The sequence below is a fragment of the Pinus tabuliformis genome, chromosome 1_2 (genome assembly GCF_031772625.1).
Source record: "Pinus tabuliformis cultivar Carrire ecotype Pingquan chromosome 1_2, CPIR1, whole genome shotgun sequence".
Taxonomy (NCBI): Eukaryota; Viridiplantae; Streptophyta; class Pinopsida; order Pinales; family Pinaceae; genus Pinus; species Pinus tabuliformis.
In genome coordinates, this window is record NC_142298.1 from 942,611,961 (window position 1) to 943,188,676 (window position 576,716).

Sequence of the window (576,716 nt, forward strand, 5' to 3'; positions counted from 1 at the left end):
TCTTCCTACTGGTTTGATTGCTATTGAAGAACTTGCTCCAGAGGAAGAAATAGGTGTCTTTAATCCTGAAGATCAAATTACCCTTGATCTAAGGGAGCGTGAATCTATCTTTTACAGTCCCCCTAGAAGTACTACTTGGTACCTTTCGTTAACCAATCATTTAGACAACTTTGGGCTAGGTTTTTCCACACCTCGTACTCTTTTTCCACTTGAAAGTATTCATACTCCTGTCAATATGGTTGGTCCGTCGTCCGTGTTTACTCAAAGTCCTGAATCTTTTTTACATGGCGGTCCTTCTGTTCCCACTGGGTATCAATCTCTTTCTGGTACCTTTGCGGGGGCATCTCCTCAACCCGTTGATCATGGGTTATTAGTTGGAAACAGTGGTAATGTACCATTGGGTGTAGGAGACATTTACATGATGTCAGGTTCAGTTCCCGTTTCCCAACCTCAAGGTGGCCAATTACCGCCTGGGGGGCAGCCTCAGTTAATGCCTGGGGGGCAACCTCAAGGTACTTCATTCGTGTCTGGGGGGCAACCTCAAGGTCAGTATGCTCCTATGGGGCAATACCTACCTCAAGGTCAACCCCAGCCTCAATATGTACCCCAAGGTCAACCTCAGTATCAATATCAACCTCAAGGATGGCAACCTCAAGGATGGCAACCCCAAGGGTATCAACCTCAAGGGTACCAACCTCAAGGTCAAGGTCAACCCCAGTACCCGTATCTACCTCAAGGTCAATACTCAGGTCAAGGTTATCAACCACCTCAAGGTCAGTCATATGGTCAAGGCATGGGAACTGCACCTTACAATTATCAATCCTATCCTCAATCCGGCTATGGATCTCAGTATCCTCAACCTGTTATGGGTCAATACCCTGGAATGTTAGTGTGGGATCCGTCACAGGGTCAACAGGTGTTGCAGCCAAGTATACAGTCGGTACCTCAAGCTGGACAACCCGTAGTTTCTGGTCCACCCCAGCAACCGCAACCTGTCCAGTCAAGTGTTCAAACTTCTGTAACTTCGGTAGTTACTCAGCCGCCAATTGCACCTAGTACTCCATCTCAAACGGCTGCTGCAACTACCGCCACATCTACCATACTTACTTCTGGAGTATCGACGGCTTCGGTTTCTACTGTCTCTGTAACCACTCCTCAGACATCTTTACCGTTGTCTGGATCTACGATTCAAACCACAGTCCAGATGCCTGTAGGCTAGCCTGGTATAAGTACGGTTGTCACTACTCAACCTCAATTTGTTCAACCTCCGTACCAGGGACAGTACCAACCTGGGCAAGCTGTCCAACAACCGGTTTACCAGTATCAACCGTATCCTGGGTACACTTATCAACAACCTCAACAACCCCAGTACGGTCCGGTTAATCCTGGTTTTTCAGGAGGATATAATATCCCAAATGCAACTCCTGTTCCTAGTTATCCTGGATATCCTCCTCCTGGGGCCGGTATTGTGACCCAGAGTTTTAGAGATCCTAACCGGCAGTTACCATTTATCGCAACTTTGGATTTACCAGACTTGACGCGCCTAACGAACGATCCAATTCAATATCTTCCGTTCTGGCCGCCAATGCCAAATAAGTTGCCCAGCGATATACCCAAGTTCGAAGGTAAGTCTGGAGAGGATCCGTCCAATCACGTGATGACTTACCACCTCTGGTGTGCTTCAAATTCTATCTCGGATGATTCGATCCGCTTACGTCTTTTCCAGCGTACACTCATTGGTCTCGCGGCCAAGTGGTACATTGAGTTACCACGGGCCTCTTTTTACAATTTTAGCCAGTTAGCTACCTCGTTCTTAACTCATTTTCAGTTGCCAGTCAGATACGATAACGGCACGGAATTATTAACTTCACTAAAACAATCAACCTCCACGTATATTTCCGATCACATTCATGAGTGGAGACGTCGAAGAAGGCTAGTGAAAGTTTTTATCCCGGACCAAATCTTAGCTGAATGGTTTGTTAAATCATTATTACCAAGGATTACTGAAGATGTAGCTAAGGCCGGAGTAGTTACTGAGGAGCAAGTCATTGCTCAGGCGCAATACCTTGACTTAGTTTACACTCAGTCGGGTACATTACACGAGAAGATTCCGGATCTTCCAAAGTCGAATCAAATCGCTGCTGCTCCTTCGGGATCTCATGCCGCTGATGGTATGATTGGTATCGTGAATACAAAGAGCAAGAAGAAGTCTTCCAAGGCTTCAACTACTCCTATTATCACTTTGCCCGATTCCCCGACAGGAGAGTCTTCTACTCCTGAACTTACCGCCGATATTCACGCTGTAGAGTCATCTACGGCCAAATCAAAAAATGACGGAAAGAAGAAAGGAAAAAAGAAGACTAAAGCAGACAAGGCTCCAAAGGAGAAAACAGAAAAGTCGGAAACCAATGACGAAAAGCGCAAACCTCGATATCCTTGTCTTATTTGTGAAGAGGATCATTTTACGAGAGATTGCCCTCATCGGGCCGAGGTAGTGAAAATAGTCAAAGGTTCTCCCACTCCTGCTGTGTTAAAAAATCCATTTCCGGAGCAGGAGAATAAGATGATAGGTTCTTCCTCGAATGCCAGTGAAGAACCCATTTTGATGATGTCTCATGTGAGGATTGCGACTCGATCGCAAGATTATGGTAGTAAGAATCCTGTTGATGGTAAGGAAGCAGAATCTTCTCACTCTAACCCATCAACCTCAGCTCCTGGTTCCGATCCACTACAGATCGAGAAACCTAACCCAGACTTAGTAATTAAACCGCCCGCCAAGGGTGTACTTCGAAGGTCTGCTTTCAATCCACATGCGAGAGCGGCCCAGAATTACAACATTGTTGAGGACTTAGCTGTTTCACCCTCAGCAATGTCGGCGTTAGAAGTGCTGCAATCATGCCCAGCACAACGAAAATTGCTTTTGTCGGCTATAGGAGCTGTTGATGTTCAGGACCCGAATCTAATAATCTTCGATCTAGAAAATAGTACACCGCGTCTCCCCCATCAAATGGCTTTCCAAATTCCAGTGATAGTCAAAAACAGGCCTATTCATAGGACTGTGATTGATGAGGGAGCTTCTACGTGTATTATGTCGATTCAATGTTGGAGATCCCTTGGTTCTCCTTCGTTGAACCAATCCCCCACCATCCTTAAGGCCTTTGATGGCCGTGGGTTCCGTCCGTTTGGTATTCTACAGGAATTGCCTATAGGGGTAGAAGGTAAAACCGTTAGTCTGGATGTGGAAGTGGTTGATGCCCCTCTAGACTACAACCTTCTTTTGGGTCGAAGTTGGTCATATGCTATGACAGCGGTCGTTTCATCGGTCTTCAGAGTAATTAAGTTTCCACATAACGGTAAGATCGTGACTATTGATCAGCTGACATACTTTTCATCCGACCCAGCCTCTTCAGAGAGTATCCAGCATGTCGGTAAGACGACAATCCCTTATAGGGACGTTGGTGTAGGTTTAGTTAAAGATTCCGGTTTACTGGGAACTTTTCCTCTCCCTCCACTCAGCGTAGAACCTTCATTTGCAACAATTCATATGATTACATCAGAAAACATTATTTATGATGATCCTTGGATTGTCCCATCTGACTCTGAGATAGACTCATTCGGTGATGCTATGCCCTTGAGTCCATATGAAATTGCTTATGAAGCTCTCTTGTCTTTTACCGACTCTCATTCAACCGAGATCGACCAAATGAATGTGGTCAGTGAAGAATCACTTTTCACCTCAACCTTAGAACGGATAGCGTTTCCCGAAGTCGTGTCATCTGACGAACAACTTCGCGAAATCCTAAGTGTAGACGATCTACCATGGGAGGATCTCCATCACAGATCTTCGTTTTTACCTAAGGATGATGCATTTGAAAATGATTTTTCATCTATCTTTACCGCTGAATATGTCAAAGACGCTCAGGATCCAACGAAACATTCTGATTCAGAGTTGAATTTAGGGAATATTTCTCGTACTATTCCCATTGATATTTCAGTGAAGCCCGGAATTGAGGAGAACATTCATATAGGTGCCGCATGTACAGAAGATGAAATCCAAACTTACAAGGCCCTATTCCAAGAATTCCGCGATGTGTTTGCCTGGTCTTACGAGGAAATGTCGGGAATCGATCCTGCCATTGTTGTTCATGAAATAAAGACCTACCCGGATGCTAAACCCGTTCGGCAACGGTTGCGTCAGATTCACCCTCGAAAAGCGGCTGCGATTAAAGCAGAAGTCGAAAAGCTGTTGAAAGCAGGTTTCATTTATCCGATCCCGTTAACGGATTGGGTATCGAATATTGTTCCGGTCAACAAGAAACAAGGAACAATAAGAATCTGTATCGACTATAGGGATATCAATCGAGCTTGTCCAAAAGACAACTATCCTACGCCTTATATCGATCAAATTATTGATGATTGTGCCGGAAGTGAAATGTTTTCCTTCATGGATGGTTTTTCGGGCTATAATCAAATCAATATTCTACCTGCCGACCAACCAAAAACGGCATTCATTTGTCCATGGGGGACATTTGCTTATTGCAAATTACCTTTTGGGCTTAAGAATGCCGGAGCCACTTTTCAACGGGCGATGTCTTATGCATTTCATGACATCAAGCACATTGTGCAACCGTATCTCGATGATTTGCCTGCTCATTCTTTACATCGAGCTGATCACCTTGTCCACTTACGAGCAATCTTTATGAGGTGTAGGCATTATCGAATTCGGTTGAATCCCCACAAATGTGTTTTCTGTATAGAAACAGGTCGATTGCTGGGATTTGTTGTTTCAAAAGCCGGCATTCGCGTCGATCCCTCGAAAGTCGAGGCTATCATCAAATTGCCTCCTCCTTCGAGTTTGCGCCAACTCCAAAGTTTGCAAGGGAAAGCGAACTTTTTACGCCGATTCATCCCAAACTACGCCGAGGTCACTAAAGGTTTTACACGGTTGTTGAAACAGAACGTTCAATTCTTTTGGGACGAGATTGCCCAACAATCTTTTGATGCACTTAAACACGCGTTGACCCATGCACCGTTATTGCATCCTCCCAACTACAACCAGGACTACTTCTTATACCTCGCAGCTTCGCATTCCACCATTGGAATGGTGTTAGTTCAAGAAGATGAATTCGGAGCGGAGCATGTGATATATTATCTCAGTAGGACCTTAAATCCCACTGAGTTAAAATATTCGCATGTGGAGAAATTGGCCCTGGCAGCCGTTCAAGCTGTCCAGCGTTTTCGTCACTACATTCTTCTCCGTAAAACTACAGTTATTTCGGATTGCAACCCTATGATTTACATTTTGACAAAACAACTGCTAGGGGGCAAGTACTCTAAATGGATCGTTATCCTGCAAGAGTTCGACTTGGAGTTCGAGAAGTCCAAGTCTAAGAAATCCTTAGTTTTTGCGGAATTGATGTGTGATTTCCCGCGTACTGACACAGAGACTGTGGCAGAGGAGTCCATTGCGGACGAATCTTTGTTTCTTATCAGTACTTTAGATCCGTGGTACGGGGATATAATCATCTATCTCCAAACCCAAACCTTTCGGCCTGAAGCTTCAAAGGCGGAACGTCGAAAAATTCGGTTTCAATCCCAGCAATACAAAATTATTGGAGATACACTTTATCGCCGGGGGGCAGACTTAGTTTTTCGACGTTGTTTAACTCACGAAGAGGCTGAGAGAGTTTTGAATGATTGTCACTCTGGAGCATGTGGCGGTCATATGTCTGGGTATGCCACAGCTCAGAAGGTGTTGCGCGCTGGTTACTTCTGGCCATCTATGTTTAAGGATTGTATCATTGCAGTCCGGAAGTGCCACAACTGCCAAGTGTTTGATCGAAAGATGCGCGCACCACCTGCTCCTCTCCACCCTATAATTGCCGTTGGTCCATTCGCCAAATGGGGTATCGACTTTATTACTTGTAACCCTCACTCGGCCGGGGGGCATGCGTATATCATCCTCGCGGTTGATTATTTCACTAAATGGGCCGAGGCGATGCCTACATTCGACGCAAGCGGCAAAACAGCTGCAGTTTTCGTATTCAATCATATTATAACTAGGTTTGGTGTCCCACAAGCAATCATTACTGACCATGGGAGCCATTTTCGAAACATCATGATGACTGAGCTTACAAGCCAGCTTGGTTTGCGCCACGACAGCTCTACTCCTTATTATCCGCAAGCCAACGGTTTGGTTGAGTCTATCAACAAAGTTCTGGTTATCATGATCCGACGAACCATTGGTATTCATCGGTCGAATTGGCACAACATGTTATTTTCGGCGCTATGGGCATACCGAACCTCAGTGAAAACCTCAACAGGGTTCACTCCTTTCCAGCTAGTTTATGGCTTGGAAGCTGTGTTACCCATTGAATGCGAAATCCCATCACTTCAAATGGCTGTCGAATTACTCCCAGCTACTTCCGAAGAGGAGAAACGTTTATTGTACTTAGCTAAATTAGATGAGACTCGACGTGACGCTACATTGGCAATCGAGACTCACGCAAAGCGAATGAAAGCTCAGTATGATAGAAATGTGACCCCTCGAAGTTTTTCGGAGGGAGACCTAGTGCTTTTATATGATCAAGCTAACGATAAGCTAGGTGCTGGAAAATTCGTTCCTATGTGGCATGGACCCTATATTGTAAAGCGAAAGCTAGCAAAAGGGGCTTATGAGCTGGTAGATTTTGATGGGGACTCTTTGGGTAAACCCAGAAATGGACTTTACCTAAAGAGGTATTATGCTTAAATGGTGGGTATGGAGAATTTTTAGTTAGGTTAGGTTTTCTTTCTAGCTAGTATGATTGTTAGTTAGTCAGTGTGCTTAGCTTAGTGAGTGTGTTTTTCGTCGTTATTCTGGCTTATCTTGGTTTTACTCTTGATATTGCAGATGTCGACGCCTCTCCAAACATACATTGGATTTGCTGATGGTGCTTGTCGTAGTACACGGAATATCTCTTCCGCAGCTTGGGTTATCTATTCACCCTCTGACGAGTTAGTTTCTATGCATGGGGTAAGCCTCGGTCAAACAACGAACAACATTGCAGAATACAGTGCAGTGGTTGAATTATTATCCGAATCTATTTCATTTGGAATTCGACGTTTGATAGTGAGGTTAGATTCTGAACTTGTTGTATTACAGCTTAATAGAGTTTATGCCATTAGAAATCCTGTGTTATTAAGGTTGTTTTTGAGAGTGCGTCTCTTGGAACGTGAATTTGATTACATTGAATATCAGCATATTCCAAGGTCCTTAAATACATTAGCAGATGCAATTGCTTCTCGAGTGTTGGACAGACATTTACGATAATCATGCAAGTAAATTTAAAAACATTTCATCATACATGTTAAACAAGATAAGCCGGTAATAGTGATATATATATAGATAGGAGTGTGTCAAAAAAATATACATCGTCTTCGATCATAGGTTGAAAAACACCTTATGATCGGCAAAATGATAGAGTACAAAAAAGTCAAAAATGTCACATGTGTCTACAAAGTGACTAGCCAATCACTGGTGGTGCTCCCTATACGACACCACTGCACGGGCTACCTTACGCAAAAATCTCCTAAACGGTCCAGGTACCCTGACTACATAGCACTGTAGCCTGATAGGAATATCATCCATAGTAGTCTCAGGCATATCCACCGTCAGACGCTCTAGATCATGCTCCAACTCAGCTAGTACCTCTGTAGCCACCGCGTCCTGTGGGGCCGGTACCGATGCAACTGGATGTCTTCTCTCAAAAGGACGGAGGCTGGCTGGCCACTGTGGACCAACATCTGCATTTTGAAAATTTTACTGTCAATTTTGAGACGATATATATAAAAAACAAAAAATACATAATTTGAAAACTTGTGAAAAATAAAGTACCTCTGTCATCCCATTGTTCTCCCTGTGGAAGAACCATGTCCGGATCACCTCGAAAATCTACTCCGGCATACGGGAAGTCCTGGATCGAGAAAACCTGGTCCTCCAACCAGTGAAAGTAACTGTCAAAAAATCGAACAACTGCCGCGCCCTCATCAGGATGCCGAGCCATCACCGCAACCCATCGTAACAGCTTTGGCTCCCGAGGACCCAAGATATCAACAGTGAGTTGCTGAGGGATCAGCATCGGAACTCTCTCTAAGGCAAAGCTCACGACTAAAGGCCCATATCCAAAAGTCTTTAGTCGTCTTTTCTTTGCCTTAGTCAGTTGGCTCTTCATATTAGCCGACACAGCATCACACCAGTTGAAAATGGTGCCTTGGTAACAGTCAATTGCCATCCGCATTTGGGACCCAGAAGCAATGTGTAAAGCGGCCGCGCCGCAAATTCTGGTAACCGTGAACGCAATGACTTTGAGTTCGCGCAGAGAGATGTGTTTGATCTCTATGCCTTTCGAATGGTGTGCACCAATCTTCCCGGAGACTATCAAGGGATTGGCCACCCGGCCTAGTCCCGGCTAGATTGAGTTGCTCGCCTCTGTTTGGCAAGCCAGTGAGAAAGTATAAATCCGAGGGCTCTATCTCGAGCTGGTGCCCTCCTATGTAAAAGCATTGTTCTTGAACGTTCCATCTCTCAACCAGCCATTCTAAGAATCTTACCTGAGCCCTCATGCCAGGTATGGCCCAGTATTTATATAGCCCGCATTCTTTTAGGGCATCAATGGAAGGTTGATGTTCAATTGCATCTAAATCAACATCTTCATGCTCTCTTTCTCTCCAATCCAACATGGTGAGTGCCCTACACACCAAGAAACAATGATTAGAATTGATTTGGGGAAATTTGACTGGTTATTTGTGGAGATTGGGGTTTTAAAATCCGCCTTTCACGGAGGACGCACCCCGCGTTTACAACACAGGGCGTTCGGACGCAGCTGGCCTGAAGGTGGGCTGCGTCCCCCGACCATTTTCCTGTATAGGAAAAAGTCGGGGGACGCAGGTCACCCGAAGGGCACCTGCGTCCACCGAGTGGCGCATTCTAAGACCTAAACCCCCCCAAAAAACAAAACTAAAACCTAAAAATCAACTTTAATCGGATGAAATTGAAGAGTAGGATGTTGTAAAATACCTGGAAGAGACGGCGTTCGATTCTGACGGTCGTATTTTCCGCAGCAACCACGGGAAGTTTCTTGTCAAAAGCTTCTTTTTCAACCTCAACAGTCAAACGGTAAAAATGACATGGTAAAAAGTCTTTTTATAGGTTTTTTGGATGAATTTGTTCATTTTTTACCATGGAAAGATGTTTTTCGATGTATTTTTGCCTATCTTAAACAGGTATGAGTAATGTGTCGCTTTTGTGCAGGACAAAGGGACTTAGAGGGAAAATTGTCATTTTTCACAAACCAAAATATCAGAGTCATCTTTTAAGCCCTTTTCTGACTCCTAAAAAATGAAAAGATTGCCGAGCGTTTCTTTTACACTCGTTAAAACGGAATTAAAAGACGGTCCCCTTATAGCTCTTTTCTGACCGTAAAATCAGGAAAAGATTGTCGGGTTTTTGTCGTTTCAAACTCGATACGGAAATAAAACGACGTGTCTTTGATCGCTTTTTACTTTTCAGGTCAGTGACACTAATTATGAAAGTACTCCTTGGTCGCAAGATCAAGCGGTTCCCCCAGGTATTATTTTATACTTTTTCGGGCTTGAGGGACACAAATCTACGAAAAAGTTCAACTTGGAGTCTTCTTAAGTTTTTCAGACTCTCTAAAATTGAAAAACGTCGAGTTTCTCCTATACTGGGCTCGTTAAACATTTCACAGTAAAGGACCTGTTCAATTACAAACAGGAACGAACCACTCCTTCCTAGGGTTCGAATCAAAACTAGGTTGGACTCATCCGAAGGATGAGCTTATAATCAAGCATATGTTATCCTCCTCAAGCTTGTTAAAAATAAAGAGGTACTTGCCAGAAATGGTGGGGGAAAAGAGAGAAGAATGAGCCTATTTGTTACCTTTTGTCTCAGAAGAAGCTTTATTACCACTCTTGAACACGACACTTTTCATTCACCTGGGTTGGGAAATCCTTTACCTCACAGTTGATCAAACCACTTTGAAAGTCTTCAGCCGGGTTCCGGGGATTAACTTTGAGTCGTTTATCACCAAGCCATCTGTCGTGTCGTTATGTGTTCAAGAGGTCTGCAAGCAAAACTTTCATCTGCAAAATACTTGTCATCCATTTGACCATCCCTGAGTCAGTCCTTACAGCAACATTTCTTCAACTTGAACAATGATTTCGTGTTGTGGGCTTGCCTGCAACGGGTCACTTTCTATCGACATCAGCACATTATCTAGAGAGATGACTTAGAAATCGTCAGTACCTTGAAGTCTGCATGCATCAATGGCAGGTTTCTCGCCTTTGACGTCAGTTTACATCATTGACTTTCGATCAAAGGATTCCGTGAAATGTTCGACATCAACTCATTCATTCACATCTCATGGATTTTACTGGATACTTTGAGAACCATTGACATTATTGGTGGTCTCTCTCACGCTTGTTAACAGTTTACATCATCGACTGGTAATCAAGTGGTTTCTACCATGTTCGACATCGACTCATTTATTCGCATGGCTAGAATCGTACCAATTCGAGAAGTAGGGATGAAGACCCTGGATTGAGTCTTTACCATCCAGGCTGCGAGGAGTTTTGTATTCATTATCTAAGTAGACTAATCATAAACAGATGGCTGCGTCCATACTGTGTCTACAAAAGTCTATGATTATGATGTACTACAAAATCATTCCTGTATCAGAGTAGTTAGTCTGTTAGTTAAAGTTTTAATCTGAGTATGGGAATGCCTACCTCAGTGATGATATAATCTTATACATGTATTTTGTGTTGAAAATTGCAGGTTCTGACCAGGATCTCCACGAGATAATCCTTGAAATGATAAAGCGCTTCACCCTTCCTAGATAATACAAAACCCTAATCTATTCCAGGCTTCGCACTTTAGGGGGAAATCTGTTACACTAAAAAATGTCACCATGGCTATTTACAATTAAGATGACTCTATCAACAGTCATACTACCCTCTTAGGCAAGTCTTATGCCTCTTCTCTCCATGTCAAACTCCAAAAAGAGAGAAAGCCTTTCTAAATGTATTTATCTCTGGGGACGCAGGTTCTCTCAACCTTACCTGCGGGGACGCACCCAAGGTTCACAAAAGCTGCGTCTTTGGACGCTCTGTATGTAAAGGTGCAGGTGCGTCCCCCTGAAAAGGTTAAAATGCGCAAGTTTCATCTTTAAAAAGTCACTTGTAGTTATTTCTAGAGCATTCTAGAAGGTTGTTCGACGTGTATTGAGCGCCTCCAGATGGTTCATGCACTCCTACCAAAGAGGAACTTATCCCATCAATAGGGGAGCTATCCCATCCAAAGAGGGTACTATCCCATTGATGGTGGACCTGATTAACTTCCTCTTGAGCACTATAAGTACAGGCATTGGGCCAGAAGGAGGGAGGTTGAAAGCTATACATTTCTAAGGGTAAATGCTGCAGGAATTAGGACTCCCATTTAGAAGCTTGTGAGGAGAGATTGCCATCTTTGCTTGTTCTATTTGGAAGTGGGTGAGCTTTGTCAAAGTAGAGGAAGACTCTTGTGGACCCTGGAAGGAGCTTGCACGACACCAAGGCTCAGGTTGTAATGGTTCCTTTTGATTACCGTTAATGCAAATTGGTCCATTCTTCTCAATAGCTTGTTGTTTATGAGTTATTTCATGTACTCCTTGGTCTACATGTTGAATATGCTTTGTTTTATGTTATAATAAGGTGCTATTTAATGGTTTGACTGTTGGTGATTGCAGGTTTTGGAGAAAGGGAGGAGCTCATCCAGATCAACAAAGCTTGGACTTCTACAACAACGTTTGGAAAAAGGTAAGAACGAAACACTTGATTTCTCATATCATAATGCATGTTTAGAAAAGGATAGCTCTAGTTTGTTTTGTTTGTCATTAGAATGTCTTAGACTTCTAGGAAGGTCGGTTGTCTCCGCACTTTTGACTGATTATGTGTGACACGGTGGTGCTGTAAAGAACTCACGAGAGATAAACTCCTCCCATGAGATGCCCTGTTGAGCCAACTGATGTAAGACCACAAGCTGAATCAAACCATAATAGTAAAGGCTCCTATACTGCTGTGCCGGGCTCTTCCGCTGCATCACAGACACCATCCTCTCAATGTTCTGGCAGAAGAAAACAGGGATGTTCATCATTCGTACCCATGTGAAATGCATCATTAGGCGAATATGGTACGAATATACCTGTGAAAATCTGCCCTCACAGGTAAAATAGAGCATGATGAGCCTCATCATGGGTGCATACTCACTCCTGAGAAATCTGAAGGGGAACACACCTGTCAAGTGTCTCATGAGTGCGGGTCTAACGAAAGGCTCAAAATGAACATTGTCCAACACCTTGCGCTTATTCCATACCTCTCCGACATTAGGTATCCCTGTGGCCTGTGCAATCATCTCGGGTGTCAATGTAAAGTCCACCCCGGCAAGGTTGACATGTCCATCATGCAAATGTAAAACAAATAGGCGAGCCAACTCTCTGTGATGCTGAATCCGAGAGATCCTCTCGCAAAACTCATAACAAGACGTATATTGGAAAGGTGAAACTGCCATAGGACAAGCCTGTAAATCTGTCAAAGAAGTGGGCTCCTCTCTCTTATGATGACCACCCTTTCCACCCTTATGAGGCCTCCTTTGTACCTCAATCTCTGAAGCTGATGCTTGGTCATCACTCTGCTCATAGTCGGTTTCGGTTTCTGACATGGTTTCAGGGGCAAAGTGGCTGAAATGTACTGCTGCTTCTGCTTTGAAATCTGCTGTTTTAACTGTTTTGAAATGCTGTTTCAAGGGGACAAGTAGCACAAGGGAAATGTTAGGGAAGGGAGACTTGGAAGGAAAATTGGGAAAAATATATGAAACAGGGAGTTTAGGGGAAGAATTATGACATATACATCATCATACAATTTCATTTGCAAGGATGTTATGAGAGGTAGGGTTTAGGGTTTGATTTTTTGATTTCTTGGGAAGAGGGATAGGGTTTAGGGCTCTTCACATATTTGGAAGGGAAATTTACATAGAATTATAAGGAATATGAAATGGGAGATGGAAAAAGAATGAGAACAATGGGAATGAAAAGGAATACCTTAAAACAGCAAAACAAACCCTAGAAACTTTGATATTTTCAAGCAAAAGCACATGGAGTCTTTACTTGCAAATGAAGGCTTTTAAAATATTATCATGATCTTCTCAAGCTTTAGCAAACCATAATTTATATGATTGAAGGCCTACCGGACAAGCTTGAACAATTTGTGGTCGCTTGGCAGCTTGCTGGTAATTTTCTGTGGAGGAAACCCTTATGGGTCGCGCGCACTTCCCAACGGGTCGCGCGCCCTCAACGGGTTGCGCCTGTGTAATTTCTAAACTGGAATGGGCAGCCTGACGGGTCGCGCACCCTCAACGGGTCGCGCGCCAGGCTCAACGGGTCGTGCTTTTGCAGGAGGCTTTTGGAGGCCTTCCCGATGTCAGAATCAGGTGCAAGATAGCGTGTTGGAAAGGTCTTTGAGTCCAATTTCCAAACCAACTAGAATTTTTCAATTTGGAGTTCATTTTCTCTATCCAAAATCAAATCTCCCAATACTGGTCAAAAAGTACCAAATGAGGCTGCCTCAAGGAAGAGTGATGTTGCAGTCAACTTTTGAATGCCTTTCTCAACCCCAAATTTAGCTCATGATAGCTCATTGGAAAGATATTTTTGTCTAGTTATCAGTTTACCCATCAAGGAAATCATTTGGCCAACCACTCTAGGATAAAACTTGATTTTCCCAAGGTCACTTCAGAGGTGTCTTTGATTCTCCGTAGGCAACGATATTCTTGACATTTCTCTCAAACCATGACACCTGTGAAAAAAGTGAAAGAGGTGTTTCTTCCTTGGCATGTTTTGGACAGAAACCTCTCTCAGTTTCCCAAAATTCATATTTTATTTCTCTAAAACATCTTTTGAGTGAAACTTATCCCGATGTGTGGAACATGGGATTTTGTCGAAATGAAGCGGAATGAAGGGGATATGAGGCTTCTAAATTCTTGGGGAAATTTTTGGAAGTAGTTCGGGATGTTAGGAAGTAGGGGAAAGTGGAATCTCAGAGATTGAGTGAGGGGAGGGGGTTCAAAAGGGCAAAACATAGGCCAAACCTAGAAAATTGCCAAGTTGTAGCTAGAAACTAGGGTTTGTGCAAAAATGAGGAATTTGGCGGATCTAAGAGATGGGAAGCATTTAATAAGAGACTTTAGGGATAGGGGAAGGTGTATGAACATCAGGATACAAGTTTTGCCGATGATTTGACCATCCAAGAGAAATTGCCTTCAAAACCCTAGGAGAGGGAAATGACCTTGCCTAGACGCAACTGAAGCATGAACAAGATGTAAAATGACTCATTAGACATTGACATGATAGTGAAAAACCTATGAATGATGATAGAATCAGCTGAATGGTGACATGGACCGACATTTGGACAACTTTAGAAGGAGTTAAAGCAAACCCTAGACCTAATGCCTAGTGACCAAATTTTGCTTGAAGACTCACTGAAATGACAAAATTTGATTTGGAAACTCTTAGACCACTTTGTAAGAGCATATTTGATCACTGGAGGAAGGCTGGCAAGACTGACACTAACACCTCCCACCATTCATGGAGACTCCTTCTCCTATTTAAACCTCTACCATTGCCATGAGCAGCTAGTTTGGATAGTGTGGAGTTGATAGTGCTTAGAGTGTTGCTGCTAGTAGGTAGTTGCTATGACTAGTGTGAGATTGCTAGAGCTTAAGGAAGGTTGTGAAGTGTTACTTGTGTGAGAGAGAGTTCTTGTCTTGGGAGATCTACCTCCAAGGGTGAATTCTTAAGAGACTTGTTGGCTGGACCCTCTAGAGAAGGATTCAATGTCAGAACTTTGGTTGTACTCTTCTCTGTTATTGATTAATAATAGATGACTACTATTATGGTTCCACTTTCATTTGTCTTTGTAATGGTTAATGTAAGTTACGTCCTTTCTGACTGATGTATAATTGCTTTTATTAGATTTCACACTCGTGTTTGTCTTTCTCTTCGTGTGTGCAGGTATCTATTCACAGGGATCATGGAAGATCGTGACCGGCCAAAGCGAAGGAGCGAGAGCGGCATCTCTTCATCAAACAATAGCATTGGAATCCAAGTAGGTGTTCATTGCCTACCTTTTATTTGCAATTAGGAACTTGCATAGTAGCATTGATTGATTGTTGCTAGACCCGTTCTGGGCTAGTAGGGATCTCCTCTATCCCTAGAGGGGATTTACCTCTCCAACAATTTGGCGACTCAACTGGGGAGCTGGCCTTTGTCCCTTTTTGTTCATTCTTGTTTTGAGTTTGATTGTTACTCCCTTTTCAAAGATCAGGGGTTAGTCCTCTGCTTTTAGACTTCCTGGTTCAATCTGGGAGGTGCCTTGATTGTTTAAAGATCTATTGCCTTGGTTTGGGAGCTTTTGGCCTGTTTGTGCCTGTTTTTTTGCCTCAGCGCGGTTTATATCAAAACAGTCACGCTGACAGCGCATAGCTGTTTATTTGACTTCGTGGTCATCGCGCTTGTACATTTAACAGTCGTGACGATTCTGAAAAACGAACCAGTGCGGCTAAGCCGTGTACTTCCGCGCTGACAGCGCTTTGTTGCTACGCGTGGTTTCTGGTCAGCGCTTTGTTGCTGAGTGTTACCCGCGCTGATCCTGTAGAATTGAATTTGTTTCAATTTTGCCTCCTGAGCCTGTTGGTTTGACTATCTTCTGCTCTTTCCAACTGGTTTATGACTTGATTTTTATTGTTTGAACTGTGAAACACTTGCTTGCGAAGTCTTGTCAGGCGGATCTTGTTTTATGTCCTGTGACCTAGTGTTATCATTCCGTTTTCGCTGGATTGACTTTGTTTTATCACTCGTTCACCAAGATTCATTACTACTTGCCTTTGCTTTTGCAAAAAGCTTCCTCTTTTGCTTTCTTTGCTTGGTTATTTAGGTGATTGTCATTGAACCAGTCCTCGGATTGTTTCGATTACTTCTCGCTACCCAGACACAGATTACAATTGCTTGGGTTCAACCGGCTCTTTTCACGCTTGTTGTGTTTTTTATTGAGTGATTTTATTTCTCTTTACTCGGTGTTGCTATCTCTCAAAATTCATTTCAAGTGCATTGTGCCATTGGAAAAAGAAATCGAACTAGTATCTCTTGCATTCAATAGTTAATGGGAAAAAGAGCATTTCATTGATTTGTGTTCTCAAAAGAAAAGTTTCATTTCTTTGCCATTAGCTGCATTAGATTGTTTGATTGATTGAGTTCATTTTTTTTGATTGAAAACTCTAACCCTCTCATAGTTAGAATTCATCGAACGAAATGGTATTCTTTGGCATGTAGTTTGCATCTAGGCAATTGTGAGAGATCACATGATAGGGCCGGAAACCGAAACTTAATTCAAGATCAACCATAAAATAAACCGAATAAACCTAAAAACGCATTGGAACTTAACGCAAACATCTAGAGGTCTAGGCTAGAGACGTGTTCTGGCGCCTTTAAACATAGTCACTATTGTTTCACATTACGGTTGGGTGATTCCTCCTTCTGTGACTCGATAGTGGTCTAACACGGATTGTGCTCCCACATACCATCGCGTATATAGGGAGACCCCACTAGGCTTTTATCCTTGATCCATAGGAAGCTGAGTCTGCCGCCTTGCGAACCGTAACGCACCGAACACAACATTCGGGAAGATTGACTGCAGTACGGAAAGTCCTTGGTTCTCATACGATTGCCAAGGTGTATAAGCAGTTTTACGAATTGCTTGGTAAACCCTTTGCCTAGAGTCTCTAGAGTAGTCACTTTTGATCCTTTTCGGACTCCTTAAAAGAAAAGGTGCCAGTGAGCGTCTTGTCACTTCGTGCTCATTAAACATTCGAAGGAGACTAGAGTCATCTTTTCGTCCTTTTCTCGACTCTTGAAACATGAAAAGGTCAAGTTTAGTTCCTGTGTCTTAAAAATTTATTCGGCCACGTTAACATCACCTGTTTAGATCTTGTGTGCGTTAGTTTGAGTAGGGTCCTTTATCGTTAGATTCCTTTAGGTCTTGTGTGGGGTTTGTCATCCTGGCTGACCCGTCAACTCCCGTTCCAAGTGATGAAGGTTCTCCATCTTCTGCTGCTCCTGAGGTACCAGTTATAAGCGATACTCTTCCTGTTATCCCGAGTATCCAACCTATCAACTCGCGTGCCCCAGCCGACGAAGATTACGAAGACGATTGAAACCCTATCTGGGAGCCTGACGAGGACGATATTCCTGTTACCCCTCCTGGTGTTTTGTCTCCAATGTCTACCTCCCACATGGATGAGACATCTCCCAGCGCAAGTGAGACACATGTGGTGTCGAATGTTGACATTCCCATCCCAGCTACTTCTCCGCTCCCCCCGCGTTATCAGTCGCTAAGGGATAGAGTAGCTGCCAGGACTCCTGCTACGACTATGTGAGATCCTCATGTCATTCCCACCACGGAACCCTTTGTTTCACAACCCCATACTACACCTGTTACCTCAGTTCCCACGAATCCAACCGTTTGTGTAGCACACTCGACTCCGGTCGTTAGTGCCGTGATAGCGTCTTCATCTATGAACACTGGTGCTAGTCCCTCTCACGGTCAAGTGAGTAGTGGCCAGCCGGAACTCTCGCCTAGAGTCGTTGACCCTGCACAAAGTGCTCCATCCTCTTCTAGTCCTGTTCCAGGAGGGGGGCCATATGATGCCTACGGGCAAGCTGTTCAGGACCCGAATGCGCAAGGTCCACTCTTTTATTACGATTCTACTGGTCAATACCTCCAGTTCACTCAAACCATGCCTCTTCAACCTTTCGTTGAAGTTTCAGTACCGTTATCCATTGCTTGGGACTCCAGTACTCATTCTTTTCATGGAGGCCAAGCAATTCCTGCACAGCTTCAAGGACCGCCTAATCAAGGCCAGCCACCTTATGTGCAAGCCCCCCAAGGGCAGTCACTTTATGGTCAGTCTTACCCAGGACAATCTGGGGGCCCACAAGGACAACCCTATCAGGGACAACCTTCGGCCGCTGGTGGTCCATCGTTTACCTATCAAAGTCAACCTTCTGGTTATCCAGGGCAACCTGGTACCCAGCAAGGTTACCCGTCTGGACAACCAGGACAACCTTATATCCAACAAGGCCAACCTGGTCTCCAGCAGGGTTATCCCTCTGGACAAGCTGGGCAAACTTATATTCCTCAAGGTCAACCAGCAGTCCAACAGGGGTATCCTTCTGGGCAAGGGGGGCAACCCTACGTACAGCAGGGCCAACCCACTGCTCAGTCTAGTCATCCTTCTGGGCAAGGGGGGCAACCCTACATACAGGAGGGCCAACCCACTGCTCAATCTATGCATCCTCCTGGGCAAGGGGGGCAACCCTATGTACAGTAGGGCCAACCCACTGCTCAGCCTATGCATCCTTCCGGGTAAATGGGCCAGCTTTCTACACAACAAGGCCAACCCACTGTCCATCCTAATCATCCTTCTGGACAGGCTGGCCAACCTCAAGGTCAACCGGCCGTCCAGCCTGCTCGGCCATCTGTTCCGCAAGGACAACCCTTGCTTGCTCAAGGACAACCGGGCACCCAGCAAGTACATCCTTCTGGGCAAATAGGTCTATCCCAAACCCAACCAGGCCAACCTTCCGGCTAGATGATCCAAGCCCAACCTGTTCAAGAACATTATTCTGGGCCCCAAACTCAAATGGGTTATCAAATGCAAGGCGGGCCACGGCCCCAACCTTCTTACCAAGCGCAACCTTCTTGTCAAGCTTAGTATGGAGCTCAGCAAATGTATGGCTACCAGCAACCCCAGGGGAAAACTCAGTTTATCCCTTATCAAAATTATCAACAGATGCAGGTCACTCCTTACCAAAATTATCAGTACGTTGCACCTGCAGGTCAAGTTGCTAATCCATGGGGTGTTGGGGGGCAGGCCTAGGGTCAACTGTCTGCGTATAGACAAAATCCATATGGACAGAACCCCTACGGGCAAAGTCCCTATAGGCCAAGCCCCTTTGGGTCGGGCCCATCTGGACAGAGTCCATGGGGGCAACCACCACCTGGATGGAACCCCGGTACTGCCTCTCTTCCACAGCCACAAATGTCCTTTAACCCTCAGTTGCCTTTCTTAGCGACGTTGGAACTTCTGGATGTGTCCAAGTTAACGAATGACCCCATTCTGCATAATCCGTATTGGCCACCAGTTCCAACTAAAATACCTGGTGATTGTCCGAAATTTGATGGCAAAGCTGGTGAAGATCCTCAAGCCCATGTCATGACCTATCACCTCTGGTGTTCATCGAACTCATGGCTTGACGATTCTATCCGGCTCCGCCTTTTTCAGAGAACTCTTACCGGTTCAGCCGCTAAGTGGTATATTGAGCTGAATCGCGGCACGTTTCAAGATTTCAACTCGCTGGCTATGGCATTCTTAACTCATTTTCAGTTACCCATTCGATATGAGACAAGGACACATCTCCTCACGTCTCTCAAACAGGACACGGCTACGCATATATCTGATCATATACATGAATGGAGAAGGCGTTGTCGCTTGATCAAATTCTGGATTCCTGATCAACTCCTGACCAATTGGTTCACAACTTCCTTTGTCCCTGCGATTGCGCGAGACATCGCCATGGGAGCTTGTGTAACTGAAGAGCAAGCTATCGTGCGTGCTCAGTACCTTGACTTAGTATACTCTCAGTCGGGTACTTTATATGATTATTTTCTAGACGCCCCGAGGCCTGGACAGTCCAAAGCTCCCCCAAAACCATCTATTGACGGAGTCATTGGCTCTGTAAACTCGTCATCAAAGAAATCGGTCGCGAACCCTGGGAAGCAAAAACAGAACGCTTCTAATGGAAACACTTCTTAGGGCCAATCTAATTCTGGGAGTACCTCCGAGGTAAACGCCGTTCAGTCCACCGTAGCGGATAAATCCTCAAAAGGGAAAAAGAAAGGGAAAGCTAAAGATAAATCTGGACAGCCCAAGCAGGATCCCCCTAAGCCTCCACCCGAGGAAGGAGCTAAACGAAAACCTAAGTATCCTTGTCTCATCTGTGATGAGGATCACTACACTAAGGACTACCCGAGGCGGTCCGAAGTTAGTCGACTTTTGAAAGGTGCTCCTGGGCCTCCTGCTGTGCTTAAAGAGCCTTTCCCTTCCCAGCAGACTCAAATGGTGGCAGACCCATCTCAACCCTCTTCCTCGTTCGGTTCTCAAGTGTTCATGGCTGGAACGATTCCCATCCATGTTTCTACTCGAGCAAAAGAATATCCATCTCATGCCGGGAAAGAGCCGGAGGTCCCCTCCAGCGCTCCTCCGTCCAGTTCTGGTCCTCTCCACATCGAACGGCCCAACACTGAGACGATCCTCCGACCCCCTCCAAAAGGTGTACTCCGGAAGTCGTCTTACAACCCTAATGCTCGTGTTGCCGAGCATTACAACATTGTTGAGGACTTAGCTCAGGCTCCGTCTGCTATGTCTGCTCTAGAAGTCCTCCAGAGCTGCCCCTCCCAGAGGAAGTCCTTGCTATCAGCTATTGGTGGCATCGACCCGGCAGATTCAGATTTGATTTCTTTTGATCTCGAGGGTTTTACGCAGAGACTACCTCACCAAGTCGCTTTCCTTATACAGGTCATCATCCATGGCAAAACAATTCATCATACGGTCATTGATGAAGGCGCCTCAACTTGCATCATGTCTGTTGCTTGCTGGAAGGCTATTGGTTCTCCTACTTTGAGTCAGTCTCCTACGACGTTAGAAGCCTTCGATGGAAGAGAGTCTCGTCCTTACGGTATCCTCCAACGCTTGCCCATACCTTTGGAAGGGAAGACGGTAGAAGTGGAGGTCAAGGTTGTTGACGCCAATCTTACCTACAACCTCCTCCTTGGACGCAGCTGGACATACGCCATGCAAGCCGTGGCTTCCTCCCTGTTCCGTGTCATTCGTTTCCCTCACTAGGGGAAGATTGTCACGGTGGACCAGCTCTCCTTCTTCGCCTCTTCTTCTGAAGGTAATGTGCCATTTGTGGAGCATACCTCTAATTCATTTGAGAGCGTGGGTGCCGGACTTTTCAAAGATCCCGCTTTGATGGGAGTCTTTCCCCTCCCACCTCCGAATCTCGCCCCTATTAACATGATCTCTGTACGCTCTGATCCGTGGGTTCTTCCTTCCACTAATCAGGAAGACTCTTGGGATGATATGATGCCGTTGAGTCCTTCCGAGCTCAACTACGTCGAAATCGTCGCTGCATCGGCTCCCCCTGCTGAACCTGCTCTTCCGAGCAGTGTTCCCGATTCATATGTTCATTTCCCTTGGCTAGGAGATGAGGCTACTTCGGAGCCATTGAAGGAAATATTTCCTTCCGATGAAGCCATCATAGAGACCATGTCTCTCGAAGAGCTCCCTTGGTCAGATCACCACCACTGCTCTTCGTTTCTCCCTCCCATCCGGAAATGATCGCATGTCTCGAGCGGTTTGCTTCGTGTATCCCATCCCCGCCCCTTCAAACACCTATTCAGCTTTATCAAGTGTCTTCTGAGGGAAATATGGGTAACATCACGCAAACCCAACCCATCAACATCTCTGTGAAACCAGGGATTGTTGAATACATTTACATTGGAGTCACTTGTACTCCAGAGGAGGTTCAACTTTACACTGCTCTATTTCGCAAATTCTGTGATGTCTTCGCATGGTCCTATGAGGAAATGCCCGGCATCGACCCCAGTATCGTGGTGCACGAAATACCAACATACCCAGGGGCTAAGCCTGTCCATCAGCGCCTACGCCCAGTGCACCCCCGAAAGGCTGCAGCCATCAAGGTCGAAGTCAAAAAGCTTCTCAAAGCCGGATTCATTTACCCTATTCCACTTACGGATTGGGTCTCTAATATAGTCCCCGTGAATAAAAAGCAGGGTACTATCCGCGTCTGTGTTGATTACCATGATATCAATCGTGCCTGTCCGAAGGATAACTTCCCTAGACCCTTCATCGATCAGCTTATTGATGAGTGTGCAGGAAGCGAAATTTACTCGTTTATGGACGGCTTCTCTGGCTATAACCAGATCAACATTGCACCAGCGGATCAACATAAAACGGCTTTTATTTGTCCTTGGGGCACCTTTTCCTATAAGAAGCTCCCTTTCGGTCTCAAGAATGTCGGCGCCACATTCCAACGTTCAATGTCTTATGCCTTTCATGATATTCATCACATTGTACAACCATACCTGGATGACCTCCAAGCTCATTCAGTCAAGCGTCAGGACCATCCCTCTCATCTTCGCAAAATTTTTCTCCGCTGTCGACACTACCGTATTAGGCTCAATCCTCATAAGTGTGTCTTCTGCATGGAATCAGGCCGACTACTCAGGTTCATCGTCTCCCGAGAAGGCATCCGTCTAGATCCCCTCAAAGTCGAGGCCATTCTGAATCTTCCTCCCCCTGCTTCTTTGCAGCAATTGCAAAGCTTGCAGGGCAAAGCGAATTTTCTTAGAAGATTCATTCCGAATTATGCCGAGGTGGCTAAGGGTTTCACACGGTTGTTGAAGCGAGACACACCCTTTCGTTGGGATGTTTTCGCTCAGGAGTCTTTCGAGCGACTCAAGGAACTCCTTGTCTCGGCTCCACTCTTAAGACCGCCGAACTACCACCGTGATTATACTCTCTATCTAGCCGTCGCTAGCACCACCATCAGCATGGTCCTAGTGCAGAATGATGATGACGGCAATGAGCACGTTATCTATTACCTTAGTCACAACCTTTTGGATACGGAAACTCGCTACGCTTATGTCGAGAAGTTGGCATTGGCAACTGTCTGCACCGTCCAATGTTTCCGAAACTATATCCTGTTGCGCACCACGACCGTGATTTCTGACTGCAACCCAATGACGTACATCTTGTCGCGTCAACTACTGGGGGGAAAATACTCGAAATGGATCGTAATCCTCCAAGAGTTCGACTTGGAATTTACTGCTGCCAAGTCGAAGAAGTCTCTGGTCTTTGCTGAATTGCTCTGTTCTTTGCCATCTCCTTCTGCACCATCTCGTTCGGAAGAGCATATCCCGGATGAAACATTGTTTCTCATCAGCACCCTCGACCCTTAGTATGGGGACATCATAGTATATTTGCAGACGTCTTCCTTCTGTCCCAATGTATCGAAAGACGCTCGACGGAGGATTCGTCACCAATCTCAACCCTATCGCATTATTGGCGATACCCTGTACCGCTTCGGCGCTGATTCCGTTCTCCGCCGATGTTTGACTCTCGAGGAGGCTGAGCGGGTGTTGAATGACTGCCACTCCGGTGTTTGTGGCGGCCATATGTCCGGATATGCCACCGCCCAAAAAATCCTCCGTGCTGGTTATTTCTGGCCTTCTATTTTCAAGGATTGCATCCTTGCCGTCCGTGCATGCCATGAATGCCAGATCTACCACCGGAAAATTCGTGCACCTCCTACACCACTGCACGCTGTTGTTACCGTAGGTCCATTTTCCAAATGGGGCATCGATTATACGTCCTGTAACCCTCGTTTGGCTGGGGGGCATGGGTATATCATCGTTGCCATGGATTATTTCACCAAATGGGCCGAAGCGATGCTTACATTGAACGAAGATGATCAGACAACAACGCAGTTTTTGTTTAATCATGTCATTACTCGGTTTGGAGTCCCTCAGGCTATCGTCACGGATCACGGAAAACATTTCCGTAATCACATGATGATGGAACTAATGACCCAACTAGGCTTGTGTCAAGATAGTTCGACGCCGTACTACCCTCAATCCAATGGCCAAGTTGAAGCCGTGAACAAAGTTTTGATCACAATTCTCCAACGTACCATTGGTACACACAAGTCTAATTGGCATCTGATGTTGTTTCCTGCCTTGTGGGCCTACCGGACCTCTGTGAAGGACGCCACCAGTTTCACTCCTTTTCAGCTAGTTTATGGACTGGAGGCCACCCTTCCTATTGAATTTGAGATTCCTTCGTTAAAGTTAGCTGTCGAGTTGCTTCCCAACACCACTCCGGTGGAGGAACTAATTCTTTATCTAGAACGGCTAGACGAGACCCGTCGCTTAGCTTCTCTAGCTATTGAAGCGCAGAAGAAGAGGGCTAAGGCTCACTTCGACAATACCATTCAACCTCGTTCCTTTGTTGAGGGAGATCTAGTACTGCTCTACAATCAAGCTAAGGACAAGCTAGGGGCAGGCAAACTCGAATCCATGTGGCTAGGCCCCTATATCGTGAAGAGAGTTTTGCAGAAGGGCGCATATGAGCTGATTGACTACGAAGGAAATCCTCTCGACAAGCCCCGCAACGGGCTTTATTTGAAAAAATACTATGCATGATTTCGTGCACCTATCTTGTACATACGTGTGTTTTTAGCAAGTGTGTTATGTGTGCATGATTTCACGTTTTACTTTGGTGTGAAGACGTGTTTGCCTCTTATTGTGTTTTCTGCTTCTTGTGCAGATGTCTAGTGCACCTTATGTTGGTTTCACTGATGGCGCCTGCCGTAGCACTTGCAATTTATCTTCTGCGGCATGGGCGATCTACGATCCTCACGGAGAGTTGCTAGACCTTCAAGGTGTGTGCTTGGGTCATACCACTAACAATGTTGCCGAATACAGTGCTGTAATTGAGTTACTAGCCGAAGTCGTTGATCTCGGCATTCATGCATTGGTGGTGAACCTGGACTCTCAACTTGTCGTCCATCAACTCAACGGGCGATATTCCGTCAGAGACCAACGCATTCTAAGGTTGTATCTACGTGTAAGATTGTTAGAAAGGAATTTTGATTACATCACATATCAACACATTCTGAGATGATTAAACACTTTAACTGATGCAATGGCAAACCATGTGTTAGACAGGCATTTGCGTAACAGATAAATATCATACAAGAAGACATAGAAAGCATAATAAGACCATAGAATAAGCATGTGTATATAAATAAATCCTTTTCCAAGCATAGTTTGCATGTGTGCTTTTAAGCTTGCATAAAAATTAAAATATGTGGGTCGTGTGTTATGCAACTGATACATTAGATTACATTTGTGTTAGACATTTGCATAGCATATAAAAACATCATCACATGTGAAAGATCCATCCAAAATCAGTATATATATATATATATATATATATATATATATATATATATATATATATATATATATATATATATATATATATATCACGCGGCGCACCAAGGCGCTCAAAAAATAAGTGTATATGTCTAAGATAAAGCCGGTGTCCTTAGTACATCTAAGACACATGTCTCTCAAAAAACATCAGTGGAAACAAAACCTATATGTCTACTGTGGTGGGTTATGCTCTCGGTAGCATACAGCTGCCCATGCCACCTGCCTCAGAAGGCGGTGCATCCTGCGTTCCACCCCCACTGTGTGGATCTGAGATGCTATGGGGACCTCCTCTATCCCCTGGTAATCTGGCACCCCCGCCAGCAAGCCCTCGAGGTTATGTGTCACAGTCTCCAGCGTATCAACTCCTGGTGGAGCCAGGGCCAGGGCTCCAACGCCTTGTCCCTCTCTCCGTGCCTCTGGAGCTAGACCAAGGGGTCTCGTGGGTCCCACGTCTGCGCACCATAGCATTCATCAAGACATGTACATGAAAACTTCAAAAACCATTACAAAAGATAAAAAATTAAAAAGAGATCAAGTGGCTTACCTCCATCGTCCCAATGCTATCCCGCGGGCAATGGCATGTCTGGATCACCGCGGAAATCTATGCCAGCATATGGCCAGTCCTCTACGAAAACAACCTGTCGATCCAGCCACTCTCGAAAATATACACCCCATGCCACTGGGCGGCCGCCACCTCCTCGCAGCATGACATGGCCCCATCGACTAGCCCTCGTCTCCCGGGGACCTCTAGGTGGATCCACAACCATGTCCTGTAGTTGTAAGGCCGGTACCCGCTCCAGCATGAGCGGAAGTAAGAGCGACCCATAACCGAATTGTTTCGACTCACCGCGTCGACAGTTGCTCAGTTGTCTCTTCATGCTGGCTGTTGCTGTTGCTGCCCAATTGAATATGGTGGGCTGTAAACACTCGAGAGCTAATAGTAGATGGGTCTTTGAGGCCTCGTGATTGGCCAAGCACCCCGCTGCCCGGGTCACCATAAATAGTATGGTCCGAAGGATGATGTCCTCCACTGTCGGAATTGCCACCTTCCCACTCCGTGTTTTGCGTGCTCGCGGGCACACTCGAGCCATCAGCATATCAAAGGTTTCACCACTGGGTCGTTGCCCCTCCAGAATGGGCATCTCGCCCCGGCGTGATAACCCGGTCAAAAAATAAATATCCGTGTAATCGAACTCGATATCACGGCCTCGAATCGTGAATTTTCCATCAACTGGGTTCCAGGCTCTGATCAGGAACTCGAGAAGATCAGGTTGTGCCCGTAGGCGCGGAGTGAGGAAAAATTTGAGCACCCCGCATTCCCGCATTGCATTACGGCACCCAACATCGGCATAAGCTGCTATATCTTCGTTATCATGAGCTCTCTCTTGCCAAACAAATGCCATTGTGTCTTGCATGACCATAAAAAACTATTAGAGCCCTGACCGTTGAAGTTTATACGTTCAAATTGATAAAAATATAATTTCACGGCGTCAGCGCGACTGTTTTAAAATAGTCGCGCTGATAATGGCGCCCTTTGTTTTTTTCCTTGGGTCAGCGCGGAAGCACACGTGTTTTCCGCACTGATCCGGAGGTGGTGTGTGTAAAAATTAATCGAACAGCGCGGACCCGATGAGGAAATCCGCGCTGACCGAGAGCGCATTGAAGCTCCAAAAATTTGCCGGAATGGCCACTTCCCACCATGTAAATGCTGCAAAAAGGACTCAAAATGGAGCGCAGGGAAAGGAGAACCTACCTGGAACAAGTTGCAAGGTGGATGGTGTCCGCACGGGATGGAATTTTCTCCGTCAACCTTGCAGCTCCACAACGTTCTCCACGGCTCAAAATGGTGACAATGGTAAAAAAAATCTTTTACCCCCTATTTATGGTAAAAATTTATAATTGACTATGGTTTTTCGTAAATATGGGTTTTTGTCATGTTTTTACCATGTAGCTAGTGTCAATATCGTTGTGCTATGTGTTTTATGCATGTTTTACTATGTTTTTTAACATGTCGAACAAGTTTACGCGGGTGGTGTTCTTGTGCAGGTTCTCGTAACCGGCAGGGTCACGACAGTCCTATACACACTTGGTCCCAAAAACGTCGTCTTTAAGCTCTTTTTCGACGTAAAGCAAGAAAAGATGGCCGAGCTCCCTTTCGGCTCGTTAAAAGGAATGAGAGGCGGTCGCTTTAAAAGCTCTTTTTTCGACCGTTTAACTTAAAAAGATTGTCGGGTGTTTGTCATTTTGCACTCGTTATCGGCTCCAAAATGACGTACTTCTGACCGCTTTTTTACCTTTTCGGGTCAAAGTCACTATTTACGAAAAGTACTCCTCGATCATACTGGTCGGGAGGTTCTTTCGAGCATTGTTTTATACTTTTTCGGGCTCGAGAGACACAACTTTACGAAAAAGGACCCCCCTGGAGTTTTCTTTTCCGCCGTCTTTTCAGACTCTCTAAACAAGAAAATACGCCGAGTTCTTCCTTTGTCAAACTCGTTAAAACTCAATGACATCGGATACCGTCGAAATGACGCTTTCCAAGCCTATGCTATCCCCGTCAAGCTTGTCATCCAAAAATAATCGGGGTACCTGCCAGAAATGGTGGGGAAAATGGAACTGTAATAATGGTCGTGTCGGCAGTATGTCACTCTTGAACATGGAACTAGTCTGCATTCGTGTCTGGGTGGGAATTTCTCATCTTGTTTTACACTAGCCTCCGTGGGTTTGGGTTATCCTATTTTGACCTCTCATCTGCTCATTGCCTTGTCACCATGACCTCTGCTCATTTGATGTCAAATACTGCCACATCCGATGTCGTGCCGTCGATCTGTTCAAGAGAAGTTGACCTCTGCAAACTTACAACCTCCCTCTGATGTCTCACACAAAATATTTTATCCTTCTCTGTCTCGTGTCGATGATGTGGGAAACATTATGGCCCACCTTCGATCAAGGTTACTTCCTGTTGACTTCAGCTTATTATCCAGGAAAGTGACTTAGAGACTCCCTTCAGGTGCCTTAGGGCCTGCATGCCTCAATGGCAGGTTCTTCGTGTTCGACGCGAGGTTTTCATCATCGGACTCCGATCGAATGATTCTACGGGTGTTCGACACCAGCTCATTGATTCACATGCCGCAGATTGTACCTATAAGTACCTTGAGGACCATTGTCATTATTGGTGGTACCTCTCGCGTCTGTTAACAGTTTTCATCATTGGCTGGTAATCAGACGATGTTCATGCATGTTCGACTTCAGCTCATGTATTCACATGCTTGGACTTGTACTTTGTTCGGGTTGGGATGGAGCGCAAGACCCTGGTTTTTGTCAGTTGCAAACCAGGTTGCGATTTTGTGGATTATTATTACATGACTCATTGATGGATGGCTGCGCCCATACCTGAGTCTTTTAGGATGGCTACGACCATACCTTTTTATCATCATGGTCTCTTCAGCTGGGTGGCTGCTTCCATACCACAGACCTTTTCCGTATGTCTTTTGGATGGCTGCGCTCATGCCTAGACTACATGTAATAGAGATATCAGTTGTACATACGTGCAGGTCCTCCCTGGTGGTGTTCCAGTTCAGCGAGTTTTGTAAAGCATTTCACCCCTCCCACTCTCTCGGGCTTCATGCTTTAGGGGGCATCTGTTACACAGTAATTTGTCACTGTCTCCCTGTCAGTCTCCCTACTGTGTCATGAATTCAAATTAATCATGCTCATGCTCTCTAATCTGGCCAAATGACCCACTTTGCCTAAGTTTTTTCCATCATCACGACTGTTATTAAAATAACCGCGCTGACTGGCGCCTCATAGTGCAACAAATGCGCTGCCAGCGCGGAAGCACACGGGTTTTCCACGCTGGTCGAATTTCATGAGCCAGCGCATCCTCTGTTTGTATTTAGTCGCGCTGACACAACCTTCTCCGTTATTCAGGTGTGATGTCAGCGCTCCCGTGCAGTTATACACTCGCGCTGATCCAGTTTGGGTGAGTTTGTTCTAACAGCCAGCCTTCCAGATGACTCCAGACCTGGTTGTTGGCCTTGTAAATGTCGCCCTCCCTTCTATGGCATGTTTGTTCGTCATTTAAGCCACCTTCCTTGGAGATAAGCTCATCCTCCCACCATTCATGGAGACTCCTTCTCCTATTTAAACCTCTACCATTGCCATGAGCAGCTAGTTTGGATAGTGTGGAGTTGATAGTGCTTAGAGTGCTGCTGCTAGTAGGTAGTTGGTGTGACTAGTGTGAGATTGCTAGAGCTTAAGGAAGGTTGTGAAGTGTTACTTGTGTGAGAGAGAGTTCTTGTCTTGGGAGATCTACCTCCAAGGGTGAATGCTTAAGAGACTTGCTGGTTGGACCCTCTAGAGAAGGATTCAACGTCAGAACTTTGGTTGTACTCTTCTCTATTATTGATTAATAATAGATGACTACTATTATGGTTCCACTTGCATTTGTCTTTGTAATGGTTAATGTAAGTTACGTCCTTTCTGACTGATGTATAATTTCTTTTATTAGATTTCACGCTCGTGTTTGTCTTTCTCTTCGTGTGTGCAGGTATCTATTCACGAGGATCGTGGAAGATCGTGACCGGCCAAAATGAAGGAGCGAGAGCGGCATCTCTTCATCAAACAATAGTGTTGGAATCCAAGTAGGTGTTCATTGCCTACCTTTTATTTGCAATTAGGAACTTGCATAGTAGCATTGACTGATTGTTGCTAGACCCGTTCTGGGCTAGTAGGGATCGCCTCTATCCGTAGAGGGGATTTACCTCTCCAACAGTAACCATTGGTCCTTGAGATAGAGGCCATAGGATTTTACTGGTGTTCTACATTTCAATGCCTCCATGGATACGCTAGCCATGCATGCCAACTGAGTTTCTTTCTCTTGCAGCTTCCTCCTTAACAATTCATTTTCAATTTCAAGGTGGCTTCTTGTAATTGCTTCCCTGTCACTGAGAGCACTTGAATCTTTACCCATTTCTCTGAGTTTGCTTTCCATGTGGCCAACATCCTTAACTCCTTTGGATTTGGCTATTTGCATCCACTTATGTGTTCTTATTCTTTCTTTCTCTAATTCAAAGAATAGTGGAATTGCAATTTTTTGTTGGATTATCCTTCCACCCTCAAGTAGATTGTAATAGGAGGCAAGACTAAGCCGGGGATTAGGTTCTTGTAGCTCTGTTTCTTCCTCCTTTACCTATGGCCGTCCTTCCATCCTTTTCTCAAGCTTTTGGGTCTTTTGTAGTTTTGACAATGTCTCCTGCAGAACTGTCTGAGACACCTGTAGGACTATTTTTGGGTCCTGTAGTACTACCTTCTCCTTCCATGTGGAAGATCTAGGAGTCCCCCATTCATATGTGATAGGTGTCTTGGAAGGGGATTCTTTCCCCTTGGCAGAGGGTGAATCTTCAACTGTAATTGGCATTTTTGAAGAGTGTTGAGGTTTGCCTGTTTTGATTCTTGTGCTCTTCCTAGCCCTAAAATGCATGGAGGCCTGTCTTTTCCTCTTTTTCTTTGGCTTGATTGGTGTACTAAGGGCAGTGATAGCAGCTGCTGCCTTCTTTTCCATAGTCTCAGGGGACTCTTCTCCTTGTTTTACCTTTTCTGCCTCTTTTTCTCCTCCTTCTGTCTCTTCCTGCTCTGTTTCTTTAGCTCTCTCCTCCTCTATTTCAGTTTCTTCCTCCTTCCTTTCTTGTTCTGCTAAGTCACCAGTGGCTTCACCTTCCCCCCCTTGTTGTTGTTCCTCCTCACTGCCAGTAGGACTGAAATCATAGGTTAAGGCCTTTATGTCATCCTCAGCTATCATGTTTCGGAAAACTTCCCATGCTATAGGGAGTGTAAATTTATAGAGGGCTTTTTCCACTAGGATTTTGATTAACCCATGGTGAACTATTTTCTCTGAATTTCCTGCTTGAACCTTAGTGCTGGAGTCAATGAGGGACTGCTGGAGGAAGTAGGGGATACTGAGCTTCTGAGGTGCTGGAGTGTTCATGCTATACCTTAATTCACGGAGGATTCTAAAGTGATAACCATAGACAATGTTGTACGTCCCCTCACAGGAAATGTATTTGATTATTTGATAGCTAACCTCATCCCAAGGATGTGGTATGCCAGCCCTTATAATGCCATTTTTATCCTCTACTGGGATTTCATTGTTTTGGAAAAAGTTTTTCTTCGTAGCCTGGCCAATTGGTTTCTCATCCTTACTCCAAGGCAGCCCGAGGAAGGGTACCCTACTGATAAATTCAGGGGTGATCTCCATGGAAAGACCTCTAAAGGTGATAGTGGCATGAGTTCTTGTGTGGGGTACCATAGAGAGCAAACTCTTGGGCAATTTCCTCATCAAACCCTTGGAATTTCTCAAAGAAATTCATCCAATTTTCCCTTGTGAAGATGTCCACCACTTGTGGATGTGCATGGAGCCTAGTGGAGTTAGTGGGCTCCTTTCTCATAAACCCTCCTGTCATTTTGTTTATACTCTTTTGGGAAACCAAATGTGGAGATGGAGACAACAAATTTTGAGAAAAACAGAGAAACAGAGGAGACTTTGTTTTTTGAAATAAGCAAAAAAAAAAATATACTATTTTCTCCTCTCCTAAAGACATTATTTCCTCCTCAAATTGAAACCAATTCTTGCATATATTGATATTCAATAGGGGGCATGCATGAACCCTACCTCTTCAGACTGAAAATAATTCTAAAACTAGTGTTTTCTCCCTTCAAAACAACTCACCGCCCCTCCTATCGAAGCTTGTTGTCCCTCCTATAGAATTCTTGTAGGTGCTCCTGTAGAAAACGATGAGAGTAGGAATATGGGAGAGATCGATGGAGAATGATGGTTACGAGGCTGTGGGAGCACAAGGAGACTAATGTAGCTGAGTTACAAGGAGAGAATGAAGGAAAAGGTGGTGAGAATGCTCGAGGAGGAGTACTTATTACCCTTTGTGGATATTTCCAGTGATGAGGGGTGAGCTGGCAAGGTATACGTTGGCCATATTCAGACCATTGGTCCCCACCTGCTTGATCATCATGGCTTCTCCTTATAATCATCTCCCATCATTACATCGGAGTTCACACTTCGTCCACTACCTATCCTTGACATCTTTTCTTGAGTTGACTGTGCACACGTGTGGGTGACATCTCAGATGAGTGGAGTCAACTAGATGAAGGTGGCCAAGTTAACTAGCCACCTATTCCTCGTTCAACCTCAACCATCTCGTTGATTTTTCATGACTTCTAATTACAAAAATGCAAACAAAGGAGTGATATAGTTACTTACCTATGATCTGAATGTATTTGTTGTCAGGTGTTGTGGCTCCCTCTCTACTGCATGCCTTTATTTCATTCGATGCATGTTGTCTACTTACTGATGTGTGGCTGTGTCTTGTGCAGGTTCTTCTTTGGCTGGATCCAAGCTTCAGGTTTCTTCTCAACCTTCATGTTTGAACTCTCTTGCTACTGGTGCTAGATTTTAATGGGATCAGTTGCTACAGGAATTCCTATAGGAGCTCCTGTAGTTGCTTCTCCCCTTGAAACTTCAGCTTCTTCCTGTGCTTGGAGCTTGAGGATGCTACCAGAGGTGTAGATAAAGATGGAGAGGTAGTAGGTAGGCTTCAGGTGAGGTGGATGGTGCTGCTTCCTCTCTTCTTCTTTTTTTCTGTGTTTTTCTTGGACAGGAAGAAAAATGATGCTTGGGGTGTGATGAAGGCTTGGAAATGATGGCAAGGAGGTTTGAAGATTGTAGGAGGGATTATAGGTCCTTCATGAAGCTTCTTTGTCCCTCAAACTGCCTTCTGTAGCCATTTATGGCTCTCTGTAATTCCTACAGGAGCCTCTTGTAGAAAACACAGTTTTTGAAAAAGAGGTACAGTGGGTTGAAAGAAATGCCATATATGATGGATGAAGGTGTGGAGAAGGTGAGATGGATGCTGGTGTGAATGTCAGGGTCCCATTTGCACCTTCTTCTGCTCCTTGTAGTCCTCCTGCAAACCTGCAATGCAACAAAAATTCATTTCTTTTCTCTCTTTTATTTTTCTTTTCTTTTTTTTGAAAAACAACTAGGGCGCCTCAGAGAGGTTTTCACCCTAATTTCCTGCCCTGGGCACCTCCAAGGGAGGTTTTCACCCAAGGACCTTATTATTTTTTCTATTCTTTTTTTTTTGACATCACTGGGCCGCCTTAGAAGAGGTTTTCAACCTAATGATGCGACTCAAGTGCCTCATGGAGGTTTCCATTTGAGTCCTTATTTTTTATTTTTTTCTTCAGTGAGTTGGTGAAGTGGAAGCTAAGACATGCTCCACTACCATCACTGTTTTATTCAGACCTTCAATAAACTCTCACTTAGAGAGGGGTTTCTTGTAGACTTTCAACCGATGTCCATTTACAAGCATGGGGATGGCTTCATCATCAATGATCTTGATCAGAACTGAATCATTGTCATTACATTTCTCCACAGTGTAGAGTCCCAACCATCTTGTCCTCAGCTTTCCTTTGAAATCTTTGTATCTTGAATCATAGAGTAGTGCCCAATCTCCCTCTTGGAATTGCTTCTTCTTGATATTTTTGTCATGCCATATCTTTCTGTGAAGTTGAACTACCTCTGTATGGATAAGGGCTTGCAATCTGTATTCATCCAATCCATTGAGCTGAATTAATCTCTCCTTATATGCATGGCTGAGGTCTAGGTCCAGCTGAGCTTCCATCCTTAGTGTATTGAACTCAAATTCTATTGATAGCAAAGCATTCTTCCCATAGACCAGTTTATAGGGTGTAAACCCTGTGGTAGTCTTCCATGTTGTGTTGTAGGCCCAAGTGGCCTCAACTAATCTGTCCACCCAGTCTTTTCTGTTGTTGCTCACTACCTTGGTCAGGATCCCTTCCAATGCTCTGTTAGTGACCTCCACCTGCCCATTGGCTTGTGGATGGTAAGGGGTGGAAGTCCTGTGCTTGATTTTATGATGTGTGAGTAGGTCTTCAATCAAATTGGAAGTGAACTGACTGCCTTGATCTGTGACCAACTCTCTTGGATACCCGAACTTGTAGAATATGTTTTCTCTCAAAAACTCAGCTACTTTTTCCTCTGTCGCTGCTTTGATTGCTTTTGTCTCTACCCACTTTGTCAGGTAATCGGTGCACACAATGATGTATTGTTTCTGCTTTGAAGGAGGGCTGATAGGACCCACAAAGTCCATGCCCCACTTCTCAAATGGCTCAAAGGTCACTTGAGGTTGCATGGGCATCTCATCCTTTGGAGTAGGTTTCCCCATCCATTGAAACCGATCACATTGGCTGATGTATCTCCTCACATCCTGATGAAGAGTGGGCTAGTAGTAGCCTGCTTGCAATATCCTGAAGGCAGTTCTTTTTGCTACAAAATGACCTTCACAAGGCCCGTCATGACAAGTAAGGAGGATGTCAAAGACTTCCTCCTCCCTAACACATCTTCTCAAGATCTGATCTGGGCCAAGTTTGAAGAGATTTCCCCCAATCCTGGTGAAAGGGGTGCTTTTCCTTACTATCTTGCTCTTCTCTTTTGAATACAGGTGTGGTGGGAACTATGTTGAAACCAAGTAGTTTGCTATATAAGCAAACCATGGAGAGAGCACTGAGATAGCAAACAGATATTCATCTAGCATTTGGTTATCCACCATTCCTTCTTCACCTATAGGCAAATTTAATCTAGACAAAAAGTCAACAACAACATTTTCTTTACTAGCCTTATTAATAATGGTCAAATCAAACTGTTGTAGTAAAATAAACCATCTAATAATGCGAGCATTTACATCTGATTTTTTCATTAAATATCTAATTGCATCATGATCAGTGTGCACAAAGGTTTGATAGCCTGTGATATAATGTCTGAATTTGTTTAAGGAATGCACGACATCTAGGGGTTCCTTCTCGGTCACTATATAGTTTAACTTTGCCTTTGACAAGTTTTTTCTTATAAAGTATATGGCATAAGGTAAATTTTCATCAATTTTTCCTAAGGTTGCTCCTATTGCTTTGTTTGAGGCATTTGTATGAATGTGAAATGGCAGGGCCCAGTTTGGGCCTCTGAGAATTGGGGCAGTCACTAGCTTGCTCTTCAAGGTATCTAAGGCTTCTTGATAGTTTTTCGACCATGTGAACTCAACCTCTTTTCCTAAGAGGCCAAACAAAGGAGAGGCTAGCTTGCTGAAATCTTTAATGAATCTTCTGTAATATCTGGCTAAGCCTAGGAAAATTCTGACATCTCTTACCTTTTGAGGAGGTGGGACCCTTTGGATGATGGAAATTTTGTTGGGGTCCACCTGCAATCCTTGATGAGATATTGTATGACCTAACACAGTCCCTTCAGTCATAAAAAATTCATATTTTTCTGAACTGAGGGATAGGTTCATCTAAATACACTTGTCTAGAACTTTTCCTAGGTTAGATAAAGCTTCCTGAAAGTCAGAACCATAAGGAGTAAAATCATCCATGTATATTTCTACTGCATCATGAACCAGTTCAGAAAATATACTCAATACCGCTCTTTGGAAGTGCCTGGAGTGTTTCACAAACCAAAAGGAAGGACTCGGTATGCAAAGGTACCCCAAGGACAAGTGAAAGTGGTCTTATCTTGGTCTTCCGGGCTGATTTGAATCTGATTGTACCTGCTAAACCCATCTAGGAAAGAGAAAAACTTTTTGCCTACTAGACCATCTAACACTTGATCTATGAAAGGTAAAGGAAAATGGTTTGTTTTAGTGGCTTTGTTCAATTCCCGATAGTCAACACAGATTCTCCACTTACCATTTTTCTTTGGCACTAACACCAATGGAGAGACCCATTCACTGTCAAAGATGGGATAGATGAATCCTGCATCAAGCAATTTCTGTAGTTCATCCTTAACAATATCTTTAAGTGTTGGATTCATCCTCCTTTGAGACTGCCTGACTGGTTTGCAATCTTCCTTGATGTATATATGATAAGTACATATTGAAGGTTTCACTCCCTTCATCTCCTTATAACTCCAGGCGAAGGCATCTAGATGCTTTCTCAGTAGGCTGCATAGTTCCTTCTCCTGGGAAGTGGATAGGGATGGATTGATTTTCAAGGTTCTTTCTCGACCGAACTCTATATTCTTAACATGGAGAGAAGTAGGATTGGCCACACAGAGATCACTTGAGGGGTTGTTTTTGGTTTCTCTTACTATGTCTTCTAATGGTGATACACTGGGAGGTAGATTTTGAATCTAATTTTCAATCATATCATCCTCATCTTGTTGTTTCCCCCCATGGAGATTTCTAATGAACAAAGCGATGTAGAATAAACTTCATCCTCATCTTCCTCCTCCAACCAGAGAGGTAGATCATGTTCTAGCAAGGGTTGGGCAGGAGGATATAGGATTAACTGCTTGGACATGTGGCTGTTCTTTATGGTCATGTTCCCAGCTCGACAGCTGATGTACGCATTGTCTGTAGCCAACTAGGGTCTTTCCAGAATGAGAGGATACCCAGTGAGCTTTGCCTTTGGCTATAGAACTAAGAAATCAGCAGGGTACTCCCAAGAATCAACGAAGACCATCACATCTTCCACAATCCCTTCAGGGATCATGGTGGAGCGGTCTGCTAGCTGCAGCACTATCATGGTCTTCCTCAAGGATCCCTGGAGGTTAGGTTTGAGCATTGTGTCCTTTGTCATCACATTAATGAAAGCTCCCAAATCAATCAAGGTATGCGGGATCATTGTGCCATTGATGTGGACAGAAACTACTGGGCTTCCAGGGTCCAAATATTTTGGACAGATTACCTACCCTAACATCAGGTCAGACAGTTGTCCTATGACATTGATGGTTGGGGCATCTCTCTTGTGCCTTCCTGAATGCCTAAATCACTTCTGTTTGATCAACCTGTTGTAGATAGGTACATCTTTTATGGCTTGGAGAAGTGGTATCTTCACACGTAGATGTTTCAATTCTCCCAGGAGTTCAGTTTCTTCTGGGTTAGGCTAGACTATCACAGATAGTCTCTCAGGAAAGGGTGGAATTGCTTTAGGTTCACTTTCCTCTTTATCTTCCTCAACCTCCCTAGGTGGAGGCTGGATATCTGGGAGAAATTTCCTAGATCACAAGTTAATTTCTTAAATCTCCACAGCATAAGTTGGGCATGATGGTTCCCCACTATACACTTGATGAGCATGTCCATTGTTCGGGTTCGGATTTGGCTGGGTAGGAATTTGGGGTTGCCTTGGTGGAGAAAGAGGTAACGGTCGTGGTTGGGCAGGTGGTGGAGGCAAAAGAGCGGGAGGAGAGTTGTATTGGGGCCTCCACCCCTGATGAGATGCATTCCACTGAGGTTTCGGGTGAGCATAGGGTTGAAATGAATGAGCAGCTAGTTGAGCATGATATTGAGATGTGAAGGACCAAGGAGGAGGCGTGGACCAGGAAGGATGAGCAGGAGGGCCCTAAGAAGGTATGGAAGTGACTTGGTTGGGGTTGTAGTATGCCTGAGATGTCCCTTGCATCCCCTATTGGTATGGTCTAGGTCCATGCGACCTTCTTTAGTTTATGTAATAGAGTTTTTCAGTGACTCCCTCAACCCCTTGATATAGAGTTTTAAGTTCAGGCAAGTAAGGGCACTTATCTGTAGAATGATTCTCTTCACAGACTGAACAAACCTCTATAGAGTTCAATGGGCATTCATTCCTAAGATGCCTCTTAGTGCATTTAGGGCAAAAAAATGGCCAAAGCCCTCTATGCTTCCTCTTGTTTCCTTTTGATATGTAAGGTATCCATTTGTATGGCAAGAGTCTGCAACATCTCGCTCTTGAAGTCTTCCAGCGTGTTTCTAGTTTCTCCTTTAATGGATGAGTTAGAGGAAGAGGTACTGGCTATGGGTTGACTCCCCCTACCTTTCTTTCTGGCTGCTCTAGAATGGTTTCTAAAAATAGTCTTTATGTCTTCATAGGATAGTTGGTAGATGTCTCCCCCGGCCAGTAGATGGAGGGTGTCTAAAATATCTCCCTGAATTCCACTGAGTAGGACCAAATTTAGAGACTCAAAGTCAAGTGTACACCTGGCCCTTTTGTAACTGAGCTGGAACCTCTCTTCATAGTCTTCCAGGGACTCATCACTTCCTATGGTCATTCGGAAGATTTATTCTTTAGTATATTTTGACTACAATAGTCTCGATACTTGTTGTTAAAGTCCTACTGCATCTGAGCCCAAGTTGTGATGTTATTGCCAGGTAATCCCATGAACCAGTGCAGTGTTGCATCCTTGAGAGTAGAAGGGAACAATTTCAACTTTTGTTCATCTTCTGCATAGTCATAAGTTCGATAGATGACAGCAAACTCAAACAAGAAGGTGTCAAGGGCGGAAGGGCTTATATTCTTCAGACCATGGAAATGAAGTAGGGTGGAAGGGCTTATATTCTTCATTTTGGTGTCCCCATTGGTCTCCTGAATGGGAAAGGTACCCTCTATTCTCTCTCCATTCCCCCTAGCATTTCTGTTTTCAGCCATTGGCTCCAAAGGAATGTTTTCTTCTTCTTATTCCCCTATAGGTTCTTCAAATATGTCTGGTTTTTCACCTAAGGGTTCTTCCTAATCACAACCACCAAAGAAGAGAGAAGGTTGGTTGTGTGAAGCAGTGGGGGTGTTGGGCAAAAATTTTCCTGAGTTATCTCTATTCCTACGAGGCATGAAAGGAAATCTTTTTGGTTGGTTTTTATTTCTTTTTCCCCACACTGATAGTACCTGCAAAACTGAAATTGATTGAACAAAACAAATTGCAACTAACTGAAACAAACTTGCTAAAATGAAATTTGCAGAATTGAAAAGGAAAGCAAGAAAATGCAGAACTAAAGGAAAAGAAAGGACTAGTCTACTTTTGCTGAAATAAACTATTAGCAGAATGTTGCAATAGAAAATAGAAGAAAGCAGTAATTACATAATATTCTGACACTTCCCCAGTAATGGTGCCAAAAAGTGGTGAGCACCAGTATTGCAACAATAATGCTGCAACTCCTTGGTTGCCTACTTTACTCTTATCAACCCAGTAGTTCATAACAAACTTGGAAGCGTCGGTGTTGTATGCACAGGTGCTAGTTCTCATTGCAGGTTGTCACTTGGTTAGCCAGTGCAAGATCACTAGGAGCTCAAGCCAACTTCTATGGATTCCAGAAGAAGCTCTATATGTGATGAAAGGAAAGAAAGATAGATGCTATTCTAATTGCAGAAAGGAGAAAGACTGAAATGTAAAGCAAACCTAGTGAACCCTAATTAACCAACTAATTCTACTTTTGCATAAAGTGCTATGAAAACCATGAAAGGAATGCCATTACCTATTCAAGGAAGCAAACAACTTCTAACTATGCTATTTTTGGAAGTAAATAAGCAAAAGACATATTTTTGGAGTTTTATGTATTTTTATGTGAAATTGACATGCATGTAATTTATTGTGTGTGAATGTGGCAGCGAATAGGTGGTGTTGAAGGGTGGTTTTGGGACTTGAGAGGATGTAGGATGGTGTGGATGGGTCCTAGGAGGTCTCAAGTGGCCTTCTGGAGGCTTTTCCCACACTCGGCCTTCAAAATAAATCCTACAGGAAAATCTACAGGAGGACACAGGAAATCTACAGGAGGAAAATAAGGAATCTAAAGGAGGCCTACAGGAGGAGGCCGAGAGCAGTTTTAACTGCTTTGAGGGTGTGAGAGTGGGTGAAAAAGGTGGATGAAGGTTGGAATGAGGTGTTAAGGTGCCTAAGGTCTACCATGAATCACCAAGAGAGAAAAAGATGATTGGGTTTGCTCAAGGAGAGAGGAAGAAGTTCTATGGAAAAATGCAGGAAACTAGGGCAGAATTGAGGTGAGATTTGGGAGACCTATAGGGCATGGATCAGATGGAGGGTGTGATTTTTGATAATATGGCCTATTTCTGGAAGAGATCTTCTGCAAAGAAACAGACAGTTAACCAAGGAAATCAAGCAACAAGTGAAATGAATGCATTTAGGAAAAACAGAGTTTTGCATAAAAATGGTCTAAACTATGATCTATGAAAGGAAATGCTGAGAAATGTTGTAGGAAAGGAAAGCATGAAAGAAGACTACTACAAATCAAGAAGTGAGCATGATGAAGAAGATCTAAAGCAAAGCAAAGCTGGACTATTAACCTACTAAAAAGTTGCAAACACTAGAAGTCCTATGAAGGAGGAAAATCTATGTTTTTGGGGCAGCAAGAGAGTCTTTGCCTCAAATCATGGTCCCAGAGGGAGGAAGAGAGGCCAAGGCACTGTTGCTACCTTTGAATCTTTTTTATCACTGTTTAACCTACTATAGAAATCACAAATGGAAGCAAACTACTAAATCATCAAAAACAACCTATTCTTAACCATAAAAGAAATACATCTAACAACAACCTAGTCTACAAACTGAAATAAAACATACAAATACAAGTAAACAGGAGCTTGGCTGCTTGGATTGGGCCCTAATGGAAGAGCTTCAGCCCTTTGAGGTAACTCAATGCTAGTTCAAAAAGGATTCCATATTTATTATCAAAACAATAACAAGATTACATGAAACTATCACAAAATAATAAGCTCGAAGTTGGAGCAAAGTTTACATAAGCAAAATCCAACAAAAATATGACCCTAGTGAGGCCCTAGGCCCCTCTACTTATACAAATGAAGCTACCAACAGCTTCCTTGAAATCAGCGAGGCTTGGCGCCCAAAACTTGAGATAATCATCAGTCATCCTCCACTTGCTCGGCTGCCTTCTAGGTCATGATTCTGTTTCTTGTACTCCAAGCTGAATAAAGGGGAATTTGAAGTGAGGAGTAATAAATTAGGGGGATTCCCTCCTATAAGTCCTCTCCTTTGTCCACTTCGATTTATTGCTTCCATTTGTCCATTGGATCCTTGACTTTGACCTTGAAACTCATGAATAATCTGCATTAAGTACATGTTAGACCACATGGCACAATAACTAACTCAACTCACTGTATAAGCATAAATATAATTAGAAAATCATACAATAAGCTAAGCGAATGGTTGTGTTGACTAGGTTAGGAGGTAAAATGAACCCATATAATTACCCATTTATGAGGCTCATCACAAGTCTATTTGGCCACTGGACCTTGGCTATCAATCTGCTCACTAGTTGTGCCTTAGTCCAACAAGGGCACAACACATCGATATTCCTGTTGAGTTGTTCACAAATTTGTTTCTAAACAATTCTCAATTTTCCCATCGTTGCTCCTCGGCTACTCAGGGACTTCAGCCATTATGGTCTTCCTGCACTACTTCGATGAAGACCAACATAGGGCATGTAGGGCTTCCACCTATCACTTCAATATGTCCACCTCCCATAATGAACATGGGATAGGAGGTGTTGAACTTTCTAAGTATTACACGTTAGAAATTTTATCTATATTCTCTGGTTTATTTCACCAACTTGTTTAAATTATTAATAAGTTATTTAGTCATATAAACACTGAAAACACAATACAATCTCAACCATCTACAGATCAACAACTGAAAGAAATAGACAAACACACAAGGGACACCATTATTTTTGGACAATCATCCCCGAAAAAAACAAACTTGGGAAAACCGGTGCAGAGATTCTGAGGGTATTGTTATCACCCCAAGAAACTCTCCTAGGTTGTATCTCGGAGATGCTCGGGAACATTACAAACTCAACAAAAATGTTGGAAAAATGGTGGATGAATGAGAGAAATGATGTGTATTCAAGCCAGATAACCACTTCTACTATGCTTAACCCCATACATAGGTGAACACCCCCAAACTACAAGGCTTTAGACCACCAATTACTCACATTTTAAAGAAAATGTGATGATGGAGAAGACTGACCACACCAGCAGATGCACAGGACCCTGTGATGGCCGGTTGCAACCAGTTAAAAGGTCTGCAAATCTATTTTCTAATGCACAGACAGGATGGCAACTCTCTGGCATTAAAACAATAGAAACCTGCATACACAATCAATAATAATAACTAGATTCTAACACAAAGGTGGGATGACAGCCCCTCTAATGCTAAACATCTACAACACATAAATTAATGCATAACAGGCACAGCCTAGAACAAAGAAGAAGAAGTGGAAAGTGAGCAATTAACAAAAAAAGAAGCTTGTATTAGCTGAAAATGAAGACCAGATGCTGCAGGTATCACAATAGTTACATTCTCCAGAAGTTGAACCTTACAACAAAATTACACTCATCAACCCTATTACATTCTGTCTTCTTGATATATATAGCGGTTGATTACAAAAATATCTGCTAACCTATGCGTGGAGGGGTCATAAATGACCACCAACCACATTTACAAACTATTATGGACCTCTGTTACATTCTAACTGTTTTAATTAACAAATTTGACATTGTCAAATACTTTGTTGTACTGCTTGAACAGATGAATTAATGTCCATAACAGTCAAAGGTGTTGAACTGCTCGGGGATCGTCCTTTTCTCCTTGGCCATGCTTCTCTTTAAATGTGGTAGCTGAGGATTGTGGTCTCCTTCCTCCTTTGGATGCATGGTAAAGGCAGTGAACACAGGCAGTAGGGAGGCAGATCCATTGTTGGATATCGTGGATCGACGGCGGGAAGCATTTTACAACAGATATCGGGAACAAACGGGAAACGAAAGTGGGCTGTTGGATTAAAAAAATGGGCGGCAGATATTGAATAAGAGGGGCTATCAGATGCAAACGGGAATGGATAAACGATGGTCGTTGGATCACGGCAGGAATGATCCAACAGCTGACTGGAGCGAAAGGTACACGGGAGATAACGCGCAGGAGGAGGGTACAATGGTGGTAAGCGGTTTTATCGCACCGCTTACGGGAAAAGGAGGTAAACGTACAGGGAAGGTGCGATGTAATAAGGATGGGACGCGTGGTTGATGGGACAATGGGGAAACAACTTTCCCCACGGGTTATCAGTCGCGTGGTTTACAGGGGCAGGGAAAGACAAAATCGTTGGATCGGTAGGAAATGATCGGACAACCCAGGTTTAAAGCATGCGCTTATTGTTTGATGTGACAGGAGAGGGCCCCGCCGATAGCAGTTTTTCATATGCACGCGGCCATATAACCATGGACTTATGGATTTAACAATGAGCCCGGGACCCACGGGAAATAGAATTATAACAGGGTTTAGGGAGAGTAGGGAAAATGAAAGGGAAGGAGGAAAGATCAAATAAACTGCCAGGAGCTTCTCAAGCATGAAATAACACTTCCACAGTAGTAATTTGGCTCTCCAAATGCATAAGTTCATAGCAAAGATAACACTGGCTCCTTTTAGGGATGAGATCCTCACTGTGAGGTCTCAAGAACCTATAGATCAATGCTTTTCCAGCTGAAAACAAATTAGCCAAAATTCCTAGTGTTCCATTGGGCATGGAGTTTACTTTGCCTACACTAAACTGATAAAATAAAATATTTACAACTCTTAAGGCCAAGGACCTTAAATCATATAAATTTTTAGAAAACGCCCATGAACTGGGCCATCAAAAATTGCTTCACCTCCCGTACTTTTCAGAATGAAGGTGTTGTTCCCTTGAACCTGTGAAATGATGAAAGGCCCTGTCCAAAATGCATCAAATTTTCCATGATTGCCTTTCTTTTCTTTCAATGCATCCCATTTCAAAACTACATCACCAACCTAAAATTTATCTGTTTTTTCCTTCTTGTCAAAGGCTTCCTTGATTTTTCTCTGTTGTGCTGCAGCCTTTTCAACCAGCTGCTCTCTAATCTGATGTAATTATGCTAAATCAGTGATCCTGTGCACCATTTCTTCTTCCTCATTCTGCTCTTCTTGAAGGAATTTTTCCACAGGGAGAGTAAGCTAAATCGGAAATATTGCCTCTGTACCATATACCAGCTTGAAAGGAGAATTCCCTGTGGATCTCTTAATGGTCACTCTGTCAGCCCATAGTGCATACTTGAGCTTTGAATCCCAATTCTTCTTATTATCCTCCAACGGCTTCTTAATTATCCTTATCAGACTTTTGTTAGAGGATTATGCTAGACCATTTCCTTGAGGATAATATGAGGTGGAATGAATTAGTTTGATGCCCATCGAATCACACATATCCACCAATTCCTTTGCTCTGAAGGCTACTGCATTATCTGTGATTAATTTCTGTGGACAACCAAATCTGCTGAAGATATTCTCTATCAAAAACTTAATGACCACATTATGATCAGCCTTCCTGGTAGGGACCGCCTTAATCCACTTGGTGAAACAATCAGTGGCTACTAATATCCGTCTTTGCTGGCCACTCGAATGTGGATTGATTTCCCCAATAAAATCGAAGCCCCATTGCTGAAAAGGTCCCTTTGCATGAATTGGTTTTAGGGGAAGGGATTTCAATTGCTATTTTCCTTCAAATCTTTGGCACTTGTCACAAGATTTAACAAAAACAAATACATCAGAAAATAAAGTGGGCCAATAGTACCCAGCTCTGAGAATTTTATGGGCTGTGGTCTTCCAATAATGATGCCCTCCACACATGCTGGAATGAAACTACTGCATAACCTATTTTGATTGTTCTTTGTCCAGACACCTTAAAAATATTCCAGATGGATCCCTCCAATACAACAGATTTTGACTAATGTAGTATTTAGCTGCCCTAAGTTTTAAAGTTCTAGCTTGAGTTTGAGTAGAGCCTGAAGGGATTTATAGCTTCAATAAGAAATTAATTATTCCAACATACCAATTACAAGAAGCTAGATTTTCAGCCACTGACCGCTTTCTGTCTGGTTCAGCTGCTTCCTCTTTTTCATATGTCTGACCATTTTCTGCAATTGTGCACAGGAAATCAATAGCCAGTGGTCTGCAATTTTCTTCAGCCAACAACTTGGCAAGACCCTGACCTCTGAAAAGCTTGGTGGGCTTCAGCTCTATATTAAATTCTATCATTTTTGCAATCCATTTCTCCCTTCTTCCATCAGCATCAGGTTGTGTCAAGACATCTTTTATTGCAGCAGAGGATACATATGCTATTATCTTTGAATGCAAAATGTAAACTCTAAAAGATTTTAAGGATTTGATAAGGGCATATGCATGTTTCTCAATAATATCATACCTCAGTTCAGCATCCCTCAAGTTTTTGCTGAAAAATGCTACTGGATGTTCTGAACCTTCTTCATCTGCCTGCAATAACACTGCTGCAATGGTATCTTCAGAGGCAAATGAGAATACATGGAACTCCTTGCTGTAATCTGGACTTATTAATATGGGAGCCTCATAATAGCCTTCTTGTTGGATCAGTCCATCTTACCTCTGATCCTTTTCTCAACATGGAGGTAATATGCTTCACATATTCAGCAAAATTTGGTATGAACCTCCTCACAAAATTAATTTGGCCCAGAAAGGACTGGATATCCTTCTTTGATCTTGGGATAGACAGGGTCTGTATTACTTTCACTCTTTCTGGTTCAATTCGAACACCTGCAGCAAAAACAACATGTCCCAACAGCTTGCTTTCTTCTAAAGCAAATTGTGATTTTTTAGGATTAACTGAAATTCCGAACCTCTTGCACTTCAAAAACACTTTCTTCAAATGTTGCAAATGATCATGATGGTTTCTGGACTAAACAGTTATATCATCAAGGTAGATAAGGAAAAATTTGTCCTTCTCTCCACAAATGATATATCCATAGCTCTTTGAAAGGTGGCTCCAGCATTCATCAATCCAAAAGGCATCTTGGAATACATAAAAGTGCCCCAAGGAGTGGTAAATGCAGTGTTTTCTTGGTCATCTAGATGCACAACAATCTAATTAAATCCTGAAAATCCATCTATGAAAGACATCACTTTGGCTCCTGAGACCTTTTGCAGCAAATGCTCCATCTTGGGTAGGGGATAGTTATCTTTCTTTGAGCACTTGTTTAAATTTTTGAAATCAACATAGAGTCTGATTTCTCCATTCTTCTTCCTCACCACCACTAGATTGGCTACCCATTTTGAGTATCAAAGAGGAACTATAATCTTGGCAGCCAACAATTTTTTAATTTCTTTTTCAATTAGAGGAAGAAGCATAGGATTTATTGGTCTCAGCTTCTGTTTGAAACGAATAGTGTCTTTCTCCAGAGGGATTTTATGTTGAATTATATTCTTATCATAAGTTTTCAGATCACTATACTCCCAGGCAAACACATCAGCATATTGCCTCATTAAATTGTCGTATTCAGCACTTTGATCAGTAGATAGATGAGTACACAAATTTATATATCTAGGCTGACCTAGACTTCCTATGGCATGCTTACAGACTGCAGATAGGTCTTCTTTTTGGGCAGCTTTGTAAGGGACATCATTCTGGTCAAACAGTCTTTCTAAAGGAATTAGACCCTTAGGAATATGGTTACTAGGAAGTTGGACGATGCTACTTTTACCAATTTTATTTCTAAGCTGGGACTGGGGTTTTTCTTCCAATGCTTCATTCTCTTGGTCAATATGCATTTTGGAAAACTCATCAATGACTTGAAGAAACCTATTCAACTCATCATCATCATCAAAAACTTTCCAATGCTGGACATTATCAGGAAAGGAAGGTCTATACTGCATATGGACTTCATACACTAGTCTGGGAGACATTGGAGGGATAAACAGACTAGCAGAAACAACAAGGGAATCAACAAGCTGATTTTGGGCTCTAGGGATGTATGAAATACAGAAAAAATCGAAAGTATCTCTGATTCTCCATACCTCATCTCTGTATGCTTTAAGCCTTGGGTGCTTTGCTTGAAATGTTTAATCTACTTGCTGAATGATCAAATCAGCATCTCCAAACACTTTTATGCTTCTAATTCCTCTATCTTTTGTTGCGTTAAGGCCCAATAGCAGAGCCTCATACTATGCTATATTTTTTGTAACTTGAAAAGCCAACTTAAAAGATAGCTCTGTGTTTTCTTTTTTTGGAGACACTAGCACCACCCCTGCTCCTGCAATCTCCTTGGAACATGCTCCATCAAAGAACATCTCCCAAACTTGACTTCCTTGCTCTTCCTCTGCCTGAACTGTTGGTTTCCTAAGTTGCATTGTGGCCTTCTGAGATTCTTCTATTTGAAGTATACATGCTCCAAAATCGGTGTCCACAGCATATATGGGATGATTTGTAGGATTCTTCTCATCACTAATGATATATGTCAGCTGTGCTTCTCTGTAGAATCTCCTGCTCTCTCCTCCAAAGACTAGGATAGTGGCATAAGATAGATCATTCTGTAATGTCCCACCAAGTCTCTTCATCCACCCTCTAGACAGCAGCATGCCAAACTTAGGAGGGACATCTACTACCATAATATCCATCATCATGCTCTTCATGGGAAGCTGAGTTAAGGTAATGGCCAGATCTTTAATCAATCCGAGACATTTCACCTTCCTTGAATCAAAAGTGAATAAATCATGATATGGTCTAGTGATATCAAGGCCTAACTCTTCCATGATGGCTTTAGGCATTAGATTGTGGCTAGCCCCTGTATCTAGCAGGCAATTGTGGAGGATTTTGTCATGAATGGTCAATGAGACATAAAAATATGGAGAATTATTATCAGCAGGCTCAATCATGGGGCTGAGCACAATGGCAGGCTTTTCATCTTGCAAATTGACAGAGTCAGTGGAGGTTTGTCTGGTTTCTAGCTCAAGGGCTTCGAGGATAGGCTTCCTAAATACTTCACTCTTCACCAACTCAACCAGAGGCACAGATATTTTCAATTTTTGGACTTCTGACTCAAAACTGAAAGGAGAGGATAACTTATCAGAACCTTTTACCCCTCAAACTGGAGCTTTGAGGATGACTGGATCAGCTGCTGGTCTTTTCTGTATGGTATTATGTGGTTCTGTTTGGACAGCAGCTATTTGGGTAGGATTCTCCTTGACATTTTTTTCATTCGACCTCAGGTTATATCTATGTTGTTGTTTAGTTTGTAAAATAGCCTCTCTATCCCACTCCTGACTGTTTTGTTCTTGCGGCAATGATTCTTCATAAGAAACCAATGTCAAAAAGGCAACACTGCCTTTATCTTCCATGCAGTGTATTTCATCCTCATCTTCTTCAAATTGTTCCTCCTCCATGACTACATTTTGAAAAGGAGCTTTAACTCTCTGATCTTCATTTGTTTCTTTACCCCTCTGCATTATTTGCAGCTGCTCATTTGCTTTTCTGAATGGATTCTGATATCTTGGAGCAAATGTGTTCTGCTGCCTTGTTTTCCCTAAACTTTGCTCAATCTTTAGCTTAGAAATTTCAGTAGCCAATGACTCTATCATCTTAGTCATTTTATCTAATTTAGGCTCTGAATTTGAGGCAGAGGAAGAAAAAGCCTCACCTCTCTGCCTTCTTCTGTCAACATGAATCTTTAGCTTTTCTGCAGACATAATATTGGATTCCACTTCTAGCGTTGCATCTTTCATATCAGCCAGAGTGGAACATCTTCTTTCTCTCAACAACAAGCAGAAATCAGAGTCAAAAGCATTGGCATATGTGAGTTTGGCAGCGGTGGGGGTATTCTTTACCTCAGCTGGTATCTTATTATACATTCTATTAAATCTTTTATTAAAGTCAGGAAAAGATTCACCCTTTTCTCTCTTCAAGTTTCCAAACTCAGTATGGTAATACAACAAGTCCTTTTTATCTACCTAGTGCTTCAAAAATGCATCATCTAATGCTTCAATATCTGTTATGGATCTCTGGGGTAATTCTCTGAACCATTTCCTAACCTCTCCATCAAGACTCTGGACAAAAACTCTCATCCACACATCATTTTCACTTATATCTAAATGATCAGCATAACTGTAAAAAGCTTCAAGGTGTTCTTCTGTTGTTACTCCCTCTGTGCTAGTGAATTTAGGCATATATTTCTTATATTCTCCCACAGGCATAGGATTTAAAGGAATAGGCAAAACCAGAGGTCCATATCTAGTAGCAACAATTCTTTCTATCCTCGTGGGTGCTTGATGTCCTGCCATTATTGGGATATGTGGAAGACTACTAGTAGATTGAATGGTAGGGAGTAATGTGATGGATGGTAGAGACAATAGGATGTTTTGGACAGAATGGGAACCTTTGTTTGGACTGAGATTCGAAGGGGTACTAACTGTACAAGGGGCTGAGTTAATCTCTGAAGGAATTTCCTTACTAACAGTGATGGGCTCTAAATCTTCAAAGTGTAAGTCTTCTGCAATAACTTTATCTTTCAGAGATGAACAAGACTTCCTAGATTTACTTGATCCTGATGCCCCTTTCTGTGAGTATTTCTTTGGTTTAACGATCTTCTCAGGGTCAGGCACTGGATCAACTAGTGATTTCTGAGGATTTCTTCGAGTATGTCTCACAAACTGAGCCATAACTTCAATGTGGAGTCGCCAAATGATGGTCTTCCTCCAATGGAGTCGCCAGATAGATGATTACAACCAAAATATGTGCCCATACCTTGTCTATCATCAAAATCTGGAACTGTCTTGTTTTCCCAGGGAAGCTAAGCTTCAATTCTCCTCTCCCCGGCAACGGCGCCAATTAATGTTATCACCCCAAGAAACTCTCCTAGGTTGTATCTCGGAGATGCTTGGGAACATTACAAACTCAACAAAAATGTTGGAAAAATGGTGGATGAATGAGAGAAATGTTGTGTATTCAAGCTAGATAACCACTTCTACTATGCTTAACCCCATACATGGGTGAACACCCCCAGACTACAAGGCTTTAGACCACCAATTACTCACAGTTTAAAGAAAATGTGATGATGGATAAGACTGACCACACCAGCAGATGCACAGGACCCTGTGATGGCCGGCTGCAACAAGTTAGAAGGTCTGGAAATCTATTCTCTAATGCACAGACAGGATGAAAGCTCTCTAGCATTAAAACAATAGAAACTTGCATACACATTCAATAATACTAACTAGATTCTAACACAGAGGTGAGATGACAGCCACTCTAATGTTAAACATCTACAGCACATAAATAAATGCATAATAGGTGTTAGCACCTAAATCTGCCCTAGGCTGAAGGAAGGCAAAATTCAGGGTAACCACAAACCATGCTTAGTCTAGTAGCTAGCCCTACCAGAACAGGAGAGGGCTCTCTCTGAGTCACACTCGGTGAATAAATAAGCAAAAAACAGTTTGAGATGACTTACAGTGAAGCATTGATCTTAGGCTAGTAAGTGAATAGGGATACAACAAACAATTTCTATGAATGACTGAGCTTCTGGGATGGTATGGGACCAACGGTCAGCAAAGAAAAGAGAATTTAATACAAAGGCACAGAGTACTTCGTGAGGCAAGGCAGGCGGAAAGTGTAGCAATTTAGTTTGGAATAACGCGGAACGGAGAGATTGCTGAGGAGTGTGAAAGGGGCATAGGAACATGAATCCTTTTCAATAGAAGAAGAACACTGAACATGAAATTTTCCCACATGCAGAGCAATAAGATTGAATTCTACCTAATCTCACTCAGAAAATTTCACTGGAAATGAACATGAATTGAATTATGAAACATAACGGAATGCATATGAAAACATAAGAGACACATTTACTACACTCACAACCACAAGAATCTCATGAAACAGAGCCGTTGCCTTTCTTTAATTCTTTGTCAAAAATATACAGTGAAGAAACAGAGTTTCTTTCCCACAGTCTCCCAGAAGTTACAAAACCAACCAACCCTTTGCAAATAGCTTACATACAATATATAGAATGTGCCATGAAGAGATAGAACGCCCAAGGGTTGGGGAGTTACTCGAATCATTACAAAATGGAGATGGAGAGCCAACCATCAGCTACAGGTGCAGCGCTACAAACATGACATTTGGCTTGGGTGACCGTTTTCCTTCCTTTGCCACTTGGATAGAAATCCATCTGGAAAGAAAATGCTTTAAATGTCACCTTTGGTGCCAAAAAACTGAAGTGTAGATGAGCGGGCCCACTTGGAGAAGTTGCGGATCGAAATTTCACGAAACGGAAGCAAATTTGGCAATTTTTCCTCTGTGCGTCGCACCATTTTCTCTGTGCGTTGTGCTAATTTGGGGCCTGTTTTGGGGCACTTTCAAGCATCCAAAATGTGCCCAAGTGGGCTTGTTGGAAATCCTGTCCTATCTACTTTCTAACCCAACTAGAATTTCTGAATTTGGTGCTCATTTGCCCCTCCAAATCTTCATTCTCCCAAGACTGCTTCCTGTGTGTCAAAAAAGGGGCAGAGAGGCCATTTTTTGGGTGTTTTTGACCTCCTGGAGACTCAAATCTTGCCCAAATTTCTTGTCTGGGAACCAGTAGTCATGATTTTCCATGTTGAATCCAAAAATGCAAACCATTCCTCATTTGGAGCTCCCGATTTTTAGCGTCGCGCCACTCGGAGAAAAACCCTGTGTTTTGCCCAAAGATTTGTCATGTGACCAAAATTTCCCCAAATTTCTTGAAATTTGGGCTGGAGGTCCTCTATGAAGCGTTATGTTGTGCCAAGGAAGCTTCAGCCAAGATTCGAAGCCGATCTTTCTCTTTTGCCTCTTTTGTTGCTTTGCTCAATTTTGCCTTCAAACTCCTTATCCGGGCCTTTGCACTCATATTTCGTGCCCTGTAATGATAAACCATATGCCACAATAATGATTTGTCCTTGTCACTTTCGCCAATATATTCTCTAGTGGATGTTTATCCTTTTGAGCCAAACCTCTCGATCAGCCTCTATCTCCTGCTGAATGGGTGTCCTCTCATTTAAGCTTCGTTGGGCAGCTTGTTGGTCTTCACGGATGTTTTGCCACCTCTATGAGGTCTCCTGCATGCATGTACCTTTGTTGGCGAATCATTGTATGTCTCTTCTTCATGATCATATGACGGATCAGATGTCATGTCTGTTGTATATGGACTGTGCTTGGACTGCCCTTTGATGATGTATGAAACTATGTGTTGTTATGAACTCTGCCACCAAGGGGAACAATGCAAAAGGGACTGTTAGGAAGGGGAATAATATGATGGGATTAGGGGTTATGGGGAGAGATTTTGTTTAGGGACATGTAGGGGGTTTGGGTATTTGATAGGGTAGGGTTTTGGGGTTTTGACAAGGTAGGGTTTTGGGGTGTTATGTTGACAAATAAGAGGAGGGATAGGGGATAGGGTTTGGTAGTATTTTAGGGTAGGGATAATAGGAAAAATGAGAAATGGAGGATAGGGAAAAATGGTAGGAGAGCGAAAAATGGTAGGAAAACATAACCTTGGCCTCAATACCTCAATTATGCAACCCTAGCCACCATGGTTTTGATGTTTTTTGAGTGGTTGGTCTTATGAGTTTTGTGGCAATTGAACATAGCCAAGAAACACCATATCATCCATAAAATTTGATGAGCAATCCATGATTTAGAACCTACCTGGAAATTTGGAGGAAAATTTCAATGAAATTCACGCCTTTTAGCCTTGTGCGTCGCGCCTCCCATGTGCGTCGCGCCAGTGTAAATTTACACTAGAAAATTTCTCCCAGTGCGTCGCGCTCTCTATGTGCGTCGTGCCTTTTTACAGGAGCCTTTTGGAGGCCTTCCCGGTGTCCAAATTGGGTGTAAGATAGCTTTTTGGAAATTTATTTGAGTCTAATTTCCAACCCACTTGTAATTTTTCAATTTGGAGTTCATTTTCCCTATCAAAAATCAAATCTCCCAAGACTGGTCAAAATGTTCCAAATGAGGCTGCCTAAAGGAAAAGTGTTGTTCCAGTCAACGTTTGAATGTCTTCCTCAACTCAAAATTGAGCTCATGATAGCTCATTGGAAACCTCTTTGTGTCTAGTTATCATTTGACTCATCAAGAAAGTCATTTGGCCAACTGAGCTAGGAGACAATTTGATTTTCCCAAGGTCACTTCAAAGGTGAATCAATTCTCCCGAGGCAACTATATTTTTGACATTTATCCAAAACCATGACACCTTTGTAAAAATTTAAGGAGGTTTTTCTTCCTTGGCATGTTTTTGAAAAAAATGTCTCTCAGTTTTCCCAAATTCATATTTTATTTCTCAGAAACCTCATTTGAGTGAAACCTATCCCGATGTGTGGAACAAGGGATTTGTCGAAATGAAGCGAAATGAAGAGGATAGGGAGTTTCTAAATTCTTGAGGAAATTTTGGGAAGTAGGGAGGGATGTTAGGAAGTAGGGGAACGTGTAATCTCAGAGATTGAGTGAGGGGAAGGGGTACAAAAATAAAAAACACAGGTCCAACCTAGACAATTGCCAGGTTGTAGCGAGAAACTAGGGTTTGTGCGAAAATGAGGAATTTGGGGGATCTCAGTGATGGGAAGTGTTTGATAAGGTACTTTAAGGATAGGGGAAGGTGTATGAACATCAGGATACAAGCTTTTCCGATGATTTTCCTGTCCAAGAAAAATTTCCTTCAAAACCCTAGGAGAGGGAAATGACCTTACCTAGGCACAACTGAAGAATGAACAAGGTGTAAAATGACCCAGTGGGACTTGACATGATAATGACAACTCTCTGAATGATGGTACACTCATCTGAATGGTGACATGGACCGACATTTGGACAACTTTGACAAGGGTGAAATCAAACCCTAGACCTAATGCCTAGTGACCAAATTTTGGTTGAAGACTCACTGAAATGACAAAATTTGACCTTGACACCTTAAAATCACTTTGTAAGAGCATGTTTGATCACTGGAGGAAGGCTGCAAAGATTGACACTAACATTGGCTCCAATAGGGATGGCAGCTCCAGCTCCCTGGAGGTGCCAAGAACTGCAGATCTTTGGGTGAGCAGACAGTGCCTTCATCCATTGGGCTATGCAGTCAAAACACGAAAACTAACATTAGGCAGACGAACTCTGACTGAAGACTCAAACTGAAAACCATAATAAAACCAGACATGACTAAATCCTAACTAACAAACTAGAAAGATGCTCATGTTTGAGCTTATTCAGCAAACCTACCCTAATTACTCTTTCCACCACTCGGTCAAGTGAGATGGAACAACCAATGCAACCAGGTAAGAATTATGGCTGATATTTGATTTCTTCCCAAATTCTTTCTGATGCGCAGGAAAAGGGAAGAATCGAAAGGCAGCTCCCATGGAAACTTGGAATCAAGTTCACTGCTGACAAACTTGCAAAGCATGAATTGGCTAGAGGACTTCAAGAATACTGCAAAAGGATCTTCATAAGCATCGCCATTGATTTCCATTAACACATTACTACTCTAGTCCAAGTAATCTTCATAGCATGATATTAAACTTTTCCTCACATCTGCACTGTCTTTCTCTAATGATTGCAGCAAGCGGTCAAAAGGATCCTGAATTTCATGAAGAACCAAACTCTGTTGTTGATTCCAAATAGAACCAAAGTGTAGGTTTTAACCCTATACAGAAATTACCTGCATACGAATTCTTAAACAAAGAAAATAAACAATGCAAGAGCATAACCCATAAAACACATATGCACAGAGATTTTTTCCCTGGATCCCAAAACCGGGACTACCAGCTTGATTTTTCATTATGTTCCTTTCAATGTTACAATACATATTTATACATGCCGAAGCATCCAATACCATGGACCGAAAAACCATCGCGTCCAATACCATGTGCGAAAATCATGCACAAAACCATAGGTAGGTTCGCCCAACCTAATATAGGGTCCAAAAAAAAATTTCCCGAGGCACTGCCCCAGACCCCGTAGAGAGGGGCTACCCGCCCCCCTCAAACCCCCCAGACAGGGGGGGCTGCCGGCCCCCCTGTGACCCCCCCACTGCGCAATCGGTGCAACGAAGGGGGGCTACCGCCCCCCTCTAACCCCCCGTTTAACTACGTAGGTTAGTCGTGGAAAGAATATAACACAACCCAACAATCTCCCACTTGTTGTTTTCTTTCCTCAGGGGGCCACAAGAGAGCTTAGTCATTTTTCCAGCCCTGAAACACCCATTGTTTCTCTACACCAAGAGAACTTCTCAGAGCTCACAGATTTTGTCAATGCATCTGCAGTATTCTTCAAAGTGTCCACCTTTACCAGCAACACCTTTTTGTCTTCTATCATATCCCTCACAAAGTGATACTGAACATCAATGTGCTTTGTCTTTGAATGATAAGCAGGGTTCTTTGCCAAGAAAATTGCACTTTGGCTGTCACAGTCTATTCTTATAGCTCCCTGTACTAACCCCATACTTGAACACAATCTCTGCAACCAAACTGCTTCCTTGCTTGCATGAGTGGCTGCCATGTATTATGCCTCTGTAGTTGATAGTGCCACTACAGATTGTTTCTTACTCATCCAACTGACTGCACCTCCAAATAGGTTAAACACATACCCACTTGTAGATCTTCTCTGATCCAGATCTCCAGCCCAGTCTGCATCAACAAAACCATGAATATCCAACACTCTGTCCAATCCTGGTCTTCCTTGGTAGCACAAACCATAATCACTAGTGCCACGCAAATACCTGAAAACCCGCTTCACTGCTGTCCAGTGCTCCTTCCCAGGTTTTGACATAAACCTGCTCAATACTCCCACTGCATGTGCAATGTCTGGTCTAGTACAGACCATTGCATACATCAGGCTACCGACTGCACTTGCATATGGAACACGGGACATGTCCTCTTCCTCTTCTTGTGTCTTGGGACACTGTTCAGCAGATAACCTCACACCTACAGGAATAGGAACCTTCACCAGTTTACCATCCTGCATATTAAACCTCTGCAGTATTGTCTCGACATACTTCCTCTGGTTTAACCAGAGCTTCCTCTTTGCTCGATCTCTTTTAATTTCCATGCCCAAAATATAGTTTGCAGCACCATGATCTTTCATGTCAAATTTGGAGGACAATTGGGTCTTCAAATCCTGGATAATTTCTTTGTCATTTCCAATCAGCAACATATCATCCACATACAAGACCACATAAATAACACGGTCACCAATTAATTTAAAATACACACAATGATCTGCTTTGCTTCTGGTGAAGCCAAGTCCCTGTATAAATGTATCAAATTTCTGATACCACATCCTTGGTGACTGTTTTAACCCATACAGAGACTTCTTTAACTTGCATACCAGTTCTTTCTTACCCTTCACCGCAAAGCCTTCAGGTTGCCTCATGTAGATTTCCTCTTCCAAATCCCCATGAAGAAATGTTGTCTTCACATCCATCTGTTCTACCTCAAAATCAAAAGCAGCAGCAACAGATAAAATTAATCTAATAGAAGCTACCTTGGCAACAGGAGAAAAAATATCACCAAAATCAATTCCCGGCACCTGGGAATAACCTTTTGCTACCAACCGAGCTTTGTATTTCTCCACCTTTCCTTCTGCATTAGTCTTCTTCTTGAACACCCATTTGCTGCCAATGGGTTTCCTTCCAGCCGACAACTCTACCAAATCCCAAGCCTCATTTTTGTGCAAAGATGCCATTTCATCAACCATGGCCTCTTTCTAGAGTTTTCCATCCTCTGAATCCACTGCTTCCTTCACAGTTCTGGGATCATCATCAGTAACAGACAAATCAAAATTTGAACTGAAAGCAGATGGACTATACCTTTCTGGCTGCCTTCTTTCTCGACCTGATCTTCTCACAGCCGGAGTTTGTGGCTCTTCATCTTCTGATTCCTCCTCTGCTGCAGAGTCTGATTCTTCCTCCTTTAGCTCAAACTCTATCTTCTCAGGTTCCTTTGGTTGGACTTCAGATTGAATAAAATCTTTTACCTCTCTGAACACCACATCTCGGCTGTACACAACCTTCTGTGTGACTGGGTTCCAAAGCTTATAACTCTTTAAACCATCCTTATACCCAATAAAGATGCACTTTTCAGATTTACTATCCAACTTGGTTCGTTTCTCCTTTGGAACATGTACATATGCATCACATCCAAATACCCTTAGATGTGAAAGAGAGGGTTTCTTACCAGTCCATACTTCTTGTGGAGTCTTATCCTCCAACGCTGATGAGGGTGATTTGTTGATCAGGTAACGTGCAGTATCCACTGCCTCTGCCCAGAATTCTTGTCCTAACCCGGCACCACTGAGCATGCTTCTTGCCCTTTCCATCAACGTCTTGTTCATTCTTTCTGCGACTCCATTTTGTTGAGGTGTATATGGAGTAGTCTTCTGTCGTGCTATACCACACTTCTTACAAAATTCTTTAAATTCCTTGCTGCAAAATTCTCCACCATTATCTGTCCTCAGCACCTTTATCTTCTTCTCTGTCTGATTTTCCACCAGAGCCTTAAATTCTTTAAACCTGTCAAAGACTTCAGATTTCTTCTTAAGGAAATATATCCATGTATTCCTTGAGAAGTCATCTATGAATGATACATAGTACACAGACTTACCCAGTGATGGAACCTTCACAGGTCCAAACACATCACTGTGCACAAGCTCTAATATCTGTTTCGTCCTCTTACCACCAGAGGGGAAACTCACTCGATTCTGCTTCCCATACACACAATTTTCACAGAAATAAAAATCCAGAGAGCTATCATTCATACCTTCTACCATACCTTTACCATGAAGTATTCGAAGGCCCTTCTCTCCAATATGTCCAAGCCTTTGATGCCACAACATGGTCTTCTCTCCAGAGACCACTAGATTTTCTACTCCATTTTCAGGAACCATAGAACTATTGCACCCATCAACAACAGTGCTACCTTGCAGTTTGTACAGAGTTCCAGTCCGAACTCCCCGCATCAATATCAGTGCTCCTCGAACCATCTTGTAGGTATCTTTCTCGAACACCATCTTTACACCTGCATCATCCAACTTGCTTACAGAAATCAGATTTCTGGCCAATGCAGGAATATGTAGAACACCCGGAAGTGTTCTAACCCTTCCACCTTGCAACTTCAACTTTACTTTTCCCCGACCAATTATTCTAGCCTTCCTATCATCTCCTAAGAAGACATCACCACCATCGTATTTCTCATACTCGCAGAACCACTCTCTATGGGGAGTGAAGTGAAAGGATGCACCTGAGTCAATCAACCATGCCTCATGATCTACATGTGTACTTGAAGAAGCCAAGTACACATCCCCACCTTCATCTGAGGTGGTTTTCGCCTCTGCAGAAGGAGCATCATCAGATCCCTTTCCTTTATCAGGAGCTTTAGATTTACAATCCCTTCTGAAGTGCCCTTCCTTTCCGCATTTCCAGCACACCACCTTTGTAGGTTTTCCTGGAGATTTAGATCTCCCTCTAGATTTAGATCTCCCACTCGATGACTTATTTTTGTTTCTGTTCTGGGACCGTCCTCGTACAGACAAGGCATCACCATTCTAGTTGTCCATATTCTTCCGTCTCATCTCCTCCGTCAGCAAGGCTGAGACTATTTCATCAAACTGCAAAGCAGTTGCATTGCTACCTATTGCAATAACCAGACTATCCCACGAATCTGGTAGAGAACACAATAGACTGATGCACTTATCTTCATCTGAAATTTTAATATCAAAAGATAATAGTTGACTTACCACAGTATTAAACGCATTCAGATGCTCTGTCACCGAGTCTCCATCTTTCATCCTCAGGTTATACAGCTTTTTCCGCAGGAACAATTTATTCACTAGAGACTTAGATTGGTACAAAGTCCCTAACTTGACCCACAAAGCCTTTTCCGTAGCTTCCTCTGATACATTCAGCAATACTGAATCTGAGACACACAATCGTATTGTGCTCTTTGCCTTCCGATCCAATTTCTTCCATTCTTCATCGGTCACTCCCGATGGTTTAGTACCCGGATCTACCGCGATCCACTGATCTTTATCGACCAACAGATCCTCCATCTTGAGTTTCCACAACTCAAAACTCTGACCATTGAACTTCTCAATCTCGATCTTTCCACTGCTCGCCATCTTCTTTCACCACCAGAATCGATCTCGCAGATCTCCCACTGAACAGGGTCTACCACAGGCCCGAGTGAAACCCCTCAGCAACAAAGGCGTCCCCTTGAAGCGAAAATAGCTCTGATACCAAATGTAGGTTTTAACCCTATACAGAAATTACCTGCATACGAATTCTTAAACAAAGAAAATAAACAATGCGAGAGCATAACCCATAAAACACATATGCACAGAGATTTTTTCCCTGGATCCCAAAATCGGGACTACCAGCTTGATTTTTCATTATGTTCCTTTCAATGTTACAATACATATTTATACATGCCGAAGCATCCAATACCATGGACCGAAAAACCATCGCGTCCAATACCATGTGCGAAAATCATGCACAAAACCATAGGTAGGTTCGCCCAACCTAATATAGGGTCCAAAAAAAATTTTCCCAGGGCGCTGCCCCGGACCCCGTAGAGGGGGGCTACCTGCCCCCCTCAAACCCCCCGAACAGGGGGGACTGCCTCCCCCCCGCTGCGCAATCGGTGCAACGAAGGGGGGCTACCACCCCCCGTTTAACTACGTAGGTTAGTCGTGGAAAGAATATAACACAACCCAACACAAAGCCTCCTTTATCAATCTCCTCATATGACTGCAAACTTTGGTATGGGCTATGAAATGAACAATATGTTAAACAAGACAATGAAGGTGACCCTTGAAACAGATGATTATCAACATTCTCTTTTGTCTCTTGGTTGGCTAATGGAGAAGAAGTTTTACAGCAAACAAAATCTAACACATGAGCAAAAGGAACATCAAAAACTTGAGGAGACTGCTGCGATGTATCTATTGAAACTGTATGACATCCTATTGGCTGTTCATCCTTTTCTTTAGAGATATTACGAAGATTCTTCCTTATAAACTGAAGTGCTTCATAACACAAGTGTACAGAATCCTCTTGCATCATTAAATCATGTATTTCGGCTGCCTCGTCTTCATCTGTAATCTGACCTTGAATTGTGTTTTGTGGCTGCAAATTTGGTTTTGTATCCAAAATGATTTCATCAATCATTTTAGGGGAATATTTCTTATTAATGACCTACTCAAAAATTTCGCCATCTGTCTCATATTCAACATTAAAACTGAGAGATTGTTGATTTCCTACAAGCTTTTCATTTGAAGATTTACTATGCAATTTACCCCGCAAAAACTGAAATGATTCAAAATAGAGAGGTAAGGAATATTCTTGTATCGTTTGATCGTATAAGCCAGCTTCTATGTCTTCATGTGCAACCTGACTATTAATGGCATTTGGGGGCTGGAACTCTCAATATAAGAAATCTGGAACAAAGTTTTCATCTCCCTCAAGAGGATCCAAATCAAGATTTGTCGATAGTTGATGTCTGATTGCATGGAAATTATCTCTGATGAACTGACATGAATCAAAGCACAAAGGAAAAGATCCTTCACTTACTTCAAAATCTGCTGCACTTTCCTCATCGTTTCCATAGTTGATATGCCTCGTTTGATCGTTGTACTCGAGCTGCTGTAAGCGAACTTCCTCATCCCATAAACTAGTTGTTGATTTGTCTACAAGATTAGCTTCTGTTTGGAGAGCATAATCATCATCATCATACTGATCAAACTGAGGCAAATCGTTAGTATAAAACACGTCATCAAGCATACATGTCATATCAATAGGTCTTTCTTCTCCAATATGATCTACAAAACAATCCTTATGACTACTGAGATAAGAAACAAAATGTTTTGGATCAGCCACTTGTTCATGAATGCCATTTTCATCTTTTGCAGTCATTTTTCTCACCATATCTTCTACTACACTCACCAAAATGTCAAGCTTTTCCTATGAAGGTGTAGTTTTCTCTAGATCCACGTTTTTCATCTCTTCTTCTTTCAACCTTGCCCTTCTGATCAGCAAATGAGCCTCTACATTTACTGCATTGTTCTGCATCTCTTCAAGTGTTGCGACATTCTTTTCTCTCAGCTGAAACTCCATTTCCGAATCAAAGGCACCCGGGTAGTGCAAGAGAGCAGATCCAGGAGGGGGTCTTATATCAACCGGAATTGAATAATAAACTTGATTAAATCTAGCTGAAAACTGTTGTACTATCTCCCCTGGCAGTCTTTTCAGCTGATTATACTCTTCTACGATAAGGAAAATGTTCTGTCCGATCCTCCATCTGTCAAGAAAAACTTTGATGAACTGCTGTAAATCTTTGATGCTCGCATCCTGCAAGGGTTTGAACCAAATCTTGACTTTGCCTTGCAAAGAAAGAGCAAAAAGCCTTATACTGACATCTTCTTCATCAATTTCAAAAAGGTCTAGGAAAGTCTCAACATTCTGCACATGTTGCTCAGCATTGACATTCTTACATTCGCCGTCAAATCTTGGCAAGTATAGATAATAATTTTTGGGGAAAGCATGAAGAACAGAAGGTAAAACAAGAGGTTTATACCTATCTGGGATTATAACAGCTATAGGGATATGTACAAGAGCTATGGGATCAGTTTTGTTTTCTTTAGGCTCATCACTTTGCAGAGAATCATCATAAGATGTAGGAAAAGTAAGGAGGCCAGGATCCAAGGGAAACTCACTATTTACACTTTTTGAATAGATCGAGTGAAGATTTTGATCACCTTTATCATACAACAAGTTCTGAAAAACTTTTAGGGCAGCTTCAAGAACAGCGAAGAAGTAATTTACAAGAAAGCAGAGTAGAACCTGAATACCATTCCACTTTGGATACCCGAACTTTGTGTAAGATCCTTCCATTTTCGTAAAGAAAGAGTTAGTCCTCCAGTGGAGTCACCATGAAGCACCGATTGCTGGGTTCTTCAGTGAATGGAGTCACCAGGTGAATGATTGCAGCCGTCTTCTTATGTCTGATCGTTGTTCACAATCAACCATCAGATCTGAGCTTGATAGATGTACCGGGGCAAAACAATCTTCAAGCAAACCATTTTCTCCCCAGTGGAGTTGCCACTATGTTAGCACCTAAATATTCCCTAGGTTGAAGGAAGGCAAAATTCAGGGTAACCACAAACCACGCTCAGTCTAGTAGCTAGCCCTACGAGAACAGGAGAGGGCTCTCTCTGAGTCACACTCAGTGAATAGATAAGAAAAAAACGGTCTGAGATGACTTACAATGAAGTATTGATCTTAGGCTAGTAAGTGAATAGGGATACAACAAACAATTTCTATGAATGACTGAGCTTCTGGGATGGTATGGGACCAATAGTCAGCAAAGAACAAAGAATTGAATACAAAGGCACAGATTACTTCGTGAGGCAAGGCAGGCGGAAAGTGTAGCAATTTAGTTTGGAATAACGCGAACGGAGAGATTTCTGAGGAGTGTGAAAAGGGCATAGGAACATGAATCCTTTTCAACAGAAGAAGAACACTGAACATGAAATTTTCCCACAGGCAGAGCAATAAAATTGAATTCTACCTAATCTCACTCAGAAAATTTCACTAGAAATGAACATGAATTGAATTATGAAACATAATGAAATACATATGAAAACATAAGAGACACATTTACTACACTCACAACCACAAGAATCTCATGAAACAGAGCCGCTACCTTTCATTAATTCTCTGTCAAAAATATACAGTGAAGAAACAGAGTTTCTTTCCCACAGTCTCCCAGAAGTTACAAAACCAAACAACCCTTTGCAAATAGCTTACATACAATATATAGAATGTGCCATGAATAGATAGAATGCCCAAGGGTTGGGGAGTTACTCGAATCATTACAAAATCGAGATGGAGAGCCAACCATCAGCTATAAGTGCAGCGCTACAAACATGACATTTGGCTTGGGTGACCGTTTGCCTTCCTTCGCCACTTGGATAGAAGTCCATCTGGAAAGAAAATGCTTTAAATGCTGCCTTTGGTGCCAAAAAACTGAAGTGTAGATGAGCGGGCCCACTTGGAGAAGTCGCGAATCAAAATTTCGCGAAACAGAAGCAAATTTGGCAATTTTTCCTCTGTGCACCGCGCTACTTTGGGGCCTGTTTTGGGGCACTTTCAGGTGTCCAAAATGTGCCCAAGTGGGCTTGTTGGAAATCCTATCCTGTCTACTTTCTAACCCAACTAGAATTTCTGAATTTGGTGCTCATTTTCCCCTCCAAATCTTCATTCTCCCAAGACTGCTTCCTGTGTGTCAAAAAAGGGGCAGAGAGGCCATTTTTTGGGTGTTTTTGACCTCCTGGAGACTCAGATCTTGCCCAAATTTCTTGTCCGGGCACCAGTAGTCATGATTTTCCATGCTGAATCCAAAAATGCAAACCATTCCTCATTTGGAGCTCCCGATTTTTAGTGCCGTGCCACTCGGAGAAAAACCCTGTGTTTTGCCCAAAAATTTGTCATGTGACCAAAATTTCCCCAAATTTCTTGAAATTTGTGCTGGAGGTCCTCTATGAAGTGATATGTTGTTCCAAGGAATCTTCAGCCAAGATTCGAAGCCGATCTTGCTCTTTTGCCTCTTTTGTTGCTTTGCTCAATTTTGCCTTCAAGCTCTTTATCCGGGCCTTTGCACTCATGTTTCGTGCCCTGTAAAGATAAACCATATGCCACAATAATGCTTTGTCCTTGTCGCTTTCACCAACAGCTTCTCTAAGTGGATGTTGATCCTTTTGAGCCAAACCTCTCGATCAGCCTCTATCTCCTGCTGAATGGGTGTCCTCTCATTTAGGCTTCGTTGGGCAGCTTGCTGGTCTTCACGGATGTTTTGCCACCTCTATGAGGCCTCCTGGGTGCATGTACCTTTGTTGGCGAATCACTGTGTGTCTCTTCTTCATGATCATATGATGGATCAGATGTCATGTCTGCTGTATATGGACTGTGCTTGGACTGCCCTTTGATGATGTATGAAACTATGTGTTGTTATGAACTCTGCCACCAAGGGGAACAATGCAAAAGGGATTTTTAGGAAGGGGAATAATATGATGGGATTAGGGGTTATGGGGCGAGATTTTGTTTAGGGACATGTAGGGGGTTTGGGTATTTGATAGGGTAGGGTTTTTGGGGTTTTGACAAGGTAGGGTTTTGGGGTGTTATGTTGACAAATAAGAGGAGGGATAGGGGATAGGGTTTGGTAGTATTTTAGGGTAGGGATAATAGGAAAAATGAGAAAGGGAGGATAGGGAAAAATGGTAGGAAAAAAAAACCTTGGCCTCAATACCTCAATTATGCAACCCTAGCCACCATGGTTTGGATGTTTTTTGAGTGGTTGGTCTTATGAGTTTTGTGGCAATTGAACATAGCCAAGAACCACCATATCATCCATAAAATTTGATGAGCAAGCCATGATTTAGACCCTACCTAGAAATTTGGAGGCTAATTTCAATGAAATTTAGGCCTTTTAGCCCTGTGCGCCACGCCTCCCATGTGCGCCGCGCCAGTGTAAATTTCAACTGGAAAATTTCTCCTAGTGCGTCGCGCTCTCTATGTGCTCGCGCCTTTTTGTAGGAGCCTTTTGGAAGCCTTCCTGTTGTCCAAATTGGGTGAAAGATAGCTTTTTGGAAAGGTATTTGAGTCTACTTTCCAACCCAATTGTAATTTTTCAATTTTGAGTTCATTTTCCTTGTCAAACATCAAATCTTCCAAGACTGGTAAAAATGTGTCAAATGAGGCTGCCTAAAGACATAGTGTTGTTACAGTCAACTTTTGAATGCCTTCCTAAACTCCAAATTGATCTCATGATAGCTCATTGGAACGATATTTGTGTCTAGTTATCATTTGACTCATCAATCAAGTCATTTGGCCAACTGAGCTAGGAGAAAATTTGATTTTCACAAGGTCACTTCAGAGGTGCATCAATTCTCCCAAGGAAACTATATTTTTGACATTTCTCCAAAACCATGACACCTGTGTAAAAAGTGAAGGATGGTTTTCTTCCTTGGCATTGTTTGGACAAAAACCTCTCTCAGTTTTCCCAAATTCATCTTTTATTTCTCAGAAACCTCATTTGAGTGAAACCTATCCCGATGTGTGGAACAAGGGATTTGTCAACATGAAGCGAAATGAAGGGGATAGGGAGTTTCTAAATTCTTGAGGAAATTTTAGGAAGTAGGTAGGGATGTTAGGAAGTAGGGGAAAGTATAATCTCAGAGATTGAGTGAGGGGATGGGGTCCAAAAAGGCAAAACACAGGTACAACCTAGAAAATTGCCAAGTTGTAGCAAGAAACTAGGGTTTGTGCAAAAATGAGGAATTTGGGGGATCTCAGTGATGGGAAGTTTTTGATAAGGTACTTTAAGGATAGGGTAAGGTGTATGAACATTAAGATACAAGTTTTTCTTATCATTTTTCCGTCCAAGAGAAATTGCCTTCAAAACCCTAGGAGAGGGAAATGACCTTACCTAGGCGCAACTGAAGCATGAACAAGGTGTAAAATGACCCAGTGGGACTTGACATGATAATGAAAACTCTCTAAATGATGGTACACTCAGCTGAACGGTGACATGGACCGACATTTGGACAACTTTGACAAGGGTGAAATCAAACCCTAGACCTAATGCCTAGTGACCAAATTTTGCTTGAAGACTCACTGAAATGACAAAATTTGACCTTGACACCTTAAAATCACTTTGTAAGAGCATGTTTGATCACTGGAGGAAGGCTGCAAATACTGACACTAACAACAGGCACAGCTTGGAACAAAGAAGAAGAAGTGGAAAGTGAGCAATTAACAGCAAAAGAAGCTTGTATTAGCTGAAAATGAAGACCAGACGCTGCAGGTATCACAGTAGTTACGGTCTCCAGAAGTTGAACCTTACAACAAAATTACACTCATCAACCCTATTACATTCTGTCTTCTTGATATATATAGCGGTTGATTACAAAAATATCTGCTAACCTATGTGTGGAGGGGTCATAACTGACCACCAACCACATTTACAAACTATTATGGACCTCTGTTACATTCTCACTGTTTTAGTTAACAAATTTGACATTGTCAGGTACTTTTTTGTACTACTTGAATAGATGAATTAATGTCCATAACTGCCGAAGGTGTTGAACTGCTCGAGGATCATCCTTTTCTCCTTGGCCGTGCTGCTCTTTAAATGTGGTAGTTGAGGATTTAATGCACAGATTGCGGGATCGCGGTCTCCTTCCTCCTTCGGATGCATGGTAAAGGCAGTGAACACAGGCGGTAGGGAGGCAGATCCATTGTTGGATATTGTGGATCGACGACGGGAAGCATTTTACAACAGCTATCGGGAACAAACGGGAAACGAAAGTGGGTCGTTGGATTAAAAAAACGGGCGGCGGATATTGAATCAAAGGGGCTATTAGATGCAAACGGGAATGGATAAACGATGGCCATTAGATCACGGTGGGAATGATCCAACAGCTGACTAGAGTGGAAGGTTCATGGGAGATAAGGCGCGGGAGGAGGGTACAGCGGTGGTAAGCAGTTTTATCGCACCGCTTACGGGAAAAGGAGGTAAACGTATAGGGTAGGTGCGATGCAATAAGGATGGGACACGTGGCTGACGAGACGGCGGGGAAACAGCTTTCCCCGCAGGTTATCATTCGCGCAGTTTATAGGAGTAGGGAAAGTTAAAATCGTTGGATCAGCGGGAAATGATCGGACGGCCCAGGTTTAAAGCACGCGCTTATTGTCTGATGTGACAGGGAAGGGCCCTGTCAATAGCAGTTTTTCATATGCGCGCAGTCATATAAACATGGACTTATGGATTTAACAATGAGCCTGAGACCCACGTGAAATAGAACTATAACAGGGTTTAGGGAGAGTAGGGAAAATGAAAGGGAAGGAGGAAAGATCAAATAAACTGCCAGGAGCTTCTCAAGCATGAAACAACACTATCATAGTAGTAATTTGGTTCTCCAAATGCATAAGTTTGTAGTAGAGCTAATAGGTATTATTATTAAGAAGCGTTTCTTGAGAACATTGGGTGCTAAACTGGTTCACCCCACAGAGATAAAAAAATATGGCATTAATACCTCTCTTCGGAAGAAGATATTCTGAAAGTATGCCCCACGAAACCATCTCCATCACAATCTGAAGCACTGCGTCAACCCTCCTGGCCACTACGTCAGCCTGAAACCCTCTATGTCAACCCTCTGAGGCTCTACGCAACCTCTTTAGCCCTCTGTGCCACTTCTGCAGCCTCTGTGTGGATGACGCAAACCCTTCTGACCTTTGTGCAGTCACTACTAGCCTTTGCATGGCTCTCTTTGGCTCTGTGTTTGCCTCTCTACCTCTGCGTTGTTCTCCCTACCTTGTACTCACTGCCCCTCACTGCAACTCTAATCACTGGTTCGGTTTCTCTTAGCAAACCCCACTCTATAAAATCGAACTGACTGATCACTCTGGTGTATCTCCAACTGACCCTCAAGCTTCCTATTATACTTTTTTTGTTGAGTCTTCAACGGCTGAGATTACATCTCTAATCAATAGCTAAGATTATATTTAGCTTAATCCATGTTATTTAGAACCTTCTAACCCAGTTTTATATTAATACCCATTAATATTTTTATTTTCCTAAGTTTAGACTTAGGAACCCATTAAAAATATTAATTATTTTACTATCTCCTTCACCAGGCATAATTTCCCCAAACCATTTCTGAGTCTTGGAAATATCATGTTATGTAGCCTCTCCACCAATTTTCATGGCTAGAGAACATCTGATGCTACCCAAAATCAACACTCCCTCTTAGTGAGGAATGTGCTCTAGTAATACTCCACCAATGAGCATCACCTTGATTATACGACACCGGTACCTGTGCTAATGCTAGGCCTTCCTGCCCAACATCCTCTGCACTGCTACATCATGCACTACTGCTCATGGACCTACCACTTCCATTGCTACATCTGTACGGAAACTCCCTCTGCATCCGTGTTGTTGGTGGTCCTTTCTCCCAACACTGCATCTGCACGGCACTTCTCTCTCATCATGATGCATCATGTTGCCCATAGCATTACCACTGCTATTGCTAAACTGCAACTCAGTTACTGAGAAGTAAGTAACTGATCCACCCAACTATTGACATCCTTGTCAGGCTAGAAACCCTCCCAATGTTGAAGCTCTCTCCGTCGTTATCCTGTGGTCCCAATGTTGAAGCTCTCTCTGTCGCTATCTTGTGCCCCCTCTGCTGCCTCTGCGCTACTGCAACAACTTTGTGCCTCTCATGCCTCTGCAAAACCTCTTTGTGCCATCCTGTACTGCTATAACCTCCTTTGTGCCTCTCGCACTGCTGCAACCCTCTCTATGTTGCCAAGGACTCCTGCACTATATCACTCTATTCTGCTTCATCCGCATCTGCTTCTACCAACATCCGCCATTCTGCTACTGTCACTTCAGGGCTCCTGTAATCAGGTATGATCCAAGAGTTTGGGTACCTCAAATATCTTGCCCCTCATCACATGTTGTCGTCATAACTACTACTCCATGTCTCCACACCTCTTATCTAGAGGTACATGAGCACTCATGGCACAATCATCATCATCCTCTACCTCCTTTTCGGCCTTCACTGGTGTGGCCTTGGAGTCATACGACTCTCCTTTATTCTTCTTCCTCAGACACTAGTTGTATAATGGCCCAGTTCCCCACAGTTGAAGCACTTTTATCTTAGAGAGGTCCTTTTTCTTTCTCTTCCACTGCTGCCCTGTAGATGCCAGGGAGGCATTCTATTCCTCCTTCTTCTGACCTAGGCTCCTTTGATACTACTTCCCGTCTTGGTCAACTGTATGATCTCTTCTTGGTGAAGAGTTGCCCACAGTTCTTCCCAATCTGGAAGATGTTCTCTGCCCAAAATTCTTTGTAAAAATGTCTCCCACTCCTTGGAGACTGCATTTAGGGCGGTCCTCACCATTAACTCTTGATCTGACATGGCCCCATGGAAGTCAGTTGATCCCAAATCTCCTTCAATCTGTTGAGGAAATGATCTACCTACTCCCCCTTCAGCATCTGATACGACCGCCGTTGATTCTCCAGCAGCATCTTCCTATGCACAGAAGTGCCCTAATACAATGTCGTCAAGGTGTCCCACATTCCCTTTGTCAAATTATTCTCGGCAATATGATGGACCACATGATTCTTGACCCCCTAAAGAATTATGCATTTCATCTTGGCCATTGCATCTTCATATTTTTCATTGTCAACTCGGTCGGCTGGGAAAGCCACGATTCTCAAGGCGAAGGCCTTGATGCAATGTCTATCTAGAACGGACAAGATCCTGGCCTTCCAGATGACAAAGTTGGACGCCCATTCGATCTTGTCTTGATCCCTTGGTCCATTCATGGCCATCTCTCTTCTCTTATTTTTGACTCCTCTAAGTCTCTACTTCCCTCCTAGAAGTTCTCTGCTAGACTCCCTCTAAGTCTTGATTTCCCTTTTGGAAATCCTCTTGCCAACCGTCGAATCGCACCTCTTCAATCTCCTATGCACCTGCAACACTGATCTAGATTTCTTTGCTAGAAATCTGCCTAGGTAGCAACTCCTTCTACCTTGGTTTTGCACTGTTAGGTTTTGTTCTATCTCGACAGCAACAACACCCCATCAGCTTCACTCCCCGCAATCTGCCCATAGCTTCCTATTCCCCAATAACTGAAGGAATGAGCCTCTAGGCTCTAGCAATCTCGGGAAGGCTAATTTTCTGCCTTGGCCAACTGCATCAACCCTTCTGGTCTCTATGTGGCTCTTTGTGAGCCTCTTCTACCTTCTTCTGCCTCTGCGCTAGCCTCTTTCTGGCTTGAACTAATGATGTAAGCCCTCTGCGTCAACCCTTCTCTACTACTTTCTGCATAGGAACAACTTTTGTCAGTCGGGACAACTGTTTCTTCTGAAAATTCTATGATTCAGCTGTCACCTTCAGCTCTCCTATGATTCTCAACCTCGCTTTGATACCATGTTGAAATTTCTAAGTATTACCCATTAGAAATTTTATATGTATTCTCTAGTTTATTTTGCCTACTTGTTTAAATTACTAACAAGTTATTTAACCATATAAAACTGAAATAAACACAATACAATCTCAACCATCTACACATCAACAGCTGAAAGAAATATACAAACACACAAGTGACACCATTATTTTTAGACAATCGTCCCTAGAAAAAACCAACTTGGGAAAACCGATACAGCAATTATGAGCGTTTTATTATTAAGCATCTTTTCTTGAGTACACTGAGTGCCAAACTGGCTCACTTGACAGAGATAAAAATAAATAAATAAAAAAATTTTAAAAAAAATGGCAATAATACCTCTCTTCGAAAGCAGATATTCTGAAAGTCTGCCCCGCGAAACCTCTCCAGCACAATCTGAAGCACTGCGTCAGTCCTCTTGACATCTACGTCAGCCTAGACCCCTCTGTGTCAGCCCTCTGAGGCTTTGTGCTGCCTCTTTGTCCCCTTGCGTCACTTCTGCAGCCTTTGCATGGATGACGCAGGCCCTTCTGGCCTCTGCGCAATCACTATTGGCCTTTGCATGGCTCTCTCTAGCTCTATATCTACCTCTTTTCCTCTGCATTGGTCTTCTGGCACTATCTCTACCTCGTACTCACTACCCCTCGATGCAGCTCTGATCACTGGTTCGATTTCTCTTTGCAAACCCCACTCTAGAAAATCGAACTGACTAATCACTATGGAGTATCTCCAACTGACCCTCAAGCCTCCTCTTATACTTTTTCTATTGAGTCTTCAAGAGCCGAGATTACATCTCTAATCAGAAGCTAAGATTATATTTGGCTTGGTCCATGTCATTTAGAACCTTCTAACCCAATTTTATATTAATACCCATTAATATTTTTATTTTCCTAGTTTAGACTTAGGAACCCATTAAAAAGATTAATTATTTTAATATCTCCTTCACCGGGCAGAATTTCCTCAAACCATTTCTGGCTCTTGGATATCTCATGTACTTTAGCCTCTCCACCAATTTTCATGGCTAGAGCACATCCAATGCTACCCCAAATCAACAGGAGTATTACCCATCATCTATTGTAGAAGTCCTTCTCCACACACAAGTCTAGTGTTTCACAAACTTCTCCTGGTTGATCAGACCCTTGGCGAGGGAAAAGTCGTACGAAGGTCCAAAGTCTCAAATCTGAAGGTCGCTAAAAAGTTAGGGTTTTTTTTTAGTCGTTGGTACAACACTGGGAAATTTTGACTCTAGTTGTTGGCTTGTTATAGGAAAGAGAACGACTAGGAAGCTAAAGTCACTCTCATGCTAACTTGATGAGAGAAACTCTGGATTTTGACTATAGTTGACTATACTTCAAAGTTTTCTAAAGTTGTTTGAAGGTTGTATCAAGTTGTCTCTAATATATTCAGCCACTGCATACATGTTTCTGAATTTATTAGGTTGTATTGTTGATCATATTGGATTGGGCTCATTGTAATCTCTACTAAATTTTTTATTACAAACTTATAGAAGAATAATTACAAAGGGTTTTTCCCATCGTGGTTTTGCTCTGGTCTTTGACCAATTCTGGTGTCTCTTGTTGATGTGATGATTGTCTTCTTTCTCATTGTTTATATTGTTCTATATTCACTTACTGTTGATGAATGGAAAGACTAAATGTAATTGGAACTATTTCTAATATTGATAATTGAAGTTTGGAATTGGGCTAAAGTAGTTGATTCGGCATAGAACAATATGGAAAATTAACATGGAATCAGAGCTAAGGTGAAGGACAAGCCCAAAAGAATACAAGCCTTGAAGCACTCATCTTTGGAAAGTTGAAATAACTGATCTAGTCAAAGTCAAGATGACTTCCTTCTTCAAGAGTGATGATAAGTTGGGTGACTCATCTAATTTTGTTGCATGGAAAGTTAGGTTGGAGATCATTGCTGATAACAATGATGTTTTGGACTACATTCAAGGAAAGGTACCCGAGCCTTCAGAGAATGCATCCGCTACTGTCAAGAACAAATACAAGAAAGGTGAGGGGAAAGAAAAACAAATTATAGTTGATGGTTTACAATACAATCTACTTACATATGTTGGAAACTTGAGTAGGTCTAAGGACATGTATGATAAGATTGTCAGCATGTTTGAGGTCAACAATTTAAATGAAATCCTCACCTTGAAAGATCAACTCAAAGACACCAAGATGAACAAAGGAGATTCCATACAATCTTATATAATGAGGATCTCTCGTGTTAGAGATCAATTGTTAAGAGTTGGAGAAGATGTGTTGGACAGGGAACTGGTGGTCCAAACTCTAAGAGGTCTCCCCTCTATTTGGGAAACATTCATCACGACTATAAGCAACACAAATATCCTCCCTTCATTTAATGAACTTGTTGGAAAGCTCACTCAAGAAGAGTCAAGAATTATAGGAAGAGGAAGGATTCAAAAGCATGAAGAAGGAGAACCCGCTACATACATCACTCATGACAAGAATAAGAAGAAATGGAAAGGATGTCCATCAAGAAAACATCCTCCTCGAAATTTTGGTGGAAGAATTAGTAACATATGAATGTGGAATGCTTCCATTTTCATAAGAGAGGGCACTATGCTCAAGATTGCACCGAGAAGAATAATGGACCACGATATAACACTAGAAGCAACAACAACATGTTCAATAATCAAAAGAGGAAAGATGACCAATGGAATGACTGCAATGGGAGAAATAATAGAAGAAAAGGAGATGCTCCAAGTGACCATGAAGAAGATCGTCGTCCACAAAAGAAGTCAAAATTCTCTAGGTATGAAAGTAATGTTGTGAATCAATCTGAATATATTCTTATTTCTACTCTTACTAGTTCATCTCCTCTAGATTCGCGGGATAGTTGGTTGATTGATTGTGGGGCCACTCATCACTTCTCTGGTTACAAAGAATTTCTCTCTAACTTGGTAGAGAGGAAGTCAAATTTGAAAATCATTCTTGGAGACAACTCTACTCATCCCATTAAAGGTTTTGGATCCGTCAAATTTAATTTGAATTCTCAGGAATCTATTGTATTAAATGATGTAATGTATGTGTCTGGGTTAAAAAAAAACTTGGTATCAATCTTTGCTTTGGAAGACAAAGGGATGAGGGTTTCTTTCATCAAAGGAAAAGTTCTTACTTGGCCCGTTGGATCATTTATGAAAGATACATTAACCTTGGAAACAAGATATGAAGGACTCTACAAGGTCACTGGAAGGCCTCTACTAGAATTGATTCATAATTCAAATCATCTAAGTGAATTATGGCACTGAAGGTTGGCTCATCTTCATTATGATGCTCTTCCGAAATTAGAGAACTTGGTCTAAGGGATTCCAAAGGTTCAAGCTCAACATGATGGAGTATGTACAGGATGTGCTACTGGAAAGGTGACAAGGGGATCATTCCCCTCTAATGAGAACAAGACCATTTACATCCTCCATCTCATTCATTCTGACATATGTGGACTGATGTTTGTACACTCTATTAGTGGTTATCTTTACTACATCACATTCATTGATGACTTTTCAAGGAAGACATGGATATAATTTTTGAAGCATAAGGATGAAGCCTTTGAAACATTTGAGTTCAAAACATTGATTGAAAATCAAATAGGGAAGAAGATCAAAATATTTAGGTTTGATAATGGTGGAGAATATGTGTCAAACGAATTCATTGATTTTGCAAAAAGGAAGGTATCAAGAAGGAAACAATCGTTCCATATACTCCCGAACAAAATGGTCTAGCTGAAAGGAAGAACTGGTCTATAGTATAAGCCACTTGAGTGATGCTCCATGATCAAAATTGTCCTAAATTTATTTGGGCCGAAGTTTCACATGCTACCGCATATGTTCAAAACAACATGCCTCATCAAGCTTGTTGATTTATGGTCGCATCGGATGTGCTCTAAGTCTCAAATTTTTTAGGGAGGCTTCGGTACATGTATTCCAAAGAACCCAAAAAGGGTTTTGGGAAATTTCACCCTGAGACGATTTTATTAAAATAATTAATTATTTTTTAATGGGTCCCTAAGTCTAAACTTAGGAAATTAAAATAATTAATGGGTATTAATCTAACTGTGGGTGTAATTTCTAGAAGGAGGCGAGGATCAAGCATAAATTATCTTAGCCATTGAATGTCAATGAGAATATTATTTAAGGAGGCTTGAGGGTAATTTGGAACAAACACAGAGAGTTGATCAATGAGATCGAATTCTTGAAGCTAGAGGTATTGCAATGATTTCGCAATGATTACGCAGAGAGGGGAAGAAATATTTTTGGCTAGAGGATATTATCCAGAACCAAGAATACTCAATAGAGAAGAAGAGAGACACATATAGGAGGCAACGCAGTGCCCAGAGAGGGTGATGCCGAGCCAAGAAGGTCTCAAGCAGTGCAACGCAGAGCCTTCACGCAGAAGTACAAGATTGGCTAGGGGTTTGACGTTCTAAGATGGGAGGGCTGGAGTCAGCTCCTAAGAGAAAATTGATCTAGAAAAGAGGTGATGTGGTGCCTTAGAGGCTAACGCAGGCCCACGAAGTGGCTACGTAGGGGCAGTGTAGAAGTAGTTGGGGACTCATTGGTTTAGCTATAAGATCAGCCAGGACTTGCAGTGTAGATTGATGTAATCTCACTAATTTCTTCTTCCAAGTGATATTCAAGAAAAATATAAGCTTCCATAAATAAGAAGACCCACATGTAGTTTGTCCCTAGTTGCCAATTTTAACAAGAGACTATGGTTCTGGTGATTGCAAGGTCACTGTTAATCACTAAGAAGATTTGAATCCCTCAAGGCAATTGGAAAAGGGTTGCCCAAGGAGTCTATAAACCAAGCTTATTCTTGGAGGTAAATTATTAATGAAAACTAATTCCTAGGATGGTTATGCAAGATATATTGAGTGAAGTCTTCTAGAAACTAATTTTTTCCATCACAATGTTGTGTGTCGGACTCCAACTTTGGCACTATCACGCTATCCTCCAATAGACCATAAATGCCCAATCCACATCCACACTAGGTCCACTCGCACACTGCCCTCCAACAGACCATAAGAGACCAATCCTCGTTGTAGCATCTACCTCTAACTAGGTGTTTACGATGTTGGACCTGCGAACATGTCAAGGGGATCTCCCCGGTAATAAGTCCCAATTATACCTCAGACCATTTAGTGTAGGAGTTCCAACAATGGGTCGTATAGTAATGCCTTGACCACAATTTCACAAAGGGGAAAGTAAGATAACTCTGCCAGTAGCAAGGGTGTGACCGCTACAATGAGTTAAGGAAGGTGCATAAGAGGTTCTAACACAGGCGGGTTGACATGAGTGCACCCCTTGGAAACCTGTAACGGTGCTCAGCTGGGAAGGGAACACACAAGCGAAGATACATCACAAGTTGGAAAGCGAGTCAGTTGGCAATCCAAATTGATGGTTAAACCAACAGTACATCTGCCACAAGATTCATATAATTACATACAAAACAGTTCATACAAAAATACGTAAGTTAAACAACATACATTGCTAAGGAAACCGGAACAGTCCAACTACAATAACAACTTATGCATGAAAACGTGTTGGCTCTTATTATAGAAAGAAGTGTAAGTTGCAATCATACAATACATCCATGTAAACCCGCTAGCCCCAATAGTGGAATGATATAGCCACATTTGTCTACTCCTTCAAAGAGATGAACTAGCTCCATGCAATGGAGAAGACAAGGTGCGTTACAATACTGTCCAAGCTCTCTCCAAGATAGTCTTATTGAAAGCTTGGCTGAACAAAAGCCTATAAAATGAGTTATGAGGGACTATTTATATCAGCAGGTGGGGTGACCCTTGACATTCCCCTTTGTGACAGTTCATCTACCCTCGTGACTCTTCATCTACTCTATGACTGTTACATCCAACTATTGACACTTGACTTACACTTGACATGACGTTACATTACAATGCACATGTACTCATGTGAGACAACATGGCTTGACCAAGCCATGCAAGACATCACCGACACTTGGTCCATTGTGATGACACCAACTCTTTGGCATCCTTGTGATGGTGAAGGTGGTGAGTTGATGCCAAGGTTGGTTGTCCGTGATGGTGTGCATGCACCTCATGGTGACATCTTACTGAAGCGAACTCTTGCCTCCGTCGCAACCGGTGCATTGGTTCAGCTCCTTCATCCAACTCATCTTCTAACATGTGCATGGTCTTCTTGGGTGCGAATTAACTAGAAACACTGTGATGCATAGTGTCCGTGCTGATTTTCAAGTGTGTGCTGGTGTTCATGCGCATCAACTTGCCGAAGTACATGTTCAGCTCCAGTTGGACTTACTTCTTGTCTTCACCTTGGTGAGTGTGTTGAATGGCTTGGATTGCATGTGTGTGCATAATGACATGCATGTTGTTGAATCCCTTGCATGCAATCAACAAAATTGCTCACCATGTATGCTCCGTGCCAACTGCTGGGATGGATCTTTAACTTTTATAGGAGCAGTTTCATACGTGACTGCATGTTGCGCCCACTGTTGTTCCTATTCCTGCTACAACTCATTCGTCTTTTTGTGCAACTTCATGTTCTTCCTTGATTTGATGCTTCAGCACATGCAACTCCTTCTTTGTTCCATTCTCTATCTTCACACAATCTTCATGTCACGCCATCACCTCATAGCCTGAGTCTCCAAAATTGCTTTCATCATCAGTGGATCTGCTTGATTTTGCAACTTTGTTCTGCCTCTTTGTCAACAACCTTTCTCTTGCATTTTTTGCATTCGTTGTGTTCACTGTATTCGTTGTGTTCCCAGTATTCACTGTATTTGCTGCATTTGTTGTGTTCGCTGCATTCGTTGTGTTTGTTACATTCATTGCGTTCAGTATGTTTCCTTCAGCTGTTGTTCATGATGTTGCTCGTTGCATTTGCTACATTCGTTGCATTCATTGCATTTGGTATGTTTCCTTCAGTTGTTTTTCATGATGTTTCTCGTTGTGATATCTTGATGTTCTTGTCTACGAACAACTTGATATCTTCGTGAGTAGGCAAGCTCATAGATATTTGATAGACTGCATCTCCAGGTGAGCTCTGAACGGTGTCTTCGACTCTTCTCTCTTGGAAACCATTATAGCTGCACTACTAAGAGGCAGATGAACACCTGCTATACCTAGAGACATGGCAACACTCATGGAAAGCAATCTATTAGTCTAAAACTAAAATGTACTTGAGAACTGACTTGCACATACCCCAAGAGACTGACTGCACAAGGCACAGTCTAGGCTGCTGGGAGACTGACTGACTTCTGGAACTGCGCAATGCACAGTCTAGTCTAGCTATTGACTGTTGGATATGCGCAATGTGCAATCTCAGCTGGCAATGGCTTCAGGCTCAGTGACTGCATAGCGCAATTTTTTGGGCCAACAGTCACTGTCCCTCATAAATGCGCAAAACAGTCTTGGAGGACAGTCATTAGGCAAAAATGTGCATTTCCAGAGAGGAAGAAAGAGCCTTCCTTCCCGGATTATGCAACGCTGTCTCAAAGAAGGCAAAGTCTGGACCAAGGTTTCCCAGACTCACCGACAAGCAACTAAACACGAATGTGAGTGTGAATACATGGTGATGCTGAGTGTAAGAATAAGTGAATGATCATGCATGCAAACGGAAAATTACATATTCAGAAAATGGAACAACATGCATGCAGGTGAGGTGAGTCACCGAATCAACGATCTTTTGTGAAAAATAGTTTCATGCACGCGACAGCAGTGAGATGTCAATGAAAATTGAAACAATGCTAGGATAAGCTAGTATACATGTAAATGATAGCAAGCGTTCAAACCAATCAAGCAAACAATACTCATACAAGTGAAAACACAAAAAGTGATAGAAATGCAACGCAAGGCATGGAAAGCGGGCTTACCCCAAAACAACTAAGTTGAATGTGCCGACAACTCCTAAATGTGATGTGGGATGTCAAAGTTGCAAGGTTGATGTGAGGAATGAGCTCTGTAGCGTCCGGTTGATGATTTTGATAACATCGAGGTTATGACTCGCATGCCACAAATCTAGGGGAAGCGACATTTGGTGGGAGGTTTCTGAAATGATCCTTGCATGTAACCTCCAACTACCAAAAATAGATCCCTGAATCAAGGGATGCCTTTGCATGTTGCCTTGGGAGAAGCAGCCCATGCATGCAATTCTATTTTTTCAGTCCCGGATGAAACCGGTCAACTCGCCTGCACACACAAGAGGTTGTTCGACTACTAGGAGAAAATGTGCATTTCTGGTTGGGAATTGGGCTAGCTTACCAGGAAATTTGCGCAATTTTTGGGTAGAGCAGCTGAGTGCTGCCCAAATTTGCGCAAATTCTGGGCTGAGTAGCCCTACTAGGGAAAATTGCACAGTTTTCACTGTGAGTGTTGACTAATAGAATTGCGCAATTCTGGAGCCCAATAGGTTGCCAGTCAGGATTGTGCAATTTCTGGAAGGAAGGCTGGTTTCCCTCCCAAATTGTGTAATTTCTTTGGGTAGTTTCTCAGCTTGCAGCTACATCAAGTTTGGGTGATCAGCCTGTGAGGAGAATGTATCGAGCTGTGATCAACAGGTTGCCTTTGTGCAAGTGAAGCACTGAAGCTTGTGAACTTGACGAAGCAAGACAAGTTGCTGTGAAAAGTTGGTAGGGAGGCTCCAAAACGAAGCTAAGGAAAAATTTTGGAGGTGGTTGTAGCCGCTACAATACTTGACGACACACTGGTAGAACTCCAGCTCTCTGAATGGACCTTGTTCGCGAAAACCAAGTCTAACACCTCCAAAAGTATTGTTCAATTCTCAGCCCATCTTGGTTTCACACTAGCTTGATTGTAAGATGTAGAATCTGCCAAACTCTTGGTCAATTGACACACATTCCAAGCTAAGGCAACATAGTTTTTTTGATTGGGGTTGACAGGTATATTGGTGCACTAGTATAGTCGTCAGAGTATTAATTTCATCTCTAGCGTTGTTTCGCTGCCAACAGGCCTCGACAATACTCCGGCGAAGTCACATGGAACACAAGCATGGCTCCGCAGCCACCAAGCATGGTCAGTACCCCGGCAGAGTTACCTGCATCACCTCTCTGTGCAAGAAGCCTTTCTCTTCTTTCTTTTTATTCATTTTCATTTTTTCAAACTTTTTCACTTTTTCATTTTTTCATTTTTTTCATTTTTCATCTTCATAACTGTGCATAGCACTTATTCATTCGAGAGGAAGAAGAGGGGTCCTGACTTATTAGGATTAGAAGAGGTTGTTCCTCAGAGAAGTAGTTTATTATACCTCTAAAGTGCTTGCTAAGGTTTTCCCCTCACCTTACTCTACTTGACTGAGCTGACAAGGGTTAACCCAAAAACAATCGACTAGAGAAGGTGACACTAGTTAGCGCGCAAGCGTTGTGTTGTCACCAAGGTTCACTTCGAACAGTAAGTATTTTACTTCGACGTATCATGAACTAAAAGTAACAAGCTCTTCATGCAGAGGCAAGATGACAAATAACCAAGTAATGATAGTTGTACAAGCCCTTTTGTACTTCACCCAACTCGTTTCAAGAGTCATACATGGTTTCATGTGAAACTAACCTATGAAGGAAATGAGCGAACTATAAAAAACAAGCGAACTAGCAAACAACAAAGAAAATCAAGAGCAGAAGATAAAGTGAAAGAAAAGCAAGTAAGCAAACAAGCAAGCAGACAACAAACAAACAAAGTGAGTAAGGAAACAAGCATGCAAGAAAACTGACTAAAAGCAAACACTACTCCTACTCCTACACCAACGGTGCATGGGTCTGATCACATGAAGTGATATTTCCAATGCAGTCACTGGTGCATTGGTTGACCCATGTTGGTGAAGGCTTGGTCTACGAGCAACCCATTTGTATGAACTAGAAAACAAGAAAGGTATAACAATGAAGACAACCACACTTTGTGTTTGACAGTGCCCACAGGATATAAGTGAGTGCAAGAGGATGATGAGCAATCCATGGACTTATCATGGTGTTGTCTGACACTGCATGCAACTTTGGAGCATAAGAAAACTCTTGACTAAGACGTGCAAGCAAACAAAAGAAACAAATATAACTTGTGTCGTACACGTGTGCTTGCAATGTAAGATTCCTCCAATGCATGAGTGATGGGATCATGTCGTTCGAGTGGAGGAAGTATGATCTATGTGTGATATGGATCTTCAATTTTTGCAGATGAGTGATGAGGAGCCTCAAGTGATTGAACAGTTTAATGATCAGAAGTGAGACTAACCCCAAGATAGGGAGGACCTAACATAACCATTAGCTTGGGTGGAAGTGCCTCGACAGTCTTGGGTATTTCAACTTCATCATCAGATAGATCATCATAAATCGGCGGCTTCGAAAGATCAATTGTGATAGATTCATGATCATGATAAAAAATGGAAATAAATGGATCACAACCACCATGATCAGAAAAATCAATGATTTCTTCGGCATCCTCATGATCAAATAAATCAAACAGAGGGGTAGATGAAAAGTGAACAAACTCATCCTCTATGTTTCCGAAAAGACAGATGAAAGATCAAGTGGATTTTAAATTAATAGCTTATCCTCTCCGTTGTCGAATGATGGACCAACATCCGGTGAGTCCTGCGAGTGATCAACAATGGGTGAATCTGTGGATGAAGACACACTTGCAAAATCATGGATGTCAGGTTCACCAAAGAGGTCAGGAAAGAACGGAGGGGTCTCGGATGGAAGGGAGTCATCCTTCCCCGAGTGCTGATGTTCAAGCTCCCACTCATACTCTTCATGAATGCCAACGCATGTTGGTTGTGCAACACCAACTTGTCAATGGGTTGTTCCTCGGTCACAACAAGTGAAGAGTTTGGAATGGGCAAACACAAGACAACATCATCCTGAGGAACACCCGAGTGCAAAGACGCAGGTCATAGAAAAGAAAGAATATGAGAACTCAAAGGACTCACAACCAAATCTGCGCGAAAATTGAGTGAAGTGATGTTGGGAGGATGTGAAAGATGAACAAGTGTGTGAGCATGACCCTCAACATCACTCAGTAGTGGTGGAGTTGTTGAATGAGAAGGAGGTGGACAGTTAGTCGAGACAGTGACCCCATCCACCTGAGATTGTGCAGCTCCATCAGTGAAGAATGTTGAGTGAGGCTTGATCTCAAGCTTCTTCTTGGAATGGGAATATTTCTTAAGGAAATACTCAAACCGGTCCCAAAGATAGGCAAATTTCATCTGGCTCCTCTAAGCTTGAAACTATAAGTCACGGAAGCACTGCCAAAAATCAATAACTAATTCATGCGGAGCCTTCCATTGCTGTAATAGTTTTCATTCAAGATGGTCTAGATCAAAATGATAAAAAGTGTCTTTAATAAGATCACAGAAGTTCTCAAGTGAGTGCACGTTGTCATCCGGTAGGCTAAGCAGCCATCAACGAGAAGATTCGCGAAATTTTTGTGCAATCAACAAGCTGGCCTATTCGTCAAAACACCCATCTTCCTCATGAAGCATGAAAAGAAATTCATGTAAGTACTCAAGCCGAGCCACTTCGCCTTCACCATCATACGTGTAAGTGGACAAGAGATCAAAAAACTCCCCGGTGATGGAGACATCTTCACGATTCGAGAAACATCGCGGAGGGAGAAGAGTGCAAGAATCCATGAAAGGTATGCAAAGGTTAAAAATTGGATGAGAGTACATAGCTTGTCATCTAGCCATCCTTCTAGCACCAAAAATGTTGACGGTGCTGGACCCGCTAACATGTCAAGGGGATTTCCCCAGTAAGAAGTCCCAATTAGACCTTAGACCATTTGGTGTAGGAGTCCCAGCAGTGGGTCATATGGTAATTCCTTGACCGCGATTTAGCACAGAGGCAAGTGACATAACTTTGTCAGTAGCAAGGGTGTGACCACTACAGTGAGTCAAGGAAGGTGCATGAGAGGTTCTAACGCAGGTGGTTTGAGATGAGTGCACCCCTTGGAAACCTGTAACAGTACTCAGTTGGGGAGGGAACACAAGAATGAAGATACATCACAAGCTGGAAAGTGAGTCAGCTAGAAATCCAAACTGATGGTTAAACCAACAGCACATCTGCAACAAGATTCATATAATTGCATAAAAAATAGTTCATACACAACTACGTAAGTTAAACAACATACATTTCTAGGGTAACTGGAACAGTCCAACTACAATAACAACATGTGCATGAAAATGTGCTGGCTCTTATTATATAAAGTAGTGTAAGTTCCAATCATACAATACATCCATGTAAACCCATTATCCCCAACAGTAGAATGTTACAGCCACATCCGTCTGCACCTCAAAAGAGATGAACTAGCTCCGTGCAGTGGAGAAGCCAAGGCGCATTACAATACTATCCAAGCTCTCTCCAAGATAGTCTTGTCGGAAGCTTGGCTGACCAAAAGCCTATACAATGAGTTATGATAGACTCTTTATAGCAAAGGGTAGGGTGACCCTTGACATTCCCCTTTGTGACAGTTCATCTACCCTCGTGACTCTTCATCTACTCTATGACTGTTACATCCAACTATTGACACTTGACTTACACTTGACATAACATTACATTACAATGCACATGTACTCATGTGAGGCAACATGGCTTGAACCAGCCATGCAAGACATTACTGACACTTGGTCCATTGTGATGAGACCAACTCTTTGGCATGCTTGTCATGGTAAATGTGGTGAGATGATGCCAAGCTTGGTTGTCCGTGATGGTGTGCATGCACCTCATGGTGACATCTTTCTGAAGCGAACTCTTGCCTCTGTTGCAACCGGTGCATTGGTTCAGCTCCTTCATCCAACTCGCCTACTAACATGCGCATGGTATTCTTGGGTGTAGTTAAACTGACAACACACTGATGCATAGTGTCCATGATGATCTTCAAGTGTGTGCTGGTGGTCATGCTCATCAACTTGTTGAAGTACATGTTCAACTCCAGCTGGACTTGCTTCTTGTCTTCACCTTGTTGAGTGTGATGAATGGGTTGGATTGCATGCGTGTGCACATTGACATGCATGCTGTGGAATCCCTTGCATGCGATCAACAAAACTGCTCACCATGTCTACTCCGTGCCAGCTGCTGGGATCGATCTTTAACTTGTATGGGAGCAGTTTCATTCGTGAGTGCATGTTGCGCCCACTGTTGTTCCTATTCCTGCTGCAACTCATTCGTTTGTTTGTGCAGCTTCATGTTCTCCCTTGAGTTGTTGCTTTATCACATGCAACTCCTTTGTTCCATTCTTTATCTTCACACAATCTTCATGTCGTGCCATCACCTCATAGCCTAAGTCTCCAAAGTTTCTTTCATCATCAGTGGATCTGCTTGATCTTGCAACTTTGCTCTGCCTCTGTGTTGTCAACAACCTTTCTCTTGCATTTGTTGCATTTGTTGCATTCGTTGCATTCGCTACATTCATTGTGTTCATTGTATTCACTGCATTCATTGTGTTTGCTACATTCGTCGTGTTCATTACATTCACTTTGTTCGCTGCATTTGTTGCGTTTGCTGCATTCATTGTGTTCGATATGTTGCCTTTAGTTGTCTTTCATGACACTACTTGTTGTGATATCTTGATTTTCTTGTCTAAGAACAACTTGATATATTTCTGAGTAGGCAAGCTCATAGACATTTGATCGACTGCATCTCTAAGTGAGCTCTGAACGGTGTCTTCAACTCTGCTCTCTTGGAAACCATAGTACCAACACTACTGAGAGGCAAATGAACACCTGCTATACCTGGAGACATGGCAACACTCATGGCAAGCAATCTATCAGTCGAAAACCAAAATGAACTTAAGAACTGGCTTGCAACATACCTGTGCGACTGATCATGAAGGTTGCGCAATTTCGGCAAGGAGGTCAGGAGACTAACTACCAAGACTTCACAACGCACAGTCTAGGCTACTAGGAGACTAACTGACTGATGGAACTGCGCAATCCACAATCCAGTCTGGCTACTAACTACTAGAATTGTGCAATGTGTAATCTCAGATGGCAATGGCTGCAGGCTCAGTGACTGCATTGCGCAATTTTTTGGGCCAGCAATCACTGTCCCTCAGAAATTCACAAAACAGTCTTGAAGGACAGTCGTTGGGAATAAATGTGCATTTCTGGAGAGGAAGACAAAGCCTTCCTTCCCCAAATTACACAATTTTGTCTCAGTGAAGCAAAGTCCGGGCCAAGGATGCCCAGACTCACCGACAGGCAACTGAATGTGAATGTGAGTGTGAATGCATGGTGATACTGAGTGTAAGCATAAGTGAATGATCATGCATGCAAACAGCGAATGATAGATTCACAAAATGGAACAACATTCATGTGGGTGAGGCAAGTCGCTGAATCAGAGACCGTTAGTGAGAAACAGTTTCATGCATGCAACAGTAGTGAGATGTCAACAAAAACTGAAACAGTGGTAGGACAAGCTAGTATACATGTAAACAACAGCAAACATTCAAAGAAATCAAGAAAATAGTACTCATACAAGCGAAAACACAAAAAGCGACAGAAATGCAACACAAGGCATGGAAAGCGGGCTTACCCCAAAATAGTTGAGTTGAATGTGCCGACAGCTCCTAGATGTGATGTGGGATGTCAGAGCTACAAGGTTGACGTGAGGAATGAGCTCTGCAGCATCCAATTGATGATTTTTGATAACATTGAGATTGTGACACACATGCCACAAATCTAGGGGAAGCGATACTTGGTGGGAGGTTTCTAAAATGATCCTTGTATGTAACTTCCAACTACCAAAAATAGATCCCTGAATCAAGGGATGCCTTTGCATGAAAGTATATTTTGCTCTATCCTAGGGGGAACTAGTCAACTCAGCTGCACATGCAAGAGGTTGTTCAACTGCTGGGAGAAAATGTGCATTTCTAGCTGGGATCTAGGCTGGCTATCTAGGAGATTTGTGCAATTTCTGGGCAGAGTAGCTCACTGCTGCCTAGATTTGCACAAATTATGGACTATGCAGGCTGTTGGGGAAAAGTGCGCAATTTTCACTATGAGGGTTGACTAATAGAATTGCACAATTCTGGAGCCCAACAAGCTACCAGTCAGGATTGCACAATTTCTGGAGGGAAGACTAGCTGCCCTCCATAATTGCACAATTTCTTGGGGGAGCTGACTAGCTTTCAACTAGACCAAGTTCGGGTGATCAGCCTATGAGGGGAATGTATCAAGCTATGATCAACAGGTTTCCTTTGTGCAAGAAAAACACTAAAGCTTGTGAAATTGACGAAACAAGACATGTTGTTGTGAAAAGTTGGCAGGCAGGCTCCAAAACAAAGCTAAGGAAAAACTTTGGAGGGCGATTGTAGCTGCTACAACACTAGGGCATCCTCACACCTAGGAAACCCTCCTCTTAGCTACCAATAGACTCCATCAATTGTCCAACCCTTGGACGCCCATCCAAATAGAAATCAACTCTATCAAAACACATACCTCTACAAGTCCTTAAGGGTTGATGCCTTCCTTTGCATGGCTACTACTCACCTGCTGCTACTTGGTCATTGCTCAACTGTTGTTACTTCGTACTTGCTACTACTCGGTCATAGTTGCTTCTCGATCATCGCTCAGTTGTTGTTACTCAGCCACTACTACCACTCTATCATTATTGCTACACAACCACTACTGCTACTCGATCGTCGCTCAACTATTGTTACTCAATCACTGCTTCTATGTTAAAAACATGAAATTGTGGTTAAATTCCACTTTAGACTACACATTTGATGGAGATGATGATGGCATTGAGTTCTTATTTCTGAGAGGACTAAAATTGATCAAACGATCATCTCATTCAAACAAGCAGAAGTTGGTTTTTGATTGATGAACCCACTCATGGATATTGGACCAGGGCATCTTCACCCACATGCACACTTGGATAGGCTAGTAGTAACATCAAGTGGACCTTGTTGGACACCCCTAGAAGCCTATAAATACAAGTGACTTGAGCCTCATTAGATCATCACATCATCAAGCATATTCTTCTCTTCTATATGATTTGGTTTGGAACATTGGCGAGGGAAAATTCATATGAAGGTCCTAAGTCTCAGATTTGAAAGTCGCTAAAAAGTTAGGGTTTTTTTTCTTGTCGCTGGCACAACACTGGGAACTTTTGACTCTAGTTGCTGGCATGCTATACAAAAGAGAGCGACTAGGAAGCTAAAGTCGTTCTCATGCTAACTTGATGAGAGCAACTCTGGATTTTGACTGCAGTTGACTATACTCCGAAGTTATCTAAAGTTGTTTGAAGGTTGTATCAATTTGCCTCTGATATATTTGACCACTATATACATGTTTCTAAATTTATTAGGTTGTATTGTTGATCATATTGGATTGGGCTCATTGTAATCTCTACTAAATTTTTTATGACAAACTTATAGAAGAAGAATTACAAAGGGTTTTCCCCATCGTTGGATTTGTTGTAGTCTTTGACCAATTCTGGTGTCTCTTGTTGATGTGATGATTGTCTTCTTTATCATTGTTTATATTTTTCTATCTTCAGTTACTGTTGATGAAAGGAAAGACTAAATGTAATTGGAACTATTTCTAATATTGATAATTGAAGTTTGGAATTGGGCTAAAGTAATTGATACAACATAGAACAATCTGAAAAATTAACATGGTATCAGAGCTAAGGTGAAGGACAAGCCCAAAAGAAGACAAGCCTTGAAGCACTCATCTTTGGAAAGTTGAAAGAACCGATCTAGTCAAAGTCAAGATGACTTCCTTCTTCAAGAGTGATGAGAAGTTGGGTGACTCATCTAATTTTGTTGCATGGAAAGTTAGGTTGGAGATCATTGCTGATAACAATGATGTTTTGGACTACATTCAAGGAAAGGTACCTGAGCCTTCAGAGAATGCATCCGCTACTATCAAGAACAAATACAAGAAAGGTGAGGGGAAAGAAAAAAAAATTATAGTTGATGGTTTACAAGACAATCTACTTGCATATGTTGGAAACTTGAGTAGGTCTAAAGACATGTATGATAAGATTGTCAGCATGTTTGAGGTCAACAATTTAAATGAAATCCTCACCTTGAAATATCAACTCAAAGACACCAAGATGAACAAAGGAGATTCCATACAATCTTATATAATGAGGATCTCTCATGTCATAGGTCAATTGTTAAGAGTTGGAGAATATGTGTCGGACAGGAAACTGGTGGTCCAAATTCTAAGAGGTCTCCCCTCTATTTGGGAAACATTCATCACGACTATAAGCAACAAAAATATCCTCCCTTCATTTAATGAACTTGTTGTAAATCTCACTCAAGAAGAGTCGAGAATTATAGGAAGAGGAAGGATTCAAAAGCACGAAGAAGGAGAACCCACTACATACATCACTCATGACAAGAATAAGAAGAAAGGGAAAGTAGGTCCATCAAGAAAACATCCTCCTCGAAATTTTGGTGGAAGAAAGTAACATATGAACATGGAATGCTTTCATTTTCATAAGAGAGGGCACCATGTTCAAGATTGCACCGAAAATAATAATTGACCATGATATAACACTAGAATCAACAACAACATGTTCAATAATCAAAAGAAAGATGACCGATGGAATGAATGCAATGGGAGAAACAATAGAAGAAAAGGAGATGCTCCAAGTGACCATAAAGAAAATCGTGATCCACAAAAGAAATCAAAATTCTCTAGGTATGAAAGTAATGTTGTGAATCAATCTGAATATATTCTTATTTCTACTCTTACTAGTTCATCTCCTCTGGATTCATGGGATAGTTGGTTGGTTGATAGTGGGGCCACTCATCACTTCTCTGGTTACAAAGAAGTTCTCTATAACTTGGTAGAGAGGGAGTCAAATTTGAAAATCATTCTTGGAGACAACTCTACTCATCTCGTTAAAGGTTTTGGATCCGTCAAATTTAATTTGAATTCTCAGGAATCTATTGTATTACATGATGTAATGTATGTGTCTTGGTTACAAAATAATTTGGTATCAATCTCTTCTTTGGGAGACAAAGGGGTGAGGGCTTTCTTCATCAAAGGAAAATTTCTTACTTGGCCCATTGGATCACTTATGAAAGATACATTCACTTTGGAAACAAGATATGAAGGACTCTACAAGGTCACTGGAAGGCCTCTACCTGAATTGATTCATAATACAAATCATCTAAGTGAATTATGGCACCGAAGGTTGGCTCATCTTCATTATGATGCTCTTCAAAAATTAGAGAACTTGGTCTAAGGGATTCCAAAGGTTCAGGCTCAACATGATGGAGTATGTACAGGATGTGCTACCGGAAAGATGACAAGGGGGATCATTCCCCTCTAGTGGGAACAAGACCATTTACATCCTCCATCTCATTCATTCTGACATATGTGGACCAATGTATGTACACTATATTAGTGGATATCTTTACTACATCACATTCATTGATGACTTTTCAAGGAGGACATGGATATAATTTTCGAAGCATAAGGATGAAGCCTTTGAAACATTTAAGGAGTTCAAAGCATTGATTGAAAATCAAATAGGGAAGAAGATCAAAATATCCAGGTTTGATAATGGTGGAGAATATGTGTCAAATGAATTCATTGAATTTTGCAAAAAGGAAGATATCAAGAAGGAAACAATTCTTCCATATGCTCCCAAACAAAAAGGTCTAGCTGAAAGGAAGAACTGGTCTATAGTATAAGCCACTCGAGTGATGCTCCATGATCAAAATTTGCCTAAATTTCTTTGGGCCGAAGCTTCACATGCTGTCGTATATGTTCAAAACAAGGTGCCTCATCAAGCTTGTTGATTTATGGTAGCATTGGATGTGCTCTAAGTCTGAATTTTTTTAGGGAGGCTTCAGCACATGTATTCCAAAGAACCCAAAAAGAGTTCTGGGAAATTTCACCCGGAGACGATTTTATTAAAATAATTAATTATTTTTTAATGGGTCCCTAAGTCTAAACTTATGAAATTAAAATAATTAATGGGTATTAATCTAACTGTGGGTGTAATTTCTAGAAGGAGGCGAGGATCAAGCATAAACGATCTTAGCGATTGATTAGATTCTAATCTAGGCCGTTGAATTTCAACGAGAATATTATTTAAGGAGGCTTGAGGGTCATTTGGAAGAGACATGGAGAGTTGATCAGTGAGATCAAATTCTTGTAGCTAGAGGTATCACAATGATTTCATAGTGATCGCGTAGAGAGGGGAAGAGAGAGTTTTGGCTAGAGGATCTTATCCAGAGCTAAGAATACTCAATAGAGAAGCAAAGAGACACACATAGGAGGCAACGTAGTGCCCAGAGAGGGTGATGTGGAGCCAAGAAGGTCTCACACAGTGCAGCGTAGAGCCTTCACGCAGAAGTCCAAGATTGGTTGGGGGTTTGACGTTCTGAGATGGGAGGGCTGGAGTCAGCTCCTAAGAGAAAATAAATCTAGAAAAGAGGTGACGCAGTGCCTTAGAGGCTAACGCAGGCCCACAAAGCGACTGTGCAGGGGTAGTGTAGAAGTAGTTGGGGACTAGTTGGTTTAGCTATTGGATCAGCCCGGACTTGTAGTGTACGTTGAGGTAATATCACTAATTTCTTCTGCTGAGTGATATTCTTTGTACTAGATTTCCAGCAAGGCATCCAGAGATTGTATTCATAAATAAATTCTTCTTAATAATAAAACTCAGATATGTTGCATCGGTTTTCCTGCATTGGGTTTTTCCAAGGACGTTTTGTAAAAAAAACTGTCATTTGCGTTGTATCTTTCTCTTGTTTAGTTTCTTGTTTCAGCATATTATTTTAAATGGTGTAGGCTGCAGTGTATATATTTAAATGTTTTCCATAGGGAACTGCAAATAACTTGTTCATGTAAATCTAACAAGTAGCAGAATAATCATCAGTGGTTGTAGTAGGGATTCTGATTTTAAGGAATTTTCACATGGTATCAAAGTAGTGCATGTGAGACAAGTTGAACAGTGATAAAGAACCTAGCACTGAGAAGAGAAGGAGATAGAATAGGTGTAGGAGGAAGCGACTCGAATCCCCAGAGGGACTGCGCAGTGCAAGCTAGGAGGGATAAATTTTCGAGGAAAGTCTCTCTCCAAGTGAGTCGACAGAGAGGAAGGTGTTATAGACATATTTGGGCATTGCAAACCCAATCACATATGTCCATAAACCAAGGGCTTCTAATTCCCTAAAAGTTTTGTTTCATACCGTAAAGGAGCAAGGTCAGCTGATTACATCATCTCCCAGAAGTTCTCCATGAAAAACTACTCAGAACTAGTCAAAACTGGACCATACAGACTGCTCAGTGCTAAGGGTGCATTGCATCTCACCTGCCACATGCAAAAAGTGCGATGCATACTGAAAATCCCTTCTATGGGGTGCGATGAGTGAGAGCATACAAATGGCAGAAGCATTTGGCTAGGTGGAAACCCAGAGAATTTTCTAGAAACTGCCCATTTGACACTTGCCTCTCTGAATTCGCCCAGGGATGAGTAAGAGATCATGAATCTCCAAGTGGAACCAAGAACTATCATAGAGAGGACACTAATCAAAATCCCAGAAGTTGACACACCCACCTGCAAACATCTATATATGGATCCCTCATCCCAGAGATCCAAAGGCAGGAATCTTGTATTTTGTAAGGAAGTGTTGTTGGTTTCTTTGTGGAACATCATAGTGTTGGGTGATCTAAGCCTTTCATGAGGTGAAGAAGGGCTTTCATGCTGGGACAATGACGTCGGGTCAGATCAATGGGTTGTAATCATCTCTTCTACTCTTTCTATCAATAAAGCTATTTGAGTTTTCCTCCACATTCTTGTATGTTTGAGTTGATATATGCATTTGTGTGGTCAATATATATCTGTTCCTATATTGTTTATGATTGTAGATATCTGTGCTTTGATGGTATTATGCTACTTTGACTTTACAAGTGCTCTTTGAAGCGGGACAAGCAAGGGAAGAGCGGCAAAGATATGTCAGAGGGGAGAGGAAACAAACAAGGAGCCAAGCGAAAGACTGAGGTTAGTACTCTCTGCTTCTCTCTCATCTACTTCTCATAAAGGAAAACACAAGTAGATTTAGTTTGTTTGTTTCTAAGATAGCCACCCATCTTAGTGGGACTAGCAGCTCTAAATGGACACTAAATTTCCTGATAACAAAATGGCGACTCCACTGGGGAGCGAATAGCTTGTTTTCTTGTTTATATTTGTTTGCTTTATAAACCGCAGACAGAGCCTGAAGTTAAGCCAGCTAGCCTTCGAACTGCATTTTCTATGCAAGTGCAAAGTAGATCAATGTTGCTTCAGTCCATATCCGAGTTTTGTTTATAAACTGAACAATTGATTTGCAAACATCTTAATTGCCCTGGTGGTGGCTCAAGTAACCTCATTAGATCAGCCCCTATGATTTGTATCTACTGACTATCATTAGCTCAGCCTAAATCCCCGAACTAAGCTGCAAACTGTGACCAAAAACCAAGTTAAAGTCTTGTCCCTAGACCATCGCACTGTCTCCTTTAGGCAATCTAGATGCATCGCACCTCCCATGTGCAGTAGGTGAGATGCATCCCTCATTCCTTGTGTTACAGGTGCGATGATCAGATAAGACTATTTCTGCATCCAGATTTTGGTTTTTCTTCACTCCCTTCAGCTTTATTCAGGAGTTTTGTTGTCTGTGATCAGTATACCACTGTTGAAACTCCTTCCCTTTGCATTATTCAGCCTCCATTGTACAAAGAATTGTAAATGTTTTTTATTTATTTTTCGCCATTTACAGTTCTCCTTTACAAAAAAGTAGCTTAATCGAACTGTCGTCTTTTGATTTGGAAGTGTCGCAAGTGTCGTTTTCAATCAAAGAAAAGAATCCTACTCTTTTGATGGTCGATTACACTGTTACTCTTGTATTTGATTTGAATTGAATAGTATTTCAAGTGTCGAAAGTAGTTTTCAATTCAGAATCACAAAGTTTCGTCCTTGTCTTCCTTTTGTCTTTTGAAGAGAAAATTGTTAGTACTGTCGCTTTGAGAGAAAAGATAGTTCAGATTTGTACTTAGCATTCTTTTTGTCATTCACACATTAAGAAAGTGGAAAACAAATACATGCATGTGCATTTGCATTTAAACTGCTTGTTGATTTTGATTTAGGACAGTGCATCTAGTGTGTGCTCTATGCTCTATGTTGAAAGAATCTCGCTTCTCTTTCCTTAGTAGCTAGGATTTTCATTGCAAAAAGAAGAGCAAATGACTGTTTATCATCTTAGATTGCATATTTAGGAATTGTATATCTACATCACGCGGTGAACCTTAAAGGAAAACTTCTTAAGAAAGATCAACTGTAAAATAAATCCAATGAACATAAAAATGCTTTGGAACCTAACGCACAACATTTAGAAGTCTAGGCTAGAGATGTATTCTGGCGTCGTAAAGCCTGGTAACTATCGCTTTCATTGTAGATTAGGTGATTCCTCCTCTTTGAGACGACAAGTGCCAGTACAGACTTGTGCTCCCACGTACCGTCGAGTATATATTGGGAGACCACAATAGGCTATATCCTTTATCCTTAGGAAGCCATGTCTGCTGCCCTATCGATCGCAATGCACTGAACACAGCATTCGGGAAGATTGACTACCGTACCGTAAAAAGTATTCTGCAGTTTTGTGATTGGTTTGGTAATCCCTCTGTCTATTTTTCCAGAGTAGTCTCTTTTGTTTCTTTTCAGACTCCTTAAAGGAAAAGGTCCATCTGAGCACTTGTCACTTCAGGCTCATTAAAAATCGAAGGCAACCAGAGTCATCTTTAGCTTTTTCTCGACTCTTAAAAATTGAAAAAGCAAGTTGTGTCAAAGCGTCATAAAATTTATGTTAATCGGAATAACATCACTGTTCCCTCGTTGATCTTAGGTTGAGAAAATGGAGTCCACCAACCAAGGATTTCCTCTTGGGGGGATGTTGATGCACATCATATGGCCACATTTTCCCTTCCAAGACTGACGATTGGCCTGCCTGTATGGCTCTTCTCGACCTCTGTCATTCAAAGCACCGTGATTCCTGAGCAATCAAGTCAGCAACTAGATGATACTAGAGTTACCCCCCAACCTTCTACTTCGTTTGTTTCTCGCTCTCCTTCTCCCTCTTCACTTGGTGAAGCTAGTAAAACTAAAAACCAAGTAACTAAGAAGAAGAAGAAAGGGAAGGAGAAGAAGAAGAAGGAGCCAACGGTAAAAAGGGGCAACCATACATCGTCTAGCGAAAATCCACACACTGCATCGTCCAAACCTAAATCTCCATGTGTCATTTGCAAAGGGGACCACTATTATCGAGATTGTCCTTGCATCCCTCGGATCTTAAGGGACTGGTCTCCTCGGTTGCACAATCCGGTGTCCTCAACCTCTGACGATCATGTTGAGAGTACACTGTCAACTAGTGAAAACGAAGTCAATGGATAGAAAGGAAGATATAAATTTCCTTGTAGATTGTGTGAAGGTGATCATGCCATCCACCGTTGTCCCTTCCTAGACGAAGCTAAAAGAGTCTTGGATAATCGTCCTGCTTCACTGCCACGGCTTCCTCCTGGATAAAAGAAACTCTTGCCAAGTCCATCACTAGTTGAGAATCTGATAGACACACCTTTATGGTCGGTTGAAGCATCTATCATTGAAGATAAACCTTCTGAGTCCACACTGGACCAAAGTCAACAGGTCGAGACGAAAATCGACCCAGTTTTGTCTTCAGAAGGTCTACCTTTAGATGATACAGTCACCAAGGAGAACAAGAACGACACCGTTCAAATTCTCTTCGTGAGCACAGACTCCGATGAACATGGGGGAAATCTACCTGTTCCTTTACCGCAGGAAGGAAGTTCGTCAGAGATGTATTCGGCCGTTTATTCGGTCCCACCTCCAAGCAACCTAGTCATTTCCTTTGACTGGAATCTACTAAGCAGACCCCATTTACCGTCTAATGTACCATTCTGAATCATTGTAAAATCTTACAGAATGGTCATGGTCGGTACCATCATAGATGAAGGGGCTTCTGTGAGTATCCTTTCCTCAACTACTTGGAAAGCGCTTGGTTCGCTTCTGCCTGAGATGCGAAATCTAATAGGCTTCAACAAAGGAACCTGTCAACCATTAGGGATCCTTCCAAATTTGCCTATAAATTTGAGAAGGAAAATTGTTTATCTAAACGTAATGGTAGTCCAAGGACGTTTAGATTACAATCTACTCCTTGGGCGTGACTACATTTATAGCATGGGAGCCATTGTCTCCTTTCTCTTTCGAGTGATGTGTTTTCCTCATGAAGGCAGAGTGGTCCAGCTCGTAGACCAACTTTCATTCCCTGTCTCTCACATAGCTAATAGTCAAATTCCATCCCTAACTAGTATTTTTACACAACGAATGTTTCATCAATCTCCAGTATGTCCACCTGATGAGCTCGAGTGATTCGGTGATTTTGACTGAACCCCAGGGGGCATACGTCGTGGTATGCTTCGGCAGGAAAACCCCAGTTATAAGGTAGGTTTCCGCGTAGGAATATGACTAGTCTGACACACCCGTCCATTTAGGAAAATGGGATTAGACTCGAATAAGATACCTCTATCAGAAGCTATGCCTTTCCTGACAGAGCCAAGGAAGTGTTTTGTCTGCAAATTGAATGGTAACCTGGAAACTCTACTTCGTTATACCTGGGGGCATGAAAACCTTTTTTCATGCAAGTGAAAAGTGACCAACGTAACTCTAACCTCGTAGTTTTTACTAACTTTAACTGCTTAAGTTAGGTGATTGGTCTGATCAACCATTCACCTTTGTCGAGACCAACGGAAACAGCAAAGTAAAGGAGATGTTTCCCACCGAGAAGCTATCCTACCTAGCCTTAGTAGTTCTTTAACCCCTAGGACAGTAGTTGGTCGTTCCTAGCCTGCATACGAAAGGCTCCGGAGCAAAGTTTCGAATGGGGAAAGCTCCCTAAAAATGAACCTATCAATAATACATCCTTATCATATGGCTGGCACGAGCAGTTTTACGCAAAGTTCAAGCTCGTTAAAAATTAAACCTAGCAATGAGCATATGTTCCACCAGAGTTTAAGCTCATTAAAAAAAATGAACCCACCTCCAGTAAATAACCATTGCGAACGCATTATCATCAGCTTTTGAGCCTTGGTCATGTTCTTACCATCACCTCCACTCTATTTTAGCTGATCATATGCCTCCATTTGATTGTTTACCCCTTTTGAGGAACAGCGGCGACGAGTGATTCTGTTAGCCATATTCTTTACACTGCCGTGATTGGGGAGTTCCAAACCTTACTTGGAACCGGCTACTACCTGAAAATATCACTCGTTCCTCAAAAAACAAGTCTCCTATAAGCTCTTTTCATCTAAATCGTAAAATGTGAAAATATTGTCGAGAAATTGGCCTCTCCAGCTCGTTAAAACGATTGGAAGTGTTATCCCTCCTCTAGATTTTAATCTTTTTGGACCCGAGGGATCATTACACAAAAAGATCGAGCGCTTGTCTTGTTCGACTCGTTAAAACTATCGAAAACTCATCCCTTTTAATATTATTTTATACTTTTTCGGACTTAGGGGATTATATGACGAAAAAGGATTGCTAGAGTTTCCTTTCCGTCCCTTTTCAGACTCTCTAAAATTGAAAAAGGACCAAGTTATCTTTGTCATTAAACTCGTTAAAACCAATAGCGACAAACTTGTCCATGCAGACAAGAATGAGTTTCACTGTCGCTAGGCTCGTTAAAACATAGCAACGAGTTTGCTCGAAGGGAAAATTATAGAACAAGCATATGTTATCCTCCTCAAGCTTGACAAAAATAAAGAGGTACTGGTCAGCAATGACTGGGGAAAAATTGGGAAGAAAACTTGAAGAAACTTTATTGGTAGCAAGTCGCCCTTAAACATGACACTTTCACTCCATCACCATGATTGAGTCAGGTTGGCTTATTCTGTTCACCAGTCATATTACCATTGGTCCACCATACCATCCATTTTTGGGGTTAATGCTACCAATCCACTTCAGTGTCACCAATATGTTCAAGAGAAGTCGCTCAGAGAATTCACCAACCCAGCTTGTGTCTCATCCGCTGCAATACCTTCACACTTCATTCTTTCATGACCACCACCCTGAACCTGGTATCATCAAATCATTTTCACCTCCACAAAATCATTTGCTCTGTTCCGCATCGTAGATGTGGGATTCATTAATTCCTTCCTACAATGAGTCACTTCTTGTCAACATCAGCTCATTATCCAAGAAGTCGACCTAGGAACAACCCTTTCAGTACTTTGAAGCTTGCATGCCTCAATGGCAAGTTTCTCACTTCCAGCGACAGGTTTACATCAATGGCCTTCGACCGAAAGATTTTGTGTGGTGTTTGATGCCAAGTCCCTTTTTCACACCACGTAAATTGTACTGTCGCACCTTGAGGGTCATTATCATTATCGGTGATTCCTCTCATGCCTATTAACAGCTTTCATCATTGGCTAGTAATCAGGCGATGTATTTCCATGTTCGACTCCAGAACATCTTTTCACATGGATGGACTTGTACTACGAGCGAATATTGAACGAGTTTGAAGACCCCTGATCTAGTTTCATCCATCCAGGCTGTGATATATTTAGGAAAATAAAGACATCAAATGTACATCATTGCTGCACAGATAATCATCCAAACAAAAGGATGATGGCTCTACCAGAATCATCAATCTTCCACACAGACGGTTGTTTGTCCTATGTACATGAGAATGAATTTATAAAGTTGAGCATGGCAATGCCCGCCTCAGCTAGATCATGAAAATATTATGAAGATAATTTATTGTATTGTATCTTATTACAGGTTGCCTTCCAATTCGAAAAAACCTCGGATCCTAATGATAAAGCATTTCATCCAATGTCAAAAGATTTATGACCTCATGCTTTAGGGGGCAACTGTTATGAACATATTTGGGCACTGCAACCCCAATCACATATGTCCATAAACCAAGGGCTTCTAAGTCCTTAAAAGTGTTGTTTCATACCCTAAAGGAGCAAGGTCAGCTGATTACATCATCTCCCAGAAGTTCTCCATGAAAAACTGCTCATAACTGGTCAAAACTGGACCATACAGACTGCTCAGTGCTAAGGGTACGATCCATCTCACCTGCCACATGCAAAAGGTGTGATGCATACTGAAAATCCCTTCTGTGGGGTGTGATGAGTGAGAGCAGACAAATGGCAGAAGCAGTTGGCTAGGTGGAAACCCAGAGAATCTTCTAGAAACTGCCCATTTGACACTTGCCTCTCTGAATTCGCCCAGGGATGAGTAAGAGATCATGAATCTCCAAGTGGAACCAAGAACTATCATAGAGAGGACACTAATCAAAATCCCAGACGCTGACTCACTCACCTGCAAACATCTATATATGGATCCCTCATCCCAGAGATCCAAAGCCTGGAATCTTGTATTTTGTAAGTGTTGTTAGTTTCTTTGTGGAACATCATAGTGTTGGGTGATCTAAGCTTTTCATGAGGTGAAGAAGGGCTTTCATGTTGGGAGGATGACGCTGGGTCAGATCAATGGGTTGTAATCCTCTCTTCTACGCTTTCTATCAATAAAGCTATTTGAGTTTTCCTCCACATTCTTGTATGTTTGAGTTGATATATGCATTTGTGTGGTCAATATATATTTGGTCCTATATTGTTTATGATTGTAGATCTCTGTGCTTTGATGGTATTATGCTGCTTTGACTTTATAGGTTCTCTTTGAAGTGGGACAAGCAAGGGAGGAGTGGCAAAGATCTGTCAGAGGGGAGAGGAAACAAACAAGGATCCAAGCGAAAGACTGAGGTTAGTACTCTCTGCTTCTCTCTCATCTACTTCTCATAAAGGAAAACACAAGTAAATTTAGTTTGTTTGTTTCTAAGATAGCTACCCATCTTAGTGGGACTAGCAGCTCTAAATGGACACTAGATTTCTCGATAACAGAAGGGCTTCTAGATAGATAGCTTGTCATGGCAGAGGGAGCAGTGTGAGGAAGAGTGTGTGTGGAATTACTTGAAGACCTCTTCTATTTATAATAAAACGTTGTGGATAAGTTGGGGTAATTTTGTTGCTAGACAACCTTGAAAAATTATCAAGTAACGCAAATAAATTCATATCTCCATGAATACATGTTGGAATCGGATGATCTTTAGATCAATCCTACACCTCTCGGTGAGAGGAATCCAAGAAAAATATCATCTTCCATAAATAATAAGACCCACATGTAGTTTGTCCCTAGTTGCCAATTTTAACAAGAGACTATGGTTCTAGCGGTTGCAAGGTCACTGTTAATCACTAAGAAGATTTGAATCCCTCAAGCTAATTAGAAACGGGTTGCCCTAGGATTCTATCAACCAAGTTTATTCTTGGAGGTAAATTATTAATGAAAACTAATTCCTAGGATGGTTATGCAAGATAGATAGAGTGAAGTCTTCTTGAGTTAAGTTTTTTATGTTATTTAAGTACTAGTGTAAATTATCTTATAGGCGGAGTAATTAACAATGATTAGATAACAAAAGAAGACATGTGCTTAAAGATACACGTGCCAATATTCAACAATATTCCACAAGATGTTTAGAACATATGTCTAATTCAACAATGATTACTTGAGATATGCCAATGACCAACGTTGAAATTCTCACTTAGATAACCAATGAAACTTAAGATGCCAAATGTTCAAGATAAACAACCAAGATATCAAAACTTCTTAAGATTATGATCTTTAACTTAGAGCAATAATCTAACATATATTAGGTGGGGCGAACCTACCTATGGTTTTGTGCATGGTTTTTCACACATGGTTTTGGGCGCGATGGTTTTCGGTCGATGATATTGGATGCTTTGGCATGTATATATATGTGTTGTAACATTCAAAGGAACATAATGAAAAATCAAGTTGGTAGTATCAATTTTGGGATCCAGAGGAAAATCTCTATGTATATGTGTTTTATGTGTTATGCTCTTGCATTGTTTATTTTTTGTGTTTCAAAATTCGTATGCAGGTAATTTCTGTACGGGGTTAAAACCTACAATTGGTATCAAAGTTGTTTTGGCTTCAAGGGGACACCTTTGTTGCTGAGGATTTTCGCTTGGGCTTGTGGTATACCCTATTTAGTGGGAGATCTGTGGGATCGATTCTGGTGGTGAAAGAAGATGGTGAGCAGTGGAAATATAGAGATAGAGAAATTTAATGGTCAGAGTTTTGAGTTATGGAAACTCAAGATGGAGGCTCTGTTAGTAGATAAAGATCAGTGGATCACGGTAGATCCGGGTACTAAACCAGCGGGAGTGTCCAATGAAGAATGGAAGAAGTTGGATCAAAAGGCGAATAGCACAATACGATTGCGTGTCTCAGATTTAGTATTGCTTAATGTATCAGGGGAAGCTACGGCTAAGGCTTTGTGGGTCTAGTTAGTGAATTTGTACCAATCTAAGTCTTTGGTCAATAAACTGGTCCTACAGAAAAATTTGTATAACCTGAGGATGAAAGATGGAGACTCAGTGACAGAGCATCTAAACGCATTTAATATTGTGGTAAGTCATTTATTATCTGTTGATTAAAATTTCAGATGTAAACAAGTGCATCATTTTGTTGTGTTCTCTACCAGATTCGTGGGATAGTCTGGTTATTGCAATAGGTAGCAATGCAACTGCCTTGCAGTTTGATGAAATAGTCTCATCATTGCTGATAGAGGAGATTAGACAGAAAAATATGGAGAGCCAAAATGGTGATGCCTTGTCTATATGAGGACGGTCCCAGAACAGAAATAAAAATAAGTCATCGAGTGGGAGATCTAAATCTCTAGGAAAACCTGTAAAGGTGTGCTGGAAATGCGGAAAGGAAGGGCACTACAAAAGGGATTGTAAATCTAAATCTCCTGACAAAGGAAATGGATCTGATAATGTTGCTTTTGCAGAGGCGAAAAGCCCCTCAGATGAAGGTGGGGATGTGTACTTGGCTTCTTCAAGTACACATGTAGATCATGAGGCATGGTTGATTGACTTAGGCACATCATTTCACTTCACTCCCCATAGAGAGTGGTTCTGTGAGTAAGAGAAATATGATGGTGGTGATATCTTCTTAGGGGATGATAAGAAGGCTAGAATCATTGGTCGTGGAAAATTTAAGTTGAAGTTTCAAGGTGGAAGGATTAGAACACTTTCGGGTGTTCTGCATATTCCTGCATTAGCAATAAATTTGATTTTTGTAAGCAAGCTGGATGATGCAGGTGTAAAAATAGTGTTCAAGAAAGATACCTGCAAGATGGTTCGGGAGCACTGGTATTAATGCGCGGAGTTCGGATTGGAACTCTGTACAAGCTGCAAGGTAGCACTGTTATTGATGGGTGCAATAGTTATGTGGTTCCTGAAAGTGGAGCAGAAAATCTAGTGGTCTCTGGAGAGAAGACCATGCTACGGCATCAAAGGCTTGGACATATTGGAGAGAAGGGTCTTCGAATACTTCATGGTAAAGGTATGGTAGAAGGTATGACTAATAGCTCTCTAGATTTTGATTTCTATGAAATAGTGTATATGGGAAGCAGAATCGGGTGAGCTTCCCCTATGGTGGTAAGAGGGCAAAACAGATATTAAAGCTTGTGCATAGTGATGTGTTTGGACCTGTGAAGGTTCCATCACTGGGTAAGTTTTTGTACTATGTATCATTTATAGATGACTTCTTAAGGAATACATGGATATATTTCCTCAAGAAGAAATCTGAAGTCTTTGAGAGGTTTAAAGAATTTAAGACTCCAGTGGAAAACTAGACAAAGAAGAAGATAAAGGTGTTGAGGATAGATAACAGTGGAGAGTTTTGCAGCAAGGAATTTGAAAAATTATGTAAGAAGTGTGGTATAACACGACATAAGACTACTCTATACACACCTGAGAAAAATGGAGTTGCAGAAAGAATGAATAAGACGTTGATGGAAAGAGCAAGAAGCATGCTCAGCGTTGTCGGGTTAGGACAGGAATTTTGGGTAGAGGGGGTGGAGACAGCATGTTACCTGGTCAACATATCACCTTCATCGGGGTTGGAGGATAAGACTCCAAAAGAGGTATGCACTGGTCAGAAACCTTGTCTTTCACATCTGAGGGTATGTGGATGTGATGCATATGTACATGTTCCAAAGGAGAAAACAACAAAGTTGGATAGTAAATCTGAAAAGTGCATCTTTATTGGGTATAAGGATGGTTTAAAGGGTCATAAGCTTTGGAACCCAATAACAAGGAAGGTTGTGTACAATCAATATGTGGTGTTCAGAGAGGTGAAAAATGTTATTAAACATGAAGTCCCATCAAAGGAACCTGAGAAGATATAGTTTTAGCTAAAGGAGGAAGAATCGGACTCTACAACAGAAGAGGAATCAGAAGATGAAGAGCCACAAACTCTGGTTGTGAGAAGATCAGTTCGAGAAAGAAGGCAGCCAGAAAGGTATAGTCCATCTGCTTTCTATTCAAATTTTGCTTTATCTATTACTGATGATGATCCCAGAACTGTGAAGGAAGCAGTAGATTCAGAGTACGGAAAAATATGGAAAGGGGCCATGGTTGATGAAATGGTATCTTTGCACAAAAATGAGGCTTGGGATCTAGTGGAGTTGCCAGCTAGAAGGAAACCCATTGGCAGCAAATGGGTGTTCAAGAAGAAGACAAATGCAAAAGGAAAGGTGGAGAAATACACAGCTCGGTTGGTAGCAAAAGGTATTCCCAGGTGCCGGGAATTGATTTTGGTGATATTTTTTCTCTTGTTGCCAAGGTAGATTCTATTAGATTACTTTTATCTGTTGTTGCTACTTTTGATTTTGAGGTTAAACAGATGGATGTGAAGCTAGCATTTCTCCATGGGGATCTGGAAGAGGAGATCTACATGAAGTAACCTGAAGGCTTTGTGGTGAAGGGTAAGAAAGAACCGGTATGTAAGTTAAAGAAGTCTTTGTATGGGCTAAAACAGTCACCAAGGATGTGGTATCAAAAATTTGATACATTTATATGGGAACTTGGCTTCACCAGAAGCAAAGCAGATCACTGTGTGTATTTTAAATTAATTGGTGACCGTGTTATTTATCTAGTCTTGTATGTGGATGACATGTTTCTAGTTTGAAATTACAAAGAAATTATCCAGTATTTGAAGACCCAATTGTCCTCCAAATTTGACATGAGCGATCTTGGTGTTGCAAACTATATTTTGGGCATGGAAACTAAAAGAGATCAAGCAAAGAGGAAGTTCTGGTTAAACTAGAGGAAGTATTTCGAGACAATATTTTAGAGGTTTAATATGCAGGATAGTAAACCGGTGAAGGTTCCTATTCATGTAGGTGTAAAGTTATCTACTGAACAATGTCCCAAGACACAAGAAGAGGAAGAGGGCATGTCCTGTGTTCCATATGCAAGTGCAGTCGGTAGCCTGATGTATGTGATGGTTTTTACTAGACCAGACATTTCACATGCAGTGGGAGTATTGTGCAAGTGTATGTCAAAACTAGGTAAGGAGCATTGGACAGCAGTGAAGTGGGTTTTCGGGTATTTGTGTGGCACTAATGATTATGGTTTGTGCTACCAAGGAAAACCGAGATTGGACAAAGTTTTGGATATTCGTGGCTTTGTTGATGCAAACTAGGTTGGAGATCTAGATCAAAGAAGACCTACAAGTGGGTATGTGTTTAACCTATTTGTTGGATGAGTAAGAAACAATCTGTAGTGGCACTATCAACTATAGAGGCAGAATACATGGGAACCACTCATGCAAGAAAGGAAGCAATTTGGTTGCAGAGATTGTGTTCAAGTATGGGGTTAGTACAGGGAGCTATAAGGATAGACTGTGATAGCCAACGTGCAATTTTCTTGGCAAAGAATCCTGCTTACCATTCAAAGACAAAGCACATTGATGTTCAGTATCACTTTTTGAGGGATATGATAGAAGACAAAAAGGTGTTGCTGATAAAGGTGGACACTTTGAAGAATACTACAGATGCATTGACAAAATCTGTGAGCTCTGAGAAGTTCTCTTGGTGTAGAGAAACAATGGGCATTTTAGGGTTGGATAAATGAGTAAGTTCTCCTGTGGCCCCTTATGGAAAGAAAACAATAAGTGGGAGAATGTTGGGGTGTGTTATATTCTTTCCACCACTAGCCCCCCTAGTTAACCGGGGGTTTAGAGGGGGGGTGAAGTCACCCCTTCGTTGTGTCGATTGCGCAGCAGGGGTTCACATGGGGCGACATCCCCCTCTGTCTAGGGGATTTGAGGGGCACGGGTAGCCCCCCTCTACGAGGTCCAGGGCAGCACCCCAAGGAAAAACAAATTGGACCTTATATTAGGTGGGGCGAACCTACCTATGGTTTTGTGCATGGTTTTTGCTCATGGTTTTAGGCGCGATGGTTTTCGGTCCATGGTATTTGATGCTTCGGCATGTATATATATGTATCGTAACATTAAAAGGAACATAATGAAAAATCAAGCTGGTAGTCCCAGTTTTGGGATCCAAGGAAAAATATCTGGGTCTTTGTGTTTTATGTGTTATGCTCTCGAATTGTTTATTTTCTGTGTTTTAGAATTCGTTTGCAGGTAATTTCTGTATAGGGTTAAAACCTACATATGGAAGCATTGAAAAATACAAGGAAAGATTCGTGGCTCAAGGATTCTCCCAGAAAGAGAGAACATTATGATAATATTTTTGCACTTGTGGCTCGATATACAACCATTCGTTCGATAGTTTCCCTTTCCGCAAGTCAAGGATTGACCCTTCATCAGATGGACGTAAAGACAACATTCCTTCATGACATGTTACAAGAAGAAGTATACGTTTTAAAACCACAAGGATTTGAAGTAGGGGACCGTAAGACACACGTGTGTAGATTGGAGAAGGCGTTGTATGGTTTGAATCAAGCCCAAAGAGCATGGTACACCCGCATAGATAGTTATTTGATGAAGCTAGGATTCACAAGAAGCAATGTTGATCCCAACTTCTACTTCAAGGTAGTCCAAGATATGTCATTAATTTTGGTTTATATGTGGACGACGTAATTCTGGCAAGTAGTGATCCTCTGAAGATCGAGTGTAAGAGGGAGTTATCCACTAAATTCGAGATGAAGGACCTTGGAATCATGCACTATTTTCCAGGCCTTGAGGTGTGGCAAAAGCCCGGTGAGATTTTCCTTTCACAAGGAAAATATGTTGTGAAGTTTTTGGAAATATTTGGAATGATAGAATGCAAGTCCCTACCCACACCAATGGAAATTAACTTCAACAAGTTATGTAGAGAATCCACAAGATCTGATTTGGCGAATCCATATGAGTATAGACAATTGATTGGGGCTCTGATGTTCCTTGTGAACACCCATCCAAACATATACTATGTAGTGAACACGTTGAGTCAATTCATGATTGATTCTCTCCATGCACATTGGATTGCTACCAAACACATCTTGAGATATTTGCAGGGGACGATTACATTTGGTCTAAGATACTCCATCGGAGATGTTCAACTTCATGGATACACCAATGTTGACTGGGAGGGAAATATTATCGAGTGAAAGAGTACATCTAGATGTTGTTTTAGTCTTTGATCTACCATGATATCTTGGATGAGTAAGAAACAAAAGTCTGTAGCATTTATTACCATTGAGGCAGAGTACATTTCCCCTAGCATGGCTAGCTGTGAGGCAGTTTGGTTGAGGAAGCTTTTTGGAGAGCTATTTGAGCAGGTCCTAGACACTATAGTGATATATTATGACAACAAGAGTGGGATCTGTCTGGAAGAGAATCCTGTGTTCCATGACAATTCCAAGCACATAAAGATTTTATATCACTTCATTCGTGATATGGTAGAGAGAAGCAGTTCAACTCCATCACATATCGACAAATGAGTAGATTGCAGATATTCTCAGCAAGCTTTGCCAAAAGGGAAGTTCTTTGTCTTCAGAGAGCAGATTCGACTAATGGATGTGACCCCTCTTGATAAGGGGCAACACTTATCAAGGACACTGAGCCAACTCTTCCTACCCTGTTTGAGCTCCCAGGTTGAGGAATCGAGATGGGCTCCTGGAGTTGAGGGAACTCTGGACAATAGGGTCTTACCCATGTCTGTTACCCATAGGGTTGGAGTAGTAGCTCACCCTATCTTGGTCTTTGCAGACTATACCCTAATTGGCATCATACCCAAAATTCGGGATTGTTGGGAGTACTTCTCCTCGTCTGGCCAACAACAGAGTGTACTTGGGGGTCTACAACCAAAGGTGATTATGATGAAGGTTTTCTACCACATGTTGTCGAGAAGATTAGTGGGCAATAGGATGGGTTGAGTAGTAGCTCCCCTACATCATCTATTTTTGGATATGGGTTGAGTTTTATAGCTCCCCCATGATATTCCAGGTAGTAGCCCGATGACATTTCCAGGTAGTAGCCTAATGATATTCCGGGTAGCAGCCCGATGACATTTCCAGGTAGTAGCCTAATGACATATTTACAGGTTGTAGCCTGATGGATAGAGGGTGGTAGCATTTTTCTCCCCATGATTTTTCTTCTTTATATTTGAGAATGTTTCAATAGATAGAGTTGATCATATTTGTACACATAATGAACAGGATGACACATTGATCAATGGCCAAGTTCTACAAGTGGAATTCTCTCTAGTTGAGAGGGATTTTTAAAAATATGCAATTGCAATCAAATTCCAATTTGGACTTCTCATTTGATGGAGATGAGGATAGAATTGAGCTCCTCTTTCTGAGAGGACTAAAATCAACCTAAATATCACCTCATTCGAACAAGAAGAAGTTGGTTTTTGATTTATGCGCCCACTCATGGATATTAGACTAGGTCAGCTTCACCCACATGCACACTTGGATAGGCTGGCAGCAACATCAAGTGGACCTTGTTGGACACCCCTAGAAGCCTATAAATACAAGTGACTTTGAGGCTCATTTGATCATCACATCATCAAGCATCTTCTTCTCTTCTATATGATTTGGTTTGGTACATTGGTGAGAGAAAAGGTCATATGGAGGTCCGAAGTCTCAGATCCGAAGGTCGCTGAAAAGTTAGGGTTTCTATTATGGTCGTTGCCACAGCACTGGGAAATTTTAACTATGGTCGCTAGCATGCTATAGGCAAGAGAGCGAAAAGGAAGCTAAAGTCACTCTCATGCTAACTTCATGAGAGTGACTCTGGATTTTGACTACAATTGACTATACTCCGAAGTTTTCTGAAGTTGTCTAAAGGTTGAATCAAGTTGTCTCTAATATATTCAGCCACTATATATAGGTTTATGAAGTTATTGGGTTGTATTTTTTATCATATTGTATTAGGCTCATTTTACTCTCTGCTGAACATTTTATGACAAATTTATAGAAGAAGAATTACAAAGGGTTTTCCCCATCATGGGTTTTTCCCTCGTCTTTGACCAATTCTGGTGTCTCTTGTTGATGTGATGATTGTATTTTTTGTCATTGTTTATATTGTTCTTTCTTCAATTATTGTTGATGAATGGAAAGATTAAAAGTAATTGGAACTATTGTTAATATTGATCATGGAAGTTTGGAATTGGGCTAAAGTAATTGATTCAACATAGAACAATCTGAAAAATTAACATGCTACTCGGCCACTACTGCTACTCAACCGATGTTGTTACTCGGTCGTTGTTTCTACTCGGCCATTGCTGCTACTCGATCATTTCTCAACTATTGTTACTCAGCCATCGTTGCTATTCAGCCATATTTTCTCAATAGATAAATCACACTTTTTGCATGTGTTCAAACAATCCTCACTCACCTCATATTTATACACAAACATGAGGGATACATGTGGTGTCAACAAGTCTAATTTGGACACAAGTCAACTTGTTCTTTTCTCCCAAATTAATCCACAACCACAAATATTAACTTCAAAAATTCATAACTCCATTTCTATAACTTAGAATCATATGATCTTCATTGCGTTGGATTCCTCTTGACAATATTTATCATCCTCATCCATCACATGTCGAAATTTGCTCATGGTTTTAGCCCAAATCATGATAGGTGCAAAACCCCAAGCTTGGGTTTCAAGCCCACAAGGCCACTTGTGGAGCTCCTTCCCCCAAACCCTCGATCCACAAGGCTTGGATTACCTCCCAAACTACAAAAATCAGCACTCCCTCTTAGCAACGGAGGTACTTCCAATACTAGCAAGCAACCATCAACAATGTTGGTGACACTAGCCCATCTGGAATCCATCACTGCAGCATACCCTGTAGAATGAATCTGACAATATTAGTAGCACCTCTACATCATCACATATGAACCTGAAGATCTCAAACCTCCATAGGGCTGATCCCTCTGTGGCTAGACTCCCTCTAAGCATACAGGATATCCACTGGCTCAGTCCCACAATCACTCATCCTCCTGGATAAAATACCACTCGTGAAAATGCCTCCAATCTTGGACATGCAACATCACAATCCTCTAGCCTGCCAATCTGTAGTCCATCATATGAAGCCGTCTCGATCATCTTGATCTCGTTCATGCCAAGTAAACCATTGATTTGTCCCAACCATCCATGACAAATCAACGAAATTTCATGATCAACAATCTTCCCAACAACAATTTTTTGTTCACCAGGCTCGCCACCAATCCACCAGAAATCCCAGCCAATCTCACTGCCAAGCCATTCAAGACCACATCTCCATGTCTTCAGTTGAACCCTTTGCTCCATGATCTAGACACCCACAACTTCCTCTGAGTTGCTTCGCAGTGCACACTTTGATTCACTGTCCCTCAAAGTAGCTCAGATATGCTTTGATACCATGTTGAATTTCCATGACCTTGGGTCTAGGATAGAGTCTTAAAATATCTGACGCTACCAAACCAAGAATCTCTACGAAACTACTTTTCACAACAGAATATAAACAATAGTAAATCACACGTGCACAAAATATAGACAATTTTTTACATTTTTCATCCCAACTTCATTATATTAGTCAACATATAATACAATAGTCTAAGGCTTTCATACTAGAGATAATGGTCCTCATACATCCACTAGTACAAGAATAAAAACTGGACCTTGGTATCAATACATCGAAAACCAATCTTCCCTCAACAAGATACTCTCACCAAATGGTTGTCACGTGCTCTCTTAGCTCCTCTCAGTTGCTCCTTGTACCTACCCAACCCTTCGGCCCCCAATCTACATCTCCTGCCTCTATCAATCCTCCAAGCCCATCTGGCCATTGAACCTCGGCTATCAATCTACTCATTAGTTGTGCCTTAATCCATCAAGGGAACAACACATCGAGACTCTTCTTGAGTTGTTCACAACTCTGTTTGTCAACAACTCTCAATCTACGCATTCTTGCTCCTCAGCTACTCAGGTACTTCAGCCCACGATGGTCTTCCTTTGTTGTTGTGATGAAGACCAATATAGGGCATGGAGGATTACCACCTATCACTGCAATATGTCCATCTCCCACAATGAGCACTGGATAGGAGAACTACCCATCATCTATTATAGAATTCCTTCTCCACACACAAGTCTATGGCTACACAAACTACTCCTGGTTGATCGGAGCCTTGAGCTCAACCACTGCCACTCTAACAACTACTTTTGTCCATCAAAGTGTTGCACACATTTCTCCAAATTGGGCACTATCACGTTGTCCTCAAGTAGACCATAAATTCCCAATCCATGTCCACACTTGGTCCACTCTCACACTGCCCTCCAATAGACCACGAGAGACCAATCCTTGTCGTAGCATATGCCTCTGGTCAAGCATCCTCACACCTAGGAAACCCTCCTCTTATATTCCAACAGACTCCATCAGCTATCCAACCCTTGGACAGCCATCCAAATAGCAATCAACTCTACCAAACCACATACCTCTGCAAGTCCTTAAAGGTTGACGGATTCCTTTACATGGATGCTACTACTTGGTCGTTGCTCAACTTTTGTTACTCGATTGCTGTTGTTATCGGTTGTTCTCGCTACTCTTCCATTGTTGCTACTTCTTTGTCACTCAACTGCTATGACTCGGCCGTTGCTGCTACTCGGGCAATGTCGCTACTCAACCATCGCTGCTACTCAATCATCGCTCAGTTGTTGTTACTCGGTCATTGTTGCTACTCAGCTGCTGCCACTACTCGGCCACTACTGCTACTCGACCATCGTTACTCGGTCGTTATCGCTACTCAGCCATTGCTACTACTCGTGTTGGAAAATGTAACTATATTTGGTCTTTAATAATGTACTTGAGTCATTATGTAATGTACTTGTCAAAATAATAAAGAAAATAATTTTATTATTATTATTATTGTGACTTATTAAAGCACGTGTTTCATTCTTGGGTCACCATGTTTTAGGTCAAAGTCCCCATTGAGGACTTCTAGGATTTATTCTGGCCTATATAATTAATGTACATTTAAAGAGACCCTTTTTGGGCTTTTGAGTCATGTAAAAAGGTTAAGTATTAAGTCAAATATGAATTATGGAACCTCCGCACTATGTCATCCTAAGGGAAGATCAACTCGGCCTTAGACCCGATTCGACCTCACAAGAAGCCTATAAAAGGAAGGACATTGAATTCATTTGAAGCATCACTTCTCATCAAATTCGAATTCTCTCTACTGGGCAGAAGTACGAAAATCTTGTTGTTGGGCAGAAATGTGAAGTGAGTAGCTGGGAAAGTATGTTGTTGGGAATTCGAAGTGAATGCGAGCATGGGTGAGTCTAAGGAGTCAAGGAAAATCAAAATTTTGGTGGTATTATCTCTTTGTTTCCTGCTCTATATTGGGAGATCGAAGTCTTCCAAGTTGGACTACTACCAGAAGTTGTTAGCTGCTGCAAGTTGCTGCATAGTCGAAGTTGCTGGGAAGAGGTTGAACTTCTGGAGGCTAACTTGGTGTAGAGAGAAGGTCTAGTATTGGTCTAGGGTGAAGAGTCTCAAAGAATACTATTGAAATAAATAATTACTTTGATTGGGTTTTCCCCTTGAGGGGGGTTTTGCCCTGGCATGTGCCTACATCTTGTGTCCATTGTTTTATGTGTTGCTGCTTTTGGTAATTTCTTGATGAAATAAAGAAAGAAGTTATAAAGTATCACAATAATAAGAAACATCACAAGTAATTATCAAGATCAAGAAAATATTTACTGCCTTTCTGATTTTCCAACATGGTATTAGAGCATTGGTGAAGAAAGAAGAAAAAGGTAGATCCATTCGTAGGCACTATCTCAGGGAAAGAGTTTATCATATTCAAGGAAGATGTCTAACTCTTTCAAGGGTGATAACAAGCTTGAAGGAGCATCTTCCTTTAGATCCTAGAGGAAGAGGATTGACCGAATTCTCAAGAAGAACAAGGTGTTGGATTTGGTAAAAGGAAATGTAAAGAAGCCTACAGAAGAATCTAGTGAGGTCGACAAAGTGAAGTTAAAGATTTAGAATTGGTGGTTATGACTTTGATGGTAGAAGGGATATAAGAGAATCTTGTCCCATTCATGGCTAACATTGATCATGCTCAAGAGATATATGAAGCCTTGTCAAAGTTGTTCACTATTAAGAACATTGTTGAAGTAGCAAGTTTGAAAAATGAGATGAGGAATATGAAGATGACTAAAGAAGATATTGTGGCAACCTTCTTTGTGAAGATAGTGAGACTCATGGATGATCTTTTGGCCATCGATGAGATTGTTCCAGACAGAGAATTGGTGATCACTGCTATATTAGGATTGCAACCCTCTTAGGGTGCATTTACTTCAGGTCTCAATAGTTGTAAGGTAGCTCCCACCTTTGAAGAATTATGGACCGCATGTAGTCAAGAAAAATTAAGGATTTCAATGGTTTCCAATCCTAAAGGAGTATCAAATTCTTATGTTTCTCATCATAAAGGAAAGAGATCAAAAGGAACAAGGAAGAAATTCGACATGTATAAGAGAGTTTTATCAATGTCATAAGAAAGGTCACTACAAGAATGATTGTCCTGAGAATCTAAAGAATAAGAAAAGAGAAAGAGATCAAGCCAACTTTGTTGAAGAAGGAAACTCAAAGAAAGTCAAGCTTGAAGAATCTGACATTAGGGACTTACACTATTAAGTCATTTTATTAACATAACTTTTTTTATATGTTTTATAATTTATAGGTTTTAACACATTTTGGAAAAAGACATTTTTGTATTGCTTTAAGTTTGTAGGATTCCCTCAAGCTTTGGAGGGAGCTCTCAACAACTTCCAAAAATAAGTATTTCATGGTTTTTCAGTTTTGGGTTCATATACTCATTTAATTTTGATTATATTGAATACTAATCACATTTTTCCCTTTGTTGTCTTGATTAGGAAAACATCTGCAAGGAGGATCTCTCAAGACAAGGTTAGTCAAGAAACAAAGGTATGCTTTGAATAAATTGATTGAAATGATTATTCTTTTGATGATCTATTACTAACTTTGTTATGACTAGATGTATTGAATCTTAGTGATTCTTGTTTGGGTGACTCATCTCTTGATAAATCTACCCACCCCACTCATATTCTTGATTGACTATGAAGAACCCTAGACGGGTTCTGGAAAACTCTAACCGAAGGGTATGCTAATGTGAATGTCTGAAATCATTAGGGATATTGTGAAATGCTTTATTGACGATGTCATGTTTCGAATTTTGGTGTGATCAGGAAATCCTAACTTGTGAGGATTGAGTGATAAGGTCTAAAATCCCATAACCTTTGAAGTTTTAGTAATATAGGGTTTGCTATGTTTCTACCTTGGAACCCTAACACATTAGGGATTGGTGGAATGTATGTTCTACATTGGAACCCTAGCTCATTAGGGTTTGGTGGAATGTGTGAGAAAGACCCTTACATTGTCCTAAAAATGTTTTCTTTAGTATGTGTGTGTTTGTCTGATCAAACCCTAGTGTAATCAAAATAATTATATATCTAACTCTTATTTGATATTGTTGTGAAGTTGCGTTTGACTAACACGTGATATGAAATGTATTTTTTCATGGTGATAAAATTTAGGCATATATATAGATATCTCCTTTTGGTTGAAGTCCAAGGTTGGTCTAGGTCAAATGTATTTATGTTATTGGACATATGATATGCATATGTAAGGTTATGAATTCCTAGATATGTGTTGACCTAGTCATTGATGGTCATAAATTTTAGGATTTAATGGAAGTCCTTGTCTAAGATTCTAGGATGACAATATCTGAAAAAATAGGGTGGTATAAGTAAACCCTAGTGAAGTTAAAATTGTATAGTATGTATGATATAACAATATAAAATATATTAGATGATTGTTGAAAATGAAAATCTAGGGTTTTGTAATTAAATCCTAGTAGTGACATTATCTAATGTGAAATGTAACAATCTAATATCTATGTATGTAATGATTGTTGAGATTGTGAAAATGGAATTCTAGGGCTTTGGAATTAAACCTTAGTCAAAGTAAAATCTCTGGAATATGATGATTCGAGATTTTTATAATGTTTGAGTTTGTGAAATTTTAGGGTTTTGGAGTTGAACCTTAATTGAAGTAGGAATCTCTGATGAATGTTAACTTCATATGTGTGAGAGATTTGTTGAAATTTTATTTTTTGGTTGAGATTGATGATTGCTCATAAATCTAGGGTCTACAACTAACCCTAGTGATATTTGGTCATGTTAGCAACTGACTGATGGTTGCTTGAAAATCTATGGGTTTGGAACTAACCCTAGTGGAAGTTGGTCAAGTTAATGACTAAATTATGATTGAATTTGATTGATTTTGTATGAAATCTAGGATTTGTATGAATCCCTAGTGAGAAGTATAACATATGTATTTTTCAAATATTGTTAGATACTTTGTAGATCTACATTTGTGTGAATTGTTTCTAGGGTTTGTTATATGTTGTAATAAGTTATTTCATACCTTTGGAAGACACATTGAAACCCTAGATGGAATGAATATTGTTAGTCTAGGGTGTATAACAAAAGTCCCTAGCAAGTTGTTAAAGAGTATGTCTCTTATTTGTAATTGAGTTTGGGTATCTGATATGTATAAATATGAAATGCTTTCGTGATTCTGATATGGCAAACATCATGCTTCTATATTTTGTGTTGTACTTGCTATTTAAAGTTGTGCAAGTGCACAATCTTCAACTTGGTAAATATTATTGTTGATGTGATAAGCGTGATGAGGTTGATGATAACTTTGATGAAATGGTTGGGCCATGAAAGATTCTCTGATATCGAAAAGGAAGAAGATGATCTCCCTGAGGAAGCATGAATAGAAAATATCTCCCTAAGATTAAGAGGGAGTCCAGATAAAGAGGTGCTTCCTGGTTAAGAGGGAGGGCATAGATTAGTAGTGTTTGAAGAATAAATTTTAGAGGATATGTTGCTGCATGAGAATTAGGAAGGAAAACACATGATTAAGGAATATTCTATCAAAAATTCGGTTGATAATCCTACTATGGAAATTTGAGAAGCAACATCAAGTTGTCTCTAGAAAAACCCTGAAGATTTGTATTTGATTATGTTTATGCAGAAGTATATTATTGATTAGGGTTTTTTTTGTACAAGTGAATCTCTCGAAGGAAAGCATGTTGATTACCAATCAGTTTGATTGGGAGAGATTGGTTATTCTTAATCTACTAGATCAAGGGGTGTTGAGGCTTTGTAAGTGAAGCATTGCCTCGGAGGACATTTGGCCAACACATTGTGTTGATGTCTAGAAGTTGGAAAGGTGGTGTTGATCAAAGAGCTCTATTTTGGATACACACCTGGATTTTTGGGTTGATGGTTAGAAAGTAAGCCTGATGGTACCTAGAGGGTATGAAATCTTGAGTCCACCTTAGTCCCACTTAGATAGATTTTGGTGCTTAAATCGTTGAGTGACTGGTTGGATAGATTTCCTTGGACAAGAATCTAGTCCATGGCATTGTGGTGCCTAAAGTTCTTCATGGTTCATATAGTTTGAGGTCTTTCATTGTTTATGTACATTATTAATACCTCCCTAGTTAAGAGGGAGTGTTGGAAAATGTAACTATGTTTGGTCTTCAATAATGTACTTGAGTCATTATGTAATGTACTTGTCAAAAGAATGAGGAAAATTATTATTATTATTATTATTATTATTATTGTGACTTATTAAAGCATGGATTTCATGCTTGGGTCACCATGTTTTAGGTAAAATTCCCCATTCGGGACTTCTAGGATTTGTTCTGGGTCTATAGAATTATTGTACATTTAAAGGGACCCTTCTTGAGCTTTTGAATCATGTAAAAAGGTTAAGTATTGAGTCAAATATGAATTATAGAACCTCCACACCATGTCAGCCTAAGAGAAGATCAACTCGGTCTTAGACCCTATTCGACCCCACAAGAAGCCTATAAAAGGAAGGACATCGAATTCATTTGGAACATCACTTCTCATCAAACTTGAATTCTCACTACTGGGCAGAAGTGTGAAAATCTTGTTGTTGGGCAGAAGTGCGAAGTGAGTAGCTGGGAAATTCTGTTGTTGGGAAGCCGAAGTGAATGTGAGTTTGGGTGAGTCGAAGGAGTGAAGTAAAATAAAAAAATTTGGTGGTATTATCTCTCTGTTTCGTGCTCTGGATTGGGAGATCAAAGTCTTCCAAGTTGGACTGCTACCAAAAGTTGTTAGCCGCAACAAGTTGCTGCATAGTTGAAGTTGTTGGAAAGAGGTCGAACTTCTGGAGGCTGACTTGGTGTGGAGGGAAGGTCTGGTCTTGGTCTAGGGTGAAGAGTCTCAAAGAATACTATTGAAGGGAAGATTTACTTTGATTGGGTTTTCCCCACGAGGGGGGTTTTTCCTTGACATGTGCCTACATCTTGTTTCCATTGTTTTATGTGCTGCTGCTTTTGGTAATTTCTTGATGAACTAAAGAAGGAAGATATAAATAATAATAATAAAAAAAAAAATCACAAGAAATTATCAAGATCAAGAAAATATTTATTGCCTTTCTAATTTTCCAACAACTTGATCATCACTTAGTTGTTGTTACTCGGTCATATTTTTTCAAGAGATAAATCGCACTTTTTCGATGTGTTAAAATGATCCTCCCTCACCTCATATTTATACACAAACATGAGGGATACATGTGGTGTCAACAAGTCTTGTTGATTTTTGTGTAGCTTGGGAGGTACTCCAAGCCCTGGTGTTCGAAGCACCACAAATGGGCTTGTGGGCTTGAGGTCCAAGCTTGGGGGTCTCACACCCATCATGATTTGGGCCAAAACCATGATGAAGATATGACATGTGATGGATGAGAATGATAGTGCTCGGTGATACTATTCCAACACAATGAGAATCATCCTTATCTAAGTTTTCGTTACAGAGAAATGAATTTTTGAAGTTGACAAGGTAATTATTGGTTACCAAGTCATGTAGGCTTGGTGTAGAAATCGTCCAATAGATTGGTCTCCTCATCAATTCGTTGAACCTTCATATGTGTATAAATATGAAGTGATATGGAGTCATTTAGGCATCCAAAAAGAGAGCAATACTTTCCTCACAAGAACTTGGTGGAGAGACATACTTTTGTGCCCTAACCGCAACAAGGAGAGGACTTGAGACATCGTGGCAAGGTCACTTCAAGACAACATGGAGAGCCCATATTAGAGGTTGAGTTGTTGTGGGGAGTGAGGATTGGTTTGAGGATTTTTTGAGGGTGTAAACGGGTCTGAGAACAGGGTTGTCTCATGGACTGAAGTGCTAGAGGTTAGGCCGAGCTAATGAGGCTCCTCGTAGGCCTGTCTTGAAGGCATTTCAACAGCACTGAGATGTTGGTTGAAGGCCGCAGTGCCTTGCTGGAGGGCCGAAGGAGGAGGGGTTTGTTTGAGGGTTTTTTGTGGTGGGACAGCCATCAAAATTGGCTACTGCAGGTAGTTTGAAGGGTTGTAAGACAACCGTTGTCATAACAGGGAGGACAATCTTTGTTAAGGGCTAGAAAGTTGCCCATACATTACAGCATGGAGGGAGACCCTTTCACTAAAGGATAGCCGCAATCCTTAGGGAAATTATGGGCAAGAATAAGGGTTGGAAAGGGGACTTTCATGATGCCCTAGTTTGTAGCGGTGGAACAACCTTCAAACAGTGGATAGAATGTTTGAAAGTATTGGGTCTTAGTTTAGATCATATTTGGATCAGTTAAGGGCAGCCTGTGGAAGTCAAGGAGGAGAGGAATATTTCATGATTAGATGCCCTGCACTAGTGACAAATTCCACAGTGATTGGGTCTAAAACTTGGAACAAGAGTTTGTCGTGTATTGGGTCAAAGTGTTGACTATTGCGTGGATCAGTTGATGGGCAGCTTGAGGAGGCCTTAAGAGTTGTTTGGAGGATCCCGGGTGGATTTTTTGGAGGCCTACTAAGCAGAAAAGGTGAAAATAGGAACATCAGATCAGAAGGAAAGAGGACAACATCAAGGTGTGTTGCAGATGGACCCTTGGATGATGGATTGGGTGTAATATGTTTGTTGGAGGGCAGCTAGTTGGCTACCCAAAGTAGCCCTAGAGCAGTAGACAAGAAGGACATTGTTAGTGTGTGATTGGGTGAAGTATTGCAGCCTTATGTGCAACACTTTGATGGAAAAAATTGATTGCTAGATTGGTAGATTGAAGCTCGAGACTTGTGTGTGGAGAAGGACTTCTACATCAGATGATGGGCAGTCCTCATAGCCCATGTTCATTGTGAGAGATGGACATCTTACAGTGATAGGTGGCAGCCCTTCGTGCCCTATGCTGGACTTCATTGGAGTAGCGCAGGAAGACCATAGTGGCTTAAAGTCCCTAAGTAGCTAAGGAACAGCAGTGGGAAATTGAGACTCGTTCACAAGTGGGGAGGTGAACAACTCGACAGGAGTCTCGATGTGTTGTGGCCTTGATGGATGAAGGCACAACTAGAGAGAAGATTGGATAGTCGAGATTCAGTGGCCAGGTGGACCTGGAGCATTGATAGAGGCAGGAGCTACAGATCGGGAGCTAAAGGACCGGGCAGGTACAATGTACAACCGAGAGCATCTGAGAGAGCGCACTACATCAGCCAGATGGTCAAAGTTTCTTGTTGAGGACAAATTGGTTGTCGACGGACTGACACCAAGTCCCAGTTTTGTATCTTAAACTAAGGGACATTATCCCTGGTACAGGAGCCCTAGACTATTGTATTATATGTTGTTAATATAACGAAGTTGGGTTGAAAAATTAAAAAGTTGTCTATGTATTGTGTATGTGTGATTTATTGCTTTATATTTCTGTAGTGCAAAGTAGTTTATGGTTGAGATTCTTGGTTTAGTAGCGTCAGTTATTTTACGACTCTAACCTAGACCCAAGTTCGTGGAAATTCAACATGGTATCAAAGCATATCTGAGCTACTTTGAGGGACAATGAATCAGAGTGTGCACAGTGAAGCAACTCAAAGGGATTTGTAAGTGTCTAGATCAAGGAGCAGAGGGTTCAGCTGGAGACATGGAGATCTGATCTTGATAGACTACATGATGACATGGGTTAAGTGTTCTAGTGGATCGGTGGTAAACCTGGTGCACTTCAGTATGTTGTGTGGTGGTTTGTAGATCGTGGACTTCCTATGTCTTGTCATGGATGGTTGGGGCAGCTCAAGGATTTCTTTGGCATGGACGAGATCAGCTTGATCAAGATGGATTCATGTGATGGACTACAGGTTGGAAGGCTAGAGTCTTCATCAGATCGTGATGTTGCATATCCAATATTGGAGGGATTTTCACGAGTGGTATTTGATCCAAGAGGATGAGTGCTTGCAGGACTAAGCCAGTGGAGATCATGTAGGCTCAGAGGGAGTCTAGCCTCAGAGGGAGAATCCCTATGGAGGTTCAAGATCTTCAAGTTCGAATGTGATAAGGCAGTGGCATTACCGAGATTGTCGGATTCATCTATAGGGTAAGCTTCAGTGATGGATGCCAGATGGGCTAGTGTTGTCGCCAGATGATGATGGTTACTTCCTAGTATTGGAAGTACCTCCCTCGCTAAGAGGGAGTGTTGATTTTTGTGTATCTTGGGAGGTACTCCAAGCCTTGGTGTTCAAAGGTTGGAGGTCAAAGTGCCACAAATGGGCTTGTGGGCTTGAGGTCCAAGCTTGGGGGTTTTACATCCATCATGATTGGGCCAAAACCATGATGAAGATACGACATGTGATGGATGAGGATGATAGTTCTCGGCGATATGATTCCAACATAATGAGAATCGTTCGAATCTGAATTGTGGTTAGAGAGAAATGAATTTTCGAAGTTGACAAGGTAATTATTGGTTACCAATTAATGTAGGTTTGGTGTAAAAATCATCGAATTGATGGGTCTCCTCATCAATTCGTTGAGCCTTCAAATGTGTATAAATATGAAGTGATATGGAGTTATTTAGTCATCTAAAAAGAGAGAAACACTTGCCTCACAAGAACTCAGTGGAGAGAGATACTTTTGTGCCCTAGCCGCAGCAAGGAGAGGACTTCAGACAACGTGGTAAGGTCACTTCAGGACAGCATGGAGAGACCAGATTGGAGTATGAGTTGTGGGGAGTGCGGATTGGTTTGAGGGTGCAAACAGGTCTGAGAACAAGGTTGTCTCAAGGACCAAAGCGCTAGAGGTTAAGTCAAGTTGAGGAGGCTCCTCACAGGCCTGTCTTGAAGGCATTTCAAGAGCACCGAGATGTTGGAGTGAAGGTTGCACTGCCTTGTTGGAGGGCCGCAGGAGGAGGGGTCTGTTTGAGGGCTTTTGTGGTGGGACAACCCTCAAAAGAGGCTATCGTAGGTAGTTTCAAGGGTTGTAAGACAAATGTTGTCATAACAGGGAGGACAGTCTTTGTTAAGGGCTAGAAATTTCCCATACATTGCAGCATGGAGGTAGATCCTTTCACTAAAGGACAATCATAATCCCTAGGGGAAATTCTGGGAAGGAGTAAGGGTTGGAAAAGGGGTTGTCATGATGCCCTAGTTTGCAGTGGTGGAACAACCTTCAAACAATGGACAGAGGTATGTATTTTAGTGAATGTTTGCAAGTATTGGATCTTAGTTTAGATCAGATTTGGATCAATTAAGGGAAACCTATGGAAGTAAAGGAGTGGTAGATCTAGTGATTAAATGCCTTACACTAGTGATAGATTCCACAATGATTGTGCAGGAAATTTGGAGTGATATTTTGTCGTGTATTGGGTCAAAGTGTTGACTATTGCGTGAATCAGTTGATGGGAAGCTGGAGGAGGCCTTCGGAGTTGTTTGGAGGAGCCCACATGGATTTTTGGGAGGCCTAACAATCAGCCAAGGTGACAGCAGGCACATCAGATCGAAAGGAAAGAGGAAAATGGCAAGGTGTGTTGTGAATGGACCCTTGGATGATGGATTGGGTGTAATAGGTATGTTGGAGGGCAGCGATTTGGCTACCCAAAGTAGCCCTAGAGAAAAAGACAAGAAGGACGTTGTTGGTGTGTGATTGGGTGAAGTATTGTAGCCTTATGTGAAACACTTTGATGGATGAAAGTGATTGCTAGATTATCATATTGAAGCCCGAGACTTGTGTATGGAGAACGAATTCTACATCAAATAATGGGCAGTCCTCATAGATCGTGTTCATTGTGGGAGAGGGAAATCTTACAGTGATAGGTGGAAGCCCTTTGTGCCCTATGATGGCCTTCATTGGAGCAGCGCAGGAAGACCATAGTGGGTTGAAGTCCCTGAGTAGCTAAGTAGCAGCAGTGGGCAGTGAAGAGTTTTTCACAAGTGGAGTCGTGAACAACTCGGCAGGAGTCTCGATGTGTTGTGGCCTCAATGGACAAAGGCACAACTAGAGAGTATATTAGATAGCCGAGATTCAATGGCTAGAAGGACTTGGAGCATAGATAGAGGCAAGAGTTGTAAATCAAGAGTCAAAGGACCGAGAAGGTAAAGGGTATGACCAAGAGGAGCTGAGAGAGAGCACTGCATTAGCCAAATGGTCAGAGTATCTTGTTGAGGACAGATTGGTTATTGATGTACTGACAAGAAGTTTGTATCTTGTACTAAGGGTCATTATCCCTGGTAAGAGAGCCCCAGAGTGTTGTATTATATGTTGTTCATATAACAAAGTTGGGTTGAAAAATTAAAAATTTGTCTATGTTCTGTGCATGTGTGATTTATTTCTTTATATTTTTGTCGTGCAAAGTAGTTTATGGTTGAGATTCTTGGTTTGGTAGCGTCGATGATTCTAAGGCTCTAACCTAGACCTAAGGTCGTGGAAATTCAACATACATGTGGTGTCAACACGTCTAATTTGGACAAAAGTCGACCTGCTCTTTTCTCCCAAATTAATCCACAACCACATATATTAACTTCAAAATTCATAACTCCATTTCTACAACTCGGAATCAAATGATCTTTGTTGTGTCGGATCCGTCTCGACAAGAGCTATCATCCTCATTCATCGCATGTCAAAATGTGTTCATGGTTTTGGCCCAAATCATTGTTATGATATTTCAACACATACGAAATAGTTAAGTATAACTTGGTCTAGTGTAGAGTTAGGTAAAGTGTTTCTTTACTATGTACTTTTGTAACTTACAATCTGATGGTCACGATATGTAGTGATCCAACGGTTCATTCTCTCATCGGTATTACCAACACTTGATCCATGGCTTAACACCCGATTGGTCCATGATCTCTATTTAAAGAGCATGGAGGGTCATTTGTAGGGTAACCGTTCATGAGAGAAGCTTATGTAAATTTTCATTCTTTTATTAATAAATTGTTTGAAGTGGTCGCATTGGCTCAGGCTGTGGACTGTTTCCCTCTTTGAGGGTTTTAACCACGTCAAGAATACTGGTGTATTGATCTGTGATCTGTTTGTGAGTGATGTCCTTTGGTGTTCTATCTGAGGAACTTACCCTGTAAATTCAAATTCCTACACAACAGCTTGGGAAGTAATTTACAATAGGCTAGAGTATGAGCATCCTAAAATCACTGTTATGAGAGCAACAACTAACTCAAAAAGGCCTTCAAAACTTCAATTTAGAGAATGGAATTCAAATGCAACATGTTGTTCCATATACTCCACAAGGGAATGGAATTCAAATGCAACATATTGTTCCATATACTCCACAACAAAATGGTGTAGCTGAAAGGAAGAATTGCACCTTAAAGGAAATGGATAATTATATGCTTCAATCTAAAGGACTTAGTCTTAATTTTTGGGCAGAAGCAATTAACTGTGAAAATTACATAGTAAATTGCACTCCTACTAAGGTTCTAAAGAATATCACTTCAAAAGAAGCATGGAGCTCAATTAAACCATATGTAAGTCACTTTCGTGTTTTTGGAAGTGAAGCATAGGCCCATATTCCAGATGAGAAACATAAATCTTTAGAACCTAAGAGTGAAAAATGTATTTTTGTTGGATATTCTAAAGATGTCAAAGGATATAGACTTATTCCACTTAAGTCCAAAAATGTTATCATTAGAAGAGATGTAATTTTTTTTGAAAATATATCGGCCTACGAGCCTAGTTCGGCAGATGTGCCACCTCTTTCTATCCCTTCTACTTCTGAAAATATTTCTTCTTCAGATGATGACATCAAGGATGAAAATCCTCCCCCACCTTCTTAGAATCCTCATCCTTCTTCACAGTTTCCAAAATGGGTTTGTTCTACTTAGGATGTAGTCGATGCTCTTGTCAGTGATCCTACAGATCAACGACGTACACATTCTCAGTTTGATAGAGCCTCTCCTTTACTGGCTCAAGCTTCAGCGAATTATGATCCTGACACCTTTGCAGAAGCTTCAAGCCATCCAAATTGGGATGCAGCTATGAATGAAGAATATCGTTCATTATTGGAAAATGATACATGGGATCTTGTTCCTCTTCCAAAGGGACAAAAACTTGTTAGATGCAAATGGGTTTACAAAACCAAGTATGGACCAGATGGAAAAGTTGATAAACATAAAGCTTGTCTTGTTGCTAAGGGTTTTTCACAAGTTGAAGTCATTAACTATACTGAAACCTTCTCCCCTATTGCCAAAATGTACTCTATCCGCCTTGTTCTTTCCCTTGTTGCCTCTTTCAAATGGGAAGTACATCAGATGGATGTTAAATTTCCCTTCTTGCATGGGGACTTGCATGAAGAAATCTATATGAAACAACCTACTAGCTTTATACATACAAACTCCAGCCTTGTATGTCGGCTTAACAAATCACTTTATGGTCTCAAGCAAGCCCCTTGGGCTTCGTATGCCAAAATGGATAGCTTTCTTTTAGAAACTAGCTTTTCTAGGTGTCATTCTGACAATACTGTCTACACCAAGAAAGTGGGCAAGTCTCTTATCATCATTGTTCTTTACGTTGATGATCTTATCCTTACTGGTTACTAGTGATCCCAACCTTATAAACCATGTGAAGTCCATCCTTAAAAAAAAGGTTTGAAATGACATACTTAGGACACTTGCATTATTTCTTGGTTTTCAAGTCTTGCAATCCAAGGAAGGTATTCCCCTTTCCCAGTCCAAGTATGCCTATGATCTTCTACGCCATTTTCACATAGAAGACTATAAGACAGCCCCTTCTCCCTTTCAGTCTGGAGCCAAACTTTCAGTCACTTGTACTTCCCCTGAAGTTGATGCTACCTTATACCGTCAACTTGTAGGAAAACTTTTGTATTTGACCCATACTCGTCCTGACCTTTCCTTTGTTGCTGGCCTTATTGCTTGGTTTATGAAAAACCCACATGAAAGTCATTGGAAAGAATCTAAAAGAATACTTCGTTATGTTCGAGGTACATTTCATTTTGGGATTCATTACAGTGCCAAAGCATCTCCTCTATTGGTTGGTTTCACTGATTCTGATTGGGCTAGTGACCCTGATGATCGGAAGTCTACTGCAGGTTATGTGTTCACTCTTGGTTCAGGCCCTATTACATGGGCTTGCAAGAAACAAAGTGCCATTTCTCTTTCTTCAGCAGAAGCAGAGTATCGTGGTGCTGTAGAAGCTAGTAAGGAAGCCATATGGCTTCGTCAGATCCTGTCAAAGTTTGGCTTTCAGTAGTAGCATCCGACTACAATTTGGTGTGATAAGCAAAGTGCCATTCAACTATGCAAATATCCAATCCAACATCAGCGCAGAAAACACATTAAATTGCACATGCACTTCATCAGAAAGCTCATTCATGACCATGTTCTTGAAGTGCAATATTGTTCAACAAATGATCAAGTTGCAAACAACTTTACAAAGGCTCTCACAGAGGCGAAGTTTACTAAACTTCGATTTATGGTTGGAGTTCAGTGAGTTGTCACTAAGGGGGGATAGGCTCTAATGCCTCCTTCCTTCTCCAATTGTGTCATATTTGTACATCCTTCAATCCTATCCCAAGTTGTTCTTAAGGGGGGATGTTAGGATATTCCGACACATAGGAAATAGTTAAGTATAACTTGGTCTAGTGTAGAGTTAGGTAAAGTGTGTTTCTTTACTATGTATTTTTGTAACTTACAATCCGATGGTCATGATCTGTAGTGATCAGACGGTTCATTCTCTCCTCGGTATTACCGACAATTGATCCGTGGCTTAACACCTGATTGGTCAATGATCTCTATTTAAAGAGCATGGAGGGTCATTTGTAAGGTAACCGTTCATGATAGAAGCTTATGTAAATTTTCATTCTTTTATTAATAAATTGCCTGAAGTGGTTGTGTTGGCTCAGGCCATGGATTGTTTCCCTCTTTGAGGGTTTTAACCACGTCAAGAATACTGGTGTATTGATCTATGATCTGTTTGTGAGTGGTGTCCTTTAGTGTTCTGTCTGAGGAACTTACCCTGTAAATTCCCACAATCATGATGGGTGCAAAACCCCAAGCTTAGGTTTCAAGCCCACAAGGCCACTTGTGGAGCTCCTTCCTCCAAACCCTCAATCCACAAGGCTTGGAGTACCTACCAAGCTACAAAAATCAAAAACATGTTCTTGTTTGAAGATCATTTAGAGAAAGGAAGCAGCCATGTAAGTACCAAGGATATGTTGCAGCCATGAGCACTATGATTCAAGCCAAACCTTCCATATTCGAAGAAGTTGTAAAAGAAGAAGTTTGGAAAGATGTTATGGCTGAGGAATATGAATCGATTATGAAGAATGATGTATGGGATGTTGTGCCGAGACTGAAGGGGAAATATGTGGTAACTTCAAATTGGTTATTCAAGTTCAAGCATGGAACTGATGGTAGCATTGAAAAATACAAGGCAAGTTATGTGGCTCGAGATTTCTCCCAGAAAGAGGGAGAAGACTATGATCATCTATTTTCACCTGTAGCTCGATACACAACCATTCGTTCGATAATAGCCCTTGCTGCAAGTCAAGGATGGACTCTTCATCGGATGGACGTAAAGACTGCATTCCTCCATGGCATGTTACAAGAAGTGTATGTTGAGCATCCACAGGGATTTGAATTAAAGGATCGAAAGGCACATGTTTGCAAGTTAAAGAAGGAATTATATGGATTAAAGCAAGCCCCTAGAGCATGGTACAGTTATTTGGTGAAGCTAGGATTCACAAGAAGAAACGTTGATCCCAACCTCTACTTCAAGGTAGTCCAAGGTATGTCGTTGATTTTGGTTTTATATTGTGACGATCTATTCTTAACAAGTAGTGAGCCTCTGATGATCATCCAAGAGGGAGCTAGCCTATAAATTTGAGATGAAGAACCTTGGACTCATGCACTACTTTCTAGGTCTTTAGGTGTGGCAAAGACCTAGTAAGATTTTCATTTCACCAGATCATAGATGGGAAAACATAAAGATTTGGAATGACAAAATGCAAGTCATATCGATGGAAGTAAACTTCAAGAAGTTATGTGGAAAAGTTGCGGGACCTGATTTGGCGAATCCATCTGAGAATATATAGTTGATTGGGGCTCTAATCTTCCTAGTGAACACCCGTCTAGACATATGTTATGCAGTGAACACGCTGATTCAATTCATGACCGAGCCTCTCCATGCACATTAGATCACTGCCAAACACATCTTGAGATCTTTGCATGGGATGATCACACTTGGTCTAAGATACTCTGTTGGAGATGTTCGACTTCATGGATACACTGATGTTGATTGGGTAGGAAATGTTATCGATGGGAAGAGTATGTCTGGATGTTGTTTTAGTTTTGGATCTACCATGATATCTTGGGGGACAGGAAGCAGAAGTTTGTAGCATTGAGTACTGTTGAGACAAAGTATATTTCCGCTAGCATGGCTAGTTGTGAAGCAGTTTGGTTAAGGAAGCTCTTTGGAGATTTATTTGAGTAGGTTCTAGATACTACAATGATATATTGCGACAACAAGAGTGGGATCCGTCTGGAAGAGAATGTTGTATTTCATAACAATTCCAAGCATATAGAGATTCGATATTACTTCATTCAGGGCATGGTGCAAAGAGGAGTCGTTAGACTCCTTCACATATCAACGAATGAGAAGATTACAAATATTCTCACCAAGGCTTTGTGGAAATGGAATTTCTTGGTCTTTAGAGAACAACTTAGACCGATAGATGTGAACCCTCCTGATAAGGGGAAACATTGGTCAAGGAAAGTGAGCCATCTCTTCCCCCTGCTGAGCTCCCGAGGTGAGGAATTGAGATAGAGGCCTCCTGGGGTTGAGGGATCTTTGGACAATAGGGTATTACCCCTATCTGTTACCCATAGGGTTTGATATGTTTCTCCCCTATCTACACATAGGGTTGGAGATGTTGCTCCCCTATCTACGCATAGGGTTGGAGATGTTGCTCCCCTATCTGGTCTATGCAGAGTATACCCCAGTTGGCATCATACCCACAAGCAAAGCTTGTTGGGAATACCACTCCTCGTTTGGCCAACACATTGAGAGTGTAATTGGGGTGTACAACTGAATTTGATTATGATGCAGGTGTTCTACCTCATGACTCTTGAGGGTCATTGATGGGAAAATCGGCAGGAAATAGGATTGGGTTGAGATTTTCTCCCCTTTGTGGTTCTGGGTTGAGAATGAGCTCCCCGATGTGATTCCAGGGTTGAGATGTGCCCTCTTGTGTATTTAGATATCTTATTGCTTGATATGGGGTTGAGATATGTGACTCCCCCATGAGATAGAGGGTGGAAGCTAATGCTCCCCGATTCTTCTTCTTTTAGATTCGAGAATGTTTCAACATATAGAGTTGAGCAAAGATGGACACAACATTACAAGATATTTGCTAATGGAATTCCTCCTAGTTGAGAGGGAGTGTTAATTTTATGCAACTATGGTTAAATTCCACATTAGACAACTCATATGATAGAGATGATGATTGCATTGGATTCCTCTTTTCGAGAGGACCAAAATCAACCTTAGAAACACCCCATTTGGACAAGCATAATTTGGTATTTGAATTAATGAACCCTCTCATATACATTGGGACAGGTCGGCCTCAACATCAAGTGGACCCTCATGGAAGCCTATAAATACAAGATACCTCAAGCTCATTTGGACACCATCATCAAGCATTCTCTTCTCTTCTTCTATTGTTTGGTTCGCACAAGTCTGACAGAGGAAGTTTCGCATAAGGTCCAAAATTACAGATATGAGGCTCGCACGTGTCTAGGGTTTATGTCTTCCAATCGCACACTCATCACAGGATAGATTCGGCTACAGCCACTCACTCATAGTGCTCCAGAGAACGATTGGGAAGTCGCAGTTTCTCACAAAACTTCCTAAAGGAAGCGACTAGGGCACATAGGTAGTTTCGGGAGGTCTAGAGCCAAATTTCTCACTTTCCACACTTCAGTGAGTGACCAGGAATTCATAATCTCTCGCTTATAGTGTCTCAGGGAGTGACCGGGAAGGCTCAGTCGCTCACAGATTATTTTCATGAGTGCGGCCAGGGTTCTGAGTTAGGGTTTGATATTTGATCATAGTTGACCATAATTGACCGCAGGTTCGAAAGTTTCTCTGTGTTGTACACTAATTTTCGAAGTTTGTTTCTAATTTGTATTAGGTAAATCTTTGTTGATGATTATGTATTGGACTCATTATACTATTTGTTGAAGCATTTTATGACGATCTAATAAGAAGAATATTTGAAAGGGTTTTCCCCCAAAGTGGGGCTTTTCCTTGGTCTCTGACCAATCTGGTGTCTCTTATGGTTGTGCTATTGTCTCCTTTGTTATTTCATATATTTTTCTATCTTAAGTTACAGTTTATGGTTGGAAATATTGTTAATAATTGGATGCATTGCTAAATGAAGATTTGATTTGGGCTGAAGTAATTGAAACACCATAGAAAAATTTGAAAAATTAACAAATAGGGCTAGTGTTGAGGCTTGCAGGCTAAAGGAAGGCGGATCAAGGGTCAAAAATGGCCGAGGAGGGAAAAACAAAGGGAAATGAGGTAAGGAAAGCCCCAAAGGGTTGGAAAACGGGGCTAGGAGGTCGAAAAAAAGGGGCCAGCTAGGGTTTTAGGGTAGATCAAGGCTTGAAAAGCCCACGACCAGCCATTTGGAGCAAAGAAGGGAGGTTGAGGCTTCCTGAGGCCACGGCTAGGCCAAAAATGGCCTAGAAACCCCAATGCAGGGGCTAGGAAGGAGGGTCGAGACCCTTAGAGGCTATGACCTACCTCCAAGAGGCTGAAAAAGCTAATGCAGAGGCAAAAAAGGTTGGCGCTAGGGCCTTAGAGGTTGACGTTGGGCTAGAGGAGGTTGCATCCGGGCCTAAGAGGCCTAAAAATTGAAACCATTACTTCAACAAAAAATAAATAAATAAAAAATCTCTTCCCGATCTGAATTTTGCTGCAAAATTCTCAATGCTTGTCCCTGCAAAAAAAATCTAGAGACTAGATCATACCCTCAAGGGCTTAGATCTAGCTCTACTTCGGCCTCTTCTCTTGATTTAAATAGATCTCCCCTGCAAAAATGAAATAAAACACCCAAACCCAAAATAATATAAAATCTTAAAATCCCAAAACCCCAATTAGCATAAATAATTTACAAATATACAAATAAACAAGCGTTTTGAAAATACAACTTTTTGAGAAATAATTTTTTTGTGGCTATTTTCTTTGATAAATGGCTAAAAATGCTTCAGAAACCCCATGCACGCTATATCCTTAACGAATATTTAATCCACCACATAAATATTCAAGAGATAAGAAAATTTGATCTATGCCCACAGTTTGTGAAGTTGGAGATCAAGGACTAAGGTACCTACAAACACTATGTATTTATCTCAAGACAACCATATATTAACACAACATAAGAAAGCGTGTAATCAGTACATACAACAAATCAATTAATATGGACACCTCAAGTTGCACCCCAAAGTATTTATTATGATAGAAAAAATAGTTCCTAGCGGAACAATAGTTTACACAAATGTTTTAGCAGCAATTTCTTAGCGAGAAATCAGATGGCTAGAGACTCAAATTGTTAAGAAATCAATGCTAGTAGGATTAGGGTTAGATTTCTTTGTCTTGATAATTACTTGTGAATTATGTTGACTTATTTTACTTATTTGTTATATTATCTTTCATCAGGCAATTACCAAATTATATGTGGCATGTGCATAAAGATCACAAAACAGAAGACACAAGATGTAGGCACTCTATCAGGGAAAAACCCCTATCTAGGGGAGAAACTAGTCAAAATCTCTTTCTTCAATAGTTTTTCCTTGAGACTCTTCAACCTAGACAAAAACCTCCTCCACACCAAGCCAGCCTTTCCTAATCCTTCTTTGATCCAATCTTTGACCTAGAAGTACCAGCACTTTGACCCTAGCAACTTCGACTTGGCAAATTCCGGCATGAGCAGCAACTTCGACCTTGACAAGGAGACTTCGATCTCCTAAACCAGCCCACATGTGTGAGAGAGACACACACACACACCAAAACTTCGATTTTGTTCTTCCCTTCTTCCTTGACCAAACTTGCACCTCTTTCAGCCTCCTTCTTCACCTTCGCACTTTTTCCCAGCTTCCAACATCCAACTTCAGATATCGAACTATGTGAGTGAGAGAGATATTTCAAATAAAGTCAAACTGCCTTCTATATATAGCCTTTGTAGAAATTCTGAAAATTCTCTACAAATCTACCTATAAGATCACGTAGAAAATCTGACTGTAGATTAACCCGATAATGCAATATAACTAAAGCAAAATACTATAATCTACTTCTACTATCAATTTGTTTTACGGAAGCTTAAAGATCTAGCTGAATTAGAGCTGAACACATATAACCATAAGAAGAAGAATCAATGCACATGAAACACGAAAATACTCAGGGGAAATCCTCAACTAAAAACCCCACTATCTGTATTATCATACAAGGTGGAAATAAATCAGAATTATACAAAGCCTTAGCTCTCACAGCTAGCCAGCTCTCAATACAATCCTCCTGGATGCTCACAAGCAAACAAAGATTCTCACAAGCCTTCTCCTCTGCCCTCCAAGCTCCTATTTCCTTGCGCAGTTTCTCCTGGGTGATCCTGATGTTACCAAGTGAAAGACTCTCAACCAAGTGGAACACTGATCCCACACACTAGTCCAACACACTATCAGAACTGCGCAATCCTCAAGGAACTTTATTCCTTCTACATGCATTAGTTTCCTTTATAGGAGAAAACATGCAACTGATAGTACATTGTCCTTGAATTTAATCTCAACTGGGTCTTTCTCAGAATAGACATGCATGAGTTACTGATGAGGGAATCTTCAGTTATCTGGAGTACACTAGTTGGGTGCATGCATGCATCGACCAGTGTACTCCAGATAACTGAAGATTCCCTCATCAGTAACTCATGCATGTCTATTCTGAGAAAGACCCAGTTGAGATTAAAGTCAAGGACAGTGTACTATCAGTTGCATGTTTTCTCCTATAAAGGAAACTCATGCATGTAGAAGGAATAAGGTTCCTTGAGGATTGTGCAGTTCTGACAATGTGTTGGAGCAGTGTGTGGGATCAGTGTTCCACTTGGTTGAGAGTCTTCCACTTGGTAACAGCAGGATCACCCAGGAGAAACTATGCAAGAAAATAGGAGCTTGGAGGGCAAAGGAGAAGGCTTGTGAGAAGCTTTGTTTGCCTATAAGCATCCAGGAGGATTGTACTGAGAGCTGGCTAGCTGTGAGAGCTAAGGCTTTGTATAATTATGATGTATTTCCACCTTGTATGATAATACAGATAGTGGGGTTTTTAGCTGAGGCTTTCCCATGAGTATTTTCTATGTTTCATGTGCATTGATTCTTCTTCTTATGGTTATATGTGTTCAGCTCTAATTCAGCTAGATCTTTAAGCTTCCACAAAGCAAATTGATAGTAAAAGTAGATTATCGTATTTTGCTTTAGTTATATTGCATTATCGGGCTAATCTACGATCAGATTTTCTACATGATATTAGAGGTAGATTTGTAGAGAATTTGCAGAATTTTTACATGGTATCAGAGCAAAGGTTATCGATGTTGTGAACAGTATACTGAGAAGAGAATTCAAAGTTTGAAGTTCAGGATTGTAGGTGAAAATTGAATTCATATCATACTTTAGGTTGGCCAATGGAATTCTATATCTTGAGACTCGAGTATTTCTTGGAAGGCAGATCGAATTACATAGCATGGAAGGATAGAATGGAGGCTGTATTAGAAGACAATGGCTTGAAGGATTTCATTGATCAAGAAATCTCAAAGCCAGTTGCAACTAATGCACAAGAGTTGGCTGAGTGGAAGAAGTGTGTGGCGAAGGCGAGACGGATCATCCTAAAGGGAGTTCGAGACCATATTGTCTCGAGTCTCCATGGGAAGGATACTCCATTTTCAATGTGGAAGACATTGAAGGACCTCTACCAGAACAGTAGTGACTAGAGGAAATTGGCACTCAAGGATAAGCTTTGAAAAATCAAGATGGAGAAGGGAAATACTATTTCCACATATCTGAACAAGCTCACAACCTACAGAGATGAGCTTGGCAATGTGGGAATAACTACTATCGATGATGATATGGTGAGCCTCGCTCTCCTCAGCCTTCCAAAGAGTTGGAATAGATACGACGACTCTATGCATGGAATGGAGAAACTGTCGGATTGGGAATGACTGTGGTCAGATCTCATGCAGGAGGATATCAGGAGGAGCACTCGAGATGGTTCTTCATCTAAGGATGAGGATGAAAAAAATCTGGCCTTAGCAGGTGAGGCAAGGAAACGGAAAGAGAAGCCTTCCCATTCCAAATCGAAATCTTCTCATGGAGGGAAGAAGGGTGACAAGTCTAAAGTGAGATTCTTTAATTGTCACAAGATGGGACATTATGCGACTAATTTCCCATCAAAAAAGTCCAAGAAGGGATCCTCGAAAGGATCGGAAGGTGAGGCATTAGCCTCCCAGTTCGAGATGGACTTTACCCTCATCGCATGCATGGTGTCATCGATGATGGGTTGTGGTTGGTATCTTAACAATGGAGCCTCATTCCACATGACCGGGGATAAAATTTTATCCAGTGCCTTGGAGGAGAAATACCTCAAGATGCGCATAGAGATGGGTGACAATGAAAGGTATAGTGTTTCAGGAGTGAGCACGGTTGCTTTTCAAAGGGATCATGGAGCTCCTATCACCTTGACAGATGTGAAGTATGTGCCTAGATTGAAGAAGAACTTGGTATCAGTCGCGATGTTGGAGGACAAAGGCTACGATGTTGTCTTTAGTAAGGGAAATGTTTTCCTTAGACACATCACCATGAGACAAGTGAAACAAATCGGTTCACGAGTTAAGAACAAGTATGCTCTTGAGGTTCAAAATGCATGCAAAGCCTTGAGAAGCAAGGAAAATGTTAGAGACTTGGTGGTTGAGAGGGAGAGTAAGTTACCTCTCAATATGCAGCCCCAAGAGAAGTCTCAGACAATTGTGGAGGAGCCACAATTGGAAAAGTGGGCAGAGGGATCACATGCAGCCATACCTCCAGGTGTGAGGTGGGGCGATGTGAAGTGATAGTCCCAAGGCTGAAATTGGGCAAGGTCCATTGAGAGGTTTTATCTCATGGATCGTACCTTGCTACGGGAGCCCAAAGTACATAGTAGCAGGAGGAATCAGTGGGATTGATGAAGTCAAAGTTTTCAGTTGACAGAGGCAATAGCAGTTAGAGACTTTGATGACAGATGCATCATACTGATTTAGGGTGGATGCTTTTTTTTGTTTTTGAGGTTGCTAGAGAAACAACACTAGAGAGAAGTGTTGCATGCATAACATTCCAAAGGTTCACGATCGAGATCGAGTTGAATTACTTTCTTGTTGAGAGGGAGTGTTGAAAATAGCACAAGAAATGATAAAAATAGAATCCAGAATATTCCAATTTTAATTTGTCCTTGAATTAAAATTGTGAATTAAAATCAAATTTAGTCTCACCAGCTACTTGAAAATAATTAATTAATTCATTATGGATTAATTAGTTGAAGAAATTCAAGATAGAAGTCTTTCTGAATTCATGCAACAGTTATCCCTTAAATTAAGCAGATTATCCCTTAATTAAGGAGATAAGGTTGAGTTATATTTGAGTTGTAATTATTTAGCTTAGTATACTGAGTTAAGTCCAGTTAAATTAGTTCCAAAATGTTTGAGGAACTAATTGCGAGTTATCAATCAGTTGAAGCATGCATGCACCCAACTAGTGTACTCCAGATAACTGAAGATTCCCTCACACTAACTCATGCATGTCTATTTTGAGAAAGACCCAGTTGAGATTAAAGTCAAAGACAGTGTACTATCAGTTGCATGTTTTCTCCTATAAAGGAAACTCATGCATGCAGAAGGAATAAGGTTCCTTGAGGATTGCGCAGTTCTGACATTGTGTTGGAGCAGTGTGTGGGATCAGTGTTCCGCTTGGTTGAGAGTCTTCCACTTGGTAATAGCAGGATCACCCAGGAGAAACTGCGCAAGGAAAAGGAGCTTGGAGGGCAGAGGAGAAGGCTTGCGAGAAGCTTTGTTTTCCTGTGAGCATCAAGGAGGATTGTATTGAAAGCTGGCTAGCTATGAGAGCTAAGGCTTTGTATAATTCTGATGTATTTCCACCTTGTATGATAATACATATAGTGGGGTTTTTAGCTGAGTCTTCCCCCTGAGTATTTTCTGTGTTTCATGTGCATTGATTCTTCTTCTTATGGTTATATGTGTTCAGCTCTGATTCAGCTAGATTTTTAAGCTTCCGCAAAGAAAATTGATAGTAGAAGTAGATTATAGTATTTTGCTTTAGTTATATTGCATTATCGGGTTAATCTATAATTAGATTTTCTACATGATCTTAGAGGTAGATTTGTAGAGAATTTGCAGAATTTCTACAGCCTTCCAATGAGGTCGAATTGCCTTCCTCGAGGCCAACTTGATCTTCTTGGGGCCGACTTCGTGTGTAGGTTATATAATTCATTTTTTATTCAAAAATAATTATTTTTACATTGTTTGAAAGCCCAAGAAGGGTCTCATAAAATACACAATGACTCTAATGACTCTTTATTAACCCTAAGAGTCCACAATGAGGAATTTGACTAATAAAATGATGACCCAAGCATGAAACCAATGCTTTAATAAGTCATCATAATAATAATAAAAATTATTTTGACAAATACATTTTATGAAGACCAAACCTAGTTACATTTTTCAACACAAATGACTCTCTAACTTATAGATAAATCCTCCATGTGAAAAGTAACAACTATTTTCCTTGATCCTTGTCAAAATAATCTTGGTCGTTAAAAAATACTTGATCATTTAATCTTAGCCATTGAATTTTTGTTTTTGAGGAATTTTCAAATTTATCATTTAATTATATATTAATTGGCTCAAAATTAATTATTTTGAGTTAATTTCCACAAAACTTTGACTTTGACTTAACCACCATGGCCCAAGGGTCTATTTTTCTTGAAATATCCAATATTCCCTTAATGGAGGACCTCCAAAAATTAATTCTTTAAAGACCCACGAATTTTTCACTTGGAGAATTTAATTTTCCTAAGACATTTTAATTGACTTTAATTAATTAAATTTCTATCTTAGGATTTTAATTTGCTTTTTCCAGAAAATTTAATTAATTGACACATAAGGAGATTAATTATTTTTTCCACACTCTAATATTTTAACCATGGTGTCTAAGTATGAGGGGACCATGCATTCAAATATATTTTTACATAAGATTTACAATTTCAACCCTCAAAGGGGGAATACCCATTCAACTTAGACCCTCAAAAAACATATTTAATCTATGACACAATATGAGCTAATATACCAAGTGATTTGTAATAAAATAATTTAACGAAATAGTTTAAATTATTCCCAAATCACTTTTACATCAGACTCGACTAAAACACTAGGACTCACCTAAGACTTTGATGAAGAATTCCACCCTAGCTTTGGAATGAGGCTAAAGGGAAAAACTTTACCAAACATCAGTGTTTAGAAACACAAATGAATCAGTGAGACGAAAACCTCCTAATATGAAACTCTCGCCAAAATAATAGCTTACCTAGGTTGTTATATACATTCACTGTCTTATTAGCATCATTTACATTACATAAATTGCAGAATGGATTTACAATAACATGTGAACTGTTGATAGATGATCTGATCATGTTGAGAAAATTTGATACTTCCGCTTCCTTGGAACTTTAACAAAATGTGTGCAACATTTGGCTCCATATGGGGACACGTTTCTTCCATGAAGTAATGTGAGAATCCTAGAGTCCTGCATCCAAGAAAACATAAGTCCATCAAATAGATATCCATTCAAATCGAAATCATCATGCATACATATAGAAAATGTCGTTGGAATAGAAAACTCTACTCTAGCAAACTGAAATATAGAAAACATAATAAAAATGTGTGAAATAAAACTATCAAATGATATGAAATAAAAGGAAGTAAGGTTAGAGATACTATACAAAATGATGCCCTATGGCATCATATGTCGTTAATGAGGCACAATCTCGGGCATCTGGCCGCTAACGGGTAGACCAATAGGTTGTTTGTCAGATGTCCCTTGCTTAAATTTTACCCTCTTTGGTCGGTGTACCTACTCATCACTGTGTTTCATATCTCTCTCAAATTGAAATTTGTTTCTCTTTTTGCTCAAAGGAGGGGATGGGTGGTGGAATGAATAAAAGTGATTGATTGAACAAACTCTGACTCAAAATGAGGTGGATGCTCTGGTGGCACAACCTATTCACCATTTTCTAATCTTTTCGAGACTTCTAGATGATACCTTCTCTCCACTTCTCTGTACAACCTGACCATGCCACCTGTTATTGTTGGAATAATGGCATAATATAGATCCATCTAAATATAACCACCCAGATCAGCTGCAAACTTATTAGAAAGAAGCATTCCCCATCAGTGTTGCACTAATCGCGATAAAATCGTTTTATCGCAATTTTTTTCAAAAAAAAAAGCATAATATCACATGACAAAAGGCATATTTTTTTGGGCCAATTTTTCTGAAAAAATCGTTGTTATGCCGAGCAACACGTATTTTAAGGGAAAAACATGACTTTTCTTTTTCATTTGGACAGCAAACAGGCGCGCGACAGGGGTTTGGAGTCTTGGAGTGAGCACTTTATAATTTTGGAGCTGAATCCGCTATCTGGAGAAGAAAAACGAAGTGAGCGCTAAGGAGGGGACGAATTTTCTCCATAAAACCGGTATGGGCACCAATATTTTGTGTTTTCACTATTTTGTAACTTTGTTTTGGTTTTTTTCATTGTTTTTTGTTGGGTTTGGAATCTGGATAACCCATTTTTTTTCTATGTTTTTGGTTGGGTTTGAAATGGGGTTTTTGACATTTGTCCAATGTAATTTTTTTTTGGTTTTTTTGGTTGGGTTTGGAATGGAGTTTCTTAAATTGTATGTAATATTTTTTTAGTTTTTGTACAATGTAAAATTGTAAATTATAAGTTTGTAACTTGTAAATTGTAATCCTTATTTTACCAAAGGTTCACCAAAACCCTATTCAAGTTTTCAACTTCAAAGTTCAAAATCAAACATGCCAAAGAAATTGGACCCTCTGTGGGAATTTGGTGAACCTAATGGAGGGAACGATAGAATAAACTTGTCTTGCAAGTTGTGTGGGCTCCATATGTCCGGGGAGGTGTACAGATTGAAGTATCACCTTGCACAAATCCCTAGATTTGATGTAGAGCCTTGCACAGAGACAAATCTTGAAATCATCCGAAGAGCCATGAAATCATTGGAAAATTTAGACCACACTAGAGAGGCCAAAGTAGAAATGAAGAGGCAACTAAAAAAGTCAGCTTTCAAGGAAGTGGAAGTTGTTCTACTACAGCATCAACCAACCTGGTAGTTGCCTCATCATTTTTTGTTCCTCGAACCACATCTGATTCACATCCATCTATCACTTCAATGCTTAAAAAAACTGAAAAAGAACAAGTTGACAAGTTGATGGCCAAATTTCTCCTTTTGAGTGATATTCCTTTCATCATTGTAAGGAATAATCTATTTTTCCAACCTGTTGTTGATGTTATTGCCACTGTTGACCCACGGTACAAAAACCCTTCTTATCATGACATTAGAAGCTGGATTCTTCAAAATGAAAAGCTTGACTGCACCAAAAGATTGGAGGATTTTAGGGAATCATGGGCACAAACAGGATACACTATGATGTCAAATGGTTGGACTGACCAAAAGGGAAGAACCCTTATAAACTTCTTGGTTAGCTGTCCCAAGGGGACTATGTTTATCAAATCTGTTGATGCATCTACACAAATCAAAGATGCAAGAACTTTATGTGATTTGTTGGATGTGTTTATTTTGGAGGTGGGTGCAAAAAATGTTGTCCAAGTCATGACAAACAATGTTGCAAATTATGTTGCTGCTAACAGAATGCTCTTGGACAGGCATCCTACTTTATTTTGGACACCTTGTGCTGCACATTGTATTGATTTGATGTTGGAGGACGTAGGGAAAATTTCATTTGTCAAAGATATTGTTGAGTCATCCAAAAGCATTACAAAATTTATATATAATCATACATATGTGCTTAGTTTGATGAGAAAATTCCCCAACAACAAAGATTTGGTGTGCCCCGCCATTACACGGTTTGCCACGAATTTCATACTTATTTAATCCCTCTTGAATTCTATGTGGGATGTGAAGAGAATGTTTCTTTCAGAGGAGTGACATGCTTTGACAATGAGCCGCAAACCAGAAGGAGAGGCCATATGCAGACTAGTTTCATACCAGGAAGACTTCTGGGTAGGAGTGCAGAAGGTGTGCGCTGTTAATGAATCTTTGGTAAAGGTTCTTCAATTAGTTGATGGTGAGAAGCCTGCAATGGGCTATTTGTATGAGGCCATGGATAGGGCGAAAGAATCCATTCAGGGCTACTATGATGATAAGGGAGATGAGGGGTTTCATAGACAAATCCTCCTATAGGGAGTGATTGATGAACAATGAAACAACACACTCCATCGTCCCATTTATGCTGCAGGGACCTACCTAAACCCCGCATTTTCTTACGCATGTGGGTTCGTATTTGATGTTGAGATCATGGATGGATTCTTAACCTGTGTCCAGAGGATGGTGCGATCTCCAGCAGAATGCACAAAAATCTCTAAAGAAATTGAGACATATAGGATGGCAAGTGGCACATTTGGCTTTGACATGGCTATGACTAATAGGACGATTAAAATGCCAGGTATTTTTTAGTTTGTTTCAAATTTCATTGTCTCTTCAAATTCCATTTTTTTCTTATGTTTATTTAAAATTTTATTTGTAATTTTGTTGTAGATGCATGGTGGAGAATGTATGGTGCCAAAGTACCCCTTCTGCAAAAGCTTTCCATTCAAACCCTTAGCCAAACATGTAGCTCTTTGGGATGTGAGCGCAACTGGAGTGTATTTGAAAAAATACACAACAAGAAGCGCAATAGGTTAAACACTTAAAAATTTAAAATATTGCAAATTTCCAAATAATTTTTTTAAATTCATTAAACAATATCTTTTTTATAATTATTATTTCATGATCTTTGTATAGGTTGGAGTCCCAGCGACTTAATGACATGGTCTACGTCTACTACAATCTTCAATTGTGGGTGAGTCAACTTGAGAGGACACCTGATATGGAGACCATCTCATTGGATGGGATTGACACCACCGCTGCATGGAAGGTTGAGGCCGAGAGGCCTCTCATGGAGTCTGTTGATGATTGGTTAGTGCAGGATGTAATGGAGGGGGAGGAGGAGGAGGTGACACCACTTGCTCAGGCTACCCCTGCCACCATTAGAGGACGTGGTCTACCTCCTATAGCTCCTACTCCTAGTTCTTCAGTTTCTAGAGCATAGCAGAGTCCACTACCAACTCCACCAGCACTAGCATCTACATCTAGAGGGAAAGGGAAAGCTATGGCATTTTCTCGCAAGAGGGGCACAGGAAATCAATAGTATTAGACTTTAGTTATTTTTTTCATTTCATTGTATATGACATTATGACTCATGAGATACATTATTATATTTTTTGTTGATATTTTGACGCTGAGTTGGGACTCAGGAGTCAGGACTTACTATTTAGGACATGATTCATTGTTTTTTTTGTGGTTCACGGACACCTTCGGTCAACGGGTGGCGCTACGTCAACTAGAAAAATCTGGGCTTAACACCCCATGGCCTACTGCAAGACCTGACCCCAAGAGCTTTTGGGAATTGATCCTGTGACCTCCCATCTGGCGAGGCCCCGTCTTGACCGATTGGGCTAACCCTTGGGGCTCATGATTCACTGTTATGTGTGATGTAGCACTAGAAATGATATTAAACATTTTATATATTAGTTCGTTTATCATAGTTATGTGTCAATGTATTTATTTTATGTTGTAGTTGGTTTAGATATTAAAAAAATTGAAAAAAATGAATATTTTTGTATGTTACGATTTTTTCCCAATTATTACCGATTTTTTCCTGATTTTTACGATTTTTTCTTATTTTTTCCCCACGTCGAAATTATCCCGATAACAATTAGTGCAACATTGTTCCCCATACATCTGGCACGTCAATCACTATTATATCCATGGTGATGATCTTGTATGGGTAATCAACCAATGAAACTTGTAGATCTTTAACCACTCCAAGGACTTCAACTTTTCTAGAATCCATTGAGTAAATGTTATGATAAGGTCTAGAGATTCTTAAGTTTAACTATTCCATAACTTTCTTAGTCATAACATTTGTAGATGCACCGGAATCAAGCATGCAATTGTGGAGCAAACGATCATTTATGTCCAATATCAAGAAGAAAGGTTGATGGTCTTCATTAGTCATATATCAGTTTAAGTTCTTCAATATGATTTCCTCATCTTTGGGCTAAGTATCAAGTCGTTCTTGTTGAGAAATGCCTAAGGCTTTAAAGAATGAGGCCCTCTATGATGGGATCTTCAACAACTCTAACACTGGAACTGACATCTTGATGTTATTGATCCATGCTGCCGAATCTACTTTTAGTCCAGAGTTATACCTTTTGGCAGGAACCTGTCCATTTTGACTTTGATCTTTACCTCTCCTTGTATAGCCTTTACTCTTTACAAGCTCTAGAATCTTCTCTTGAGATGGTTTTTCACCATATGCCTGAGTAATGGGGTATTTTTCTTCATTAAAAGTATTGATGGAAAAATTTGAAGAGATCATATCGACACATCAAATTTCCTTGGAATTCTCTTGATTTTCGTTATGATCTTGTTGGTTTCTACTTTCCTGCAAGATTCTTCTAGCAAAAGCACATGTACTTTCCTCATGGAAGCTCTCACAAGGTCTACAGAAAGGAATAGGCTCATCAATCATATTGGAAAACTCAAGTGGTGTAGAGGCCTTTGATCATTTGGTGGATTTCTTCTTGGTCATGGACTGCTATTGTTGCCTATGTTGTTATTGTTATTTCTAGGCAAAATACTCTGCATTCTATACCTTTAATTTCTAGGCGGAGTTTTTCATTTCACTTATCTGTCTAGTATGTTCAATCTTCATTTTTTTCACAAATCAGGTCAATTCTTTAACTGTCTCAGATTCCTTTTCTTTGATTTGGACTCTTTTGAAACCGGGGATTTCTAACTTTCCTTGAGCCTTCTTATATTTTTCCAAATCCTCAGTTGTGCTTTGGGCAATAGCTAAAGCATTGGGATGAGAACATCTTATTTCATATTGCGTCTCTACAGGGTAAGCCTCAAGATACTATTCCAGAATCGTCTTGTCAAAAGGCTTGTAATTTTGATTCATATCCCTTAATAGTTTATTAAATATTTGGTTAAATTCTTCAACCGTTTCACTTTCATTTTTCTTCATAGTGTTGAATTAAACCAAATATTTCTCTTCCCTCTTATCTCCATACTTGTCTATGAATGCATTAAGAAGAGAACTCAAAGAGTTGAAGGCATTGTCAGCTTTACCTTGAAACTAGTCCAGAGCATCATCTTCTAGAGAAAGCACAAATAAATTTATTCAAACATCCTCGTGATTATAATCAATAACATGAGCATATCTTTGGATAAAGCAATTGAACTTCTCTATGTGACTTTCGGCATTTATAGTATTTTTTCCTTGGAAAAGTGACAACTTTCTTATAGTGGATTCATTCAGCAAACCATGTGGATATCCCTGAATTTTGGTGAAGTGGCAAGGCCCGTAGAATTCAGCCATGATGTCTTGATTTATAGAATGCTTGATAAAAAGAGAATGGAGATCAAGAAGATTTTCTTGACCGAGAAAATTCAAATGATCTCTAGAATGTAATTTGTTTAATCGGGCTTTTAGAACCTTTCAGGATTGGGAGCGGGGTTAATCAAGCTACCAGGATTCCTTCTAGATTACATTCTTGTAAAAGAATTAAAAATGGAGTTTCCACCCAAACTAGAAACCAACCTAAATGTCTAGGTGCTAATGGTGTGAATGAACAAGATGAGAAAATTAGCGATAGAACGAAAGATAAGGTAATGAGAAGATGAATAATGATGAAAGATAAGCCCCAAAAAATGACGTGTCACTTGACGGATTAATGAATGGCGAAAAATGGAAGATCACAAAATGATATGATAAGAAAGGATGTCGTGAAGACCAAGGATGGGAAGATCTATCCCCAACAACGATGTCAAAAAATGTTGTCGCCCAGATTGTACAGACACCACGATAACTGCTCAAGGCAAGGGTTTTCACTCTGATCCTCACCCACTCCATTCTAGTTGTCTCCCAACAATGGGCTATGGGGGGTAGTTCCTATGGAACGAGGTGAAGGAAAACAAGTTGAGAACCAACTTGCTTGGCAGACACGAATGAGCAGCCTAGCTACTCGGTAGAATTTAACAAGATTAAAGATTAGATTAGATTTTAAGATGAGACTAGTGCCTTATGGAGCCACAATTCTTTCTTACTATAAATTAAAACAAAGTAACCAGACACCCGCTGCTTAATATGATAAACTATCCTACATGATATGCAATCGCTAAGAGCTAGGTGTGATGCAAGGATGTTGGTTATTTTTAGGTTAAATGTCAAGTCTACGTTGAACCTCTCCCTTAACTGTTTTAAGAAACAGTCTTCAGAGTAGGTTGTGAAATGGAAGCCAACGGGAATCAAGCAGTGGCTTGATTAATACCTCCCCCTGTGTTCCACCCACCCAGTGCCTCCGATGCTGCAAAGACTATGGCTCTGACGACTACAAGGTCACAGTGTTAACCACTAAGAAGAGTCGAATCCCTCAAGCTAATTGGAAAAGGGTTGCCTTAGGAGTCTATCAACCAAGCTTATGCTTGGAGGTAAATTATGAATGCAAACCAAGTCCTAGGATGAAAGATAGATTGAGCGAAGTCTTCTAGAGTTAAAATTGTTATGTTATTGAAGTACTTAGTGTGAATTATCTTACAGCCACAGTACTTAACAATGATTAGATAACAATCTTATGACAAGATACGTGCTTAAAGATACACGTGTCAATATTCAACAATATTCCACAAGATGTTTAGAATAGATGTCTAATTCAACAATGATTACTTGATATATGTCAATGACCAATATTGAAATGCTCACTTAGATAACCAATGAAACTTAAGATTCCAATTGTTTAAGATAAACAACCAAGATATCAAAACCTCTTAAGGTTATGATCTTTAGCTTAGAGAAATTATCTAATGTTTTCTTAACAATGTCTTAATTAGATGTCAAACACAATGATGTCAATGCTCAAACAACTTAAACCACCAATGAGATTTAAAGACTTGGATGTTGAGAGTGTTAAGTGTCAAGTTAACAAATTATCAAGATAAGCAAGTGTTTAAATTCCAAAATGAACCATAAAATTTCAACACTTATTGATTTTCTGACAACAATAGTGAGACCACTTTAACATGTAAATCGCCAAAACTTATGAGCTAGAAATTTCTCAATGTTTATCCAATGTAATATTACAATTTTCAGACCTCTTAAGATGTGATATGTGATTGTTATGACAGCAGTAAGAAAGTTATAACAACAGTGAGGAAAACACCTTAGATTCAATGGATAACAAGCCAATAGTGATTAGCAATGATCAGTGAAATGCCCAACAACTTGCCAAAGTAAAATATGAGTTTTAAGCCACTTTAAGATGCAGTATTCAGTGCTAGATCAGATCTGATATATCTTATAACAACAGTAAACAAATCAATAGATCAACAAGTTAATGATGTTAAAACCAATGCCCAATATGCCCAAAAATAGGAAAATTTTATCAAAACTAAAAAATCAATTTTTTGAGCCCTCTTTAGATGTGTGATTCAGAAATTGCAGATCTGATTCAGTGACTTATGCAGAAAATTCCAGCAAACAAATATTTAGATCTAAGCTAGATCCTAGATGCCCAAGTGGCCAAAATTTAGGAAAATTAAAATTTTGCAATTTTGAGTGATTTTGACCAATTTAAATGTGATTTTAGGGCTATTATATCACTATTATCACTACTGAAATAAAACAGAAGCAACATGAGGGTTTAGATATCAAACCCTAAGCGTAAGGCCTTGAAGATGAACTTGCCCAATTTGTCCAAAATTTTGGGATGAAGATGATAGCCGAAAATCAAACTTTTGAACAATCTTCTCCTACAAAACCACCAAGAAATCAGTCCTAAACACTTTAGAAATGGACAAAGTCCAAACTAGGGCTAGAGAAGGCCAAATAGGGCTAGTGTTGAGGCTCGAAGGCTAAAGGAAGGTGAATCAGGGGTCAAAAATGGCCAATGAGAGAAAAATGAATGGAAATGACGCAAGGAAAACCCTATGGGGCTAGACATTGGGGCTAGGAGGTCGAAAAAGAGGGAGTGACTAGGGTTTTAGGGTAGATCAAGGCTTGAAAATCCCAAGGCTAGCCCAAGGAGCAGCTGTTTGGGGCAAAGAAGGGAGGTTGAGGCTTCCTAAGGCCACGACTAGGCCAAAAGGGTCCTAGAAACCCCAACGCAGGAGCGAGGAAGGAAGGTCGAGCCTTGCCTCCAAGAGGCCAAAAAAGCTGACGCATGGGACCTTAGAGGCTAACATTGGGCTAGAGGAGGCTGGATTCAGGCCAGGGAGACCTAAAAATTGAGACCCTTGATTCAAAAAAAAAAAAATTCTCTTCCCGTTTTGAATTTTGTTGCAAATTTCTCAATGGCCGACCCTGCAAAAAAAATCTAGAGACTATATGTTACCCTCAAGAGCCTAGATCTAGCTCTACTTTAGCCTCTTCTCTTGATTTCAATAGATCTCACCTGCAAAAATGAAAATAAAACACCCAAACCCCAAATATATACAAAATCTTAAAATCCCAAAACCCCAATTAGCAAAAATAATTTACAAATATACAAATAAACAAGGGTTTTGAAATTTAATTTTTTGAGAAATAAAATTTTTGTGGCTATTTTCTTTGATAAATGGCTAAAAATGCTTCAGAAACCCCATGCACACTATAGCCTTAGCGAAGATTTAATCCACCACATAAATATTCAGGATCCAAGCAAAGTTGATCCTTGCCCATAGTTTGTGAACTTGGAGACCAAGGACTGAAGTACTTGCAAACATTGTATTTATCTCAAGACAATCATATATTAGCACAACATAGGAAAGTTCGTAGTCAGTACATACCACAAATCATTGAACATGGACACCTCGAGTTGCACCCCAAAATCTTTATTATGATAGAAAAAATAGTTCCTAGTGAGACAATAGTTTACACAAATGCTTCAGCGGCAATTTCTTAACCAGAAATAAGATGGCTAGACTCAAATGACTCTCTAATTTATAGATAAATCGTTGAAGTGAAAAATAATGGCTATTTTCCTTAATCATTGTCAAAATAATCTCAGTTGTCGAAAGTACTTGATCATCATTTGATTTAGCAATTGAATTTTTATTTTTGAGGAATTTTCAAATTTTATCATTTAATTCCATTTTAATTAGCTCAAAATTAATTATTTTGAGCTAATTTCCTCAAAAATTTGACTTTGACTTAATCACCAAGGCCCAAGAGTCCAATTTTTCTTGAAATATCCAATATTCCATTGGTAGAGGACCTCCAAAAATTGATTTTTTTAAGAACCACGAATTTTTCAATTGGAAAATTTAATTTTCCTAAGACTTTATTTTTTACTCTAATTAATTAAGTTTTTGATTTAGGATTTTCATTTAATTTTGTCAAAAAAAATTAATTAATTGATACTTAATGGGATTAATTATTTTTTCCACCTTCTAATATTTTAATCATGGTGTCTAAGTATGAGAGACTATGCATTAAAATATTTTTTTACATAAGATTTACAATTTCAACCCTCAAAGGGGGAATACCCATTCGACTTAGACCCTCAAAAAACATTCCCAATCTGCGACACAATATGAGCTAGTAGATCAAGTGATTTGTAATAAAATAATTTAGCCAGATAGCTTAAATTATTCCCAAATTACTTTATATAAGACTCAACTAGAACAATATGACACCTAAGACTTTGACGAAAAATTGCACCCTAGCTTTAGGGTGAGGCTAGAGGAAAAAACTCTAGCAACCATATGTATTTAGAAACGCATATGAATTAGTGAGATGAAAACCTCCTAGGATGAAATTCTCGCAAAAATAATAGGCTTACCTAGATTGTTACATACATTCGCAGTCTTACTAGCATCATTTACATTGCATAACTTGCAGAATGCATTTACAATGACATTTGAATTGTTGATACATGATCCAATTATGTCGAAAAAAATGGGTACTTCCACTTCCTTGGAACTTTGACAAAATGCGAGCAACAACCCCAAAGGCCTAGTTTAGGCATATTCTTCTCTCATTTGTTAGGCAATCTATCCTACTAGCTGTTGGAATATCAAAAAGGTAGAAAGATTTTATTTATGTTGATAATTACTTGTGATATTCTTATGTTTTTATTAACTTTCTTCTATTTTTCTTTTAACTTAATTCATCAAGCAATTACCAAAACCATACCACGAAGATCAAAGACACTAGATGTAGGCGGACAACCAGGGATAAAGCCCTATCTAGTCAAAAACCCAGTCAACAACTCTTCCTTTATTAGTTTTATGAGATGATCCATGATTCCTTGACATAAACACACACTTCCTCCAATCACCAAGTCAACCGTTCCTTACATTTGCAGATGATGACTTTCCAGCAGCAACTTCGACCTAACACTTTGATCTTGAAACAACAAAATTTCGACCTCCCCAGCAATAGAACTTCCACCCAACAGCAAAAGAACTTCGATCATGATGTAGTACTTCAACCTTCCAAAAATAGCCTAGCAAATTCACATCTATGAGAGAGAGGTAACCCAGAAACTTCAATTTTCTTCTCCAACAAATCTCCTTTTATTTCTTTTGCAATTTCATATTCTTCCGCTCCTCTTGAATATCCAACTTGTGTGAGTGATCTCCGAATGAATTAACTGCACTGAATATATAGCATTTTCTGGAGTTCGAATTACCTTGATGTAGGCCGACTTGATAAGTGAGGGTCGACTTGGTGTGGAGGTGACAAAAGACTTATTTGACTCAATAAAAATTAATTTTACATTATTCAAAAGCCCAAGAAAGATCCCATTAAATGGACAATGGCTCTAATGGCTTAATATAAAACCTAGAAGTCTTCAATGGGGACTTTGACCTAAAACATAACAACACAAGCATGGAACCCATGATTTAATAAGTCATAATATTAATAATAATAAATTATTTTTCTTTCTTTTGATAAATACATTTCATTATGACTCAAATACAATTTATGAAGACCGAACGTAGTTACATTATTTAACACTAGCCTCTCCAATGAGCTATATGTACATTGTATATATTTGATGATCAATAACATCTATTGAAATAGTTTACTATATGCAATCCAATAATAGATTAGCAACACCACACTTACCATTTTGTTCCCAAATGTTTGACTTGGTGGGAGTTTATCCCTTTGTAATTTATTGCTTTAATACTTCATCAAAATCTATTTTTCCAAGAAGCATTAAAGCACTTATCTTTGGCCCCTCTAGCCCTTTTTAAACCTTTCTCAAACTATTGAGCTTAACACTTCACCTAGAAGCCAATTTTCCAAAGAAGCTTTCAATCATGTTCTTTTTTCGTGAATTGTATTGTTTTGCCTCTCCTACTTGAGAGACATTTTGCTCTTGTATTTGATGATTTATGCATGGAATTTCACCATGTCTAACTATATTTGTTCATGGATTTGGGTCCCTTGCAAATGTTATTTCCCTTGGCATTTAGTGTAGAGCAATTCTCTTCAATTCATTATATTTGCTTGTCATTATCTAGAATTTTCTTGTAGGAACCCTGTCACTTTGGTAAATGGGATCAACCCATCCCTATTTTACATATTCCATCTATCAATTGGAAGAGCCTTCCTTCCATGAGTTCCCTAGAATAGTGACCCTCATTGAATTTTGGTGCCTGTGTTATTTAATGCCCTTAATATCGAGAGTATGCTTAGTCTACATTTCAAAGATGGAGCCACATGCATTTCTTCTCATCATGTTTGACAACTTTTTTACACCCAAACTCCCCCCACTTTTGGTTGGTATTCATTGGATTATCAGTTATCATAAGTTGTCCACTTCATCCGCATAGTGACAATTCCACCTTTATATGTCACCATTCACGCACCCTTAAGGAGGTTCCCATTAATGCCCCTGCCACTGATCACTTCCATTTGCAATTTCACTTCCAATATTACCATAATTTGGTTGTTTCTTAGGTGACTATCTCATTATCCCTACATATCTCCCTTTGGTATCCATTATCGAATTCCACATAGATACTTCACCTCTTAGCACCCCTTAGGCCATGCCAAGAGGACCTTTTGCTTCTCAAACAATTGGATTAGTTTATGGTAGCATCACTTTGTTGCCTTTGTTTAGAGCATTGCAATGAGTCACCTTTATGTATCATGGAGTTTATTTAGTTCCACATTAACCCTTTGTGGGTCATAATTACATTATTGAAATTTGGCTTCTAGTTGTTCTCGTGGTTCATTCATATGGCCTTGAATTCCTTGCCTTGTAATTAACCATTCCCCGTGGATTATTTTTAATCACTACCTAGTTTTTTTAGAAAGAAAAGTTGAATTGTATTATAATGAGTTTGTATTTTTAATCACTACCTAGTTATTCTTGCATTATTCTCTAAGCAAGTGAAGTATTGAGTCTACCTCTCAATAGCTTCCCTTTCACTATTGATGTCAATCTCTAACAGTGACATCATACTTTCTGCTTGGTTTCAAGGACTCATCTTCCTCATTGTTGGGTGCCTTGGACCAAATAGTGAGAGACATTAGTGTTATTTGATTTGGTTATTTTGCATGTGCTCAACTTCAGCGCATCATCGCATGCTTAAGAATAGTACATTTGATGGTTTAGTGCTTTAATTGATTGTACTAAAATCCTTGGACATGTGTGAGTAGTTTCAAACCTCAAGAGGGTGTTCCCCTTGAGGTAATTCTCCCATGTGTTCCATCTTTTAGCTTTCCATTCTACATGATTCAACCTTAGATGTAGTTCCTTTCATTTGAATCACTCAGTTATGATGTTCTCAAATCCCTCAGCTTGGCTTCCCCTCAATTAATTTATTTCATATAATTCAAAGCTTGTTTCCTATTTAGTAGGGTTGCTTAGGTTGTCCTCCCCATTACAAGGGGTGATCAGCTCCAGTGTATTCAAATTAGCAACATATATGATGCCATTCCTAGCCTCTTTGCTCCAAGAGGCTATACATGGGATTATTTATTTCATTATATTGTACACTCTAGCCCATTATAGATATCTATTTGACATATTATAGTTGAGACCCCATTTTGCCTCTCTCACATTCATGACTTAGATCACATTTACTTATTTAACAAAAATATGATTGTTGCTTACGAAGTGATGTTGCTGCTACTATTCAAATTCTCCACTATATATAATGTTGCCACAATTATAATTATTTTTTGTTTTTTCATAATACTTTACTTGATCTAAAGTTATGAATACCACTACCAACCATAAGGGCTAACGGTTTCTTAAGGAGCACTATCGTTAAGCAAAGCAGCATCACATGATGTATATATGGTTTGGTGAACTCTGCACTGTCAATTTGTATTTTTTGCTAACCATAATGATTTTGTTTCATTATATTTATTCATGAAGCCACCACTAAGAGCCAACAAAAAATTTAAATGTGTGCAATATATCTTTCCCTTTTCAAACAACTCAATATTTTTTCAAGTTTTGGAAATCATTTATAATTCATCATCTGCCTTTGCATTTAAAATTTGGACTTTTTCATACAAGGAGTTGGCCACATTCAATTCAACCAAATTTTTTCTTGAATCTGGATTCAATTCGAAAACCCTAGCATGCCAAATTTTCAAACTGAATACAGACTATCTTTTGCATTTGCTAAGAATTCAATGTGTTGGGCAAGGGAAACTCTAATTCTTCAAACTCAAGTGTCTCTGACGGGGAATCACATTGATAATTATGTACCAATCTCTCAAGTATCTTGAATCTGGGCCTCCTCTTACACAACATATTCTGGGTTTATTACATGTTGGTCAAATTATTTTCTTTGGCATCTTAATATTTGAATATTGGAATCCCTATACTGAACAAGCATATTGTGCCCTAATGAGTGCATTTTAATTGTGCCAAGTCTAGACACTCTTGTGAGTTCAAGTATTGTGGTTCTCTTCCACAAATGACTTGAGCCTCATTCTATGCAAGGATGTACCTCATGAGTAAATTTTGAATAATCTTCTTTCTTTCTGCATTGATGAGTTGCATACTCTATTTTTTCGAATTGGATTTTTCTAATAGATTTTTATCAAATCATATTGAATTCGAATCCAAACCCAAATTAGTATATAGTAACTCTGATTCCCTTCATGGGGAATCTGTGTACCGGAACTGAAATAACTCCAAATTTTGTGCAAAATGTCTCAATGTGCTTTCTTGTATACTTGAATCAAGGGGTTACTATGATACCATTGTTAGCTTTTAGAAATGCACAACCATAACCAAGAGAAAAAGATTGGTACAGAGAATGTATTGTTTATTAGTCGAGTCGTTGAATGCATCATCATGAGCCTTTTTTCTATACATCGATTATTAAGTTATCGAAACACCACCTCACATAACCTATATTTAATAATGGGTTATAAAAATTTGCTACAGCCCTCTCATATTAGGACTCATACAACACTTTATTGAGTGTCACAAGTAACAAAATTGACAAGGACTCACATAAGAACTAAATCCCTTTCTAGTCATTGCAGGTCTTCATAGAAAGAGGGCTGTCGCCTGCAAAGAACAAACAACAAATTTCCACAAAAAATTAGTGACCTAACAAATCAAAACTATACAATATTCTCCACTGATGAAATTTATGGAAGACTCATGCATCCACCATCCCACTTCTCGAAGGAGGATAACCATGTTTTGTCATTTAGCACTAGCGGATTTTTCTCCATCAGATTCCTATTCCTCCTCTAACCCATAATTCTCTCCAAAATACTTATCTACAAGTCCATTAGCCATGTTTCGGAGCTCTTCATTCTCATGAAACTGAAATAATTCCATAGCAGCAATCCCATCCTCATTTTCCACAAGCTTTGGACCTCGACCATTGGGCAATGCACGCATAACCTACAAGAAAAATGTGTTGAAAGATAAAAATTATTCACAGTTTATCAACAGAGACCAAATTGAGCTCTTTTAACTAAAACTCAAAGGCATTAGACATAGTAAATTCGGAACTTTACATCTATTTGAATCAAACATATTTGAAATATAGGTAGAAGTTAAATCATTACAAAGAGCACAAAAGCAAAGATAACAATACACCCAAATATAAAAGTCATAACATTCATGGAATAGAATTTGTTTCAATTTTTTATATCGATTGATATCATATTTTGATACAGAAAGGTGGTTTCAACTTTAAATGTTATTTTAATTCACATTTCAATACAAAAAGGACCTGCTGCTCATCAAAAGAAAAATCTTAAATCCTGTACTACCTTGATGTACACTAGAATTATGGAGTTCCACAGATACCAATCCTTTATACCAATTTAAAAAGCCTCTTTAAAATCCGACTTGCAAAAACAACCATCTCGCTTTTTCTAGAGTTTGAAATTTGTGTTTTGCTGAATGCTAAGATTATATCTTATGATTAGCTGATTTGTTCAGCAGACATGGAGGAGTCATCATTCTAAAGCATTTATTGCCCGTTTTCAGTAAGATGCTAATCTTCTTTTCCCCAAAATAATGGGTGGGAACAATGCCTGATATGATTAGGTCAGCAGCAATTGCTCCAATGTCTGCTATCTAGTAAGCGATGATGACATTTTTCCCCAAAATAATGCATCCTAGAAGGCTGGATAATGATTAGGTTAGTAACAATTGTTCCAATGTCTGCTATTAGTAAAGCGATGATGACATTTGATATGTAGTATTTTTCTTTTTTAGAAATAAATGGAGGGCACCTCTACCTAATTGCAACTAGTGCTGAGATTAGGTCAGAATAGGCCCTTACAAAAGATATTATTGGCATCATTGATCAACAAAAAAACCCTTAGCCCACAAACCTCATCAAATGCTAACCTCTGGAAAAACTCAGAACCTATCAAAAAGGATATCCCAAATACCTTCTAGTTAATGGCTGAGTTTCAAAAACAACACTTCAAAATTTCTCAAAACAGGGAAATCACTCGCACACAAACTGTTGAGCATGCATATACACACACATCATTTTTTGTCAATGATAAACAAATGGGTAGGAACAGAATCAATGTTATATGATACGATAGGCAAAATGTCAGCCATGACAGAGTATTGGGAAGACACATGAATTGAAAAAAAAAAAAAATTGTGATAGAAATAGAAGTTTTTATACAGGAAAATGCTTGGAAATAATTGCCAGCTAGTTCCAGCTGTTTCTGTGTCATTTCCATATCAGAAATGTTGATTGTATGGAAATCCATGCAAACTGTTGTGTTGTGCTTATATATTATCTTTCTAGAGAGTGTTTGAAATGCCAAAACCTTCACGGATATTGGAAATAATGTATGAGAAGTGCATGAAACCTTAAAACCAGACATTTACAAATCTTGCTACAATGTTGATCTGCAAAGAAAAAATCTGAGTTGTCTGATTCCATTAATATTTTCTAGGAATAGCTTGAAAACTCCATCCATCCCCAAAATGCATCTCCTAGTCCTCCCCTCTCCCCACTCAACCAGTGTGAAACATAGGAATCAAGCCATTGAAGAGCAAATTTTGTTAGTGACGTGCAGAGAGGGGCAAGGACTTGAACACAAAGTGTTTTAGTTGGCAAGGAGCAGCTCAAGAGACATCATAGAAGCCGGTCTCCACCTTACCTCACTTATATCAGGTCAGGTTCCTCTGCAAGCATCTAATGCTGTGCTTGTTCTGTGGTAAAAAATGAGCACAAACAACTCATAATGCTGCAAGATTATAATAATGAAAGAAAATTGTTAGGCAGCATTACACCACTAATATCACCATGAAGGCATCCAGGCAGAAGCAAGGGCAATTTGAAATAGCTACACTTAAATGATGCTGCCAAAATATTTCATGTGGACATAAAGCTAAAAGATTATCAACACAATAGAGACATTTATAGATCCATAGAACAGGGATGTCACAAACCTCCAATCTGTCTAAATTTTTCTTTGTGAACTTGAGTCCCTCCCAAGTCTGTTTCGCACCTGATATTGTAAAAAAAAGTTACAACAGTCTCCATGCCCTGAAATCAGTCAAAACACAATCAAATTTTGCCCAAACTTTCTCCAACTTCTGACATGCCTTCTCCAACTCCTGTGAGTCCTATCAAGCTTTGATAAGGCTTCAATAACACCTCACAAACCACAGTAAACCTTTTCCAATCCTTGTCCATCCTTCTGCAACTAATCCAAAACTTGTGCAAGCTTTTGCAACTCATATGCAATCATCAAGACACCTCTATAATCATCAGGACACCTGTAATACTTTTCCAATCATGAGGAAACATCCTACATCCATGACCCAGCTAGGCACATCAATTTTGCATGCATACCAACAGTCTCATATTGTGACAAAATCATGATGAAATGATGTAACAAAATTGTGACAAAACCATGACAAGTTGTTAAGTTTTGGTATGTTCTATGCTAAGAGCAATTTATTTCAATTTTTCCATTTAGCTCAATATCTATTCCAGATTAGCAATCACATCAGCATCATACTAAATTGCAGATAGAACATAAACATAAACATCAGAAGACAAGCCAAGACAAGAGGACACAAGATGTGGCGCCGGCCAAGGAGAAACCCCTATGTGGGGAAATCCTTGATCAATTCTTCTTATATGTTCTTCAAAAGTTCAGTAGAAAGAGAGAGATAGTACATATACATCAGAAATCAACATTTTGACTTGTCATAATAAGAGCAGAGATCATCTCTAAGAAGATGACACATGAGGTAGCTTAACTGAACTCAGTTGAAGGCATGCTGCTTCAACTGATCCTCCAAGGTGACTCCATCACCATGTTGTACCTATCACTGTGCTGCACCATGTTGTACCATCATACCATGTCCATCATCACTGAGCTGCACCATGCTGCACCATCACTGAGTTGTACCTCATCATGCTGTACCCAACATGCTGCTCTTCATCATCATGCTGCACTATGCATCATACTACACTAAGCATCACTGTGCTGCACCACTGTCATTGTGCACTATGCTGCACTATTCCATCACTGTGCACTATGCTGCACCATCATACTGCTGTAATATATGTTGTACCCCATTACATCATGTTGCAGCATTCATCATCATGCTGTCTTCAAACTAAGACACCAAGGTAGTCCTAGCTATGGTGCTATGGTCTGCGGCCTAGCACATAGCAATGCTGAAGAGAATGTCTTCGAAACTTTACTGTCATCAAACCATGAAAGAGTGCAGACATATATATATATATATATATATATATATATCACAGGTATACAGGCATATCCAAATACTGTCCTTGTCTGAAGTCATACCTCCAAGAGATTGTATATAGGATTGTTGTAGATAACATCCACAGCGAATAGCCTTCCTACTACAGCTCTCCTCCTGTACCTACGGCCCACACAAACACATAGATAACCCACCTTAAAACTGCCCCACAGACCTGTGTTATCCTCTGTTGAAACTCGGCCCTCAAGCCAGCTCTTCGGCCATCTAACAACAGCTCGGATATCCTTCAATGAGCCCTAAAACAGTCCCCAAACTGCCTCGCTGTCTTTGCCTCTTTGCTGCATCTACAACAGAAAATTCTGCTCCCTTGACCGAGTTCTCTTTCACCTACAACGAGCTCTTGTTGAGTGCTACACCACTGCCCTTCTTGTTAGGGCTTCTTCATGGGGTAGTGTTAGGGCAAGGGCTGTCCTCCATGACAGCGTAGAGTATTAGGAACCCTTCCATAACAGCGTATAGGATTAGGGCATTCCTTCCATGACTGCGTTTTAGGGCATCATCTCAATGACTGCGTTTTAAGGCATCATCTCCATTAGGGCATCATTGTCTCTTAGGATCTCTCCTACCACCAAAACCCAAGACAAGTGGAGAGGATGAGATCACAAGAAGTGTGTGTGCAAATGACCTTCAAGGCACCTCTATTTATACTAAAACGTTGAGCACAAGTGGGGGCAATTTGGTTGCTGGCCAACCTTGACAAATTGTCACATAACACAAATAAATTCATATCTCCATAAATACTTGTCGGAATCAGATGATCTTTAGATCAATCCTACACCTCTCGACGAGAGGAATCCATGAAAAATATCAGCTGCCATAAATAAGATGACCCACATGGAGTTTGGCCCTAGTTGCCAATTTTAACACTCCCTCTCAACTAGGGAGAACTCCATCCGCTGATCCATCTGCCAAACTGTACTATCTTTTCCATCAGTGCCCTGCACTACTCAGCTCTGCTGAACCATGAAGAAGAAGAATTGATCGAGAATGTCTCATACCATTCTCTACTCACCCGAAGTCAGTTCCAAACAAAGAGAGTGTATCATATCACTCTTACTGATCCCAAATCAGTTCCAAAAGAAAGTGAGTTATATCACTTTTATTGACCCGAAGTCAATTCCAAAAGAGAGCGTCTCAAACCACTCATACTAACCCGAAGTCAATTTCATTGATCCCAGATCAATATCATCCTAGCATAGGAAGTACGATAGATACACGATGCGTCCATCAGTACTACTATGGTCCCTATCCTCATTTCTCTACATATTGGTTAGATCAGAGGTACTTCCCATGAGTCCCAGACTGTATGGGTAGGATGTCTCAACAGGAGAAGGATGAACCACTCACCCTGCCTACATGTCACATGGGGTATCCCAGGGGAAGGCTGAACTACTCACCCTACCTACATGTCGCCATGGGGTATCCCAGGGGAAGGCTGAACCACTCACCCTGTACACAGCAAATCACTAAGGGAAGGCTGAACCACTCACCCTATGATTTTGTGTCTCTGCGGGAGAAGGATGAACCACTCATCCTGCCTACATAGCAGACCACTAGGGGAAGACTGAACCACTCACCATATGGTTGCTCATCGCTCCACGATGTAACCCCAAGCCCCCCGGAGCTCCCAAAGCTCAATGTCCATCTCATACAGGACCTTCAGGAGAGAGTCTCTCCACGATACCTAGTCGTTCTCAGAAAGTCACAAATTTGACCTGTTGTCGCACAGATTGTCACGACAACGCTCAGACCGGGGCTGTCACCCTGATCCCCAATCTCTCCGTTTAAGCCGTCTCCCGAGGCTAAGGGGGGTAGACCCTATGGGATAAATGAAGACCAACTGTGGACCAGTTGGGTTAGGAGACACAGCAAGGCAATTTAGCACCTGATTGATTTTAGAAATCAATGTACCAGTACCTTACAGAGTTAATGATAAAATGATTATTTATTAAATGTTGCAGAAATATGAACCTTGTAAAACAATCATTTATCATCGAATATCCCAAGCGATACAAGTTATTCAATAAACTCAACGGTTTAATAATGATCCAACAATTAAATTTCTAAAGATTGAATGCTTTAAACAACCATACAATTTAAACACTAACCAATTACCGCTTTCATATAGCTAACTTTAGATAAATATTTAAGCACATTTAACTATAGAAAAGCGGAACATAGATACCACGAAAGACAAAAAATATTTTCAATTTTTAGTTAATTTTTTCAAATTTTTTTAATTTTTATATATTTATAAAATTTTAAGTCAAAATAAAACAAAACTGAAATCCCAAATAAAAATAAAATATAATCTAAAGTAAAGTCTAATCTAAAATCTAAAATTTCATTCTAAAACTAAATAAAAGAAAACTAAAACAAAACAAATTCTTTATGCCCTTTTTTATTTTTAAATTTTATGATTTTTTTGATATTATTTTTAAAATCAAACTTAAACAAAACTAAACTATAACATATCTAAAGACTATATGCTAAATAAAAATTAAAACGAGATCTAATATATGCAAAAAGTGAAATTTATAAAATCTAAAAATTAAACTAACACCTAACAAAATATGAACGCTAACTAAATACAATTCAAAAGCTAAAAATCGAATTTTCTTTATGGTTTACTGCCTACGCATAAAAAAACCCCGACCCGTCATAAAAAAATCGAATAATCTTACCTACGCTGTATTGTTTCAGCGGTTTTTTTTGCGTTGTGTGGGCGTGTGCAGGTTGGATAGCTCGACGGAGGGAGTAAAAATACGCAGGTGATGGAGCTGGTTGCGTGGAGCGAAAACTTGATGAATGGATTCGATGGAAGGGGCAGCGTGAGGAGCTGCGCAAAGGAATAGTGTGAGGAGCAGGAGGGTAACGAAAAATGCGTGGATATATGTTTGTTGATGGGAAAGCTTTGCGCAGGGAGCTGAAGACTGCACGCAAGGATGGCAGCGTGGAAGAAAGGATAGTGAGGGAGAAGGCTGCAGGGCGTGTGATGGAAGTTGTAGGAGCGAATTGCAGGTTGAGGTAAAACACAAGTTGGGTAGTGAGGAAAACAGTGGGTAGCGTGGAGGTTTTTTTTTTTTTAAATCTTTGCCAGCGAAAAATGGTAACAGCGTGGATTTCTTTTGCAGGTTTTGGAGTGGAGGCAGCGTGAATAGAAAAAACTAAGACAGCGATGGTTGGTGGCAGCAGGTTGATGCAGCTGTGCATGAAGAAATTCTCCAGAAAACCTGTGAACCCTTAATTTTTCTGCAGCAATAAAATGCCAGGCAGCAGTGAAAAATGAAAACGCAGTAGCAAACCCGTAGTCTAGAAACTTAATTAAAATTTTGAATCTTTCCTGCTCCAGATTGCCTGATGGAAACCCTGAAAATTTTTCAAAATCTGTACCTGCAACCTACAAAAACCGAACACCCAGAAGTAAAATGTGCAAGAAACAAAATTAATAATGAAACCTTAAAACCCTAGCTAAATAATTACAGTGTTTACAAATTAAAGGCTCTAAATAGCCAAATTTGCCATTATGCCACAGAAATATTTTCAGAATTTTAAACTTAATGTGAGGTGCTTCAGAAAACCCTTCATGCATTTGCAACAAAAATTCTAATGATAAGCCCGGGATTAAAACTGGTTGGGCTCTTTCAGAAAATGCAATCCGAGAGTTGGCTAGTTCAACCGAGAACTTCCCCTAACGCCCGGTAAACTCAAAACTAAAGATATCCTGCACAGCTTAAATCAACCATTAACATAGAGGGAAAAAACAATAGTGAAATTCAAATCAAATGGAGATACCTACCATTATATTTCAGAAATTAAACTATCATTCAAACCCCAGAAATCAGACAAGCTACCTATGCATCTTCATCAAGCTATCATCAATGGCTAAAAATAAAATTATGCAGAAAAATAAAACATCTTACAGCATTTCTAGAAGAGTAACACCAGCAAGATTTTCAACCCCAAAGTCTTTCTTTATTGCACAAAAAATGACTACAAGTGAGATTTCTTTAGCACACGACTCTGAGATCGAATGATCTAAAATGACCCCTAACACCCTATTTAAAGGAAAAATTCCCAACGGCTAGTTCGAGTGATCCATGTCAAAATGATCTCGACCGTCGATGAGGATCAAAATTTCTTTTAATCTCATCCATCGAAATTTTAAATGCATTTTAATATATTAAAAAATTAAATTTTGCATTTATTTCCTCAAAACTTTGACTTATTATTAATTTATTATTTTATTTTATTTTTTAAAATTTTATTTATCTTTTTTTATTTTTTATTTTATTATTTTTTATTATTTTTATTGGATCCTCAAACTTAGCCTTCGGAAAAATCACCTAGGACCTAGGACTTATGAGGGGATTAAAACATTTTCTAACCCTCAAGACACTTTACATCATGACTTTTACAATTTTACATCTCAAGGGGGAAAACCCATTTGACATAGACCCTCATAGACCACCCAGTTCTGCGACACAAATATAATCTAGTAGATCAAGCAATTTGTAATAACTTAACCAAATAGTTAGAGTTATTTCCAAATTACTTTTACATAGACTCGAAGCACACTAGGATTCCCCTAAGATTCTAATGACAAAATCCATTCCGGCTTTGGGGTTAGGCTGAAGGAAAACTCTACCGATCATGGATCGGTGAGACAAAAAACCTTCCGAAACGTAGATTATCACTAGAAAATTAGGTTTGCCTAGGCAATTTACATACATGACTCAAATCTACTAAGATTATTTACAATTTACACATGCAGACTGGGTTTACAACATAACATGATCGGGCTGATGATGACAGTCGAATGGCACGGACATATCGATCAAGCGCTATCCCTTTTGCGAAAAAAAGGGGTGTACTACTATGGGTAGTTGACACATAGTGGTCAACATGACCTTTCCCAGGGGCTTCATCTGAATATCAGCAACCTGCACATCAGTTCCAATACGCGGAACCTTTTTGTTCCTTGTTGTACCATATCCCAGATAAAATGGTACCTGATGTCTATATGCAAGGAGCGATCATAGAACATGGGATTCCTCAACAATCGAATCCCCCTCTAGTTGTCACAGAAGATCACAATGGTATCCAGCACGTGTCCAAACAGCTCATTGAAGAGCTTCCACAACTAGACAGCTTCATAGGAGGCCATACTCTTAATTATGTATTCGGCCTTAGCGGTGCTCAAAACAACCATCTTCTGCTTCCTACTCATCCAAGATATTGAAGCAGAACCCAAAGAGAACTAGCACCCTAAAGTGCTTTTGGGATCCTCCACACTGCCTGCCCAGTCAGCATCAAAATAATCATGCAGCTTCACATTTCCAGCAGTGTATCTCAATCCATGAGAGATTGTGCCCCGAAGATATCTCAAAAGATTCTTGGCACAAACCCAGTGAGGCTCAACCATATATGAGCTCAACATGCTAACTACAAAACACATATCCGGATGGGAGTTCACCAAGAACATCAATGCTAGTATGAGTTTATGAAACTCAGAGGCATTTCCCAAATCAAGTTCGCTATCATTACCACATAACTTCTTAAAGTTAAGCTCCATCGAGGTAGTCACAAGATTGCAGTTTGCCATTCCAAATCCGGAATTCAACTCCCTCTTAATTTTGCGAGAGGGTCTGCAACTATCAGAAAGAGGTTGTCCTCATAAGGTGCCAGTATGAGAGGTCTATCATCCACAATCTTCAAGCAATGGTTTGGATCGGCTTCACTCCTACTGAATCTTAGCTTCATCAAATAGCTATCAATCCTCTCATATCAAGCTCGGGTTCTTGCTTCAAGCCATAGAGGGCTTTCTTCCACCTGCATACATGAGATTCCCAATCATGAATCTCAAACCCCTTGGGTTGTTCCAAATCTATTTACTTGCTATATGAGGGGAATGGTCCCCTTGTCATTTTTCCTTCGGTACATCTCAAACATGTACCTTCATGCTCTCTTGAATTCAGGCATCCTTGTCACCATCTAACTTACATCGGGTAGGGCCCCATAATGAATGGGCAGACCTTCGGTGCCATAGAAGAGATGTGTCACATGACATGGTCCCCATTGGACTTCCTTTAACTTGATACAAATTGCCAACCCTGAACTCAAAAGCATCTTTAAAAACTTCTTTTTCAAATACGTACCTTTTCATTGATGAATGTCTTCCATTGCTGAAATGGACCCCAGGATAAGGTACATAAAGAACTTCCGAATTGAGTTACCCTGATCCAAATGAAGAGTAACATTCCCTACACCCTTTATGGGATAGGTGGCATCGTGTCCAAGAATAATCTCCAAGTTGTTTCCTTCTCTCTCAGATTAGAGAGAACTTCCCTGTGTCCGGTGAAAGTGCCTTGAAGCACCACTTATCAATATACCACTTTTCCAAAGTGTCCGGAGGAGAGGTAGTGAAGAGGGTTGAACTCCTCTTGCTTATCCGAAACAACATTTGATTCTTCATACCTGGAGATCCCAGCTTCTTTGAAGAGTTGGTCATTTCCCAAATGACCTACATTCCTTTTTCCCTTGCCATTGTACCTGTCATTCCTTCGACCCCTAGAATGATTGTTATCATCATCAAGTGATGTGTCCCTTCTATTCGGCCACTCCTTCACATAATGGCCAAACTTGATGCAAGAAAAGCATCTTCCTTTCCTACCATCCTTAGATCCAGACTTCTCATTGAAGTGACCTGTAGGTAGGCCACTAGATGTTTCTGCTGCACCACTTTGATAATCTCTTTTGCTTCAACTTCACCCTTGGTGAATTTGAAGAGGGATGAGGAACCCATTGATCCTTTCCAACTGTCTTCAGTGATTTCTCTTTCACTCTTTCTTGGGCTTTGTCTTCGCCTCACCTCTAATACCATGTTAAGTTTTGGTATGTTCTATGCTAAGAGCAATTTATTTCAATTTTTCCATTTAGCTCAATATATATTCCATATTAGCAATCACATCAGTATCAAAGTAAATTGCAGATAGAACATAAACATAAACATCAGAAGACAAGCCAAGACAAGGGCACACAAGATGTGGTGCCAGCCAAGGACAAATCCCAATGTGGGGAAACCCTTGATCAATTCTTCTTAAATGTTCTTCAAAAGTTCAGCAGAGAGAGATAGTTTATATACATCAGAAGTCAACATTTTAAGTAGTCATAATAAGAGTAGAGATCATCTCTAAGAAAATGACACATGAAGTAGCTTAACTGAACTCAGTTGAAGGCATGTTGCTTCAACTGATCCTCCAAGGTGACTCCATCACCATGTTGTACCTATCACTGTGTTACACCATGTTGTACCATCATACCATGTCCATCATCACTGAGTTGCACCATGTTGCACCATCACTGAGTTGTACCTCATCATGTTGTACCCAACATGTTGCTCTTCATCATCATGTTGCACTATTCATCATGTTGCACTATGTAGTGCATCATACTGCACTAAGCATCACTGTGTTGCACCACTGTCATTGTGCACTATGCTGCACTATTCCATCACTGTGCACTATGTTGCACCATCATACTGTTGTAATATATGTTGTACCCCATTACATCATGTAGCCTTCAAACTAAGACACCAAGGTAGTCCTAGCTATGGTGCTATGGCTTGTGGCCTAGCACATAGCAATGCTAAAGAGAATGTCTTCGAAACTTTACTGTCATCAAACCATGAAAGAGTGCAGACATATATATATATATATATATATATCACAGGTATACAGGCAGATCCAAATACTGTCCTTGTCTGAAGCCATACCTCCGAGAGATTGTATATAGGATTGTTATAGATAACATCCACGACAACTAGCCTTCCTACTACAGCTCTCCTCCTGTACCTACGACCCACACAAACACATAGATAACCCACCTTAAAACTGCCCCACAGACCTACGTTATCCTCTGTTGAAACTCGACCCTCAAGCCAACTCTTCGGCCATCTAACAACAACTCGGATATCCTTCAATGAGCCCTAAAACAGTCCCCAAACTACCTCATTGTCTTTGCCTCTTTGCTACATCTACAACAGAAAATTTTGCTCCCTTGACCGAGTTCTCTTTCACCTACAATAAGCTCTTGTTGAGTGCTACACCACTGCCCTTCATGTTAGGGCTTCTTCATGGGGTAGCGTTAGGGCAAGGGTTTTCCTCCATGACAGCGTAGAGTATTAGGAACCCTTCCATAACAGCGTATAGGATTACGGCATTCCTTCCATTACTGTGTTTTAAGGCATCATCTCCATTAGGGCAGCATTGTCTCTTAGGATCTCTCCTCCCTCCAAAACCCAAGACAAGTGGAGAGGAAGAGATCACAAGAAGTGTGCGTGCAAATGACCTTCAAGGCACCTCTATTTATACTAAAACGTTGAGCACAAGTGGGGGCAATTTGGTTGCTAGCCAACCTTGACGAATTGTCCCATAACACAAATAAATTCATATCTCCATGAATATTTGTCGGAATCGGATGATCTTTAGATCAATCCTACACCTCTTGACGAGAGGAATCCAAGAAAAATATCAGCTCCCATAAATAAGATGAACCAAGTGGCATTTGGCCCTAGTTGCCAATTTTAGCACTCCCTCTCAACTAGGGAGAACTCCATCTGCCGCACTGTACTATCTTTGCCATCAGTGCCCTGCACTGCTCTGCTCTACTGAACCATGAAGAAGAAGAATTGATCGAGAATGTTTCATACCATTTTCTACTAACCCAGAGTCAGTTCCAAACAAAGAGAGTGTATCATATCACTCTTACTGATCCCAAATTAGTTCCAAAAGAGAGTGAGTTATATCACTCTTATTGACCCAAAGTCAATTCCAAAAGAGTGTCTCAAACCACTCATACTGACCCAAAGTTAGTTTCATTAATCCCGGATCAATATCATCTTAGCATAGGTAGTACGGTAGATATAAAATGCGTCCATCAGTACTACCGTGGTCCCTATCCTCATTTCCCTATTCATTGGCCAGATGAGAGGTACTTCCCATGAGTCTTGAACTGCATGGGTAGGATCTCTCAGCAAGAGAAGGATGAACCACTCATCCTGCCTACATGTCGCCATGGGGTATCCCAAGGGAAGCCTAAACCACCCATCCTGCCTACATGTCACCATGTTGTATCCCAAGGGAAGGCTGAACCACTCACCCTATACACAGCAAATCACTAGGGGAAGGTTGAACCACTCACCTTATGATTTTGTGTCTCGGCAAGAGAAGGATGAACACTCATCCTGCCTACATAGCAGACCACTAGGGGAAGGCTGAACCACTCACTCTTTGGTTGCTCATCGCTCCACGATGTACCCCCAAGCCCCCCGAAGCTCCCAAAGCTCAATGTCCATCTCATACAGGACCTTCAGGAGAGAGTCTCTCCACGACTCCTAATCGTTCTCGAAAAGTCATAAATTTGACCTTTCCCATGGGCTTCATCTGAATATCAGCGACCTGCACATCAATTCCAATACACAGGTCCCCCCTTGTTCCTTGTTGTACCATATCCCAGATAAAATGGTACCTGATGTCTATATGGTGGGAGCGATCATAGAACATGGGATTCCTCAACAATCGAATCCCCCTCTAGTTGTCACAGAAGATCACGATGGTATCCAGCATGTGTCCAAATAGCTCACTGAAGAGCTTCCACAACCAGACAGCTTCATAGGAGGCCATACTCTTAGTTATGCATTTGGCCTCAGCAGTGCTCAAAACAACCATCTTCTGCTTCCGGCTCATCCAGGATGTCGAAGCAGAACCCAAAGAGAACCAGCACCCTGAAGTGCTCTTGGGATCCTCCACACTACCTCCACAGTCAGCATCAAAATAATCATGCAGCTTCACATTTCCGACAGTGTATCTCAATCCATGAGAGATTGTGCCCCGAAGAAAAAGATTCTTGGCACCAATCCAGTGAGGCTCTGCCATATATGAGCACAACATGCTAACTGCAAAACACATATCCGGATGAGAGTTCACCAAGAACATCAATGCTAGTATGAGTTTATGAAACTCAGAGGCATTTCCCAAATCAGGTTCAGCATCATTACCACATAACTTCTTAAAGTTAAGCTCCATCGAGGTAGTCACGGGCTTGCAGTTCACCATTCCAAATCCGGAATTCAACTCCCTCTTAATTTTGCGAATGAGAGGGCTTGCACCTGTCAGAAAGAAGTCATCCTCATAAGGTAAGAGTATGAGAGGTCTATCATCCATAATCTTCAAGCAATGGTTTGGATCGGCTTCACTCCTAGTGAATCTCAGCTTCATCAGACAGCTATCAATCCTCTCATATCAAGCTCGGGGTGCTTGCTTCAAGCCATAGAGGGCTTTCTTCCACCTGCATACATGAGATTCTCAATCATGAATCTCAAACCCCTCGTGTTGTTCCAAATATGTGGACTTGTTATATGAGGGGAATGGTCCCCTTGTCAGTTTTCCTTCGGTACATCTCAGACATGTACCTTCATGCTCTTCTTGAATTCAGGCATCCCTATCACCATCTGACTTACATCGAGTAGGGTCCCATAATGAATGGGCAGACCTCCAGTGCCATAGAAGAGATGTGTCACACGACATGGTCCCCATTGGACTTCCCGCAACTTGATACAAATTGCCAACCCTAAACTCAAAAGCATCTTTAAAAACATCTTTTTCAAATACGTACCTTTTCGTTCATGAATGTCTTCGATCGCTGAAATGGACCCCAAGATAAGGTACATAAAGAACTTCCGGATTGAGTTACCTTGATCCAAATGAAGAGTCAAGGCACCTCTATTTATACTAAAACGTTAAGCACAAGGGGAAATTTGGTTGCTGGCTGACCTTGACGAATTGTCCCATAACATAAATAAATTCATATCTCCATGAATACTTGTCGGAATCAGATGATCTTTAGATCAATCCTACACCTCTCGGCGAGAGGAATCCAAGAAAAATATCAGCTACCATAAATAAGATGAGCCACATGGAGTTTGGCTCCATAAAGTGTTTGATGAACTAATTGATGACAAGATGACATGGTGGATTCAAAGTTGCATGAAGATTGCCAGAGAACCAGGAAGGTCGAAATACTTTATGATTTGAAAGTATGATGCGGATAGGAGCCAAGCAGCTACAATAGATCTCCACGGAAGAACATGTAGCCAATGCATTGATCAGTATTTTATGAAACAAGCTTAGGCTTCTTGTTGTTCCTGTTTGAGAGGGAGTGAGGATTTCCTCCCTAGTCGAGAGGGAGTGAGGGTGGACACCATATTCTCCATGTGTCATGAACTATGGCTAGGACTAACAGTGGTAAGCCTAGTGAAGGCATTGGTAGGAAGATTGGTGGATTGGATAAGCATCTGCGATTGATACTTCTTGAGGAAATGTATCCAAGATAGTAGTCCCGAGGAGAAATACTATTTGAGGATAGAGTATCCAAAGATAAGAGTAGTCCTAAGGACCAATATTATTTGAGGATGGGTGATATCCAAAATAAGAATAGTCTTGTAAGGACATACTTGGTGAACATCCGGATGGGGTATGTACCTTGAGAGGCGGTGGTGGTGTCCAAATGTATGCCTCCCAGCATTGTGCTATGATATAGTGGAGAGATAGATCTTTTAGTCAATGCCTTACTATGCTTGACAACGTTGGTTATGATGTTATGATGATGCCTGTCAATCTAAATCCCTTCTTATGGGAATATTTCAATTTGAGAGTCTCATGTTGTGTAATTATCAATACCTCCCTAGTTAAGAGGGAATGTTGAAAATGTAACTAGTTTCGGTCTTCATAATGAAATTCAAATGTACTATTGTTGTAATTATTATATTCATTTGTTATGATCCTTATTATTAATTTTATTTCTAGTCAAAACATGTTCTGCATGCTTATAGGGTTTATTGAGTCAAAAGAAAAATTATCTTGAGTCAAAGAAATGTAATTGAGTCAAACTCCCATTTGGACTTCTTAGAAGAAAAGGTAAATTATTTTTATTTGAGCCAAAGGAGTCAATTTGTCCTCCACAAGATCAAGTCGGCCCAAAAAGATAGTTATTTGACCTCCTAGACATGTATAAATAGAAGGTAGCTCAACCTCATTTGATCACTCACTCACACACTTCGATTTTTGTGCAAGGACAATTTCATTGAAAGTCGAAGGAGAGAGAGCAAAGTCAAATGAGAAAGAAATATATGTTTTTTTCCCTAGTTTATGTTCACACGTGCGAGTTTTCTGAGGCAGATTTTGTGGTATTGCAAGCCTGAAATTTCAGGGCCGTAATTTCAGGAGATAACCAGATTTTTGAGATTTGACAAGCAATGACTTCTATTGACTATGATTTGTTGAAGATGGATTGAAAGAGAGTTTACTTGAGTCTTTGTGGAAGTCTTGGTCTTGGTCTTAGGTATCTCGCTTTGATCTGATTCTATAAGGAGAATTTTTCTTGGGTTTTCTCCCTTGTGGGGTTTTGCCCTAGCTTGGAGCCTAATTTCTTGTGTTCTTTGTCTCTTGTGATGTTCATGTTTTTGTATTTTGATGATTTCTTGTTGAAGAAGAGAATATAAAATTTAATAAGAAGCCAACGAACATTCACAAGCAATTATCAAGTACGAGAAATTTATCCTAATTTACATGCATTATAATTTCTCAACAATCACTAGAAGCCTCCCTTGTTGTGCAATTCCACGAAAGCACAAGAGAATGATTCTTGAGGTTGCAGTGGCAATCTCCCTCATTGTTGCACACAAGTTTGGCTTCTGCCTTGTGAGCTCTCTCACAAGGCCTGCTAGATTGAGGCAACAAGTAGCATTAAGGCTAAGGTTACAAAGGTTCTAGAAAAGAGGAAGCAAACATGCATCCCATCATGGAGATATGTATTAAGGGTTTTGAATTATTGATTAGATTGTAACATAAATTATGACAATAGACCAGTCCCCTTAAACATGTATCCACTAAAACACAAACAAGTTAGGAATGGGCAGCAAGAATGGCAGTAACAGAGCAGAAGACAGCATGTTAAAATCGGCAACTAGGGCCAAATTCCACCTTGGGACAGCTCATTTGATGGATATGATGATAGCATTAAATTCTTCTTTTCGATAGGACCACAATTGATATAAAGAACATCTCGTTTGGACAAGCAGAAGTGTGATTTTGAATTTATGCCCTCATATGTGCAAATTGTCAAGGTCAACCACATCATCATGTAAGCTCATGAAGCCCAATGGACATGACTCTTCACCCTCAACTCGTATAAATAAGAGAGACCTCCACCCTCATTTGGTACTTCATCACTCACTTATTCTCTCTCCTCTCATTGGTTCGTACCACATTGGGCATTCTCTCTCTCTCTCACACATGTGGAACAAGCACGACGAATTTTAGAGCTAAATTGCAGGGCCGAAAATCTCAGAAAATTCTGCAGTTTGACCACCATTGACCAGCGTCGACTTTGACCTTCCAAGGAGAGTTTGACTTTGATTTTTTTGGATATTATCTGCTTTGTCAGGCAGCATCTTTGTCACAAAAACCGAGGTATTTTGAGCACTTTGACTGAAGACCAAAATTGCAGGTTGACTGCAGATATCAGAACAGCAGTTCGACTGTTGAATTTGTTACTGTTTTGGGCTGATTTTGACCTCCCGATCAGGTTGAGTTTGACTGGGGAATGTCGAGCTGTTTTGAGAACATTCTATTGCTGCTTTGACCATCTTAGACTTTGTGGTTAGGGCTGATTTCACTGTTGTTGACTGCATATTTTGACAGGGTTGTTTTGACTTTGAATTTGGCAAGTCAATTTGACTTTTATACTCTCTCTGCTGAACATTTTGATATAATAATAAGAAGAATTGATCAAAGGGTTTTTCCCTCGCATCCGCCAAGTCTGGTGTTCTCTTGTCTTGGCTTGTCTTCTACATTTTGTTTCATGTTCTATCTACTTTAACTGTCAATGTGATTAATGGTTAATGTGATTGCTCTTGAAAATCTAAATCGGAAATTGTCATTGGGCTAAAAGAACATTGAAGTAATTGTGCTAAGCACAGAACATACCATTATTATCTAAATTTAACATGGTATCAAAGCCTAGTTGAAGACAAAGCCCAAGTAAGAGAGAGAAAAGCAATCACTAAGAGAGAGTTGTTAGACAAGAATATTGGTCTAACTTCAATGGCTACTACATCTTACTTCAAATCTAAGGATAAGCTCAAGGAAAAATTCGACTATCATGCATGGAAGATGACTTTGAAAGAGCATGATTCCATGGACTGTGTGAAGGCAAGAGTGGTGGAGCCTCCTTCAAATGCACCTACAACTACAAAGACAAAATACAAGAAAGGTGAGGTCAAAGTTAAAAAAATCATTATAGACTCTATTCAAAAGCATTTGGTTGCTTATATTTCTTATCTAGAAACATCTAAGGAGATGTATGATAAGCTGGTTGGGATGTTCAAAGTAAACAATGCAAATAAAATCCTCTTTGTCAAGAACAAGTTGAAAGATATCAAGATGGATAAAGGGGAGTCTATCCAATCCTACTTCATGAGGATTGCAGAAATCAAGAATGCCTTCTACCTATCGAAGAAGTTGTTGCTGACAGGGAGCTCACTCTCATTGCTCTATGAGGTCTTACAAGGGCATGGAATGTGTTTAACACCACCATTCTCAACAATGACAAGATTCCTAGTTTCGATAAATTATTGGCTAGATGCACTCAAGAAGAGACGAGGATGATGGAGAGATACAAGCCTTCAAATGGAAATAAACCTACTGCTTTCTCCGCTCATGCTAAGAGGAAGAACAATGCTGGTCCAAAGAGACAAGGTCAAGGATTCAAGCCAAGATTCAAATGGGGAAGAAAAAGAAGGTGCTACAATTGCAACAGGTTTGGCCATTATGCTAGAGTGTCCTCACAAGAAGGGTACTCCAAGGGATGATGACAACAACAACCACAACAACTACAAAGGCAATGGCAATCAAAGGAACAACAGGTTCAACAATAAAGGAAAGAGGAATGCCCCTGTTGTTCGAGATGGAAATGGTCGACCTCCCAAAAGGACAAGAAATTCCAGGTATGAGGAAAATAATGTTGTAGGGAAACAAAAAGAATTTTATCTTATGCTTTATCTACTGCCTCTCCAACGGATACTTTGGATCATTGGTTGATTGATAGTGGAGCCTCAAGGCACTTCACAGGGTACAAGGAAGCCCTCTCAAATTTGGTTGAAAAGAAGACTAATTTGGAAATCATACTTGGAGATAATGCCACCTATCCCGTGAAAGGAATAGGTATCGTCACTCTTCACTTGAACCAATGTCAAACCATTCATCTACAAGAAGTGTTGTATGTGCCTGATTTGAAGAACCTGGTGTCCATTTTTGCGATGGAAGACAAGGGCTTCAAGGTAGCATTCATTGATGGAAAGGTACATATTTGGCAAAGAAACCCTAAAGATGCTTTTACACTTGGATTTAGGGTTGAAGGTCTCTATCAAGTTGGAGGAAGTCCTTTGGGAGCCTTGACTGCCGATACTTCTCTTCAATATGAATTATGGCACCGAAGATTTGCTCACCTTCATTACAAAGTCTTATCTCGGGTAAGGAAGATGGTCATAGGTATGCCTAAGTTCAACATGAACCATGAAGGCGTTTGTCAGGGTTGTGCAGCTGGGAAACTTACAAGGGGCCCATTCCCTTCAAGTGAAAGTCAAACTACCGACATTCTTCAATTGGTCCATTCTAATCTATCTGGTATATTACCTGTAACATCATTTGAGAGGATACTTATACTATCAAATCTTTGTGAATGACTTCTCTCACAAAACATGGATCTATTTCTTCAAGAAGAAGGATGAAGTGTTCAAATGGTTTCGTTCTTTCAAAGCCTTGGTGGAAAATCAAACAAGGAAGAAGATCAAGATATTGAGGATCGATAATAGAACCAAATATGAATCAAATGAATTCAATTGCAAAGAGGTTGGCATTAAGAGGGAGACAACCATTCCATACACTCCTGAGAAAAATGGTGTTGCTGAAAGGAGGAATCGAAAAATCATGGAAACCACCCATGCTATGCTCCATGATCAAGGTCTACCGAAGTTCTTATGGGGAGAAGATGTCAACATTGTCGTGTATGTTCAAAATAGGAGCCCGCATCAAGCACTGGATTTCAAGACACTCGAAAAAGTTTTCACTAGTAAGAAACCCGATGTTTCTCATTTTAGACTATTTGGTTGTCCTGCATATGTTCATGTCCCTAAAGAGAAAAGAAACAAGTTGGAAGCATCTGGGAAGAAAGGTATATTTGTGGGTTCCAATGAAAATTCAAAGGCATTTAGAATCTATGTGCCTGGACAAAGAGATGTGGAAGTTAGCCATGATATCACCTTCGATGAAGATACTGCCCTTGGGAAGGCCTAGGATCTCCCCATTACAAGGAAGGATAATAATGATGATGCTGCGGAAAAATAGGATGAACCTCCTTTAGATGAACATATGCCTGATGTTGAAGGCCCGATGGATCCCATTGATCCACCACCTAGTGATCCCTTTACCTCAAGGAAAATACCTTTGTGGCTCAAAGATACTCTTGAAGATGTTGAGAGACATATTTCTCCAAGAGGGACATTCCGTGAAAGCAAGAAGCCGAACAAGTATCAATGGTACTTAGTTGATATGAGTAATATTGTTCAATCTAAGCCATGTACATTCGAAGAAGCCGTAAAACACCAAGTCTGGAAGGATACGATGAATGAGGAATGTCAATCTATTAGGAAGAATGATGTTTGGGACATGGTTCCTAGACCCAAGGACAAGTTTGTGGTTACTTCTAAATGGCTTTACAAAATCAAACATGGAGTTGATGGGAGTGCTGAAAAATATAAAGCGAAGTTCGTTGCTCGAGGCTTCTCTCAAAAGGAAGGAGTGGACTATGACGAACTATTTGCACCAGTTGACCAATATACCACTATCTGATCTATTATTGCTCCAGCTGCCCCCTCAGGGATGGAGCCTACACCAAATGGACATTAAGACTGCTTTCTTACATGGCTCGCTTAAGGAGGAAGTCTACGTAGAACAACCTGAGGGATTTGAAGTACAATATCGAAGGACACACGTATGCAGATTGAAGAAAGCCCTCTATGGGTTGAAGCAAGCCCCCAAGACTTGGTATGAGAGGATTGATAGTTATCTTATGAACCTGAGATTTACAAGGAGCAAAGCGGATCCTAACCTATACTTCAAGGTTGAAAAAGTCATTCCTTTCATTTTGGTCCTTTATGTGGATGATCTCTTTCTAACAAGTGTTGACCCTCTCATTTATCAATACAAGAGGAAGTTGGCTTCTGATTTGAGATCAAGGACCTAGGTCTGATGCACTACTTCCTAGGCCTGGAGGTCTGGCAAAAGCCAGGTGAGATTTTCCTTTCTCAAGTAAAATACATTGTGAAGCTGCTCGAGAGACGTGGAATGGTGGATTGCAAGTTTGTCTCTACTCTGATGGAACTCAATTTCAAGAAGCTATGTGGAAATGTTGTTGGGCCCAAATTGGCAAATGCTTCCGAATATATACAACTTGTGGGGCCCTGATGTTCTTGGTAAACTCTCGTCCTAACATATGCTTCGTTGTGAATACGTTGAGTCAATTTATGATCGAGTCTCATCACATACATTAGATTGTTTCTAAGAATCTCTTGAGATATCTCCGTAGCACAATATACTATGGACGGAGATACACTATCGAGAATTTGAGGCTTCATGGATATACTGATGTTGACTGGGCCGGCAGTGTGGGGGATTGTAAGAGCATGTCTAGATGTTGCTTCTCATTAGGGTCTGCTTCAATTTCTTGGATGAGCAAAAAGCAGAAATCGGTTGCTCTAAGCATCGCTAAGGCCGAATACATTGTAGCTAATATGGCCTGTTGTGAAGTTGTTTGGTTGAGGAAGCTATTTAGTGAGCTATTTAAGCACATGTTGCATACCACCGTAATCTCCTGCGACAACCAAAGTGGGATTCGCCTTTCAGAGAATCCTATGTTCCACAACCACTCCAAACACATTGATTTCATTGGGCACCATTTTTCTTTCTATCCCTTTTGCGTAAAAAGGGGGTGTACTGCTATAGGTCGTTGACACGTAGTGGTCAACAATGCCCATAAGGTCTTCCATATATGACAATGACTCTTATACCTAATACAAACCCTAGAAGCATTCAATGGGTGCTTGACCTATAAAATAAAAGAACTTGAGCATGAAACCCATGTTCCAATTATAAAAATAATTTCTTTTTCATTTTATATATAAAAGTATACATTTCATACTAATGAAGACTGAACCTAGTTACACATTTTTCAACACTCCCTCTTAACGAGGGAGGTATTCATAGGAGGTATATGGTCATTCTCAATCTGAAGATATCTCATGAGAAGAGTCGGATTAGTAACCCATCTGTCTAGCATCATAATAACCAGCATTGTCATATAGCAAGGCCTTGACTAATAGCTCTATCTCTCCACAAGATCAGAGCACAATGGTGGTGAGACCAATGATGTATAGACACCATCATCATTGTCTCTCCAAGGTGCATACCCCACCTAGGTGTTCCCAGAGTATGACCTCTTGTTGGACTATTCTTATCTTGGGTAGCTAATCCTCAAAGAATATCGGTCCACAACTACCCGTCTTGAATGCCCTACCACATTCTCAAAGAGTATCGAATGCCAAATGGTTACCCAATCCTCCATTCTTTCTTCCTAGGTGAAGCCAAGAATGTTGTGCCTATCCCTCCCTCTCAATCCAGGAGGACAAATCCACCAAACCAAGCTTGTCCCTTAAGTATACAAGCTTCTTGTTTGGAAGTGATTTTGTCAATAAGCCAACTACCAGCTCATCAGTGGAGATATAATGTAGTTGCAACACATCATTTTGTACTAGCTCTCGTATATAGTGATACTTGTTGTTGATATGCTTTGTCTTCCCATGAAACACTAGGTCCTCAGACAAACGAATACAATTGGTGTTATCACAACGTATCATTGTACGATTTGTCGATACTTCAAATAGGTCATACAACATCGTCCTTAACCAAACTACTTCCCGACTAACTTCACATGCTGCAACATATTCTGCTTCAACACTACTCAAAGCAACGGTGTTTTTTTTTTTGCTCATCCATGAGACCATAGATGATCCCAAACTAAAACATCCTCCTGTAGTGCTTCTCCCATCTTGTTCAATGCCTCCCTGATCGGAATTTGTATAACCATTCAATTGAACATCATTCCTTTTATCATATTTCAGGCAGTGGTTGATGGTTCCTCGCAGATATCTCAAGATATGTTTTGTTGCTATCCAATGATCATGCTTCGGCTCCACTTGGAATTGACTAAGTACATTTACTGCAAAACATTTGTCCGGACGAGTATTCACCATGTACATTAATGAGCTAATCAATTGTTTATATCTGGAAGGATCCACAAGGCTTGATTCAGAACTCCTTAGTCTTTTCAAGTTTGTGATCATCGGAGTGGTCATCTCTTTATAGTCCATCATGTTGAACTTCTTCAGAATCTCGATCACATACTTTCCTTGACCTAAATAGACTTCATTAGGTTCCTGCCAGACTTCTAGTCCCAGATAGTAATGCATCAACCCCAGATCCTTCATGTCAAATTCTGTTGCCAATTACTTCTTACATTCTTCAATTCGACCTTCTACACCTGTCAAGAGAAGATCATCTACATACAGAAGAATAATTACAGGTTCATTGTTTACAACCTTAATATAGAGATTTGAGTCAGCATAACTCTTTGTGAAGCCTAGTCTTTGTAGGTATGCATCCATTCTAGCATACCATGCCCTTGGTGCTTACTTGAGGCCATATAATGCTTTCTTTAATCTGCAAACATATTCCTTCCTTTCTTTGATTTTGAATCCCAAGGGTTGTTCTATGTAGACTTCTTCATCTATTGTGCCATTCAAAAACTCGGTCTTGACATCCATTTGGTGGATGTTCCATCCCATCGATGCTGCAAGAGAGACTAATAATCGAATTGTTGTCTATCTTGTTGTTGGAGCAAAAGTTTCTTCATAGTCGATGCCTTCAAGTTGAGATAACCCTCCTACCACAAATCTTGCTTGATACTTATCTATACTTCCATCAGCTGCATGCTTGATCTTATAGATCCATTTGGAAGTAACTATAGATTTGTCTTCAGACCTTGGTATGATCTCCCAGACTCCATTCTTCATTATAGATTGATATTCTTCATTCATGGCATCCTTCCATTCTCGATGTTCTATAGCCTCTTCAAAAGTGGATGGTTCTGCTTCTATTAACTTTGTCATGTATGCAACATACCCAGAGTATTTCTTGGGTATTTTACTTTCTCTAAATGATCCTTGAGTTGCTCCATGACCTTCTGCATCAAGTAATGTAGATTTCAACCAGTTAGGTCTTTTCCTTGTTTCTTGAATGACCACGGGTTGAATAGGTTCACTAGGTCCTTCTTCATCATGGTGAGATCCTTCTTCCTTGTCAACTTCTTCCTCAAACATAGGAAGTTCTTCGTCATCAGAATCTATAGAAAGTTCTTTTGATTTCTTGAATGTTATGCTCTCATCAAATATGACATCACAACTAACTTCAATGTGATGTCCATCTTTCATATAGATTCTATAGGCTTTCGATGAGTTACTATACCCAACAAATATACCTTTCACACCGGAAGGATCCAGCTTCTTTCTTTTGTCCTTTGGTATATGAATATACACAAGACATCCAAAGATTCGGAGATGATCGACAGATGGCTTCTTCCCAGTGAACACTTCTTTTGGAGTTTTATTGTCTAAAGATCTATGAGGACATCGATTTTGTATGTAGATTGTTGTCTTAGTTGCCTCACCCCACAGAAACTTCAGTAGATCTTGATCATGTATCATTGCTTTTACACTTTCTTCAATGGACATGTTCTTTCTTTCTGCAACTCCATTTTGTTCGAGATTGTATGGAACTATCAGCTCCCTCTTAATCCCAGATTCCTTACAAAATGCTATGATCTCCTTGGATGTATATTCTCCTCCATTATCAAATCTTAGTATCTTGATTTTTCTTTCTGTAAGGTTCTCCACTTCAGCTTTGAATTCTTGAAATTTAGTAAATACTTCATCCTTGGTTTTCATTAAGTAAACCCAAGTCTTTCTTGAGTGATCATCTATGAATGTGACATAATAAAGATGTCCTCCAAGTGATTTTGGAGTCATTGGGCCACATACATCAGAGTGAATGAGATCCAAGATTTCTTTCGACCATGAAGAACTGCTCCCAAATGTTCTCTCGGTATTTTTGCCTAATGCACTTGCTTTGTAGACACCTTCATGTTCCTCCTTTAGATTTGGTTTTCCATCTACTACGGAATTTAGGGTTGGAAGAATTTTGAAATGTAGATGACCAAACCTTCTATGCCAAAGTTCACATGGACTAATCTCAGTGTGAACAAGGGCATGATTTACGGGAGATATTAATCTGTAGAGCTTTCCTTCTCGAATACCAATCACTTTAGCTTGTTCTATATTTGAGTCTCTTGCCCATACAACTACCTTTCCATCAATGAAGGCTACTCTATCTCCTTTATCTTCTAAGCTTGAAATAGAAAGTAGATTCATGTGCAAACTTGGAACAAACAGGATGTTGTTGAGGTGGATGTTGCTTCCATCTTTGAGCTTTATGGATGATGATCCAATGCCTTTCACAAGATAGCTCTTATTGTCTCCAAGTTCCACAAAGTATGCGGATTTCCCTTTTGATAAGGTCTTCAATTGGTGAGACTGACTAGTCATGTGCCTTGATGCACGCTATCAATTACCCAGATGTCTTCGTCTTGAAATGTCCCAAAGAGAGCAGAGAAGAGTCGTCCATCCTTTTCTATGATTGATTCCTTCTTTGAAGATAATAAGATAATATGAGACTCCATACCCTTTTGATGCTTTTCTTCAGATGGCTTGTAATCCTTTTGATGACCTTCTTCATTATAGAGGAGGTCTTTATGATGCCCTTGGATAACCAAAGCTTTGATACCATGTTGAGAATTCAATAGGGCAATGTATATGTTAATTCTCTTAATTTGATAACTAATTGTGTTAGCTTTTTACTTATTAGCTTTGATCTTTCTCATTTCAATGTGCAATACATCAAACAACTACCAAAACAGTAAGAACAATGACACGGTATGTAGGCTACAATCCAGGGCCAAAACCCCTCCTCTTGAGGGGAAAACCCGTAAAATCTCTTCTTATCTTTCAGATCTTTCAATTGACAAATACCATGACCTAGACTCAAACAAATACCCTCAAGATCAAGTCTTCCTCGACCTCCTGCTGCAATATCTTCGACCTCCTAGTAAATTTGAAATTATGCCCCTAGCAACTGCTGCAACTATTGTTTCTTCCCTAGGAGCCTTCGATCTCCCTCTAACTGCTCTTCTCTTGACTTCGCTTGCCTTGATTTGAGTCTTAGGGCTAGTAGGAAACCCTAAGAGACCTTCGTTTTCCTTCTTGCTCTTCTTGCTTCAAAATCGAACCTTGGACTTGCCCAGTGCAAAAACCATAACTTCACACTCCCAAAAGAAAGTAGAGAGACCCAAAACACTTCAACTTTTCTTGTCCTTCTTCTCCGCACTTCCTTCTTAGTCCTTCTACTGCTTCCTTCTTCCTATGAGCGATGAGTGAGTGAATGAAAAAAATGGAGGACGAGATCTTCTTATATATAAGCTTCCTTCAAGGGTGGACGTGGCTCTTCATGTAGGCTAACTTGACAGCTTATGTAGTCCGACTTGATCTTGGAGGTATTTTGACATTTTCAAGACAAAATAAATTTTCTTTTACAATTTACAATGTGCCCATAGGGTCTTCCATATATGACAATGACTCTTATACCTAGTACAAACCTTAGAAGCACTCAATGGGTGCTTGACCTATAAATTAAAAGAACTTGAGCATGAAACCCATGCTCCAATGATAAAAATAATTTCTTTTTCATTTTATACATACAAGAATACATTTCATACTAATGAATACCGAACCTAGTTACACATTTTTCAACACTCCTTCCTAACTAGGGAGGTATTCATAGGAGGTACATGGTCATTCTCAATCTGAAGAGATCTCATAAGAAGGGTCAGATTGGTAACCCATCTATCTAGCATCATAATAACCAGCATTGTCATATAGCAAGGCCTTGACTAACAGCTCTATCTTTCCACAAGATCATAGCATAATGCTGGCAAGACTAATGATGTGTAGACACCGTCATCATTGTCTCTCCAAGGTGCACACTCCACCTAGGTGTTCCCAGAGTATGACCTCCCGTTGGACTATTCTTATCTTGGGTAGCTAATCCTCAAAGAATATCGGCCCACGACTACTGTTGTCTTGAATGCCCTACCACATTCTCAAAGAGTATCGAATGCCAGATGGTTACCCAATCCTCCATTCTTTCTTCCCAAGTGAAGACAAGAATGTTGTGTCTACCCCTCCCTCTCAATCCGAGAAGACAACTCCACCAAACCAAGCTTGTCCCTTAAGTATACAAGCTTCTTGTTTGGAAGTGATTTCGTCAATAAGCCAACTACCTGCTCATCAGTGGAGATATACTGTAGTTGCACCACATCATTTTGTACTAGCTCTCGTATATAGTGATACTTGTTGTTGATATGCTTTGTCTTCCCATGAAACTCTAGGTCCTCAGACAAACGAATACAACTGGTGTTATCACAACGTATCACTGTACAGTTCATCGTGTTGAAGGAAATGTAACTAGGCTAGGTCTTCTTAAATGTAATTTTGATATTTGTACTTATTCAAGAAAAGAGAAATTGTATTTGTATTATTTGTCAATGAGTTTCGTTCTCATTGAAAATAGGTCAAGCACATTTTGAAGTGCTTCTAGAGAGTCAAAGTCAAAATGTAATTATGATAAGACCCTTTGAGGGCATGTTACATCATGTAAGTCATCATACAAGGTCATGGGAACACCTCCAAGCATGGTCAAATCTTCTCCTAGCAACAACGAAGTCTACAAGCAGCAAAACGATGGGTAAAATTGAATTATAGAGAAAAATTGTAAGTCGGCCTAAAGAGGAGGGACAGGCCTCTATTTATAGAGGTTGTCCACTCCTCATTCAACATCAAATCTCACTCTGAAATCTGCGAGGGTACAAGGAAGAAAAGAAGGTCAACGAAGGAGGAAAAGAAGCCTGGTAAGGGTAGGGAAGGAAAGGAGAAACGAACACTGTATATAGAATGAACCTACAGCTACATGTGCGAAGGGAAAGGGTCTGTCTACAACTATAGGAGCAGAAAAGTGCAGGCCATCATATCGCAATATTTTTGGGTGCATATTAGACCTACAAGGCCTCTCTCATCAGTGAGGAAGGAAGAAAGGGTCGGGGAGAATAAAATGATTGTTTTAGGGCTCCTGTTCACTCGTGCAACAAGAAAACACTTACAGATTTTACAGCAGTTCAAGGCAGCAACATGAATAGCCTCATTCAGATGTATACCTATGCCCACAAGGTATCCAAAGCAAGGTTACTTGGGAGCGGGAGCGAAAACTAGAGTAGGAGCGACGTTTTCAGAAGCTCCCGATTTGGGAGCGAATCCCGGAGTGTTTTTTATATAATATATATAAATATATTTTTATATTTTTTATATTTTGATGCATACATGTCAACAAAAACATGTAGAATGATGAATTATATATAAAAAACATAGATTGAACCATATAACAACAATCTTCTAAAAGTTATAATCTTCATCAACCACATCCACAAGTTAGTAACATAGTAACATATAACATATTGAGTCTCATGACTCATCAATCTTAAAGTTTCAAGCTTTCAAAATTCAATATATAACATTTATCATCATTGATCACCAAAGTTGTACTTGTAAGCTAAGTGTAACCATTACAACAAATAATATCTAACATGAAATGAAATGTTATAAAATGAAATGAAATGAAACAACTTTCAACTTTCATGAAGCATCATATTCATAATTCATTACTAATGAGTTACAATTGCCAACTTCCAACTTCAAACTTCAAACTTAAATTGTCATATATTGTTTACAAAAAATATCATAATGACTATGAAAGACAATAGTCAATAGTTATAAAAACTCCAGTGTACTAGTGTTAAAATTGGACAACTAGGTCCAAACTCCATGTTCTGATGCTCAGATTAAGAGGCTAATATTTTTGTTGGATTCCTCTTTCTGAGAGGTGTAAAATCCATATAAAAATAGTCTTAATCCGATGAGCAGAACTTATATTTTGAATTTATTATTCTTAATAAATTATATGTGCAAGGTCAGCCAGTTTTGTAATGTAGGCTCACATGCCCAACAGATGTGTCACACACCCTCATTGATGGATATATATACAGGAAAAGTTGGAGAGAATTTCAACTCACATCTTCCTCTCTCATCCTAAAAGTACGAGCTACCTGGAGGACGAATTTCAGCCACGTGGGAAGGACGAAGAGGATTTTTCTGCTGCTAGGGTTTCGCAGAAGTTTGACTAGCGTTGACTTTTGTAGAACTGACTTGCGTTGACTCATCTACTGGTTGGAGGGTTGTTGTGACACATGCTGGGCTGGCTGACCAAAGGAGACTTTGCTGGTTGAAGCATCCTGTTGACCGCCGAAACGAACACATACATTTTTCTTGTTTCTGATTTGTCTTCTGTAAGATCTGCTTATATGTTCTATCTACATTTTGCTTATCTACTTGTATGATTGCTGTGAGAAAAGTGAAATTGCTCTTAGCATAGAACATCTACAAAACTTTACATGGTATCGGAGCTGAGGTGAAGACAAACTCTATCTATAGCAATCATCATCGAAAAAAATGGATTCCTCTAAGCTTGAATTCAGGGAGAATGACAAGCTGACTGGAAGTGCAAAAACCCAAGACGTGGAGAGGAGATCACCTAAAGAGTATGATGCCCTAGCTGAAAAATGATGCCCTAATTCTACGTAGGACAAGAAGACATCTATTCGCTGGCAAATGATGAATTTCTATATGCTGTTCATCTCTATATGCTGTTCAGGAAATTTGATGCAAGGTGAAACCCTATACGTTGACACATGGGAAACCATATACACTGTACGCTAGTCATGTATATATATATATATATATATACATATACGCTGGTAATGAGCCGAATCGATGAAGTGAACGCAGTCATGATACGCTGCTCCTGGAGGCTTATACTCACATCAACGGAGTCATATATGCTGATATATATATACGCTGTCATGAAAACATTTCTCACGCTGTTTATGAAAACATACAGTGATGCCCTAGCAGCAGTGGTCGCAGTAAGGAAGATAGCTGCCGTAGCCGCAGTGAGGAAGACATAGCCGCAGTATTTGATTTCATACGCAGTTATGGTGACAGTTAATATGTTACGCAGCAATGTGATACGCTTTTCATATATATGCTGATACGTTGGTTAATCTCTGGAAAATCCATGTACAACGCAGTTATATATGGAATGTTGTTAGTCGCAGAAGCCCGCAATTGGATTATATATGGAACGTTGTCAGCATATACGTAGCAACTATCCTCTATAAGCTGTTATCTATACGCACAGAAATTGAATACTACTTACGCGCAGTTCTTGAAGACTCACAATCTGTCCCTGAATCTTCGGGTGATGAAGGAGCAGTGCGAAGAAGACGCAGCTCGATTGGCAAGTTGGTAGATGAGCCCGCGGGCCGGGCAAGGCAGCTGGTTCAAAATCTGTTTCGGTGACGAGTTCAGGTTTTGGACTGGAGGTTACATCGACGGGTTAACAAGACTGGAGCAGTGGTTCGAACATATAACTGCGCGGTGTTTGGGTGTCCTCTCTTGGACTAACGCGCAGAGACTTATGTGAGAACAGACTGTCGGGTTCTGAGTATGTAAATCGCGCAAGTATGTTGATGGTCTGTCACGTGGACAGAGATCTGCGGCAGAACGTAGATCATTTGTTGGACTGTCACGTGGACAGATATCTACAGCACAGAGGTCTACATATATAATGGGCTGTCGGGTTGATGCTTCGGTCGAGTGATAAACTGAAGGTTGATCCCGTAAGTCAGGTTACGCAGGTCTACCGGTGGGTAGACACGTGGACAAGGATCTACAATAACCGTAGGATCGTTGGTGAACGGACGCGTGGACTGTGATATGTATATATATATATATATATATATATATATATATATATATATATATATATGCAGGCTTATATATATACGTCGGTGCGTTTGGAGCAAACAGCGAAGTGGTACGCAGGTCTGCCAAGACGACGCGTGGGCTGTGATATATATATGCAGGTTTATATATATACGCCGGTTCATTTGAAGTAAAACAGTGAAGAGAATTGTGTAGGTCTACTGAGACCACACGTGAGCATAGTCATACACGAACGCGCAGGGCAACAGCGTTCAACAACGACTCAATTCTTTCGTTTGATCCACACTATAGCAAGGAGGGTACAGACCTTTGATAGCTGTAGGATCTAGATGCTATCATAGTGTTTGGATACAGGCAGACCAGATCACGTATGACATGATAATGCCTTCTCACCTCAGGAACTAGGCATACTTGAAGAGGCATGAAACAGAAAGACAGACTTGGCATAATGGCGAGACACAGTATAGTATGATATTGAGAATTGTGACCCCTTACTATTCTCCCTGTCTTGGATTAATGGAGATCACAATGATACTTAAGAAGCAACCTTAGTCTCTGCATATTAGCACAATGAGAATTAGTGATAAAGGTTTCAAGCAATGTCAAGTGCTGCTGTAGTGATGACAGTGATAGTTACATTCTCAGCATAGTGGAAGAAGTTGTGTCAAGAATAATCAGTGACAAAGTCATGATCTAGTTCTTGTAAAGATCTTGATCTCGTTGAAGATTCAAAGATCACCTTTGTGGTAACTTCTAAGGGACAGGCATGGGCAACACAATGTTGAATGAGATCATGAGCAGCATGATGGATAGGATCATGAGCATGGGCAGCATGATCATGGACAACTTGATGTTGAGAACAGCTCAGTGATACTTGGATGCAGCATTACATAATGAATTGGTAGCATCAAGACACATGGGCAGCATAATGTATGAGGTCATGGACAACATGATGTGTGGGCTGCACAATGATCATGAGCAGCATGATGATCATGGGCAGCATGATGGTGCTACACAATAAGGTGCAGCAAATGGACGAGATGCAGCACGATGATAGGTGAAGGAGTCACCTTGAGAATCACTTGAAGCAGAATGTCTTCAACTGATCTCTTCATTATAGGAGATGATCTATGCTTAGATCTAGAAACCTGATGTCTCACATTTTAGAATTTTTTGGATGTCCTGTCCATTTTCATGTGCCGAAAGAAAAGAGAAGTAAGCTAGATGCTACTGGGAAGAAAGGAATGTTTGTGGGCTACAGTGAGACTTCTAAGGCATATAGAGTCTATGTACCTGGTCAAAGGGAAGTAGAGATAAGCCATGATGTCACTTTTGACGAAGATGCTTCCCTGAAGAAAGTAGTAGATCTTCCTAGATCTGAAGAAAACCATGAAGAAAGACCTGGAAATCTGGAGGAACCCCAGGATGAGACTATGCCTGATGTTGAAGGGCCAATGGACCCTATTGATCCTTCCCCTTCTCTAGGAAAGAGGCCATCATGGCTCAGGGACACCCTCGAAGATGCTGAGGGTCATGCTGCCCCAAAGGGAACATTCCGAGAAAGCAAGAAGCCGTGTAGATACCAAGGGTATCTAGCTGCCATGAGTACTATTATACAATCTGAACCTGGATCTTTTGAGGAAGCCATCAAGCATCAAGTCTGGAAGGATGCTATGCATGAAGAATATGAGGCTATTATGAAGAATGATGTCTGGGATGTGGTCCCGAGACCGAAGGACAAATCTGTTGTCACCGCTAAATGGCTCTACAAGATTAAACATGGATCTGATGGGAGTGCTGAAAAGTTTAAGGCAAGATTTGTTGCCCGTGGCTTCTCTCAAAAGGAAGGAATTGACTATGACAATATATTTGCACCTGTGGCTCGATATACCACCATCTGATCCATCATAGCCCTTGCTGCTACGCAAGGATGGAGTCTTCATCAGATGGATGTCAAGACCGCTTTTCTGCATGGTACAATAAAGGAAGAGGTGTATGTAGAACAACCTCTGGGATTTGAAGTTCAAGATCGAGACACTTATGTGTGCAGGTTGAAGAAAGCCCTCTATGGGTTAAAGCAAGCACCCAGAGCTTGGTATGAGAGGATGGATAGTTACTTGATGAAGCTGGGCTTCACTCGAAGCAATGCTGATCCAAACCTTTACTTTAAGGTTGAGGAAGGAAAGCCTCTCATTCTAGTGCTGTATGTGGACGACCTCTTCCTGACAGGTGATGACCCTCTCATTCATCAATGTAAGAGGGAGCTTGCTGCTGAGTTCGAGATGAAAGACCTAGGACTGATGCACTATTTCCTAGGCCTGGAGGTCTGGCAGAGACCTGGAGAGATTTTCCTTTCTCAAGGAAAGTATATTGTGAAGCTTCTGGAAAGATTTGGGATGGTGGACTGTAAGTCTGTGTCAACACCAATGGAACTCAACTTTAAGAAGTTGAGTGGCAGCGCTGCAGGGCCTATCTTGGCCAATCCTACTGAGTATCGTCAACTCATAGGAGCTTTGATGTTCTTAGTGAACACCCCTCCGGACATATGTTTTGCAGTGAATACTTTGAGTCAACAGATGGTTGAGCCTCATCATTTTCACTGGGTTGGTGCCAAGAATCTTTTGAGATATCTTCGGGGCACGATAAACCATGGGCTGAGATACACTGCCGGGAGTGTGATACTCCGGGGATATACTGATGCCGATTGGGCTGGCAGTGTGGTGGATCGTAAGAGCACATCTGGATGCTGTTTCAATCTTGGTTCTGCTTCGATCTCATGGATGAGCAGGAAGCAGAAGTCGGTGGCTTTGAGCACCGCGGAGGCCGAATACATTGTTGCTAGTATGGCCTGTTGTGAAGCAGTTTGGTTGAGGAAGCTCTTTAGTGAGCTGTTCCAACATGTGCTAGATACCACTGTAATACTCTGTGATAATCAGAGTGGGATTCGTATGACTGAGAATCCTGTGTTCCACGACCGATCCAAGCATATTGATATCAGGTACCACTTTATCCGGGATATGGTACAGCGAGGCGCCGTAAGGCTCGATCATATAGGAATTGATGAGCAGGTCGCGGATATTCTCACTAAGCCCCTGGGGAAGGTCAAGTTCCTAACCTTCCGTGAGAGTCTTGGTGTCGTGGAAAGACCCTATGATGTGGGTCCTGTTGGACGATGAGCTCTGGGAGCTCTGGGGGGCTTTGGGGATAGCTTCTCGGAGCTATAAGCACTCATAATGCTTCTGCCCCACCCTTGTGATTATTGAGCTGGTTCGCCACTCATTTAATCTGTGCCCCGTATGCATCCTACCCATTGAGTTCAGGGCTCATGGGAAGTACCTCTCATTTGGCCAATGAGGTGTGGAAAAGCTAGAGACTATTAGCAAAGACTAATGGACGCATCAGAGATTGCCGTACTCTCTATCTAGGATGGCATGGTCCAACCACTTGATCTGGGATCAAGATTTGTGAGGTCTGGGACCTCTGGACTGATTATGTCAGTCGGGGAATGATGTCTTTGTGACTGACCCACTTCTGTTCTGAAATAAAGAAGCCAACAAAGCAAGTTTCGGCGGGATGACTCACGATGTTAATTGCACTAATAGATGGAGTTCTCCCTAGTTGAGAGGGAGTGTTAAAATTGGACAACTAGATCCAAACTCCATGTTCTGATGCTCAGATTAAGAGGCTAATATTTTTGTTGGATTCCTCTTTCTGAGAGGTGTAAAATCCATATAAAAATAGTCTTAATCCGATGAGCAGAACTTATATTTTGAATTTATTATTCTTAATAAATTATATGTGCAAAGTCAGCCAGTTTTGTAATGTAGGCTCACATGCCCAACAGATGTGTCACACACCCTCATTGATGGATATATATACAGGAAAAGTTGGAGAGAATTTCAACTCACATCTTCCTCTCTCATCCTAAAAGTACGAGCTACCTGGAGGACGAATTTCAGCCACACGTGGGAAGGACGAAGAGGATTTTTCTGCTGCTAGGGTTTCGCAGAAGTTTGACCAGCGTTGACTTTTGTAGAACTGACTTGGGTTGACTCATCTACTGGTTGGAGGGTTGTTGTGACACATGCTGGGCTGGCTGACCAAAGGAGACTTTGCTGGTTGAAGCATCCTGTTGACCGTCGAAACGAACACATACATTTTTCTTGTTTCTGATTTGTCTTCTGTAAGATCTGCTTATATGTTCTATCTGCATTTTGCTTATCTACTTGTATGATTGTTGTGAGAAAAGTGAAATTGCTCTTAGCATAGAACATCTACAAAACTTTACAACTAGAAACTAGAAAAGACAAGTAAATCTATTAGCTATTGCTAATGCTTGGGCCTCTTGCCACCACAAGAAATGTCTAATCTTTTGTCTTGTTGGAAAATCAAGATCTTTGTCATTAATATCACCCTCTAAGAATTAATATCCAAAGGTATCTTTGTCATTAACTCTAGATTTGTATAGGGATCTTTGTCATTAATATCACCCTCTAAGCATTAACATAAGATAGAAAAAGCATAGCATGTCAAGTCAAGATTTTGTTTGAGTGATACGTACATTTTTAGGAGGATCATGATAGAAGAGTTTGACAACCAATGTCACTAACATCAAGGTACATAAAGGGATCCGTGCTCTTGATTAAATAAGAGTTCCATACCCCAATACATGACGAAATCCAATGGAAACATGGCAATCCCCCCAATCCTGAAATCCTAAAAAACTGATAAGTCTGCTGGATTTTGAATGAAATCTAAAATTCTACTTTCTCCATATGAAATCCAATGAGGTCGAAACCACTCTCAAACACCCTGAGTCATTTCATGGTAATGTTAAAAATTTAAGTAAAAGGATGAAAATGAAGATTAAGGAGAATGTCACTTTTACTTTAAGAATTTTACATTACCATGAATCGCATATCAATATTAGGACCATAGGCTTGATCATTAAGTTGCCCCACTCAAAATTATTTTTTTTTGAAAAAAAAAATGCATTTAGAATATTATTGCAAAAAAGACTAAACGCTCCTGTAAAGGCAGGGATCATTTTTTTTAGGGACCACGCTCCCACTCGAAGCGCGAATTGGGAGCGGGGGGGGCGCTCCCGCGCAACCCTGAGCAAAGGAGCCTCTATCTATAACAAAGTAAAGAAGCCCTAATATTCTAGGGTTTCCTAACCTAAAAGACAAAGTGTTGGAAGACAAAGTGCCGAAAGATGTGCAAGAAGTGACAGTGCAGAAAGAGGAAGGATTTGACTGATGCTTGGAGGATATCCTAATCAAGGGTCTAGTGTTTGGAAGTTGTTCAAATAAGAAGCTTCAATAAGAGAAATCTTACAAAGGGTTTTCCTCTCAAGGTTGGAGAGGGTTTGTCCCTGGCAGAGAGCCAAATTTTGTGTTCTTGTTATTTTGTTTTGGTAGCAGTTTGATGAAGCGCACACATATGCACTAATAAGAAGAAGAAGAAGAAGCTAACAAGAAAAGTAAAAAGACTTCACAAATTGTTATCAAATCACGGAGAATCATCACAACACTACTTTGCCCTAGATTCTCTAACATGGTTTCAGAGCTAAGGTGACACATCAAGGAAAGGGCAACTCAAGAACACTCTTCAAGAAGAAGCATCTACAAAGTTGAAGCATCAAGACTAGAAGTCTCAATCACTTCAAGAACAAGAAGGGTCTACAATCCATCATTCATCAAGAAGGTCTACAAAGCTAGAAAAAGAGCCTTATATAAAGGCACCTACAAAGAAGAGCAGATTAAAGCAAGACCTACATCAAGCTACAAGTCTTCAAGCAAACCTCATCACCAAGCAAGTCCACTTGGAGAAGGAAACTTGAAGAACATCAAGATCCAGGAAATACAAGCCATCAAGCTTTCAAGGAAGAAGCAAATCCATTACACCTCAAAATCTATCAAGTATATGTCCCCTTCTAAATATATTTCAATGTCTTTTTGCAAGGAAAGCAATAAATTGGTAGGTACTAATAAATTTCTTGCATGCAAGAAGAGGATTGATCTACTTCTCAAGGAGAATGAACTCCTAGAGCATGTCAAAGGGAACATCACTATCCTTGCTAAGGAACAGACTCAAAATATAGCCAAGTACAATAAGGATTAGACAAGAGCTCAAAGGATTCTGATAGAATCAATCAAGGACTCTCTCATTCCTTATGTCTCCAAGTTTGAGACATCAGAAGGAATTTATGATAAACTAGTAGAGCTATTCTCAGTATCTACAATTGAAGAAGTAATATCTCTGAAGAATGAATTACACAAGATGAAGATAACAAAGGAAGGAATAGCTCCCTACTTCATGAAAATCTCTGAAATGAGAGATCAACTTCAAGAGCTTGGGGAAGTCATGTCTAACAGAGAAATGACAACTGTTGTACTCAATGCTCTACCTGAGGAGTGGGAAACTTCACATCAAGCATATATGCCAAGAAGGAAGCAACCACTCTCAGTGAAATGTGATCTCTATGCAGAACAGAGGAAACCAGACTTAAGGCAAAAGAAGATGTGGGATCAAAGGAGCAAGCATTTGCTACCATGGCCAAAAGAAAGGGTAAATTTGGCAAGTTTGGTCCATAAAGAACAAACAACAAAGACATGTCCAGGATCCAATGTTTTGGATGCCAAGAATATGGACCCTACAAAAGGAATTGTCCTAAGCTTAAGAAGGACAACAACAACAAAAGGAAGAGGGAAGAAGCTCACTTGACTCAAGAAGGAAAGAAGCAAAAGAAGGAAGATCCTCCAAATGTCTACTATGATTAGGTCAAAACTCTTTACTTCTAGACTTCTTTCAAAGTTTTGAGCAGAATAGGAGCATATAGGAATAAATAAAATTGTTTTGCTAGAATCACCCTCTAGAATATAGCAGCATGATGTACATAGAGTTCCAGACACTCATGTCGATATAGCATTTATGATAAGAACAAAAATGCATAAGTAGAAATATCTTCTAGAATATAGGAGCATGACAAATATAGCTCAACATACTCGTGTAGAAGAAACATACCTAGTATAGGACCTCATATATGATGAAAGAAGATTGATCATGATAAGAGTCTTAGAAAACTTGCATCATCAAAAAGAAAGGAAACATTTGTAAGGTAAGGATCTTTAACATCCTATGATGGAATCTTCAAAAGAAGGTTCATAGACCAAAGCAGGTGTCTCATTAGGAATCCCATTCATGGGTTTCAAGAAAATAATGATATGCAGGCAAACTAAGATGAAGCAAGAAGGGCTACACCAAAGGATGATCAAAGGAGAATCAAGATGAGGTATGTATGCATCAAAGTTTAAAGTCATGTTATCACTTGTATATTATTAAAGTCACGGGTATAGTTCTATAACATGATCAAACATGAAAGAATCTCTTCCACCAAGGACATGCTCAAAGAAATGCACTAAAATGCAATGAAGGTCAACAAAAGAATATGCTCACATAAGAAGTATAAGATTGCTGACTATGAAGCAAAAAGAAATGCTGACAAGTCCAGAAAGCAAGCAATGAAGGAATGCTCTCACAAGAAGCATCAGATGGTTGACCTATCTATCTAAGAAGAAACAAATGAAGATCAAGCATGTGAAGAATACCACGATCATCACTATCTGACAAAATGCCTTGAAGATATCCCCCAAAATAAGGCAGGACAACTCTGATAAAGGAAGAAAGAACCCTTGACACTATGAAGGCCTTGGAGATACAAAAGGTGCAAATAATTGATTCTACTCAACAAAGATGTAGTGATGAAGAAGCCATCCAACAAAAGAAAAAGCAATGTTAAAGGAATATCAGGATGAAGTCATGATGGGCTACTAGGTCAAAACATGTAACCTAACAAGTACATCGAAGCATCCAAGAGAAGAATTCTCTGAAGCATGGACAAGATAACAAAGGAGTAGCCAAGATGACAAGAAAAACTTGATAGTCACTTTCCACGAAGCAATGACATGACAAAACCAAGAAGGAAAGTGATCGATGGATGGTGCCCTACCTAGAAGAAGTTCAAACAAAGACTTCATGACATCAAGAAAAGAAGAAGATCAAGTAGCTGAAAGACCCACGAAGAAGAAGGTGTTGATGAAGGAAAGAGTCCCCAATTAAGAGGGATCTCTAACAGGTCCTTGATCAAGAGGGAGTTTTGAATCACCCTTGATTACAAAGGAGCAACAATTGTGTTTTCCATTTCATGAGTCATGCACTAGACCAGGACTAACAGCAGTAAGTCTAGATGAAGGCCATGAATGGAAATGTAGACACAACATTCTTGTCTTCACTTGGGAAGAAAGAATGGGAGGATTAGGTAATCATCTAGCATCTGATACTCTTTGAGGATGTGTAGGGCATCCAAGACAAAAGTAGGCAAGAGGACCGATATTCTTTGAGGGCTGGGAACCCAAGATAAGAATAGTCCTAGAAGGTCATACTTGAGAACACCCGAGTGGGTATGTACCTTGAGAGACAGTGATGAAGGTGTCTATAAATCATTGGTCTCGCTAGCATTGTAGCTCATGGTCTCGTAAAGAGATGGAGTTGTTAGTCAAGGCCTTGCACTATGACAATACTAATGAATATGATGCTATAATAGATGGATTGCAAATCCGGTTTCTCTGATGTGAATTCTTCAAGATTGAAAATTACCAAACACCTTGTAATGTTGTATGAATACCTCCCTAGTTAAGAGGGATTGTTGAAGGAAATGTAACTAGGCTACGTCTTCATAAATGTAATTTTGATATTTGTACTTATTCAAGAAAAAAGAAATTGTTTTTGTATTATTTGTCAATGAGTTTCTTGCTCATTGAAAATAGGTCAAGCACATTTTGAAGTGCTTCTAGAGAGTCAAAGTCAAAATGTAATTATGATAAGACCCTTTGAGGGCATGTTACATCATGTAAGTCATCATACAAGGTCATGGGAACACCTCCAAGCATGGTCAAATCTTCTCCTAGCAGCAACGAAGTCTACAAGCAGCAAAACAATGAGTAAAATTGAATTCTAGAGCAAAAATATAAGTCGGCCTAAAGAGGAGGGACAGACCTCTATTTATAGAGGTTGTCCACTCCTCATTCAATGTGGAATCTCACTCTGAAATCTGCGAGAGTACAAGGAAGAAAAGAAGGTCAACGAAGGAGGAAAAGAAGCCTTGTAAGGGCAGCGAAGGAAAGGAGAAACGAACACTGTATATAGGGTGAACCTACAACCACACGTGCAAAGGGAAAGGGTCTGTCTACAGCTATAGGAGCAAAAAAGTGCAGGTCATCATATCGCAATATTTTTCGGTGCATATTAGGCCTACAAGGCCTCTCTCATCAGCAAGGAAGGAAGAAAGGGTCAACAAGAATAAAAGGACTGTTTTAGGGCTCCTGTTCACACGTGCAACAAGACAACACTTACAGATTTTACAGCAGTTTAAGGCAGCAACATGAATAGCCTCATTCAGATGTATACCTAGGCCTACAAGGTATCCAAAGGAAAGCAAAGGAGCCTCTATCTATAACGAAGTAAAGAAGCCCTAATATTCTAGGGTTTCCTAACCTAGAAGACAAAGTGCTGGAAGACAAAGTGTCGGAAGAAGTATCAGAAGATGTGCCGGAAGTGACAGTGCAAAAAGAGGAAGGATTTGACTGATGCTTGGAGGATATCCTAGTCAAGGGTCTAGGGTTTGGCAGTTGTTCAAATAAGAAGCTTCAATAAATGAAATCTTACAAAGGGTTTTCCTAGTGTTGCGGGGGAGCGCCCCCCCCCCACCGGATCCCGCTCCCAATCCGCGCTCCGGGCAAGAGCGACTCGGGAACGCGCTCCCTAAAAAAAAAATTGCTCCTTGCCTTTTCGGGAGTGTTTTGCCTTTTTTGCAATTTTTTTTTGTAGTAATGTTCGAAATGCAATTTTTTTAAAAGAAACAAATATTTTTGAGTGGGGCAGCTAAATGATCAAGTCTATGGCCCTAGTATTGATATGCTATTCATGTTAATGTTAAATTCTTAAAGTAAAATTGACATTCTCCTTGATCTTCATTTTCATCCTTTTACTTAAATTTTTAACATTACCATGAAATGACTCAGGATGTTTGAGAGTGGTTCCAGCCTCATTGGATTTCATATGGAGAAAGTAGAATTTTAGATTTCATTCAAGAATCAAAATCCAGTTTTTCAGGATTTCAGGATTGGGGGATTGCAATGTTTCCATTGAATTTTGTCATGTATTAGGGTATGGAACTCGTATTTAATCAAGAGCACCAATCCCTCTATGTACCTTGATGTTAGTGACATTAGTTGTCGAACTCCTCTATCATGACCCTCCTAAAAATGTACGTATCACTCAAACAAAATCTTGACTTGACATGCTATGCTTTTTCTATCTTATGTTAATGCTTAGAGGGTGATATTAATGACAAAGATCCCTATACAGATACAAAGGTAATGAAAAAGATACCTCTGGATATTAATGCTTAGAGGGTAATATTAATGACAAAGATCCTAATTTTCCAACAAGACTAAAAAATTAGACATTTCTCGTGGTGGCAAGAGTCCCAAGCATAAGAAATAGATAATAGATTTACTTCGCTTTTCTTGTTTCTAGTAGTTTTTATAACTATTGACTCTTTCATATTTATTATGATATTTCTTTAACAATATATGACAATTTAAGTTTGAAGTTAGCAAGTATAACTCATTAGTAATGAATTATGAATATGATGCTTCATGAAAGTTGAAAGTTGTTTCATTTCATTTCATTTTATAATATTTGTTGTAATGGTTACACTTAGCTTACAAGTACAACTTTGGTGATCAATGATGATAAATGTTATATATTGAATTTTGAAAGCTTGAAACTTTAAGATTGATGAATCATGAGACTCAATATGTTGTATGTTACTATGTTGCTAACTTGTGGACGTGATTGATGAAGATTATAACTTCTAGATGATTGTTGTTATAGGGTTCAATCTATGTTTTTTTATGCTTTTTATATCTAATTCATTATTCTACATGTTTTTGTTGACATATATGTATCAAAATATAATATATATATATATATATAGATATATATATTATATAAAAGACGCTCCGGGATTCACTCCCAAACCAGGAGCTTCTGAAAATGTTGCTCCCACTCCCGTTTTCGCTCCCGCTCCCCACTTTCGCTCTCGCTCCCAAGTAACACTGGGTTTTCCTCTCAAGACTGGAGAGGGTTTGTCCCTGGCAGAGAGCCAAAATTTGTGTTCTTGTTATTTTGTTTTGGTAGCATTTTGATGAAGCACACACATATGCACTAATAAGAAGAAGAAGAAGAATAACCTAACAAGAAAGTAAAAAGACTTCACAAATTGTTAACAAATCACGAAGAATCATCACAACACTACGTTGCCCTAGATTCTCTAACACATCGGTCCTTCAAATAGGTCAGTCAACAGCTTCCTTAACCAAACTACTTCCCGGCTAACTTCACATGCTACAACATATTCTACTTCAGCACTACTCAAAGAAACGATGTTCTGTGTTCTGCTCATCCATGAGACCATAGGTGATCCCAAACTAAAACATCCTCCTGTAGTGCTTCTCCCATCTTGTTGATGGTTCCTCGTAGATATCTCAAGATATGTTTTGCTGCGACCCAATGATCATGCTTCAGCTCCACTTGGAATTGACTAAGTACATTTACTGCAAAACATATGTCCGAACGAGTATTCACCAAGGAAATTAATGAGCCAATCAATTTTGTATATCCGGAAGGATCCATAGGGCTTGATTCGGAACTCCTTAGTCTTTTCAAGTTTGTGATCATCGGAGTGTTCATCTCTTTATAGTCCATCTTTTGGCACAGAAACTGAGGTATTCTGAGCCCTTTGACCGCAGACCAAAATTGCAGGTTTACCATAGATTTCAGAATAGCGGTTTGACCAAGTTTGAATGTTGACTGTGTTACTGTTTTGGGTTGACTTTGACCTCCTGATCAGTGCAAGTTTGAATGGGGAAGACTGAGCTGTTTTGAGGACATTATATTGCTACTTTGACCATCTTTGACTTTCTGGTTAGGGCTGATTTGACTGCAGGTGACTGCAGATTCTGACAGGGCTGTTTTGACTTTGAATTTGGCAAGTCAATTTGACTTTTTTACTCTCTCTCTCTCTCTACTGAACATTTTGATATAATAATAAGAAGAATTCATCAAAGGGTTTTCCCCACATTGGGGTTTTTCCCTCGCATCCACCAAATCTGGTTTTCTTTGTCTTGGCTTGTCTTCTGCATTTTGTTTCATGATCTATCTACTTTTACTGTCAATGTAATTAATGGTTAATGTAATTGTTATTGGAAATCTAAATTGGAAATTGTCACTGAGCTAAAGGAACATTGAAGTAATTGTGCTAAGCATAGAACATACCATTGTTATCTAAATTTAACATAGCTGAAGCAAGCACCTCAAGAGAGCAGAAAATTCTTGGCAGCCTACTTGTATACAATGACTAAGAGAAAGTTACCAGTCAGTCTGTCAAATATTAGTTTATGGGTTCTTGTCCTTGTGTAAAATTTTTGGGATTTCGCACAAGTTATTTTGGTTGAGTTAAAGTCACAAATAGTCGCAATAAATTAGGACAAGACAGTTGAGAAAAATTATGGAAATGACCCAAGTGTAAATTTTTTGACAAATTAATGGGGTATGTACAGGTGATAAGCAGTATAAAAGGCCTTTGTCAACGTAGCAAGGGAAAGCTACACTTATCTCTACTAATAGCTTTCTAAATTTCCTAAATTTGTCCCAATTTAATATAATATCCATTTTACCAATTTAACGAATATAAATACTATAGTGAAGAAACAAATCAGTCTTTGAGGCTCAAAAAGGTTATACAGTCCAGTAACAATTAAACAGTACCAAACCATTAAGGACCTTCAACAATGAGCAACAAAGGCAGCAAATCAGAATCGAAAAGAATTTCAGTATCCTAGCCATCCCCACATAACCATATTAAAGCATCTAGGAACATTAGTGATGGGTTAATGTTTTCCAAGCACACATGAACCCACAATCAGTGGCCATGCACATGCCATATTATGAATTAAATAAATACTTGAATCATGTGGCTGTTATATATAAGATAGAGGGATCTAACTTACCAGCTCCAAGAACTGGAGCCCCAACCTTGCCACCTCTATATCTGGTGACTTTACCAAATTAATGAATCCTGGAAGGCATCCTCTGTCAACAAACACTGTCAAGTGTTCCAAAACAGGCTTTGTTTCACCTGTTTTTCCTATTGTAGTAACGCAAAGATTGCCCAAAGCAAATGCCACCTCTTTTCGTATATCAAATGTAGCAGTTGCCAACAAGTGCAATAGTGGAGAAACGGCACCATTTGAAAAGATCAACTGTTTGTGAGCCAATGTCCCAGCAGCAATGTTGGAAATCGCCCACGCAGCCTCCTGCGAGAAAAAGTCAAATTCCAATAAGACAAAGTATGAGGAAACATACAAAAAAGATACTCGCATATACCAAATAAGTAAATATCATATCAAACATTATGACACTTCTTAGACAATACCTTTTTCAAAGTACGATGTTCACTCTCCAAACACTTAATCAAGGCACCAATCACAGATCCTAAAAATAAATTAGTCCATTCACCAAAAACAGAACAATATTAGAATCAATATAGCACTGGAACCACCATCCACACTCAGTAGAACTGTTATCTAATAATATAAGTTATTTAGAAACCATGGATCATTCTTCAGAAATCCAACAAAATGAATATGTATATTGGATAAACAACAAACTAACCAGGAATACCCTGGCCTGCAGCAAGAACTGCATCTGTTTTCAGATTGTCTCCAGCTACAAGGTTTCCTATGCTCCTTAGCACCTGTAAATGATGGAGGCATACTATTCAGCAGGTCAATACAACTATCTAAATCTTAGCAACATATCTATATAAGACTCTCATGGATAGAGCACAGAGATTACGAGCGATTCTCCATTAATATAAGAGTCATGACCATTCTTTCAAAGTTTGTTAGACAATTACTTGTATCCCAGGAACACAACAATATAGCCAATAAGATAAGATAATTATATTAATGTCCAACAAATGACCACAAAAGTATGTAAATGGAACTAAAGAGTACAAACATCATGAATACAATGTGGGAGTGCAAGCGCAACTCCTAAAATTTGTTAATTTTCCAATGATCTATGCTGTAACAATTTCTTCTTTCAGTAGCAATCACTTTTTTTATTAGATTTCAATTACCCAATAGCAGCAAGCAATTGTAGATAGAACAGTAAACAATATGCACAATAGAAAACAGCCAAGATCAATAGAGACAGATTTTTTATCAAAGATCCGGGAAAAACCCCACAAGGGGGAAACCCAACTAGATTCTTTTTCTTTTAGATGTTCATCAAATGTTCAGCAGAGAGATACATAGTCCAAGTAAATCAACTAGTCAAAGGTCAAAGCTTTGACCAACCAGTCAACCAATCGATATCCAATCAAATATGAACATAAAAGTCAAATTTGGTCAAATACCAGTTCTGTATTTTCAGTCAAAGTCAACAGCAGTCAATGCAGCCCTAACCAGTCCACAGTCAATGGTCAAATCAGCTCCAAAAGATTTGGTCAACCAATCAAAGAATGCAATCTCTTTTTCTCAGTCAAACTTGGTCAAAACATTCCACAAATTCTGGTCAAAGTTAAAGTCAACATATGAAAACCCTAGCTGTACATCTGTGGTCAATGCTGGTCAAAGTGTCCAGAAAAGTTTGGTCAAAGCCTCAGTCAACTCGGCCTTCCAAAATAGATCCAAAATCAGTCAAACAAAGTCAAACTCTCCTCAAGTCAATGTTGGTCAAATTGTCCCAAAACAGAAATCAAACTTGGTCAACAGAAATGTCTTCTCCCTCCTTCACACGTGTGAACTTCGACCCTGCAATTTCAACGAATGAGGAAGAATGAATGTGTGATGTGATGCCTCCAAGGTGAGGTGTATTTACTATTTATGTGGCCTAGGTGGACAAATTTCTCCTTTAGGCCAACTTGTACTTTTTGTGTTGACTTGGTCCAGCAATAAAATAATATTTTTCCATGTGCAAAAATTATTTTTTTCCAAGGTCAAGTGGGATCTCTTAAGGGGTTTTCGGGCTTCCCAAATGGGGAAATTGCTCCCTTAGCTGTCAATTTTCAACACTCCCTCTCTACTAGGGAGTTATTTCGGACTGCATCAAGTCTCATCTCGGATGTCTTTGTCTCATCATCATCGCTGCATTATATCATATCTTTGCTCATCTCTGCTCACTATTGAACAATGATGTCTCGATCTAAAGAAGAAGAATCATCATAGGGGAGATCAATTTACCACTGGGGTAAAGATCCTTCAAACCCTATATCCAATGACAATAGGGGAGATCAATTTACCACTAGGGTAAAAATCCTCCAAACCCTATGTCTAACCGACTAATCAAACAATCCATCCAGATAATATGGGAGATCAATTTACCACTAGGGTAAATCGATTTGCCACAAGTGAAAAAGATCCTCCAAACCCTATGTCACCCAACTTGATCCTTAGTGATCAAGTGGTTGAACACCATGCATCTCAGACTTAGGGAGATCAATTTACCAAATGTGTTCACCATGGGTAAAGATCCTCCAAACCTAAGTCTCCTCACTCATTGACCAGATGAGTGGCAATCCAACAAGCCCAACTTGTGGGTAGGATGCATGTTGGGGTATGTACTCCGTCAAGTCCCGAACTTGACTAGGGGAGATCAACTTATCAAAAGACAAGGATCCTCCAACCCTATAGATCCAAAGGAGTACCCCATGCCACGAAGTGCTCATAGATCTCAGTGTTTGTGATTAGCTATGACCCCTTCCCGGAAGGGTTACATCTACCAGTCCAAGTTGCTCTCTGAAGACCGAGAACTTCCCTTTCGGCAAAGGCTTGGTAGGAATGTTAGCTAATTGTTCGTTTATCGAGATGTGTTAGAGTCTAATAGCTCCTCTCTGCGCCATATCCCAGATATAGTGATATATGATCTCAATATGCTTGGGCCTGTCGTGGAATATGGGATTCTCTAAGAGTCAGATCCCACTCTTGTTGTCACAATATATCACAGCCATATCCAATACCTATTCAAACAACTCCTCGACCATACTGCATCATAGCTAGCCATGCTCGCAGCAATATACTTAGATTTGGGCATACCAAGGGAAACAGATTTATGCTTCCTTCTCATCCAAGATATCATGGTAGACCCCAGGCTAAAATAGCACCCTGATGTGCTCTTCCTATCAACAACATTTCCGGCCCAATTGGCATCAATGTATATGTAGCCCACCAAAAGTGGGGTACCCCTTTGGAGAGCTTTTCCTTGATGTATTCTTCTTCAGCTAGCAGTAGCAACCCTTTCCAGCCATCTGATAGCTTTGATGTGCTAATTTATCTCCGCCACCTGAGTCAGCGATCATGTACCCTCGCCCATCTGTTGACATCATATGTTTGAAGGTGGGGCATCCAATCCTAAAGGTATGATTTTTCATTATGTAATTGGGTGCTTTTACTTGTTTTTCTTTGGAACACTTGGGTATGGATCACTGGGTGGCTTGGAAGGAGGAAGGGTTTTGACCATAGTCCTGTTCCCTTGCCTTAATTAGGGAGGGGTTAATCCTAAATCCTAATCCTCTGGAATCTCCTTTACTGGCCATTAGCTTTAGGAAGGGCACTACATGGGAAAGCCTAATTTTGGTTGTGTGGTCCTGCTTCTCGATACCATATATCTCACTCCCCTCCACTCATTACAAGCCCTTTTAACATTTTTCTATCTGAGTCCACATTTGTCCATTGGGTCCACAAGGTGTTAGCTTCCCCTTCCCCTTGTCCACACCTTGGGTTGGGCCAAGAAATGATGCCTCGGGAGGTTGACACAATAAAAAAAGATTAAAAGCAGAAACAGCCACAACCAAGAACCAATAAGAAAAGAAAATCATAAAATGCAAAAGATGGTCGGAACACACAAAATCCACGTGGTTAAAAGCCAAGCATGAGCTCTACCCCTTCATCTATGGCCATCGCCTGATTCCTGGGGCCAGTTGTGCCCTACCACATTATGGAAAGGAATCCTTGCATGTCCCAACCCCTAGTGGGCGATGAACTACCCCACGTTAAGGGGGTAATAAATGTTGCCACATCATACAAAGCATGCTCTTATCCTGGGAGCTTCGAGCATTAATACAAAAGAAAAATCAATAAAAAGCAAAAGGCATAAGAGGGGTGGAAAAACAAAGGTCAGGGTAACTCATGCATCCATGTATGCTCCCTCCTTATATTTACATACCTAGAGTGTGGGCTTCCTTTATCATAGCTACCCTTTTACCATGGCATGTGGCTTAGAGCCTTCCCTTTGTACCCACTCCATCCCATCACTATTTCACATGACACCTTCCATTTGAAGGATGTACCTTGGACATGTCATTCCCTTAGAGGTTGAAACCACCTGATAGAGTCCTTCATTAACCACTCCTACCCAGAGAGGTAACATTATTACATGTTCAAAGCCCAAAATTGGAAGGGAAACCCACTATGAAGTCCCAAATATGCCCTTGATTAACAAGCTTATTCACTCAATTGCACTAATGAATTATTGTACCTAAAGGTGAGGAGATGAATTGGATCGTATACAAGATTGCAGGTGTGTTTCATCTTGGACTTGGCCTCCCTATACCGGATCCAAGCCCTCCAGAGGATCATGATGGCATTTGTAGGGTGAGTGGTGAGAGCCATGGGCCTCCATTCATGAAGAGCATTGATTTCCTGTTGATATTCAGTAACCTCAGATGTGCTCTAGCCTTGAAAATTGGTGTAGAGGCTAAGGCACATGAGATCTCCAAGACCCAGAAATCATTTGGAGAAATTCTACCTGGATGAGGAGTTATTAAAATAATTAATATTTTTAATGAGTTCCTAGGTCTAAACTTAGGAAAATAAAAATATTAATGTGTATTAATAAAATATGGGTGAGAAAGTTCTAAGTGACGAGGATCAAGCCAGTTCTAATCTTAGCCGTTGATTAGGGACTTAATCTCGGTTGTTGGTTCGTCAACAGGAAAAGTATAAGAAGAGGCTTGAGGGTCAGTTGGAGATACACCAAGTGATCAAAGAATTCGATGTTCTGGGGCAAGGTTTGTTGAGGAAATCGAGTTAGTGATCAGAGTTGCAACGAGGGGCAGTTCAGCAAGGGATTTTCATCCGAGGCTAAAGAAAACATAGCAGAGAGGCAGCGCAATGTCGGGAGAGACAGCGCAAGCCCTAGAAGGGTTGATGCAGAAGCCGAAGAGCTGACACAGAGGATGCAGAGGGCTGACGTAGGTGATGCAGAAGCCGTAGAGGCTGACGCTAGACGTCAGAGGTAGCGTTGAGGAGATTATGTGGGACGGACTTGGAGTATATCAACAAATTCTGAGCCGGGAAAGGGTGACACAGCTCCTGGAGGAGTGACATAGTTCCAGAGCAGTGCTTTGAGCAGCTTTCGTTTTCCAACATAGGGAACAGTCGCAGTCACTGTGGGGCTTGATCATCCAATTGTTGATTTGTCGGAATATCTATCTCCGGATAGAGGTACTACTGTCGAGGATATTATCTGTTCGGTGAGTCATTTATGGCACCCTAGTTGTATTCACAAAATCTGCTTAATAATACAAACCCTCTATATGTTGCATCAGTTTTCCCGAATTGGGTTTTTTCGGGGATGATTGTCAAAAAATAATGGTGTCCCTTGTGTTATTGTCTCAGTTTATTTCAGTGCATGATCTGTATATTGTGAAGGCTACAATACTTCGATGTTTATGCAATTAAATAACTTGTTAATGTAAAGAACAAGTAGGATATTGTAAACCAGTAATTGCAGTAGGGGTTTCTGATGTGTTAGATTCAGGAATTTTCACGTTTCCATACCATGGGTTTCTTTAGCACCATAATTTGCTTGTTTGTTGCCCAAGTTATTCGAAATGATGATGCACTTGGACCAGGATGCCCTAACCAGCTACACATTGCACCTGACACTTAGCAGTTGATCCAAGACCCAGAGGAGGTTGTATCTTTCCTAGGGAGACATAGGAGGGCATGTGCCATCCTTTGAGCCCTCATTGATGGAGCATGGACATGATTTTGAGCTAGTTACCCATGAGACACATTTGGAGCCCAAAGCCCAAAATAGGGGTCCCAGAGATGTTTTGTACCATAAGGAGGATGGCACCCTCTTCATCATGATTTTTGAGGCTCTCTATTTCTAGCACAAGAGGCCTCAACGCTGCCTCTCTAGGCATCTTCGCATGCATGACGTCAGTGTTGCATGGACTAGAGAGAGAGAGATAAAATAATTTTAAAAGCTATCATAGTTGGGTGTAACCATCAATGGGTTACTTAGCATCTTAGACATGTTTTAGGGGATTTGTCATTAGGAAATTGAATGGATAACACTTGTATAAATAGATGAGACTTTCTCTCATCTCAAACCATCACACTTCAGCCTCATTAGAGAATTCAGGCCTGCAATTTAAGGAGACTTTTAGATGTTTTGGGGATGAACTTTGATGTTTGGACCTTTATTGCTATCTTTTTAGAGCCTCTAATGTATTGTTGATGGATGGGTATACCCTACATTGTCTTGTAAGTATTTCTTTATGGTGAAATTATCTTGCAAATAATGTCTAATGCATGAAATTTGTTCTCAATATGAGAATTTGCACTTTGTTTTATTGAATATCTTTCAAAATTGTAATCTTGGGAAGTTTTGCATGTGTTACCCATTGATGATGTGGAAAGAATGTTCCTAGTGGATAATGATTGCATTTGATCCATGAAACTCCATTAATTAATACTAAAGAGGGTAATTGTTGAAAGGGGTAACTAGGGCTTCCTCTTTTAGCCTCCTTAAGGGTCAATTTAGCCAATAAGCACCCATGACTCCATACTCCCAATGGTCTAGGCATTAATCAAGTCCCTTGGTGGTCAAACTTAAATTTAATCCATAAATTTTCTTTCTTTTTTCTTCCAAAAATTCATCCCTTCAAGGATAAGGAGGCTCATCTAGGGCTTGGTGTTAAATCTCTTGGAGGAGTCATTTGCAAATTTTATTTGGATAGAACTCTCCCTTTGTGTCTCCTCTAGAGGACCTTAAATTTTCATGTAATTCCCATGATGGATTCTCAGTAAATTTTGTTGCCCTAGTCGTCACATCAAGTGGGAACCCTAGAAGTTAATCCTTCAAGTTTCAACTTAGGGATCTTTGAAGCCAAATACTTTAGTACTTGGTGAAGTAAATCATGCATTGTTGTTTCTGTCATCTACCCTAGTCTCGGATGTACCCTTTTCTAGTGCTAAATTTCAACCCTAGGTTTTGTGTAGTTATTCTCAAAGGGGTTTTCGGTGGGAAGTCTTACTAGTCTCTCCCAAGGCTTCCACCATTTGTTGAACTTTCCATTGAATGAGCTACCTTACCTCACTTCAAACCTACCACAAAGACATTTATCACAAGTGAGTAGTACATGGACACCTCCCATCGGTGAAAATCTGAGAAGAGCAGGGGACTTAGGCTGTGCTAACAGTGGGCCTCTGTCCCAAGTCTTGTTGTTCCCTCTATCTTTTTTCCTCTTCGCAAGGCCTGCTAGTTTGTGCAGCAACAATATCCATGAAGTCTCAGATCTTTGGTAGCATATCTCAATCCGTGATTGATTGTCCCATGCAGGTATATCAGCACATGCTTGGCAGCAACCCAGAGTGCATGTAGTGGCTCTATCATAAATTGACTCAAGAGTGTTGACAGCAAAACATATGTCTGGTCTAGTGTTCACCAAGAACATCAAAGCCCCAATGAACTGTCAGTGCTCAGGGGGATTTGCTAAGTCAAGTCCCGCAACTTCACCACATAACTTTTCGAAATTCATCTCCAATGGTGTGGCCATGGACTTGCATTCTGCCATTCCAAATCCTTCCAATAGCTTGACAACATATTTCCCTTGAGAAAGGAAAATCTCACCAGGTCTCTAAGCCCAAGAAGTAGTGCATCAAAACAAGGTCTTTCATCTCAAACTCAAAGGCTAGCTCCCTCTTACATTGGAGAATAAGAGGTTCCCCACTTGTTAAGAATAAATCATCAACATATAATACCAAAATCAGGAGCATACCTTGGACAACGTTGAAGTAGAGATTCAGATTAGCATTGCTTCTCGTAAATCCAAGCTTCATCAAGTAGTTATCAATGTGGGCATACCAAGCCCTAAGGGCTTGCTTCAATCCGTAAAGCACCTTCTTCAGCCTGCACACGAGTCTTCCTGTCATGCTCCTCAAAACCTTATAGTTGCTCCAAGTATAGTTCTTCCACGAGAATGCCATGAAGAAATGTAGTCTTCACATCCATCTGGTGTAGTGTCCATCCCTAATTAACAGGAAGAGCAATGATAGATCGGATGATAGTATATTGGGCAAACAATGCAAAGATCTCATCATAGTCCTCTCCCTCTTTCTGGGAGATTTTTCTAGCCACGAACCTCGCCTTGTACTTTTCAATACTTCCATCAGCACCATGACTGATTTTGTAGATCCATTTTGAAGTCGCAACAGATTTGCCTTTGGGTCTTGAAACCACTTCCCACACATCATTCTTCATAATGGACTCATATTCTTCGGCCATAGCATCCTTCCATACTTGTTCTTTCACTGCTTCTTCAAAGGTGCAAGGCTTAGCCTACATAAACTTGCTCATAGCTACAATATATCCCTGGTATCGGCATGGCTTCTTACTTTCCTTAAAGGTTCCTTTTGCAACAACATGTCTCTTAGCATCCTGTAGAATGTCACAAAGCCATAATCGTCTCTTCTTATCAAGAGGATCACACGGAGGGGGATTTAAGGGGTCCATGGGTTCCAAGGGATCATCAGCAAGATCAGGCTCTGGCTTAGGCATAGGAGGCTCTTCTTGTTCATCCATGGAATCATCCTTTCTTCCAACATTGGCAAGGGGAGGAGTGTCCCTTACTTTCCCAAGGGCAGCATCTTCATCAAATGTCACATCCCTACTAAACTCTATATTTCTTTGACTAGGTACATATATTCTATAAGTTTTAGAATTTTCACAGTAACCAATAAAAGTACCTTTCTTTCTTGAAGCTTCCAGCTTGGTCCTCTTCTCCTTTGGCACATGAAAGTAGACAGGGTAGACAAAGATCCTCAAATTTCCAACTTCGGGCTTTGCACCACTGAAAACTTCTTCAGGAGTCTTGTCACCCATGGCTTGATGAGGAGTCCTATTTTGAAAATAAAGTGTGGTTGTTAGCAGCTTCTCCCCATAGAAACTTTGGCAACTTTTGATCATGCAACATAGCTCGGGTTGCTTCCATGATAATCATGTTCTTCCTTTCAGCTACACCATTTTGTTCAGGGGTTGTATGGTACAATGGTCTCCTTCTTGATTCCATCTTTCTTGAAAAAGTCAATGAACTCATTTGAAATGAATTCTCCCTCATTGTCAAACCTAAAGACTTTGATCTTCTTTCCTGTTTGATTTTCTACTAGTGCCTTGAAGTCCTTGAACATGTCAAATGCTTGGTCCTTGTGCTTCAAGAAGAAAATCCATGTCTTGGGGGAGAAGTCATTCACAAAGATTATATAGTACAAGTATCCACGAAGAAAAGTCACTAGGATGGGTCCACATAGATCGAAATGTATGAGTTTAAGTATTCCACTAGTCATGCTTCTACTCTGATGGAATGGTCCCTTCACCTTCTTTCCACTTGCACATCCTTGACAAACTCCGTCATGATTTACTTGAACCTTAGGCATTCCAAAAACCATCTTTCTCACCTAAGCAGGGGTTCATAGTGAAGGTGAGCGAATCTTTGGTGCCACAGCTCACATTGATGAGAAGCATCATGGACCAAAGTTCACATAGGGCTCCGATAAACTTATATAGGCCTTCATTTCAGGTTTCAAGAGTGAAGGCATCTCTTATGCTAGTTCTCCTTTGCCAAGAAAGGATTTTCCCATTGATGAATGCAGCCTTGAAACCCTTGTCTTCCATAGAAGAAATTGAGACAAGGTTCTTCAATCCCAACACATATAAGACAACATGTAGAAGTATGATTTGACCATAGTTCAAATGAAATGAAACAGATATCCCTAAAATCTACCAATAGAATGTTCTTATCACCATCTAATCAATAAACAAGCTTATAAAATTTTAAGCATAGTATAGGAAAGCACATATGCAGCACATGTTGAAGAAAGTGTAACTAGGTTCGGTCTTCATAATGACATGTAATTATGACTAATGATGTAATAAAAGAATAAATTTATTTTTGTATGCCTTGCTGCATGGGTTTCATGAGCAAGAAGTGTCATAGGTCAAAGACTTCTTCTTGATGTCTTTAGAATTTGTCATAATGTCAAAGAGTCATGTCATATATGAAGAAGCTCTTCATGAGCCTATGTAAAAATGTATTCAAGCAGCCCTCCAAGACCAAGATCAAACCTCCAAAGCAAGCACAAAGAAGTCTGCAAGAAAAACGATAAGGAGATCATCATGTCGGCCTCAAAATTGAATTAAATAGCTAAATGGCAGTCACATCGGCTCAATAAAAAGACATGTCGGTTCACTTGTTAAAGTCAGCTCAAAAGAGGAGACAAACCACTATAAATACCCTGTCAGGGTCAGCGCAAAAAGGTAGAAGAAAACTCACATTCTCTTTGAAGTTTTCGGATGGATACAAGGTCTGAGATCCGCATCAAAGAAGGACAAAACTCTGGTTTGACTGCAACCTTGGATGGGTATAAGGTGCAGGAAGAAACTCGGGCTAGTCTGACTCTATCACATGGTAATACGCATGATTACAGGGATCAGAAATACACATGACAGGAGGACGCAATTTTGATGTAACAATGAGTTCAGTACTAGATACAATCTCGGCATACCTGTGGATGGAGAGATACAATCTCGGTATACTTAAGAATTATGTGGCAGCAAAAGTCTCGAATAACTATAAGTCAAAAATCTCGGATGAATGACTTTGGATAAGGACAGAGGTACAGGACTTTGATGAGTACAAGGGCTCAGACATATCTGTGATCTCAGTAATAATAACAGTAACTAACTACAAGTTCTCCTCCTCGATGATGACTGTCTCAGCATATCTATGATGATAATCTCAATGCAAGGAAAACAGTGACTGTCTCGGTGTAGTGTTGATCACTATATTTGTGATGGAGAAAATGGGAGATGATACACTCTCTAGACAACTGATCTCTGCCTCGGCATAACTATGATCCCACAGTAATATACTTGGCATACTAGACAAGGTCATAATGAAGCTCTCGGTGCTTTGATAAAGGCATAGAATCAAGGTCACAGTGAAGATCTCAATGAAGACAAGAGACCTCGTTGACATGATGAAGCAGCAGTAATGAAGATCTCAGTGATGCAGTAGTGATGACCTCAGTGGTGCAGCAAAGATGATGATCTCAGCAGTGACAAAGAAGAGGATTGGTGTCTTGGTCTTGGAGTGGCCTCGGAGGTCAAGGGTCATGGTCTTGGTATTCGTCAATTGGAATCTCTATAAGAAGAATTTTGTGCAGGTTTTCCTCTCCAAGAGGGAGAGGTTTTGGCCCTGGCAAAAAGCAAAATATCTTATGCTCTTGTCTCTTTGGTTTTGATAGCAGTTTGATGAAGCAAACACACATACTAATTTTAAGAAGAAGATCAAGCTAAGATAAAATTGTAAAAACACTTCACAAATTGTTATCATGCTAAGAAGAATCTCATTAATTTTGAATGCCCTAGATTCTTCAACATGGTATCAGAGCGAGGGTTCAGAAGTCAAAGGAAGGGCAGAAAAGAGACATTCAAGGATCAAGGCATCAATGCAAGCTGAAGAATATCAAGATCTCCATTGCAGAATCAAACCCTAGATCAAAGGATCAGCCTACAACAGCAGTATTCAATAACAAGGGTTGTTGTCTATGCAATCAAGGAGACAATCTACAACAGCAAGATCTTTTTGAGTCCATCGTCACCATCAAAAGGCCACCAAGACTCTCATCAAAATGTCTACAAAGCAATGAAGCTCAAAGGACCTCAAATCGAAGACTATATCATCTCGAAAAAGATCGAAGTGCTAGAAGCAGTCTTGTTCTAAACTACAATTGAAGGCAAGGCATGGACAACTTCAAAGTATCATCTCATAGCCCTAGAAGAAGATCACCCAAGGAAGCAGCAAATCATCCTCATCAAAAGGAGCAACCTTTTCTATTGAGGAAAGACTCTTCACAATCAAGTAAGTATCTTTTCATTCTATAATCAAGTTTGGTTCAATGACTTCTTGACTGCAAGGAGATCTATAGGTTAGATGAGTCATCAAAGGTCCTTGCATGGAATAAGAAGGATTGACATAATCCTTATGGAGAAGAGAAGTCTGTGAACATATCAAGGTCTCCTTTGAATTCATAAGAGGGAACTCTTAAGGTCCTCTCTTTCCTATGTAGCAAGAAAGGAGACATAAAAGAGATATGAAATGCTAGAAGATATACTCTCTGAAATGCAGTAAAGAAGGTCATATCACTTGGACCTGATTGAAGGTATCAAAGAATGGAGAAATATCTTCATGAGATCTCAATTGGGAGATCTGAGAAAAATGATAAGAAGATAATCATCTATGAGCAAGATGGCAAGTGTCCTTGGGACAAGGAAGATTCATCATTTAATATCTTACGGTATTTATGCAAGATGAAAAAAGGACAAATTGTGAACAAAAGTGTTGGAGGTTAAAGGACTTAAACATGTGCAGAAAGGAAAGGGAAGTGTGGTCCTCAAACAAGACAGAATAGTTAAGATTCAATGCTATGGGAAGATTATGGAAAGAAGCTCATATCGCCGGAAAAGATGGAGGACGCTGAAGAAAAAGGCCGAGGAAAGAGGGAGTAACAGACCTCTACTATGAGTGAGATGGTGTCCCTCACAAAAGAGTCCTATCATAAGCTCCAAAATCTTTTGCAGATATGACCATGATAATAAGATGCATCATGGCATCATGGAAGCATTAGAAACAAGAGCTCGTGATATCACCATGGGAATCATGAAGGACAAAATCCATGGTAGTCGAACATGAAGGATATAGCTCTTGGGAACCTCATTGGATATTAAAGGAAAGGAAGAAGTCCTCTAGGACAAGGCTCATCATACATCAAGTCAAAAGGGAAACATTTTCCAGATGGGGATATGCAAGATCATCAAGATTCTCTGATGGAAACCTCAACAGAGAGTTCACTAATCTAGAGAGGTAGCAAGTGGTTCATTAGGAAATCCAACTTATGGAATTCATGAGACGATAGTGTGAGAACTAAAGCAGATCAAGGGATTGAAGATCCTTTCAATCAAGGAAGTTGTTGGAAGAAGCCTAGATGACCTAAAGGTCAAATGAAGTATGTATGCTTGTGTTTAATATTGTAATATCATGTCATATGGTTGCAAGTAACATGGATCAAGAATGATCAAGAGAAAAAGGATCTCCTCCTCTAAAAGGATGCAAGAAGGCATAAGTCACACTAGATGAAATCAACATAATATGTCCTCATATGAAGTATGAGGTGGTTGACTACAATTAAGGAACTCTGACTGAAAGCTCCTGAGAATGGAACGTGTGAGGAAGGAAGAGATCGTGAAATATGCAACAATGATGAAGGCAATCAACATCCAAAGGATCAGGAAGATTTGACTAGGAAATCTCTCGGAAAGATATGAAGACTCTGAGGAACTCTGAAAAGGTTGGAGACCCTTGACAATAGATATCTTTGGGAGATGTGTCAACATGTATGCAGGATGTTGATACCTACAGGAAGATGTCACTAGAAAAGGCCATCACCAAAACGTAATATGTGATGTTTTTGGTTTCTGACCTCTTGGAGAAAGTTTGGTATGTGTGTAGGGCTGTGGTAAGGAGAGTTGTGAAGGATGTCACAACTATGTACCTTGTGATCTAGAGCAATCACCGTTGAAGGAAAAGTGAAGATAGATGGCCCTATGAAGGAAGTCCCAGATGTAAAGCCAAGGAGGATACTTTCCAGGAAAAGAAGAAATGACATGATGAAGAAAAGTGATGAATGGTTGGACCCTACATATGAAGAAAGTGATGACATCAAGGTGTTGGATCATCAGGAACCTAGAAGACCCTATAAAGTGTTGATGGTAGAGTCCCTGTGTGAAAGGGAGCTCTGGGAGGTTCCTATGAGTAAAGGAACTTGAGTAAGTTTCTGAGTGAAGAAAAACTTGGAACTCATCCCTGGTTAAGAAAGAGAGTTAGACACGACATTCTTGTCTTCAGTTTGGAAGAAAGAATGGAGGATTGTGTAATCATCTGGCATCCAACACTCTTTGAGGATGTGGTAGGGCATCCAAGACAAGAGTGGGTAAGAAGAACGATATTCTTGAGGGCTGGGAACCCAAGCTGAGAATAGTCCTAGTAGGGCATACTTGGAGAACACTAGGGTGGGTATGACCCTAAGAGAGACAATGATGATGCGTGTCTATCAGTCATTGGTCTCGCCAACATTGTGCACTCCGATCTAAGTGAGAGATAGAGTTGTTAGTCAAGGCAAAGAATATTATCATAATGGTGCAGCAGAAGTTTCTGATGGCCTACCTAAAGATCACTTCAATGGGAAGTCCGGATCTAAGGGAGGAAGGAAAGGCAAATGCCTTGGTTGTAATAAGTTCGGCCATTATACGAAGGAGTGTCTAAGGTAGGGACGCATCACTTGATGATGATAACAATCATTCTAGGGACATCTTCAATTATCAGAGGAATGACAGGTAATGCAGGTCATCAAGGAAACAGCTGACTCTTAAGAGAAAGCAAGGAACCCCAAGTATGAAGAATCAAATGTTGTTTCTGATAAGATAAAGAAGTGTTATCTTGTATTGGCCCTCTCCTTCAAATTCTTTGGGAATCTGGCTTATTGATCATAGTGCTTCAAGGCACCTCATCAAATAGAAGGGTGCTCTCTCGAATTTGGTAGAGAAGGAAACAACCGTGGGATTATACTTGGAGTCGATGCCACCTATCCCGAAAAGGGTGTAATGAATGTTACCCCTCAATTGAATGAGGGTAACTCTATTCATTTACTAGAATCTCTTTTATGTACCTAATCGCAAGAAGAACCAAGTGTCCATCTCGGAAATGGAAAGGTTTCAGGGTGGCATTCATCGATGGAAAGGTACGTGTTAAAAAATAGAATTTTTAAAGATGCTTTTTCTCATGGGTTCAAGGTTGGCAATTTGTATCAAGTTGCAAGATGGTCCATTGGGGATCATGTCAATTGACATATCGCATCTACAACACCGGAGGTCTACCTATGGGGCCCTACCCGATGTGAGTCAGATGGTTATAGGGATGCCTGAATTCAAGAAGAGCATGAAGGTGCATGTCTGAGATGTACCGAAGGAAAATCTTATAAGGGGACCACTCCCCTCATGCAGCAGGTCCACAGGTTTGGAACAACTCGAGGAGTTTGAGATTCATGATCGGGAATCTCATGTATACAAGCAGAAGAAAGCCCTCTATGGCTTGAAGAAAAACATCTCGGGCGTAGTATGAGAGGATTGATAGTTGTCTGATGAAGCTGAGATTCACTAGGAGTGAAACCAATCCAAACCATTAACCGAAGGTTGTGGATGATAGACCTCTCATACAGGCACCTTATGAGGACGATCTATTTCTGACAGGTGCAGAGCCTCTCATTTGCAGAAGTAAGAGGGAGTTGGATTCCGGATGTGGAATGGTAAACTACAAGCCCGTGACTACCTCGAGGATCTTAACTTTTAGAATTTATATGGTGATGATGTCGGACCAGATCTGGGAAATGCCTCTGAGTTTCATAAACTCAATTGCATTGATGTTCTTGGTGAACTTCCGTTTGGACATATGTTTTGCGGTTAGCATGGTGAGCTCATATTTGGTTGAGCGGCGAGCCTCACTGGATTGGTGCCAAGAATCTTCTGAGATATCTTCGGGGCACAATCTCTCATGGATTGAGATACATTGCCAGAAATATGAAATTGCATGATTATTCGAATGTTGACTGGGCAGGCAGTGTGGAGGATCACTAGAGCACTTCTAAAGCGTTGGTTCTCTTTGGGTTCAGCTTCGATATCATGGATGAGCAGGAAGCAAAAGTCGGTTGCTATAAGCACCATCGAGACCGAATACATAGCTACGAGTATGATCTCGTATGAAGCTGCCTAGTTGTGGAAGCTCTTCAATGACTTGTTTGTACATATGATGAATACCACCGCGATCCTCTGTGACGACCAGGGGGGATTTGATTGTTGAGGAATCCCATATTAGATGATTGCTCCTGTAGATAGACATCAGATACTACCTTATCTGGGATATGGTAAGTCGATGAGCGAGGAGGCTCCATCACATTGAGACTGATGTACAAGTAGCAGACATTTTGTCAAAGCCCCGGGGAAAGGTCAAATTTGTGACTTTCCCAAATGACTTGGGGTACTTACTAGAGCAACATACGACCACAGGGTGACTCACCCTCCCATGGTGATGCGCTATGTACAAAATGACAAGTTCAACCTTCCTCTGTGATACCCCATCGCGACTGTAGAACAGGATGATTAGTTCTCCTGTGGGTCAGGATGATTAGTTCTCCTGTGGCAACTGTGGAACAGGATGATTAGTTCTCCTGTGGGTTGGGATGATTAGTTCTCCTATGGGCCGGGATGATTATTTCTCCCGTTGCAACTGTGGAACAGGATGATTAGTTCTCATGTGGGTCGGGATGATTAGTTCTCCCGTGGAAACTGTGGAACAGGATGATTAGTTCTCCTCTGGGCTGGGATGATTAGTTCTCCCGTGGCAATTGTGAAACAGGATGATTAGTTCTCCTGTGGGTCGGGATGATTAGTTCTCCCGTGGCGACTGTGGGGCAGGATGATTCGTTCTCCTATGGACAGAATGATTAGTTCTCCTGTCGAGGCATCCTAACCATGCAGTCTGGGACTCATGGGAAGTACCCCTCATCTGATCAATGAGCAGGGAAATGGGGTTAGGGACCATAGTAGTACTATCGATGGGCGCATCGATGTATCTACCGTACTCCCTATGCTAGGATGACCTTCATTGATCTGGGATCAATGAAACTGATCTGGGATCAGTATGAGTGGTTTGAGACACTCTCTTGTGATATTGATCTAGGATCAATAAAACTGACTTTGGGCCAGTAAGAGTGATTGACACACTCTCTTCAGATGAAACTGACTTCAAGTCAGTAGAGAATGGTATGAGACATTCTCGATCAATTCTTCTTCTTCATGGTTCAGCAGAGCAGAGCAATGCAGGGCATTGATGGCAGAGATAGTACAGTCGGACATATGGATCAGTAGATGGAGTTCTCCCTAGTTGAGAGGGAGTGTTAAAATTGGCAACTAGGGCCAAACTCCATGTGGATCATCTTATTAATGGAAGCAAATATTTTTCTTGCATCCCTCTCATCAAGAGGTGTAGGATTGATCTAAAGATCATCCAATTCTGATAAGTATTCATGGAGATATGAATTTATTTGTGTTATGGGACAATTCATCAAGGTCGGCCAGCAACTAAATAAACCCCACTTGTGCTCAACGTTTTAGTATAAATAGAGATGGCCTTCAAGTCATTTCAACACACACTTGGGATCTCTTCCTCTCTACTTGTCTTTGGGTTTTAGTAAGAGGAGAGATCCTAAGGGATAACGTTGCCCTAATCCCGAGGGCAGAAGCCGGAACTACCGGGAACAGCAGAAATTGCCGTAACAGCCAGAACTGCAGGGAACTGCCGGAACTATCAGGAACCATCGAGAACAGCCGGAACTGTCAGGAATAGTCGAAACTATCGAAACCGCCGGGAATAGCCGAGATTGCCGAGAACTGTCGGAACTGCCAGGAATAGCCGAAACTGCCAGAACAGCCGGGAAAGCTAACACAGAGGGCAGAAGCCGAAACTGTCGGGAACCGCCGGAACAGGTGGGAAAGCTGACGCAGAGGGTAGAAGTCAGAACTGATGGGAACAACCGGAATTGCTAGAACTGTAGAAAATGTCAGGAACAGCCGAAACTGTCGGAACTGCCAGGAACAGTCGAAATTGTCGGGAACTGCCGGAACAACCAGAGCATCTCCGACAGTGCATCTGTCTCCGAAGGAGAGCAGCATGCAAGGGACAGCTAACTAACATTGAGACAGTTGTATGGTACTTAGCAGCAAATACACCAAGCATGCAATGTTACAGCTAGCATGCAAGGGACAACTAGCATGCAACAGCAAGCATGCTAAGGACAACAAGCATGCTAGGAACAACAAGCAAGCAAGGGACAACAAGCAAGCAAGATGCAACGAACACATAGGTCAATATGGCAACATGGTGCAGCAATGGCACATAATGCAATACAGTGATGGGTGCAGTCATGATTAATAAAGCATGATGAGATGCAGCATAGTGATGATGGGTGTAGCATGGTGCATTGTGGTGAGGTGCAGCATGATGACGAAATGCAGTACAATGATAGGTGAAGGCGTCACCTTGGAGAATCAGTTGAAGCAACATGTCTTCAATTGATCTCATGTATCATCTTCTTACAGATGATCTGTGCTCTTATCTAGATAAGTCAAAGTGTTGACTTATGTTGTAAACGTACTATCTCTCTCTCTCTCTCTGTTGAACTATTGAAGAACATATAAGAAGAATTAATCAAGGGTTTCCCCACATTGGGGTTTGTCCCTGGCTAGCACCACATCTTGTGTCCTCTTGTCTTGGCTTGTCTTCTGCGATTTATGTTTATGTTCTATCTGCAATTTACTTTAATGCTGATGTGATTGCTAATCTGGAAAAGATATTGAGCTAACTGTGAAAATTGAAATAAATTTCTCTAAGCATAGAACATACCTAAAATTAACACATTATCTTTCTGTTCATTTGTTGCTTCATCCAAGATTTTTCTAGCAATAGCACATGCACTTTCTTCATGGAAACTTTCACATAGTTTGCAAAACAAGATAGGGTGATCAACAACATTGACAGACTCAAGAGCAGTAGGAGGTCTCTGACCATCAGGAGGATTCCTTCTTAGCCATGGATTATCGTTTCCTCTATTGTTATTATTATTTCTAGGTTGAATAATTTGAGCTTGATTTTGTTCCATCTGAGTCAACCTAGACTGCATGGCACTTGTTTGTTGAGCATGTTCAATTTTCATTTCCTTAACCATTTGCGTTAATTCTTTAATGGGATCATGCTCTACCTCATTAATTTCCTTTCCTTTACTCTTGACTAGACCTCTTTCAAAACCAAGAATCTCAAACTTGCTTGAAGCCTTCTTATCTTTCTCTAATTCTTCAGTTGTATTCTGAGCAGCAGTTAAATTGGCAGGCTTGGTACATCTTATATCATATTGAGTGTCAACACAAAAAGCATCAAGATATTGTTCTAACATTGTCTTGTCAAGTGGCTTGTAATCTTGAGTCATGTCTCTGAGGATACAAATGAAACTCTGATTAAACTCTTCAATTGTCTCATTTTCCGTTTTCTTGATGGAGTTTTGTTCTTTGACCAAATATTTACCTTTTCTCTTGTCCCCATATTTATCTTTGAATGCATTAGTGAGAGCTTACAAGGAATCAAAAGTGTTGTCAGACTTGTCATGAAACCATTGCAAGGCATCCTCCTCTAATGTAAGGACAAAGAGTCTCATTCTAACATCTTCATGATTATATGCAATTGCATGGGCATATCTTTGGAAAAAGGATGCGAAGTTTTTTATGCGAGCCTCAGCACTGATTGCATTATTCCCCTAGAAATTCGGAAGCTTGTTCATAGTAGAGTCATTTGGGAGATCGTGAGGATACCCCTGAATGTTGGAAAAGTTGCAAGGCCTGTAATAATCAATGAAACCTTGGATTGGCGAGATTAATGAAAAACAATTGGATATCAAGGAGGGCTTCCTGTTTGAGAAAGATTAAATGCTTACTAGAATGTAATTTGTTTAACCGAGATCTCAAAGCCTTTTCAAGATCGGGATTGGGGTTAACCAAGCTACCAAGATTTCTTCTAGACTAAGTTCTTGTAAATGGAAGAACAAGTGGAGTCGTTGCCCAAACAGGAAATCAACCATAATGTTTAGGTGCTAAAGGTGTGGATACCAAAGATGAATGGATTAGTGGGAGGACAAAGGATAAGGTCATGAAAAGATGAAGAGATGAGGAAAATATCCCAACAGCACCAGAAAGTGTGGTGTTGATGGGATAAGAAATGATAAGATAATGAGAAAAATATTAAGGAGATGTTGTTGAAACACCAAGGATATGATGTCCACAGCAATGGCACCAAAAAATGTTGTCGCTCAGATTATACTGGCACGGTGCGACAACGACTCATGTCAAGGGTTGTTACTTTGATCCCCGACCTCTCCATTCTAGCTGTCTCCCAACAACAAGCTATGGGTATTGATTTGTGTAGCTTGGGAGGTACTTCAAGCCCTAGGATTCGGGGTTGGAGGGCAAAGCACCACAAGGGTCACTTATGGGCTTGGAACCCAAGGTTGGGGTTTTGCACCCATCAGGATTTGGGCCAAAACCATGAAGAATTTGAGCATGAGAAAATTTGAGGTGATAGAGCTTGGCATGCCGATTCCAACACTCTAAAGATCACTCAAACCGAAGTTCTAGAAACTAATTTATGAATTTTTGAAGTTGACAATTAATGTTTGGACAATCAAGTCATTTAGGCTTAAGGAATTTGTCCAATAGACATGTCTCTTCATCTAAATTCGTGGATCGCTTCTATTGGTGTATAAATAGAAGGCGATGGAGGACAATTTAACTCATCCAAAAAGTGTAACGCATACCTTGGTGAAGAGGTCGTTGGAGAGGGATTACTTCTGAACTTAGCCACAGCAAGAAGATTGGAAAACGAGGGTGATTAGGGGTTGTTTCAAGGGTCCGTTTAGAGGGCAGAGCTACTAGAAGGGAGGCCAAGGCAGAGGTAAGTCTTTTCAGGTCTTTTGGGGGCAGAATCAAGGCAGCGGAGGGTTGTTTTGTAGGGTTGTTGGGGATATGTAGCTAGCTGAGGTAAGCCGCAGGCCTAGCGTCTCCAAAACAGTTCAATGTTGGGTTGTTAAGGGTTGTTACTTGCCCAGAACAATAGCCCATGAAGAGGGCATACCTTCTTGCATAGGCCGCAGCAAATTGGGGGTTGCCTATGGACAGTTGAGTGGGTTGAAGGGATGTTGTAGCATGGTCACTTGCCCTACTAACCAGAACAGTCAAAGGAGAGTAGGAACAACAGATTTGGAGGGCAGCATTAGATGTGTGTTGGGTCAAGGAAGTGACCGGATTTGGATCAATTTACATTGTAGCCTATAGGTGCCATTTGCAGGACTTTCCGTGGAGGTGAAAAGTCCATCCTAGGAGCAAAATCTACAATGAAGTATTGGGCATCATTGGATTGGTGGACGGCAGCGTGTTGATAGCCCAAAGTAGCCCTAGACGAGATACCTTGAAGTGACAAAGAGGAGCTGAAGGTTGGGTGAAGATTGGTGCCGAAGTGCAGTACCTTGATGGACAAAGGTGATTGGTAGCTTGGCAGTTTAGAGCTCGCAGAATTAGGCCTACCTAGAGAGCAAATTGGATCAGCCCGTGTACATGCTATAGAATTGACTTACAGCAGTGTTAGGTGGCAGCCCTCCTGAAGTCTTGATGTATTGTCCTTTGAAGGACTAAGGTGTAGCTAGTGAGCAGTATGGGAGCAAAGGACCAACAGGACCAGATACGACATAGAAGCTGCAGCGAATTTTGTCATTGTATCTTGTATACCATAGGTTGTTGTATGTATACTCGTGCATATGTGATTTACTGCTTTACATTTTCCATTGTGCAAAGTAGTTCTAGTTGAGATTCTTGGTTTCATAGCGTCAGTTATTTTAAGATTCTAACCTAGACCCAAGGTCATGGAAATTCGACAATGGGGGGTAGTCCCTATGAAAGATAAGAATGCAAGACTCGTTGGTAACCAACAAGTCTGGGAAACAAAGTTGAATGGCCTAGCCACTTGGTTGATTTTAGCAAGTTTTAAAGGATTCAATTAGATTATTATGAGACTAGTGCCTTATGGAGTCAACTACTTGCTTTGAATCAATTAGAGACCAAGTAACTGGATGAACAATCGCTACTTAAAGAATGATTCACTATCCTAGATGAAATGCAGATCCTATGACTTAGGTGAAATGCAAGATCTTGGTTTATTTTAAATTAAATGCCTAGCTAAGTATATCCCTTGATCTTTATCTATATTGAGCCTAGTCTCTAGAGTAAGTGGCAGAGAGAAGTCAAGGTGAAGCAAGCAATGGCTTGGTTAATGATCCCTCTCCTTGAAATCTAACATACCTGGTCACTGTGGCTCTGACCACTGCAAGGTCACCGTTTTAAATACTAGAGAGCCTAGACTTCTCAAGCAAAGATGGAAGGGTGTTCCTATCTCTCTATCAACCAAGCTTATGCTTGGAGGTAAATTATTAATGCAAGGCTAGCTCTAGGATGAGAATGCAAGATTATTGAGTGGTTCTTGAGTTAAGATTGCTTAATGACTTTAAGTACTTAGTTATGATTAGCCTTATGACAAGAGTACTTAACAATGAATTAAGAGACAATCTTATACGCAAGATAATGTGCCAACTTAACAAGTGCTCAAAATATACAAGAAATAACCAAGATACAATTTGCCCAACAAGATATAAGATGATACAATTGCTTAATAATCACAAGATATATGCTCTTAAAAGGAAACATCACCAATATGCCGAAGATCCACAATAACCATAAAATGACATTAATGGCAAGAAAGAGAACTAGGGCGCAAAACAATGGAAAACTTATGTTACTTATGTTCCAATGTTATCCAAATGAGCAATGAGTGAGCTCTATGATAGCAGAGAGTGAGTTAGAGTACTTTAGAGCAATTTTAGATGCCAAATGCAAATGAAACAATCCACTACCAAAACCACTTTGCCAAGACCAAATTCATGAATGAGCTAGGCCTTCTTATGGTGCTAATATCATTGTTATAGATCAGACCTCAGTGAACTTATGACAGTCACCTATTTTTCATAAAATAAGCCAAAATATGAGTGCCCAACTTATCCAATTGATTTAGCAATGCATTAGACAATGTGTGAGTTAATTTTATGTCAATTAAATGAGTCAAATGTCACGGTTATGAAACAATTATCTTGATGTAGCAAACAGTGAGGAGAAATAAGGTTTAGAGATCAAACCCTTAGGCCTTGATGCCTTGAAGAAACTTTGCCCAACTTCTCCCAATGGTTAGGCTACCTACATCCACCAATGTTAGCCTAAAGAATTTACTTGAAAACCACTATAAACATCAATAGATTAGCTCAGAAATTGAATAATCACCCACAGAGAAAAAGAGAGGGCAAATGAGGCAAGGTTAGGGCTAGGAAAGAGGGGACACAAGGCCAAATAGACCTGTGTTAGGGTTGCCAAGGCCTTACAGGCCTGTGGCTAGGGTCAGGAGGCCAACGAAGGCCCACGACAAGCTCTGGAGGGGTTGTCGCTTGGCTAAAGGAAGGGTCGAGGGGCTGGAGAAAGCCCTAGGGCATACAACCTAGGGTTCTAAGGCCTTAAAGGCTCGCAAGACTTAAAGGGGTTGCTGCTAAAGGAGATGGAGGCAGTCGAGGGAGAGGGAGGCTAAACGGAGGAGGAGAAAGGGCAACTAAGGGGAGGAGGAGGAGAAATAAGGGTGTCGCAGGGGAACAGAGGGGGAGACAGCTAAGGAGAAAGGCCACAGGAGAGGGATATGAAGACAGTGGAGGGGAGGTGTTATGAATATAATTCATAACAAGTGAGATAAATCAAATTAATATAAATATTAAATAATCAAATATTGATTATGTTAAATAGTCATTAGTTAAGTGGAAAGGCATGTCTAAAATACATGCCTAATCATGAAAGGTCACCTGCTTATGTATAAAAGCAGAGCCTCATTGTAACTTTCATATCACTTATACATTTTATATATATAATAAATTATTATTATTAAATACCTCCTATGTATTTTTACATTCAAGCCTACAAGCTATCAGTTTTTATGCTTCAATGGTATCAGATCCATGGCACACAATATAATCATGCGGGTCTTTAAACATTGTTCGCCGCACAATGTGCCACTACGTTCACGTCTTGAATGCGTTGAACAGTTTAATTGGAAAAATCATGTGTCGAAGCTACAACATGTTTTAAGGAGAGTTATGCAAAAATCGATCATAAGGAAGATGATAGCGATGGTGAAACAAAACAAGGTGAAGCATTAGATGATTATAATGTTGAAGATTTTGATGAAGCTGATATAGATCAGGATGAACAATATCATAACAATGAGGAAGATGCAGAAGAAGATATTGGTGGTGATAAAGATTCTTTTACACCAACAAATTTCATTGAGCAAGCCAATGAAGTGATCCAAAAAGAGTTGGTGTCCCTACTAGAGCACGACTATACAAAATATCCCCTTGAAGAAAACTCAGTCAAGGAGAAAAAAAAGGGCAGTAAGAGCACTCCCAATGGAAGGCTTCAGGTTCCCCGGATGCGGGTGATGACGTGGTGAGGGAGGACGAGCCACATGCCCTGCATGTGCCGCCTCGTGGTTATTCTTAAGGAGATGGTTCGACCGCCATTCCATAGAGGTTCTGCACACACGCGACGGTATTCATGGCAGTTAATGAGCCGGAACGGATTGCAGTTAATGTTCTGGGGAAGGGGAAGCTCGGAACTCGATTACAGAGAACAATGTGGGAGCCTTGGCAAGATAAATCCAGGCGAATGTGGAAGACGAGGAAGAAGGAGCCGAGGCAGGCCAGAAACTCCGTCGCTGTGCACAATTTGGTACGTCGCTGTAACTGGTGGTGTGGCAAACTGCAGTGGTGGAAATTCACAGGCTCTCTGGTTCAGTGGGAGATTCGAAGGGGTAATTTGCACACAGAGGGAGGGTGCTTGGCAATTAAAGTGGTCTGCACATACGAGGGAGGCAAAGAAGCAAGCATGGTTAAATTGCGGCAGAGGCAGCCAAGTAGACGGGGACCAGGAAGGGGGTCCTCCTCTCGAACCCCTGCAGCAGACGAACATCATCATTGCTGCTGTTGCTACTGCCACAGGAGAGCCAGAGCAACGCAGCTACCGTGTGGGCAATTTCTGGAAGTGGGCAGTTCGAGCGAGGGAGGGCCACTGCTGCCTGCATTTGGCTCTGTGGTTTTCACCTTGGGTGGCTCTCGGGATGCCACAGGGGTCAATGCCCATATCTCTGTTATGTTCACAAGAATTCCTGAAAGTGGCGAGGCAGGCGCTCCAGAGGGCATGGTGGAGACATCTTCAGAGGGGGCGAGTAAGGAGGCAATGGAGACCCTGCCAGAAAGTCCGGGCAAAGAGGATAAGGGCAAAGGTAGCATGGAGGAGCTGCCGCAGGCTGAGCAAGCAAGTCTGGGAAAGGAGGAGGACAAAGACACCGGACCATACTTGGGGCCGGCACCTCCAGGCATGGACGAGGAAAGATGGAAGGCCATGTGGGCAGGTGTCCCGGAAGGAAGGGGATGGTGCTACGTGGTGGAGGACCCAAGCCTTAACGAAGAACCAGGCAGCGAGCCCCAAATTCACTCAGTCCCTCCTCTCGCCACCAGAAGCGACGACCAAGGCCCCTGAGGGTAAGTCGGTCACGGCATCATCTGTGCGTCGGTTTAATTGGTATTTTCTGAGTCTGTATATCTGGCCCATGTATGAAGGGTTCAGTTTTATTTTTCTCTCCTGTTATGTTCAGTCAATCATGGTCGATAGCCCCTGCGTGGGCAGAAACAGTTATGTTTTTAGGAATGAAATGTCGTAGGTTGTTGTTTTTCTCTGCTTCGGTTCCTCCAGAAGCAATGGTTTTTTGGAAATACTCTGTTAGCTTGGAATTTTGGTTCAGTCGATGCTGCCCCTGCGAGGGAGCTTCTTGTTTCAGAGTCTAACCTTTCCAAGGTGCATCTGCTGGCCTTGGATTGCCTGCATTACTGTCTGTAATTTGATTTTGTACATATAATAGAAACTTTAGATAGTCTTTTAACGACAAAAAAAAAAAAAAAAATGGAAGGCTTCAGGTTCCAATTCCTTATGTAGATGATTTTAACGAAGAAGAATTAAATAAGGCTGCACATCTAATTGAAGGAGAAGTCTCAATTTTGTGAGTGGGAATGGGACATGAAGATGCTTCAGTCGATGACTTTTCTGAAGTTCATGATGCTTGTCTTGAAGATATGATGTACTTCCTAGGTCGTAACAACTATGGTCTAGGTATTGTAGCCAGTGTTACTGATAAACTCGTAGCAACACAAAATGATTTTGAAAATGTGAGGAATCATATGGAAAATGAGACCAGTAGAGCTATACATCTTGAGCAAAAGTCGAAAGTCTTGACTCAAGGATATAACAAGAGAGCAGCGAAATTAGTGGAAACTGATAACACTCCAGAAGCTGGTCTTATTGGCAAAAATGAGGAGGGCCTTGTTTCCGAAAAGGAATTATTGCTTCCAGCATTCAAGCTGCCAATTGAAGGCAATGAATCAACTCAAAGATGTGAATTTTTGCAGAAAACAGAGTCTGCCACGGCTAAGATGGAAGATGAGCCTAGCACTGACTTAGAGTACCTTACAGACAATAAGGTCGGGAATGCACACGTTGTTAATACCAATGACTCAGAATCAAGGAATGTGCAGTGTGAAGGAAAATTGCAGGAAGGAAAAGATCATGAGAAGTGGATGGAAGAAAATGACAAATTGAGGGAAATGGTGTTGGATGGAGATGACAGCATTGGGGCAAATCATCTTAAAGCCCTCCAAAATATTCCTAGCCTGAAAATACTCTGCTTGTCAAACAATGGAAGTTGTGAAGAGATTCCACGGGAATTGGGGCAACCTCATGCATTTTCTCGACTAAAAAAACTCGAAACAAAAAGATAAAGTGTTGCCCAAGTTAAAGCAACTGCTAATCAGAAATTACAATGACAGTTGCTTCTTGCAGTTGTCGTCGCCACCGAAGTCTAGAAGCGTTGGTGCTAATTCAACCACGCAGCATTGTTGCTCAACACAAAGAAGTTACACAACGTTTGTGGGTGGCGCGGTGAGTTCGTTGGCTGGCAAACAACAGAGGTGGAATGGACCTCGACGGCCTGCGCTGCTGCGTCGACCTGAGCTTCTCCAAAGACGCAGCCAACTCGGTCACATGCGTGAGGCATATGTCCCTACAATGGACGCGTCACCAAGTCACATTTCCATTCGCAAATCACCCATCCGACATTCCCTGTCTTGTTCCTGTCCATCGTCCACCCTATCCCCCATGTCTACACCACTATCCCGCATTCTATTCACTGCCCCAACCAGACATTGGCCCAGTCGCAATACAGTTCCATGGAAACTTGTCTCTGACCAATCTACCATCCTCAACGTCATCCTACATTCGCGTCCGTCTCAGCAGCTCCACGACCGCTCCACACCATCTGCTACCCGATACCTTACATGCGACCCCCGCCTCTACAATTATCCAGTCACCTTCCAATCGAACAACCTCCCGTCGTTGCAACTGGTGTCTCTGTCCCCATGCAACTATGATGCCATGATTGGTAGACGTAGCAGGAGCCACGGTATTAACGCCCGGAACAATGTTGCACGAAGCGGGAGCGAAGCGGAAGCGCGGAACCGGAAGCGGAAGTGTGGAAGCGTCATTTTCCAAAAATCTAGGAAGCGAAGCGTCCGCGGAAGCGTCTGCTATATATATATATATATATATATTTTTATTTTTTATTTTTTTGCATCTGTACTCAAAACAAACATTCCAAATACCAAATTAATTGTAGAAGACATGAAAACATGCATATTTTTGCATAAATCAAGATAGATATAACATCCATTGTACATTAATGATCTAGAATCTAGATTCTTCTCCTCTTGTCTAGCCTTTGCCTCTACCTCGATTGTCTAGGGATATTAGTCAACATTGCCCAATTTTGATCAAACTACCTAATTCAAGACTTAAAATATGGTAGAAAAAGCTTAACATGTTTGATCGATGATTTTGACTTGATTGAAAGGTAATTTTTTGATAAGGGTGTGCCGCGTGACAAAGGAGTTCAACAATTAACACCACCAACACCAGGGTACATATAGGGCTTGGTGCTCTTGATTAAATGCTAATCGCATACCTTCATACTTGATATAATCTAATGAAATGCCACAATCCCATTGATCCTGAATACCTGAAAACTGTTAAGTCTGCTGAATTTTGAATAGGATATGAAATTCTATTTTCTCCATATGAAGTCCAATGAGGCTAGAACCACTCTCAAACATTCTGAGTCATTTCATGGTAATGTTAAAAATTTAAGTAAAAGGATGAAAATGAAAAATAAAGGAGAATGTCACTTTTACTTTAAGAATTTAACATTACCATGAGGGAGCATCTGCTATATTTATATTTTTTTTTGCTTTCATTTGTCACCCTAACCCAAGGTGGACCCACCCCCAACAAGCAAACTCACCTAAAATTTAAAAAAAAATTGAAAAAAAAACGATTTTCTAAATGCTTTTCCGGAATCTTTTCTGGAAACTTTTCTGGAAGCGTCCTGGAAGCGTCCTGGAAGCGTCTGGGAAGCGCCTGGGAAGCGTCTGGGAAGCGCCTGGGAAGCGTCTGGGAAGCGTCTGGGAAGCGCCGTACGAAGCGCGCTTCCGGCCAAGCTTCCTAGGCGCTTCCGTACAGGACGCGCTTCGGGGCTTGGAACCGAGGGGGGGGGGCGCTTCGTGCAACATTGGCCCGGAAGAATGGGGAGTCACGGTCAAGGTCAACCTTCATGACCGTCAACGCAATCGTTCAGCAAAGTTGGAGTTAAATTAATTTAATCAAATACTATATACTATATAATTATAGTCATATATAATACATAAATATATAATATATAATTATATAACAAATATATATGTAATTATAATTTAATTCATTAATATATTTTAATTAATTAAATTTAAAAAATAAATAAATAAATATATCTATATATATATGATTAAAAAACATTATTATAAAAAATAAATGAAAAAATAAAAACAACATTATTATAAAAAATAAATAAATGAAAAAAAAAAAATCTAGGGAATGTTACTGATGAGCTACATGACGAAACGATGACCAGATTGTATACATCGAGACGACAAACACTAAGTGAAGAAAATCGACAACATTAAAGCTTTGAGGACAAAGCTTTCGAAGGGAAGGGCTATGTTATGAATATAATTCATAACAAGTGAGATAAATAAAATTAATATAAATATTAAATAATCAAATATTGATTATGTTAAATAGTCATTAGTTAAGTGGAAAGGCATGTCTAAAAGACATGCCTAATCATGAAAGGTCACCTGCTTAGGTATAAAAGCAAGGCCTCAATGTAACTTTCATATCACTTATACATTTTATGTATATAATAAATTATTATTATTAAATACCTCCTGTGTATTTTTACATTCAAGCCTACAAGTTGCCAGTTTTTATGCTTCAGGAGGAGAGGCCCTAGTAGGCCTACGGCAAGAAATAGGATGGAGGGAAAGGATTGAAGGCAGGGAAGGAGGCCACGACAGAGACGGAAAGTGCTAGCAAAGGCCTAGAGAGAAGCCTTAAGGCCTACAGCCAGGGCTTAGAGTGTTGAAGAATGTAACTATGTTTGGTCTTCATAAATGTATTTAAGTCACAATATAATGTATTTGTCAAAAGAAAGAAAATGAAGTTTTATTATTACTAAAATTGACTTATTAAAGCATGGATTTCATGCATGGGTCAATTATTTTTAGCTCAGAGCCTCCATTGTAGGTTTCTAGGGTTTGTGTCAAGTGTCCTTGTCCATTTCATAATGTAAAGAACCCTTCTTGGGAATTATTTGTCAAGAAAGAAATTTATTTTATATTAAAATTACTCTTCTAGGCCTCCTCCACCAAGTCAACCTCAAAACTAGACAAGTCAGCCTAAAACTAGGCAGCAAAATTACTATATAAAGGCAGCAACTCAACCTCATTTGTCACTCACTCACAACAAGTTCAATCTACAGTTTTTGAGCTTAGAAAAATTGCTAATTTCAAGGAAGAAGGAGAAGAAGGTCTCTCTCAAGCATAAAAGGTCGAAAATTTTTCTCTCTTTCCCACATGTGAAGTTGTGCAACTGCTGAAAGGGGGCTGAAATTCCGCAGTAACTGGGACGCTGAAATTCTGCTGCTAGGGGTTGAAATTCTACAACTAGGAAGTCGAATTATTGGATTAAAGTTGTTGGATAAGAAGAAACTACTATATCATCTTAGAAGGTTGACTTGGTGGAGGAGGAAGGTCTATTGGTCTAAGGTCTTGGTCCATAACAATTTGGATTACTGAAGGAAGAGTTCTTGACTGGGTTTTCCCCTATATAGGGGTTTTAGCCCTGGCTGAGTGCCTATATCTGGTGTCCCTAGTCTTTGTGTTTTGGTTTTGGTAATTGCTTGATGCAGTAAGATAAAAAGGAATATAAGAAAAATAATAAGAATTCAAAGATATCACAAGTAATTATCAACTAGAGAAAATCTTTCTGCCTTTCTGATTTTCCAACATAGAGGGCCCAAAAAGATGACGGCAGGGGAAAAGGGCTCGCGGCAAGGCCTTAGGCGCCTTTTCAATCCTAGGGCCATCCAAGGAATGGTAGACAAGGTCAACGGCTAGGTATACAGTGCTTGTTAGGCCTGGAGGCCCTAAAAAAAAATTGAAACCCTTGCCAAAAAATTCAATTTGCTCAAGATCTTCAAATTTGTCCAGTTACTGCAAAATTTCTTGATGTTGGCCTTGCAAAAAAAAATTAGAGACTAGATCTTACCCTCAAGGGCCTAGATCTAGCTCAAACCCTAAATGAAAATAAAAATACCCAAAACCCCAATATGTACAAAAATTTGAAAATAAACCCCAAACCCCAGTAGATGCAAAACAAAGGTTAGAAAAAATTATTTACAAAAAATTATTCTACAAAAAAATAATTTACAATTTATATACAAATATACAATGCTTAAAAACATTTTTGAGAAATAATTTTTTAAATGATGAACATTGACAATAGATCAAATAAGTTTCGAAAGTTATGGTGTTTCCCACATTCTTAGCAATGTAAGAAAATCAAACAAAATTTTTGGAGCCCAAACAAAGTCGGCTCTTCTCCAAAGCCTGTGAACTTGGAGTCCAAGGGTTGGGGAACCTGCAAACTATATATATTTCTTCAAGAAAACTTGTTAGACATATGACGAATCAGATCACCTAAGGTAGACCCAAAATCTACCAATAGAGTGTTCTTATCACCATCTAATGAATAAACAAGCTTATAAAATTTTAAGCACAATATAGGAAAGCACATATGCAGCACATACCACAGATCATTGGACAAAGAACACCATGAACTGAACCCCAAAGTCTTTTATTATGATATTTCAAATGTTCCCAGCAGATCAGTGGAACAACACCAGCGTTACAAAATTACATAGACCAAAGTCAGAGTTTTCATCATGACTAGAGAAGCAAATGACTTCTAATTTATAGATAAATCCTCCAAGTAGAAAATAACGGCTAGTTGGCTTGATCCACATCAAAATAATCTCGACCGTCGAAAACTATTTGATCATCTTTTAATCTTTGTCATCAAAAATATTTATTTTTGAGGAATTTTCGCATTTCTCATCAAAACCATTTTTTATTAATCCAAAAATTGATTTTTTGAATTAATTTCTTCAAAAATTTGACTTTGACTTAACCACCAAGGTCCAAGGGCTTAATTTTTCTTAAAATATCCATTTTTTCCTTAGTGGGGTCCTCCAAAATTTGATTTCTTGCTGACCAACAAATTTTCTGATCATTTTCCACTTGGAGAAATTAATTTGTCTAAATTTAATTTATGACTCTAAATTAATTACTTTTCTGGCTAAGGGTTTAATTTTATTTTTGCCAAAAAAAAAATTAATTAATGGACACAAGAGGGTATTAATTAATTTTTCCACCCTCGAATACTTTACCCATGGTGTCTAATTGCGAGCGACCATGCACTAAAATATTTTTTACATGAGATATTATAAATTCAACCCTCAAAGGGGGAATACCCATTCGTTATAGACCCTCCTAATAATTACCCAATTCTGCGACACAATATGATCTAGTAGACCAAGTAATCTGTAGTAAAATAATTTAGACAAATAGCTTAAATTATTCCCAAACCACTTTTACAAAGACTCAATATAACACTAGGACTCACCTAAAGACTTTGTCGATAAATTTCACCCCCCTTTAGGGGTTTAAGCAGGAGGGAAAAAACTCTTCTGATTAGTCGTCTTTAGAAACACAGGTAATCGGTGTCCTACGATGAAATTCATCGCCAAAATCATAGGCTTACCTAGGTTGGTACATAATTAAGCTTCGTACTAGCATCATTTACATTACAATTTGCAGAAATTGCATTTACAACGACATGATAACTAGTTGGATGATGATTATGAACTTTGAAAATTTTTGTACAACTACTTCCTTGGACTTGTGACAAAATGGGTGCAACATCTGGCTCCATATGGGGACACGTTGCTTCATCGAAGTGATGTGAGAATCTGGAATCCTGTATCCAAGAAAACAGAACTCCATCAAATAGATATCCATTCAAAGTCGAAATCATCATGCATATATAGAAAATCTGGTGGAATAGAAAAATCTACTCTAACAAACTGAAATATATATAACTTAAGTGCATAAAAAGAGAACTAATGACATAAATGAAAGGGAGTAGGGTTAGAGATACTATACAAAGGATGCCCCATGACATTCGATGTCATCCCTATGGCACAATTTGGAACACTTGTCTTCTTATTGGTAGGTCCATAGGTTGTTTGTCAGATGTCCCCTGTTGAAACCTCACCCTTTTTGGTAAATGAAGATTCTGATCACAGTACTGCATATCTCTGTCAAATTCAAGCTTGCTTCTCTTCTTGCTTGGAAATTGGGATGGAAGATGAGATGAAGAAAAGTGATAAATCGACTGAATGAGCTTGGCCTCATATTGCAGTGGATAACCCTGTTGTTCAATCTCTTCACCATTCTCCAACCTCTTTGGAACTTCAACATGATACCTTCTTTCTACTTCTCTATACAATCTAACCATGCCACTAGCTGTTGCAAGAATAGTAGCATATGAGAGATTCATCTTAATACATCCTCCTAAATCGGCTACAAACTTCTTTAAGAGAAGCATTCCCCACACATCTAGAACATCAATGATTGTTATGTCCATGGTGATAATTTTGTATGGATAGTTAGCGAAGGAAACCTATAAATTTGTAACTATGCCAAGGACTTCAATTCTCTTCGAATCCATAGAACAAATGTTATGATAAGGCCTAAAAATTCTTAAATCTAACTGATCCATAACCTTTTTAGTCATAACATTCATTGAAGCACCGGAATCCAGCATGCAATTATGAAGTAAACAATCATTAATACCCATGATGACAACGAAAGGTTGATGATCTTCATTAGTCATGTAGCAATTCAAGTACTTTAACTTAATTTCTTTGTCTTTTGGATGCGTATCAACCTTATACGGTTGGGCCACGCCTAAAGCCTTGAAGAATGTTTCCCTTTGAGAAGGAATCTGTAAGAGTTCAAGCACTGGGACTGACATTTTTATACTGTTAATCCATGCAGCCCAATCAACTTTTAATCTTGATTTATACCTTTCAGATGCAACCTGTTTATTCTGACTTTGCCCTTTACCTTTTCTCTGATAAGTATAACCCTTACTTCTAGCAATTTCCAGAATTTTTTCTTGAGATGGAGTTTCACCATATATTTGTGTGATAGGATCCTTTTCATCACTGAAGTTATTGATCACGGAGGAGGAAATCATATCTGTGCAATGACTTTCCTTGGAAGAATTCTGACTTATGTTATTTATTTGTTCATTTGTTGCTTCATCCAAGATTTTTCTAGCAATAGCACATGGTCTGCAAAACGGGATAGGTTGATCAACAACATTGGTAGACTCAAGAGGAGTAGGGGGTCTCTAATCATTAGGAGGACTCCTTCTTGGCCATGGATTATTGTTTCCTCTATTGTTATTATTATTTATAGGTTGAATACTCTAAGCTTGATTTCATTCCATCTGAATCAACCTAGATTGCAAGGCACTTATTTGTTGAGCATGTTCAATTCTCATTTCCTTAACCATTTGCGTTAATTCTTTAATGGGATCATACTCTACCTCCTTAACTTCCTTTACTTTACTCTTGACTGGACCTCTTTCAAACTAGGAATCTCAGAATTATATGAAGCCTTCTTATCTTTCTCTAATTCTTCTGATGTATTCTAAGCAACAGTTAAATTGGCAAGCTTCGGATGCCTTATCTCATATTGAGTGTCAAAACAAAAAGCCTCAAGATAGTGTTTTAACGCAAACTTGATATAACACTAGGACTCACCTAAGACTTTGTCAATAACTTTTACCCTAGCTTTGGGGTTTAAGATGGAGAGAAAAAACTCTTCTAATTAGTCATGTTTAGAAACATAGGTAATCGGTGAGATTAAAAAACCTCCTAGGATGAAATTCGTCACCAAAATCAACCTAGGTTGTTACATAAGTAAACGGTCGTACTAGCATCATTTACATTAGAATTTGTAGAAATTGGATTTACGACGACATGATAACCGGCTAGCTGATGATTCTATGCTTTGAAAAATTTTCTACAACTGCTTCCTTGGACTTGTGACAAAATGGGTGCAACAGGGTCCATCCTTGACTAGCAACAAGGGCAACAATAGAACAAATAGTAGTGTATTGGGCAACTGGTGCAAAAATGTAATCATAATTTTCTCACTCTTTCTGGGAGAAGCCTCTAGCCACGAACCTCGCTTTATACTTTTCGATGCTTCCATCAGCTCCATGCTTGATATTGTATAGCCATTTCGAAGTCACAATAGATTTTCCTTTAGGTCTGGATACAACATCCCATACATCATTCTTCATGGTCGACTCATATTCTTTGGTCATGGCATCCTTCCAAACTTGCTCTTTCACTGCTTCTTCAAAAGTGGGATGTTCACCCTGTATGATAGAGCTCATAGCTACAACGTATACTTGGTACCAACATGGCTTCTTGCTTTCTCTAAAGGATCCTTTGATAGGAACATGACTTTCAACATCTTGTAATGTGTCACGAAGCCACAGAGGTCTCTTCATGGCAAAAGGGATCACATGGAGGAGGATCCAAGGGGTCCATAAGCTCCATGGGATCATCAACAATATCCTTCTCAAATTTTAGCACAAAAAGACCTTCTAGTAGGTCCACGTCATCATCCTTCTTCTCAACAAGAGGCAGCAGAGGGAGGTCCCTTGCTTTTCCAAGAGCAACGTCTTCATCAAAAGCTACATCCCTACTAAACTCGATTTTCCTTTGACCAGGCACATATATTCTAAAAGCTTTAGAATTGTCACAATACCCAACAAACGAACCTTTCTTTATGATGGCTTCCAGCTTGTTCCTCTTGTCCTTTGACACATGAAAATATACGGGGCAGCCAAATATCCTTAGATGTCGAATATCAGGCTTTCCACCTATGAACACTTCTTCGGGAGTTTTGTTATCCAAAGCTTGATGACGCACCGTTGTATTTCTGGCTTCTGGCTTATAGACCGTTGTATTTCTGGCTTCTAGCCAAAAGAACTTCGACATCTTTTGATCATGAAACATGGCTCAGGCATTTTCCACGATAGACCTGTTCTTTCTTTCAGCCACACCATTTTGCTCAAGATTGTATGGTACAATAGTCTCTCTCTTGGTTCCAACCTCCTTGCAAAATTCAATGAACTCATTTGAGGTATATTATCCACCATTGTCAAACCTGAAAACTTTGATTCTCTATCAACACCTTGAAGTCCTTGAATATATCAAATGCCTCATATTCATGCTTTAAATAGAATACCCATGTTTTCCTGGAGAAGTCATCAATAAAGATTATGTAGTAGACAAGGCCACCAAGAGAGTGCATTGGAATGGGTCCACATAGGTCAGAATAGATGAGTTGTAGAATATCATTAGTCTTGCTTTTGTTGGAGGGGAATGGTGTCCTTATCTTATTTCCACTAGCACATCTCGAACAAACACCATCATGACTAGATGGGACATCAGGGATCTCAAGAACTAGCTTTCTTACTTTAGGCAGGGCTTCATAATGTAGATATGCCAACCTTTGGTGGCATAGCTCACTTTGATTATTGTTATCGTGAACTAATGCTTACAGTGGTCTTCCATTGACTCTATAAAGTCCTTCAATTCTAGATCCCAAGGTAAAAGCATCCCTCATGCGAGATTCCATAGGCTAGGTGAGGACCTTTCCTCTTATCAAGGCTACTCTCATCCCTTTGTCTTCCAAGGAAGATATAGATACCAAGTTCTTCTTTAATCCTGGTGTTGTCGCACAAAAAGTCTAGGCACCACGACAATAGCTCAGATCGGGGCTGTCACCGTGATCCCCAATCTCTCTGTTTAAGTTGTCTCCCTACAGCAGGCTAAGGGGGGTAGACCCTATGGAAAAGTGGAATGAAGAAGAACTAGTTAAGAACTAGCCAGTTCAGGGGACACAGTGAAGTGATCAAGTACTTGATTAAGATTTAGCAAGACTTATAGGATTTGATTAGATTTTAAACAATTGATACCAGTGCCTTATGGAGTCAATGATCTTGCTAGGGAAATTAAGACCAGGTAATCGATTAGCAACTGCTGCTTAGATGAATGACTATTTTATATGAAATGCAGATCCTAAAACTAATGTGAGATGCAAGAATCTTGGTTAATTTTAGTTAAATGCCTTTTTAAATGTGAACCCTTCAATCCTTTCTGTGTTGAGCCTGATTTTGTAGTAATTGGCAGAGAGAAGATCAGGAGAAGTACACTAAGGTGTGATTCACGATACCTCTCCTGAAATTCTAACATACCCGGTGCCTCCAGCACTGCAGAGAACTGTGGCTCTGACGACTGCAAGGTCATTGTTTTAAGTACTATTAAAACAGGCTTCTCAAGAAAAGACGAATGGAGATCTATCTGTTTATCGATCAAGCTTATGCTTGGAAGTAAATTTTATCTATGCAAAGTTAACTTATATGCAAATGCACTGGAAGATGAGATGAAGTTAGACTCGAGAATGGGAAAACACTTATACCGCAAAAGCCCTCAATTACCCAAATGAAATGCTCGCCCTTTTTTAGATGAAGACTTAGAAAATAAACTCTTGAAGATACTATAGTTAAAACACCAGCTTATTTCAAATCTTCTTGATACAATTTAGCTCAAAGAGAACAAAAACAACTTTGCAATTCGATATCAATATCAGTAGATGCTCAACAAAAATACTCAGTTTATGAAACAAAGGATATGCATTTTATCACAATTCCATGATAGAGTACCTAATTTTCAGAAATTAATTTTTAGGACAACAGTAAAAAAAACTTTATGACAGCAGCAATATGACAATGAAAACAGTAAGCTATCAATGATATATTTATGCCAAAAATTTATCGAAATTTATCCAAACTTGCCCACATGAATTATAAAAAAAATTCAATGTGTTATGATGTGATTTCCAAACTTATATCAGATCTGATATACTTATTACAGCCAACAATTAAAACATGAAATAAGTCTAATGATGAATGCCCAACTCAAGAAATTAATTCCTTAATGTATTAGACAACTTAAAAATTGATTTTAGGCTAACCCACATGAAATTTTTCCACTGTTATATTTCAGACTTCAGAAACAAATTTATTCAGAGAAAACAGTGACCCAAAATGTAGATCTAGGCCAAATTCTTGATACACATCAAACATAAATGACTTATTAATATATTTAGCAATTTTTTAGTTAATTTCAAACCATTTAGATGTGTTTTTCACCATTATTAGAAAGGTATATGACTGTTGTAGCAAACAGTAAGGAAAAAGATGATTTAGAGATCAAACCCTTAGGCCCTAGGCCTTGAAGATCACTTGCCCAAGTTGCCAAAAAAAATCAATATCTGAAACACAAATTTTTACCAAATTTTCTGCAAAAACCCACCAATGATTAGCTTCAGAAAATCAAATATTCAAATCAAAAATGGAGCAAGGGAATCTAGGGCCAATGAGAGCTAGCACTAGGCCCAATAGAACTAGCGTTGGGCTAGGAGAAGACAGATCTGGGCTTAGGAGCCCCAAAACTTGAAACCCTTGTTCTGAAAAAAATTATTTTGCTTCAAATCTTCAGATTTATTGCAAAATCTTTAATGGTTGGCCTTGTAAAAAGATTTGGGATAAGATATTGCCCTCCAGGGCCTAGATCTGTCTCAAAACCCCCAGATCTACTTGAAAAATCTCAAATCTAAAGATTTACTTGGTTTATTTCTCATATCTATTCCTACAAACAATCTTTGAGCCCAGATCTTGCACTCCAGGGTCTAGATCTAGCTCAGATCTGAAGATTTACTAGGCTGATTTCTCAGATCTATTCTTGCAAACAATCTTTGAAGATTTACTAGGCTGATTTCTCAGATCTATTCTTGCAAACAATCTTTGAACCCAGATCTTGCCCTCCAGGGCCTAGATCTAACTCAAATCTGAAGATTTTCTTAGCTGATTTCTCAGATCTATTCTTGCACAAGTGAAAAGAGAAAAACCCAATACCCAATATGTACAAAAATGGAGAAATTTTCAAAAACCCAAGTGTTAAAAATTCAAAATTATGTTACAAAAATTTTAGATCTACAAAAGTAAATAGCAGATCTATACAAATAATTTACAGATCTATACAAATAAATAATAGATCTATCAGATCTGATAAGTATGAGTCCAACTCTGCTCCCAGATCTGATAATCTAAAGCTCTTAATAGCCAAATCTATCAAAATTTCCACAAAATATTTAAAAGATTTTGAAATTTTAGAGAGGTACTAGCCCAAAAACACCTTGCAGAAAAAAGATTATCGTTAGATAAATCCTGAGGCTTATATGAAGTAGGCTCTTCAGAAAATATGTGTTGAGAGTTGGTTGGTCCAACCGAGAACTATCCCCAAACGCTCAATGAGAACCTGAGAGATCTTCTGCAAACACTAGATCAACCATCAAATCAAGTAGAGAAATAGAACAACAATAAAATTCTGAAGAAATAGAGATACCTGCTACTTCAATCAAAATTAAAAATGTTACCCTAGATCCAACAAACTGAATAAGATACCTGTATTCAGATTATTCTAAGAGAGCTATTGATTGATAGTTTTCACATAACATTAAGTGGAAATTAAAACAATGTTACCATAAATTCATGAAGAGGAAAACCACAGCATATTGAAACCCCAAAGACTTTTGCATTAATTCAAAAAAGTATACAAGAGAGCTTGAGAGCTTAGTACACGATCCAGAGATCGGATGATCTCAACTGACAAATGACCTCCTATTTAAAGATAAATCTTCCAACGACTAGTTCGAGTGATCCTCGTCAAAGCAATCTCGACCGTTGATGAGGATCAAAATTTCTTTTAATCTCATTCGTCGAAATTTTAAATTATTGAGGAAATTTCGAATTTTTCAATTAAATGCATTTTAATTAATTCAAAAATTAAATTTTTGAATTAATTTCCTCAAAATTTTGACTTTGACTTAACCCCAGGGACCAAAGGCTTAAAATTTAGCAAAATAATCAATTAACCTTAGTCCCTGGACCTCTTTAAAATTTAATTTTTAAAGGACCCACGAATTTTGCCTTTGGAAAATTTAAATTTACCTAGGACCTATAATTAATTAAATTTCTGGCTTAGGATTTTAATTAATTTTGGCCAGAAAATTTAATTAATTAACTTATGAGGGGATAGATTATTTTCTAACCCTCAAGACACTTTACATCATGATTTTTTACATTTTTTACATCTGAAGGGGAAAAACCCATTTACAAAAAACCCTCACAGACTACCCAGTTCTGCGACACAAATATAATCTAGAAAATCAAACAATTTGTAATAAAATAACCTAATCAAATAGTTAGGATTATTCCCAAATCACTTTTACATAGACTTGATCTAAAACAGTAGGACTCCCCTAAGATCCCAGTGACAAAATCCATTTCGGCTTTGGGGTAAGGCTGAAAGAAAACTCTGCCGACCATCTGAGAATGGATCAGTGAGACAAAAAATCTCCCAGAATGTAGATCGTCACCAGAAAAATAGGTTTACGTAGGTAATTACATACACGACATGGATCTATTGAGATTATTTACATTGAACACATGCATACTGGTTTTACATTATAAGATGATGATCAAGTTGATGATGATAGCTAGACGGCACAAACACATCAATCAGGCATTATCCCTTTTGCGGAAAAGGGGGTGTACTGCTATGGGTCGTTGATACGTAGTGGTCAACACATGGAACATACATGACGCTATAGAACAACTTACTGCTACAGTTGGGCCCAATCAATATATTAGCATCTCTACGTGTCGCATCTCTACGTTTTCACATATGATACTCGCATATCTATGATTAACTTGCATCTTTAGCTAATTGACACGCACGACAGACTAAGGTTTAAGGGGCACTCTATGCTGGGAGGCGCAATCCAGGTGTCAATGCAATCGATCCAAGAGGTGATCCTGCTACTCTATGCTGCCAATCGATGACAGGTGCCGATCACTCGATGCAGTCGATCCCAGAGTAGATGATGAAGTCAATTCCGGTACTCAATGCTGGTACTCGATCCAGGTACTCATAAAGAGTCTCCCCTGTTTCTGTGCAGGTTGACCGTCATATTGACTGTGCCAGGAGGTGGTCATTGACAGAAGGTCATTTTTGATAGCCGAGTCGATAGCCGAGCATTGTAAGCCGGTCATTGCTGCTAGCTCTTCCAGAGTGGTATCTCATTGGTGGCTCAAGCCCCCCCGGAAGGGGGCCTTCTTCGCCCTCCACCTAAGCTGCGCAAGAAGAACCCAAAGACAATCCCAGGGAATAGTAAAGCTTCATAGGGTCTTTCTGTCCAGGTGCAGGTAGTCCGCATCTTCACAGACATGTCTATTTCACCGAGTCTCTCTCCGAGACAGTGCCCAAATCGTTACGCCTTTCGTGCGGGTCGGGTGGAACTATAAGATTTCTTATTCTAGAAAGCAAGCACTGACTAGACACAGCTGGCTGGATGGTCAAGTAGCTTAGTTTCGTAGTTACCCTTGCTCGATTATGGATGGCACGGACTGGCTGCTGGATGGTCAAGTAGCCCAGAGGGAGGGTTTCACTTTAGCAGAAAGAGTCAAAACGACGACCATTTCTCTATTCCACTTCTTTATTAAGCTGCGCTCGCCCCTGCGCTGAATGAATCAGTGGCAAACGATGAAGGCCACCATCCATCCCTCCATCCCATATTGGTAACATCGATGCTTTTCGTGATGGGTGGGTGGGACCGATGCTAGCTATTTACACACTCCACTAATAAGGAGAGGTGCTCGACCATAAGGACCTTTAGGGACGGAGTCACTCACTATTCCGATGGTGAGGGTGCGTAAGCACACTCGACTAATAAGGAGAGGTGCTCGACCATAAGGTCTGGAGGCGCTCGACTGTTAAGGAGAGGACGGGCTGTTTTCCACATGTGGTTAACGCTTAGGGTACACTTTAGTAATGAGCAAGAAAAATAGATCTATTTCGGGTCTGTATCTCAAAAGTCAGAATATGTCTCTCGAGATATAGATAGGGAAACAGACAAGTTAGCACACAAATTAGGCATACAAAGGCATATTTGCATACTGGCATATTGGCAGCATATTGGAGTACAAAAATCTCTATCCTTGTTGGTACGATACTTAGAAAATATTATGTCTGATTGGACAGTGATTTAATGATGACCCTCCATGGATTCACCTACATAAGCTGCAGCAAGAGTTGCAAAGATCAGAGCTTGAATACCGCTCGTAAATTAACCCAGGAACATTACAGGGCTTCACGACAAAGAACAGATTCACCAAAGTCTAAATGAAATTTAACAAAACTAAAGCCCTTCGTAGGATATGTAGAGTTGTCCCCAAGAATGATCTTTGGATTTGTCTGTCTCTCAACTAGATTTGAGAGGACTTCCTTGTACCCAGAGAAATGCCTCGAAGCCCCACTATCTACCAACCAATTATCACAAGAATATGGAGGAGAGAAACTAGAAAGGGCAGAAATAAGAATATATTCAGATTGAGAAGCAGCAACATTGATTTCATACCTCAAGTTCCTTGATATCTTTTGCGGACGATAGCCTTCTTCTTAATCATCAAGGGCATCTCTCCTTCAATCATCTTTCCTTCTTCTATCATCCCCTTTTCTTCTATAATTGAACCTGTTGTTGTTGAAGCCACGATTGGACCTTGGAGAATTTCTCTTTTCTGGTCATTTTCGGGCATAGTGACCATGCTTGTGGCAGTGGTAGCACTCAACTTTTGACAATTCCTTTTTTCCGGTCAATTTCGTGCATAGTGACCATGCTTGTGGCAGTGGTAGCACTCAACTTTTGATAATTCCTTTTGAGTCTTCTATTGGAGTCCTTGGAATCTGGGGGAGGTCTTTTAGATGGTCTCCCTCTTCCTTTCTTCTTCTTGTCTTGGGCAGCAAATGCAGAGGGTTCTCCTTCTTCATGCTTTTGAATCCTCCCTCTTGCAATCATCCTAGTCTCTTCTTGAGTGCATTTACCAACGAGCTCATCAAATGTCGAGAGTATATTGTTGTTGCTTATAGTAGTAATGAAGGTTTTCGAAATAGGAGGAAGACCTTGAAGAATGACCATCACCAACTCTCTATCGAATATATGCTCTCCAGCAATTTGCAATTGATCCTTTAGTTGGTATACCCTCATGACATAGGATTGAAAAGATCCCCCTTTGTTCATCTTCAATTCCTTGAGTTTATTCTTCAAGGAGAGAATATGATTCAAGTTGTTGAACTCATACATCCCAACCAGCTTATCCTAGATTTCCTTAGACTTCTTCAATTTTCAAACATAAACAAGAAGATGATCTTGCAAGGAATCAATAAGACTTTTCTTAGCCTTGATCTCACCTTTCTTATATTCGGATTTGGTGGCAGCAGGAGCATTCTCCGGAGGCTCATGAACTTTTCCTTCCACATATTTCAGTATATCATTTTCATCCAATATCACTTCCAACCTGATCTTCCAAACTGCAAAATTTGATGAGTCACTCAGCTTCTCATTATCCTTGAAGAAAGAGGCAAGCATCTTGATCAAATCAGATAGCCTCCTTCAACTTCTTCCAAAGATGATTGCTTTAGTTTCTTGTCTCTTTTGGGCTTGTCTTCACCTTAACTTTGATACCATGTTAATTTTCCATCATTCTATGTTGTTACAATCACTTTAGCCCAATTCTTTTCTTCAATTACAAATCAATTTAATCTTCCAGTAACAAATAGCAATTGAAGATAGAACAGTAAAAGCAATGTACAGTAGAAGACAATCAAGAGCAATAACAAGAGAGACCAAATTTGGTCAAAGACCAAGGAAAAACCCCACAAGGGGGGAAACCCTTTCAAATTCTTCTTCTTATTTGATTGTCATAAAATGTTCAGCAAAGAGATAAATGTTGAAAATTTTAACTGTGTTCGGTTTTCATTATGATGTAATTGATGACACTGTATATTCTTTAGAAACAAAGAAAAATGAAAGAAAGAGAAATTATATTTTATTTTGGAGTATGGGTTTCATACTCTAGTTTGAGTCAAAAGCATGTTCTTCGTGCTTTTAGGTCTTCTAGGTCTTTCTAGGTCTTTCTAAGATAAAGAATAATATAGTCCCATTTGGACTCATTGCAATGCAGGAAAATATTTATTATATCTTGTAAAAGCCATGGATAAGCCCAAGACCAAGTCAGCCCAACAGCAAGGACAAGTCGACCTAAGGGAGGGTTATTCGACCCTCAAGAAAGGCTATAAATAGAAGGGAGCTTTACCTCATTTGTACACTCATCTCCAGCTAGTTCGATCTGCAATAGCGAAGGTGAAAGTGTTGATTTTTGGTAGCTTGGGAGGTATTTGGAGCACAAGTACTCCAAGCTCTAGAAGTACAGTTAATTTTGGTATGTTCTATGCTTCAGAGAAATTTACTTCAATTTCTTAATTAGCCCGATATCAATATCCAAATTAGCAATCACATCAGCATGATAGTAAAATGCAGATAAAACATAAACATAAACAGTAGAAGACAAGCCAAGACAAGAGGACACAAGATGTGGCACTAGCCAAGGACAAACCCCAATGTAGGGAAACCCTTGATCAATACTTCTTATATTCTTCAATAGTTCAGCAGAGAGAGATAGTTCAAATTTACAAATCTGATCATTTATGACAGCAACAGTGAAGCCCTAACCAGAAAAGTCAACGTTGGTCAAACAGCGCAGAATTCTTCCTTCAAGCAGCTCAATCAAACCCAATCAACTTCGGCCTCCAACAACAAACCCAAACAATCCAAAACAGCCCCGAAAGGTCTAGTCAAATGCTGGTCAACGAAAGTCAAACTGCAGCCAGCAACTAGGGTAGTCAACGCTAGACAAACCAAAGGTCAGATCACCTCGGTTTCTGTGCCAAAATCTGCGGCTTGCCAAGGAGAAGCAGCCACACCCAAAGCACAGTCAAAGAGAGGTCAATGCTGGTCAACACAGCCCAAAACAATCTTCTTGTAGCTCGGTCAAACCTGGTCAACGCAATCAAACAGAAAAGTCCTTCTTCCTTCGCATGTGTGAGAGAAACCTGCCAGATTTGCGTACCCAATCAAGTGAGGAGAGAGAGATGAGTGAAGATAAGATGATGGAATAATGACTTGAGGTCTCCTCCTTTTATATGCAACGTTGAGGATGAACTAGGGGTAAAAATGCCTATTTTGATTGCTGGCCGACTTTGACAATTTGTCAATAATACAAATAAATTCATATCTTCATTTTTACATGTTGGAATCGGATGATCTTTGGATCAATTCTACACCTCTAGGAAAGAGGAATCCAAGAAAAATGTCAGTTTTCATAAATAAGGTGACCCATATGGACTTTGGCCCCAGTTGCCAATTTTAACACTCCCTCTCAACTAGGGAGAACTCCATCTGCTAATCCATCTACCAGTCAGTACTATCTCTGCCATCAATGCACTGCCTTGCACTACACTGCTCTGCTCTACTGAACTATGAAGAAGAAGAAGTGATCGAGAATGTATCATACCATTCTCTACTGACCCGAAGTCAGTCCCAGATAAAAGAGTGTGTCTCATACCACTCTCAATCGCCCGAAGTCAATTCCAATCAAAAGAGAGTGTGTGATACCACTCTTACTGACCAGAAGTCAGTTCCAATTGATCCCAAATCAATATCATCCTAGCATAAGGAGTACGATAGTACACGATGCATCCATTGGTAGTACTATGGTCCCTATCCTCATTTCCCTACTCATTGGCCAGATGAGAGGTACTTCCCATGAGTCCCAGACTGCATGGGTAGGATGTCTCAGCAGGATAAGGATGAACCACTCATCCTGCCTACATGTCGCCTTGGGGTATCACAAGGGAAGGTTGAACTACTCACCCTGTACACAGAAAACCACTAAGGGAAGGCTGAACCACTCACCCTGTGGTTGCTCATCGCTCCAAGAAGTACCCCAAGCCCCCTGGAGCTCCCAGAGCTCAATGATTATGGTCCCTATCCTCATTTCCCTACTCATTGGCCAAATGAGAGGTACTTCCCATGAGTCCCAGACTGCATGGGTAGGATGTCTCAGCAGGATAAGGATGAACCACTCATCCTGCCTACATGTCGCCTTGGGGTATCACAGGGGAACGCTGAACCACTCACCTTGTACACAGAAAACCACTAGGGGAAAGCTGAACCACTCACCCTATGGTTGCTCATTGCTCCAAGAAGTACCACAAGCCCCCCGAAGCTCCCAGAGCTCAATGACCATATCATACAGGACCCCCATAAGAGGATCTTTCCACGACTCCTAATCGTTCTCGGAAAGTCAAGAATTTGACCTTTCCCAGGGGCTTTGTCAGAATGTTGGTGACTTGCTCATCAGTCCCAATGTGATGGAGCTTTATTGCTCCTCGTTATACCATATCCCGGATAAAGTGGTACCTGATATCTATGTGCTTGGAGCGATCATGAAATACAGGATTCTCTGATAATCGAATCCCACTCTGGTTGTCACAAAGGATCACGGTGGTATCCAGCAAATGTCCAAACAACTCACTGAAGAGCTTCCTCAACCAGACAGCTTCACAGGAGGCCATACTAGCAGCGATGTATTCGACCTCGACGGTGCTCAAGGCAACAGATTTATGCTTCCTGCTCATCCAGGATATCGAATCAAAACCCAAAAAAAACATCCAGAAGATATCTCAGAAGATTCTTGTAAATGATGAGGCTCAACCATATATTGGCTCAACGTATTAACTGCAAAACATGTATAAGGACGGGATTTCACCAAGAACATCATTGCTCCTATGAGTTGACGATACTCAGAAGCATTTCCCAATTCAGGTCCGGTAGCACTACCACATAACTTCTTGAAGTTAAGTTCTATCAGGGTAGTCACAGGCTTGCAATCTACCATCCCAAATCTTTCCAATATCATCACAACATATTTTCCCTGAGATAGGAAAATTTCTCCTAGCTTTTGCCAAACCTCCAACCCTAGCAAGTAGTGCATCAGTCCTAGGTCCTTCATCTCAAATTCTGAAGCCAACTCCCTCTTACATTTGTGAATGAGAGGGTGTGCACCTGTCAAAAAGAGGTCGTCCACATAAAGTACCAGTATGAGAGGTTTATCATTTTCAACCTTAAAGTAAAGGTTTGAATTGGCTTCACTTCTAGTGAATCTCAGCTTCATGCTTGATTTTGTAGAGCCACTTAGAGGTGACAACCGATTTGTCATGGGGTCTAGAGACCACATCCCAGACATCATTCTTCATAATTGACTCGTATTCTTCATTCATAGCATCCTTCCATACTTGATGCTTCACGACTTCTTCGAATGATGAAGGCTCATTTTGAATGATAGTGCTCATGGCAGTCAAATATCCTTGATACATGTTCGGCTTCTTGTTTTCACGGAAAGTCCCCCTTGGTGCAATGTGTCTCTCGGCATCTTTAAGAGTCTCCCTAAGCCATGAGGGTATCCTTTTCGAGGAGAAGGGTTCAAGAGGAGGAGGATCAATAGGATCCATAGGTTCATCAACATCCAGCATCATCTCGTATTCTTTTTCACCCTGTCTTCCGATGTCTGCTTCTTTGTCCTTCCTTAGGATCGGAAGGCTATTGATCTTCGAGAGGGCCATATCTTCGTCGAAGGTGACATCGACTTATCTCAACTTCCTTTTGACCAGCCACATAAATTCTATATCCCTTAGAATTTTCACCATAACCCACAAAGATTTGTTTCTTCCCAAATGCACCCAATTTGCTTATTTTCTCTTCCGGCACATGAAAATATATGGGACTTCCAAAAATTCTAAAGTGAGAGACATCAGGTTTCTTACCAGTGAACATTTCTTCGAGAGTCTTGGAGTCCAATGCTTGATGAGGGCATTGGTTTTGAACATATACGGCGATATTTGCAGCTTCGGCCCATAGAAACTTCGGAAGCCCTTGATCATGAAGCATGGCACGAATAGCTTCCACAATAGTACGATTCTTTCTTTCAGCCACACCATTATGTTCGAGAGTGTATTGGTGTTATGGTCTCCCTCTTAATGCCAGCTTCTCTGCAATAGTCATGGAATTCATTGGATTCATACACAGTCCCATTATTAATCCTCAATATCTTGATTTTCTTCTCGGATTGGTTTTCGATCAAGGCTTTAAAGTGTTGGAACCAGGTGAACACTTCATCCTTCTTCTTCAAGAAGTAGATCCAAGTCTTGTGAGAATAATCATCTGTAAAGGTGAGATAATATAAGTATCCTCCCAAAGAGTTTATGGGCATCATACCAGATATGTCGGAGTGGATCAATTGCAATATATTTGTGGTCTTGCTATTACTTGAGGGGAATGGTCCCCTTGTAAGTTTTCCTTCGGCACATCCCAGACATACACCTTCATGCTCTACTTTGAACTCGCACATACCTGCCACCATCTGTCTCACATTGGGTACGGCCTTATAATGAAGATGCGCAAACCTCCGGTGCCATGGTTTAGATTGTAGAGATGTGTCACAAGACATGGCTCCCAATGGACTTCCTCCAACTTGATATAAAGTGTCAACCCTGAAACTAAGAGTAAAAGCATCTTTAAAATTTATTTTCCAAACACGTACCTTTCCATCGATAAATGCCACCTTGAATCCTTTGGCCTCCATGGCTGAAATAGACACCAAGTTCTTCTTGAGATCAGGTACATATAGTATTTCTTGCAAATGAATAGTGTTACCTTGATTCAATTGAAGGGTAACATTCCCTACACCCTTCACAGGATAGGTGGCATCGTCTCCAAGGATGATCTCCAAGTTTATCTCCTTTTCTATTAGATTAAAGAGGGCTTCCTTGTATCCAGTGAAGTGCCTTGAGGCACCACTATCAATCAGTGAATTTCCCAAAGTGTCCAGAGGAGAGGCAGTGGAGAGGGCCGATAGAAGATAGTACTCTTTTTGCTTATTGTTAACAACATTTGATTCTTCATACCTGGAGTTCCTTGATTTCTTGGAGGGTCGACCATTTCCTTATGTCCCGCATTCCTTTTTCCTTTGCCATTGGACCTACCATTCCTTTGATCATTGTTGTTGAAGTTCCCACTGGAATGATTGTGATCATCATCATGCGATGTGTCCCTTCTATTTGTACACTCCCTTGCATAGTGGCCAAACTTATGGCAAACAAAGCATCTTCCCTTCCTTCCATTTTTGAATCCTAGTCTTCCTTGACTTTTCTTCTTTGAACCTGCATTGTTCTTCATCTTGGCATGAGCAGAGAATGCAGTGGGGTTGCTTCTATTAGAAGGCATTTCTTGTTCCGCCATTCTTTCTTCTTCTTGAATGCATCTCAACATCAATTCTTTGAACCCTAGAATTCGATCATTGTTGAGTATGGTGGTTCTAAATACATACCACTCAGGTGGGAGTCCTCCAAGTGTGGTGAGAGTAAGTTCCCTATCGGGAATGACCTCTCCAATCGAGAGTAGATCATTCTTGATCTCAGTAATCCTCAAGAAATAGGATTGAATGTCCTCTTCCTTTCCCTTCTTAATATCCTTCAACTTATTCTTGAGAAATAGAATTTGGTTAGCATTACTAACCTTCAACATGTTGACCAACTTATCATTGATCTCCTTGGAGGTCTTCAATTCGGAGATATAGGCCACCAGATGCTTGTCAATGGAATCCCTGATAATCTTCTTCGCTTTGACTTCAGCCCTTTTGTACTTGGTCTTCGCAGCAACCGATGCATTTGAAGCAACTCAGGGATTTTACCCTGCACATAATCCATCACTTCTTTTTCTTCCAAGGTCAAATCAAGAGACATCTTCCATCCATGATAGTCAAATTTATCATGGAGCTTGTCTTCAGCCGGGAAATAGGATGAGGAACCCATTAAGCCTTTGTCCTTGTCCAACTATCTTCGGTGATTGCTCTTTCACTCTTGCATGGGCTTTGTCTTCACATCAGCTCCGATACCATGTTAATTATGGTATGTTCTATGCTTAAGAGCAATTTACTTCAATATCTTAATTAGCCCAATATCAATATACAGATTAGAAATCACATCAGTATGATAGTAAAATGCAGATAGAACATAAACATAAACAGTAGAATACAAGCCAAGACAAATGGACACAAGATGTGGCACCAACCAGGGACAAACCCCAATGTGGGGAAACGCTTGATCAATTCTTCTTATATTCTTCAATAGTTCAGCAGAGAGAGATAGTACAAATTTACAAGTCTAATAATTTATGACAACAGCAGTAAATCCCTAACCAGAAAAGTCAACGTTAGTCAAACAGGGCAGACTTCTTCCTTCAAGCAGCTTAGTCAAACCCAATCAACTTCGACCTCCAACAGCAACCCAAACAATCCAAAATAGCCCGAAAAGTCCAGTCAAATGCTGGTCAACAAAAGTCAAACTATAGCCAACAACTAGGGCAATCAATGTTGGACAAACCAGAGGTCAGATCACCTCGGTTTTTGTGCCAAAATCTGTGGTTTGCCAAGGAGAAGCAGCCACAGCCAAAGAGAGGTCAACACTTGTCAACGCAACCCAAAACAATCTTCCTACAGCTTTGTCAAACCTGGTCAACGCAGTCAAACATAAAAGTCCTCATTCCTTCGCACGTGTGAGAGAAAGTTGCCATATTTGTGTACCCAATCAAGTGAGGAGAGAGATATGAGTGAAGATGAGATGATAGAATAATGACTTGAGGTCTCTTCCTTTTATATGCAATGTTGAGGATGAACTGGGGGTAAAAATGCATGTTTTGATTGCTCGCCGACTTTGACAATTTGTCAATAATACAAATAAATTCATATCTTCATTCTTACATGTCGGAATCGGGTGATCTTTAGATCAATCCTACACCTCTCGGAGAGAGGAATCCAAGAAAAATATTAGCTGTCATAAATAAGGTGACCCATATGGAGTTTGGCCCTAGTTACCAATTTTAACAAGTACCCTGAGTAGCTCTAGAAGTACTCATCTCCATGGAGAAATGAATATTTTACTGTAGTTGTTGGGTTTGTACACGAATTGTTCAAGTTGGTCAGAGTTATTTTATGTCACTTGACAAGTTGTCAAGCCCACGCATGTGATTTGATGGAGCTCTCACGTTGGATATAAATATGAGGTAATTGTGAATGATTTTGAGCATCCCATGAGCAACATTTCATAAAGATACAACTATAGGAGCAGTTGCAGTTACATGAGGGCAAGGCATGGAGGTAAATAGGACTGTTTTGGGTTAGATTTGTCACTTATGCAGGTCCGAGTAGAGGAGTAGGTAGGACGCAGCTCCTAGGTGAATTTTGGGCTGATTTGGAGTGACCTAAGGGTTGTTTCTTCTTTCTTTCAAGGAGCTGTAGGGTGGTTGTAGATTTCAGGAAGTCGCAGGTCTGTTTGGTCGACATTAAGGAGGGGACAAGACCATGTTTTCAGGAGCAGTCCCTGGCTCTGTGTCACCCTCTCTGCCCGCTGCATTGCCTCCTCTGTGTGTCTCTCTGCCTCTCTACTGAGTATTCTTGGCTCCGGAGAAGATCCTCCAGCCAAAACTCCCACTACCCCTCTCTGCGTAATCAATACAAATCATTGCGCTGCCTCTAGCTTCAGCAATTCGATCTAACTGATCAACTCTTTGAGTGTCTTCCAAATGACCCTCAAGCCTCCTTAAATAATCTTCTCGTTGACATTCAACGGCCCATATTAGAAGCTAATGAATGGCTAAGATCATTTCTGCTTGATCCTCATCTTCTTCTAGAAGTTACACCCACAGTTATATTAATACCTATTAATTATTTTAATTTCCTAGGTTTAAACTTAAGGACCCATTAAAAATAATTAATTATTTTAATAAAACTATCTCTGGGTGGAATTTCCCAAAATGCTTTCTGGGTTGTTTGGAATACATGTGCCGAAGCCTCCCTGCAAAATTTGAGACTTGAAGCACATCCAATGCTACCAGAAATCAACATATAGTGGGAAGACTACCCTAAGAAGTTGAGGAGCAGCAGTGGGCAGTTGTGAGTTGTTCACAAACGGAGTTGTAAACAACTCAACAAGAGTCTCGATGTGTTGATGCGTTGATGGACAAACGATCAACGTGAGAGTAAATTGGATAGTCAAGATTCAGCGCCCAAATGGACTTGGAGCATTAATAGAGGCAGGTGTTGCAGATTGGCAACGAAAGGACCTGCAAGTTTATAAGATAAGATAAACAAGTTGTGATCATCGACTATATCAGTTAGACCATCAAATTATCATGTATTTGTATTCTTGTACCATTGGATATTTGAGGGCCATAATCCCTGGTACATATCACAAGACTGGTTTATTGTACAATATTGTGTAAAAAGTTGTGTATATTTTGTGCACTAGTAGATTTACTATTGTTTATATTCCATTGTATAAAGTGGCTTCATTATGATTCTTGGTTTGGTAGCGTCAGTGATCTAAGATTTTATCGTAGACACAAGGATCGTGGAAAAACAACGGAAAGAAGAGTAGCTAGAGGACAAAGAAGAAGAGTTGAACTAGAATTTTGTCAAGGATTATCTTTCTCTCTATCTCGCTAGGGTTTGTGAAGTTGCCAACTATAAGAGGTCGAAATTCAGTTGCAAGGGTCGAAGTTGCAATGGCAATGTAGCAGTGTCGAAGTATCGGAAGTTTTCTCAAGGAAGATTTTGTTGGGGGTTGCCTTGGGTCTTGGAGGGTTTGTTGGCTTGTGTCTTTGGGTCTTGGAAGTCTATTTTGTAAGCAGATCCTAAAGAAGAAGAGAATCATTTTCTGGGTTTTCCCCTTGGAGGGGTTTCTCCCTTGCTTGGAGCCTATATCTCGTGTACTTTGTCTCTTGGTCATCTTCTTGTTTTGGTAATTGCTTGACGAACAGAATTAAAGAAGTAATTAAAAACATCTAACATCACAAGTAATTATCAAGTTAAGGAAAATAAGTTATAATATGCAAGTCTCCAAATTTTCCAACAATAAAATGATCCAATTCGTCAACCAAGAGTCAAAGGTCAACAGCTTTGACTTTCCAATCAACCATTATCCAAGAATCCAAGAGATGAGCCCAAAAGTCAAATCTGGTCAAACTATCAAATATAGCCAAAGTCAACAGCAGTCAAAGATGCCCTAACCAGTCAGAAGTCAACGGTCAAAGGTCAATGGTCAAAATATTCAGCCTTCCAAGCAGGTCAAAATTCAGTCAAAACAGTCCCAAACAACTCAGTCAAACTTGGCCAATGGAGAGACAAAGTCCACGGTCAAACCTGTGGTCAAAGTCTGCAGTCAACTACAGTCAAAGTGCCCAGAAAACCTCGATCTCTGTGCCAAAGAATGCGGCCTCCAAGAACAGATCCAAATCAGAAGTCAAACCAAGTCAAAGTATGCCCAAACTCCAAAAAAGTCAACGCCGGCCAAAGGCTTATCCAAGACAAATTTCTGCCCTCCTGAGATTCTCTCTCTCCTTCTCGCACGTGTGAAAAGAAGACCTGCAATTTCAGATTGTACAAACCTCTGAAGAGAAGAAGAGGATGTGTGAGATGTGTGTCCAAATGAGGTGCCATTGAGTTGTATTTATATGTGATTTTGAAGACCCAATTTTGTCTTTAGGCCGACCTGTACTTTTGAGCACATGTGGGTTTTCACATTAAAAATATATTTTTCCTTGACCAAATTAAATTCTTCCAAGAGCAAAGGTGGTCTTCTCTGGATGAGGAAGGCTGTCCGAAAGAGGGAATTTGTCCCTGAGCTTCCAAATTAGCAGCCATATACTAACACATCTAGAATCAATCAGCCCAAACGCTCTTTTTTTTTATGGCTCGAAAGCATTAAGCAACTATTTTGCTTCTCTACAAGTTGCACTTTGGCCTGTCCAATTTGAAAAAACTACATTTATATAAACTTGAGCTTAGAATTAAAAGCATGGAAAAACATTAACAAAGTCTTCTAGAGGATCAAGATATACTCATTGAATACAAGGAATATTTCTAAACCCAAAGTAACTAACAATGTGTGTGTGTTAAAAAGAAAAATAAAAATAGAGAGTTAGTGGCAAAGTCCTGATGAGGGACATTTTATGTGTAAGTACTACATAAACCGAGAAATTGTCTTGATTTTGAAAGAGAAATATAACTAATGCATTATAAATCAAGAATATCAACATTTTTCTTACAGGAGTTAGCAATGACAGTTGGTCAGAAGAAGTAAGTCTTCCAATAAATGGTGGAAGTAGCCCAGCTTTTATCATTAGTCCAGAATGCATCTCTGAAAGAGCAGTAAGATAAACAACTACCCATGCTATTTCTGTGGCCAATTCTTCATCCCTGTATTCAAAAAAAAAGATGAATGTCTCAAGGTTTGGTCCACTCTTTGTGTGTATTGATGCATGTGTGTCCACTCTTTGTGTGTGTCGATGCATGTGTATGTGCCGTAAAATTGAAGGTGTATAACAAAATTTACCAGATAATGGGGAAAAACACAGGTAAAATATACCATGTAATAAGGAAACATTTACAAATTAGATCAAGGACCTGTTATTGTTTATCACAAAATGCTGCTAAGAAATTATTGACCACTCTCACAAAGCTAGGCTAATTGGAAATTGCAGTGTAATAGAGTGAAGACCCCAATATTAATTTGCAAAGCATTTTTATTGACAGAAAATATCTTACATGTAATAACAAGCCTCTCATAATTCATTTACACGTGAGTGCATAACCTTTCAGTTACTGTTCTTAAAGTTGGTCAAATATTGACCTGAGTATACATGATAACTCTATCATTGAAAGTTGCCACATAAAATATCAGATGTTGGATAAGAACCACAGCTGCATTTTAAAACTAGTTTGTCGATTGTTGATCATCTACTACAAGGGATTCTTTTTTACACATTTTCATCAAAGTGCTTTCCAAAAGATAGCAATATAATTGGGGTTTCAATTGAGCATAGACTGTTTAATTGCTTTAGGTGACGAATTAATCTGTGATAGTGGACAAAAGATGTAGGACGAAGACATGTCAGAAGTGTATGTCCTCGGATTGGTTTTGTAGGATCTCATTTAGATTCAAAGTGTCACATATTTGTTTTTCAAAAAAAGGAATTAGACTCTAACTCTGATCATCATGTCAATACAATCAAACAAGTTTATTTAAATAAATCATCTTCGTTTATCTGAATTTTCAGGTGCAATCCACCCTATTACCCCCTCACTTCTAGGGGTAACTCGAGGAGAATTTGTTTTCTATGATCCATATTACAGAGATCAGTTATAAGCTTCACGAAATGTCAAATGCCACAGAAAGGTTCATGCTTCATAGCTCTAGGTTGATGCAGCTAAATAAAAAAAGGAAAGAGCAAAATGTAAAAGACAAAATGCAAAAGAAAAAATAAGGGATATAAAGGAAGAGTCAGAAGCCAAGGCAAAGTTTGAGCAATGCCCTGTCGCTATGATGCCATTACACTTTACCTTATCTGATTTGAGTGATCTTTAGGTCGATTTTGGTCTTCTCGAAAAGAGGAATTCAATGCAATCATCATCTCCATCAAATAAGTTGTCCAAAGTGGAATTTGACCATAGTTGCATAATTTAACACTCCCTCTCAACTAGGGCGAGTTCCATCTGATCAATCTGTCATGTATATCTTGTCGTCATATCATGTCCTATCTTTGCTCAACTCTATCTGCTGAAACATTCCCGAATCTAACGAAGAAGAATCATTAGGGAGCTAATGCTTCCACCCTCTACATCATCAGAGAGCATATCTCAATCCGAAACCACATCAGGGAGTACATCTCAACCTGGAATCTCATGGGGGAGCTAAATATCTCCGACCCCATATCGAGCAATAGGTGATATAGGGGAGCTACTACTCAACCCATCCTATTGCCTACCAACCTTCCCAACAATGACCCTCAGAGTCATGTGGTAGAACACCTGCATCATAATCCGAGCTTGGGCAAGATACCCGACTTACCAAAAGGTAAGGATCACACGCCCCCAAGCCTCCTCAACCCATTGGCCAGACGGGGAGGGACAATCCCAACAAGCCCAGCTTGTGGGTATGATGCCAACTGGGGTATACTCTGCAAAGACCAAGATAAGGGAGCTACTACTCCAACCCTATGGGTAACAGATAGGGGTGATACCCTATTGTCCAGAGATCCCTCAACCCCAAGAGCCCTCTATCTCAATTCCATGCCCTGGGAGCTCAAACAGGGGGAAGAGCTGGCTCAGTGTCCTCGATCAGCGATGCCCCTTATCAAGAGGGGTCACATCCATCAGTCCAAGCTACTCTCTGAAGACCAAGAACTTCCCTTTCAGTAAAGCCTTGGTGAGAATATCTGCAATCTGCTCATCTGTCGATATGTGATGGAGTCTAATGGCTCCTCTCTACACCATGTCTCGAATGAAGTGATATCAGATCTCTATGTGCTTGGACTTGTCATGAAATACGAGATTCTCTGCTAGATGGATCCCACTCTTGTTGTCGCAATATATCACTGTAGTATCTAGGATCTGCTCAAATAGCTCTCCAAAGAGCTTCCTCAACCAAACTGCTTTGCAGCGAGCCATGCTAGCGGCAATATACTATACTTCAGCGATACTCAATGCTACGGACTTCTACTTCCTACTCATCCAAGATATCATGGTAGATCCAAGGCTAAAACAACATCCAGACGTACTCTTCTTGTCGACAATGTTTCCTGCCCAATTAGCATCGGTGTATCCATGAAGTCGAACTGTCGTTCCTTGCAAATATCTCAAAATGTGTTTGGCAGCAATCCAGTGTGCATGGACAGGCTTAGTCATGAATTGACTCAACGTATTCACTGCATTGCATATGTCTGGATGGGTGTTCACTCGGAACATTAGAACCCCAATCAACTATCTATACTCGGATGGATTCGTCAAATCGGGTCCTGCAGCTTCTCCACATAGCTTCTTGAAGTTCATTTCCATCGATGTGGGTAGTGACTTGCATTCTATCATTCCAAATCGTTCCAACAACTTCACAACATATTTTCTTTGGGAAGGAAAATCTCACCGAGCCTTTGCCACATGGTACATCTCAAGGCCTATAAAGTAGTGAATGAGTCCAAGGTCCTTCATCTCGAAATTCAGGGGCTAGCTCCATCTTACACTCGATCATCAGAGGCTCACTACCTATCAAGAATAGATCGTCAACATATAAAACCAAAATCAACGGCATGCCTTGGACTACCTTGAAGTAGAGGTTGGGATCGGCATTGCTTCTTGTGAATCCCAGCTTCACCAAATAACTGTCTATGCGGACGTATGATGCTCTTGGGGCTTGCTTCAAACCATACAATGCCTTCTTCAACCTGAAAACATGTGTCTTTCGATCCTCTACTCCAAATCCCTGTGGTTGAGTAACATACACTTCTTCTTATAACATGCCATGGAGGAATGCAGTCTTCATGTCCATCTCATGAAGGGTCCATCCTTGACTTGCGACAAGGGTAACTATCGAACGAATGGTTTTATATCGAGCCACGGGTGCAAATATATCATCATAATCTTCTCCCTCTTTCTGGGAGAAACCTTGGGCCACGAACCTTGCCTTGTGTTTCTCAATGCTACCATCAACTCCATGTTTGATCTTGAATAGCCACTTTGAAGTCACCACGAATTTCCCTTTCGATCTCGGCACAATATCCCATACATCATTCTTCATAATTGATTCATATTCTTAAGCCATAGCATCCTTCCAAACTTGTTCCTTCACGACTTCTTCGAATGTGGGCGGTTCAGCTTGAATCATAGTGCTCATGGCTGCAACATATCCCTCGTACCTGCATGGCTTCTTCCTTTCTCTAAATGATCTTCAAACGAGAACACGTCTCTCATCATCCTGTAAAGTATCACAAAGCCAAAGTGGCCTCTTCCTGGCAGGAGGATCACATGGAGGACGATCTAAGGGATCCATGGGCTCCATGGGATCATCAACAATATCTGTCTCAGATTTGGGCACGAAAGGACCATCTAAAATATCCATATCATCATTCTTCTCAGGAGGAGGAGGCAAAGGAAGGTCCCTTGCTTTTCCAAGGGCGGCATCTTCATCGAATGTAACATGCCTACTAATTTCAACCTTCCTTTGACCAAGAATATATATCTAAATGCTTTAGAATTTTCACAATATCCAACAAATATACCTTTTCTTTCGGAGGCTTCCAACTTGTTCTTTTTGTCATTCGGCACATGAAAGTATACAGGGCAGCCAAAGATATGGAGATGACCAACATTAGGCTTGACACCTGTGAACACTTCTTCAGGGGTCTTGTTGTTAAATGCTTGATGAGGTACCCTGTTTTGAACATGTACGGCACATTTGTTGCTTCTCCCCAAAGGAACTTCGGCAACCATTGATCATGGAGCATGGCACGGGCAGCTTCTATAATGGACCTATTCTTTCTTTCAACCACTCTATTTTGTTTGGGAGATGGGGCACAATTGTTTCTTTCTTGATACCTTCCTTCTTCCAAAAATCAATGAACTCCTTTGATGTGTACTCTCCACCATTGTTGGACCTTAATATTTTGATTTTCTTCCCTGTTTGATTTTGATCGAAGATTTGAACTCCTTGAACATTTCGAAGGCTTCATCCTTGTGCTTCAAATAGTATATCCATGTCTTTGTTGAGAAGTCGTCAATAAAGGTGATGTAGTAGAGATGGCCACCAATAGAATGCATGAGCATTGGACCACATATGTCGGAATGAATGAGATGGAGGATGTCATTTGTCTTATTCTCGCTAGAGGGGAATGGTCCCCTTGTCTTCTTTCCACTGGCACAACCTGGACATACTCCATCATGTTGAGCTTGAACCTTGGGAATCCCTAAGACCAATTTCTCTAATTTCGGAAGAGCATCATAATGTAGATGGGCCAATCTTCAGTGCCATAGCTCGCTTAGATGATTAGTTTCATGGACCAATGCTAGAAGTGGTCTTCTAGTAACCCTGTAGAGTCCTTCATATCTTGATCCCAATGTGAATGCATTTCTCATAGGTGATCCAACAGGCCAAGTAAGAACCTTTCCCTTGATGAAGGAAACCCTCATCCCTTTGTCTTCCAAAGCGGATATTGATACCAAATTTTTCTTCAACCCTGGCACATACATCACATCATGGAGCAAAATAAATTCTCCCGAATTCAAATGAAATTCGACAAATCCAAAACCTTTAACGGGATGAGTGGAGTTGTCTCCATGAATCATTCTCAAATTTAACTCCCTCTCTACCAACTTAGAGAGAACTTCCTTATAACTAGAAAGTAATGAGTGGCCCCACTATCAACCAACCAACTATCCCACAAGTCCGGAGGAGATGAACTTGCCAAATTCCTCAACAGGAACCCCTATTGCAGCCATTGATGATATTACTCCTATTTGTTAAATTCCTTTAAACAAATTACTTATAGTTTGCTACGGAAAATATCGTAATGCATACACTACAGCCTTCACTTAATTAAATATTATGCGAAAACAAGAGACTGAGCAAGAAAGAAAATACAATACAATAGACACCGTTATTTTTGGACAAATGTCCCTGGAAAAACCGAATGCGGGAAAACCGGTGCAGCAGATCTGAGGGTTTATTATTATTAAGCAGTAGCAAATTTTGAATACCTCTTGGGATATTCAGATATAGAGAGAAATACTGGCAAAAAGATTTGTGAGATTACCTCACACAATCACTGAGAAAATCCCGGTTGATCCGGATACTGAATGAAGTGCCTCTGGCAGGCCCTATGTTGCTCTACGTCAACCTCTCTAGGGTCTGTGTCACCCAGTCTGTTGATCGATTTTTTGCCCGGAGTCTCTGCTCTCAACCTCTTGGGTCTCACACCCCAGCCCCTGACTTCTGAAACTGACTCTCCTCAACAAAATTTCAGACCCTCTGCGCTGCCTCTGCGTGGCCCTCGTGGCCCTGCGTCAACCTCTGAGTCTGGGCTTCTGGATCACTCTCTACCTCTCTGCTGATGATTCTCCGGCTAAGAAAATCTCTCTCTGGATGCTATCCCTACCCCTCAACTGCAAGAAATCTCCTCAATCAAAATTTCCTCCTGAGAACTTCTCACTTCAGGAATTCTATCTCTTGATCTCTCCATGTGTTTTCCAAATGACCCTCAAGCCCCTTATATCTTTTTGTTAGACAACCAACAGCCTAGATTAACTCCTAATCAAAGGCTCAGATCATTTTGGCTTGATCTTCGTCTTCTTCTAGAAGTTACACCCACAATTAGATTAATACCCATTAATATTTTTAATTTCCTAACTTTAGACTTAGGGTCCCATTAAAAAATATTAATTATTTTAATAAAATTGTCTATGGGTGGAATTTCCAAAAACACTTCTTGGGTTATTTGGAATACATGTGCCCAAGCCTCCTTGCAAAATTTGAGGCCTAGAGCACATCCGATGCTACCCCAAATCAACAGAACTATTAAGGGAAGAAATAAGAATATATTCAGATTGATTTGCAACATGACTTTCATACCTGGAGAATCTTGACCTCTTTTGACAACAATTTTCTTCATGATCACTTGGAGCATCTCTTCTTCTTCTTTCATCTCTTCCATTGCGGTCATTCCTTCGGCCATCTCTTCTTCTTTGATCATTGAACCTGTGGTCATTGCTTCTAGTATTGTAGCATGGTCCATTTTTCTTCTTGGGGCAATCTCAAGCATAGTGGCCTTTCTTGTGACAATTGTAGCATTCAATGTGCAAGTATTATTTTCCTAGATTTCGAGGAGGAGGCTTTCTTGAATTTAGACCTCCTTTTCCTTTCTTCTTCTTCTTGTCATGAGTGATGAATGTAGCGGGCTCTCCTTCTTCATGCTTTTGAATCCTTCCTCTTGATGTCATCCTTAATTATTCTTGAGTGAGCTTTCCAACAATTTCATTGAATGACAGAGGACATTGTTGTGCTTATAGTAGTAATGAAGGTTTCCCAAATAGGAGGGAGACCTCTCAAAGTCACGACCACCAATTCCCTGTCAGGCACAAATTCCCCAACTCTTTGCAATTGATCTCTAAGACGAGATGTCCTCATTATGTAGGATTGCATAGACTTTCCTTTGTTCATCTTTGTGTCTTTGAGTTGATCTTTCAAGGAGATGATTTCATTCAAATTGTTGACTTCATGCATGCCATCTATCTTATCATACATATCCTTAGACCTTCTCAAGTTTCCAACATATTCAAGTAAATTATCTTGCAAACCATCAGTTATAATTTGCTTCTTTTAACTCACCTTTCTTGTGCTTGTTCTTGGCAACAGCAGAATCATTCGCCGAAGGCTCAGGTACATTTCTTTGAATGTAGTCCAGAACATCATTGTTGTTAACTATGATTTCCAACCTGACTTTCCATGCAGCAAAATAGGATTAGTCACCCAACTTCTCATTTTCTTTGAAGAAGGAAGTCATCTTGACTTGGCTAGATTGGCTCTTTCAACTTTCCAAGGATGATTGCTTCAATGCTTGTCTCCTTTTGGGCTTGTCCTTCACCTTAGCTCTGATACCATGTTAAATTTTTAGATTCTTTTATGCTATATCAATTACTTTAGCCCAATTCAATACTTCAATTAGCAATCTTTCCAATTACAATTAGTCTTTCCATTCATCAAGAGTAATTGAAAGTAGAACAATAAATGCAATGACAAAGAAGACAATCAACACATCAACAAGAGACACCAGGTTTGGTCAAAGACCAGGGGAAAACCCCACAAGGAGGAAAACCCTTTGAAATTCTTCTTCTATTAGATTGTCATAAAATGTTCAGCAGAGAGTACAATGAGCCCAATACAATATCATCCAGCAAAACAACCCAACAACATTCAGAAATATGTTTCCAGCATCAAAATATATCATAGAAAAAAATTTCCTATCTGCGGTCACTTGCGGTCAACTTCAGTCTTCGATCAAATCTGAGTCAAACTTCTCGGTTGCATGCAGTAGTTTTGCGAGCGACTGGAGGCATCTAGTTGCACCCTTGATTCCTGCAAGCCAGCAATTGTGGTCGAATTTTCCCTGTCACATGCCTGCGATTGTAATTCAAAAACCCTAAAACAGATGTGAGCCTCGAACCCTGTAATTTCAGACTTTTGCGAACTTTTGTTGTCGTCCCTGCCTCAGACCTGTGTGAACCAATCAATGAAGAAGAGAAGAAGAAGATTCTCAGTGATATCCAAATTAGCTTGACATCACTTGTATTTATAGGCTTCCATGGGAGACCAATTTGCTTTAGGGTCGACCTTGTCCAAATGTGCATGTGTGGGTTTTCCTTCATAAGTACACTTCCCCTTATACGACTTGAGTGATCTTTAGGTCGATTTTGGTCCTCTCGAAAAGAGGAATTCAATGCAATCATCATCTCCATCAAATAAGTTGTCCAAAGTGGAATTTGACAGTAGTTGCATAATTTAACAGACCTCTCAAGGACACAACAGCGCAGCTCTAGACCAAAATTCACCAAGTTTGCATGGCTACAATCAATTTTGCATGATGCCCTAGGAAGCCTACTAGGGTTAGGGCTTGGAAAAGAGAAAAGGAGGTAAGAAAAATCTTCGTTTTGGTGATCACCTAGGACTAGACCAATGCCTAGCCTATTGGGAGAATGGAGTCAATGAGATTCAATGTTTAGAGATTCTTATACCCAATCAAGGAGTTCCCCAACAACTTTGCATGGCCCTAGAGGCAACAACTAGGTTACTAGGAAAATTTATACTTCTTTGATGCTGCAATTGATGACTTATCAAGGCAATTATGAATAATCATATACCCCTAGGACATTCATTCACTATACTTTGCATGAAACATATGAAAAACCCTCACAAAGACAAGATCAACAAATTCGCATTTCATTAAGGTAGCTACACCAACTTCATGAGCGAAAATTCTTCATACATTATACAAGTGCAAGAAATGGGAAATAGACCATAAAAAGACACAAGTATAGTGAAATCTTCCAATCATCAATAGAGACAAAAATCGAAGCTCCAAGATTAAAGACAAGCTTTTCCAAACATCAAAATGCATCAAGATTCCAATTCGTCCATCAATAGGTCTAGCAAAATTCTCAAGAGATAATGATCCAAATCCAAGTGATGATCAAATGAAATGATCATCACATCAATATATATCCTCCCTAAGGGGTTTGATTTGCCTAATAAGGCCTAATAATGCCCCAACTAATAAAATAATGTGCAAAAATAACATTCCTTGGTGACAAGCCCACCAAGATAGCTCCATAATACAAAAATAAGCCTCCCAAGAGGGCAAAATAATAGATACAATAGGTCGAAGGGCCATTGAAGAGGCCTAGTGGAGTCCAATGTGTGCCAAGATGAATGAATGAGCTCCAAACATAGTGATAAAGGGGGTGGCCCCTTGATATCCAAGCAAATGACCTGTGGTGCCCCCAAGTGGCTATGGGGGCACAAAACATCCTCATGGGTCTCCAAATGGATCGAACAAGCATGTATCCCATCTATAAGGGCTGGAAGAATGATGCAATCCCTCCCACTGTCTCTCGATGAGACACATCCTCATCTAAGCCCTCGATCGACTTCCAAGTGTGTGGTGCAAGAATGTAGCCAGCTGAGCAAGGTGGTCCAGGTGTATCATCATTGTCAACTAGGTGGAACACGAGAAACCATGAAGTGGCAATCTGCTCTCTACTATGGTGGAGGCCCATGGCTCTCAACGCTCACCTTACAAATTCCCATATGACTTTCTGCAGGGCTTAAACCCCATATAGGGAGACCAAACCCAAGATGAAGACCCACCTGCAATCCTATATAAGATCTAATGCGTCCCCTCACCTTCCAATACAACCAAACATTAGTGCAATTGAGTAAATGAGCTTACAAATCATGGATCCAAGTGGACACTTCATAGTGGCATGCCCTTCCATAGTGGGCTTTAGAACGTACAAGTGTCTCTAAGTTCAAGAAGAAGGCTAACCAAGGACCCTATTAGGTGGTTTTAGCCTCTAAGGGCAGTGATATGTCCATGGTACATCCACCAAATGGCAGGTGGGATGTGATATAATGATATAATGGAGTGGGGCATCAAGGGAAGGCTCCAAGCCACATGCCACAGTACAAGGGAAGTCCACACTTGGGTGTATGAATATAGGAGGGAGCAATCATGGTACATGAGTTACTCCGGCCTTTGTTTTTCCACCCTTCTTCATATGCCTTTTGTCTTCTATTGATTTTTCTTTTATAACTACTTAGGGCTCCAAGGGATGAGAGCATGATGCATAAGATATATCAGTGAATACCCCATTAAGGTCGGGCAATTCATCGCCCGCCAAGGGTTGGGACAATCATGGGTTCCTTAATGATGAAAGGGGCCAATATAGGGGGCCCTAGGAACCAGGGTGATGGCCATAATGATATGGGTAGAGCTCATGTTTGGCTTTTGATCACGTGCTAAATTTGTATGTCCCGGCCATCTTTTTGCATTTTATGGTACATTTCCTGTTGAGAGTGAACAAATTATGTTTTTTCTTTCTTTTTAGCTGCATCAACCCTTGGGGCGTCATTTTAGGCCCAACCCAAGGTGTGGACAAGGGGAGGAGGAAGTTAACTCCTGGGGGACCCAATGGACAAATGTGGACCTGGATGGGAAATATGATGAATGGGGTTATAATGAGCGGAGGAGAGTGATGTATATGGTTTTGAGAGGGGGACAACGCAACCAAAATCAAGGTGTCCCATGTAGTGTCAACCCTAAAGCTAGTAGCCAATAAAGGAGATCCCACAAAACTAGGATACAAGGTTAACCATCAATTGGACATAGGAAACAGGAGTACAAACCAAGCTCATTCTTTCCGCCGAATCCTCCCACTAATCCATCCCCAAAAGTGTCCATGATAAGTAAACAAAAATACCCAACTACATAATGAAAAGCCATACCTTCGAGGTTGGAAGGCCCACCTTCAAACATACAATCATGACAGATGGGCAAGGGAGCATATGGTTGGCTCAGGTGCGGAGATTGTGGCACATCAAGCTATTTGGTGGTTGTTGGCTGTCATTTGAGGACCATCTAGGAGAAAAAATTTCTCCTATGTGTACTACCCAGAGGTGGTGGGTAATAAGCCCTAGTAGTGCTATAGCTGTATGATGTGATAGATGTAGGTGCATTTGTATTTTGGGAAGAAGAGGACCTAAAGGAATTAGTCCCATCCTTAATTGTATTGGTGAAACAATAGACATGTATTATATGAATGTATTGCGGTTTGTAAAGGGCCATGATCCCTGGTACAGGAGCCCTACAGTTTTCTTATTAAAGGACTAATAAGGAACATGTTTTGGGCCATAAACACTGTGTATTATTACTGATCTCATTGTTGTTATATTCTGTTGTGCAAAGTTGTTTAAAGTTGGGCATCTTAATGTGTTTATGCTCTTAGCTAAGGCATAGACCATACCTAAGGTGTGTGGAAATTCCAACAATGGGGATGAAAAGGAGGGTGGAAGAAGCATTTTGAAGCCCTCTTATCCACACTTGAATTGTACTTTCTCATTTGGTGGAAGAAAAAAAAAAACTTTGAAACACCTTTGGAGGTTGGATGCTACACTAACACCCCCTATTTCCCTTCCATTATGGAGAAGGGTCACCTTTTTAAGGTTTGTGCCCTTTATCTTTGTACATGTAGCATGAATGCCCCAAGATTGTATTAGTTTTGATCATTTAATTGTTGAAGAGGGGTTAATTTTGCCCCTCCATAGGCTAGAATAGGGGATTGTAGTCTAAGAAAATTAATATTTTATTGTGAGGGTAGTTGAGCACCTCCTCCATAAATAAAGGTGCACTTCCTCTCATTTTCTCATGGGGGGAGAAATCCTTTAACAGGTATGAAATTTCTGAAATTTTCTCTTACATCTTGACTTTGGCGATGGATGGTTGAGTTGAACAACTTTTTGGGGAGTACATGTTGATGCGGATAGTTCACTGTTATTCATGGATATTGGTAGATCTTGATGGGGCGGACTTAATGCGGTGGATAGACTTCTTTTCATGGATGATTATTGGTGAATTTTAATGGATGCATGATAAAATTGAGAAAGTTATCTTTCTGCAATCTTGTCTCTCATTAATGGAAAAGGGTTATTAAATATTGACCATAATTTTGTTGGTAATTTTATCTCTTTATTCTCTTTGGGCAAGATTTTCTTCAAGTTATTTTGAGGTGACCTTGGTTAAGCTCCCTCCCTTATTTTATCTTCGAAAATTACAAGGTGCCTAAGGTACATAGCTTAGTGTGCCCTAGTCCTCGAGGCTAAATCTGCTCTAAGCCTCTTTGAACCTCTTACCAAATCCTTTGAGATGGCCTAAGCTAAGCTCACTCCCTTATCCCATCTTTGAATATTGAAGCATGCTAGGGTTGGAGATCTAAGGGACACAAGTTTGTCTCCCTTGGTTCCTTGCACCCATATGCATCTCCATTACTCCCCAATTGTCTTGCTCCTTGACTACATATGCCTCGCCAAAAAGAATATATATTGGCAAGCCAAGGCACTTATCTTCTATTTTCCATAACCTTATTTCCCTTAAAATCCTTTAAATCATTTTTCTAGGGTTTTCTCTTTAAGATCACCTAGTAATCCCTTGATTGTGTTAGTTTGGGGGATTTTCCTTTGAACTTAGATTTTGGAATTACCAAAACCCTAGCAATCTTATCCTAGGGAGTTTTGTTTTTCCACGATACTAGAGTCTAGATTAGAATATTACAATCAATGACGCTACAAATCCAAGTATCACAACAAGACTACTTTGCAAAAAGGAACAATATACAGCAGTAAATCTACTAGTGCACAAAATAAACACAACATTTTACAAATTTAATCAACAACCCAACTTTTTTATATTAATCAACTGATAATACAACATTCTAGAGCTCCCATACCAGGGATAATGGCCCTCATACATCCACTAGTACAAGATACAAGATACACTAACGATCTAGCAGATGTAGTGCAAAATCACAGCTGCTTTGTCGTATCCTATACACTATGGGTCCTTGGCTTCCATTCTATAGCACCTGCCTTTATCAATGCACCAACTCCTTTAAGCCAACGAACTCAGCTCTCAAATCTTCCCTCTAGCTGATCATAAGTCCATCTACAGCCCACATATAGGGAATTCACGCTCACTAGCTGCTCCTTCGTCCTCCAAGGCCACAACACTTTGAGACTTCTTGCCCACTATTGCTCCTCAACTACTCAGGGACTTCTTCCCACTATAGTCTTCTTGCGCTGCTCCAATGAAGACTAACATAGGGCAGGAGAGCTTCCACCTATCACTATCAAATCTCACTTCTCCAACAATGAACACAAGCTATACCAAATTTCTCTTGGTTGGCCAATCCTTGAGCTCCACTTCTCTGCCTCTCTTAATAGCCACCTTAGTCCATCAAGGTGCTATTCTAGGCAAAACTTGGTCCACTCTCACGCTGCCCTCCAACAAATCATAAGTGTCCAATACAAATGTCCTCTCCTAGGACTACTACATCCACTTAGCATCTACTCAACATATGCACATCAAACTATATAGACCTTGACTCTTTTTGGGTTGTCATAAATTGTTGTAGATGACTGTTCACGAGTTAGGGCACCCAACAACCCTATTGCAACCCTCAAAAATTGCTCCAGTTGCCCTCTACTATTTGTTACCTCCCTTCTATTTCAATTTTGTGTTGGTCTGCTCCTTAAGACAGGGTTATGGCCTCCCTTAAGGCTACCTAAACAAGGCTCGGCCTTCCTAAAATGCTACAGGAAGGCTGTGACCCACCAAACAAGAGATCTACCACACAATTAACTCGAAAAACCAAGTCACAACTCACCCTCAAGCAAGTGGTTGCCTCCTACACTCAATTTGGACCTGCAATAGACATAAACCACCACATAAATCTGCCCAGATTTGACCTCAAGACAGCGGTTGTTCTTCTACAGCTACTTGGCCTTGTTGTGAATGTCAAACTCACCCAAAATAGTCCCTCTTCCTACACATCATGTACACTTCTTAAGCTCGGTTGCCTCAGTTGTGTTATCTTATGAGAAGATGCACTTGTATAATGAAAAAGCCTCACACTTCACTTTTCTTTATACACTTCCATGTGACTCAATCAAACTGCCCATGTGGCACACATAAACCTCAAGCAAACCTGACGTGTATGCCACATTAACCTATAACCACATATAAAAATTAATATGTCATCATAGACACCTCGGGTTTAAGTGATTTACCTTGCCCCTTTCTGCTCTAAGGGTCATCTAACACCTCCATGTGTCAAATCACTCAAATGCCTCGTGGTTCCACAACCACCAGCTTAGATGCAAATCCCACAAAGTACTTTTGTGACACTCCAACCTTCAAACCCCGAACCCTAGGGCTTGGAGTACCTCACAAGCTACCAAATCTCAACATTTACTCTTAGCGAAGGAGGTACTTCCAAGACTAGGAAGTAGCTTGTCATCATCACTGTCATTGCTCGGAACACTTGCCCAACTCTTGGCACCCATCACTGCAGCAATCCTTGTAGCATGGACTACGCTTCTCTTTGAAGTGTCAATGTCACTGGAAGCCTCCTTCTTCTTTTCCTGAAATGTCTTCCAATCTCTCCATGATTCCCTCTTGGCAGATGTAGAAGCACCCTTACTCCACACTAACCACGCACTCTTCTTGGCTTGCACATTCTCCCTCTAAACCTGCAAACTCTCTCTAGAACACGACTCCCTCTGAGCCTCTGGAACCTGTACTTGCTCCTCTAAAACCTGCACCTGCTTCTGTGGAACTTGTCCCTGGTTCTGCTTCTTCTTCCCATGATCTATAGGCCTACTCGTCAACTTGTATAGACCATGCTCTCTAACTCCAATCACTAAAATTGCAGAGCTAGAGCCTTTCGGCCTGCGTCTCACCTACCCATCCTGGAACAACATCTCAAACCCCTTCTGCTCTATCACTAAGACAAATATCACGTTATATTTGAGCCTTGGTACAAATAGTACATCCTAAAATTGCATCACCTGACCTGACTTCATCCTGAATGGAACAACCCCTAATCCTCTAATCCCTTTTCGACTCTTATCACCCAACACTATGTGCAACTTCGAGTCCCACTCAACTAGAGTCTCTAACACCTCTTGTGACCCAATCATATGCTTCGATGCTCCACTGTCCATGTACTATGCAACCTCGTCGATGGTACCCTGCGAGAAATGGGAAATCAAAGCAAAGTCCTCCTTCTCCAACCTCCTGGAGAGATCATCTATCTCGACAAAATTGGTGACACCTGTGATTTGCTTCCCTTTCTCCTTCTCATCATCTCCCTTCTTCTTCATCAGACATCTCATTGAAAAATGACCCATCTCACCACCGTTGAAACACTTGATCTTACTCAAGTCCTTCTTCTATTTGCCCTTCATTCTCGCTGCACGTGCCACATCATCTGAAGCCTTCTTGTTCGTATGAATATCCTTGTCTCACAACTCTTCCAAAATGAAGTCGTCCCACAGCCTATTCCAGTTTGGCAACTTGTCCGTGGCAATGATTTCCTTGATGAACGGCTTCCACTCTGGAGTAAACCCTTGACTTGACAGTGCAGTGGCACCCCTGCGGGGGAGGTGAAAATGCCCTCGTACTCCTCCACGACCCTGTCCATCTGTTTTTATCGTGCGGAGGTGACCCTTCAAGGTAATCCTCACCATCTCAGAATCTGCAAGTCACACCGACGATGGCAAGCTCATCTCGAACCCGAGACAACCTCGTCAAATACGAAGTCACCCCTTCACCCAGTATCATCTTGGTGGCCTTCAACTTATCCTCCAATACCAATACCCGATTCTCGTTCTTATTCTGGAACAAATTTTGAAGAGCCTCCCACATCTCATGGGCAATGTTCTTCTAGGACAGATGAGGATTAGGGAATCCTTGACCCTGTCTAGGATGATCAACTTTGCCTTCATATCCAGTTCTTCATACACTTCCAACTCCTTAAGGTCTTGTAGACCATGTACATGTCAAAAGTCCGAGAAGCGAAGTACAAAGCAGTGGACAATTTTTTTTAAAGATCATCATCATCATTCAACATCAGTTCATCATTGTAAACCCAATTTCCACAAGTTCATATTGTCAATCATTCTAGTATGACTATTAAGCCATGTAATAACACATAGGTAACCCTATGATTCTTCTCAAAGGGTTTCATCCTATGGATTTTTTTAACCTCTTTGAATTATGTGTGTTTGTAAACACGGATAATCGGTAGAGTTTTTCTCCCAGATGTATCCCAAAGCTAGGGTGGAATTCTTTGACAGCGTCTTAGTCTAGTCATAGTGTTTATTGAGTCTATGTATTTTCATACCAGATCATATGTCTTGTCGCAGAATTGGGTAAAGTCTTTAGGGTCTATGTCAATGTGTATTTCCCCTTCTAAGGGCTGAATGTAATATTTGATGTAAAAGTGTGTTTAGGAATCATTTGTGCATGGTTACTCATATTTAGACACCATGGCTAAATTATTTTATTATAGACACACTTGCAGGGTTGAAAAATATTATTCCCCTCGAGTCATTTAATTAATTTTTCTGGAAAAAAATAAAAAGAAATAGTTAGCCAAAAAATTAATTATTTGTGAGTCAAAAAAATAATTTGAGAGAAATTAAATTCTCTCCAAGTGGAAAACCATCAAAATTTCGTGGGTCAAAAAAAAATTAAATTTTGAAGGTCCTCCACCAAAGAAAAAATGGATTTTTTAAGAGAAATTGGGCCCTTGGACCTTGGTGGTTAACTAGTAAGTTTTTGGAGGATATTATTCCAAAATATTATTTTTTCTATTAATAGAAAAGGGGTTTTAAGAAAATTATAAATTTTCCTCAAAATAAAAAAACAAAAATCCAATCGACGCTGGAAATCAACTTATATCAATTGAAGATCAATGGATGAGATTATTTTGACGAGGATCAAACCAACTAGTTGTTATTTTCCACTTGGATGGGTTTTCTTCTCTCATTTTCTATATAAGGAAGTTATGAAGCTCCTCATTTCATCTTTGGATGATGTAACAATTATTTGAAGTACTAAGCAAGGCTCTGCTAGAATTTTTTTGCACATAATAAAAAGTCTTTGGGATTCAATTCAAGGTGTCTCTCATTTGCTGATTTGTGGTATGTGTTGGATGTTTTATTGATATACTTTGAACTATAATGTTGATTATTATTTCAATTGCCAATAGTAGGAACATCTATTGGTACAAGTATCTTGCCTTAGGTGTTGGGTGAGAGTAAATACTCTAGATATAGCAAAGTCTACTAGGTATCTCCAAGCTTATAGATCTATTGTATGAATCAAACCCCTATTGTTTAGTAATCTATCATTTGAAGCGCATTGAGTTATAGTTTGCTCCAACCCTTGGCCTCCAATTACACAAATTGTGAGGGGATCACACCCTTGTTTGGCTCCCGGTCTTGATCTAATAAAAATCTTATGCAAGAGGGCTTTGCAAAAAATTTAAAAAGTTATTCTCTCACTATTTTCACATGGTATCGGAGCAACTTTGATCAGACAAGAAGCACAGAAGAGGAAGGAATAAATCGTCCAGATTTAGAAGCAGTCTAGCAATTCGATTTCCAGGTCTGCACAGGGCCTTGCCAAGCAGTGTGAATTACTGGACAAGGATTCGATTTCCAGATGCGGGTGGCCAAAAAAGTTTGAATTTATCCACAAGTGATTCCAGCAGACAGTAAGTGAGCAGATCAGTATTTTTCGTAGAGCAGATTCTTGATCTAGGTGTAGTTGTTTTTGCAATAGCAGAATCAGCGCCAAGGTGAAGAGAAATTGCACACAGTCAGGGATTTTGCTCAGAGGGTTTCCAACTTCAACCTTGAAGGAAATCCGAAATTTCCAGAAACAGAGGACAGCAGCAAAGTAGATTTGTGCATTTCCTAGAGGAAATGCGTGTAGCAGAGCAGGCACACTAGCAGGGAAAGGAGGAGATTCTTGTTTTTATCCCAGTTATGAGTTTTGCAAAAAATGGCCTAAGCGGGGATTAGAGATCAGAACAGATTGGATAGTGGGTCCAACTACATAATTTGGAAGGCAAGGATGCGCTTTCTTCTAGATGAGTTTGGTCTGAAGACGTACACAAAATGAGTTATAGTCATACTTACAAATCCACAACAGCTAGACAACTATAATAAATATATGGCCAAGGCAAAGCAGTTGATCCTTGATGGAGTTCAAGATCATAGAGTCTCACACTTAGCAGCAAAGAAGACGGCCAAAGAAATGTGGGATGCTCTCGCAACACAATTCCAAAATCCTTCCGAGAATCAGAAGATGTTACTGAAGGAGACGCTGAGAACCACTAGTATGCAAAAGGGAGAAGGAGTTACCCCCTATCTGACCAAAATTCAGGATATCCAGAATGAGCTTGCTGCAGTAGGAGAGGCACCACAAGAAGTTGAACTTATGCGTATGGCTATCAATGGTTTCACCGAGGAGTGGGCTACTTTCATCCAACGCATCACAGTACGAGATCAGCTACCTGGATGGTATCGATTGTGGGCAGATTTCATGGATGAGGAGATGCGACTTGCTCTAGTCAAGAGTAGTCTCGATGGCAACAACAGAGTATCGATGAGTGTGAAGGAGGAGGAGAACATAGCCTTTGCATCGAAGGGAAAGGCAAAGAAAGGTCCTAGTCAGGGACAAGTCTCACAGGGAGGAGACAAGAAGAAGAAACAACTGCCAAAGGTCAAGTGCTTCATGTGTGGTTGTTAGATTTTGTAACATCGGATATGTTCTAGCCACGAAATTTTGTGGAGAGGCTAGAATACATGAGATATCCAAAACCCAGAAATTGTTTCTAGAAATTCTGCCTATAAATGACTTAATTAGATTATTAGAGAGTTTTTAAATATTTCCTAAGTCTAAACTTAGGAAATATGACTAATTAATCAGAGTTAATTAAGTCAAGGTGTGAATGTTCTAGAAACTCACACGAATCGACTTCAAGTTAATCCTAGTCATCGATTAAGATCTAATCTTGGTAGTTGGAGTCCCAACAGAGGATTATAAGAAGTTGATGGGCACTTGGAGAATACACTTGAGAGGTTCGATTTCATGAGTAGATCGATTTCCAGAGTAGCAACAGTCAGTTGTCGGAGAGAGAGCCAGTGAGATCGAAGCAGTGAGTGAGGGGCAGAGACAGTGATCCGGAGGAAAGATTTTCCAAATCCAAAGAGGCAGCAGCAAGTGAGCCGAATTATCCCAAAGAGGCAACACTGAGGGGCAGCACAGTTGCTTCAGTCAAGCAGTTTGATTTGGAGAGAAGAAAAATCGTTCTCAGTTCTAGAGGCCAAGAAGGAGTCCTAGAGAGCCGGAGAGACGATTTTCTCAGCATCCAGAGGCAGAACGACTTCATCAGAGCCCAATCAGAGGCAAGTCGTCTAGCCAGCTACGCAGAGGTTGATGAAGTGCTCCAGAAGACTGAGTTTTGATAGGGAAAGTCAAGCCAAAGATTGCCTATGGGAGAAGGGTAATTCCCTTCAGTATTTTGCTCAGATTTGCTTGCTTTTTGGATTGCCAGTTGGGCATAAATAGTTGTACTCAGATTTCACTGCTACATAATAAAATAAAACCCTCACTACTACACCAGTTTTCCCAAGTTGTGTTTTTCCAAGGACATTGGTGCAAAAATAATTGTGTTATTTTATGTGTGTGATAGCATTTCTTCCAGCGTTTATTCTTCTGCAATTTTATTTGTGTAGATTGCAGTGTGAGTTATTCAATATTTGTTGTAGGAAACAGTAAATAGATTGTTAAAATTAATTAACAATTAGGAGAATAATTTCCAGTTGCTGCAATACGATTCTGGTTTCAGAATTTTCACATGGTATTGGAGCGCAGATGATCAGCCGAAGAGCTCAGTAATGAAGAAAGAGGGAGTTTTGTTGTTCAGTTTGGGCAGCAGATCGAAATCCCATAGGCAGTGCAATCACTTTGCCAAGAGGCCGAGTTTCTTGAGGAGATTCGACTTTTCTGAGTGAGGGACAGAAAAAATTTGATCTCTCCAGATCGAGGGATTCCTGAGGCGGAGGGAGCAACCCAGTATTTTCAGAGAGGAGATCTATAGCTGGACGCAGTAGTTTTGCAGCAGCTGCTAGAGAAGAGCTAGCGTCGGGTGGAAGAAGAGCACACACTAAGAGAAAATTTTCCTAGTCTCAAGAAGTTTGAATTCCCTTGCAAATCAGTAGTCGTTGTGAGCAAAGTTTCTCACTCCTGAAGGGAGTGCAAATAGCCTTGCAGCGGTTGATCAAAAGGGAAGAGGAAATTTTCGACATTTGTTGAGATGGCCACTACTAGGCTTCGAGATCAAGATAGGTTGGATGGAGCTTCCAACTATGTCATCTGAAGGCAAGGATGTCCTTCCTTCTAGATGAATATGGCCTGAAGACATGTATAGATGTAGTGGTAGTGATTCCCACAGATGCAGATCAGCTTAAGGAATACAGAAAGGAGATGGCGTGTGCGAAGAGGTTGATCCTAGATGCAGTTCGGGATGACATTGTTTCACAAATAGTTGGTAAAGGTACTGCCAGAGAGATGTGGGAGACTCTCTCCACGCTATACCAAGGCACTTTCGAGTAGTGGAAGATGTACTTAGAGGAGAAGTTGAGATGCATCAAGATGCAGAAGAGGGAAAGCATAGACCCCTTCCTCACTAGGATTCAGGAGGTCTGAGATCAATTGTTAGTTGTTGGGGCAGCGCCTCAACCCACAGAGCTAATGCGATTGGCACTCAACAGTGTCTTCGAGGAGTGGCAGGTATTCGTCCAAAGTATTTTGGACAGAGATACCTTGCCAAGTTGGGACAGGATGTGGGGCGATTCGCAGTAGGAGGAGTTGAAACGAGCTCCATCAGTGGCAGCAGTGGATCAAAGCAGGTGAAGGAGGAGGAGAATGTGGCTCTATCATCTAAGGGTCACAATCAGGGACAAGGGGAGTAGAGAAAGGAGAAGGACCTGTCGAAGGTCAAGTGCTTCAGATGTGGTGAGCTTGGTCACTACAATACCCAGTGTCCTCTCAGGAAGAAGGACAAGGAGGAGATGCAGGACCAGCAAGCAGCATCAGCAGAGATCAATAGGCTTTCCTCCAGGCTGGAGGAAGACTTCGCCATGTTTGCTAGAATTCCTCCAGGAGTGAGGTGGGCAGATTTGGTTCTATAGCCCCAGAGCACTACAAATGGGCAGGATCCTTGAGGAGTCCACCTCTTGGATCAATACATTGCTAGTGGGTCCACAGTATTCAGTAGCAGGATAGATTAGTGACAGTAGAAGCAGTCAGAGGCCGAGTGACAGTTGCAGACTAGTAGCAGTCAGATGTTGGGGAGTGCATTGCAAAGTTGGCAGCACTGCCAGTTGGCACAATGCAGAGTTAACAACAGTGTAGATTCTTCAATGACAATGCAGATGTTAGTAGCAGTTAGGACTCGGGAGACAGATGCATCATGTTGATCACAACTGATTCAGTATTTAGGATGCTTCTCAATCGCAGTTGTTGCAATGGCAGCCGCAACAGATGAGAGTGAATTGCAGTGCAGATGCAATGTTGGCAGTAGTTCAACAAGGTCAGCAGCAACACAAATGCAACGTATATCAAATTTGTGCAGTGGTTGGTGGGCAGCAACAGCGAGACATCAGCAGCGTGACAGGGATGATGCAGAGGTAGGGTGCCGACACAGGATGTGCAATAGAGCACTAGAAGTCTAGAACACATTCCTCGCTAAGAGGGAGTGTTAGTTTTTGTAACATCGAATGTGTTCTAGCCACAAAATTTTGTGGAGAGGCTAGAATACATGAGATCTACAAAACCCAAAAATCATTTCTGAAAATTCTGCCTAGAAATGACTTAATTAGATTATTAGTCAGTTTTTAAATATTTCATAAGTCTAAACGTAGGAAATATGAATAATTAATCATAACTAATTAAGTCAAGGTGTGAATGTTCTAGAAACTCCCACAGATCGACTTCATGTTAATCCTAGCCATCGATTAAGAGCTAATCTTTGTCATTGGAGTCCCAACAGAGGATTATAAGAAGTAGATGGGAACTTGGAGAATACACCTGAGAGGTTCGATTTCATGAGCAGATCGATTTACAGAGTAGCGGCAGTCGGTTGCCAGAGACAGAGCCAGTGAGATAGAAGCAGTGAGTGAGGGGCAGATACAGTGATCCGGAGGAAAGATTTTCCAGATCCAGAGAGGCAGCAACAAGTGAGCCGAATTATCCCAGAGAGGCAGCGTAGTTGCTTCAGTTAGGCAATTCAATTTGGAGAAAAGAAAAATCGTTCTTAGTTCCAGAGGCAGGGAAGGAGTCCCAAAGAACCGGAGAGAAGATTTTCTGAGCGTCCAGAGGCAAAACGACTTCATCAGAGCCCAGTCAGAGGCAAGCCATCCAGCCAGCTATGCAAAGCAGCGCAGAGGCTAACGCAGTGCTCCATAAGGCCGAGTTTTGATAGGGAAAGTCGAGACAGAGATTGCATGTGTGAGAAGGGTAATTCCCTTCAGTAATTTGCTCAGATTTTCTTGTTGTTTTGATTGTCAGTTGGGCATCCATAGATGTACTCAGATTTCACCATTACATAATAAAATAAAACCCTCACTGCTGCATCAAGTTTCACAAGATGGGTTTTTCCGAGGACATTGGTCCAAAAATAACTGTGTTACTTTATGTGTGTGAGATAGCACTTCTTCCAGCGTTTATTCTTCCGCAATTTTATTTGTGTACATTGCAGTGTGAGTTATTCAATGTTTGTTATAGGAAACGGTAAATAGATTGTTAAAATTAATTAACAATTAGGAGAATAATTTCCAATTACAGCAATAGGATTTCAGGTTTCAGAATTTTCACAGTGGTGAGTTCAAACACTATAGCACTCAGTGTCCTCAGAGCAAGAAGCACAAGAAGGAGAAGCAAGAGTAGGCAGCAACTCCAGCAGAGATTGACTAGTTGTCCTCCAGGTTGGAGGAAGATTTCACCTTGTATATAGCTATACCTCCAGGAGAGAAGTGGGGAGACATTGAGCTCTAGACTCCAGAGTTGAAAAGAGTTGGGCAAGGTTCATTGAGGTGAGCATTAGACAGGTATTTCCTCTTGGATCATTACCTTTGTTATAGGGGCCCGCAGTATTCAGTAGCATGTTGAATCAATGTCATCTTGATGCAGTTAGTTCTTGAGGGGCAATTGCAGTCAAACGCTGAGGAGCGCAGTGCAATTGCAACGCAGACAAACCCAGTGGCCAGCGCAGACAAACCCAGTGGCCAACGCAGAGGCTAGTAGCAGTCAAAGACTCAAGAGACAGTTGTAGCATATGGACACAGTTGATTCAGTATTCACGATTTCATTTACAATAGTTGTAGCAACAGCAGCATGAGATCAGTTGCAATGCAGTGGCAGAGTTGGCGACAATTCATTTGTAGAGTGCAATGTTAGCAGTAGCACAAATGCAAGGTGGTTCAGCTACAATTGTGGCAAATGAATCAGAGTTGCACAGTAGTTGGTGGGCAGTGGCAGTGGTCACAGTTGTCAGTCACCAGCGACGTGTGTGGAGAATGTTATGGAGACCGAGTGAAAACCTTCCTTGCTAGTAGGGAGTGTTAGCTTTTGTAGCATCATATGGTGTTCTAGCCTCGACTTTTGTCAAAGAGGCTAAGAAACACTAGGCCTCCAAAACCCATAAATCATTTCTAAAAAATCCACCTAGAACTAGCTCAATTAAGTTAATTAGTCAGTAATTAAATTTTTCCTAAGTCTAACTTAGGGAAAATGATTAATTACCAGAAATTGATTGAGAGAGGTGAGATTTCTCTACAAACTCACATGGATCAATTCAGAAATGATCTCAGCCATTGATGAGGACTTAATCATGGTCGTTGGTCAACTAGAGATTATAAGAGGATGTTAATGGGGTTGGAGTGAAAACACATCGAATCACATTTATGAGAGCCAATGAAAGCTAGGGGAGCGAGTTCCATGGGCAGATCGAGCTATCTAGTGCAGGATTCAGTGTTGGAAGAAGGTTTGGGCCAGACAAGGAGGATTGAGGGAGCAGCAGAGCAGTTGTAGTCGGGAGGCCAAATTATTCTGCAAGAAAGCCATCCAGGAAGAGCGAGTAAGCCAAAAACCCAAAAAAAGTGTCAGAAGAGGGTTGTTTCAGTTGTCGGAGGCCGGGAGATCACCCAGAAGGCAGAGCGACTTATTTTCAGTGACAGAGGGAGTCTAGAAACCCCAGTTGGAGAAGTTCCATTGGCTGTATGATTTGCCCAGGCCAAGAGTGCGAGCAGCTAGTCATGCAGTGCGAGCAGGCCAAAATAAAGCCGAATTATTTTGGGAGAGGGAGGAAATGCACCCATATATTTTGGCAACGTATTTTGTTGGAGGATTGCCAATCGGGCATCAAGATTTGTACTCAAATAATTTTGCTGCATAATAATAAAACCCTCATATGTTGCATAGGTTTTCCCGCATTGGGTTTATTTGAGGACATTTGTCCAAAAATAACTGTGCCAAATTTTATTGTGTATGTGCATATTATTTCTCAGTTTCTAATTTACTTTCTGCAGTGTTTTATTGCGAAGAATTAGCAGTATGAATTATTTGTTATTTTGCAAGTAACAAAATAAACTACATAATAATAATATCAGTTTAAAAAATAATTTTCAGTTGCTATTTTTTCAACCGAATTTTCACATGGTATGAGAGCAAATTTGATCAGACAAGAAGCTCAGAAGTGGAAGGAAGAAAACATCCAAATTCAAAGGGAGTCTAGCAGTTTGATTTCCAGGTCTGCACAGGGCCTTGCCAAGCAGTGCAAAACACTGGACACGGGTTCGATTTCCAGAGGCAGGTGGTCGGAAAAGTTCGAATTTGTCCAAAAGTGATTCTAGCATATCAGTATTTTTCATAGAGCAGATTCTTGATCTAGGCGCAGCTGTGTCAGCTCTAGACCCAAGGCTACCAATTGATCTATGTATGATCAGTTACCTCTATATTTGAAACCATCGCTACAAAAGGATGTGACATATACCCATAGATAGGGCATATCACTTTCATATAAATCAACAAATAGACAAATCATTTTAACATCTTGTCTTGCTTCACTTAATTTTCATTTTATTCTCAAAAAGATGTCTTTCTGCCAAGGAGATACATTATTATTTTTATCAATCAATTGTAATTCAAATCCATATTTCATCCATTTTTCTAACATTTACTTGGGAGATAATATTTTAGGATTTTCTCAAGGCTTAGAGGTAACAAAACTATAAGTATAATATATTAGTGAGAGAGGCTAGTAGATCAGAAATGTAATAACAGAATGTGTTTGTATGACATGAACTCATCAAAACCAAATGATATCCTACTATTTTCATTTACCCCTTTTGCATATGTCGGACAATAGCTTCAGGGATGCCATCCATTTTGATCAGCTCGGTCGCAGCCTTAGGCTTTGGCCCCTACACAAACAAGGCATACACATTTACAAAGACACAAAAAGAAACACAGCATTGGTAACATGATCTCGCAAAAGAATCAATTTGCAATGATTGAAAGAATCTCTAATATACAAGCAAGGCACATCCAATGAGTTTCAAAGCAATCAAAGCTAGATATAACTTCTTTCTAACCAAATTTCAACTTATCGATATTGCAGACAAAAGTTATGAGGAACTTGTTCAAAAACAAACAAATTTTATAAAGTAACCATCCAAGAGAAGCTAGCTACTTTCCATACAATGTTCCCTTGCTATCAATCAATTGTTTTATGTACATATTCCACAGATAGTGTATAACATGTTAGCAAGGTTGTTGCATGTAAATAATCCATACAAGAAACAATGTATATACTAGTACAGTCTCATGACAAATAATTATAACGATTTAATACTTAATGTACGTGAAAAATTATATCTTTAAAGTACTTTTCATATCAATAGGGGCTTCATCATGTTGCAAAGATTCACAAGGCTCATATTTGTACAAGACGATGAGGATAGGGTTTAATAAACCTATTGATATGGGAATCAATAAATGACCCACATTAGATAGTATGAACTATAATAAGAAAACATAATAATCACTTGGGAAACTTGTTCATCGACTATGTTGGTTAGCCCTACGTGAAAGTTGCCCATATTTGACATGACTCAATACGCCAATGAAACTTGGTCTATCAAAATCATAAGTGACACTGTAATGTACATAAATACACATTACATGGTCATTATATACATATTAATAATATATCAAATCAACCCCCAAAGGCCATTACACTTCAACCTCTTGACCAATCAACGAGTACTTGTCTTGCAACGAGAGCTCTTGTAGTTCATGGCATTTATCATTATAATACACACACATCAATTTCATTCTCCTCTTATATTTGGATTGGATGCTTTTATAGTTATCAAACAAGTTTGTCCATAATAGTGATATCAAAGCCTATCTGAACTAGACCTTTGGCCACATATTTTCAGAGCTTCTTCGAACTCGGCCCTTCACCACAACACAACATTTGGCCATTTCAATTATTACTTTTCTGTTGTGCCCAAGTTTTTACAAACATTGCCACAATCACTACATTACATAATTTGGGAAAACAAAATAGAAGAAGTAAAAAAATTCCAAACACCATCCAAAACCACTCCATTGCACAATTTGGGGAAAATTTTATACATATATATATAGTCAATTTGGCTTATTTCGGGTGGCTGGGAAGAATGAGTCTTATCCTCCCCACCCACATTCAACTCCCACAAAATTACAAATGACAAGTTGAGCACATATACCATACCATAGTGATATAGGATGCTCCACAACCATCCAAAAGTTGCAACTAAGGGATGATCAACAATGCAAGAACCGGTGAGAAGGCCAACAAGCAGCAAGCACAATTGTTCAACCAAGGAGAAGCGAGACTCCCCAAATACAAAGAGCTACAAGGAACCAGCAGCAGATCCCCATCAATATGAAGAAAATAACAAAGTGGAACCTCATATAATATGAGGTGTGACACATGGTAACCATTATCATAAGAGAACTCCACAAGATGAAGTTATTTCTCCCACTTGAACAACTTGTACTTAGCATATATCAACATGTCTTCAATTGCTTGGTTTACTCAGTCTGTCCATTTGTCTATAATTGAAAATTCATGCTAAAGTTTGGTTGAGTGCTTTCTCTGGAAAGCCTTTACAGAAGTTCAATGCAGAATAGATGTCTGTGTTTGAAACATTATTTTTGGCAATCCATGCAAGCTTACAGCATCTTTCATAGAGAATTTTGCAATGTTAGAAGCTTCATGCGTGGGTGGGTCGGATAGGTATTAAGTGAGTTGCTTTAGTTAACTGACCATCACAACCATGATAAACTCATGATTCTTTATGGTGATGGGAAGACCAATGATGGAAATCATGGCAATCACTTCCCACTTCCAACTAGCAGTTGTATTGATCCTGAAGGATGTCGATGCCATATTTACTTTCTAACATGCAAGATAATTTGACACATATAAGCAATTGATCCTTGTTCATCCCAAGCCAAACAAGCAGTTTTCTTAAGCCACAACTGTTTTGTAGTCAGGAAAAATTTCCTCTCAACAGAAATAAATTGATGAGATTTAATTGAGTGAACATGTTTTATATTTGTATTTTTTTATTTCGCACTTTATCCTTCTCTTTTTATCCTTATTTGTATGTTATTGGAGGCTTGGTCAACTTTGGTAACTCTCCCCACATTTTTGTACACTATATATATATATATATATATATAGAAATGAGTGTACAGCATGTGTGCAATACCAAAAATCTCTTCTCATACTTTTTGTTGTGTATTTTTCTTGTCTGTGAGTATATTTTCTGACATTTCTGTTATTGCTCGCATCAGGAAGTCATTTTAGCAATCCATCATCACAATTTCTAAACTTTTCAACTAGTATAGAGCAAAACTAGTATTTAGTGAACTGAATTGCACTTGTCTCTGTGAGTACAACTAAAGTAGCATTTATGTTTTCAAATAGTTCAACCTTCATTGTTCTAGAATTTTCAAGATATAGCCCTAGTATAGAACAAAACTAATATTTAGTAAACTGAATTGCACTTGTCTCTGTGAGTACAACTAAAGTTGCATTTATGTTTTCAAAATAGTTCAACCTCCATTCTTGTAGAATTTTCAAGATACAGCCTTTAATTTTAGAATTCATCCATTGAGAACACTTTATTATTAACTTGGTCTATAATAAACATTTATGTATGATCAACAATATGAGCTATGACAATTCAACATTTTAAAACCTATTATAACATTTGAGCTTGAATGACTATGGTATTCTACTTACGACACTGAACCTATTACTAATTCACTCAGAAAAAATTACACATTCCGACCTCACCTGTAGACTAATTAAATTTGAACATTGCATTTTGGAACATGTCTCTTCTTAGTGATATGCCAAAAGTTGTTCCAGGCTTTTACCAACCAAGTAATACAGATAAAATGTTGCACTTTTAACACCAGCTCTGATTTATTTCTCTCACAATTATTTTATCACCCAAATAATTTATGCTCAAATTAATTCTGAAACTGTGAAAAAATAAATACACTGGTGTTCTCAACTTCAGAAATAAAATATGCAGCGGAAAATTAAATAGGAAATCACCACAAGAGAGCAGAAATTCTGCCCAATAAATTTCCCTTCACTTTCTATTAAATCTGGAAATTTTAAAGGCCTATTCACAGAAAATACAGCAATATTAGAACCTGAAATTCGGCCCTAATACTTTGACCCAAGGAAGCATTCAGCCCCTCAAAGATGGCTGCTTTCGAAGATGAATTGGCCCTGACAGATCTCAGCCTGTACCTGCAAAAATTTGGCGCTCCTAGCTGTAAGTGTACGCACTGGAATTCTCGGCCTGCTCAAGGAAATTCGATCTCCGAGTCTTGGCCCACCAGCGGGAAATTTCAGCCCTCTCTCACTGTCTTGGTCTGCTCAGATTTTTCACCCTCTCTCCCCTTCCAATTCTTGGCTCCCTTCAAGATTCTCGGCACTCACACAACTTCTTCCAAAAATCTGCTGAACACTGTTCCTCCTTCTCCTCAATTACTAGAGCCTCACTCATGAGAAAATTGCTTCCTCAAAATAATGTATCTCCAACCTCTTCCTTAGGTTCTCCTTACAATTTCACTTGAGCCAAACCCCTAATCTCCAAAGTGATAAGGGCTAGGATTAAATTCTAACCCACTTAGTTCTAGCGGTGGAGATTATATCTAAGTCACTTAAATAGTTAAATTATGTTAAATTTGGCAACTAGGGCCAAACTCCACCTTGGACAGCTCATATGATGAAGTTGATATTTCTATTCGATTCCTCTTTCCGAGAGGTGTAGGATTGATCTAAAGATCATCTCATTTTGACATGTACAAATGGAATTATGAAATTACTTCTTTTATGGACAAATTGCCAAGGTTGGCCAGCAATCTAATGTAGGCTCAGAAGCCCAAAAGTCATGTCTCTTCACCCTCAACATTGCATATAAATAGGAGCATCTACCTTATTTGGACACTCATTATCACTCACATATCTCTCTCTCTCTCCTCATCTGATTGGGTCGTATGGATTTCTGGGCAGCTTCTCTCCTCCACATGTGCGAGGGGCTGACTGTACTTTTCTGTTTTCTGCGTTGACCAAGTTGCAGCAAGTTTGACCAGCGTTGACCAGGCAGCAGTTGATCTTGTTTGACAGCATTTTTCTTGGGAGAAATTCTGTTTGGGCAAGCTGCATTTCTTGGCACAAATTTCGAGGTTTACTGGGCTGTTTGACCAGCGTTGACCGCAGGGAAATTGACCGCAGGTTTGACTCCGTGTTAACCGAGTTTGACTGACTTCTTCTAGACCGTTTTGGGCTAATTCGGACTGTTCTTGGAGGCCAAATTGACTGGATTTGACCGATCTGATTTGGAGTAATTCCGCTAAGTTGACCAACGTTGACTTTCTGGTTAGGTCATCCTGTTGACTATAGTTTAACTGGACAGATTTGACTATGTTTGGACAAGTGAATTTTGTATATTGTACTCTCTCTCTCTGCTGAACTTTTGAAGAATAATAAGAAGACTTAATCAAAGGGTTTCTCCACATTGGGGTTTTTCCCTAGGATCTGCCAAATATTGTGTCCTCTTGTCTTGGCTTGTCTTCTGCTTTTTATTTATGTTCTATCTGCATTTACTGTCATGTTAATGTGATTGCTAATCTAAAAATTGACATTGGGCTAATAAGAAAAATTGAAGTAAATTGCTCTTAAGCATAGAACATACCATTGTTATCTAAAACTAACATGGTAAGTTGAGGTGAAGGCAAAGCCCAAGCAAGAGTGGAAAGAGCAATCACTAAAAATTTTTGGACAAGGACAAGATTCAATCTGATTATCATGCATGGAAGATGTCTCTTGACTTGACTTTGGAAGAGAAGGATGTTATGGACTATGTGCAGGGAAAGATTATTGAACCTCCTTCAAATGCAGTGTCTGCTGCTAAGACAAAGTACAAGAAAAGTGAAGTCAAAGCTAAGAAGATTATCAGGGATTCTAGTAACAAGCATTTGGTTGCTTACATCTCCGATTTGAACTCATCTAAGGAGATGTATGACAGGTTGGTTGGCATGTTCAAGGTTAACAATGCAAACCAAGTCCTCTTTCTCAAAAACAAGTTGAAGGACTTAAAGAAGGGAAGAGGTGAAGATATCCAATCCTACTTGATGAGGATTACTGAGATCAAAAATGATATTCTTTCAATTGGAGAAGTTATTGCTAATAGGGAGCTCACTCTCATTGCCCTTGGACGTCTCCCTCGTGAATGGCATATGTTCAACACTATTATCCTCAACAATGACAGGATTCCAGGTTTTGATAAATTGTTGACTGGATGCACTCAAGAAGAAACAAGGATGATGGAGAGAGACATACCTTCAAATAGGAATGAACCTACTGCATTCTCCACTCGTGCTAAAAGGAAGAACAATGCAGGTTCAAAGAAGCAATGTCAAAGAAGACCGCGATTCAAAGATGGAAGGAAGGGAAGATGCTTCATTTGTAACAGGTTTGGCCACTATGCTAGGGAGTGTCCTAATAGAAGGGATACACCTCAGGATGATGACAACAATTTCAGGGGCAACAACAATCAAAGGAATGGCAAATTCAACAACAAAGGAAAAATGAATGTTCCCTGTTGATTTTTGGTAGCATCGGATGTTCTCTAGCCTTGAAAATTGTTGGAGAGGCTAAGGCACATAAGATCTCCAAGACCCAAAAATAGTTTGGGGAAATTCCACCCGGTTGGAGAGATATTAAAATAATTAATATTTTTAATGGGGTTCCTAAATCTAAACATAGGAAAATTAAAATATTAATGGGTATTAATATAAAACTAAGTGAGAATGTTCTAAATGACATGGATCAAGCCAAATCTAATCTTAGCCGTTGATTAGAGACTTAATCTCGGCCGTTGATTAGAGATTTAATCTTGGCCATTGAAGACTCAACAGGAAAAGTATAAGAGGAGGCTTGAGGGTCAGTTGGAGACACACCAAGATTGATCAGTAAGTTCGATTTTCTGAAGCGGGGTTTTGCTGAGAGAATCGAGCTAGTGATCTGTTGCAGCGAGGGGCAGTTCGGCACGAGGCCGAGAATACATAGCAGAGAGGCAGAGATAGTACCAGAGAGACAGCGCAGAGCCTGGAGAGGCTGATGCAGAGGCAGTTGAGTGCTACGCAGAGGCAGCTGGGAGCTACGCAGAGGCTAAAGAGGCCAGCGTGGTTGACGCAGAGGGTCTGAGAGCTGACGTAGAGGCTTCAGTAGCTGCACAGAGGCTAGTAGAGCTAACGCAAGGCCAAGAGGCAACACTGAAAGAATTTTCGTGGGGCAAACTGAGTGCTGGTGAGCTGGAAAGGGTGACGTTGTCCCTGCAGAGTAACGTAGAGCAGTGGAAGCTGCCATATTTGTTGTGGGATTGTTCATCTGGTGATTGATCAATCGGAATATCTGTCTCTGAGGAGAGGTACTACTGCCGAGGGCATTGTCTGTTGGGTGAGCCATTTCTAACACCCTAGATGTATTCAGAAACTGCATAATAATAAAACCCTCATATCTGTTGCACCGGTTTTCCCGCATTGGGTTTTTTCGGGGACGATTGTCCGGTGTGTGTGTCTTAGTTATTTCAGTCGTTAATCTGTATATGATTTAAGGCCGCATTTGTGTTTATTTTCAGTGTTTATATTTATAAATAACTTGTTAAGGAAAAGAACAAGTAGGAGAAAATAAACCAGATAATGCAGTGGGGATTTCTAACGTGTCAGACTTAGAAATTTCAACACTCCCGCTACTCAATATGGAAATGGTCGACCTCCTAAAATATCAAGAACTCCAGGTATGATGTGTTGAAGTTTCTAAGTTTACTTAGTTAGAAACCCTCCATGCACTTTATCTGATTTATTCCTACCTGCTTGTTATTTTACTTAACAAGTTATTTACAATGTAAATACTGAAAATAAACACTAGTGCATGCTCAACATATTATAGATCAGCAACTAAAAGAAACAGAAACAAACACACCATATGACACCATTATTTTTGGACTAATGTCCCCGAAAGAACCCAATGTGGGAAAACCAGTGCAGCTATCTGAGCGTTCTCTTATTAAGCAATATCAGAATACAATCTAGGTGACAAAACAGGCCTACCCAACAGAGAATTTCCTTGGCAGTAATACCTCAGTTTCTGACAAATCTCCTAGCTGAAACCCCGAATAATCCTTCCGGCACCTACTCAACACAAATCTGCCCCAGAAACCCCAGCGTCAGCCTCTCTGAGGCCCTGCGTAGTTCCCGGCTGCCTCTGCGTGGCCCTGCGTGAACCTTGGCTGGCTCTGCGTCACTCTCCCCAGCTATTGCGCTACTCTCCCGGCACTATCTCTACCTCTCTGTCTCTTTGTACTCAAATGCTCCTCAGCTGCATCCCCCGACCACTAATTCTATTTCTCTTAGCAAATCCCACTCTAGAGAATAGAATGACTGATCACTCTAGTGTACTCTCCAAGTGACCCTCAAGCCTCCTCTTATACTTTTCCTGTTGACATATCAACGGCCGAGATTAAGTCCCTAATCAACTGCTAAGATTAGATCTAGCTTGATCCATGTCTTTTGGACCATTCTAACACAGTTTAATATTAATATTTTATTTTCCCTAAGTTTAGACTTAGGGACTCCATTAAAAATATTAATTATTTTAATATCTCTTGAACTGTTTAGAATCTATCCAAACCCTTTCTGGGTATTGGAGATCTCATATGCCCCAACCTCTCCACCAAATTTCGTGGCTAGAGCACATCGATGCTACCCCAAATCAACATGATGAATCTAATGTTGTAGATAACAAACAAAAAGAATTTTATCTTATATCTGCCCTCTCTACTGCCTCTCCTCAGGATACCTTGGGAAATTGGTTGATTAAGAGTGGTGCCTCAAGGGACTTCACTGGGTATAAGGAAGCTCTTTCAAATCTGATAGAAAAAGATACAAATTTGGAAATCATTCTTGGGGGCAATGTCACCTATGCCGTGAAGGGAGTTGGGAACGTTACTCTTCAATTGAATCAAGGTAACACCATTCATCTACAAGAAGTACTATATGTACCTGATCTAAACAAGAACCTGGTATCTATCTCGACGATGGAAGACAAAGAATTCAAGGTGGCATTCATCGATGGAAAGGTACGTGTTTGGAAAAGAAATTTCAAAGAAGCATGTACTCTTGGATTCAGGGTTAATAGCCTATATCAAGTTGGAGGAAGTCCATTGGGAGCTATGTATTGCGACACATCTCTTCAATCCGAATTATGGCACCAGAGGTTTTCTCATCTACATTATAAGGCTCTACCCGATGTGAGGAAGATGGTGACAGTATGCCCGAATTTAAAGAAGAACATGAAGGTGTTTGTTAGGAATGTGCAGAAGGAAAACATACAAGGGGAACATTCCCCTCAAGTGATAGCAAGACTACTGACATTTTGCAATTGGTTCATTCTAATCTATCTGGTATGTTGCCTGTGACATCATTGGGAGGATATTTATATTATGTTATCTTTGTGGATGACTTCTCTCGCAAAACTTGGATTTATTTCTTGAAAAAGTAGGACTAAGTGTTCACATGGTTTCGTTCTTTCAAAGCCTTGGTCGAAAATCAAACAAGGAAGAAGATCAAAATATTGAGGACCAATAATGGAACCGAATATGAATCAAATGAGTTCAATGACTATTGTAGAGAAGTTGGCATTAAGAGGGAGACTACTACCGCATATACTCCCGAGCAAAATGAAGTTGATGAAAGTAAGAATCGTTCCATTATAGAAGCCACTCATGCCATGCTTCATGATCAAAGCCTTCTGAAGTTCCTATGGGCAAAAGTTGCCAACACTGTCGTGTAAGTTCAAAATAGATGCTCTCATCAAGCATTCGACTACAAAACTCGCGAAGAAGTTTTCACTGCTAAAAGACTTGATGTTTCTCACTTTAGAATTTTTGGTAGCCCTGTGTATTTTCATGTGCCGAAAGAAAAGAGAAGCAAATTGGATGCATCTGGGAAGAAAGGAACATTTGTGGGCTACAGTGAAACTTCTAAGGCATATAGAATCTATGTGCCTGGTCAAAGAGAAGTGGAGATAAGTCATGATATCACCTTTGATGAATATGTTACCCTTGGGAAGATTAGTAACCTTCATATTCCAAGGAAGGACAAAGAAGCGGATACAGGAATGCAAGGAGAACCGCAGGATGAGCCAATGCCCGATGTTGAAGGACCAATGGATCCCATTGATCCGCCTCCTCATGAGCCCTCCTCCTCAAAAAGGAGACCCTCATGTCTTAGGGAAACTCTCGAAGATGCCGAGAATCATATTGCTCCAAGGGGAACTTTTCATGAAAGTAAGTAGCCAAATAGGTACCAAGAGTACTTAGTTGCCATGAACGCCATTGTTCAATTTAAGTCTTGCACATTCGAAGTTATAAGGCACCAAGTTTGGAAAGATGCTATGAACAAAGAGTATGAGTCAACTATGAAGAATGATGTCTGGGATGTGGTTCCTAGACCGAAGGACAAATCCATTGTCACCTCGAAATGGCTCTACAAGATCAAGCATGGAGCTGATGGAAGTGCTGAAAAGTTCAAGGCCAGATTTGTTGCTCAAGGCTTCCCTCAAAAGGAAGGTGTGGACTACGATGAGATATTTGCACCAGTTGCTCGATATACCACCATCTATTCGATTATAGCCCTTGTTGCCTCGCAAAGATGGAATATATACCAGATGGATGTCAAAACCGCCTTCTTGCATGGTTCAATTAAGGAGGAAGTCTATGTAGAACAACCTGGGGGGTTCGAAGTTCAAGATCGTCAAACACATGTATGCAAGCTGAAGAAAGCCCTCTATGGGTTGAACCAAGCTCCCCGGGCTTGGTATGAGAGGATTGACAGTTATTTGATGAAGCTTGGATTTACAAGAAGTGAAGTTGATATGAACCTTTACTTTAAGGTTGAGAATGGCAGACCTCTCCTCTTGGTACTTTATGTGGACGATCTCTTTCTAACAGGTGCAGACCCTTTTATTCATCAATGTAAGAGGGAGTTGGCTTTCGAGTTCGAGATGACGGACCTAAGACTGATGCATTATTTCCTAGGATTTGAAGTCTAGCAAAAGTCAGGTGAGATAGATTTTCTTTTCTCAAGAAAAATACATTGTGAAGTTACTTGAAAGATTTGGGATGGTGGATTGTAAGTCCGTGACTACTCCAATGGAACTTAACTTCAAGAAGTTATGCGGAAGTGTTGTTGCGCCCGATTTGGGAAATCCTTCTGAGTATCATCAACTCGTGGGGGGCTGATGTTCTTGATGAACCCCGTCTGGACATATGCTTTGCAGTGAATACATTGAGTCAGTTTATGGTCGAGCCTCATCACATACATTGGATTGTTGCCAAGAATCTTTTGAAATATCTTCGGGGCACAATCACCTATGGGCTGAGATATAATGTCGGGAATGTAAGGCTCCATGGTTATTCTAATGTTGACTGGGTTGGCAAGTGTGGTGGATTGTAAGAGCACATTGGGATGTTGCTTCTCTCTAGGTTCTGCTTTGATATCCTGGAAGAGCAAGAAGCAGAAATCGATTGCTTTGAGCACCATCGAGGCCGAATATATTGCTGCTAGTATGGCCTCCTGTGAAGTTGTTTGGTCGAGGAAGCTCTTTAGTGAGTTGTTTGGACATGTGCTAGATACCACCGTGATCTTCTGCGACAACCAAACTGGGATTCGTCTTTCTGAGAATCCCATGTTTCATGACCGCTCCAAGCATATTGATATCAAGTACCACTTTATCGAAGATATGGTACAATGGGGAGCAATAAGGCTCCATCAAATTGGGACTGATGATCAAGTCGCAAATATTCTTACAAAGCCCCTGGGGAAGGTCAAAGTCTTAAACTTTTGTGAATGACTTGAAGTCGTGGAGAGACCCTCTTATGAGGGTCCCGTTTGAGTTGGATGTTGAGCTTTGGAAGCTCCAGGGGGCTTGGGGTACTTCTTGGAGCAATGAGCGACCATAGGGTGAGTGGTTCACCTTCCCCTAGTGGTGCGTTGTGTATAGGGTGAGTGGTTCACCTTCGCCCATGATAGGTCAATTGCAGTCCGGTCAACATTGGGCAAACTTTCTGTAACTTGGTCAACGCAGAAAACAGAAAAGTACAGCCAGCCCTTCGCACATGTGGAGGAGAGAAGCTGCCCATAAATCCGTACGACCCAATTAGATGAGGAGAGAGAGAGATATGAGTGATAATGCGTGTCCAAATGAGGTAGATGCTCCTTCTCCTATGGCATATAAGCAAGATGAGTGGTTCACCATCTACTATCGATACATCCTACCCATGTAGTCTGGGACTCATGGGAAGTACCTCTCATCTGGCCAATGAGTAGGGAAATGAGGATATGGACCATAGTACTACCAATGGATACATCATGTACTACCGTACTGCCTATGCTAGGATGTTTGATATTGATCTAGGATCAATGAAGACCAACTTCGAGTCAGTGGAGAGAGAAATGACAAACTCTCAATCATTTCTTCTTCATTATTTCTTCATGGTTGAGCAGAGCAGAGTATAACAGGGATGTCAGAGATGGTACAGATTGACAGATGATTTGGCAGGTGGAGTTCTCCCAAGTTGAGAGGGAGTGTTAAATTTGGAAACTAGAGCCAAACTCCACCTTAGACAGCTCATATCATGAAGCTGATATTTCTATTCGATTCCTCTTTCCGAGAGGTGTAGGATTGATCTAAAGATCATCTCATTATGACATGTATAAATGGAACTATGAATTTATTTCTTTTATGGACAAATTGTCAAGGTCGGCCAGCAATCTAATGTAGGCTCAGAAGCCCAAAAGTCATTTCTCTTCACCCTCAACGTTGCATATAAATAGGAGCATCTACCTCATTTGGACACGCATTATCACTCACATATCTCTCTCTCTCCTCATCTAATTGGGTCGTATGGATTTATGGGCAGCTTCTCTCCTCCACATGTGCGAAGGGCTGACTGTACTTTTCTGTTTTCTGCGTTGACCAAGTTGCAGAAAGTTTGACCAATGTTGACCGGGCCGCAATTGACCTTGTTTGACTGCATTTTTCTTGGGAGAAATTCTGTTTGGGCAGGCCGCATTTTTTGGCACAGAATTCGAGGTTTTCTAGGCTGTTTGACCAGCATTGACCGCAGGTTTGACTCTGCATTGACTGAGTTTGCCTGACCTTTTTTGGACTGTTTTGGGCTAATTCGGACTGTTCTTGGAGGCCGAATTGACTGGGTTTGACCGAGCTGATTTGGAAGAGTAATTCTGCTAAGTTGACCAGCGTTGACTTTCTAGTTAGGGCATCTTTTTGACTGCAGTTTGACTGGACAGATTTGACTATGTTTGGGCAAGTGAATTTTGTCTATTGTACTCTCTCTCTGTGCTGAACTTTTGAAGAATAATAAGAAGACTTGATCAAAGGGTTTCCCCACATTGGGGTTTTTCCTTGGCATCCACCAAATATTGTGTCCTCTTGTCTTGGCTTGTCTTCTGCGTTTTTATTTACGTTCTATCTGCATTTACTGTCATGTTAATATGATTGCTAATCTGGAAATTGATATCGGGCTAATAAGAAGAATTAAAGTAAATCGCTCTTAAGCATAGCACATACCATTGTTATCTAAAACTAACAGATTATTTATCCATAGAAACTTTAGCCCAACAGCCAACATTAATCAATAAATTAATTAATTTGTTTTTTCTAAGTTAAAACTTAGGAAAGAAATCATAATACTTTCTCCTCTCGAGCAAGCACCTAAAGAGGACTCTCCTGCATGCTAGACACTTAGGCTTTGCAGAAGACCTTCCCATGCTACAAACATCAACATAAAAGACTAAACTACAATTGCTGCAAGTTTCAAACACGAGGCAAATTTTTCTCTGATGGTTTGCACCTTTTTCCTCTTCTCTGCCATCTACATTATAATTTTCTAATTTCTGTGTGAAAATAATAATCATGAGATGAGCATAGGTTTTTCTTTTGCTGCTTATTTATTCAACCAAGGAAAATATGTTTTGTTTTTACATACATGTTTTCTACAATAAGAATGTCAATAATGCAGGAAAAACCTATGATATGTTCAATGGCAATGACAGAATTGGAAATGCCTCTTGTTGGCTAGCTGTAATGAAACTGTATTTTTGCTTTGCTGAAAGGATAACATGGAATTCATGCTCTCATATTAGGCCATAAGTCCTTAGAGAACCAAAACAACCCCACAGAATTACAAGATGAGTTTTTGAATGCCAAGGATTCCTCATATGAAACAAAAATTGCATTCAACTAAATACAAGGTATTGAAGGGTGAGGTGCATCAAGAAAGGAGATCAATGGCTTCGATGATATTATGCAATATATGTTGAGATGTGTATGTCCAAATAATAATTAGCCATTATATCATTCCCAAAAAAGTGGACAAACAGAAATTGTGTCTGTACACAAATATAATAGGTGAAGTCGCAAAACTAAATGAATCAATGATGGCAGAAGTACAACTGCATAAATAACATCATGATGAAAAGCTCCTTACCAGAAGATTTATCAAAAGATACCACGGAAGCTTGGAGAGCATGCACAAAAGATATAACGTAAGCAAAACAACTGATAATGAACTAACTTGGAAATAAAAGTACCCATGTTATGGAATGAGCAACTTTCCATGCAATTTACTTGAAAAACAGGTTATTCTGGAAAATTCCATATGAAATGTACCCAAAAACAGATCTATCCATCCACACCGAGGCTAGAGCAGAGTAAAACCTTAATGAGATTAGACAAAGCCCAAGCTGCAGTTCTTGCTGTTGAAGCCTTGTTAGATAACATTAGCCGTGCAAGAGGCAGCAATGCTCCTTGTGCTAATAAAATGTCTCTAAACTCCTCTCCTTCTCCAGCAACATTTCCCAAAGCCCATGCACACTGTTCAGCCACAGGTACTGAACTCTTTTCTGTTCCAATGAATGTGAAACTCATTAATAATCATTAATCACGGGAATGCAAGCACTAACATTTAAAAGCTAGTTTTTGTGAATAATCTTTAGGGACAGATCCCACATAGGAAACACCATCAAGATACTCTCCGTTGCAGTCAGAATCCAGATACTCAGAAAATATAAAAGCCAAATCTTAGGACAAGGAATAAATGTATATGCTGTTTGCAAGAGAAAAGCAAAGCATGAAGTTACCAGGGTTCGCTGGAACAGGGACTGGGACGTTACTTTTGGGAATCAGGGCGTGAGATTAAGTTCAGGTGCATCACATATAAACTCTTTTATATGTGAAAATTATTTAATATTTTATAAAACAGAATTGATATTTATGTGAGACGGAAAACTTAAAACATAAAATAAAATGAAAAAAAGTCCAATGGCATTAGCTAATCCCTGAACCAGCCAACAATGAAAATTTATAAATACCAACTAGCCTCAGTCAAGACCTCTAAGCCATATGCATCATCTTCATCTTCTATAACCTCGGTCAAGAGGTTCTCCAGATAATAATTGCTCTCAAGCACTGGCTCATCTATAGGTATTCTAATTTGGAATCACAGGTAAAAGCCCATGTGGTTCAATCTCCTTGTCCAGACCCATGGCATCATTTGTGTGTTCATCCCATATCCTGGAAGGGCCCACCTTGTATCCTAGATCTTGCTTGATCTGGAACTGACTCTTGAACAGGCTCTAACTGTTGGAAAATGTAACTAGTTTTGGTCTTCATAATTTGTACCATTATGTATTTTATGTAAAAAGAAAAAGAAAAAAAAAGGAAATTATTATTATTCTTCTAAACAAGCATGTTCTTCATGCTTATAGGTTTATGATTCAAAGAGTCAAAGTCCTATTTGGACCTATTGTAAAAGAAAAACAAAAAGAATTTTTACTATGTATTTTTGGGTCAAAAACCCTCTAGATGCCAAGTCGGCCTACTTGTCAAGTCAACCTTGCTCCAAAGGACATGTCCATTCGCACCCCTCTAGACAAGTATAAATAGAAAGAAGTTGGAGCTCATTTGGACATATACAATTTCGCTGGATTTGATATGAAATTTCGCAGAAGCAAGGAGAGCCAAAGTTTGAGGAAAAGAAGGGTTTTCTCTTGAAGTGAAGTATATGGAAGTTCTGCCTTATTACAGCTCTTGTTGAAGATCTATTGCTAGTCTCTTGATGGTGGATTTGTTGTGCAGAAAGGAAGGTTTGACTTGGCATCTAGAGGGCTGTTTATGGGTCTTGGATATCTCATTTTGATCTGATTCTATAAGAAGAGAATTTTCTAGGTTTTCCCCTTGGAGGGGTTTTGCCCTTGCTTGGAGCCTATATCTTATGTTCTCTGTTTCTTGTGATCTTCATATTTACGTTTTGATAATTGTTTGATGAATAAAAACATAATTAAATGAATAAAGAGCCAACAGATTTTCATTTCACAAGAAGTTACCAAAGAAAGGAAAATCTAATCTAATCATAAAGCCTCCCGATTTTCCAACACTAACAAAGTTGTTCCTGTCCTCCAAATGAATGTGTGAGTGAATCATACTATTCGAGAAACTCAAACTCCTTATTGTGTAATTCTAGGCTACAACTTACTCTCTTTATTCAGGGTGAACAATGCATTTTCATCTGCTCTTGGATCTTTTCCTAGAATGCGTGGATAAACTTTCACTAAGTCTTTTGTCTTTGTGTGTCCCAAGTGGTTTCTCTTCATTGAACAAAAAGAAGAATAAATGCTCCTATTCTTCAAATAAGACTAGGAATTAGTGTAACAAACAAAGTTCGGTTCGCTCTGATACCAATGTAACGAACAAAATTCATACTTCACAATAATCTTCAGAACACTTGGAATACAAAGACATCCATTGACGATAGAAATATATATAATGAATAGTGTTTAAAATAATTGATGAAATATGATATTGATTACAAATGAGGCCCGCTTACATACCTAGGCAGGTGCCCCTTCATGAATGGACATGTCCTTAGGGACATGCCCCTTTAGTAACTAATTGTTAGTTAATTAATCATTATATATGATTATCATTATTTATATTATTTTTATATATATAATATTCATAACATTGTCTTCCTCTTCAAAAAAGCATTGCCCTCAAAGCTTATTGTTGACAAGGCATGTCATATGTTTCTTTGTCTTGTAATCTTCAGGAGTTCTTCAAGTTGTCATCTTTGATGAATGATGATAAATAAAATTTTCGAACTGAGAAGGGATCTGACCGTCTTAAATCAATCTTCTATGGAATCTTGTAGTTAGTGGTTATTTCAAATGACTTTTTATCACAAGGCAGAATTGTGGTGACACCGGCATTTTTCGGGACATAAGTCACTTGTCTATGGTCTAAGTGATATGGATTTGTAGATTGGCTGAGATGTTTGCTTTTATGATTTGGGTGTAGATAAGGAGTTCTTGTGATCTCTTATCCCCTTATCTTGTTTGTGTCGATTTCTTGATTTACTTGAAGTATTTGATTTCCTTTAGGTGTGGAAGTCGCTTGGTTAATCGCTAGATCTTCACTTGAAATCTTTGTCGTTTGAACTGCAACATCTGAATATGTTTTTACTTCCATTGGTTTGCCATCATCTTGAGTTGTGATATTGACTAGATCAATATTCATTCCTTTTTCTTCAACTTGGATTGTTACATTTGAAGACTTCGATGCTTCTTTCATGATAAGTTCTTCTAGTTTGTTTTTCAATGATTTCTTATCATTTTTAAGTTTCTTAATTTGAGTGAGTAGATTTTTAATGTGATTCTGAGAAGTAAGAGTTCTTCATTTTCTGAGTCAACTTTATTTTGACATTCAAGCTTTTCATCTTTTAAATCTCTAATTTGTTCTAATAACTTTGATTAAGGTTTTTTAAGCGCAAATTTTCTTCTTCTTTCTCTAATAGAGTCTCGTTAAGTTTCTTCCAAAACATTCCTTTTCTTGTTTTAGTTTTTGCTTCTTAGCCTTATATTTCTTGGTCTGTGCAAGTATTTTTTCGCTATGGTTTTTTACATGGGAAACTTCTTAATTTTGTCTGTGATAATCTTGTCAACTTCCTTCTGCATATTTTGCATAGACTTGACCTTCTTGGAGGATTATATTGAGATATATTTTATGTCTTTTGGTGTTATAGAATTCGGTTTCAATGTAATGTCCTATAGTGTTACTTTTTTCTTCTAGTAGGAAAATGTCAAAAACCTCTTTTTTGAATTTGGGATGAAGGACCCTGGTGTTCCCATCCCTACGCATTGAGGTAGGTTTGATCTTGCCCATTGTCTTTGTAATATTCCTAAATGGAAATATTAAGTGTAAACAAAAGCATGCACTAGACAATAGCAGAGAAGTTATAAACAACACCAAGGAGAAGCACCCAACACAATTTCAGAACAACTAAGACATTTTATTAAAATCTAGAATATATTGGAGTACAATAGCAAGCAATAAGTGCACCTGGGCTTGAATAAGCAAGCTGAAGCAAACCCAGGTGAGATAAATGTCTCCAATGAGTAGAAACTTTGACCCCAGATGGCCTCTACGTTGAACCAGGAAATTAGTTGCTACTACTGCTAGAGAATAGCTCGAACCTCCCACTGGAATGCCCGAAATGGTTTGAAATTGTTGTTGTAGCCTCCTCTTAATTTTCTCCACGGAACTCAGAAAGGAATTGGTCCCAATCCTTCACACTGGAAAACTCACAAAATGGTGCAAAATTCCAGCTGAGGCAATGATTAGCAAAACGCATTGTTGAACAAAAGGGGATTTTTGGCCTGAATACTACCCTGAAAATTCTGTAAATCTAATTGAAAACTCTCCTTCAAACACCCATAAAAACCCAGAAAGGGTTGGGCCTCATTCCAACCTTCTTAAATTACCCCCAAATTGTGTGAGCTCCCTCTTTAGATGGGTAATTCATACTGCCTAAGAAACAGCTGCCAAAGCCTAGCTGAGAACTCCTCCAAGAATTCTCCTTGTGTCCGCCATGAAAATCCTCACACCCAACTCTGGCTCAAGCTCGCACAACCAAGGTGCTCCTCTAATGACTGCACAGGCCCAGTCAATAGCACTTCTGCGTTGGCCCAAGAAGAAGAATTTCGGCCTGTATGTAGTCCACTCAACCTACCCCTCAAACCACTGCAAAAATGTTGTTATGTGCCATGCAAATGGGCCTCTAAATTTTCAGAACCAACACTAACATGAAGCTCACTCCCCTGAGATGTGCGTGGTCCTTTACTGCACCCAGCCTACTCCTCAATAGCTCGAATTTACTAGGTAAACCCTTCGAAACAACTCCAAGAGTGCAACAAGGCTCCCTTAGGGTGGGACTCGAAGTCCACTGAAGTAGGAGTTGAGATTTCCCGTCGGAAATCTCGTGTGCTCAAAAGCACTCTGTTTACCCAGATAGCCAACTTGAGCAAACAATGATTCGGATATCAGATTAGCAAAAAGTCCCCAAAATGAGTGCTCCACCTCCCATTTAAAATTTTTGCCCCCTCTTTCCTCACCCAATGAATTTCCTTTTCCCCCCTTCTCTCTCCAAGGGGTGCGTATTCCGTCATGGAGTGGCCCCCACCTTCCACTAGCTCCATGATTTTCCCTTTTTCTCTAAGTGGGTCCCTCTCTTTACCCAAAAATTAAATCTTCTTTTGATTTATCCACTTTCCTAAGTTTTAATGCCAAAATATCTCCCAATTGCCAAAATTGTATAATGGAGATTCTTCTTAACACAATTAATTAAGTGGGGATATTACGGTCCTCCCCACCAAAATTGCTTGTCCTCAAGCAATGCTTGAACAAGCACCCTCTCGATCAGCTGATCAGTCACTGCGAACAATACCGGGGTCCCAAATGTGCCACTGAGTCATCCCTGATCTCTGCATTATCCAGCCATGGGGAAATCCCTTGATAACAGGATCCCAAGCCACTCGGATCACCATGAAGCATCCCTCGCTCCACTCATTGCCCAACCTAGCATGGGCACTAAACATCCTCTGCATACTGCCACTAAGTAAAGCATCATGGTAGAATAAAATCTTGATCATTTCCTCGTGACACTGTTCTACTAAATAGTCCCTCTTGTGCACTTTAGGAGTAGAACCCCACAGATGCAATCCAATCCCTATGGGATTGAACCCTCATCCACATGAGCTTCCCCTGATCTCCCCCTGTTGATCACCTTGCCACACTGGTGTAGTCCCCCACACCATCAATGAATCACTAAAACCCAATGGAAAATCCGGATGACCTTCACCTATAGAAAAAAGCTCACCTCTACAGGTAGCTAAACTACTAAGCCCTGCTATGCCAGAATCCCCTACCATCGCATAATGAACCTATTATGTTAGCCTCATGACACTCCGCTCATGCCTAACTCCCCAACATACTCGTACCAGATTCTCCTCTCTGGTAACGCTTAGCCACTATATCTATCATGATCAGCGCTATACCCAACCTGGTAGGGCAACTCAACAATGCTTGAGTCCACAACTCTACGGCTAGCCTCAATCCTAAGCAGCCACTTGCCTCGCCATATGATGATGATCTCAGTGATTCCCCATGTGTCAGGCTGGGAAAGAATGGGATCATTCTCCATCGTAACCTTGCTCAACGAGAAGTGGAGTAATCCACTCGCCACTCAGATCCCTGGATTCCCCAACCATATGGTGAAAAATCTAGGGGGCAACAAGTGTCGGCGATTTCTCTTACTTTGATAATCACATTGCAATTATCCACAGTAAAATTACACTGCAAAAAATAAACTAGAACTGAGAAAATAGATGCACACACACACACAATAAAAATGACACCAAAATTTTTGGACAATAGTCCTCGGAAAAACCTCGAAGGGAAAATTGGTGCATCAAATGAAGGTTTTTTTTTTATTATGCAGTAGCAAAATCTAAGTACATAAATCCGGATGCCCAAACTCGCAATCCTCCAACAAAATAATCTAGCCAAAATATTTGTGAGACAATTTGTCTCACTTGGCAACTAATCCAGCTCCTACAATTAACTCTATCTAGGCCACTCGAATGCCCATGTGTCAGCCTTTGCACAAGCCTAGCACAGGCTCTACTTGCACTACCTGAGGAGTTAACCGGAAACTGTCATTTCGCCTGAATTTGCCTCTAGAGATGACTTGCTTGGCCTCCTAGAAATTTTCCTCACCACCAGCGCCTGAATAGAGCTCCTCGTCAGCTGGAATGATTTGCCCTTTGAAACTTATGCGCAGCCTCACTAAGGAAATAATGTGGCCCACTTGCTGCTGACTCTCCGGCACTGGAACTCCATCGGAAATCACTGCGACTACTCCCTCTCGCTTCTACTTTCCTTCTAGCTCGAACTCTGCAACTGGATAGCTCGATCTGCCAAGGAACTCGCTCTCTCTGTGTTTCACAATTGTGCTAAAGTGTATTCTCTTCATCCACATCGACCTACTCTTATAATCTCTCATTGGAGCTTCAACAACCATGATTAAATCCTCATCAACGGCTAAGATTATATCAAACTCAACCTGTGTGAGTCTCTAGAGCTTTTTCACCTTTCCTCAATTAATTACTATTAACTAACCAGTTTTCTTAATTTAGACTTAGGAAAAATTTAAATGATGGTTAATCAATTCAATTAAGGCATTTCAAAAGCTTATCTCGTGAAACCTTTTCTGGTTTTGAAGATCTAGTGTTCTTAGCTTTTCTGACACAAATCGAGACTAGAACACCTGTCTGATGCTACAAAAACTAACATATTGGTGTTGGTATTGGGATACCTAGACAATGTAGTCATTCATGAACTGAGAAACATTGTTGATGCTTGAGACTTTATGAATACACTGATGTTGAGAATGTTGTTGACCGGAAGAGCAAATCTGAGTGTTGCCTTAGGTTTGCCCTAATTTCCTGTATGATTTCCTCACATAGAAATTTGTTGCTTTGAGAGGCAGCGTGCATTGTTGCTAGCATTGTTAGTTTTTGTAGCATCGAAGGTGCTCTAGTCTCGAAACTTTATGGGGAGGCTAAAACACAGGAGCAGTGTTGAAAATATCGGTATCGGCAAAATATCAACGAGGGTCCAGAAAACCTCTTATTGGCAATATTAGTGAAAATATCGACAAAATATCGGCAAATATTGGCAATCATAAAAAATGCATAATATATTCATTTTTTTCAGATTTCTAAACATATAAAGCAATAACAACATGAACTAAACACATTGGCACATAAATATGAAGAAAGCACTGATATATGTGATGTCAAATAGAAATGATACATCAAACTTCAAAGGCAATACCAAATTCTGTTGATCCCTGATAATTGTCTAATCAAGGACTCAAACAAAATAACATCACATATCCTGTTGATCCCTGATAATTGTCCAATCAAGGATTCAAACAAAACAACATCACATATATAAAACTTTAAAAGTATTTCATCATCATGAGTTATAAACTTATATGTAGCAAAAGTTGCAAAACAAATAAAACTAGCAACTATCTATCTGAGACCATTGGCCTCTCCCTAGCAGCTTTCTTTCTGTCTTGTTCAGCAATTGCTTCAAGAGCTTTTTGTATAACCTTCGCACTAGAAACCATACAAGGCATTACATCTGCATCATGTGCAAGGAGTCTAGCCAGATGGTATTTCAATCGTGTAACCCCTCCTAACATCTTGGTCCCACACAATTTGCATGATATATATGCCCGATTTGCCCCACCAACAGCCTCCCCATACTCCCAAAATGGGTCCAAGGCTTTTGGCATATTTGACGTTTGTAGTGAACTAATTCAAACTTAGGGCACAAAAAAAAAACAAAAAATTGGCATTAAACCCCCCAACACAAAAACTAATAAGTAATAACCACCTCATTTAAAAAAAATTACTACATTATTTGCATTTTGCAATGTGAATGAAAAATGGCAATAAGAGGGTGCATAAGAAAGTTGAAAAAAAGAATGAAGCTTGTTGTCCAAATATGGAGAAAACCCTTGCATTGGCTCATGGGCATGATAATCATAGCAAATGGCAAAAAAAAACAAAGAAACAAAATGTTGGTAGGCAAAGAGGCAAGCAAGCATAACCCTAAATCTATGAAAAAATCATTAACATAGGGATTTTTAAGAACATGCCTGTTAATGGAAGAAATGAAGTTTGTCTCATTGTTCTTCAATCTTTGATCCACAAAAAAATCTTAGTTGGTGGTGATAATTGTTGTTTGATCCTCAAACCCTCCTTAACAACCACCACAAAACTCTTCCCCTTCCTTCTCCAACAATCAGAAACAAAAATGAAGAAAGAAAAAAAACAGTTTTCCCTTTTTCTAGTCGGGGCATAACATGCTTGGCGATATTTTCTGTCGTCTCGCGATATTTTGCCGAGATATCGTCAATATCTCGAAAATATCGCAATATTTTCGGGAGCCAAAATATCGCAATATTTTCTCGGCGATATTTCGGCCGAGAAAATATTGCGATATTTCCAATATTCGGCGATATATCGCCGATATTATCATCACTACACAGGGGTTCTCCATAACCCAAAAATCGTTTCAGGAAATTCCACCTAAAAGTATCTCAATTAGATTATCATCCCATTTTTAAATATTTCCTAAGTCTAAACTTAGGAAAAGGGGTTAATTAATCAAAATTAATTGAGAAAGGTGAGTGTAACGACCACTAGTCATATACGCAAAAGAAATATTGAAATACTTCGTAGACAAAGACATCCATTGTAGGATAGTAATTGTAAATTGTATATTGTATAAAAGAAATGATGTAGGATGAGTACAATTGAGAATGAGGATCTTGTATATATAGCCACGTAAGTACCCTTTCACGAACAAGCACGTCTCTAAAACATGCATTTTCATTATTAACTAACTAACCATTAGTTAATTTACTTATTATTTATTATTATATTTATATTATTATTTATTATCTATTTTTACATAATTTATGTTCATAACATTGCCTTCTCCTTCAAAAAGATTTGTCCTCAAATCTCACTGATGAAGGATCGGATCTCTTCTGTCATTCACAATATCTTCTTGTTTCTGAACTTTTATCTTTGTTGATACAAGACAATATGATGCTCTGCGCGATAGACAAAATTGTCGTATTGAAAACGGATCGGACCATCCTAGATTAATCTTTTGGGGAATCTTCTGAGCCTTGGAGATGTGTGGTGAATAGTTATCATAAGACCGAATTGAACTCACTTCAATATTCTTCAGAACATAAGTTTGTTTATGTTTTGCGTGATATAGATTTGTAGATTGATTAAGGTGTCTACCCTTGTGATTCAGATGTAGATAAGGAATTTTTCTTGTTTATACTTCCTTAAACATTTTTATGGCAGTTTCCCGATTTAATTCAGGCATTGTTGTTTTTGACTTGACCACTGAATCCTCATTTGGGGTGTCCGTCGTTTGAACTGCAACCTTTGAGTACGTCTTTACTTCAATAGGATTTCGATTTGCCCGAACTGTGAGATTAGTGGGATCAATGTTTGTTTCTTCAGCTTGGGCTGCTACATCTGGAGATTTTGATGCTCCCTTTGCGATAGGTTCTTTGTATCTATTCGTCAATGATTTCTTCTCAATCTTAAGTTTTTTAATCTAGTTAAGAAGATTTTGGTTATGTTTTTTTAGACGTAAAAGTTCTTCTTTCTCTGAATCGTTAATCTTGTCGCTATTATCCTTCTCTTAATCTTTTGATTTTTTAATTTGTTCTAATAATTTTTTATTAAGGTTCTTTAAGTGTAAATTTTCCTCTTCCTTCTTTGATAAACTTTCATTGAGCTTCTCATTAAAACTTTCTTTTTCTTGTTCTAACTTTCGCTTCTTAGTTTCACTTTTTGACTTGTGCAAGTAGTTTCTGGATATGACCTTTTAAACAAGAATTTTCGTCGTTTTTATTGGATATGGCCTCCTCAAGCTCTTTTTGCTTCTCCAATATTGAGTTTTGATTCCTTTGAGATATTAATTTCGTAACGTCTTTAAAGTCTTCTGACGAGGACATTATCGATTTTGACTTCATTGTCAAGTCTCGAAATGTGATCATCCTTCCCTTATAAGAAAACATCAACATTTTTTTCTCTATGTTTAACATGAACGCAACCAATTCTCTAAACCAAGGTTGACCAAGAATTATATCAACCTCCATGGCATACATTTTTACAACACAAAATTGGGACATACACTCATAATGATCTACTGTTATTTATAAATCATTAATTTCATATTTTTTTCCAAAAGGCTCTGTTGTTTCGCCTACATTGGCATTTGAAATTAACAGTCGATTCGTCAGATTAATATTTACATAATTTTCGTCGTTGCTTGTACTAATAGCAATATTAACTTTTTTCCTTTGGATAATCCCTCTTAATGTAGTTAACTTGTGACGTGTGATTAAAACACTTTTATAGGAAAATTGTCCGTCCTTCATCATTTTAGAATTAGGCTCCATTTGCTTTTTTCTTCAAAAATAGCCCTCTTCTTTAAAATAAGTGCTCTTTTATTTGATAAACTTGAACACCTTTATAAATTCCTTTAACTTATATTTTCCTCAATTATATATATTTTTCCACTTTAAAATAAGTTAATATAGCTCCCACTATTTATATAAACCACACCTTATAATAATGCTTTTAAAAAGTATTCTTCCTTTGTTATAACTTGTTATCCTTATGTCTCTTTATAGTTCTAGATTTAACCCTTTATATACTTTAATATATGGATCTTTTAAGTAACCTTCTATAATAATACCCGCTTTGTACTTATATATATTTTCAATAATTTTATGACTTGAAATTTTCTTTAAAATACCCCTTTATAATATAAAACTTCTCTTTACATATATTTTATTTATAATCTTTTCTTTTTCTTTTTGAAAAGTTACAACCCTAGTGAAACGTGACTATTCACCTCTTTGGGGTATAATATAAAACATATGTCCACTTATGTGCTTTCGACTCAGTTAATTTTCTCTACGTAAAAAGTAAAACTTATCATTCACATAAAGAGTTTTTGTATTCCTTTTGTTTTTCTTTTACCTTGAAAATACCATGGGCAATTACCATGGGTTGCTAAAACCACGGCTTGTAAACCACTTAATGAAGAATCAAGATAATATTATCTACTCTTCCTTCTCTTACCACATAAAAAATTACCATTCCCATAAAGAGATTTTGTATTCCTTTTTAACTTTATCATGCACTTTTTATATATATGAATTTTCTCCTTCAAAATTTGCACCAGACTATATATATCTTCTTTTTTTAATAGTATATATTTTTATATGATTTTTTTCTTTAATTTATTTTTATTTTTATTTTTAAATCTTTATATGTACTTTCTTTTCTTTGCTTTTTTTGACTATCTTCTTTTTTCTTTATTTTTTTTGTTTAATGGCCAAAACTCTGAATGACGAAACTGGGGAAACAGAGAAACTCCAACTTTGTGTAGCAAATTGTTTCAATCGTGACAAAAACAAGGTTGATGAAGGATTAAGAGCCAAATGATGGATCAGACTGGTTCTCTTCAGCGGTGAGCATCCAAAGGATCGTATAGCTCTGATACTAATGTAAAGACCACTAGTAGTATACACAGCGGAAATATTAAAATACTTCGTAGACAAAGCAATCCATTGTAGGATAGTAATTGTAAATTGTATATTGTATAAAAGAATTGATGTAGGATGAGTACAATTGAGAATGAGGGTCTTGCATATATAGCCAGGTAAGTACCCTTTCACGAACAGGCATGTCTCTAAGACATGCCTTTTCATTATTAACTAACCATTAGTTACTTTACTTATTATTTATTATTATATTCATAGTATTATGATTATTATTTATTATCTATTTTTACATCATTTATGTTCATAACAGTGAAAATTATCTGGAAACTCACACGGATCGACTGAGGAATAATTTTAGCCCTTGATTAAGTTTTAATCTTGGCCATTGGAGGTCCAATAGAAAATTATAAGAAAAAGTCGATGGGTAGATGGAGAATACACACAAGAGATCGATTTCGTTGGAGAGTTTGATTTTCCAAAGAGCAGCAGCAGTTGTCAGAAGAGTTCGAGCATTAGGGAAGCAAAGAAAGAGATGGCCAAGAGCAGTGAGGCCGGAAGAAGATTTTCCAGATCCGGTGAGTACTTTGCAGAGAGGCCGAGATTTTCTACAAGACACTGCATAGAGGCAACGCAGACCCTCAAGTGAGAAGTTCAATTTTGCCAAAAGAGAAGATGTTTTCAGTTCCAAAGGCGAGGAAGAGTTTCCAGAGGGCTCAAGAAGCATTTTCCTAGTCAACTGTAGCCAGTGTTTTATAAACAGGCCAATTTGAACTGGTAACCAGTCAAACCGGGCGGTTCAATAGCCGATGAGGTCAAACTGGCAGAAAAACCGGGTTCGACCCCTCCCATGGCTTAGAAAACAGAAAAATTGGTGCTAATCGACCGGTTTAGGGCGGAACCGGCCGGTTTATGGTCAATCCCACCTGTTCCATCATAAACCATCCAGTTAGTTGTCAAGGCCAATGAGATAGACTTATGAGTATGACCAGAGTCAATGGAAAGTTGAATAATTCATAGCTAAAGTTGACATATGTGTGGTAGGGTAAATTTACCTACCATGAGTAAGAAGTGAAAATGCCAAGTGTTGTTACCCTCATGGTAGAAAGGTGAATTATAATGTTGATTTGCAGACAACATGAATTACAATAGAGAAATATATAAACATTGTGCTAAATGTACTAATAGGCGGGAAAATTTTTAAATGTCCTTTTATATGAAAAAAAATAGTTGGAAAGTAGGGTATGTGAAAAACAACCCTAGAAAATGCTCCCACGTGTGAGAGATGGATGTAAACTTTAAATCTCGGACTCTTCTTTTGTCTTCTTGATTCCTCTTAGACATTTGTTCCTTTTCTTTTCTATCTTAACTCAGATCGAACTTATTCTTCAATCAATACCATAATAGGTCGAATGCTTGCTTATATATAGTCTTTGAGGAGGTCAACTCCCTTCAATGAGGCCGACTTGTAGAGAGAGCAGACCGACTTGGTGGAGGAGGCATGAATGACCAAAATACATGAAATAAATTTTCTTTCTTTAACATGACAAGGACAATGACATATAACTCAATCCTAGAAGCCTTCAATGGAGGCTTGACCTAGAAACAAAATAAATAAAGCATGAAACCCATGCTTATAAATATTTTTTCTTTTTCTTCCTTTTGATAAATACATTAAATCATGACTCAAATACAATTATGAAGACCAATACTAGTTATATTTCTCAACAATCTTGAGGCAAGCAAGAGCAAATTTGTGCATTCCTCAAGTAGTGCGAATAGAAGCAGCAGGGCTGAAGCAAAGAGATGAAGCTTCTAGAATTATTTTCCCAGATCTAGTAGTGGTGATGAATTTGATGATTGATCATGTGTAGACTCTAAAGTCTAGAATCTAGACTTGTAGCCAAGGGCCTCATAGCTTGTAGCATTGTTTTTGGACTTTATAGGCCATTTAGAGCCTCATTGCTTATGTATTTTGTCGATGGTATGTCTTGCACTTGATGCCATTTTGATATATTCACCTTTACATGGTATATAAATGAGCAAACTTTGCACATTTTGTCTCTATTGGCTTGGAACCATGGTTTTAAATCTTAAAAATAGTTTTCATTAAAAAGTAATTATTTAATGTATTTTTTTTAAAAACGGTTCATTTAGACCTGACCAGTCCCGGTTTGATCGATTCCGGTTTGAAACCCAGTTTATTAGGTGGACCAGTCTAGTCACCGGTTCTGGTTTTTAAAACTATGGTTGCAGGCACAATGGCTTGAGCAACTAGAGCTTGCGCAGGCCCAGTTGGACAGCTAGTTTTTCAAAGGTAGCAAGTGTTGGAATTGCTAGGAGAGAGGGTAATTTCCCTCGGATAATTTTTGCCAGTATTTTCTGTGTAGGATTGCCAGTTTTCGGCGTCCAGATTATACTCAGATCATTTCGTTGCTGCATAATAATAAAAACCCTCAGTTGTTGCACTTGTTTTCCCAAGTTGGGTTTTTCCGGGGACATTTGTCCAATAATAATTGTCATTTTTTGTGTGCTAGAATATTTCTAAGTTTCGAGCACTATTATTTCTGCAGTATTTTTGTGAAGATTGCAGTGTGTTCATTTAGTTGTTGTCGTGGCAATAAACTAACAATTTAATTAAGAGTTAGAAGATATAATACCAGTTGCTGCAATAGGATTTCAAACTTGAAATTTTCACATGGTATCAGAGTGATTTTAATCAAGCGGGAAGCTCAGAAGTGAAAGGAAGAAATGGTTCAAATTCAGAGGGAGTCTGGCAACACAATTTCCAAATTTGCGCAGAAGTTGGCTTAGCAGATCGAACTGTTGTGCAAAGTGTTCGATTTTCCAGTGCAAGTGGCAGAAAAAATTCACAGAGCCTAGGATTGATTCCAACGGGTAGTAGCAAAGTCGAAAAGCAATTCCGGTGAAGCAGATCGAATTTTCCCTAAGCATATTCCTTGCTTGGGCGCAGAAAGGTTTTGCATCAGCAGAATCAACACTGGGTGGAAGAGAAAGGAAGACACAGAGGAAAATTTCTCTTAGGGGGTTTCAAGTTTTAGAGATCTGATTTTCCTGATGCAAATTGGCAAGAGTTGTGGGCAAATTTCCTCACTTCGGAAAGGAGTGCGAATAGCAGATCCAACAGTCGAGCAAAAGGAATGAGGGAGATTTTCAACCAGATTCAAAAATGGCCACAGTTGGGCTTAGAGATCAGGATAAGTTGGAGGGAGCCTCCAACTTTGTCATCTGGAAGGGAAGGATGACCTTCATGTTGGATGAACATGGCCTGAAAGCCTATGTGGACAATGTGGTATCAATCCCTCAGGATCCAGATCAGCTAAAGGAGTACAGGAAGGTGATGGTGAAGGCAAAGAGATTGATCCTAGATGGATTCCAAGACCATGTATTCTCACATGTGACAGAAAAAAGAATGACCAAGGAAATGCGGGATACCCTCGTCCAACTATATCAGAACACTTCCGAGCAGCGAAAGATGTTCCTGCAGAAGAAGTTGAGAAGCATCAGGACGATGAAGGGTGAAGGCACAAACTCTTTCCTCACCAGGATTCAGGAGGTCCGAGATCATCTTGTGGCCTTTGGGGAGGCACCTCAACCAATAGAGCTTGTACGTCTGGCACTGAACAGTGTCTTAAAGGAGTGGCAAGTGTTTGTCCAAAGTATATTGGGCAAAGATACATTGCCCAGATGGGACAGGATGTGGTTTGACTTACAATGGGAGGAGTTGAGGCGTGATCTATTGAAGAGTACCATCAGTGGGAGCAGCAGCAAGGGCGTGAAGGGTGAAGAGGAGAATGTGGCCCTAGCATCTAAGGGTCCCAGCCAAGGATAGGGGGAGAAGAAAAAGAAAAAGGACCTATCTAAGGTCAAGTGCTTTAGGTGTGGTGAGCTTGGCCACTACAGTACCCAGTGTCCTCTCAAGAAGAAGGACAAGTGGGAGAAGCAAGTCCAGGTGACAACATCCGCAAAGATAGATAACTTCTCCTCCAGGTTGGAGGAAGATTTTGATGTTTGCAGTTATACCTCCAGGAGAGAGGTGGGGCGATATGGAGCTATAGTCCCAAAGTAGCGCAAACTTGGGCAGGGTCCCTTGAGGTGTCCTCCTCATGGATGATTATCTGACTACAGGGGCCCACAATATTCATTAGTAGGATGGGTCACTGTCTGTGATGTAGTCAGATTCTGGAGTGACTGTTATGTAAAAACTAGTTAATTTTAGGTTATTATTTAATTTTAGGTTTAGTTAGACGAAAGGGCACGATCATAAGATCATGCCCTTTCCCAAAGGGTATCCATGGCGGTATATAAGCCAGGAACCCCATTGTAATTATCATCATCATTCTTATTCTTATTCACATATTTAATATAATATTTATATCCTTAATGGATAATTTGATATTCCAAGTCTTTTGGAGTAATTAATCTTAAGAAGGAACTTTGTTCGCTTCACTGGTATCAGAGCGGGTTGATCGCTGCCTTCTCGCTTCCGTCCCAGGCCAAACTGCCTCAGTCGTCATTATGGCATCCAGTTCAATCGCAACAGCCACACACTCAGTCGATTAACCACTTCACCATCGCGTACCAGCCATTGTCACCATTCTGTTGCTCCTTGTCTGTGTCAACGCTTTCCCCTCCGTTGTCCCCGCAACCACGACCACGCATTCTCTACGTCCGCACCAGTCCCAACCACCCGTTGCTATCTCCGTCGCATCTCCTACCACTGCTGTTCACCAATTGCTAGCCCCGACTGCCTATTCTCTGTTCACTTATTTCCAACCCTCGTTCCCGACCACCCGTGACCCACGCCAACCGTCGTCCATTCCTCTCCCGTGCTTCCGGCTGCCAGTTCACCACTCGTTGTTATCTGTGCCCATCTGTTGTGCCTTTTTTCGTTCACCCCACCCGTTTCATTGACTTCAATAAGTCACGTCCCTTCATAAATCGATTCCTGGAAGCATTGGTCGTGACCTTTTGGGTGGACGTAGGATATATATAATATATAATATAATTATATGTATAAGTTATATATAATATATATTCTATAATTTAATTATAAGTTATATAATATATAATTTTAACTTAGTTATATGTTATATTTATATAAAAATTTAATTTAATTAATTAAAATTATTTTAATTAATTAAAAAGTTATATATATATATATATATATATATCTATATAATTTAATTAATTAAAAGTTATATATATATATATATATGTTAATTTAATTAATTAAATTTATTTTAATTAATTAAAATTTATATGTATAAAATTTATTTTAGCTAATAAAAAAAAAAAAAAAAGGAAAAATATTTTCGCTGGCAAATAAATACACGCCCCCGCAAACCCGCTCAATGTCGACAATGACAATGGCGGATTTCCAAAAAAAATTGTTGGATGCAGAGCATAAGATAAATAGCAACCACGATGAGGTCAATAAAAGATTAAATGAATTCCAGATCAAGCTTGGGGAGAAAGTTGATGAAATCAAAAATCTTCACGATACGACAAATCGAATAGAAATAAAGATGGAAAATTACCATGTTCAGGAAGAAGGCATCAGAGAGGTCTTAACAATGCTGAAAATTCTGTGTAAAAAGTCGAATTGTACACCCGAACAACTACTAAAAGAAGGTGAAGAGAATCAAGAACACATCTCGTCAGATTCAACTAAGTCCACAGACTCTCATGACAAAGTTGAATCCCTAAAAAAATCAGCGACACCCCACCAAGAAGCGAGTAACATAGCCTTTACAAACAAGCAACTCTGGGATAACTTTACCAATCAACACCCTTTTTTTGCTCAACCAGTAGCAACATACCAGCGAAGGGCAAAAGTCGAGATGCCTAAATTCGATGGAAACGAAAAAAACAATGTTGCATGGATAAATAAAGCAGAAGAATACTTTGAGATATATGACATCGATGACGATGACGAAAAGCTCAGGCATGCATCCATGAAAATGGAAGGAGAAGCATATAACTGGTATATGTGGTGGAAAAAGACAACACACGTCATTAGCTGGAGAAAATTTAAAGATGCATTCTTCAAAAGATTCCAAGGTGTAAGAGAAGAAGAGTTCTTTTCAAAACTCATCAAGTTACGACAAAAAGGAAGTGTGGACGAATATACTCAAGAATGGGAGACCTTAGTGACACGAGTACCTGGGTTATCAGTATCTCGTCTAATTCAGTCATACATCTCGAGACTCAAAACCCATTTACAAGCAGAACTTGAGATGCATGACATTACGTCTATAGAAGTAGCAAGACGAAAAGCAAAAACAGCCGAAAAGAAATCCAAACCAATATTTTGGTCAAAAGCAGAAAAATCTTATGCAAGACGAAGGATACCCCAGTATGTGGACTCCAATAATACAAGATATGTTCCACCACATCGTCGTGAAGATGAAAAGTCTAATGTGGAAATACAAAGGATAAAAGAGGGAAAATGTAAACGCTGTGGTGAGAAGTGGGACCCCAAACATAGATGTGCTAAAGGAAAAGAACCAAAGAACCTATATAATTGTGAAGCAACCAATGATTCAAACAATGAAGATTATGACATAGAAGACGCCCCAGAATTCTCACCAGAACTAGATGATGGAAGTATTCCACAAGTGTCACTATCAGCTATGACAGGTATATCACAACCTCAGACTTTAAAGTTAAAAGGACACATAAAGAAGAACAACATAGTGGTTCTCGTCGACTCTGGAAGCACACACAATTTTTTAGATGCAGTCGTGGCAAAGAGACTCAATATCTTTTCATTTCCCTTACCAAACATGAAAGTGATGGTAGCTAATGGTAAGAAGATTGAAAAGGTAGGGAAATGCCATAAGGTCAATTTGCACATTCAAGACTTTAATCTAGAGTCTCCATTCTTCACGGTACCGTTAGGAGGAGTAGATGTAGTCTTAGGTATCCAATGGCTACGAACTTTAGGTACTTATGCCACCAACAATCAAGTACAATTTATAAAATTCAAATGGGGAGGTCAGAAGTACAAGCTACACGGATTCCAAGCACCAGAAAATCAAGTTACATCATCATCCCAGATGATGAAGCTGAGTCGAAATGGAGCACCTGCTTATGTAATACAATGTCACCAATTAGAAATGTTATCTGCAGATATGACTAGAGAAGAGTCACCAGGGATACAAGATCTGATTCAGAAGCATGAAAAAGTAATTCAAGACCTACCTATGAAGAGGCCGCATAATAGGGAAATTGAGCATACAATAGAAGTCAAGGCAAGATCAGGTCCTGTCAACATCAAGCCATACCGATATCCACATCACCAAAAAACGGAACTTGAGAGATTAATCCAAGACCTTTTAAAGTGTGCGACCTTGATCATCTTGGAATATTTGATCAAGTGGAAGGACTTACCCGAAGAAGACGCCTTCTGGGAGAATGAATCATTCTTCAACAACATCCGTCGTTACTTATGCTTTGAGGACAAAGCATTCTTTCGAGAGGAAGGCAATGTTATGTAAAAACTAGTTAATTTTAGATTATTATTTAATTTTAGGTTTAGTTAGACGAAAGGGCACGATCATAAGATCATGCCCTTTCCCAAAGGGTATCCATGGCGGTATATAAGCCAGGAACCCTATTGTAATTATCATCATCATTCTTATTCTTATTCACATATTTAATATAATATTTATATCCTTAATGGATAATTTGATATTCCAAGTCTTTTGGAGTAATTAATCTTAAGAAGGAACTTTGTTCGCTTCAGTGACATTTGCAGACTAGTTATAGTCAGGTGTTAAGGAGCACAATGCAATGTTGGCAGCAGAGCAGGAGGCTCAATAGCAGAGTCAACAGCGACCCAAATTCTTCAGTGGACAGTGTAGTGGCTAGTACCAGTCAGATACTCGAGAGACAGATGTAGCAGACACAGTTGATTCGGTATTTAGGATGCTTCTCAGTTGCAGTTGTTGCAGCAACAGATGAGAGGGAGTTGTAGTGCAGATGCAGAGTTGGCAGCAGTATAGCAGTGTCAGCAGCAGCATCAGAGTTGTGCAATGGTTGATGGGAAGTGGCAGGCAGCCACAATGGCCAAGCATTAGTGGCATGACAAAGGGTGATACAGAGACAGGGTGTTGTACTAGTCGTGTAGCACTAGAACACCTTCCTCGCTAAGAGAGAGTGTTAGTTTTTATAGCATTGGAGGTGTTCTAGTCTCGAAACTTTGTGGAGAGGCTAAAACACAGGAGTTCTCCATAACCCAAAACTCGTTTCTGGAAATTCCACCTAAAAGTGTTCCATCTAGAAGTGTCTCAATTAGATTATTAGCCCATTTTTAAATATTTCCGAAGTCTAAACTTAGGAAAAGGGGTTAATTAATCAGAATTAATTGAGAAAGGTGAAAATTATCTAGAAACTCACACGGATCGACTGGGAAATAATCTTAGCCCTTGATTAAGTTTTAATCTTGGTCATTGGAGGTCCAAAAGAAGATTATAAGAAGAAGTCGATGGGTATATGGAGAATACACACAAGAGATCGATTTCCTTAGAGAGTTCAATTTTCCAGAGAGCAACAGCAGTTGTCGAAAGAGTTCAAGCTTCAAAAGGGAAGCAGAGACAGAGACGAGCAGGGACAGTGAGGCCAGAGGAAGCTTTTTTAGATCCGGTGAATACTTTGTAGAGAGGTCGATATTTTCTCCAAGAGGCTGCACATAGGCAGCGCAGACCCTCAAGTGAGTAATTCGATTTTGCTGGAGGAGAAGATGTTTTCAATTCCAGAGATCGAGAAGAGTTTCTAGAGGGTCAGAGAAGCATTTTCCCAGTCAACAGCAGGGAGGATGGCTTGATTGGCAGTCGATTCAGGCAGCACATGTCACAAGCAGCTCCAGAGTGACGCAAAACCTGTGCAGGCCCAGTTGCACAACTAGTTTTTCAAAGGCAGTCAAATATCGAGATTGCTCGGGTAGAGGGTAATTTCCCTCATATAACTTTTGCCAGTATTTTCTCTGCAAGATTGCTAGTTTTCAACATCCAAATTGTACTATGATCATTTCACTGCTGCATAATAATAAAAACCCTCAGTTGTTGCACCGGTTTTCCCAAGATGGGTTTTTCTGAGGACATTTGTCCAAAAATAATTGTCAATTTTTATGTGTGTGCTAGAATACTTCTGAGTTTCCAGCACTATTATTTCCGCTATATTTTTGTGAAGATTGCAGTGTGTTTATTTCGTTGTTGTCGTAGCAATAAGTTGTGAATTTAATTAACAGTTAGAAGAAATAATACCAATTGTTGCAATAGGATTTCAGACTTGAAATTTTCACAAGCATGGTTGAGAAAGCTCTTTGGAGAGTTGTTTGAGCATATGTTGGGCATGACTATGATATACTGTGACATATTATGGGATCCAACATGCAGAGAATCATGTGTTCCATGACAGGTTCAAGCACATTGAGATCAGATATCACTATATCTAGGATATGATGCAGAAAGGAGCAATGAGACTCCATCACATTTTGATTGATGAGTAGGCAGACAATTGGATCCTTGTGTTGCAGCATGTAAGCTTGTGGTTGACCCGATATTCTCTAGGTGTCATGCACTATGGCTAGGACTAACAGTCATAAGCCTAGTGAAGGCACTAATGAAAGGAAGACGTCACGACAGATCAAGAACACTGAGTTATGCTCTTCCCCCTTGTCTGAGCTTCCAAGGAGGGAATGGAGCACGGAGGGCTCCTGGGGTGAGGGATCTCTGGATAATAGGATGTGCAATCCTTGTCATTTATGGCAAGTTGGGCTATCATGCCTATTCTCACTCTAGGGTGTGATCCTTGGCATTTATGACAAATTGGGCAATCATCCCTACCATCAAATTGGACTTGACAAAGTATACTGCAGTATGCATCTTACCCACAAGTTAGGCTTGTGGGGAGTAAGACTCATCTGGCCAATTAGTAGGGAAGGGTCTTAGGTTGGAGTAGCTTTACCCATGATGGGTGCATCTGGTAAACTGAGCTCCCTAAGTCTAGGATGCTTGGTGTTCTACCACTTGATTCTTGAGGATCAAGGTCGGAAGATCAGCAAACATTGGGATGGATGTGATCCTTACCTCTCATGGTAAGTTGTATCTCACCCATTGTCATTGGACGATAGGATCCTTACCTCTCATGGTAAGTTGTATCTCGCTCATCGTCATTGGACAATAGGATGGATATGATCCTTACCTCTCATGGCAAGTGGTATCTCGCGTATTGTCATTAGACAACAGGATGGTTGTGATCCTTGTCTGGCAAGTTGTATCTCGCCTATTGTCAATCGGATATATAGGGTGGCAAATTAATCTCCCTTGTTGTCCATGGATATAGGGTGTAAGTCGGAGCTCCCTTGTGATGATTCTTCTTCTTTAGATAGAGACATCATTGTTTAGATGATGATCAGAGGAGAGACAAGTTGAGACAATATGTGATGAGATGGTTATCTTGTTGATGCAGCTGAGATGAAGGTCATGAAACCTGACCTGGAGACTAGTAGGGTTTGGAGGATCAATCTCCCCTACCATTGATTGTGAATTATTCTTCTTCTATGAGATGAGTCTAGATGCAATGATGATGCAGTTGCCTACCTTATTATATTGAGACATCTCATCCAAGATGAGACTATTAGTTCTTGTAGCATCAAACAAGTATTCTAGTCTTGACTTGTGTCAAAGAGGCTAAGAACACAAGATCTTCAAAACCCAGAAAAGCTGTGAAAGCATTAATTAAATTAATTAACCATAATTTAATTTTTTCCTAACTTAGGAAAGCTGGTTAATTAATAGGAATTAATTAAGGAAAGGTGAGAATGCTCTAGAAACTCACACAGATTGGGTTTGAGATTATCTTAGTCGTTGATGGAGATCTAATCATGGTCGTTGGTTCACCAACAAGAGATTATAAGAGCGAGACAAAGGAGATGGAGAAGACACATCAGGAGAGTGAGTTCCTTGGCAGATCGAACTATCCAGCTATAGAGGTTGAGCAGGGAAGAAGAGTTTGAGCCAGAAGGGACGTAGAGACTAAGAGGGAGCAGAGACAATGATTCTGGTAGAGTTTTCCAGTACTAGATAATCAGCAATAAGAGGACCAAGTTTTCCTCAATGAGGTTGCGCAGGGACTATGCAGGAAGCTTCAGAGGAGGGTTCAATTTAGTTAGAGAGAGGGTTGATTCAGTTGATGGTGTCTGAGAAAAATTCCATAAGGTCAAGTGAGTCATTCTCAGAGGCTAAGTTGGGAAGAACGACAACATCTTAGTAGTTCCAGAGGCAATATGAATTGGCATGCGGAGAGGTTGACGCACGGGTGTTAGAGTAGCCAGTTTCGAAGCTGAGATCAATGTCGGGTGAGAATAAAATTGTCCTAATTTTTGGCCAAATTATTTTGTTGACAATTGCCAGTTTGGGCATCCAGATATTGCACTTAGATTTCACTGCTGCATAATAATAATAAAACCCTCATTTGTCGCATTAGTGTTCCCACATTGGGTTTTTTCAAGGACTTTTGTCCAAAAATAGCAATGTCAATTTTATTGTGTGCTTTATTTTCTCAGTTCCAGTTTTATTTCCACGATGTATTTATTTTTGGTGAAAATTGCAATAGCGATTTTATTCGTTGTTTGTTGTAATAGCAAATAAACTTCACATAATAATATTCAGTTAGAAGAATAATTTCTAGTAGCTGCAATAGTGAAAATTTCACATGTTATCAAAGCGTGTTTGAAGACAGTTCAATGACTCAGTAACGAGGGATAAATTCTGCAAATTCAGAAGGAGTCTCTGGGCAAAATTTATGTATATGCACAGAAGTTAGCCTAGGAATGTGAATTAGCAAATGCAAGGTTCGATTTTCAGTTTGCAGGCAGCAGAAAATTTGAAAAGCCTCTGTTGTCGTGATTTGCATGCAGGGGTGTTTCCGGGAAGCAGTTTCAGTGAGCAGATCAGAGATTTCGTTGATCAGATCTAGGCGCAGTGATTTTGCAACACATTTTTCAACAGCAGATCAGCATTGGGAGGAAGGGAAAAAGTTGTTAGTAAGCTTGTTCAGTCAGAGGTTGGAAGCGACCAATATCTACTATGATAATCAGAGTTGCGTCGGGCTCTTTGAGAATCCAGTGTTTCATGATAGGTCGAAACACATAGACATCCGATATCACTTCATCAGAGATTTTGTGCAGCGTGCAGCAGTTCAACTACAACACGTTTCCACAGAAGACCAGGTTGTTGATACACTCATGAAAGCTCTAGGAAGAGCTAAATTTGTCTATTTCAAAGAACATATGGGTATAGTGGAGAACCCGTTTCAATAGCAGATGGATCAGTGTGAGATGGCGCAATCAGATCTTGAGGGACAGTTGCAGAATTAGTTGCAATCAGTTACTGAGGAGCGCTGAACCAGTTAGGGTGCAAACAGTAACTCAGTTCTTAGTGCAAATACTAGTTACAATCAGAGACTCAGGAGACAGTTGCAAAGCCAGTTCAAGGACACAGTTGATTCAGAGTATACTTCTCAGTTGCAATAGTTGCAGCAAAAGCAACAGGATGAGATCAGTGGCGGCGCAAAGCAGTGTTGGTAGCAGTATAGAAGCGTACAATGTAGTGTCAGCGACAGCAAAAATGTAGAATCGTTCGACTACAATGTTGGCAGATGAATCAAAGTATCCACAGTGGCTTGGTGGGCAATGGCCTGGTGTCGCAAATGTCAAACATCAGCAGCATGAGGGAAGATGTTATGGGAGAGAACACCTTCCTCGCTAAGAGGGAGTGTTAGTTTTTGTAGCATCAAACAAGTGTTCTAGTCTCGACTTGTGTTAGAGAGGCTAAGAACACAAGATCTTCAAAACCCAGAAAAGGTTTCGCGAGATAAGCTTGCGAAATGCCTTAATTAAATTAATTAACCATCATTTAAATTTTTCCTAAGTCTAACTTAGGAAAACTAGTTAATTAATAGGAATTAATTAAGGAAATGTGAGAATGCTCTAGAAACTCACACGGATTGAGTTTGAGATGATCTTAGTCATTGATGAAGATCTAATCATGGTCGTTGGTTCACCAATGAGAGATTATAATGTTAGAAAATCGGAAAGGCAGAAAGATTTTCTTATGTTGATAAATACTTGTGATATTATTATGTTCTTATTAAGTTATTTATGTTCTTTCTTTATCTTCTTCTCATCAAGCAATCATCAAAGCAAAAACATGAAGATTAGGAACACCAGAAGTAGGCACTCAACTAGGGCTAAAACCCCTATATAGGGGAAAACTTAGTCAGAAACTCTTCCTTAAGTAGATTCAAAAATGAGATAGACCAAGACCTTAGACCAAAAGACCTTCCTCCTCCACCAAGTCAAACTTCCAAGACGATTTAGTAGTCTCTTCTTATCCAACATCTTCAACCCAATGACAACCCAGAAATTCGACTTCCCAGCTACAAAACTTCGACCCCCGGCTACAAAATTTCAACCCAGCTTCAGCACTGCAGTTTTCGGCCCCTCCGGCAGCTTCACAACTTCACTCGTGCGAGAGAGGGAGAAATAATTTCGACTTCTTATACTTGAGAGAGATCTCCTTCTTCTTCACTAGCCCTTTACTCTTCTTTCCTTGAAATTCTCCCCTTTTTTGGCCCCAGAAGTCGCAAATCGAACTTGTGAGTGTGAGTGACAAATGAAGTCGAGTTGTTGCCTTTATATAGGAGTTTATGCCCCTCTATTTAGGCCGACTTGTCGAGTTGTTGCCTTTATATAGGAGTTTATGCCCCTCTAGAAGACCTATTTTACAATAAAATAAATTTCTTTCTTGACAAATAATCCCAAGAAGGGTTCTTTACATTATGACATGGATAAGGACACTTGACATAAAGCCTAAAAGCCTGCAATGGAGACTTTGACCTATAAACAATTGACCCAAGCATGAAACCCATGGTTTAATAAGTCAATTTCTTTAATAATATTTTTTTCTTTTTTCTTTTGACAAATACATTTCATAATGACTCAAATATAATTATGAAGATCGATACTAGTTACATTCTTCAACACTCCCTCTTAACTAGGGACGTATTCATAATTACATATATAGGGTACATGGAAGATCTCAAAATGAACTATGAAGAGTTCTAGCACAATCAGTGATGCAGACTATATATCTAACCACAGTAATCTATCCGGGTAAGATGGACTCAAGCTTTTAGCTAGTCTAGGTATCATCAGGCTTACTTGCTAACCATTAACTCAGAGATCGAGGTGGTAGATTCAATCTAATGATTAATCACCCTAACAAGAATCTTTATGATTCAAAACCCTAGACAAAACGATGTCAGTGATGTAAAGTAAATTTCAAAAGAAGAATGATGGTACCTTTTACATGAAGAGAACTTTTATAACAAAGCTTATAGTCTAAAACATACCTTGAGTTGTTTCTAAGCAAACCTTGTAGGACACTAGTTCTTTAAAGGGTAAAACTTCTTCCATGCTTCGAGTCTATCCTTTGAATTCCCCTCCATAACCCTTGAGCATTCAACAAGCTTTCCCAACTAAGGAAAATATAAGCAGAAAGGTTATTAGCATACAATACAAACAAGTCTTGATGTGAGGAGGAAACCAAACATGAAAAGATGAAACAAAGAATAGGATACTTATCTTTTGGTAAAATGGTGGAGGATCCCTCTTAACCCAATCCCTTTGAGGGATACCTACAACCTTATCGAAATAATTTTAAAATGTTCTAACAAGACATGTGATACCTATAAACTCTAGAAATCAAAAAATAAAGGAAAACAATTCAAAACAAAAAAAGAAGACTAAGGAGGGATATGTGAGAGAGAGAGGACTTAGTAGTATAAGTCCTTGACTTATAATTCTTCGGTCTTGTTCTTCTTAGGTGGAGCTTCATCGGTAACATTTGCTTGATCCCTATCTCTCTTCTTATTCCTTGGATTCTCTGGACATTGATTTTTGTAGTGACCCATCTTGTGACAATTGTAACATTCGATCTTGGATAGGTCAACCTTCTTCTTTGGTCCTTTGAACTTCTTGAAGGTTCCCTTCTTCTTGTGATGAGCAGAATAGGCATTAGAGATGTTTTCTTCTTCATCCTCCTTGTTGTTTACTAATGATACTCGAGCTTCTTCTTGACTGCATGCATTCCACATTTGCTCAAATGTTGGTGTATCCTTCCAACTGTTAAGTCCTGATGCAAAGGCACTCCAAGATTTTGGTAGTCCTTGTCACCGCTCAAACTAGCAGGGGTCCTAAACGGGGATCCTTGAAGGGCTACTACAAAGTTAAGGGCAACAATGGAGTGATAGCCCACTATCACCTCGACTAAGGCTCCCTACTCTTTACGGACTTTCACTGATAGGAGGAGACTCGTTATGATAAGGATCACAAAATGGATGGACCTATGATAGGGCGAGGGGTCATCTTGGAAGCCTATTCACAAGAGAGGCTCAAATATGTGGCGTGGTTGTCTTAGAAGACAAGATGGAAGGCTCTCAAGGAAGGGATTGGGGAGAATTTCAAGGGTTAGGTTTTGATTATGTGTCTTAAAAGGAGATCCCTAAACCTAGAATTCTTGTGGAAACTTGGGTTCTAGGTGATCTTCAAAGAATTAACCTTGATAGTGCATGGAACCACACGGGACCAAGTGGACCCGAGGTTAGGTCACGGGGATAGGATTTAGCAACCAATGATATGCTTGACCTAATTAGGGAGGGGAAAGAGATCAAGGAATGAATTCTCAATGAAAGGCAACGCAAGAATCTCAGTGAGGTTTCTAGCCTAAGGGAAATCAAGGGCAAGAATTGCTCTTCGATCTAGGGCTTGCAATATCTCAAGATCCCACTGTCGGAATCTAGTGAAATTTGGAGCGCTTCTTGAGGACACACCAGCGCAATTGTGGACCAAAAATCAAAGTATTTGGATGGTTATATAGTGAGATAATTGATGCCCTAGGTGACCTAGAGGACTAAACCAAGAGAAGAGGACAAGGGAGAAGGAAAATAGGTTTAAGGTGATCACCTTTGGGTGGACTAGTGCCTAATCATTTGGGGAGATTGGAGTAAGGTAGAATTATGACTATGGACCTTCGAATTTTCTAGGTCAAAGAGGCCTCAAAGACAACTTCGCTTGGCACTAAGGCAACAACAAAAGCAGCGTCAAGTACTTTGTACTTCGTTTTGCAAGATAGATGGCTATCAAGATGAATTTCAATAATGAAACATCCCTAGGAACATTCATTTAATATGTGAAAATTCCAAACTGGAATCTTGTTGCAGCCACTGATATTATTTCTCCTAATTGTTAATTAGTTAACAATTTATCTACTACGGAAAATATCAAAATAATTACACTACAACCTTCACAAATAAATACTGCGGAAAAAATAATGCGCTCGAAACTGAGAAATGCTAGTACGCACACATAAAAATAACACAATTGTTTTTGGACAAAAGTCCTCGGAAAAACCCAACATGGGAAAACCGGTGCAGCAAATGAGGGTTTTATTATTATGCAGCAAGGAGAAATTCTAAGTAAAACTGGATGCCGAAATCTGGCAATCCTACAGAGAAAAATATTGGCAAAAATCTAGTGAGGAATTTCCTCACCCCACAGGCAATCCCTGACACAACTTGTGTTATTTTTAGGTAGGTTCTATGCTTAGAGCAATTTATTTCAATTTTCACAGTTAACTCAATATCATTTCTAGATTAGCAATCACATCAGCATTAAAGTAAATAGCAGATAGAACATAAACATAGATCGCAGAAGACAAACCAAGACAAGAGGACACAAGATGTGGCGCTAGCCAGGGACAAACCCCAATGTGGGGAAACCCTTGATCAATTCTTCTTATATGTTCTTCAATAGTTCAACAGAGAGAGAGAGATAGTACATTTACAATAGAAGTCAACACTTTGACTTATCTAAATAAGAGCATAGATCATCTCTAAGAAGATGATACATGAGGTAGTTGAACTCTTGAACTCAGTTGAAGACGTACTGCTTCAACTAATTCTCCATCGCCTTGTTGTACCCACCATTGTGTTGCTCCTCATCATCATGCTACACCTCATTGTGCTGCACCATGCTGCACCCATCATTACTATGCTGCATCTCATCATGCTTCACTAGTCATGGTTGTACCCATCATTGTGCTCAATGTATATTGCAAAGTATCATCACGCTGCACCACTGTCATTAAGTTGCTCTTCATCACATGCTCCCATCACCGGGCTGCACTCGATCATTATGCAGCACTATACTAACATGTTGTATCAACTGTTGTAGCCAACCATAATGCTTCATCAATATTATCCACCATGTGACCTTGCTATCCCATGCATCTTTGCAGCACTATGTAGCCCAATTGTCCCATGTATCTTTGCAGCACTATGTAGCCCAACTATCCCATGTATCTTGCTGCACTAGTCACCTCGTTGTCCCATGTATCATGGCTACACCAAGCTCCATTGCCTAGTTGTCCCATTTACTAGCATTGTTGTCCCTTCAACACTATTGTTCCAAGTCTACCTTTACTGTTGCTTATATTGAGACTTGTTAGGGCATCTGGCAGCCCTTACACACCCATCTATCAGTCCACAAACAGCGCTCAAGGACTGCAACATACCTCCCCTAGCACGTTGTTGTTCTGGGCATATTTGAGCCCTCAATTCACCTTACGCAAGTCCTCATTGTGATGTTATGGCTTGCGGCCTAGCACACAGTATTTATGTAGCTTGCGCCCTGCACCATACAAATATTAGTAGGGGTCTCCAGCTCGACCTACCCAACAAGTAACCTCAGCCTCCTTCCGGCAGCTTGGTGCCTTGTTTTAGCCCTTAAAACAATCCCTGATCTCCTCGTTGTCTTGGCCTCTTCTTGCTCTTGCTAGGACTGCGGCTAGGGCTTTCTAAGGCCTCCTTCAGCCTCCTTAATCTCCTCCACATCACGCTATCCAGAATTGTAGTGTTAGGACAGCGTAAGGGATTGTTGAACATCCCTCATTACCTTGGCCTCTTCTCACTGCGACTTATCCTCCTTCAATGAGCTTTCTCCAAGGTATGTGTTGCACTAGGGCATCCTTAAGACTGCAGCTAGGGCATTCTCAGGACAGCGTTGGGGCAACTTTAGGTTAGCGTAGAGGTTCCTTCCATGGCTTTGTTGGCTTGTCATCTTTACTGCGGCTAGGGCAGCCTCCTTTCCTCCAACGTCTAGGGCATCTTCCTCCTAGATTTCTTTAACACTAAAACCTAAGACAAGTGGAGAGAAATCAAGTGAGAAGTGTGTGTGAAATTACTCTCAAGTCATCTCCTTTTATACTAAAACGTTGAGCACATGTGGGGTTTATTTGATTGTTGGCCGACCTTGACGAATTGTCTTATAACACAAATAAATTCATAACTCCAGGAATACTTATCGGAATCAGATGATCTTCAGATCAATCCTACACCTCTCGATGAGAGGGATCCAAGAAAAATATCAGTTTCCATAAATAAGATGACCCACATGGAGTTTGGCCCTAGTTGCCAATTTTAAAAACTTGCCTTTAGAAACTCGGCCCTCTAACCCTCTGCATCAGCCTCTGCGTAGCCTGCTTGACGTCAATCCTCTGACTGGTCTCTGATGAAGTCGTTCTGCTCTCTGTTTGTTGGAAATATGCTTCTCTGGAACTTTGGGACACCTCTGGAACTAAAAACGTCAATCCCTCTTAGCAATTCGACTTTTCCTCTAGAAGTTGTTGTGTTGCCTCAGCATGAGCCTCTCTGTGGCTCTTCTGCCTCTCTACAAATGCACTCACTGGATCTGGAATGCCTACTCCAGCATCACCGTCTCTGCCCCTCTCTCACTGCTTCGACCTCTAGCTCTCTCTCTGGCAACTGACTTCTACTACTTTGGAAATCGAACTGTTGAAGTGTTTTCTCCATCACTACAACGACCTCCTCTTATAATCCTTTGTTGGAGCACCAACGACCAAGATTAAAACATAATCGATGGCTAGAATCATCTCTGGCTCGATCCGTGTGAGTTTCTAGATGATTCTCGCCTTGACTTAATTAATACCAATTAATTAACCATATTCCCTAAAAGTTTAGAATTAGGAAATATTTAAAAGTTGGTTAATAATCTAATTAAGTCATTTCTAGGATGAATTTCCATAAATGATTTATGGGTTTTGGAGATCTCATGTATTCTAGCCTCTCCACAAAATTTCGTGGCTAGAACACATTCGATGCTACAAAAACTAACACATTTTACATGGCCCATACATGAAGCATTTACTATCCAGAAACAAAATTTTCACAACTTCGCATAAGAGATGCAGCAAATAAGCCCTAATATAGTGAAAACCCAGCAATGATGTATGTAACAAAATTAGAAACAAAGAATAGCACTAAAATGCACTTACATGTATAAGAATATATCCAACCATCCAAAAAAACTTGCCATCAAGAAGCTCCAAGACATACGAAAATTATCCAAACATCAAAATTCATGCCATGCTCCAGAAATTTGTCCTCCAAGAAGGATAGCGAAAATCTCTAAAGAAACACAAATTCCAAATCCAAGTAATGATGCTAAAATGAATCCTCATCACTTCTATTTATACACTTCTAATGAGTTCGATTTAGCTACTTGGGCCTACATTAGCCCCTAAAATAAAATAATATGCAAAACAACTAATCTTTTGGTGACAAGCCCACCAAACTAACTCATAAACAAAAGATTCAAAGAATAAGCCTCACAAGAGGTCGAATGATCAATAATACATGTCGTTGAGCCTTTCTAAGAAGCTTGATGAAGTCCATAAGTGCCACAATGATGAATAGGACTCCCAAAAGTAGTGGACAAGGGGTTGGCCACTTGTTCTCCAAATAATAAACATGTGGTGCGCCCAATGGGTGTGAGGGCGCACAAGTAACCTCATGGGTCTCCAAGTAGATCGAAGATGTTTGTAGACCATCTGTAAGGGCTTAGATGATGGTATAATCGATGCCACATCAGCATACAAGTCCTGGGTCATCTACCAAGTGCATGGTACAATTGTGGGGTCAGCTGGGCATGGTGAACCAAGTGCATCTTCCTCGTCCAATAGGTGAATCTCGAGCAATCTATGAACATCTCTAGGGATCCATGGAGTGTTGTCTACTGTTGTTGAGGCCCGTGGCTCTCAACACACACCCTATATGTGCCAAAGTAGCCCTCTGGAGGTTTAGGACCCCATATAGGGAGACCAAACCCAAAATGGAAACCATTTGCAATCCTACATAAGATCCAATGTGTCCCCTAACCTTCTAGTATAACAAGTCATCAAAGGAAATTGAGTTAAAAAGCTTACAAACCATGGACAACAGGTGGGCACTTCATAATGGCATGCCCTTCCATAATGGGCTTTTGCATGTGCTAAGGTCTCCAAGCTCCAAATGGGGTTAACCCAGTGTCTTATTAGGTGGTTTCTACCTTTCAAGACGATGGTATGTCCAAGGTACATCCTTCAAAGGGTGGTGGCCTGTGATAAAGAGATGAACAAAGTAGGGAGTGTATTAAAATTGGACAACTAGGTCCAAACTCCATGTTCTGATGCTCAAATTAAGAGGCTAATATTTTTGTTGGATTCCTCTTTCTGAGAGGTGTAAAATCCATATAAAAATAGTCTTAATCCGATGAGCAGAACTTATATTTTGAATTTATTATTCTTAATAAATTATATGTGCTAGGTCAGCCAGTTTTGTAATGTAGGCTCACATGCCCAACAGATGTGTCACACACCCTCATTGATGGATATATATATAGGAAAAGTTGGAGAGAATTTGAAAATAACACAACTCACATCTTCCTCTCTCATCCTAAAAGTACGAGCTACTTGGAGGGTTGTTGTGACACATGTTGGGCTGGCTGACCAAAGGAGACTTTGCTGGTTGAAGCATCCTGTTGACCGCCGAAACGAACACATACATTTTTCTTGTTTCTGATTTGTCTTCTGTAAGATCTGCTTATATGTTCTATCTGCATTTTGCTTATCTACTTGTATGATTGCTGTGAGAAAAGTGAAATTGCTCTTAGCATAGAACATCTACAAAACTTTACATGGTATCAGAGCTGAGGTGAAGACAAACTCACTTCAAGTGATCTCCTCTCCACGTCTTGGGTTTTTGGAGAAGGAGATTCACATAGATTACGCCGGCCTAGTATGATGCCCTAACGGAGAACGCAGTCGTGAAGTCATACGCTGTGCAATCATACGCTAGAGTTATGTATACGTTGTGCAAGGAGTTATGTATATGCTAGACACACATATATAATGCAGAGGAGGTTCTGGCAGTGATACGCTAGAGTTATGTATACGCAGGAAATGGATGGTTCTGAGATTTCAGATGGGTTCGAGTTCTTCTCTTTGATGGTTTAGAATTCTAGCTCGCATTCATTACAGGACAAGAGCTCACATGGTCTATATTCTCCTCGCTTTTCCTCAAGATTTCTCACGTAGCAACTACAGGCCTATATATAATTCTCTCGCATTGGTACAAAACGCTCAGTCATGCCCTAATTCTCTGCAATGATATTGACACTAATTCTATGTGATGTATTATATTGAATCTCAGTTCAATTCTCTGTAATTAGATGTGAGACTAATCTTGTATTCTAGTATGATTCCTCTGCGTAATGTATTGGTATGGATCTCTGTTCGAATATGGTTTCCTCGGCATATTATAGTCTCAACATAACAGATCTCAGCTCAGTCATATGTGATCCCTTGACGCAGTAGTCCTGACACTGAAATACATGGTTTCGTCTCCAATATAGTCACGACTTTGTCTCTAGCTTCACTAATATGTTGTAAGGTATAGCATGTAGCCGCAGTGATAACAAGCACGGAAGAACCGCAGGTAGAGCCGCATGCATAACATGGTAGCCGCAGTGATACAGTCAGCCGCAGTAATGAAACCACCGTCGAGATCCCTCACAGTCAATGAAGAATGCATACGCAGTCAAAAGCAACGGAGCTATGAAGAGCCGCAGTCATATATGAAGCCGCAGTGAGCCGCAGTTATATATGGAAACGTAGTTAACCGCAGTTATATATGGAGCCGCAGTCATCTCCACATGAAGCTGAGGCCAAGGGTTTGACTGCACCTCGCTATAAGAACAGTCATATATATTATGGGACGCAATGATGGATGGTACGCTCATGGTATATACGCTGGCAGTGATACGCTTACTATGTATATACTATACACAGGACATGAAGGCCGCAGTCAAAGGGTGAAGGCAGCAGTCAAGGTGAAAGCGTTGTTTAAGAGACAGTGTGGGCATCAACGCAGTCAGATAGCGTGGGCATCAACGCAGTCAGGCAGCGTGATTTAAAAGGTACGTGGAACACATCAACGCTGGCCATACGCAGGCTATGATACAACGCTGCAATATATTTATATATGCAGGCAAACAACACAGATATATATATATATATATACACGATGGCATCATATATATACACAGCGATAGAGAAGATATTTACACGCTCAGATTTCACACTCAGGCAACATATATACATACTCGCAGTCAATATATATACACGTAGTCATGATTGCATTATATATACGCTGTTCAACACACTGTGTATGAGTTCATGTATACGCTGACAATAAATATGTATATGAAGCAAACAGCAATACAGTCATACGCATAGCATCTGAATAGAGAAAATGACAATAAAGTCATACGCTGTCATGTCATCTTAGCCACTGGAAATCACACATGTATACGCACTCATATAAGAACTCGTTCATATATACTTGCAGTCCTGTTCATGACCCACGCAGTCTCAATGTTCATGCTGGATAGTTGTATGCAGTCACCACGCTGTCTGCAGTCAATGATATACGCAGGAATATATATGCAGGAATATATAACCGTTGGAATATATATGCCATCAAGCCGCAGTAAGGAAGGAATAGATGCAGTCTTCGCATGCAATGGAGACACTTATGCAGGACATAAATATCCACAGGCAAAAGAAGACAGTGGCATCTTCATGCTGTCATGGGAGACAGATCAACAGAGTCATAGAAGGAAGCCGCAGTCATGAGAGACCTGTAACTGCCAATCTCAGTGTGAAGATGACATCATTACGTAACCCTAAATTGTAGCCACGTGATGCCCTTAACACTGTAAAGGAGTAGACTTATGCACAGGACATTGAGAAACATATACGCAGCCATGGAATTTATATATAGGTCATGGAAATTATATACAGGACTTCGAATCTTTTATATGCAGGCCATGGCAACATTTATATGCAGTTCATGGATACATCTATACACTGTCATGTTGACACCTTATGCACAGTCATGGAGATACGCTATACTTGTGAAGACAAGATTTTGAGGACTGACAATGGTACTGAATATGAGTCAAATGAGTTCAAAGACTTTTGCAGAGAAGCTGGCATTAAGAGGGAGACTACCACTGCATATACTCCTGAGCAGAATGGTGTTGCTGAACGCAAGAATAGGACTATTGTGGAAGCTGCCCGTGCCATGCTATGTGACCAGGGTCTTCCAAAGTTTCTGTGGGGAGAAGCTGCAAATACTGCTGTGTACATTCAAAACCGATGCCCTCATTCCGCTTTGGACTCCAAAACTCCCGAAGAGGTTTTCTCTGGTAAGAAACCTGATGTCTCACATTTTAGAATTTTTGGATGTCCTGCCTATTTTCATGTGCCGAAAGAAAAGAGAAGTAAGTTGGATGCTACTGGGAAGAAAGGAATGTTTGTGGGCTACAGTGAGACTTCTAAGGCATATAGAGTCTATGTACCTGGTCAAAGGGAAGTAGAGATAAGCCATGATGTCACTTTTGACGAAGATGCTTCCCTGAAGAAAGTAGTAGATCTTCCTAGATCTGAAGAAAACCATGAAGAAAGACCTGGAAATCTGGAAGAACCCCAGGATGAGACTATGCCTGATGTTGAAGGGCCAATGGACCCTATTGATCCTTCCCCTTCTCTAGGAAAGAGGCCATCATGGCTCAGGGACACCCTCGAAGATGCTGAGGGTCATGCTGCCCCAAGGGGAACATTCCGAGAAAGCAAGAAGCCGTGTAGATACCAAGGGTATCTAGCTGCCATGAGTACTATTATACAATCTGAACCTGGATCTTTTGAGGAAGCCATCAAGCATCAAGTCTGGAAGGATGCTATGCATGAAGAATATGAGGCTATTATGAAGAATGATGTCTGGGATGTGGTCCCGAGACCAAAGGACAAATCTGTTGTCACCGCTAAATGGCTCTACAAGATTAAACATGGATCTGATGGGAGTGTTGAAAAGTTTAAGGCAAGATTTGTTGCCTGTGGCTTCTCTCAAAAGGAAGGAATTGACTATGACGATATATTTGCACCTGTGGCTCGATATACCACCATCCGATCCATCATAGCCCTTGCTGCTACGCAAGGATGGAGTCTTCATCAGATGGATGTCAAGACCGCTTTTCTGCATGGTGCAATAAAGGAAGAGGTGTATGTAGAACAACCTCTGGGATTTGAAGTTCAAGATCGAGACACTTATGTCTGCAGGTTGAAGAAAGCCCTCTATGGGTTAAAGCAAGCACCCAGAGCTTGGTATGAGAGGATGGATAGTTACTTGATGAAGCTGGGCTTCACTCGAAGCAATGTTGATCCAAACCTTTACTTTAAGGTTGAGGAAGGAAAGCCTCTCATTCTAGCGCTGTATGTGGACGACCTCTTCCTGACAGGTGATGACCCTCTCATTCATCAATGTAAGAGGGAGCTTGCTGCTGAGTTCGAGATGAAAGACCTAGGACTGATGCACTATTTCCTAGGCCTGGAGGTCTGGCAGAGACCTGGAGAGATTTTCCTTTCTCAAGGAAAGTATATTGTGAAGCTTCTGGAAAGATTTGGGATGGTGGACTGTAAGTCCGTGTCGACACCAATGGAACTCAACTTTAAGAAGTTGAGTGGCAGCGCTGCAGGGCCTATCTTGGCCAATCCTACTGAGTATCGTCAACTCATAGGAGCTTTGATCTTCTTAGTGAACACCCGTCCGGACATATGTTTTGCAGTGAATACTTTGAGTCAACAGATGGTTGAGCCTCATCATTTTCACTGGGTTGGTGCCAAGAATCTTTTGAGATATCTTCGGGGCACGATAAACCATGGGCTGAGATACACTGCCGGGAGTGTGATACTCCGGGGATATACTGATGCCGATTGGGCTGGCAGTGTGGTGGATCATAAGAGCACATCTGGATGCTGTTTCAATCTTGGTTCTGCTTCGATCTCATGGATGAGCAGGAAGCAGAAGTCGGTGGCTTTGAGCACCGCGGAGGCCGAATACATTGCTGCTAGTATGGCCTGTTGTGAAGCAGTTTGGTTGAGGAAGCTCTTTAGTGAGCTGTTCCAACATGTGCTAGATACCACTGTAATACTCTGTGATAATCAGAGTGGGATTCGTATGACTGAGAATCCTGTGTTCCACGACCGATCCAAGCATATTGATATCAGGTACCACTTTATCCGGGATATGGTACAGCGAGGCGCCGTAAGGCTCGATCATATAGGAACTGATGAGCAGGTCGCGGATATTCTCACTAAGCCCCTGGGGAAGGTCAAGTTCCTAACCTTCCGTGAGAGTCTTGGTGTCGTGGAAAGACCCTATGATGTGGGTCCTGTTGGACGATGAGCTTTGGGAGCTCTAGGGGGCTTTGGGGATAGCTTCTCGGAGCTATAAGCACTCATAATGCTTCTGCCCCACCCTTGTGATTATTGAGCTGGTTCGCCACTCATTTAATCTGTGCCCCGTATGCATCCTACCCATTGAGTTCAGGGCTCATGGGAAGTACCTCTCATTTGGCCAATGAGGTGTGGAAAAGCTAGAGACTATTAGCAAAGACTAATGGACGCATCAGAGATTGCCGTACTCTCTATCTAGGATGGCATGGTCCAACCAATTGATCTGGGATCAAGATTTGTGAGGTCTGGGACCTCTGGACTGATTATGTCAGTCGGGCAATGATGTCTTTGTGACTGACCCACTTCTGTTCTGAAATAAAGAAGCCAGCAAAGCAAGTTTCGGCGGGATGACTCACGATGTTAATTGCACTAATAGATGGAGTTCTCCCTAGTTGAGAGGGAGTGTTAAAATTGGACAACTAGGTCCAAACTCCATGTTCTGATGCTCAGATTAAGAGGCTAATATTTTTGTTGGATTCCTCTTTCTGAGAGGTGTAAAATCCATATAAAAATAGTCTTAATCCGATGAGCAGAACTTATATTTTGAATTTATTATTCTTAATAAATTATATGTGCTAGGTCAGCCAGTTTTGCAATGTAGGCTCACATGCCCAACAGATGTGTCACACACCCTCATTGATGGATATATATACAGGAAAAGTTGGAGAGAATTTGAAAATAACACAACTCACATCTTCCTCTCTCATCCTAAAAGTACGAGCTACTTGGAGGGTTGTTGTGACACATGCTGGGCTGGCTGACCAAAGGAGACTTTGCTGGTTGAAGCATCCTGTTGACCGCCGAAACGAACACATACATTTTTCTTGTTTCTAATTTGTCTTCTGTAAGATCTGCTTATATGTTCTATCTGCATTTTGCTTATCTACTTGTATGATTGCTGTGAGAAAAGTGAAATTGCTCTTAGCATAGAACATCTACAAAACTTTACAGAGTGAAAGGCGCAGCCCTGGGCCACATGCTACAGTACAAGGTTAGCTAAAAAAAGGGAAGCCCACACTTGTGTATATAATGTATAGGAGGGAGCAATCGTGGTGCATGAGGTGCCCTAGTCTTGATTTTTCCACCCTTCTTTATATGCCTTTTGCCTTTTATGATTTTTATTTAATTAGCTGCTCAGGGCTCAAGGGATAAGAGCATGATGTGTATGGTATAGCAGTGGATAACCCCTTTAAGTTAGGGCGGTTCATTGCCTACTAGGGGTTGGGACAATGATGGGTTCGTGAATGATAAAGGAGGCTCATCGAGGGCTTATAGAAACCAGGGTGATGGCCATGATGATGGGGTAGAGCTCATGTATTAGCTTTTTCCCATGTGCTAAATGTGTTTGTCCTGGCCATCTTTTGCTCCTATCGAATGTGGCCAATTATGCTTTTACTTTTCTTTTTAGCTAAGGCAAGGGGAGGGGGAAGCCAACCCTATGTGGACCCAATAGAGGAATGTGGACCCAGACAGGAGAAATGATGAATAGGGTTATAATGTGCAGAAGGGGAGTGTTATATGTGGATGAGGGAGTGGGACCACGCAACCAAAATCAGGGTTACCCATGTAGTACCATCCCTAAAGCCCAAAGGTCAGTAAAAGAGATTCCACATGACTAGGGTCCAAGTTTAACATCAAAAAGAGGTCTAGGGGACAAGAGCATAGACCTAGCCCACGCTTTCTGCCGAATCCCCCCATTAATCCATGCCCAGAAGTATCCATGTTAAGCAAACTACAATACTCAATTACCAAATGACAAGGCATACCTTTAGGTTCGAGAGGCCCACATTGAAACATACGATCATGACAGATGGGTGAGGGACCACATGGTTGTTTCAGGTGGCGGAGAAATGGCACACCAAACTAGTTGTTGGCTACAAGGGGTTGTTGGCTGTTGGCTGAGGACCATCTTGGAGAAAAAATTTCTCCCAGGGATATCACCCACAAAATGGTGGGTAATAGTCCTAGAAGAGCAGTAACTATGAGGTCCTTTTCTGGGACAACTTCATCTATTGCTTGGAGTTCATCTCTGATTCTATATATCCTTATAAAGTAGGACGATACAGTGTCGTCTTTTGTCATCTTAATCGTACTTAATTCACTCTTGAGACTTGTTATTTGACCGATGTTCTTGATTGTGAATAACTCGGAAAGATTCTCTGTTAAAATTGGAAACTAGGGCCAAACTCCATGTGGGTCACCTTATTTATGGCAGTTGATATTTTTCTTGGATTCCTCTCATCGAGAGGTGTAGGATTGATCTAAAGATCATCCGATTCCGACATGTATTCATGGAGATATGAATTTATTTGTGTTATGTGGCAATTCGTCAAGGTCAGCCAACAACCAAATTACCCCCATCTATCCTCAACATTGCACTATAAATAGAGGTGGCTTGCAAGTCATTTTAGACACACCTCTTGTGATCTCTTCCTCTCCACTTGTTTGGGTTTTGGTGGAAGGAGAAGTCTCTAAGAGAATACGTTGTCCTTAGGAGAAGGTCTAACGCTGCCCTAGAGGAGATGCCCTAGCCCTTTAACGCAGTCATGGAGGAGAGACCTTATCACGGTCATAGGGACTCTAACGCAGTCATAGAGGAAAGGCTTTAATGCAGCTAGGAGAGGCTTTAACGCAAGTCTAGAAGAGACCCTATGACGCTATTCTAAAGTACCCTAAACGCAGGTAAGGAGAAGCCCTAATCTCAGCCCTAAAGGAGATCTAACTACAGCAAAGCTTTAGCCCTAATACAATGTCCTAGGCCGCAGTCATTGAGGGTTTGTATGTAGCAAGGGGAGGCCCTTAAAAGCCCTCATCCGCAGTCCAACAAGGAGTAATCTGGCTGCAGAGAATGGAGGGTCAAGCTATGCCCTTGCCACAGAGAAAAGAGGAGTCTTACCACAGCAAAATGATGCCTAATCTGACCTCAAACTTGGACAGGGACAGCATCAAGCTTCAGGAAAATAAGGAAGGTCTGAAAATCAGTGTGAGCGGCTTGTATGACGTGGAGAAGAATGTTGAAGGGTATGCGTTGAAGTCTATCCAACAAGGCATGCTTAGATAGCATATGTTAGGGCTATGTTGACAATAAATGCAAGAGCATAATTGTTGTATGTTGTAGACCTTGATTTAGAAGCTATGTACAGTCACTTGGATGGAGCAAGGGGTGTGAGATCCTGAACTTGATGAAGGCTATGAACAGTGAATTCTGTGGAAGAGAAATCACTGTGTTGAAGACCTCAGTTGGAAACTCTAAGTACAGTGACCTTTGGAGCAACAAAGGGGACTGTTAGAGGGCAGATTAATATAGGCCTATGTTCAGTGACCTTGGTGGAGCTTCGTCATTGATAGAAGGTAGATTGATGAGCTGATCGTGTAAGAGAATATGAAGGTGCAGACTTCCTTGTGAGCAGCAGAGGTTTATGCTGCTACAGGAAAACTGTGTGTTAGGCCGCAGGCCATAACACCACAGTCAATATTTCGTATGGGTATTTGAGGGCTCAGATCATTAGCATAATACATGGAGTTGTCATACTGCTGAAGCCATTAGAGGGTTGTATGATGCTGCTGCAATATGAGATGGACAGAGCTATTGTCATGGGTTGGTATTATTGCGTTGAAGATTAGTCAGCTAGCAAGGTGCAACATGGTGATGGAATCACCTTGGAGAATCAGTTGAAGAATGAGGACTGATAAGTTTGCCTTCACCTGAGTTCAGAACTGCAATCCTTGTCATCAAATCTACAACCTCATTGTGTCATCTTCATGGTGAAGATCTCTGATGTCTGATCTCTCATTTTGGCAAGTCAAAGTGTTGACTTCAAATGTATTTGTACTATCTCTCTCTGTTGAACTATTGAAGATCATAAGAAGATTTGATCAAGGGTTTCCCCACATTAGGGTTTGTCCCTGGCTGGCACCACATCTTGTGTCCTCTTGTCTTGGCTTGTTTTTTGCTATTTATGTTTATGTTCTATCTGCATTTTACTATCATGCTAAATGTGATTGCTAATCTGGGATTGATATTGAGCTAATATGGAAATTTGAAGTAAATTTGCTCAAAGCATAGAACATACCAAAATTGAACAGTCTCATACATTTCTTTAGTAGAATTTATGTTGGATATGTATGGTATTAGGTTGTCCTTAACTCCATCCACTATTAGGTTCATAGCTAAGGTTTCAATTTCTCTAAACTTTGCTTTTTCTACTTCACTTGATTCATCTGTAGGTTTCTTGATTTTTCCTTAAACAAGATCCAAAACTTTGTTCTTCTCGAGAATGAGATCTATTCTCTTTTTCCAGACCCTGTTATTGGAGGAACCTTCTAGTTTGTTTTCTCCCTTCATTGATTTCAACATAGTTCTTGTAGATAGTAGGCTTCTCTTCTTATATGATCTTTTTTCCTTAATAACCTTCCTTTGATTCCCATTTCCTCAATAGATCTTCAACCTTCCTTTTTCTTTCTTCTTCACCTTAGCTCTGATACCATGTTAGAAAATCGAAAAGGCAGAAAGATTTTCTTATGTTGATAATTACTTGTGATATTATTATGTTCTTATTAACTTCTTTATGTTCTTTCTTTATCTTCTTCTCATCAAGCAATCATCAAAGCAAAAACATGAAGATCAGGGACACCAGAAATAGGCACTCAACCAGTGCTAAAACCCTTATATAGGGGAAAACATAGTCGGAAACTCTTCCTTCAATAGATACAAAAATGAGATTGACCAAGACCTTAGACCAAAAGACCTTCCTCCTCCACCAAGTCAACCTTCCAAGATGATTTAGTAGTCTCTTCTTATCCAGCAGCTTCAACCCAGTGTTGAAAATATCGGTATCGGCAAAATATTGGCGAGGGTCCAGAAAACATCTTATTGGCAATATCGGCAAAAATATCGACAAATATTGGAAAGCATAAAAAATGCATAATATATTCATTTTTTTCAGATTTCTAAACATATAAAGCAATAACAACATGAACTAAACACACTGGCAATAAATATGAAGAAAGCATTGATATATGTGATGCCAAATAGAAATGATACATCAAACTCAAAGGCGATACCAAATCCTGTTGATCCCTGATAATTGTCGAATCAAGGACTCAAACAAAATAACATCACATATCCTGTTGATCCCTGATAATTGTCCAATCAAGGACTCAAACAAAATAACATCACATATATAAAACTTTAAAAGTATTTCATCGTCATGAGTTATAAACTTATATGTAGCAAAAGTTGCAAAACAAATAAAACTAGCAGCTATCTATCTGAGACCATTGGCCTCTCCCTAGCAGCTTTCTTTCTGTATTGTTCAGCAATTGCTTCAACAGCTTTTTGTATAACCTCCGCACTAGAAACCATACTAGGCATTACATCTGCATCATGTGCAGGGAGTCTAGCCAGATGGTATTTCAATCGTGTAACCCCTCCTGACATCTTGGTCCCACACAATTTGCATGATATATATGCCCGATTTGCCCCACCAACAGCCTCCCTATACTCACAAAATGGGTCCAAGGCTTTTGGCATATTTGACATTTGTAATGAACTAATTCAAACCAGTGTTTTTAAAACCGGAACCGGTGACCGAACCGGTCCACCTAGCTAACCGGTTTACCGACCGGAACCGGTCTAACCGGGACTGGTTTGGTCTAAACGAACCGGTTTTTAAAAAATACATTAAATAATTAATTTTTAATGAAACAAAACTATTTTTAAGATGTAAAACCATGATTCCAAGCCAATAGAGACAAAATATGCAAAGTTTGCTCATTTATATACCATGCAAAGGTGAATATATCAAAATGGCACCGAGTGCAATACATATCATCGACAAAATAGCAAAATACATAAGAAATGAGGCTCTAAATGGCCTATAAAGTCCAAAAACTATGCTGCAAGCTATGAGGCCATTGGCCTACTAAAAGTCTACAGTGTACACATGATCAATCATCAAGTCCATCACCACTACTAGACACAGGATCATCATCAGGAGCTACATAGACATCATCTGGTTCAGAGTCTGAGGATGCCTCAGCACAAGTCAAAGTAAGGTCTGAGTTACCTATGTGTTTGAGACTGAGTCGTGAAAGAATTTCAAAGCCAGATCTCTGTAATATTGTTGTGTAATCTGAACTCTCCTAAAAGGGCCTAATCTAGGCCTTGTTGCAGATATTTTCTAGCAGAACTTGATCAAGATATTTAAAACATATTGATGACACCTTGTTGATGGACTGACGCCAGCAACCTGTGGAATAAAAGGTTCAATCACAAAGCGAAGATGCATGACAAGAATTTATTATACAGGAAAGAAGTAATGAATTAGTCATGAGAATGCAGACCTACAAAAAGATCATTGAAAAAAAGCCAGAAATCAAAGTCCAAAACATATTAAAGAAGGCCCGTCGTGAAGTTTACAAACAGATTTTGAATTGCACTGTCAAGTACCTCATTTCTCTTTGAGATTTATTTTGTGCTTTTTTGAAATACAAATCATTTCATAGTTTGAAGGACTCTAAGATCTCCATGCAAAAGACATTACAATGATGGGTAGCTCAGCATCTCATAACTCATAGCCATAAATGAGTCTAACAAAATTATAAGTCTGCAAATGAAAGGTATGCATCATGGCTTGATTTACCCACAGTGACCTTAATCAATATTAAAGATTTTGCTTTGGCATCATTCTTAAAAAATTTCAAGGCTTGGAATAAAAGACATGTATCAAGAGGTTGATTTCACAAGAATATGATCAGTCAGATCATAGAACTGTCAATCTTGTTGAAGATTGGCAGCTTCGGTCAGAATTTCGTTAGCAAATTAATGGAGAAACTTAATATTTATGACTTTGGCCAAGTCAGCCTCGTAGAAGACAAGTTGGCCCCACATTTCTGACCAGCATTGACTATCTTGATTGACTTGTCCATAAACCGGCCGGTTTAGGACAGAACCGGCCGGTTAGCAATAAACCGGCCGGTTCTGCCCTAAACCGGCCGGTTTTTACCGGTTAGGGCAATTTTCCGGGCAAAGGGTGCTGTAAACCGGGTTTTTTCACCGGTTCTGACCGGTGAGCCTCCAAACGGTCGGTTAGGCCGGTAACCGGTTGGACCGGAACGGTTTTTAAAACTATGATTCAAACCTAGGGCAGAAAAAAACAAAAAAAAAACAACAAAAACAAAAACAAAAAAAAAAAACAAAAAAATGGCATTAAACCCCCCAACACAAAAAATAATAAGTAATAACCACCTCATTTTAAAAAAACTACTACATTGTTTGCATTTTGCAATGTGAATGAAAAATGGAAATAAGAGGGTGCATAAGAAAGTTGAAAAAAAAATGAAGCTTGCTGTCCAAATATGGAGAAAACCCTTGCATTGGCTCATGGGCATGAAAATCATAGCAAATGGAAAAAAAACAAAGAAACAAAATGTTGGTAGGCAAAGAGGCAAGCAAGCATAACCTTAAATCTATGAAAAAATCGTTAACATAGGGGTTTTTAAGAACATAGTTGTTAATGGAAGAAATGAAGTTTGTCTCAATGTTCTTCAATCTTTGATCCACAAAAAAATCTTAGTTGGTGGTACTAGTGATAATCGTCGTTTGATCTTCAAACCCTCCTTGACAACCACCACAAAACTCTTCCCCTTCCTTCTCCAACACTCAGAAACAAAAATGAAGAAAAAAAAACGATTTTCCCTTTTCCTAGACGCAGCATAACACACCCGGCGATATTTTCTGTCATCTCCGATATTTTCCAGAGCCAAAATATCGCGATATTTCCAATATTCAGCGATATATTGCCAATATTATCATCACTGCTTCAACCCAACAACAACCCAAAAATTTGACTTTCCAGCTACAAAATTTCGGCCTAGCTTCGGCACTATAGTTTTCGGCTCCTCCAGCAACTTCACACATGCAGGAGAGAGAGAAATAATTTCGACTTCTTATGCTTGAGAGAGATCTCCTTCTTCTTCACTAGCCCTTTACTTTTCTTTCCTAGAAATTCACACTTTTCTGGCCCCAAAAGTTGCAGATCGAACTTGTGAGCGTAAGTGACAAATGAGGTCGAGTTGTTGCCTTTATATAGGAGTTTTTGCCCCTCTGTTTAGGCCGACTTGTCCAGTTTTTGGCCGATTTGGTGGAGGAGGCCTAGAACACCTATTTTGCAATAAAATAAATTTCTATTTTGACAGATAAATCCGAATAAGGGTTCTTTACGTTATGACATGGACAAGGACACTTGACGTAAACCCTAGAAGCCTGCAATGGAGACTTTGACCTATAAACAATTGATCCAAGCATGAAACCCATGCTTTAATAAGTTAATTTATTTGATAATAATTTTTATTTGTTTCCGTATTTTTCAAATATAATTATAAAGATTGATACTAGTTACATTCTTCAACATATAAGAGTAGGACAAAGGGGATGGAGAAGACACATCAAAGAGAGTGGTCCTTGGCAGATTGAGCTATCCAGTTGCAGAGGTCATGCAAGGAAGAAGAGTTCGAACCAGAAGGGACACAAAGACTGAGAGGGAGTAGAGACAGTGATTTCGGTGGAGTTTTCTAGTGCCGGAGAATCAACAGCAAGAGGGCCAAGTTTTCCTCGGTGAGGTTGCGCAGGGACTGCGTAAGCAACTTCAGAGGAGGGTTTGATTTAGCAAGAGGGAGGTGTTGACCTCTACTGGTCAACTACCCATGCAGTACCCCCCCCCCCTTTTCTTTGCAAAAAGGGGCAGCAACTGATCAGCGTGTCTGTGCCGTCCTGCAGTCATCAGCAGCTTAATCATTTTGATTGTAAACCCAGTCTGCATGTATGAATTGTAAATAATCTTAGCAGATATGAGTCATGTATGTAAAATTGCCTAGGTGGACCTAACTTTCTAGTGGTAATCTACGTCCCGAAAGGTTTTTCATCTCACCGATCCATGGATCGGCAGAGTTTTCCTTCAAACCTGACCCCAAAGCCGGGATGGATTTTGTCATTAGAACTTTAGGAGAATCCTAGTGTGTTGATCTGCTAGATTATCGTTGTGTCGCAGAGCTGGGTGATTTGTGAGGGTCTGTATTAAAGGGGTTTTCCCCCTTAAGATGTAAATTGTAAAAGTCATGATGTAATGTGTCCTGAGGGTCGAAAAATGTTTTAAATCCCCTCATGAGTCCTAAGTCCTAGGTCCTAGGTGATGTTTCCGAAGGCTTAGTTCAATGATCCATTTTAAAATGAATTAAGAAATTAAAAAATGAATAAAAATAATAAAATAAATAAAAATTAAAAAATGAAATAAATAAAAAATAATAAAAAATTAAAAATATATATATAAAGCAAAAACCCTAACTAATAAAATAATAATATTTTAAGTGAATAAATCGACGGATGAGATCAAGAGATGTCTTGATCCTCATCAACGGTCGAGATCATTTCTACATGGATCACTCGAACTAGCCGTTGGGATCATTTCCTTTAAATAGGGTGCTAGGGGTCATTTCAGATCATTGGATCTGTGAGTCTAAGACTGAAGAAGCTCTCTTGTAAATTTGTTTCTGGTTAATAAAAGAAGACTTTGGGGTCCATATCTTGCTGGTGTTACTCTCTTGAAATGCTGTGAGATTGTTTAATTTTCTGCATATGTTATTTTCAGCCGTTAATAATAGCTTTTTGTAGAGTATTGTGAGCACAGGTATCTTGTTCACTTGCTGAGGTTTGGGTGTTGTTAGGGTTTCTGAAGTAATGGCAGGTATCTCCATTACTTCCTGAGATCTAGCAGCATTTTTGCCCTCTTTATTGACAGTTGTTTTGAGCTGTGCAGAAAACATCATTGAAGGAAATTTTGTGGGCGTTCGGGGAAGTTCTCGACTGAACCAGCCAACTCCCGTAAGCATTTTGTGTTGAGCCCAGTTGGATTTGATCCTGGGTCTATCATTCGGTTTATTTTTTTTAAATTTGCATGAGAGATTTTCTGAAGTTCTTCACAGTGAAAATCTTAGAATCTTTATTTCTTTAAAATATTTATGTGCCTATTGCTGAAATCTGGCTGTTAAGGGGCCAAATCTGTACATTAAATTAGCTGATCTAGTTTTTTTTTTTTATTTTTTTTTTTTTTTTATGCAGTTTTCATTAGGGTTTTGTCTTTTTGCAATTGCAGGACCGCCGTCAATCTTCTCGCCCACTGCACCTGTAATGATAAACGCCAATCCGTGGACACAAGGTTAAGTGCTGGGCATTGTATGTGCTGTGCGGAAAAGCATTCAAACACTGTGCGTTTCAAAAGCTGTGCGTTTCTGTGTGTTTCAATCGTTGAAAAACAATACACGTCTCCACGCTGCTCACGGGTTGACCTGCGTACAAACAAGGCACACTATATAAAAATATAAAGACACAGCAAGCTGCTGAGATATTAAAACTCGTCCATTTACGCAAGCAATCAACAGTTTCAGCGTGGGCGTCAATACACAAATTTTCATTTACGCAGACAGCGTGTCCCTCTGACTGTTCTGCGCAGAAATTCCTTGGGGTTTCGTGGTAAACATGATCAGCGCCAGGATCAGCGTGAGTTGAACACGACAGTCAGTTCAGTTTCTCAGCATTTCGCGCGGGCATTTAGAAGCATTGACCGAAAAACCTTTCTCCGTCAAGCACCAGGTAAGATTTGAAGCAGTCTTCCGCATGCTCCCGCTCAGAACATCGTTGAAATTCTCACAACATGGTCAAGCAAAGCTCGATCGGAAATCGCCAGGGTTACGTTTTCAAGGGTTACGATTCCTGTTTTAGTCACCAAAGTATGTCGTTCGATGAATGCGCATTGGATTTTCCTCATTGACATTTGCGTGGCCAGGCCGTGGTTTTTCCGGGTTACATTTCTTCAAAACGCCGTAAGCATATCACATTACGCACAGAGCTTTTTTATGGTTTACGCCGTAGTTATATTGCTTTACAGTCTTTTGTGGTTGCGTTTAGTTTAATCTAAGGTTTTAGATTAGGGTTCCGCTATAGTTTCGTTTTCATTTTGTTTAAATTGTATTTCAAATAAAATCCAAAAGGTTTAGCGTAGTTTTAGTTCAGGTCTCAATAGGTTTAGATGTTTAGATTTAAAATTTGTATAGTTTTGTTTATATAGATTTTAATACTTAGTCTTTAGATTTAAGTTTAGACTTTGGTTTAATTTGTATTTTAAATTTTTATAAATTAAAAAATAAAAAAGGATTTATTTATTTTAATTTTGGTTTAGTTTACCTTTTTTTAGTTTAGATTTAGAATTTTCTTTAAAAATATATATATATATATATATATATATATATATATATAAATATTGTGGAAATTTTTTAGATCCAGTTATTTCCGAGAATTGTCATATCTTTCATGCTGAGATCTAAATTTTCAAGTCGAGATGCGAAATTGATATCTGGTTAATGGTTTATGATTCGTGGTGGTTTAAAGCATTCATTTTCTGAAAATTCTCAATTGCTGGATATCGTTTTGGTCATTCTAAGAGTATTGTGATTTCGCTGATGATAGATGATTGCTGTTCATGGTCCATATTTTTATATCATTTAACAAGTAATCGTTTTAGCCACAATCTCTTAAGGCACTGGTCTGCTAAATTAATCAAATCCATCTAGTGCTATTCATATCGTGTCTCGTGTCTCCCAACCAACTAGTCGACAGTTGGTCTCATCATCTCTCAGGGACTACCCCCCTTAGCCGCGGGAGACGGGCTTAAACGGAGGGATCGGGGATCAGAGTGACAGCCCCCGGTCTGAGCGTTGTCGTGTCAATCCGCGCGACAACAGGAGGGTTGATTCAGTTGTTGGTGGCCGAGAAAAATTCTAGAAGGCCAAGCGAGTCATTCTCAAAGGCTGAGTTGGGCAGAATGACAACATCAGAGCAGTTCCAGAGGCAGTACAAATTGGCCTGCGCAGAGGCTTATGCAGGGCTGTTTGAGCAGCGAGTTTGAGCCAGTTTCGGCGCTGAAATCAGTGTTGAGTGAGACAAAAATTGTCTCACTAATTTTTGGCCAGATTATTTTGTCGAGGATTGCTAGTTTGGGCATCCAGATATTGTACTCAGATTTCACTGCTACATAATAATAATAAAACCCTCATCTGTTGCACCGATTTTCCCACATTGGGTTTTTTTGGGGACTTTTGTCCAAAAATAACGGTGTCAATTTTATTATGTTGCTCTATTTTTTCAGTTCCAGTTTTATCTACAGTGTTTTTATTTTTGGTGAAAATTGCAGTAGTGATTTTATTCTTTGTTTGTCGAAATAGCAAATAAACTACACATAATAATATTCAGTTAGAAGAATAATTTCCAGTAGTTACAATAGTGAAAATTTCAAAGAGACTTATGATGTGAATGGAAATTCGTCCCTAGCTGAGAGGGAGTGTTGAAAATTGGGCAGCTTCGGGATGAATTTCCCTTGGGAAACCCTACTGCCCCAAAGGAAATCTAGTATACCCCAAGCAAAATTCAAATTTGGTCAAAAGAAGAATTCAATTTGGACAAAAGGATTATTATTTAATATGGTCAAAGAAAATATTATTATGAGTAATCTGAATTCAATTATTTCCCTCCAAAATTATATTTCAGCCCTCAAATAGAACAAGTCGGCTCATCCACAAGAGGTGACCTTTCGTATGATCATTCAACTATATATTGGCGCTAATCCTCCATCATTTTGGTGCAACATTTTCAGCCTCTCTGATGGATATTCAGTGATAGATCTCAATAATATTCTGTGGAGGCGTGGCATATTTACTTCTGTGGAGGCTCAACATATTTACTTCTGTGCAAGCTCAGCATATTTACTTTTGTGGAGGCTTGGCATATTTACTCCTGTGGAGGCTCAGCATACTTATCTCCGCAGTGGCTCTCATCCTGTTAAGGCTCACGCTCTATAATACAGTGGAGAGCATTTTGTTGAGGCTCGCATTCTTTGTATAGCAATGGTTCACTCTCATCTCAGTGGTGCATATATGAGGCTCGCACTAATCTTTAAGACTCGTATATGTATTATCTAAAGCTCACTACTTTCACTATAGATTGTGTATTATCCCTATGACTTGTGGCTCGCATTCCATACAGGGATCATTTTATGGTTCGTGTTATGTATTATAGTGGTCCGCATACAGTGACCTGCATTTATCTTTGCAGTGGCATCGCTACTATGGTTATACTCCGTGATATGTATTACTTTATAGTGACATAGCTATTGTGGTATCAATATATAGCTTAGTTTCGCATTGTAACTTTGCGGTTGGCTATATATTCCTATGGCTAGCAATTCGATGAAGGACAACAATCTATATTACATTGACTTGACTATAGACCCTTGACCTTGATGAATGACAGTTGACAAGATATGACATTAATCTATTATGACAGTGATCTATTATAATTTATGATAGTGATCTATGTGTTAGAGGCATGGCTATAAATTCTGCAACAGTGCCTTCGAAGTGTAACAGTGTTTTGTATGACAATGTCATCTAATATGGTATATATATATATACATTGAGCATGTTGGAAATCCTCATGAGTGCATGGATATGTATATGACATATGACAGGGATGTCTAACAGTGTTCTAATGATAGTGGAGATCTGATATAACAGTAACTTAAGATATGGCAGTGACCTAGTTTGACAACATCCATAACCGTGACCCTGTTGCAGCGACTTTGTTACATAACAGTATAACTTGATATTACAGTGAAGTATGTCTTGATGTGACAACATCATGACAGTGATTTGGTAGTAGTATGATAATGATGGAAGGCAATGATACGTCAGTGATCTTGTCAGTGTGCTTGATGCAGTGACATGGCAAAAGCCCTTTAGTGTATATATCAGCGTTGGCACCTATTCTTGTGACTCTTGACAAAGATGATTCTTGATAGCATTTGATGTCATTTGACAGTTTTGATTTGTGATAGAGATATGGTAGCAGCTCTCGTAAGATCAGATCGTTCAGTTCACAAACATAGTTGTGAACTGACGTGGGTTGGCCCTAGGAGGCCTCATGTGATTAACGTATCTCAGAGTTGCGGGGGAGCGCTCCCCCCCCCTCGAACCCACTCCCAATCCGCGCTCTGGGCGAGAGCGGTTCGGGAGCGCGCTCCCGATAAAAAAATTTGCGCTCCCTGCTAAAATCGGGAGCGATATCGGGAGCGTCACTCCCGGAGCGAAAATTACAGCTCAAGAGCGATCAGGGAGCGATCGCTCCCGAGCATTTACTTTTTGCTCCGGGAGCAATTCGAGTGACGTCGGGGGCATTCCGGCAAACGACCAAAAAAAAAATTATGTTTTAAATGACTTGGGGGCAAAAAAAAAATTCATTGTCACTTGAATGAGTTAAGTAGAAGCTGGAGAGCAAGAGCAAAGGAGCAAGGAACAAGCGTCGAGGAGCAAGGAGCAAGCCCGCAAAGAGGTTAGTAACTTAGTAATTTAGTATTTTAAACCTTAGTTAGGTAGTAATTTAGTTTAGTTTAGTTAGTTTAATTTAGTTTAGTTTAGTTTATTAACTTTATTTAGTAAAAAAATCATGAATCTAAATTAAATTAATTAATCTAAATTAATTTTCTCATTCATATTCCCATTCCCATTCCCATTAAATTTTGCAGATTCAAAAGCCTACAAATATCAAACATCATGGACCTGGCTATATTTCTTGGCATTTTCCTCTTCTTGGTCCCTTTTATGGTTATTATGGTGCTGGAGAGTAGGAAACAGAGGGGCCAAAATGAAGAGGGGGATGAAGAAGCTAGAGAAAGTGGATTTGATGAAAACCCCGGTGAGGAGGAGCTAGAGGAGGGTGAACATGACTCTCAAAAAACTAAACAAGACCAAACCCCATTGTGGAAATATGTTAACAGGCCTGAAGCAGGGAGAGGGGGTGGAACCACTAAATTTCATTGCCCCCATTGCAACAATAATTACACAGGTTCATACACCCGTGCCAGAAAACACCTCTGCGGGAAAAGGCCATGGGATGGAGATAAACAAATAGGAATCAAAACTTGTCCAACGGTGTCAGCGGCGGATAGAGCCAAATACATAAGGGAAGAGGAGGAAGCCCAATACAAATCTAAAAAATCAAGGGGTTTCTTTGAACCAAGCTCACAATCACAAGCACAAAGAACTCCTTCAGCATCCTCCCAAGGCAGTGGATATGGAGGCACAGGGTCATCAGCTTTAAGGCGTAGAACCATATCAGATTTCCTTGATGAGGGGTGTAGGAATGATGTGGATTCAAAGGTTTACAGGTTTCTCTATGCATGTAGGATACCATTCAATGTTCTTCGCTCACCTTATTGGCACGAAATGGTTTTTGCCATAAATGATGCCCCTAAAGGATACAAGAGCCCTGGGTATGACAAGGCAAGAACCGTTGGACTTGATCATGAAAAAGAAAAAATATCACATTCTTTGAATAGAATGACAAGTTCTTGGACTGACCATGGGGTGTCCATTATATCTGATGGATGGGCAAATGTAAAAGGCAAGCCATTGATCAGTGTTCTTGCTGTGTCTATTAGTGGTGCCATCTTTCTAACTGCACATGATTACTCAAACAAGTTCAGGACCGCCATCAACATTGCAGAAGCATTACTTGAAACAATTGACCGTATTGGGCCATACAATGTCATCCAAGTCATCACTGATAATGCTCCTAATTGTAAGGCACCCGGAGCAATTATTGAGGATAGATACCCAACATATTTTGGTCTAGATGTTTGGTTCACACATTGAACCTTCTGATGCATGATGTTGTCAAGAACAAAAATGCACAATACAAATGGATTGGTGATTTGTACAAGAAAGGCAAACAAATGATGAAATTTATTACAAATCATAGCAATACCCATGGCCTTTTCCGCAGTCACTCGAGATTGGAGTTGTTGAAGATTGCGAAGACCAGATTTGGTAGCTATTACCTCACCTTCAAGCGCCTTTTGAAGGTAAGAGAGTCATTGGCTAGCATGGTATCAAGTCCACATTGGCAGGTATTAAAGGAAAGGGCTACAAATGTAGCTGACAAGCGAGGTTTTGAACTGGTGGAGGAGGTCGCTCTTGATGGTCAGTTTTGGACAAGTGTGAGGCAAGTATTGGATTTCACCAAGCCCATTTATCACATGATTCGGTTTGCAGATACAGATAAACCAGTGATTGGCGAGGTGTATGAGCAGATGGATACCATGTTGGGGCAAATAAAAGATATTGTTCATAACAGAGATCCCGACTTGTACAAACTGATTCATGATTGTGTGTGTGAATGGTGGAATAAACTTAATCTTCCACTACATTGCTTGGCGTATATCCTTACGCCAAAATACTACTCTACATCTTGGTTGGGCCAACCTGCACCAGGGGGTGGGATTAGGACCAAACCCCATTTAGATGCAGAGGTAACTAGTGGATATTTGCAAGCATTAGAAAAGTTGATACCTGACAGGGAGGAATGTGCAGTTGTGCGCCTTGAAATAGGCAAATACTTCAGTGGCACTGGTTTGTTTGGTAACTTCCATGCAATGGAAGACAGAGACAGATTTGATTCTCTCACATGGTGGGAAACATATGGCGGCCAGGGACTTTTGCCAAAATTGGCAAAAAAAGTTCTATCACAGGTTGTAAATACTTCTTCTGCAGAGAGGTGTTGGAGCACCTACAGCTTCATACATAATGTAAAAAGAAACAGACTCACTGAAAACCGAGCAGAAAGCTTGGTTTATGTGCACTACAACTTGAGGTTGTTGAGTCATTACTGTGATCGGGCTTATGAGGATCCCACATATAAAATTTGGGACAATCACCCAGAGGATGAAAATTTGGAGGATGGCACTATACATCTTGAAGAACTGGAAGAGGAACTTATAAGGGATGAAGATGAAGCAGCGACAGCAGCCATGCCACCTCCACCATCCAGTAGCAGTGCTCGAGTTCTGAGTCTTGTTCCTTTGTTGTCGCCACCTCCATCTACACCCTCACGTGGAGGGCATGTGCCTTCTAGTTCTAGTCGTCGGTCTGTGCGGGAGACTCCTAGAAGACCACCACGACCTGCTTATACTCCTGGAGACTCTCGTGGCAAGGGCCACATGTAGATTTACAGTTTACTTGTCTTTTCTAGTTTCTATTAGTTTTCATAACTGTTGAGTCTTGAGTCCTTGACTCTTGACTCTTGACTCTTTCATATCATAATGATATTTTTTGTAAACAATATATGACTGTGACAATGAAAATTTGAAGTTTGAAGTTGGCAATTATAACTCATTGGTAATGATTGTGAATTATGTATATGATGCTTCGTGAAAGACTAAAGTTGTTTCATTTCATTTCATTATTCATGCTTCATTTTATAACATTTCATTTCATGTTAACAGTTAGAAGTTAGGACTTAGAAATATCTAAGATATTATTTGTTGTAATGGTTAAACTTAGCTTACAAGTACAACTTTGGTGATCAATGATGATAGATGTTATATATTGAATTTTCAATTTTGAAAGCTTGAAGTTGAAACTTTAAGATTGAATTTGATGAATCATGATTCACGAGACTCAATATGTCGCAGTTGTAATATGTATTTTACTAACTTGTGGACATGGTTGATGAAGATTATAACCTCTAGATGATTGATGTGATATGGTTCAATGATCAATCTATGTTTTTTTATGTTTTTTATATCTAATTCATCATTCTACATGTTTTTGTTGACATATGTATCAAAATTTAAAAAAAAAAAATATATATATATATATATATATTTTAAATTGCTCCGGGATTCGCTCCCAAACCGGGAGCTTCTGAAAATGTAGCTCCCGCTCCCCGCTTTCGCTCCCACTCCCACGTAACATTGACGTATCTCATTATGAATGTAATTTGTATCTCAATTGAACAATTGTGAGTATCTAATAAAAGAAGAATTTGGTTGGATTTTCCCTCTTGTGGGGTTTTACCCTGGTCTCTGACCTAAATCCTAGTGTCCCTATTGTGTATGGTTTTCTTCTACTGTTCTTTATTGTTTTGTTACACTATTGATGTTATTGTTCTTTGTACATAATTGCTAATGATGTTATGATGTTATGGGGTGAACTGTGAATCCAATATGTAAATAATGAAAAAGGTTGTAAATGCAATTATCTAAAGCAAAGAACAATCTAGCCCTCAAAACTAACAAGTAGACCACCATCCAGATTTTCCAGTTATTTGGCCGCATCAGTGAGTTCGAGCCTTCTACCTTTGAGGAGGCAGTAAACCAGCAAGTTTGGAGAGATGCCATGGTGGAAGAGTATAGTTCCATCATGAGGAACGATGTTTGGGACATGGTGACAAGGTCTGAGGGGAAGTTACTGTTTATTTCTCGATAGATCTATAAGATCAAGCATGCAGCTAAAGGCAGTGTTTTGAAATATAAAGCAAGGTTCGTGGCAAGAGGGTTCTTCCATAAGGAGGGAGTAGACTATGAGGAGACATTTGCTCTTGTCGCCAGATATGCATCCATTAGGGCAGTCATTTCTATTGCTTTAGAGATGGGGTGGAATATACATCAGATGGATGTGAAGATTGCCTTCCTCAATCAGGTGATTGAGGAAGAGGAGTATATCAAAATTTAAAATTTCATTTATTTTAAAATTTTAAATCAAAATTAATTTTAAAAACAATATTCTCGTTGTCATTATAAAAATAATTCATTTTCGATTGTTAATAGAATTTTAAAATTTTCAAAATTAACTTTAGAATAAATCAATATTATAATATGTAATAAAATTTAAACTATAACATGTAATGATTTGTTCATAATTTTAATTTATATTTTTTCATGTTTTTAAAATAATATTATTATCACATTAATCTCTCAGCAAATTACATATTTTATTCTTGCTAAGAAATTAAACAAAATACACGTGAAAACAACTGTAAAATGTTGAGAAATCTAGGTCATCGATAGTTAGGTGATTTCTCTTCTATGAATAACTGCTTGTGAGTGGTTTCTACTTCTTTATATTAGGATCTTATTTACTTAAGTTATTTGTGTTCTTTTTCATCAAATAGCTACCAATGCATGAACATAAATAGACAAGAGACACAGAATGTAGGCTATAAGCCAGGGCCAAAACCTCTCACTCTTTGAAAGGAAAACACGCACAAATTCTTCTTATAGAGATTCCAATTGACGAATACCAAGGCCAAGCCCCTTGACCTATTTTCCACTCCAAGACCAAGACACAAGTTCTCTTGACACTCAACCTTCTTCTTGATTTCTCTTCCACTTTGACCTTCTTAGGTTCGAGACACAGAATTAACACGAACTAAGATGGCATAGAAACACATTACTGTAATGTCACCAAACTGTGATCACTTAGCAGCACTGAAGCCAAGATAGCACCGAATCTCTATGATATATAACTAAACTGTAGTTTCTTCATAGCACCGAATCTGTGGTCTCCATTATAGCACTGATCTATGGCTTCTTCATAGTACCGAGACTCTCTCACAGAAATCTGAACTTCATGACTGTAATGATATCCAAACTGTTGACAGTAATGATATCCGAACTCCTTGATTGTAATGATATCCGAACTAGTCACTGTAATTATCCACTTGAATTTCAGAGAGATATCCAAACTTGTCTTCTGTGGAAATGCGAAGACCCTTCCCACATATATATAGTGGTTTGTCTATATAAATAAGTCGACATGTGTATATGAATAGGTGTGTCTCCATAAGGTGAGGCCAACATGAGTTCTTCACTTCATCTAGAGGCCGACTTGAAGAGGAGAACTTGTGCTTGTCTTTGGAGGGATACTAGACCATTTTATTGACTCATATACATTTGTAACATGCCCAAGAAGGGTTCTTCATACATGACATTGACTTTAATGACAATCCTAAAGGCTCTCAATGGGACCCATCTAAAAATAAAATCTCTTGCTTATGAAACCCATGAAGCAGCTATTACAATAATAATTTTATTTTTCTTCTTTTCATCATTTACAAAAATCACAATTACATGTCATTATGAAGACCAAACCTAGTTACACTTTTCAACACTCCCTCTTAACTAGGGAGGTATTCATTATGGTACTTGGTCATCCTGAATCTATATAATTTCTCATAAGAAGAATTGGATTGGTAACCCATCTGTATAGCATCATATCAACTAGCATTGTCACATAGCAAGCCCTTGACTAACAGTTCTATCTCTCCACAAGATCTGAGCTCAATGTTGGCGAGACCAATGATTTATAGACACCCTAATCATTATCTCTCCTAGAACATACCCCACTCAAGTTCTCAGGGTGTGTTCCATCAGCACTATTCTTATCTTGGATTCCCAGTCCTCAATGAACATCGATCTTCTACGACTACTCTTATCTTGGATGCCCTATCTCATCCTCAAAGAGCATCGGATGCCAGTTGTTTACCCAATCCTCCATTCTGTCTTCCCGGTGAAGACCAGAATGACGTATCTCTCTCCCTCTTAATTAGGGAGGACATATCTATTCCAATAAAGGAATGTACTCATTCCTATAGAAGGAATGCACCTAAGCTCCCTCTTGGCTTAGGAATTTCCAAGTTTCTTCCAAGTAAGAAACTTGTTTCCAGGCTCCCTCTTAATTAGGGAGGGAGATGATGGGACAACTAGCTGCTTGAAGACCTCCTCCTCACTATGTCATGAACTCCTTTTTGTTATCTAAGAGTCTTCTGTTAGTTTTTGGTAGCATCGGAAGTGCTCTAGACTTGAAAATTGGTGGAAAGGCTAAGGCACATGAGTTCTAAAGAACCCAGAACCTATTTAGTTAAATTCCAGCCGGATTGTATTTTATTAAAATAATTAATATTTTTAATAGAGTTCCTAAGTCTAAACTTAGGGAAATTAAAATATTAAAGGGTATTAATCAAAATATGGGTGAGAATAATTTAGAATGCGGATCAAGTCATGTTTTAATCTTAGTCGTTGATTAGAGACTTCATCTCGGTTGTTGAAGACTAAAGAGGGAAAGTATAAAATGGAGGCTTGGGGTTCATTTGGAAAGACACACAGAGAGATTAGGGAAATCAATTTTCTCAAGTGAGAAGTTCTCAAGAGGAAAATCAATTGGGGAGATCTTGCAGCTGAGGGGCAGAGAGACTCTGGGAGAAGGACTTTCCATAGAATACAGACTAGAGAGGCAGAGAGAGCTTGCAAAGAGGCAGCGCAGTAGCCAAGAGAGCTAAAGCAAAAAAGTTGTCTGTCACACAGAATCCAGAACTGTCAGGAACTGTCAGAACCGCTGGGAGAGCTAACGCAGAGCCAGCACAGAACGCAAAATCCAAAACTGACGTAACTGCCGAGAACTGTCGGAACTGTCGAGAACAGTCGGAACAGTCAGGAGAGATGACGCAGAGGGCAGAGAAGGTGATGCAAGGCTGACGCAGAGCCAGCGCAGAAATAGCCAGGGTTATCCAATCTTGTGTCAAATCAGCCGAAATTCTGCCAACTGAAGTGAGGTAAAACTCACTCAAATTTTCCGCCAGTATTTTTCTCTGTAAAGGATTGTTGGATGAGCATCCTAGATTTGTATTCAGATATTTCTCCTTCATAATAATAAGCCCTCAAAACTGCTACACCGATTTTCCCGCATTGGGTTTTTTCGAGGACTATTGTGTCCAAAAATAAGTGTCATATGTATCTTGTTCTTTGCTCTAGTTTATGTTTCATGAGATCAAATATTTAATTAGTGTAAGCTATCGAAGTAATTTGCTTCAATGTTCAGAAGAATAACTTGATGAATGTAATTTAAAAATCAAGTAGGTGAAGTAGATTCATATTTGCTGCAGAAGGGGTTCCTTCGAGTGTAGGAATTTTAACATGGTATCAGAGGATTGATTTTGAAACAGGAAGAGCAGATCCAGTGTTGAGCAGTGAGGCTGAAAGTTGCACTTGGCAGCAATTCGAATCCCCTTAAAGGGATTGCGCAGTCCTTGCCAAGAAGCAGATCTGAGGAAATCTCTCTCTGAGTGAGATGACAGAGAGGTACAATTTCCAGTTCGTGAGTTTGCAGAGGCAAAGGGAGTGACGCAAAGCCTCAACACAGTGCTTCAAGGGCGTAGTCTGGAAAAGAACGAAGACACGTAGAAGGGGAATTTTCTCCGCAGAGAACTTTCTGCCAGAAAGTTCGAATTTCTCACTTGTTGAGTTAGTTCGACAGTTGGGTGAAATGGCATCGCATGGGCTCAGAGATCAGGACAGGTTGGAAGGAGCCTCCAACTATGTCATATGGAAGGCCAAAATCTTAGCTGTTTTGGAGGAACATGATCTCGAAGCCTACATCAAGAGTATTGTGGAAGGCGAAGAGGCTCATCCTCGATGGAGTTCGAGATCATGTGGTCTCACACTTGCAGGGCAAGGATACAGCTCGAGAAATGTGAGAAGCCTTTTCTTCTCTGTATGAAGGCTCTTCCGAACAGTGAAAGATGTATTTGGAGCAGAAGTTACAACGGACTTTGATGCAGAAAGGAGAAGGGGTGAACCTCTATCTTCAACGTCTTCAGGACACTAGAGCCCAGCTTGCTGCAGTGGGGTCCACTCCTCAACCAACCGCAATGGTGAGGATAGCCCTGAATGGAGTCTCTGATGAATGGAAAGTTTTCGTCCAAAGCATTCGGGCAGAGAAAAAACTACCTTCATGGGAGGAGATGTGGGCGGCTCTTCAAAAGGAGTTAAGGAGGGACCTAAAGAAGGTCAGCCTCAGTGGCAGTAGTGGGAGTGGCACAAAGACGAAGGAGGAGGAGGACAACGTAGCTCTAGCATCGAAGGGACAACAGAAACCGAAACAAAAGGAGGACATTTCGAAGGTGAAATGTTTCAATTGTGGTGAGATGGGCCACTATGCATCCCAGTGTCCTTTGAAGAAAAAGGACAAGGATGAGAAACATGATCCTAAGGTTTCTTAAGCAAAGATTGACAAGGATGAGTTGCCATGAGTGCCCACGCATCTCCAAGAGGGAGATGGAGCGATATTGAGTTGTAGTTGGGAGGACTACATGTGGGCAAGATCCTTGAGAAGTCCACCTCTTGGATCAATTCCTTGCTACGGGATCCCAAGATTCAACAATATCGTGATGGACTTAGTGTCAGATGATGCAGTGGAGTGTTTGGAGGACAGATGCAGTAGCTTGGGACCAGATACTGATCATCGCAGAGCAAGGTTGGCAGTAGTGCAATTGGCACAATGCAGAAGTCAGCAACAGCGCAGAAGATTCAGAGGGTCAGAGACTAGTAGCAGTCAGATTCGAACATTTCATTGTATTATGCTGAACACAGTTAAGTTCAGTTAATTTTAGATGTTTTTCAGTTGCTTCTCTCAACAACTGAGTTGCAATACGAATGCAGTGTTAGCAGTGGCAATGCTAGAAGCATAGCAGATGCAGCGTTTGAGAGGGAGTTGTAGTACAAATGAAGTAGCGGCAATGGCAGTGTCATGGGCAACAATACAGTAGCAGTAGCAGCACAGTGTTGGTGGCAATAGAAGTGCAAAAAGGAAATGCTTCAGAAACAGAGCAGCATGCAGGTGGACATTGTTGCTAGAGCACTTTCCTCGCTAAGAGGGAGTGTTAGTTTTTGGTAGCATCAGAAGTGATCTCGCCTTGAAAATTGGTGGAAAGGTTGAGGCACATGAGTTCTAAATAACCCGTAATCGTTTGGTGAAATTCCACCCGAATTGTATTTTATTAAAATAATTAATATTTTTAATGAAGTTCTTAAGTCTAAACGTAGGGAAATTAAAATATTAATGGGTATTAATCAAAATATGGGTGAGAATGATCTAGAAAGCAGATCAAGTCATGTTTTAATCTTAGTCGTTGATTAGAGAATTAATCTCAGTTGTTGAAGACTCAACAGGAAAAGTATAAAATGGAGGCTTGAGTTCATTTGGAAAGACACACAGAGAGATTTAGGAAATCAATTTTCTGAGGTGAGAAGTTCTCAGGAGGAAAATCGATTGGGGAGATCTTACAACTGAGGGGCAGAGAGAATACAGGAGGACTTTCCGGAGAATACAAAACAGAGAGGCGGAGAGAGCTTGCAAAGAGGCAGCGTAGTAGCCGGGAGAGCTGACGCAGAAAAACTGCCTATCACACAGAATCCAGAACTGACATAATAGCCAAAACTACCAGGAACTGCCGAAACTGTCAAGAACTGTTGGAACAGTCGGGAGAGTTGACACAAAGGCAACGCAGTAGCCAGGAGAGTTGACACAGAGCCAACGCAAAAAGCAGAATCCAGAACTGCCAAAATTGTCGGGAACTGTTGAAACTGTCGGAATAGTCAGGAGAGCTGACGCAGAGGGCAGAGAAGCTGATGCAGGGTTGACACAGAGCCAGCGCAGAAATAACCGGAGTTAGCCAGTCTTGTGCCGGATCAGCCGAAATTCTGTAGGGTGAAGTGAGGTAAAACTCACTAAGATTTTCCGCCAACATTTTTCTCTGTAAAGGATTACTGGATGATCATCCTAGATTTGTATTCAAATATTTCTCCTACATAATAATAAACCCTCAAAACTGTTGCATCAGTTTTCCAGCATTGGGTTTTTCCAGGGACTATTGTATCCAAAAATAAGTGTGTCCTATGTATCTTGTTCTTTGCTCTAGTTTTTGTTTCATGAGATCAAATATTTAATTAGTGTAGGCTGCATAAGTAATTTCTTTCAGTATTCAGAAGAATAACTCAATAAATGTAATTTAAAAATCAAGTAGGTGAAGTAGATTCAGATTTGCAACAGTAGGGGTTCCTTCGAGTGTAGGAATCTTCACATACTCATGTTTGGGACTTCTACATAGGGCACCGACCATCCATTGCTTTCATCCCTGAGTCAGCCATGTCATCACCAGAATGTGATCCATCAGTCCATATCTGGCCTTCCTTCATGCCATGTTTACTTGAGGATCTTTCATCCTACTACATGTGCATCCGTGGTGGAAGACATCCATAGACCTTCCCTTGGAAGCCCTGCAGATATTTGTTCAAAAATAAAGGAATGAACTTTAAAATCAACATTACCTTTCTGATGGTCTTTCATCATGACATCTACAAGTTTACATCAGCATCCTGCATACATATCGACACATCTCCCAAAGATATATGTTGTTAAGGGTCTCTTTCTTTTTCAGAGTCTTCATATCTTTCATGGAGATATCCTAGTCAAATCTTCTTGTTCTTCCAAATGTTGATTGCCTTTACCAAGGTTGCATATCTCACGATCTCTTCCTTTGTTTCTTCACACATTTAATTCCCAAGAGCTTCCAATCAGAGCTCCTCAAATATAGTCAACCACCTCATACTTCATCTAGTGTGACCCATGCCTTCCGGCATCCTTTCATAGGAGGAGATTCCTTTCCTTTGATCATGCTTCTCAAGATAGAGCAGTGATCCATGTTACCTGCAACCATAAAACATGACTTTATAATATTGAATAGAAGCATACATACCTCATTTACCTTTAAGTCATCTAGGCTTCTTTCAGCAGCTTCCTTGATTGAAAAGAACTTCAACCCCTTGATCTGCTTCATCTCTTATGCCATCATAACATCATCCCATGAATTCCATAAGTTGGAGTTCCTGATGAAACACTTGCTTCCTCTATAGATTGGTGAACCTTCCGATGAATATTCCATCAAAGAATCTTGAGGATCTTGCATATCCCTATCCAACAGATGTTACCTTTTGACTGATGTATGAAAAGCCTTGTCCTGGATGACTTCTTCCTTTTTCCCATAAGAGTTACTTGAGCTTTCAATGAGGTTCCCAAGAGCTATATCCTTCATATTTGACTACCATAGATTTTGTTCCAGACATCCTTCATGTTTCCTATGATGATGTCACGAGCTCTTACTTCTAATGCTTTTCCTCTTCCTAGGATTTCTTCTTTTCAGCTTCCTCCACTTCTTCGGTGAAATGGGCTTCTTCTCTATCTTTCTTGTTATTTCCCTTCTTAAGCTCAGGACAATCTTTCTTGTAATGCACATAGCATTGAATCTTAGCTATGTTCTTCTTTCCTTTCCGAGGACAAAATCAAACTTCTCCTTCCTTCCGGCAAATGTTTGAACACCCTATTGCCCTCGACTTGTCTTCTCCTATCTTGCATAGAAACCACAAGTTGTTGAATGAAATAGCTTTCTTTACCTTGTTCTCAGTTAGTGTATTTAGAACAAAGGAGATCATTTCCATATTTGAAATCATCTCTCCCAGATCTTGTAGTTGAGATCTTATGAAGATAATCCTTTATTGTTTAGATTCTCTTCCGGATCCATCGCATAAGGATTCTTTTCCATCGACGTTTCGAACCAGCAACGATGGTTCATCTTCAGGATGAACCATCGTTGCTGGTTCGAAACGTCGATGGAAAAGAATCCTTATGCGATGGATCCGGAAGAGAATCTAAACAATGATGTAACTCATAGAAACCTCAAAGACAAGATAATCCTTTATCCTTTGATACCTTCAATAGCTCTAAGTAATATGACCTTCTTTATCGTATCTTCAGATAATAGTTTTACCAGCTTATCATATATCTCCTTTGATGTCTCCAATCGTGCTCTATAGGGAATGAGGGTACCTTTCACTGATTTCATGAGAATCCCTTGAGCCCTTTGATCCCTTTCAATGTATTCAGATAATGCTTGAGCTTCGGAGGGATTGGAGGCTTTTCCATAGATATGATCAATGACTTCACTTTCTTTGAGGACTATGTCTATCCTCCTTTTTCATGCAAGGAAGTTCAATGACCCAGCCAACTTATAGATCTCCTTGCAAAATGAAGTCATTTTACTAGATTAGATTATAGAATAAAAGATACTTACTTGACAAGTGAAGAAGAAATCTTCAACTTGATCCCTTTGATGGTGGTTGACGAAGATGTATTAGTGCCCTTTTGGATGATCTTCTTCCAAATGAAATCCCTTCTTCAATAAAAAGGAGATTGCCCCTTTTATGTTGACAACGCTTTTTGATCTAGCTCCCTTTGTTGATGGTGATTGATGAGGATGTCTTGATGCTTCCTCGAATGATCTTCTTTAAGGATGAGGGAGGAGTGCTTGCTTCAATGAGAGGGAACTTGCCTTATAGGCTATAGCCTTTTGAAGATGATGATAATGCCTTTAGCCTTCTTTGGATAACTAACCTTCAAGATACTTCAACTTCTTCGGTGGTGAATGAGTGCAGATCCAGAAATGCTTCTAGGGTTCAACTTTTTCCAAGATGATATGATCTTTGTCCTTGAAGTGCTTCTCTTGGATGTCTATACTTTGGGCTACCTTGCTTTGTAGATCTCTTCAACTTGATGAGGGTCTTTGTGGTCTTTTTGATGATGACTAGACGATCAAAAAGTTTTGTTGGTGTAGACTTCTTCTTTGATGTAGATCTCAGCTTCACTTTGATATACTACGACTTGCTTTGATGCTTTTCTTGAAACTCGGTCCTTGAGTGTCTCTTTGATAAGATGCCCTTCCTTAACTGTCACCTTAGCTCTGAAACCATGTTGAGAAATCTAGGGCATCGATACTTAGGTGATTTCTCTTCTATTAATAACTTCTTGTGAGTGTTTTCTACTTCTTTAGATTAGGATCTTCTTTACTTAAGTTATTCGTGTTCTTCTTCATCAAACAGCTACCAATGCATGAACATAAATAGACAAGACATACAGAATGTAGGCTATAAGCCAGGGCCAAAACCTCTTACTCTTTGAGAGGAAAACCAACACAAATTCTTCTTATAGAGATTCCAATTGATGAATACCAAGACCAAGACCCTTGACCTATTTGCCACTCCAATACCAAGACACAAGTTCTCTAGACAGTCAACCTTCTTGACTCCTCTTCCACTTCGACCTTCTTAGCTCCAAGACATAGAATTAACACGAACTGAGATGGCACAGAAACACATCACTGTAATGTCACCGAACTGTGATTACTTAGCAGCATCGAAGCCAAGATAGCACCGAATCTCTGTGATATATAACTGAACTGTAGTTTCTTCATAGCACCGAATCTGTGGTCTCCATTATAGCACTGATCTGTGGCTACTTCATAGCACCGAGACTCTCTCACAGAAATCTGAACTTCATGACTGTAATGATATCCGAACTGTTGACTGTAATGACATCCAAACTCCTTGATTTTAATGATATCTAAGGTCCTTGACTGTAATGACATCCGAACTAGTCACTGTAATTATCCACCCGAATTTCAGAGAGATATCCGAACTTGTCTTCTGTGGAAATGAGAAGACCCTTCCCACATATTTATAGTGGTTTGTCTATATAAATAAGCTGACATGTGCATATGAATAGGGGTGTCTCTGTAAGGTGAGGCCGGCATGAGTTCTTCACTTCATCTAAAGGCCGACTTGAAGAGGAGAACTTGTGCTTGTCTTTAGTGGGCTACTAGACCATTCTATTGACTCGTATACATTTGTAACATGCCCAAGAAGGATTCTTCATACATGACATTGACTTTAATGACAAATCCTAAAGGCTCTCAATGGGAGCCATCTAAAAATAATATATCTTGCTCATGAAACCCATGAAGCAAGTATTACAATAATAATTTTATTTCTTTTCTTTTCATCATTTACAAAAATCACAATTACATGTCATTATGAAGACCAAACCTAGTTACACTTTTCAACATAAAATACCTATCCACAGTCCAGCGAAATCAATTTAAAGAAGAAGCAGAAATGAGGAAATGAAAAACAGTCCAGCAAGGTTCGAGCTGGATAGGGCACAGCAAAATGAAAGAGTCTATGTAGTGTGGCAGGAATGGGAAGTCTGTGTGCGTCACGGCAGGAATGGACAATTATGTCCATGGCCCCATTATTATTTACTTAAACCAGAAAACAATGAAACCTTAAATCTTGAACCCATAGAAAAATTCATATTTAAAGTCAGGCTGAGGCTTCAATTGAAGCTGATTCGCATTTGTTTAGGTTTGGCTTTGAGAATTGTCCTTGAGGTTCAGCGAATCTGAATGAATTTCAATTTTTTTTGAGGTTCATCGAATTTTGATCCTCAAGGTTTGAATTTGGAAAACCCTGTGACATAGTCTACAATTAAGGTCCCAGGCATGTCATGTCAATAAGGTACCAAATCCTGATTGCTACTCACTTATTCCTTGTCTTTGACCTGATGAATACTCACTAACAGTAGGTAGGCAGAAGTAATATGTCTTGGAATGGCAAATGGCAAAAGCATTCCCCTAAGACATCCCATAGGTGAGGAAAAATACTCTTCAAAGCACAAAAGAAAATTGAAGGTTTAACACAAGATCAGGGATACACTAAGAAAAACTCATGCAACTCACCACCAAGGTGCGCGATCAGCAATGGAAAGGCAGGTAAAAGGGCTCTTGTTTGTTCCGAGTCACCTGTTGCAATATTTGTGAGGCACCAAGCTGCCTCCAATAACTGCACCACAATAAATAATCAACATATGTTCCAAATTCTTTCATCGTGGTTATCCACGAACTAATCCCAAATTTCCCAATCAATAAACCAAAAAAGGGAATTGTAAATGTTGAAATGTATCTCAATCCCTGACCTGCTCATCTGAGGAGCCAAACGAAATGCATTGAACCAGTACAGGGACAACACCAGCATGTACAGCAGCATCCACTGGAGGTACTACAGTCTGTGAAAGCAGCCTTCTCAAGCTCCGGAGGACTTCCATCTTCTTCTTGAACGAACCCTTGCCTCTGTGTCAAAGAACAGACAAATAAAGACATCGAAACAAAATTTACAAACAGAAACACTAGAATATATGATTGTGAAACAAAAATTAAATGCACACTTGCAACCAGTAAAAAATGGATGGCATGTGAAACATAAATCAAATGCACAATCGCAACCAGTAAAAAATGAATGGTAAAATATGATCAGAATCTATGAGACCAACCCTATATCTCTCCAATGTGAAATCTGATTACTAAAATGCACTTCATACTGATGTTTGATATCATGTCTTTGTTTTATATTCACGACAGTGGACCCGAGGATCCGTACGATATAATGCAAGTCCACCTGTTTGCATGTGTGATGCACTGCAATTCTGAGTGCAATTCTGAGTATCTGTCTGCCTACTCTCATATTAATTGAGACACAGTTATGATTTCTTCTCTGAGCAATCTGAACCATAGTGTCTCTCTGACCTCGAGGGAACTTATTGTTCATAATAAAGTCATGTGTTAGAAAGTTAAGGAATTTAATGGAATAAAGGATTTTGAAAAGGGTGGGTTTTTTTACAGAGGCAGATTTGTGTAGAAGGATGAGTTTTAGGGGAAATGATGCAATTTCACTAAAGTTCTGATATCACTGTTACAGACCAGTCTCCATGTTGCCACGAGAGAAAAACCCAAACAATGAAAAGAAATTAGCATGCAAAGCAACCTACTCAAACTCTATGGGGAAAAGCAACAGTGATCAATCCTACAACTACATACCTTGAATAAGGTGTTAGAATATGGCTATCAACATCCCTCCCATATGGTCAAAACTCATATGGTCAGTGCCAGCATTGCTGTCCATTGCCTTCTCTCCTGCCTGCAAAACTCACATGATTAAACTCACCAATCTGTTGCTGCACCAACATACCATGTCTAGGTCACTTATTTGGTACAATGGATGGACAGTTGCCATTGCCAGCTCATCTCAGTAATGAATGTTAAATTTCCTTGAAACACTGCAACTACTTAGATGAATTACTGAAAACTGAAACCAGATTTACTTTCACCAAGATACAGAATCTCTTAATAATTTATAAGCAGAGGAAAATAATCAAGAGGTAAAAACACATGCACACAAATTGACACGCTTGTTTACCCACAAAACCCAAAATGGAAAACCTGTTTTCTTTGTTGTGGTATCTTATTGATTGTTCTTTGAGTGAATGATCTATTACAAAGCAATCTGTCTCTGAGAAAGTGTTTTGCTTCTTCTCACAAATCTCAGTTGATACAATTAATCTCGGCTTGCCTTGATCACTCCTTGATCTCAGCCCTCTAGCATGCAACTGTTCCTCTGCGAGTTAACTGAGAGTCCAACTGATTCTCTCTCCAATCAACACTTGGAGTCTTAACTCGTTCTCCCTTCAATCAAGACTAAAGACTAACTCACACCAGCTGAATTTGTAACTGCCACCTCGTTTTGTAGTCAAACTGATGAAGACTCCACTTAACTGAAGCTCCAACTCTATGCATGCCATCTTGATGATTATTCCAATAAACTGGAAATAAACTCATCCTAACTGAAGTCTAACTCATGAGCTTGCACTCATACTGAGAGAAAGACAAATCAAGGTCTTCATTGGCTAAGGCACAAGCCAAAAGACCTTTACTCGCAACATTTGGAAGAACCTCCTCCACCTAGATCTGTCTCCAACACCACCACGTTATCCACTGTTGTAGTTTCTCCCTCTAAACTAGAAGACTTCTCTACTTCCTACTGTGGAACCTGATCTGAAGAATTGTTCCTTCCAATGATGCTCCTAGGATCCTAATCTTGGGCATCTAACAATGTCATATCATACAAGTTGAGGCTCTTAGTAGTACCTGAAGAATCACTCTTCCTTGCCACTTGCCCCCCTTAGCAACTGACATTGTTCCTGTATCCAAGACGCTAGCCTTGTACTTCTTCACACTTCCCTCTACTCCATGCTTCACTTTGCACACCACATCTGAGCCTGCTACTGATTTTCCCTCTGGTCGTGGCACAATCTCCCAAAAAATCGTTCTTCGTGATGGAGGAAGCTTCCTCCACCATGGCATCCTACCAAACCTGTTAAGACGTTTCCTCCTCAAAACTAGAAGGCTCCGAGTCTATCAACTCAGTCATCAATGCCATATACTTGGTGTATCTATGTGGTTTTTTGCTCTGTCTGAATGTGGTATTGAGAGGTCCAACTCTCTCTTGATCCTCCCTAAACAACTCTTTTGCCCACCTGACTCGAACTCTCCCTGTACTGGGCGTCACTGAATGAGTGGTTGCCTCCGCTCGTCTTCGTCTCTCCTCCTAAGCGGTCCTCTTGCCACCTAGCTGAGACTCAATCTGTGAAACGGGCTAAGCCTCCTTCTTGGGAGCGTGAAGCTCCTCCTCATGTACTCCAACATGCTCTCACTCTAAGGACTCCCTCAAAGCTCTACTTTCCTCAAACCTCACGTCTTTACTCTGTGCATTTCCTACCTTGTTACTCAAGGGTGCGCCTATCTCAACCTGTAGCCTGTACAAATTCTTCATCCTCACACCTATCTATTTCATACATCCAAAAGCTAAGTGCTTGAGGTAAGTGTTACCTCTGTTGAAGATGACATCATAACCCGTATCCTCTAGGGTAGCCATTGAAACAAGATTCTTCTTCAAGCTTGGAACATAGAGGACATCTTTGAGATGGAGAGAGCTAGCTGACTCCTAGCTCTATGTGAAACTGCATGTCCTTCTCCTCCAGCTTGCTGAAATTCTCCTTGTTTCCGGTCATATGGAGGGATGCTCCTGAATTAATATACCATACATTATTGCTTGCTAAGCTTGCCATGAAATCTATCAATGAGAAATCTTTCTCGAACTGAGAAGAAAACACATCTATCTCAGTTGATGCAGCCACATGGTCCTTACTGGACTCCTAATTAGGACACTTAGTGGCATAGTGCCCGAACTCATGGCAATGGAAGCACATGATCTTTCTCAGATCTTTCTTCTTCTTCTCGTTGTTCCGACTAGACTCGACCTCTCCTTGGCCCTTCTTGCCCTTAGCTTTGCTATCTTTGCCTGTCAGGGCAAAGTTATCCTTGTCCTTTGTCATAGTTGATCTACCAGCTCTTGTTCTCCTCTAGATTTCTTCTTGGAAGCAATCTGACCACGGCCTTTCCCAGCTAGGAAGATTCTCTCTGCCATTGACTGTATCCTGAAAATTCTCCTAAGACTTATGAAGTCCCAGTAATGCAAGACTCACAAGGTTATTATTTTCTACAGTATCGCCCACTCCAGCTAGCTCATCCGGAACATGAGTGAATTTCGAAAGATACGTAATGATGGGCTCTCCTTTGCTCATTTGGATACTTCTTAGCTTCTCCTTCAAGGCAAGATTCCTGACATCACTGGAACCCTAATACAAATCTCAGATGGCTTTCCACATCTCATATGTTGTATTCTTCCCATGGAGATGAGGGATAATATGATTGTTGAACCCCTCAAGAATGATTATCCTCGCCTTGGTGTCATTCTTGTTATGTTGGATCAATTGTTGGGCATCTTGAGGCGGATTTATTTGATTCACCACAATTTCTAGCACCCCATTATCTTCCAACACCACTAAGATCTACTCCTTCCATGAGCAGAAGTTTGAGGCTCCCTCTAAACTATGATATGTCTTTGTCCTTGGAATGCCATACTGTTATCCAAAGAATGGTCTCCAAAACTCTAGCGCAAGCCTTCTGCCTGATATCCACTCTTCACTGACTGATCAATTTGGTGTTGGTCTTTATGCTGATCTCTGCTCTGATACCATGTTAAATTTCCTTGAAACTCTGCAACTACATAGATGAATTACTAGAAACAAGGCGGCAATTGAAAACTAAACCAAATTTACTTTCACAAAGATATAAAGTTTCTTAACAATTTATAAGCAGCGGAAAAAAATCGAAAGATAAAAACATATGCACACAAATTGACATGCTTATTTACATAGGTAACCCAAACGGGAAAACCTGTTTTCTTTGTTGTGGTATTTCATTGTTTTTTCTTTGAGCAATTGATCTGTTGCAAAGTAATTTGTCTCTGAGAAATCGTTTTGTTTCTCCTCACAAATTTCAGTTCATACAATTGATCTCGGCTTGCCTTGATCACTGCTTGAACTCAACCCTCTAGCACGCAATTGTTCATCTGTTGAATAGTCTTGACTTGCCCTGCAAATCCCCGCATCTTGCTCCTTGATCTTTGAAGTAACAGACTTCAATGGCAACAGAAATATACATATAAATATCTTTGTTAATAAAATGAATATTGAATTGATGATTACATTCTTAGAGAGAGGCCCAGTTATATACAACCTTAGGTGCCTCTTGGTGAAAGGGCATGATCTTTGGTCATGCCTTTCTGCCTAAATACTACAACTAATCTAATTTTATATAATCCTAACTAATTTTTACATAACATTGCCTTCCTCTCGAAAGAATGCTTTGTCCTCAAAGCACATGTAACGACGGATATTGTTGACAAAATGATTCATTCTCCCAAGAAGCTTCTTCTTCGAGTAAGTCCTTCCACTTGATAAGATATTCCTTGATAGTACGATATCGAAGCTTTCTCTCTAGTAGACAAAACACCTTCTGGTTCTAGAATGACTCTTCCCTCATCATCTAGGGATGGAAGCATTGTTTGCACTGTTTGATTGTTACCTAGTGCCCTTTTAAGGCAAGATACGTGGAAGACGTTGTGAACACGACTTGTCTCTGGAAGGCTTAAACCATACGCAACTTGGCTAATCTTTTTGTTGATCTGATAAGGTCCATAAAACTTTGGTGCCATATGTTTTTTCCTTTTTGTTTTAAGGATAATTATTTGTATGGTTGGAGCTTGACAAACACCCATTCTCCGACTTCAAACTCTCTTTCGATTTTGTTACGGTCTGCTTGTTGCTTCATACTATTCCTTGCATTATTCAAGTTTTCTTTTAATATTCGGATGATTTTTTGGGTTTCTTCTAGTTGATCTTTAACAGCAAGTAGATTTGTCTGGACAATAGCTAGATCCTTCCATTTCGGGGCTTCATACCCATATAAAGCTTGAAATGGTATCATTTTTGCTAACGTATGATAAGTGGAATTATACCACCACTCAGCAAGATGTAACCATTGAGCCCACTTATTTTGTTTTTCTGTAGTGTAGCAACGTAGGTAGGCCTCCAAACATTTATTGACAACCTCTGTTTGGACATTTGTCCAAGGATGATAAGCGGAGCTCATATTTAGGTAGGTTCCTATATGATTGAACAATTCCTTCCAGAAATTACCTTTGAACTTGGCATCTCCATCACTCACAACGACTTTCGGAAAACCGTGTAACTTATATATATTTTTGCAAAATATTTCATCGATTTCTTTTGCTGAGTATGATTTCTTTATTGCCATAAAGTGAGCATATTTGGTGAGTCTGTCGACTACCACAAAAATCTTGTCCTTGCCTTTAGATACTGGTAATCCTTCGATAAAGTCCATCAAGATTTCTTCCCATTTCTGATTTGGAATGTTTAAAGGGTGAAGTAATCCTGGTGTCGTAATATTTTCACTTTTATTCCTTTGACATGTGTCACATTCTGCTACATACTTCTGAATATCATGATTCATTCCCTTCCAAAAGAAGGATTGACGTGCATTGTAGTAAGTCTTAAAGAATCCTACATGTCTAGCTGACGGTGAGTCATGTGATTCCTTGAGTATCTTAAACTTAAACTTGGAATTTGTATTTAGATAGATTCTTCCCTTGTACCATAGGATATCATTCTTCCACTCAAATTTTGAGTTGTTGGGAAGGTTATTGATTATTGCCATTATTTCCGGATCCTTAGCATACTCACTTCGAATTTCGTTAAGCCACTTAGGGACAACAACCAAAATTGCAAGTAGTGTTGGTTCTTCATCTTTCCTAGATAGGGCATTTGCTACTACATTGTCTTTACCTCTTTTATGTAGTATTTCCAAGCCAAAAGCGGTAATTTTTTCAATCCATTTTTGTTGTTCTTCGGAAAGTGTTTCTTGTTGAAGGAGATGCTAGAGACTGTTGTGGTCTGTTCGAATAGAAAACTTATTGCCCAAAAGATATTGCCTCCACTTAGCTAGTGCATGCATGATAGCGAGCATTTCTTTGTTGTATGTGGATTTGAGGCGTTCTCTTTTGTTGAGCTTCCTACTTTCAAAAGCTATTGGATGTCCTTGTTGCATTAATACTGCACCTATACGGAATCCAGAAGCATCACACTCAATGATAAATGGTTTAAAAAAATCTGGTGTTGCTAATACGGGAGCATTAGACATACTTTCCTTTAATTTTTCAAAACACCTTCCTGCTTCCTCATCCCATAGAAACGAATTCTTCTTTAAAAGATTTGTTAGAGGTGCAGTTATATGTGCATATTTTTTAATAAATCTTCGGTAATATCCAGTCAAACCTAAGAACCCTCTTAGCTTGGATATATTAGCAGGTTTGGTCCATTCTTTTATAGCTTTGATTTTATTAGGGTCCACCTTTACGCCTTCATGGGATATAATGTGTCCAAGGTATTCTACTTCTTCCTTTCCAAAGGTGCATTTGGATTTTTTTGCGTAAAATTGGTGTTCTTTAAGTAGTGTAAGAACTTTGTCCAAATGTTGCAAGTGCTCCTTCCAAGTTTTACTGTAAATTAGAATATCGTCAAAGAATACTAATACAAACTTCCTAAGATGTGGACAAAATAATTCGTTCATGGTTTGCTTGAAACGTTGTTGGAGCATTGGTTAATCCAAACAGCATTACTTTAAATTCATAGTGACCTTCATGTGTTCGGAATGTCATTTTTGGTATGTCCTCTAACCTGATTCTAATTTGATAGTGGCCTAATCTTAAGTCCAATTTTGAGAAATACTTTGTGCCATGCAACTCATCCAACATTTCGTCGATAAAGGGGATTGGGAACTTGTTTTTGATTGTTATTTTGTTTAATCCTCTATAATCAATGCATAGCCTGAATGAACCATCTTTCTTCCTTATCAATACCACTGGAGCAGCGTAAGGACTTTTACTTTTCGAGATGATCCCACACTTTAAGAAGTCTTCGATTAATCTCTCAATTTTCACTTTTTGGTGTTGTGGATATCGATATGACTTGATGTTGACAGGGCCTGATCATGCCTTGACTTCTATTGCATGCTCAATTTCTCTATTAGGCGGCATCTTCATAGGTAGGTCTTGAAATACTTTTTCATGCTTCCAAATTAGATCTTGTATCTTTGGTGACTCTTCACTGGTCATATTTGTAGATAACATTTCTAATTGGTGACATTGTACTACATAAGCAGGTGCTCCTTTTCGAATCATCTTCATCATCTGAGATGATGATACAATTTGATTCTCTGGTGCTTGGAATCCGTGCAATTTGTATTTCTGACCTCCCCATTTGAATTTTATAAATTGTACTTGGTGGTTGGCGACATAAGTACCTAAAGTTCATAGCCATTGGATACCTAAGACTACATCTACTCCTCCTAACGGTACCGTGAAGAACGGAGACTCTAAACTGAAGTCTTGAATCTGCAATTTAACCTTATGGCATTTCCCCACCTTTTCAATCTTCTTACCGTCAGCTACCATCACCTTCATGTTTGGTAAGGGAAATGAAAAATTATTGAGCCTCTTTGCCACGGTTGCATCTAAAAAATTGTGTGTGCTACCCGAGTCGATGAGAACCACTACGTTGTTCTTCTTTATGTGTCCTTTTAACTTTAAAGTCTGAGGTTGTGATATACCTGTCATAGCTGATAATGACACTTGCGGAATACTTTCGTCATCTAATTCTGGTGAGAATTTTGGGGCATCTTCTGTTTCTTCTATGTCAGAATCTTCACTATTTGAATCATTGGTTGCTTCACAATTATATAGGTTCTTTGGTTCTTTTCCTTTAGCACACCTATGTTTGGGGTCCCACTTCTCACCACAGCGTTTGCATTTACCCTCTTTTATCCTTTGCGTTTCCACATTAGATTTTTCATCTTCATGACGATGTGGTGGAACATATCTTGTATTGTTTGCATCCGCATACTGGGGTATTCTTCGTCTTGAATATGTTTTTTCGGATTTTGACCAAAATATTTGTTTGAATTTCTTTTCGGCTATTTTTGTTTTTCGTCTTGCTACTTCTATTGATGAAATGTCATGCATCTCAAGTTCTACTTAATGGGTTTTGAGTCCCGAGATGTATGATTGAATTAGACGAGATTCTGATAACCCAGGTACTCGTGTTACTAAGGTCTCCCATTCTTGAGTGTATTCATCCACACTTCCTTTTTGTTGTAATTTGATGAGTTTTGAAAATAATTCTTCTTCCTTTACACCTTGGAATCTTTTAAAGAATGCACCCTTAAATTTTCTCCAGCTAACGGCGTGTGTTGTCTTTTTCCACCACATATACCAATTATATGCTTTCCCTTCCATTTTCATGGGTGCGTGCCTGAGCTTTTCGTCATCATCATTGATGTCATATATCTCAAAGTATTCTTCAGCTTTATTTATCCATGCAACATTGTTTTTTTCGTTTCCCTCAAATTTAGGCATCTCAACTTTTGCCCTTCACTGGTATGTCGCTAATGGTTGAGCGAAAAAGGGGTGTTGATTGGTAAAGGTATCCCAGAGTTGCTTGTTTGTAAGAGTCGCATTACTCACTTCTTGGTGGGGTGTCGCTGATTTTTTTGGGGATTCAGCTTTTTCATGAGAGTCTGTTGACTTTGTTGAATCTGATGAGTTGTGCTCTTAATTCTCTTCATTTTCTTGTAGTAATTGTGCAGGTGTACAATTCATCTTTTTACACAGAAGTTTCAGCAATGTTAAGGACTCTCTGAGATCTACTTCTGTTTGGACATGTTGATTTTCCATCTTTATTTCTATTCGATTTGTCGTATCCTGAAGATTTTTGATATTGTCAGCCTGCCCCTCAAGCTTGATCTGGAATTCATCTAATCTTTTATTGACCTCATCGTGGTTGTTATTTACCTTATGCTCTGTGTCAATCAATTTTTTCTGGAAATCATCCATTGTCATTGACATTGAGCGAGTATGTGGGGGCGTGTATTTATCTGCGAGCTTAAATTTTTATTTTTTTCAATTAAAAAATTAATTAATTAAATTGACATTACATATATAACTTATATTAGATTAAGTTATATAATTTATATAACTTACATATATAAATTAATGTCATATATATAAATGGGATTTTGAAATTGACAATTGCTGTTGGAGGAGCTTCGGAGCGATCGAAAATGGCCGTCGCACCTGCAGCTGTTTCATCCGCAGCCGAGTTCCATCGGATCCATAAGCTTCCAGCCCGGGCCACGAAGCGGAACCAGATCAGCGAAAACGGGAAGGAAGGGTTTGCGCGACGGGTTTCGCGCTACCTCAACGGCGAAGGAGAGAAGAATGATTTGGAAAAAATGGATCTGGTTTGCAAGGAGGGCAACCCGAGAGACCTGACAAACATAGACCGAGCGGGTAGCAGGAATGGGGCGTACACGAAGGGAAGGGCCAGGGTTTCTGCAGATATCTGTTCTGCATCTGCCCAGGGCCATGGTCACACAAAGGCTCCCTTCCGCACTGGATCACGGCCCCAGATCGCAGATCTGATTCGGGGACTAGCAGCGGTCAAGATAGATCCGGAAGAATCTGCTCCTGAAATGGAGACTGATACCCTACTTCACAAGTACGGGGAAAGAAAACAGAAAAAGGATGCAGATGACATGTTTGACAAAATGCCTCAGAGCGTTGTTAGCCCAAACAGGGGATCGTCCTCTGTCTCAGCTCAATCAGAGAGCGTGGAAAAGGAGTATGGCAGCCAGCAGAAACCAGAAAGGTCAAAACCATTCCAGATTCTGATCGCACACATCTCCGGCAAGTCAATACTGCAATGGGTGAGATCTTCAGATCTGGTGAAAGAGCTCAAGCTACTCATGGAAAAAAGGACGGGGATTCCACCAATGCATCAGCGTCTTCTTTATGAAGGTAAACAATTGGAAGATACCTATCCCCTATCCTGGTATAATGTTCAAAGAAATGTCACCATTACCCTGTCCATGCGTCTGCGAGGGGGTGCTGTAGGACAGCCAGCTTCAGCTTCAGCGGCAGCCTTCTCCTATAAAGATGCAGTCCACTCAAAGAAGCCCAAGGAAAAAGCTCCCCCCGCTCCAGCTCCCAAACCCTTCTTAGTGGACAAGTCGGAGGACATTCCGTCCATTGAAGTAGCTCATCCCATTTTAGACCAGCATTATCAGGGTCTGGCAGAGAATGGCATCATCTGCAGGTTCAATGGGCTATGGCCTAGTACAACAGATCTGCACCAATGGATTAATGCAAATTGGACCGACAATTACAGGATTCTCTTATGCTCCAAAGGCTTCTTTATAACAATATTTTATGACAGCGAGGATTACCAAAGAATCTTAACTAAAGGCCCTTGGTTTTGGAATTCTGCGGGTCTGTTCCTTACTCCGTGGTTCCCAGAGTTTGATCCTTCCACTGTTGTCATCTCAAAACTCCCGATCTGGGTTAGACTCCCTAACCTTCCGGCGCACTTATGGAGTTTTGTTGTATTTGAAGCCATTGGCAATTCCTTAGGTCGTCACATTGAAACAGATCAGTCAAGAGGGCTACAAGGAATGTATACCTATGCCAGAATCTGCGCAGAAATAGATATAAGCAAGGGCCTCCCTGATCAGATTAATATCAAAGTAGGTGATTTCCATTGGTCTCAACCTCTGGATTATGAGAATACAGCATTCCGGTGCCGATACTGCCATCTCACAGGGCACCTTCAAAATTCGTGTCCATCAATGCCATTCAAAAAAAAGAAAGCCAAATCCAAACCAAAAGATAAAAGATGGACACCGCAAGAACCCCCCTCATTTGACGACTTATTTGCTTCCAGCTCGGATGAAGAGGATGTGGAGGAAGATGTGGCAGTCGTAGAAGAAAGGACAGAAAAGGCTTCTCCCGATGGGCGGCCCGCGGAAGCAACTGTCACTCCCGTCACTCAGAAACGATCTCATGAGTCGTCTCACTCGGATTCAGATAAGGAGCTTCCGCCTCTAGCCCAAATCAGTCACCAAATTGTTCTCAATCAACCTGGCCCAAGTGGATGGGTCAAAGTCGGCAAAAAGAAAGGGAAAAAAAGTCGACCAAGTGTTCCCACACTTGGTGGGTAGTTCCTTTGGTTTGGTTCGGTCTCCCTTCTTCTAGTTCGGTTGGGTTAGCTTTGCTTTCGTTTCTTCTTCTCTTGGGAACCGAGGTGGATTTTGTATCCTTTCCGGCTGCCCTTTTTGTTTTGGGGTTCTGCCGCCCTGCGTGGTGGGCAGCGTTCCCTTTTTCTGATCCTGGAAGTCCAGTTTGCTCTTGTTTTTGAGTATTGGAAGTTTAGGGGCCTCAGCGTTGGTTCCCCTTCGGGGAAGCCTGAGGACCCTAAGTTTTTGTATTTGTAGAAATTGTTGTATATAATAGAAACACCGCAGCTTACAAAAAAAAAAAATGTCATATATATAAATTAATAATGTAAATATATATTATATATAATTAACTGGAACAGTCACATTGATTGATGGACTTTTTGACGGTTCAAAAACTTAGGGAATATTACCACAGACGTGGTCAATGGCAAAATATGGTGGTAATTCGAACGGCAATTAAATGGACACGGTGTAATGACAGGGAACGGCGGAAGCACGAACAACGCGCAAAAGGGATAGCAAAATTCGAAGAGCGGATGGACGTAGGCAGTGGCACGATGGCAGATAGGGTCGAGGGAACGAAGCAGAAGTTGATTGCGGGTAGGGTCGAAGAGAGTCGATTGGTGATTACATGTCACTCGAACAAGGAATGGAAGATCAGCGACGACAAGCAGAGAATGAGCAGGCAACGCAGAGGGTGGAACGTGACTAGAGCGCAGGGGCAGTGTGGGGCGTGAGTGAATGCGGGGGACAAGGAATTGATGTACAGTGAATCGGGAAAACGAGTGAGCCTAGTATGATAGGCACAGTGAGTTGTGCAGTGATCTACCAAGAAAAGAACCGCTCTGATACCAGATGAAGTAACAGACTTCAATGGCAACAAAAATATATATATAAATATCTTTACTAATAAAATGAATACTGAATTGATGATTACATTTTTAGAGAGAGGCCCAGTTATATACAACCTTAGGTGCCTCTTGGTGAAAGGGCATGATCTTTGGTCATGCCCTTTTGCCTAAATACTACAGCTAATCTAATTTTACATAATCCTAACTAATTTTTACATAACAATCTTTGCACATTGAAGCCCCTATTTCCTTGCACACTAGGTCCATATTTCCTAGTGCACAAGAGGCTCCTAAATTCTAGTGCACAACTGCCCCTATTTCCTAGCGCACAAATCCATATTTTCTTATGCATTGAGGCTTCTCTTCTCTTGCACACTTGTGACTTCATATTTCTTAGGACACAAGCTCTCAATTCTACACAAATCTCCTAAATCCTTGTGCACTTGTGATGTCCTATTTCCTAGGACACGAGCTCTAAAATTTGCACTCTCCACAATCAAAGATGATCTCACAAACTCGTGAACTGTTGTGTGATTACCTGTGCCTTCGTCCTCCTCTTTATAGGCCCAATTCGAGCGTGCAAGGTGCCTAACTCAATTTAGAAGCTCGAGTTTTGATTGCGAGTTAACTAAGAGTCCAATTGATTCTCTCTCCTATCAAAACTTGGAGTCTCAACTCATTCTCCCTTCAATCAAGATTGAAGACTAACTCGCACTAATTGAACTTGTCACTGCCACCTTGTTCTGTAGTCAAACTGATGAAGACTCCACTCAACTGAAGCTCCAACTCTACGCATGCCATCTTGATGATTATTCCTATAAACTGGAAATAACCTCATCCTAACTGAAGTCTAACTCATGAGCTCACACTCATACTAAGAGAAAGACAAATCGAGGTCTTCACTGGCTAAGGCACAAGACAGAAAACCTTTACTCATTACATTTTCAGCAATGAATAGGCATTTAACAAATATTGTTGAGAGCTTACCATGGTGATGAATAGCTACCAGGAATTGTCATTGCAATCCTTCTTCATAATTAAGATATATTATCTTGAGTTATCTGTGTGTGTTAGCTTTTCGAGACTAGCAACCATGAACATAGGAGAAACAAATATACAAAGAATGTATCTTTTATTATGAATTAGTTACTAAATCTATCACATAAGCTTATTTTTATACATCAAAGTGATGAGTTATTTAATCACCTCCTCAACTAACTTATATTTAATGTTGGGTCCTTAACATTTATTGTGACCCTCTGAAAATATTTTATTGTGTTACCCCAAATAAAAAATCAGAAGGTCAAATTTTTACTGACAAGATGATGATTTACAAAATCTTGATTGCTAGTTGCTCTTTTCCTCCAACCAATCTGGCACTCCCATGGGTGCTCCATCAGGTTGTTGTCGCCCTTATAAAGGTAGAATCCTGCCATGCCATTGAATTCCCTTAACAGTCATCCATATCAAGCAATCACTTTATTGTTCTCATTGTCTAGAGACCCACCTACACATACACAATCATTCAAGACAAGAAATGATTATCAGCTTTGTCACATCACTGTCATCATCCTCGTTCTGGGAGTAGTATTATCAATGACAATAGTATTCCTCTCTTTTCTTTAATCTCTACTTTGAGAAGATCAAATGCTCTCATTTTACAATTCCAGGCTATCCAGCCTGGTTTTCCACAGTAAGTGAAGTGTCCCTCTTCCTCTTTGTTGCTAACTTTGACTTCACGTGTTTTCTTGCTTTGCTTCACTTTGCTTATAACAAGAATGGAATTTTCTGGAGTTATTATCCTCGCCACTCAATTGTTTTTCTTCTGCAATAAGGGTTGATATCATTGTTTCCGAGGACTGTGAAGGCAACTGAGTGAATGTGAATGTCGCATTTGGGGGTAAATTGTTTAAGTATATCGCTTTGGGGCTTTCTTCTTCAACATTTACAGCTACCCCTTCTTAGTCAATTTTCTTTCACTTTCAGTTATGCCTTGTATCTCTTTATCTTTTACATTTCAGCGGTAGCCTTGGCACTCCCACATTTTGTATTTGACTTGCCGTGTTTTCTAGTCCCATTGACCTACCCTATTGGTCACATGTGGACAATAATAAAATTATCTTAACCTATCTTATCTATGCTAATATTTTCATTAGGGACCTCAACTCATTATGTTATTTGACATAGCTACGCCACTAGCAATTCAACCTAAAAATCCGTTGTTTCAAAGAAACTTTAGCATTCTATTTTTTTAATCCAAAAGGTCCATTCAAGTTTCAACTCATCCCAAAGTTCTTTTGATACTTTAATAAGTAAAGATGGTACAACTCAGAGTCAATTATACCAAACGCAATGGTGGATTTGGCTTTGCCATCCGTATTCTTTCATGCTATGATTTTATCTTGTTCTGTAGGTTTTGACCCTGTCCCACTAACTATTCCCAAAATATTTTTATCCATTATAAGCAATTGAGTTTTGACCTTCCAGTTATGGAAATTATAACATAGCTTTTTAAAGAGGGGCTTCCATTTCAATTAAAAAAATATCCTCCAGGTTGTCTGCTCAACCTCTTAAAACTTAAGTAACTTAAAAACTTACTGTCTATAACTGCAGACTTCTTTGAATGTTGACTGTGAATCATAGAAATCTCTCAAAATACAATCTGCAATGCCTGGAAATTCTGGGTCTGCGTCTACCTGATTCTGCTATGAAAGCATCTGCTTCTACTTAACATCATCATCACTGTTGCAGGACAATTTCACAAATAGCACATATGCCTTAAATTTTCGACCTGCTGAATATCATTTATATATACTGAATTGAAGCATTCTCACAATGAGGAAATTTAAGTCACTAATTGGGTTCTACATATATTATATTCTCACTGGCTAGTATTATAATTTGTTTTCATTTGGTGGCAAATTGATTGATTCTGGAAGAATGTTAGAGTCATTTATGTTATTGCCTTTTTATGCTCTTCAAGCAAAACAACTGACATGGAATAATTATTTGCCTCTAAATGGAATGTTACCACTCTTCTACAGAGAATAAATATGCTTGTTGATATGCCACTGCCTATTGTTGGATCAAACTGTATAATGCCACTGTTGGTTCAATTGGCACTTTAATAATATTCTGCATATGGATATGTCATAGCTTTGGGCTTTTTGTAGTCTTTTCATATTCCAAGCCACTAATTCATTCTCCACAGTTATCAATGTTGGATGCAAAATACTGTCATCCTCTGCCTCCCTATTTAATAGTTTGTCTTTTAATTTTTATTAACTTTGCCTCAAAAGGAGATCTACTGTTCACATTGCTAAACCATATGGTTTTTGTTTGTCTTCTCCATTGGGTCAACAGGTCTGAGTCTTAAACCAGTTTTCATCTGCTCCTCCATCATGTGGAGTGTATCAATAGCACATGATGTCTTTCTTTGAAATAAGATTTATATATTATAAGGTTGGGAACACATTTTTTGCCCTTTTGCGAAAAAAATAAACTTATCGAATAACTTGCCTTTTCATTCAAGAATGCTCTCCTTTCCTCAAGCCTTCCTAATTTCTCATACTTAGCCCCGCATGAACCCTTGATCACAGCCTGAGCATGTGCATGTCTCTGACACAATAGCTGGATGTTAGAGGCACATGACCATAAACATGAGACAGAGACACACAACCATAAACATGAGACAAAAAAAATATACGAAGAACATAGGTTTATTAATGGAATTCCCAAACACATTGCTATAATCGTTGGTTGTTAGAGACACGTTACCATAAACATGAGACACAAGAAATATAGGAAGAATGTATTGTTTATTAATGGAGTTCCTGGATACATCACTATGATTGTTGGTTGATAGATAAGACAACCTTATTAATGTCCAACAAGATGACCACAAATAGGTCAAAGGGACTGCTAAGTACAATAGTCTGGAATACAAAGTAGGAGCACAAAGTCTGCTGTTATAAAATGTATATATAGCAGCAAGGTAAAAGCAGATCTAAACTATGCTATACTAGATAAGATGTACTCTAGTACAATGAAATGGGAGAGCAGATCCACGACGCAGAAACATGAAAATACCGTAGACAACCCAAGAATAACTCCTCCAATAAGGGGGTGGAGATAACGTCTTAGGTGAGGTGAGCTACTCAACCACCCCTGATGCTCTCACTCCTAACATTTGAGGTGAAAGTGAACAAAGTAATATAGAAGACTCGTCAAAAGATCTGCGAGAGCTAGAAAATCAGGTCTGCACTATTGAGGTAGCCCCAAGCCAAGTTATGGAAGAAGCCACCTATCTACCTGTGTTGCCAACTGTCCCAGGATCTAAAACCACCTTCGTAAGGTCCTCACTGTCTGCAACCAAATAATCTCCCTGGTTGTCACGGATCTAATTAGTAATGCCTAATAAAGTGCTACTATCTGTCTACCTCCCGGTGCCTTATCTAATGTGAGGCACCAAAAAGAATAAAGCGATTGGCCTAAAAGTGTTCAAAGTAGACAAGAGTGGTCAGATAGAGTGAGAACTAAGGCCGACGGCCTCCCACATGTATACAGCTAGACATCTTTGGTACAGGAACCAAAAGAAGATGGAAAAAGAGTTCCAAGACTCCCCAAAACAATAGTGAAACTGCCCTCTAATCTCATAATATATGGCACACTTGAAGTTAAAGGGTTCCTCAATCTAGATCTCTTGAAGACAGCAAATTTAGCATATCTTGGCATCCCATGTGATCTGATGATATGTCTAGATGAGATGCCTATGACAGCCCATTCGAAATTGCCAGCGCAGAATACTAAGAGCATGAATCCAGCATCTAAGTGCATAAGGGGGCCAACCAATAAGGCCACCCCTTAGCGCCATGGAGTGCTCTGCATAAAAGGACATCTTGGGGCTTAACCCACCAAGAGGATCTACCCACTTCACCTCGATATATAGTCTAAAGATGTTCTCTCTAATAATCTTATTCGACTCCTGCTTAATCGATAAGAGTTGGTTGCGGGAATTAACAAAATATTTTAAAGGGGCATAACCCATCAAGATGCCAACTAATTAAGTACACAAGTGACATCCGCAAACCAACTGTGAGCCTGGCCAAAAGTGCAAGAAATGTCTACAGCCTCCAAAGGGAAATAAGAAAGGTAAGGATAGGAAGCTCTATCACTGGATGAGTGAGCATAGCACCAAACCTGATGCAAGAGGGAGACCAAACCAAAAATAGTTTTAATCTTGAAGAGTTACAAACTATGCTTAAACAATGGCCTATGGAGCTATTGTTAATTTTAGCAATCAATGGTATGTGCTATGCTTGAGTGCAATTTACTTCAAATTTCTTATTAGCCCAATATCAGTTTCCAGATTAGCAATCACATCAGCATGATAGTAAAGTGCAGATAGAACATAAACATAAATCGCAGAAGACAAGCCAAGACAAGAATACACATGATGTGGCACCAGCCAAGGACAAACCCCAATGTGGGGAAACCCTTTGATCAATTCTTCTTATATTCTTCAATAATTCAGCAGAGAGAGAGATAGTCAAAGCTAGTCAAATCTGTAACTTTATGACAGAAGCAACAAAACCCTGACCAGCAAAGTCAAAGCTAGTCAAACAGCTCACAAATGACCTCAGTCAACCTTGGTCAACTCGGCCTCCAACAGCAAGTATATGCAGCCCAAAACAGTCCTCTTTCAACGGTCAAACAGTAGTCAACGAAAGTCAAAGGCTGCGGTCAGCCCCAACCAATCAACGCTGGTCAACGCTATGCCAAAACAGAAATCTGCAGTCAAGATCTGATCAACGCAGAGTTGCAGGGGAGCGCTCCCCCCCCCCCCGCTCCCGCTCCCAATCCGCGCTCCGGGCAGGAGCGACTCAGGAGCGGGACTGGAGCGCGCTCCCTAAAAGAAATTTCGCTCCCTACCTTTTCGGGAGTGATTTCGGGAGCATTTTGCCTTTTTTGCAATTTTTTTTTGTAGTAATGTTTGAAAAGCAATTTTTTTTTAAAGAAACAAATAATTTTTGAGTGGGGCAGCTTAATGATCAAGTCTAAGCCCTAGTATTGATATGTTATTCATGGTAATGTTAAATTCTTAAAGTAAAAGTGACATTCATCATTTTACTTAAATTTTTAACATTACCATGAAATGACTCAGGATGTTTGAGAGTGGTTCCGGCCTCATTGGATTTCATATGGAGAAAGTAGAATTTTAGATTTCATTCAAAATCCAGCAGACTTATCAGTTTTTCAGGATTTCAGGATTTGGGGGATTGCAATGTTTCCATTGAATTTTGTCATGTATTAGGGTATGAAATTTTTAACATTACCATGAAATGACTCAGGATGTTTGAGAGTGGTTCCGGCCTCATTGGATTTCATATGGAGAAAGTAGAATTTTATATTTCATTCAAAATCCAGCAGACTTATCAGTTTTTCAGGATTTCAGGATTTGGGGGATTGCAATGTTTCCATTGAATTTTGTCATGTATTAGGGTATGGAACTCGTATTTAGTCAAGAGCACCAATCCCTCTATATACCTTGATGTTAGTGACATTGGTTGTCGAACTCCTCTATCATGACCCTCCTAAAAATGTACGCATCACTCAAACAAAATCTTGACTTGACATGCTATGCTTGTTCTATCTTATGTTAATGCTTAGAGGGTGATATTAATGACAAAGATCCCTATACAGATACAGAGGTAACAACAAAGATACCTCTGGATATTAATGCTTAGAGGGTGATATTAATGACAAAGACCCTGATTTTCCAACAAGACTAAAAAATTAGACATTTCTCATGGTGGCAAGAGGCCCAAGCATAAGAAATAGATAATAGATTTACTTCTCTTTTCTAGTTTCTAGTAACTTTTATAACTATTGACTCTTTCATATTTATTATGATATTTTTTTAAACAATATATGACAATTTAAGTTTGAAGTTGGCAATTATAACTCATTAGTAATGAATTATGAATATGATGCTTCATGAAAGTTGAAAGTTGTTTCATTTCATTTCATTTTATAACATTTCATTTCATGTTAGATATTATTTATTGTAATGGTTACACTTAGCTTACAAGTACAACTTTGGTGATCAATGATGATAAATGTTATATATTGAATTTTGAAAGCTTGAAACTTTATAATTGATGAATCATGAGACTCAATATGTTGTATTTTACTATGTAACTAACTTGTGGACGTGGTTGATGAAGATTATAACTTCTAGATGATTTTTGTTGTATGGTTCAATCTATGTTTTTTTTATGTTTTTTATATCTAATTCATTATTCTACATGTTTTTGTTGACATATATGTATCAAAATAAAAAATATATATATATTATATAAAAAACGCTCTGGGATTCGCTCCCAAACCGGGAGCTTTCGAAAATGTCGCTCCCGCTCCCGTTTTCGCTCCCGCTCCCTGCTTTCGCTCCCGCTCCCAAGTAACATTGGGTCAACGCATCACCCTGCAGCTCAGTCAATGGTCAACGGTCCTGCAGCTCGGTCACACTTCAGTCAACATAGTCAACGCTTGCCCTAACAGAAAATCCGTCCTCTTCTTCACACGTGCGAGAGATCAGCTACTCCTACGCTTACCCAATCAGATTAGGAGAGAGAGAATGATGTGTTGAGTCATGGCGAAATGAAACACAATGTCTCCTTTTATATGCAATGCTGAGACTAAGTTGGGGGCAAAACTGACTATTTTGCTTGCTAGCCGACCTTGACAAATTGTCAAGAATACAAATAGCTTCATATCTCCATGAATGCATGTCGGAATCGGATGATCGTTAGATCAATCCTACATCTCTCGACGAGAGGAATCCAAGAAAAATATCAGCTGCTATAAATAAGATGACCCACATGGAGTTTGGCCCTAGTTGCCAATTTTAACACTCCCTCTCAACTAGAGAGAACTCCATCTGCTAATCCATCTGTCTATCGGTACTATCTCTGCCATCAAATGCCCTGCCCTGCACTGCTCGACTCTGCTCTACTCTGCTATGCTCTGCTATGCTCTGCTCTGCTCTGTTGAACTATTAAGAAGAAGAAGTAATCGAGAATGTATCATACCATCCTCTACCGACCCGAAGTCAATCCCAAAAGAGAGTGTCTAATAACACTCTTACTGATCCGAAATCAGTTCCAAAAGAGAGTGAGTTATATCACTCTTACTGACCTGAAGTTAGTTCCAAATAAGGAGTGTCTCAAACCACTCATACTAACCCGAAGTCAGTTTCATTGATCCTAGATCAATATCATCCTAGCATAGGGAGTACGGTAGATACACGATGCGTCAATCGGTCTACTATGGTCCCTATCCTCATTTCCCTACTCATTGGCCAGATGAGAGGTACTTCCCATTAGTCCCAAACTGCATGGGTAGGATGTCTCAGGCTACTCTTAGCAGGAGAAGGATGAACCACTCATCCTGCCTACATGTCGCCACAGGGTATCACAGGGGAAGGCTGAATCATTCACCTAGTACAAAGGACACCACTAGGAGAGGGTGGGTCACCCTATGGTTGCTTGTCGCTCCAAGAAGTACCCTAAGCCCCTCGAAGCTCCCAAAGCTCAATGTATGCATCATAAAGGATCCTCATAAGCGGGTCTTTCAATGACTCCTAGTCGTTCTCGGAAAGTCAAGAATTTGACCCTTCCCAGGGGCTTCGTTAGAATGTCGACAACCTGCTCATTAGTGCCAATATGATGGAACCTTATTGCTCCTCGTTGTACCATATCCCAAATAAAGTGGCACCTGATATCGATTTGCTTGGAGCGATCATGAAATACGGGATTCTCTGATAAACGAATCCCACTCTGGTTGTCACAGAGGATCACGGTAGTATCCAGTGTATGGCCAAACAGCTCACTAAAGAGCTTTTGCAACCAGACAACTTCACAAGAGGCCATACTCACAACAATGTACTCGGCCTTAGCGGTGCTCAAAACCACCGACTTTTGCTTCCTACTCATCCAGGAAATCGAAGCAGAACCCAAAGAGAAACAGCACCCAGAAGTGCTCTTTCGGTCCACCACACTGCCTGCCCAATCAGCATCGAAATAACCCTACAGCCTCACATCTCCGGCAGTGTATCTCAACCCATGAGTGATTGTGCCCCAAAGATATCTCAGAAGATTCTTGGCACCAATCCAATGTGAGTGATGAGGCTCAACCATATATTGGCTCAATGTGTTGACTGCAAAACATATATCCGGACGAGTGTTCACCAAGAACATCAGTGCTCCTATGAGTTGACGATACTCAGAGGCATTCCCCAATTCAGGTCTAGCAGCATAACTTCTTGAAGTTAAGCTCCATCGGGGTAGTCAAGGGTTTGTAGTCCACCATCCCAAATCTCTCCAATATCTTCACCACGTACTTTCCTTGAGATAGAAAATTTCGCCTGGATTTTGTCAGACCTCCAACCTAGGAAGTAGTGCATCAGTACTAGGTCCTTCATCTCAAATTCGGAAGCCAACTCCCTCTTACATTTGTGAATGAGAGGGTCTGCACTAGTCAGAAAGAGGTCATCAACATACAACACCAGTATGAGAGGCTTGTCATCCTCAACCTTGAAGTAAAGGTTTGGATCGGCTTCACTCCTAGTGAATCCCAACTTCATCAAGTAGCTATCGATCCTCTCATACCAAGCTCAGGGTGCCTGCTTCAACCCATAGAGAGCTTTCTTCAACCTGCATACATGGGATTCCCGATTATGAATTTCAAACCCTTCCGGTTGCTCCACATAGACTTCTTCTTTGATTGAACCATGTAAGAAAGTAGTCTTCACATCCATCTGATGTAGGTTCCATCCTTGCGAAGCAACAAGGGCAATGATGGAGCGAATGGTGTTATATCGTGCAACAGGGGCAAATATCTCATCATAGTCTACACCTTCCTTTTGAGAGAAGCCTCGAGCAACAAAGCGAGCCTTATACTTTTCTGCACTCTCGTCAACTCCATGCTTGATTTTTTAAAGCCACTTCAAGGTGACAACTGTCTTGTCTTGGGATCTAGGGACCACATCCTAGACATCATTCTTCATGATGGACTCGTATTCCTCATTCATAGCATCCTTCCATACTTAATGCTTCACGGCTTCTTCGAATGATGAAGGCTCATTTTGAATGATGGTGCTCATGATAGTCAAGTATCCGTGATACCTGGTCTGCTTCTTACTTTCACGGAAAGTCCCTCTGGGTGCAATATGTCTCTCAGCATCTTCAAGTGTCCCCCTAAGCCATGAGGGCCTCTTCCTAGAAGAGGAAGGCTCTTGCGGAGGGGGATCAATAGGATCCATAGGTTCTTCCAAATTGGGCATCGTCTCATCTTCCTTTTCATCCAGCTTCCTGGTGACAGCTTCTTTATCTTTCCTTAGAATAGGAAGATTGTCAACCTTGCTAAAAGCCATATCTTCGTCAAAGGTGACATCATGAGTTATCTCCACTTCCCTTTGACCAGCCACATAGATTCTATAGCCGTTAGAATTTTCGCTATAGCCCACGAAGATTCCCTTCTTTCCAAATGCACCCAATTTGCTTCTTTTCTCTTTCGGCACATGAAAATATATGGGACTTCCAAAAATTCTAAAATGAGAGACATCGGGTTTCTCACTGGTGAACATTTCTTCAGGAGTCTTGGAATCCAATGCTTGATGAGGGCATCAGTTTTGAACATATACGGTAGTGTTCGCAGCTTTGGCCCATAGAAACTTTGGAAGCCTTTGATCATGGAGCATGGCACGAACAGCTTCCACAATCGTACGATTCTTCCTTTCCACCACACCATTCTGCTCAGGAGTGTATGGTGTTGTGGTCTCCCTCTTAATGCCAGCTTCTTTGCAAAAATCATGGAACTCATTGGATTCATACTCGATCCCATTATCAGTCCTTAAGATCTTGATTCTCTTCTCGGTTTGATTCTCGATCAAGGCTTTGAAGTGTCAGAACCAAGTCAACACTTCATCCTTCTTCTTCAAGAAATATATCCAAGTTTTGCGAGAATAATCATATGTAAAAGTGAGATAATATAGATATCCTCCCAAAGAATTCACGGGCATCATACCAGATATGTCGGAGTGAACCAACTCCAATATATCAGAAGTCTTGCTATTGCTTGAGGGGAATGGTCCCCTTTTAAGTTTCCCTTCGGCACATTAAAGACATACACCTTCATGCTCTACTTTGAACTCGGGCATCCCTGTCATCATTTGTCTTATATCGGGTAGAGCCTTATAATGAAGGTGGGCAAACCTCCGGTGCCATAGTTTAGATTGTGAAGATGTGTCGCAAGACATGACTCCCAGTGGACTTCCTCCAACTTGATATAAAGAGTCAACCCGAAACCCAAGAGTAAAAGCATCTTTAAAATTCTTTTTCCATACACATAACTTGCCATCGATGAAAGCCACCTTGTAGCCTTTGTCTTCCATTTCCGAAATGGACACCAGGTTCTTCTTGAGATCAGGTACATATAAGACTTCTTGCAAATGAATTGTGTTACCCTAATTTAATTGAAGAGTAACATTCCCTACACCATTTACAGGATAGGTAGAATTGTCTTTGTTAAATTTGGCAACTAGGGCCAAACTCCAGGTGGGTCACCTTATTTATGGCAACTGATATTTTTCCTGGATTCCTCTCGTCGAGAGGTGTAGGATTGATCTAACGATCATCCGATTTTTTTGGAGATATGAATTTATTTGTAATTACTTGACAAATTGTCAAGGTCGGCCGGCAACTAAATGTGTGGCACACATGTTCAATGTCTCATATATATTCAAGATAGGTGGAGGCATTATTCCATCATCTCATCTCATCTTATCTTCTTCTCTCTCACTCTCCTTATTTGTTTGGGTTAACAAGGAGCAGCTCACGTGGGAGAAGAAGGATGCAGCAAGGAAGCAAGGAAGATGCAACAGGAGGAGGACGTAGGTCTATTCTGCGTTGACTTTCGTTGACCTGGGTGCAGCAAGCAAGGGAGGACTGTGTTGACCAGCGAGGGAGGCATTTTGTCTACAGCCTAGTGTGGGGAGTCTCCCTCAAGCAAGCCGCAATCCTGATCTGCCATCCGAGGACCTGATTTGACCAACAAAGTGACCAGCGCTAACTGGTTAGGGCAAACTGCAGGGCTGCCAATACGTTGACCTGTTTTGACTATTTCTTTTGGGATGTTTTGGGCTGCCCTTCATTGTTGTTCAAAGTTGAGTTGACCAAGGTTGACTCAAGGTCATTTGTGGACCATTTGATCTACTTTGCAAGTGTTGGTTAGGGTTTCTATTACTATTGTCATAAAAATTACAGATCTGTACAATTGTACTATTTCTCTCTCTGCTGAACTATTGAAGATTAAAGAAGAATTGATCAAAGGGTTTCCCTGCATTGGGGTTTGTCCTTGGCTAGTCGCCACATCTGGTGTCTCTTATCTTGGCTTGTTTTTTGTCGATCTATTAATGTTCTATCTGCATTTTACTTTATGTTTATGTGATAGCTAAACAGTGGCTAATAAGAAGAAATTGAAGTAAATTGCACTGAGCATAGAACATACCATAAATTAAAATGGTATCAGAGCTGAGGTGAAGACAAAGCCCAAGCAAGAGCAAGAGCACAAGCAATCACCGAAGGTTGTTGAAGCAATCCTAAAGACTTCATGGGGTCCTCATCACACTTCCCCGCCGAAGACAAGCTCCATGAGAAGTCCGACTATCACGGATGGAAGATGTCTCTTGATCTGACATTGGAAGAGCAGGAAGTGTTGGACCATGTGAGAGGCAAAATCATTGAGCCTCCATCAAATGCATCTCTATTGCTGCAAGGAACAAGTGGACCAGGGGAGAAGTCAAAGCAAAGAAGATCATCCGGGACTCTATCGACAAGCGCCTGGTGGCCTATGTTTTCGAGCTGACCACCTCCAAGGAAATCTACGATAGACTGGTAAGCTTATTTAAAGTTAATGATGCAAATCAAGTTTTGTTCCTTAAGAATAAGCTAAAGGAAATTAAGAAGGGCAAAGATGAGAGTATGCAAGCCTACTTCTTAAGGATCACCGAGATCAAGAATGATCTCCTATCAATTGGGGAAGTCATTCCTGACAGGGAACTGACCATCACTACTCTCGGAGGGCTCCCATCTGAATGGTATATATTCAGAACTACTCTTCTTAACAATAATGTAATTCCAAGATTTGAAGAATTGATGGCAAGATGCATTCAAGAAGAAACAAGGATGGAAGAGCAGGAAATGCTTGCACTTAGAGGCAATCCCGTTGCATTCTCCTCTCATGCTAAAAGGAGAAATAATTCTGGGGCGAAATCTAAGGGAAAGGCTGAACCGAAAGGTGGAAGGAAAGGTAGATATTACATTTGCAACAAAATTGGCCACTATGGGAGGGATTGCCCTGATAGAAAGGACACATCTCATGACGATGACCAAAATCACTCCCGAGGTAATTCCAACAATAATCAAAGGAAGGGTAAGTTCAATGGCAAAGGAAAGAGGAATGTCGGAAATCAAGGAAGTGGTCAACCCTCCAAGAAGGCAAGAAACTCCAGGTATGAATCTAACGTTGTTAACAATAAGCAAGATGAATATTATCTACCAGCAGCCCTCTCTACTACTCCCCTAAACTCGCTGGGAAATTGGCTTATTGATAGTGGTGCCTCAAGGCACTTCACTGGTTACAAAAAAGCTCTCTCTACTCTGATAGAGAAGGAGACCAACCTGGAAATTGTTCTTGGGGACAACTCCAAATATCCTGTGAAAGACGTAGGGAATGTCTCTCTTCAATTGAATCAAGGTAATACAATTCATTTGCAAGAAGTCCTATATGTACCTGATCTCAAAAAGAACTTGGTGTCCATTTCGACAATGGAAGACAAAGGCTACAAGGTGGCTTTCATTGATGGCAAGGTACGTGTATGGAAAAAAAATTTCAAAAATGCTTTCACTCTTAGGTTTCGGGTTGACTCTTTATATCATGTCGGAGGAAGTCCGTTGGGTGTCATGACTTGTGACACATCTCTTCAGTCCGAACTATGGCACCAGAGGTTTGCCCACCTTCATTATAAAGATTTACCCGATGTGAGACAAATGGTGACCGAGATGCCCGAGTACAAATTAGAGCAAAAAGGTGTATGTCCGGGATGTGCCGAAGGAAAGCTCAAAAGGGGACCATTCCCCTCAAGCCATGGCAAGACCTCCGATATATTGCAATTGGTTCACTCCGACATATCTGGTACCTATGAATTCTTTGGGAGAATATCTATATTACCTCACCTTTAAAGATGATTATTTTCGCAAGACTTGGATATACTTCTTGAAAAAGAAGGATGAAGTGTTCTCCTAGTTTCGTCACTTCAAATCCTTGATCGAGAATCAAACCGAAAAGAAGATCAAGATCTTAAGGACTGATAATGAGATTGAGTATGAATCCAATGAGTTCCATGACTTTGCAAAGAGGCTGGCATTAAGAGGGAGACTACAACACCATATACTCCTGAGCAGAATGGTGTGGCGGAAAGGAAGAATTGTATGATTGTGGAAGTTGTTCGTACTATGCTCCATGATCAAAGGCTTCCGAAGTTTCTATGGGTTGAAACTGCAAATACCACCGTATATGTTCAAAACTGATGCCCTCATCAAGCATTGGGTTCCAAGGCTCCCGAAGAAATGTTCACTGGTAAGAAACCTGACGTATCTCATTTTAGAATTTTTGGAAGTCCTATATATTTTCATGTGCCGAAAGAGAAAAGAAATAAATTGGGTGCATCTAGAAAGAAAGAAATCTTCGTGGGCTATAGCGAAAACACTAAGGGCTATAGAATCTATGTGGCTGGTCAAAGGGAAGTCAAGATTAGCCATGATGTCACCTTTGACGAAGATATGGCTCTTAGCAAAGTTGACAATCTTCCTATACTAAGGAAATCTGGAGAAGCTTACACCAGGAAACCAGAGAAAAAGGAAGATGAGACGATGCCCGATGTAGAAGAACCTAGGAAGAGGCCTTCATGGCTTAGGGGGACACTTGATGATGCCGAAGGACACATTGCACCCAGAGGGACTTTCCGAGAAAGTAAGAAGCCAACCAAGTATCAGGGACACTTGACCATCATGAGCATGATCATTCAAAATGAGCCTTCATCGTTCGCAGAAGCTGTCAAGCATCAAGTATGGAAGGATGATATGACAGAGGAATATGAGTCCACCATGAAGAACGAAATCTAGGATGTGGTCCCCAGACCCCAGGACAAAACAGTTGTCACTTCGAAATGGCTTTACGAGATAAAGCATGGAGCTAATGGAAGTGTTGAAAAGTATAAGACTTGTTTTGTCGCTCGTGGCTTCTCTCAAAAGGAAGGTATAGACTATCACAAGATATTTGCAGCTATTGCCCGATACACCACCATTCGCTCGATCATAGCCCTTACTGCTTTGCAGGGATGGAACCTACATCAGATGGATGTCAAGACTGCTTTCTTGCATAGTTCAATCAAAGAAGAAGTCTATGTGAAACAACCAGAAGGATTTGAGATTCATGATCGGGAATCTCACGTGTGCAAGTTGAAGAAAGCCCTCTATGGGCTGAAGCAAGCACCCTGAGCTTGGTATGAAAGGATAGATAGTTACTTGATGAAGTCGGGATTCACTAGGAGTGAAGCCGACCCTAACCTTTACTTTAAGGTTGAAGATGACAAACCTCTCATACTGGTGTTATACGTTGACGACCTCTTTATGACAGGTACAGACCCTCTCATTCACAAATGTAAGAGAGAGTTGGCTTCTGAGTTTGAGATGAAGGCCCTGGCACTGATGCACTATTTCCTAGTACTAGAAGTCTGGCAGAAGGTAGGGGAGATTTTCCTATCTTAAGGAAAATATGTGGTGAAGATATTGGAGAGATTTGGTATGGTGGACTGCAAGCCCGCGACTACCTCGATGGAACTTGACTTCAAGAAGTTAAGCAGTAGTGTTGTCGAGCCTATTTTGCAAAATGCTACTGAGTATTGTCAACTCATCGGAGCATTGATGTTCTTGGTGAACTCCCGTTCGGATATATGTTTTGCAGTCAACATATGGTTGAGCCTCACCACACACATTGGATTGGTGCCAAGAATCTGTTGAGATACCTTTGTGGCACAATCACTCATGGGTTGAGATAAACTGTTGAAGATGTGAGACTACATGGATATACTGACGCTGATTGGGCAGGCAGTGTGGTGGACCGAAAGAGCACTTCTGAGTGTTGTTTCTCTTTGGGATCTGCCTCGAAGCAGAAGTCGGTGGCTTTGAGCACCGGTGAGGCAGAGTACATTGCTACGAGTATGGCCTCTTGTGAGGCTGTCTGATTGCGGAAGCTCTTCAGTGAGCTGTTTGGATTTACATTGGATACTACCGTGACCCTGTGTGACAACCAGAGCGGGATTCGTTTATCAGAGAATCTCATATTTCATGATTGCTCCAAGCATATCGATATTAGGTACCACTATATCCGGGATATGGTGCAGCAGGGAGAAATAAGGCTCCAACATATCGGTACAAATGAGCAAGTCGCCGACATTTTGACGAAGCCCCTGGGAAAGGTCAAATTCTTGACTTTTCGAGAACGACTTCGTGTCGTTGAGAGTCCCTCTTATGAGGGTCGTGTATGATGCATACACTGAGCTCTGGGAGCTCCGGGGGGCTTGGGGTACTTCTTGGAGTGAAATGTGACCACAGGGTGACTCACCCTCTCCTAGTGGTGCGCTATGTACAAGGTGAAAGGTTCAACCTTCCCCTGTGATACCCTGTGGCGACTTATGGATAGGATGATTAGTTCCCCTATCGAGGCATCCTACCCATGTAGTCTAGGACTCATAGGAAGTACCTCTCATCTGATCAATAAGTAGGGAAATGGGGTTAGGAACCATAGTAGTACTATCGATAGACCATCGTTGTACCTACCATACTCCCTGTGCTAGGATGACCTCCATTGATCTGGGATCAGTAAGAGTGGTTTGACACACTCTCTGGGACTGACTTCGGGTCAATGGAGGATGGTATGATACATCCTCGATCATTTCTTCTTCTTCATAGTTCAGCAGAGCAGAGCAGAGCCGAGCAATGCAGGGCAGTGCATTTGATGGCAAAGATAGTACCGACAGTCAGATGGATTAGCAGATGGAGTTCTCCCTAGTTGAGAGGGAGTGTTAAATTTGGCAACTAGGGCCAAACTCCATGTGGGTCACCTTATTTATGGCAGTTGATATTTTTCTTGGATTCCTCTTGTCGAGAGGAGTAGGATTGATCTAACGATCATCCGATTCCGACAAGTATTTATGGAGATATGAATTTATTTGTAATTACTTGACAAATTGTCAAGGTCGGCCAGCAGCTAAATGTGTGGCACACATGTTCAACGTCTCATATAAATTCAAGATAGGTGGAGGCATTATTCCATCATCTCATCTCATCTTATCTTCTTCTCTCTCACTCTCCTTACTTGTTTGGGTTAACAAGGAGCAGCTCACGTGGGAGAAGGACACAGCAAGGAAGCAAGGAAGACGTAGTAGGAGGAGGACGCAGGTCTGTTCTGCGTTGACTTTCATTGACCTGGGTGCACAAGCAAGGGAGGACTGTGTTGACCAGCGAGGGAGGCATTTTGTCTACAGCCTAGTGTGGGGAGTCTCCCTCAAGCAAGCCACAATCCCGATCTGCCATCCGAGGACCTGATTTGACCAACAAAGTGACCAACGCTAACTGGTTAGAGCAAATTTCAGGGCTGCCAATATGTTGACCTGTTTAGACTATTTCTTTTCGGTTGTTTTGGGCTGCCCTTCATTGTTGTTCAAAGTTGAGCTGACCAAGGTTGACTCAAGGTCATTTGTGGACCATTTGATCTACTTTGCAAGTGCTGGTTAGGGTTTCTATTACTGTTGTCATAAAAATTACAGATCTTTACAATTGTACTATTTCTCTATATGTTGAACTATTGAAGATTAAAGAAGAATTGATCAAAGGGTTTCCCCGCATTGGGGTTTGTCCCTGGCTAGCCGCTACATCTGGTGTCTCTTGTCTTGGCTTGTTTTCTATCAATCTATTAATGTTCTATCTGCATTTTACTTTATGTTTATGTGATTGTTAAACAGTGGCTAATAAGAAGAAATTGAAGTAAACTGCACTAAGCATAGAACATACCATAAATTAACAGTCTCCAAGAATAATCTCCAAGTTTGTCTCCTTCTCTATTAGATTAGAGAGAGCTTCCTTGTAACCAGTGAAGTGCCTTGAGGCACCACTATCAATAAACCAAATGCCCAATGAATCCGGAGGAGAGGTAGTGGAGAGGGTCGATATCAAATAATATTCATCTTGCTTATTGTTAACAACATTTGATTCATACCTCGAGTTTCTTGCTTTCTTGGAGGGTTGATCATTGCCTTGATTTCCCGCATTCCTCTTTCGTTTGCCATTGAACCTGCCATTCCTTTGATTGTGATCATCATCATGTGATGTGTCCTTCCTATTAGGACACTCCCTCGCATAGTGGCCAAATTTGTTGCAAGTATAGCACTTAATGTTTACCTTTGGTATTACCTTAGACCCAAAATAATTTCTCCTTTTGGCATGAGAGAAGAAAGCAGTGGGATTGCCTTTGCTTGAAGGCATTTCTTGCTCTACCATCCTTGTCTCTTCTTGAATGCATCTCGCCATCAATTCCTCAAATCTCGAAATTCGATCATTGTTGAGAAGAGTGGTTCTAAATACATACCATTCGGATGGGAGACCTCCAAGGGTAGTGATAGTTACTTCCCTGTCAGAAATGACTTCTCCAATCGATAGGAGATCATTCTTGATCTCAGTGATCCTTAAGAAGTAGGATCAAATATCCTCATCCTTGCCCTTCTTAATATCCTTCAGCTTATTTTTGAGGAACAAAACTTGATTTGCATCGCTAACTTTAAACAAGCTTACAAGTCTATCGTAGATCTCCTTAGAGGTGTTCAACTCATAAATGTAGGCCACCAGATGCTTGTCAATAGAATCCCAGATGATCTTCTTTGCTTTGACTTCACCCTTAGTGTACTTATTCCTTGTAGCAGCCGGTGCATTTGATGGAGGCTCCGTAATTCTGCCCCTCACATAGTCCAACATTTCCTGCTCTTCTAATGTCAGATCAAGAGACATCTTACATCCGTGATAGTCAAACTTCTCACGGAGCTTGTCTTCGGCAGGGAAGTGTGTTAAGGAACCCATGAAGCCTTTTGACTTTTTCCAACTGTCTTTGGTGATTTCTCTTGCTCTTGCTTGGGCTTTGTCTTCACCTCAGCTCTAATACCATGTTAATTTTAGCAAACAATGGTATGTTCTATGCTTGAGTGCAATTTACTTCAAATTTCTTATTAGCCCAATATCAGTTTCCAAATTAGCAATCACATCATCATGATAGTAAAGTGCAGATAAAACATAAACATAAATCGCAGAAGACAAGCCAAGACAAGAGTACACAAGATGTGGCACCAGCGAGGGACAAACCCTAACGTGGGGAAACCCTTTGATCAATTCTTCTTATATTCTTCAATAATTCAGCAAAGAGAGAGAGATAGTACAATTACACAAATCTGTACTTTTATGACAATAGCAACAAAACCCTGACCATCAAAATCAACGTTGGTCAAACAGCTCACAAATGACCTCAAGTCAACCTTGGTCAACTTGGCCTCCAACAACAAGTATATGCAGCCCAGAACAGTCCTTGGTCAACGGTCAAACAGCGATCAACAAAAGTCAAAGACTGCGGCCAGCCCTAACTAGACGCTTGTCAATAGAATCCCGGATAATCTTCTTTGCTTTGACTTCACCCTTAGTGTACTTGTTCCTTGTAGCAGTCGGTGCATTTGATGGAGGCTCCGTAATTCTGCCCCTCACATAGTCCAACATTTCCTGCTCTTCCAATGTCAGATCAAGAGACATCTTACATCCGTGATAGTCAAACTTCTCACGGAGCTTGTCTTCGATGGGGAAGTGCATTGAGGAACCCATGAAGCCTTTTGACTTTTTCCAAATGTCTTCGGTGATTGCTCTTGCTCTTGCTTGGGCTTTGTCTTCACCTCAGCTCTGATACCATGTTAATTTTAGCAAAAAATGGTATGTTCTATGCTTGAGTGCAATTTACTTCAAATTTCTTACTAGCCCAATATCAGTTTCCAAATTAGCAATCACATCGGCATGATAGTAAAGTGCAGATAGAACATAAACATAAATCACAGAAGACAAGCCAAGACAAGAGAACACAATGTGGGGAAACCCTTTGATCAATTCTTCTTATATTCTTCAACAATTCAACAAAGAGAGAGAGATAGTACAATTACACAAATCTGTAATTTTATGATAGTGGCAACAGAAACCTAACCAACAAAGTCAACGTTGGTCAAACAGCTCACAAATGACCTCAAGTCAAACTTGGTCAACTCGGCCTCCAACAACAAGTATATGCAGCCCAAAACGTCCTTGGTCAACAGTCAAACAGCAATCAACGAAAGTCAAAGACTGCGGCCAGCCCTAACCAGTCAACGTTGGTCAACGCTTGGTCAACACTGGTCAATGCTATGCCAAAACAAAAATCCGCAATCAAGATCTGATCAACACTAGGTCAACGCATCACCCTGTACCTTGGTCAACGATCCTACAGCTCGGTCAAACTTCAGTGAATGCTTGCCTTAACAGAGAATTCGTCCTCTTCTTCACACGTGTGAGAGATGAGTTGCTCCTACGCTTGCCCAATCAAATTAGGAGAGAGAAAATTATGTGTTGAGTCATGGTGAAATGAGACACAATGTCTCCTTTTATATGCAACGTTGAGACTAAGTTGAGGGGCAAAACTGACTGTTTTGCTTGCTCGACGACCTTGACAAATTGTCAAGAATACAAATAAATTCATATCTCCATCAATACATGTTGGAATCGGATGATCATTAGATCAATCCTACACCTCTTGACGAGAGGAATCCAAGAAAAATATCAGTTGCTATAAATAAGATGACCCACACGGAGTTTGGCCCTAGTTGCCAATTTTAACAGCGATCCTTTCACCTCTAATAATGCAACAAGGCATGAGGATTTAAACTCTCTATGATGGCCCAATCCAACTCAAGTAAACTAGGTCCCCATGCCTCTAGAAAGTAGAGAACGTAATATTGTCCATGAGATCCATCTTGGATGAGATGTCCAAGAAGTGGTTCTAAAAGCATTGGCACTTGAAGAGAGCAAGGGAGTCATATCCTTTGTTGATTTGAAGACAGAGAGTTTCCTCAAGTTGAACCTAGAGAACTAAACCCCTAAGTATGTATATGTATTGTGCAGTTGTGATCTCGACCTCCACCCCTAGAAGTAGAAATGGTAATATGAGAGAACATTCTTCATCCCATTGAAGGTCATTACCTTGGCTTTACCACAGTTGATAGTCAACTAACGAAGAGCGCAAAGACTAGCTAGCATCAAGCTATCTCTGTAACCCTTCTGAGGTGGAGGACAAGAGGATCATTTTATCAATAAAAAGGAGAATGAAGATTAACAGCACCTAGTTGAGAAGGCACCCATCCTTAGTTGTATATGCTCCTAAACAGAAGACTCCAACTCATCGATGTAAATCCTAAACAATGTAGGGTAAAGAGGGCATCCCTACCTTTACCCCTTTCTTGATCCTGATAAATTTTTAAACTTCATAAGCTATGTGGAGTCTACCAAGCACGAACCCATAAGGCACATAATCGTCATGATGAGGCCCTTTGAGATGCCAATGTCTCTAAGTTCCTGGAAAATAGCATCTCTCAAAACCAAGTAAAACGCCTTTGAAAAGTCAACAAAGCAACAAAAGGCTTTAAGATTAGTCCCTAACCTCCTAACAAATGGCTTAGAGTGCGAGGATATCATCAATGGTCTAGTGTCTGTTGCCTCAAAATCTAGCAGGCCTTGTGAGAGGCCTCACAAAGCGAAGGCTAGACCCTAATGGAACAATGAGGTGGTTGCCACTATCACCTTAGCACTAAACCTCCTGTTGTTTAGTGGAATTTCACCATAAGGGAGACTTCCCAAAAGAGATCACCTAAGAATATTTTATGCTGATAGGATCAAGGCGATATTTAAGAGGCTTGACCAAGATACTTCTTACTTGGAACCAGGCACAATTCTTTGTATAAAGGAATAGCATACCTAAGAAGAAGTTTAGGAAATAGGACTTGAAGCCTAGAGTTTCAAGATGTAGTTCCTCAATGGTACACCATACATCTATGCATGCAAGCACAAAGAAAAGGTTTGCTTAGAAAGATATGATCAACCAATGGAGTGACGATCCTTCAAATAGCCCTAAGTTGAAGCCTTTTGCTGAACTAGGGTTTCAAAGAGAACAAAATTTCGCCCTAAATAGGCAAAAACCACCAAGGGAAAGGCTATACTTTGAATTCACAAAGTCAAGCAAGGTGAAAATCAGCCAAATTAGCTCCATCGTTGTCTTAAAGCAAGCCCTAGTTGAATTTGTCCCTCGCCCTAGCCCTTGCAACTTGCCTTGAAGTCTGAAAATAGGAGAAAGAGAGGCAAAAGATGAGTTTTTAGAGGTTTTGTGTAGTAAACAAACAATGCCTTGTTTGTATTTAGATTGTATTGTAGACAAATGTATCATAAAAATATATATTAAATCTTTGATAGAATAAATAGAATCCTTGAATGGTACAACCAGGGCCTGCTTATATACTAGGCAAGGTGCCCCTTCACAAATAGCCATGTCCTTTGGGACATGTCTCTTCAATAACTAATTATTATTTAAAATATATTTATATTTGTTACATTGCCACCCTCTTCAGGGATGCTTTGTCCTCAAAGCATAATGAAAAGGATTTTCTCCAGTTGCGCACGTCGCTTCGACATATATAATTTGTTGTAATTCGACATGTAATAGAATCGGGTTAGTCTTTTTCTTCGGGGACCCACCTCATTTATTTTCAATAAAATATTATTTTGTTAATTAATTATTATTATTTTTAATTATATATTAATAAAGCAACTTTATAAAATTAATAAAGTAACTTTATGATATTTAAAAAAAAACGGGAATGAGTATAATTTGTATTAAATTTGTGCCTGGTCACAACATATACACGAGAAGTTTTACAATGTAATCCCCGGCCTGACATCTTCTATTAGCACTCTTACGAGACTACATATTATAGCAAAATTCAGTGCATTCGTGAAGGTGTAGATTCTACAGAAACTGCCTAGCAAAAAACAAAATTTGCAGCAAAACATGTTTCAATTACAATTGTCTACTTTCCCAGTTATGAGAAAAATCGATAATAATATCCTAATTGCAATCAACCAATAGCCATCCAATGTATTTAATCCTGATTCCTGAGCAAAATTATTTTACTGCAAATATTGAATAAAACACGATTGCAATATTCACCAAAAAATAAACTATGGAAACTCTGAGAAAAAACCAATCACAAAATGGACAACAATATTTTGGACAAAACATCCCTAGAAAAACCTCGAAGGGAAAACCAGTTCTTCAAATCTGAGGGTTTTATTAATCTTCAACAAATTCTATAATTGATAAATATTACAATATTGCTTGCCAAACCCCAGCAAAGCTCCGGAAAAATATTTCTTCACCTCCACAAGTCGATCTAACCCCTGGAAGGCTCACGGCCTCCCTCTACAACCTAACACGGCCTCACATTGGAAAATACAGCCTGTACGGCCTCACACGCGCGGCTCCTAGACCCTCTAATGCTCACAACATGGATGGAATCAGCCTCTCGGCTCTTCTGGCAACTCATACGACCCTCCTGGCAATCTCGTACAACCTCCTCCTAAAAAATACGACGTCCACAAAGAATCTTGACCTCTCTCAAAGAAAACACTACCCTCCTAGAATCCTCACTGCCTCAATAACTTGGCCTCCCTCTCTGCAGAATAACTCTAGGAGAATTCCTGCTCCGGATCTCGGAAACCAAAAGAAAATTGATGAAAGAAAACCACAGAAAATATGCATTGCTTCTACTATTGTTGAAATCCTCGTTGGTGTCAAACTCAATAACCATGATCATGATCTCCAAGGTTGCCCATCGATTTCCTTTATAATCTCTAATTGAGAAATTAGCAGCCAAGATCTAGATTTGAAATGATCTTCATCTAATCAATGGCTAAGATCACTTAGAAACTTTTCTAGTGTTGAAAATGTAACTATGCTCGGTCTTCATAATTGTTATTGTACTTATATCATTATATATTTATCGTAAAAGATAAAAAGAAGAAAAAGAAAAATTATTTCTAAAGCATGGGTTTCATGCTCCTTTTATTTATCAACTAGGTCAAGCATGTTCTTCATGCTTCTAGGGTTTACATGAGTCAAAAGAGTCCTTATCATATGTATAAGACCCTTCTTGGGCATTTGTATCATGAAAAAAAAATATATTTTGAGTCAAGAAAGTCAAAAAGACCTCCATCACCAAGTTGGCCCTACCTATGTGAAGTCGGCCCTATGGAGGGCTATTCGACCCCATGAAAAGGTTATATATTGATGATGACTTTGACCTCTTTGGCATCCATCCATCACAAGTTCAATCTACAACAAGAAGAATAAAAAGACAAGTGTGAAGATGAAGAAAAAGAGGAAAAGTCAAGGAGAAGAAGAAATCTGACTTTTTGAGCCTCCTCTCTCTCACGCGAGCGAAGTTTCTAGGGTTATTGTGCGAGTTGTAGGGTTGAGAACTGCAGGCTGAGTTGCAAACCTGTTCAAGAGGGTCGAAACCTTGACTGGATCAGATTTTGATAGAGTTGACCTTCGTTGACTTTGGGAGACTTTGACTCATTTGAAGGAGGATCTTTTGGAGGGTTGACTTGGTGATTGGAGAAGGTCTTAGTCTTGGTCTAGAGGTCTTGGATGTCTCATTTTGACTTGGTTCTATAAGAAGAAGAAGAGTTTGACTGGGTTTTCCCCTAGCAGAGGCATTTCCCTCGCTAAGAGCCTACATCTTATGTCTTTTGTTCTTGTGATTTTCAAACATTTATGATTTGGTAATTGCTTGATGAAAGAAGAAATAATAAAGAATTAAAGGCCAACACAAAATCACAAGTAATTATCAAGAAAAGAGGAATCAAAACCCTAATTTCTACCCAAATTGATTTCTCAACATGGTATCAAAGCTAAGGTGAAGGAAGGACTACTTGAAGATCACTTTGTTGGCACTCTCTTAAAGGAATACATCCTTGAAGGAAGATCACTTTAGCATCTCTCATCAATGGCAAGCTACATGAAGAAGGGTCTCAAGACTCTTTGGAGTCTCTTGGAAGTTGCAAAGGAATATGTTATCAAGGTCATCTCCAAACTATCAAAAGGTGTCAAAGATGGAGTATTATTTTCCAAGTACTTTTGAAGATCTCAACATGTGGATAATTGACGGTGGAGCCTCCAGACACATGACAGGAGAAAGTGGATAACTATAAACTATATCAAAGGGAACCACCTCTCATTTAGTGGAGCTTGGAGACAAGAAGAGTTATTTGGTCAAGGACGTTGGGTCTACATCTTTGGAGCTAGAAGGTGGTGGAAACATTCATCTCAATAACATACTCTTCATTCCAGGTTTGAAGAAAAATTTACTTTCTATTTCTTGTCTAGAAGATAAAGGGGATAGAATTGTTTTTATAGATGGCAAGGTTCTTGTTTGGGGAAAAGATTCTAGCATTGATAAAGCTAAGGTTATTGGGATTCGTGAGGGGAGGTTGTATAGGCTATTAACACCTCTTCCTCAAGCTCTTGTACATTTGGATATTAGCCCTTCTAAACTATGGCATAGAAGGTATGGCCACCTTCACTATAAAATATTGCCCTCTTTAAGTCAAATGGTGAAAGGCATCCCCAATTTGAAAGAAGACCATGAAGGAGTTTGCAAGGGATGTGCTTTAGGCAAAAATGTGAAGAAGCCATTTACAAGCAGTGATACCAGGTCTAAAGAAATATTAGACCTCATTCATTTTGATGTATGTGGACCTATGGCAGAAAAATCTCTTGGAGGTCATCAATATTATGTGACATTCATTGATGATCATTCAAGGAAAACATGGATTTATCTCCTCAAATCTAAGGATGAAGTTTTTGAAAAATTCCAAGAATTCAAGGCAGAAGTGGATATCTTGACAGAAAGGAAGATAAAGACTCTAAGATCTGACAATGGTGGGGAATACACCTCCAAGGAACTTATAGCTTTTTGCAAGGAAGCAAGTATTAAGAGGGAGCTCATAGTTCCCTATAATCCTCAACAAAATGGAGTGGCTGAGAGAAAGAATAGAACAATTGAAGAATGTGTTAGAGCCATGATCCATGATCAAGATCTTCCTAAATTCTTATGGGGAGAAGCAGCAGTGATAGCAGTATACATCCAAAATAGAAGCCCACATAGAATTCTTGAAAATATGACTCTGGAAGAAGCATTTTCAGGAAGGAAGCCTAATGTAGATCATCTTCGAATCTTTGGATGCCCCGTTTACATTCACATTCCAAAAGACAAGAGGAAGAAGTTGGACTCCACCAGTATGAAGGGAATCTTTGTTGGCTATAGCTTGTCATCAAAGGCCTACAGAACCTATATTAAGGAAGATTGTCATATTAAATTCAGCAAAGATGTCATTTTCAACGAAAACATTGCATACAAAAAGTCCAAGGACATTCCCGTTCACTCTGATAAAGAAGAATTACCCCTCTTTGAAGAAGAAGAAGATCATGACAACAATGAAGTACCTACAATCAATCAAGAAGTTGAAGGACCAAGTGAACCTATTCAGCAAACTATCATTCCAGAAGTTCGAAAAAGGCCAACTTGGTTAAGAGCAACTTTACAAGAAGTTGAAGGTCATGGAGCAGCAAAAGGAACCTTCAAAGAAAGTAAAAGCCCTAAAATGTATTCTAGTTATGCAATTTATATGACGAAGCTTATTGAAGATAAACCCTCCACCTATGAACAAGTCACTAAACATGCAAAATAGAGGAAAGCAATGCAAGAAGAGTACCAATCTATTATGAAGAATGGAGTTTGGGAAATTGTTCCTAAACCTAGTGACAAATCAATTGTCACTTCCAAATGGATTTATAAAATCAAACATGCAGTGGATGGGAGAATTGATAAATACATGGCAAGATTTGTAGCTAGAGGCTTATCTCAAAAGGAAGGAATTGATTAGGAAGAAACGTTTGCTCCTACAGCCAGGTACAGTACTATTAGATCTTTGATTTACTTAGTTGCCACGATGGGATGGAATATCCATCAAATGGATGTCAAAATAGCATTCTTGAATGGGAATATAGATGAAGAAGTATATATTGAGCAGCCTCCGAGACTTGAGATCCATAGCAGGGAAACTCACGTTTGCAGATTGAAGAAGTCGCTATATGGCTTGAAACAAGCTTCTAGAGCTTGGTACGCAAGAACAGATGCCTATTTATTAACAATTAAATTTGTCAAGAACTCTGCAAATGCAAATCTCTACATCAAGAGAGTCAAGAATGAACCTGTCAACATACTATTGTATGTGGATGACTTACTCATTACGGGAGTAGAGCATCGAATTCAAGAATGTAAGAAGTTGGCAGTTGAGTTCGAAATGAAGGACCTTGGGCTTATGCATTATTATTTGAGCTTGGAAATTTGGCAGAAACAAGGCAGAATATATCTTGGTCAAGGAAAATATGTGATCAAGATTTTGCAAAAGTTTGGCATGATGGATAGTAAGCCCATGACAACTCCCATGATCACAAATTTGAAGAAATTGAAGAGTTCAAATTCTAGCCTTGTTGATCCCACAAGCTATCGTCAGTTGGTTGGCTCCCTAATGTACCTAGTGAATACTAGACCTAACATATCTTATACAATAAATGTCCTCAGTTAGTTTCAGTCAAAGCCATGTCATGAACATTGGGTAGCTGCCAAACATATCTTGAGATATCTACGTGGGACGATTCATCGTTGCCTAAAATATGATGGCAATGAGATACTATTGTCAGGCTTTACAGACTCTAATTGGGGTAGCAGTGAGACAGATGGAAGAAGCACTACCAGTGGTTGCTTTAGTTTGGGATCTGTTATGATCTCATGGATGAGTCAAAAACAAGATTCAGTTGCTTTGAGTAGTGTTGAAGTTGAATACATTGCAACTTGTGAGGTTGGAAAAGAAGTTGTTTGGCTTAGGAAGCTTCTTACAAACCTATTTGGAGGACCAATGGATCCCACCGTGATATTTTGTGACAACCAGAGTAGCATAAGGTTAATTGAGGACCCTATGTTTCATGCTAGAACAAAGCATATTAATAACCAGTACCATTATATTAGAAGTTTGGTACAAGATAGGTCGTAAAGCTACAATATATCTCAACAGATGAACAGGTAGTTAATATTTTGATTAAATCTCTTCGCAATAAGAGGCTTGAGTATTTGAGAAACTATTGAAAATTGGCATCTCATGGATGAATTTCTAAAATAGAAAGTCTAAAAATAGAATTTCTAAAAATAGAAAGTCTCAAGTATGACTTTCCAAAATAGCAAATCACCTTGCATCGATTAGTAATCAAGTACCGTTGATGGAAAATCCCTTCTAATCATCAATCAATCCTAATAGTTCAATTTCAACTTAATTATCATCATCATTATTATTATTATTATTATCAAAAAAAATCCAAGTCTCTTAATCATGAGACCCAATCATGTCATATGTAACTCCCCTCAATTAATGCATATGGTACTCTCTTTTAATGGATTCATTCCTCTCTCTCTTTAATGCTCTTACGCACCTCTTACACTCTCTTACACACTTTAATGACTCGTCATAAAAAGATTCATCTTACACTTCTTTACTGCATAAGTTACACTTCTCTCCTAAATGCATAAGTTACACTTCTCTCCTAAATGCATAAGTTACACTGCTCTCCTTTATGGCATAATTTACACTCCTATTTTGGCATATGTAACTCCTCCTCAAGGCATAAGAGTTACTCCCTCATGAATTCAACCTCCTTGCTCTTCCTATATATTTGTGTCTCTTATCCTCACTTGATACACTTACTTGTGCTTGAGAAAAGAGAATTCGAACTTGAAAAAGAGAGAGTTGGAGAGTCTAGAGGAAGATTGAGAGAGAGAGTCTTGAAGAGCAAGAGCAGATCTTGGAGAACCAAAGTGATTCAGTGTTTACATCAACTACTGCCATCAGAGATATTCTTTAGATTTGGGTGAACTTCATTCTCTCATTGTACTTAGTATCTTTGTTGAACAATTGATTTCTAATAGAAGAAGAATCTGGTTGGGTTTTCCCCTTGTGGGTTTCTCGTTGGTCATCGATTTAACTTCTTTGTGTCTCATTGAGTTCTTGGTTGTCTTCCATTGTGCATATGGTTTATATGGTTTATGTTCTATCTATAATTAATTTACTTATTTTGCAGCATAAATAAGTTTTGGATTTAAGTGATTGTAACAATGTAGAAAATCAGAATTTAAACATGGTATCAGAGCTTTGGTGAAGAAAAGCTCAAGAAGACAAACTCCATTTCCAGTTCTCTTTTTGCTAAAATATCTCTTGTTGTCCGCTCCATTTGCAGCTTTATTTCTGCTGGAATATTTCTTGTTGTCCACTCCACTTCCAGCTCTCTTTCTACTGGAATATATTTTAATGTCCACTCCATTTGCAGCTCTCTTTCTATTGAAATATCTCTTGTTGTTCCTTTTACTTGCTACTCATGTTCTGTTGGAATATCCCTTCTCATTTGCTGCTAAAATATCACTTGTTACCTCTTATTTCTTAATGCTGAAATGTTTTTGTTGCTCCTTCCTTGCTGCTGAAATCTTATTTGTTGCTCCTTGCTTGCTGTTGAAATAAGATCTTATTTGTTGTCATATTTGCTACTGAAAGCAGAACCAAAATCAGAGTACTTTCTTGTTTCTACTCTTTCTAGTTCCTCTCCCGCAGATTTTTGTGAAACTGGTTGGTTGATAGTGGTGCTTCAAGGCACTTCACTGGTTATCAAGAAGTTCTCTCAAATCTAGTTGAGAGGTAGACAGATATGAAAATTAAAGTTTTGGATGTACCTAGTTTAAAATTAAGGTGTTGCATGTGTTTGAGAATTATGGTTTTGGTATTTGTTGATACATGTAAAAGTAAAAAATAGTTTTACTTCTGTTTATGCATGTGCAAGAAAGTGTTGCCTTGAAAAGAAGTATAATGAATAGAAGGTTATGAAAGAATAACTGATAAAAATTGAATGTTGAAGATAGATTGATTTTGATTCTCTCACATTATATGAGAAAGGACATAATCTTATGGGTTTTGGTAATTTTGATATTAGAGTTTACTAACAATAGTGGTTGTAGGTAAGGATCATGACTTTTGCAAAAGATGGAATGATAGTTTTCTAAACTAAGCTCTTTTGCAGCGATCAAAGATGGATTATATCTAATATCATTGCAGACAATGAAGTCAATATGTATAATTATTATTACATGCCTTCACTATGGGATCAAGATTTGAAGATCTTTATAAAATTAATGGAAGACCTATCCATGCATTGATTCATGATAAGTAATCATCAATATAAACTGTGGCACCGAAAGTTCACTCATCTTCACTATAAAGCATTACCTCATGTGAAAAAGATGGTTTCTGAAATGCCTAAGATTAGAGTGGATCATGATGGAGTTTGCCAAGTGGTGTTCAAGAAGATGCATTTCTTCTACCAATGACATATGACTAATGGACAATGGTAACTTATAGAGGTCGGATCAAGAGGGAGCTAACATTAAAAAATAAGTATTTTCAAGTCTTATGTTGTTTCTTTGTGTCACTGCTCTTGTTTATATTTATCTTTATAGATCATTGATTATTCTTCCTGCATGAGTATTTGAATGATTTTTTCACTAACTGGATGAGGATGCAATCAAGAAAAACAGATCCTGAAGATCGTCAGGGTGCAAAATAGTGCAAGAAGAGTAAACTCCAGGAGGAAGCCGGTGCAAGGATAATGAAAAAAACCTCTCACATCTAGAAAATAAAGAAATACTTGCCTCATCACCAGGTATACTTTCATTATGTTTATTTACTTTGCTATTATTTCCCTTGCTCTTGTTCTGGGATCAACATGTACATTTGATAACCAAGTCCTTTGTATCGAGATTGAGGAAGGTGTCGAGCCATCCCATGAATTGAGTGGACATGAAGTGGACAAGAGCTCAAGACTTATGCAAAGAAGTTGGAATCAGGAAAGAGACCACCGTACAATATAACCCAAAACAAAATGGGCACTTAAGGATCTTTCACTGCCCTATCTACTTTCATGTGCCAAAGGAAAAGAGTACCAAGTTGGAAGCTTCAGGTAAGAAAGGTATGATTGTTGGTTATTGTGAAAATTCTAAAGCTTATAAAATATATGTACTTGGACAAAGAAATATAGATTTTAGCAGAGATATAACATTTGATGAAGATGCAGCGCTTTGAAAAGCTATAAACACTCCTACTTATGCTAATGTTGAAAGACAGGATGATGCCTTTGATGCACAAGAAGATCCCAAGCTTGAGCCTAATCTTGTTGATGAACCCATGGATCCCATGGACTCCTTGGATCCTTCTCCATGTGCTAGAAAAAGATGATTATGGTTTCGTGACACTTTACAGGATGCTGATAGACATGCTACTCCCCAAGGAACCTTCAAAGAAAGCAAGAAACCATGTCAGTTCTAGGAATATGTGGTAGCCATGAGCAACATTATTCACGTTGAACCATGCACTTTTGAAGAAGCAATGAAAGATCAAATGTGGAAAGATGCAATGGTTGAAGAATATGAGTCCATCATTCATAATGATGTATGGGAAGTGGTTCCAAGACCACAAGATAAATTTGTTGTGTCTTTTAAATGGCTATATAAAATTAAACATGGCATTGATGGCAGTATTAAAAAATATAAAGCTAGATTTGTGGCCAGAGGGTTCTCTCAGAAAGAGGGAATATACTATGATGAAATCTTTGCACCCATTGCCCATTATACAACCATCTGATCTATTGTGGCTCTAGCTGCTAGCCAAGGATGGTCCCTTCACCAAATGAATGTGAAGATTTCTTTTCTGTATGGCTTCCTCAAGGAAGAAGTATTTGTGGAGCAACCACAAGGCTTTGAAGTACATGACCGAAAAACTCATGTGTTAAAACTGAAGAAAGCCCTTTATGGTTTGAAGCAAGCTCCAAGAGCTTGGTATGCCTGCATTGGTAGCTTCTTTATGAAACTTGGTTTTACTAGAAATAATGTTGATCCAAATATTTACTTCAAGATAGTCCAAGGTATGCCTTTTGATTTTGGTATTATATGTTTATGATTTATTTCTGACCGGTGGTGAACCTCTTATCCTCTAGTGTAAGAGGGAGTTAGCTTCTGAATTTGAAATGAAAGATCTTCATTTGATGCACTACTTTTTGGGTCTTGAAGTATGGCAGAGACCTAGTGAGATTTTCCTTTCTCAAGGAAAACATGTTGTCAAGCTACTGGAATGATTTGGTATGACATAATGCAAGTCCATGAATTCTCCAATGGAAATGAATTTCAAGAAGCTATGTGGTGAAGTTGTAGGTCCTGATTTGGCAAATCCTTCTAAGTATCGTCAACTGATTGGGGCATTGATGTTCTTAGTGAACACTAGACCAGACATATGTTTTGCAGTCAATACTTTGAGCCAATATACGATTAAGCCATCACATGCACATTAGATTGTTGCAAAGCATGTGTTGATATACCTGCATGGGACCATCAATCTTGGATTGAGATATACTATTAAAAATGTAAGACTTCATGGATATACTGATGTTGATTGGGCTGGTAACTTTGTTGAAAGAAAGAACGCTTCTAGGTGATGCTTTAGCTTAGGATCTGCCATGATCTCTTGCATGAGCAAAAAGAAGAAGTTTGTTGCACTAAGTACGGCTAAAGCAGAGTACATTGCTACTAGCATGGATAGTTGTGATGCAATATGGTTGAGGAAGCTCTTTGGAGCAGTGTAGCACGACTCTTATAAGACTCGCGAGTACCCGCGGGTCTTGACGGGTTTTATAGCGAGACGGGTCACTCACATAGAACCCGCGGTTTCTACCCGTACTCGCCAAAACCTGCATAAAACTCGACTACCCACATTGAACCCGTGAAGACCCGCATAAGACCCGTGTAGACCCTCAAAATTCGATATTTTTTTGTTTGGAGATCATGTGGAGGGAAAGGGAAAATGGAGGGAAAATTTTGCCGAGTCTTATACGGGTCGTTCCTGAGTCTTATATGGGTCGCCGAGTCAATAGCCAAACGAGTCTTATACGAGTACGAATCGTGCAACATTGCTTTGACGAGCTATTTGAGCAAGTTCCAGACACAACAGTTATATATTGTGACAATAAGAGTGGGATTCGTCTTGCAGAAAATCCTATGTTCCATGACAAGTCCAAGCACATTGAGATCAAATATCACTATATCTAGGATATTTGACAACTTGATGGCTCTAGTTTATGGCTTGAATAGCCATGGAGTCAACATTCCATTGACTCTTACAAGATAAGTATTGATTCAGCAACATAGTTTATTCTTGTATATTGGGATGTATGATATGTGAATTGAATTTGCAAGAATAGAATATTTGCATACCGATTATTGGTTTCATGGACAGGAGCTTATTATTAAGTATCACATAACTTAGGATTGGTTCTGGTAAATATGTTAGTCAAACTGTTGTTGGATGGTCCATAGTGAAATAGTATAGATATGCAGGGATTGTGCATAGGTTTTATTGCAAGGATATGAATGTGGTTGTTCAATAGCACAGCCTATGCATTGAAAAAACAGCATTTTTGGCTGCAAGATAGGTTATATACAACAGGTCTATACTTGCAAGGCTATGATAAAATCCAGATAAATATATGACAAGTTACAAAGGACTATAAAAGAATTTTAATCAGTGCATAACAAGTTGTCACAAGAATTTTAATGACAAATTATGCAACAGAGTCCTATATAGGTTTTGTTGCAGGGATGTAAGTGATGTAACCAAATACACTCCTAGATCTCCTACAATTGAATCGGACACCAGTAGGTAACGAGTTATGCCAAGTGGTCACAGGTATGTGATAGAGGTATAACAGGTTACACAAGATCGTGACAGATGTTATCACACGATGGTAACAAGTATGCCACAGGTTAAGATAGACCTTTAACAAGCCATGACAAGTTTTGTATGCAAATTGTAATAGGCCTCTTGACAGGTCTTGACAAGTCACAGGACCATGCTAGGTGTATGGCAAAAACAAATGACAGGTTATGGCAGGATTTTGTCACTGGTCATAGCAAGTTTGATGCAGCTTTGGCAACTGACCTGAATAGAGTTCGACTAGAAGTCCAAGCTCTGATTAATCACCGCAATGAAGAAAATAAGCAGCTTAGTAGGGATTTGGAGAAAGAAATGCTTAAACTTGAGTAGAAATGCCAAGAATTAGAGCAATGTGAAGCTCAAAATGATTTTAACAGATTGCAGACGATTTAGCAATCAAGTAACAAGAAGGATCTGCAACAGTTGTGTCAGCTGAGCAAATTAATTATCATTTGAAATTAAGGAAAAGCAACAAATATAATGACAAACGGAAAGGTTGGAGTAGTGAGCAGAGAGATTATTTGCATATAGGATTTGAGAACAATAACCTCAGTTAGTGAAACTACAGGATGATTGTATGCAAGAGTCAAATGCAAAAAATTGTATACAGGGATGGTATCCATTGTTGGCATGCAAGAATAGCGCTTCCTCATGGTTGGGGCACAAGAAGGCCAGCATGGCATGAATTTGTGCATCATTGCTATATTACATGAGAAATTGCAATTTATGTTTGAGTATTTAGATGAATGTTTGCCTACATATGGTTGATGTTGTTCTTTGAAATTAAAGAACATGGGTATATGAATCAAGGTTAATTGTTGTTGATATTAATGTTATTTGATTGTTGTCCTCTAGGTATCATGTTGGTGGAGCTGCAAGTGCACGCTCATTGGCATGGGGCAAGAACCTCCTGATCTAGTGTTGTGCAGAGGGCACCAAAAGTGTGGAGGAAGCCCAGGAGGAAGCCAAGGAAGAGGACATGGATTGCGAGAGTCTACTACAGCAGACTCACATTGTGGACATATCATGCACTGAGGATAGTGCATAAAATAAGGGGGGGAGGAATGTAATACCCCCACCGTTCATGATGTAATAAAATATACATTGATATTTAGGCTAGTGAGCTTAAATGTATCTAACTAATAGGCTAATGAGTCGAAATGATATTATGGGGCTTGCGTGCCCATGTAGCGATAATAAATGGGTTGTGGGGCCAGTGTGCCTGGATGGATATGCATGTAAAGGCTATTAGGCCTTGAGCCTAGATTTCTAATTATATCGTAATTAAATATTATAATACTAAAATAAGGTTGGATAAGGTTGGTTATGGAGACCACTCCACAAAAAGAGTATGGGGGGGCAAATCCAGAGAAAAAAGGCAACAATTGGGTTTTCGGTTAATGGTGCACTCTAGGGCCCACGTGGCTTCAAGGAAGTGCCACATGGCCAGTTGGAGCCATGCATATAAAAAGGAGCGTAGGTTCATGTTATGGGGATCATTCATTCAATTAATCCTTCAAGGGGTTATTGATTAGTTAATGAGTCCTCAGGTGGACTCTCAGGCTCACTAATGGTCAGTGAGTCCTAAGGTTGGACTTTGGACTAGCCAACGTGCAGTTATTAAGTTAATTGTGTCGTATGGATGCATCCTATTATGATTTGAGCCCCTATGCTAACTCTAGGGAGCCTAGAGCTCCAAGGGTTTGTTGGCTCTGTTATGATCTAGTGCCATGGAGTTTTGGTGGGAACTCGGTGTCGGTTTGTTGGCCGGAGGGGATGCTTGGAGCCTTGGAGCAACATGGCTATTGGGTTGGCATATTGGACCTCGACCAGAGTTTGCATTGGTTTTACGATTGTTGCCTTTGGAGTTGTTGTCCCAACTTGAGGGTGACCCAATGGTTGAGCTTATGAACCAGTAGGCCTATGGCTAGGAGGAACGTGGAGAGCCCGTAGCCAATCGGCTGTGTTAATACAACTTAGGACCCTGTTCTATGATATCTTTCTGCATATTTTTATGTAAATTTATGGTTCTAGTTATAAAGCCTTATTCATGTTGAAAATTTGATGTTCTATGCTGAACCCCAACTCAAAAATAAAACTTCTTCCAGTTGCAAATTTAGTTAAGCAATTGTAGATAGAACATACACCATATAAACCATATGCAAAATAGAAGACAACCAAGAACGCAGAGAGACACAGAAATTTAGGTCTAATCACCAGGGAAAAACCCACAAGGAGAAAACCCAACCAGATTCTTCTTCTGTTAGAAATCAATTGTTCAAAAGAGAAACAGAATATAATGAGAGAATGAAGAAGTTCACCCAAATCTGAAGAGGATATTTGATAGCTACAACTGATGAAAACACTGAATCACTTTAGTTCACCAAGTTCTACTCTCACCCTCCAAGTCTCTCTCTCACTCTCTGAATCCTTCGCTAGTCTCTCCAACTCTCTCTTTCACAAGTTCGAAGTCTCCTTTCACAATGCACAAGTAAGAGTGAAGACGTGAGGCACATATATATAGGAGGAGCAAGGAGTTCGAGCCATGAAGGAGAGGAGTAACTCGCATGCCTTGAGAGTTACATATGCAATTTAGGGAAGTATGCATGCCTTTTTAACTCATACCATTAAGGAGGTATGTGTACCTTTGTAACTCATGCCATAAAGAGGAGTGTGCATCCCTTGAAGGAGAGAGTGTAACTTATGCATTGAAGAGAGCGTAAGAGGAATCTTTTAAGACGAGACATTAATGCGAGTAAGAGGAATGTTATGATGAGTTTTTAATACACGTAAGAGAGTGTAAGAGGAGTACAACGAACCCATTAAGTGAGAAATAGAGGGATACAAGTGTCATCAAGGAGAGAGAGGTACAAAGTGGCATCATTGAGTGCCAAGTAGGAGTGATGACATGTATTTCCATTTTAATAATAATATTATTATAGTATCATAAGGATAATAATAATGATAATATTAATGATTAAATGAAAGTTGAACAATTGAGATTGACTAAGGATAAGTGATTTTCCATCATCTATACTTGATTACCAATTGAAGCAAGGTGATTTACTATTTTTGGAAAGTCAAGCTTGAAATGATAAATATGACTTTCTATTTTTAGAAAGTCACTCTAGAATAGTCAATTGAAATTTTATTCGAGTAAATTCATCCCTTAGCTGCCAATTTTCAACACTCCCTCTCAGCTAGGGAGGAATTTCTTTCTGAAACAAGGATCTTTGCTTTGGAACAATGATGTTACAATCTAATGAAGAAGAATCATCATAGGGAAGATTCATCCATCACCCTATATTCACTTGGGGGGATTACCACTTGCCAACACACGACAAGGATCTCGCACAACCAAGTTTAATCTCTGCTTGGGGGGATTTCCACTTGTCAAGGATCACACACAACCAAGTCTCTGCTTGGGGGGGTTACCACTTGACAAGGATCACGCACAACCAACTCTCATCTCTGTTTGGGGGGATTACCACTTGTCAAGGATCACGCACACTCAAGTTTTTGCTTGGGGGGATTACCACTTGACAAGGATCACACACAACCAAGTCTTATCTTTGTCATCCATGACCGCCCCCTTTAGGAAAGGTCACATTTGTCAGTCCAAGTTGCTCTCTAAAAACTAAGAACTTTCCTTTAGGCAAAGGCTTGGTAAGTATGTCGGCTATTTGATCATTAGTCGCAATATGATGGAGTTTCATTGCTCCTCTCTACACCATATCTTGCATATAGTGATATTTGATCTCAATGTGCTTGGACTTGTCATGGAACACAGGATTTTCAGCAAGTTGAATCCTGCTCTTATTGTCACAATAAATTACTGTCGTATCTGGTACATGCTCAAACAGCTCTCCAAAGAGCTTCCTTAGCCATACTGCCTCACAGCTAACCATGCCAGCAGCAATGTACTCAGCTTTAGCTATGCCAAGGGCTATAGACTTTTGTTTTCTACTCATCTAAGATATCATAGCAGATCCAAGTTGAAGCAGCACCCAGATGTGCTTTTTCTATCAGTAGAGTTACCAGCCCAATCAACATCAAAGTACCCATGTAGTCTTACATCTCCAACAATATATTTCAATCCAAGATTGATGGTCCCATGTAGGTATCTCAACACATGCTTTGCAGCAATCTAGTGTGCATGTGATGGCTTAATCATATATTGGCTCAGAGTATTGACTGCAAAACATATGTCTAGTCTAGTGTTCACTAAGAACATCAGTGCCCCAATCAGTTGATGATACTCTGAAGGATTAGCCAAATCAAGTCTTGCAGCTTCACCACATAGCTTCTTGAAATTCATCTCCATTGGAGTATTCATGGACTTACATTCTGTCATGCCAAATCTTTCTAGTAGTTTAACAACATATTTTCCTTGAGAAAGGAAAATCTCACCAAGTCTCTGCCATAATTCTAGACCCAAAAAGTAGTGCATCAAATGAAGATCTTTCATTTCAAATTCAGAAGCCAACTCCCTCTTACACTAGAGGATAAGAGGTTCACCACCGGTCAATAAATCATCAACATATAATACCAAAATCAAAGGCATACCTTGGATTGTTTTGAAGTAAAGATTGGGATCAGCATTGCTTCTAGTAAAGCCAAGTTTCATCAAGAAGTTATCAATGCGAGCATTCCAAGCTCTTGGAGCTTGCTTCAAAAGTTCAAACCATAGAGGGATTTCTCCAGTCTACACACATGAGTTTTTCAGTCATGTACTTCAAATCCTTGTGGCTGCTCCACAAATACTTCTTCCTTGAGGAAGTCATGCAAAAAAGCAATCTTCACATCCATTTGTTGAATATTCCATCCTAGCTAGAAGCTAGAGCCACAATAGATCGGATGGTGGTGTATTGGGCAACAGGTGCTAAAATCTCATCATTGTTTATTCCCTCTTTCTGAGAGAAACCTCTGGCCATAAATCTAGCTTTATATTTTTCAATACAACCATCAGCACCATGCTTAATTTTATAAAGCCATTTAGAAGACACAACAGACTTACTTGGGGTCTGGGAACTACTTCCCATACATCATTATGAATGATGGAATCATATTCTTTAGCCATTGCATCTTTCCACACTTGATCTTTCACAGCTTCTTCAAAAGTGCATGGTTCAAATTGAATAATGTTGCTCATGGCTAAAACATATCCCTGGAACCAGCATGGTTTCTTGCTTTCTCTAAAGGTTACTTCGGGAACATGTTTATCAGCATCTTGAAGAGTGTCACGAAGCCATAATGGCCTCTTTTTAGCAATAGGATCACATGGAGGAGAATCCAAGGGGTCCATGGTCTCCATGGGTTCATCAGCAGGATCAGTTTTAGCTTCAAGATCTTCTTATATTTCAAATACATCATCATCTTGTCTATCAACATTAGCAGGAGGAAGAAGAGTGATTCTTGCCTTTCCAAGAGCTGCATCTTCATCAAATGTTACATCCCTGCTAAACTCTATATTTCTTTGACCAGGTACATATATTTTGTAACCTTTAGAATTCTCACAATAACCAACAAACGTACCTTTCTTACATGAAGCTTCCAGCTTGTTCCTCTTTTCTTTTGGCACGTGGAAGTAGACAGGGCAGCCAAAGATCTTCGGATGCCCAACCTTGGACTTTTCACCAGTGACGGCTTCTTCAAGAGTCTTGTTGTTTAAGGCACGGTGAGGGAATCTAGTTGGACATAGACAATTGTGTTAGGAAATTCTTCCCATAGGAATTTTAGTAATTTCTTACCATGCAACATAGCTTTAATTGCTTCCATGATAGTTCTATTCTTCCTTTCGGCCACACCATTTTGTTCTAGGTTATATGGCACAGTGGTCTCTTTCCTGATTCCAACTTCTTTACAGAAATCAATGAAATCATTGGAAGTGAACTCTCCTACATTGTTAGATCTTAAGATTTTGATCTGCGTTCCAGTTTGTTTTTCTACTAAAGCTTTACAGTCTTTAAACATGTTAAATGCTTGACTTTTATTTTTCAAAAAATAAATCCTTGTCTTGCGAGAAAAATCATCTACAAAGATTATATAATACAAGTAGCCGCCAAGAGAAGTTATATGCATAGGTCCACATAAATTAGAATGTAAAAAATGAAGTACCTGACTGGTTATGCTTTTGCTTGGAGGAAATGGTCCTTTGACTTGCTTTCCACCAACACAGCCTTGGCAAACTCCATCATGATTTGCTCTAATCTCCGACGTTCCGGAAACCATCTTTCTCACATGAGGTAATGCTTTATAGTGCAAATGAGCAAACCTTCAGTGCCAAAGTTCACTGTGATGATTGCATCATGGATCAGTGCATGGATTGGTCTTCCATTGACTTTATACAGACCTTCACATCTTGATCCCAGAGTGAAGGCATCTCTCATGCTAGATCTCATTGGCCAAGTGAGAACTTTACCATTTATGAAAGCAACTTCCATTCCCTTATCTTCTAAAGAAGATACGGATACAATATTCATTTTCAAACTAGGTACATGAAAAATTTCTTGAACCTTGATCCAGATGGAAAGAAATAGAACTAGATCCCTTTATAGGATATGTAGAGGTATCTCCAAGAATGATTTTCAAATCTGTCTCCCTCTCAACCAGATTTGAGAGCACTTCTTTATAACCAGTAAAGTGCCTCGAGGCACCACTATCAGCCAACCAACTGCCTCAAGAATGTGCTAGAGGGGAACTAGAAAGAGCAGAAACAAGAAAGTATGTTGATTGAGTTTCAATTGCATTGTTATCATACCTGAGATTCCTTGAGGAATGGTAGCTTTCTTTATGAGCAGAAGGAGCTTCTCTTCTTCTTCTTCTATAATCAGATTTTTTGGAACGATTGTTGCAGTTGGATCTTGGTGCTCTTCTGCTTTCTAGATAGTCACAAGCATAGTGACAATGCTTATGGAAATTGTAGAATTGGACTTTTAATAAGTCTTTGTTCCATTTGAAGGAATTGTTGGATCTAGGAGCAGACTTTCCCGAACAATGATGGCCTCTTCTTCCTTTCTGCTTCTTACTTTGGACAGCAAAGGCAGTAGGTTCTCCCTCCTCATGCTCTGGGATTCTTCCTCTGGAAATCATTCGAGCCTCTTCTTGACTACACCTTCCCAAGAGCTCATCAAATGTAGGAAACTTGTCATTGTTGTTGATAGTGGTAATAAAAGTTTCCCAAGATGGAGAAAGACCTCCAAGTGTAATAAGCACAATATCCTTCTCAGATACAATTTCACCAATTGTAGACAGTTGATCTTTAATTTTAGAAATCTTCATAAAGTATGCTTGAATGGTCTCTCCTCTATTCACCTTCATATCCTTGAGTTGATTCTTCAAAGCAAGAATTTGGCTCAAGTTATTCACTTGATACATTCCAATTAGCTTATCATACATTTCTTTGGATTTCTTCAAGTTAGAGACATATGTTGAGATGGTCTCCAAGAGAATTAAGGATAATCTTTTTAGCCTTGACATCATCTTTCTTGTATATGGCCTTGATGGCAACATTAGAGTTATTTGTTGGTTCTACTACCTCTGCTTCAACATGCTCCAGTACATCATGTTCCTCAAGAGTAATATCCAATTTGGCCTTCCAAGGGAAGAAATTTGAAGCATCAACCAACTTCTCTTCATTCTTAAAGTAAGAGAAAGACATCTTGATCTGCTCAACAAATTTTATCAACAAGTAGAAGGAGCAGCAGGTAATATTTCAGCAGCATATAGGAAGGGACAGCAAGAGATATTTCAATAGTAAATGAAATATTTCAGCAGCAAATGAGAAGAGATATTTCAGTAGCAAATCAGATATTTCAACAGCAAATATGGAGGGACATCAAGTAATATTTCAGCAAAAAATAAGTTGCAACTAGAAGGGACAACAAGAGATATTTCAGCAGAAAATGAGCTAGGAGAAGCTCTCAACTTCTTGGACTTGTCTTCACCAAAGCTCTGATACTATGTTGAAAGCTTAATGTTCTATGCTGAAACAATTACTTAAAAATAAAACTTCTTCCAACTGCAAATTCAGTTAAGAAATTGTAGATAGAACATACATCATATAAACCATATGTAAAATAGAAGACATCCAAGAACACAAAGAAACACAGAAATTTAGGTCCAATGACCAAGGCAAACCCCATAAGGGGAAAACCCAACCAGATTCTTCTTCTATTAGAAATCAATTGTTCAACAAAGAAACAAAATACAATGAGAGAATGAAGAAGTTCCCCCAAATTTGAAGAAGACCTTTGATAGTTGAGTTGATGCAAACACTGAATCACTTTGGCTCACCAAGTTTAGCTCTTACTCTCCAAGTCCCTCTCTCACTCTCTCAATACTTCACTAGTCACTCCAACTCTCTCTTTCACAAGTTCGAAGTCTCCTTTCACAATGCACAAGTGAGTAAGAGTGAAGATGAGAGGCACATATATATAGGAGCAAGGAGTTCGAGCCATGAAGGAGAGGAGTAACTCACATGCCTTACAAGGGAGTTATATATGCCATTTAGGAAAATACACATGCCTTTGTAACTCATGCCATTAAGGAGGTACACATGCCTTTGTAACTCATGCCATTAAGGAAGCACGCATGCCTTTGTAACTCGTGCCATAAAGAGGAGTATGCATGCCTTGAAGGAGAGAGTGTAACTAATGCATTGAAGAGAGCATAAGAGGAATCTTTTATGACGAGACTTTAATGCGAGTAAGAGGAGTGCTATGACAAGTTTTTAATGTGCATAAGAGAGTGTAAGAGGAGTGCAATGAATCCATTAAGTGAGAGAGAGAGGGGTATGAGTGCCATCAAGGAGAGAGAGAGGTACGAAGTGGCATGATTGAGTGCCAAGTAGGAGAGATGAAATGTATTTCCATTTTAAAAGTAGTAATATTATTGTATCATAAGGATAATAATAATGACAATATTGATGATTAAATAAAAATTGAACAAATGAGATTGATTAAGGATAAGTTAAGTGAGTTCTGATCGGATCTTGACTTCGCTGAGGAGAGCGCGACCAGACTCCTGCTACGAGCCTCGGCTCTTGGACCTGCCCCCTGTGGGCCCTTATCCCAGCGATCCACCTCGATTCTTTGTCGGCTCCTCAACCTCAGATCGGATCGGATCATGCCAGTTTGAATCAGACCTGATCGGATCTTGAAAGTTAACCGTCCCTCTGGCTAGGGGGCGATCTCTGTTGCGTTGCCCCTGTGGCGGCCGACTTCAAGCTTGATGGAGACCCAGGGCCAAGATCCACCCCCCGGTCCTGCCGCTGAGGCTTTTAACCAGCTCCTGGCAGGCTTGCCTCCGAAAAAAAGAAATGAAGCCTCCAGATTCGTCAAGAAAATAGATGAGATTCCAGAGATCTCTCTGCCCCCGGAGACTCCCATGCAGGTAGCTCTGTCACTGGCGGATCGGGGACTCATTGGCCAATTCACAGGACTGTGGCCATCCCCGAAAACTACAGAGCAATGGGTTAACAGGAACTGGGCACCTCTGATCAGTCAAAGTGTTACCTCTTACTTTCTAGGGCAAGGGTTTTTCCTATTTGAATTCACCTCCAGAGAAGACAAAGACCTGATCTTTAGAAATGGACCGTATTTCATGGGTCCTCAGGGTCTCTACCTGAATAAATGGACACCGGATTTCGACCCAGCAGTAGATGTCCCCAAGGTTGTTCCAGTATGGGTTCGTCTCCCAAATCTGTCGGTTCACTGTTGGAACTGGGACTCCTTGAAACACATCGGCAACTCCCTCGGGAAATTCATTGATCGGGCAAGCAACAAGGATCAGTACGATTGTGCCAGGATCTGCGTGGAGGTAGATCTAGAGGAAGGCTTACCAGAAGCAGTCAAAATCAAAGTAGGCAGCTGGTCCCACGTGCAGATCTTGGATTATGAACAGCTGCCTTCCAAATGCAGGAAATGTCATGTGTATGGGCACTTCGCTAGAAACTGCCCGACTAACCCAGAGCCAGAGAAAGGAAACGAAGAGGGATGGAATCAAGTAAGACGAACTAGGGCCAATCATAAGGGACAGAAGCAGGGTGGGCTATTCGGCAAATCTGATGCCCAGAAACCCCCTACAAAAAAGACGCAAGAAAACAAATTTATCCTCCTAAGCCAACCGACAGAAGACATTCCAGAGGCAGAGACCCAAAAGCTAGAATCCTCAAGGAAAAGCTCACCTCCAGCTTCTCCAAAAGAAGCTGAGAACCCCAAAGACACGGACCCAGAAGACGAAGAAGAAGATCAAGAAATAGAGGAGTCAGAAGAAGAAGGCGAAATAGGAGATTCCCAAACCTCGGTAAGAAGATCAACAAGAGGGCGCAAAACAGATAAAGAGAAAAGAGAGCAGCAGACCTACAAAGACAAGCTACAGGGCAGCCAACCAACGCTGGAAAAGCTCCTCGCTTCAAAGCCCAAAATGATGAAAAATCAGCCCCAAGGCTCCAAGGGAGCCCACCAGAAACATAAATAATGAAGGTCATCTCCTGGAACTGTAGAGGCCTGGGGAGCAAAGTCAAGGAAGAAGCCATAAGAAATCTAGCAAGAACAGAAGCCCCAGACATACTTCTCATCCAGGAGACCAAACTGGAAGACAAACTCTTCCTGCAAATTAGCAAAAATTTATGGCCCAGAAGCGAAGCAAGAGCAATCTCAGCCAGGGGTGCTTCAGGAGGGATCGGAATTCTATGGAACCCCAACAAATATGCACTCAGCTATGAAGCAAGCAACACTCACTGGTTGATGCAAAAAATGCAGAATCTCGACACAAAGGAAATCATTACTCTCTTCAATGTATATTCTCCAGTCAACATAAGGGAGAAAAAGGAATGCTGGGAAACTATAAAACACCAGGCAGATCTGATAAGTCTGGAAAATGTAATCATTGTTGGAGACCTCAATCTCACTCTCCACTCATCTGAGAAAAGGGGAGGAAGCATAGTTCGAGATCCGACAAGAGAATGGCCGGAGGATCTTTTGCAAGATTGGGACTTGCTAGACATCAAACCCTCATCAGGTAAGTACTCTTGGTCTAACAAAAGAGTAGGTCCTGGGCATATAGCTGCCAGACTTGATAGATTTTTCATCCAAAGTTCCTTCCTGCTACTTGGTCTAGAACCTAGAATGCATATTCTTCCTTGCAGCATCTCGGATCATAGGCCGGTAAAGCTAGAGCTGTTTGCCCACTCAGATCTGGGACCCATCCCCTTCCGATTCAGCCCCCTCTGGGTAATGGAGCCCGTCTTCATGCAAACAATCAAAGACTGCTGGAGCCAACCAGTTAAAGGCTCACCTTCCTTCATTTGGGAGGAAAAACTCAGAAGGGTAAAAGGAGTCTTGAAACGCTGGGCAAAAACCCTTTCAAATCCAGCATCAGAAAGGAAAGTCATGAAATCCTCCCTTGCCTCTCATCAAACTTGCATGGAGAGCGCCATAATTACAGAGGAGATGATGGACCAGGAAATTAATCTTCAACAGCGCTACCATAAAGCCTGCTTGGCCGAAGAAGAATATTGGAGACTAAAATCGCGGAACCTCTGGCTAAAAGCAGGAGATAGGAATACGAGCTTTTTCCATAAGCAAGCCCAAGCTAGGAAATGCTTCAACACTATTTCTGAGATCAAGGAAGATAATGATACGCACAAGGAATTTGCAGACATCAAAAGGGCAGCCTATTTACATTTCCAAAAGCTTTTTACTGAAGATCACGAGCCGCTCCAGCACCAAGAGCTGCTAGACATTATCCCGCAAGCAATCTCTCCTCGTATGAATAGGGCTCTAGAGGCCAAAATCACAAAAGAGGAAGTTAAAAAAGCCCTCTTTGACATGGAGCCGGACAAGGCCCCGGGGTCAGATGGCTTCTCAGCCAGATTTCTCCAAGTTTGCTGGCCAATTGTGGAAAAGGACCTTCTTAAAATGGTACAAAAGTCTCAAAATTCTCAGAAAATAAGAGGCAGCACAAATTCTGCTTTCCTAGCTCTCATACCAAAGGAAAAAGGAGCCAACAATTTCAACAGATTTCGTCTGATCTCGCTTTGCAACATTGGGTACAAATTAATTACCAAGGTCATTGCAAACAGGCTGAAGCCCATCCTGCCAAAAATAATCCCGGAAAACCAAGGAGGTTTCATTCAGGGAAGGAAAATCGTGGACAACTACACTCTCATTCAAGAGGCAATACATTCAAGTCTCCACCGAAAGGAACAAGGTATGGTGATCAAACTCGACCTAGCAAATGCTTTTGATCGTGTCAATCATAGATTCCTATTGAAAGTCATGTATAAATTTGGTTTTGGGGCAAAATTTATAAAGTGGGTCCAGGCTGCCATTTCAGAGCCTTGGATTGCCCCCCTAGTAAACGGAAGAGCTACAGAATTTTTCAAAGCCTCGAGGGGTCTCAGGCAGGGATGCCCTCTCTCCCCCCTGCTCTTTGTCATTCAAGCCTCTGTCCTCAGCTTCTTGTTAGAAAAAAAAATGCATGATCAAGAAATCAATGGCTTGTGTATAGCTAGAGGAGTCAAAAGTTTAAATCATGCCTTATTTGCTGATGATACCCTGTTGTTAGGCAGCGCCACCTTTTCCACCGCCTCCAAGTTCAAAGCTGCCCTGGATGTCTCCATCAAGGCCTCTGGCAGTGCCCTCAACAAGAATAAATGTCACATTTATAGCTGGAATACCCCGCCAAGGGTTCTCTCTACTATATCTAGGTGTCTGGACTTTGCTAACTCATCATCCTGGACCTCTTTTAAATATCTAGGCCTTCCGGTCAACCATAAAAGGCTCACTGTCAAAGACTGGCAACCACAGCTTGAAAATTTCAAAACTAAAATTCAATCCTGGGGCTTCCGCTGGCTCAACGCTGCTGGCAAGACTGTTCTAGTGAAATCTGTGCTCTCCAGTCTACCCATATTCCATTTTGCAGGTCTCCTTGCCCCTCTAACCATTTTGAACAAGATGGAGGAGCTCATGCGCAGATTTTTTTGGAAGGGCGGAAAGGAAAATGAAAGGAAAATCCCCCTCATCAGCTGGGAAACAATAGCCAAGCCACTGTGGGAAGGTGGCCTGAACTTCAAAAGCATAGGTCACCAGAACGTGGCCATTGCAGCAAAGATCATTTGGAGGATCATTGCGCCCAAACCAGGTTGGGCACAGCTTGCCTTATGGAAGAAATATTTCAGGGGATCTCGTCTAAGACGTCTAGAAAATGAAACTCACGCTCAGAACTCTCCTCTCATCAAACAGAACTCAGCATTCCACAAAATTCTCGCTAAAGCAGGCCCCCTAATCAGAGAGCACTCTTATTGGGTCCCCGGAAACGGCAGAAGGATAAACATATGGACTGATCGTATTATGAATAAGGAGCCTCTGGATATTAGACTGGTCACCAGGGAACTGCGCAGGTGGATGGAATACAACGGGCTGCGCACACTCTGGGATATCTCACGGTGGCAAGACGAGAACTGGGCGGGCTGGAAAAGTGAGACGGTGCCAGATCATCTGCGAACATATTGGAATGCGCTGACAGAGCACCTTCACGGTTTGGCCCCCACACAGTTGAGCAGGCAGGATAAAAAGGGATGGGGGATGAACGACAAAGGGTACATAGTCGCCAATGGATACAGAAAATTACTTGAGAAACCTCATGTGTCGCCCGATCCAGCACCATGGCATGGAGTATGGCGCACTCCCTCTTGGCCGAAGACTGATATATTTGCCTGGCAGCTCTGCCATGAACGCATTCTCACACAGGACATATTGCAAAGAAAAGGGATCTACGGTTCCTCTATTTGCCACCTGTGCAAGGCAAATTCTGAGACAGCAGTGCATATAATGCTGGAATGTAAATTTGCCAAGCAAATCTGGAGCTCCTTCGTGCAGAACCTGAGCTGCACCTTCTTAATGCCAAACACCATTGTGGAGATGTTCTCAAAATGGACAGCCAGATATCCAAGTCAACCGCCAAGAAACCAGGTAATTAAAACAGTCTGGGGCATTCTACCAAAGATAATTTGCTGGCAAATTTGGCTTGAACGAAATAGAAGATTATTCAGGGACACAAACCAGAACAGCAAGGTTATAGAGAGCAAAGTTAAAAGCCAAATTAAGGAATGCCTTGCTGACATTAAAGATGATTCAAATCTCAGTCTTCAAGATATCTCCTGGGGTTCAAACATTGGCTTACAATTTCATCCAGCGAACAGAGCTGCCCCACCTCACAAAAACTGGCACATAAGGAAATCAGAAGATGAATTTAAAGAATGGCTCAAAGCGATTTCAAGACATACCCTCTTCTTTGACGGGGCAACAAAGGGAAACCCGGGCAAAGCTGGTGCAGGAGGAGTCATAGTAAACCCAAAAGGGGAAATAATTCACTCCTTCGCATGGGGGCTTGGACATACAACCAGCGTGCAAGCTGAGGCTCTAGCTCTATACCAAGGCCTCAAGATCCTCCAAGACACAAGTATTGAGACAGCCAATGTAATCGGAGACTCCCAAGTTATAATAGATGCATTGAAAACCAGCACTGCAGTGAAGGATCTTAAACTTTCTAGACTGATAACTAGAATCAAGGGAATTGGAAAATGCTTCGAGAGTTTAGACTATTTTCATGTGCTAAGAGCCCTCAATAAAGAGGCGGACAAAGAGGCCAATAAGGCCACTCTCCTCTCAGCAGGAATCAAGCAGGAAGATAAAGAAGATTCATGGGATCCCATCCCCTAACCTGTAGGCTCCAATGTTTTATTGCCTCATTTTAAAGAAATTCGTCTGTATCTCCAAGTGGGGGAAAACAATAAAAATCATACACTCTAGATCAAAGAAGAACTTTGTAAGAATAAGATGCAGGCTCACTCACAAAAGTGACCCGCATCAGAATACAGGTGACCTCAATGTAATCAGTTTACTGGCTTTCAGTCCAACAGGAATATAAATATCCCATACCCGTTTTCGTTAAAAAAAAAAAAGGATAAGTTAAGTGATTTTCCATCGTCTATACTTGATTACCAATTGAAGCAAGGTGATTTAATATTTTTCGAAAGTCATGCTTGAAATGATAGACATGACTTTCTATTTTTAGAAAGTTACTCTAGAATAGTCAGAAATGAGATTTTATTCAAGGAAATTCATCCCTTAGCTACCAATTTTCAGCAACTCAAGTATTTGTTGTGGTTGTTGAGTATCGCATGCCACGTTTATTTACTATTTTTATTGTTAAACCCTAGTTCATAGGTTCAGGCTTAATGGTTGTTAACGTTCTTTTATTTCCGTTGCTTATTATGTCTATACAATTTATGTGTAGAATGGCCATAAACTCTGGCTTTTGGGTTATGTAATTCGTTGTTGTTATTTTTGTTAATTTTGGGTTTCTGATAATTCTACTCTCGACTATGATTATGAATTTCATATGATAAATAATCATGTTCCTTGTACAAATGTCTGTTATTATTTTGTTGTGCAATAATTAACGATTATGTGTTATTTGAGTTATAATTATATGCATGAAGACTGCCAATAAATTTTGTGAATAAATAAAGTTCCGCAAAAATGTTGATGAAAACTAGACAAAGTTTGGGTAGAAGGGGCGTAGTGTTGCCCGCCTAGAGGCCAAGGACACTACAAGTAGGGTGCCCTCAAGACTTCAGCTACTTTGGACCACCTGACAAAGCCATCTCAAACTCAAGTGAAAGAAACCATTCATTATAAATTAAGATCATAAATGCATCTAGATGGACCATACTTAAGTGTTAAGGCCGTATTAATACTTCAAACCAGCATAACCTTCAAATATCTAATTAGACCAAGTCCCGTAAAAGTGTTCCCTATCTTTGTAGGGGTGGCTAAGTAGTCAACCCTATTAGGTGCTTCCAGCCCCCAAGGGGAGGTGGCATTTCCAAGGTTAACCCTTCAATCCATAGGTGTTAGTGAGAATAGGTGGCAATGGAGGGGAAGGACTTCATGGCCAAGTGCCATGGTCAGGGGACCAGCTAATGAGAGTCCACATCCTAAGTGTATAGATGTAATGGAGGGAGCAATCGTGGAGGCATGAGTTACCCCTCTGCCTGGTTTTTCCACCCCTTTGGTGAGCCTTTTATTTCTTCTTGATAATGCTTTTTAATTGATGCATAGCTCAAGGATCAAAGCTTGTTCTATAGCATTTGTTTTGTCCCTGAAGATGAGGCAATTTCTCGCTCATCAAGTTTGGGACATGCAAGGGTTCCGTTTGAAGAGATGGAGCAGCAAGTGCTCAAGAACGAGATGATTGCTAATAAGGGGGGTTGAGCTTATGCTAGGCTTTTTCCCATGTGCTAACTTATGTCCTAGCCTCTTTTGCATTTTGACTTTTTTTCTTTCATTGTGGCCATCTTATACTTTTTCATACTTTTAGCTACATCAACCTCCATGGTGATGTTTTCTGGCCCAACACCAGTGTGTGGATATGTGAGTGCCAAATCCCAATGAACCAATGACAGTTTACCCAAATAATGGAGATGATATCAAAGGAAATGATGTGACATGGAAAATGTTAAGTATGCAAAAGAAGAATGCACACGCTACTTCAATCCAAGTTTTCCAAGTACTGTCTCTCCTATAACCCTAAGGCCTTAGGGGAGGCCCCCCTAGACAAGGGCTAAAGATTAACCCCGCTGGTAAGGTGAGAGAATGAGTTTATAGTCAAGATCAGTCAATCATCTAGATCACCCCTTTATCCATACTCAATGCTCGAAACTTTAAGTAAAAGCATTTGATTGCAAAATGATCAAAGTAACTGTTGTGGTAGCCCACTTTTATCCAAGAGGAATGTCGGATGGTGAGAGGTGTATGACTGGTGCAGATGGTGGAGAAAACCAGCATGTAATCATTAATGAGCAAATGTGTAGGGTTGTTGTCTGGCTGGCAATAAAATATTTCTCCTATAGGGTTACCAATTTTGGTGGGTGGTGGGTAACAGTGCCGGATCTAAATCCTGCCTACCCTCTATCTAGAAGGTGTCCACTTCAAGCTCCTCGTATAACATAAGATGAAGAGTTGTAGCATAGAGCTTGGAGAAAGTGTGGTCCGTCATGATTCTCTAATAATTGTCAAGGTCTAATACAGCCCCTGATTTGTGGATCAAGTGAATGAAATGTTAATTTTCTAATACCATATCTGATTTGATTTTCCTAGCAATTTATTTTATGCTCGGAGATGTTTCACCCAGTAAAATCTTTTTCTAAAAGCTATTGAAAATGAATGCACTAGTATTAAATTTAAATAAAATTTGTAGCTGAAAATAAATGGAAAATCGCTCACAAAACATAGCAAAAAATATGCCCAACAAATTCTTTTTCGCTTTTCTATTACTCAGAAAGATTAGGGCCTCCTTTAACATTGAAATCGACACACAGAGAATACACAAAAATTACAGCAATGGAACTTGGCAACTCGGCTCCTCAGAAATTTGGCATGCAGCTGTGCTGGTCCTCTAGCAACTCAGCCACCTCCCAAGTCTGGCATAAACCCTCACAACCTCCCCAAACTCACGTCCTACTTGCTAGAACTCGACCTCACAAGTCTCGGCCCTCCCCATGTGTGCTCAACCTGCAAACCTGTGCTCCAAAATTCCTGTAGCTGCACACTTTTCCGATGATTTCCAAAAAAGTTTGGGTGTTCTTGCAGAGATTTCTCCAATGAATACGAGAAAAATCAGGGCATGATTTTCAGATTTTATCTTAGCTAGTGCGTAATTCCACAAACACTTCTTCATAATCTTAGCTAGTGCATAATTCCACAAGCACTTCTTCATCTCTCAAGTGATTTTGATTTTCATATTCTTTGAGGGTTTCAACTTCTCATATGAATTTTGGTTTCATCACCTTCCTTTCCCACCAACCACTAAGGTCAATACTCATTTCACCAAAACTAATTTTCCATCAATATCAGGCAAGCTTTTGCTTCCTGTAGGTATCCTTGTTATGTAAGAAAAACATTAAAACCATTTGCTTCTCAAGCTCACACGAGTATAATATCAAGTCATACATTTTCAATTAAAGTTGTATTTAAGTATTCACGACATCCATAGGTTTTTAGTATCCCCCTTCCCCTCCAACCAACCCACCCACCCACACCCACACACATATATATACATATTCCCTACACACACACACATATAGGAAAGATTATCACACATATAGGAAAGATCATCATTTGCATTAAAATCAATTTCCAACAAGATCATAAAAGTCATTGTTTCTTGTGAGTATCCTTGTTTGTATGCTTTATGGATTTCATTGCATAAGATCTTTTCGCCCCAAAGTTTCAACTGAATTCTTCACCCGTCATCAGGAGCAGTCGAAAGACAGAGAGCAGCGGTGCAATCAAGATGATGCGGTGAGCATCCTTTTATGTCTTGGACACATTAATGTCTATGAAGATGATGCGGTTTAACTTCGTGTCATACAATTTTTAGTAGAAGCTTTCTGATGTATTCATGATATTTTACAATCCTTTGCATCTAAATGCAAAGCTCAACTTGCAAAAATAAAAAGATCAAGAATAACAAATACTCACCATTATAGATAAGTTTTCCTTGTTATTTCAACTCCCTCAAACTTGTGATGAATCATTTTTCTAAACCTTCCTTTGCAAATCCTTACGCTTAATCTTCATATCCATACTTTGCCTACCATCGCCTGTTGTTTCCACTTATAGTGGTGATCTACATTTCTACAATTTACAGAGCAGATCTGTTTTCACTCTGATACCGTTGTTTATGGCCGAACCAAACCTATCTCCATAAGGGAGGATAATATTACTGAAGTAGGCATTCCTAGCACACGTGCCAAGCTAGAGATTGAAACAAACACAGACGCATATGGATGCACAGATTAGAATGGAGCTCAATCATTTCTTCTTCATCAACAAAAGGGCTGAACATAAAGATCATATCCATTAGGAACTAGTCTCCACAGGAGCTTAACCATGAGAACAAAATAAGTTACTTATTGAAGGTCCAAACTCAAGTCGACGCTCAGAGTGTGTGACTCTAACTGCCAAGTTATTCGACAAGGACCTTGCTTATTCAATGTATAAACTCCTTGTTTTAACCAGAAGCAACAAACCCCCTTCAGGTCACTTACTATCCTACCACGACCTTGCTTATTCAGTGAAGTAACTCCTTCCTTTAATCACTAAATAAAAAACCTCCTTTATGTTAGTAACCGACTAAGAGGGAGGTATTTCATTTGAGATCAAAGTTGGCCAAATATTTTAACAGTTGAGAACAAATTTAATTCAAAACCAAATGGAGTCACTATTGATAAAAAATAGACAAAAAAGCGAAAAATAGAAGAGAATTCATTCTCGACATGAGAGGAAAAAGCCATACAGAGATGAAGCTGTTCTTTTCAATTCCTCGACAGTACGAACAGTTTGTTCCTCCAAGGTTCCTATTTCATCATCCATAGCGACATCCGTGTCGGCTATGTTTGTACTTTCATCATTATCATCAACCCTGCAAAGACGCTTTGCCCGAACCATTGCATCTCTTCTCTCCTTGCCGACTGAAAGTGCCTGCTGCCGCCTCCTTTGTCCAGCAATATTCCCAACTGAGTATCAAAACACGGTCAAATTTCTAGGAAAATATGTACTACAGATAATAAAAAGTTGTTAAATATATGCTAGATAGAATATCATTTTAAGGGACTGCCCACACCAATAATGGAAGACAAATCACAGAGAACCTGATATTCACATTATCTGTTAGTCTTATATTGCTTTATGTAATATGGCTTTATTCACCTAATTTACAGTGCACACGCAGCTAGCCATAACACAAAATCCCCAGGAACTCCAAGGACATTGAAAAAAATCCTACCCATATAAGAATTTCTCGAGAGAGACCCGTGACCACAAAAAAATGTAGATTCTGATCATCAACATTAATTAATCATAGATTTCCAACAATTGTAGTTACATAGACCGCAGACCAAAAAACCAAAACCAGTGAAATTTAAAAGAATATAAATTCTTAAAAAGAAACAAGCTATCTTTTCAAACATAACATACCCACCTGGTGTCTTGATAGAATCGCGCTTGTGTGCAGGCAATCCAGTCTCCCCTGCCATGTGCGACATAGTTTAGATATACCCAATTGCCAAGTCCCGTTGCTTTCAAGTAGGTCTTTGTGCAGGTCAGTGCACTGTTCTCTCAATTCTCAGGAGAAGGCCTCCCTTAAGTGATGCTTGATATTCCCCAATAGCTGTTTTATATATACAGAGACGTAGTTGTCGTCTATCAAATGCCTCTAATGAATATGCTGTGTGTTTAAAAAAATCCTTGCAGGGAGCTGCGGCCATTCCAAAAACCATGAAGTTGATCCTTTACCCTTTTAAATTACAAATTAATTTAAACTCAAAACCAAATGAAAAACATGTATTTTTCACGCCTTTTAGAAAATGTAATGTGGTGTTGATTATGGAAACACACCGTGACGGCCACACCCATCTGTAGGTCCACGAGATAAAAATTATTACCCGATACTACACGTAAGTTGCAGAGTAATTTTAAATTAATTTTAGGTAGTGTAAAGTAATTATTATAACTTTTAGTTATTAGGGTAAGTTTAATTGGTCATAGTTTATTGTAACATTTTTGCTACGGAGAAGTTATGGGTTTAATTCTCTCAACATCTTCATGGTTATGCACTTTTGCTACTGAGAAGTTATGGGTTTAATTCTCTCAACATCTTCATGGTTAGGCTCCAGTGATCTCTTTAGGTGCAAATATTTTGTGGACGTAGCGATCACCGAGATTCGTGAACCACAAAAACAAAAAACAAAATAAGAAGTTTTTTTCATTATTTTTTGTTAATTTTGAATAAATTTGATAGGAATTTTCGGTATCTAATTGGTAGAATTTGAGTGTTTTAGGAGTTTTTCATGGCATTAAATCAATATGTGTATTGAATGAAATGAATGAATGAAATTTTAACGTCCACGAGACTAAATATAGTCTATGGGACCACGAGCCTCCTGCTTTTCGCCTTTTGCAATTCAATCATTTTCTTATTCAAAATAATGATTTATTCGACCCAACCTTCTAACAGTCCCCTCACTGAAAAGACAATGCCAAGGAACCAATGTTAACATATTGTCATAACTATCTTTGATGTCTCCATAAAGCTATTAAAATTATTTAAAAACTAAAATTCACAATCTTGCCAAAAAAATGTAAAGCCCAAAAGCAAGAATGTCTAATAAATATACATTATTTTAAAGTAACTAGCATATTCTTGAAGTGAGGAAAGGGAATATTGAAGTAAAATAAAATGATAAGTTGTCCCAATAGAAGAAAAATGTGTTTAAGATTTATGGATAATAAATAGAGAATCCATTGAATAAGTTTCTTGATAATATTTAACTAATAGAGAATCTATTGAATATGGTTCATGAATAATGTATTAAAATTATTTTATTTTTTTTATGGTTAAGCATTTTCATAACTAATTTCTAAATATATATGGAAGATTTTTCGAAGAGAAACCATGTTTCCATTTTCAAGTAACACTAACTATAAGTTAAACACACATGATAGTCATGTGTTATTTGTCCTTGATGAAAGAATATGGCCAAGAGCTAGGTGTGGGGCTTTCAAATGTACATATGGCCACAAAAGAGATTACATGTGTTGGTCATTTAGTAAAAACTTTAAAAACAATTTTTCAAGAAAATGATGATGCTTTCATCACTTGTAGATTACTTGAAATTGATGATGTATGATCAATTTCAATAACTTTTGAGTAACTTTCACCAAGTTTCCATCTAATTTTTCTACATTCTGTGATCTAAATTTAAACAAGAACACAACAAATTACAGATATAACCGTAAACACAAAGATGCAACATAAATAACACTTCATTTCATTAATATCAAATACTAAAATATGCTTACAAACATAATGGAAATAAGACTAGCTCGGGCGATGGAACCTTATCTCTGAGAAGAGATGTGGCAGTTACATGCCTCTGAACGGTGTTACAATGAGGCTCAAGGGCCTATTTATTATTGGAAAACATGAGAAAACCCTAACCCCAAGAGATGTAACGCCAAGAGTTTGTGGGCCCCATTGGGGTTAGTTGGGCAGCCAACTTCCCGGGGTCATAACTTGGTCATATTATCTTTGTTTGGCGTGTACGATGCCTTGTTGGAAAGGTCTCTCCAAGTATTATAGGTTTTGCTACAGACCCCTACCTACAACTATGGGCCTACTGCGGACATCAAAAAAAAGTCGTTTATGGGGTCAAAACTACTCCGGAAGTTTAGGTTTCGAAAAACTGTTAAAAATAGTAAATGCTGAAATAAACAAGGAAACAAATGAAACTGACCGGAGGTCTAGGTGGGATAGGTGGGTGGCCACCAATATCCACCTTGATCATTCCTCCCCCTTAGGAAGCAATGGTCCCCATTGCATGCAAAGCCTCCATGAGGTGAAGAAATTTCTGTTGAACCTGGTCCCTGGTGTGCCACTTGCCTTGGTGCAGGAGTTGCCCAGCTTTGACAACCCGATATGGTTGGATCTTCTACTAGAGAGTGTTCTTGACCTATGTGTCCATAATTCGATCAGTTGTGGCCTAAGTAACCTGACACGGGGATTCAATATTTGTAGGGTACGGGGATTCGAGTGGCGGATTCAGACACGTTGACCCCCCAGAACAGGACACGTAGGATTCGTTATATATTATTATTATTATTATTATTATTATTATTATTATTATTATTATATATATATAGATATATATATATATATATATATATATATATATATATATATATATATATATATATATATATAGATATATATATATATATATATATATATATATATATATATATATATATATATATATATATATATATATATATATCCCAAAGGGTTAGCCCAATCGGTCAAGACGAGGCCTCGCCAGATGGGAGGTCACAAGATCAATTCCCGAAAGCTCTTGGGGTCAGGTCTTGCAGTAGGCCGCGGGGCGTCAAGCCTAGATTTTTCCAGTGGACGTAGCGCCACCCATTGACCGAAGGTGTCCGTGAACCAAAATATATATATATATATATATATATATATTAAAATTTAGATATTTCTTACACAAATTCTCATTAATGATACAAATACATTGATTTCAAACATAGATCTTCATCTAGATGTTAGTTTTACTGTTTACAAAGTAAGTTAGTAACCTTATAGCATGCATAGTACATACAAAATTCAAATACATGTCACATAAATCATGATTCATAAATGAAAGACAACTTACAAGATAGTAAGATAAAAACGTTGACAGTTGTAGTTTTCTCATTAAGTCATCAAATAAAAATGTGTTACATAGGTAGTGCAATGCCAATGGCAAATAGAAATAGAAAATATAAAACAACTACAGGTATACAAGCCTCAAGGCAATAGGTAGCCCATGACTCATGAGTCATCATCAGAATCAGCGTCAATGTCCTCATCATCATGGTCACCACTACTCTCCTCTGCGTCCTCCTCCTCCCTTGTATCCATAGTCGCCTCTGCATCTGCTGGTGTGGAGGATGACCCCTCTAAAATATCATCGTCATCAAATTAACAGGCTCTAGCACTGGATCATTGAGATCCATGTTAGCCAATGTCAACTCAACACTATTGTCTAGACCCATATCATCAGGAAAGACATCCCACATCTTTGTCTTTCCCCTCAACCACTCTTCCCTCTGCCTGTAAATAAGACGAAGGTTGGTGTGCACATACACCATTGTCTCTGCCCTAGACTGCTCAAGCTTTCTCTTCTTCACACTATACAAATTCCCATATGTGCTCCAATTCCTCTCCTAACAAGAAGATGAAGTCACCTGAGAGAGGAGCCTCATGGCTAACTGCTAAAGAGGAGGGCTTGTTGCCCCGTGATTTTCCCACCAATAATAGGGCTTCTTAGCCCCCTATCTCTAATCACATCATATCCTGAAAATCGACCAGTGCCAGTGGAAAACTCTGCAAAGGCATCCTCCACCTCATCAAGCAATGCTCTATCCTGGAAAACCCGCCTGAATGCATCTTTCCTCCATTGTGAGATTTCACCATCCATGTGAGGAGGGAATCTGCGGGAAGGTCCACCATTTAGCCACTCATGGCTTTAGTATTTTGGGTTCAACGAGTGAGCCAAATAATGTAAAGGTGTGCAATTCTTGTCCCATCTGTTGACAAGAATATCTTTTATAGTACCACAAAAGGCCTCTAGTGAGGTCTCATACTCGGGGCACTAACTCTATAGAATAATGTTCCTCACATACTCAATCATGGAATCCCATCCCTCATAAACCTCTCCTAGGATGGGTTTGTCTGTATATGCAAATCGAAGAAAAGAAATTATAGGGTCCATGATCCGAATAATTAGATCTACCCTCTCCCACCAAGCATCATCTAGCATTGTGTCCTTCACTCTTTTAGAGACTACTTGATTTGTCTTTCTCCAAAAAGACCAAAACTCAGAAATAACCATGGCCCCAAGAGCGGTCTTGACCTCCCTCAACCTCTTCAACATGATGAATGAACAGGCAAACCGTGTATCAACAATCTTCAATAATGATAGATTGTTGTACTCCTTGTAGATAGTGAGGGCATTTATATGATTTTGAACAAAGTTACGGATATATCGTGCATCCTCAATAATGTTACCAATCCAAAGCACATCAGAAGCATTGGATTTCAGTGCTAAGTTCAATGAATGGACAATGAAAGGTGTCCAAAACACTTGTGGATATTTAGCTTCCACAATCATGCCAGCAGCCTTGCAAACAGGTGCATTATCTGTAATGATTTGCACACAAATTTGTAAAAAAAATCATATACAAATTGTTGTAATAGAAATGCAAAAAAATAGAGATGAAATACACTTACCTGGTTCTTGAATATCCTTGCCGAACAGTCCAAACCCTTAGCTCCTTGCCCAAAACTCACTATTTGCAAAAACGAATGAGAGAAATGGTAAATAATGAAAAGAACAGTGTTGTTTTTATGCCACGAGTTTCACTTTTTTGGGATTCAAATCCCAAAATCGGGGCACGACCAGGATTCGATCGTGTCCCATTTTTGGATTTGAATTCCCATCGCATTGTGTCGGATTCGTGGAATTCGGACACGTGACCTGTCTTGGACAAATCTAGTTTCAGAGGTTGTGGCATGTTCCATGCATTTTGTATTTAACTTTGTTGGTGTGAGTTGTTCTGCAATGTCTGATGTGTCCAGTAATGGTGGGAAGTATGATCAAAGGCAGTCCACATTGAACACTGGGCGCAGACCAAGGAATGGGGGAATGTTGAGCTCAAATGCATTGTCTCCAACAGTCTTAGTAATGGTGTAAGGACCATATCAAAGTGGTTTGAGCTTCTGATGGGCTTCGGTAAGGCATTCTTTCTGCAAATGCAACCAGACTTTGTCGCTCACCTGAAACTTGTGTGGCACTCGATGTTGACCATGTCGTTGCTTGTACTTGGCATTTGACTTCTCAAGAATGTCATGAACTTGTTGGTGGATGTGTTGGATGCATTCAATAAATCTGGTCACTTTATCCGCCTCAGACGATACATGTGTGAATTTTGTCTGTGTAGTCGCCTGAGGCATGACAACATCAATTGGACACAACAGTTGAAATCCTGGACCCACTTGAAAGGGACTGCAATCAGTCAAGCTACGTAGAGCTCTATTATAACTGTGTTGCACATATAGAAGACTCTCATCCCAGGTTCAAGGATTCTTGGAGTTGTACATGCGGAGTATGTGCTATATCATCCTGTTAACAACCTCCATCTGGCCATCAGTCTAGGGATGGAAGGCAATCGACTTGGTGAGCTTGGTGTCCAATAGTGTCCAGAGACTTTACCAGAATGTGCTTAGGAACCTGTTATCCCGATCTGATATAATGGTCTGCGGGATCCCAAAATGTACCCATACTCATTCAAAGAAGAGTTTGGCATTGTCCTCTGTTGTGACACTCTTCTTGCAGGCTGCCAATATAGCCATCTTAGAAAATCTTTCCACGACAACAATTACACAGTCATTACCATATTTATTAGAAGGGATGCCAGACATATAGTCCACGGAGATGGATTCCCACGGTTGGCTCGGAGTAAGCAGAGGAGTGTATAGGCCTTGCTTCTTGATGGATGGCTTGGCAATGGCACAGGCAGTGCGGGGCCTGATATATTTCCCAACATCCAATCGAGGTTTGGGCCAATAGAAGTACTTTTGTAGTATAGCCACAGTTTTCTTCACCCCAAAGTGTCTTGCAATCCAACGGTAGTGTGCCTCCCAAATCAGTTTCGCACGCTCGCTTGAAGGAACACAAATGTGGCCCAGGTAGCATAATAATGCGTCCTACAGGTGAAAATCAGGAACTTTCTCCCATCTACTAGCATCTGGTATGTGGAGGTGAACTCTGGATCATTTTTGTATAGTTGTAGCCATCCAGAGGTCTCATGATCACAAGAGTTGAGAACAGTAGTTAGTGTTGCAACTAGGGATCGGCTGAGGCAATCTGCAACATGATTGGTGCTGCCCTTTTGTATTTAATGTTCAAGTGGAATTATTACAGATATGTAGATGGCTTCTGATGGCAATCATTTTGCAACTTCCCTTGTGTTTGTATAAACTGAAGAGGTCGGCGATCGGTGTGAATGATCGTCTCCTTCCCCAGAATGTAGTGCTTCTACTGTCGGCAAGCCTGCACGATGGAATACATTTCTTTATCATAGGTGGGGTACTTCTGAATTGTATCAGAAAGTGTCTCACTATGATAGGCCACTGGATGCCCATGTTGGATAAGGATTGTATCAATAGCATAGTCCTAGGCATCTGTCTCAATTTCAAATGGTTGTTTCAGGTCTGGCAATGTGAGTACAGGTGAAGAGCAGAGGCGGCACTTCAACTCAACGAATGCCTTCTATTAGGACTCGAACCAGGAAAACTTTACTTTCACCCTACCCTTAGTAATCTGACTCAAAGGCCAAGTGATATGGGAGAATCCCAACACGAACCTCCGATAAAAATTTGCAAGACCCAAAAAAACTACGAAGCTCCGTTAGAGTGGTCAGGGCTGGCCAATCCCGAATGACTTGGATCTTGGTCGGGTCCACATGCACGCCATGCTCATTTATGATGTACCCCAAGTATTGGACCTGGCTCATGCCAAAGGTGCAGTTTCCAATTTGGCACACAGTTTGTGTTGCCAAAGGGTTTGAAGGACCTACCGAACGTGTTGCAAGTGTTCTTCCCAACTCTTGTTGAAGATGAGGATGTCATCCAAATAAACCACCACGAATGAGTTGGTGAAGGGGCACAAGATGTCATCCATTAGCCTCATAAAAGTAGCGGGGGAATTTGTAAAACCGAAGGGCATAACCAACCATTCAAAAAGGCCTTCCTTGGATTTAAAGGCAGTCTTCCATACATTTGTGGGCTCTATTTGAACCTGGTGATAACCAGACTTCATATTGATCTTGCTGAAATACTTGGCCCCTTGAGTTGGTCCAGCAGGTCATCAATCTGTGGGATTGGATACTTGTTCCTAATAGTGATTTTATTTAATGTCAATAATCAATGCAGAGCCTCCAAGTTTTGTCTTTCTTTTGTACCAATACAATTGGGCTCGCATAAGGTGAGGAACTTGGTCGAATGTACCCTTTTTGTAGCAACTCCTAGATTTTTCGTTTGATCTCTTCATTTTCCAGAATGGAGTGGCAATATATCGACCCATTAGGCAGAGGTGCTCCAAGAGTCAAATCGAGTGAATGCTTGACTTGACAATGCAAGGGTACCCCTGTGGGTGAGGAGAAGATGTCCCTATGTTCTTCCACGACCGCATCCACCTGGTTTTGCTACTTGGAGGAACCCTTCTCGGGGGCCATGGACGTGGCTACGACCTTCCCCTTACTTTGAGAGCGAATAAGAAAGAAAACAATTTTCCCAGTATGGGAGATGACCTTACTGCATTGCTTAGAAAAGATCAAAGAGATGGTCGTAGGTGGGGCTACCTCTGATACCCTGTATAATTGAGTACCCAAAGAAATAATAACATAGCGAGGTATAGAATCATATAAAAATGTCGCTTCCATAAGTATGGTTGTCCTAATAATGCATCACAAAATTCAAGAGGAGCAACATCACACATCATCTGTGAAGGGCTTGATGTTGTAGGGAATGCATCAGTACTGGCTGACACAGAGATATCATCCTTGGTGAAGCCACCCAATGGCGTAGGATTGTGGATGTGTTGTAGTCAGTAGGCCTAGATGCTTCATGACCTCTACTGAAATGAGGTTATTTTGGCTCTCATTGTCGACAATGAATTGCAGCGGAGAATGCTTCACCCACATTTGTGAGTGGAATAGGCACTCCCCCTCTTCTGGATCTCCAGGCTCAATATTCTAGATCTTGGTGGTGGCCACAGTGGCATTGGGCTCCGCGTCAATGATCTGATTCCCTTTGTCATTCCCCTTGTCAGGTTTTGACTCAGAGTTGGAACATGCATCGGACTCAAAAGCCTTTAGCTCGGCCACCAGTGATTGTTTGGCCCAACACTCACTTGTGTTGTGAGTGGAGCTCTTATGGAACTCACACCACTTTCCCATGTCCTTCTTTGTCTTCGTGGTGTTGTTCTTTTCTTGTGGCTTCGACAAGTTATCCTGGGTCGCCTCGCCTTGGCTTTTCCCTTTGCTTTGCGGTTTGGGGGCACCTTTCCCTTGCTTCAGATTCACAGATCCAAAGTCTCGCTTTTTCTGTTTAAGCTTCTGCTCAATCTTGACGACATATAGGTATGTCGTGCCAAACGAGGAGATGTCCAAGAACTCCATCTCATCTTGGATGTACTTGTGTACGCAACTGCAGTACTTGAGTATCAAATTTTTCTTAGAATCCTTGATACCCAACTTCGTGTAAAGTGTATGAAAAACATTGGTAAAATATGGCATGTATTGTTCCCTTCCTTGTTGAAGTGTGGTCCACTTTATGTATTTATCCTCATAGCTCCCGATGCGGTATTACTGCTTCTTGATGGCGTCCCGGAATGAATCCCAAGTGGGTGCGGTCGAAAATAGTGAGGGCATACTTTCATCCTTCTACTCGCAGTAGGTTTCCCACCAGTCCTTGATGTGGGGGGTAGCTTTGAGAAGAGCAAAAGTAATCTTTTTTTCTAGGTGGAAAAATCATGAACAGAAAAATATCCTTCTAGCAGATTTAACCATTTATCTACGGCATCTGCATCTATTTGACCCTCAAATATAGGAATGTCAAAGTTAACTTCTACCTTAAAGGGTGTCGCGCTTCAAAAGTAGTTGTTGGAAGGAGATATGTCGCCCTGGGTAGTCACTGAAGGATCTGGGCAAAGTTGTCCATCATCACGTTCCTTCTTCACTCGAGGTCTTCTTTGAGCAAGATTTTGATAGGATCTCCTGCCCCTCGTCTTTCTTTTCTTCTGCCACGGGAGGCTGTCAAGATTTGTGAGGATGGTCTTGCAAAGGTTCGATTGGTTCAAGCCCTTACTTCTTATATCCCGACCTCGTTGGGGACATGCAAAGAAAAACAAAGAACAAGCATACCGCTTTGATACCACCGATTTGAATTTAAACAAGAACACAACAAATTATAGATATAACCATAAACACAAAGATGCAACAAAAATAACACTTCATTTCATTAATATCAAATACTGAAATATGCTTACAAACAGAATGGAAATAAGACTAGCTCAGGCGATGGTAGCTTATCTCCAAGAAGAGATGTGGTGGCTACATGCCTCTGAATTGATGAGGCTCAAGGGCCTATTTATTATTGGAAAACATGAGAAAACCCTAAACAACCAAAACCTTAACCCCAGGAGATGTAACACCAAGATTTTGTGGGCCCCGTTGGGGTTAGTTGGGCAACCAACTTCCCGGGGTCATAACTTGGTCATATTATCTTCATTTGGTGCGCACGATACCTTGTTGGAAAGGTCTCTTTGAGTACTACAGGCCCTTGCCTATAGTTATGGGCCTTCTGCGAACCTCAAAAAATGTCATTTAGGGGGTCAAAACTACTCAGGAAGTTCACGACCCGAAAAACTTCTAAAAACAATAAATGTTGAAATAAACAAGGAAACAAATGAAACTAAATGGAGGTCTAGGTGGGTGGCCACCAATATCCACCTAGATCATTCCAATAGTTTGAGGATAAGTAGTAATGGATTGTTGCACTAGGAGTAAAGAGGCAATGATAAAACTTTGTTAACAATATTAATGAATATTGGTGTTTTTTTTCCTTTAACCATAACAAGAATTTTATATTAATAAAAAATCTATGATCAGAACACACAATTGAAGTACAACAAAATGAATACTAGAGATAATTTCTTTAATGTTTCTAAATAAACATCCTTCTTCCAACAAAAAAAAGAAGAATGGGAGATTCAATACTAAACCTTATGAGACTTGATCCTATTGCTTCTTGAGAACATGAGTAGATTTTTTACAAATTGCTTGTTTCTAAGATTTGACCAAAAATGAACTCCACTAAGACCATGAGAGGTACTAGATTTTGGGGGTTTCTTACTTTGACATTTTTAGCTTCTTTTTAATGGGGGGGTTGGGGGGTGGGGGGAAGGGGGGAGATCATTGTTTTCTTTTTAGAACATTTGAATATGAAGGAGAAGAAGAGGAGGGATTGACCTCCTTCGCTTACTTTGAACCATCTTCTTCTTCCTTTTTATATCAAGGAGGGATTTTGTTAATATGCTTAGAAGAAGTATCTTCCTCAATGGGTGAAATAATGTTCGTTGAAGGCACTTGATCTAGATTTGATTGATCTTCTTCATATATGTCTACAAACTCTAAGGACTTCAAAGCTTCATATCTATTATTGGAGGGAGTATGTTGATTAGATTCAAACACGCTAGAATGAGGCCTCTTAGATGAATTATTCTTAGGTTTCCTTAAAATTGTTTTCAATGCTCCTTGGTCATCATTACTTTGAGAATATGGAAAAGGGATAGGTGGAGACTGAGATGTTGGAGCTTTTGGACAAATTTTTGCAAAGTTCACATACTCATGTTAAACATTTGATTTAAAATGAATATGCTCATAATCCAAAACTTGAAGATGGGACCACCCCTCGAAGTTCAGCCAAATCGCCTCAGGGAGTCCTTTTGCAAAATCCATTTCAACACAAATTCTAACACAAGAGAAGCTATTGTCCTTTAGTAATGTATCAGCCCAATTTGTCACATATGGATTTGAAAATGCCATCACCGTAGAAAATAAGGGGAAGATATGATAATATAATCTAAATAGGAGTAGAAGAAAATTGCCATTGTATGGTTAAACTTTAATCCAGTGGGCTACAAACATTCCCCTAGAGCCCATGATATAAGGCCCGTATCTATAGATCAAGGCAACATGGGTATTTAAGTATTGTGTTTACAGCTTTTGTATGAGTTGGTATAAAACGATGTAAAGGGAAGGTAGGAGGGGGAGGTGTAGGTAGCAAGAAAGTAAGCATAGGTAAAGGGAACAGAGTCATAGTTACCGTAAGCAAGAAAAGTAGTTCCATGCCCAGTAGAAGTTGTCTCAGTAGTGGGAGTAGTAGTTTAGGGACGTGGGCTTAGTCCAACTCCACTAAGAAGATAACTTCCTTGCCCTCTTTACTTTCAAAAGAGAAGCAAAATAACCATTTCCACAATATAAAATGTGAACGGGCTCATGATTTTCCCAATTTTTAGAGGTCCATTTCAAAATAGAGTGATAACTGGGGAAAATACCAATGAACTTACCAATTAACCCTCTTTTCTTAAGGGTATTAATGTTCTTCTTTACAGAGATGGGAGGTTCCAAATCAAGAGAATGCATTGCATTTTCCCTTTTTACGAATCTACCATGGGGAAAAGAGCCATGACCATTCACATCAGGGTTGGAAAGTCCACCCATTTTACAAGAAATGTAGTCAACAGAATTGGATAAGAGAATAGATTAGTCAATCTAATAGTAAGCCAAGGCAGCATAAACCCCAAATCAACAACATAAACTCCTGACCTACCATAAATATTGAAGCACTCTACACACAACCATTGCAACTAACCAAGCGAACAGTGATACTTTAGAAAAGGAGGACATGGAGGTGGGTTTTGATCCACTTATGTGTGCACTATTCACCCAATATTGATGTTTACCAAATGTGTGATACCTAGATTATTTACATGTGGATCTACCATGTGAAGTCCATGTTACCTCCTAGTCCTCAATAAAGACAAAACAAATGTATATGAAACATGTGTGGAGCATAAGGAACTTATTTACTTCAACGTTCATGAGTTGTGGAAAATAATTTTTTTCATTTCTATGTATAAAATAAATATTTGAAATTTAGAATGGGAACTCTTATTACCTCTCATGTCAAAAAAAATCTTAATACTATTTCTACTCTTATAATCTTGCTTGCTAATGTGGACAATTATAATTCTACTTAACCTGTAACCTATATTAGAAGCGAAATCGATCAAGGTCTAAATTTAAATTGTTGTAGGAGGGAATATGTTAATACTTCATGAAACATGGAAACCAACTTGAAACATGCTAGAAAATACATCAAGCTATGTTTTCCTTTCAAAATAAGCTTTATATCTACTCTAAATCTTGAATGTTGGCTTTGAGTCATGTCAACACTAAGTATTCGATTTTTTATATATGTTCTATGTCTCGGTATTATACCTCCATTGGCATCATCTACATTGAATCCCATCAACTCACCTTCACTTGGATCACATCCCTATTTCTCCTGGCTTGTGGCCATATCCCATTGGTCTTGATCTCTATTACTTGAGTTAGCTTGAATCTCTATTATTCCCATTGAGGCTATAATCCCACAATTTTCCTAGGGTAATTCAACCCTTAGCTATAGATCAACTCCTCGAGACATGAAGTCAACTACTCGAATCATGAACTACCTCAAGCCACAAAATGCTTTACTACAGATCACACGAGTAAAATTCATCTTCATCGTAGTTCAAGTGTATAAATTCTAGCCAAATCAATGATCTAATGTGTTTGTGGATTCCTTATTTGGAAGTTTCACTATTATTCATGACACGACCTGAATATTTATGTTAGGCCCCTATACTACTAGTGTAACCCCTTATTTTTATTAGTACAACCCACTTATTATATTGATGTACCCATGTAGTGTCCATATTGTTACTATTGTGCCCCATATAAGCCCACTATTGTTATTATTTTGCCCTTACATTATTATTGTTATGTTGGCTCTCGTTATGTTATGACCCCTTAGACTCCTATATATAGAAAGGAGGTCTTTTCATTTGTATGATCCAAGAATTGTTCATTTATGTAATGTAAAGGAGGTTGCCCCCTCGAAGAGGCTGAATTCTAAGGTGTTGATCTATCTTTTCTTGAGCTGGTTTCATAACATTTGGTATCAGAGCTTTGGATTCTAGGGTTTCGCTGCTCCAAACAGGTCATCATGTCATTTTCACTATAATTTTTTTTTGCGAAGTTTCAGAAGCTAAAAACAAAACCCATTTGAGGAGAGATCGCGCTGAATCTCGGGTCCAAATTTCAGAGCTTTTCACGCTATACTTGCGGAGATATGATCTAAGGAAGTTGTTCTTTTTACAGACTCCTGAATTACATTCCAAATTGGTGACCTGGGGAAAATCATCATAACTTTCGCTCTGAGCATTAGATTGAAATTTCGTAAGAAGGTACAAAAAGAGGACGGACTTTAGTTTCTTTTATATATTTTTTAGAGCCAAAGGTCGAAGCAGTGACTCGTGGCACGTCGTACAATTTCGCTCTACTGAACAAGTCTATAATCAGGTCATCTTGGGAGATTGTGCATAACTCTTCCTTGGAGAATCCAATTTGGATCATACTAGTGGCATTGGAAAGAGGACACAGAGGGCTACTACAAGTTGCAATTTCAGAACTTAAAGATCCGAAAGTATAGAGTTACAGTCGTTTCAAGATCGAGCTCCTAAAATCAAGAAAAAGCAAGATGAAGAAGTTTGATGGTAAGGATCCGGTAAATTGGATACTTCAGATGGAACAATATTTTGATCTACATGGTGTACCACTGTTACAAAAGGTATGTATTGCATCTTCATATTTAGAACCAGATCAATTTTTATGGTATGAAGGGCTTTGTTCTCGTAAACAACTTGTTACGTGGTCAATTTTCACAAAGGAAATGATAACAAATTATGAGGATACAAAGAGCAACACCTTCTTTAGAGCAACACCACAACAATTGGAAAGAGTAAAAGGGCTTTGTGACATAGTGGAAAGCAAAATTATGGAAACCAGCAAGCATACCCCTCACAACTATAAAGATGGAAGTGTTGTTTCTCCTAGCCTTCCACAACCTACAAGGGTTACACCACAACAATTGGAAGAAAAAAGAGAAAAAGGGCTTTGTTACAATTGTGATAGCAAATGCACTAAAGGTCATAAGTGTGTTGAGAAGAAATTATTTTACATAGAATATGAAGAGGAGGAAGAAAATGATCAAGAAACATCAAAAGAAGAAGATATACGCTAGGACCCCACCCCAGAGAAAGAATAAATGAGTCAGACCATATCTTGTAAAGCATTGGCAAGAATTACCACTCCTCAAACTCTCAAGATAGAAGGACACATCAAGAAGAAAAAATTGCAAGAAGTGAAAGATCACATCGAGAAAGAAGAAATGAATCCAACCATATCTTGTAATTCATTGGTCGAAATTACCACTCCTCAAACTATCAAGATAGAAGGACATATCAAGAAGAAAAATGTTCAAGAAGTGAAAGATCACATCGAGCATCAAGAAATGAATCTGACCATATCTTGTAAAGGATTGGAAGAAATTACCACTCCTTAAACTCTAGAGATAGAAGGACATATCAAGAAGAAAAAGGTTCAAGCAGTGAAAGATCACATCGAGCATCAACAACAAGTTCTCCAACTTTTAAAGGATAACGCCACTTCGGTGCAAAATCAAATGAAACAACATGTAGATCAACATCGTAGTGAAAAATGTTTTGATGTAGGTGATTGGGTATTTTTACTGCTACATCTCAAGCAAGATATTTATGAGAAGGAAATGTTGGCAATACTACATGCACTTAAAAAATGGAAACCTTACCGAATGGGAAGACTCTTCAAGGATGAGGATGTGGAAGCATTGTTTTGTGCTATTTCTATTATCCAACCAGATTGGATAAACGAAGCAAGGGATGAATGGAAGAATGACGAAAAAGTATGGCCACTTATTCAAAAGTTGCAAAAGATCCCAATTCAAACAATATTGCCAGAAATTGAAGAGGAAGGAAAAATCATATTGGGACCTGGAGCAGTCACAGAAAAAAGAACCTGACAGCTACGAAATCGATCAATTTCAGAGTATCTCATCAAGTGGAAGAACTTACCGTTGAAGATTCCACATGGGAGGACAAGAATTTTATACAGAAGCATCAAGAACTACTCAAGCGTTGAGGACAACGCTTTTTGAAGGAGAGGGGCATGTTAGGGCCCTATACTACTAGTGTAACCCCTTATTGTTATTAGTACAACCCACTTATTATATTGATGTACCCATGTAGTGTCCATATTGTTACTATTGTGCCCCATAGAAGCCCACTATTGTTATTATTGTGCCTTTACATTATTATTGTTATGTCGGCTTTGATTATGTTATGACCCCTTAGACTCCTATATATAGAAAGGAGGTCTTTTCATTTGTATGATCCAAGAATTGTTCATTTATGTAATGTAAAGGAGGTTTCCCCCTCGAAGAGGCTGAATTCTAAGGCGTTGATCTAACTTTTCTATCTTTTCTTGAGCTGGTTCCATAACAATTTATGTCCCTCCCCACTACAAGTTGTGGGTTCTCTCGATCTTTGATATAAATCTTATAGGTTATTTTTGAGTATTCACTTTTTCTCATTTCCTTTAAGTCTTGTTGTTCTACCTCAGTCGGTGTTGCTTGCTCTAAATCCTATTGGATTGCATTCATTTTAGTCCCTCTCCATTTCGCTTGATTCATGACCATATACTATCAACTCTAATCTCAATTATTTAGTCAACTTTAGTCTTTATTGTTCCCATCAATGTTTCAAGCCCACAATCTGGCTAAGATAATTCAACCCTTAGTTATAGGTCGATTTTTGAAGCCACGAACTACCTCAAACCAAAAAATGCTTAGCTACAAGTCATGCAAGTACAATTTAGCTCCATCTTAACTTAAGTGCACAATTACTAGATGAATCAATAGTCTAGTGTATTTGTCCTTGTTTGTAGGTTTCACTACAACTGATGCCACGACCTAAATAATTATGTCCCTCATCGTTGTAGGGTGTGAATTATCTTTGGATTTTGTTTTTGAAATTAAATAAGACAAGTTCAACCTAACATAATCAAACTACCTTAATGACCATTAACTAAAATGTCCATAAAAACACTACATGAAATCTTTGTAGCAACAAGGATTGCTTACATTATGACTTTTACTTTAAAAAAACTAATATCCAAAATTCACTTTTATAAACCATATTAATAATAATCAAGATAGTTCTCTTAATTGTTTATATTATTTTAAAATATATATCACAAATTAAAAAATTAATCTAATCTACATTTATTTTAACCTAAATATTGAGTTAACATATAGTGAACGATTGGATTCTTCATCTATTTTCAATCCAAACAAACAACCAGATTTATCATTTATCTCTAAATTAGATTTCAAATTCAAGATGCAAATTTGTTTTAGTTCAATTCATACTCTATACAAATCTTTTTTTTACAAACCATAATAATAATAACTCATTATAATTCTTCTTTAATTATTTATATTATTTTAAGAATACATATCACAAATTAAAACTAATAATTTAACCTATATTTATTTTAATCTAAATATTGAGATCATCAATTTTTTTTTTAATATGAATGTTGGGTAACAAAAATTTAGCAATTGGATTATTCATCTTATTGTTAATCCACCAACCCAACAATTGGATTTATCATTATCTTACTTCTTGATTAATTTCAAATTCAATGTGATGATGAATTTGTTGTAGTTCAAATCAACTTATATGTAGGTTTTTTGCATTTCTTATTTCACTGACATTAACAGATTTTCTAGGTTTTTACATACGGCACATGGACATGTGGCTTTCACTCAAAAAAAAACTTTAATTGACTGTCATGTGCTAAGTACCATAATAAATGCTAGTGTGTCATGTGATTGAAAGGTTTCTTTTCAGTGTATGTCGGAGGACTGGGAATTCTTTGACTTGGATCTTGTTGTTCTATTATTTATATATATATATATATATGAAAAAAGCATCGGTTCATATAAACTTTCATATTCAAAATGTTTCTATCAGGAGACCAAGAAATAGATATATACATATCCTTTCATATTTAAAAATATGTTATCAACGTCAATAACCGCCATGATTGAGATAGTGGCATCTGCCATAATTGACTGTGTCAAAAAGAAAGAGCATAACCATATAAACTTAGCATAGATATAATAAGAAAATTCAAAATTAGGAGCTATGGGAGGGGAAAGGATCCCTCAGCCGAAATTGTCTCTCCCTCCAGATAAGTGTAATGTATGGTACCAAAATAATCAACAATCCCATGCTTTGACAGCAAGTCTGCAACCTGGTTCTTCTCGCGATATATGTGTTGGAAAGTGATTGATGTAAAGGTACCACTGAGAAATTTGATCTAGGTGATCCACGTTGAAAGATGTGGGGGGGAGAAATCTGAGTTTTTCGTTAAGCCATTGATGAGGACTTGTGAGTCCCCATACATAAATAAAGTATCAATACACAACTGCCTGGAAATCCACAACAGGCCCCAGAGAGCCAAAGTTTCTGCCCTCATGTTTGTACCATATCCACCATTCCAATGGAACCTGTACTGGCAAATATGGTCCACCTGAAGCCAAACACCACAACCACAATTTGAATTATGAGCAATGTCGTCAAAGTAACTGACTGGAAAATGAATTGCATTGGGAGCAAATTTGTGAGATCTATCCTTTATCATGTGGATTGGGATTCTGACCTCCAGTAGACTAAGTAGAACTTTGTGTATAATAAAATGAGAGTTTACCAGAATCCCTTCAAAGATAAGCCTGTTTCTAGCACGCCATATTTCCCAGGTGATGAGAAAGGGAATAACTCTTACCTTTGTGTCGTGTTGTAGCCACCATAAATAACAATCAACCATGTTTCCAAAGTGTCTGTAAGGAAATTTTAGTGCAATACATATGCCACTCCAGACACGGGATGCAAACTGACATTCTAAGAATGTATGAAAGTTATTTTCAATGGAAGTCCTATAGAGGGGGTATCTCCCTGGTTTAGTTGTTTATATAATAGAGTGGTTTGTTGTGTTGCAAAGGGAGAGAAATGAAAAGGGAGATGACTGAAAAATCATATCAATATGCATTCACTAGCTTAAAATCAGTTCAATTTTACTCTCTCATTTCATTTGTCAAATTCATATAGCAATAATATCTCTTCATTCTTTTTTCTCCAACATGAACATGAATTCTTCTTGTGAACTAAGATATCTGCTACTTCTTCACTTGGAATACTATTCAATACAATTTTCGGACCCATAGTTTTTCAAACAATTCAATTTATTTCTACAAAGTTTGGGTTGTTTGCAAAAAGAATCATGTGGAAGAAATAGGGAAATTTTATATTAAGGTTAATTATTCACTATTTTGGTTTTTCGGTGAAAATCTGGTAAATTTTTTAAAGAGATTATGATTTTTCATTATTTAAAATGTGTTTTATGCATTATGATTTTTCATTATTTAAAATGTGTTTTCATGTATTATGATTTTTCATTATTTAAAATGTGTTTTTGAATGCATAAATAGATTCAACACCTTGCAAAACTCTTAGAGCACTCATATTGTGTAAATTACATAGCTCAGACTTACGATTCAATGAAATCCCTGTCAAATTATGGACATAATAGATAATAAAAAATATGTCCAAAAAACATGAAAAATGTTAAATCATTAAATTACACTTTTTCAAATAGGTATGAATTCCAACAACAAAGTCTATTATATATAATCTTAATCATGTTCATGTGTGAATAGATGTTATTTGGTATAGTGGGTAATGTAATGCATTGCTTATGTTAATGCCTATGGTAGTGTAACTTCTTTTTTTTCACGGGTAAAATGTTATATATTCCATATGAGAAATATACATATATTCACAACGTTCTGTGGTGTAGCTTGTTTGTGTGAAAATAAATGATAATGTGTAATTATTTTATTTTGATAGACGCTATCACAAACATCTTTATCAATGTAGTGGGCTTTGTAGAGTAGTTTAGCTAGTCTACATGGAAGTGAATGGTAACATTCAATTATTTTACATAATGGTCGTCATTGTCATTTTCTCCACCAAATGTAGTTAAGATCTAAGTGGCAATTTCTTGATTTTTAAAATTTATTTTAATTTTAATTTATGACAATTTTCCTTAAAGCAAGAGTATATTGTCAAATTAATTTATCAACCAATAAAAAAAAAGAGAATATCAAATTTTAATAATTTTATAAATTTGATTTCTTAGATGGGGTGTTTATGGTGCAAAGGCGGGGGGGAGGGATGGGGGAGGACCACCCCACCTAGCCAAGCAGGTAGGGGACGTGGTAACATGCCCCCATAAGGAGTTTTATGGTGCTCTTTATCCTGATGCCTCACTTCATGCAAGTTGATTGCATTTATCATGAATATTTAATTATATCAATTGTCTTGAATGTCTATCGTCTTGCTAAGCTGCTCGTCGGGCCTTTGTTCATGTGACAACCACTCCTACTCGAATGTTGCTTATCGTGCTCTCTCTCATGATGTAATCCTCACTTAGTGACGTTGGGTACCAGACCTCCCAACCTCCTACTCCAGTCTCAACTCTCACTATTCTAAATTGGGATCACTAGCCAACCCACCTTCTCGAGCCTTACCCTTTTGTCCTTGGCATATAATTTCCACTTTAAAATTATGTAGCTTTCCCTCTCAATATGGAGTCTCAGTAGCAATTTCCAATTCTTGGTCTAGGGTAGAGGATTGGCTCGATTGTTTCCCTCTCCTTGTAGGTTCGATGTTTAAGGCATTGCCATTGATTTTGACTCCCCGTGCATGAATGATAAAGGTTTATCTAGATGTTGGACACTTCTTATGGGAGCGCCCTTGACAGTTTTTGGTTTGAATAACTTCCTTAGCTTGGTCATTGTTTTCATTTTTAAATTCTTTACTGGTATCTTTGTGGTATTATTTTTACTTGTTTCTCTTCTTGCACTTCTATGCTAGCTCTTGTGCTTCTGTGTTCTCTCTCTTGTTTATCCCCCGTGGTTGTTTGTCTCCCTCTGTAATTTTCTCTAGTTGCATTGTGTCTTTATTTTCTCTCCCGAGCAAGCGAGGTCATCATTTTCATGGACCACTAGTTGTTTTCTCCTTCGCTAGACCTCCCTTATTGCCCAACCTCCCGACTCTCCTTTCTACATGTGGCCCTCATCTTATGCATTTCTCTTGTAACTTTTCCCCTTTTCCAGTCTTTTTTCAAATCCATATTGGTTTTCTCAACATGTCTTATTAGCATACATGTGTTCATCAGGGAGCAACCTATTACTAAGACCAAGCCTCTTAGGGACACTCATGTCTTCACCACTATCTAGAGGAAACAACTGCCAAGTTTTAGAATCTCACCTTAGGCCCCATCCAGGAGGAGCTCACCCATATGGAGTAAGAAGGATCCTCCCAGTGGCATTAGCTCTTGGACATAGAGGTTCTTACAGAACTGACAGAATGGGTGTGGGATGTTGGACACACATGTGGTTGTCTCGACCAATACATGTACACCATTGAATATACCAACATATGAAGTTTCTCCTTAGCAAAATCTTGATGGATCATTTTAATCATTGAGCAAACATCCATCACTCTTTAGAGCATTTGCATCGTCATATGAGAGACCTGGATCAACGCCTTGATCGCATAGAGAAACACGTTGGTATTCCTCCCTTAGCAACATTGAGGATCGCATTCAGGTTGTAGCCATGGACTCAACTCCCTCTGCTTAATCCTATGTCATGCTCAAGCTTTTTTTTTCTAGCATTACAATCTATCTCAGTGGCCAGTTCGACCTACTTTTCAGTATATGCATAATTTTATTTAGCTTTTTTAACACTATGTTATCCCATGCCTCTCTATGAAGAGTGAAATTTTGGTTATGGTTCGGTCTTCCCAATGAAAGATTGACCTAAAAGTATTTTTCCTATCCATATACATTCATATTTAGAAGGAAATAAAACATTTACCTCGCGAACAAACAAACAAAGAAAACTGCAAAATTATTTTAAATTTTAAAAAATCAAGTTTCATATCAATTTTACAATTTTTATAAAAAATTGTAAAAAAATCGACACAAAGTGCATGGTAATATAGAGTCAACATTCATTTGATGAAAAAACAAAAACTATATTTTGTGTGTTGTAAAGATTAATAATAATAAAATACAGAATAGTGGCATAAATTCATTTAATATAAATATATTAAAGTAAACAATAACCTGTAAAGTTAATATTAAATTAATGTAATCAATTCTAAAAAATAATTTAATATTGCAAAATCACATATCCATGTGTCATATAGTGGGGTTAGACAAATTTACTCATCTTAAAGCTCAATACTTAAGTCCTCAAATTGATCAAAGCCAGTCCTTACATAATATAACTAATATAGAAAATAATGTCTTCTTCCACAAATAGTGTGAAGTTATATAAAATACAATGTAATGGTGTTAACACCCAAATTAATCATCATACAACACAAAATGTTCACCTCCCAAAAAATCCAAACTTGGTCCAAACAAACCATAACACGGGTTCCCTTAATCATTCCCTCAAAAGTGCATCTGACTTTTTCTTCGAAATTGGTGTGCCTATACATAAAAAAAAGTGTAACAATCATGCAAATCTGCTCAAGCTAATAACATATGAAAACAATCAACATATAGCTCCATCAATGCATACATTTTGGAAGTTACCATCATTACTCTACCAAAATAAGCAGAAGAATGATTTTATATAACCCTAAATCATCTATGAAAATGTAGTTATCACGTCCATTTTAATCTTTAATTAATCATTCTAGTTGTATCATGTAAAAAAATTCTTCTCCTTGAGTGTCCATTTTGGACCTAGTGCCATTATCCTTTTCTAAAGATAAAGAGAGAGATTATGATTCTAGATTCTTCACTTCTTAAGAAAATCCATTGAGATGTTGTTGAATTGGAGAGAGCCCAAATGAGGATGGAAGAAGAGTGGATTCAATGCTACCACATAACATTGAATGTGACCTCCACTATAATGTTTTTCCATTCAAGTAATATAGATATTTGTGTTCGTTCCCCCAATAATATCCTTTCAAATCAATTTTACTTGCAATCGTGCACTTAATATTAAGTCTATTAAGCATTTTTATATCAAGCAAGTTTGGATTTAGATTTTTTTACCAAAATATGCTCTAGTTTGTCATTGTCAAGTGTGTAGGCTTTGAGAGATCGTAGTATTCATGAGCTCCTCGTCCTACTCCTATAACTTAAGACCTTTGTTGGAAGAAATTCACATCTACTCATGTCGTTTACTCTTTCATCTCATATTTCCTTTTATTTACTTCCATGAACATTTAACTAGTTGAGGGATTCCATAGTGTATTTCCATTGTATATGTGATGTCATGACCCAATCCACTATAGTGGAAGTGTCATGTTACAATTGTATTCAATTATTTCATCCACGTAATGATGACTCCAAAAGTGAGGAATTTTTAAAGATTATTTATTTTACACTCGTTCAATTTAATTCTAGGTGGTTTCACTCGTTTATTTTTGTCCATTGCTTAGGTGAGTGCAAGATTCATCCTATATCTATCAAACGCATGCTCTATATCTTTTTAATCCTTGTGTATATATGTGTACATGATTTTCTCTTTTGTTTGTTGTAGCACGGGTTTCCTTTTCTTTTATGTTTGGCCCATCTAAGTGTCCTTCAAAATCCTACATACTTGCACAAAAACAACGAAAAGCTCACATGAAACCTATCTTTAAACTCACAAACCTCTATCTCCAATTTCTCTACACATTTGTACTTATATAGGTTAATTTAGTGTAGGGTTACACATTTGTTGATTTGTTTGCTCATAGCTTGAAGCTATTGACGAATACATTTTTCATTGTTTTATGGTTATACAATTGCATAGTTATATAGTTACTTGTTTCACAATTTCAATATGATGTTTTTTTGTTATAAATTAAAAAAAAATGAAAGAAATAATATCAAAATCATTTTAGCTTTCTTTTTTAGTTGTTTCTTGATTAAGATGTTTGTTTTCATCTACTTTTTAGCATAAAAGGAAAAGAAATAAAAGTTTTATATTTGTTATGTTTCTCTGATCTTGATTAGATCATCATATAATTCGACATCTATCTCGGTGCTTCTTAGGTGTACAAATTGGAGGAATTGGCATGCATGGTCCATTTTAATGAAAACCCTTGTTTGAAAATTTGGGGTTTGGAACATTCTAGAGCCATATTTAGGCATCAAATGTCATCTTTTGTAATCAAAAATTTTGTGAGCATTGCTCCCATCCCCACAACGCTATTATACACTCTAATACCTTTCCAATTGTCTAAATATAACCTCAATCAAAGCTCATATATGAAAGTTATGTTGAGAAATGTAACTAGTTTCAATCTTCATAATTGTTGTACTCATTTCAATATGTATCTCATGTAACAAACAAGAAAAGGAGAAAGAAAAAAATATTATTATAAAGCATGAGTTTCATGTTCATTATTAATGATCTTCTAGGCAAAAGCATGTTCTTCATGCTTTTAGGGTTTTTTAAGTCTTAGGATTTATTGTCTTGAGTTAATGGAGTCAACATCATGTTTATAAGAACTTTTTGGGCAATTTGTAATTGTAAAATGAATTATTTTTTAGTCTAGAAAGTCTTAGAATCTCGTAAAGTACAAGTCGGCCCTAAGATCCTCAAGTCGACCTAAAGGAGAGAATTCCACCCCCTTGAGAGGGCTATATGAAGAGTAGTTTCGACTTCATTTGGAGATATACACACTCATAAGTTTGATGATCGAGAAAGAGTTCAATCTGTAGCTGGGAAGGAGCAAAAAAGGAGAGCAAATGTCTATAAGAAGTTGGAACGCTGAAATATCATGTCTTTGGGCTCTATCTCTCTCACACATGTGAAATTATAGGGTTTTTGGGTTGCAGTAATAGGCCGGAATTGCATATTCGAGTTGCAAGAGAAAAAAAAGTGCAGAATCTGTAGCTAAAAGAGGGAAAAACCTTGTCTTGGCCTCATTGAACTTAGGAGAGTTGTCTTGCTCTAAGTAGGTCTCAGGAGGAGATTGTATTAGGGTTTCCAAGAAGCTGTAAGGACGAAGAAGCTAGGTCAAAGTTGCAGGTCGAGTACCAGTGTTATAGCTGGCAAGTCGAAGCTGTAGTGTGTAGAAGTTTGGTGCAGATTCAAGGACTTCAGAAAGGGTTGACTTGGTACTAGGGATTGGGTCTTTGTATCTCATTTGAAGCAGATTCTAAGAAGAGAAGATTTTTTGGGTTTCCCCTTGGAGGGGTTTTTCCCTGGCTGAGAGCCTATATGTGTGTCCTCTTTTATTGTTATTGTTTCTTGATATTGTTTGATGAATATATCTAACTATAGAACATAAATAAGATATTAATATTCACATGCAAGTATCAAGGATAAATAAAATAAGTATAATAAATTTCCATTATCGATTTTCTAACAAGTTATGCCTCATGCAAGTTAATTTACTTAGCTGACCACCATGGTATGAGTGGATGCCACATCAACCCCCATTACATACACATGTGGGGCTAGACAAATGAGGACTTCCAAGAATATTCTAGAAGGTATAAAGCCTTGTCACATTGAGGGTTGGGAATATTAAACCCCTAACCCTATATGGTTATCAAGTTATGTTATATGTCAGGTTGTTAGGAGGACAAGGTTATAATCATTTGCATTGTAATTTTTCCGTAGCTAAGAAAAACATATGGGAATGGCATTTTCAAAGCATAATAGAGGGGGATTATGTAGTAGTCATTCATGCCACTGTGTCAAAGGTAACTCTATAGTAGTGCCCATTACTTTATATGTGCACTTTTATAATTGAAGCAAAGAGAGAAGAGTATAGGTCTCACCTTCGATCTATGTTTTCTCCTCTATTGGGTTTCCCAGGATAAATCTTGTGTTCATTTGTGTGATGGTGTTTGTATGCCCCTGCTCTTTCCATTTCTTACATAGTTATTACATACACTCAAAAAAAGTTAGAAAATTATAAATTTGGGTCTAAGGAAATAACCTACATAAATCTAAGATTTTAGAATATTGTAAGATGTATTGTGATGAATTTTTCTAATGGAATACCCATGGCAATTTATAGATCATATTAGTATCAAAGCAATTTTTCTTTGAAGTATGTGTGGGAAATTGCAGGATACAAGCGTTATAGGAAATTTTGTCACGTCTGATCAATAGGCCTCCTAATGGGATCAATCGACATCATATTCCCGCTTGTCATCATCATTACACAAAGCCCTAAGCATGCCTTTTTCATTCCCCATAGTTTCTGCCTGAAACTGCATCATCTGAGCCAGTTTTAGGACCAACACACCCTGGCCTCTTGTTGGAAAACGTTCACCTACAGGTTGCTCCACTATGGCCTGCGTTGATCACCTACATGTTTCTCCCCTTTGCACCTATGTTGGTTCTAGAAATTCGGGAAAAAGAGATAAATTCTGGAAGCCTCCTATTCCAAAAGCTTCCATAATTTGTTACAACCATTTACCTTAGATAAAACATCTGAATCCTATCCCACCCTACTTTGGAGTTTCCATCCCTTATCCTTTGATCCCATCCTTCCATCAAATGTGGATCTAAAACCTTAGATTAGAAATTGGATAAAGACTCCCAACTTATCCAACTCCCCTATATATTTATCAGGATCTATATCGGCCTTGCTTATTCTCATAGTTTCCAGATCATGTTCTTGTTCCTGCTTCAACACACATTATCAGTCCAATACTCTATGAAGGTAAAACATGATCATGTAGCATTCAAAGTTAGATAGCAAACTAGAGGTAGTGAAGGATATTGTGCCTTAATGAGGAAGGAATTTCATTATGTAAATGATGGGTACTATCTTGATATAAATAGAAATTTAAGCAACAACGCAATAAAACTCATATTTAGACCTCAATCAACATATATCATGTTCCATGGATCTTGTTTCAACATATAATACAATATTGACCTCCACACAAAAGTAAACCTGAGGAAAGCAACACCCTTATTGATTTGAATATGTGCACAATTCTGAATTAAAATTCAATGGTAGGAGGATGCTTTACATGATAATGCCATGATTTGGTGCCTTTTAGACTACAACAAATTCAAATTAGGTGTTCAAGGGAAAGTGGTCAAAGCAAAAGTCAAAATCATAATTTTAGTACCTACTAACAGTCTATTGTAGCCACAAAAAATTCTTATAGAAACCTATTTACAAGGGAAACTTTCGACGCCATTTGCCAATTGAAGGGACCAAATTGGAAAAATATATGATATGTTTTTTTTTATAAAACAATTTTAGTGAAACACACTCAAAACTAAAAAAAAATACAAATTTAAGCAAATGTGAGCAAGTTTTTAAGGTAGTTTTTTACTTTTTACCATTGTGCACAAATAAAACTATAATTCAATATTTGTGCACAACAGTATCTTTTCTTCGTCAAAATTAAACTCTGAAGGTATACTATGGTAAAATAGGTAGAAATGCACACTATCTTTTTTGAAGAACTCAATTTGGCCTTTAAATGAGTTCATGGAGTAAATTTTTGTGCAACATTGGACAACATGAAAGATGAAACATGACATAAATTTATTTAACTATAAGATACAGATTTTGCATCTGTTGGTCTCAAAATTTGTAGGATGAATGCACCATGGTATGTTAAATAAATACAATAAGTTTCAAAGAAATTCTTGGTTATATTTTTCAAGAATTTGGCCATCATCACCTATAACCATTTCTCATTTTTGCTCGAGATTCGTGCATCCATTGGTTGTGATTTTTTCCAGAAGATGCATAAAGGCAATGGTAACAACCTCACCAAATTTCATGAGAAATCAATTTGTAGTTTGGGATATAGTAGCTAAACAAGTTTTCTACAAGAATTTTGATACCACAATGTATATCATCAACAAACTTATTTCAGCCATCCATCAACATGTCATCAAGTATAGAATTGGTTTCAACATTCTCATATTTTCATGGACAACATGGCTAGCCACTACCAAAATTTCCAAGCTTTATTTAATGATTTATCTTTGGCTGGTTTCCAGGGCTTTTCCTTCCATACCATGCAACTAGAGTTCAGTGCTTGTCTCTCAAAGCATTATGCAAAGAGGTAAAGTTCAGTAAGCAATCTCTCTTTCTAAGCAGTCATATATCATGGATTTCATGCACATAAAGATTTTGAAGTTTTTTCTCCCTTCATAATCCCACTTCCTTGCCTTTCATATCCCAGTTTCCATCCATCATCATCCATTGCACCATGACCCGATAAACTTTCATATACCCTTGTTGCATGAGGACATGCAAAAGATGATCAATCCATCAAGTGGAGTCCTCTAATTTGAAATGCTAAAAAACAAAGTTTGAAATTTTTCATTATCTTGGCTAAACATGATTTCTTAAGGGGACAATACTTTTAACTATACAAAAGCAATACAAAACTACCATCTCAGAACAAACAATTGTTCAAGTTTGCCAATAAATGGTATAAGAAAGCTAACTTGTTAGCTTTGTATAATAAGACATTGATCAAAATACCATAAGCCAAACAAAGGTGAATACATGGATCAATTAACTTCAATTTTGGGAATGGTAGCTACCTCTCTATTTTGCATGAGGACATGCAAAATCTTTGGCGTGAGGGAGATCTTAGGCCTCTATTTTGACATGATTTCAAAGGTCATTTTAGCTAATATTTTATAATTTCCATTTCTTCCTCATTCATTATTACCTTTGTTACCATATATTTGTCCATTCTCATCACATATAAACTTCATAAAACATATGAAATTAATATGGATGATTTACATGATTTGATGGTTACCTATAATGGTTTTTTGTCTTTTCCTAACTTTTTTTTAAAAGGTTTGGTGTTTTCTAGATTTTATGTAGCTACGAAAACGTATAATAGACAGTTGGAGAGCCTGTTTTTCCACATCATTTATAAATTGATGAAGATGAAACAAGAAAATCTAAAACATGGGTATTGTGCAGGATAAAAATCCTCATAAAGAACAAAATAGGGGATGTTTGGATGAGGTTTCAAAAGGGATTTATTAAATTTGTTCCCTAAAATATGCACTTCCCTATCTGACTAACAAGTCTTTTGTACAACTTGAACACATGGAATTTAGGAGGTTTGATGTCATTTCACCTTCTTAGGATCTCCACATGATATGCATATGATCTCCACATAACCTTCATAAGATATTCACATGATATCCATTATCCTACATCTAAGATAAGTTGGTTGTAGATCCACTTATTTAGGGATTGGTTCTACCTTGTTGTAACTTATTTCATTTTATGAAGGATCAATTATATGTATAAATATGAGAGGATATCAGTCATTTGGAGAGCTAGAGCTAGAGGAAAGCATCGACTATAGAGAGGTTGAGTGTTAAGCATATGTTTATGACTTGAGACTAAATTTTACGCCTTCAATCTTATAAGACTTTCTCATTAGCATTCACCGAGCTAGGAGGGCTCCTTGAGTGAGGAGTGCACTACTCATTTTTAGTTATGAATTCTTTTGAATTTCAGTCGATTAAATGTGTATTAATTTAATTCCTTTAATTGCATGTTGTTTACAGCGTGTGTGTGGATACATAGTAAAGGCTATATGCACGAACTATTAAATTGTTTAAAGAATTGTTTGACTTGATTCAATAACTTATGATTAATTGAATTATTGATTAGAATGATTATGTGATTACCTTATGATAAGAAACCTTTACAGGTTGATGGTTTAAAAGCATTTAGAACTAGTATTTTGTTGACTTCTTTTATTTGCATTTGCTTTTTAAGATGGATGAGGAATCACAACATTTCAAAGAATTAATTGATGAACTGAATTTGGTAGACATAGAAACACCAAATTATAACTATACTTGGAATAACAAAAGAGGGGGTGAATATCAAATTGCTTCGAGTCCAAACATGTTTCTCATATCAAAATCGTTAGTTGTAAAAGGCATACAGATGGAATCATTGGTACTACCAAGCTATTGGTCAAATAATTGGCCCTTAAGTTTATCAATAAACTAGAAAAATGGCCATAAGTATAAAAAATTTTGGTTTGAAGCTTTTTGGTTTAGGCATCTCCCATATGGTGGAGTGAAGCTCTGATCATCCATGGAACAATTAAGTATAGCTTTCAACAACTCTTGCAATAACTCAAGAGGCCAAAGATCTTCTCAATAAGGAAATCATTGGTGTTCAACAATAAATAATGTAGGAAGACGGATAAAAAACCCTATTAAAAAAAGAGATAGAAAGTCAAATACAATTAAAAGAAAGATATAAGCAGTAAGAGATTCTATGGAAACAAAAATCATGGGTTTAGTGGCTTATAGAAGGGGAAAAACACAAGGTTTCTCCATAGATCAATGATTCAAAGTTGACATCAAAACATAATCATTTTAATCAAATATTCATGTGGCAATAGAGTAGAAACTCATAAGACATGGCATAACAAAATTTTGTTTCTTTCTACAAATAATTATTGATTGAACCAACCCCTTATAGGTGGCTTTCCATAAAAAAAATTATTCAACACATTACAACTCTATTACACCTAAACAAAACACATTTCTACTAAACGAATATTAAAAATAGAGGGTTAATAAGTGGTAATGGAAATGAGTAAAGGGAAATTGTCAAGACTTGACATATTTGTAGTTAATTTCTTCTATGTTTGTTGGTCAGTAATAGGAGAAGTCATTTAAGAGGTAGTGGAAAACTCAAGAAGAACTACCTCAATTCACTCTGCTCTAGATGCCACATTCATAGTGTTGATCCCAAAGGATAAAAAAAGCTAGTTCCTAGTGTCCTTTAGATATATAACTCTATGTAATGTAATTTAAAAAATAGGCTGAAAAGTCATAACGAATAGATTTAAACATATTCTTCCCAAAATCAACTTCCCTGGTCAAATGGGATATGTTACATGCATACAAATTCTTGACAACATTCTCCTTAGCCATGAATTAATACACTCTATAAAGGTCACCAAGACGCGTGGCATTCTCATAAAATTGGAAAAATGGGTTCATTGGATCATGCCCCTTGTTTCAAAATCCCTTTTTGCTATTCTAGTCAATGGTTCTCCACAAAATTGTTACCCCATTTAGAGGAATAAGATAGGGGTACCCACTACCCCCCTTCATATTCCGCTCAATGGATGAAGGATTGGGTTATGACCTCAAAAACGCAATCAACAAAGGAAAACTAAAGGGCAGTAAGGTCCATCAAGTTGATGCCCACTCATCAACAGTTTCTAGATGACACTATCTTGTCAGGCCACCCCTCTATTAAAGAAATCAAAATGTTCAAGCTTGTTTTATAACCTCAAGTGAAACCGATGTCCGATATATGCAATCTAAAGGAGAATCTGGCTGACAACAAGTCATCTTTATCCTCTGCTCATCAAATTATTTTTATTTTTAGAGTTAGTTTCTAGTTAAGAGGAAGGTTGTTTGAAACCTCCTCAAATATTTTGTATAATCTATTTTTGAACTTTAAGTAGATAGTATTTATACCCTTCTCATGCACTTAGAGAAGGGTCCAGAATTTTATCAAAAACATTTGCAAAGGATGCACTTCTATAAGTTTGTGAATGCCTTGATGAAATTATGGAACATGGTCATTTCTTTTGAATATCAAACTAATTTCTTTTGTTGCTGCACTATTGTATACTTGGAGAATAATTTGATTTGAAGAAAGGAGCACATCTATGTCATTAGTCAAATGAGCAGAACCTCACACATATGGTACTTTTATCTTGTATGATTAGTTATGTTTTTGTTTAATTAGTGATAACATTTCGTTTTCATGAATTATATATGGAATATGTTCTTTCTGTTATGTGTTAATTGCACTACTGTATGATGCAGTTGAAAGTGTTTATTTTCATACATGATCATTAATATATGCAATATAGTTTATACATTTCTTTGACTAACTATTTAGTCAAAGAAATTATATTTACACGTTATAATATCTGTTTAACGCGTGAATTCTCTTTATTATCACATGTCAAACATATATATTTTTAGATCGCATATCACACAGAATACCTGGGTTTATATTAGATTAAGTTAGCTAGGGATTTGCATGCTAGAATAGGTTATTTAGTTATCATTATTCTTATTGCAATCGCTTGAAAACCACCCACTCTCATTTTAAAACCCACATTGGGAAACTGGTCCCATCATCCCTAGTCGGAGCCACCACTTCAAATGGAAAAGGAGTTGTCTTTAAGGTCTGGACCAGGTGGTTATCCCCCATGTTGGAGCAACAGAAATCCAAGGCTTCAACAGAGCCATAAATAACATACAACATGTAACCAACAAATAACCAGTATATAACCAACATACGAACCATGGAAACTCTGCCATAATATCACCAACATTTTCAATATAAATATAATGAATGACATTAGAATAATAACTCTTAGTAATATATGAAAATGATAACCAAGTCAAGGACTTCCACGTACCACCTGAGCATAGATTAGGCTGAACCAAGTCCCTCTTTCAGTCAATCACCCTCGCGCCATATTCCAAGCATGAATGTGAGATTTCATGGAATAAACCAAGACAAAACCAAACCAAAGCTTGCATAGGCCAAACTACCTCAACCCTCAACCATAGTGATTCCACCTCTACAGTTCGACATCACTAACACCAACCAGATCGGTCTCTACGCAAGCTATCCAGGGCTCCAAGAGCTAGTAACTCAACCCATAACCTTCCAGGGCTCTAGAGCGTTTGTCCAACCCTGCTCCAGGGACTAGTAACTCAACCCACCAAGGCTCCAAAGTGTTTGTCCCAACCTAGGCTCCAGGACTAGTAACTTAACCCAAGTTGTTTCAGGGCTTCTAGAGTGTTTGTTCCAACCCACAACCATAACGAACATGAGCACCAATCAAAAAAACAATCAAGTGGAAAACTCCACAACACCATGGCTATTTAGGGAATGGCAAGGCAAGGCTAAAACCATTGTCAATACAACCAATCCTCCATTCCAGTGACAACACATAATCAAAAAATCACATGCATGTACCATGCATCCATAAATCAGAAAGGAAATCACACATGCAACCTATTACCTGCAAAGCAATCCAGTTGTAGCTATCGATCCAACTATTTCCTTGCACTTTCCTGCTTTCCTTTTGCCTTCTTTCTCCAAATCCAAGTGAATACTAGAGTGCTCCAAGCATGCTTCAAGAATGTTGTAAATGTGCAAGGGTATGAGAGCATGAGAGAATAAAAGAGAGCTCCAAAGCTAAACTGACAAAATGTTGTGAACTAATCCTCATAAGCCTTTTTACTATTGAGGCCTCTATTTTCTTCATTTCCCTTCATTTTTCCTTCAATTTCCCTCTCATGCAAATTTGTGACCTTGCATCTCCCTTTTATCTTATTTTCCTTTATTTCATAAATAATATGCCAATTATTGCCACATTGCCTTTGTCAATGCCTTTGCCAATTTCCATAGCAATTAATTAATCGCAATTGATCCCCATCACTATGTTTTTCCCAACATTCAACTTGAAATATGTGTCTCATTACCTTGGTCCTATATTTTATTTACATATAAAATCGACCAGGGGTTGTTACAGTGCAAAACTTGAGGAAAGGTTTGCACCTAAAGGGATTTGTTTCCTCTCAACTCTTAGAAAATGTAGAGTTAAGATGTATTTATGTTGGATTTGAACACACTAATAAAATGTTTTAACTATAAGAATTTTGTTAGATGATCCAAAAATACAATTTTATCATAGGTTATAAAATTAGAATAAAATAATTATTAATTTAAGATATTAAATTAATAATATTATTCTAGAATGTTTATTTATTTAACGTAGACTTTTAGAATTAGCATATTTTTGTAACTAGATATGGCTCTCCAAATGTGTCGTATCTTAGGCTCTATTTTAGGAGATTAGTTAGCTAGTTGGTTTGAATAACATCTATTGTAAATGGACACTTGTTATTTAATAAGTGATCCATAATTAGAGGTAGTTAGGACATGGAGCTTATATATATCTCATTGCAAGAGTATTTGTGTTGTTCGAGTGTAAACGCTTGCAAAATCAATTATGTAATTGTTTTTTTCTGATTAATAAAATTACGTGTCTGAGGACACTTCTGCCATTATTGTGGTATCAGAGCTCCAGTAATGCTGCAGTGGATGTGAAGAGGAGATTCTAGCTCTACAAGTTTGTGGAAGACTCCCTTGAATTGATCAACAAATCACTGGTATGAAATTGGCCAGTTTTGTGTTCAACAAACAATTTTATTATTATTATTATTATTATTGCTAATCTGCAAATTGATTTGGTTAATTCTTGGATGCTGGAACATACGCCCATGCTAAAATTTGATGCAAAGTTGGATAGTATTTTTTATTGAATGTAATATTGAAAGCGCTCGTACCATCTCATCATCGGACTGGTTACTGTTCAAACAATCTGATAACTCAACCAAGACATTCGAGAAGTTTCTACCCAGGAATTTCTCAGGCGAAATGGATCAGATCTTTTTCCATGACAGAAAGGCCATGGACCAGATTAAACCATAGATCTTCCGTCCATGCGAAGGCACAGGCACAATACCCCGAGGTATCTGCAAACGTCGAGGGCTCGGTGTCAATAGTTGACGGTCTTGTTGATTTTCTGAACGAGTCTTGGACGCAGTTCCATGCCACAGCTGAAGCAAAGCGGTTACATGCAATGCTTTCAATACAATATGCAAATTCTTTAATTTTTTCAGTGATTGAATGTACAATCGATTTCTGGGTAAGTGAAGTTTTAAATTTTGAATTGCATTTGCTATCGATGCAAATTTATGGCAAGATTCGTTGTATAGAATAAGATGAAGGTAGATTTCATGTCAATTTTAACAAACCTAATTCCAGAAAGGTCGAGCTAGAAGGTTGAGTACGCTATCCTGTGTAAATTTTCAATACTTATTAATGGAGTTCTGATTCTGTTTCACAATGGAGGAAGAGCGGATCTGATTGTATTCGATCCATGCTACCACATAAAAAATGATTTGTTTGGAAAATTGACATCGATTTGTGAAAGACAGTGTTTGCAGCAGCAATCTTGTTTAATTGAGGAACAGCGTTTGCAGAAGCCAATTCAATGGAAGTTCTGAATCAAATTGCAGTTTGGGATCAACGGTCAAAAATTCAAGTCTGTGTTGAAAATTTAATGCAAATCATGGAACAATAAATATTGGAGAACGTAGAGACATAAGTCTGGCAATTCGTTGAAGGCAGCTTTGGTAAGTATGAAGTTCTGGCATTTAATTTTAACCGGTTCATATGAAAATCCTGTTGTATTGATGGCGTATTGAGTAAATTGGACAGTGAAATAGCATAGCACGGTAATTCGGACCTTCAGAAGTTCGAAGATTTTTTGCAGCTAATCATATCTCATATAAGATTTGATATTGTGGATGGAAGTGTTGAAGACGCTGCGGGGTGTATAACAGTAAGCATAGAGATTGATGGAATAAAATGGATGCAAGCTTGTTTTGTAACTCAAAGTAATCTTTACTTTGAGGGGGGGTAATTTTTATTTTTTTTTACCAGATTGTGCAAAAGCACCATTGTAAATTCAAATTTTGAAAGTTGCCTTATAAAATTTGAGAAATTGACTAGAGCCAAGTACAAAGCTCAGTCAATTTTCTCCTGTTTTGACGACTATTCGAGGGTCAAGGCCAAGCCCCGATAGTTCGTTTTTTTTTGCGTCGTGTGTTGCTGTTGTGTTGCGCATCTTGAGTTTTTTGGATCTTGATTCGTGGTGTGAAGTCTTAACACTACAATGTCTAAGTTGATTAATTTGTTTTCTGATTCCGACAAACTAGAAGGCACCAAATCTTATAAAACATGGCATCGTCTCATCGAAAGCACACTCATTTACAATGAATTATGGCAGGGAATATGTGATGGAGATGTTAAGCCAAATAAACCCATAGATGCAGTTGCACTAGCAAAATGGGAAATCAAAAATGCTAAAGCCTTAGCTCTTATTAAATCTTATGTGAATGATGAAATGTATGTCCATATAGAAAATGCTTTAGATGCATGGACTGCTTTGAAAACTTTTAAAGACCTCTTTGATACTCAGCCTGAATCAAAGAAAGTCGATCTACAATTAAAATTGTTGCAACAAAAATTAACTGAAGGCGGTGATGTTCTTGAATATATCTCAAGACTTAAGAATATCAGGCAAGAAATTATTAATGCTGGTTTTCCCGCAATTGATGATATCTTTATGGTCACAATTGTAATTGCTGGGCTTCCTTCTTCCTATACGCATTTTTGGAGACTCTACAAGTAACTGGGAAATTAGAGAAGTTAAAGTTTGATGAACTCTATGAAATGTTAACTCAACATGATAAAACTTTTAGGAAGAAGAAGAAAGTTGGTGAAGATGTTTTTCTCACAGAGGCCAGCACTAGTAAGTCATCAACAGATAGTTCTCGAGGAAGAGGCAGATGGAATCAGAATCAAGCAGCACATAATCGAGGTCAAAGCCAAAGCAGAGGAAACAATTTTAACAGAGGAGGAAGAAATAATTTTCAAGGTAGAGGAAACAACCAAGGAAGAAGTAATTTTCAAGGACAAGGATATAATAATCAAGGTAGAGGACAATCTCAAAATAGAGGTCAAAGCAGAGGCATAGGACAATCTTCAGGAAGAGGAAGAGACTTAAGTCAAATTGTGTGTCGAAGATGTAACAAAGTTGGCCATTATGTTGAAGATTGTCGAACATCACTTAATAAAATTCCGAAGTTTCAGCAGCATTCAACACAATTTGCAAATGATCAAGATGAAGATAACTCAGAATATGTTTTTACTTCCTGACCAGCATCACAAATTTCATTTCATCTTAGAAGTGACTATGAAGATGCCTGGATCTTGGATTCCAGGGCAACTCAGCACATGACTTGTCGACGTGATTTTTTCTGGAATTTTCAAGATTGCCAACTTAATTCCATTTTTCTTGCTGATGATACAAAACATACGCCTTATGGAAAAGGAGTAGTAAAAGTTTTTCTCCCTGGCATTGGAGAAAAAATGATTTCCAATGTATGGTATGTACCCAGTTTTAAGAAAAATTTGCTCTCTTTAGTCACGATTCGACAAGCAGGACATCAAGTGATTATGGAAGATGGTTTAGTCAAGATTAGTTCAGTCAAACAGAACTTGAAAACAGTCATGATAAGTTATGAATATGGAAAACTGTTACGGATGAAAGGGACAATTATTCCAAGGCATTCTGATTTTGCAGGGGCAGTGACTACAGGTATTTCACCTATAAGACTATGGCATGTAAGATATGGACATTTTAATTTTGAGAGTCTTTCTCAATTGCAGAAACAAGGAATGGTTAAAGGACTTCCCACATTCAAAAGGGAAAATGCAAAATGTGAAGCTTGCATTTATGGCAAACAAAGTCGAGAAATTTTTCCAACAAGTTCATGGCGTGCAAACAAGCGGCTACAACTAGTTCACAGTGATGTTTGTGGACCACTACAAACTTCCTTCAGTGGATGCAAATATTTCTTACTATTCGTTGATGATTTCAGCAAAATGACTTGGGTTTACTTTTTGAAGAACAAGTCAGAAGCATTTAATAAGTTTAAAATTTTTCGCCAACTTGTTTAAAATGAAGTCAAAGAAAAGATAGGTACTCTCAGGACAGATAATGGGGGAGAATTCACTTCAAATGAATTCAAAACTTATTGCAGTGAAAATGGCATCAGACAACATCTTACTAATGTTTACACTCCACAGCAAAATGGAGTAGTCGAAAGAATGAATCGCACTTTGTTAGGCATGGCGAGATCCATGTTAACTTTCAAAAGGTTAAGTCCAACATATTGGGCAGAAGCAATCCATACAGTTGTCTACTTAAGAAACAGATCTCCAACTTCTTCTTTAGACGGAATCACACCTTATGAAGCTTGTTTTGGTTTCAAACCTCGAGTTAAACATCTTAGAGCTTTTGGGTCAGTGTGTTATGCCTTAGTTCCGAAAGAAAAACGAACTAAGCTTGACTCAAGAAGTTTAAAATGCACAATGATTGGCTATTCTGATGAGAAGAAAGGGTATCGTCTTTTGACCAATGGAAAATTCATTGTGAGCAGGGAAGTCATTTTTATTGAAACAGAGAGTAAGAGTGCTGAAGAAATTGAAAATCTTCTTCACAAGTTAGAAACTAAGGGAAGTAAAATAAATAGAAAAATGCAAAGTCAACCAACTTCACCAAATTGGTATGAACTTGATTTTCCTTCCTTTGAAGATGAGTCATCCAGTCCATCTACATCAACAACATCATCTGGGTCTTCTAGCAGTTCATCCGCATCTCCAAGCAGCAGCAGTTCTTCTGACAGTGATTCTCCACATTCTTCACCTGAACGACGAACATCGGTTTAAATTAATCCTCTTTACAATGATGGGGACTTTACAGAAGCGCAAACAAGTGAGCACCAACTTCCAAAATGGGCAGTTCAACTTTTGAAAGATGTAAAGCCTGATGAACAGAATAAAACTGGCACCAGAAGGGCACATAGAAGTGAAGGCAATTTTGCCTTGATAGAAAATGATTTTACTGAACCTTCCACATACAAAGAAGCAGTAGAACATAAAGAATGGCAACAGGCTATGGTTGAAGAATATCAAGCAGTAATTGATAACAACACTTGGAAACTTGTTGATTGTCCAGCAAATGTTAAACCCATAGGATGAAAATGGGTTTACAGAATTAAGTATAATCAAAAGGGAGAACTTGAAAAGTATAAAGCATGACTTGTTGCAAAAGGTTTTGCGCAACAGGAAGGCATTGATTATGAGGAAACTTTTGCTCCTATAGCTAAATGGAACACCATCCGATTAACACTTGCATTGGCCGCTCAAAAAGGATGGAAAGTTCATCAAATGGATGTGAAAAGGATTTTCTCAACGGGGATTTACAGGAGGAAGTGTATATGACCCAACCACCAGGTTTTGAAGTTGAAGGATAAGAACATAAAGTCTGCAAATTGATCAAGGCTTTATTTGGATTAAAACAAGCTCCCTGAGATTGGTATGCAAAGATGGATGAATACCTTAAGAATGTTGGTTTTCAACGAAGTGAATCTAATGATACTTTGTATGTGTGACAACAGGGAAAATATCTGGTAATTCTTGTTATGTATGTAGATCATTTGATACTTACTGGCAACCATGATGATCATATTGCGCAGGTGAAAAAGGAGTTACATGCAGGTTTTAAGATGACAGATTTGGGATTACTTCACTACTATCTTGGAGTTGAAGTCTTCCAACGTCCACATCATATTTTCATTTCTCAGAGTAAGTATGCAGCAGAGGTTCTTCAGCGTTTTGGCATGCCGGATTGCAAGCCCATTCTTACCCCCATGGAACAAAACTTGAAACTTTCAAAATTTGAAGGGGGGGAAAAGGTGGATAGTACAACTTACAGACAGTTGATTGGCAGCTTGATTTATTTGACAAATACTCATCCTAATCTATCTTATGCAGTCAATATTCTTTCACGTTTTATGCAGGAACCACGAGACAGCCACTGGAATGCAGCCAAAAGAGTTCTTCGATATATCCAAGGAACAAAAGATTTTGGTCTTCTTTACACAAAGACTAGAAATTTTGTACTTGGTGGATATTCTGATGCCAACTTTGCTGGGAGTATTGATGATCGAGCATCAACATCAGGTTATTTAATGAACATGGGGTCAGCAACAGTATCTTGGAGTTGTAAGAAACAAGCTACAATGGCCACTTCTTCAGCAGAAGCAGAGTACATTTCAACATGGGAAGCAGCATGTGAAATTGTTTGGTTGCACCGAATTTTGTAGGACTTGGGCATTTCTCAGGCAGAAGCTACATCATTATTCATTGACAACCAGTCAGCCATCAAACTTGCCAAGAACCTAGTTTTTCGTTCAAAGACAAAGCATGTGGACACCAAGTATCATCATATCAGGTCTCTCATTGCCAAAGATGTCCTCAAACCAGTTTATTGTCCTTCCGAAGATCAGATCTCTGACATTTTCATGAAACCGCTCGGCAAAATAAAATTTACTAAGTTCAGGGATGAACTTGGTATCTATTGTAATGTATCTTTGGATCATAGGGGGGAATGTTAGATGATCCAAAAATACAATTTTATCATAGGTTATAAAATTAGAATAAAATAATTATTAATTTAAGATATTAAATTAATAATTATTATTCTAGAATGTTTATTTATTTAATGGAGACTTTTAGAATTAACATATTGTTGTAACTAGATATGACTCTCCAAATGTGTCGTATCTTAGGCTCTATTTTAGGAGATTAGTTAGCTAGTTGGTTTGAATAGCATCTATTGTAAATGGACACTTGCTATTTAATAAGTGATCCATAATTAGAGGTAGTTAGGACATGGAGCTTATATATAGCTCATTGCAAGAGTATTTGTGTTGTTCGAGTGTAAACTCTTGCAAAATCAATTATGTAATTGTTTTTTTTTTCTGATTAATAAAATTACGTGTCTGAGGACACTTTTGCCATTAATTTTTTTTATTTTCACTTGTTTTATATAATATATAGAATGTTAATACATGCCCCCTCATAATCAAAACTAGAAAAGATACATTCATAGGACCTCTCTCTCTCTCTCTCTCTCTCTCTCTCTCTCTATATATATATAACCAATTAATGGAATAAGAATTCTCTCCCTCTTTCTCTTTGTATATGTGTTTTGATGTTAAAATCTTTACTCTACATGGATACATATTAAAATATTTGATTTATAACCCACATTAAATTATATATATATATATATATAACCGATTAATGGAATGAAAATCCTCCTCAAGAGAGAATTGGAGACCATGGCTAGGGTTTCTGGAACAGTGATCTGCGCCGCCGCTGCACTACAACTCCTCCTGGTTCTGATCCGCTACAGATCGAGAAACCCAACCCTGACTTAGTAATCAAACCGCCTGCTAAAGGTATACTTCGTAAATCAGCTTTCAATCCACATGCGAGAGCTGCTCAGAATTATAACATTGTTGAAGACTTAGCTATTTCCCCTTCAGCAATGTCGGCTTTGGAAGTGTTGCAATCGTGCCCAACACAGTGTAAATTACTATTGTCTGCTATAGGAGCTGTCGATATTCAGGATTCGAACCTAATAATCTTCGATTTAGAGAATAGTACACCCCGCTTACCTCATCATATGGCTTTCCAGATTCCAGTTTTAGTCAAAAAGAGACCTTGCTTTCGGACTGTGATTGATGAAGGGGCTTCTATGTGTATTATGTCAATCCAGTGTTGGAGATCCCTTTGTTCTCCCACACTTAATCAGTCTCTGACAATTCTAAAGGCTTTTGATGGCCGAGGGTTCCATCCTTTTGGTATTTTGCAGGATTTACCTATAGGGGTCGAAGGCAAAACCGTAAATCTAGATGTGGAAGTGGTTGATGCCCCTCTAGATTACAACCTTCTCCTAGGTTGTAGTTGGTCTTATGCTATGACTGCTATTGTTTCATCGGTATTTTGGCTTATCAAGTTTCCTCATAATAGAAAGATCATTACGATAGACCAGCTAACTTATTTTTCATCCGACCCAGCCTCTACAGAGAGTATTCAGCATATCGGTAAAACGACTATCCCTTACAAGGATGTTGGCGTAGGTTTGATTAAAGATTCTGGTTTACTGGGAACTTTTTCCTTCCCTCCTCCTAATGTATCGCCTTCTATTGCAACTATTCATATGATTTCATCGAACAATATTGCTTTTGATGATCCTTTGATTGTACCTTCCGATTATGAGGTAGATTCATTTGATGGCACAATGCCTTTGAGTTCGTTTGAAATTGCATATCATGCTGTACAGTCGTTTTCTGATTCTTGTTCGACTGAAACTGATCCAATGAATGTGGTCCATGGGGAATCACTTTCAATATCAACCTCAGCGACAACAACACTTTCTGATCCTGTTCATACTGATGAGCAAATTCGTGAACTTTTTTCTGTTGATGATTTACCATGGGAAGCTCTTCATCACCGATCTTCATTTTTACCTGAGCTTGATCATTTTGAAAATGATTTTTCTTCTATTTTTACTACTGATTATTTCAAAGAACCATAGAATCCATTGCAACATTCTGATTTTGAGTTAAATTTGGGAAATATCTCTCGAACGGTTCCTATTGACATTTCATTTAAGCCCGGAATTATTGAAAACATTCATATAGGTGCTTCCTGTACGGACGATGAAATCCAAACTTATAAAGCCCTATTTCAAGAATTATGTGACGTGTTTGCCTCATCGTATGAAGAAATTCCAAGAATCGCTCCATTAATTGTTGTCCATGAAATTAAAACATACCCGGATGCTAAACCTGTCCAACAACGTTTACGTCAGATACATCCGAGAAAAGTCGTTGCTATCAAAGCTGAAGTTGAGAAATTACTTCACGCAGTTTTCATTTATCCAATTCCTTTAACCGATTGGGTATCAAATATTGTTTCTATTAACAAAAAAAAGCAACGATAAGAATATGTATCGACTATAGGGATATTAATCGAGCTTGTCATAAAGACAATTATCCAACCCCCTATATCGATCAAATTATTGATGATTGTGCCGGTAGTGAAATGTTCTCCTTTATGGATGGTTTTTCCGGTTACAATCAAATCAACATACTCCCTGCTGATCAACCTAAAACAACTTTCATTTTTCCATGGGGGACATTTGCTTATTGCAAATTACCTTTTGGATTGAAGAACGTTGGAACAACTTTTCAAAGGGCTATGTCTTACGCTTTTCATGACATCAAGCACATTGTGCAACCTTATCTCGATGATTTACCTGCCCATTCATCACATAGAGCTGATCATCTCACTCATCTACGAGCTATCTTTATGAGATTTAGGGATTATCGAATTCGGTTGAATCCACACAAATGTGTTTTCTGTGTAGAAACGGGTCGCCTACTGGGATTTGTCGTTTCAAAGGCTGGAATTCGTGTCGATCCCTCGAAGGTTGAAGCTATCATCAATCTACCTCCTCCTTCGATTCTTCGCCAACTCCAAAGTTTGCAAGGGAAAGCAAACTTTTTACGTCGTTTCATTCCTAACTACGCCGAGATAACGAAAGGTTTTACCAGGTTGTTGAAATAGAATACTCCATTATTTTGGGATGAGATCGCTGATAAATCTTTTGATGCACTTAAACATGTGTTAACCCGTACGCTGTTACTGCATCCTCCCAATTACAACCAAGATTACTTTTTGTACCTCACCACTTCTCATTCCACCATTGGCATCGTTTTAGTTCAGGAAGATGAATTCAACAATGAACATGTGATTGAATATCTTAGTCGAACTCTGCATCCAATTGAGCTTAAATCTTTGCATGTGGAGAAATTAGCCTTCGCAGCTGTTCAAGCTGTCCAAAGATTTCGTCACTACATCTTATTACGCAAAACCACAGTAATTTCTGACTGTAACCCTATGATGTATAACTTGACCAAACAATTGCTAGGGGGCAAGTATTCCAAATGGATAGTTATCCTGCAGGAATTTGACTTGGAATTTGAAAAATCCAAGGCAAATAAATCTTTGGTTTTTGTTGAACTGCTCTGTGATTTCCCGCGTATTGATACTGAAATTGTGGCAGAAAAACCCATCGCGGATGAATCCTTGTTTCTTATCAGTACTCTTGATCCTTGGTGTGGAGATATTATTGTTTATCTCCAAACCCAATCTTTTCGGCCTGAAATCTCACGATCTCAGCGACAGAAAATATGTTTCCAATCCCAACAATACAATATTACTGGTGATACACTTTATCGTTGCGGAGCAGATTCTGTTTTTCGACGTTGTTTAACTCATGAAGAAGCTGAAAAGGTTTTGAATGACTGTCACTTTGGAGCATGTGGTGGTCATATGTCTGGGTATGCTACAACCCAAAAGATATTGCACGTTGGTTATTTCTGGCCATCCTTATTCAAAGATTGTATCTATGCAGTCTGGAAATGCCACAATTGTCAAATTTTTGATCGTAAGATGCATGCTCCACCCGCTCCTCTTCACCCTATAATTGTTGTCGGTCCTTTCGCAAAGTGGGGTATTGACTTTATTACATGTAACCCTCACTCGACTGGGGGGCATGCATATATTATCCTAGCAGTAGATTATTTTACTAAGTGGGCCGAAGCGATGCCTACATTTTCGGCAAACGACAAGACTGCTGCAACTTTCGTATTCAATCATATAATTCCTAGATTCGGTGTTCCTCTAGCTATTATTACTAATCATGGAAGTCACTTTCGAAACATCATGATGACTGAACTGACAGATCAACTTGACCTGCGCCACGATAGTTCTACTCCATATTACCCGCAGTCTAATGGTCTGGTTGAAGCTATCAATAAAGTTTTAGTCACTATGATCCAACGAATCATTGGTATTCATAAATCAAATTGGCATACCATGCTATTTTCAACACTTTGGGCATATCGGACCTAAGTAAAAACATCGACTGGTTTCACTCCTTTTCAACTGGTCTACAATTTGGAAGCAGTGCTACCTATTAAATGCGAAATTCTGTCATTACAATTAGCCATAGAATTACTCCCAGCTACTTCTGAAGAGGAGAAACGTTTTTTTGTACTTAACTCAGCTAGATGAGAATCAATGTAGTGCTGCAATAGCAAACGAGACTCATGCGAAACGAATGAAAGATCAGTACGACAGAAATGTTACACCTCGTAATTTTTCAGAAGGAGACCTAGTTTTACTATATGATCAAGCAAACGATAAGCTAGGGGCTGGAAAATTTGTACCTATGTGGCATGGTCCTTACATTGTTAAGCGAAAGCTGGCAAAAGGGGCTTATGAATTGATATATTTTGACGGTGTCTCTTTGGCTAAACCTAGAAATGGACTTTATCTTAAGAGATATTATGCTTAAATTTTGGGTGGAGATTTTTTGTTAGATTAGTTTCTTTACAGCTAGTGTGTTTTAGATTAGAAAAATGTGCCTAGTTTAGAGAGTGCTCTTATCATTATTCCTGCTTATCTTGATTTTACTCTTGATATTGCAGATGTCGACGTCTCTTCAAACATACATTGGTTTTGCTGATGGTGCTTGTCGTAGTACACGGAACATTTCTTCCGTAGCTTGGGTTATTTATTCACCCTTTGATGAGTTAGTATCTATGCATGGGGTAAGCCTCGGTCAAACAACGAATAACATTGCAGAGTATGGTGCAGTGATTGAGTTATTATCTGAATCCATTTCAATTGGGATTCGGAGTTTGATTGTTAGGTTGGATTCTGAACTCGTTGTATTACAGCTTAACAAGGTTTATGCCATTAGAAATCCAGTGTTATTAAGGTTATTTTTTAGAGTTCGTCTCTTGGAACGTGAATTTGACTACATTGAATATCAGCATATTCCAAGACATTTAAATACATTAGCAGATGCAGTTGCTTCTAGTATGATAAATATACATTTGCAATAATCAAAATAGTAAATTTAATAACATTCAATAACATGTTCCACGAGATAGCCGTTAATAATGATATATCATAGCATAGAAGTGTGTTTCAAAATATACATCATCTTCGATCATAGGTTGAAAAACACCTTATGATCGGCAAAAATGATAATACAAAAAGATAAAATGTCGTGAGTCTACAAAATCGATCATCCTATCCCTGGTGATGATCACGATAAGAAACTACTTCTTGGGCCACCCTACATAGGAACCTCCTAAAAGGTCCTGGGACCCCAATCACATATCTCTGTAACCTAATTGGAATATCATCTATGCCAGTCTCTTGAATATCTAGTGTCAAGCGCTCTAGATGATGCTCCAAGTCGGTCAGGATCTCTGTTGATTGGTCCTATGGGGCTGGTGCTGCTGCAGCTGGTGTCTCCTCTCGTAAGGCTGGAGAGCGGCTGGTCGTCGTGGACCCACATTTGCATTTAAACTTTTGATTATCAGTTTTGGACGATTTAAAAAATAAAAAAAATTTAAAACTTAGAAAGTGTTGAAAATGATTTTACCTGAATCATCCCATTGCTCTCCTGGTGGAAGAATCATGTCTAGGTCACCACGATAATCCATCCCAACATATGGAAAATACTGAATCACAAAAATTTGGTTGTTCAACCAACGAAAATACTCAGGCGGAAATCGAACAACCTCTATACCCTCCTCAGGGTGACGGGCCATCAAAGTAACCCAGCGAACTATTCTAGGCTCTCGAGGAAGACCAACATCAACATGAATATGCTGCGGGGCTAACATGGGGATCCTCTCCAGAGCAAAGCTGACTACGATAAATCCATATCCAAAGTTCTTCAGCTATCCATTCTTTGCTCTGGTTAGTTGGCATTTCACATTTTCCAACACAGCCTCGCAGCGGTTGAATATGGTGCCTCGAAAACAGTCTACAACCATCTGCATCTGGGATTCAGTAGCCACATGCAATGCTGCAATCCCGCATAGCCTGGTAACAGTGAATGCAATAACCTTAAGCTCAAGACAGTTGATAGTTTTAATATCAATCCATTTGTCCTTTGTTTGATCATCGCAAAACTCCAATCAGAGACTAATGACAGACTGGCCACCTGGCCTAGTCCTGAAAAGAGATAATTGTTTGTCCCTCTTGGACAAACTAGTCAAAAAGTATATGTCCTCTAGCTCGATTTCGAGTTTGTGGCCACCAATCATGAAGCACTGGTCTTGTGTGTTCCATTTGTCTACCAGCCATTGCAAGAGGTCTACTTGGGCCCTCATGCCTTGTATGCCATAGAACTTAAGCAATTTGCATGCTCTCAATGCCTGCAATGTGGACATATGATTCAATGCGGAAAAATATACATCTTCATGCTCGCGTTCTCGCCAAATAAGCATTTTGAGTGTCGTACAATGCATAAAAAGACATATTAGAACAAGCTAATTCGAAAAATTTTGGGTGAAAATGGAGAAATTTGAATTTTAAATTTCATTGCGCGGGGTTCGCACCTGCTGCTTACAAACAGTGCATAGGTCCGCACGGGTTGTGAGCAATAGGTGCGGACCCACCACTTTTTTCTTTATAGAAAAAAGTCGGGGTCCGCAGGGGCCGCATGTTGCACCTACGGAGCCCGCAAGCGACTTTCTAAACCTATTTTTCTTCAAAAATCAAATTTAGAGCCTAAAAACGAAATGTAAACGAATGAAATGAAAGTTAAGGAGGACGTAGATTACCTGGAGCTGACGGTTTTCGATTCCGACGGATGGATTTTCCAGAATCTTCACAGGAACTTTTTTTTTTTTATAAGTTTTTTCGAATAAATGAATTTTTAATTTATTTATTTTTCACTTTCAAAAGGTAAATTTTTAAAATCATTTTTATTTATCTTAAATAGGTATGTGTAATTTTTTGAGTTTTTGTGCAGAATATTGGATTTTTCAGAAAATTGATCATTTTTCAACAAAGAGCATACTTTTATCACCTTTTCAGACTCTTTCAAATTTTTTACAAAAAAGCGAAATATTGGAGTCCTCTTTAAGCTCTTTTGAGACTCTCGAAAATTGAAAAGATTGTCGATCACTTGATTGTTCGAACTCGTTAAGATAGATGAATAATCATCCCTTCAGTATAAGTTTACTCCTTTACGGACTGAAATGGACTATTTACGAAAAAGGTACACATTGACTAATTACGGTCAATAGAGTCCTCTTTAAACCATTTTCAGACTCATTAAATATGAAAAGATTGTCGAGCGCTTGTCTTTTCCAGCTCGTTAAAGTATTGGAAATGTCATCCCTCCTGTATTATTTTATCCTAATTCAGACCTGAGGGATTATTTTACGAAAAAGTACCCCCATCGAGTTTACTTAAGTTTTTCTTCTGACTCCCTAAAATTGAAAAACACCGAGTTTTTCCTATACTGGACTCGTTAAAATTTAACAGTAAAGGACTTATTCAATTTTAAATAGGAACGAGCCACTCCTTCTTAGGGTTCGAATTTTAAACTAAGTTGGACTCATTCGAAGGATGAGTTTATAAACAAGCAAATGTTATCCTCCTCAAGCATGTAAAAAATAAAGAGGTACTTGCCAGAAATGGTGGGGGAAAAGAGAGAAAATAAACCTGTTTGTTACACCTCGTTTTGTAAAAAGCCGTCAACCACTCTTGAACACACACTTTTTGTTCACCTGGGTTGGGGAAATCCTTTGCCTAAAAGTTAATCAAACCATATTGAAAGTCTTCAGCCGGTTTCTGGGTACTAGCTTTGGATCAATTGTCACCAAACCATCTGTAATGTCATTATGTGTTCAAGAGAACAGTTCAAACAAACCATTCATCTGCAAGATATCTGTCATCCATTTTGACCATCCCTGAGTTAGTCCTTGCCAATATATTTCTTCAAAACTTGATCTATGATTTCGTATTGTGCACTTTCGTATTGTGCGCTTGCCTACGACGGATCTCTTTCTATCAACTTCAGCTCATTATCTAGGAAGTTGATCTAAAAATTGTGAGTACCTTGAAATCTGCATGCCCTAATGGCAGGTTTCTCGCCTTCGACGATAAGTTGCATCATTGACCTTCGATCAAATGATTCTATGACATGTTCAACTTCAGCTCATTTATTCACATTTCATGGATTGTACTGAGTACTTTGAGAGCCATTGACATTACTGGTGCTGTCTCTCACACTTGTTAACAATCCACATCATTGGCTGGTAATCAAGTGGTTTCTACCATGTTCGACTTCGACACATTCATTCACATGGATAGAATTGTACTAGTTCGGGAAGCAGAAATCAAGACCCTGGATCTAGTTTCTACCATCTAGGCTGCGAGTAATTTTGTTATTCATTATACAATGGACTATTCATAAACAGATGGCTACGTCCATACTGTATCTACATATGTCTATACTCTTGATGTATTACAAAATCATTCCTGTATCAGAACAATTTAATCAGTTTTTTAATCAATTTTGATTTGAGTATGGGAATGCCTACCTCAACAATGATATGTCTACATATATATATTTTGCATTGAATGTTTTTACAAGTTCCGACTCGGGTGTCCACAGGATGATCCTTGAAATGATAAAGTACTTCACTCTTCATAAATGACAAACTCTATCTTCATCTATTACAGACTTCGCACTTTAGGGGGCAATCTGTTGCATTAAAAATTGTCACCTTGACATTCTGCTATCTGTGTGAGTTCATTACCACTCATACTTTCCCCCTCTACAAGTCTAAAGCATCAGTTCCTCATATCAAGCCTTGAAAGTAAGAGAAAAGCCCTCAAAGTCTTTAAAACTCTGGTTCCACACTTTCTCTTTGTATTACCTGCGGTCCCGCACCTAATGGTCATGTCTCCTGCGCACCTGACCACTCTGTCTCTGTGCTAAAGGTGCGGACCCATGTAAAAGTTAAAAGGCGCGAGCATATTTAAAAAAAACTCACTTTCGGTCATTTCTAGAAGCTTCTGGAAGGAATCTTGAGGTGGCAAGTTCGATTTATTAAGTTTCATGCATCCCATACCTTAAGGAGCTAACCCCTTGATGTGAGGAGCTTATCCTTTTGAAGGAGGATTCTATCCCTTCATAGGTGGACCTGTAACCTCCTCCTCTGCACTATAAAAGGAAGCATTGGGCTGGTTACTGAGGAGGTTAAAAGTTGAATATTTTTGAAGTGAAATGTTGTTGGAACTTAGTCTTTTTAGTTGAGTTTTTATGAGGAGAGATTACATACCTCTATGATCTCATTTGGAAGAGTGCAAGGCTTGTCAAAGTAAAGGAAATTCTTGTTTCGAACCCCAGGAAGAGCTTGTTCAACATCAAAGCTGAAAAGGTTGTAAGGTTCTTCTACTTCAAAGTTAATACAAATAAATTTGTTTTTCTCAATAAGATGTTGATTCATGGCTTATTTTATGGATTCCTTGATCACCATAATAGACATGATTTATGATATTTTCTATGCAGGTGCTATTTAATGTTTGCTTGTTTGTGATTGTAGGTCCTCAAAGGTAACTCTTTTGAACGATTGGAGGGTAACTCTTTCGAACGATTGAAGGATGACTACTACGAACAAGCACTGGACCTAAGGTAGGATCTTAACACCTTTATAGCATTTATTTATAAATCTCAGATGTCTAGAGAAAGATAGATTTGTTTGTCTGTTTGTTGCTAGACTATCTTCTAATACTAGGGAGATCGGTCTTGTCTATAAGATCGATTTATCCGGCCAACAAATTGGCGACTCCGTTGGGGAGATGAATTTGCTTTTTGGTTTTCCTTTGTTTTGACTTGAGAAAATCGTTTTGTTTTCTGTTTTTTGATTGATATATATTGGCTTGGGTAGTTTTTAAATCTGGAAGTATTTTTTGTTTTTTTCGAAGTTTTCAGGGGACCGCACTTTCTCTTTATAGATAGTGCGGGCATATCCGCACTTTTCCTTTAGTAAACAGAGCGGAACCACACCTTTTGCTTATGGAGTTTGCAGACCCTGTAAATTTTTTTGAAAACCCTAAAATATCTTCTTCCATTTAGGTTTAGCTTTGATTTAAGATATTTAGTGTCTACCTAGATCTGTATTTTTCCTGTCAAAAATCTCTTGTGAGTGAGTTCCAATAGTATTTTTGTTTTAGATGATTGTCTAGAAGTTTTGCATGCTTGGAGTAGTTTTCACTTTGTCTCTGTAGTGACTCAAATATCAGAAGCTTGAGAAACCTTATATCACCCTGGTGCCTTTTCGTCTTCTTGATGAGTCTGACTTGGTTGTGAAATCTATCCTTTGTGAGAAATAGATTTAGTTTTCTCCTTGCAAATCTTTGAACAAACTTTGTTATAAGTTCTGAATTTCATTTTTACAAAAGAAAACATATCTGGATTTTTTTGATTTGTTTGTTATTATGAACAAATGAATCCTTAGTTACTGAACAACTAAGCAAAACGTCCTAAAAAAGAATTGAAGCTTTTATTTAATTAGATTTTAAAAAGTTTTTAGATCTCAAAATTAGTTTTTTTAGTTTTGAGTGTTTTTCCAGAACTTGTAGATCTCTTTTGAAGCAAATTGTTTTTTGTAGTTTCGAGTTTTGAAAAGGGAAAGGGATTAATTGTGAGCATTAATTATTAGTCTCGTTTTGAGTTCTTATTAAAAGAGACAAAAAAAAATTCTTTCCATTTCCACATTGAAAGAAAGAATTGCATTCTCGAACTCTTTCTTTTAGTTAGAATTTCATTGAAAGAAAAACGAATTGCTTATCATTTTAGGTGCATTTCTTTTAGTGTGTTTGGAGTCGAGTCTTCACACCATCAAAGTTTCATTTCCATACCTATTGACTTAAAGAACAACCCATAAAAGCAACGCTTAATTAAAATTGATCTAGTAATCTTTTCTATTTCTAGGGCTCTTATCACCAATATAGCTTAGGCTAGCATCTTGGAGTAGGGAGTAATTAACTCTCCAAGATAGTTAAAGCAAACAAGTAGATACATCTTGCGGTAGAAAATAAATCCAATTGTAATTGATACATTCTAGGAAGCTTCTCTTAAAGGAGTCAATCACGAGATCATGTCTGAACCTTTGAGACAATCAATTATGTTTCATTGGGAAAGATAGACGATTTGCGCGTATTATAAATGGTAAACCTCGGATTAATCATTGTCGAGGAGCCTAGGGTCACTTGTTGGTAAACCTTGAATTGACCATGTCGAGGAGCCTTCAAGGGGATTAAGCTTTGTTACTCTGCCCTTGTGCGTAGATCGGATCGTAGACTGTTCCCCCAGTTGTATTTGTTGTTGTTGGTAACCTTAGTGTCCATAAACTTAAGATTATTTCCTAAGGTGATGGTGAAGGAAGGATCTCACTGTACCTGGAGCAGACGTCGACTAGACTCACTTGGACTCTCTGGGGGGTTCTCTTCACTCAAGATGGTTTTGTGAAGAAACTTGTGCTAGTCTGTTTCATTAAGCAGGTTGTCGGGGTAACTGTTCCAACCGCCCTTTCTGTATTAAACTTCTACTAAGTTGGATTTCATCACCAACTAGTGTTTTTAGTATAGGAAGTTACTGTTTATGTGTGGTTTGAACTCTTAGATTTTTAGGCGTGTGATTCAATTGTTTGTTTCTTTAGAGACTTTAGGTGTTTTTATTGAATTTTTTTATTTTTTTTGCGTGTGATTAATTAATATTTAATCGTAGCCGAATTACCAAGACAATCTCATAGACTTCAGGGGAAACCTCCTGAGTATACACCGAGCCAGCTTGAAGGGCTACGAGCTCTTGTATCACCTAGTGACAGTAGAGTTGGATCACCAGAAGCCGAAGAATCATCTTTAATTGTTCATCCTGATTATCAAATACAAACAACAGAGTATATTCAAGAGCCAATTTCATTTTTCGAAGTTATTGGTAGTATTTCTCCTTCCAGTGAATTAGCTGAAGAACCTGAAATTTCTGAGCCTGACACTGAACCTGCTGTTACTCCAACTTCAGGATTTTCTTCTCCAACTTCTAGTGGTCTTGGTTCACCTAGGGTAGGAAATATCATTACTCAAAATCTTCCTTCTGGCCTCATTTCTATTGAAGAACTTGTTAGTCCAGACAAAGATGTAACTCTTCCTGAAAGCCAACAGACTTTAAATCTTAGGGAGCGTGAATCAATATTCTACAGTCCTTTTAGGAGTGACGCTTGGTATGTATCATTGACAAATTTTTTAGAAAACCTGGGTCTTAGTTTTTCACCACCTCGAATTCATTTTCATCCTACACCAAGAGGTTATTATCCTTCATCGATCATGTCAAGACAGTCATCTACGTTTTCCCAATCACCGGAAACATTTTTATACGGCTTTCCTTCTATTCCTTCGGGGTACCAGTGACTCACTAGTACTTTTTCAGGAGCAATTCCTCTACCGACTGAACATGAGTTATCAATTGGTAGTAATGGAACTCAAGCGTTGAACGCAGAACAAATCCTTATGATGTCTGGTAGTATTCCAAATCTTCAACCTCAAGGTAGTCAGTTACCGCCTGGGGGCCAACCTCAAGGAAGTCAGTTACCGCCTGGGGGGCAACCTCAAGGTAGTCAGTTACCGCCTGGGGGGCAACCTCAAGGACAATACATACTCGAAGGTCAACCCCAGATTCAATATATTCCTCAGGATGCTTATCAACCCCAGTTTCAGTATGTGCCTCAGGGTTATCAACCTCAAGGTCAGTACCCAACTCAAGGTTTCCAACCGCCTCTTGGTCAACCATTTTTACAAGGAGATGGAAGTGTATCGCTTAATTATCATCCCTACGTTCAACCAGGTTATGGTCCTCCATATGCACAACCTTTTATGGGCCCATACCCTGGAATGAACATGGTGTGGAATCCGCCTCAAACTCAACAGATTATGCAACCTAATGTGCAGTTATCTAATCAACTTGGACAACCTTTGGTTTCTGGTCCAACCCAGCAACCTTTCCAACCTACTGTTCAAACCCCCGCACCTGGTTTAGTTCAACAGCCTAGGCCTAGCTCGCCTCAGACTCCGCCTCAAACTGCTGCAACTTCTGTTCAACCTACCACACCTATTTATGGAGTATCTGTAGCTTCGGTTTCTACTATCCCTGCATCAGTGCAAACTCCTCAAGCCTCTGTGCCACAGTCATGACCTACAGTTTAAACTTCGGTTCAGATGCCTGCAGGACAAGCTGTTCCAAGTACGATTGTCACAAGTCAACCGCAATTCACCTATCATCCATACCAGGGACAGTATCAATTCAGTCCCACTGTACAAAACATAGTTTATCAGTATCAACCGTATCCTGGCTATACTTATCAACAGCCTCAACAACTTCAGTTTGGTCCGGTTAATCCTAGTTTTCCAGGAGGTTATAACATTCCTAATGCAAATCCGATTCCAGGTTATCTTGGATATCCTCCTCCTGGAACTGGTCTCATTACCCAAGGTTTTCGCGACCCTAACCATTAGTTACCATTTATTGCAACTTTGGATTTACCTAATTTGTTGCGCCTTATGAACGATCTGATTTATTATCTTCCGTATTGGCAGCCAATGCCTAGTAAGTTCCCTAGTGATATCCCGAAATTTGAGGGTAATTCAAGAGAGGATCCGTCAAATCACGTTATGAGTTATCACCTCTGGTGTGCATCTAATTCAATCAGTGATGATTCGATTCGATTGTGTCTTTTTCAACGAACTCTTATTGGTCTTACCGCCAAATGGTACATTGAGTTACCACAAGCCTCTTTTTATAATTTCAATCAGTTAGCCACTACTTTCTTAACTCATTTTCAGTTCTCTGTCAAATACGATAATGGCACAAAACTGTTAACTTCACTGAAACAATCCACGTCCACATATATTTATGATCATATTCATGAATGGTGACGTAGAAGGCGTTTAGTGAAAGTTTTCATTCCGGATAAAATTTTAGCGGAATGGTTCATTAAATCATTGTTACCTAAAATCACTGAAGATGTAGCTAAGGGAGGAGTTGTTACTGAAGAGCAAGTCATTGCTCAGGCTCAGTACTTTGACCTTGTCTATACACAATCAGGTACCTTACATGAAAAAATCCGTGATCTTCCAAAACACTGTCAAATAATTGCAGCTCCTTCAGGGTCTCATGCTGCTGATGGTATGATTGGTTCAATTAGTACTAAAAGTAAGAAGAAATCTTCAAAAAAATCTTCTGCTATAATAACTTTACCTGATTCCTCGAAAGGAGATTCTTCCGCTAAATTTTTTACCGACATCCATGTCGAAGACTCATCTACGACCAAATTAAAATCTGGTAGTAAAAAGAAGGGAAAGAAGAAAAACAAACAAAATTCAAAAGATGAAACTGATAAAAATGAATCTATTGACGAAAAACATAAACCTCGCTATCCTTGTTTCATTTGTGACGAGGATCATTTTAGTAAAGACTGCCCACATCGAGCAAAGGTTTCGAAAATCATTAAAGGTTCTCAAATGCCTGCTATCTTAAAGGATCCTTTTCCTACTCAAGATAGTAAGATCATTGGTTCTTCCTCGAATGCCTCAGAAGAAGCCATTATGATGATGTCTCATGTCAGGATTGTGACGCGATCACAAGATTATGGTAGTAAAAATCCTGTCGGTGGTAAAGAAGCAGAATCTTCTAATTCAAGCACATCAACTACAACTCCTCCTGGTTCTGATCCACTACAGATCGAGAAACCCAACCCTGACTTAGTAATCAAACCGCCTACTAAAGGTATACTTTGTAAATCAACTTTTAATCCACATGCGAGAGCTGCTCAAAATTATATCATTTTTGAAGACTTAGCTATTTCCCCTTCAACAATGTCGCCTTTGAAGTGCTGCAATCATGCTCAGCACAACATAAATTACTATTGTCTGCTATAGGAGCTGTCGATATTTCGGATTCAAACCTAATAATCTTCGATTTAGAGAATAGTGCACCCCGCCTACCTCATCATATGGCTTTCCAGATTCCAGTTTTAATAAAAAACAGACCTTGCTTTCAGACTGTGATTAATGAAGGGGCTTCTACGTGTATTATGTCAATCCAGTGTTGAATATCGCTTGGTTCTCCCACACTCAATCAGTCTCCGACAATTCTAAAGGCTTTTGATGGTTGAGGGTTCCATATTTTTGGTATTTTTCAAGATTTACCTATAGGGGTCGAAGGCAAAACCGTAAATCTAGATGTGGAAGTGGTTGATGCCCCTCTAGATTACAACCTTCTGCTGGGTCGCAGTTGGTCTTATGCTATGACTGCTATTGTTTCATCAGTCTTTCAGCTTATCAAGTTTCCTCATAATGGAAAGATCATTACGATAGACTAGTTGGCTTATTTTTCATCTAACCCAACCTCTACAAATAGTATTCAACACATCGGTAAAACGACTATCCCTTACAAAGATGTTGGTGTAGGTTTGTTTAAAGATTATGGTTTACTGGGAACTTTTTCCTTCCCTCCTCCTAACGTATCGTCGTCTATTGCAACTATTCATATGATTTCATCGAACACTATTGCTTTTGATGATCCTTGGATCGTACCTTCTGATTCTGAGGTGGATTCATTTGATGGCGCGATGCCTTTGAGTCCCTTTGAAATTGGATATCAGGCTGTACAGTCGTTTTCTGATTCTTGTTCAACTGAAGCTGATCCAATGAATGTGGTCCATGGGGAATCAATTTCAATATCAACCTCAGCTACAACAACACTTTCTGATCCTGTTCATACTGATGAGCAGATTCGTGAACTTTTGTTTGTTGATGATTTACCATGGGAAGATCTTCATCACCGATCTTCATTTTTACTTGAGCTTGATCATTTTGAAAATGATTTTTCTTCTATTTTTACTACTTATTATGTCAAAGAACCACATAATCCATTACAACATTCTGATTTTGAGTTAAATTTGGGAAATATCTCTCGAACGGTTCCTATTGACATTTCAGTTAAGCCCGGAATTATTGAAAACATTCATATAGGTGCTTCCTGTACGGACGATGAAATCCAAACTTATAAAGCCCTATTTCAAGAATTTCGTGACGTGTTTTCCTGGTCATATGAAGAAATGCCAGGAATCGATCCATCAATTGTTGTCCATGAAATTAAAACATACCCGGATGCTAAACCTGTCTAGCAACGTTTACGTCAGATACATCCGAGAAAAGCCGCTGCTATCAAAGCTGAAGTTGAGAAATTACTTCGCACAGGTTTCATTTATCCAATTCCTTTAACCGATTGGGTATCAAATATTGTTCCTGTTAACAAAAAACAAGGAACGATAAGAATATGTATCGACTATAGGGATATTAATCGAGCTTGTCCTAAAGACAATTATCCAACCCCCTATATCGATCAAATTATTGATGATTGTGCCAGCAGTGAAATGTTCTCCTTTATGGATGGTTTTTCCGGTTACAATCAAATCAACATACTCCCTGCTGATCAACCTAAAACAACTTTCATTTGTCCATGGGGGTCATTTGCTTATTGCAAATTACCTTTTGGATTGAAGAAAGCTGGAGCAAATTTTCAAAGGGCTATGCCTTACGCATTTCATGACATTAAGCACATTGTGCAGCCTTATCTCGATGATTTACCTGCACATTCATTACATAGAGCTGATCATCTCACTCATCTATGAGCTATCTTTATGAGATGTAGGCATTATCGAATTCGGTCGAATCCACAGAAATGTGTTTTCTATGTAGAAACGGGTCGCTTACTAGGATTTGTCGTTTCAAAGGCTGGCATTTATGTCGATCCCTCGAAGGTTGAAGCTATCATCAATCTACCTCCTCCTTCGACTCTTCGCCAACTCCAAAGTTTGCAAGGGAAAGCAAACTTTTTATGTCGTTTCATTCCTAACTACGCCGAGATAATGAAAGGTTTTACCAGGTTGTTGAAACATAATACTCCATTCTTTTGGAATGAGATCGTTGATAAATCTTTTGATGCACTTAAACATGCATTAACCCCTGTGCCGTTACTGCATCCTCCCAATTACAACCAGGATTACTTTTTGTATCTCACCGCTTCTCATTCCACCATTTGCATGGTTTTAGTTCAAGAAGATGAATTCAACAATGAACATGTGATTTATTATCTTAGTCTAACTCTGCATCCGACTGAGCTTAAATATTCGCATGTCGAGAAATTGGCCTTGGTAGTTGTTCAAGCTGTCCAAAAATTTCGTCACTACATCTTATTACACAAAACCACAGTAATTTCTGACTGTAACCCTATGATGTATATCTTGACCAAACAATTGCTAGGGGGCAAGTATTCCAAATGGATAGTTATCCTGTAGGAATTTGACTTGGAATTTGAAATTCCAAGGCAAAGAAATCTTTGGTTTTTGCCAAACTGCTGTGTGATTTCCCGCGTACTGATACTGAAACTGTGGCGGAAGAACCCATTGCAGATGAATCATTGTTTCTTATCAGTACTCTTGATCCTTGGTATGGAGATATTATTATTTATCTCCAAACCCAATCTTTTCGACCTAAAATCTCATGATCTCAGCGACGGAAAATACGTTTCCAATCCCAACAATACAATATTATTGGTGATACACTTTATCGTCGTGGAGCGGATTCTGTTTTCCGACGTTGCTTATCTCATGAAGAAGCTGAAAAGGTTTTGAATGACTGTCACTCTGGAGCATGTGGCCGTCATATGTCTGGGTATGCCACAACCCAAAAGATATTGCGCGTTGGTTATTTCTGGCCATCCTTATTCAAAGATTGTATCTATGCAGTCCGGAAATGCCACAATTGTCAAATTTTTTATCGTAAGATGCGTGCTCCACCCGCTCCTCTTCACCCTATAATTGTTATCAGTCCTTTCGCAAAGTGGGGTATTGACTTTATTACATGTAACCCTCACTCGGCCGGGGGGCATGCGTATATTATCCTAGCGGTAGATTATTTTACTAAGTGGGCCGAGGTGATGCCTACATTTTCGACAGACGGCAAGACTGCTGCAACTTTTGTATTCAATCATATAATTGCTAGATTCAGTGTTCTTCAAGCTATTATTACTGATCATGGAAGTCACTTTCGAAACATCATGATGACTGAACTGACAGATCAACTTGGCCTGCACCACAATAGTTATACTCTGTATTACCCGCAGGCTAATGGTCTGGTTGAAGCTATCAATAAAGTTTTAGTCACTATGATCCAACGAATCATTGGTATTCATAAATCAAATTGGCATACCATGCTATTTTTAGCACTTTGGGCATATCGGACCTCAGTAAAAACATCGACTGGTTTCACTCCTTTTCAACTGGTCTACGGTTTGGAAGCAGTGCTACCTATTGAATGCGAAATTCCGTCATTACAATTAGCCATAGAATTACTCCCAGCTACTTCTGAAGAGGAGAAACGTTTTTTGTACTTAGCTCAGCTAGATGAGAATCGACGCACTACTACAATAGAAAACGAGACTCATGCGAAACGAATGAAAGCTCAGTACGACAGAAGTGTTACACCTCGTAATTTTTCAGAAGGAGACCTAGTTTTACTATATGATCAAGCAAACGATAAGCTAGGGGCTAGAAAATTTGTACCTATGTGGCATGGTCCTTACATTGTTAAGCGAAAGCTGGCAAAAGGGGCTTATGAATTGATAGATTTTGACAGTGTCTCTTTGGGTAAACCCAGAAATGGACTTTATCTGAAGAGATATTATGCTTAAGTTTTGGGTGGAGATTTTCTGTTAGATTAGTTTCTTTACAGCTGGTGTGTTTTATATTAGAAAAGTGTGCCTAGTTTAGAGAGTGCTCTTATCATTATTCCTGCTTATCTTGATTTTACTCTTGATATTGCAGATGTCGACGTCTCTTCAAACATACATTGGTTTTGCTAATGGTGCTTGTCGTAGTACATGGAACATTTCTTCCGCAACTTGGGTTATCTATTCACCCTCTGATGAGTTAGTATCTATGCATGGGGTAAGCCTCGGTCAAACAACGAATAACATTGCAGAGTATAGTGCAGTGATTGAGTTATTATCTGAATCCATCTCATTTGGGATTCGGAGTTTGATTGTTAGGTTGGATTCTGAGCTCGTTGTATTACAGCTTAACAGGAGTTATGCCATTAGAAATCCAGTGTTATTAAGGTTATTTTTGAGAGTTCGTCTCTTGGAACGTGAATTTGACTACATTGAATATCAGCATATTCCAAGACATTCAAATATTCAAAACAATAAATTTAATAACATTCGATAACATGTTCCATGAGATAGCCGGTAATAATGATATATCATAGCATAGAAGTGTGTTTCAAAATATACATCATCTTCGATCATAGGTTGAAAAACACCTTATGATCGGCAAAAATGATAATACAAAAAGATAAAATGTCGTAAGTCTACAAAATCGATCATCCTATCCCTAGTGATGATCACGATAAGAAACTACTGCACGGGCCACCCTACATAGGAAGCTCCTAAAAGGTCCTGGAACCCCAATCACATATCTCTGTAACCTAAGTGGAATATCATCTATGCCAGTCTCTGGAATATCTAGTGTCAAGCGCTCTAGATGATGCTCCAAGTCGGCCAGGATCTCTGTTGATTGGTCCTGTGGGGTTGGTGCTGCTATAGCTGAGTGTCTCCTCTCGTAAGGCTGGAGAGCGACCGGTCATCATGTACCCACATCTGCATTTAAACTTTTGATTATCAGTTTTGGACGATTTAAAAAAAAGAAAATTAAAACTTAGAAAGTGTTGAAAATGATTTTACCTAAATCATCCCTTTGCTCTCATGCTAGAAGAATCATGTCTGGGTCACCGCGATAATCCATCCCGGCATATGGAAAATCCTGAATCTCAAAAAGTTGGTTGTTCAACCAACGAAAATACTCAGGCAGAAATCGAACAACCTCTCTACCCTCCTTAGGGTGACGGGCCATCAAAGCAACCCAGTGAACTATTCTAGGCTCTCGAGGAAGACCGACATCAACAGGAATATGCTGCGGGGTTAACATGGGGATCCTCTCTAGAGCAAAGATGACTACGATAAATCCATATCCAAAGTTCTTTAGTTGTCCATTCTTTGCTCTGGTTAGTTGGTCTTTCACATTTTCCAACACAGCCTTGCACCAGTTGAATATGGTGCCTCGAAAACAGTCTACAGCCATCTGCATCTAGGATCCAGTAGCCACATGCAATGTTGCACTCTTGCATAGCCTGGTAACAGTGAATGCAATAACCTTAAGCTCAGGAGAGTTGATAGTTTTAATATCAATCCGCTTGTCCTTTGTTTGATCATCGCAAAACTCCAATCGGAGACTAGCGACAGACTGGCCACCTGGCCTAGTCCCGAAAAGAGATAATTGTTCGTCCCTCTTAGATAAACCAGTCAAAAGGTATATGTCCTTTAGCTCGATTTCGAGTCGGTGGCCACCGATCACGAAGCACTGGTCCTGTGTGTTCCATCTGTCTACCAGCCATTGCAAGAGGTCTACTTGGGCCCTCATGCCCTGTATGCCCCAGAACTTAATCAATTCGCATGCTCTCAATGCCTGCAATGTGGGCATATGATTCAATGCGGAAAAATCTACATCCTCATGCTCGCGTTCTCGCCAAATAAGCATTTTGAGTGTCTTATAATGCATAAAAAGACATATTAGAACAAGTTAGTTCGAAAAATTTTGGGCGAAAATGGAGAAATTTGAATTTTAAAATTCGTTGCACAGGGTCCGCACCTATTGCTTACAAACAGTGCATAGGTCCACATAGGTTGTGAGCAATAGGTGCGGACCCACGTATTTTTTCTTTATAGAAAAAATTCGAGGTCCGCAGGGGACGCGTGTTGCACCTGCAGACCCCCACGAACGACTTTATAAACCTATTTTTCTTCAAAAATCAAATTTAAAGCCTAAAAATGAAATATAAACAGATGAAATGCAAGTTAAGGAGGATGTGGATACCTGGGGCTGACGGTTTTCGATTCCGACGGACGGATTTTCCAAAATATTCACAAGAACTTTTTTACCCAAAAGCTCTCACTTTTCACTTTGAACTCAAATGCTAAAAATGAAGTTAGAAAAGCCCTTTTTATAAGTTTTTTTTCGAATAAATGAATTTTTAATTTATTTGTTTTTCACTTTAAAAAGGTAAATTTTAAAAATCATTTTTATTTATCTTAAACAGGTATGTGTAATGTTTTGAGTTTTTGTGCATAATATTGGATTTTTCGGAAAATTGCTCATTTTTCAACAAAGAGCATACTTTTATCACTTTTTTCGGACTCTCTAAAAATTTTACGAAAAAGCGAAATATTGGAGTCCTCTTTAAGCTCTTTTCAAACTCTCGAAAATTGAAAAGATTTCTGAGCACTTGATTGTTCAAACTCATTAAAATAAATGAATAATCGTCCCTTCAGTATAAGTTTACCCCTTTTACGGACTGAAATGGACTATTTACGAAAAAGGCACACATTGACTAATTACGGTCAATAGAGTCCTCTTTAAACCCTTTTCAGACTCATTAAATATGAAAACATTGTCGAGCGCTTGTCTTTTCTAGCTCATTAAAGTATTGGAAATGTCATCCCTCCTGTATTATTTTATCCTTTTTCGGACCTGAGGGATTATTTTACGAAAATTTACCCCCATGGAGTTTTCTTAAGTTTTTCTTCTGACTCCCTAAAATTGAAAAACACCAAGTTTTTCTTATACTGGACTCGTTAAAATTTAACAGTAAAGGACCTATTCAATTTTAAACAGGAACGAACCGCTCCTTCTTAGGGTTTGAATTTTAAACTAAGTTGGACTCATCCAAAGGATGAGATTATAAACAAGCAAATGTTATCCTCCTCAAGCTTGTCAAAAATAAAGAGGTACTTTCCAGAAATGGTGGGGGAAAAGAGAGAAAAATAAACCTGTTTGTTACACTTTGTTTTGTAAAAAGCTGTCAACCGCTCTTGAACACGACACTTTTTGTTCACCTGGGTTGGGGAAATCCTTTTCTTGACAGTTAATCAGACCATATTGAAAGTCTTTAGCCAGTTTCTGGGTATTAGCTTTGGGTCAATTGTCACCAAACCATCTACAGTGTTGTTATGTGTTCAAGAGAACAATTCAAACAAACCATTCATCTGCAAGATATCTGTCATCCATTTTGACCATCCTTGAGTCAGTCCTTGCCAATATATCTCTTCAAAACTTGATCCAAAATCAACATCATGTTTCCTCAAATCTTATATTCCTAATATACACATAAACGTGAAGATACAAAGGAATTTAAAGGTGAAAAAGATGGTGTCCTAGGTTATATTTTCTCTTTTAATACCTACTTAGTTGCTGGAACCTTGATTTCTAGAAAGACAAAAATCAAACATCAAAGTTAAAGAGAAATACCTACTTGAGCTGTTGGTTGGGATGGGAGAACAAGAGTGCCAATAGAATCCGATGAGAGAGATTTATGTAGGCCCTTCGTACAATGGTTTCATATACTTGTTGTACCATTCATGTTCTTCACCACCATACACCTCCTTTGTATTTGTAGTTCATGTAGATGTTATCGACAATAAGCATCTTCTTCCACCTCATTCAATTCCTCTTCTTCTTAACATATCAGTCCTCTGTTGTTGTAGTTTTTTGTGGAGTTGAGTAGCTTTCATATGCAACCAAAGGCTCGTAGGTTCCATTTTGGCGGAAAATGAGATAGTAGATAAATAATTAAAATTAAAAAGTAAAACAAATAATATATATCTAGACCTCATGCAAGGGCCTCCATTGCATGAGACTTGCGTAACGTCTCCACTGAACTCTCACATCCACTTCACAGAGCTTGAGGAGTGCATAATGCAACATTTGGTAGTTGCAATTGCCATGGGCGAGGCTACTCCCACTCTAGGTTCACATAGTTAGTTCCATAGTAGTAGGAGTTAAACACCAAGAGTTGCAAGGACATGGCCAAATGGGCAACATTGGCCTTAATTGTTTTTTGCATTTGTATAACTTGCGCAAAGGCGACTACCATTAACGATCCCATAAAGATAATATTAATCCTTGTAATGGAGAATCGACCGTTCGACCACATGTTAGGATGGATGAAGAGCATCAGGGGAATTTTGAGGTCTAAAATAAGCCTCCTAAGAAAATTGTACAACCAAAATAAACTCTATAAGGGCCAATAGGATTCAAGATGATTATGTCAACCATGGGGGATGATTCACCATTTTTGGAGTAAAAAGGTAAAAAGACTAAAAAATAATGAAATTACTTTTTCAACTCGTATTTTCATATATATATATATATATATATATATATATATATATATATAAAACAAGGTTAGGTAGTGGATATATTACCAAAATATGAGATGGAGCAAGCTCCTATTACATTCGGCGATAATGAAAATCAAGCATTGAGAGTGTACTGGGAACGCAGTCCCTTCTCCTGTGCTTGAATCCAAAATTTTATAGATTTCTATAACTATCCTAGTGTATTGTCTTACATATTGACCTGCAAGTAGAGTAAATTTACATAACATTGATTTTCTTGATGTTTTTCACGGCTTATGCACTGAATGTTCTTGAGAGGGCTGCTTCTTCTTGCCATAATGGACAGAGTTTTCACCTTCTTGGCTCATGGTGGTGGTTTTGAAATATGCCACTGCCTCCTCTGAATGCACGCCTTTGTTTTTGAGAGCCATGATCTCTTCTTTCTGACCTTCCATGCTTCTCTTTTGATAACTATACTCCATTCTCATTTCAACCCTGAGGTCTTTCAGTGATTCTTGGAGTCTGCTAATCATGAATTTATTCGCATTGCATGCTGGACATGCATCATTCCTTGTTGCTTTTTCTATGGGATTGAATTCTATTTGATTCCCTTCCTTCTCTGACTTTTTGAAATACTTGCTATTCCTTTTGTTGTTGGTGTTCCTGTGCCTTTTGTTGCCTGAAATTGTCCTTTTGCTACTATGACTGCATGCTTTTCTTTTGCAATGAGGGACTATGTTGTCTGCTGAAGAAGTTGTATACTGATGTTCCTGAAAAGATGTATAAAAAATAGAGTGGAGTATAACTGAATGGGAGTTGATGAGTAGAGGACTCAGGTGTGTTCTAATGGAGGAGCGAGAGAGATTGGGTGACCTGTGCATTGGCAAGCCTGCGATGGGCCTCGAACTAGCTGAGATTATAGGAGAGATGAGAGCGTAATGGAGTGAAGGAGAGCGAAGTTGAAGCTGGTGAGCTGAGCTTCCCAAGGGACTGCTTGTTTGTTGTCTAATGTTAGCCTCCAGATGAGGATTGTTATGATGCCAGATGAGCAGGAAGAGAATCGAATGGAGGCTCAGAGAGGGCGAAATTGCAAGAGGCAATGCAAAGGTGGTGTGGAGCAGATGATGGGAGCAGATTTGTCTGAGATTAACACTGCAAGGGTTAGTGCAGACCGAGTGATGCTTTAAAAGAAAATGATTGATACGATACCTGTCCCTGATGAGATGTTTTACTGCGAAATTCATGAGAGCTTGATCGCGATCATCCTTACCTTTCAGACTGAGTGATGGTTTTGGATTCCCCCTGCTTTTTCCTTTGAAATCTCGTGATTCTTCTGCAGGGATATCTTTCTGTTGATTCCTTGCTGTCCTTTTGAATTTTTTTGGGAATGTTCATTGTTTCTTATTTGAACAGATTCATGCTTCATGACATATGATGTGGACTTATGGAACTGAGGTGTGATATATCTCTTCATTCTCCCGTGTGTTCCCTTCTGCTCTTTTGACTGCTTGATTTGCATATTGATCTGCCAGTTGATTGTGATTTCTCAAAACATGTTTAAAAGTCACAACTCCTGAGCCTTCTAAATTCTTTCTGATCCTCTTATATACTCTGTTTATGAATACATTGTTGGGATTTTTATCTCTAGCCATTGCCTCTATTATTATGGCTGAATCTCCTATTATAATTGGGTCTCAATCAATATTTGTTTTAATTATTGTTGTCCCCATTAGCAAACTGTAAGCTTCAGCTTTATTGTTTGAAACTTCTCTGAGGCCCCATTCATATGAAACTATTTCTTTCCCATCAGGATCAAGTAAGATTCCTCCTGCCCCTGCTTTCCCAGGGTTATTTTTTGATGCCCCATCAAAGAAAAGACAATGTCTTTTTTGTTTTTTTTTCCAAATTGCAAATTCTTCTTCACTCAGTCTAATTTTCCAACTCTGAGCTGAAGGTTTTTTCTTGTGTCCTGTTTGTCCATTGTTATTTATTATGGCTTTATTGAACCAGTCTTTCTCTTCTTGTTGAAGGATGTTGTAGTCTATTGCTGTTGTTCCTTTTGCATTTAGGATTTCAAAAGTTAAGCCCCAAGTTTTAGAAATAATTTTCCCTATTCTTGGGGTTTGGATTTTGAAAATACTTTTGAACAATGTAAATTTTGAAAAGGGAACTGATACTATTCCATGTTTCGTAGAGATAGCAAAAAAGTGACCTGATTTTAAAAAGGGGTTATGCAGAACACACATGTTTTTTTAGATCATAGTTTTTGGCACTTTAATTTTTTTTTATGTACATTACGTTTTAGAATGGTAGTGATTTTCATGCTGATTTAAAAAATTGGGTATTCTGTGTCAGACCCTTCTTTAAAAGACCTATTTTTTGACTTTAAACTCTCTAATGTATGAAATGTAAATTTAATAATTTTTGAAGTGGTTTTTTTTTTTAATTATTTTTTTTTGTAGTGAGGTTTTTATTTTTTTGCGTTTTTAAATTAGAAGGACGATATTTTGAATTTTCGATATTCTACATATTTATACATCCTTAATTAATTTTTCAATCCACATGAAATAATTGTTTCTAAAAAGAAATATTTTTTAACAATTGACATGTCAAAATCACAATTTTTATATGAAAATTTTAACTAAAAATGGTTAAATAATAGTTTTTTTTATGAATTTCATGTCAAAATAATAATAATAATCGCTTCTTTTTTTTCAAAAAATAATGATTAACTTGAAAGTTAATGTGAAAATCACATATTACAAATATTGAATGCATAACAACCTTAATTGAGTGTTTATTCTTTTCATAAAATGTCAAAGTCAAAACATTGCAAAGCTTGATTTCCAAGCATAACTTAAATTTAATCAACAATGTCACGTAATCCAAACTCTTCGTCCTCTAGAGTTTCATCATTTTCTTCTTCCACAATATTTTCTGCTTCCTTTTGCTCATTTTCCTCTTCTAATGGATCTTTGATGTCTGCAAATCTCTCAATGTATGTCTTTCCAAACATTCCATGTAATGGTGGTTGGGGTTCCTTTGCCTTTTTTACTAAAGTCCCCTTTCTTCAACCCAATTTCTTGCATTGCATCTGGAAGAAATTGAAGAGCATTAATTCTTTGCTGAATGAAATTGCACTGTATTGGATCTTTTCCAATTGCAATGCAATTTTTTCCTTTTTGAAGGCAACATGCTAGTGTTGTACCTGATTATCAAGCACAAAAGAAATAATGAAGTAAATTAGTACAATGACATATAAATTAATAAATAACATATTGAAATTTAATTCCATATAATAAAACTTACCTGAGCCAGAAAATAGATCCAAAACCCAATCTCCTTCTTTTGACTGTCGCAAATACATGGCTAAATCGAGCTCCTAAATAACATTGGGTTACATTGTTTAAATGCTCAAACGGCTCGATCGAGCGCTTAAAAAGGGCTCAATTGAGCAATCATTTTTTCCACCCAAACATGCAATCTCTTGCCAAAAAGTGTAACCCAACTCCATGCTTTGACCCTTATAGATTATTAATTTCTAACAATCTATATCCTAAGTATTATTATTATCCAATTTTAAGGTCATAGCCAAGCCAAACACCAAATTGGTGTATGAAACCCCCTTGTTTGTGGGACAAGAGGCCCACCTCCATGCAACGATTTGATTATTGTCTTCAAAGGCATACCTACTCTAACCCCTTATGGTTTTTGAACCTATGACCTCTTAGGAGAAAACACATGCTCTTAACCATTAGGCACTTGACCTGAGATGCCTCATGTTTAACTATAATGTTATAGGAGCATTTTCTCAAGAACTCTACCCAATAATTGGACCTCACACACTTTATTGACCTCTAATTTCAGTTCTGTGGCATTTCAACGTTTACCCTCCAAAACTCATTTAAGGCCATAAATCACACTTAGTATTGGTTTACTATATTTGTTAAATTTCTAATTCTTTATAACTAATCATTTAGTTTGGGTTGTTGTTTCTAAAAGGGTATGGCCCAAAGCTTAATTATGTCCAATGTCACTTCATAATCTAATGATATGTAAGAAAGATCTCTTCCGCTTGAATTAATAAGACACTAGGAACCTCACATACTCAAAACAAACCTATTGAAAACCAATTTGATTCAATAGACCTAATCAAAACAAACATACAAGAGAATGTAAAAATGAACATTTTATCATGAAAGGCTGAAATGTTTAGAAATTTTCTTGAATAACTATTTCAAATACCATTTAAGAAAAGATGGTAACGCAAGCACATAGAACCAATAAATAAGATTTCAAAGATGCAAGAGAATGTTATTGCCTAAGGGACAAATCTCTAGTCTCTCTACAAACAAGCTACACCAAAACCATAAAAAAAAAAAACTAAGCAAGTTATTAAACCTTCCTAATTTTAGTTTATTAAGCATAGGTCACTATGTGTTAAATATCATAGTCTAAAAATAAAATAACTTGCACCTCAAACTTACATTGAAAAGAAACATTAATACAAATGATCCAATTTCAATTGAGAACAATAGTTTATTATAAGGAAAACAAAAGAACAAACCCTTCTAATTCTAATTGAAACAAAGAGAAAATTTCAATATAAAAAACTCAACACCCATATCTAGATACATTATCACCGCATCTCTTTGACTACAAATCAAGCACTGGAGAAAATTTTTAATATAAAAACCTGAGCACCCATATATAGATACATCAACACCCCATCTTTTTGAGTAAAAATCAAGCACTCCTCTTTGTACACTAAAAAGGAGGGATGAATCAATCTATCTTGGTTTATGAGGAGCAACGAAAGGAATTTTTTTTATAATCTTCTAGTTTAGATCGACTAAATAAAAAGGTCTAATAACTAATCATTTAGTTTGGGTTGTTGTTTCTAAAAGGGTATGGCCCAAAGCTTAATTATGTCCAATGTCACTTCATAATCTAATGATATGTAAGAAAGATCTCTTCCACTTGAATTAATAAGACACTAGAAACCTCACATACTCAAACAAACCTATTGAAAACCAATTTGATTCAATAGACCTAATCAAAACAAACATACAAGAGGATGTAAAAATGAACATTTTATCATGAAAGGCTGAAATGTTTAGAAATTTTCTTGAATAAATATTTCAAATACCATTTTAAGAAAATATTTTCATTGATGTTGCTTTGTGCAAACGATTGTCAGAATATTAAACTAATTTTTGTTGTTGTTGCTGCAGCATTATCTTTAATGTCTTTGGGCAAAGAGGTAGGAGGTCAAGGCACGTACTGAATCAAATGGGGAAAATTAAGAATAGGAGAGTTCCCTTTCAGAGCAAAAGCTGCATGTGATCAACAATTCAGTATTATATAATGGGGAGATATGTTGCTTCACTTCATATATTCAACATATGTCTCACAATGTGATGTGAATTGTGTTCAGTGGGTTCACTTGAAGAAGTCGTACACAATATCATTACATTTTCATGGTGACACTTTATGTTGATCATTTAATCAATATTGGGAGTAGTGTTGAACTTTCTCTCTTACATTTCTTTTGAGTAGTGTTAACCTTTCTCTATTACATTTAGTAGATGGATTCAAAATCTTTCTCCCTCAAATTAAATGCGATTTGTCCCACATCATATTAGTTAACAGTGAAGTTGACTTAAGAATTAGATGTTTTAAAAGTTAGAGTTATTTTCAAAATGCCATAGAAGGTCATTCAGGAGTGAAAGGATTAAAAGTTAATGTTATTTCCTAAAGGAAATTCATGTGCAGTCTCATTTATTTGATTCGTAATCAAATTAAAAAAATCCTTATTATAGGATTTAAAAGAAATCCATTTAAAAAATGTATAGATAATGGCGCATTCTTTAAAAGACTCCTTCCCTATCAACCACTTAAGACGAATATATAGCAAAGTAATGTGGAGTTATACGTCATGCGCACATGGGATGATTCTAAGAATCTTCGGGTGGTGGGGCGACTCTCAGAATCGCCCTGCCACTCAGCGGCAGGTGGCGGGGCGATTCTCACCCCACCACCCGGCGATTCTCAGAATCACCCCACCACCCAGCGATTCTCAGAATTGCCCCATCTACTACGAATCACCCCAAACAATGCTTACTGGGCATCCAATACGTTATTAAGCAAAGAAATCCTAGAACAGGAGTTCCTCTTCCTCCTCAGAGACTAATACCTGTATATCGAACTGTGCATATAGATCAAAATCTATATTCATAAGCGAACTGGTAATTAATAGTTGTTTGTCGCTGAGAGTGTTTGTACTGGTTGGCAGATCAAAATCTATATCCATAAGTGGGCTGCCAGAGCCCACAATAAGCTGACCTTCCTTCTTGCTCATTTTCAGGGCAGTTGAGCCATGTCCGACAACTCTATAGCATATCCTAGATATTTTATATAAGTCATTAATCACCAATCCTAGAAAGGAATTGAATTAGTCATAAGCACAAATATTCTTGCTCCTTGAACAAGGAATTAATTAGCAGCTTGGTTTCATGGTTGAATTACTAATTACCTGGTCGCTTCAATGGTGGGAACCATGCCTTCAATCGTGGGAACTACTTCTATATCTTGGACTTCTCTATCTCTTGAATCATAGAGGAGTAGCATTTATCAATTCATTGCAAAAAGTGCAGTCAGTCGTTCGAGGGCAGACCCCACTCACTGTGCTAGGAGGCCGGGTTCTATTCTTTCTACAACTAGGTAGGATTTGAAGGAGCAATTAGCCAGGTTCATGGTAGGAGGAATTAGCCAGGTTTAAAACCATCACACGTTGGTGGAATCCATCCATCTTGGGTTGCCTCTCGACATATTGCTTCGACGTTAGCTCATCAGACAATATGGAGCCACCAAATTGTCCCATTCGATGAAAATTTGTAGCGATGCATGAATATTCATCGTTTCCATTATCTCCAGCACCTTCGTTGATTATGCCACGAGGGTTTCTGCTCTACGCAAACGATTGACGGAATATTAAACTAATTTTTAATAATTAAATGGTTTATAAACCTAGTAATGATAATATGGCAATTCCAGTAACATTATAATGTTACGGGGTCAGTAGACTTACACTTAAAAAGTTTTATTTAGATTTGTACATAGCTCTTGTTACCAAAACCTTCTTTTGGCATAGGTCTAATTGAATTCCAGTACATTCATTTTGTATTAATATTTACGTCCACAAATGAATTCCCGTGCATTTATTTGTTTAGAAATCCATGTCTGTGTAGGATATTCATAAAACAGTTGAGCTACAACTGATAAAATCTGCTCAACTTTTTTCTTTTGGGCGGATAGGTAACTTCGCTTAAAGACCAAGAACGGTATTGGTGTAACATGAGCCAAGCATACCGATACGTTTCAGTGAAGGAATTTGCAGATGCATTTCAATCTTTTCACGTGGGAACCCATCTCACAACAGAATTGTCAACTCCATACGATAAAATGAAATGCCATCCCGCAGCTCTCTCTACAGAAAAATTAAACTAATTTTTGTTGTTGCTGCTGCAGCAGTAGCTTTAATGTCTTTGGGCGAAGAGGTAGGAGGTCGAGGCAGGTACTGAATCAAATGGGGAAAATTGAGAATAGCAGAGTTCCCTTTCAGAGCAAAAGCTGCTACGTCATGCGCACATGGGGCGATTCTGAGAATCGCCGGGTGGCGGGGCGATTCTCAGAATCGCCCCGCCACCCGACGATTCTCAGAATCGCCCCATCTGCTACGAATCACCCCAAACAATGCTTATTGGGCATCCAATACAATATTAAGCAGAGAAATCCCAGAACAGGAGTTCCTCTTTGTGAGGTAAAATTTGCAGCAATGCATGAAAATAAGATATTTATTAGGGTTTAATGCAAATAGAAATGCAGCACAAGAAAAAAATAGGGTTTGATTTGAGCACTATTTTCACAACCCGAAGATCACTTACCTGATTGTTGAATCCAACACCAACGCCGAGAAGAATGCGGCCGACTATAAGCATGGCGAGATTCGCAGCTCCAACATTCAAGATCGCTCCTAGGAGGAAACTGAGGCCTCCGACGATTATGCTTACTCTTCGCCCCTTGCTTCGCGTTACATGCGAGGCCCCGAATGTGGCAACCAGGCCAGCAAGATAAAGAGACGAAGTGAACAGAGTGAGCAGCTGGTTGTCGTATTTGCACTATCAACCACCAACACTGCATATAAACATGACAAGTATCGAAAGGATTGGAGAGTTTCGTTGCCTCCACGACGCCCCAAACGCGTTCTTCTTCGCAATGTAAAAGAAAATTGGGGAAGTTAAAGGCACCAGCAAAGATGTCATGCCGAATGGATATATAACACTGCTTTTCTGACCATAATTCGAAAGGAAAATTGTCATTCTTTCGAACAATATAACGATGAGACTATTAGCGTTATATTCAAATGCATTACCGTTGTACCACCTGAATGCCTTGCAGACTTTGATACAATTGAAAGATTATTTAAATATGATGCTAGGGATCAGATGGGTGAACGAGCTCAGATGGCTTTGTTTGTTGGTAGAATAGCAATAAATGACCATGTAAGGACCATTTTAGGACTGAATCGGGGCAAAAGAAATTCCTAGGATGTGGGAAAAATTAACATAACGATTGTATTCTCCGTTTGAGGATGTCTGAGAAAAATATCCATAGTCTTTGGAAATTTTAGCATCACGACATGTGCAATTGATACTAACCATCATTTTTCCTATTTCTTCAGGCCTCCAAATCCATGGAGAGAATAAACAACGTCGATGATTGTGTTTCCTGTTCAGTTGTTGGAATCGAATGTGGAAATGAGCGCCAACACCCTCATGCGATGAATGAAAAATGGTGCGATGTATTAGAAATGTTACAATAGAGAAATGCGTAGAGTGTAAGCAATAAAATAATATCAATGTCGTCCATATATCATCACTGCCACTTTATATAACGCTGATATGTTGAATGAATATAAATGTTGTTTCCACAATTGTATTGTCCATAGTATGTTTTGATTCTCGCACAAATTCAAAAGCGTTCTTGAAAGTTGTTTCCACAGACGACCCTATCAACGCATTGTAATGTATATACCACCGTACGATATATATCAAAGTTATAATGTCAACAAAACAACTCCAAAAACGTGAAGTTGCACTAAATATGAGAATATATAATGTATAGTATGCAGTAGTTTGTTTCACGTAGGTGATGATGCTTTCGTCGATAGGCATGTGGAAAACAATTCTCGAGGAAATCGTCCATGGATGTTACACCGCCTGTTACACATTCAAAAACCCCCAATTAATTTTCAAAATGTTGGCAATTTTCTAGATTTTTAAGCTCCACCTAAAGCTTAAAGCTACTTCTGCACATATAAACCACAGTGAAATGTTTGTAGAGATAGTGAGATCTTTTGGAGTGAAGTAATTGTGCAAATAACGAGTCATTAAACATGAAATTGCCAGATTGAAATGTTCAAATTTTGAATCATTTCGCCTGAATTAAAATATTTGTGTCTATCTCATCATAATCCAATAATTGCTGAAAGCAATTGTATGTACATTTAATATAGAATGGGTACATTTAATACAAAATGGGGAATTTTGAGAATAGCAGAGTTCCCTTTCAGAGAAAAAGCTGCTACGTCATGCGCACATGGGGCAATTCCGAGGATCGCCAAGTGGCACGGCAATTCTCAGAATCGCCCCAAACAATGCTTATTGGGCATCCAATACGATATTAAGCGGAGAAATCCCAGAACAAGAGTTCCTCTTCCTCCTCAGAGACTAATACCTGTATATCGAACTGTGCATATAGATCAAAATCTATATTCATAAGCGAACTGGTAATTAATAGTTGTTTGTCGCTGAGAATGTTTGTACTGGTTGGCAGATCAAAATCTATATCCATAAGTGGGTTTCCAGAGCCCACAATAAGCTGACCTTCCTTCTTGCTCATTTTCAGGGCAGCTAAGCCATGTGGTTGCCTCCCGACATATTTATGTCGACGTTAGCTCGTCAGACAATATGGAGCCACCAAATTGTCCTGTTTGATGAAAATTTGCAGCAATGCATGAATCTAATCGTGAGGTAAACGCTCTAATTGTGGGCAGAATCTAATCACAAGGCAAATTCGATTTTAAATTGGAGGAAGAGGCATCTCAAGTTCAGTGCGGCCACCTTTACCATGGTATGGCAGGTGTGGGAGGGTGGGTGTGGGTTTGATAATTGATGGTATGGACCAGAAGAAAACACTTTTACCACATTTTGTTCGCACACCCAAAAATTTACAGGAGGAAAATTTTATTCAGTTTCACTTGGTCGGTTGTATGGTCTTCAATGGTAAAATGTTACCAAGGGTGTACTTCACAACTCCAAATATTCATAATGATGCAAATCTGACCATAACCATAATTCATGATGTGATTTCTCATTGGTCTGGTAATCTTCCTGAAGTTTTGTATCTACAATTGGGTCACAACACTTCCCGTGAAAACAAAAATTAGGTTGTTTTTGGATATCTAAACATGCTTGTTGAATTGAGAATTTTTCAAAAGGTAGAGGTTGGTTTCCTTCATGTTGGGCACACTCATGACCATATTGATCAGATGTTTAGCCGTTTTTCAGTCACATTGAAGAGGAAGGAAGTCGGGAGCTTGCCATCACTAATTGAATGTATTAAGAAATCATACATGCCAGAGCCTACTTTTGATGTGTTGGAAGAAACTGTTGACATGTGAAGGTTTATTCTGGGATCATATGGTGAGGGGAAATGCATTGAACAACTTAATGACATTAGCTTCCAACATCAATTTTGTATCAAAAAAATTGATGGGAAAACACTAATATGGGGCAAGAAGTATTCAACTACTGCAGAATGGGCACCGTCATCAGGTTTGCAATTTTTGAAGTTCATTCCAGATCATCATGTCATGGTTTTTTAATTTTATAGTTGAAAAAATTTCAATTTCTTTTGTATCTAGCATGTTATGGTTGAGAACATGTTGAATTTATACTTAGGAAAGAAAAATGATATTCTACCAAAAACATTAATGTGTTTTTTTCCTCATAAACAACTTTGTTTGGCACATAAAAAATTGGTTTTACTAGCATTTTTTAAAAAGTTTGAAAATTGACCCTAAAAAAAATCATCATTCCAGTATTATCACTTTTTCGTTTTGAAGCTATATTTTGCATGAAAATTCGTAGTAAATTTCGTAGTCACTGCCATTTTTAAAACATGTTCAAAATTGACCCCTAAAAAACAAAATCATCGTTCCAGTATACACACTTTTCGTTTTTAGCACTGTTTTTGATGTTTTTTTGCCAGAGTCCCCATTTTGAGTTTATAGTTCCCGTTTCAAAGTATACATTGTTTTTTGTTTCTTTTCAACCATATTTGCCAACACAGGACTGTTGGGATGCATTTCCAGAACCTTTGAATTGTCACCTTCTTCTTTGTTGTGTACGGGTAAGCCTTCTCCTAGGCTTGGAAAAATTCTGGCAAAGGCTTTGTGAAATTTAGGTTGATTTCAAGGGGACTTGAGAGCTATTTCTAGCACTCTTTGGCTAGCATGCAATCCTAGAATAAATGTTGAATGGTCTCTTCTGCCTGCAAACACATTGAGCATCTAGAAGGGCCTTGGAAGCCTTCTTTTTTTAAGTTTTCACTAGTTAGGATCTTTCCTTTTAAGAGTGTCCAAATGAATATTTTAATCTTGGGTAAACTTTCAGACTTCCAAATTGTCTTCCAGAGGCCCCAATCATGTTGATTTGGATGATCTTGTAAGACTTTGTAACCAATTTTGACTGTGTATCTTCCTCCACTTGGGTCCCAAAGGAAGTCATCTTCTTCCTCATAGCTTGTGGGCGTTGCTCCTTTAAGGTACTGCCTTAATTTGACCCATTGCACTTTCAGATTTGAAGGAGTTATTATATTTTTCCATTCTTGCCAATCTCTCTGGTTCCAAACAGATATTGAGTGTAGAGTGTTGAGGCCTCTTTCTGTCATCCATTTTTTAATGCCCTCAAGTTCCAAATGAGTTTTTAAAGGCTCTTCCCCCATAATTCTATCATCCCAAATCGATATTGATTTCCCATTGCCTGGGATTTTAGATATATGATTTTTGAATAGAGGGATTGTCTTTTTCACAAGTTTCCAGACTTGTGTGCACAACCTTATTGGGATATTTTGTTCAGCAAACTTATTCTAGATTTGTCCATGTATTTTGAGGCGAGAGGTTTTTTCCACCAGCTCTTCATTCCTGTTACCATTCTCCATATTATTTTCATTCCCAGAGTAGCATTCATGAGGCCAGGTAGCCTTATTGATAAGCCTCCTTGTTCATATGGTAATATTACTTGTTCCCACCCGACCAAACTGAATTTTTTGTTTTCTTGTTTCCCTCCTTGCCATAGAAAGCTTCTTAATAGTTTCTGATTCAATATTCAGTAAATGAGGGAAGAGGCTCCTAATTAAGGAGATCGAGGTTGTCCTTTCCTACAATATTACTTTCATGAAGAGAAACAAAAATTAACTAATTAACAATAGTTTATGATGCATAAAATGTAGAGAGAAGTGGCTCCTAACTAAGGAGGTCCACATTGTCCTTCCTTACAATCTTATTTCGTCATTGTTACTATTACATTTAAACTAGAATTCATAAATAAATCAACAAGGAAATAAGAATGAATTTCAATTATAGCTCATAATCAAATAGAAGGAGAATTTAACTTGAATTCTTGTTTGTCCCTTCATATGCAGATTATAATTAAATCAATATTCATTCAACAATCAAAAGAAATCTTCATACATCTAAAGAAATCTGAAGCAAAAAGTAGTTTATGAAAATTAGCCAAATTAACCAAGAAGTGCACTTAGCTTGGTGTGGGGGCCCTCCACCCTTGCCTTGCACACTTGAAGAGATATCAACTACAAAAAAATTAGTTACTCGCTCAAACATGAACAAAAAATGAAATGAAACAGGTTCTTCAATTACCTTCCAGTCTTCAAAGAGTCTCAAAATCACATTACATAAATTCTACATGCATAAGACTTCAATAGTCTTGGCTTAAATAGAAATAATAAACACACTTGACTGAAATGTCTCTAATGGTCCTATCTATCCTAATCCCATCTGTCCTGGTCGAATCCATCCATTTAGTTCCAAAAATTTTGGAAAATCCCAAAAACTACTAAATTTGGCCTATTTCCTAGGGATTTTCTAAATAGCAGGTCATGTTTGACCAGAGTTGATCGGGCCTGTTTTAGCTCAGTTTGACCGAACCAATAGGTACACATCCATCCTTTGTTCTCAAGCTTTCCATATCTATTCTCAGCTTGTGCCTAGGTGTCCTGCAAGTATGACTTCAATGGAGCCATTACGGGAGTTTTTAGTCATGTCCAAAAATACACTAAAAACCCAATTTTTGCAAAAATATCTAAAAATTGGAAAACATAATTTATATACATGAATATGCATAAATTGGTCAAAATGAGGTGTATATGGTTGAAAATCATGGAAATTAGGTGTATTTTAATAAGCAAAAATTGATAGAAAATGAGGGCCAACATCTCCCCCTTGTTGATGTGCAAGCATGTCCTCATGCTTGCTTTCTCCTTTTTTACCTTTTGAGTGTTGTTGTCTCTGTTGACCTTGATCCTGAAGCCTCTGTTTGTGCAAGCTGTAAAATATAATCAATGCCTTCACACTTCCATTCCTTGTAAATGATGGTCTTGACTTTCTCCCTTTCATACTTATATTGCCATGTGTTTTTTTCTTTCAGCCATCTGTAAGCATGTTTAGCTATGAGGGAGTTTTTAGTTTCAAGTTTGTTAACTTTCGTGGTCAACTCTTTATTTTCTTCAATAATCTTTTTGTTATTTTTCTTGTACATTTTTTTTTCCTTTTTCAAATATCTTTCTAGAATTTTTATATCCTCCAACTCCTCTGTTAGCTCTTTGATTCTCTTGAGGTGCAGCTCTCTTTCCTCCTCTTTTGTATCTTTGGCAATTGAGTGTGATGAGGTAGCTCTTACCTCAACATTGTCAAAATATAAATCCCTCTCTTGAGGTTCCTCATAGACTCCCTTTTGCAATCTCTCAAAGATTTCATCAATTTCTTTTGAAGTGGGAGGAGGTTCAACAATTTGCACTTCAGGATCCTTTCCTTTACTACTTGTTTCTTCTTGGCTTTTCCTCCTAGGCCTCCTAGGAATAGATATAAAATATTTTTCCTTCTCAATCATGATACTGTCTTGCTGTTTCTTGGACCTAGTCCTCATGTTCAAAGGAGAATTCACTATGCTTCTTGTCTTATGTTCAAATTTTTCCTCTACTCTTTGTTCTTCAATCTGATGCTGGGCTAAAAATTCCTTCCATGTCAAACCTTTACTTTTTATTTGATATTCTACCAGTATTCTAATAAGCCCCTGATGGTAGATGTGTGTCTCCTTAGTTTCAATTTTACCCTTCACACTCTCTATCATTTTGATTAAACTTTTAGAGAAGAAGTAGGGTAGATTGATTTTTTATTCTCCCTTGATATGTTGAAGTAATCTAATATGAAAGAGGTAGACTATATTGAACCTGTTATCACATGTAAAGTACCTCTGAATATTTAACATCAAGTTTGCCCAAGGTTCATTCAACCACTCCCTTATAATGCCTTTTGTCCTATCAAATGATCCTTTTCTATGTTTTTCCAAAAAGAAAGTCCACCATTTGTCTTTAAAATGAAATCCTTTATGGTATTCTTCACCTTCTAATGGAAGATCTAGAGCTTTGGAAATGAATTATGGGCTTAGTGGAATAGATAGGTTACGCACTGTTGTTTGACCTTGACTATAATTGTTTATGAACTCCTTTGTTACCCTGTCATTACACCCTTTGAACTTCTGAAGGAATCCTATCAACCCTGCCTAATATAGCTTTTCTATGGTCTCTTTTCCCCAATTTTCCACCTTGAATTCACTTGGCTCTAATCCGGTGGACATGTTCTCTGTATACCATTTTATGTACCCTTGTACAATCAACATCCTCATTATAAACAAAATCACACACACACACACACACATATATGCCTTCTTATTCAAGTAGTTTTGATTTATAGATATTGTCAAGAGGCTTACCTGATCTTTTGAATAAAAACGAAATGATTTCCTTGCTCGAATCTTTCTCAACTTTCTTTGTTCCACTATAAAGATGAATTATCTATTTGTCAAAATGAATTCTTCTTATCCAAAGATCATAAAAACATTTTAACAAATGTTTTTATTGCTCTCCAATCCCTATGTTTTATCTATGCTTTGTCAAAATCATTTTTTGTTTCGAAAAAACAAGTTCTTTGTCTTAAAAAAACTATTTCTCTGTCTCCTTTTTAAAAAATCACTATTGTGTAAAATCATTTTACAATGCTCATGAATTCATGCTTTGTTTTTTCTCTTCGAAAATCCTTCACATGTGTTCATTGTGCATCGTAATTTTCACAGATGTGCTCATGGTGTATGGAAATCATGTTATTGTGTATAAAAATATACCCACTATTTCATACATGGAGAGATTTCGAATTTTAATGAAGAATCGAATCTATATGGAGAGATTTTGAATTCTAATGAGGATACCTGATCTCTGAGTGATCTTGTGATGACTTGAGTTAATAATTTTTCCTGTGTTGACACAACAAAAATTCAATTAGAACTCCTGTTGAATCTTTACCAAGGATTCGTTCTTCTCATAGGTGGAAAAATCATTTGAATAGAGGCTCACTTTGGACTTGGAGGTGGCAATGTTTTAACTAATGACAGAGACCCAGTTTGTGACACCTCTTTAAAACAATTCTGAGTTCATTTATCCTCTAAATTCATTCAAGACTCAACGAAATCCGGAATTGATCCTTACCTGATTATCTTACGCAATATGTGGCATTTGTTGGAGCGTTTCACTCTACTCGGCAAATAGAGGACTTGGTCTTCAACTCAGCGTTAAATCCTATGCCTTATCGCCTTATTTCTCCACGACTTCCTCACTTATTTCTATGTTGCGTTGCTTAGCTCTGGCTTTTTTATCTTAGCACTTCTCTCTATGTTTTTTATGGCTACGGCTTCTTTCTCCTAACACTTCTCTTGGCTTTTATATGGCTCCATCTTCTTTCACAAGTTGTTGAATGCGTGCTCTTGGTTGCACAACATTATCACCCTTTCCCCGAGATTCAATCGGTTGTGATGGTGAAAGAAACATGACATAGATCTTTTGCAAATGTCTGAGTTAGAAACATAATACAGGGCTTTTGCAAATGTCTAATCTCAAAGTTTTGAACTTGTTTGACCGTTTAGTTACGCTGAATAACCTTCTGACCTGTGTTTTATACCTCCATGACTATGTCCTCCCTGTGGTTGCGTTCTCCAGGCTCCACGGTGTACATGCTTGTCAAATCACTACTACATCGTATCATATCGTTCATGGCCACCTTCATTAGTTCATATGTCTGTCTTCATTGTTTTTTATGCCCACCTTTCCATTTCCATTTATTTGATTTCGTTTCTTTGCATATATCGTAGGCATATATCATTTGTTTTATAATCATGCATTTTTTATATTGCGCTCCTTATGTCATACAATATGGTTTGTCATTTCATTTTATCGCTTTAATTTGTTTTTAAAATGACCATAGGATAGGTCATTTTTAAAAATCAAATTAGTATTATTATGACATTAACCTTTGTATAGTGTGTATAGATCAACCAAAAAAAATTGAGGGGAGAAACATTGAGTCCTTATTTCTCAATCAAAATTGCTTATAAAATATGTAGGGATGGATAGGATTGTGTGATAATGGATATGTCACGATGGATAGGATTACTGTATGGTAGGATTATTATGATGAAGGTAATGGAGTAGGGTAAATATGAAATGTAGAATGGTAGTGTAATAGAATGCATATCAAGTTAAACTAGTTTTATCAATTTCTAGAAAAAAATTCAAAAATCAAAGGTTCTAAGGGTACATTTTTTTTTTACACTTACTGTACTTGTACTTCCATAATAGCTTGATGTCAATGCTGACTAAGTTCTTTTCTGATTCATTGTTGACTCATAATGATGGTTCTTCAAAAATATTTTTTGATGGAACATTAATATTTGCTTCTTTGTTTTATGTTTCCACATTTGATATTGACTTAGGTCCCTTCTGTTGAGTTTTGATTGTTCAAGTTCCTTCTGCAATATTATTTTGAATGTTGTTTCAGGTCCCTTCTATAATGTTACTGTGAATATTGTTTCAGGTCCCTTCTGCAATACAACTGCTTCAAACTATTTGCATAGTTTTAATACGAATCTTCCCCCTTGATTATTTTAAGTCTTGTCTTCAAGTCTTGGAATGATGGAGGATGATTTCTACAAAATAAACTAATGAAAATGGTAAAAGAAATTGGGGAATTCATATTGGCCAAACTAGTTGGTTTTCTAATATGAATTTGAGTTTGTATTGTGCTAGTTTCCTGGATTTTCACAACCAAACTCCTTTATTATTTTATTTTTTATTCTTATGGAACTAAGGAAGGCATATCACTATGCTGTTCCATTATTTCCATATTGTTATCTGTTGAGACTCTTTTAAAAAATTCTTCCTTATTGATAGGCTTATTATAGATCTTAAACCTATGTCCATTAACTATAAATGAGATTGCTTGTTCATCAATTGTTTTGATTTTAACTGCTCCATTATCACAAATTTATTCTATCTCATATGGCCCAAGCTAATGAGTTGTAAACTTTGCTTTGAAATCCTTGAACTTGGAGTCAAAGAGTAGTGCCCAGTCTCCTTTGTGAAAAGTTTTACTCTTAATAAATCAATCATGCCATTTAATTCTTTGTTGTTGCACTAGTGTTGTGTGTTCTACTGCTTGCTATCTTATTTCATCTAATTCATTCAATTGCATGACTCTTTGTTGTTGTGTCTCTGTTAAATCCATTTCCAATTTTACTGCAAGTTTAAATGTTTGAATTTGAAATTCTATGGGTAACAGAACTTCCTTACCATATACTAACTGATATGGATTGAATCCAGTTGTATTCTTCCATGTAATTCTGTATGCCCATAGTGCATCCTTTAACTTTTTTGACCAATCCTTCCTGTTCATCTGCACTGTTTTCGTCATGATATTTTCCAGAACTTTGTTTGTGGACTCTACTTGTCCATTTTCTTGAGGATGATATGGAGTAGACTTTTTGTGTTTAATTTTATACTTTTCCGTAAGATCTCGGACAAGTTTGGATGTGAACTGTGTTCCCTGATCTGTAACAATTTGTCTGGGAACTCCAAATCTGACAAAGATTTCCTCAAAAAGGAATGAAACCATTGTGTCTTCTGTTGCTCTTGCCACTGCCTTTGCTTCTGCCCACTTGGTAACATAATATGTACACACTAGAATGTACTTTTTTCCATTTGAAGGTGGGTTAATTGGTCCCACAAAGTCAAGAGCCCGTTATTCAAATGGCTCTATTAGTACCTGTGATTTTAATGGCATTTCATCTAATATTGTAGGTCTTCCTGTTCTTTGACAACTGCCACATCTTTTAACATAGGGCTTTGAGTCCTTGAAGATGGATGGCCAGTAGTAGCCAAGTATGAGCACCTTGTATGTTGTCTGCTTATCTCCAAAATGGCCACCACATGGTTCGTCATGACATGCTTTCAAAATATCAAAAATTTTGTCTTCTCTAACACATTTTCTTATCAATAAATCAGAACTAGTATAGAAGAGGTCACCATTGACCCAACTATATCTAGCACTTTCTCTAATTATTTTTCTTTTCTATTTATTGGTGAAATGGGGTGGTAATGTTGCAGATGATAAATAGTTGCCTATGTCTGCAAGCCATGGGGTTTTAGTAGTAATAGCAAATAAATGTTCATCTAGAAAATTGTCTGAAACAGGGAATTGTTCACCAGGTGATTAAAGTCTTGACAGAAAATCTGTCACTTGATTATCTTTGCCTGGTCGATCTAGAACAGTAATATTAAATTCTTGCATCAATAATAGCCATTTAGTAATTCTGCCATTAGTAATTGCTTTTTTCATTAAGTGTCTAATGGTTAAATGATCTGTATGAATAAATACTTGATAGCCTGTTATATAATGTCAAAATTTGTTAACTGCATGCACTACTGCTAGCATTTATTTTTTTGTAACTGTATAATTTAATTCCGTCAGTGTTAGGTTTTTACTTATGAAGTATATGGCATAATTAAATTGATTTTCTTTTTGTCCAAGTGATGCTCCTATTGCTGTGTCAGATGCATCAATGGAGATATGAAATGGCAATGACCAGTTCGGTCCATGAAGAATGGGAGTTATTGACAATTTTTCCTTCAATTTTTGAAATGCATTTTGACAATCAGTAGTCCATCGAAATTCAATGTCTTTAGTGAGTAACTTAAATAGAGGGAGAGATATTTTACTAGATTTTTTTATGAATCTTCTATAATAGCCTGCATATCCTAAGAAGCTCCTTACATCTTTCTAAGTTGATGGTGGCATTAAATTTTCAATGACTTCTATTTTTGCTAGGTCCACCTTGATTCTGGAAGAAGAAATGTGGTGTCCCAACACTATCCCCTCAGTTAACACATAAAACATTTCTCATTGTTGAGGGATATGTTTGTTTCTATGCATCTCTTTAAAACTTTTTCAAGATTCTTCAAACAATCATCAAATATATTTTTGTATACAATGAAATCATCCATATAAAGTTCTACACATTCATGAATTAGATCAGCAAAGATTGCAAGGGCAGCTCTTTGAAAGTAGCAGTTGCATTACATAACCCAAAGGGAAAAACATCGTATGCATATGTTCCCCATGGACAAGTCAATAGTGTTTTATCTTGGGCCGCTAATGCTATCTCAATCTGATTGTATCCACTAAACCCATCAAGAAAATAAAAGTATTTCTTTCCAGCTAATGAATCTAGTACCTGATCAATGAATGGTAGGGGAGAGTGGTCTTTCAAAGTGGCTTTATTCAGTTCCTTATAATCTACACATATTCTCCATTTTCCATTCTTCTTTGGTACAACAACTAGAACTGAAACCCGTTGACTATCTGAAATAGGAAAGATGAATCTTACTTCTAACAGTTTTTGCAGTTCCTCTTTCACTATTTTTTTCAACATAGGATCCATTCTTCTTTGTGGTGGTCTTACTGGTTTGATATGATCATGAATATAGATATGGTGAATACATGTTTTCGGATGAATTCCTTACATGTCTGTATAATCCTAGGCAAAAGCTTTTGAATATTTTTGTAATAATGCAATTACCTGTTTTTCTTGTGATGATTCTAGATTATGACCAATATTTAAACTCTTTCCAAGTTCAATTTGAATGATTTTTCTTTCAGAATTGGTAATGGAATTGACAAGAAAAATGCTTTCAAATAAATTTTGCAATGATTGAATAATACAATTTTCTTGAAAGCATTGATTTAAAAGATGATTTGTAGTTTCATATTGTGTTATTCTTAATTGTTCAGAAATATTAGGTTATAACAAAAAAATATCTATTAAACCCTCATCTTCTTCCTCTTCTCTAAAATTGAAGGTTTGAATAATGCTTAAAATAGGTTGAGTGTTTTCTTGTTTGTTGTCGTGCCATGATAATAAAGAAGGAGATTATGCAGGAGGATAGAGTTTAATATTTTTCCTTTCATCTCCATGTGCTATGACCATACTTCATGATCTGCATCCAATGAAGGCATCTACTGTGGCTAACCAAGGTCTGCCAAGAATTAAAAGATGGCTTCCCAAATTTGTTTTTGGTTGCAAGATCAAAAAGTCTACAGGATATTCCCATGAATCTAAAGAAACAATGATGTCTTCTAATATTCCCTCTGGTACTACTTTAGATCTTTCTGCTAGCTCTAAAATTGTAGTAGTAGGTTGAATATTAGGTAGTTTCAAATATTTCATAGTTTTCGTTGTCATGACATTTATAGCTGCTCCCAAATCTATTAGAGTATTTGGAACTGAAAAATCATTAATTGAAATTGTAACCATAGGTATCCCAGGGTCAATATATTTTTCAATTGTGGTCTTTGCAGACATGAAACTAGCTAATTGGCCAATGACTTGGATTGTGGGTGGATCTCATTTCTTTTTACTAGATTTCTTAATGCATAATTCCTTAATTGTTTTTGCATAAATTGGTATATCTTTTATAGCTTGCAGCAAAGGAATTTTGACATAAGAGTTCTTTAATTCATCTAAAATATCGAATTCAGGAAGATAAATTGGAATTTTTATTTTTTTTTCTCTATTAACCTCTCTGGATAGGGTGGTGTTTGAGTCATAATAAATTTTCCATTCTGAATTTGATTTTCTTGATGAGATTTTTCAGATTGTTCTCCTTTTTCAGTTTGTTCTTCTATGACCGGTGGAGAATCTTTGTGTAATACTTTCCCAGACCTTAAGTGAACAAATTGTATAGGAAGGATAGAATATGTAGGAAATGTGTTGCTTCTTCCACATCATAAGTTGATCTTTCCATTTTGTTACTCGGATTTGCTACAGGTTGAACTGGTAATTGAGTTGGTCTAAGTGGGGGTTGGTTAGAAGGTAGCTAAAGCTGTTGTGGTTGAGTTAATGTAGGATTTTGTTGTGGAAATGATATTGGTTGCAGATTTTGCTAGAATTTTTGATATTGAAATGGTTGTTGAGGATATTGATATTGTTGAGGATACATTTGTTGAGATGGTTGAGTTCCATAACTATATCATCGCCAACTTTGTGCAGGTTGGTTTTGGTATTGTTGTGGAGGCCATGCTTACCATGGCATTGGAGCATTCTATGAATTTTGAGGAAGATACTGATAATTCTGGGGAGTTTGTTGAAAGAATTGTTGAGGAATCATTTGTTGCCAAGGTCTCCTTGGTGCCATATAGTAAAGAGAATCTATTCCATGTAATTCTTCTATTAGATCCATTTGCAATTATTTAAGCTTTGGACAATTGTCTGTTGAATGATTTTCTGTACAAATTCCACACACTTGAATGTTATCCAAAGGACATTCTTGTAAAAGATGTTTCTTCATACACTTAGGACAAAAGATTGACATTGTTTGTTTTTCTTATTGTTGTTTCTTATTTGCTTTTAACACATCAACTTGTGTTCCTAAAGTGCTCAAAAGGTATGTTTTAAAGTTTTCTAACGGCCTCCCTATTTCTTCTCTTGTTACTCCTCCTCCTGCTGATTTATAAGCTCTAGAAGTTATTTCTGTTTTTCCTGTTTTAGATATACCTCTAGAGTATTTTTGACATAATTCAGTTATTTCATCAAATGGTATATATGAAATGTCTCCTTTACCCATTACATTTAGAATATCAAGATATTCATCTTTTATTCCTTTAAGAAAAAGTGTTCTAATGGTATCTGGATTTAGAGAATGTTGTTTGGATTTTTGCAGGTTATACAAAAATCATTCCAAGTACTCTTCCAAACTCTCATCTTCTTGTTGAGACATTCAGAAAATATCTTCTTTTGATTCTCTAGCCTGCAATAGGCTTGATATTTCTTCAGAAAAAAATTCTTCATCTCTTCCCAAGAAGTGATAGAGTGTTGTTGTAATCCCATAAACCATTTCAAGGCAGCTGCTTTAAGAGTAGCAGAAAAAGATGAAGTTTATGAATATCATCAGTATAACCATAAGATCTACATAATATGTCAAATTCGAACATGAACGAATTAGGATCTTTAGAAGACATTCCATGAAAATTTGGTAAAATTAAAGGAGGAATATTCTTCGTTTTTACTTTTTCTCCCAGAATTGCTTGAGTATCTATAATTAGAAATCCAAAAGTAGTTTCTTCATCATTCTCTTCATATTCTCTTCTTTTGTGATTATATTCTCTTCTAGCATCTTCTTCTCTTTTTCTTTCTGCTTTTCTCCTTGGCTCTTCTTCTCTTTGTCTTTGCCATTCTTTTTGTCGTCTTTCATATTGAAGCCTTTGTTCAGGAGTGAGGATGGTAGATCCTTGCCCTTCTTCTGTCATATCTTTTTTAGTAGTTTCAACTATTTCAATAGCAATTTGAGATTCAACTTCTTGTTTGTTTTCAAAAATAGGTTGATCTATTTGTTCAAGAATGGGCTGATCAATTTGTTTTCTTGTCTCTTTTTGTTTTCTTATGGAAGATGTTCCTTCTTGTGTTTGTTTTTTCTTCACTTCATAAGCTAACAAAGTTTGTATTTCAACAAGAGTTCACCTTTGTCCTGTTGTTTTTCCTCTAATTGTTCCAAAGTTGGTCTTCCATTAATTGGTGTAGTTATTTCTAATGGAAGTAGTCCTGCTCTTGCCAATGGTTTAGCTGTTGGGAGGTCTTGCTTAATGTATCTACCCTTTTCATCTCTATATATAGGCATATAGAAACATAACTAAAAAAAACTTATTTTTTGTTGTTTTTGTTATATTTTGTTTTTTTTTATGATCTTCCTACTTGACTCTGGCTAAGTATGCTTCCCCGGCAACGGTGCCAAAATGTTTGGTCAATTTACTATGCAAATTAACACAAGTATTTAGTTATCAATCTGAGCTTGTAAGCTTAGAAGCATGTCCAAAGTATAAGGATTTTAGTTGCAGTCAATTTTAGAAGATGAAATATAAAGATTGATGGAAGTGCATATTACCAATATAAAATCTAACTTAATAGTTTATGATTCAATATTCAATAAATGAGGAAAGAGGCTCCTAACTAAGGAGAGCCAAGTTATCCTTTCCTACAATATTACTTTCATGAAGAGAAACAAAAGTGAACTAATTAACAATAGTTTATGATGCATAAAATGTAGAGAGAAGTGGTTCCTAACTAAGGAGGTTCAAATTGTCCTTCCTTACAATTTTATTTCATCATTATTATTATTGCATTTAAACTAGAACTCAAAAATAACTCAACAAGGAAATAATGATGAATTTCAATTATAACTCATAATCAACTAGAGGGAGAATTTAACTTGAATTCTTGTTTGTCCCTTCATATGCAGATTAGAATTAAATCAATATTCATTCAACAATCAAAATAAATCTTCATACATCTAAATAAACCTGAAACAAAAACTAGTTTATGAAAATTATGCTAATTTAACCTAGAAGTGCACTTAGCTTGGTGTGGGGGCCCTCCACCCTTGCCTTGCACACTTGAAGAGATATCAGCTACTAAAAACTTAGTTACTCTCTCAATCATGAACAACATTTGAAATGAAACAGGTTCTTTAATTAACTTCCAGTCTTCAAAGAGTCTCAAAATCAGATTACATAAAATTCTACATGCATAAGCCTTCAATAGTCTTCGCTTAAATAGGGAAATAATAAACAAACTTGACAAAAATGTCTCTAATAGTCCTATCTATCATAATCCCATCTATCCTGGTCGAATCCATCCATTAAGTTCTATAAAATTTGGAAAATCCCAAAAATACTAAATTTTGCCTATTCCTAGGGATTTTCTTAACAACAGGTCATGTTTGACCAGAGTTGACCAGGCTTGTTTTAGCTTAGTTTGACCGAACCAATAGGTACACATTCATACTGGGTTCCCAAGCTTTCCATATCTATGCTTAGCTAGTGCACAGGTATCGTGCACGTATGACTTCAATGGAGCCATTACAGGATTTTTAGTCATGTCAAAAAATACACTAAAAACTCAATTTTTGCAAAAAAATATCTAAAATTTGAAAAAAAAAAATTATATACTTGAATATGCATATATTGGTCAAAATGAGGTGTATATGGACGGTATATGGTTGAAAATGATGGAAATTAGGTGTTTTTTAATAAGCAAAATTTGATAGAAAATGAGGGTCAACAATACTCATTCTCTAAGACTCATGATACCCAATGTTGTAAGCGAACTCTACCAGTGGAAGATACTCTTCCCACTTTCGTTGTTGATGCATCACGTACATCCTCAACATATCATCCGATATCCTGTTGACCCTCCCTGTCTGTCTATCCTTATGGATTTCCCATTTTTGATGAAGACACCACAACCACAATGAAGAACATCTCACCCTCCATCGTCCCTAATTTCTATGGTTTAAGACATGAGAACCCTAAATATTTCTTTTTGACTTTGAAGTTCTATGTAGAACCTATGACTGCTTACTTGATCCTCAAAAGTTGAAATTGTTCCAGCAACTCTTAAATATGGAGCACTTAAATGGTTTATGGGATTAGGAACACATACAATTGGAACATGGGATGAAATGGAAACTGTGTTTTTAGAAAAATACAAGGATTACTGTATGCCTCATAACCTCAAGGATGAAGTCTTTAAGATGATGCAAAAAGAGGAAGAAAGCCTTGAAGATCTAATTGAAATATTTGTTTACAAAATCAAAAGAGCTAATATGTATAATTGGGATGGTGAAACACTAAAAGCTATATAGTTAAATTCCATCAAAGATGAATGGATTGATCTTCTTAATTTAATGAGAAAAGGAGATGTTTCACAACCTTCATTTTGAGAAATTTGTGATTTATATAAACATATCTCAAGGGGCAAGGTTAGAACTAGCAAAAATCTTAGAGATCCTGTGATGTCTAGAATTAATAAATCTAAAATAGGCAATTTGCTTGATAATTTCAAAACATATATCCTAGGGAGTCTTAGCAAACAAATATATACCCTTAAGATACAAAATAAGCAAAAAGCAGAGAATGTTGCATTATCTATTTTTTGTCTAAAGTATAGAAAGAAACATGCCTTAAGAGAATGTCCCCTTGATAGTATAGAAATTTGTGTCATATGTGTTGAAAATCATAACACAAAGGAATGCCCTTCAATACCTCATCTTAAAGTTGTTTTTCAAGATGAAGCAGGGACAAGCCAAGTTGAATGTCTTTGTTTTATTGCTAAAAGACCATGTAAAAATCAACAATGAAATATGACTCAAGGTTTCAATACCCAATCATATGCACAACCACAAAACAATTGGACTACACCCATGCCATGTCAACCTTGGCCCCCACAATCTCAAAATCCATCTAAGGCTCAAGGTTAGCAAAGTCCTTATGGAAAATATCCTCAATTCCAACAACCATATCCTTCTTTTCCACCATAATATTATCCTCCTCAACCAACTTAACTTTCTTGATTTCAAAATACGAATCAACCAATTTCATTACCATTTCCTCAAAAACCCAATCAACTACCTGCCCAACTACTTCTAATTCTAAACAATAAAATTCAACAAGCTATTTAAAATGTCGAAAGAAAGAAATTTCAAGCTTGTAAGATTACCCCATTAGGTCTAAATGATGTTCAACTTAGATTTCGTAGTGTTTTACCAAAAAAAGTCACCAACAACGACCATTCAAAAATCTAAAGGGGATGAAGTCCCTGAGAAAGATGTGAGTCTTGATCAAGAAAACATTCCCCTAAAGGTAGATGTTCCTATACTATCAAAGGACGAGCAAATAAAGCAATCTCCTACCATTCCTCTAAACAACGTAAACTTTGAAATGAGAACTAATACTGTTACCCGTTTCGTAGAGATAGCAAAAAAGTGACCCGATTTTGAAAAAGGGCGATGCAGAACACATATTTTTTTAGAGCATGGTTTTTGGCTCTTTAAATAACCAATACGATTACCCGTTTCGTAGGGGTAGTAAAAACGTGACCCGATTTTGAAACGTGGTAATGCAGAGTATAATTCTTTTTTTTTTTAGCATATTTTTTGACACTTTAAATTTTCTTATGTATCAAATATAAATATATGGTTTTAAATGTTAGTGATTTTTATGTTGATTTTGAAACCTAGTGATGCAATGTGTCGATGCAGCATACCTTTTTTTTAGAGGACTTATTTTTCACACTTTAAAATTTATTATGTCAAATTTTTTTAAAATTATGATTACTTAACGAATTTTCAAGTTGTTTTATTTTTCTTTTTTTAAAATGTTGATTACTTAAAAAAACAAATATAAAAATATATATAAAAAATACAAAAACAAAAACAAAACAAAATTTATATATATATATATATATATATATATATATATGAAAATTTTAAAACTATATATTTCTTTTTCAAAAAAAAAAAAACATTTAAAGTTTTAAAAAAATATGTATTTTTAACTAAAAAAAAAAAAAACAAAACAAACAAACAACAATAATAAACAAACAAACAAAAACAAAAAACTTTTTTATTAAGCTTACATTTTTTATTTAAAATATATATATATATATATATAATAAAAAATAAAAAATAAATAAAATTTAACACATTTTTTTAAACAAATTTTTTTAATATATATATATATATATATATATAAGCAATTTTTTATTAGAAATTAAAACATTTAAAATTTAAAAAATGATTTTTTTAACGATTTTTTTTTTATTAAAAAAAAAAAAACTCGTGGCCCCTCTACTCGCCCGCTGCCCGTGGCGGTGCGACCCTGGATGGAGGGCCTGCACGCAGACCCTCCACCCAGGGCTGCGCCACCAAGGGCGGAGGGGCAATTCTCATAATCGCCCCTCCGCCTACCCGCCACCCGTTGTAAGGACCTGCAGTCCTTGACTCGTCTGCCGATGCAAAGAATCGCCCCTCCGCCTGCCCGCCACTCGTTGTAAGGACCTGCAGTCCTTGACTCGTCCGCCGATGCAGAGTGCGAAGGTTGGCTAAAGGCAAAGTGCGCACGAGCTTGCAAAAAGGATGAGCAAACACTTGGAGCGTGCGTGCGTACAAGTGTTGAGCGAGTCACATGTTTATAAGAGGTGAGCGAGGGCGTTCATTGAAATAAGCCGACGGTGGAAGGTTTGTTAGTTTGGGCGTTGGCAATGAGCCGACCGAATGGGAAGACAAATGAGGGCGTCGGCTTGGTAAACAAAATGCAGGTCGGCCATCAATGACACAACCACTTATGGAGCGTATATATTATGCGCATGGATGGATCATTTGAACTTCGATCTTCACACAACAAACTCGGTCATTCATCAAGGATACAAGAAAGGTGCGAAAAGAAAAGTGAAGTCGTAGCAAGGGTGGCACAACTCTATGCGCCCAAACTTGGGCGAGGCCGCACAAAAACATCGCATAAAAGTGTATCGGGTGGAAGTCGTGGGCAAGGAGTGCTCGTTGTTCTGTGAAGGAGGGTGCGGTGAAGGCGCTGAGACTTGACACAGGTGTCTCAGGTGGCTCGGGTGAGCACCCACCCGTCGTGCAAGGATAAACAATGGGGACTTGGTGGAGTCGCTCGCCGGAGCGAAGTTGGTGCACGGTGGAACGTTGGTGAAGCCGGTTGTGCAAAGAGGGTGTCTTGGTGACTTGGTGGAGTCACCCGCCCGTCGTGCACGAAAACAAGGCTTGGTTGTGAAGTGCAGAAGGCAGCTCGTGTGAGAGCGCGCCCGCCCGACTTGGGAAAATGATTTTGGTTATCACACGGAGGTGTGATGAAGTTGTAAAATTGGCAAAGTATGAAACTTGGTGTTACCAAGTATACTTGTAAAGCTTTGTAATATTGAAAGACTGTATAATATATTATTCGGGCAGACTCATTGTTCAAGGAGTTGCCCCTCCCTTTATACTGTGCAATTGTGTTCTCTTGTATAATTGTTGTTGATAATGAATGTGTATGGGTGTTCATTGGTATAAAGGAAACATAATAATTACTTGGTTGCGAAACACAAACTAAGTAGGATAAGTGGTTAGGCGTAGTCCACGAACATAAGTATTGGTGAAAAGAAAGTGTTCGGTGGTGCCGCACCTCGCCAAGAGTGGTTGAAAGACTACCGTGGCTCCGGTGTCATGACAGGTGGTATCAGAGCTAGTATGAAGACTTGGAGGAGTCTTGCAGGAAGCTGGGTGAAGCAAGTGTGTAAACACTTGGAAGTTGGTGATAGGTACTTGTAGGTGAAGGAAGTTGATTTCACATACAAGTGGAACAAGAGCTGGTTCATTTCTTTCAGGGAACTTGGAGAAGGCTGAAAGGCAAAGATGGTGGATGAACCTACGACGGGTGAATCTAGCCATAATGCAGGTGAGGTCTTCTGGTACAAAGTGTTGGAACAAATGGGTCGATGGAGTTCTAATTGGGTTTCGATGAAGGCTGAGAACATGAAGATTCATGAAGGCTGTTAGGAACTAAGGAATGAACTTAAAGAACTCAAAAGCCAATGCGAAAGTACGACAGATGGTGAACTTAAGGAACTTGATGAGGAGATCCAACAAAGTGGTCTTGGTCTTCAAGAGCTCTTGGATGAAAGAGCCCGGTTAAGGAAGAAAAGTGCCATGGTGGAAGCCGAAATCAAGAAAATTGATGAGGAAATAAAAAAGAAGCTTCTTGGTAAGAAGATCGTTGTAATTGAGCAGGAAGAGCTCGACTACATTAACATGCTAGGAACTCACTACCGAGACAATCCAGAGGATGTTCGAAAGCTTAGTTCTATGAAGGTAGTGAATGGACACTTGGTTGGTGCACTTGAGTAGAATGCGATGGAGGACAAGCTTGAGGGGAATCAAGCTAGACCAAGATCGAGTTGCTTAGAAGAGCCAAGCAAGGAAGTGAAGTACCTTAGGAGGAATGTCAAGTTGGAGCACAAGCCAATTGACACTTCTGAGGCCGAATTCTTGAAGAAGGTTGCTGATGTGAGACACAAGATAAAGCGGACAGAAGGAGGTAATTCCTTGAAGCTGAGTTTTGTGCAGGTGACCGTGAAGGGCAAGAGATTTGCAGCTTTGGTGGATACGGGAGCTACTCATAGCTTCTTAAGCAGGAAAGCAGCAAAGTCTTTTGGGAAGAAAGCAAAGATGGAGAGGGAATGGAGTGCTTTCAAAGCAGTCAACTCTACCATGAAAGCTGTTATTGGTGTGATGGAAAACACTCAGGTGAGAGTGGGATCGTGGTTTGGAAAGTTGGACTTGAGGATCGTGGACATGGATGATCATTCTATGGTGCTGGGGCAAGATTTCATGAGGCTTGCACAAGCCATACCAATGGTGGACCGGGACATTCTCTTGATCATAGCTGAGGGAAGAACCATGATGGTTCCGATGAATAGAAGGAGTTGCTTGGGGTATAGACCGAGGATGAATTCTATGACTTTGTATCCCAAAGATCTGAATGTGAAGCATGAGGATGTGGAGCAAAGAGGACTTGGGAGTATGACTCAAACAATGAAGGAAGGGAAGTTGATTAACTTCGTTGCAAGAGCGAGGAAGGATGAAGTAAGTGAGAGGCCAATCTCACGAACCTTGGAGCACTTGACAGAGACATCTTCTACTAATGATCTTCACAATGGAGTTGTGAAAGAAGGGAGTCTGAGTACTACTTCAAAGCCAGTGGTTGGAGAAGATTATGGAGGTAGAGATCCTACTCGTACAGTGGATTTTTGCAAGTATGCTATGGGCATATATGACTTTCAGTTGACAAAGGAAAACCTTAGGGAGCTTGGGTGTACATGTGAGGATATTGAGGTTGTGCACAGATATTTGAGGACACAACATCAATCTGATACATGGGTAGATGAGAGTCAGGGAGGAAACTTCCTGGCCCTCCTTTCTCTATAGACAACCTTGGAGATGGGTTGGTGCAGGGACCTTGATTGGAAGGGGCTGCACCACCTTTACAAGGGGCCTTGGGAGGAGGCTTCTTTATGACAGATTACAGACTTGGATGTAGATGGCCAGATGTTGGGATGAAGTCTACATGGGTTGGACATCATGGACAACTAGAGTCATGGACATCAGGTTGGAGACATGGAGCATGACAGTTATGCAGGGACATTATGCAGGAGCATGTGTAGAGGTGTCATTCATGGACATTCTATGGGGAATGCCGAAGCAAAGGATGTTGTGCAGATGTTGTTGTGACATGGAGACATATGAGCTGGTGGAGAGGTTGTACACTCTTGTGCAACAAGGCCATGAGCTGAACATGTTGTAGATGGGATGGAGTTTCCATGGACCTGAGCATGGGAATTGGACAGATTCTTGATGAGTCCGAGATGTAGCAGAAGTCAAGGAAAGACTTATGGTGGCATAAGGATGTGCATTCTTGTGGTTTGGGCGTATGGTTGGATTAGCTACCCAACTAGTTCGAGTCATGAGGGGTACCAGTGTGCAGACAGATGTCGGTATCAAGTGGAGTATCTTGATAGGCAGCCTACTGAGGGACGACACATGATGGAGATGGTAGTTCTACATATGTTGCAGGGATGTTTGCAGTATGTGGAGGAGTTGATATCATGGATAAGACTGTTCGTATATGGAAATCTTGATCTTGGTGGACGGCATGTTGTCGAGGACGAAAACAACTTCAGGTGGAGGAGGATGTAAGGACTTCAAGTCCTTGACTCGCCCGCTGATGCAAAGTGCGAAGGTTGGCTAAAGGAAAAGTGCGCACGAGCTTGCAAAAGGGACGAGCAAACACTTGGAGCGTGCGTGCATACAAGTGTTGAGCAAGTCACATGTTTATAAGAGGTGAGCGAGGGCGTTCATTGAAATAAGCCGACGGTGGAAGGTTTGTTAGTTTGGGCGTTGGTAATGAGCCGACCGAATGGGAAGGCAAATGAGGGCGTCGGCTTGGTAAACAAAATGCAGGTCGGTCATCAATGACACGACCACTTATGGAGCTTATATATTATGTGCATGGATGGATCATTTGAACTTCAATCTTCACACAACGAACTTGGTCATTCATCAAGGATACAAGAAAGGTGCGAAAAGAAAAGTGAAGCGACAGGAAGGGTGGCACAGCTCTATGTGCCCAAACTTGGGCGAGGCCGCACAAGAACATCGCATAAAAGTGTATCGGGTGGAAGGCGTGGGCAAGGAGTGCCCGTTGTTTGGTGAAGGAGGGCGCGGTGAAGGCGCCGAGACTTGACACGGGTGTCTCGGGTGGCTCGGGTGAGCGCCCGCCCGTCGTGCAAGGATAAACAGTGGGGACTTGGTGGAGTCGCCCGCCGGTGCGAAGTTGGTGCATGGTGGAATGTTGGTGAAGCCGGTTGTGCGAAGAGGGTGTCTTGGTGACTTGGTGGAGTCACCAGCCCGTCGTGCACGAAAACAAGGTTCGGTTGTGAAGTGCAAAAGGTAGCTCGTGTGAGGGCGCGCCCGCCCGACTTGGGAAAAGGATCTTGGTTATCACACGGAGGTTTGATGAAGTTGTAAAATTGGCTAAGTATGAAACTTGGTGTTTCCAAGTATACTTGTAAAGCTTTGTAATATTGAACGACTGTATAATATGTTATTCGGGCAGACTCATTGTTCAGGGAGTTGCCCCTCCCTTTATATTGTGCAATTGTGTTATCTTGTATAATTGTTGTTGATAACGAATGTCTATGGGTGTTCATTGGTATAAAGGAAACATAATAATTACTTGGTTGTGAAACACAAACTAAGTAGGATAAGTGGTTAGGCGTAGTCCACGAACATAAGTATTGGTAAAAAGAAAGTGTTCGATGGTGCCGCAACTCGCCAAGTGCGGTTGAAACACTACCGTGGCTCCGGCGTCGTGACACCCGTGGTGGTGCGGCCTTGGGCAGAGGGCCTGCGTGAATCACCCCTCCGCTTGCCCGCCGCCCTGGGCGAATGGCCTACGTGAATCGTCCCTCCGCCCGCCCGCCGCCCATGGTGGCGCAGCCCTGGGCAGAGGGTCTGCGTGCAGGCCCTCCGCCCAGGGTCGCGCCACCACGGGCGGGTAGAGGGGCCATGGGCCTTTTTTTTTTAAATCGTTAAGAAAAAAATCAAATTTTTTTAATAATTAAAAATTAAATGAATAAACAATTTTTTAAATTTTAAATAAAAAAATTATTTTTTTTAATGATTTTTTTAAAGAAATGTTTAAAAAAATATTAAAATTAAAAAAATAAATAAATAAGAAAATAAAATAATTAAAAATTGTTTAAAAAAATATTTTATATATATATATATATATATATTAAATAAAAAATGTAAGTTTAATTAAAAAAAAAAAATTAAATTTTTTTAATCAAAAATACATATTTCTATATATATATATATATATTTTGAAAAGACATATTTTACGTCATTTTCATATATATATATATATATATAAAATGTTTTTAATATTAATTTTACTAGTTTTTTATTTTTTATTTTGTTAATTTTCTTCTTTTTTGACTAGCGGAATCAACAATGGCAGTGGTATCGTACTTGCGTTACATGGGGTTGAATCCCACCGGCTGCCACTGTAACCTCTAGGAGGAACCGCCCAACCCCCAAGGACGGCCCTTGGATAAGACAAGACTCGAACTCGTGACCTACACAGCAACACGGACGACTTAACAGATCGTCCATTGACCACGAGACCAAACCTCTGCGGGCTTAATTTTTCTAGTTTTACTTAAATTTTTTTTTTTCAAATTCTTTTATGGTTAAAAAAAAATAAATTAAAATTAAAATAAATTAAATTATTATTATTAAATATATATATAAATATAAATATATATATATATAAATATAAATATAAATATATATATATATAGAGAGACAATTTTTATATATATAAAGACAAAAATTGTCTATATATATATATATATATTTATATTTGTTTTTTTAAGTAATATATATATATATATATATATATATATATATATATATTTATATATATATATATATATATATATATATATTTATATATATATATATATATATATATATATATATTTATATTTGTTTTTTTAATCTTAACTTTAGTAGTTTTTAAATTTTTTTAGTTAATTTTCTATTTTTTAAAATCTAGTTTGTTTTTAATTTTCAAATTTTTTTTAGTTTTTTGTTAATGTTTTTTTTTTTTGGTTTTACCCATTTTTTAATGTTTTTTTTTGCCAAATTTTTTTATGGTTTACAAAATATTTTTTTTAAACATGTCTTTTTTACTATTTGTTTGTTTACAAATTTTTATTTTATTTTTTAACATTTTTGTGATTGATTTTTTTTTTTGTCTTTTTTTTTTATATATTTGATTTGATTTTTTTTAATTTTTATTTTTTAATTTATGTTTTGTTATTTTTTTTAACCTTTTTTTTTCATTGTTTTAATTTTTTATTTTATTTTATTTTATGTTTTCATTATTATTATTATTATTATTATTATTTTTAATGTTTTTCGAGATCATGATAAAATATTTTACGTTATTATTTCGAAATGTTGAAATTCTACCCTTGAAAAAAAAAAAAGTGTTATCCCAACGTCAACGCTTTTCGTTTTAAAACATGTTGAAAATTTACCCTAGAAAAAAAAAGTTGTTATTCCAGCATCAACACTTTTCGTTTTTAGCACAGTTTTTGATGTTTTTACGGGGTTTTTTGGCAAGAGTTCTCGTTTTGAGTTTATAGTTCCCGTTTCAAAGTTTACATTGTTTCTAGTAGAATAACCTTCGATTTCTTTGCAAGATCCACCTTTTCTTGAAAGGCTAAAAATTGATAAAGGAATAGAAAGGAAAATTGTTTTACCATATTATGATATGCTAGATGAACTTAAGAATATTTACATTAAAATTCCTTTATTACAGTCTAGAAAGGGAATAACAATATTTGCAAAAACTATCAAGGAGCTATGCATTAGAAAACCAAGAAGAAAAAGAAAATATATTAAAAAAATTCAATTGGTAGGGAAAATTATTGATATCAAGATGGGAAAACCTATTGTTCAAAAATATCTAGATCGTGGTAGTCCCATTGTGAAAATTCATATTAATGGTGGTGATATTCCAAAAACTTTAATTGATCTAGGAGCAACCGTTAACATCATGAGCAAACAAGCAATCGAGCAACTTAAGCTTCCTAATATTCAATATACTCCTACATTATTACAATTAGCAGATAGATTTCTTATCAAACCAGATGGAGTATTAGAATATGTGTCTATTTCTCTAAATTCTTAGGAATATTCTGTAGATTTCATGATTTTAACTCCCAATGATAATTTATGATGCCATCCATTGATCCTTGGTAGACCATGGCTAGCTACAATTAATGCATTCATAAGTTGTAGATCTAGTGATATGTATATCTCTAATGGAAATTCCATTAGGAAGTTTACCTTGTATCCTCCTGCAAAAAAAATAACTGAAGTAGAAAGTGCGATTTAGATAGATGATGATAATGAAGACTTTAATGATTTGCAACCAATTTATACTTTTCCACAATTAGATGAAGAAGATCAATTCATAAATTCAATGAATAATAATCATTCCTTTTCATACTGTAAGCAAGATCAAACTTTTCAGGAACAATTATGCAATATTGAATATTTATCATCTCACCGAATTGATTTACATTCTATGGAAAATTTTGGCAATTCTCAAGTAGAAAGTTTTCCAAATAAAACATTTAATATTAACAATAATTTGGAAGAATTTCAAAAGAGAAAATTGTTGGCATTATGATACATTTGTTGTACTTGATGGCAACCCACTCATCTCAGATGATAAATTATAATGCAGCAAAGTTCACGCACTTTTATGCAGAGAAAAGTTTATTTCATGTAGAGAAAAGCTCACACACTTTTATGCGGAGAAAAGTTTATTTCATGTCGAGAAAAGTTCACACACTTTTATGCAGAGAAAAGTTGATTTCATGTAGAGAAAAGTTCACGCACTTTTATGCAGAGAAAAGTTTATTTCATGTAGAGAAAAGTTCACGCACTTTTATGCAGAGAAAAGTTTATTTCATGGAGAGAAAAGTTCACGCACTTTTATGCAGAGAAAAATTTATTTCATGTAGAGAAAAAGTTCACGCACTTTCATGCAGAGAAAAGTACCTTTCATGAAGAGAAAATTTCACGCACTTTCATGGTTGGTTCATGGTATTAGTTCGACAGTTTTTGATCCTATGGTTTTGGCCCGTGGTATTGCATCCAAAAGTGTTGATCTCACGCACTTTCATGGTTGGTTCATGGTATTAGTTCGACAGTTTTTGATCCTATGGTTTTGGCCCGTGGTATTGCATCCAAAAGTGTTGATCTCACGCACTTTCATGGTTGGTTCATGGTATTAGTCCAACAGTTTTTTGATCTTATGGTTTTGGACCGTGGTATTGTGGAAGGCCTAAGACTATAAAAGAGGAAGGAGATCATTTGGCAAAGCATCATCGAATGAATTGAATATCTAATAAGTGCTAGATCTGAAATATTTGTGATTGGGTTATGGTGCAGATCTGGATCTGAATGAAGGAGGAACCTTAGCGCATAAAGAAGGATAAGTTCTTTTGATGGGTCATAATCTTTATGCTTGAATAATAGTATCTTTGCATGATTTTGATCTGTTATATGAGGTGCATGCTTGATCTATAAATCTGACAATCTGGGTTAATTAGTGTCTGAATATTTGAAAGAAGGAATTATCCTTTATAGATCTGCACGCAGGTTTCAGGTTGTTGAAGTAGCGTATATCTTTAAATTATGATCTAGCTGCCTCTGTATATTACTGCAGTATTCTGGGTTCAGAATTTGGTGTGTGGTTACTGTTACTGTGTTCTGGGTACAGCTGTCAGAGAAGTGTTTACTTGATTCAGTGTTAATTGGGAAAAGGAGATTGTTTGATGCAGATATACTTGATGAATTATTGATGTTCATGGATCCGGTCTGAAAATTTATGAAACGTGGTCCCTGGAAGAAAGAGAAGGTTGTAGCCTTCAGTAGGCCAGCACCTACGTACTAGTATCTTGGCCAGTACAAGAGCTAAGAGGGTTGTAGCTCTCTGCAAGTTGTAGCCTGCGTACTGGTAAAGGACTGCACCAGTACAAAATCATTATAAAAGGAGTTTCTAATTGAAAGAAGATAGAGACATATTGCAGCAATTGATTTTCAGCCACGTTGGGTTTCCACCTTATATCTGGTGTTCTTTTGTGTGACTATTTGCTTTTCTTGTTCCTGCTCATTATTTTATGATACTGACATACAAAGTAATGATCAATATTTGAAGAATTATTCAAAGTATAAATAAGGAAGATAGATTGATAAGAATTTGATAATACTGATTCACCACCCCCCCCCCCCTCTCAGTATTATTTCCAACAAAAATTAATACAGATGCTACAAAAACACTCTTTTTCTTATGCATGGGAGTACACTGACATGAAAGGGATTGATCCTAAAACTTGCATGCATCACATTTATATTCAAGAAAATGCAAAACCAGTTAGACAATCAAGAAGATGGAAGTTTCGAGAGAGAATGAAATGAAAATTAGGAGTGAGCGGAATGGATATGACACAAGATTAAATGATGACGAAGTAAGGCGTTGATGGGAGAGGTGGTGTTTCGTCTAGATTGTACTTCACAATTTCGAGATCTTATTTCAAAGGATCGATGTCGTGTTTTAATTCCAATAAGACTTGATGTGACCAATGATGTAATGATGAGATGATATGGTATAATGGTTATGAATGTGATGACAAATGTGTAAGGTCTTCAACTTATTATTGTAATCATCCATGAATCAAAACCTAAGCTCTTATATGAAATCTAATTCAAACATTCCTACATACCTTTATTTTGGTGTTCCCTCATATTTTTCTGTAGAAATTGGATTTGATTGCAAATTGAAGATCGACTGCAAAAAGATAGAAATTTCATTTCTACTTTTTATTCTTGAACTTTCTTTATTTGATCAAAAGAAGACTTATTTATTGTTTCTGCTGCTAATGATGATGAGTAAAAGTACTGATCCTTATGAATATATCTTGGCACCTCAAAAGAAAGAGAAGGACAAAATGTAATAGGGACAAGAAAAATATTTTTTGAAAATCTAAACTCCCTAGAGATCTTGGTTTTCAACTAAAATTTTATGTATAAAAAATGGCAGCATAGTTGGTTTTCATATATATATATATATATATCTGTGTGTGTGTGTGTGTGTGTGTGTGTTACAATGAAGTCGAAAAGTGAGGAGAAGAATCCCCTTCCTTAACCATTTTGAATTAAGAATTCTCTTGCAAATATTTGACAAATTCTTCCCTTGTTAGTGGTTTATGATACAACCTTAATCTATGACCATTAACAAGGAAAATAATTTGTTCATCATCAATAGTTTTGATTTTGATTTCTCCATTATAAAAAAATAATGTCAATCTCATAAAGACCAAGCCAATGAGTTTGAAATTTTCCTTGAAAATCTTTGAAGTTGGAATAAAAAAGAAGATCCCAATCACCTTCCTTTAATTTTTCAGCTTTCATAAAGTTGTCATGCCACTTAGATCTTTGTTGCTGAACTATGTTGGTTCTTTGAATGACATCTTGTCGGATCTCATCTAGCTCATTCAATTGTGCCAGTCTTTGCTTCTGAGCTTTTGATAGATCAAGGCCCAATTTAGGTATGTTTCTCAAGGTATCCACTTGGAATTCAATTGGAACCAACACTTGCTTTCCATAGACAAGCTCATAAAGAGTATGTCCAATTGTATTCCTCCGTGTAGTTCGTGGAATATTTGTTGCCTAATCCTTTCTATGCAAATGCGTAGTTTTGGTAAGAATTGCTTCAAGAACTTTGTTGGTAGATTTCACTTGTCCATTGGCTTGTGGATGATATGGAGTAGACTTTTGATGCTTGATTTTGTACTGCTCCATGATCTTTTGCACCAAATTTGATATGAATTGGGTACCTTGATCTATTACAAATTCTCTTTGGACACCAAAACGAGTAAAGATATCCTAAAAAAGAAATGTAACTACAACATTTTCAGTTGCAAGAAAAGAGGTTTAGCTTCTATCCATTTTGCAACATAATTCGTGCAAACAAGTATGTACCTTTTCTGTTTAGATGGAGGATTTGTTGGTTTAAAAAAAATCTAGAGCCCATTTTTCAAATGGTTCTACAAGTACCCGTGGTTGTAGAGGCATCTCATTTGATGGAATGGGTTTCCCCACTCTTTGACAACTATCACATGTTTTGACATATTTTTTGGCATCCTTGAAATGGATGGCCAATAATATCCCAAAAGAAACAATGTCATTTTGAAACGGGAACTGATAATGTTACCTATTTCGTAGAGATAGCAAAAAAGTGACCTGATTTTGAAAAGGGGCGACGCAGAACACACATATTTTTTTTAGAGCATAGTTTTTGGCACTTTAAATTTTTTTATGTACATTACATTTTAGAATGTTAGTGATCTGCATGCTAATTAAAAAAGTGGTGATTCTGCATCAGACCCTTTTTTTTAATACCTATTTTTTTACTTTAAATTTTCTAACATATGAAATGTAAATAATTATTTTCTAAATTTAACAATATTTTACACTTTAAATTTTTTTATGTCAATTTTTTTTTAACATTTAAAATATATATATATATATATATATATATATATATATATATATATATATTCAATGGAGAAACCTGTGAGCAATTTATGAAACCGACGTTTCGGACTAGCTAGGTGAGTCCATCATCAGGGTAATGAGATCTGTATTTTGAGAAGAGAGAGCCAAGAAAATTGTGAACCTATTAATGGAAGGATGGAGAGATAACTAAGGGGAGGTGAGGCCGGCTAGATTTCCATGAATTTATAGATAAATTAATTAAATTAATTTTAATTTTGTTTTTAAATTTTATTTTAGCTAAAAACTAAATTAAAAATAACATTAATCTGACCTAAATTAAAAATAAAACAAAAAATTAATTTTACCTAAGTTAATTTAACCGAAATTAATCTAAATTAAATTATTTATTTAACCTAAATTGATTAAATCTAAATTAATTTAACCTAAAATAATTTACTTTAACCTAAATTAAATTAATATACCTAAAACAAATTAAATTAAATTAATTTTTAACCTAAAAAAAAATTAATTGAACCTAAAATACTTTACTTTAACCTAAATTAATATACCTAAATTAAATAAATTAATTTAATTTTTAACCTAAATAAAAATTAATTGAACCTAAAATAATTTTAATTAGGTTAAATTAATCTAACCTAATAAATTTTTGTTTTAATCTAAGATAAATTAGTTTACCTAAATTAAAAATAAAATTCAAATTAATTAACCTGAATTAAATTAATTTAAACTAAATTAAATTACTTTGACCTAAGTTAAGTTAAATTAATTTAACCTAAGATAAAGCTAAATTAAAGTTAGGATAAATTTAAACTAAATTTAAGTTACAATTAATTTAATTTAATTAATTAATTAAATTAATTTTAAATTTAGTTTAAATTTTGTTTTAATTAGTTAATTAATTTATATATATATATATATATATATATATATATATATATATATAATTTTAATTAAGTTTGATTTTTATATTAAAAGCATGCGCTGTGAATGCTATCTCAGGGAGGAATTTGTAAAAATTAAAGTTACTTTACTTTGTCTCGTAAACCATAAAAAAAAAATTGGGGAAAAAAAAAACAAACAAACAAAACAAAACAAAACATTGTCAAGAGTTTAAACTTGGAAACCACTCCACATCATAAACCATTTCCACTAGGATGGGTGTGCGACAATGCACAATTGCAAGTAACTGGAAAGTGTAAAGTGAAATTCGCCATTACTACAAATTTCATAGATGAAGTGGAGCTTGATGTTGTGCCATTAGACATATGTGATATAGTTTTGGGCAGCCCCTATCTCTATGATAGAAATGCTATCTTCCATAGACATGAAAACAATTATCATTTGTTCAAAGATGGAGTAGAATATATTGTGAGAGCTCATATCAAGAAACTATTTTCACTTGTTAATGACGGGCACATTAAAAGACTAGTGAATTCAAGTAAGAATTTTATGCTTCTAATGATCAAACCCAAGAATGATGTTGATAATGAAGCTTTTCAAGGTTGTGATACAAGAATGAAATCTGAATTGGTTGATGTTTTTAACCAATATGATGAGATTTTTCAGGAACCAAAAGGATTGCCTCCCAAGAGAGGAATCCAACATGAGATACAGTTGCAGCAAGATAGTCCTCTTCCTAACATTGGCATGTACAGGATGTCAGTGATGGAAAGTGCAAAAATTAAAAAGAAAATTCAAGAGTTGTTGGATAAAGGGATCATCAGGCCAAGTTCTTTGCCATGTGGTTCACCTATTATTTTTGTGCCAAAGAAGGATGGAACATGGTGCATGTGTGTGGACTTTCGTGCATTGAACAAGATTACGGTAAAGAATCGTTACCCACTACCTAGAATAGATGATTTACTTGATCAATTGAAAGATGCAAAGTATTTTACTAAGTTGGACTTAAGGAGTGGCTACCATCAAATTAGAATTGCTGAAGGAGACATTTGGAAGACAACATTCAAAACAAAACAAGGTTTGTTTGAATGGCTAGTTATGCCTTTTGGTTTATGTAATGCTCCTGCTACCTTCATGTGTGTGATGAATGATGTGTTGAGGCCATTTCTTGATGAGTTTGTTATGGTCTACTTAGATCACATCTTAATTTTCAGTAAATCTCGTGATGAACATGTTATGCATGTGAGAAAGGTACTTGATGTCTTAAAGAAAGAACAATTGTATCTAAAGATGTCAAAGTGTGAGTTTGGAAAAACTTCTTTAGTTTAATTTGATCATATTGTTGGAGGCGGTGAGTTGAAAATAGATCCTTCCAAGGTTGATTTCATTTTGAATTGGCCAAGGCCCAAAACAGTTACTAAGGTAAGAATTTTTTTGGGAGCGGCCCAATATTGGAGGAAATTCATTGCTAACTTTTATTCTATAGCAGCTCCTTTGCATGCATTAACAAGTGTGAAAAAGGCTTTTCAGTGGGAGGCAAACAACAAAAGGCCTTTGATGCATTGAAGGAAAATATCAGTTCAACTCCATTACTTGCTCTTTAGGACTTGAGAGAGTCATTTGAGATCCAGACTAATGCTAGTGACTACGCCATGGGTGTAGTCCTCATGCAACATGGTAAGCCTATCTATTTTCAGTCGGAAACTTTCAGTGGTGCAGTGATTAATTATCCTACATCTAACAAGGAATTGTGTGCATTGGTGCAAAGTGTGAAAAAGTGGAGATACTACTTGATGGGTAAGGAAATAATCATTCACACTGATCATCAGCGATTGCAATACTTGCAATCTCAATCTAAGTTGCAACAATCAGGCACTTTCGATGGATGGGTTTTCTTCAACAATTGCACTTGGTAATAACATATAAGAAAGGTATCGACAGTAAAGTTGTTGATACACTTTCTAAGCCTATTATTAGTGCAACTACTTTACTCAAGCATAATTCTGTTTTGCATGAAATTTAGATTGAGCAAAATGCATTAGACAATGACTTTCAAGATGTTTATGCAAGCTTGAGTCAAGGTAACCAAGTAGAGGAATTCAATTGTCATTTACATGATAACTTGTTGTACCATCCTGGCAAGCTTTGTATTCCACAAGGAGAAAGAATCAACATCATAAGAAAGGCACATACTTCTCTTATTGTTGGTCATTTCGGTGTAAGTAAGACGATAGCTCATCTACAAAGGTATTGTTATTGGCCTCGTATGCTTCAAATTGTGTCACGTTTTATCAAAGGATGTTCATTATGTGCAGCCAGTAAGCCTACCAATAGGAAGTTAGGATTGTACGCACCACTTCCAATTCCTTCACTACCATGGGAGATTGTTTCTATGGATTTTGTAGGAGCTCTTCCATTGTCAAAAAGAGGTCATGATTATTTGTATGTAGTTGTGGATAGGTTCAACAGAATGTGTATTTTGGTGTCATGTAAAAAGCAAATTACAGTTGAACAAACTACTTAGTTATTCAGAATGTATGGGTACATTTTGGATTGCCCACATCCATTGTTAGTGATCAATATTCTCGCTTTGTTGGGAATTTTTGGTCAAGATTGTGGGGATTCATGGACACCAAATTGAAAAAGAGTACAAAATTTCATCCATAAACAGATGGTCAAACAGAGGTGGTGAATAGGACAGTGATACATCTTCTTCGTGGGTATTGCAGCAAGCATCCTAAGTTGTGGGATGAACATTTTCACTATATTCAACATGCTTACAACCGGGCCGCACTCTTCAACACAAACATCGCCATTTGAAGAATTTTTGGGATACTTGCATAAGTCTCCTTTGGATTTCATTTTTGAGAAAGATGTTGCTATTGATGGCCATAGTTACGTAGACAAAGCAAGAAGGTTTATTGAACAAATCCAATTGGTACACCAAAGAGTTCAAGAACAGCTTGAAAAGAGCCAAGGAAAGTACGAAGCAAGGCATGAAAAGCATCGTGTAGATCACAAGTTCCAAGTCGGTGATGAAATTTGGATTCATATTAGCAAAGAGAGGCTCCAAGGAGAAGGTAAAAAACTAAAACCAACTAGATATGGTCCATTCAAAATTTTGGAAAAGATTGGTAACAATGCCGTTAGGTTGGATTTGCTTCATATATGCAAATTTATGTTGTTGTTAATGTTGAGAACTTAAGGTTGTACGAGCCTCCTTTGATTGAAAATAAAGGAGAAATGTCCAAATTCCTTCCATTGAGGATTTTTCTCTTGAATACCTTGATGAAATACAACAAGATACCATTCCTAACAAATGAACAAGGTCTTCAAAACAAGGGAATGTGGATTACCTTTGGCTGGGGCTCAGGGGAACAAATATTTCAAAGGCCAAATGAATCAAGATTAGAAAGGTGAGGGAAATGTACCCTCACCTGTTGGACAATTGAAAGTGATATTTTGGGGTCCAAAAGGCTTCCAATGGGGAGGAATGATCAGGTGCTAAAAAAATAGCTCAAAATTCAAATTTGTGGGATCAATGTGGAACCTAGATGACTGTGTAGTGCTCATCATCTTGAATCTAGTGCAACTCGTTTCGCGTAAAATGAACACTGTATGCTCCCAGAATCATGTTTTATTCACTTTCCCAAACACGTGAATTTTTGGTAAAAAAATTGATAACCCAGTCAGCAGTTCATATTGCTGACATGGCGTTGACTGGGCAGGTGTATGTGGTAGGTTGACTGGTCAATGGGCTCAACAAATCGTATTGTGCCAAGTGGCACATTTTTATTGGGTGTAATTTGGTAATTTGTGATTGGTTGGTGATGGCCTGCCACAAGCTGACACATGGCCCAACTGAAGGCCTCCACGTGGTAGCCCATGGGCCACCAAAATTATGGGTCAAAGTCCGAGCAGCAGCAACAGGGTTCGAACCCGCGACCTCACAACATAGTCCAAAGCCTTCCACTAATACATTATCACCATGGTTCTAAACTATATATGTCGTCAACATACATTTGAATATTATAAATGGGCCATTCGAGGGCTGGGCCAGCCCACGAGGGCTAGCCCTTGGTCGCACCACCAGTACATGACCATTGGCGGAGAGGAGTGGGGGGCTTGACTGATGGGGCAAGTTGTTGGCCTTAGCCTAGGGCACGTAGTCCCCATATGGCCACATTTTTTGGATATAAGGCGTTAGAGGACATTTAACGCGTCCAACAAATTCGCTTGAAATACGGCGAAATTGTCGCTCCATTAGCACATTTTGCGGCAAATTTATAGGATGGTGTCGGATTTTGGGGAATCTGCGGTGCGATTAGCAGAAGATTGGGAAAGGCCATAACTTCTTCAGTTTTTTTACCAAATAAGGAGTAGAAAGAGGCTACACTAGAATCTTTGGGCATTCTCGAGCCATTGGAACATGTTTAAGAGATTTTCGAGCATTGTAAACTGATGTATTCACACTTTTGAGCATAATAGAGAGGGAAAAGCCATTGGAAGCTGGACCAAAGAGACGTAGCCCAGGAAGGGTGAACTCCTTTATCATGTGCTATTGTGATACTGTTTATGGTGATGTTTATGTCTATTATATTGTTGTTCAGTCATTTGTTTATGCTATTTTACACATAAAAACACTCAAAAACCCATGTTTAAACTTGCAAATAATCTCATGAATCCTCATGCACATTTAATATATTCTGAAAAGTAATTTTAGCAAACTCCATGAAACTTCTAGAAATGAAAAATAACATCGAAACAATGATACAAATGCAAATACATGAGTAAGGACTTGACTGGACCCCTATTAGCCATGACAAACATTTCGTCAAACATGTCACAAATATGCATCATATAGGTTTAAACAACATATTTGTGGATAGGGGGTCTCAAGCTTATATGAAAATCACTAAGAAGCATTGTTGCATCATCACAATAACTACATTACCATCTATTAAGCCACATATTCATTGTACATTCAATGATCAACCAAAACATGATGACAGGCATACATTTTCATTTTCATAAAACTCATTCATAGCCAACATATAACCAACGGAAATATCAAGGATATAACATCCATATAAGCCACATATAAACAAGTATATTTACCCATAGAATAACAAGGAGAAAGAGAGCTCTTATTGATGATTGCATAAGCTGACCAGGTATAGGACTTCCATGAACCACCCAACCATAGACTAGGCTGAACCAAATCTTCCTTTCTTTCAGCCAACCACTCCATGCCATACTCCAAGCATGAATGTGGGATCTCATAAAAAAATAAATCAAAACTATCTAGGGCTTCCCGAGGCCAAAGCACCTCAACCCTCAACCAGTGATTCCACCTCACGGTCGGACATCACTAACCATCACCAAATTGGTCTCTACTCAAGTTATCCAGGGCTTTAGAGCGTTTATTCCAACCAGGGCTTTCAAGACTAGTAAATCAACCCACAACTGTCGTCGGGCTTCCAGAACGTTTGTCCAACCAGGGCTTTCAGGACTAGTAACTCAACCCACAAATGTCATTAGGCTTCCTAAACGTTTGTCCAACCAGAGCTTCCAGGACTAGTAACTCAACCCACCAAGGGCTTCCAAAGTGTTTTTTCAACCAAGGCTTCGAGGACAAGTAACTCAACCCAAGTTGTTACATGGCTTCCATGAACTAATAAGTCAAACCACAACCAAAGGCACAAGAAAACCAACCATAAAACAAAAGTAAAAGCCACAACACCATGGTTATCCAAGAAATGGCAAGGCTAGGAAAAATTGTTATCAATCCAAGAAATCCTCCATGTCGATGATATATCATAACCAAATAACCACATGCATATGCCATGCATGCCAAAACTAGCAAGGAAATCGTAGATGCAACTCAGTACTTGCAATCAAAATTTTTTGTAGTTGTTGATCCCGATGTCGTATGGCACTTTCATGCTTTTCTTTTTCCTTCTTGCTCCAAATCCCAAGTATGGCACACTCCTCTAAGAGAGCTCCAAGCAAATTCTAAGTGTCCAAGAGTATGAGAGAGAGAGAGAGAAAAAAAAAATGAGAGCTCCAAGCAAATTCTAAGTGTCCAAGAGTATGAGAGAGAGAGAGAGAGAAAAAAAATGAGAGCTCCAAAATTAAACTGATCAAAAGCCATGAACTGATCCTCATAAGAGTTTTTATTAATGAGGCCTTTATTTTCTTCATTTTCCCATTATTTCCCTTCAATTTACTCCTCACGTGCAACATGTGACCTTTCACCTTCCTTTCATCCTCATTTTCATTATTTTGATAAATAAATGTCAACAAATTCCATTTTGCCTTTTCAAAACCTTAGCCATTGCCTTTGCCAATTTCCATAGCCATCAATTAATTACAAGTGATCCCCATCACTTTGTTTTTCCCTAACATTCAGCTTGGAATATGTGTCATGTGACCAAGGCCTTATTTTACCTTTATTAATTTTTACATGGATTTTTTACCAGGGTTGTTACAGAACCCTCCCCCTTCGGGGAACACTGTCCTCGGTGTTCAATGACACCTACAACGACACAACTGTTGTAAACAAAATATACTGCCCATGGAGATTTATAACTTAGCTCTTTGCAGTATTTACAATGACCAACCTGCTGAGAATTAAACCAACATGACAACAATAACGACATGACACCCAAACCGCTTATTGGAGTTTTATAACATAACTCATGGTGGTATTTAAATCCATAAACATACGTACATATACCAAAAACATATACCAAATATTATACCAAACATATGCCAAAAATTCACTCAACCAACGAATATAGAATGATACATAGCCCGCATCTGATCTTCCTTCTCCCATGTAGCTTCATCAGGCCCAAAGTGATTCCTCTGCACTTCAACCTACTCGATTGCTTAGTTCCGGAGCATGAACATCTTTCTTTGCAATATACACTGAGGTTTCGACTGGAATTTTCCTTCTGGCTCCATCTGCAATACAAATCAATCAATTATATGATCAACATATTTAACATATTTCTTAAGCAATGACACATGGAAAACATCATGGATTGTCACTGTCGGAGGCAGTGCAAGTCGATAGGCTACTAGTCCAATCCTTTCAAGAATTTTGAAAGGTCCACATAACATGGCGCCAACTTGGCACATGATCCAATCAACAAGGAGCTCTTCTTGGGCTTGATGTGCAAGTACACCTGTTCTCCAACCTAAAACTCCTTAAACAACTTGTTTTGATATGCATAACTTTTATGCCTATCTTGTATTGCCTTTAGATTTTTTTTTATTACGTGCATTTCCTATTCCATTTTTGCCAACATATCCAGTCCTATCAATACCCTGTTAACTAGATCACTCCAACTAATAGGAGTATTACAACTCCGCCCATAAAATGCCTCAAACAAACTCATCCTCAAAGACTCCTAATACATGTTTTTGTAAGAAAACTCTACCAATGGAAGATATTCTTCCCACTTTTGTTGTTGATGCATCACATACATCCTCAACATATCCTCTAATATCCTGTTGACCCTCTCTATCTGTCCATCTTTATGTGGATGATAAGTTGTGCTAAATTCCAAATCTATACCCAAACTTGTAAATAACTCTTTCTAAAACCTAGAAGTGAACTTGGCATCCCTATCTAATATGACATTCTTTGGTACACCATGCAACCTCACTATATCCTTGATGAATAAATGTGCTACATCACTAGCTGAATAAGTAGACTTCACTAGAAGGAGGTGCGCTACCTTAGTCAACATGCCCACAACAACCATAATCGAGATGTTCTCTAGATGTCCTCGACAAACCTGTGATCAAGTCCATGGAAATGACCAATCATTTCCACTCTGGAATTGAGATCAACTGTAGCAACCCACCTGGATGATTACACTATGCCTTTACCTATTGAAAATCCAAGCATCTAGTCACAAATTCTGCCACTTCTTTCTTCAAGTTCGGCCAATAGTAAAACTTCTTCACCGCTTTGAATGTCTTTTGATATCTTGGGTGACCTTAATACGATTTTGCATGAAACTCTCTCAAGATAAGCATCTTGAGCTCGTTGTCATCTGGCACATATATCCTATCCCTAAATCTGATCAAGCCATCTGTTGTGAGACAATAGTCCACATCCTGTGCACCTGTACCTACACTTGTACCTGTTCCTATACTTATAATCTATTGTGACATGTGCTTGAGCCCCATGTACCTGTTATCTTGTTGACCCGCCTGTAAGATCTGAGACTGTAAACCTATCCCATAAGAACTCATAGTTGTTATGTGATTCACCTGTATCCGTCTGCTAAGAGCATTGGTAACCATGTTCTCTTTACCTTTAATATACATGATCTCAAAGTCGAACTCGCTGATCGTGGCCAACCATCTGGCTTGCATGACATTCAAATTTGGTTGGTCAAATAGATACCTCAATCCACTGTGATCGCTCATTAGTACAAATCTCTTGCCAAGAAGATAATGCATGCACATCTTCAATGAATGGATTATTGCTGCCAACTCAAGATCATGTGTCAAATAATTTTGCCCGTGCTCATTTAGTTTTTGTGATTCATAGCATACTACATATCCTTCCTGAATAAGAACTCCACCAAGTCCTCTCTTACAAGTATATTTGCATATCATAAACTCTTTGTCTGGATCTGCAACCTTTAGCATTAGAGCATTTGCCAACAATTGTTTCAACTGCTAAAAAATTGTTGCACATCTTCTATCTATTCAAACTTCTTACCTTTTCACTAGAATTATGTGATAGGGTATGTAATGCGAGAGAATTTCCTGATGAACCTCCTGTAGTAACCTGCTAATTGCATAAATGATCTTACCTTGTCCACATTCCTATGAGATGTCCATTCAATGATAGCCCTTATCTTCTCTGGATCTATTGTTATGCCTTCCTTGGAAACAAAATGTTATCAGTAATGTACCTTTGTCTAAAAGAAATTGCATTTGCTAAGCTTAACATACAACTGATGCTCTCTTAGCAATCTCAACGTTGTTGCTAAATGTTCGGCATGTTATTCTTCATTTTTAGAATATATCAAGATGTCATCAATGAACACAATAATAAAATTGTCCAGATAAGGATGTAATACACTATTCATCAAGCACATAAAAGTAGCTGGAGCATTAGTCAAACCAAATGGAACTACAACAAAATCATAATTTCCATACCTGGTCCAGAAAGTTGTCTTGTGAATGTCATATTCTTTAATGCTTACCTGATGATATCATGATCTTAGATCAATCTTCGAGAACTGCTACTCCCTTTAACTGGTCGAACAAATCATTAATCATCAACAATGAATACCTATTCCTAATGGTCACTTTGTTCAACTTCCTGTAATCAATGCATGACTTGAGAGTACCATCCTTCTTCTTCACAAATAGTACTGGTGCACCCCCATGGTGTTACACTTGGACTAATGTATCCCTTGTCAAGTATTTCTTTCAACTGCAACTTTAGCTCTACCAACTTTGGAGTTCTCATCCTGTATGGTGCTTTTGATGTTGGTGTTGCCCCTGGTACTAACTCAATAGAAAAATCCACTTCCCTGTGGGGTGACAACTCTGAAATCTCTGTGGGAAATACATCCTGAAAATGTTGTAAAGCCCAGTACCTGCTTAAGACATCTACATCCTCAACTTCCTTACCTTTTTCACTAAAAATGTGCATTGCAAATAACACACACCCTTTTCTATGACTGTGCTTCGCCTGCATAACTGTCACCATTCTAACTGATGTTGCTTTCTTCTTACCAAGTAAGATTCTATGTTCTCCATTATCGTCCAAACACTCAATAGCTTTTTCATAATGGTCCACCTATCGGGTGTGTGTTATATGCTTTCCACAACTAGCGGCAGCCCCCTTTGTTGCCCCGGGAAAAAAAAAAATTGGACCCTATATTAAGTTGGGCAAACCTACCTATGGTTTTCGGCCATGGTATTGGATGCTTCGGCATGTATATATATATGTATTGTAACATTGAAAGGAATATAATGAAAAATCAAGCTGGTGCTCCCTGTTTTGGGATCCAAGGGAAATCTCTATGTATATGTGTTTTATGTGTTATGCTCTTGCATTGTTTATTTTCTATGTTTTAGAATTCATATGCAAGTAATTTTTGTATGGGGTTAAAACCTACATTTGGTATCAGAGTTGTTTTGGCTTCAAGGGGACGCCTTTGTTGCTGAGGGGTTTCACTTGGGCCTGTGGTAGACCCTGTTCACTCGGAGATTTGCGAGATCGATTCTGGTGGTGAAAGAAGATGGCAAGTAGTGGAAAGATAGAGATGGATAAATTTAATGGTCAGAGTTTTGAGTTGTGGAAACTCAAAATGGAGGATCTGTTGGTGGATAAAGATCAGTGGATCGCGGTAGATCCGGGTACTAAACCAACAAGAGTGTCCGATGAAGAATGGAAGAAGTTGGATCGGAAGGCAAAGAGCACAATATGATTATGTGTCTTAGGTTCAGTATTGTTGAATGTATCAGGGGAAGCTACGACGAAGGTTTTGTAGGACAAGTTAGGGACTTTGTACCAATCTAAGTCTCTGGTGAATAAATTGTTCTTGTGGAAAACGTTGTGTAACCTGAGGATGAAAAATGGAGACTTGGTGACAGAGCATCTGAATGCATTTAATACTGTGGTAAGTCAGTTAGCATCTGTTGATATTAAAATTTCAGATGAAGATAAGTGCATCAGTTTGTTGTGTTCTCTACCAGATTCGTTGGATATTCTGGTTATTGCAATAGGTAGCAATGCAACTACCTTGCATTTTGATGAAATAGTTTCATCCTTGTTGATGGATGAGATGAGACGGAAAAATATGGAGAGCCAGAATGGTGATGCCTTGTCTGTACGAGGACAGTCCCAGAACAGAAACAAAAATAAGTCATCGAGTGGGAGATCTAAATCTCCAAGAAAACCTGTAAAGGTGCTGTGCTGGAAATGCGGAGAGAAAGGGCACTTCAAAAGGGATTGTAAACCTAAAGCCCCTGATAAAGGAAAGGGATCTGATGATGTTCCTTCTGTAGAGTTGAAAACCACCTCAGATGAAGGTGGGGATGTGTACTTGGCTTCTTCAAGTACACATGTAGATCATGAGGCATGGTTGATTGACTTAGGTGCATCCTTTTACTTCACTCCCCATAGAGAGTGGTTCTGCGAGTATGAGAAATACGATGGTGGTGATGTCCTCTGGGGGATGACAGGAAAGCTAGAATCGTTGGTCGCGGAAAAGTAAAGTTGAAGTTGCAAGGTGGAATGGTTAGAACACTTCCGGGTGTTTTGCATATTCTTGCATTGGCCATAAATCTGATTTCTGTAAGCAAGTTGGATGATGCAAGTGTAAAAACAGTGTTCGAGAAGGATACCTACAAGATGGTTCGGGGAGCACTGGTATTGATGCGGGGAGCTTGGACTGGAACTCTGTACAAGCTACAAGGTAGCACTATTGTTGATGGGTGCAATAGTTCTGTGGTTCCTGAAAGTGGAGCAGAAAATCTAATGGTCTCTGGAGAGAAGACCATGTTGTGGCATCAAGGGCTTGTACATATTGGAGAGAAGGGTCTTCGAATACTTCATGATAAAGCTATGGTAGAAGGTATGAGTAATAGCTCTTTGGACTTTGATTTCTGTGAAAATTGTGTATATGGGAAGCAGAATCGGGTGAGTTTGCCCTCTGGTGGTAAGAGGCCAAAAAAGATATTAGAGCTTGTGCACAGTGATGTGTTTGGACCTGTGAAGGTTCCATCACTGGGTAAGTTTGTGTACTATGTATAATTTATAGATGACTTCTCAAGGAATACATGGATATATTTCCTTAAGAAGAAATCTGAGGTCCTTGACAGGTTTAAAGAATTTAAGGCTTTGGTGGAAAACCAGATAGAGAAGAAGATAAAGGTGTTGCGGACAGATAACGGTGAAGAGTTTTGTAGTAAGGAATTTGAAGAATTCTGTAAGAAGTGTGGTATAGCACGACAGAAGACTACTCCATATACACCTCAGCAAAATGGAGTTTCAGAAAGAATGAACAAGACGTTGATGGAAAGGGCAAGAAGCATGCTCAGCGGTGCCGGGTTAGGACATGAATTCTAGGTAGAGGCAGTGGAGACAACATGTTACATGGTCAATATATCACCTTCATCAGCGTTGGAGGATAAGACTCCACAAGAGGTATGGACTGGTAAGAAACCCTCTCTTTCACATCTGAGGGTATTTAGATGTGATGCATATGTACATGTTCCAAAGGAGAAACGAACCAAGTTGGATAGTAAATCTGAAAAGGGCATCTTTATTGGGTATAAGGATGGTTTAAAGGGTTATAAGCTTTGGAACCCATCAACAAGGAAGGTTGTGTACAGCCGAGATGTGGTGTTCAGAGAGGTGAAAGATGTTATTAAACATGAAGTCCAACGAAAGGAACCTGAGAAGAGTTTGAGTTAAAGGAGGGAGAATCAGACTCTACAGTAGAGGAGGAATTAGAAGATGAAGAGCCACAAACTCCGGGTGTAAGAAGATCAGTTCGAGAAAGAAGGCAGCCAGAAAGGTATAGTCCATCTGCTTTCTGTTCAAATTTTGCTTTATCTATTACTAATGATGATCCCAGAACTGTGAAGGAAGCAGTAGATTCAGAGGATGGAAAACTCTAGAAAGAGGTCATGGTTGATGAAATGGCATCTTTGCACAAAAATGAGACTTGGGATCTGGTGGAGTTGTTGTCTGGAAGGAAACCCATTGGCAGCAAATGGGTGTTCAAGAAGAAGACAAATGCATAAGGAAATGTGGAGAAATACAAAGCTCAGTTGGTAGCAAAAGGTTATTTCCAGGTGCCGGGAACTGATTTTGGTGATGTTTTTTCTCCTATTGCCAAGGTAACTTCTATTAGGTTACTTTTATCTGTTGTTGTTGCTTTTGATTTTGAGGTAGAACAGATGGATGTGAAGACAACATTTCTTCACGGGGATCTGGAAGAGGAGATCTAATTGAAGCAACCTAAAGGCTTTGCAGTGAACGGTAAGAAAGAACTGGTATGCAAGTTAGAGAAGTCTCTGTATGGGTTAAAACAGTCACCAAGGATGTGATATCAGAAATTTGATACATTTATACAAGGACTTGGCTTCACTGGAAGCAAAGCAAATCACTGTGTGTATTTTAAATTAATTGGTGACCATGTTATTTATATGGTCTTGTATGTGGATGATCACTGTGTGTATTTTAAATTAATTGGTGACCATGTTATTTATATGGTCTTGTATGTGGATGATATGTTGCTTGTTGGAAATGACAAAGAAATTATCCAGGATTTGAAGACCCAATTGTCCTCCAAATTAGACATGAAAGATCTTGGTGCTACAAACTACATTTTGGGCATGGAAATTAAAAGAGATCGGGTAAAGAGGAAGCTCTGGTTTAACCAGAGGAAGTATGTTGAGACAATATTGCAGAGGTTTAATATGCAGGATAGTAAACCAGTGAAGGTTCCTATTCCCGTAAGTGTAAAGTTATCTGCTGAACAGTGTCCCAAGACACAAGAAGAGGAAGAGGATATGTCTCGTGTTCCATATGCAAGTGCAGTCGGTAGCCTGATGTATGCAATGGTCTGTACTAGACCGGACATTGCACATGCAGTGGGAGTATTGAGCAGGTTTATGTCAAAACCAGGGAAGGAGCACTAGACAGCAGTGAAGCGAGTTTTCAGGTATTTGCGTGCCACTAGTGATTATGGTTTGTGCTACCAAGGAAGATCAGGGTTGGACAGAGTGTTGGATATTCGTGGCTTTGTTGATGCAGACTAGGCTGGAGATCTGGATCAGAGAAGATCTACAAGTGGGTATGTGTTTAACCTATTTGGACGTGCAGTCAGTTGGATGAGTAAGAAACAATCTGTAGTGGCACTATCAACTACAGAGGCAAAATACATGGCAGCCACTCATGCAAGCAATGAAGCAGTTTGGTTGCAGACATTGTGTTCAAGTATGGCGTTAGTACAGGGAGCTATAAGGATAGACTCTGACTGCCAAAGTGAATTTTTCTTGGCAAAGAACCCTACTTATCATTCAAAGACAAAGCACATTGATGTTCAGTATCACTTTGTGAGGGATATGATAGAAGACAAAAAGGTGTTTCTAGTAAAGGTGGACACTTTGAAGAATACTGCAGATGCGTTGACAAAATTTGTGAGCTCTGAGAAGTTCTCCTGGTGTAGAGAAACAATGGGCATTTCAGGGTTAGAAAAATGACTAAGCTCTCCTATGGCCCCTTGTGAAAAGAAAACAACAAGTGGGAGAATGTTGGGTTGTGTTATATTCTTTCCACGACTAATCTATGTAGTGGACTAGGGGAGTTAGAGGGGGGCGAAGCCCCCCCTTCGTTGTGCCGATTGCGCAGCGGGGGGGGGGGGGTCACAGGGGGGGCAGCAAACCCCCCTGTCTGGGTGGTTTGAAGGGGGGCGGGTAGCCCCCTCTACGGGGTCCAGGGTAGCACCTTGGGAAAAAAAAATTGGACCCTGTATTAGGTTGGGCGAACCTACCTTTGGTTTTCTGTCCATGGTTTTGGACGCGGTGGTTTTTGGTCCATGGTATTGGATGCTTCGGCATGTATATAGATATAGATATAGATATAGATATAGATATGTATATGTATATGTATATGTATATGTATATGTATATATATATATATGTATGTGTATATATATATGTATATATATGTGTATATATGTATATATATATATATATATTGTAACATTGAAAGTAATATAATGAAAAATCCAGCTGGTAGTCCCGGTTTTCGGATCCAGGGGAAAATCTTTGTGTATATGTGTTATGCTCTCGCATTGTTTATTTTTTGTATTTTAGAATTCACATGCAGGTAATTTATGTACGGGGTTAAAACCTACAACTGGAAGGAAACCCATTGGAAGAAAATGGTTGTTTAAGAAGAAGATGAATGCAAAAGGCAAGGTGGAGAAATACAAAGCCTGGTTGGTAGAAAAAGGTTATGCCCGGGTGCCTAGAATTGATTTTGGTGATATTTGTTCTCATGTTGCTAAGGTAGCTTTTATTAGATTACTTTTATCTGTTGTTGTTGTTTTCTATTTTGAGGTAGAATAGATGAATGTGAAGACAACATTTATTCATGTGGATCTGGAAGAAGAGATCTACATGAAGCAACCTGAAGGCTTTGCGGTGAAGCAAAAGAAAGAATTGGTATGCAAGTTAAAAAAGTATTTGTATGGTTTAGAACAATCGCCAAGGATGTGGTGTCATAAATTTTATACATTTAAATTTGTGCATTTGGTTTGTGTTTCTCACCATTGTATATTTTCTGCTTTTTAAGAATTCGTTTGCAGGTAATTTATGTACAAGGTTAAAACCTACATTTGGTATTAGAGTTTTTTTTACTTCAAGGGGACGCCTTTACTATTGAGGGGTTTTGCTCGGGCCTGTGGTAGACCCTGTTCAATGGGAGATATGTGGGACTGATTCTTGTGATGAAAGAAGATGACGAGCAGTCGAAAGATAGAGATTGAGAAATTTAATGGTCAGAATTTTGAGTATTGTTGAATGTATCAGGGGAAGCTACGACGAAGGCTTTGTGTGACAAGTTAGGGATTTTGTACCAATCGAAGTCTCTAGTGAACAAATTGTTCCGATTGAAAAAAATTGTATAACCTGAGAATGAAGGATGGAGATTTGGTGACAGAGCACTTGAACGCCTTTAATACTGTGGTAAGTCAGTTGTTATCTGTTGATATTAAAATTTCAGATGAAGATAAGTGCATCAGTTTGTTTTTTTCTCTACCAGATTTGTAGGATAGTATGGATGTTGCAATAGGTAGCAATACAACTACCTTGAATTTTGGTGAAATAGTCTCATCCTTGTTGTCGGAGGAGATGAGACAGAAAAATATGGAGGGACAAAATGGAGATGCCTTATCCGTATGAGGATAGTCCAAGAACCAAAATAAAATTAAGTACTCGAGTGGGAGATCTAAATCTAGAGGGAGATCTAACTCTCCAGGAAAACCTCTAAAGGTCTGTTGGAAATGCGGAAAGGAAGTGCACTTCAAAAACGATTGTAGATCTAAAGCTCCTAGGAAAGGAAAGGGATCTGATGATGCTCCTTTTATAGAGGCGAAAACCACCTTAGATGAAGGTGGGGATGTGTACTTGGCTTCTTCTTCAGGTACACATGTAGATCATGAGGCATGCTTGATTGACTCAGGTGCATCCTTTCACTTCACTCCCCATAGGGAGTGGTTCTATGAGTATGAGAAATATGATCATGGTGATGTCTTCTTAGGGGATGACAGGAAGGATAGAATCAGAGGTCGTGGAAAAGTTAAGTTGAAGGTTCAAGGTGGAAGGATTAGAACACTTTCGGGTGTTCTGCATATTCCTGCATTGGCCAAAAATCTGAAATTTGTAAGCAAGATGGATGATGTAGGTATAAAAACAGTGTTAAAGAAAGATATATGGAAGATGGTTCGAGGAGTATTGGTATTGATGCGGGGAGTTCGGATTAAAACTTTGTACAAGCTTCTAGGTAGCACGATTACTGATGGGTGCAACAGTTTGGTGGTTCCTGAAAGTGGAGCAGAAAACATTGTGGTATCTAGAGAAAAGACCATGCTATGGCATCAAAGGCTTGGACATATTGGAGAGAAGGGCCTTTGAATACAACATTGTAATGGTATGGTAGAAGGTATGTCTAATTTCTCTCTGGATTTCGATTTCTGTGAACATTGTGTATATGGGAAGTAGAATCATGTGAGTTTCCCCGCTGGTGCTAAGAGGGTGAAAGGGATAATAGAGCTTGTGCACAGTGATGTGTTTGGACCTATGTCGGTTCCATCACTGGCTAATTTTGTGTACTATGTATCGTTTATAGTTGACTTCTCAAGGAATACATGGATATATTTCCTCATGAAGAAATCTTAAGTATTTGACAGGTTTAAAGAATTTAAGGTTGTTGTGGAAAACGAGACAAATAAAAAGATAAAGGTGTTGAGCAGAGATAATGGTAGAAAATTCTGCAAGAAGGAATTTTAAGAGTTTTGTAAGAAGTGTGATATAGCATGACAGAAGACTACTCCATACACACCTCAACAAAACGGAGTTGTAGAAAGAATGAACAGGACGTTGATGGAAAAGGAAAGAAGCATGCTCAGTGGTGCCAGGTTAGGACAATAATTATGGGCAAAGGCGGTCGAGGCTGCATGTTATCTGGTTAATATATCACCTTCATCAATTTTTGAGGATAAGTCTCCACATGAGACATGGATTGGTAAGAAACCCTCTCTTTCACATTTGAGAGTATTTGAATGTGATCCATATGTACATGTTCCAAAGGAGAAAAGAACCAAGTTGGATAGTAAATATGAAAGGTGCATCTTTATTGGGTATAAGGATGATTTAAAAGGTTATAAGCTTTGGAACCCATAAACAAGGAAGGTTGTGTACAACCGAGATGTGGTGTTTTGAGAGGTGAAAGATGTTGTTAAACATGAAGTCCTACCAAAGGAACCTAAGAAGATAGAGTTTGAGCTAAAAGAGGAAGAATCAAACTCTACAACAAAACAATAATCAAAAGATGAAGAGCCACAAACTCCAACTTTGAGAAGATCAATTCGAGAAAGAAGGCATCCAGAAAGGTATAGTCCAGCTACTTTATGTTCAAATTTTTCTTTATCTCTTACTGATGATGATCCTAGAACTGTCAGGGAGGTAGTAGATTCAGAGGATGGCACACTCTAGAAAGAGGCCATGTTGATCAAATGACATATTTGGACAAAAATGAGGCTTGGGATCCGGTGGAGTTGTCGGCTGGAAGGAAACCCATTGGAAGCAAATGGGTGTTTAAGAAGAAGATGAATGCAAAAGGCAAGGTGGAGAAATGCAAAGCTCGGTTGGTAGAAGAAAGGTTATTCCTAGGTGCCAGGAATTGATTTTGGTGATATTTTTGTTCCTATTGCTAAGTTAACTTCTATTAGATTACATTTATCTGTTGTTTTTGCTTTTGATTTTAAGGTAGAACAGATGGATATGAAGACAACATTTCTTCACAAGGATATGGAAGAAGAGATCTACATGAATCAATTTGAAGGCTTTGCAGTGAAGGGAAAGAAAGAATTGGTATGTAGGTTAAAAAAGTCTCTGTATGTGTTAAAACAATCACCAAGGATTTGGTATCAGAAATTTGATGCATTTATATGAGGACTTGGCTTCACCAGAACCAAAGCAGATCATTGTGTGTACTTTAAATTAATTGGTGATTGTGTTATTTATTTGGTCTTATATGTGGATGATAGTTGTTGATTAGAAATGACAATGAAATTATCTGGGATTTGAAGACCCAATTGTCCTCCAAATTTGACATGAAGGATCTTGGTAAAGGTGGAAAATTTGAAGAATGTTACAGATTCATTAACAAAGTCTGTGAGCACTGAGAAGTTTTCTTAGTGTAGAGAAACAATGGGCGTTGCAGGGCTGGACCAATGACTAATCTCTCATGTGACCCCATGTATTGAAATAAAACAACAAGTGGAAGAATGTTGGGTGTGTGTTATATTCTTTCCATGACTAGCTCGATGCGCAAAGGGGGGGGGGGGGGGGGAGGGGGAACAAACAAAAACAAAAACCCCTATGGTTTTGTGCATGGGTTTCGCACATGGTTTTAGGCATGATGGTTTTCTACCCATGGTATTTTGTAGACCCGTTTACGGGAACTATGGTTATGTTCTAATCTAGGGTTAATGGATTGGGGTTTATGAATGCTTCAACATGTATATATATGTGTTGTAACATTGAAAGGAATATAAATGAAAAATTAATCTAGTAGTCTCAATTTTGGGATCCAGGGGAAAATCTTTGTGTATTTGGTTTGTGTTTCTCACCATTGTATATTTTATGTTTTTTAACAATTCATTTGTAGGTAATTTATGTACATGGTTAAAACCCACACCACCTTGGTCCTATGGCGATACATTCAATCCATACCCAAAGGCATATTATATGATCCCAACGGCAATAGATTCAAATGTGTTGATGTAGGTATACCATTAAACTCAAATGCACAAGTTCTTACCCAATGATGAACTCGCTTCTTTGTACCCGTAGTCAACTACACTAACTAAGACTCTGCATGTACTTCTTTATTCAAACCACACTTATCCACGAGGTCAATATTAACATAACTATAATTAGATCTAGGTTCAATCAAAATAGAAATAACTTGATCACAAAGCTTACCGTCCATCTCAATAATAGACACCTAGTGATCTGCCTGCCTATTATCTAATGCTGCATAGATCCTAGGAAACTCTGTCTAACATCCCCCACTGTCTACACTTCCTGAGCACTGTAGATCTGCGGTCTACCACCTTGATGTTTTGGACAATCTCTCATGCAATTATCTTTGCCACAAGTCCAACACTGTATAGGCTTCCACCTTGCATCCTTGTTCTGCTCCTAAAACTAAATCCATGCCCTTTGTCAGATGTATTGAACTTCTTGTGCGGTGATACATTATCTTTGTTACCTGTGGCCTAAGGACTTGCTCACTTCTTATCCCATTTCATTTTATTCTTATCATTACCTTTTCAGTTTAGTTTAGTCTCAGAATTACGCTTTGATTGCTCACACCAATGCTTTAGCGTCCGGATGGCCGCCTCCAATGATCCAAACTCATCAAAATCAATCATGTCTTTGAATGTTATCGAAAACCTATTGATGAATCTATGAATCTTGGCCTTCTCCTCCTCAAGGTAAGGCATATACCTCAACAACTCTAAAATTTGCTAGTGTACTCCTCATCAGTCATAGAGCCCATCTTTGGCTCATAAAACTCTTTTTCCCTATCGTCATAGTACCTCTCCAATAGATACTTCTTCCTGAATAATCTTTGAAATTCACTCAAAGTCAACTCCGCCTCATAAATATCTCTGATGTTTTTTACATCTTCCCACCAGATATCTGCTTTAACTTTAAGGCTGAATGTAGTTATTTTAGCCTTCATGTTCTTTGAGTAATCATGCAGTCTGAAGAACTTATTCATTCCAAGAAACCATGCTTATGCATCCTGTGTTTTCTTCATTTCCCCATCGAATGTAGGTGCCTTTGCTTTCTTGAATTCATCTGGAAAATATCCCCTATCACTCCTCATGTAAGGATGATAACAGTGATGACCATGATACCTATCAGAACCAAAACTAGAATAGTACTTGTCTCCATCACCTCTCCTATCCGGAGTGTTAGTTTCAGTCTTTCCAGCCTTCCTCCAGTGATCAAATATGCTCTTACAAAGTGGTCTCAAAGTTTCCAAGTCAAATTTTGTCATTTCAAAGAGTTTTCAAGCAAAATTTGGTCACTAAGCATTAGGTCTAGGGTTTGTTTTCACTCCTTCTAAAGTTGTCCAAATGGCGGTCCATGTCATCATTCAGCTGAGTATATCATCATTCATAGGGTTTTCATTATCATCTCAGTGTCTAATGAGTCTTTTTACACCTTGTCCATGCTTCAGTTGCGCCTAGGTAAGGTCATTTTCCTCTCCTAGGGTTTTGAGGGCAATTTCTCTTGGACGGTCAAATCATTGGCAAAACTTGTATCCAGATGTTCATACACCTTCCCCTATCCTTCATGTACCTTATCAAATGCTTCCCATCACTGAGATCCCCCAAATTCCTCATTTTTGCACAAACCCTAGTTTCTAGCTACAATCTGGCAATTTTCTAGGTTTGGCCTGTGTTTTGCCCTTTTGGACCCCTTCCCCTCGCTCAATCTCTAAGATTCCACTTTCCCCTGCTTCCTAACATCCCTCCCCACTCCAAAAAATTTCCCCAAGAATTTAGAAGCCCCTTATCCCCTTCATTTCGCTTCATTTCGACAAAATTCCTTGTTTCACACATCGGGGCAAGTTTCACTCAAATGATGTTTCAGGGCAATCAAAGATGAATTTTGCAAAACTGAGAGAGGTTTTTGTCCACAACATGCCAAAGAAGAAATACCTCCTTCACTTTTTGCACAGATGTCATGGTTTTAGAGAAATGTCAAAATTACAATCGTCGGATCCAAGGAGGTTGGCCAAGGCACTAAAACGACGGAAAAGGCCCGATCCACTCCAAATTTTGGTCAAAGCCTCTTTGACTGAGCATGGTACTTGATTAGGGACTCCCAGCCCAAATTTCAAGAAATTTGGAGAAAATTTTGTCAATTGTGAATTTTTTGTGCCATAAACAGGTTTTTCCGCTTGACGGGTCTCACCCCCCGTGCGACCCTTTCATTTGGCAACTTCGTTCCGGGAAAACTCAGCATTTCTGGATTTGTCATGAAAAGTTACACATGCTCACCCATTTCCAAGAGATTTTATGAAGTTTTGGGCCTCCATAAAGTCAAAAAACAAGCAAAAAATGACTTTCTGCCACATTTTTGACACACAGAAAGCAGTCTTGGGAGATTGCAATTTTGGAGGGGAAAATGACAACCAAATTCAGAAATTCTAGTTGGGTTGGAAAGTAGACTCACAGACCTTTCCAACAAGCCTACTCTTGCCTCATTTGGACACCTGAAAGTGCCCCAAAAGTGCTCTCAAAGGTGCGCGACCCATCAGGATTTGGCGCGCGACCCGTCAGACAAATTGCTCAGGATTTCAGCCCACAGCTCAGCAAAACGCAGTTTTGACTATGTTTGACTTTTTGGAGTTGATTTTTATCCTCCTTGTTGTAAATGATGTAATTTTATGACACTTTTACACTTATGTATCTCTTCTAGAAGATTCATTCATGAGATAGGTGAAAATTTAATGAATGAATTGGTTTCCTAGCTTATAGAGGCAAGTTGTTTTGACTGCCTAGATTTTAGTGCTCAGTTTAGAATTGGTTGAAATAGCTCCTAGAAGGATGAGCTTGACCCCTAGAGGCAAGGAAAGGTGTTAGCTTGCCTATATTATGTATTTTCTTAGTCATTTTCAGAGGTTGGAGAGGTTGGACTCTTGAGGGAGAAGCTCTTATTGTATTACTCACTATATCTCTGCAATTTTTGGCAAAGGAAGACCAGGGTTTTGCAGTCCTTTTTGGGATTCTTGTGGTCACATGTATTGATGGTGTGTTTCTCTTTGTACTTGTAAGTGTGTTATGTGAATCATTTCCTTACTTTTCCTTCTGCATATTAGGCAAATGAAGTGTTAAAGTAGAACTCATGACTGTCATGCTCTGCTTTTAAGTTTGCTTAATATCAATGTTTTCGACTGTTTAAAAGGAATTCAAGGTTATTGCTTGCTCTCTTTAACTCCTCACCGGTCATTCTCATCTATCCATCTCTATTAAAGGCATCAATACTGTTTCCTACCTCGCCCCAAAGAACCCCCTGCGAAAACTGTGTCCAATCCGCGCACCTAAAATTGCCATTTCCCCAATTTTCCACCAAAAACCCTAAAAATCCCAAATCAACCCTTTTGATCAATTTACTAGCCTAAAATCAGTGTTACCCTATTGGTTATCTCACCCATTGAAGATCTTTATCGAGATAGACCGGAGAGAGCCCTCTCCTGCCCCGTAGGGCTAGCTACGAGGCTAAGTGGTTTGATGTTGCCTTGAGGTTTACCTTTCTCAGCTTGAGGTGAAATTTCAAGCGCTAACATATTGGCGACCATACTGGGGAGAACAAACTTGTTTGTGGATTGATGTGTTTGTTTCATAAGTCTTCGACGAAGCCTGAAGTTATGCCAGGTAGCCTTCGAAACGCTTTTGCTTTGCATTAGCGGAAGTAGATAAACGCTGCTTCAGTCAATCTCCGTGAGCTTGTAAATACAACACTTCATTTGCATTTTACCCCAGTACATGTATCAAATTCATATCTGATTGTTGATAGTGGACAATGATCAGACACTTGAAAGGCTGAAATCATTCACTTGGCGACTCTAAATCATTTTCGAGATCAGATCCAAAGACTCCACTGGAGGATGATCCCGACCAATAAAAACATGAAAGGACAACATGGACATATCAGGTATTCAAGTTGGAATTTCATCCAAGACATTTTGTTCTTTGTCATAAATTATTTCTTCTCTTTTCCCAAGAATGTCAAGAAGGCTTTGCAAAGTATAGTATGCTTGAGAAAAGATCCCAGGCTTGCAGTTGATTCTTTCCCTTTGAAGATTGTGAATACCAAAGATTTGCATGCCTTTGAGCTTGATCAGGATCCTTTTTCCAAATTTTGTGATGACCATCTTCAAATTGATGAACCCCAAGAGACCAAGACCGATTCTGCTGTACATACCCCTACGCCTTGTAAAATTCCAGATCGGTATAAACCTCTTGTTTTACCTTCTGTTCTTCATGCTTTCCCCAAAAACTATGATCTATACTTGCCGAGGTTTGATGGTGAATCTAAGAATGTCAACGTTGAACAACATGTGCAGAATTTTGAGAATTTTCTAGATCTTTTTGAAGTTGATGAAGAAGATGTTAGTATAAGGCTTTTTGCTCTTTCTTTGCAAGCTAAAGTGAAGAGTTGGTTCAAAACCCTGCCTGATGCAAGCATTTCAGATTTCCAGCAGTTTGTCAAAGTTTTTCTCGACAGGTGGATGATCGGGCATAACCTTTTCTTGATTGTAGAAGAGTATAACCAGCTGAAAAGATTGCCAGGGTAAACAGTACAACAGTTTTCAGCCAGATTTAACCAAGTTTATTATTCGATGCCAGTTGATATTAGACCTTCTCCTAGATCTGCTCTCTTGCACTATCCGGGTGCCTTTGATCCGGAAATGGAGTTTCAGCTGAGAGAAAGGGATATTGCAACACTTCACGAGATGCAAAACAGTGCAGTAAATGTAGAGGCTCATCTGCTGATCCGAAGGGCAAGGTTGAAAGAAGAAGAGATGAAAAACATAGATTCTGTCGAATCAACATCTCTAGAGGTGAAGCTTGACATTTTGGTAAGTGCAGTGGAAAAGATGATGGACAAGATCACCACAAGAAATGATTATGATGTTCAAACTCATGGCGCGCTGATTGAAGAAGAACAAGTTGCTGATCCAAAACATTTTGTTTCTTATCCTAGTTGTCATAGATCTGATAATGATTTTCTTGTAGATCACCTTGGCGAAGAAAGAACTGTTGAGTTGACCTGCATGCTTGATGATATGTTTTATACTGATGATTTGCCTCAGTTTGATCAGTATGATGATGATTATGTTCTCCAAACAGAAGCTAATCTTGCAGACAAATCAGCAGCTAGTTTGTGGGAGGAAAAAGTTCATTTTCAGCAGCTTGAATACAATGTTCAGCCATCACATATCAGCTACGACATTGCCGAGGAAAGTGCATCAAAGTTTGAAGTAAGTGAAGGATATTTGCCTTTTTGTTTTGATTCGTTTCAGTTCATCAGAGATAACTACCATGCAATCAGAAATCAAATGTCAACAAGTCTTGATTTGAATCATCTTGAGAGCAATGAAAATTTTGTTCAAGACTTTACATATTCAGATTTGCAACCCCCGGAAGCCATTGATTGTCAAGTTGCAGCTGAAGACTTGGAAGTGGACACACATGATTTAATGATTCAAGGTGACTCCGTACCATTCTGTTTTGAATCATTTCAGTTTTTGAAGGGTAGATTGCATAGTAAATCTTCAAATGAACAACCTATAACAAATCAGCAATCTCTCAGTGTTAATGTTGAGGATGAGACAGATAACAAAATGCTTGAGCAGCCTGTAGCATCAGATTTGCAGCCACCAAATGAACTTGAAGGGAAGATTACAGATGAAAGTATGGCAGCCGAAATACATGATTTGATGATGCAGGAAGATTCTATGCCCTTTTGTTTCGAAGCATTTCAGTTTATAAGGCAGAATCTTCATAAAATCTCTCAAGAAAAAGATGAACAGCTAGAAGGATGTCATACATTTTCAAAGGATACATTACAGCAGTCTTTTCAAGTTTTTCATGATCCAATAGCTGATGTTTTGGATGAGGTTTGCAGTCAAAGTCTATTTCCATTGATTACAGGTGAGCTTGAAACATGTATTGATACAAATTTGATCCGGCAGCCGATTTCTTTGTCATTTTCAGCAGAGGTCTCGTCACAAGGCTCAGATCAAAGGTTGCATTCATGGTATGAGGAGACGAGAAGTAATCCATTAGATGAGCTAAGTTCCAGTGTGCTTGAATTTCAAGATCCTTATGCAGTGTTTTTGGAGGCGGATAGAGAATTCATATCATTCAACGGATCTATTTCTAAGTTATCATGGGAGTTTCTGTTCAGTAGTTCTCTCTTGTTTTTCATAAGTGAGCACTTGTGGAGATTTCAAACAGCAGACGGAATACTTACTTGGTTGCATTGGTTGTTTCATTTCACTTGATAAGGTGATGAATAAAACTGTTAGGGTATGTTGTGATAAATAAGCTCCCCTTTGAGCATCATTTCCAGTTTGTCGGTTGTGTTTAAGTGTTGAGTCAGTTTTTAGTTGAGTGAGAGTCAATTTGTGTTGTCAAGTCATCAGTTTTTAGTCATGCATTTCAGCTTGAGTTCTTGACTCCATTGCCCAATGATTGAAAGGCACTGGTCTGCTCTCCCAGAGGTCTAAGGTTCTTGGCATCTCCAAGGAGCTACCATCCCCATTGGAGCCAATGTTAGTGTCAGTCTTTCCAACCTTCCTCCAGTGATCAAATATGCTCTTACAAAGTGGTCTCAGAGTTTCCAAGTCAAATTTTGTCATTTCAAAGAGTTTTCAAGCAAAATTTGGTCACTAAGCATTAGGTTGTGGAGTCGTTAATATGCCATTATTATTATCACTTTTGAACATTTATTCCACCCATTTCTACCATTCTTCATCATGCCATTTATTATAATTTATCATTTAAATCCATTTTATTAATTATTTATGCTCTGATGAATAAATATTATTTAGTCTCCTTTATTTCTAATAAATTGATGATTATGCATTATTTTACCAATGATAGTTCTAATAAGTTGGTTATAACATTATTCACCATTTTTAGCCTCCAAGGTAACTTCCAGATTGAAGATTTGATTTTTAAATCTGCCAACTCAGAAATTCGCTGGTTTAAGGAGTGACAGTTTTGCGGTTGAGATTCTGAGCAAATGAAGACGAATTTGGAAAATCCGGAACATGGGTTTTGTCCAGAACGGGCCCAATTATCTTCATAATGAACAGTTTGCCCAAATTCGGCTTGTACAAGGAGAAACGCAGGGTTCTTTGAGCACGATTTTCTGAGATTTATTGTTGCAGCCGTCCTCCAAATCTCAGCTGCAAAGCCAAATTCGCCTTGTTCTTGTTGATCAAATGGTTAGAGGCAAACCAATTTTGTAATAGGAATTATGTTGTACTTATCCTTATTGTAACTTCTCTCTGATCTCTCTCTATTTAAATGAAAACAGAGATCAGAGATGGGGATGATTTGGGGGGACGTGATGATGGATTCGGGGAATGAGAAATGATGGACAACAATGGTGGATTATTCATGCTGTAATTCTTAAGCTTTGCTATTGTAATGATTCCACAATTGGCTGATTAATAAATGATTTGGGAGTGTTGTTCAATTTTCTCATTCTGAAGTGACCCCGCAGCATCCGCTGGCGGCTAAGGGCCCAGCCTCTTGCGGAGTATGCTGCTACTACTGTATAGTATATTCTTTTGTTTTATGCGTGGTTTGCTTATCTTTATTGTTCAGTAATCTGATGCACGAATGCTATGTTATCATTAATTCATTAATGTTTCTTTCCGAAATCCTTGTGGCGATTCTGCATTATATTATTAAATCTTTTCCAGAATTGATTGCATGGTATCAAACTGAATCGGGTATTTCTGTTACAGAGCTTTTGTATTGAACATTACCATCATGAGATTTATTTGAAGTTATGATTATTGGAATCCGGAAGTAATGTTGTATTTGGAAACATAGTTATCATCTCAGATTACTATCTTAGTGTGTTGAATGTATATATGATTGACGTTCCTGTTTTATAATGAACTGTTGTTCCATAATTCATTTGTAAATATCTTCTTGTAAAGTAAAGATCATTGGAATTGCTTTTGCCGATTGTTATTTGATTGCGGAATGAGAGTTCAGTTCTAACTCGCGAGATTTAGTTCTTTTAATTGTTGTTTCATTTACTGTTGTCCATTTCGTTTCATGCTGCTTTTTGCCATTCCTTTTTACTTGCATTTATTGGTTTGGTGTGGGAGGAGGATCAAGGCTGTCGTGAGACACATCAGACGCTATTATGCTCCCAGATCCATGATCCATACTCTAATTTCTTTTGCATCAATTTCTAGAGGAATGAGTTATTGCTACTATATCCTCGATTGATGGTTGTTTGAATGAAAGATTTAGTTTCTTGCTGTTCCAATTAGATTTTGTTTCAAGCATTCATTTACTTTTGGGTTTTAAGCATTATACTGCAAAACATTACTCTTAAGTAAATAGTCGCCTCAGACAGAGTACACTCTTGAAATAAAAAGTCGTCCCTGGGTTGACAATTAATGTGAGGTAATTAGGAGTTCACAAGACACCTTTTTATCGCTCCACATTTTGGCGTCGTTGCCGGGGAGAGTGTAGCCATTTCTAAAGAGTAGTGTGAATTTGATGACTGCCTGCTAGGGAAGAGTTGGATCTTAAAAACGGAAGGTAAGAACCTGCGTACGGAGCATGTAAAAGCCCTGCTCCCCCGTCCGCTTTCCAGCAGGACTGTTAAAGAACCTAGAGTAGAAATAGATGTTTGAATTTTTGTGTGAATTATTAGGAAAAATAGAAATTTAAAAAAAAATGAATCACATGATCTCACGCAAGTGGTGACGTAAGCACCACCCATTTCACTAACCGATTGACGGGAACATTTGAAGAAGGAGCCTCGAAGAAACACATGAAGAACATCTTCTATTATGGTAAGAAATGGCTCACGTTTCTACTTTTGAATTTCCTATCAAAGATCTAGGAGTGACACAAATGCACATAATTCCCCCATCTTTACCAAATTTTCATGGTTTAGCAAATGAAGATCCACATACATTTATGTTTGAGTTTGAAATACTTTGTAGAGGATATGATTATTGTACTAATGATCAAAGATTGAAAGTGTTTCCTCTTACTCTAAAAGGAGCAGCTCTCCGATGGTTCATGAGCCTAGGTGGGAATTGCATCCAATCATGGGGGGACATGAAGAACATATTCTTGAAGAAGTACTAAGACTATTGCAAATCCAATGAAGATATTTTCAGTACGATACAAGGGGAAGATGAAAGCTTGGAGGATTATGTAGATCAATTTCAATACAACCTTCAAAAATCAAAATATAAGCATTTGGAAAAAGAGATCTTAAAAACACTCCTTCTTAAAGGAATCAAAGATGAATTTTTAGAACTTTTAAATCTGATAGGAAAATGTGATGTTTTTCAGTTATCATATGATGATGTTTGTGAGTTGTGCATAAGGTATTCAAGAGGAATCTCCAAGGCTGGTAAGAATCCTAGAGATGTTTTGTCTTTGTTTTCCAAATCTGCTACAAGAATAGGAGACACAAGAGCTGAAATCAATGTTTTATTTGAAAATTTTAAAGTTGATTTTATTAGCTCTCTAAATGAAAAATTGGATGTTTTGCAGGTTCATAAAAATGAAGAATTTGATAAAGTGTTTTGCCCTCATGACCGAAAGGAGCATCTCATAGATACTCACTCTTCCTTATCTAGGATGGAAGTAACATATCAAAGAGATTAGGAAGCTGCAACAAGGTCAAAACCACGGAAATCATGGCCTACAGGTATGGTTCAAAACACTCCCTCTCCACTTTCTTACTTGCATAATCCATTATGGAATACTAATGTGTTAGGGCAGCCATGTCAATTTCAATTTAACCACCTATCTTGTTTACAAGTTGGGCATGGTTCATCTTATGATGGCATGACTACTCTCCCTCATCTTGTAGCACAAGCACATTCTCCATATTCTCCACCAGCTCTTTCACAACACCTTGCTTGCCCATCAAAACCATTCACACAACCCAATCAGCCACATCATCAAAATGCTCCATTCCATACACATTTTCCTGCTCAACTAATTCCACACCCTCACCATAATAAACCAGTACAACATGCTTACAATGTTGAGCTGGCAAATTTATCCACCCTTCCCACCCATTCTATCTCACATGCGCCATTGAAGAAAACCTACAATGAGATTCAGAATGTTTCAAATGCAAAAATTGTAGAAGCTATGGAAGAAAATGAGGTTTCTTTTACTATGCATCAACAAGCTATTTTAAAAGCCCAAGAACTTCATGATATGATGGCTATGCAAGATCAAAAAAGTAAAGGATACATTGAAGATTGGTTTCACTCCATCATTTGTTTGCAACATCACTCCATGCTTCAACAATTTTTGATATCATTTTTTCAAGGGAATATGGCTTCTCATACCCTAATTTTCATTAACATCCATTTTTCAAATTTGGGTATGCGTATACATGAAGCCTTATGTCGAAAATGGCTTCACTGGAAGTACTCATACACGTAGTCATATTCATCCTTCAATCAAAGTAGGTTAGTGAATAAAATAAAACAAAATAAGGACATAAATAAGTGCATTTTGTTCTTTTGTAAAACTAGGGTTTTTGTTGCAACATGCTATGCAAATCAACATCGGTGATATTTTTTTTATAATTTGTGTTTGTAGATGAATCATAATGGAAATAATAAGTTCTACAAACACTCATTTTCATTTTTATCACCAATTTGAAAAAATGCTTGAATTTCATTTTTTTGGCTTGCGGGCTTGATGAACTTTCTGGAAAAACAGTCGGGACAGTCATGTTTTGAGGGACCAAAAGTGAATATTTTTAAAACCTGTTTCTACCCTAGGTAGCCCTTGATGTCTACTTTCTAACCCAATTTGAATCACTCAATTTGGATTTGAAACGAAAAAGTTAGAACCAAAACATTGACCGGTTATCTAGCGGGCAGCTCAGGAACAGAGTTGGGACAGTCAGTTTTTGGAGGCCTAAATGACCATATTTTTAAAACCTGTTTCTATCCTAAGTAGCCCTTGATGTCTACTTTCCAATCCAATTTGAATCACTCAATTTGGATTTGAAACGAAAAAGTTAGAGCCAAAACATTGACCGGATGTCTAGCGGGAAACTCAGGAACAGAGTTGGGACAGTCAGTTGTTGGAGGCCTAAATGAATGAATTTTTAAAACCTGTTTCTATGGTGGATTCCCCTATGAATCTAGTTTACAATGCAATTGGAATCACTCATTTTCGATATCGTATGAGGAAGTTATGATCAAAATACTGACTGTCTATCGTAAATCAGCACTCTTAAAACTATGTCTTTCCAGTTGTTCCTTAAAGTATTTGACCTATCAATTCTTCTTGTCTTCAAAACTTGTTTCTATTGGAGATCAATAAATGAATCTATTTTCATTTCCAATTTGAATCATTCGAATCCGACATCAAACGAAAAAGTTATTCTTGAAATATCAACTGTTGGTCTAAGCCGGGTAATCGACAATGACTCTATTATGCAGGTCGTTCTAACTAAAATTGACATATCATATCATTGAATTTCTAAAACCTGTTTCTACTGGAGATAAACCTTTGAATTAGCTCTCATTTGGCTTTGGAATCACTCAATTTCGACGAAAAACAAAGAAGTTGTGATTAAAACACTGCAGGTTAGTATGATTGGCCACTGCTCTCCCGCATGTGACAAATAAATTTTACTTTGTTATTTTCTCCTTGGATTTGTTCTATAGAAGTAACTACTTGTTAGTTTTTTTGCATAATTCTTCGATTAGGGGAGCCGTGCACCTCTCTTTCTCCATGATTTAATGTTTTATTGCAGGTAGACACTCGTTTTTTGCAGGTCCTAGGAGAAAAAGAACGTCAATTTATGGACAAGTGATTCTTGAAACAAATTTTAATAAAACAAAGGAATTTCATCCAACTTATTACCCAACGGATTCATAATAGAAGAAATGAAGAATTGATTTCCATTTGAAGATTCATGTCATCTCTTTGCTGCCAAAACATTTTTCAAAAAGATCATTTTTTTTACATAATATCATAGCTGTTGTAACTTAATTTACATATTGTTTTTAAATAAAATGTTGTTTTTTTCTAATTTCTTTTATATTTTGTGTTTCAGGTGTTGCTTCATTCAAAGTGCAACTCATCCTCAGCATCAATGCAGTGAACAGCTAATTCATTCTTTGCGTGTTTTTGCTATTTTTGTTGTTCCTTTTCGAAATGGAACAGCATTTGTGTGATTTTGTTGTTCCTTTTCAAAAGGAACAGCACTTGCGTGTTTTTGCTGTTCCTTTTCAAAAAGGAACATCATTGGTGTGGTTTTGCTGTTCCTTTTCAAAAAAGGAACAACATTCGTGTGTTTTTGCTGTTCCTTTTCGAAATGGAACAGCATTTGTGTGATTTTGCTGTTCCTTTTCGAAATGGAACAGCATTTGTGTGATTTTGCTGTTCCTTTTCAAAATGAACAGCACTTGCGTGTTTTTGTTGTTCCTTTGCGAAAAAGGAACAGCACTTGCGTGTTTTTGTTGTTCCTTTTCGAAATGGAACAGCACTCGTGTGTTTTTGTTGTTCCTTTTCGAAATGGAACAACATTTGTGTGATTTTGTTGTTCCTTTTCGAAATGGAACAACACTTGTGTGACTTTGCTGTTCCTTTTCAAAAAGGAACAACACTTGTGTGTTTTTGCCGTTCCTTTTCGAAATGGAACAGCATTTGTGTGATTTTGTTGTTCCTTTTCAAAAGGAACAGCACTTGCGTGTTTTTGTTGTTCCTTTGCGAAAAAGGAACAACACTTGTGTGTTTTTGCTGTTCCTTTTCGAAATGGAACAACATTCGTGTGTTTTTGTTGTTCCTTTTCGAAATGGAACAGCATTTGTGTGATTTTGTTGTTCCTTTTCGAAATGGAATAGCACTTGCGTGATTTTGCTGTTCCTTTTCGAAATGGAACAGCACTTGCGTGTTTTTGCTGTTCCTTTTCGAAATGGAACAACATTTGTGTGTTTTTGTTGTTCCTTTTCGAAATGGAACAGCATTTGTGTGATTTTGCTGTTCCTTTTCAAAAGAAACAGCACTTGCGTGTTTTTGTTGTTCCTTTGTGAAAAAGGAACAACACTTGTGTGTTTTTGTTGTTCCTTTTCGAAATGGAACAGCATTCGTGTGTTTTTGTTGTTCCTTTTCGAAATGGAACAGCATTTGTGTAATTTTGTTGTTCCTTTTCGAAATGGAACAGCACTTGTGTGACTTTGCTGTTCCTTTTCAAACAGGAACAGCACTTGCGTGTTTTTTGTTGTTTCTTTGCGAAAAGGAACAGCACGTGCATGTTTTTGTTGTTCCTTTGCGAAAAGGAACAGCACTTGTGTGTTTTTGCTCATCCTTTGCGAAAATGAACAACATTTGAGTGTCTCTGTTGTTCCTTTCTCAGAAGAAACAGCATTTGTGATTTTTCGAACGACATTTGCATTTTCACGTTTTTTGTATGTATTTTTGTTTTTTTGGTGTGCATTTTTTTTGATGTTCCTTACACGAAACACCGCTTTGTGAGTGTTTTTGCTGTTCATTCAAAAGAGCAACACTTTGGGAATATTTTTGAGGGCAACCCTTTCCTTTCTCTTGTGGGATTATTCATAGTTCATCTCAACCACATTTTCCTGATTCTCTTTCATGGCATGAAGTACACTATTTTTATAAGGACAATAATTATGGATTCTTTTGAAGCAAGTATTATCATTTACGTTATGGTCTTTAACAGGACAACTCCTTGATGTTAGATTCTTTTCAAAAAGGGACACAATTATTTATATATTACTTTACTGCATTGTTTTTGTTGTACATGATATTGATTGATCATCTTAATACCATGTTGGTTCCACTCTTCCTGGTTATAATCTTCTCTGTCTGTAATAAATGAGATTATGGGTATATTTTTTTTATATTGACATGTTCAACTTCTTCCGCCATCCCTGCTCTTAAGGAGTATTGAGCCTCCCTCTTTTTATCATAAAAATGTGTAATAACAACAAAATTTTGTCCGCAGATAGAGGATAGGGGGTCTCATTACGAGCCAGCCTACCATGTTCATAAGGCTGTAACAAAGTGACATTCCCATTATAGCCACCACACCAGGGTTATGATCCATTGGATAGCCAAATTATCCTTGGAACAGGAGGTCTCATCACGAGCCGGTCTGATCACTTTTGCTACCTCCTAGTGAATGGCAGTGTGGTTATCTGGTTACCACGCCAGCACACTGATCTCTTCTGTAGAACAGCATTGTAACTCTCCATTTATAAATTGAGGATCCTGGCTCATATGGGTTAAACAGCAACCCTGCCGAGGCTATGGACGCCTGCTGGCAGCAGAGGCTCTGCTTATGGTATTGAAGTTATATCTTTTCGTCAATTATTATTATGATACCCTTTTCTTATTTTCTTTTTATCAGAGAAGTTATTTCCTTAACTTTTTCCCTGTTTGAACCTTTATGCATGAGAAATTGTTTATGATCAATCACATCATTTTCAATTAGAATACCATCAGCAAAGCATCTTTTTAGCATATTGTTGTCCTTTTTCGTTTTGCATAAACTATCATCAATCCAAAGCGTCCTATATCTTATTCATAACTATCTTTACACACTTTGCTCTCAAAATAACAATAACTTTCACCGTCCTATCATTGATAAGTGTACTCTGCCTCCCTTACTGATATATTGTTCATTCCATTGCCTTGCCGTTAGCACCACCCCTTTCATATGCTTTATGGTTATGGAACCCATTTTCCAATTGGAGGGGGGAATGTATGCATTATGGGATTGCATGCGATATGATTATTGCACTTTGCCATACCTTGTTGATTTGAGTTTTTCTAATTGCAATTTTGCATGCATCTCATCTGTTGATATTCAAAGCTAACACTATGGATTCAAGCACATTGTATGCAAAATAGTGCTTTGTTTACAGGAGAACAACAAGTATGGGCAAAATTCTATTCACAGCATGACCGCACTATTGCAACTAACAGACGCGGCTCGAGCAACTTGCGAACATGAACAACTCTTCAGACATTATGTGCTTACCTGGATTCCACCTTTTGCATCACTTTCAGCACCAACTCTGCCTACATCAGCTTCAACAACTGCCAGTATTTATATGTCATTCCACATTTTTTGGAGGTAAAACTTGAGGTAAAATTGCATAGTTTTCTAATTTATTATAAATTTAGGAGAATCTACTGAAAATCAATTTTGAGCATTATTTGTCATCTTTCATTCCACATCTTTACCACTTTTCCTTTTTCAGCAGCATATCATTTCCGAGTATGGGGGAGTGTTCCTTCATTTCTTTCTTATGACCATGTCATTCATATTCTTTATCATCCATTGCTCTTCTTATTCATTCTCAATGCCTCCCTTATTTCATGTTGTTTTACACCAAGCGTAGAATTCAACAGCTGGTAGCAACCACCTCTATTTGTTTTCTAGCATCGCATGAGGACATGCTAATTTTTCAGAGAGAGGGAGGAATTGCTATGCATGATGGATGTTTTCTACTTTCTTCCTTATTTAAGGCATACAATTTCATTTTTACACAGTGCATAAATTGATTTCCACATATTTTTTTAAAACTATGAACTCAATCCTTGTAATTTTTGGAAAACACATACGTATCATTAATACAAACCCACACAATTTCAAGAAATATTGGTTCATAAAATTTCGGAAATCATGCACTCTCACCTACAGCGATTTTGTTTATATCTCATGATCCATGCATCAAAATGATCTGATTTTTGGATCATAGAAGCCTTCATATATTACAAATCTACTTGCAACATTTCAACAAAATATGGTTTGTAGTTTTTGAGAAAATGGTTAATGAAGTTTGTTGTTACTTATATCATATTTTGTTGCAACTTCATTGAATGTCAATGTAAAAATTGTTATGCCTCCATCAAGATTACCAAAAGTGAATATTCATTAATTAAGGAAGAATTCATTTGTTATATCCATTTCATGAGCTGAGATGAACATATTTTTTTTATTGCTTGGTTAACACATGGGTTTTTGTCTTTGGGTTGCATGAGGACATGCAATATATTCAGTTTTCGTTGCATGAGGACATGCAATATATTGAGTGTGGGGGTATGTGGAGTCGTTAATATGTCATTATTATTATCACTTTTGAACATTTATTCCACCCATTGCTACCATTCTTCATCATGCCATTTATTATAATTTATCATTTAAATCCATTTTATTAATTATTTATGCTCTCATGAATAAATATTATTTATTCTCTTTTATTTCTAATAAATTGATGATTATGCATTATTTTACCAATGATAGTTCTAATAAGTTGGTTATAACATTATTCACCATTTTTAGCCTCCAAGGTAACTTCCAGATTGAAGATTTGATTTTTAAATCTGTCAACTCAGAAATTCGCTGGTTTAAGGAGTGACAGTTTTGCGGTTGAGATTCTGAGCAAATGAAGACGAATTTGGAAAATCCGGAACATGGGTTTTGTCCAGAACGGGCCCAATTATCTTCACAAAGAATAGTTTGCCCAAATTCGGCTTGTACAGGGAGAAACGCAGGGTTCTTTGAGCACGATTTTCTGAGATTTATTGTTGCGGTCGTCCTCCAAATCTCAGCTGCAAAGCCAAATTCGCCTTGTTCTTGTTGATCAAATGGTTAGAGGCAAACCAATTTTGTAATAGGAATTATGTTGTACTTATCCTTATTGTAACTTCTCTCTGATCTCTCTCTATTTAAATGAAAACAGAGATCAGAGATGGGGATGATTTGGGGGGACGTGATGATGGATTCGAGGAATGAGAAATGATGAACAACAATGGTGGATTATTCATGTTGTAATTCTTAAGCTTTGCTATTGTAATGATTCCACAATTGGCTGATTAATAAATGATTTGGGAGTGTTGTTCATTTTTCTCATTCTGAAGTGACCCCGCAGCATCCGCTGGCGGCTAAGGGCCCAGCCTCTTGCGGAGTATGCTGCTACTACTGTATAGTATATTCTTTTGTTTTATGCGTGGTTTGCTTATCTTTATTGTTCAGTAATCTGATGCACGAATGCTATGTTATCATTAATTCATTAATGTTCCTTTCCGAAATCCTTGTGGCGATTCTGCATTATATTATTAAATCTTTTCCAGAATTGATTGCATGGTATCAGACTGAATCGGGTATTTCTGTTACAGAGCTTTTGTATTGAACATTACCATCATGAGATTTATTTGAAGTTATGATTATTGGAATCCGGAAGTAATGTTGTATTTGGAAACATAGTTATCATCTCATATTACTATCTTAGTGTGTTGAATGTATATGTGATTGACGTTCCTGTTTTATAATGAACTGTTGTTCCATAATTCATTTGTAAATATCTTCTTGTAAAGTAAAGATCATTGGAATTGCTTTTGCCGATTGTTATTTGATTGCGGAATGAGAGTTCAGTTCTAACTCGCGAGATTTAGTTCTTTTAATTGTTGTTTCATTTACTGTTGTCCATTTCGTTTCATGCTGCTTTTTGCCATTCCTTTTTACTTGCATTTATTGGTTTGGTGTGGGAGGAGGATCAAGGCTGTCGTGAGACACAGCAGACGCTATTATGTTCCCAGATCCATGATCCATACTCTAATTTCTTTTGCATCAATTTCTAGAGGAATGAGTTATTGCTACTATATCCTCGATTGATGGTTGTTTGAATGAATGATTTAGTTTCTTGCTGTTCCAATTAGATTTTGTTTCAAGCATTCATTTACTTTTGGGTTTTAAGCACTATACTGCAAAACATTACTCTTAAGTAAATAGCCGCCTCAGACATAGTACACTCTTGAAATAAAAAGTCGTCCCTGGGTTGACAATTAATGTGAGGTAATTAGGAGTTCACAAGACACCTTTTTATCGCTCCACATAGGTCTAGGGTTTGCTTTCACTCCTTCTAAAGTTGTCCAAATGGAGGTCCATGTCATCATTCAGCTGAGTCTATCATCATTCATAGGGTTTTCATTATCATCTCAGTGTCTAATGAGTCTTTTTACACCTTGTCCATGCTTCAGTTGCGCCTAGGTAAGGTCATTTTCCTCTCCTAGGGTTTTGAGGGCAATTTCTCTTGGACGGTCAAATCATTGGCAAAACTTGTATCCAGATGTTCATACACCTTTCCCTATCCTTCATGTACCTTATCAAATGCTTCCCATCACTGAGATCCCCCAAATTCTTCATTTTTGCACAAACCCTAGTTTCTAGCTACAACCTGGCAATTTTCTAGGTTTGGCCTGTGTTTTGCCCTTTCGGACCCCTTCCCCTCGCTCAATCTCTGAGATTCCACTTTCCCCTGCTTCCTAACATCCCTCCCCACTCCAAAAAATTTTCCCAAGAATTTAGAAGCCCCTTATCCCCTTCATTTCGCTTCATTTCGACAAAATTCCTTGTTTCACACATCGGGGCAAGTTTCACTCAAATGATGTTTCAGAGCAATCAAAGATGAATTTTGCAAAACTGAGAGAGGTTTTTGTCCACAGCGTGCCAAAGAAGAAAAACCCCCTTCACTTTTTGCACAAATGTCATGGTTTTAGAGAAATGTCAAAATTACAATCGTCGGATCCAAAGAGGTTCGCCAAGGCACTAAAACGACGGAAAAGGCCCGATCCACTCCAAATTTTGGTCAAAGCCTCTTTGACTGAGCATGGTACTTGATTAGGGACTCCCACCCAAATTTCAAGAAATTTGGAGAAAATTTTGTCATTTGTGAATTTTTTGTGCCATAAACAGGTTTTTCCGCTTGACGGGTCTCACCCACCGCGCGACCCTTTCATTTGGCAACTCCGTTCCGGGAAAACTCAGCATTTCTGGATTTGCCATCAAAATTTACACATGCTCACCCATTTCCAAGAGATTTTATGAAGTTTTGGGCCTCCATAAAGTCAAAAAACAAGCAAAAAATGACTTTCTGCCACATTTTTGACACACAGAAAGCAGTCTTGGGAGATTGCAATTTTGTAGGGGAAAATGACAACCCAATTCAGAAATTCCAGTTGGGTTGGAAAGTAGACTCACAGACCTTTCCAACAAGCCTACTCTTGCCTCATTTAGACACCTGAAAGTGCCCCAAAAGTGCTCTCAAAGGCGCGCGACCCGTCAGCCAAATTGCTCAGGATTTCAGCCTACAGCTCAGCAAAACGCAGTTTTGACTATGTTTGACTTTTTGGAGTTGATTTTTATCCTCCTTGTTGTAAATGATGTAATTTTATGACACTTTTACACTTATGTATCTCTTCTAGAAGATTCATTCATGAGATAGGTGAAAATTTAATGAATGAATTGGTTTCCTAGCTTATAGAGGCAAGTTGTTTTGACTGCCTAGATTTTAGTGCTCAGTTTAGAATTGGTTGAAATAGCTCCTAGAAGGATGAGATCGACCCCTAGAGGCAAGGAAAGGTGTTAGCTTGCCTATATTATGTATTTTCTTAGTCATTTTCAGAGGTTGGAGAGGTTGGACTCTTGAGGGAGAAGCTCTTATTGTATTACTCACTGTATCTCTGCAATTTTTGGCAAAGGAAGACCAGGGTTTTGCAGTCCTTTTTGGGATTCTTGTGGTCACATGTATTGATGGTGTGTTTCTCTTTGTACTTGTAAGTGTGTTATGTGAATCATTTCCTTACTTTTCCTTCAGCATATTAGGCAAATGAAGTGTTAAAGTAGAACTCATGACTGTCATGCTCTGCTTTTAAGTTTGCTTAATATCAATGTTTTCGACTGTTTAAAGGGAATTCAAGGTTATTGCTTGCTCTCTTTAACTCCTCACCGGTCATTCTCATCCATCTATCTCTATTAAAGGCATCAATACTGTTTCCTACCTCGCCCCAAAGAACCCCTTGCGAAAACTGTGTCCAATCCCCGCACCTAAAATTGCCATTTCCCCAATTTTCCACCAAAAACCCTAAAAATCCCAAATCAACCCTTTTGATCAGTTTACTAGTCTAAAATCAGTGTTACCCTATTAGTTATCTCGCCCATTGAAGATCTTTATCGAGATAGACCGGATAGAGCCCTCTCCTGCCCCGTAGGGCTAGCTACGAGGCTAAGTGGTTTGATGTTGCCTTGAGGTTTACCTTTCTGAGCCTGAGGTGAAATTTCAAGCGCTAACACGGAGTATCCAATAACATCCCATATTTGATCGTGTCATCTCTATCTGAGATGTACCCACCAGGAGACCTACTACCATATGCCCCATTAGTTTTTTCCTCCCGCCCATGACTGATCCGAAGTGGTCCCTGCCTCTACAGTTTTGACAAACTCTAAAGGATTATTGTATTAACCTCTACTTGATTCTCATGTGCCTGCGTGATTTTATCATTATCTGCTCTGCAACTAATTAGTTATTCCTTCAAACTCCTCAATGTGTCTGCTAAGTCAGAAGAATGTCCAACAACACGCTGCTCACCTGATCCATGGGGAGAGTCTCGAGAACTGTAGTCTACCATCTTGCTAGTCATCTTTGTTGTTTTTCTTCCCCTAAGGTATATCATGTCAGCTAAACCAAAATATAAATAAATGAACGTACCTCAGTGTATTTCAGGGAAGGACACCTCGTCTACATGACCAACAAGATTAGCAAAACACACACGCACAATCATTTCATTCATTTATTCATCATTTCATATATGCATAAAATAATCATATCAACATGTATTCATCATTTCATATATGCATAACATAATCATATCAACATGTATTCATCATTTCAATCATTATCCAGTCATCATTGCATGACCATACCAACCACTTGCTATTACCTCATGCATGACAACTACAATCACATCAATGTATGCACAATGATATATAAGTACTGACATGCGTAACTAATGCATAACCGACATACACTCATGGCGACCACATCCAACAACAACACCATTAACTTCACATGGTGACATCACTGCAACCATAACCAACACCATGCATATGCAACAAGAACATAAACCACAAGCATAAGGAACACATATATGCAACCGACATGAATGCATGACCAACACACTGCCCATCCAGTCCAAGGGGTGAACCATGCTCTGATATCACTTTGTAACACTCTCCTCCCACATCTATCCAAGTAATCGACCAACTAGGTAAACATGTGATGAATAGTTACTTATGATATGATTCAACCTCATATGTAGTAGTTAAGGAAGTGGAACCGATGAAACACGGACAGTTTAAGTTTCCACATATGCAACAAAACCCCCAGGAGACATTCAACCCTTCCAGGTGACCAACCATTGAGACAAATTGACTTTTTTTTGCATTAAAGCCTTTGTTTCTCCCTTGACATGGGCATGCATGCGACTGGGACCCTCCAGTCACTCCCAAAAACAAGGCATGCATGTGACTAGGGACTTTTCCAAGTAGTTTTCTGCCAACGATTCCGGATTTTGTGCCACGTTTTCAGGGCCAGGACTCAGGCCACTACCCAAAACTCCATGAAACTTCCAAAAATGAAAAATAACATCGAAACAATGATACGTATGCAAATACTTGAATAAGGACTTAACTGGACCCCTACTAAACATGACAGGGATTTCGTCAAACATGTCACAAAATGCATCCTACAGGTTTAAACAACATATATGTGAATAAGGGGGTCTCAAGCTTATAGGAAAATCACTAAGAAGCATTGTTGCCTCATCACAATAACTACATTAACATCTATTAAGCCACATATTCATTGTCATAAAACTCATTCATAACCAACATATAACCAACAGAAATATCAAGGATATAACAACCATATAAGCCAAATATAAACAAGTATATTTACCAAGGAGAAAGAGAGCTCTTATTAATGATTCAATAAATTGACCAAGTATGGGACTTCCACGAACCCCCCGACCGTAGACTAGGTTGAACCAAATCTTTCTTTCAACCAGTCACCCCGGTGCAATATTCCAAGCTTGAATGTGGGATCTCATAAAACAAATAAATCAAAACCATCGGGGGCTTCCAAAAGCCAAACCACCTTAACCCTCAACGAGTGATTCCACCTCACGGTCGGACATCACTAACCATCAGGAGATTGGTATCTACCCAAGATGTTAAAGGCTCCAGAGTGTTTGTTCCAACCAAGGCTTCTAGGACTAGTAACTCAACCCAGAACTGTCGTCGGGCTTCCATAGCATTTTTCCAACTAGGACTTCCAGGATTAGTAACTCAACCCACCAAGGGCTTCCAGAGCATTTTTCCAACCAAGGCTTCTAGGAACTAATAACTCAACCCACAACCAAAGGCACAAGAAAACCAACCAGAGAAAAAAAAGTAAAACCCACAACACCATGGCTATCCAGGAAATGGAAAGGCTAGGCAAAACCACTGTCAATCTAGGCAATCCTCCATGTCAAAGACAGATCATAACCAAATAAGCACATGCATATGCCATGCATGCCAAAACTATCAAGGAAATCATACATGCAACTCGTTACCTAAAAGCAAAATCTGTTGTAGATACTGATCCTGATGTCCTCTCGCGCTTTCCTGCTTTTCCTTTGCCTTCCTGCTCCAAATCACGAGTATGCCACACTCTTCCTAGAGTGCTCCGAGATAATGCTAAGTGTCCAAGAGTATGAGAAAGAGAGGAAATGAGAGCTCCAAAAATGAACTGATCAAAATTCATGAACTGATCCTCATAAGACTTTTTATTAATGAGGCCTCTATTTTCTTCAGTTTTCCATTATTTTCCTTCAATTTCCTCCTCACATGCAACCTATGACCTTTGGCCTTCCTTTTCTCCTAATTTTCATTATTTTCATAAATAAATGCCAATAAATTCCATTTTTCCTTTCCAAAACCTTAGCCATTGTCTTTGCCAATTTCCATAGCCATCAATTAATCACAAGTGATCCTCATCGTTATGTTTATCCCCAACATTTGGCTCGAAATACGTGTCCCATTACCAAGGTCTTATTTGACCTTTATTATTTTTTACATGGATCTTTTACTAGGGTTGTTACAAGTTTCACAAGGGAACGTGTAACCTAACTAATCCCTTTAACACAATCAAGGGAGTTAAGCAATATTTTTTAGGTTAATTCAATGATAGAAAACTGAGGATCTCCTTGGTATTTTTTCAGTTTTATTTGAACATGTATGTGAATTATTTGATCTTAATTATGAACTTTATAAATTTCAATTCATCAAATAAGATTCTTGCCTCTCCTTTATAATGTTTATGTACAATATTAAATGACAATGGTGTTAAATATCTAAAACAAAGTTTAAAAAGGGATTCTCTTAGTAGATGCGTGACAATTCTATTTTAATGGTGTTTCATATGAATCAAATTTTTATCTTAGGTTTTTGGATGTTTTTAATAGTGGATTTGCAAAAAATAAAATAAATCCATATTCACCAACTCTATCCACTAAGAATATGTATGTGAAAGGCACTAGGTTTCTTTAATTTAGTATCAACTTCTGCAATTTAATCTAAAATTCGCTCAGAAATACATTAGTATTTATATTAAAAATAACACTCTTTAGAATCCCCAAAATGCACCAAGACCTTTTCAAGTAACAAATTTGCAACTTCTTACCCTTTCACGATCTTCTTGTAAGCCATTGAAATAAACATATTATTGAAAGCTTTGACTCCTACATACATGTAATCATGCGCTCTTAATATTATTGTTAATATAATACATAATGGCCATCGAGATGTTTTCACGAGTTCCTCTTCAAAGAAAAACTTATGAACAACCTACATATGTTGATGAAAATATCTTTTCCAATTGGATTTGACTCTAAATAAAGAAGATAGAGGGATGGATATTTTGTATTTTTGTTGGAATTTGTCTACCAAAAAGTAAAAAAAGAACAAACACTACCAAAAAAAAGGAACTAGCACATGAGTGTTTCCAATATTGATCTTTATTACTAACTTGCCATGAAGATGTAATTTTGGATTCACATAATCTAGCATTATAATCCTTTTTGAAAGGGAAGAACCTTTTTCCTTCTCTAATTTGCATCAGGTCCACGGGGTTTTAAAACATTAAAGTTGTTGATTGTTGCCATCCTCATTGTTAATAGTAGTAGTTGTTGTTGTTGTTTTTGTTTTTGTTTTTGTTTTTGTTTTTTGTTCATGTGTGGTTCACAGACACCCACGGTCACTGGGTGGCCGCTATGTCCACAGAAATATTTGAGCTTGATCAAGGGTATCAAGCCCTGCGGCCAATAGCTAGGCCTAACCCCAAGGGCTTCGGGGAGAATTGACGCTGTGACCTCCCGAATGGTGAGGCACTTATTTGACCTGTTGAGCTAACCCTTGGGTTGATTGTTAATAGTTGTTATTTTCATAGTTTATAATAATTATGAAAGGTCAATTACTTCTTTCTAATTGCATTTCAAGAAATAAAAATACAGATATGAAATGTATTGCATACCTGTTTTATACTCAAAATGGAAAATATTTAAAGCCTTTAATATAAAAACGAATAAAAAGATACAAAACATTAATTGAGGTGTGTGTGTGTGAAATTTGATGTTAAACTATTTAATATATATATATATATATATATATAATTTTATTTTATTTTATTTTTTTTTTTATTTTTTTTTCTGAATCAGACTATGCTATTTATATTACAAAAAAGGCAAAAATTACATCATCATTGTTACAGCAGAGCCGTAGCTCTGTGATTCCTGTCGAAGGACTGACAGTAAGCTCATGAATCATCTCCAAAATTACAAAAAACTGACACTAAACCAGGCCAACAGGCTTGAGACCGACACTGAACATACATGATTAGCCGAAACTGAGACATATAGAGACTGGGACACATATAGATATCCGTCACTGTAACAGGTAAGAACAGAATTACATAAGGACAAGGACCTGACACGTAAATGATAGCGTTGAAAACAAACAGTGAGAAAATTCCAATCTCAGTGACCTGAGGCGGACTGAAGAGCGAGCTAGTCATCATCGGTAGTGTGCGGGTCTTCCTCCATTCTGCATCCGGGAGTGTTCTGCTGCGCAGGTTCACTTGGGCCTGCCCCGGGATCCGGGGGGAAGCTTTCATGGACAGGGCGCAGCATATCAGTGGCTGGAAGTTCCATATCAATTGTAGGAGCCAGCCCAGGAATCCGCGGAGGGCTAGCTTGAGGAGCAGCGTCCTGACCTCCCAGATTTCTGCAATGCTCAACTGAAACTGTGACATAGAAAGTAGAGTTTGACAAGGTGCAAGGAATGCGATATCTCACCATGGGATGCACAACATGCCCACATTCCATAATCTCCCGTTGTTCCACTGCTCTGCCCCTGCCAACCGCCCTCCCTCTGTAATCCGCAGCTCTGCCTCTACCAGCCGGCCTTCCCCTGGGGCGTCTTTGTTCTGAAGAGATCTCGAATGAGGATGTAGGGGAGGGGGCTCGCCTCTGAGCCTGGGCCTGACTTCTGGAGCAGCCGCGTCGATTGATCATCCTTCGTTGCCCGCTTTGCTTCCCTGAGCTATTCAAATTGCTGGTGTATCTCCTCTCAAGTTCCTGTGAGACCAATGCATAAACCAGCACAACCTCCAAACACTCAAACCCTTTGCTGGACTGCGGGATAATAACAGAGATGTCGTGCCTTCCCAAATTGCTCTGAGAGCAAGGAGACACCCTCACCGCCTCCCTCAGAACCAGTGAGAGAGCCACCACGACCTCCCTCAGATCCAGAATACAAGCCCACACCAACTGCGAGAGAATGACAGAGTGTCCATGGCTTTGAATCGCCATATTCCAGTTACCAAGACGCGCAGTGAATGCCGAAAGGACTCCGCTGAAATGAACCGCCTCCGAACTTAAATGCATCACATGGCCTGACCAGGTGTGAATCGTCCTGGGATAGGTGGCTCGTCCGGGCTGACACATGCCCTTATGACGAGCCACCCAACTGTCATGCTTTAAAACCACCCGCATCCGGGAAAACTATTTAATATTTTATAATTCAATATATATTTAATTATTCTAAATATTTAGCAAAAATAAATTTAATTCATTAAAAAAACAAAACAAAACAAAGACAAATAAACAAACAAACAAAAACAACATCAACAACAAGGCGAAAGGTTGAACGGAAGAGACTTCAAGGGGCGATCCGGTTTCGATCTCTGCGATGGCAATGGCTCTCAATGTTACTTGCGTTTGCCGAAACTCCGGTGACTCCATAAGCAAGAAGCCTGAATCTGCACGACTCGCATTGGTCATCTTCGCGCCGCCGAGAGTAAGGGTTTCATGTTATTTGCTGCAGTCAGGGTTTATAAGAAGAACGGAGGTGCGAATCTAGCCGGATCTGTTGCATACTGTGTTTCCTCAAGCGACGAATACAGCTGATAAACCCCCGATCGGCTTAAATGGGTTGGCTATGCTTTTGAAATGCATGCGGATCGAGCACTTGATAGTCTGCTCTGTGGCAGTAACTGCTTCTGAGATCACGCTTTGTGAGGGTGTTGTCTCGAGCAACAATGGAGCTCTCAGGACGGAAAATCACCGACACCGCCAAAGGTATGAAGAAATATTCAAGTTTTTTACATATCAGAACTTCGATCTGTACTATTATGATGCAGATCTTGATTTCCATCTGTTCAAACAACCGCCATTGAGCCCTGATTGGGCAACATATTCATCGATCCGAGGCATTGTGCACAGATCGAGTCTTGGGCTCTTCGATCCAGACCTTCGTATTGCAGATCGACCCCTTTTCTGGTCAGATCTGGAAACCCACTCACTGAATAAGCTGTTTCGAAGTGAGAAAAATACGCAGAGCAAAATCTAAGGGTTAGATCGACCGAAAACAAGATCTGGAACCCTAGTAAGAGCTCACAATTTCCAAGTATTTGTAAAAAACCCGGAAGGAAAATCAAAAATAATTTGGGTAAAAGAGACAGATTTTGTCGAGCAAACGCAGAATATTATAATGCAACAGCTGGGATACCCCATCAGAACACAAAACCTAATACATGGGGGCAGAGTGCTACAAGACACAAAATACCTTTGGGAATATAAAATTGCACCTCTGTCAACAATCATCCACAATCTAAGGATAAGAGGGGATGCAACCATCAATAACAGGAATCCTGACAGGGCTGAAGGAAGTGGTATTGGTTCAATAGGGAAAAAACCAGGCAACATTTCCTTCAAAAACGTCCTACAATGGAAAAAAACAGAAGGAGCAGCACTGAATCAAACAAGTATGGACATTAGGCCATACATTGTGGAACAGCTGAATCGCACCCCAGAATACAACATAGATACACCAGAAATAGATGAGTACTGCACTATATATGAAAGACAAGCAATAATATGTAGATTTAACTGCTTTTGGCCCAAATCGGCTGATCTATTTTTTTGGATCTTCACGAACTGGACCAAACAATGCGAAATACATCTCTGCTCCAAATGTTTTTTCATAGTGAAATTTCTATCAGCAATAGACAGAGACATAGTAATATAGGAAGGACCTTGGTTCTAGGGATCCGCTGGACTCTTCATCACACCATGGTTCCCAAATTTTGATGCAAACACAATGGTCGTCTCCAAGATGCCAATTTGGGTGCGGCTACACAATCTCCCAATACATCTCTGGAATCAGCAAGTACTAGCTGGAATTGGAAATACTATTGGGTGCTACATTAAAATGGACACCCAGCGAGTGGAGGAAAGAATATGTACTTTTGCACGAATATGTGTGGAAGTAGACCTCAGCAAAGGCCTGTTAGACCAAATTCAGTTGAAGCATAGACAGAGGAGCTGGACACAGGTTCTAGATTATGAAAATACTGCATTCAGATGCCAAATTTGTTGACAAACAGGACACCTACAAAGCACGTATCCAACAGTCAAAAAAGACAATCGCAGAAAGAAGAAAACGGAAAAACAAGTAAAGGGATGGTAATTTCCTCCACCTCCCCCGAATGACGAGGAGGAAGAAGAGATGGATTTTGCTAACCCCAATGAGACCAATCAGATGAACAAAGAACCAGTAGTAGAAGACACAAATCCACAGGAACATATAGACACAACACTGGAAAGGATATCAGATACTATGGATATGGGCAGAAATAAACATCAACACATATCATACATATCAGACTCTGATAAAGACAATCCACAACCTGTGGCTGAAACAGTGTTAGCACTTATAACTCCAACAGAGTCACAGGGGGGTTGGAGAAAGGTTGAGAAGAAAAAAGGGCGAAAAGTCTGACTTTTCCCCACCTGTAAATTAATATTTTTGCTTTACATGTTTATTTCTTGAAATCCGTACACCCTGCATGATGATGAAATATCTGTGCATCTTTTTTGAGCACCATTTTTGAAATATGTTTACAGCATATGCCGAAAGGCATCTACAACATGTAATTTTTCAATCATTATGAAAGATTACGATTTTTCCAGTGGAAAAAAACATCAACAACAACAACTCTCACATTAATACCAAAACTTGTACTTCAAAGTAAAAAAACAATTATAACATATATTTTATTATTTAATCAAAACATATTCCCAATAAGTAAAATATTTTGCTTTGATTTCATTGAAAACAATCGTCCTCATCACAAAAAATTTTACAAGTACTTTCACAACATTCATTGATACAACAACTTTATTAGTAATCTGAGTTTTGCTCATCTTCCCAACAATTTATTGTTATGCAACCAACTCACAAAATAGAAGAAAAGAAATATCAACGACTTCAAAATTAGCCTCTTCAAAGGGGCAACCTCATTTACATTACACAAATGAACAATTCTTGGATGATTCAAATCATAAAACCTCCTTTCTATATATAGGAGTTTGAGGAGTCACAATATAATCAGAGCCGACATAACAATAATAATGTAAGGGCACAACAATAACAATAGTGGGCTTCTATGGGGCACAATAATAACAATATGGGGACAACATGGGCACAATAATAACAATAAGGGGCTACTATGACAATAATAATAAGGCAATACACTAGTATTATAGGGACCTCACATGCCTCTCTCCTTAAAAAAGGTGTTATCCTCAACGCTTGAGTAGTCCTGGATGCTTCTGTATAAAATTTTCGTCCTCCCATGTGGAATCTTCAGCGGGTAAGTTCTTCCACTTGATGAGATACTCTAAAATTGATCAATTTCGTAGCTGTCAATTTCTTATTTCTGTGACTGCTTCAAGTTCCAATATGATTTTTCCTTCCTCGTCAAGTTTTGGCAATATTGTTTGAACTAGGAGCTTGTCACCTATAACCTTCTTTAAGCATGAAACATGGAAAACTGGGTGCACTTGGGAAGATGTAGGAAGCTCCAATTTGTATGCCATAGTACCAATCTTTTGTAACACCTTGTACGGATTGTTTGGTCTAAAATGCGAATGCGAATTAGAGTTTCATTTACCATCAATCCAGGTAAGTAAACTTCGAGGATAATCCAATATATATGGACTCGGAGACAAACTAAACTAAGCTAGGTGGAGAAATATTAATGCTCCCTTACAGGAGACTGTTCATTAATATTTCTAATCAACTATTTAAACTAATGAAATTAAAGCTCTTAAACATAATTCTGATTGATTGCTTGAAATATTAAAGCTCTCTTACAAGAGACTATTCGTTTATATCTCAAGCATATAAATCAGAAACTTAAACTAATGAAATCAAACATTAAATAATAAATCAGATTCATTGAAGGAAACATTAATACTTTCTTACGAAAGGTAATTCATTAATATTTCAAACATATGAACCTAATAATTTAATCTAATGAAATTCACAAACATAAAATAAAAGCTTACCAAAACAAAAGTGTACTTGCTAGGCAATGGGGATCCTTCCAAGGATTCACAAGCACACCAAAAGAGAAGTCAAATGTAGAGGATCAAAGAAGCTCCATTTTATTCATCATAATTTTCAAAGTGCAATGGTTATAATCTCATATGATCCTAACCAAAACTATTCTAAATTCTATCTAGATTAACATTACTATGTTACAATGGAGGACTAGGTTCTAAGATTCTAAAAATTAAGATTAAGATTACAAATGAAAGAGATAACACTCCTATTTATACAAAAGTTGTGATAACAAACTCATAAATGTAGATCCACTATTCCCTCCTTTGATCCACATATGTCTCAACCAATGGTGACACATAACCCTATCCTCCATGATCTCCTCCATGAGGTCCATGATCTTCTCCATGAGGTCCATGATCTCCACAAATTCGAATTTGAACATAGAGTGCCACATAAAGATGCCTTGGAAGCTTCCTTTGTACCTACACATGTCAACAAACCCATTCTAGTTGTTAGGTATAAGTATATGGATATTATTTTCTAAAGTTTAACCACAAATTCACCTAAAAATACTAAGAATTAATAATGTTTTGGAAAACACAATGGTAACCCATTTAATGATGAAAGTGAAGTTGATGTGGTGACATGGTGGTGTAATAGAGGTGAGAAAACGTGTGAATAGAGTGAAAGTGGATGTATTATTAAGGATAAATTTTAGGCCCAACTCGGACCATAATACTTTGGTGATCATTTATTATCCTTCTTAGCTTGCTTGAGGGACATTTGTTTACATGGTTGTAGTCGTAGAAATACCCAGTCACCTACATCAAAACTTCTTTCGTTGCGATGTTGATTTGCTTGTTGTTTCATTGTATTCCGCGCCAAAGTGAGGTTATCCTTTAAGAGTTGGATAACTTGTTGTTGATGCTCGATGTGATCTTCCACTACTTTAACCCTAGAATTTTCTTTTAAAGATGATGTGATGGACGATGGATGATATCCATAAAGGGCCATAAATGGGGTCATTTTTGCTGCAATATGGAAGTGTTACACCACCATTCAGCTAGAGGCAACCACTTGACCCATAGTGTTTGTTTATGAGATACAAAGCAATGAAGATATCCTTCCAAACATTTGCTCACTATCTCAGTTTTCCCATCAGATTGGGGATGATAAGATGAGTTATGAGCTAACTGAGTACCCAGACAAGAAAATACTTCTATCCAAAAATTTCCAGTGAAAATGGGATCTCTGTCGCTTACAATAATCTTTGGGTTTCCATGCAGCTTTTGAATTGTTTCCATAAATGCAATACAATTGTACTAGCTTTAAATGGTTGAGATAATGCACAAAAGTGTGCATACTTGGTAAGTCTATCAACTACCACCATGATGAAACTCTTTCCTTCAGACTTGGTAGACCTGTGATAAAATCCATTGAAACCTCCTCCTAAAGTTGACTTGGAATGGATAAAGGTTGTAACAGACCCGAGGTCTTAATTGTCTCAACTTTATTTTGTTGGCAAACCAAACATTCCCGCACAAACTTTTGAATATCAGATTTAAAGCCATCCCCAAAAAATTCATTCTTAACCCCGTGGTAAGTTTTTAAAAATTTTGAGTGCCCTCCTAAGAGATAGGTGTGCAATTCTAGAAGAATCTTTTGTTTGAGTTGGGAATTCTTACAGAGGTATCAGAGATCTTTGTACCATAATGAATCATTTTTCTAGCTCAATGTATCAGATGTACTAGGATCTTGTTGTAACTTTTGAATGAGTGCCCACACTTCTTTGTCATTCTTCCATTCATCCCTTACTTCGTTTATCCAATCTCGTTGGATAATAGAAATTGCACAAAGAAATGCTTCGACATCTTCATCCTTTCTTGGGAGTGCATGTGCAACAACATTTTTCTTCCCTTTTTTGTAGATTTCAAAGTCATAACCTAACATCTTTGTAACCCATTTTTGTTGCTCTTCTAAAGATAATATTTGTTCTAAAAGATATTTAAGACTATCATGATCCATTTTTACCTTGAAGTGTCTTCCCATTAGGTAAGGTTGCCATTTCTTAAGTGCATGCAGTATTGCCAACATTTCCTTCTCATAAATAGCTTTGTGTAAATCCTTTCCTTTGATTGGATGACTTTAAAAAGAAATGGGTCTTTCTTCTTGCATTAAAACGACACCAATTCCATTTCCTGAGGTAGCACATTCCACAATAAAGGTTTTTGTCGAGTTTGGTGTACTAAGACAGATTCTTAGCACATTGCCTCATTAATATGTTCAAAGGCCTTCGTTGCTTCTGGAGTCCAAGAAAATGCATCTTTCTTTATTAATGTTGTTAGAGGTGTTGATATTCTCTAGTAATTCTTAACAAACTTGTGATAATACCCTGTCAACCCAATAAATCCTCACAGATGCTTTATGGATATGGGGATTTTCCATTCCTTAATGGCTTTAATCTTTTTAGGGTCTACCTTAACACCTTCATGAGATACAATATGACCCGGATATTCCATCTATTTTACTCCAAAGAAACATTTGGATGTTTTTACATATAATTGTTTCTCCTCCAATAGTGTGAGCACCCTGTAAACATGTTGATCATGATCCTTCCAAGACTTGTTGTATATTAGTATATCATCAAAAAGCACTGACACAAATTGTCTAAGGAAGATTTTGAAAATGGAATTCATCAAACATTGAAATCTAGAAGGTGCATTGGTAAGGCCAAAAGGCATGACCAAAAATTCATAATGACCCTCATGAGTTCTAAATGTTATTTTTCGAATGTCTCCAATCTTCATTCTGATTATATGATATCCTGAACGAAGATTAAACTTGCTGAAGTAAATTGCTCCATGTAATTCATCAATGGTAGGAATGGGAAATTTATCTTTAATAATGAGCTTGTTGAGCTCCCTATAATCTGGACACATACGCCATCATCCATCCTTCTTGTGCACCAATACTACTGGAGCAAAGAAAGAACTTTGACTAGGTTGAATTATACCAGCCTCTAGCATTTCTGCAACCATACATTCAATTTCACTGTTTTGGGCATATGGATATCTATAACGCCTAATGTTTGGAGGAACACTTTTTGGAATCAAATGAATAGCATGATCATGATCATGAATAGGTGGGAGACATTTTGGAGTGTTAAACAGCTGGGAATGATTGTCTAAAACTTTTGGAGATCTGGAGAAATAGATGATTTCGATGTGGGAACCTCTAATGAACATAATTGTGCAAGTACGCCCCGTTGTTCTTTCATTGAAAACTTTGTCATGTTGTTAAAGCTGATTTTCTTTTCCAGTTTCCCTGTGATACCCATTAATTCAACTTCATTTCCTTCCCAAAAAAATTTCAAGAAAATTTCTTGAAAATTAAAAGCTATCTTACCCAAAGATTGTAGCCATTGGACTCCTAGTACAACATCAGCACCACCCATTGGAATGGAAAGCATTGAACTATTGAATACATATTCTCCCATGGATAGCTTGATATTATGACACTTTCCAGAGCAATTTATGGTTTCTCCATTTGCAACCATTACTTGACACTTTAGTGTTGGATATAGGAAGCAATTCAATTCCTTGGCTATCTTACAATGAATAAAATTATGGGTACTACCCGAATCAATCAACACTATCGCATTCTTATTCTCGAT

The 576,716-nt window shown here is 39.3% G+C and overlaps 1 protein-coding gene across 1 annotated transcript; it reads right to left on the reverse strand.

Moving 5' to 3' along the window:
- Positions 1–149,459: 149,459 nt before the first annotated feature.
- LOC149209054 (importin subunit alpha-9-like) lies at positions 149,460–421,024 on the reverse strand. The gene is made up of 11 exons (XM_089396272.1): positions 420,720–421,024; positions 420,036–420,255; positions 354,205–354,358; positions 353,969–354,071; positions 287,047–287,231; positions 273,006–273,085; positions 247,701–247,851; positions 194,416–194,497; positions 194,177–194,235; positions 193,752–194,057; positions 149,460–149,999 (listed from the first exon to the last, which is right to left on the reverse strand). Exons 1-11 carry the CDS (start codon positions 420,781–420,783, stop codon positions 149,832–149,834), a joined length of 1,572 nt encoding a protein of 523 aa, XP_089252398.1. The 5' UTR covers positions 420,784–421,024; the 3' UTR covers positions 149,460–149,831.
- Between the last annotated feature and the right edge of the window lie 155,692 nt (positions 421,025–576,716).

Bases quoted from the DNA above. Each gene is read 5' to 3' on its own strand.
- LOC149209054 (XM_089396272.1), bottom strand. From the start codon at position 420,783: ATGTCGCACATGGCAGGGGAGACTGGATTGCCTGCACACAAGCGCGAT. The intron at 354,072-354,204 runs GTCAGGGATTGA...ATTGTGGTGCAG, and splicing joins TTGGCTCCTCAGATGAGCAG to TTATTGGAGGCAGCTTGGTG. The intron at 194,236-194,415 runs GTTAGTTTGTTG...ATTTATTTTTAG, and splicing joins TGCAGGCCAGGGTATTCCTG to GATCTGTGATTGGTGCCTTG.